The sequence below is a fragment of the Sinohyriopsis cumingii genome, chromosome 2, assembly GCF_028554795.1.
Source record: "Sinohyriopsis cumingii isolate HCF-2022 chromosome 2, ASM2855479v2, whole genome shotgun sequence".
Classification (NCBI taxonomy): domain Eukaryota; kingdom Metazoa; phylum Mollusca; class Bivalvia; order Unionida; family Unionidae; genus Sinohyriopsis; species Sinohyriopsis cumingii.
In genome coordinates, this window is record NC_142962.1 from 29,788,111 (window position 1) to 30,352,590 (window position 564,480).

Consider the following 564,480-nt stretch of genomic DNA (forward strand, 5'->3'; position numbering starts at 1 on the left):
TCTTGACATTGTATAATAAGGATGGCGTGTTTTGTTTTTACTCACACTTTATGAAATTGTGCTCTTTCACCTCTTTCTATCCCTCTGGATCATGTTTTAGTTAGAATTGAAATGGAAGGATGTTTTCCTTCACGCACGCTCTTTAGGCATGCAAGTCGGTAAACAATAGTCAGTCTATTCATCCATCATTTTGTGTCTTGATGTTTCCTAAATCACACACTGATGCCATAAAATAACGGGTTAAATGGGTTTTGTAGTGTTGGGAGTGGGGGTGGGGTGGGGTGTAGGTGTTTGGCAGAGTTGGTCATTGCAGGTGAGGGCTTAGGTGCTTTCAAAAAACTTTTTCTTCTTCACTCTGTGTTGATAGTATATTTGGGGTTTGTATGCGTTCGCGTACGTTTGTGTGGATAGTTTATTTGGGGTTTGTATGCGTTCGCGTACGTTTGTGTGGATAGTTTATTTGGGGTTTGTATTATCTCCCTTTTGTGTTGATAGTATATTTGGGGTTTGTTTTTCCTCTTCCCTGTGTGTGTGTGTGTGTGTGTGTGTGTATGTGTGCGTATGTCTGCGCGCGTACGTTGTGTGTGTGTGGGTGTGTGTGCATTGGTCTCTGTTTGTCCCTATAAAAACTCACTTTATCCCTATCAGATACACTCTACCTACCTACCTGCAGTAGCGTGTATTCAGGTCAGCCACTTGCAACACTGTTGACATTTATCCCCTAGTGTTCAGTACAGTGACGTCACTGACGTTGGAAATTTCGAGAGTATAAATATGGACTTGGGGATTTCCATAGGTTGTAGCTATACATATATACTAGAGTTCATAAACAGGAACGTCACTCAAGCTGACGCTATAAAAAGATAGTGGGATTTTCCAAAGGAATAACCCACAAGTTGTAGTATAAATAGATAGTGGGATTTCATATGAATTTTAGCTGATTATAGCTATAAATAGAAACATGGGTGTTTATCCACGATCGTGACACATGTTGATATTGTAAGTAGTTACTAATTTTATCCATTTTAGTCTAAACCATTGTATCTTAATTTTCGGGGATATGTTTATTTTCCTTTAAATTCTGGGACAATTTCGTCATTTTAGCGTTACTTTTAGTCACATCCATTTTGTCGTCGAACATTTCCTTGATTATAGCTATTTATAGCATCATTACAAATATGCAAATTTTTGAACACCCCAGCAAGATTTCAGGTCTTGGTAATGCTTTATATATAAATCTCACGCTTGTACTAGTGTATGTATGTCTCTGTCTCTGTTGTGTTTGACCCTCTACCATCATTGTCCCTAGACAGTCCCACCATGTTCAATTCCCCTTGACGCTATACAGACTTACCATGTTCAATTTCCATATGTTAAATTCCCTTGAGGCTACATCCCCCAGGGGTTTCCGTAATGTTAAATTTCCATTGTTCGAATGCCTTTGTCCCTAGAATGGATATTTCCTTTCTCCAATGTTAAATTCCCTTGTCCCCAGAGTGGATGTCAATTTTTGCCCATGTTAAATTTCCATTGTCCCTAGAGTGTCCCAGGGTGGTTAATGTTAAATTTCCATTGTCGCTAATCTTACCCAGGGGTGTTTTTAATGCTAATTCCCATTGTCGCTAATCTCACCCCATTCACTACTAATGAAATAAGACAACTAGGAAAATTTTGATATAGTTTTTCTGTCCCAAACATACAGAAAATATGACAATGCACACAATATAGCATTAACACACATAGCAAACACTGGGGCCTAGGAGACCTCTAGCAAAGGTTACAAAAACTTTCTAGGGAAGGGACTTCGAACAAGGTGAATAAAACCTGGCTCGGATGAACAACCCTATAGATATCACTGGGGAGAAAATAAATACCCCATCAAAAAATTTAATTTAAATAATTTTTTTAATTAAAATTCTTCTTTTAAATAGAACAAACAACACATCTGAGAGGGACACACATAAACATAAAAACAGTTATTTTTGTTTTGGGAAAATGGGGGGGGGGGGGCATAATCTGTCTAGTGCCCTAAAAAAAAGTCAAGACTTTATCAGGCTTTGTATGCATTTTTGAGATGCAGTGAATTTTGAATTTGTCTCCCAATTACCAGTCATTCATTATGGTGTGCGTAGTAAATCCAACATTTTTCTTTTATAAAAACGCCACACAATAACAGTGCACATATTTGTATGACTTTGTCAGGCTTTGTATGCCTTTCTTATGAAACATCGAAATGTTTGTTGAGTTTGTCAATTAATGTTTCGATAATCAGTCAAATGAGCAGTTTATAAAATAACAAACATTTCAAATATGTTCTTTCAGACTTCATCAGTACTTTATAATTATTTATAATTATGTTGAAACCAGTCCTTCCGTTTGGTCAGTTTATTCGTCAATATAATTTACAATATATGTTGTCTAATATAACTTTGCACGACTCTGTAAGGCTTTGTATGACTTTGTCAAGTGTTGTATAATTAGGACATTGAAATATTGCATTTTCTTTTGATAATCATTCAAATGAACGACTTATCAAATAATAAGTATTTTACATATGATTTTGTATTACTTTCCATATGATTGTTGTTATTCGAATACAAAATTTACCGCAAAATTTGATTCGGTTATTTAATTGGGCATAATTATGTTGAAAACTATGCCTTCAGTTTGGTTAATGTATTCGTCAATATAATTTCCTATATAAAAACATCTAATATGACTTGTATGACTGTCAGGCTTTTGAGGCTTTTTATGACCTTTTTAAGCTTTGCATGATTAGGATATATTGAAAACTGGCATCTTCTTTTGATAATAAGTTAAATGAACAATTTATAAAGTAATAAACAGTTTACTTACGATTTTGTCAGACTTTTTTATTAATTTGCCATTATTCGATTTCCAACTTTGTTTCCCAATTTTCGGTCATTTAATTCTGCATAAATATATTGAAAACTAGTCTTTCGGCTTGGTTAATTTATTCATCAACATAATCAACAATATAAATACACTTTTTTAATTTGACTTTGCATGGCTTTGTGACGCTTTCTATGGCTTTGTGGGGCTTTGTTTGGCTTTGTCGGGCTTAGCAGTATTTAGTAGAACCCTTATAATTAGCTGTGAAGGAAAATCGCTCTGTAATTCCCTTGATTTTACTTCGATGTTAAGGAAACTTGTGGTGTGTGGATTACTTAATATATCGGATGTAATTTATGTAAGCTGTTTGAATAAATAGGTCATTTAATGGTTGGTACAGTCACATCGACAATTTATTAGCAACAGTAAGTCATAAACCACACGTCGTTTAATTCAAATACGCTTAAATCAACCCATATGTACCATTGAAAGTTTACCTAATGATGTCACATCAGTTAAACACACTAATGTATAATAAGTACACAATACGAGTTCTTTCCATTAATCAGGCAATAATATTGGATAAATATTTATTTCTGCACTCTAATATTAACGTGTTAAAGACAGCAACAAAAAATGCCCGCTTTGCTTACTCTTTACTTTGTATTATAATTTTATGACAGATTTTATCTTGATGAGAACACAGAATGTTCTTGAATGGAAAACTTCATCAAGTCGTATTATTTTCAGAAAATGTTAATTGTGATCTAGGTCAGGTAGAGGGCTTTATAATCTTGTTTACCTGTGAAATTAGTCATTCGTGCTTTAACACCTTTAGTCAGAATCTGTCTTATTGTTGTGTTTAGTATTTGATTTGGGCTGGAATTATTTACTCAAATTAATATGTTTTGGAATTACATACATACATACATATATATATATATATATATATATATATATATATATATATATATATATATATATATATATATATTCCTTCGGGTGGGATATAATTACCTACGTGTAACCTAAGAGACATAAGACAATACGTGAACATGAACTGAATATTGCTTTTGTTTTTTTCTTTTCAGGTAGATGGGGTGATAACAGGTCTTTTCTTCCTCGTAACCAGATGACGGATTACCTAATATATATAGTAATCAACTCTTCGACAAGTTGTTGCTCTTCTTATGGTGTATATTGAAATAATAAAAAAAAATTATTCGTTATTACTAAGACGTATTGACTGAAATTAATACAATTACTGGTACTCTACATGTTACATTCTTCCTGTCAGTGTATGAATTACCCTGTCTCAATAACGAGACGAGAGGACATGCCAAATATATGACACATGTTGAGCAAAGATGATGCCGTTACTGGCTTGAAAATCCTTTGAAAAAAGCAATAATTAAAGGTATTTGCCGCCACGAGGCATATGTCCACTGATGCCGCCGTAAATTAAACAAACTCACCTCTTACAAATGAATTAGCCTTGCCTTCTTTTCGGCAAATATGTCGACTATATCATCGCATGATAAGGATCGCAAGAACGCTGATCAAAAACTGAAGTATTTAAAGAGTTTTTTAAAAGGTGCTAGGCCACATTGACGGAAAGGCGTTTGTCTCTTTATCTAAAGATGTCCTAAGTAATGTCGTAGCTCGTAGTCTGAATGTGGACAGGTGATAAAGATTTTTAAAGAAGATACGTGGTACAAATAAGGATATTAACCACATTACGAACTCAATACGTTTTACGACGAACAGATACTTACCGTCAGGCTGATGTAATGCAATTTATATTGGAATTGTGGGAGAGAGGGGGAGGGAGGAATCGGTATTACACACCGAAGGGTCGAGTAGCACAATTGCGAGCCGATGCCATACCCATATCCCCACCTCTCAACCCACAACAGCCATAATTCAAAGACAATTTTTAAATTATATTTCCAATATTTAAATAAAAAACATAACCTTTAAAAAAAAACAAAAAAAAGAGAAAAAGAAAGAAAGAATTCTTTAATTTAATGTTTTTGTAATTGTATTATTAGTATTTTTTGTACTTATTTTTTTGTTATTTATTTATTATTTTGTTTTTTTTTTTTTTGTTTTTCTGAGAGAAAATTCTAAAGACATAGTAAGGGATACAGGGAAACTATATGGGGAAGTAAAAGGCGATGACATCATGGGGCTAAATAACATGGCGCTACGCGAAGTGGACAGGCTCATGAAAGAGTCTTTGAAAACACCCCATGTAGATCATAAACAGACAAAACAGAGACACAAATACATACTGGATACCACTTAGTTTAAAACCCTACTAACTTCTTCTATATTTTAAAAACCATACAGCTCCCGCACTTTATATTTGACCACTACACAAAAATGTGGTCTCATAAACAATTTTGGATCTTTCAGTAAAGAATAATCAAATAAACTAAATAAAGGAGGCATAACTCGACCCAGGAGAAACACATAGAGAATAAAGAAGTGTGGACCTTGGATCGAGCGTAACCTACCTATCAACATCTTTAAAAACTATTACGAGGAACGACACATATTATCACTCGAATAATACAATAGGAATTTTTTTTTATAAAACAAAATCTAAATAGTATTCCGTTCCATCGTCAAAATTCGAAAACCATAAAACAAATTAAAATATAAAATATAACATACCATAACGGATCTAAATTCAAATTAGGAAGAAATACAACTGGGAAAGATTTATGATATATACTTGCTGTCTCAAACATACAGAAAATACAGCATACACACAATATAGCACCACTACATATAGCAAACACTGAGACCTAGGCGACCTCTAGCAAAGGTCACAAAAATTTCAAGGGAAGGAAATTCGAGCAAGGTGAGGGAAACCATGCTCGGACGAACAACCCTTAGCTAAAACTAAGGAAACATAAATACCCCATCGAAAATTCTAAAAACTAAATTTTTGAGATAAAATTTTGTTTTTAAATAAAACATGCAACACATCTGACGGGGAAACACACAAACATAAAATACTTTATTTTTTGGAAATGGGGGAGCATCTGTCTAGTGCCCCCCCCCCCCCCGCAAACAAAAAGTAGTCTGAATCCAATCGTAAATGGTATTTTTTTAATATATTAGTACCGTCACTGTTCGTATCAAAAGCGACATTTTTTAAAACACAACTAAAAGTACCCCCTCTCAAATTTTGCCGCTCTAGGTAACATGCTGATTCGGATCATGGCTGATTGGGACTACGCTTATTCGGCGAAATGAATTGGCTGATTCGTCCCAGATTACAGGCCGATTAAAAGAAAAAAGAAAAACAATGAAACACTCATTCCTGGCAAATTTCAGAAGTTATTAAAGTTTTCGCAAGCATAGTAAGAGAATAGGAAAAGAAGAGTTTCATTGTTTTAAATTTACATCAAATAGAACGTTTTTCCTGAAATCAGAAAAAAAGATATGAGCTATCGCATTTACATTTATTTTCACCAAAATAACTTTACAATGTTTAAAATAAAGAAAATATAAAATTAACTTTTCATAAATCAGGCGATCATCAACACGATCAAAAAGTAATGCATATTTATTAATTATTGAGTTCTCTAGCAATCGTGCTTTTTTCGCATTATATTTACGAAACAAATTGCATAAAGAGTTATTGATAAAAAAAACATTAGTATTTCGTCTCAAAGAGTTGTCTGAAAAAGTAAAAACGAACAGCCGATTTTTAGTGGGACTGTCCTTCTGCACAAAGACGATTCTTACAGAACTTAGAAGAGCTTTCTGGAACGTATTGCTACAGCACTAGAAAGAAATCTTAAGTCCGTGGGGTGCCTGAAATAATGGAATTTGGAAGTGATGATGAGAAAGGCATAACCAAGGCAATAGAGTCTGTATTACCTTCGGCTACAAGCTATCTTTGCACTAAACATCTGAAGGATAATGTCAGGCACTACCTTCAAATAAAACTTGGGTGGAACAGGGTGAACATAATGACCCAAATATTTGGTACAGGTGGCATCACAGACGTACATACTACAAGAGATTTTGAAAGCCGGTCGGAACATCTGGAAACAATCATGAATGAACAGCATCCGACACTTGCACGATACTTCATAAACAACTTGAAACCAAGTCTACAGAAATATTTTTTTTCGAACCTAGCCGCAGAAAAATACTGAACGCGTGAATTGGACTAATGACAACACAGCGTCCATCAATAACATTCTAAAACTCTGTTGATTGGAAACCAAAACACGCGCAAGACCCAGTACATAAACGTTTCAGCGTGACGCAGCTCCATTTCATGGATTATAGACGTGCTCTTCATGACAGCGGGAATTATCAGTTAACAAACTTAAACGAAGAACACATTTACAATATACAAGACAAAGGTGCAAATCCGAAAAGCATAAGAGAGATTTTCGCAAACTTCCTCAAGGACATTAAACGCACGCAGAAATCAAAGTACATATAATCACAAGATGGAAAATAAACCCCAATTAATAAGGCTAAAGGAACTGCACGAAAACCTGGTCAGCGAAGAAGGCCCGTCAATGAGCGGACCAATAAACGCTAAACACGCACAAGCAAACGAATAATTTAAATGTTTATGTTTTATGCTAATAATTGACAAAAAAAGGAAAGACTGAATAGTTAAATTGTTTATGAGATAAACTATTTATTTTATATACAATAATTTTTCCATTTTGTTTAACTTATTTAATGACTTTTTTGACGCATTAAATTTATTCGCCTCCTCTTGGTGCTGTGGTATTGCTACTTATTGATAAATGTTGATAAATAATCACATTACTGCACCCAAACATTCTTCGTCAAAACAGGAGTTTTTTCCCTTTAAAAATCTTGACCTGACTACTTTTCCTGTAACACAACAAATCGGTAAATATTCGCATTTTTTGCTTGTTTGTTTGTTTTTATTGATGTTGTTGAAATTTAAAGTAGGTATTATGTAAAGTTTTAAGGTGTTCTTGGAGAGTCTTGGGGTGTCCTGGGGTGACTCGGGGTGTTTAGTGAGACCCGCTCCCTTGTGCTCCAAACCTCTGCCTGAATTAGACGAAGTACACTATCTTTAGCAGTTATTAAAACTGGGGAAATGAATTGCTTTTTTTTTTTTGTATACAATTTACCACTTAAGTCCAGGAAGTAAAAATGACCTGTCTTGTTTTTAGAAGTGCACATCTAAAGTATGCCCAAGCTGTATACTCTGTAACCCTAGTTATACATGTAAAACCTCGACACTGATATTTATGTTTTGGGCGTCTAGGATTTATCACAGGTGCTCGCGAACTTGATGTTGAGAAGATACCCCCCCACCCCCATAATACGAAGGAAAAAAAATCATACAGAGTGACAAAAATACCTTAGATTACCCCCATGACCCGTCATGACATAGGATCCTCTCTATCATACTATGTAAGACAGAAGGTACGTAACTTCCAAATACTTAGTTCCACCAATGACCCTCGATTTCCTTCTGCTATTTCGTCATTAAAGGCACACGACCATACTATATGACTTGTTTTACTCCCGAGATATTTTTCTATTCATCAAGCTATATTGACTTTTCTGCGTTGTACCAAACGGAAGTTACGGGCTCCGAAACGTGCGATTTTTGCGAATTTTGCCTGCTGGGACAACTCTAAGCTCATGTGACAACCGGTGAAAGGAGCTACATATACCATATTTGCGACTCTACGATACACCCCTTCTTTAATTAAAAAACAGTGGTAGATGTAAAAGTAAGTTTTTACTTACCATTAACTCGATTTAAATTTAGAAATCCTGTTCATGGAAGAATTGTCTTCTTCACTGCACACATCGTAAACAAGCGACTCTCATTTTTAAAAATGCATACTGTGGGGCACACGAGTCAATGGTGAATGAATTCCTAGTTCCTAAAAGTCCTTTCAATTCCAACAGTTCCAAGAAATTCTAATACGTTCCAATGAAAAATGCCCCTTCTGTGTTGAAGTTTCAAATGTACAAAAATAATTCCAAAGAATTCAAATCGTCGTTGAATAAATTTAGTTAATATCGTACAGTTATTCTAGCGTGTCATGCAAAAAAAATTCTTTTAAAAAATCAAGTCTGGAGATTGAATCCAAAAACACGCAGATTGGGACCTAGCATCGGAAGTTTTTTGCGTCATGTTTAAGCATCGTTTTCACTAAATATTCACAGATTTTTCAGCTCCAATACACGTGAAATTCTGAATGGACACGCCGTTTCTCCATGTGGAGTGCGTTATTCCCCCCCCCCCCACGTGCCGTATCTGGTCATTTCGTACCCAAATGAGTCATTTCGTATCCAAAACAATGGTCGTTTCGTACCAAAGGTGCTGGTCATTTCGTACCTAATGGTATAGTAGTTTCGTACCGAAAGTACAATATAACCATCAATATCATATAAAAATATATTTCGTACGTATTTCAAACTTTTTAAAGCTATTCAATGTTTCATTACAGGTATACCTCACCGGTGGCCTAGTGGTTAGAGCGTCCGCCTCGGAAGCGGGAGATCGTGGGTTCGAACCCCGGCCGAGTCATACCAAAGACTTACAAATAAATGGATAATAATAATAACAATAACAATAATAGGAACATAGTTAAGGGTTAATATTAAATGAATTCTACATGACCTTGCATACTTTAACGGAAAGCATAATTGAAATGTTAAGTTATCAAATGTTAAAATCCACATATATCTAGTAAGTTGAAGCTTTCAAGCTTAGTTCAGTTTTACACGTGTTTGATTATTCTTTGAATTATATATATATATATATATATATATATATATATATATATATATATATATATATATATATATATGTACATACATACACACATACATATACACACCTCACTTGTTTACTGGGGATTTTACTTTATCTTCGGAAATTTTAATTTGTTTACTCATGCACTAATAATTTAATATAATGATCAGAAGGCAAACTTGGGGTTATATACAATGACCTAAAAAGCCAAAAAGAATCAATTTGAAAATTCACTCAATAGTTCTCATGGACGCATACATTGTTACTAACTGTCCATGTTCTTACTCTCCTTTGTCGGTTACAATCGACATGTTCCACTCCTAATTGTTTACCGTCAGGTATTGTACAATTTATGTTTGATTTCTATCTCAGTTTATTTTAATGTTGTTCTTTTTATTTATATCAGTAAATGAAGCCACAATTATAATGCTTCTGTGCAAATAACAATTTGTCCAAATTAAAATGCTGATCATCAAGAAAGACACCTTTGTCAGTTGAATACTATATTTTACTTAATTGTGCTAATTAGTTTTACTTATCTGTGCTAACAAGGTTAATGTAATACTAATATTTAAATAAGTGGTCAGTGTTTATCTTTTGTTGTAAATACATAATTATATAGTTGTAAAACTCCTTCTTTATCAAACTATCTTTTCATGCTTTTGCACAGTGAAAATTTCTCTGAAAGTGCTATAAATTTTATCTCCCTATCCATTTCTTTTTTCTCTGCCCAAGAGTATTTTGAGGAGACATATTGACATTAAAATGTATAGTATTCATTATTATTTTCATATGCTTGCAGGGGCCCCGAGTGGCCGAGTGGTCTAATGCACTCTCCGTTACGAATCAATGCCATCTCACCTCTGTCTGCGTAGGTTCGAGTCTCGGATTCGGCCAATGTGGATATGTGAGAAAGCTTGCCTGTAGCTTTTCGAGGGTCGGTGGTTCTTTCCGGGGATTTCACGGGTTCTTCCTCCACCATTATTACTGGCCGCCATGTATAGCCAATCGTGTGCTGAAAAATGGCGTTAAACCCCACAACAACAACAACAACATACGCTTGCATGCCAAATATGTCTGCCTGCCACTGATCATCGAAGTGACTAAAATAAAACCTTTGTAGGGGAACATTTTCTTGGTTGTTTGTGTAACGTGTAGGTATGCTGCTCAGTTGACCGTTCTTTCAGTTCAATGAATTTTCTTTTGTTTCTGTCCTTTTAATTTGTTTCCAAAATTTTGTAGAAGCAACTGGACTGGACTTTCAGGATCATAGTAAAAAAGTCTTGAAATGTTCTTTGTCCATAATTAAAAACTGTAAAAAATACATCCTGAGAATATCTTATGCTTATAAAGTGTTTTTAGACATTATCAACAAGCATTACACAAAAATGACTGTCATTTCTTTAAAACTAAATTGTTCAATCCCTTCAAACTGAACTAATAAGTTTAGATTTTTGAAATATTTTGTCTTTCCTATGAATGAATATAAAACCAACTTCATTATATACTGAGTCACCATGTTTTATTTAAATGACCTTTGGTTTCCATAGACTATATCTCTGTTTTGCAAAATGATGGTAGATTGACCCTGAAAAGTTTGTGATTTTGAAATTATATTGTAAATTTATTTGCATTATTTCAATATAGATCTGTAATATGTAAACCTGTTAATGTTTCATAGCCAATTAATTCCACTTTTCTCATGAATGTTATTCTTCAAAATAATCAGCTTTAACTACACATTTATAATATTTATCATCATTATACCTTGATTATTTGCTGTTTTTATGTGTCACTTATCATATACTTCTATCACCCCTTGAAAACTGGTAAAATTGCAAACAATTTATTTTTTGTGCCAATATTCATGTGTAAATAATGTCAAATAATAATGATTTTGTGCTAGTGATTTTTTAAAATATTTTTTAGAGTCATCATATAGATATATGAGTGAGTTAAACTGTTCTAGTGCTTAGGTACTTTTTCAGTTTTGACTTTTAATCTGGTATGGCAATGGTGAAAAATGGTGTTAAACCCAAAACTACAATTACAAACAACTTCACAAAAACGAACAGAATTTAATTTATTTCTCACATATTCTCATTTTTTCCCCCAAGAACTTTACAGTATCAGAATCATGTAGTATTTCTCCAGGCTGCTCTGCTTAATGCCACATGACATGTGTATAAAAATAGCATAATATGTTAGGAACTACTTTTTATTGTAAACAAACAAATATGTTCATATAACAGATGCAGTTAGCTTTCAATGTATTAGATTTTTTTATGTGGATGAACTAAACATGCTGTTGGATCCACTTGAAAGTAGATATGATAAAACTGATGATGTGGATGAATTCATTTAGTCACAAAAGGAACTTTTAACCAACCAATGTCTTTAATAAAAGTATAAAAAATGTTACTACATCAGTAAAGGAAAACACGAACCTGTTTTTTCTGAGCTCCTGCACTCCTAATGTCATACAGTTCAGCTCAGAAAAACTTGTTCATATTTTTCCATAGAAATGCTGTAACCTACAAATATTTTGACAAAAAGAACCACTCTGGCATGCATGGCTTTTACATTTTTACATGAGAATTATTCAGCTTCTAAAATGGACACCATTACTAAAACAAATAAAAGCTAAAAATGAAACCTACTCCAAAGACTTTGACCAAATTTTACAGAAAGCATCTTGGCATAATGGGCTTTCAAGTTTATGTAAATATTGCCCATCTGCAAATGACTAGGGCTTCCATTACTAAAATTAAACAAATCTTTAGCTGACTACTCAGACACTGCAAAACAGAATTTTATCAAATTTGACAGACAGCATATTGGCTTTAAAGTCTGTACCAATAATGCTAATCAGCCATTACATTTGGTTGCCATTATGAATCATAGAAAATCTGTTAGCTTACTAATTTTCGGGAGCTGATAAACAGGATTTAACCAAATATGACAGAAAGCATTTTGGCTTTAAAGTTTGTTAAAGTCTGTACCAATAATGCTAATCAGCCATTATATTTGGTTACCATTACGAATCATACAAAATCTGTTAGCTTACTAATTTTCGGAAGCTGATAAACAGGATTTAACCAAATATGACAGAAAGCATTCTGGAATTATAAATGGCTACCAAATTTTTATAAATGATACCGATCTGCCACTAAATATGGCTGCTTTTACTAAGAACAAAAAAAAGCATTTAGATGAATTTAACTTAAACAAAACAGTGAAGAGAATCTGACCAAAGATGACAATCCTGGCATAAAGGCCTTTGAATATTAGATACATAATGCTGATGTACCATTAAATAGAAACATACAAGAAAATACTAAAATATTGTATCCTACTGACAAAGTTTTTTTTCTTGATAATCAGCACTTAAATTTGGCCAAATTAAAGTGCTGATCATCACAAAAGAAACCTTAATCAGTTGGATACTATATGTTACTTAATTGTGCTAATTAGTTTTACTTAATTGTGCCAACAAGGTTAATGTAATAATAATAATATTCAAAAAAAAAAAGAGTCCCTTCAAGGGACTAATGCTCTATTGGCCAAAACAAATTCCTTTGAATTTAAGATAAGAAATTTTTTGCCTTTTCAACTACTGTGAATTTAAACTATCTCTGATATTATCAAGAAATAACATTTTGAAATTAGACAATATGGCAGCCATACTGGATGTAAGAGTGGCACCAATTTCATTGAGGACAAACTGGACACCATTCAAAGATTTTGGTGAAAACCCCAAGCTGACTGGACTATACTTTCAGGGGAATTAGTAACAAGATTGTCTGCACATCTATTCAACATGGCCACTGTTTGTACCAAAAGTACATCATAATTGATTCGACTTCCTGTTCAGAAGGAGAAGTAATAACAATATCATAAAAATGGCTGATATGATGATCTTCATGGATGTCAGATTAGTGCCCATTTCATTTTTTGACCAACTAGATATCATATTAAGTCTTTAACTGAAAACTCTGCTGATATGACTATCCACTCAGGATGAGTAGTGAAAAACAAGATTTTCAAAATGTCCATTGTGGTGGCCATATTGGATGTCTGAGCAGCAACATTTGCATTAAGGAACAACCAGTCTGTGGGGTGAATGTGTGTGTGTAAAGTTTCATTGCAATCCTCCAAGTAGTTTAACAGCGGTAGCAATAACAAACTTCTGCTAGTGGATGGACGGATGTTAACCATTGGACAACCAATGACAGATGCAATCTCAAGCTCTCCTGGCCTATGACCAGGAAAGTGCTTTTTGAAAAATCTGGTTTAAAAGCTTCTCAAGGTATAGGAAAAGCTAAAGACATACAGGACTTAATCAAGATTACCCAACTGCAACCTTTGGGAACATAAGAAAACAATATAGGTGACTTGCTAGTCGTTGCTTTCATTACAATGTATCAAAGAGAAAAGAGATATTTAATGTAAGAGAGAGAGAGAGATAGAAGGAGGAGAGAAAGAATTTGTGAGACTTTAAAGTTATTTTGAATGAAATACTTTTATCTAAACATGATTGAAGAGTTTTCACTGAACAATTATCTTTGCTCTTTAAAACATCATTCAGTGTTTATCAAATGAAAATAAATTGAACTGAACTACTATAAAATGTTTTACAAAATTCTGATTCTGAAATAAATGTTTGCTCCAGAAAAAATAAAATTACTTGTGAAAAATAATTTCCCCTTCTTCAAATTTTTACATGATGTAAGGACAGCTGACCAGATTATATGGACATGCTAGATCACTTTGCCATCTTCAGAAGTAAGAGTTAAAAGCAGACAGTTAGAAATCAACTTTAAGTAAATCACAGATTATGTTAAATGTATCATACTGCACAGATATTAAAATATTTCAAGTATGACATGCATTCAAATATCATAAAAACTGCACACACAATTACCATTGAAATAAAAGTAGAATGACACAAACAGGTGTACACTACCTTTAGTCTACTTGCAGTCACCAAAACTACCATAATATCTTGTACATGTATGTATATTTTATCACAGTGATTAAACATAAACACATAGCATAATAATTGCATTTCATGTTAATTCAATTCATACATTTGCAACACAAATTTAAATTATCTGAAGACCAGCAGATTGAACGTAACTGTATACAAATAAATACATTATAAAAAAAAACAACATAAATTTCAACAAAAGTTGAATAATCTCATCATTATGTGAGATCTGCTAGATCTAGTCCCTGGACTGAAGCCCAGAGGCTACCAGATAATGTGCCTGGCATCGTGGGGCTACCAAAATGCTGCATCCAATGCTACCATTTGTTGAATATGTAGTTTTGTTCATGGATGAAACTAATTTCAATAATGTAATACTTACCTGCTACTGATCAAATGCTGCCAATTTTTAGGAGACCAAGTTCCCAGTCCAAGCTAAATATTCCCTCCTCCAATTAAGTAACTGGAGGGCCAGAAAGAAATGATCATGATTCCAATCTTATTCCTTAGTCATATCCAACATATGGAATATCTTATTTTCATTTGGACGGAGACACCTGGGTGGGAAGGTAAGAGAGAATCTCGGAACAAGCACCTGGCAAGTATTAAACTATTAAAATTACAATTTACCCCCCCAACCTAAATTTTAATTGCAGTAATACATTATCTGCTGATATTGCTTTTATGAATTTATCAATTAGGATGGAGGCTGTTTTTAAAAACAAAAACTAGAAACCCATGTTGGTAAAGAACAGAAAACTAAATCTTAGTAATTATTGAACTGTAAACAACCTTATGTCACCAACAAGCCACAAATTTTGCTCCTCATCCCTGACACAAGGGATAGCAGGAAAACTGTTTTGATGATATGGTTTTTGAATGAAGTTTCACTCAAAGATTCTTAAATGGTTTACCTATTCAGTGACATTTATTTCTTAAACAACTTAATACATATCTAATATTTTTCCATGGTGCTATTCAATATTCACATCATTATTAATGGAGATAAACATGTTTACTTCCATCTGAATGTAGGATATTAGTTTTTCACTTGGAAATTCCTAAACTTGTTTGCAATTTTGAATATTTTTGAGAGATTGACGAAAATCCTGGCTCTATTATTGTATTAACATTTCTATCTCAATATTAGTATCTGAAGCAGAATCATTCTTATTGGTGTGTTCAGTTATTATTTTGGGTAGATCTATTTATTTAAATTATTCACTGGAATTACAAAGTTCTTATTAATACTTCTTGGACTAAATCATTCATTTTGAATTATAGTCAATTCAGTCAAGGATATTTTGGAATATATTACTGTGATACATCAAAAGACCGTTAGCACATCATCACATTCCAGGCCATTGTTACATAAGCACTTTTGAGACTACATGCATATCAACACAATCAATATTAGAATTTATTTGGAACACCACTGTAATTCAATTGGAACTATACACATTTGGACTTGTGATAGCACTTTTAGGATTACTTGGGATTTAAATCACAATACTTTAAGTTCTTTTCAATTTCATTTTGTATTCTGGGGAAAGAAATTATTTGTTTAATTTTATAAACTTGTTTCTTTTCACTCTTTTCTGTTACTTAGCTTAAGATCATAGAGTTGTAACACAAACCCACTTCAGAAAGACGACATCCACTGCACAGGTCCTCTTATCTGGCACTGAGAGAGATAAAGAGAGAGAGCATGTTGTTCAGCTTCATTGCAAACTACTTTCCTCCCTGGCAGTTGAAAACATGACACTCATACCAACTGGTGTGGAGACGATTCTGTGAGGATCACATGGTTTTATCTGGATATGCTGTCCACGAGGATATTCCTTCTGCCTGGAATGTGGTGGACTCAAGAGTGATCCCAAGTATGCTGACCATTAGAGCAGGAGGATCCATGACTTCCATGCAAAGATAAGAAGAATGTGCAGGTCCATGTCGGAGGTACACAAAACACATGTCGTCAAAATGCAAGAATGCTTCATGAGGTCGACACACCACTGTTGTGCTAGAAACAAAAGCTGCATTTTTAACTGGATGATATGAAGGGTCAAGTCTTTCTAAGATCACAGTCCTTAAAGAACTAACCATTCTGGTTCCAGGTGAGCACCCCAAGCTGAATCTGATGCATGGAAAGGAATCAGGTTGGGATGTGAATTGGGACTCCAGTCACAGAAACTAGTTCCAGTCTAGCCACCAATTTAGGTGGTGATGAAACCTGCATCTAAGATGGATCAGGGCTGATAGAGGGTCCCTGTGCAGTCTGCAGTTATGGGAACTAATTCTGCAGCTGTGTTCAGACATTCAAAGTCCCCAGGAAAGTGACATTGTGGCAAGCTGACAATAAAGTCTTGGCCAAAAAACCTGCAGTAAGGTACAAAATCTGAACAATCCTGTCTGGACACACACTCCCATGATTGGTGAGGACATGTATTCTGACATGTAGTCCTAAGAAGGACAAGATCTAACTTCTAGACCCAAATGAGTCACCATCCAGGAAGAGACAAGTCTTTCATAAGAGTAATGCAGTGCATCAACCAGTTGTCAAAAGGATGGGAACCCCAAAGACTTTAAGTGAACTGTTTCTACCCCAATCACTTGATGAAGGTTGGGGGTAGGTGAGGTGGAAGTGAGGATAAACAAGAAAGCCTGAAATTGATATACCTCCTGACCCAAACAAATCTGAAGGTATTTTTGTGGGTCAAGAAGATGGAGATGTGAAGGCAAACATCCTGAATATCTATGGAGAATGACCTTATAGCATTAATGACTGAGGTAGTAGTATCCATTTCAAATGTTCTTCCACAAAAAAGAAATGGCAGAAAGATTGACACTGAATTTAAATTTTTCACTGTTTTTAACATGAAAAACTAGAGGTATGAAAATCCAGACCAATTGGAGGAAGGAATTTTCAAGTTGGATTTGGAACTTTGCACATTCCTGAAAACAAAGTAATGCAATGGGAGCAGATAATGTACTAACTACTATTAAATTAGGCAACTTAGACTTTTTATGCAAATTTTTTTCAAAACTAAAAATATTCCACAAATGAGAATATTAATTTTTGTCTAAAAAATGGGGAAAAGAGCAATCCTTAAAGCTCACAATGTTCATATGTATGTGTCTTCTCAGAGATACATGGTTTAATTTTAAGTTGTTGGGCTAACACTTTCTATTTCGGTAGCCCACTAGGCAAATATCTGATTCTGAAATCTGCTGAACCCTGTTATGCTAAAGATATACAATACAGAGTAATCACAAATAATTAGGAATCACAATCCTTTTTATATTTGTTCAGTAAATGTACAATCATTGTAAATATAGTGATTCTATATGTGTTATATACATCATCTATTTTACAAAATGTAATGGCATACAACTGAAGGTCAAAAGAACAAAATACATGAGGCATTACTTTTCAAGCTGACAAAATGTAAATAACAACAAAAACAAACTCAATTTTAATACAAAGGTCTGCATTAAAAATGTATCCCAAGACAAATAACAAGAGTTCATTTAAATAATAATCTATGAATTTCTAATATATGACAATAAACTGCACAGTCTACATCCACAGGGCCATCATTTACTTGCTTCATGTGCCCAGGAAGAGTTCATGGACATGTATACTCTTACCCCCTTTCCTTGAATGTGTGAAGATGTTATAATTTGAAATTGGCTCTTAAAAGGAATGGTCCAGTCTTAAAAATCTTACATTTTATTTATTTCGTGTATGGACAGAAATCAACAACAGATTATCCAGTTTAGGAAGAGGTTACACTGCTGCCTTATGATAGCAAGGTGTTACATTTTTCTGGGGAATCACTGTTAAGATCACTTGAAAGTGATTAAGTATTTTAAGTGCACTAACAAACAGTTTTAAGAAAAGTAATACAGAGCATTTTGTTCAATAATTAATACTGGTAATTTTAAGAAAAGTTATACAGTTAAACATCTTACAAAATAATAATAAAAAAAATGACAATACAAAACAATGTATATGCCTTGCCTACAGGCATAATAATTCCTAATATTTTCAACCAAAGAAAACTATTTTTGGTTTAGGAGCTACTTTTGTGCATTTTGTTGATTTCCAGTGGTATTTCAACATCATGTGAAAGAAATCAGAGCACAGTGCCTTTCCCCAAGTACATAAATGAGACAGTGCAACAGGACTGGCATGGAAAAACATAGCATCTGTATCCCTTGAATTGAATAGAAACAATCAACAAGCTTCAAAATTGGGCAACTAGAATTATCCTACATTTGCCATTTGATACACCATCCAGAAATCTATTCTTGATATTGAAATGGCTGAAATCCGAATACAGATCAGCCTACCAAAAATCTGAATACAGATCAGCCTACCAAACGTCCATATTAATGTTTGAAGTAAAGAATGAACTCTGTCCACACTGGGGGCACTGAGTGGCCAAGTGGTCTAAAGCACTCACCATTACGGATCGCTGCCATCTCACCTCTGTCTGTGTGCGTTCGAGTCTCGGATTTGGCCAATGTGGGTATGTAAGAAAGCTTGCCAGTAGCTTCTTGTGGGCTGGTGGTTCTTTCCAGGGTTTTACCAGGTTCTTCCTCCACCATTTATACTGTCTGCCATGTATAGCCTATCTTGTGCTGAAAAATGGCATTAAACCCTGCAACAAAAACAAATGTCCAGACTATTTGAATGATATGTTTCATTTTAAATTGGAAAAACAATACCAGAGACCTAAACTGAGATCAATTACAAATGATCAATGCAAAACACCATTTCAAAAACCAAATACTCTTAAAAAATCATTTGCTTACTCTGGTGTTATTCTACAGAATAAACTCCCCAAAGCAATTAGATAAAATACAAATCTAAATTTATTTAAAACAAAAACATATGACTACTATCTCAAAAGGCAGTTTTCATTGTAAATATTGAAATACTGTATATGGTCTCCGATTTATTCTGTAAATGAATTTCATATACACTTTGTTCTGTTATACTTAATGTATTTAAGCATGCTTTCTTATTTTTAATATTTTTGTTATTATTTTCTTTTTTTCCTACTTGTATTTGCAATATCATGTTCATACTGAGGGCCTCATGGGGTGGATATTATATTATACTGAGTTACTCTCATTAAATAAGTATTTATAGATGTTATTAAGTCGTCTGCTCTATCAAATGAGCTACTTCAGTTTAGGAGTTAATTATATGTATATACTGAGCAAATTTTATATATATCACACAACTGGATGAAAAGAATTTCCACGAATCCAACGTAAGTACATTTCTTCTCTCCTTTTGTTTCTCTCATCTGAATATAAAACCTAGCTCTGTGATACTTTAGAAACTATAACACACTAAATCTGATTAAAAATTAAAATATTTCTTTATATGTCTGAGTTAACATGTTCACAAGATACCTTAAGTACAGTACAAGATTTGTTGTCATGAATTTTGGTCTTTGATATAATGAATTTTAAAAAAATCACTGAACTAGTCTCAATGTCAGAAATTTTATCAACATGCTATGTTTGGTTAAAATCAATCATCAATTTGAAAACAACTAAAAAATCCCAAACTTATATAAGTGGTATCATTCACGGTGTTAATGAGAATTCCACAAATTGGGTTTGATCAAAATCGATGCATACTTGTTACATCATCATGCTCACAAGCTAATACAGCTTAAAAAGACCAAGTCTAGATAAAAGATCAACATCGGATATCAACATTTTTCCTCGAATACAACTAAATATAACATCTAGAAGAAATTCACTTGTTTACGGACATGTCACAATGTTCATAAGCTTAATCAAGTACAATACAACAAATGACCTTTAACCTGAACCCCAGGTCAATTAAGTCCAGTTTACAAAATTAAACTACTTCACAAAACAGCAGATATGTCGGCAGTCAGATCTTCACCATTTCATTCAGAACCAATTAAATGTTGCAAGAAATGGTGTAGAGAAAACGAAATGTTAATGCCATCATTCAAACAAGTGGAGTAATGATAACATTTTTAGCTGGCAACCTATGGTACCATGCTAATTGTCAGGCAATTGGAGCAATGATAACATTTTTAGCTGGCAACCTATGGTACCATGCTGAAGGTCAGGCAAGTGGTGTAATGATAACATTTTTAGCTGGCAACCTATGGTACCATGCTAATGGTCAGGCAAGTGGAGTAATGATAACATTTTTAGCTGTCAACCTATGGTACCATGCTAATGGTCAGGCAATTGGAGCAATGATAACATTTTTAGCTGGCAACCTATGGTACCATGCTGAAGGTCAGGAAAGTGGAGTAATGATAACATTTTTAGCTGGCAACCTATGGTACCATGCTAATGGTCAGGCAATTGGAGCAATGATAACATTTTTAGCTGGCAACCTATGGTACCATGCTGAAGGTCAGGAAAGTGGAGCAATGATAACATTTTTAGCTGGCAACCTATGGTACCATGCTAATTGTCAGGCAAGTGGAGTAATGATAACATTTTTAGCTGGCAACCTATGGTACCATGCTAATGGTCAGGCAATTGGAGCAATGATAACATTTTTAGCTGGCAACCTATGGTACCATGCTGAAGGTCAGGCAAGTGGAGTAATGATAACATTTTTAGCTGGCAACCTATGGTACCATGCTGAAGGTCAGGCAAGTGGTGTAATGATAACATTTTTAGCTGGCAACCTATGGTACCATGCTGAAGGTCAGGCAAGTGGTGTAATGATAACATTTTTAGCTGGCAACCTATGGTACTATGCTAATGGTCAGGCAAGTGGTGTAATGATAACATTTTTAGCTGGCAACCTATGGTACCATGCTGAAGGTCAGGCAAGTGGTGTAATGATAACATTTTTAGCTGGCAACCTATGGTACCATGCTGAAGGTCAGGCAAGTGGAGTAATGATAACATTTTTAGCTGGCAACCTATGGTACCTTGCTGAAGGTCAGGCAAGTGGTGTAATGATAACATTTTTAGCTGTCAACCTATGGTACCATGCTGAAGGTCAGGCAAGTGGAGTAATGATAACATTTTTAGCTGTCAACCTATGGTACCATGCTGAAGGTCAGGCAAGTGGTGTAATGATAATATTTTTAGCTGGCAACCTATGGTACCATGCTGAAGGTCAGGCAAGTGGAGTAATGATAACATTTTTAGCTGGCAACCTATGGTACTATGCTAATGGTCAGGCAAGTGGAGTAATGATAACATTTTTAGCTGGCAACCTATGGTACCATGCTGAAGGTCAGGCAAGTGGAGTAATGATAACATTTTTAGCTGGCAACCTATGGTACCTTGCTGAAGGCCAGGCAAGTGGTGTAATGATAATATTTTTAGCTGGCAACCTATGGTACCATGCTAATGGTCAGGCAATTGGAGCAATGATAACATTTTTAGCTGGCAACCTATGGTACCATGCTGAAGGTCAGGCAAGTGGAGTAATGATAACATTTTTAGCTGGCAACCTATGGTACCATGCTGAAGGTCAGGCAAGTGGTGTAATGATAACATTTTTAGCTGGCAACCTATGGTACTATGCTAATGGTCAGGCAAGTGGTGTAATGGTAACATTTTTAGCTGGCAACCTATGGTACCTTGCTGAAGGCCAGGCAAGTGGTGTAATGATAACATTTTTAGCTGGCAAGGTCAGATTAGCACCATCTTGATTCAGAACCAGCTACACACTGCTATAATTGTGTTTTAGTTATAGGATCATACTGTTCAGTGAATGCAGCCATATAAAGAAATAACTAAATTGCAAGAAAACAATAATCTTTGTTTTTTGAATGCTGTTATCACCATCTGCCTAACAGATGCAGCTGTTTTGAGATTTTAAAAACTGTTGCAAAGTGACATTGGCATCATTTTCATTTAGGACCAACTACATATAGTATAAAGGGTTTCAGTTAAAATCAATATGATCAACCATTCAACAGGAGCAGAGACAGCATTATTTTCAACATTCAGTGCAACAATACTTGAACACTTTAGCAAGACAGATAACAAAACAAGGTCTGCACTTAATTAGGCTCGCACAGAAATGCTTTGGATATACCTGTTACAGTACATTGACATATTTTTGAATACAAGAGGATACATTGCATTTATGATAATTATACTTAAACTGAACTAAAAGAACAAAAACAAGATTTTGTCTTGACAAAACTTAATTGGTATTTATTTATTAAAGTGTTGCCTCAAGTAGATGTTGGTAACATTTTCATTGATCAAAATTTCAAAATTTCATTGAATATAATATTTATGGTGTACAAAGAATGTTGTTCTGAAAGAAAATTTAAGAAAATATATAACTTCTTAGAAAATTTCAGAATTTCATGATGTTTATTCAAATTTTCTGGGTTCTGCCCACCATTTTCGATGACATAATGAGCGATATATCAAGGTTTCTGTTACCAATTTTAATTGAGGTTTTCTTCTTATTCAAGTAATGGGGCCACTTTTTTGTGTATTTTCTAGCAAAGAAAATAGAGTCCAAGCCTGACCCTGTGTTACAAGTGAGACCATGTGTTATCATGCCATAGATTGTCATGGGAATGGGAAACTGTTCTACTTTGCTCTTTGTGTCTACACTATTATCATATATCATATGGTTCCAGCATTTTCTACAAAATTATGTGGAATACAACTGTATAGATCCAACTTGTACCTTTGCCATAAGACTGTTGATCCAGATAAAAAGTGGTACCTCCATGAACTGCAACCTGAAATATCAGTTTTAGTTATGCAATCTTCATCACATCTTCGTAACCAATGGTATGTTAAAATTAAATTAGTAAATTCCATACAATGTTCAGCTCCAATACATGTCACATTAATTCATGCACCAAATATTTCCAAACATAGCTCAGGGTTACGAACCTTCATGTCATTGTAAACTTCTGTAAGACGTACACCTTGCTCGAAAGTATACCCATCTTGGATACATGTTTTCTCCTTATTTGACACATTTTCATCATACAACCAATCTGGGTATCCACAAAGTAGCATGGTAACAATATATGGCAAATGATCATGTGAACTTATAATAAATCCTGGTGATCCAGATGCACCTTTGCTGAACGTGCAATCAAAGAGAATCTTACTTGGATTCTCTGCACCCTCATATCCACGGTAGCCTCTTCTACACCCTACTGGATGCTGCTTACTCCATATCTGACATTCCTGAATCTTTAATGAAGTGACATCTTCTCTAGGTTTCGATTTGTCTGACTGTTTCACTTTTCCCTCACTATGTCCAACAAAAGTCATTGGCAAATTTGTTAGACAATGTCCAAATCTTGTAAGTTGGCATGGAAAGTTCCACATGCCACGCTTTAGTTTCAGCACTGCTGTATCAAGTATTTCATTTTCATAGCAGATAATAGGTTCAAAATTGAACCTCTGTGTGCTTCTGTTTCTGTACAGGGCTTGCCCATGCTGTGATGTATCATCAGGCAGACTGTGGTCAAAATCAATATGGACATTGGGGTCTTCCAAGACTTTAAGATTTGGTTCACCTTCTCTTTGACTGACAGGTGGCACAACTGAAATACATGATGTATTGTAAATGATGGATAAAGTAAGTAACATGAACACACTAACAATGATGTTACTGGTTTATATACAGGGCTGGCTGAGACAACATGGCGTCTTGTGCAAAACAGAAATCTGGCACACACCCAAACATTAAAATGATAGCTGATAAGAAATCTCATGAGAAACTGATGTAATTTATGATCAAATAAAAAGATTTTCTTATGAAGAAAAAAAAAAAGTTTTGTTTCATTTTAGCTCCCTTGTCTGATTTTTGTGCCCCTTTCTTTTTTGATTAATAAAAACAGCTCCTTGTGCAAGCACACTGCTCCCACATAGCTTGTGCTGGCCTGATTAGACTTGTTTCAAATGAAATTCATGAAACAAGTAAAACATTTTCCCTCTTTGCAAGCCTTGGTGAGTAAAAATTCAGTTTCAGATATCTGATATGAAATAAGCAAAAATGTAAGATTATATTTATAACATGATAAAAAGTCCTTATTTCATGAAACTGGAGAAATGTAGTGCAATGACTTTGAAAATGCATTTGGAAGTCTTAGACCATTACTGTTTCTTTGCTTGACATCAAGACATCATGTGTGACATGTAGATTCTGAAAGCATTTCTTCTACGTGTACTACTACAGTATACATAAAATGGATTGTCCATATTACACTTGGGTAGTGTCATTTAAGGAGTTTTATATTTCCTGTTAATAGTTATAATGGGCCTTAGACATACACACACACACACACACACACATACACCCTGTATTTTCCAACCTGATTATGTCCAACCCCACTGATAACTATAAAAGCCATTGGAACACTTCAGTTCCAAGGAGAAAACTAAATCAAATGATATTTACTTGACCATTGGAGTAGAATGTCATAACTACTGAAATAATCACTCCATCCCAACAATGTTTTACTGCCATCCAATGTGTGCTTGAACTCAGTTTATCATGACTCAAGGTGGTCTGTTCAGGATCAGTTCTTTTGTTTATAGGATTTCTATATGCTTGTCATGCCATAATATGAGCACATCCTTTAGCATGCTTATTCAATATCCCCACTACGTAAGGAATCATTGACTGGAAACATGATCTTTTCTGGAGGGATTCAGAGGCTGACCTTGACCAAAAGTTGATCTGTGCATATTTCAGCCATTAACACAAATAGTTGGTTCTGTTTAATGTTATTTATAGTCACACCAGTACTGCTGAAAGTGTTCATTTATTTTATCATGCACAAATTATTATTTGAGAATTACAATTGTTCAATTAAATATATAAATCATGATGGCAAAAGTTATTTACAATCGAAATACATCCAATATTACCAATGTGCAACCAAGGCAGTCAACTACCACTAATGTATAGTTGTTATACAATTCTCATTTAAGGTACATCATACTTGCCTTTAATATAAATGCATGTGTGGCTAACAAAATCTTTATTTCCCACCCTTTAATCATCTGGATTAATACAGTTAGTGGATCATTCGAATACAAAATGACGTATCATTCATATGAGGGCTTTATCAATGCATTTCAACTTGAAATAACTTTGCATGCTGGTACAAAAATTGCCACATGCACCACCAGGCTTGATGTTGTGGTTCCGTTAGGGCTTGTATTGATATGCATGCTACAGAAAACATTAAAACAGTAACTATGAACTTGAAGTGAAATCATCATTATTGTGTTTCAGTTGGAAGCAAATCTGCAAATTTCACAGTAATTCTGTCAGCGGTTTATAGGCTTTCCATCAGTATCTCTGACTATGTCGTTACCAGTGCAAATGACAAATTTCCGATCAAAAAACTATATACCTATATTCAGTTACTAATCCCAATTAAAAAAATGCCATATCACAGAATATATTATCACTAGGTAAACCTATTAAATTGCTTCATACCATGCTTAGTGACATGGAGAGTACTGCCACTGGTTTTGTGGGTACATTTGTGTTTGTTGATAACAAAGACACATGAATCCAATCAACACATCGCTGCTTTCAGGTATAGATGAATCAGGTTTTGATATTGCTATAATGTGTTATGACTCCAGTTGTTCAAATATTTAAGAGAAAGAAGCAAAATCATCCAGTTTAGTAAAATCAACAAGAAAATTGAATTCTCTAAGTTACAAAGTGAAATTTAAAGAGACACGTACAGTATTGTGAACAAAATCCCAAATACTCCAAAATGTCCTACCACAGGTTCAAAATTATAGAATGTTCTGAATGAATTTCAAAAGTCTTGAATGATTTTGATGTATCACAATGATATAACCCAGAATGCCTTTCAATGAGTACTCAATAATCCAAAGTAGTGTTTTAGTCCAAAAAGTCAATAAGCGCTTTTGCAATTCCAAGGAATAATTTTAAAAAATTCTTCTAGAATTAAATCTGAACACAACTGATCCCAAAGACTGATATGAAATAGGAATGAATAACTGAGTACTAAATCCAATATTTACTAATTTCACTAAAACACTAATTTCTTGAATTCCCGAACTTCCAACAGAAAATTCCAGTTCTCTTCCAGAACATTCTGAACCTATAAAGAAGGCTAGGCATCAAACTTAAATTCAGGGTGAATGGTGAACTCAGTGGTATAATACTGTCTGATCACAGAAGTGGCCTCATGACCAATTGTGTGTACCAAAAAACAGGGTTCTCTTAAAAAAAAAAACATTCAAGTTCTTGTGATAGGCCTTTCTTATTATACTGAACATTTTTTACATTTAGCTGTAAATTAATTAGCAACTGTTGAAATTTAATTACCTTCTTGGTGTTATTGATTTCTAAGGTAGTTTATTTTCACCTTTCATGATAATATTCAGAGGAAGAGCCACAAAACTGGCAAAGACGACCCCTTCGTTTTATGCTAATTCCACATTTCAGAAAGGATCATACTCCTGGTATTTATGCAGTGTTAATACATGTGATTTACTGTAATCATAGTTACAAGATTTTCTGCACAACACCTTTACATCAATTTTGTCCAAGTGTTACTGAACATTTAATTTTCAAAAACACCTTTTATGTTTAATTAAATATTTGCCTATGGTGTATTGGAAAAGGTCAGGGGCAATCATTTAAGAGTTGAGTTAAATTACTGGGGTACTTGTCAGGAAAAAGTGTTTACATGGCTTTAGAATGATCAGTATGGGCTGAACAACAACCTGTAGGAAAAAATCGGGGGTTTTCTAAGGTCTACTGTTGTTGTAAATCAAAACTATAAAACTCCTCAAAAATGACACCACTGCTTACGCTAGCATGTAGTGTGAATGACCGCAGTTATGCTTATGTTTCATTTTGACTCAGGCTGCACCAGATGTACTTCCACTCAACTCCACCAGCTTGGGTGGAATTCTCAATTTGTGGATAACAGTGCACTTTCCGTATCAGACTATATCAACAAAGGACTCACAGCAATTGATAAATTCATTGATCAATCAAAATAAAGTACCACAAAGCACTGTGTAGCATCAGCGTGACATCACATGTAGCACAAGGATGTTGTGTGTCCTGTATCTTACTGTATGTGTTTGCTACCACTTACTGTTCTGCATGCATGTTTCACACCATACGGCCATTTCATTTCAAAAATAGGATTTAAATTTTGTTAGTTATAGTATTTAAGGCAATAAATATTGAATGGATAAAGTTTTGTCAGACAGCAAAACACTTAAATTTCCAAACATTAGAAATTCCTGCTATATTGTACTTTTTAAAATAAAATGCTTGACAAAAATATTGGACTCTCTTAAAATACCACAAATTAAGTAACTTCCACAAGAAATTCACATTTTCCAACCAAAATGCACTTTAATAATATACATTTTTACAGCTGATCATCAATTCACAAAACAATTTGTTAAGGACCAGGTCATTTATTTTAATTTATATAATATTGAAAACTACCTCTTAAACACTCGTCACTGAAAAACATTAATGACGGAAAGTCACATTGTCAGAGATACAAACATAAAGACAGACAGTATTAAGAGGCATGGAGTGAAAACAATAGTCTTATTGGTTGCTCCAAACATTGATCTAAGCCCAACACAAGCCATTCTGCCAAAGAATTACTTTTTCTGCTATAGCAGAAATTATGAAAGTTTCAAGATATAATTCTTCAAATGAAAGAAAATTTCAAATTTCAACAAATTAAAAACAATATCTTCTAAAATATTTTATCACAAAAGTACAGTTTATTCCCTATATTTCTGTCCAAACAATGGAAGAAAATCCCACACAGTGACCAAAGTTACATAACATTAGGTAATTATCCCAACCAAAGCTAAGTCTCCTTCTGTATTTAATCAAATTAGGATATTCTGTGTGGGGCTGATTGACATTTTAGTACTTGGGAATTGACTTCACATTTTTTAATCGTAAGGTATACCTGAATTAATGATGCCCATCACAACATGAAGTGCTGTCATTATATAGCTTCCACCAACTCTGAAGCCAGTGCCCTGGATACCTGGGGACCGAATAATTCCAATGGATTTTGCCACCTCTACTATCAACCCCAGGTTGTACACTGCTTCTGTCTCATCACGAATGCTGCGAAAATTTCCAGGGCAATCTGGAGGGTTTACATTTGGATGACCTTTCTCTTCATCCACATGTGCTTTGATGCCTACAAAGATGAAACTTTATGAAGAAAGGGTTGTCCTGGAACCCTTTTGAAACTCACATGTAAGCTGCACACAGGCTGTAAATATGCCATATATGTGGCATACAGATGATTTTGTCTTAGCAAAGTACAAAAAGATTACTGATATATGCCAGCACATATAGTGAGCTATCTGTTGTACAATATATTTTGGCATACTTTATTTACATTCAGAAAGATGATTAACAGGCAACCATAGATATGGCACGATCTACATCAGATTCCCTTGTGGATGGTACTCATGAAGTATGTGTACAATTAGCCTTACAAATTTAACACCAAAGGTAATCATGAACATGGCACAGAGTTTCATTTTCTGAATTTTAAAGCTAATTATATGCCCTCATACCCAATGGTATATCAACATAATTTATGTAATTTTTCAGTGATTAAGAATATGGTAATATTTGTAATAGCATTTAAGCATAAAAAGTAGCTATCCACCCAAGGCATGCAACATATTGTTAATTATATAAATAATGAAAACTACTATTAAAGATAACTGAAAAAAAGTCATTGGGTTTTCTTTAATTTTACATCATCTTAAATGGTTCATGTATGGGATGAGATTGCAATTTTTTTAAACAATTGCTTCAGTGACTTTACTATTACTCCGCAGGATTATTTATGAACTCAAGTTGGCACATTAACAACGCTGCATAAAAATAATTCACGATTTTCAGTAATTGCAGGATTACTGTTGTTCATATCAACTGTTTAATTACCTTGATTTCCTGCTGATGAAGAGTTTGATTCAGCCTGAAAAGGAAAAGAAAAAAAATCCATTTTAAAATTAAAATTATCATAAAATTAACGTTACAAGAAAAATATTTAAAAAAACAGGCATCATCCGGCAGATCTATTTTTAATTTGTGTATAAGAAGTGACCAAAAACTATAATTAACTTGCACATTTGAAGACTGCATGAACATTATAAAATCAAAAGCATAGCTTTGTTCATACAGTACTTGCAAATAGTGTGAATTAAGATGTTAAACTCGTTGAAGGTAGTCCACTTTTGTAAATTCAATGCTTACTGAATATAGCGTTTAAAGATATGAACGTTTTGTCAATTATGTCACTTTATGCCAAGGTGTGTCATAGACCTATTACTTCTCGGAGAGACTGGATGTTAAATGACATTGTTGCAACTTTAGTCTCTTACCAAATAAGGAAAAAGAAAGGTCTCAAATCTATAATAATCACAAAACAGCACCCCCCCTTTAGCTTTTTTCCTTTTATTTATTTCAATAAACTCACTTAAAATTGAATCCCCTCTACTCTGAAAACTAACCAAAAGTTTCCATCCTAAGTGCCAATAAAAACCAAACTAACCAACTGATTCACATATTTAATTTGTATTGTGTACTTGCTCTTTGTCTGTGATTGAGGGTTGAAGTTTGGCCTATCTAATACATGTATTTATCATCTTTTAAAGATGTTTACTTCATGGCCATATTCACAAACTTAAAATGTTCTGGAAACAAACTTGTGACCCACATACTGGGCATTTTTGTGTGTCTTAGGATGAGGTAAACAAAATTATTCATTCCTGTTTTGAGTTTAGTCTATGGAATCATTGATCTTTAATTTCAATTATTCATGGGAATTACAAAGTTCTTGTTGACTTTTTGAACTAAAACACTACTTTGAGATTATTGAGGACTCATTGAAAGACATTCTGAATTATATCAATGTGACACATCAAGACTATTGGTACACTGACACATTCAAGACTATTGGTACATCAGTACATTCAAAATTGAAATTCATTCAGAACATTCTAAACTTCTGGACTTGTGATAGAAAATTTACAATTATCTGAGATTTAATTCATAATACAGTAAGTTCCTCTTAAATTTTCACTTTGTAACAAACAAAAATAAATTATTTGTTAATTTTAATAGACTTGTTGGTTCTGCTTTATTCAAAAAAACAACTAATTGAGACCATATAGATGTAACACAAACCCAGTGAAATTTTCACCCTGGTCAGGAAATCAGCTAATGACTTTTCAGAGTGCACAAAACCCAATATACGCAATGGGAAATCATGGCCAGTAAAAAAATGTCAGAAGTCTATATCTGGCTGAGGAGTAATCTTCAAAAATAATTGTTTATGATTTAATGATAGTGGATGCTTAAATCAAGAAATCTATTTTTAGTTGCTGAGAATCTGACAATACCCAAGCTACATTCACCTGACCAATGCTATATCCACGTACCCAATGCTACAGTCACATACCCAATGCTATATCCACATACCCAATGCTACAGTCACATACCCAATGCTCTATTCACATACCCAATGCTATATCCACGTACCCAATGCTACAGTCACATACCCAATGCTATATCCACATACCCAATGCTACAGTCACATACCCAATGCTCTATTCACATATCCAATGCTATATCCACATACCCAATGCTACAGTCACATACCCAATGCTACATCCACGTACCCAATGCTACAGTCACATACCCAATGCTATATCCACATACCCAATGCTACAGTCACATACCCAATGCTATATTCACATACCCAATGCTATATTCACATACCCAATGCTATATTCACATACACAAATACTACATTACATACCCATGCTAATAAGTTCTAGTCATCACATATCTCATTATTCATGATATAAAAATAAATAGCCATTGTTATTAAGACTATATATATGTATTATAAAGAATGTGTACATGTATTGAAAATACAATGATTTGATTAAAAACAAGCCACTTCCTACATTAACTTTCAACAGAAACAAAAAAATAAAATGAAAATGAAGGCAGACATTAATAAGCATTTGCATGTACTTGTATTGAAGAGTACACAATACATCTAGTTATTGGGTAAAATTAGAGAAGCTCAGGAAATGAAAACCAAAACCGTCAAGTGGCAACTGCAAAAGCCTGCAATCAACAGCCAAAAAAATCTACAATTTCAGACTAAATTCTGTACCACCTAATACAATCTGTAATCATTCAATTCAAATAAAGTTTTATACATACCTCGATGTGATGATTAAGCCTTCAGATAAGCATGCAAAAAGAGGGTTCATTTTGAAATAATGGCTGATCAGTGTGATTTGGTGATTTGTAATTTTGATTTTTTTAAACGTAGTTTAACAATTTTTCAGTCATATTGCTACGATGTCTTCAGTGTGTAGCATGATGTCCCACCCAGTCATATTATCCAAACACCAGGCTGACCAGTCCTAACACTAACCTCTTACACTGAATGCCAAGTGAGACAGCTGCTAGTACCATTATTATAAGTCTTTGGTATGACTCAGCCAGGGATTGAACCTGCGACCTCCCACATCCAAGGTGGATGCTCTAACCACAAGGCCACTGGAGCGGTGCTGATTTATTGTTTCAGAATATCTTCATAGTTCTGTCCATTCATCTTATACTGCACAGTTTTGTACTCACTTGCTTACAGTAGCTGACAGAAATATCACATATCCCACTTGTGTTTTTTTACAAACTACAGTGAAAGCACCTTATACCCCCCCCCCATGTGTTTCCTATTGTACTGGTTTTAAAATTAGGGTTGGCAGGTTGTTTTTTTTGTACAATGTGCAAAAAATGTGCTAGGTTCAGCAGTGAGAACAGGTGCAGCTGGCTGAATGGAAACAGGGATATTTTTTTTTAACTTACTAAGTTCCAATATATGATCTTTCCATTCATAAGCGTGCACAATTGTAAAACACTGAATTGTAAACTTTCATTTTTGTTTTGCCTTGGTCCTTCTCAATGAATAGTTTCTGACTTTTACTGTAAAGAAAAGCCTCCTTTAAAAGCAATGTGAGGTGGTCTGTAGCATACAAAGGTGTATTATATGTCAAAAGAAATTTAGTAAGAAACTGTTCTGTTTCATAAAAGTATCAATGTGTGATATTGTTTTATTGCTATCTAATAATCTTCAGTTTTTGTTGGATTGGTCGAGGGAGCTGTTGTTTCCCAATGTGTTTTGATGACCTGATATGTGTACATGTTTTGATGACTTGACACGTGTATACAAATACTATTTTTTAAAACAACATGATCACTGACAGCAATGTTGTAAAAATAAGACATCAACCTCCCAAAACAACATATTCACTGAAAGAAATGTAGTGAAGTGATGACAACCTCTTGAAATAACATGATCACTGACAGGAATGTTATAAAGACAATATGTACCGCTTCTGTGGTTAGAGTGTCTGCCTCAGATGCGGAAGGTCATGGGTTCAATCCCCGGCCAAGTCATACCAAAGACTTACAAAAATGGTACTAACAGCTGCCTTGCCTGGCACTCAGCATTAAGAGGTTAATGTTGGGACTGGTTGGCCTGGTGTCAGGATAATTTGACTAGGTGGGACATCGTGCTATATGTCTGTGACATGATGCCCCAGTGCAAGACATCATTTTAAACTGTCACAATGCAGACATCATAGCAATATGACTGAAAAATTGTTAAAGCTGTGTTAACAATCCAAATCATACACACATAAAGACAATACAGCCTCCTAAATCAAGAAGATCACTGCAGAAATGTTATAACTACAATGAGTAATAATGATGTTTAATACAGTGACTCATGTTACTAACTCCACTTGAAATTGGGTTTAGCATTACACATTACATCATCTAATTTTGGTATAATTTAATATAATTTTTTAAATTAAAACTGAATGAAATCCACCAAGATTTACATCATACTTAATTCACACCTATCCTTTTATATAACAAAGTTTTGAACAAAATTTATGTTTCATGCAAACAGTACTTTCAACATTCATTTTTTAAAATACAGATTTTAATTCTTTATATACAACAGATATGAAATCCATAATCCTTGTTACTATATACTCGTATGTCTAAATCTACTCCTGCTATGCACGAGGTGATGGGTTTGAACCCCATCCAAGTCATCCCAATGACTTACAAAAGTGGTACTTGCAGCTGCCTTGCTTGGTGCTCAGCATTAAGAGCTTAGTGTTAGGAGAGGTCAGCCTGGTGTCAGGATAATGTGATTGGTGGGACATGATGCTATATGTCTGCATCATGATGCCCAAGTGGTAGACATCACTATAAACTGCCACACTGTAGACATTGTAGTGATATGATTGGAAAATTTTTGAAGCTATATTAAAAATCGAAAACACATACACACACACAGTGCTAATCATTGAAGCTACATTAAATATCCCAATCACAGACACACACACATACACTTACAATCACACAGTGCCAGACATCACTATAAACTGCCACATTGCAGACATCGTAGTGATATGATTGGAAAAATTGTTAAAGCTACGTTAAAAATCCAAATATCACACACACACACAGAGTGTTAGACATCACTATAAACTGCTACACTGCAGACACAGTGATATGACTGGAAAGTTGTTAAAGCTACATCAAAAATCCAAATATCACACACACACACACACGGAGTACTAGACGTAACTATAAACTGCTACAGTGCAGACATCATAGTGATATAATTGGAAAATTTTTAAAGCTACATTAAAAATCCAAATATCACACACACACACACAGAGTGTTAGACATCACTATAAACTGCTACACTGCAGACACAGTGATGTGATTGGAAAATTGTTAAAGCTACATTAAAAATCCAAATCACACACACACACACATGATTAATATGATCCATATAGGAATACATGTTATAATGAAATACAAATTCAGTTTTTCAATTTTACCAAGATTTATAGCATAAAGTTAATCTGATTGCAGTAATCAGCATTTCAGCTAAACATACGATCTCAATTAAGTCTGACTTCAATTTTGGTTTACGCCAAGTTTGCTGGGTAAACATTAACTTCTCATCTATGTGCAGTATATCTAGGCTCATTTACAAAGAAAATAAATGTGCCAAATGCACAGATTTTAAACAAATGTCAATTCTGATCTCCATTTGCCCAATAAAAAAACCCATCAGTTAACTATTTTAAAACTATTTGTACTACCACAAGGATAATTGTGATGAGGGGTGAATGGGTCTTGTTGGGCACTGTAAACAAAGCAATATTGACCCCCTAGGGCCAACCAAACCCAGGAATGGGGTTATGACTCATTCAGCCAAAGGAATATCGTTTTATGGTGTATGAAAATATGGGTCATCATTCTTAGCATCACTTGGAAAAGAATTCTTGGAGATACGGGTTGTATATTTAGTGATCATCCACTTTTCGATTTCAATTGTATCTGTCCACAAAGGGAGATATCAGGTCAGGTCCTGTACTTGTTCCTTTGTTTTTAGTAAACATCCTTAGTGCCTGCCATTGTGGAAGCACTGGGTCAGGTCCCGTACCTGATCCTTTCAGATTTGTTCCTGGCAAGCCACTCTGGTCTACATAATAGGGGGTCCCTGTAATATTTTAGTGTTTCTTCACCCTCCCAACATTAATGATCATATACCAAGGTATCCTTGTTCTTATTTATTATTCACAAGTGGTATTATATGAATGGCTTTTCAGAACATATTCCAATGTCTTTTGTTATCTGCCCATCTTGGGATACAACAGGCAAGGTCCTGTACCTGTCCTCTTTTTCGTCTTTTGTTATCTGCCAACCTTGGGAGATAACAGGCCAGGTCTCATACATGTCATATTTTTCATCTTTTGTTATCTGCCCACCTTGGGAGATAACAGGCCAGTTCCTGTACCTGTCCTCTTTTTCTTCTGCACTTTTGTATCAGCTTTTTGGCCTGATAACAGGCCCCATTACATACCAGGCTGTCACCTTCTGTACAAATGCCATTTTGCTAAGGAACAATTGGTTGCACCTATTATAGCTTACCATGTAAGCATGCTATGTACTAAATAAAAGGAATTATAATTTGTATCAGGTAACCATACATACATCAGTTTGTCAATCACAATTTGTTAGTGCATACTCAATTAAATAATACCATGCCTTGTGCATAGTACACATTCAGGGTAGTCCATGTTACATGTTTCTTACTATTATGTTCAATACAGTATTTTTTCTGACTTTACCAGATCATGCCATCCAAGCATAAAGCATCAGCAGGGGTTAAGCAGGCTCTCAAGAGAGTTCAGTCCACCGGTTCATGGATTCGGTCAGTTGTCCACCATAAACAGCAGCATGAATCTGGAGCAACACATGCAGCAGATACAGTCAACCAAGCTACTACTGACCAGATAACACAGCAAGTGGTACAGCAGATTACACCAGTCATCACCACACAAGTGGACAGAAAGTTGGACCATATCATGGAGATGCTGCATGGGACCACTCATCTGCAACAACCTAAAATGTCATTGTGGGAACCAGAGCAAGGGCCATCTGCCTCCTCCAGTGCCTAAACAGAAAGCAATGTTCAACTGTCAATCAGGGGGAAGCATTGCAGTACAGGCTACCTCAGCCTTAACAGGACTCTCATACAGGTATAGGTACTCTGAGTGATTTCTTAACACCTATTACTACTTTGGACACACACAGTCAATCCAACTTTGTAAGCACATCAATTGATATAACTGCCTCTGTAGCTGAAAAAATTAAGCAGCAGATTTGGGCCGGGATATACACAGATTTTCAAACTCTCCTTTCCAAATCCACTGACAATATGTATAGATTACAGTTTGATGTCACATCAAATGCATCTAAATTAAACCTAGTCACCATGGCCAAGAAGTCCCCACTCTCCATCATTCATTAGTTGACAGCATGGAACAGATTTGCTACTATAATATGCATGAAATCCACCATGTTGAGCACTGTGTTATCTCACCACATGGAAATCGTCATGAATTTGGCTGAGTGTAGGGCTCATTGGAGATACTATGAAGAGCAGTTCTGACGCATGATAGAGACGGGAGAGGCAAAGTGGGGTTCAACTAAGCTTGAACTTTACTTGCGATCTGTTCTTGACATCATGGGTGACAAGGCGGCCACCAGCACTGCCACATTACCATCCTCATTTTCAAAACTGAATCCCCAAAAGGGGCCTGCTTTAACCACCACAGAGGGCCACATTGTTCTGCAGGGCTAGCATGTTATTGTTGTTGTAGGGTTTAACGCCAATTTTTCAGCACAAGATAGGCAATACATGGTGGCCAGTATAACTGGTGGAGGAAGAACCCTGGTAAACCCCGGGAAGAACCACCGACCTACGTTAAGGTACTGGCAAGCTTTCTCATGCGCCCACGTTAGCCGAGCCTGAGATGCGAAGACATGCAGACAGAGGTGAGATGGCAGTGATCTGGAACAGTGAGCGCTTTAGACCACTTGGCCACTCGGGACCCTGGGCTAGCATGTAAATACCTGCATAATTGTTTCAATTGCTTGTATGCTAATCCCTTCACCAAATGCAAACTGCCCATTCAACAACATTCAAATTGTTGTCATGGTGGCTACAAACCCACTCAGTCCCATGGACCAACAGCAAACTCTCTACAACACAGCCAGCAAGGGAAAGGGGTCCTGCAAAAATAGTAAGCCTCCTACTCCTGTTAAAGCTGACAGGCTACAACATTGGTTGAAAGGGTACAACATTGGCAAGATACATTTCTTGAAACATGGATTTACATTTTGTATTTAATGTGGGGCATGAGGGTCCTCTGGCACCTATTCAAACTCATAATCTAAAATCAGTCATACAAAATCCAGAGATTGTAAAAGACAAAATTGACAAAGAACTTGATGCTGGCAGGTTTGAGGGGCCTTTAAAGAGCCACCCTTTCTCACTATTTAAAATATCACCCCTTGGCTTGGTTCCAAAGAAAACACCTGGTCCTTTTCACATGATTCACAACTTATCACATCCTCAGGGTCTTCTAAATGATGATGTATCTCCGGAAAAAAGTGTTGCTCAATATCAAACTTTGGAACATGCTATTACAGTCATTAAAAAACTTGGCAGAGGTTGTGTTACGGCAAAAACAGACATAGCTAAGTGCCTTCAGAATTATTCCACTCTGCCAGACTGTTTGGCTTCACTTGGAATGAAATGTATTATTATGACAAGTGCCTTCCTATAGCTCCAGTTGTCAAATCTTTTAATATTTAGCACTGGCCACATGATACATGTTTTAGATGACTTTCTTCTGTTGGAATCACACCTGTAAGGACAAATCAGACCAATTCTTAATTCTTTGTGTAGATATTGGTATTCCCATGTCTTGTGGAAAAAAACATTTCTTCCCAGTACAACACTGACCTTTTTGGGCTATGAACTGGATACAATCAAGATGGAAGTAAGACTTCCCATAGATAAACTCCAGAACTGCTACAGTCTGATAACACGCTGCCTAACAAGAATGCCATAGGAATACAGTTTCTTGTGATGCTAGATTGCCAATTGACAAGTGTATTTTGGAAAAACTTATCCATGCTACAACTCATACTATAACTTCTTGGTACAAACGGCTCTTATTTCGAGCTTTGTTTTCCTTGGCATTCCATGCCTTCCTTAAAATCTGGGAGATCACAGTGCAGTCTCTTAGCTTCCAAAACCCATATCTGTTGCACACTCATCAGTTGGCTCTTGACCACCATTCCATCACTCTAACATTCAACACCTTCAAACACAGCCAGGGCCAGAAGTTCACCTTAACAATAAAAACAATAATGATGCAGTCTGTCCTGTCTCAAATCTCCAGCGATATGTCCAAATGCAAGTTACTGGTCCAGGTCCAATATTTATGTATCTTTCAAACACAACTCAGGCAGAATTCAATGCACAGCTCGAACTTGCTCTGCAGTTCTGCAGATTTGATCCAAAATGCTTCAAGTCATAGCTTTAGAATCAGAGCAGCAACAACTGCTGTGGCGCAGGGCTTGTCTGATAGATTCGTCAGTTAGGACAATGGAAATCGGATGCTTTCAAATGATATATTATATGTTCTGAACGTCATTCCAACCTTTAATTCATTTCTGTACTCAATTAAGTTAGCACGCAAAGGGGGATCGGGGTTCTTAGTTGCACTCTTTTAAATCCACCTCCAAGTGCATTTTCCATTATAATCATAGTCTGGGTAAATATCAGGCTCACCATTCATACCTACATTATAGACATATATTGTATATCATGTTATTTTCATGTTCACAAAAATACTCACACAAATGTTGCTTTCCATTTCAGGTCTAGTGGATACACAGACCTCAACACACTGTTGTCACAGAATTGAGTAAATCCTTTTATTTATCAAATACATGTACTCGGGTTTAGTTTCTTGTGTACAATGATACACGAGGGTGATTTATGTATATTGCACAATATTTCTAAACATGTAAGTTTGGTTCATCGTCAACATGATCTGTGTATAAATGCCTCACCGTAAGACTAAATCTACAAATTACAGAACATCCTGTCATTGAGCAGTCTACTTTAAGGACTTGCACATCTTCAGCTGTAGAGGTATGTGAGTTATTTATTAATTTCTTGTGTATAAGTTATAACTATTGTACTACCACATTTATTTTTGTATATTTTCTATGTAGCTTCAGCTTACACAGTATAATGCAAATATTTTATATTCTTGTTTGTGACTTAGCAAGAGATTTATATTAGCAATATAAAGTTGCATTGTTAAAAAACATTTAGTACTGTAGGATTCTTATCAGGCACGGGTAGGTTTACTTCTGAACCTGTGTATTGTTTTGTAATTTTTGTACCGATAAAGTAATCTGTATAACTTACCATATACAACATCATTTTGTTTTATTGTATATGCACGTGTCATGCATAGTACACAGTGTTAGATGTATTTTCAGTTGAGCGGAGTCGCAGCTGTTGAGCTGATCAGTTGTAGCTGTAGAGCTCATTAGAATCGATGTGGTACCAGCTGTAGAACTAACTGTAGAAGTTGACCACAGCAGCTGTAAAGCTGAACCACTGCTGCCATAGAGCTGACTTAACAGTGTTGCTGGTCGAGTAGCAGGTGATTGGGCATTGTTGACCCATTGGTGGGTGCTAATTGCTTGATTGACCAAGCAACTGAATTTTGGTTGGTGACTACCTGGAATACTGACTGCTTGATTGACCAGTGTGACTGAGATTGAAGGACATAAGGAAAGGGAGGGATGGAACTATGCAATAACAGCAGGTAAGTATTATAAAAGTTTAGCCACATAAAAAAAAATACATTTTAATAGCATGTAATAATTACAAAAGTTTAGCCCCATAAAAAAATACATTTTAATACCAGTAAATACATTATCAGCTACTGCTATTATTGCATTGCTGACTTTGGCAGCCCAGTGTGAAGCTAATGGCCTAAAACACAATTAACATACCACTGTTATAAGTAGGATATTCCACTGCCAACTAGTGAATGACTTGACAGCTTTGTTGGGCTATAACAATTAAACCCAAAGGTGAAAATACCATCACTCTTGGGAGCCAATGATCTAAGGTAACATGACAAAATAGTGGAGTGGGAATGAAAGAAGGCAGCTTTCATGTCATCGTCTAATGAGAAATAATTAGAAAAAGAGAAAAGATGCTGCAATAACTCTGATCAAATGGGCTTTGATTTTGATAAAATACAGTTTTCAAGTGAAAAAATTATAAGCCCTTTTAATACTCAAAACATTCCATCTGTCAAAGCATAGGTAGAAAAAGATGGTTACAACACTTTTTTCAGACAGATAAAACTGTAAAACTCTAACTGGGCAAAGGAGTCTATCTTGATCATCCTCAGCACACAAATGACCAAGACTGGGGATTTCAATAGGAACAGGAGATACTACAGGTAGCTGATTAAAGGGCAAGATTCCTTAAGGACACTCCAATCAAAGGAACAAAAGAATACACAAGATATTCAACCTTGACATTAATGAAAGAATGGTCGCTGAAGCTCACTGTACCTGAGCAGTTCAGAATCATGTTGGTCTAACCATATGGTGGATTCCATAGATACCTTTAGAGTGCTAGCGAGGGCTACCTTGATGATAGATGCTGAACAATATTTTAGTTCAAAGAGTAAAAGAAGAAAATCCAGAACTGCAGTAAAAGGGGGTAGACAGGATCAATGTATTTCCTATTGCACCAATCTGTATACCTTGGAGGATGATCGCTTTTAGCCTGAGCAATATTTCTGACAACCTTGCTCAAAGACTGATCTTGGCAGATGAGCCAGGTGTGAAGGTGGAGGATTTGAGGATTGCTGTGCATAAGGGACACTCTTTGTTACAACAGTAGATCCTTCCTCAGCAGTAATTACCCTGTTTCATCCACTAACAGGTCAAGGAGATCATTGAGGTATTTTCAGCAGGGCCACATTGGAGTTATCTGGATAAGTCATGACATTAAAGCCCTGACATTGTGAAGAACTTGATTATTCTGAAAGGTGGGAAGGTGTTGGCATACAGTTCATACCACCTCAGACTGAAGGTATCCACTGCCTATGCCCTCTGGTCTGAGACTGGAGAGATATAAAATGGATGCCTGTTGTTCAGCTTCAGTGCAAACAAATCTACCATCAGTTTTCCCCACTGTTATTATATCTATATTGTGTCCATTATTGTAGATTGTACTTTGGGCTAATGTTCATTTGTGGATAACATGTTTACATAGCTAACTTTTGTAAGCTGTAAATAATATTTTGATACAAATTTCTGAGTAATATTCTTGAAACAGCTGGATGGAATTTTCCAATTAGAAATGACTTGCATCTATTGAATTCCAGAACATTCTATCGTGTCTGTATAAACAGAGACCAGTTTGTGGAGTCATATTTAGTTGTGTTCAGATATAATTTGAGAGGAATCAATTATTTAAATATTCAGTGGAATTACTAATGTACTCATTTACTACTTGGATTTATACACATTATTAAACTGTACTGAATACTCATTCCAAGAAATTACATTGTGGCACATCAGTGGATTCATGACTATTGGAATTCACTTGGAACATTCTATACTTTTGGACTTATGAAAGGACATTTAGGATTATCTGTGATTTAATTCACAATATTGAAAGTGTTTCTTAAATTTATACTGAGTAATTTAGTAAAATAAATAACTTGTTGATTTTAATGAAATTGGTGCTTTCACTTTCTTTCAGTTACTTATTTTAAGACCTAGAGTCATAACAACAGAAACTGCATCCCTACTACTGACTGGTGTAGCAACCATTCTGTGGGGACTGCTCACCTGTCTGTCCACCAGAACAATCCTCTTGCCTGGGATGTGGCAGACTCTGAGCGATCTCCTCCAAGGGTGTCCAATGGAGGAGGCCATAAAACTTTCAAGAGTGATGCAATGTTGTCTGAGGCATATCTGATCTATGTAGCGGCAATGATGCAGTGTTAGAAAAATGATCCATATTTCAAGATTGCTGCATGGAAGCTTCTTTCATGCTCTGGGTGAGATTCCCCCTATGAATCTTGGACATCAGTGTAACGGAAGGAGAGAGGTTACAAAGTAGGAATTGAAACTCCAGAGAGAAGCTTGTCCTGACATTTCCACCAACTCGTATGGTGATGAAACTTGGATCCTATGGTGATCCGGTAGGACAAGGGGTCCTTGTGAGATTGCCAGTTCACTAAAAGCAAGAACTGTAATGGCCACATATGAAGCAACCTTGGGTGAACTATGTCTGTTGCCATATGCAGAGTCTTCAGGACAGGAAGGTAGCAGCAAGCAGACAATGATGTCTTCTCATCCAGCATTTCTAAGAGTGCAAGTACTTGCTAGATACTGCCAGGAGGAACATGGACACGTAAACAAAATTCTCAGATGTGATAAGATCTGGCTATTCCTGAATGAGAGTTAAGTCAAGTCACCATTTTCCAGCAGAACAACAGATCCCACAGATGGGCTTGTATGAGGATGTTGTGCATCATCCAGTCATCATAGTACTAGAGGATGGGAACCCCCTCAAATGAACTACTATCTATTATTCTGAAGAAGGCTCTGGGAGTGGCATCTAAGTTGACAGGAAGAGCCTGAAAGTGAAAGATCTCCTGTCCCAGACAAAACTGCAGAACTTTTCCTGTGGACTGTGAAGATGGGAATCTGTCGATAAACATCCTGAAGATCTATGGAGACTACACAGTCATTTAACATGATGGCATTCCTAACTTAGGCAGTTGTCTTCAACATGAACCACTCTCCCAGAAGTAATTGTTCAGGTGGGAAATATCAATGATAAGTCAAAATATTCCATCTCTCTTTGAAACTTAAATCTGGGATTAAAATGCAAGACTGCTAATGTTCTTTACTGTGTCCTTCTTAAGAATAGTGTGTACCTCTTCCATTAGAGATACCCCATTTGGGACTGATGGAACTGACATGAGACCAAAAATGGAAGATCAGCACCATACACCATTACTGGTGACCTGTTGTTCATGTTCAGCAACTAGCGACTGGTACTCCATGACCAGTTAGAGAGACTTAGTGAATAACACTTGGGTACATAGAGGATCCAATGAACAGTTACTGACTGTTAGTAGACACATTTGACAGTGATCTGTACCCAGCACCAGTGCCTGGTTACAGATCTTTGCTGTCACCTGACATTCTACCCAGTGTCCAGTGATCTGGTGCCTGGCCAATGACTGATCATGTGATATAGATTTTACTGGAGAGTCATGGTTTGGGGTACTTTACTGAATGCAATCTTGCTTTATTTCATAGTCCTGTAGCACAAGAAGACACCATACTCCCTTTGCAATAGTAAGGCAGGGCTCACTATTTTGGGCTGGCAACTTCCCAATGCTAGGAAGGGGCAATGATCCCTTACTTATAAACCTCTTCTCCCCGAGTTGAAGAGGGTGACTCCCAAACTCTGGACCCTGTCACACTGAACTTCCCACAAGAGGAAGAGGTGGGACACTTCTTTTTGACCCAATAGATCTGATGATTTTCTACCAAGTTTTGTACTGTGATGGGCCACTAACAACAAATAAGGCAACATCCATTCCTATAGATCCAACTCATGCAAGACAGGCAGTGTGAGTGCCCCATACTGCCAACTCCTTGTAGTTAAGGCATTACTGAAAGCTAAAAGAAAATTGCAAACTTACAATCACGATGAACCAGAACATCAAGGGTAGGAGTTACTTACCTTGACACCAATTACTAGTAGAAAGATGAAATACAACGAGGACTGCTTCAACAGGAGTTCACTAAAAACCTTCAAATATGAACATAAATAGATCTGAATACATGAAAATAAAATAAAGATTGGGAGAGAATAACAAACACAACCCAAACAAAAATGCGATTGACGCAGAAATGACAAAAGATGACAAAATTCTTGCAAGTTCAAGAGACATGTGCATAAATGCAAGGATTCCAAGGAAAACAAGGATGATATTCTGTCAGAAATGGACTTTGGTATCAGACATGAATCAAGTTTTTTCTTCAATACTTCCAAATTACTAACTAGAGGAGGGCATAATGTCCCTGTACTCGGAACTAGCACCAGGTAAAAATATAGCAATACAATAATACCAGATAATGTATTACTGCCAGGACTGATCAAATCCCATAGACAAATGTCCTGGTCAGACAAGTAAAATTTTGCAAGGTGCATGACAAGGACAAGTGCTTATTTCAAATTTCAAAACAAGTTGGACAAGTGCTAATTTTCATGCTTTAATCACTTAATGTAACTTACCAGCAGCAGAAAAGTGACCACATTGTCATTAACATTGGCTTGATGAAAATTTTAGGACTAATTCTAGCCTGTCCATAAACTTACCTCATGCAACAGGATGCCCCATATTAATAGCCACAAAAAATCTGTGTACTTTATCAAATATTCTTATTTTCCTGATATTTATATTCACTGAGCATGTTTTCTGATTTTCTTTCTTTTTCACAATATGATGCTGTCAGTAAGTAATGGAGTACTTGTAGAAAAGTGGCCATGGGATGATCATTTGAAAATCCAAGGCACATTTCTCTCTTCTGTTTTGTATTGTTAGAAGGAAAGCTGTTATTCTGATGTACATGTTAACAACAATTTTAAAATTAAAAACATTTGTTGATAATTAACTATAATGTAACATACAGTCATGTGAAAATTGACAGTAGATATTAAAACTCAGGAAAAAGTACAACATAATAGCTGGCAAAATCACAGAAAGCCTGATTTAAGAACTTGATGCAGCATCACCCTTTTGGTGCATTTGTTGTATTCCTGCAAGTAAATAGCTACTTGATGTGTATGCAAAATGACATCCACCAGTTTCTTTTACATTGTTGTTTTATGACACAATATCTGCTGTTTAGTACCCGTAACAAACATCCGTCAAGAAGGACTCATTTGGGCACAGTTATTCTCAAAGGCACTTCATCAGAACAAAATACAAATATACTTACTGGCTGTGCATCACCATTGGTAACAGCCTGATGACCTGGCTGTGCATCACCATTGGTAACAGCCTGATGACCTGGCTGTGCATCACCATTGGTAACAGCCTGATGACCTGGCTTTGAAATTTTCATCACATTACCATCACCAATCTGAAGATTTTCAACATTGATGACAACGTTAGTTTCTGAAAAATATATTTTAAACTGTATTATTAGTTTAGGCCACAAGCAATTTTTGTATTTATATAATATGTGGAATATAAAGCATATACTACAAAATGATTAAAGCAAATGAGCTGTATGAACAGAGATGATAAGGCAGAGCTGGGTGATAAAATCAATTTAACGTTCAAGTGTAATTTATTCTGCATAGTCCTAATGTCTTTTGTTATAACGTCTTTTGTTAAGTGTACCTACTCTCTCCTGTTCATAGTAGGTTTGACATATAAAAATATACATGGAATCTCTTTCAGAATAACTTTTATTCATGTACAACTGCAATTTTAACAGTGAAGATCACTGAACTTGCATTTTATTGCTTTCCACATCACATTCAAAGTTTATCAAGGAATGTCTGAATAAGACAAGGATTTTAAGCTCAAGATAAGTTCATGTCTGGACAAGAATCAGGAAGAAAAACTCAAGATATTACACTGTTTTACAGTCAACTTATAAACTTACAGAAGAACCACTTTAACTTTGCAATCGAACTAATTTCAATAAAAATATTTCATGGAACAGTGCTGTATTGAATTTAGACAATGTAAATTTGAAGAACTGAAAATGGTTCTGAGTTTCATAAAATGCAGAAATGTTATACTAAACAAAAATATAATAAAATGAGAATAAATAACACATTGTTCTTACAATGTTAAAATTGCTGACAATGTCTGTCATTAAATAGCATACCAGAGTTTCAAGTTCTATTCCAGATATTTTACTTAAGATGAAGAGGACACAGTCTGGCTGATCAGGACACTCATCTAGCAATAGAGTCTGGTCTATAACATCCTTCAATTTTGGCTTGAATAATTTCAAAAGTATATCTACAAAGTTTCAACATAGGAAGCAATGCACTTAAAAAGTTGTTTCAATACTAATTTATCAAAGAACTGTCTATCCAATGGTTGAATAATAACCAATAATAACCAATCTTTGTCATGTTAAAAAGGAGTCTGCAAACAGCAGTAATAATCAGGTCTTCTTTCCCTTGGGATCCCTGGAAATGGGGAGCGTCTAAAGTCAATAATTGTGCCATCTTAAAATATTTTTGATATAATTTTACGCTTAAGAATTTTAAAAGACTATACATATGTTATTAATTATTATAATGTCTGTGCCAGTCAAAGGCAGGGCAGGAGGATATTGGTGAGCCACTGAAGTTGCCATTTTTTACAATGTACAAGAACAGATCCATTCAGAATTAAAAGGTTACATACTTTAAATGTACTAAATACTATCTCTACTGCACTGCTGATACATAATCAAACACCTTAGAGCATCTGAAGTAGGCCACTATGATCTGCACTTCATGGGTATAATGTTAATTATGACAAATGCAATGGCTAGACATGGCAAATGCCCCTAGTTTTTTCTTTTTGTATATTGTAACACACACATACACACACATTCTTGTATTTGGTGGATATTGAGGAACCACATACCAAGGACATTTGTTCTGGCTATCTCAGAGCAAAAAGAAACAGTTTCTGGCAGTAAATTAATAGCAAATGGTGATGTAATAAGGAGGGAACTGTATGAAATTTAGGAATGCAAGCAAGGATGCACATGTTTACACAAATATTCTATATAATCCATGCAAACTATGGATACACATAACTATTGACCACAAGATGGAAGCTGTAGACAATGTGACATCATGGACAGCTTCGACTCCCATTATCTTGCAGAATGAAAATTAATAGAAACATTATTAAGCCGTAAATGAACTGTTCAGACTAAGAGGGTTGGTGCACTCAGACGTAATTGTGGTTTGTCTTTTTCACATCAAAAATATCTTTAACAGTTTCCAGAATAAAAAGCTGATCACATTATGATTATCCCTTCTCTAATTAAGGCATCAGTCTTTAATTGTTACTTCATACAACAATGTGGTAGGCTGTTGATTCCATATTGTTCATAGATGTGTTTAGAAGAAAGCACAGTACTGGAATTGTTAATATGCTCATGTATCAAAACATGTATTGTTACATTGTAAGTGTGCATAAATTGATACTATCAAGAACAATTCATATGACATGAACCTATTCCACTAAATCTTAAACCATCATATAATTCATGAAATCTGAAACTTATTTTCCTTGTTGATATTATGACTCAATTTGATTTAATTGTTTTACAATAGTTAATATGTATGAAGACTTTTTTGTTAATTTTGACCTTAGAATTTAACAAACAGTTTTACACTGATTGTCTGTACTGTTCTTTTAACAAAAGCCAACAATAATTTTCAAAAATCATGAAGACTATCAACTATGGTGTATCATGGTTGAAGAAGATATCTTTTTATATATATATATATATATATATATATATATATATATATATATATATATATATATATATATATATATATATATATATATATATAATACAAAGGATACACATAACTGTTGACAAAAAAGATACTGCAGACATAATGGACAACAAAGACATGTTTGCACAGGCAGAAAAAATATCAATACAAACTAAGGAAGCACACAATTATTGAGAAAACAAGGAGAATGAGGACATTCTTAAATCATGGACAATGAAAACATATTTACACAGCTAGTCTAAATGATGAGTACAAACAAGGGACTCGCACTACTGCCAAAATCAGAGACTGTGAATATTAGTACATCATGACCAATAACTACATATTTACACATCTTGTCTGAAGTAATAATACAAATCAAGGATGCACACTACTGACAAAATCATGGAGACCGTGGATATTGGTATGTCATGGACAATGAGGACATATTCACATCTAGTCTAGTTTGAACTATCAATACAAACGAAGACTTATTTACACATCTAGTCTGAACAATACAAACTAAGGACTAAGAACGCATTTTATTGACAAAATCACGGAGAACGTGGACATTGGTACATTATGACCGATGAGGACATGTTTACACATCTAGTCAAGTCTTAACAGTGGGTCGGTGGTTCTTTCCGGGGGTTTTCCCAGGTTCTTCCTCCACCATTAATACTGGCCGCCATGTATAGCCTATCATGTGCTGAAAAATGGCATTAAACCCTACAACAACAACAACAAGTCTTAAACAATCAATACAAATTAAGGATGCACATTGTTGACTAAATCAAGGAGAATGTGAACATTGATATGTCATGGACAACGAAGACATATATACACATCTGGTTTGAACTATTAATACAAAGTAGGGATGCAAACTATTGACAATATTATGGAGACCATGGATATTGGTACCTCATGAACAATGGTAATGCTTTTTCATATGTAGCCTGCAATATGAACGGAAACTAAAGATGCACACTACAAAATTATGGAGACCATGGAGAACGAAGACGCATATAAACATTTAGTCTGAACTATTAATACAAACTAAGGACATACACTACTGACAAAACCATGGAGACCATGGACATTGGTACGTCATGGAGAACTAAGACGTATTTATGCATCTAGTCTAAACTATCAAATTAATACAAAGTCAGGATGCACAGTATTGACAATATCACGGATAACATGGACATTGGTACCTCATCAACAACGAAGATGAATTCACACATCTAGTCTGAACTATGAATAGAAACCAAAGACGCACACATCTATTCTATATTAACAACACAAGTTAACGACACACACATCTATTCTGTACTATCAATACAAGTTAAGGACGCACACATCTATTTTGTACTATCAATAGAAACTAAGGATGCACACATCTATTCTGTACTATCAATACAAGTTAAGGATGCACACATCTATTTTGTACTATCAATAGAAACTAAGGATGCACACATCTATTCTGTACTATCAATACAAGTTAAGGACACACACATCTATTTTGTACTATCAATAGAAACTAAGGATGCACACATCTATTCTATACTATCAATACAAGTTAAGGACACACACATCTATTTTGTACTATCAATAGAAACTAAGGATGCACACATCTATTCTGTACTATCAATACAAGTTAAGGACACACACATCTATTTTGTACTATCAATAGAAACTAAGGATGCACACATCTATTCTGTACTATCAATACAAGTTAAGGACACACACATCTATTTTGTACTATCAATAGAAACTAAGGATGCACACATCTATTCTGTACTATCAATACAAGTTAAGGACACACACATCTATTTTGTACTATCAATAGAAACTAAGGATGCACACATCTATTCTGTACTATCAATACAAGTTAAGGACACACACTAATGACAACATCACGGAGACTGTGAACATTGGTATGTCATAGACAATGAAGACATGAGGACGCACATTATTGACAAAATCAAGGAGATTGTGGACACTGATACATCATCAGCAACGAAGACATATTTACGCATCTAGTCTGATGAGCTTTGTGGTACTCCATATCTAATTGTTCCAGATTCAGACAGAACATTATTTATATAAATATGTTGTGTTCTCTCACTCAAGTATGAAGTAAACCATCTAACTGTGCTTTCATCACATTGGTAGATTTTCAATTTCTTCAAAAGGACTTCATTATCCATCATGTCAAAAGCTTTCCTGAAATCTACAAATACAGATCCTATTAATCAACCCTGGTCAAATGCTTGAAGCCATTTAATCATGAATGTTTCTGTCTAAAGCCTAATTGATAAGGCTGTAACAGCAAGTGTTTGATTAAATATGACATAAATGAGTCATGGGCATGTTTTTCAAGCAATTTTGACAAATTTGGTAGTAATGAGATTGTCCAGTAGTTATCAGCATCATCCTTAGGACCAGATTTGTAAATAGAAGTTACTTTTACAGTTTCCCATATTGACAAAATCATGGAGAGCATGGACATTGGTACGTCATGGACAACAAAGACTCACTTACACATCTAGTGTGAACTATCAATACAAACTAAGGACACACATTAATGACACAATCAGGGAGACCATGGACATTGGCACATTGTGATCAACAGGGACATGTTTACATAATTAGTCTAGTCTTAATATTCAATACAAAGTAGGAACGCATGGTATGGACGAGATCACGGAGACCATGGACATTGGTACCTCATGAACATTGATTAGGCATTTACACATGTAGCCTGAAATATCAATACAAACTAGGGACGCATACTACTGACAAAATCACGGAGGCTTTGTACATTGGTACGTCATGGACAACAATGACTCACACATCTAGTCTGAACTATCAATATGAACTAAGGACACACATTACTGACACAATCATGGAGACCATGGACATTAGCACATTGTGACCGGCAGGGACATGTTATGCATATAGTCTAGTCTTAACAATCAATATAAATTAAGGACGCACACTACTGGCAAAATCACAGAGACCATGGATGTTGGTACATTATGACCAGTGGGGACATGTTTACACATATAGTCTAGACCTAGCAATCAATGTAAATCAAGGATGCACACTACTGACAAAATCAAGGAGATTGTGGACAGGAATACGTCATGGACAACGAAGACTTACTTACACATCTAGTCTTAATAATCAATAAAAACCAAGGACACACACTACTGACAATATCACAGAAACCATGGACATTGGTACCTCATAAACGATGACGTATTTACACATGCAGCCTGAACAATCAATACAAACTAAGGACGCACACTACTGACACAATCACAGAGACTGTGGACATTGGTACATCATGGACAACAACGACTCACTTGCACATCTAGTCTGAACTATCAATACAAACTAAGGACATGCACTATTGATAATATCAGAGAGACCATGGACACTGGATCATTATGACCAACAGGGACGTGTTTACACATATAGTCTAGTCTTAACAATCAATACAAAGTAGGGAATCATGGTATGGACAATATCATGGAGACGGTGGACATTGGTAAAACATGACCGACAAGGACATTTTTTAAAAAAGATTCAGATTTTAGGAAAGGCCACCATATAAGGAGAAAAATTATACTGCCAAATAATATCTATTTTAGATTTTCCAAAACTATTTGTATTTAAATTTTGTGATTTAGTCTTTTACAATCATATTCAATTTTAAATTCCAAAATTCTGCATGAGTTTAAATTTTACCGATCTCTGATCCCATTGCTAAAATGGTGTAAATACATAATGTCATAAAAATTTACCTTTAAATGGAATATGGTGTAAATACATAATGTCATAAAAATTTACCTTTAAATGGAATATTGTGCAGTCAGGAAATTATACAAAGGAAAGATAGTATTGTTCATATTAGATTTAAAAGAAGAAAAAAAAATACAGATATTGCCCCACTTACTTATTTCAATTGACTGAAAAAATTAAAAAATGCTGAAGTCAATTTTCCATAGTTGGTTTACATATTAACTTAAAATTACAAGTGACAGTGGAAACAGACAAGCGAATAAACATTAGCCTGTTTAAGTGATTGTATAAGAACAAAATTTTCTATGATCTGATAATATTCTCTATATTGTATTTTTTTTAAAACCTCATTTCACAAGTTATAATTAAGGATACTAGTTTTAAAAATCCATGTTATGATGGGTTTTAAATTTAAAATTTTTGTACCAGTTATTAGTGACAGTAAATTTTTTCCATTCGCAAAGCAATAAGTGTTCCAGATAATTTGAACAGATAGTTTTCCTTTTGTTTTCCTCTTATATATTTGTGTTTTTCAGGAAGTTGTTCAGTTCCTCATCCAAAACCACTATTTCATGCATTTTATTCGGTTTTATTTCCTTTTTTGCCTTTTATCATGAATACACATTTGGCACTTAGTATTACATTTGCCTACATCACATGTCCGTCAGCCCACGAATCCATATGACTCGTAATTCAGATCATAATTATTTTCCCAACATAGTACCTTCATTGACATGTTAGTACTGAACCTTCTAATGTTTACAAATCCAAACAGATCATAGGCATGGGTCACAGATATCATTCCTGGGCATGACTGAGTGACAAATTACTCAACGTGTATTATCGCCAGACTAGAAAAGGCTCTCCCCACCGCCATTGATATGGGCAACATGACAGGTCAGCAAGACATTGTTGTAATGTGGCAAAGTCATTGTTGTGAGATACTTAACTCAAGTAAAGGTATAAAAAAAAATAAAGAAAAAGGACCCCCCCAAAAAAAAAAACACAAGAAAACAAAAACCCATTTTGTATTCTCATTTCATATGTTCTCATCTTAATATCACTCAGCAGATGTGTTGAATGTGTTTGAGGAGATATTTGTTTGAATTATTCACTGGAACTACATGGTGCTCATTGGACTAAAATATTATTCTGGTACTATTATGAATTTATTCAAAGGAGTTCTGGATAATGATAATGTCATACACTAGGCCTGTTGGCAGACTTGTACATTCAAGGATTTGAAACTCATTTAGACCATTTTATTCTTTTGGACTTGAATAGACTTGATTATGTTGGATTCAGTTCATAATCCTGTCAGTTCCTCCTACATTTTCATTTTATAATGATGATAATTAAATTATTTTTTTAAGTTTTACAAAGCTATTTGGTTTTGTTTCTTTATGTTCCTTAGTTTATGACCATTGAGTCGTAACAACTCAAACGCTCATTAAGAGGGTATAAATAATGTCCAAAGAACACATGAAAGATTTGATCTTGGAAATAACGATCAAGATAGTGTTCTCTGAGGCAGAGAATACCTGATGAGATCAGAAATGAAGGTGCCATCCAATGGTTGAACCCCTAGAGAACTTGAGAGTTTGAAAGGGCTGCCCTATAGCCCTCAACACTGAACATTCTTCTTGAAAAGAAATAGAAAAAAATCTGAGTCTGAGCTCAATGGGGAAAAATGAGGACCAATGTATTTCCTACTGCACCAATGACAGAAGATTCTACACTTGCATTGTAGACCTTGGTAATGGACTGCATCCTAGACTTGTTGATGCAGTTGGCAACCTTGCTTGAAAACTTGTCCTTGTGGACTGATTGCTTGAGAGTGGAGAATGTGTGAGCTATTGTGAAGCAGAGATCCCTGTGATGTGACCTCCTGGTCCTGTTCTGTGGTAATCACCTGGGCTCATCTATCAACACATCAGGTAGGTCACTGGACCACAACCATTGAGGTCACAGAATGGTTACAAGTATGAGCCAAGCAGTCAATATCCTGACTTAATGGAGCACCTGTAAAATCATTCTGAAAGCTGGGCAGGCATACATGAACAGATGATCTCACTTAAGACAATAAATATCCTTTGCCCAAGCCCTATGATCTGGGACTGTAGAAACAGAGAAGGGGGGGGGGACATTGTTCAGTCATTTCATGAACAAGTGCATCAAATGTCTCCCTGACAAATCCAAAAGTGACTCTGCTACTGACTAGTGCTGACTAGACCATTCTGTGAGGAAAACATGGCCCTTTCTGACTGTCCAACAGCATATTCCTCTTACCAGAAATGTGGCAGACTCTGAGACTGATCTTTCTAAGGTGGTCAAATGGAGGAGGTTCCAAACTTCCATGAAAAGACAAGGAGCATGTGTACCTCCTTGCCACCTGAGGTATGCTACTACAAACATGTCTGAGGTGACCATTATGCAATGACTCCTCATGAGTTCAGAAACTCTTGTAATGCTAGAAACACTGCCTGCATTTCCAATTTACTTATATGAAGGGTTTAATTCTTTCCTGGACCAGTGTTCTGAGAGAACTATGCCCTCTGACTCCAGATGAGAGCCCCAATCTGAATCTTACATTTCTGTGTAAATAAAGGAGTAGGCTTAAAGGGTGTGAATTGGGACTCCAGTCAGAAACAGGTCCTGATTTAGCAACCAACTACAGCAGTGCTGAAAACTGGATTGCAGAGGGATCTGTGCAGATGGAGGATCATTGTACAGTCTCCAGTCTGCTTGCAACAGGAACTGCAAAGGATGCAAGCTAAGTCTTCTTAGGGAAACTAAGATTTGCTGATCCTGTCTGGAGGAACACAAACTTTCACTAGGCTAGTTAGGAAGTTCATCCCTATATATACAAAGTCACGAGAAGGGACGAGATTGACCTCCTTAGGTTTCAGATAAGACCAAGATAATCACTATGGACCAGTAGAGGGGCAAGTTCTTCAGCCAATCATTAGAAATATGGAAGGATCTCACGTAGGCTTTGATTACCCCAATCACCCTGGCAAAAGCTTTGGAGGTAGAGGCAAATCCAAATAGAAGAGCTTGAAACTGAAATACAAAACCAGAGCTATTTTCTGTGTGGAGGAAAGAGTGTGATGGGAAGAAACACATCCTAAAGATCAATGAAGACTACCCAGTTGCACGAAGGGCCTTACAGAAGCAGTAGTCTCTATATTAAAGTGTTCTTCAATTAAAAAAAATCTGTTTAATATAGAAAGTTTAATTATGAGCCAAAATTTTCAACTTTTCTTTGACATCAGAAAAATCAGAGGACAGAAAGCTGGTGTCTGGTAAATTTTTTACCCTCTCAACTGTGCCCTTTTGCAGAAGGGTGTGTAACTCTTCTTTAAATATGCTAGTTAGGATGACGGTTTGTAAAAGCAGTGATTGTTCCCAGAATTGAAGCCACTAGCCATTCTTTAAGATGTCAAGCATGCTCAAAGTCTGAAAATAATATATGGGGATGACAGGAAGAGGAAGTCCCTGGCCAAGTCATACCAAAGACTTATTAAAATGGTACTATCAGCTTCCTCGCTTGGTGCTCAGTATCTGAGGTTAGTGTTAGGACTGGTCGGCCTGGTGTCAAGATAATGTGACTGGATGGGACATGATGCTACATGTCTGTGGCATCATGCCCCAGTGCTAGACATCACTGCAAACTGCCACATTACAGACATAATAGCGTTATGACTAAACACATTTTAAAGCTACATTAAAATCCCAGTTACACACACATCCAAATCTACACACAGAAAGAAACCATAAACATTTTCATTACAACAATGTTAAATAGTGTACAAGGACTAAAGTTAATTGAGTAAAGACCAAAGTTAAAGCAAATAGAATTAAAAATTCCACAGTAATGCTCTTTTCTGATAAACCAAATACCGGTAATAAAAAATGTTGGCAATTTTCAAGGAAACAAATCTGGCCATCACTTGAAAAGTTCTAGTGCCAACCTAGATATTTCCATACTAGGAGAAGAGCCTGGAAAGTAATGCTAAGGCGTGAAACCATAACAGTTCAAAAAGTTGGATATTATAGAGCAGTCAAGATGATATTATAAACATTTTGACAAATATTAGTGGCAGATCACATTAAAATACTTCTGGCTTATTCAGTTTTATTTGTTTCACTCATAATCGGGTTAATTTAATATTCATAGAATCATACCAGTTTTTGTGTGAGAAGTGATATAGCGTCAAAGAGAAAAATCTGGTTTCTTTCATCGTCATTATTAATAATGTTTCATTAGCTGGTTATATGGAAGAGCATTTCAATTCAAAGACAGCAAACATTTCACAGCTAGCTCTTTGTTTCAAAGGTGACTCATTCCAAGACTGTGTGACTTCATTAATGTGACCCCTTTCTATTCATTTCAGTTTATTTATGAAATAGGCTGGGCCAGTATGATCTTTAATTGTGTGAAGTATAATCTATGCTTTCATCACTATAACAAATTTCATTGATAAATAATGATTGACAATTATCCTGATATTAGAATTGGGACCACAACTTTTTTCATCTAGCCTTCAAAGTTTTACGGGGGTGGGGGTGGGGGCCTGAACTTCAAATTTTGAATTCCTAGTGAAAACCCTAAAATCAAACCAAAAGGTAAAGTTGTATTTGGTGACAAAAAAGTGTCTGTGTGTGGTGTATAGCATTAATAACTGAATACCATAACTCCCTTTAAAATGTAGACATATTTAGGAATTATCGACTGATTATAAGATTAGGAACAGATTATCATACACAAAGAGTGATTACTATTGCTTCTTCCTATTCCACTCTAAATACTGCATATTTTGTCACACTTTTCAAATGGTAGGAAAACACAATCAGAAGACGCCTAAGATATACATACATGCATATATATATATATATATATATATATATATATATATATATATATATATATATATATATATATATATACACACATACATACATACATATATATATATATATATATATATATATATATATATATATATATATATATATACACATGCAAAGATGAATGCAATACTGTGTGGGCATAGATTTTATATATGATGACAATTATATTCAAACACTAAAAGAAATACATATCACTGAAATTGAATGACAATAAAGTTTATGAATTTTTATTTTTATATCCTAATAATATCAGAAGAGAAGACAAAATAAAACCAGAGCAAGTTACATGATCCATGGACACACAAACATAATACTCGATACAAGTTTTAATTAAAAAGAGAATGAACTGTTTCTGACAAACAGGTTAAAATAAATGCAAAATAGCAATCATTAAAGGATTAATTTCTCTCTTCATTTCTGTAATTCATGACTTCACCTATGCGTAGGATGTAGGCATTTTTCAAAACTCTTCATCTATGAAAGCATGAATAGTCCATACTGTGACAAAAATCCATTATGGTTGTGCAACAAATTATTAGTCAGTTGAAAATTACTGAAAATATTGATGATGTTAGAAAGTTTGGAATTAATTATGACATAATTTGATTTCATCTTAAACTGTACATGTCTAAGTAGTATCTTGGAGTACAGTGTTATAATTTTGAGCTATTTTAACAAATGAAAAAAAGTGGAAGGTTCCTGGAGTTGGTTGTACAAATCTGACTGCCTTATAAATTTGTTTCTTGTGTAAAGTTTAACTCCATCACTTGCACTGATCTTCTTATTAATGAATTAAACAACATAGTTCTGTCTGAATTCTTTTCAAAACAACAGCAAATTAGTAGACAAATTTATGTGCTATAAAAGATTTGACTTTGCGGCATCTTTATCTCTCTATAATAGTTGTATACCCAAAAGATGAAATGTCATTTTTCAGGTATTAATACAGTATGTGTAAAATTACTCAGGTAGGAAAACAGTATGTGCAAGATTACATGCTAGGTAGGAATATAGAATGTGCAAGATTACTTAGGAATATAGTATGTTTAAAATTACTCAGGTAGGAAAATAGATTGTTTAAGATTACTTGGGTCTGAATACAGTATTTCAGCACAAAATAGGCTATACAGGGCAGTCAGTATAACTGGTAGAGGAAGAACCCTGGAAAACCCAGGGAGAACCACCGACCCATGAGAAGCTAATGGCAGGCTTTCCCACGTACCCCGCTAGCTGAGCATTGGACTCGAACCCATGCAGATTGCTTAGGTAGGAATATAGTATGTGTATGATTACTCAGGTATGAAAACAGTATGCAAAAGATTAGTCAGGTATGAATACAGTATGTGCAAGACTACTCAGGCAGGAATATTGTATTTGCAAGGTTACTCGGGTAGGAATATAGTATGTGCAAGATTGCTCTGGTAGGAATACAGTATGTGTAAGATTGCTCAGGTAGGAATACAGTAGGTGTAAAATTAATCAGGTAGGAATACAATATGCATAAGAATAATCAGGTAGGAATACAGTATGTGTAAGATTACTCAGATATGAATATAGTGTGTGTACAATTAATCAGGTAGGAATACAGTATGTGTAAGATTGCTCAGGTATGAATACAGTATGTATAAAATTATTCAAATAGGAATATATTATGTTTAAGATTACTCAGGTATGAATACAGTATGTGTAAAATTAATCAGGTACGAATACAGTACATGTAAGATTACTCAGGTATGAATACAACGTGTGTTAAATTAATCAGGTACGAATACAGTATGTGTAAGGTTAATCAGGTAGGAATACAGTATGTGTAGGATTACTCAGGTATGAATACAGTATGTGTCTAATTAATCAGGGAAGAATACAGTATGTGTAAGATTACTCAGGTAGGAATACAGTATGTATAAAATTAAACAGGTAGGAATAAAGTATGTGTAAGATTACTCAAGTATGAATACAGTATGTGTAAGATTACTAAGATTATTGCCTTATAAAATTCAGCAAACATTTTACCTGGCATCATGTTCTGTACTTCCATCTCATAATGTGCATCTAAAAGATTATGGAAAAGAATATTATAAAGCAAATGATGGAATATAGTGTTTCATATATATATATATATATATATATATATATATATATATATATATATATATATATATATATATATATATCAAGCCTGTAACAACCAAACAGCAGAGCAGCCCTTATTAAGATGTTAAAGCAAATTTAATTCAATCTATGTCAGTCTGTTTATCTGTGTGTTTGTCAATCTATCTGCCATGAAAATTACATGTAATGAAACCTTCCAATACCAAATCAGCAGTAAACTATAATCCTCATCAGTAGTTTTTATATAATTTTCTTGTCCCCAATTTGTCCATTTTTAAAAAATGAAAATGTACTCTGTAAACCTAAACCTTCCTTCCACTGGTCCAAAGTTCCATCATGACACCAAAATAAATGCATTAAAAACAAAACTTGTGTAAAGCAAGTAGTTAAGTAACTGTCCTGATCAGAATATAACACATGAATACATTATATAAATAAAGCACATGAATAAAATCAAGCAAAATTCAAACAAATATACAGAATACATTTATACAGAAGAATAATGCATTATACAAATTATTTAGCCTGTAATTGAAACTAGCATTAATAAATATTTACATGACTTTTTATATAGATACAATGTAAAACTGATCACATCTTTTTTATTGACAAAAATACAGAACCTCAGTTAACTGAAAACCTTTCAAAACAAAATTTGATTTGATCCCAGCAGCGTTTCAGTTGTTAGAGGATTCAATAAAAGAATAAGTTAGAGGTCTGTCCAGAAATAAAATAATATAAAGTAACAGAACAGGTAAAGTAATGTCATTACAATCAGGAACTGATCCTGTGTGTGTGTGTGTGTGTATTTGTATTTGGTGGAAACAGAGGACATTAACAAGATTACACACCAACGTACCGAGGACACACCTCCAACTGAGGACGTCCTCGGTTGGAAAAATGGTAAAATCTTGCTTCTCCCAACTATTCAGCCTATAATGACGTAAAATCATGATTTGTAGGAAGGTCACCTTTTACATGCGTGGTACTTGTTCGCGATTTTGACATGTACCTTTTTTCCAAAGCTGCTGATACACACGCCCAAAACCATGTCCATTGATTGCCTGGTGGAAAACTTGTAGAGAGATCTCTACTATCAAATTACACATTGCAAACACATATTATCTCCCTTTAGATCCAAGTATCAGATACCAACTACTAAGATGATAAACTATAAGATAAGCTGGTGCATATAACAGTCCTTGGCATTTTTATTAATATTTCATGTATGTGAGACAATAGTGTTGGGAAACTCACGATACATTCATACCATACACGTCCAATACAGGCAAATAAATCTATGACATGTACAAAACGAAGTACATCAAAATGCTATTGGAAATACACATGACTTCATTGTCGAGTTGTACCAAAATTGCTAATTATCCAACCCATCTGTAAAGTTAAGACGTCCTGTTTGCGCCGGGATTTTATTTACACATGTAAAGATATTGAAAAGACATCCTTGATATGCAAAATTTATTTTGTGATTATTAAATGAGCCATATCCGCCCCTATTTCATCATTTGCCTATTCAGTAGTGAGAACAGATGTGAATCAAGTGAAAAATTCCATTAAGGTGAGATCGAAGTATCACTAACCAAATTTGGAAGCTACATGCACAGAACTTTAATAAATATATAGAAAGATAAATATATTATACAGAGGTCAAACATTTATCATCAAGATGATCAGTCCCAAAATGAAACATTTAATTACAGCAAGATGTTTTTCATTATCATGCTCTTAAGACCTGCGAATAAATGTGTAGGCAACCATAAACTGTTTAATTCATTCAATGTTCTATTAAACGTATATACTTGCTTCAGTTGGTGATTGGATGACTTTGCTGAACATATCATGACATATATTTGTATTGATAGTTCTGTTGTAAACGAAGTCTTTTTAAAACAACACACAACATGTAAAAACAAGGTGTCAATCTATATTGCTTTCCCAAATTTAAAGAGGTTTTTAACAATAGACAAAACGCTCAGGATGTTCTACAGGACGAACTTGTATTTATAACTTAACAGAACATTTACTTAGAGCTGCATTAGACTGTACTATTCTTACTCATTTAGTCTTTATTCAGTATGTTTAATACAGAAGGCGACGTGGGAAAAAAAATGTTTAAAACTTCCAATCAGCGATACAAAACACCTTTAAGTGGTACCTTAAATTAGCAAATGTATAAACTAAGTGATTTGGAAGGTGAACCAAGAGAGTGTTGTAACATTAAAGTATATTCTTGTTCATTCATGGCTCCAAAACATTAAAACACTATAAACTGTTTGTAAAAAGGTATTAGACAATTATCCCCTTTCACTAAATCTATGCATACATCTACTCTCATAAAACTCTGTTCTTCACTTCTGCAATTACTGAACTTTCTAGCTATTTAGGAGGTTTCAGTTCAGTTAACATAGATAAGTTGTTGTTGTTGTTGTTGTTATCGATGTTTTAGTCTATCATTATTCTTTGTCTTGAGGTTGAAATAAAACACTATACAGATTACAACATAAATAATTTTGCATGCATCATTGATTTATTCAACCAAAGTGACTTGAAAAATAAAAAGTCTCCGTGAAATACACAATATGTGTAATGCAAACAGTCATTCTTATTTTCAACTATACATCTGCACATGCCCAAGAGAGAAGATTCATACGCTTATTATACAACTGCACACATCAAAAAAGCAACTGATGTGACTCCATTAGTAACAGTGTCTGATGATCTAAATGCAAACCTCAAAATGATTTAACCCAAAATGCAAGCACAAATCACTGAACCATGAAATGTCCCAGTAACCTACTGATAGTTTTCACCAATGGCTGTAGTACCCTGATGATGTAATCATATACCAAGTTATCAGACTCCATGGGCAACAAAAAGATTCAAAGAAAATGAGCTAAACACAAATCATAACTAAAATCAATGGAAAAAGTGAAATTATTTTCACTGGAAAGTGAGTACCCCACGTAACACACCTAAATATGACCTGATATGACTCTACAAGCAACGACAACCTAATTTACGAGAATGGGAAAGGTCATATCTCATTAATATAAAGCTGTCAAGTCAAATATGGTTGTATTCCAGCAACTGATTTGGGAAAGTAATGCTGCAGATACCAAAGTCATGAAAAACAGGGGGCATAATCCTGAAAATGATGTCACTGACCACTAAATATTGAAAAAGTAACTCAAGGACATATCAGTAACATGCCACATGCAATATCTGTTTGAAATCAAACAAACCTTGACAATGCTATTTTCCTCAAACCAATGTTAAGAAGACCAGTAACTGGGAAGCATAGTTCCATAAACAAAGTTCTGGAATACTAAAAACTTAATTTATTCAAGGTCCCATGAATATAGGGCTGCATGCCTAACTTGGTTGAAACCAACAAACACTGGTGTAATTATGTTGCAGAAATAAAACCCAGGAGGACAAGCAATCAAGGGGAATAACTACAGTGGATGATTTCAAGCAACTCTGTTAAACAAACTAATTCAAAGCCTCATCAATACCCAGCTGCATACCAAATTTGCTGCAATGCAACAATCAGCAACATACAAAAAATTAAGGGGCTCTTGGCATCCGTCCGTCTACGAGAGACAATGGCATAGCTCCAAAGTACGCTTTTGCTTATCCTTCTTTTTAGCTCTCTTTTCAGCTTGCTTTATTCTTCTCTTTTCCTCTGCGTTTTAAACTCCCTGCCTGACATCTAGACGCCAGCTGGAACGGTTGTTTGCACAGCTCTCCCAGTCATTGAAATTGATGTTTGCTGTCTTCATATCCTTCTTGCAAACATCTTTGTAGCGCAGATGTGGTCGTCCAGTTGGTCGTGCACCTTCTGCTAACTCCCCATATAACAGGTCCTTGGGAATGCGACCTGGGTCCATTCTCTTGACATGGCCGAGCCAGAGAAGGTGCCTCTCGCTGAGTATGGAGAACATGCTGTTCATGCTGGCGCGTTCTAGAACCTCTGTGTTGGGTACTTTGTCCTGCCACTGGATGTGCAGAATGCGCCGCAGACATCTCAGGTGGAAGCTGTTGAGTTTCCTCTCGTGTCCTGCATAGGTGGCCCATGTTTCGCTGCTGTAGAGAAGTGAGCTGAGCACGCATGCTTGGTAGACACGCAGTTTGGTCTTCTCTGTGAGGTTGGGGTTGTTCCAGACCCTCTGGTTAAGTCTGGCCATCACTGCTGCTGCCTTGGCAATCCTGCCGCCCACCTCAGAATCAATGGAGAGTGAGCTGGAGATGTTAGACCCGAGGTATGTGAAGTTCTCGACAACTTCCAAATTGTACCCATCAATGGAGACAGAGGGAGGGGAGTCTGTGTCCTGTGCCATGACATTCGTTTTCTTCAAACTGATGGTCAGTCCAAATTCCTTACATGCATGGGAGAGGCAGCATACCAGCTGCTGGAGTCCACCTTCCGTGTGTGATGTCAAGGCTGCATCGTCGGCAAAGAGCAATTCACGGATGAGTACCTCTGTGACTTTAGTCTTAGCACGGAGACGGGCGATGTTGAACAGCTTGCCGTCAGCTCTGGTATGGATGTACACTCCCTCGCTGCAGTCCTTGAATGCGTACTGGAGAAGCATGGAGAAGAAGATGGCAAAGAGCGTCGGTGCAAGGATACAGCCTTGTTTGACTCCGCTAATGACTGGGAATGCTTCAGATGTTGCGCCATTGAAGCACACTGTGCTGTGCATGTTCTCGTGGAATGACATAATGACAGCAAGCAGACGTGGGGGGCAGCCGATCTTCTGCAGGAGTCTGAAGAGTCCACTCCGACTAACCATATCAAACGCCTTCGTCAGGTCTATGAAGGCAATGTAGAGGGGCATCCGCTGCTCGCAACACTTCTCCTGCAGCTGACGTAGTGAGAAGATCATGTCTACAGTTGACCTGCCTGCTCGAAATCCACACTGGGACTCTGGGTAGACGCGGGAGGCTAGGATCTGCAAGCGCGCCAAGGCAACACGGGCAAAGGCATTTCCGACGATGCTGAGGAGGGAGATGCCCCGATAGTTGTTGCAGTCGCTACGGTCTCCTTTGTTTTTGTACAAAGTGACGATGTTGGCGTCACGCATGTCCTGTGGGATGTATCCCTGTTCCCAGCAAAGGCAGAGGAGTGTATGTAGGGGCTGGAGCAGTGCTGGTTTTCCGCTCTTGAGGACTTCAGGCGGAATGCCGTCGCTTCCAGGAGCCTTCCCACAGGCAAGGCAATCGATGGCTTTTCCGAGCTCTTCCAGGGTGGGCTGTGTGTCTAGCTCCTCTCCATGACAGGCAGGTCTGGAATGGCATCCAGGGCAGTTCCAGTGACATTGTTTTGGGTTGCATATAGCTCGAGATAGTGCTCAACCCATCGCTGCAGTTGTTTCCCCTGGTCTGTGATGACTTCGCCCGTCTTGGACTTGAGGGGGGCGGTCTTGTAGCTGGGGGGGCCTGTCGCCTTTTTGATACCCTCATACATTCCTCTTGTATCCCCGGTGTCAGCAGCTGTCTGTATACTGTTGCAAAGGTTCAGCCAGTAGGTGTTGGCACAGCGGCGGGCGGTCTTCTGGGCATTATTCCTTGCAATCCTTAGGGCTTGTAGTGTTCTGGGGCTAGGTGCAGCCTTGTATGCCAGGAGGGCTTTCCTCTTTGCCTCAGTCACGGGCTCCATCTCCTCCCAGTTTGCCTCATACCAGTCGACATTCTTTCGCTCCCTCTTCCCGTAAGCTGTGATGGCTGAATTGTACACAGAGTCACGGATATGGGACCACTTGGAATCAATGGTGTCATCAGGTGTCACTTTGGTGAGGGCTTCCTTCAGTTTGCTGATGAACTGCTGTGTTTTCTTTGGTTTACTTGCACAGCAGGTGTTGATACGTGGGTGACCCTTCTTCTTGGCGTGGTGCAGCTTCTTGGGTAATATTCGCACCTTGCTGGCCACGAGGGAATGGTCCGTGTCACAATCGGCACTGTGGTAGCTGCAGGTAAGGAGGACACTGGCCAGTTCTGCACGCCTGGTGATGACGAGGTCTAGCTGGTGCCAGTGGCGTGAACGTGGGTGTCTCCACGACACCTGGTGGATCTCCTTGCATTTGAAGAAAGTGTTGGTCACACATAGGCTGTGGGAGCAGCACATCTCCAGCAGTCGCTGACCATTCTCGTTGATCTTGCCCCTTCCGTAAAAGCCGAGACAGGTGGACCAGGCCTCATGGTCAGCTCCCACTCTAGGATTGAAGTCTCCTAGTAAGTAAAGGCTTTCATTGTTGGGGATACTGGATATTGCCTGATCCAGAGCCTCATAAAACTTGTCTTTCTCCTCGTAGGTGGAGTAGAGGGTTGGGGCGTACACACTTAAGATGTTGACCGGGCCTAAGGATGTTGACAGCCGGAGGGCAAGGATTCTCTCAGTACCTGATGACGGAGGTTCAATGAAGGCGATTAGCGTGTTCTTGACAGCAAAGCCTACACCATGCTGCCTAGGTTCATCCAAGGGCTTCCCCTGCCAAAAGAATGTGTAATTGGCTTCCCTGATGGTACCGCTGTCAGCCAGTCGGGTCTCCTGGAGGCAGGCAATGTCGATGTTCAGTCGGGAGAGTTCTCTGTCAATGACGGCAGTCTTCCGTGCATCGTCGATCTGCTGTAGGTCAGTGGTCAATCCAGGACACATGGTCCTGATGTTCCAGGTTGCAAAACGAAGAGTTGGAGTCTTTTTATTTCTTCTTTTAGTCTTTCCTGGTGCAGAGTTTTGTGGCCCACTTGTCGAGATGGTTCTCTAAGCTCCACGCACCCAGTGAAGCAGGCAGGCCATGGCGGGCAGCACCTTACTGACTGGGGGCTGCCCAGCTTGAGGCGGGTGGTAGCTGTCCAGTGAGACCTGATGATCTCTCCCACCGTCAGAAGTAACCCCTGGCGCCAAGCTCTACGCCAATCGAGCTTTGACTTAGAACTGGTAAACTGCTACTTCTTCGTGTTGTGCCGACGCCGTACGACGACGCTGGAGTGTCCTCTCCAGTGGAGCTATGAAGCCTGGGCAGGGTGGTATGGAGAATCAGCTGTTGCCCATGCAGCAGATCCCCCCTCTCCACGCAGCTGGTGTGCCCAAGGGAACGACGAATGCCGATACAGCTTGGCACCAACGGCGTCGCAGGAGTTGCCGGAATAACTCCTCTATATGGTGATGTAGAGGGCTGGATTTGAGTTATTAATAATAAAAAGCTGCATACCAAATTTGCATAAATCCATAAATTTCCAGTAAAGCAAACTAGTGGAAATGACATTCTTTCTTGATGAACAAAAGATGGGTAAATGGATGTAATTATTTTAGGGCTTCATTAAATGGGGCCCTAATTAACTCTCACCAATTTTTAATCAGAAAATCAAGCATTGTAAAATTCTTTGTTTGTAAAACACAAATCTCCATACTTCCCCATTTCGACTTCCATTCCAAAGTTTAAGCATCTTAATTGGGTCACTCAAGGAAAAGACTTCCTTAAAGGGGTAAATCTCATTTGGATATGAGTATTTTTCTTTTCATGATCCACTGTATTTCTTACTGTTCTCCATTCCTTTAATAGTCAGACTGTGTTTGCAAATGTATACATAAATAAAACACTGCCCCATGTACGGATCTGAAGGATACTGAGGGCTGCTGTAACAGACAGAATGAACATACTACCAAACTATGGTGAAATGCATTTGTAATATGATAGTGCGTGTTGCTGTAACAGTCAAATATTTCACATCTGTGTCTTTATATTTAAGCAGTAAGACACCAGGGTGAATATAGATTGATGCAGTTCAACACCATAGGGTGAATACAGATGGATGCAAGTTTTAAGAATTTTGAAAACTTTAGTTACCTGAGCTGGATTGTCTTCTGATTGTTGGTTTTCCTGACCATTTGCATTTTTTAAATTTTTTACATTTGCAACATACTGCAATGAGAAAGAACACATTACATGAAACAAAATCTTGTACAGGCTGTCACTGTTGTTGGTTTAATGCCATTTTTCAGTACACGATAGGCTACACATTGTGGCCAGTATAACCGACACAGGAAGAACCCAGGATAACCCAAGTTAGAACCACTGACCATCATGAACCTACTGGAAAGCTTTCTCAAATACCCACATTAGCAGAGCCTGAGATTTGAACCAATGCAGACATAGGTGATTATAATACATGATAACTCACTATAATAAATAACTCAATGTAGAGGAGTGAACTTGATTCATCTGTCTGAGTCAAGCACGCAGGTCTTGCTACATTTAAAGGTCAGGGTCAGCTAGAGTGGTGAGTAAGTGGTCTCATTTACCAAGCTATTTAAATCTATATCAGGGATCCCAAAATTTTAATGACTGGACATTTTTTCCCAAATTGTATGTGGCAGCCATGTATTCGCAAAAATGAAAATACAAACATTCAAAGGAGTATAACAAGTTGTGACAAAAGACTTTTGCTTTGTGTCAAGTGTAGTGCAGCAAGTCTGAGAAACTGGCCAAATACTTTGGCATTCAAGAGATTCCTTTATTATCTGTTTGACACAATATAGACAATAACTGTGAAGCCACTCTTTATTTAGAGTCAATGTTCAAAATTTCATTATCTGCCCGTTTTTATAACAATTGATGTTAGCTTCAATCTTCATGAAAATTTGTTACATTTGTGTAAATACTGACGGTAATGGTATGGCAGTGTTAGGGACCAGCTTTGCACTGTACACCACTTCCAACTACCTTCTCTCCAGTTGACCTTCCAGACCTGTTTGCAAATTTCTTCCGTGACAAAGTCCAAACCATTAGAGATAAGCTTGACAATACAATTTCAACTGACTCATCATCACCATACAGTTGGGATACAGAATTTCAGCGGCAAATATTAGCAGCATCTGAACCTGTCTCTATGAATTTAATACATACAATCCTGATGAAGAGTGCACCAAAGTCATGTGAACTTGATCCAATTCCAACATCACTGCTGCTTGAGTGCTTAGATCCAGTATTGCCTTCACTAACTGATGTTATTAATACCCCTCTCTTATCCGGGGAATTCCCATCATTTTTCAAAACTGCCATTGTAAAGCCTCTGCTGAAAAAACCAACACTCGACTATAACGATCTAAAGAATTACCACTCAGTTTCTAATCCTCAATTTATATAAAAAATCTTATAAAAGTTGTTCTATCCCAACTGGTCTCTCATCTGAATTCAAACAGTCTTTTTAGCAAATGTACAATCTGCATATCGTCCTTGCCACAGTATGGAAACTACTCTTCTAAAAGTAGTTAATGACATTCTCTCTGCTTTGGATAGCAGAAAGATTACAGTCCTCACCCTCTTTGATTTGTCTGCAGCATTTTACACAACATACCATGATATATTACTTCATTGTCTCCAGCATGTATTTGGCATTCATGATACAGCCTTATTGGTTGAAGTCCTACTTGGTCAACAGGACACAAATTGTGTTCGCAAATGGAATACACTCCAGCCCAGTTGATCTGTTCTTGGACCTGTTCTCTTCATTCTATACACTCAGCCACTCTAAAAAGTCATAGATCATCATCTAGTGTCTCACCAATTGTATGCTGATGACACCCAAATATACATATCTAGCCACCCAACTGAAGCTGATGCTACCATCCAAGGAGTAGAGAGGTGCATTTCTAATGTGAAATCATGGATGACATGTAACAAGCTGCAAATGAATGATGATAAAACTGAGGCCATTCTGATCACAACATAAAGACTTTCTTATTCACATCCTTTACCTCAAACAATAAGTATCAGCAACACCAACATTAAATTCACACAGTCGGTACAAAACCTAGGTGTTACTTCTGGACAGTACTGTTACACTGCACCAACATGTCATGAACATACGCAAGGCTGTATATCTTGAGCTGAGACACATCAGCTCCATTCGCAAATATATTTCAGTTGATGCCACTAAAACACTTGTGTGTTCATTAGTACTTTCAAGACTGGACTGTTGTTATGTCTGGTTTATCTCAATGTCTACTTCAGAAATTTCAAAAAGTTCAAAACACAGCTTCTTGGACCATCCTAAGAGTACCACGATCAGAGCACACCTCCCTGTTGCTCTGTACACCACACTGGCTATCCATTCAATCCAGAATCAAACACAAAATTTGTTCTCTGTGCTATGTTTCACTGATGGACTCCAGTCCAACACACCTATCCAACCTCATCCATGTGTACACACCAGCAAGATACTTATGCTCCTCTTCTGACAATCGTATACACATTATTCCCACTATGAAAATGAAGTCATATGGACAATGTTCTTTTGCATACCAGTGCCCAGCAACATGGAATGAATTGCACACTGAACTTAGACACAAAGACACAGTGATCCCATTCAAGCGTGCTCTTAACAACTCACCTATTTCGACTGCAAGAACAAACTTAAAGACTTAATAATGTTTCCTTACCTTGAATATTTTCAGCATGTTTCTGTTTCTAATTTCATGGTGTTTGTTTTTTTGTAATAATGTCCTCATGTGTTGTCCAATGTTGTAAAGCGCTGAGAGCTTCTAAAGATCAGGCAATATACAAAGTCCTCATTATTATTATTATTGTTACATTCACCATTATTATTATTATTATTATTATGCTGGTCTAACCAGTGTCGATCAAACAAACAAGCTAAACAAACTTTAAATATTCAGTCTGATTTCAAGGCAAAGTATCAAGTTAGAATAGAAAATAATCATAACATAGATGAGATGGTAATATACAAATCTGCACATTACATGACAAGATGAGGCTAGATGAAACATGAATATATGATGTACAAGTCCTAGATAATTTGGGAGCAGAAAAAATGGGGCCCAATGGGGTTGGGGGTGAATCAGAAGTAAGAAATCAGTCATATATTACATAAATTTAGATCATCATGTTTCATAAGCTTTGCATCAGGAGGAATAAGCATGGTAGACACATACAAAATAACATTTATTTTTTTTAATTTTACGGTGTGTGGGAATACCAAGTTCTGGAAAATGTACAAGGATTATAATTTCAGAAAGGAAAGGGATGATTGACAATCAGTGAAGTTCTATGCAAAACAAACAAAGCTTATAAATTCAGAAAGGAAAGGGATGATTAATGATCAGTGAAGTTCTATGCATCCAATGTTCATTTCATTACATACCTGAAGTGACACATTTAGTATTGACGTCTTCCTACTACTTACCAAACAAAACACCAATTAAAAATGCAAGTGCAAGTGCAACTATAACCACTGGAATTACTGCATTCATATGTCCACTAATATCTACTGGTGACTTTTCAGTTGCATTTGTTGGAGAAAGTAGTGTTGTTCTTGTTGTCTTTGTTGATGGTTCCCCTGTAACAGAAACAGAAGAAACTGTAATGAATGATGAGGTCTACTATTTTTATCTTTTGCAGATATGCAAAATATCAAACCTTTTCAATATGCCAACTTCAGGAAAAATGTTATTTCATGATGCTTTGCACATACGTGATTTGTGATTTGAATTTTTTATGTAGCTTTAACAATTTTTCAGTCATATTGCTACGATGTCTGCAATGTGGCAGTTTGTAGTGATGTCTAGCACTGGGCCATCATGCTGCAGACATGTAGCATGATGTCCCACCCAGTCACATTATCCTGACACCGGGCCGACCAGTCCTAACACTAACCTCTTAATGCTGAGCGCCAAGCGAGGCAGCTGTTAGTACCACTTTTGTAAGTCTTTAGTATGACTCGGCCGGGGATCGAACCCACAACCTCCCGCATCCGAGGCGGATGCTCTAACCACTAGGCCACCGGAGCGGTTCTTTGCACATACATGCATGCACATAATTGTGAACAATGTGTGAACAGAATTATTTAATAATGCAAGTCAGAGTGCAATAAGCCTGAGAGAAAAAAAATTTGATGGCATTTTCAACAGAAATTGCCAGAAATGATCAACTGAATTCTCATGGGATACAGTTAGTGACCAAGGGTAGATGCCATTCTATATTTTACTTATTAAGGACCAAATCTGGGGTCAATGGTCAACTGAATGCAAGAGTCCATTCTATCAAGACTTCAAACATTATTGTACAATGTGGGTAATATATCACCTAATTAGTTCAATAATGTCAAGAAATGAACAAAACTAGGAGAGAGACAGACAGACAGAGACAGAGACCTTTATCAGATATCATTTAATAAGGCTTAATTAAAACTGCTTGTTGGCAATAGGCACTGATACAACTAAAAATTATGGGAAATATGAAATTTAAGAATGGTCACTGTTTCTTCATATTTAATAATTTGAATATTGCAATGCAAACTCTGTTAAGTTTACTTTGAAAATAGAGTTGTATCTTAATTATTTAAACTTTCAAGCTTCAAATCCTACTGTTATGGCAAATACTCAGAAGAAAAACAAATATTTAAAATACTGTAGATCATACATTTCCATTTCCAGCAGAAAATATTAAATACTCAAAAAAGATATATGCATGAAAAAATATGTTCTCCTGTGCCATATTTGACAGTGGCGTTATTTGTATTACGACTCTATGGTCTTAACCTAATTAATAGAAAAAATTAATGTTTTATAAATTCAACAAATGATTCATTTCCTTTGAATACAAAGTGAAAATTTTAAAAGAATTTACAGTATTGCAAATTAAATCCCAAATAGTCCAAAAAGTTCTATCACCTGTCCCAATGAATAAAGTTCTAATTAAATTCCAATGGTGTTTGAAATGAGATCCAACACAGAATGTGTTAATGTGCCTTTAATAGCCTGTTATGAGGAGATGTGCCAAGAGTCTTTTAATGAAGGACAACAATATAATCCAAATTGTCCTTGTCTGAATTCACTATAATTCCAAGTGAATGTTTCTGTCCAAGATTAGAGATGAACACTTTGTATTTCCAGTTAATAATAATTTGAATAAATAATTCACCCAAATCAAAACCTGAACACAACAATACAAATGATTTCTGTTTCAGATGTTATCACAGGAGTGAGTAATGTTTCAAATAAACAAGAGTATAAACCCATCGATCTGAAATAGATCATAATTAGCATTTTCTGAAAATACTATGTCTATTTAGTGGAATTTTCCATTCTAGAACATTCTGTTTGTTTACAAGGTAAATATTTTTACTAAAATTGTAATAAAGAATGTGGTAAACATCAGGTACAACTGGATATTTTATGGGGGAATTCCAATGTCCCAAACTATGGCTAAGATAAATATGTTTATAATAATGATAAGCTGAATATATAATCCACAATGATAGGAAAAATATTAGCAATGTGTTATTTGTTTAGCAAAATCAAAACATCATCAGTATCCTAGTCCGGTACAATATGGACTTGATTTTGGACAAGGTGTCAAGTCCAAAATACATTTAGATACAACATATAATCATGGAGAAAAAATAACAACAATGCAAATTAATACATAACATTTGCATAAATCTTCAAAGCAGATATTATCAGAATGCCTTTAATTTCTCCACAGCTGTTTCTAAGAAGTCATCAAAAGTTCTGTCTATTTTTAGTAATGGCAGCTATATTTGATAATGGATTGGTATCGTTTGTATAATCTGACAGACCTTATTGCTGATATGCTTTCTGTAAAATTTGGTAAAAATATTTTTGTGTGTTGAGAATAAGTCAGTTTTAGGTTTCCTTATTTTAGTAATGGCAGCAAACAGGTTTGATGAAGGATCAGTATCACATTACAAAATTCAAAACCATGTATTACAATGGGTCAGATTCTGTTGAGTAGGTTTTGAGAATTTTTATTTTTAGCCATGCTGGCCATATCTAACCATGGAACAGCATCATTTAAAGAAATTTGAAAGACTTTCATTCTGGGATGCTTTTTGTCAAAGTCTGTTGAGGACGTTTTGACACGTGTCAAATTTAGTCAAATACCTGTCGTATGGTTTCTAGCTGAAATGTTTTTCTAATTTCTGCAGTTGCAGCAATATTTCATGGCAGACTAGCATCAGTTAACAAATGTGAAAGATCTACTTGCCATGATATTTTTGGTAAAATTTGGTAAAACTCTATAAGCCAATTTATATTCTGTACAAGTCAGTCAAATGTATATTTAGTAACAGCAGCCATTCTTAATGGCAGACTGGCTTCACTTGAATTTTTTTTAAGGTATTCATGTCAAGATGCTTTCAGTCAAACTTGGTCAAATTCTGTTTTCAAGGTCATTAAAATATCTTTTCCATTTTTAGTAATGGCAGCAATATCTCCAGGTGAACTGGCATCATTTGAACAAATCAGAAACACCTTTATGCTAGAATGCTGTATTTCAAATTTGTTATATTTTTTTAACATTAGTTGATGATCTGTTAAATGGTTTATCTATTTTTAAATATGATGGCTCAATTTCAACATATCTTTATTATCTTCATTACTGGATGCTGTCAACTTCTGTTACATGATTTCTGAGAACTTGTTTAAGGATTTATCTGTTTTTAGTATTTTTGGTAAATGGTATGCCAGCATCATCTGAACATGAAGTACCATAACAGCACATTATATGTCCACGGAATGTTGAAGCGCTCTATGTATATAAAAAATTGATTGAGTATTAATACTATTTCTTCTTTCAGTCACAATAAATTTGACCTTTGACCTTTTATGCCCAAATACGATATAATTGTTCCTAACCCTAAGTGTAAGCCATCCATAAAGTTTGGTCCAGGTATATGATGCAAAACTAACGTGCTGAAGCCATTTTTTGCTTCTAGTCACAGTCACCTTGAGCTCTGAGCTTTGTCCCAACATCAAAAGACCTTATCCTTAACCCAAGTGTGAGCCAATGTATATGCCATCCATAACTTAAGATGGTGGACAAGTTGTGTTCTTGTAAAGACATCAAACTGATAAAAGATGGACATTATAACATAATTTACCCTGCCTTGTGGTGCAAATACATTCACACCAGGATGCTTTCTGTCATATTTGGTCAAATTCTGTTCAGTATATTTTAAATAAAGTTGTAAATAGCAATTGTGAAAGGATGATGGACACATAACTAACAAATGGCCATAACATATGGTCACTTGGCCTTTAAAAAAATGCAAGATAAGATGCATTCACAAGAGTTTGTTTTATGCTGCAATCAGCTGCAGGCCAAAAATGGCAATAACTATAACATAACTGAGACAGCATTCAATATGTACATATTCACATGATCACCATAATATGTACAAAGTTTCATGGTGATCGACTGAAAACTTTGAGTCTAGCTGGGACCACAAAATCCTGTCATGCACCACATGAGTTGGCAAGTCAAAAAGAAAAATTCTAACCAATATTACAGAAGCATTGTGATTTGTCAATATGAACATCTTCATATAACAAATATAAAATGTGCCAAGTTTCACAGTGATCAATCAAAAACTAGGGGTCTAAATGCCTTCATAAAACCAGACAATTAACTCGATAAAAAAATGTAAAACAGTTGTAGGAGGACAGTAATTTGTCAATATGCACATCTTCATGACCATAATGATCAAAAGATTCATTGTAATCCATTGTATTCACAAGATTCTGTCATGCTACATCAGACTAAAGGGCAATAACTCCAATGAAAACCACAGCAGTACAGTAATTTGTCAACAACTGCATCTTCAGATGATCCTAACATTTTGAAACTGAAATCTGAGACCAGCTGCATTCACAATATGCACGCATACACTGCATTTAGATGCTAGTCAAAAAACCAATAACTCTCGTAGACAGTAGGATGCTTTATAACTAAATTTCTTCCAAATGCTGTTGATTGCATATAAATCAATAGTTTCAAGCTTTCTGTATACCTTCATGGCACATCAACATTGTTTGTCAAATATTACAAGACCATTGTCATTCAGGACCAACTATAGTCACCACAAGAAGTTTTTTTTATAGGTAAAACTGTGTTGATGTAACAATTCATACAGAAGTAGAAATAGCAAAATTTTCAAGATAGCTGTTGTGGTAGCCATATTAAATGTCTAATTCATACCATTTTCATTCTTGACCAGCAAGACCTTGGTACAAATGTGTGTCGAATTTCATGGCAAACCATCTATATTCAGGGCCCAAACATTTAAATCCTGACTCACTAGCCTAGGAGCAATATGATCATAGACTTCTTAGGTCTGCATAAGGCAAGCACTGGTCCAACAACTAAATCTGACATGCAAATATTTTCTACTGTTCACAGAACATGAACAAAATTAATGCACACTTAAAATCATAATTAATTAATTTATTAATTTATTTATTTATTTATTTATTTATTTATTATTTATTTATTTACTTATTTATTTATTTATTTATTTATTTATTTATTCAGTTACCGGAAACATCAGGAAATAATATATTTACATTTACCAGTGTAGCAATAACAAGATTTTCAATATGGCCACTGTGACCATTTTTGATGTCCAAGCAGCACAATTTTCATTTAGGACCAGCTAGACCATAGGATATGTAAAGTTTAGGAGAAGTAGCAATGACAAATTTATGGACAGATGGACAAAGGACAACAGACCATCCCATAAACTCACTTTGTCTATTGCCAACTAACAATTACTGTGATAAATATATCATATACAATGTGTCATTAGAAGTAACTCCAAAAATATTGTATAACTGTATGACTCTTATTCAATATCTGGTAGCTTCATGACCAAGAAAAACAAAAAGAATAATAAACAGTAATCAAGACAGGAAAGAGCTAAATATATTGTTTTTATTCTAAGGCCTGGTAGCAAATAGGTCCTAGAGAATCATTTGTTTACGTATATCAATCAGTCTCCATTAATGAAGTAAAGAGAATAGCCAACGCTCTGCAACCTTACACTTTAAGACAGAGTCAGTGTGTGGAAACTTCTATCTCTTTGATACATGTTCTATGGGAGGTCACTGATAAGCTGATAAAGAAAAGTAGAGTGCTTGGGGAAAAATAAAACACTGTCATCAGGAAAGAAGATTTACCTTTATGTATAAACTGGTTCTCCTCAATGTCATTTTCACAACTTAGAGAGGAACATTGGTCCAGGACATCAATAAGAATCAAGCTTCATCAATAGATGAAGACCTTAGCAAGTTCAGATGGAACATATTGTCTGGACTGAAGTCTTTGCAAAGATCAATGTTTAGTGTTTTTCAAACTACATGTATAAAATCAATGTGAAAGTAGTTCAGCAAGGAGTGTAAAACTCAAATGTACAAACTCTGATTATTGATTTTATAGCCAACATGATTTTATTGACATGCAGTAAGCTCTCTTGCCCAAGTTGAAAATTAAAAAACATAAAATTTGCAATTATAATAAAATCTTACCTGTAAATGTCAAGTTGCCAATAACAGATGTCGTGGTTATATTAGCTGTACTTCTGTAAAGAAAAAGAAAGGTATTGCATTTTAACAATACATTTAGTTATGGGAGTAAAACATTTCTTCAATAATACTTTCCTGATTATAATACCTTGTAAATTCAGCTTTCCCAAGTTAACTTTTTAAGCTTTCAGCATAAAAAAGCAAAACATTGTCTGTTCACATAGGTGGGAATCAATCTATAGTGATCTTTTTTTGGATACAAGGATTGGCACAAAATCCCAAACATGCTTCAGTTACTGCTGGAGCAGAATGCTTGCTCTGCCAGTAGGATGTAACTGCTGGGAGAGTGTATCCATATTATAATCAGTTAAGTAATATCAAAGAAACATTTTACTCAAAAATTGGTTTCTGCTTCAAATATATTAGCAGATCAAATACCTTTGGAAAATAGGTAAATGGTGAAGAAAGTTATATCCCCTTAGCCTGGAGAAGGCCTATCTCTGATCTCCCAAGCTATGTGAGGCTGCTTCCAACTAAAGAGAAATATACAGGCTGAAGTAATTACTTGATATATTCAGAGACAGCTGACTGGGACCTCCCCCCCATATCCAGTGGAAGTCAAAAGGCAGCATGACTGAAAAGCTGACAAAGACCTGGAATGGTAGGTAGTCTTTTGTGCTCCTTCGTCTTTCTTGACCTCATTTTGCTGTTAAAATTTCCCGATGAATTCAGACACATAATGATGTGTGACAAAATTATTCAATAGTTTAAATTTGTATGCAATTTTTGCAATGGAATTACATATATTATGGATTAATTGCAAGCCCCAACAGTACGATATCAGACGGCAAGTAAATGGTGTTGATACTCAGTTCATGCTGTATATTAGACATTGAATTCAGATACAATGATCTGGGAAAACAATTATTGAATATTGTAAATCTGTGTGCAATTTTTCAATGGAATTACATGCATTATAGATGAACTGCATGCCACGACAGCATGATAATAAATGGTGTTGATACCCTATTCATCATATACATTAGACATGAATACACGCATATGTGCCAATGAGTTGTTCTCTGAAAAAAGTAAAATACTATAAAACCCTGCATTAATGCGATCCAGTTTTTTGGACCCCAATTATCGCGTTATAGCGGGGTTCCACTGTACTGTGATTCAAGAAAATACTGTTGACACATCAATACTCTATAAGCTATAACAGACACATCATCACCATCAGTTTTTGGACTTATTCTGGGCTTGTACTGTTTTATTCAGGACTTTAAATTACTAGGATTTGTGTCTGATCTAATTCTTGGATTATTTTGGGATTTAATTTGCAATACCATAAGTTCTTTTTTCTCATTTTCACTTTGTATTGTAGGGAAATAAATTATTTGCTAAATTTTACAAAGCTTGTTGTCTTTCACTCTTTTCTGTTACTTTTTTTAAGAGCACAGACTTGTAACAATTTTTCAAATGTATAAATAGCATGACCCCCTATTCACAAGTTCAGTTCATTACTGGTACCACTTCAAGACCCTCACTGGGTCCTTTAGATAACCCAGAGGCAATGGGTCTGATGATGACAGGTCATCAGTGAGTTTAAATTAAGGAATACTCAAGATACCACAAAATTTTGTCAACTGCGGTCATGTGTTCTTTATGTATGAGATGAAATATAAATAAATTTAACAGAAGGGTTTCATAAATATTCTTAATGAGCACGTGTCCTTTATAAGAAGTTATTATTAAGGCAGGTTTCATTCACTTATCAAACATTTTCAATGCTATTTAATACACAGAAGACTGTTGACAATATGTATCAAAAATGCTAACAGTTAACACTGTCATTCAAGAATGAAAAGGTCACAGGAATGTAATGTTCATCAAAATGCATTAAAAACATTAATTTTAATAATTGTACTCATAAGACTGATTTGGTGACATGGCTCAATTAAGTGACATGGCTTAATTGAGTGATATGACTTAATTCAGTGACATGGCTTAATTCAGTGACATGCTTCAGATAGAAATGCAGCTTCTATACTGTATATACCATCACTCATAATACAATTACACATCAATGTTCAATGATGCAAACAGATAAGCATGAGATAAATGAATCTTACAGTGCAGGAAAAATTACATTAAATAAAGTCAGTTAGGGTTAAAACATTCCCCCAAATCAACTTGCCCAGTTGGGTAAGTCCTAAACCTGTTTAACTAATTCATAATGGATAATATAACCACCATCATTATTTTCTGGTTTTTGTCTCTAAGTGGACTTTGTAAAATATAACATGTTTTGATAGTACTGATACAGGAGTTTTCATATGACTTGAACAATTATCTGATCATTATTCTTACAAATACTTCTGATTATTCCCTCTTAAAATTTTCATCATGAATCTTTACACCATACTATGTGAATGTCCACCTACCACATGGCTAAGTGGATGATGTAAATGCTAATTTGAGAAAAACTTTTTTAAGAACTTATTTCCGTGACCTTTAAAAATGACACTGAATACAAATTACAAACTGAACCAGTCTGCTCTACCTCTACTTTAAAAATGAGAGAAGTGCTTGTATGATCTAAATTTAATGGACAAAAGGAAAACTTCTGTTTGAAATAATAAATATTTTGTGGACAAAACAAGCAACATTCTTCAAACAATATCTATAGGCTTTTTGAATAAAATATTTTTCAGGTCAGTGAATCAGTAGACACCTAATCAGTTGGGTGGCTGAACTCAAACACCTGACCTGTACTCAGAGTCTTGCCATTTTAAATACAATCAGTTAATTTTCATCTAAAGCATGAAAGGGTCTACTAATCACCATGATACATTTAATATAAAAGTTTCGTGCTTTATTAATGAACAGTGTCAGAAAATGACCTTAAACACAATGTTAACAAATGACAATTGCAATATCAGTGAAGTACAATAACTCTGTGCTTAACAGAACAGGCTCACTATGATAAACAATAGCCTCATCTATGATAACTTACATGGGAACACACATAATATTACTGTCATCACGTTTCTGATCCTTATCACACTGTGGGGCACAGCTGTAATCTGAAGAAAAAAAATAGTTTTATCAAAAGTGTTTATTCCCAATTCATAATTAATGCACATGCAAAAGGTGCATAACTTAGAGTGTACACTTCAGATTATGTCTCGCTATACAGTGTGATAATAGAGACATAAATACAGACAAACCTGAGTTCAGCAGTCACTTGGTTACAATGTCCATTCTAATTTCCGCTCCCCCCCCAATTTCCTGTATAAATGTCATATAATCAGCAGTCACCTACCTTCTGCAGCCAGCTGCTAGTTGTTTCTTAACCAAGCAATGGTTTCACCCTACCTACTGCAGTCAATACAACAAATGAACAGTGACCATTCCAAGTATGCAAATTAAACTTCTTTTGTTTGATGATCAAGGCATGTATTCTCTGGGACTGATCTTTAATAGGAATGAATCATTCTTTACCAAATGTCTTTATATGCAAATTTAACTTGCGACATAACAGATTATTATGGAATTCCCTCAAAGTGAGTCATTTCAAATGACAAATTCCATCAAATTATCAACAAGTTCACTTCCAAAACCTTTTAAGCTCATACAAAAGTTTACGCCTAGAATGATAATTTTAGTAAATATGACAAATATCAGATAGGCAAAAACTCTACCCTCAATCACAAACAAAATTCACAATATAAATTAAATATACATAACCAATCTGTGATTCATTAGCAAGTCAGTGTGAGTAATGAACCGCTCATTATTATTCATGAGACTTCTAACAATATGTAACCAATGAAATACACAGAACAGAAATAGTACTGCTCCCAGTTTGTCTATCATATTCTTTGCTTTGTGCACAAAGTCTGTAGATGTACTAATTTTAAAACAATTAGGCAGACAATCTTCATAGGGTGGAGTGACCAATAATTGGAACCCAGAAGGGAGCTGAATATCTTTTGAGCAAATCTGATAAAAATTTCTTTAAGCAAAAGGCAATTAATCAGAATACAACAGCAGCCCAATCTAGATTCTGAGGACCTCTGCTCAGCTTCCAATAACAACAAGGAAACTGAGACATTTTTGTTTCACAGAATTATGAAATTTTTTATACTTAATTTTATAACCACTGCAAAATGAATAATTACAAATTTCAATCAGATGCACCATGCAACATCAGTGGATTTATGAAGAGATGACATGGTTTTAGAACGGAATGCATGTACTTGTAAATAACACCTGTTGGAAAAGAGACAATTTTACAGCAGCATTAAAAATAACTATTACTTATTTCAAAATTTCAAACTTAATGACTGCTTTCTTTGTATAATTAATAGGATTTCCAGGACATTTTTTAATATTTCAATGGGACCCATGAAAAAGTGGCCAATAACAAGCTCGCTCCATTACAGAAGACAAGCCAATCTGTATTTGAACATAACCACTAAAATACATGAAGATTTGTTGTTGTTGTTGTTGTTTTGGGTTTAACTTCATTTCTCAGCACATGATAGGCTATGCATGGCAGTCAGTGAAACTGGTTGAGGAAGAACCTGGAAAAACCCTTGTAAGAACCAACAACCCAGAGGAAGCTACTGGCAACTTTTCACATGCCCACCTTGGTCAAGCTCAAGACTCTGACCCACATGGACAGAGGTGAGGTAGCAGTGATCAGGCAAGCGGTTTAAACCACTCAGTCACCCATGGCCCCTTGATGAAGGTAAAGAAACTTGTTTTTTGCAAAATATACTTCAACAACACTGACTGAACAAACCTGCTTTCCTAATCATTCTGTTAACCACTGACAGAAAATCTGAATCACTTTGTGAATCTGTCTGAGCCACTTCACACAGAGAGAAAATCTGGATCACTGTGAATCACTTTTAGCAGACACAAAAATTTATTAATATACTTATATTTATTATCATTATTATTATGTAGACAATGCATGGATTAAACATGTTTACTTGTTATGACTCGAGGTCTTAACAAATGTAATAGAAAAAAAATGAAACCAACAATTTAAATAACGATTTAACAAACAGTTTATCTGCTTAAAATACAAAGTAAAAATTCAAAAGAGACAGTATTGTGAATTAAGTCCCAAACAAATCTAAATGTCTAATCACAATATCCAAGAATACACAACATTGTGAATGTACTCCAATAGTTATGAATGTCCATATGCACCACAACAATCTTGAATGTACTGATATACCACTGATGCAGTCCAAAATGCCCTTGAATAAATTCACAATAATTGGACTTTAGTCCAAAAGTCAATGAGCAATTTCCTATAAATAATTTAAATAATTTCTTTCAAATTATTTCTGCACACAACTGTAAGCTTAACAGATTCTCAGAGACTTATCATAAGAAGACAGGAAGGATTAATATTTTTTTTACCACAACCTTATATATAAACCTAAAATAATAAAATAATAATAATAATAATAATAATAAGGACTTTGTATAGCACCTAATCTTTGGAAGCTCTAAGCGCTTTACAACATTAGACAACACCTATAAGATAAAAATCATATAATGATATGATCACAAAAACAAACACCATGAAATTAGAAAATATAAAAACATGCTGTAAATATTTATGGTAGGGAACATTATTAGGTCTTTCAGTTTGTTCTTGCAGTCGAAATAAGTGAGTTGTAAGAGCACTCTTGAATGGGAACACTGTGTCTTTGTGTCTAAGTTCAGTGGGCAATTCATTTCACATTGCTGGGCACTGGTATGCAAAAGAATATTGTCCATATGACTTCATTTTCATAGTGGGAATAATGAGCATATGATCGTCAGATGAGGAGCATAAGTATCTTGCTGGTGTGTACAGATGGGTGAGGTCGCATAGGTATGTTGGACTGGAGTCCATCAGTGAAACGTAGCACAGAGAACAAATTTTGCGTTTGATTCTGGATCGAATGGATAGCCAGTGTAGGGTACAGAGCAGCGGGGAGGTGTGCTCTGATCATGGTACTCGAAGGATGATCCAAGCAGCTGTGTTTTGAACTTTTTGAAGTTTCTGAAATAGATATTGAGATGAACCAGACAGAATTGAGTTACAATTATCCAGTCTTAAAAGTACTAATGAACATACAAGTGTTATAGTGCCATCAACTGAAATATATCTGCAAATGAAGCTGATGTGTCTCAGCTCAAGATATGCAGCCTTCCATATGTTCATGACATGTTGGTGCAATGTGAGAGTCCTTTCCAGAGTGACACCTAGGTTTCATACTGACTGTGTGAATTTAATGTTGGTGCTACTGATATTTATTGTTTGAGGTACAGTATTTGACTTAAAAAGTCTTTGTGTTGTGATCAGAATGGCTTTAGTTTCATCATCATTCATCTGCAGCTTGTTACATGTCATCCATGTCTTCACATCAGAAATGCACCTCTCTACACCTTGGATGGTAGCAACAACTTCAACTGGGTGGCTAGATTTGTATATTTGGGTGTCATCAGCGTACAATTGGTGAGACACTGGATGATATCTATGACACTTGAGAGTGGATTAGTGTGCAGAATGAAGAGAACAGGTGCATGAACGACCCTTGTGGAACACCACAACATAGATCAACTGGGCTGGAATGTATTCCATTTGCAGACACAATTTGTGTCCTGCTGACCATGTAGGACTTGAATCACAGTAAGGCTGTATCATGAATGCCAAATACATGCTGGAGACGGTGAATTAATATATCATGGTCTATTGTGTCAAATGCTGCAGACAAATCAAGGAGGTTGAGAACTATATTCTTTCTGCTATCCAAAACAGAGAGAATTTCATTAACTACTTTTAGAAGAGTAGTTTCAGTACTGTTGCAAGGGCGCTATGCAGATTGTACATGGCTAAAAAGACTGTTTGAATTCAGATGAGATACAAGCTGAGATAGAACAACCTTTTCTAAGATTTTTTATATGAATGGGAGATTAGAAACTGGGCAGTAGTTCTTTATATCGTTATGGTCAAGTGTTGGTTTCTTCAGCAGAGGCTTTACAATGGCGGTTCTGAAGAATGATGGGAATTCCATGGATGATGTTGTTGTTGTTGTTGTAGGGTTTAACACCATTTTTCAGCACAAGATAGGCTATACATGGCGGCCAGTATTAATGGTGGAGGAAGAACCCAGGAAATCCCTGGAAAGAACCACCAACCCTCGAGAAGCTACTGGCAAGCTTTCTCACATACCCACATTGGCCGAATCCGAGACTCGAACCTACGCAGACAGAGGTGAGATGGCAGTGATCCATAATGGAGAGCGCTTTAGACCACTCGGCCACTCGGGGCCCCTTCCATGGATGAGAGAGAGGTATTAATAACATCAGTTACTGAAGGCAATACTGGATCTAAGCACTCAAGAAGCAGTGATGTTGGAATTGGATCAAGTTCACATGACTTTGGTGCACTCTTCATCAAGACTGTTCATCCTAAATCCATAGAGACTGGTTCAAATGCTGCCAATGGCTGCCCTGAAATTCTGTATCCTAACTGTATGGTGATGACGAGTCAATTGAAATTGTGTTGTCAAGCTTATCTCTAATGGTTTGGACTTTGTCATGGAAGAAATACGCAAATAGGTCCGGAAGGTCGACTATAGAGAAGGTAGTTGGAAGTGTTGTACATTTGTTCCTTGACATTAGCTTGTTAGTAATCTCGAAGAGCTCTTTGCAGCTGGAACTTTCCATGATCTTAGTACTGTAGTGGGCTGATTTTGCTGCATGGACTATGTTTGTGACGTTCTTCTTAGCGGCTTCATAGATGACTAGGATGTGGGTAATAAGTCTGCTTCCAGAACATTCAAATAAGGCTAGACCTTGAACTCAAATATCAGTAAACAACTTTATGCTGAACCAAGGAAATAACTGACAAATAATGACAAAAAAACTTTAATATAAATGTTTACCCTCATAATAATGACAGTTAACAGACATTAAACAAAAGTCAAGTACAATTCACACAAATTTTTAATGTAATCAGGAAAAAACAATGCCCGCATTTATGCATATACCTGTCGAATATGGATGGTCAGATAAGCAGATGTAAAAACATAATGACATGGGTTTACAGTACATAACTCTTGCATGAATAATGGTGGGAAAACAACCAAAACTACTCTAAAACACTTACTTGACAACCTTTCTTGACCACCAGGGCATGGATGAAAGTAGCATGTGGCATGGTCCCATTCAACACACTTGCCTCTACGTTCCCAATTTGTAAGAACATAACCGTTCCTGGCATCACACCGGCAATATGCATCCTGGATGTTATGCAATCCTGTGTCCGTGTCACATTCAATTTTATGTCCTTCTTCCTCACATGTATGCTTCTGAAAACACTCTGGTGCCTCATCAGACCAAGTATCAGCAGGCTGATAAAATCCTGTTTGACACAATTCACAAGATAGAGCTCTTTTTCTTGTGTCATATACAGATATAGTGCCTGTTAAAAAAAAGTACAATATTTAGAAGTCATTTAAAAATGAAACAGAAACAAGATTCCTAAGGAGACCTGAGTTTCCTCATCTGGCTAACATTAGCCTAAAATATCACTTGACCTGGTAATCTACTTTCATTAAAATTTTCAAGACCTTTTTTAATTTCTTTCTTTAAAGGAACCATTTACAGGTCTTGATATATGTTCATTATAAGCAGAACTATTGTATAGCTCTTACAAATCTGCTCTAGATAAACACAGTTCGAAATATGATTTTGGAAGATCTTCATACAATTACAATGGCTTAATCTGCTAACATCCATCCACCATCCAAATATAAAAGCAGCCAGTCAAATAGTCTGGTTTATTAATATACTTTCTGTAACATTTCTGCAAATTGTATTTGCTGGTTACAAGTAAAAATGGCTCTAAGTTGTTTTTTTTAATAAGTTACTGCAATGCTTGATCACCATCATGTTTACAAAAATTACAGAATTTTATACCAAGAAGATGTCCACAAAATTTGGATAAATGTATATTATGGAGGAAATCATTGAGGTTTTGAGGTTTCAGGTTTTCTATTGTTATGTATATTTGATTTAATTTAACTCTTTGATTGTTAGTTTAAATTTTTTTATTCCATTACATGTTATAGCAATGGAATTTTGTTTACTGTAATTTGACATTCTCCATAAATTAGTTTGACCTGACTTTTTTCGTAATCACCTATTATTAGAACTTTGTATCTTAATGCTGACCTAGTTCCTGACCTTGATACAGAATTAGTAAGAGTTGAAGAAAACAACTTCTTTTTTTAATTTTTTTTATTCATTATTAGTGTGATTTATAGGGTGAAATTGAGGATGTAAAGCTTCTATCTTGTTCTAGAAAGTGATCATGTTACCCTCATACGGGAATCTGTTTTGCATCTTAAATTAGTTATAACCTTTTTCTATAGCGAATTTAGTCAGTTGGGCTTTTAAACACTTCCACGTCAAGGTGGTGTTTTTTCTTTTGTGACCAGTTGGAGTTAAATTTTAATTTTTCTTCAAATTATTTGGATTCTAAGAGATTAATTCTTTTTCCTGGAAATATTTAAATGCTCATACAAAATTCTTGGACAAAGACATTTACTGAAATTTTATTCGGAATTCAAACACTGGAATATTATTTTCTGTGCTTCAACAAAGAACTAGATACATCAGTACTATACTGGCTATAGCATACGTCATCACCTTCCATTTTGGATTTTGCCCAGACTCGAACTCAAATTCATTAGAACAATTTATTACTAGGACTTCTAATTTTTAATTCTTGGATTATTTTGGATTTGATTCTTAAAACCATAAGTTCTTTTGTTTTGTTTTACCTTGTTTTTCTAGGGAAATAAATTATTTTTTAAATTTTACAAAGCTTATGAGAGCTTAAACACGTAACTCTATGCTTTGTTATGGCAGCCTATTAGTAGATTGTGGATTGGCACCATGTGTACAAAACAGAATGGTCTTCAGCAGTATGCTTTCATTCATATTTGGTCTTATTCCATCAAGTTATTTTTGAAGAAAATCATTTTGGAGGCTTTCCTATTTTTAGTAACAGTGGCCATATTGGTCAGAAGATCTGCATCATCTGCATGCAACTGAACAAGTCTGGAGCAGTTTCTGGAACAATCTGCCCACTAACATCAAGGCATTAACAAGTCCTGAGCAGTTTTCTGGAACAGTCTGCACACTAACATCGAGACATTAACAAGTCTGGAACAGTTTTCTCGAACAGTCTGCCCATTAACGTCAAGGCATTAACATGTCTTGAGACTTTGAAAATCTACCAATGTGATGAAAGAACAATTAGATGGTTTACTTCATACTTAAGTGAGAGAACACAACATGTTTACATAAATAATGTTCTGTCTGAACCTGGAACAATTAGATATGGAGTATCACGAGGCTCAATTCTAGGTTTCTCATGGGTCGGCGGTTCTTCCCAGGGTTTTCCTGGGTTCTTCCTCCACCATTAATACTGATCGCCATGTATAGTCTATCATGTGCTGAATAATGGCGTTAAACCCCACAACAACAACAACAACAACAACAACAACAATAATTCAAGGTCCATTACTATTTATTTTATTTATTAATGACCTACCACTTTTACTAAGGGACTCAATATCATCTACAGATCTCTATGCAGATGACACAACATTGTCAGACATCCAAAACACAAAGCATGAACTCTAAATTTCTTCACAGAATGCCCTAAACAAACTGGAAAACTGGTGCACATGCAATGGCGTGGTGGTAAATACTGGTAAAACTAAAATATTAATTATCTCAACATGGCAAAAAAGGACAGGCTCATGCTTTGTGTTTTGGATCTTTGGATCACTGGCTCTTTTAACTTTGTGGTAATGTTGATGAAAAAATCATTGAAAACATTTGCAATGTCAGTTTCATCAGTGACTATGGTGTCATTTACCAGAAGTGAGTGAATTTTATTTGTCTGTTTTTTGTGCGTTCCTCCAGTGAGTTCATTGAAGACTTTCCAAATGAAGTTTGTGTTGCTCTTTTTGTTTTCAAGCAATGATTGATAATAAGTTTTTTTTAGCTTTTTTGATCATACTTGTTATTTTATTTCTCCATACTTTATATTGTGCATGGTTTTCCATAGCCTTGAATTTGTCTCGTGTTTTCATAGCATCTAGGATTTCAGTAGTAAGCCAATTCGGTTGAATATCAGTCTTTACTCGATGTACTTTCAGTGGTGCATGCTTAGATACTACATCCATAAATAAGTCAGTCCACACCCTCATGGCTTCATCTATGTCACCCAAATTTTGGATCATACTCCATGGAACTTTATATAGGTCACTGAGAAATTGTTCTTCATTAAAAGTTTTGAACGATCTGTAAGTGATCGTTTTATGTGTATTTTTCTTATTTTTCTTGCATTTAACCTTTCTTGTCAAAAAAGTAGGATAGTGGTCACTAAGACCAATATTCAGTACATTAACACAAGCCACATTGTCTGGTAGGTTAGTATAAATGTGATCAATAAGAGTGCTTGATTTTTCTGTTACCCTTGTAGGCTCATTTACCAGCTGGTCTAGGTCTAATGATTCAATAAATTCCATCCAGTTGTTCCTTATCTGAGTATTGAGAAGGTCCTTATTTATATCCCCGAGTATATATGTTTCTTTCTCCTTTGCTAGAACATTTTCTATTTGTTTCAAAAAGTTATCATTCCAAAATGCTTTGGAGGAAGGTGGTCTATAAATGAAACCAGCTAGGAAAGATTTTGCATTATTTTGAAAAATTTCCTCCCAGATACTCTCAATTTCATGTGACTCCAAGTCAAGTCACCTTTTTACATTTACATCTTCCCTAATGTATACAACAAGACCCCCCCCAGCTGTTTCTCAGTCCCTACGAAATGGTTTATTGTAGCCTTGACAGTGAAATAGATCATCATTGTGGTTAGCATTTAATTTGGTTTCAGTGAGTCCTAAAACATGTATATTATTTTCCATGGAAGACAACATTAACTTAATCTGGTCTATCTTTCCCACTATACCTTGTACATTTAAGTGACCTATGTTAAAACCTTTTGTATTTAGTTTCATATCAATTACATGTATGTCATCATGCAATGGGGTACTCACTGAGATTGTCTCCATACTACTTTTATCATTCTGACATCCTATTTCTATATTTAAATGTTCATATATATTAGCATCTTCAAAGTCACATACAAACCCTAAAAATCCATTTACATTTGCATCTACAATAGTGTCCATTGAATAGTTAGAGTCAAGAGTCCCACTGGGTACATTTAGTTTTATTGTAAATGAAGCGTTGGTATACACTGATGGACAAAGTCTTTGTTTGTGTCCATATTTATGGCACCTAAAACACTCAATCTGTTTGCCATGATGGCATACCTGTGTCATGTGCCCAGTTTCTCCACAGTTGAGACAACACTCTTCATTAAAGTACTTGAAAATAGGGGCATACATGTTAATATTTCTCAGTAACTGAGAGGTTCCTTTTCTGCTTAAATGAATTTTGTCTCTGTGGTAGAGACTAAGGTTGGCATCCTGATTCTGAATGAAGAAAGATTTGTATTGTGGAATGTACTGTAGGTTGAAATCTTCACATAAGTCAATTATCAGATCATTTATTTCTTTGGCCTTGGTGTCTACACGAGGAGGTAGTCCCGATATCATTAATTTACATGTATTTGGGCTGCAATATCTAACAGCATACAATAAACTTTCAAAATCTGTTTTGAGTTGATTTAGTGACCTTCCCTCACAGGGACTCTGGATTCTATTTCAGACACATATCTTGGAGGTAGGGGTGCTGAAATTGGTGTTTCAGTTGTGTGAACTACTTGTGTTGATTCTGACACATTTGTCTGAGCACTGGGAAATGCAGTTGTTGGTGAAGGTAACAGACTTGTTTGAACTGCGGGCCATGGATGTACACGTATTGATGTTGCAGGTGTGTCACATGACTGAGAGGGGGATACTGTTGTCTGCAATGCAGGATTACTTTGGGCATCAGTTTTTATTTGCATGGTCATTTTACATTTTCTTTTGGCTGGTACTGGGATTGTCTGTGTCTGAGCATCTGATACTGTTGATATTTGCGAGTCTGTCTGAATTGCTGTTTCACATGAGGTTACTTGCTCATTAACCTTTCCCTGTGCTGATTTAATAGCATGTAACTGTAGTTTTAATTCTTCAATTTGGGTCTCCAATTTCCTAATTGTTTTTTGATGTACACACATGAAGAAATCATTAATTTTTTTTTTTTTTTTTTTTTTATTAACCCCGTAATAGGTTGACCAATGGGTCGGGGAACCATCCCAGGGTCACCTTACAATCAAACATTTCTGGTTATCAGACAATCTAGGGATAATAAATATAATCTACAGAGAAAGTAAAAAAGAAAAACACACACACACACACACGCATATACACATGCATATGGCACACAATCTAGGTGACATGGCTTTTGTGATATTACAGTATTTTGTTCCTGTTTACCCTCAAGTCAGAGACAAGTTAAATGTTCATTGTTGAGGTCCATTTTTGAAGAAATTGGTCCTCTTTTTTTATTTACCTTAGCAGTGTATTTTTCAATGTTCTTATACATTGCAACTATTTGCTTAAAAGCAAAAACAGAAGGATTTTTCATATTGAATCTGCAAGTATAAATATAATATTTTGCCAAAATAAGCAGAAAATTACCCAAACTGTCCAGTTGTTCACTTTATAAAAATGTTTCTTTTTTGGACAGATCTACAATATTTGGGCAAAAAGGTGCAAAAACTTCAATAAAACGGTACCAAAATTGTGAAGTAATACTGCAGTCATAAAAGAGATGCTCAATACTTTCAGTTTCACTCTTACAGAAAGTACATTTGTTGTCATCAAATATGTTAATTCTTTTAAGAAAATCATTAGTAGCGATTATTCTATGGATTAATTTAAAGTTAAAAGAGATCAACTTGGTATCCTTGGTACAGCATTTTGCCCGGCTATATATATCAGACCACTCCTCACTACTTATATTTTTATTAAATACTTGCATCCAAGTTTCTTGCTTCGCAGTGTGTTGCCTTTTAGCTTCCTGTAAAAGATCTTTGTAAACAAACTTGAATGAATCTTGTTTTCGCAAGTTCGTTATTTTATCCTCCTGCTTATCAAAATTATTATGTACTAGGTGGTTTTTTATGGCATCTTTCCATGCTTTAGGAATTCTGGATATTAAGGAGAAGTATTTCAAGAAATCATCGCTTCCAGTTTTTTGTTTTATTATCTCAAAAGGTATTAAATTACCGTGAATATCTACTAGATCGTTCAGAATTTCAAAACCAGCTTCTGTCCAGGATTTGTATTGATAGATCATTTTAGGGGGAACAAAATTTAAAATACTCATGGATAGATACTCGTTAGGACTTTGCCATCACTGCTGTGGTCATGATTTATGGAGCGTGTAATTGCCTGACACTCTGGAGGGGTGTTAATTTTATTGCCTGAGTCATTTAGGTCAAAGACTTTAGGAACTGTTTCATGTTTGGTACTACATCTAGTTACTGGTGTAGATGTCAGCATATAAATGCCTTTAGCATGGGTATTCTCATCCTGTCTACATTTACAGATAATATGATCTAACCATGTGAGACTGTTCACCCCATGTATATGTAAGACACATGTTGTTTTATACAATGTAGCTGTCACAGTGTTTTTCTCTTGTGTTCTGTAGATAATACCATTTTGTACATTTGAACTGCACGAAGTCATGCAAGGTTCTGAATCCAATATCTGTTTTACAAACTCAAACTTTTGTGGATCTATATTCACAGTGATACTGTATTTATTATGTTTGACCCTCAAGAATTCTGGAGTGTCAGCCATAATGGATAACTCCAAATCATCATCTGCACCATTGTTTTCATTTTTATTCTGAACACGACTTTCCTGCATGGGATTATCTGTGTGGCTCTGATCTTCAGGTATATCAGACATACTAAAGCCAGAGAATGACGCAGAAAAGGCTGAGCTGAGTGTGTTGAGTAAGGAACCTACAAGGCTGGTATTTAAATATGTTTCCATGATTCTGATATTTTCAGCTTGCTCATAGCAGTGATAGCAAAAGTATATCAGATCCTTATTTATGACTAGCACATATCCATAAACTTTTGAATGAAACTTGCATAATGTGTTTGAGTTGGTATCAACTGAAGTTCAGATATGGTAGATGTAGTTCAATTTCAAGTATATCCACTTCAGTAGCCATCTTGGATAGCCAAAAATCCTTTGTTCTAAACCAATAGTGATGAACTATGTCTGACATGGAAGGATAAAAATTTGCAAATAGTCTGTCATGATAGACTACTTGGTGTTCTGGCTGATAATAACCTATCATGGACTGAACATATCAAACATATCAGTAAAAAAGTCAATTCAAGTGTATGGCTTCTCAGTAGGATAAGACATTTTGTCCCTGAAAGGCACAGAAAATTATTTTATAACAGTTACATACAACCCTATTTGGACTACTGTAGTACAGTATGGGGTAATTCAAATGATAAAAACATTGCAAAGCTGGCACATCTTCAAAAAAGAGCATTAGGGCTAATATCAATCCAGAAAGAAAGCAAGAAAAATTAACTGCTGAGTTAAAAATATTACCTATTAAAGACCAAATCTGTTTGAGAAAAGCCAAATTAATGTACAGGATATCCCATAATAGTGCTCCTGAATATTTACAATCACTATTCCAGTATAGGCTACCTGGTAATACTCCCCACCTGCAATCCATGTCTACCAAACAGTATAAAATTCCCAAACCAAATAAGGAGTTATTTAAAAAAAGTTTCCAATACTCTGGAACTCTGCTCTGGAATAGTATGCCCACTCTATTTCCTTCTTCCAAACCTAATATATCCAGTGGCTTCAGAGATGCAGCTAAAATAAATAAATTCCTTTGTATGAGGGCCTCAAGGTAGAATTAGTTCTTAGCTAATTGTGTTACCCACTTTAAATAAGGTCATTATTATTATTATTACTAAAGGTAAATTACAATTAAATGCTAAGGGATGGTCTGATTCATACACAATATGTACATTTACTCATATTGCTAGTATCATTCATGCATGTTGGATTAACTTTCTTGTTTGTAAAAATGGTCTCAAGGGAGAACTGTCTTGTACTACTGAGTAACCTTCTATAAATATGATGTATTATAAGTGACCCGCAATCGTTAACAAAACAAGAAACACCCCTACACCCCATATTTTTCACATATGCAGTTTGGGGAAATCAAGTTTGGAGAACTCCAGACGATGACTGGGGGCCCAAAATCATGTTTATCTTATGACAAGCTGTGAAATGGCAATTTTTCACAACTTCGACACATTTTTTTTAAAAGTTGGATTAGTCTACTTATGACTGAAAAATTGCTAAAGCAACATTAAAAATCCAAATGACACACAGTCTACTTATACTGGAATTAAGGTCCCTATCTGGTGACCCATAGAAAATTCTGTCTGCAAAAATACAAAGAGATGCCAAGCCCTACCAACATAAAAGAAGGAATGTGAGCTTTGATATACAAGAGTCGGTGAGTAAGTTTTTGAAAGCTATTCTATTTTTAGTAATAGCAACCACATTTAATGCCAGACTGTCATCATTTGTATAAACTTGAAAGCCCTTCATATCAGGATGATTTCTTCAGATTTGATCAAATTCTGTCAAATGGTTTTTGTAAAGTTATTTGAAGCATTTCTATTTTTAGTAATGGCAGCCATACTAGATGGCAAACTGGCATCATTTGTACAAAACAATATGAAAGCTGTTCATGGCAGAATGTTATGTCTGATTTGATCAAATTATGTGAAGCAGATTTTGAGACTGGAGTATTATTGCATGATATGTTCATATTGTGACCTTTACCTTAATAATGACCCTGAGCTTTCAACTAGGAACTTGTCTACTGTACGATAAGGTGTGGATTTAACTAAAGTTTCATCAAAATAGCTATAGGGGTTAAAATATAACAGGCCAGATAAGGAAACTTCCCTCTGACTTCATTTATCTCTTCCAGGCCATTATCTCTTGCTGTGACACTGACCTTGGGGGAAAGGAGTGTGATTGTAAACACATGTCAAAGCCTCAAGTCAAGATATATAACAAGTGAAAGTTTCATTACAACATCTCTAATGATTCAAAAGTTATACCCAAACATGGATAGAGGTCAATGATTTTTATTTTTCTGTTCAAATTTTGTTGAGGTTTTTGTGAACAGTCAAAAAAAAATTATTTTTCAGTAATAGCAGTCATATCTGAAATGGATCAACATCATTTAAATGTTCTGAAATAAATTCAGGCAAGGATGCTGTCAAATTTGATAAAATTATGTTGATTGGTTTTTAAGAACCTGTCTGATGGTTTTTCGATCTGTAGTAATGGTGGGCATATTTCATGATGGATCAGCATCCACTGAACAAATCTGAAAGGCCTTGATACCAAAATACATCCTGTTGAAGTTGTATGCAAAATGGGTCAACTGGCTTCCACAAAGTTGTAAACAGCAACTGTGAACAGACAATGCATGATGGACAGACCTCAATAAGACCATATCATATGTTCACATGCCTTATAGGACATGAGTAAAAACAAAAAGGAAACCTTACAATTTTTATTAGTGAACCATACCAATTCAAACTGGATTTTTGGTTGAAAAGTGCTTCCCAGTCTTCTTGTTTTGATAAAGGTTATGCCATCATATTTAGTTGAGATTTAGTCTCTAATTATACAAAAGTACATGTTTTTCTTACATTATGTGCATATAGTCATTATGTGTAGGTCTTTACCTATCTGAATAAAAACTAAAAGCATTAACTTGTACAAATTTACGTGTGCATCTATCAGTCATCTGATATGCATTCTTAACAATAATTATTATAGAAATTGTCCACTTTATAAAGGATGAATTTTTTATGTATGACACTATGTGATTCATGCTAATAATGTATGACACTATGTGATTCATGCTAATAATGTATGACACTATGTGATTCATGTTAATAATGTATGACACTATGTGATTCATGCTAATAATGTATGACACTATGCGATTCATGCTAATAATGTATGACACTATGTGATTCATGCTAATAATGTATAACACTATGTGATTCATGCTAATAATGTATGACACTGTGATTTATGTTAATAATGTATGACACTATGCGATTCATGCTAATAATGTATGACAGTATGTGATTCATGTTAATAATGTATGACACTATGTGATTCATGTTAATAATGTATGACACTATATGATTTATGCTAATAATGTATGACACTATTTGATTCATGCTACCAGCATATAGACAATCTAACAAAGTGCTACACTGAACTGCACAAGGTCACTCATCTTGCATTTAAATGTGTCAGAGGAAAAATGTCCTAGTCCATAAACCTAATGCAAGTAAACATACATGTTATGAAATAAAAAGCACAGGCTCATATACATATAAAAGTAGCCACACCAATTTGGTACTCTTAGTTTGGTCTTCTACCCTATGGGCCAGTTATACTGTTCACATAATAACATGTCCAAATCTGTTTATACATCTGTCTAGGATCTTACTTAAGTAGGCTAGAACTTTTTTTGATACATAAACAGGGTCTTTATATCACTTATCTAAATTTTAAATTAAATGTAGTGGAAAAACATAGATTTTTGCACAATTTTATAAAATATCAAGGAGCTCCTGGTGGCCAAGTGGTCTAAAGCACTTTCCTTTACCGATCACTTCTGTCCACATGGGTTTGAGTCTAGGACTTGGACAGTGAGGTCATGTAAAAAAGCTTGCCAGTAGCTTCCAGTGGGTTGGTAGTTCTTTGAGTTCATCCTCCACCAGTTATACTGCCTGCCACGTATAGCCTATCTTGCACTGTAAAATGGCATTAAACTCAAAACAACAATGACAGCAACAACAACAAATTCAATTCTGAGAAGTGAAACATTCTCAGAAGTATCTGATTCTTCTATCACATAATTCACTAAAAACAATAAAAAGGGAAACTAAATAATCACATAATTCACTAAAAACAATAAAAAGGGAAACTAAATAATCCACATAATTCACTAAAAACAATAAAAAGGGAAACTAAATAATCACATAATTCACTAAAAACAATAAAAAGGGAAACTAAATAATCACATAATTCACTAAAAACAATAAAAAGGGAAACTAAATAATCACATAATTCACTAAAAACAATAAAAAGGGAAACTAAATAATCACATAATTCACTAAAAACAATAAAAAGGGAAACTAAATAATCACATAATTCACTAAAAACAATAAAAAGGGAAACTAAATAATCACATAATTCACTAAAAACAATAAAAAGGGAAACTAAATAATCACATAATTCACTAAAAACAATAAAAAGGGAAACTAAATAATCACATAATTCACTAAAAACAATAAAAAGGGAAACTAAATAATCACATAATACACTAATTACAATAAAAAGGGAAACTAAATTACCTTTCGTTCATTCTATCATATAATTCAATAATTACAATAAAAAGGGAAACAAAACCACATTTCACTCATTCATCATATAATACACTAATCACTGGCACAGTGTATACTAGCAGTACTAATCAAGAAATAAAAATCATTGAAAGACAACATTTTACCTGCTAATGAAAGTTACCGTACTTGCTTACTTATAAATCTCCAATTCCGTAAATATTGTAAATGCCAGTTTTGTAATAAACAACCTACAATAGAACATACTGTGTCTACTGTGATCTAAAATAAGATTGTCTTACTCTAATGGCAAATGATGCAATCTCTGTATGGGGAATTCTGTTTTGTATAACTTTTTGTACATGATTATATCTGTTTTGTGTATCACTTTTGCATTGGATCTATAAATAGATGCTTACAACCATTCATAATAAATATTTACAACAAACCTGTTATGAGTTTCGTATTATTTCCCATTGGATGTGTCAGTCAAGTGGGTTCTTCTATATCATAGGTTATTGCAAAATATCACATACTAAGTAGGAGAAAACTATGTTTTTGCCCCACATGTATGTACAGAAGGAGAAACTAAGCAAATAATTCATTCCTATTTTGGATTCATATTTCGTAATTTGGATTCTTATTTTATATGTTCTTGTGTTAATATCAGTCTGCAGATGTTTTAATTGTTGTGTTTAGACAATCGGAGAGGAAATATTTTTTAGGATTATTCACTGGAATTACAAAATGCTCACTGACTAAAATATTAGTCTGAGACTATTCTCAATTATTCAAAGGTGTTCTGGACAATGCCATTGTGATATGTACATTTGAGGAAATGAAATTCATTCAGAACATTCAATTCTTTTGGACTTGAATAGAAATCTTCTAGGTTTATTTTGGATTTAATTCATAATACTGTAAGTTCCTATTAAATTTTCATTTTATAACTTTGATTATTAAATTATTTGTTAAGTTTTACAAAACTTTTTGCTTTAAGTTTTTCTGTTACTTCATTTATAACCACAGAATCTTAAAAGAGGGCCCAAACAGTGTACAAAATGAAGTCGAGGACAGTACAGAGCAGAAAACTTAAAATTAAGTTTTAAAGCATTAAATAATCACAATCATGATGAGAAAATACAATTAAATACTAAGTTTCTAAGAGGTAATAGAAACACCTGAAACCACATTTCCTCCTCAATACCTGAATTTTAAGCAAAGTTTAAAGCAAAGTCAACCATGCTGACCCTACTTTTCAATCATCAGATGCTTGCAATTAATAAACTCCTTGGACTTTGGACTCTACTCTAACATATGTTGCATTTGTCAAAAGGTACCTGCTCTTGTAAAGATTATTTTGAGAGTTTCATTATTAGCAACAACAAAAAATCTTTGCAATTTCAAACTCTACATTTAGGTATATGGATGACAGCTACTTAAACATATTTTATGGACATGATATCAACAGAATAAATCCTGTGCATTCTAAAGGCAGCTGTGATGTTTTCTAGAAACATCACTCTTCCATTTTCACTCCCCTAGTTCCCTTTTTGTTAAGTAGTTGTTGTTGTTTTGGGTTTAATGCCATTTCTCAGCACAAGATAGACTTTACAAGGCAGCCAGTATAACTGTGGTAAAAGAACCCAAGATCCCCACTGCTAAGAACCACCAATCCAAGAGAACCTACTGGCAAGCTTTTATTAAGAATTTATTACTAATTACATATTCAATACAGGTGTTATTAAAATGTTGTAATTAATATTGGTAATTAATATGGATTACAAGTATATTTTCTTATCATCAATTATATAAAGAGACTGAGTGATACATGATTGCAATGTCATGGTTTCAATATAACATAATATTATTCTGTACCATAATAATGGCAATGAGCGATATGTGAGCAAGGTCAAACAGGTGTTTATGCATGCATCACTGCAAAAACTGTCATCAAGTCAATGACCTTATTCGGCAAGCAAGACATGATTCAGCTCAAGGTAGACGTAATTTTTATAGGAGATAATGGGAAAGTAGATCTTTGATATATTTTCTATTATTTTCTTATTTATTTCCAAAAATTTGTTATTAGTTAAGATCAAACACTGCTATGTAACAAAACTGCCTTTATAAACAACTTAAAGCTTGTGAAATCTATTTAGAAAGGAAATAGCCAATACCATGAGAATAGATGAAAAGAGTATACATTGAAAATGGAAACTAAATTACCTTTAACACATTTTAAGAGAGAAGCACATATATGAATAACTGTGAAAGGCTGGCCTGTTGTGTTGCGAATACAATGGTAACTTTTATCGCCAGAACAATTCGCCTGCATTTTAGCACACTTCCATGAAACACTGTCATGCACTGGACATCCTTGATCGAACTGATGATGACAAATGTTTTCAAAGTCAAGTTGTATTGGCTCCACGCTTAAAATGGATTGAATCCATGCCTGGAATAAGAAAACAACATTAGCATTATTTTGATAGGACTTTGTCAAATTTTCCCGTACAGAAAAATCTCACCAGTTCACATGAGCTGCTCATAAGCTGCACATGAGAACCTTGTTAGAAATGTATCCAAATTGGGTAGATTTTGCAGGCTCATGTGTGCAGTTTGTTAGATCTTGTGAGCCAAGGAAAAACTAACCTGATTCTCACGTGAGCAGATTTTGCTCACGTGAGAATCTAAATTTTCACATGAGAAAGTAGAACTTAGAAAATTTTCTTTCTCCATTACATACAACCATGTTTGAAAATAAGGCAGAGTTCTAATTTCTCACGTGAGTTATCACGTGAGAAACTTGGACTTTGATTCTGATTAAACACTTATTTCAAATTTATTCAAAGTTGGATTTTCTCATGTGAGTTATCACATGAGCAATTTGGACTTAAATATTTTGTGTAAATGTTGAATGTCAAGCATCTCCATTATTGTCAAATAGACATCATTTCTATTTTGCACTTGTTCATGTTGCTTTGTTGTATTTTTTAAATTTTAAAACATTTTCAACTTATTTTCTCACAGTGAGTTTTAATCTTATTTTGACCCAACAGGCTCCTTGTATTTGAACATATTAAGGTTCATTTCACTGTTCATAAAACGAAACAATTCAGAATTAAGGTCTCGTATAACCAGACTACCCATTAAACTTTAACAGCTGTCAAAGAATAGAGTTAATAACTTGCATACTGATTGTGGTTAATGTTTAATAAAGTAATCCGTAAAAAGGTGAAATGTTTCTCTCCCCAAAATACACAGTTTACAAATATAAAAAGGAAATAAAACTTTTGCCCTAAAATGAATCCTATGTTCCATAAACATATGATGCAACTCCTTTATTCACAAACTTCTAAAACCCCACTATAAAATTGTAAAACAAATACATAGCCACATATCTGGAAAAAAAATAAACACTGATGCACAGTCCTTTTGGCCTAATAAACTCTCATTTTCCAGAAAAATTGGAGAATTACATAAACTACGTCGTTTGCTTCCATGCCTAACATTCGCACAAATAGTCAATACAATCTTATACTTACTGAATTGTGTAATTCGGCTTAGGGGTCATCCATTTAGTACGTACGCAAAAATCTGGCAAAGCTTGACACACCCCCCCCCCCATGCATGCATACTTTTTTACGCACCCCCCCCCCCCCACCCCGCGTACATACGCTTGACGCACCCCTCCCCATATTCTATTAAACAGCCTATGTTTAATCCACGCAGAAACCATAAAGGATTAATAATATTAATGTGTTTAATAAAACATTGTCCACCGACGTTGAATGTCTGGCATCAAAGAAATACGCGGGGTAACATTAAACATTTTGTCTAGTGTCCGCCAAAATTCAAACGCCAACTGAACAGTCGAACAGGTTACGTATTAGACAAATTATTATCGAGGTTTCACCCCAACCCCGTTTCCTATGCATATGTACATTACCATTATAAAAAAAAAACATGTACTGTACATAAAATTTAATAAATCCGTAAGAAACTGCCTAATCCAGTCGTGTTTGTTTGTGTAGCTGTTTCGCACTGTTTTACATGTGTATATTCTTGGCAATGGAAAATTTTGCTTATTTGCAGCCTTTTAAATGTTCTGATCGTGTCATTTCAAATTTTATAAAAAAAAATTTCCTACTGAAATAATCACAAAACAAATCACTGACGTTTCCGTTAACTTTTCTGTGACCCAGGTTATAAGAGTACACGGTGGAAGAATCGGCTTGAGTGTCCTATGGGGCATGGCTCGGCACAAGCTACTGTAAAAACATCAAAATTAACTTGGTCTATATTAATTAACTTATTAATGATATGAATTCACGTATAGCTCAGTTTTTATGAAACATCAGATAATAAAATAGCATTTATTTGATATATAAAATATAACATTAAGAAATACCCGCGTACATGTGTACAAAAGAGTGTAAAACCAGGAGGGCTCGCATCGTTGCTTACAATTTAAATGTCAGTCATACAGTAGTATAAAATAATAAAAGTATTATTTTTATACTAAATGTATGACTGACTTTTATATTGTAATCAATGATACAAGCCCCTATGCGTACAACAACGTGTTTACTAATAATTTACCCTTTATAGCGCCTCAGATAAACTCAACAGATGCTGGATGTTGACCTACAGTGTACATGTAGAATAGCACTTTTAAACCGAACAGACAGAAATTTACGCGCGGGCCATGTTCTCTTAGAAAGGGCCACGCTGTTTATGAAGAAAGTTATTTAATATTCTCCTGCAACATGTTTGCTCTTAAAACATTCTGACAGCAAGAGTGTGGACATTATTAAAATATAGAAACCAACACCAACTTAAAGATGTCCACGTCGGTACTGATGTTAATGTCCAGTACGAAACGGAAGACGTCGACGTGCTGTTAGGGAAAATTCAAGGATTATGAAAGACTGGTTCTTTGCCGAGAAAGAGGTAAGTTACTTTTTCTCATTTATTTTTACAATTTTCGCATATAGAATGATCAAAGTGGATAGCCTGAATCATCGACATTATAAGCATAAGCATAAATTCGCATGGTCGTTTAAAATTGAGCCAAGGGTTTGTTTCAGATTTTACTTAAAGATAATAATTCAACCTCCTGTTTCTAAAAATGATATCTACACCACACTATCATCGAATATTTAAGCCTTCCACAATTCAACTGTGCGACCATGTCTGGCTCTTACCCCCACCCCCAATAATAATGCGGGCGCCTCAGTGATGAGCACTTGCGTTACCGATTGAAACAATATGTACAAACATAAATGTTCTTCTTATTATTTTATTGCTGATTGGGTGGATCAAGATAAGCATACACGATTGAGAACCAAATGCAGTAGCTTAATTCGTGATTTTATTCCTAAAAGACATTTGCCCTGTCTGTCAAATATTTTGATTGTTAAATTTAAAAGAGATTTAATTGGATAAGGATTACAGCTTTTCTTAATGCTTATATACACTTATAGACTAGGATTCTTTTGCCAACCAAATCGTTTTCTCATTTCAATGCATTCTTTCTGTTCTGCATAGATTAAAAAAAAGATCAATTATACTAATTTTTATCTTTTTACAGATTAAATTTCATGAAGGTCACAAAATTTAATGAACACAACAAAGTTAGCAATCATTTGAAAGAAGTGCAAAACACTACAGCAACAGGAAGAAGTCAGACAAAACTGCATTGCCATGCTAGAGGAAATTCCAACTCCAGTAAAGGGTATGTATAATACGCTTCAAATCTTTTGACATGATAACATATGCATTTCAGACTCTACAATTGGACCCCCAATACATTTTTTTTTAAAATATAAAAATTGGAAACCAGATTTTGAATTTCTTTATATATTGCAAATGTACATATTTTGGAAAAATGTATCCTAAAAGTTTTGGATAAATCTTCCAGAGGACTGTTCAAGAAATAGAGATGTCAGTTTTTTGGAAATTTCTAATGTGTACCCATCATTCCTAACGATTGGTTACCAGAGTATACAATCAAAAGGAAATTGTATTAAATGTGAAGCTGAACTGCTTTGTTGTAGGTTCACATGTTCCAACCCCAAAAAGAGCTGTAAGCATAATTATTACTAATATAAGTGGCAAAAATCATAATCTGAGCACAATGAGTATAAATGACATGCCATTATTACAGAAAACTGTATGAAAAATGTATATGCAGTTATAATTTTTGTCACAAATCAGCTGAACTCGTGTGGATTAGTAGTATGGATGAGAACAGACACAAAAGAAATTGATAAATTATTTGTGCATAACAGTCATTTCGACTAGTGTACATGTCTACAGTAACTTTTGCGAATTGTCATAAAGTCCATAAATGTTGATTGTTGTATTATCCTCAACCTGCCATGATTCATTCCATAACGACGGTCCAGTGCAACATGTTTTTAAGTTTAACAAAATCTCTTTTCTCTAACATTTTTCAGTTACATAACATCCATCAGTTGCATTGATACATCCCGGTTATTTTTGTTGTTGTTTTTTCTTCTTTTTTTAAAAATGATATCTGGTGCCATTTATTTTCTATTTAAGCTGGACTACTATGTGTGTAGTATCATAATAGAATGAATCTAGGGCAAATGGTTTCACATTCAAGAACCTGTCTGTTTTCTTGGAACTGTTTGATGTAAAATTCATGCAGAAGTTACAAATGCATTAATTTTTATTTGATTTTTTTCAAAACTGTTATTAAGTAGCAAACTTTTTTTATCTTTATATTTCAGTCTGTATAGTTGTCCATTTCATTCACTTTTTGTCCTAACATGGTGGTATAAGAAGTGCATGTTACAGTAGCCAAGTTAAACCAGACATTCATATTGTGCTTAATTTTATTTGACCCAGATAATGTCACCAGGATCTGAAAACAAGAGTGTTTTAAGTCATGAGAAAATTGGCACATGAACCATGGACAGGCATGAAGTTAGGATGGTCAGGCTTGAAATATCAGCGTTGAATCTTAAATAGGTCACTTGAGAAAGGATTGTATTATTATACAGACCACGTATAACAAGTAAATTGTAAGCAACCATATGAGCCTCTGTGAAGACTTTTTTTTTAACGGGTACCCAGTTGTTCCTTTTATTACCCAGATTATTATCTATGGGTGAATACCCGGGTACACATTGGCATCTTTATCCAGAAGTAGTCAAATTTGGAATATGCAACATGGCTTGCAGATATCTCATCAACAGTGCAGTTTATATGTTTGCTACTGAACTATGGTAATTCTATTGGTAGAGCTATTTAACTCATAGTCCAAAGGATGAATTTTCAGACTGGGTTGGCTGCGTAAGTGTGTCCTTGGGAAAACAGTTGGCTTCCATTTTCACAGTGTGATAAAGTGCCATCTAATCCAAACTACAATTATGTATTTTGCCTTTACCTTGTAAAACGAATCTTTAAAAATCAACCTTACATAATGTCTCAAATGCTGTGATCAGAAGAAAAAAAACTTCTACCAACATTTTCATTTCCATTTCAGGTTTCATTTTTCAACAGTTCAAAACTGAGCCTGCTAACTTAAATTCAGTGGTCAACAGGAAGTGCATTGATTCAAAGAGAACAATCTCCAAGTGAAAATATTGTTGCAGACTGGCAAATAATGAAATTCAGAAGCAGGAATGTCAATTACATGTTTTGTTTGCTTCAAATTTTCTGGAACAGTGAAGAATGGTCTTCATGTGAAGCAAATTTCCAGCAGTATCTTTCATTATGACCTTAAAGTGTTTAGAATAAATGTGATGTATTAATATAACAGGTACATTCATTCATACATACATACATACATACATACATACATACATACATATTCTAGTTGTCTTACCTTATTAAAAGATCACTAATTGAACTCGAATTATATGCTTATGATTACTAGATTTGAATATTGATCTTACTCTGTTTAATTCTTGTATTCAATAAAAACTAAATACTATAGTTGTTTTTTGTTGTTTTTGCTCATGTGAGCAAGATGCTGCTCACGTGAGCAAAATCTTGCTCACATGAGCGAGGTGTGGCTCACATGAGCAGATCTTGCTCACGTGAGCGAGGTGTGGCTTATGTGAGTGAGGTGTGGCTCATGTGAGCGAGGTGTGGCTCACATGAGCAAGATATTGCTCTTGTTAACAATTCCTGCACATGTGATTTTCTTATTAGAATCTATTTGCTCATGTGAGTTCTACCTAATTTGCATGTTAAATTGCACATGAGACTAACCTGAGTTAGATCTCACGTGAGAATCTCGTGTGCAGAAGGGTAGGCAGTTTTGGTGTGGGTTATAATGAAAACATGTTTTATTATGTAGCTGTGACAATTTACATGCACCATTACCTCACATGTTTGCTGGGGGTCAGATGGTGTGGTAAATAGCAAGTGATATTATTGTGAGCCAAATGTTTATATAGTAAAAAGGTAATTTTCATACAATTAATGTATTAGTAATCTAACAAGTCAATCTCTACATGGCGTAATGAAGACACATGCCTGATCAATGGTTACAGCTCATGGAACATTTAACTTTTTTCCCACTCACAATTCTCTATTGCTGTTGCTATGAAACTTCCTAACTGAAATGTACTAATGCTGAGAACAGTAAACATACTACTCTGTATTAATGGAAACTGAATTTAGGAGGACGTAACTCAAATATATAGGATATCACAAAGTCAGTTTTTTTATGATATTGCCAGTGTGCAGAATCTGATGATGATAAATGGCAATAGTGTGTTTTATGGCACATCAATACATTATGCCAAGGCAAGAAGAAGACCTTACCTTTTGCAAAGACCTTTACAAGGACATGCCATGGCAGCCAACCCTGTCTGATCTCAACACACATCTAACCCCGACTTGTGCATACATGTGGCTGTAGTGTGTGTTGTGGGGAAGGGATCTTGTTTCTAAAATCATAACCTCCTCAAACTGCATCAATGAGTTTTCAAAAAAGAGAGGGATTAATTCTAAAACGAGAGAAGACTGCAATACCAGATGCTCTATAGAAATAAATTCTGAAGGAGTTACACAAAAGCGCATGGGCATTGAGAAGACAAGCAAAGAGCAAGAGACATTATGTATTGGCCTGGCATGAATGTACATATTGCAGGCACAGTATCTAATTGTCAGGAATATAGAAAGGCAAAAAGTTGTCTACACAACCTACTGCACTGTGGGAATTGATTGGAACAGATTTATTTATGTGGAATATTTACAACCATGTCTTGATAGTAGTCTATTGTTCCATATATTTTGAAGTTGCCAAGCTAGAAAATACAAGAGAATAGCACTGAATCACACAGTCAGTTTATGCAAGACATGGAATACCACAAGAAGTAAGTAAACAGACTATCTGTTGGTTGTCAGTGAGTTTTATCCAACGTTTTAGGCTATTTAATGGTGGCTCCATTTAACTCACTTTGTTTTGTACAACATGAATGAGTTTAAAAAACATCCTATTACCAATTTCATGTCTCAGTTAAACTTGGAAGACATTATGATGCTATCTACAAAACAGAAGAACCATGCAATTTTCTCATGCAAAACAAATCTCACCTAGAACAAATCAGGACACGGGAATAAGGTTGAATACCAATATAATCTATCAGCAGATGCAACAGGTACTTGTATTTGCTAGTGAAGAAGAAAAACTACTGACTCCACCGAGTCCTATTCTAAAATTTGTTTAACTTACACAAGGTGATAAACTTGAGCAGTTTGAAATCTGCCCCATCGCTAATTCTATGCTAATTTCATTTATTCTATCAGCACCTTCATTCACTGGTTTAATATCTCTGCATGAAATAAAGAAATTCCAAATTTGTTTCCCATGTGCAATTTAAGGAGAGATGATGACAGGATTTTATCATAAGGGAGACTTCCCCTTTATTAAAGAAGACAAGAAGGGGAGGAAGAAACAGTCATATGTCAATATTTGTCTAAACTTCATTATCTGTCTCTCTTTCATCCTGCTCCACTTTCATAGGGCGACTAAAATAACATGCATTAAGGATGTATTGTTTTGTATTGATTCTGTTTCTTGTATCGATATGTGTATCATTTCAGCAAAAATATTGATGAATCGATATATCGATGACTCATTTCACTCCTATTGCCATGTGGCAGTATGTAGTTCACTGATTGCATGCTGGGGGAAGCGCTATCAAAATGTCTAATTGTTAGCTGATTGATGGATGTGGATGACAGGATGAAAGAAAACAATATCTAGTATGTCAGATTTATAATATATTTTGAATAAATACAAACTGTAATCTGTGTAAAATATGCAATAATTGACAGTTATATGCATGAGAAAGAGAGATAAAAAGAAATGAGAGATACAGACTGGAAACACAACAGATTGTGTTAAATTTTTGTACATTACAGACAGAATTCTTACCAGACCAGGAAAAAAAATACAAAGTAAAATCCCTCCTCCTTTCATTCTTCAATATCCTAGAAAACACTGTATTTAGTGCATACTTATTCTTCAGACAGATGAACTACTTTTTTTCCAACTACTGCCTTATCTTAGTAATGATTCATTCATCGGCACGATATTCCCTGAAATGGAGAAATATATGTTGGTTTTAGTTCTGAAATTAAACATTTAAAACCACAACACGAAATCATCAGAAATCCAAGTCCTCCATGTATTACAATAAGCAAACATTGTTGTACAACAACGTTTTCAGAAATTTTTAAGGACTTCCAAAAGATATCATGGTTATTTTATTTTATTTTCAAATATGAACTTTTTATAAATGTCGCATTTGGTATCACTGCATAAATAAAAGAAGCAAATGACAACACATACATGCCACTACTACTGTAAATTAGACAGTGTTCCATCTGGTAACTTACCTGGGTGATGTGAATTTGATTCATACAATTTTATCCCATTTTATTTCATAACACAATATTTTTAGCAGACACAAATAGCAAATGTTCTGAATTTAGAAAGCAATATATTATTTTAATTTTTAACATTTTGTATTCTGCTAGATAATTCTGAGTGTCTTAAGAAACAAGGAAGAAGTTTTACAAGAAATTCTAGAATGTTTGATTAATTTTTGCCCAAACTTTAAACACTTTTCAAGGAAATCCCTCACATTTTAGAATTTTCAAAGTTGTCCGATCTTTGATGGTGTTGTTTCTCGCTACTCACAGTTTTTTGTCCATCAACGGAATATGGTTATCCATACAAATAACATTCATTTAATCAGATCATCAGACTATTTCTGATGAACTTTTTTCCATTCTGATTGCAACACAAATTAAGAAGACAAGAAGTCTGCACATTCTGATCCATTTTTTATTCTGATTTTGTCAAATTATTATTTAACTATTTTTCTGTAGATTCCCCATCACTCAAACAAATTGTTCAGGAATTCTCATTGCTTTTGCATTATGTATTATTTTTTATCTTTGTGTTGTGAATAATTTTAACAATACTGAAAGGAGTTTTTGTTTGATTTTACAATTGTCATTTCATAATACCTTCCAATAAGTACTGATTTTCATAAATATATTTAATTTCAAAATTAATTGTGTGCTATTGAATTCTGGAGAAAAAAAATAAAGTCTGCAAATATAACTATAGCTGGAAGACGTATGGTGGCATAGCAACTGCCCAAGCAACCCAGGCTCAGTGGGTGCCCTAAATTCTTGTCAAATAACCTTTTTTATAGAGAGGACACCCAGAATGAAGTTTTATTTAGTGTACAGAATTTTGCAAATATTCACATTTTCATTTCATTCCAATTATTGGACTTAAGAATCCATAAAGAAGAAAAAGTCCTGTATCAAAATTAGAGACTCATCAGCCAAAAAAATAAAGAAGAAAAGCCCTGTCTCAAAAAATGAAAAATCATCAGCCATAAGAATAAAGAAGAATATCCTGTCTCAAAAAATGAAAAATCATCAGCCATAAGAATAAAGAAAAATCCTGCCTCAAAATGAGGAATCATCAGCCATAAGCTTAAATAAAAGTCCTATCTCAAAATGAGGACTCGTCAGCCATAAGCATAAAGGAGTCAAGTATTGCCTCAAAATGAGAACTTGTAAGCCATATGCATTAAAATTATCACATTTTTTTTACAAAAGGTTCAAAAATTCTAATCCAACTTGAATAAGCTTATAAAAATTTGGTAATATCTCAAGTGTTCTAAGGAACAAGCTATCTTATAAAAATTTGGTAATATCTCAAGTGTTCTAAGGAACAAGCTATCTCATTAGTGAACAATACACAGTGGCAAACATAATCAGTAATATTTCAGCTCAGTACAGGAACTGATGAAGAAGACTTTCAAAAACTTTTAACACAGCCAGAAAAGTGATATCCATGTCATAAATTCACACATGAGACAACAAATATAATTCTTACTAACATATCAGGCTTTGAAGTAAACATCTTTAATATCCTTTCTCAACGTGAGATTTGTTTAAGATCTATTTTTTTCATTGCAGAAAATCTTCATGCAGCCACAACATTAAACATTATAATTCATTTGCAATATCTTGAAATTACTCTTGTTTTATGTCTGTAGAAACTTTGAGGATTTCTTTAAATTTGAGGAATTATTAAATTAAATAACATTAATTTAATTAAACCAGATTTTCAAACATGTTGATATTTCCATGAGTTACCTGAGCATCTGATAAAACTTTCCAAGAAAACTATGATAGCTGTTATGACACTATGGTCATATACTAAGAAACAGAAAGTAAAACCAACAAATTTGTAAAACATAACACACAATTTAATTCCCTAAGTTATAATTTAAACGAAAATTTAAGAGGAACTGATAGTATTATGAACTAAATACAAAATACTCCTAAAAGTTCTGCACAAGTCCAATTTCACTCAGGACCAAATAGGTATCCAAAGAAGTCTATTGGTAAAAAACATATGTTCATATAGCCATCCATGTAAAGAAGAGTAGCAATAATGATTTTCAAGACATGACATTCCATTCAGAAGTAGCAATAACAAGATTTTCAGCACTATTTTAATTTACAAACATCTGGACATTATAAGAAGTCTTGTGGTGAAAGCCCCACATCAATATGATATTCTGTTCAAGTAGAGTTGTTATAACAAGATTATTAAGGTGGCTGCCATGGTGGCCATATTGGATGTCAGATTGGCATCATTTTTATTTAGGACCAGCTGGAAATCTTGTAGTGAAAATCCCATGCACTTACAACCATCCATTAAATAGGAGTAGCTATAACAAACATCACATCAGCAAGATTTTTATTCAACACCAAGAAGACATCGTAAGAAGTCTTGCAGTGTAAACCCTATGTTGATATGACTATCCTATCAAGAGGAAAAACTAGAACAAGATTTTTAAGATGAATGCAGTGGCAGCCATTTTGGACCTCAGACTGGCACCATTTTCATTTTAGGACCAACTTCATATCTTTTAGTGAATAATTAATGTTGATATGAACATCCATTAATAACAAGATGGCCATCATGGTGGCTATATTAGGCACCATTCTGATTTAGGACCATTCAGGAGGAGTAGTGACACCAAGATTTTCAGGATGGTTGCCATGTGTGCATATACTGGATGCAACTCTATCTTCAGGACAAACTAAACATCACAAAAACATCTTTTATAGTATTTGCACACCTTCCCATTTTTTAGCAACCCCACCTAGTGATTTTAAGACCCCAAAAATCAAGGATATAAAAAATGCAAAAATATTAGCCATTGCATTCATCAATGTATAATTTTCTAACCTGATTGTCCCCAGAGGATCCTGAACACTGTCAAGTTTTTGGTGTTTCAAATGAAACAGGAGTTTCTTTAGTAACACCATTTGCCATATCTGAATGGGTAAGTCTGTTTTCAGCTCTCTTTTAGATTTGAGGCACCTTTGGATAAGTGCGATATACTGTTGTCTTGTGCTTTAATCATCTGTAATCACTGACCTTGTGCATGCTTTAAATAATAAAATAGTCAATTTCCATGTTTAAATTATTAAGTGCACTCCTCTCCATCATGTGTTACATATGTTCATTAAAAACATGTGCATCTGCATGTTGTCTACTACTGAGTTGCAGTTTAAATTGATGTTCTACTGTCTTTTATCTACTGTTGTATTGTTTAATGTTGCACTGTCATTTTAATCTACCATTGGCAATGTAGCGTCTGCATGTGTGCTATTACAATGTAAATATTTACTATCTGTCAGTGTGCCTATTTGTTGAATCATGAAATACTGATGTTATGTTGGTAAAACAACTCGCATAGAGCTAGAGTTTTATGTATTTTCCTCAGACCACAAACGTTTTATAAAATTTCTTGTCTCTTGCAATAGAAGTGATGCACTTCATTGCCTTTGATAATCTCAATAATTACAGGAATTTTGGGGTGAAATCTCTTTGAACACATATTTGTGCATATTTTGTAAAAATATTAACTAGACAGTGCAAATATTGAACTCTGACAAGTATTTTTTTGACTGACATGGACTGTTCTAAAAGCCAGAAAATGATTGTGAACAGCCTGATTGTTTACATCAAGAGCTTCATTTAAAATGCAAATAAGTTGACAGTAACAGCGACCTGCTCAGGAATGAAATGACTGTTTTCTTCATTTTTTATATGTTTTGTTTTTTAAATCACTGGGAGGAGGCATATACAAACATGAGGGTGGAAACAAATCAGACATAACTTCAGGAGGAAACTCACAAGATGGTAAATAGATCTCATGGGGTTGGGGAGTGTTTTCATTCTTAGCTTTTTTTGTGGGTTTTGTTTTGTCTTTGGGTTTTTTTTGTTGGTTTTTTGGAAGCATTACTGGTAGCAGATAGTACTGTAATGCTCTATTCTAATCTAAATGACTGCTATGGTGGCCGTATTGAATGTCAAATCACCTCCATTTTCATTTAAAACCAAAATGACACCATAAGATGTCTTTAAAAGTTTTAGTGAAAATCCCATATTCATATGACCATTCATTCCTCCAGAGTAACAATAACAAGATATTTAAGATGTTTTAGCAGCAAAATTTTCAGTCAGGTCCAACTAGACCATGGCATGAATGCCTGTGTACAGTTCCATTGTATCCTTCGAGCAGCTTAGGGGTAGCTATAACCATAGGGGTTGACATGTATGATTGACACTGACAAGCAATGACATGAGCCCCTATAGCTATAATAACTTATTCTGCAGTAAAAGTCACACGAGTCATGTAACAGCATTTACTGATTGAAATTTAAAGACTAATTTTAGATTTCAAATTTAATCATAATATACTCATAACAAAGTTTATTCAATCATGATTTTTTAGTCATCTACACATTAATTGTCATAACAAAAGTTCTAGATAAAAATTATTGATTGCTTTAGACTTTTACAATGGCAGTTGGGCATTTCTCTGGGTCAAGGAAGTTGATACTGGAATGAACTATTACTAGTACTGGGGGGGGGGGGATCAAGGAATTATCATGTAAACAAGAAGTCACTTGTAGTTTCATTGATCTCCTGTATGGATGTTCAACTGCGAATGGGATAGAGTAATATACAATGACTATTATTCTAAGCTTTTACATATGACACTACTTCAAAATGATAATTTAGCACAATATAAAATTTAAGTAAAATAAATCTGACTTGACAGCTGTGTTTCCATTGTCTTTCATGTGTATGAAGGAATACATCTGTTTGGAAAAAATAAGTATTATGTATGAACTGAAATAAAAGACAAGACATACCATACTGAAGATACGAAGTTACATAATTGCTTAGAACTTATTGGATTTCTGTGCCTTTTTTTTCTGCCAGTGTTTTCCCAGGTTTTCTTTATAATGACATCAATGTCACATCTCTGTTAATGTTTGTAGTACAATTTTGTCTCAGCCGCAAATGTATTCCTTCTTACATTATAGTGCGTGACAAAACCTGTTGAAATGGGATCACCCCGGTTGCTTAACTGTGACTAAAAATGTAAAAGTACTTTTAACTTGTTGTTAAGCATTTCTGGAGGAATTTATTCAATAATCTTCAGTGGAACTTTGATGGACAATGTGCAAAATAAAGTGAATAAATGCCATTTAATGGCATGTGTAATCAAATTCTCCAAAATGACACCTGTAGCTGCAGAAAGTGACTCAGGGCACATACATGAGCTATGTGTCCTGTACCTGTCATAGATCACCATCCAGTGTCTCACCAATTGTATGCTGATGACACCCAAATATATAAATCTAGCCACCCAACTGAAGTTGATGCTACCATCCAAGGAGTAGAGAGGTGCATTTCTAATGTGAAATCATGGATGACATGTAAATAAGCTGCAGATGAATGATGATAAAACTGAGGCAATTCTGATCACAATACAAAGACTTTCTCATTCACATCCTTTACCTCAAACAAATTAAATATCAGCAACACCAACATTAAATTCACACAGTCAGTACAAAACCTAGGTGTTACTCTAGACATTACTGTCACACTGCACCAACATGTCATGAACACATGCAAGGCTGCATATCTCGAGCTGAGATGCATCAGCTCCATTCACAAATATCTTTCAGCTGATGCCACTAGAACACTTGTGTGTTCATTAGTACTTTCAAGACTGGACTATTGTAACTCAATTCTGTCTGGTTCATCTCAATATTTGCTCCAGAAGCTTCAAAATACAGCTGCTCGGATCATACTTAGAAGGTGCCCCAAGTGGTTGAGTGGTCTAAAGTGCCCACCATTCTGGATCACTGCCATCTCACCTCTGTCTGCATGGATTCGAGTCTCAGGCTCGGATATGTATAGCCTATCTTGTGCTGAAAAATGGCATTAAACCCTAGAACAACAACAACAACATACTTAGAGTACCACGATCAGAGCATACCTCCCCACAGCTCTGTACCTACACTGGCTATCCATTTGATACAGAATCAAACACAAAATTTGTTCTGTGTGCTACGTTTCATTGATGGACTCCAGTCCAACATACCTATCGGACCTCACCCATGTGTACACACCAGCAAGACACTTACGCTCCTCTTCTGACAATCGTATATTCATTATTCCCCACTGTGAAAACGAAGTCATATGGACGTTCTAGTCCCTCATGTAAGACATAGCACATTTTGATTTTGTTTAGGTGCTATAAATATCAGCGTCAGGTCTTACAGTTAGGACTAATGGACGTTCTTTTGCATACCAGGCCACAGCAACGTGGAATGAAATGCCCACTGAACTTAGACACAAAGACACAGTGATCCCATTCAAAAGTGCTCTTAAAACTCACTTATTTTGAATGCAAGAACAAACTCAAGGACATAATAATGTTTCCTACCTTAAATATTTTCAGCATGTTTTTATGTTTTCTAATTTCATGGTGTTTGTTTTTTGTAATCATGTCATTACATGTTTTTTATGTTATAGGTGTTGTCTAATGTTGTAAAGCGCTTAGAGCCTCTAAAGATTAGGCGCTATACAAAGTCCTCATTATTTTTTATTATTATTATTACTATATAGGGCTGTAGGCAAACGGACGGATAAATGTTTACTGTTGCATAAGATTGTCTGTATGTGACCAGTAGAGCGAAAAGACAGCGCATCAACCTTTTGATTATCATAATTTTAAAGCCTCTGATGCCATTCACCACCTGAGATTACTCTTAAAATCAGAAAATTAAGCCAAACATAGAAATATATTAAACTTACCAACTGAGATCAGCCAATGACGATGACGTCATACATGTGGTGTACCCAACTTCGACAGGGGAATTCCCAAGACTGGTGTTTCAGGTGAATATTGGTGACAGGTAAAAATCGGAATCGTCAGCGGGTGGAATGCGGACAAGATTTTGTGTTCTACCCGTTGCCAATTCCGCAATTCCATGTTATAACGAACAATGGAAATAAATTACTTTTAATCAGATCGAATGAACAATGCGCGTCGTCACAAACAATTAGAAAACAATAAATTTTAGTAATAATTCATCAAAATAATCGCTCTGATAACTTGAAACGAAGTATACCAAATTGCGCGGAGGACCAAAGCGTCCTAATTAAACCATCATACAAAATTTTTAGAGTCATTCTACATGATGCCATTATCAACTACAATCAGGTAGTTCTTTCTGAACAAAAAAATTCGCGGATGATCAAATCGTGTTGCAACTCGCTGTTTCATTTGGAATAGCGGAGAACTCGCCCCATGCAGAACTCGCCCTGGGAGAAGTCGCCCCATGGTGGTCGGAGAAGTCGACCCACTTCGCCTGGAGAAGTCGCCCCAAGGAACATATATAGTAATTATGAGACGTCGCCACATGGTTGTTAAGGCTTTGTTTATTGTTGTTCTTCTTCAACGTAATGACTTGTTAAATCTATAAAATTTGCAATTTTTCAACTTTTTCATTTGATCAACTCCGCGTCTGTACTTAACACACACAAAAAAAGTGTTATCTGTTCCTTTTGCTCTGCTCTTCAAATCATTAGATGCATTTTATTTGGAAAAATAGAGTGGGTGTAAGCATGATGTGATATCTGCAGTTTTATATATGAAAGGGTTCCAACCTAATAACCAAAGTCATCCTGAGAAGTCTTTATGGCATGGACCTTTATAACCCGAAATCAACTGAATTGGCGATGACCGTCAATAAGCCAAAGGGTTATACTATCGTCTCTCTAACTGAACAATTTAATCTGATTGTTCATTGAGATTTGCTAACCACTGATGAATGATACTTGAACTCGATAAAAAGCATCATTGACGCTTACTCAGGAAATGCGGTTGCTACTGAGTTCAGCATCATGGCTAATGCACAGAATTCAATCAGTATCTGAAAGCTCACTTGTACTACGCCCATCATTTAGTTTATTATTGTTTCGGTCAGCGTTCGTAATTTTATTATTTCTCAATAAAACAAACTATTTATAGTTGAACGAGAAGTTTAAAAAATATTTCATTACTAAATTGCCGATGCAAAATAAACAAAAGTACGTTATTTTTTTACATATAAAAACACCATGATCTAGCGGGATTTTGTTACCTTAAATGCAAATTTGAACTGCTCGACGTACTTGGGACATAATGAGAAGATCGTCTTTAAAAACATATTTAAATGTCACATTTAAATCCTGGACTAAACTGAATAATATTTCACATGGTCCGAATCAGCTTGGAAGTTTGGAGAATCAGCCAAGAATCTGGGCCGATTCAGTCAGTAATTTGTACGGATTCAGCCTGCTCCGAGTTTGAAAGCAATTACTACATTAATGAATAATGTTAGTATATTATATTTATCAATCACGAAAGTTAATAGTTATGTTTGTAGGGGCCCCGAGTGGCCGAGTGGTCTAAAGCGCTCTCCGTTACGGATCACTGTCATCTCACCTCTGTCTGCGCCGGTTCGAGTCTCAGATTGAGCCAGTGTGGGTGTAGCTTCTAGTGGGTCGGTGGTTCTTTCAAGGGTTTTCCCTGGTTCTTCCTCCACCATTAATACAGGCCGCCATGTATCGCCTATCGTGTGCTGAGAAATGGCGTTAAACTCCACAACCAACCAACCAACCAACCAGTTATATTTGTTTTTAAAAAAATTCTCGTGGTGATCCGTAATGTGTTGTTATAAGAAATTTAACACTTTTATATAAACACACAGACTTTCAATTATAAGTGATCTATATTATATTATCAACATCACTCAAACAAGATGAATGTGGAATGGGAAGGAAGGGTTTATTTAAGAGTTTAACGTTTTGGTTTTATCTGAGTTTATCGTTGTATAAACTGTCAGTTGCCGACTCACACAGCAAATAACGCACCAAGTAGTTCTCCTTACACTTCATACAGGTGGCGCTCTACAGTTTCGTATTTTGCAGGGTTGGAATTTTAAAGAAAAAGAATTTCCCCGGCTTTCCTCACTGGTTATACTGGCTATTTAAAAAAGACCTTGTATATCTTAGGTATAATTCAAAGAACCTTTAATTCCCTTTATTTTGGTATATGATTGATGGGTGTAATATGGGTTATAGAGTATACAGCTTGGCCTTACTCTAGATGTGCATCTTTCAAAAATGTGCTAGTTCCACTTGGTCATTTTCACTTCCTAAACTTCAGAGGTCAATTGTATAAAAAAGAGCCGATAACATCTTTTACATTTTGTATATTTGGAAATTCACTCATTGCACTTTCAGAAGCTGTATTGTCTAGTCTGGCAAAATTCATTTTCCCTATTTTAATAGCTGAATTTATAATATATTATTTAATTGTATGTAAATTTATATTAAAGTGTATACTGTGCAGGAGCAAAGATAAAAGAAGCATATTATTATTTAAAATAGTTTAATTTTTAATAGTGAGACACACACACACACACACACACAAAATTTGTGGTTAAATACCATGCAAAAAAGCACGATTTCTATGCTGAAACAACACACGGGTACATTTATATGCATTACTATTTGAGAGAGAAACTCTGTGTGTGTGTGTGTGTGATTTTGGATTTTTAACGTAACTTTGAAAAAATATATCAGTTATACCGTTACAATGTCAGCAGTCTGGTAGTTTATAGTGATGTCTAGCTCTGGGGCATCATTCCACAGACAAGTGGCATCATGTCCCACCCAGTTACATTATCCTGACACGGGGCTCGGAGTGGCCGAGGGGTCTAAAGCGCCCTCCGTTACGGATCACTGCCATCTCACCACTGTCTGCGTGGGTTCGAGTCTCGGATTCGGCTAATGTGGGTATGTGAAAAAGCTTGCCAGTAGCTTCTCGAGGGTCGGTGGTTCTTTCCGGGCATTTCTCGGGTTCTTCCTCCATCATTAATACTGGCCGCCATGTATAGCCTATCGTGTGCTGAAAAATGGCGTTAAACCCTATAACAACACCAACAACATTATCCTGACACCAGGCTCACCAGTCCTAACACTAACGTCTTAATGATAAGCGCCTAGCGATGCAGCTGCTAGTACCATTTTTGAAAGTCGGACATATCGGCCTGATATATGAAAAGTTTAAAAATATTTCCCCCGGTATATTAAAAAATATCTTTATTATTTTTTTCATTGTAAACAATAAATTATTATTTTAGGTTGAAACAGTTAAATGCGATAGTGTGTAGCTATTGTGTTCTGAATTTGGCGAGAATTTTGCTAATAAGCATCATATAGAAATGTAAAAGCTTAAAATCAACCTTTTGCGTTCTTTTACAATGTTTGCGAGAACAGTAATACATTTTTTAAAATCAGGTACGTGTATTCCATTGCTTTTCTTATAGTATTTCATGTGGTCCAAATCAGCCTGGTCTTTGGGCCGAAACAGCCCATAATTTGAGTCAAATCAGTCGTGGTCCGAATCAGTCATGGTCTAAATCAGTCATGGTCCGAAATCAGCCAGCATTCGTTACCAGCTTAAATGCTCTCCACCTTGTGTTCCGCTACATGAAGGGGAACGCAAAGAACACGTGAGATAGAGAACCAGACTATCGAAAGACGAGGGCCTCCGAATGTTATTTTGGCGATCGGGGAACTTTGAAATGAAACTCAAAGAAATATACAATATTCATTGCATCGTCAGTTTTACTACAAAATATAAATTTAATGTTTTATTGGTTGGGTCTGCTTTTAGGTGAATTTATATATATATATATTAACAATGAGTTACAAGGGTATCGATCTTTAGTGCACCCATTACCGGGGTTAACCAGTTTGCGGGGGTGGGTGGTTGCATTACGAAGAAAAACATAGCTATGTAACTAAAGCGAAATTACTTGTGATGCAGCAGTCGATTAACAAGTCGCATAAAACTTGGCTTATATTCATGGTGGAGCTAGTTTATCTTTTAAGAAAAAGCATGGAGTAAAAGGAATTTAGTACAATACCTAAAGAGCAAGAAATGACATTTTGTATAAATTTTTAAACTTTATGTGAAGTAATTATCCCAGAATAAATTATTATGCACAGTTTGTAGAAATCTTGACTCCTACTTTTTATCATGATGCACAGATGAAGCAATAAATCACACAACTTTAAACAATTTACTTGAAAATTCAGACTGGCATGATCTCCCATCTGACACCTGTCTAAATTGCAAAATTAAAATTAGAAATTAAATATTTGAGAGCATGACTCCGAATTGCTGAATCAAAATGGTAGATCAATCTTGTTTAAAATATGAATGAAAATTTGGTCTCACAGAAAAGGATAAATAATGTCATTGGAATGCTAATGGAGCTAAGTTCGAAGAAACATGCATTAGTTCAATCTGCAAGCAATATGTTCACATTGAACATCAGACATGAAACTCTAAAACTCTGGTGGTTAGCCCTGGACCCTTGGTGCACAATATGTTTGACTAAGAGTTGAATATCCCAAAAAATTTTGTGCAACAATATGACGTATTTCTGAACATACTTTGATATGTACAACAGTATACTAAAATTATATTAGGGACCAACAGTATAATGTTCTGGGTCAGAGACCTAGGACTGTTGATGAAAACTTTGATCTCTCAATAGCTTGAAAAATATCTTGCTCTGATTTATAGCAAAATAACACCACATATCCATTATATTGTTTGAGAAAATGTCCATACTATGTTGTGTGTCAGACTCAGATTTGGTATTCAGAGAACAATCACAGGCCTGACACACAGCCTTACTTGACTCAATTGATGACTGAGAATAGTTTCAGATGAATCACTGTCATCCATAACACAAGCGAGCATGCCATCATAAAATTGCTGTACCATCACGTTGAATTTATTTGGGCAACAGAATTCTGCTATGGTCTTCCAAAGACCTCCATGGCTGACTGTGTCATTGTTTTCCCTGTTGATGAATGTGTTTTAGAGGCTTGAGTTCTTTTCCTGGCATTTCTCCTGGAGTTGAGCTTACACTGCAGCTGTCACTTTGTAAAAGATGTGCTGACATTGGAGAACCTGCTGATAAAATTTGGAAGTGTTGACACTGAAGTCTACAATTTATTAGCTACACTGTTGATATAATAGTAGTGAAACTTTGAGTGGGATACCAACACCCCAATAAAATGTTTATTAGATAGGATCAGTAAATGTAAAACATGCTCAACAAAAGAGAGAATATTTAGTGGACATGAGAAATTATGTGAACAGAAAACACCTGCTCTCCTGAAAATCTTGGATTTGCATTCTTACAAATTAATGTACATTGCACATTGACATACACTTTTAAATAGCTAAAAAGATGATGTTTTTCTTTTTGAAATATTAACAAAACTTGGATTTCCCTGACTGTTTTTCACAATTTCCCATTTGATTACCATATGACATGTGCCAAACTTGTCATTAAAGGATCATAAATATAATTTTGTTTTGTAATATTCAAAATTGTGACAAATACAACTATTTTGGTTTTAAATATTTTTAAAATTACGGTGTTATGTAACATGAATTTTTAATATAAAAAAATTCTTTCCTCGGTATTTCTATAATTACTTACTCAAATACTGGTAAGTGATGAATTACAGTGATATGTAGCACCATAAAATGTACAATCAGAAAAATGGGATTGTATAAATAAAAATAATATCTTGAGAAGAGCCCAAAAGTATAGAAAAAGAAATCAGAGTTGCTGTCGAAGCATTAAATTCATCATGTTGAGAAAGACTTAAGTTGTATTAAAACCTGACACATAAATGAGAACTTGAAAACAGACTGGCATACATGGAGGTGGAACTTAATTTTGGCAGCCGGGAGAATGTTGTCTTTCAACAAGTTGTTAAATGAAAACACATCTTATGGTCAAAATCCATTAGCTGGAATCTACATTCCAAAACCTTTAAACCTGTTGAGGTCAAAATCCATTAGCAGGAACTTGCTGCATATAGTCCAGAATTATGTTGTAAAAGAAATAGCTGCATTGGAAATGAACTTGTAAAAGAAATAGCTGCATTGGAAATAAACTTGTAAAAGAAACAGTTACATTGGACATGACTTTGTAAAAGAAATAGGTACACTGGACATGAACTCATAAAAGAAACAACTACATTGGATGTGAACTAGATTCACTATCATTACTTTACATGATTTCACATGAGAATGGAAGCAGTATAAAAAAGCAGCACAGATATAAACAGAAACAGTTATTACAGAATTAGTTTAAAGCTGGAATCAAACCCAAAACCTCCAGAAACATTTGATTGAATTTTTAAACATTAACATTCTGCAGATGGAAATTGGAACCTCCCTTAAGTAATTGGCCAAATTCTGTCACTTGAACGAAATGTGACTTCAGGTACAATATACCAGGAGCTGACCTAGCTATCTCCATGCTATATATATCTAAGCAATTAAAGAATTCGAGATGATCTTATATATAAACACCCACATTTGTCTTTCTTGTGTCCTGGCTGCCAAACAAAAGATCGTGAGTTTGAAATATGTGGTGGTATCCCAAATATTTGTTTAGTTCTTTTGTATTCATTTGTTTAAACTTTCTTTTAAATTCACTCATCCCAGTTTTTTGTGACTTTTTGGTCCTGTCCTAGGATGGGCAGTTAAGCTAGTTTTACTGTATTAAATGGTCAGCATGTAACAAAATTCCTTATGAAGACATCCTAAATCTCTGTGGTGTTCCAGATGACATTAACAAAATTAAAATACAAATAGAATTTCATTAGCTATCAAAGATTTAAATAAAAAACCAAAATTGAAAAAAATAATAAGATACGTTCTTGACCTCATAGCAAAGAATTGTTCAGATGTGGAAAGTAAGTTTTTATCTGTTAGTGAAACTTTTGAATAAAATCTTAGAACTGGGAACTTTTCCTGATCTTTGGAATAGAGTGAAACCTGCCATAACAGACACCTTTATTTGGGGGTCATCTGGTCTTAATGACCATTCAGATTGCTATAAAAGTTGCCTGTTACACGGCAAGCAGCTTTTTGTATTCAACAGGCAGGTAATCCCAATACAGATCGTTATTTCCTACCACTTAAAGCAGTTCACTTGCCTGAATACATTAGCTGGAAATGAAGCCTTGGGTTTCCCTAGAAAAGTATTGTTTAGATAAAGACCTGTCATAACAAGTTGTTGTGTAAACCTGTCTTTTTTCAATTACTGAGGCAAAAGGATGTAAATCTTTAAAAGCATATGCTATGTTTTCTTTACAGTCAGTCTGGTTTGAATCTTCTGCTTGGTGGTGAAGATGGCATTGTTCGACTATATGAATTTGTGCAGAAGTCAGATTTTACACAGCCAAAGGTAATCCATTTGGATTCAAGATTTCAGTGTTCTTTAATTTTAGAACTTGGTACTGTGAAAGAGTTTGCACTGTCTTATACAGTGATATTTCTGAACATATTGTGCTACATACCACAGTATCCTGCAATTTTATTAGGAACCAAGAATTTAATTTTCTGGGGCATGGGCTGGGAAATTGTTGATTTCTGGCTAACAAATAACTGCCAGAATATCTTGCCATTATTCATAGCAAAATAACACCATATTATATCTATTATATTATTTGAAACAAATTAATTATCTTCACATAAAACAAAATAGCTCAACTTGATAGAAAATTGCAAACCCCCAACCAATGGTCAGTGCCTTATAGCAGGTGAATTTGCTATATGGATGTCAACAGTGGTTTAAGTTATCATCTACAAATGGTAACTAGAGTAGGATGATGAAACTTACACTTTAGCTGACATTGGAAAGCTTGCTAATAGAATATACAGTGTTCACAATGAAAATAGACAGTGTTCACAATGAAAATATACAGTGTTCACAATGAAAATATACAGTGTTCACAATGAAGCTTACATTTTACTCGCTGCATTATTGATATAATCAACAGGATCTTTGAGTGGGATGCTAACATGGCTCAAAATATTTAACACAAAGGGTTCTTAAACATAAACTGATTTTAGAAATAAGAAAATATTTAGTGGCCTAGAGAAATTCTATAAAATTCAATCAGAAACCAATTGCTATCCAAAATTCTTAGCATGATTCTTGGTATTATAATGGAATAAAATACTTATATTCTGAGCATACATTTGTAAATAAATAAAAACTATATCATTTTTTTTCTTCTGCATTTTTTTTGGGCCAGAAGTTGGATTTGGATCAAATACCTCTCACAACATCCCATTTGGCTGTCATGTTGGCATATGTGGTACATGCCTAGTATTTGATTAAAGGTTCATAAATATAATTATGTTTTTAATAAGTGGAATTGATTGGTGACATATACCGTATATACTCGCATATAAGCCTGTTCGCATATAAGCCTGTTCGTGTATAAGCCGACCCCCAAACTGAACAGGTATGAACACTGAAAAGTGCATGACTCGTGTATAAGCCGACTTACAACTCTGAGGCATCTCAAGATGCATGAGGTAAGTTCTAAATGCATTTATTTAGGCAAACTTGTATTTAAAAAAATTACATATATAATTATCTTGAGTTTGGCGTGCATGATTAATAAAACAAAATGGTATAAACTTGTTTGAAAAGTAATTTATTTAATTTTCTGTTTTCTTATAAAGTTATGGAAATAATGCTTAAAAGATTATGCCAGTGCCATGAAAGCTGAGTTGTAGTTTGCTTTGATATAAGCGACCTTACACCATACCAGTCAACTTTCATGCCAGGAGGAAAACACAAACTCCCAATTTTTTGGGTCGCTCCACGCCTACCTCCTGATTTCATCATATCTTCCGATTTTTGTAGAGAACAACTGATTATTACATTATGTCTTTGATTTTTATTTCTTCTAAACAAGAAAAGTCCTACATGGTCTGTTGTATCACCTGTGAATTATTGTTGTGACAAAATAAATATTTTAGTATAAAGCATTTGCTTCTTCACTAAATAGAATATTAAATTTAAACATTATTCACGTAAATTAATGATTATTTTTACCTCTACTATCCCTTTACCTCATAGAAGCGTCTTTGGACGCCTCTACTCCATTCGCATGGAAGCGCCTTTTGACGCCTCTACAAGATTCGCATGGAAGCGCCTTTTGACGCCTGCTGTAGACATAAGCTATTTTGAGCTAGTTTTCGTAGCGCCACCTTCGGGGAAAACCCCCCTATTAGATACTACATTCATTTCTGCAAATGACAAGTACGTCAGATCACGTGGTCGCTATTCATGCACTGGTCGATATCTGCTATTTAAAGTAACTGGGTTGTAATCTCCACTCTCCAAAATGGCAGCCGCAGATTTCATTCAGTACGTAAGAAGTTTTCACGATTAGAATAACAACCACTAAAGATTCAATAAATTAGGTAAAGTCTCTGATATTGATGTAGGCAGCAATTAGTTTTTATAAATTATCAAATTCAGATGACTTAGTGATATAGACGCACACGAAAACCTTGTAAATTTCGAGTATCGGAAATGGCAGCTACGGTTGGTCATGCGGCCTCACTGACATGAAGGTGAACGAGTTCTCTCAAGATTTTGAAGCACATAAAAAAATTCTTCTGTGAAAAATAATTACACAGCTATAACAATCGGACTTTACTCTTAAATTTTTCCACATGTAATATATGTGTACCAAAAATGTAAAATGGTTAAAATTGAAGTTAAACGTAACATACACTACATTGCTTAATAGTTCACAGGCAGGATTTCATTCAGTACTTATGAAGTTTTCACGATTAGAATCACAACCACGAAAGATTCAGTAACTTAGGTAAAGTCTCTGATATTTATGTAAGCAGCAATTAGTTTTTATTGATTATCAAATTCAGATGATGTGGACGCAGACGAAAAACATGTAAGTTTCGAGTATGGGAAATGGCAGCTACGGTCGGTCACGCGGCCTCACTGACATGACGGTGAACGAGTTCTCTCTCGATTTTAAAGCACATAAAATATTCTTCTGCGAAAAATAATTACACAGCTATAACAATCGGACTTTACTCTTAAATTTGCCCACATATAATGTATGTGTACCAAAAAGGTAAAATGGTTAAAATTGATGTTAAACGTAACACCACTACATTGCTTAACAATTCACAGGCATGCCTATGCATATGCGGTCGGCTAGGTAACAGGTGTTCTATTTATAGCGTGCTGCACTTTGTCACTATGCTGTATGAGGTAAAGGGCTATAATAAAAAAAATAAAAAAATAAACCAGAACAAAAAGATACACCACAACAATAAAATCATCCACAATTAATTTCAGTCCCAAGAATGATCACTACGAATGCTGTAACTCCATATGCTATAGCTCCATTCCCATGAAAGAAACTTACACCAGTAACTTTGCATTTTTATACTGTATATACCAATGTTAAACTGGTATATTTACTAGTTGAAATTCCCTTTTATCACAAGCCAGTTTTAGGGTTTTAATGATTAACTGGCCTGTTCTGCTGTTACAAAATGAAAGACAAACATGGTAGACACCAAAACATCAAGCTTTCCATCGTATGGAAAGTTATGTTTGTTCAGCTAAAACACAAAGCTAAAATTGATTGATGTTGATCTTAGTTGATCTCTATGAGAATTTTAGCCTTCATTATTACCACTCTTCGTGAACATGTAAATTATGCTTTGCACAAATAAACATGCGTACCATTTTATAAGTATTACCTCAATTTGTAGGATCGCTTTTATCATTGAAAATGAGTAACTCGTGAGTGCGTGATTCACTGTAAATAAAACGGCTGTTAAGGACTAGCTGAAATGTTATCTGGAAGAATGCAATTTGGTAGAAACAAGGAATCAAGCAAAATGTGCATCATTGTGTGGGAATAAGTAAGGATTTAAGTGACGCTATGCACGCTATGCACTGCGTAAGTACTGTACATTATAGTTAAGTATGGTCTCCCTGGTAAAATCAACCGGCTGTATTTACCTTTATGTAACTTTGTGTTGGAGAAATCAGAAAATATACACATGCAAAATAATAACAAAACCAATCATAGTACTTTATAACAGTTTAATAACTGTTAGGTCACCGAAAGTTACGTTTTTACATGCCTATGTCTTAGGACAGGGAAAAAAATTATTGTTTTGTGCCCCAAGATTTATAGCCTTTACAGTAGTCAACAAAAAGACCTAAAAACTGTCAAGTTTAGACATTGGCCCGCAGATAAGTCAATCCCCTCTTCTTCTAGGCCTTTATTTTTTCCTAAATTATTCGGCTTATACGTGAGTATATACGGTAGAAGTATTTAAATAAAGAACACAAAAATTAATGATTTTTTTGTGATTATGAAAAAACATGCTTTTAATATTATTAAGTTCATAATCAAGTTACTGTGGAATTTAAATCTGTTCCTTACTGACAGAAAATACCAAAATACTAGTACAGCAAAAATTTACAATGCTATGTATGACTGAAAAAAACATGATAAACCAGTATACCAGTAATACCATGCACCCATAATTACAGATGTGTACCTTCTTTGCTTTTGCATTGTGGGAATATTAATTTCTTTGATGAAGACCAAAAACTATCTTGTAAGTCCAATTTTTCTGGTGAAATTTCATTTCTGCCGTGACTGATGCAGAAACTACCCATTCCAGTTATATTTCCACACCTCTGTTTATGAAGTGTGTTGGATTATTCTGTTATTTCCTTTCAATAAGTTTGCATCTGTGGTTTTCAGATTGAATGTGTAATCACCAGAAGAAAAAAAGAAGTTGAAATGAATTGATTACAGCAAACATTTCACATCAGAATTGTTATTGATATTGCTGATGCAATTTCTTTAAGGTATTTACCTCAAAGTTTGTTAAAAGAATATTTGATTAGAACATTTTAGTTTAAGAAACACTTGAAAGTTTGTAAGTTACAAAATACCACGTAGGTTTTTCGTCATTCTAGAATGTACAAAAGCATCCCATACCCATGTACAGGCATTACATCCAATTACATTATTAATATTTTCAACATATGTCTATGTAATGGTAGAAAACAATATCACGAAAATTCCAGGGATGTTTTACTGAACTTTAAGACTTATTCAACAAAGACATTTCTCACGAACTGTCAGGCATTCAAAGATATTTCCTACAAACTGAATCCTATTATAATTAACAGGTAAAGGAGATACAGAAAATGAAACAGTGGCAAGTTGAGCCATGTATGGCATGCACATAATAATAATGGGTAGATATGTGGAATAATATTAATTTAATTATGTAACAGTTTCCATTACTATTGCAAGATTCCATCTTTATGTCTGAAGCATATTCAGGGCCCAAGTTTAACAGGAAGGGTTTTCTACATGGGTCTGTGATGTGAAAGTCAGAATGGGTCTGCAATTTTTTTATGTTCAAGATCTTCTGGAAATTTCAATCTAATAGGAGGATGGAATTTTGAGTTCAGATGAGGGTACTTGTGTTACAGAAAAGGTAAACCAGGCACTAGTGACAGGTAAAAATTATGTAATCAAAAATTAGTTTATCCCCACCCTAAACTACCTTTTTGAAAAGTACCTTTAATGTAAATGGTGCCACATTACTCATATTGCATATAAATTCTTTTTTACTGCAACACTAAATATGTTTAGATACTTTGTTTTTTTCCTTTGCTTGTATCAAGAAAGCCACTTACAAGACTTGCATTTACTTATTCAGTCTAGAAAGGAATGATTTATTTTCAGCTGACTCTGGAAACTAAGGGTGGCCCTATACAGACTCTTACTGTTCATGATGTGACCAAGTTCTACAACAATGACGTTATTGTGGGTGACTCGTGTGGCATGCTAACAGTGTTCTGTAACAGACAAATCTTGTGCCGAAGCAGTCTGTCTGATGACAGCATTAATTGTCTGCAAATTGATAAGGATGATGGTAAATATTGTGTGTCCATGTGTACATTGTAATGATATTGGGTGTTCATATGTGCATTGCACTGATATTTGTACGTGTATACATTGTACTGATATCATTTGTATGTGTCTACATTGTACTGATATCATGTGTTCACATTTACATTGTACTGATATCATGTATATATATGCACATTGTACTGGTATAACATGTAGATGTGTACATTGTACTAATATCATATGTGCATGTTGTTGTGATTGTTGTTATTTTAATACTATATTTAATTGGTGTTGTTTGTTGGCTTTTTCCAATGATTTTATGCTATGTTTATTTGTATTTTGTAATTGACCTTAGTCCAAAATCAATTTACTGTTCTACCTGAACAGTGACATTTATTTTGTAAGCAATATACTGCATAGCTAATATTTCTTTATGATTATAGATTAAATATTCAGATCATTATTAATTATAAACATGTCTACTTCAGTTTGAGTTAAAGATACAGTCTTGATTCTGACCTTAGAAAATTCCAGGAAAGAAATTTTCCGTTGCTGACAGTATTTTCAGAAAATGGTAATTGCAGCCTAGGTCAAGTGGAGGGGTATATAAACTTGTTTACTTAAGGATTATTCATTCTTGCTTTAACATACAAAGTGGAATCGGTCTTATTGTTATGTTCAGTTTTAATTTGGGTTTATTTATTTAATCAGATTATTATCCACTGGAATTACTTTTGTGGACTAAAACATTCATTTGGAATTATAGTGAGTTCAGTCAAGGCCAGTTTGAATTACATTATTGTGATACATTAGACGACTGTTAGGATATTGCCACATTTATCTTTGGACTTGTGAAAAAAGTTTAGGACTTTTTGTGATCTAATTCATTGATAGAACTTTTAGACTGTTTGGGTTCTAATTCTTATACTATTTGTTCTTTTTAGATTTCAGTGTATTCTAGGGAAATAAATTATTTGTTGAGTTTTCCAAAACTTGTTGGTTTTTGTCCTTTTCTGTTACTTTAAGACCATTGAGTTGTAACACTGTGGTCTTAAAATAAGTAACTAAAAAGAATGAAAACCAACAAGTTTGTAAAATTAAAAATATAATTTATTTCATAAAATACAAAGTGAAAATGTAAAAATAACTTCAAGCATGGTGAATGAAATCATAAACAGTAAATGTTCTATGAATTCCAAAAGTATTGAATAATCCGAATGAGTTCCAATTGTATTCTGAATGATGTTCTGAAGTGTACTAATGTATCAACAGCAGAGAAAAATCACTATGATATAATCCCAAAATGTCTTTAAATGAATTCACCATAATTCTATACAAGTTATTAAATATCCAAGTAGTTGTTAAATGATTGATTGATTATATTTTTATGGTGCATCAGCACAATTAGGCTATTTAGCACCATACAAAAGGTTATATATAAGATCATTTAAAAGTGGTAAAAGGTTTCATATCGACTAGTTGTTAAATGAATCTTAGCACTGTAATTCCAATGAATGATTAAATATTGTAGATGAATCCTCTCAATGTAACTGAATTACTTCCATGACTGATAGTACAACTAAGAATGGCTAATTCTATGTAATAATTCTTATATATAGATTATCAATATGCAATACATAAAACTTTGCAATAGATAATCTCAACTGTCAGCAAGGTCACATGGGTTACACTGACTAATCAGAAGTAAGGTCAGTCTGGCCTTTAAAAAAATATGACCTCCATTTACATCTCAAGTTGTTTATATGAATTAGAGTGCAACTGAACATAGGATTGTTATGAATGAATATACACAATACAAGTATGGTCTTTTCTTTAAAGTGCAAACTTCAGAATATTGGTATTTAAAGTATTATTAACTAACTATATTCTTGGAAATGATATACATAATATAGATATACATAAAAATTGTACATTGTACTGGTATTTTTTGTACATGTGTGCATTGGTCTGACAAAAACATCAAAAACAACTTAATTTTTATGCATTTGATATGGACATTATAGTGGTTTAAATAAATGAATAAGCTGTCCCTTGTCATGCAGACATGGTAATGCGCTGGTGGTTAATTGTATTGAGAGGTACCTATGCATCTGTATGACAGTTAGGCTAAGCTAGGGATTTAGTGACTTATAAAAGCCTATAACACAGTGTATTTCACCATAAAGGAACTGAGATAATTACATTGCATTTTTAACCTATTAGTTCAAAGAGTTGGTAACCACAGGTTTTATTTATATATGGTGTGTTTCCTGTAATTGTGACACATTCACAGTACATTGAAATGAGCTAATTGTGAAATTCAAAGCAACTGTTTTTTTTTCTTCTGATAAAATTAATAGTGCTTCTCCAACTTTCTTTCTTTTTCAACTTCAACAAAGAAGATTTTTGCAGTGTAATACAATGAAACTACTCTGTTCTTGTTTACATCAGGATCTGGAGAAGTGCTTTTATGAAAATAAAAAATTTGGTAGATTAAGGTCAAACAACATTCTTTCTTTGTCACAACAAATTACTTCCTGATGAAAGTTGTTTATATAAAAGTGAGTATGGATGACATTATACTGAAAATGTCAGGGATAAAATATCCAGAGCTAAATTCAGACTCATCCTTTCTGATACTAGTACTGATTCAGCATAAATAACCAAGAATGCATTTGTGATAGATTTGCAGACCCTGACCATATAACTCCAAAAATTAGACAATTTGAAATATCGAGTATATTTTACATAGCTTTATAAAGTCGAGAGTGATTTACACTTTTGAGTAAAGTACAGTACTTGCAGTAAGGCAAGGAAAAATTATGTTTTTGGGGCAGCCAGTTCCAGGAACATTTAGTTTTTGGTCTTTTCGTTCCATGAAATAATCAGTGAACAGCATAATATTGGACTGTTATATTTGTGTGTATGGACTCTGTTTCAGTAGGCTGGTGTACTGGATTTATGTTTCAAAATGCTGCTGAGAGCTTTTACTCCTTTTTCCTATTGACTTATCTTCCTCATGGAGGGTACAAAGGAGGTGGGCAGATATTTATGTGAGCAAATTATTCACCATTCCTCTTGTTTGTTTTTAAGATATTTTTCTGCCTTTTTCAGTTAAGACAGTTTTTTGTTACATTGTGAAGTTTTGGGGATACCTAATAATAGAGTTATATGACATGCACCAGTATGTATATTTATACATAGTTGCATCTGCATCAGAGTTTCAGCAGTTTTATAAATTTATGTGACTGTAAGAAATATTATTTGTATATATATAAACCACTCCCTCGATAACTCACGCCCTGATAACTTGCGAACCCGCTTATAACGCGGGGTCAGGCATGGATCCCATTTTTTAAACCAGAAAATACCCCAAAAATTTATCCCTATTTGTTGAACTTGAAGAAAATCGCAATCAAAATTGGTAACGGAAACTTTGATGTATCGCTTGTTTTATCGTCGAAAACAGTAGATATGACCTGGAAATTTTAATCAGCACTATTAAATATCAAATTAAAAAATAGGTCATACAATGTTTTACATTTTCTTTCCAAACGACATTCTTAGTACACTGCAATTAATGATATGTAAGGAAAATTTGATCAATGAAAATGCCACCTACGTCGAGTGGAGGTAGTACTTTAATAAATACAAATTAAATAATTTTTTATCAGTTGAAATTTATGTTCTTTCAGTTCCTTTTAAGTTTAGTCATAAATGCAATGTGTCCTCTTGAAATTGAGCGTAAAATGCGTCATCTACCATAACAGCTATGTCCACAAGCATTTCTTTATGAACCTAATTAAGTACTAACCATGTTTTGATAACTGACTTGTGGAAGTATTTGTTGTATTGTTGCACTGAATTTAAAGCTGGTCTCCTTTGTATTATCACATTAATTATGTCGTTTGAATCAAATAAAGGAGTTGGAATAAAAGAAAGTTAAAAGAAATGAAACTCCAACAAACTTAAAATCTAGCGGCCCCATTCGTATGTCGGGTGAACTCACTTCATTTGATCAATCAAACACTTATAAATATTATTGTGTATGTTACCTAAACTACCTTAAATTAACCGACTCTTTCATAACTGTGATCAAAGATAACAAGGCAGCAAAGCAAAAAGAATACTTCATAAAGTAAAGAGCTTGATTTCACAGATATGGATCATTGTGGGCAAGCGAGTTTCAGAGAATTCTTGAACTGGAACTTAGAGATATCCTCAAGGATGATAAGAAGTTTCATTATTACTTCCAGTGAAATCACAACATCAGTATTGTACTAACTGAACAATACAAAAATTGAGTTTCGACTCAGATGATTGTCACACGAAATAAATGTCGCGTGTTTTTGAAAAAAGGAATCTTGTTTGGTGGTGTATTAATAGTTAGTCTAGCTCCCTGCTCTGTGCACTCCGGATTTGGCAGGATAATATTAAAATCACTATGGGAACCAGACTCGTCAAGAAAACAAAAAGCAGTGACGTAATACACAGATATTTTCGCATACACGTGACAGTTGTTAAAACCAGTTGGAACAATCTTTCAGATGTTGGACGTTTTAAATATAAATGTTATTTAAACAGAATAACAGACAACTTTATTAGAAAAAGCGTGTTATTAAAAATTATTATCGACGTGATTGTAACATGAGGATTCAGTCAATAAACAGCCAAGTTCCCTAACACCGCTTCCCCCCCACAGTTTTCTCAATGTCAGAGCGATTTGTTCCAATTTTTGGAGGTCCCTCAGTATCTCTGTCCTCGCTTATTGTGTGATCTATGTTTGTGGACCCCGTTCTGTGTGAGTTATTGAGGGAGAGTGAGGAAGTTATGTTCAAAAAAATATGTTACGGCAAAAAAATAATTGATAAAGTATTATGAGTAATTACTTGGACAGCATTTAAGTCATTAACATGCTGAGTTGATTTCACTACATTATCATGGTTTACAGTAATTGCCAATAATTTGACCCTTTTAGTTACTATCTTTTTATTGTTGCTACCCAGTGATTTTGAACAGAATGATGCACCAAACACCTTTGGTATGACAATGGGAAAGGCACTTAGCCTTGGTGTGACCATGGGAAATGCACTTAGCTTTAGTGTGATCATGAGAAGTTCACTTAGATTTGGAGTAGCCATGGAAAGGCACTTCGCTTTGGCGTGACCATGGCATAGGCACTTAGCTATCATTTCCTTTTCATGATACAGTCAGTAATGTTTTCAGAATGCTGTTAAAACCAGCTAACCACATCAACCAACCCTTGGCTAGTAAAGATGAATGATTTGATTAGAGATATTTGTGACATTATCAGATAGTGATTATTTTGTATGGCAAACTGTGCAGGGATAAATTCAAGTTTTATAGAATGGAATGTGTATGTACCACATTACAGTTAAATTGGTCCATCAGACTTCTCCATCGTATCGTAGAAGGAAAGGTGCTCACTATAGAAAGCTTTGTTCCATAATAGATGAGTGTATTGTCAGTTTACTTGGATCATTCAAATTAAGAAAGTATTTTCTTCATTAACAGCAGGGAATTCTTGCATTGTGACTGGTGATGATTCTGGTTGTATATCAGCGGTACTTCCCTCACAGGAACTCTGGAGGATCAACCTAAATAATGTGATCATGCTGAAGGTATGATAATGCAGTGTGTTCACTGCCTTGATCATTTCATCGAGTCTATACTAATGCAATGTGTTCACTGCCACAGTCATTTCATCGAGTCTATGCTGATGCAATGTGTTCACTGCCTCAGTCGTTTCACTGAGTGTATGCTAATACAGTCTGTCACTGTCTTTGTCATGAGTGTATGCTAATTCAGTGTGTTCACTGCCTTGGCCATGAGTATATGCTAATACAATGTGTTCACTGCCTCAGTCATTTCACTGAGTTTTATGCCAATACAACGTAATCACTGCCTTGGTCATTTCACTGAGTGATGCTAATACATTGTGTTCACTGCCTCAGTTATTTGACTGAGTGTATGCTAATGCAATGTGTTCAGTCATTTCACTGAGTGTTATGCCAATGCATTGTGTTCACTGCCTTGGTCATTTCACTGAATGTATGCAAATACAATGTGTTCACTGCCTCATTTATTTGACTAAATGTATACCAGTAATGCAAAGATAAGCACTGAAATATGGAACTTAATTAACATGATTATGTACAATCATGCAAAAGGTAATTTCAGATGTCAAGTTCATAACACGTGTTCTGCTATCTGAATATTTACGTTGACTTCAAAAAAATATATCATACAGTCTTGTCATAAATGTTGGGTTTTGTTTTCCCATCACAGTACCAAAAGGAGCCATATTATTTTGTACAAAACGAAACATTTTTGTTTCCATGGCAAATACAAAAGGGAGCATATTATTTTGTGTTCCCATTACATTAATGAAAAGGGTATATTGGTTTGTGTTTCCATCATAAACAGAAAAGGAGGAATATTGTTTTGTGTTCTCATCGCAATGTTCACATTGCAGTTGCAAAAGGGGGCATATTGTATTGTGTTCCCATAGCAGCAACCAAAGGGTTCATATTCTTTTGTATTTATCCATGCATATGTCTGCATGTCCATCATGAATCTGTTGTAGTACAAGAGCTTATAAACTATTGGAATAATAACATTTTATACACTCTATAATGGTTTTTATGATTTTTTAAAACCGAGATGTTTTTTTTAGTTGTTGTTGTTGTTGTTGTGGGGTTTAACGCCATTTTTCAGCACGATAGGCTATACATGGCGGCCAGTATTAATGGTGGAGGAAGAACCCGGAAAACCCCGGAAAGAACCACCGACCCACGAGAAGCTACTGGCAAGCTTTCTCACGTGCCCACATTGTCTGAATCTTAGACTTGAACCGCCGCAGACAGAGGTGAGATGGCAGTGATCCGTAACGAAGAGCGCTTTAGACCACTCGGCTACTCGGGGCCCCGTGTTTTTTTTTAGTAAAAATCTTGTTAGAATGTTGAAGCAAAAAACACTGAGTTAGTTGAGTAGAATTTAATGTTGTATAATATGTAGATAACCAAGTTGCCATGTTATTTCTAGCCCACTTTCCTTGATCTGCCTTGTTTACCATTTGTTTCTCATTCATGGTTTGTGCTTACAATGAATATTGAAATTTTAGCTGATCTAGGTGTAAGGCCAAACAAGGTTAAGAGCTGTGTCCATCATGTGTTGTACATCCATCGACATTTGCAATTTTGACTTTCTTCTAAAAAGATGACTGGTCCAAGACAAATTCAGCCAAATTTGGCAGAACATATCCTCTCATGAACGGCTTTTCAATATGTACAAATGATTCTGATCTGTCATCAGATATGGCAACCTTTATATAAACAAATAGAGACCTTTTCTTCTTAAACACTACTGAACAGAATCTGACCATTTAACAAAATGCACCCTAACACATATGGCTTTCAAGTTTGTATATATAATGCTAATCAGATATGACCACCATTACTAAAAATATTAAAATCTTGAAATGACTTCTCATCAAAAACCATGCAACAGAAATTGACAAAATTTGAAAAGAAAGAATCATAGCATTGAGCGGTTTCAATTTTGTTGTTCAGTTGACTGTAAGGCCTAGTGAGCTCATGGTATGGCAATGTGTCTTGGTTCATGTTTTTGATCAAACTTGAAATATAGATTAAAGCCCTCATTATCTAAACCAGTTTTTGACATGAACAAGATTTGTGCATACTGATGAGGTTATCGTGCATCTGATTTTCAGAACTTGTAACCACTCTGCATTTCTCATTTGATATTTATATCATCAAGCAAGATCTTGGACAATTTCAAAAATGAGCCAGATCAAAGCAATGCTAATGCTGTGATCTTGCATGTAGTTGGTTGATATTGTTAACACTATAGGCTGTATTTCTGGTCAGATTTTGATGAAACTTTGAATATGGGATCCCACTCAAGTTCCATAATTTTAAAAAATATACTTAAATCCTTAAGATATCCTGTGAGTTTTATGATAAGCAAGTTCTGTACATATGAAATTCAGTTTAAATAGAAATGGTTTACAAATCATATGCTTTTTAATCAACTTTGTAAAAATACCGGACCTCACTCTTTGCTATATTATCAGTCAGGGGAAGTAACCTGTGATATTGACTCTTGAGAATCAGTTTGGAGTGCAGAGTTCTTATGAACACCAGTAAAAACAAATTTAAAAAAAAAAAAAGGTTACATACATTTCAGTTGCACGATTTTTTAAATTAGGAAAATAATACACATTTGGGATTAAACTGAATAATTTATAACCCAAGAAAAGTATGAAATAGAAATATTATTGAACAAAATGTACAATACAGGCTAGTATAACTATGTGCATTGTTATAATAAATGATCAGAGTTTTATTTACACAATTATAGATATTTATTGGCATATAATAGTGTGTATTTTTAATTAAATTAGTTTTTGCACCAAAAAGAACATTTGAAATTCTTCAATCTTCGCAAGTAGGTTTGATTTGTTTGGTGAAACAGACTTTGATATTTTCTTGTGCTTCTGTGTTGAAATGACTGTAACATTTATAATTTAAATATTATCACTTGTGTATTATTTTATGTCATTTAATTTATTCAGTGCCATTACTCATAAAAATTGTTTGGAATTTATGCTTTTTATTTTTTAACGTTAATTTAACAAAACTCGCAAATACTTTTATCATAAAACACTATCAGATTTAATTACCAAGAGTAAAAAAACACATGGCCAGAAAGAACAACCTGTGAATTATAATATCAACTTTTGAGACGACAAATAGAAAACATTTCATCAGTGAAATTAACTTTTAAATATGTTTAATGACTTCAGTTATGGGCAGGAGATTATTGATATTAGTTGGACCCTTATCCCGACAAGAATTTTTATCTGAGTGAAATAGATAGAAATTGATATAAAGTTTGGCAAATAATTTTTATTGGTTGTGCTGTTATAGGACTACATAAGCATGCTTTGTGCAATGGCCAGCTGTTCAATTTTGTAAGCCAGGTGAACAATATCAGCTTTATTTGGACCTTTTACAAGTGATGCTGACCTGCCATCAGTAAAAGTAGAACAAAACTCTTAGAATTTGACTGATTTTGACAGAAAGCATCTTTACATTGAGTGCATTAAATTTCAGGGAATGATGCTGGTCTACCCTCCAGCAAAGTGATGCTACTAAAACTTGAAAAACCTTTAAACAACTTCTCAAAAACTGCTTGGAAAGATTGGACTAAATTTGAAGGAAAGCAGCCTGGCTAGAAAGCTTCTAATTTTGTGTAAATGATGATGAGATTTGGACATCATTATGCAGGATAGAAAAATCATGAAGTGTTTTTCGATTTGTACAAATGATGCTAATATTACCTTTTTACCCCATACAATAATCCTTGTAACCCCGTACAATAATCCTTGTAACCCCATTCAGTAATCCTTGTAACCCTATACAGTAAATCTTTAATTCCTATACAGTAATTCTTGTAACCCGATACAGCAATGCTTGACATAGAGATTTTTGTGTTTTATTTATTCTTTGTGTCTCCGTACATAACATATATTCTTATTTGCTCAATAATGCACTAAAGATGGATATACTAGATGAAGGCTGGCTGTATAAAAGCCATGTTTGACCCAGTTTAATGCCATGTACTTGATAGATGGATCAGTGATATTCCCTAGTCTTCAGCTGCATGGTCATCAGGGGATTATTCATCAGATTGGTAAGATTCTAATGCTTGTGTTTCAGTCTTCCTTTAGCGTCGTATTTAAATGAAATATGGCATAGACCTGCTATGAGGAGACGATAAGTTTATACCAGATACCTATGCAGGATGACTTCACACCCATGATAAGACAGGAGAATCTCTCATCTTTTATGTGTACAGGATAATCGTGCACTCTTGTGTGAATGGGATAACTATATAACAGTCTGTACAGAGCAACTACAGGCCAAGGGTCCAATGTGGCTCGCTGGTCTTTTTTTTGTGGCCTGAACTTACACAAAATGTCAGTTCCATAATTGGAGTATCATTACTATAATATATATATATATGTATGTATGGATGGATGGATGGATGGATCGATGGATGGATGGTCCACAAACTTTACATTTTTGGCTCATATGGCACAAAGTGTTGAAGATGTTGGTACACCCTGGTATAGAGGATCAACTCACATGTTTGATGTAACTAGTGACATTTCATTTTGTTGTTGAGTATACAGATAGTCACTATTTTTCTTATCAATACAGTTGAATCGGCAGTCACATTGGATAACTGTGGTTCTTTATTTAAAATCTTGTTCTATCATCTAAGTAACAAAATCATGTATACAAGTTAGCCATAGTTTATTTTGATTTATGTACTAAATAAACATTTGATATGTTTGAAATCCCATGATTATGTATATGCAATATAGAATCATTAGAATTTGCTTTTTATAGTGTAGGCTGGTATTTATCCTTTTTCTTTCATTGCATATAAATTTGTTAGTATGGTAACTGGCTTGTTTGCACTTCTGTACACGCCATTGTTTGATATATCCTTGTGACCTGATTAAATTGTCAGTAATCTGGCAATTGCTCGTCTATCCTTGTGACAATGACCTGATTAGATTTTTAGTAATCTGGCCATTGCTTGGTAGAACCTTGTGACAATGATCCGACTAGATTTTCAGGCCAAGACCGCACTGTTTCAATTATGAATTTGTAGCACAAGTATAGAAAAACACTTGGAAAGACAAACAACATTTTTTGGTAGTGGATGTTTGTAGATGACATGGTTACTTTCACAAAGGTTGATACCAGAAGTAAACACAAAGAGTGGTAGTCCAGGACAAGTTCAGACATTTGTTAACAATTTTTGTCTTTTGCCCAATATCTTGTATGGAGTATGAAGAAAAGAATCCAGATATTAATATGAATTTTTCAGTGAAATTCATGATTTTGATGAGGAAGACAGTTATGAGATATTTCCAGGTCAATTTACATATTTGTATATTATCATGATAATTTGCTTTTTTATCCTATATTTCAGGAGCCATCACAGCAAGTGTCTGTGAAGTGTCTTCTAACAGTGAACCTCATGGATCAGGCAGGTCAAAGGTCAAATTACATCCTGGCAGCAGACAACATACAACATCTTCATATCATAAGACAGGGCCTTGTTGTCATGACAACCAAAACTCCATCAGTCATCACAGCGGTAAAAAGGCACTTTATTACCATAAAATACTGATAAACTTTTGCACCAAAATGTTCTTGTGCTAATGTTTTTGAAAATAAAAAAGGTAAACATCTGTCAATGTATCTCTCAACAATAAATGTAATCCAGGATGGAATATTTTCTTATAATTTTGCATTTAAAACAGAAGTACAATTGAAAATTTGCAACTAAGATTGTGCATAAGAAATGACAGCCAGACTTTTCTATATCCAGATAATTGACCTGTTAACTTTTATTTGGAGGTGGGGAATTTTACCATTTCCAAAGAAAACTAGTCATTTCCTTTGAGCAGTTAACTTTTATGTCTGGGAAACCCTTTACCTTTCCAAAAGAAAAATATTAATTTCCTTTCTTCTAATCTTTATTTGCCAATGACTTAGTTTTGCCATGTATGACTTTGGGCTTGTATCTGTGAAGAGATGAATTTGCTTTTGTTTGGTATTAGGGCTGTCCCATTTAAAAGGGGGGGGAGAGAAGGGGAGATACATCACTTCTGTCTAGCTGTATTACAGCAGACAACAATCAAATTTATGTATGAAGAGGTAAAGAAAAAGAATGAAAAGAATAGATTCAGACTGCACCCCATTCACAAAAACATGCATTCCCTTTCCTGGAAGTACACTTCAATGAAATGGCCATTTGACTTCATAATTGTAATTTTTTAAGCTTTCCCGGTATTAATAATTGTAATAGGTTTCTACATCACATTTGTAACTCCTCCAAATTTATGTTAAGATAAAAGCCATGTAGGAACTGTTACAGTATTTGATTAGTAATGATGTATCTTGTCCCATGAATAGTATGACATAGATAATTTTGATACTTGTAAGTTGTTGATGAGATTTGTTACAGTATTTAAATTGTTAATGAAACTTGTTACAGTATTTAAATTCAGTGAGACGAGAGACCACTCTGGTGGCCTAAGTGTTCAGAATTTCTACCTCGTATGCAGGAGGGGCCCCGAGTGGCCGAGTGGTCTACAGCGCTCATCGTTACGGATCACTGCCATCTCACCTCTGTCTGCGTGAGTTCGAGTCTCAGACTCGGCTAACGTGTGTACGTGAGAAAGCCTGCCAGTAGCTTCTCGTGGGTCAGTGGTTCTTCCTGGGGTTTTCCAGGGTTCTTCCTCCACCAATTATACTGGCTGCCATGTATAGCCTATCTTGTGCTGAAAAATGGCGTTAAACCATACAACAACAACAACAACAACAACATATGCAGGAGGTCACAGGTTTGAACTGCAGTCGAGTGTTATAAAGACTTACAAAAATGGTACTAGCAGCTGTCTCGCTTGGTGCTCAGCTTTAAGGGGTTACTATTAGGACTTGTCGGCCTGGTGTCAGGATAATATGACTTGGTGGGACATGATGCTAGATGTCTGCAGCATGATGCCCCAATGCTAGACATCATAATGATATGACTCAAACAGTTAAAGCCACATTAAAAATCCAAATCACACAAAACATTGAAACTTGTTACAGTATTTAAATTGTTCCTCATTTAAAGAAAGCTATAATTTAATGTAATGTTTAAAATTTTTGTTATTGGCTCTGACAAGATCTTTAATAACTATGGCAATAAAGTGTTTTTGATGCATCTGTCAAAGGTATCATCATTTGCAGCTGTTCATATTGAGTATAAACCCTTGTTTGAAACATCAGCTGCTCCTTTTTAGTGAGAAACATATGTTCATCATGAATATCAACACCTTGTTAGTGCGTAACATCTGCTGTTCATTGTGAATATCAACCCTTGTTAGTGTGAAACATCGGATGTTCATCATAAATATTAACCCTTGAAACATCAGATAAATGTTTGAAATGAACAAGCTCTATGACTAAGATATTTAGGATTATTACTGAAATGGTAATGAAAAGGACAACATGTCTGTTGTATATGAATGCTTCATTGGAAATTTGAAACTAAATTTGAAACTAAATGAAAATCTGCCATGGACTTGTGATTATTTATCACTTTTTTCCCATTTATATGTGGTAGAAATGGATGTTTAAAAAAAAATACATGCTAGGGGACTCAGATTTCTCAAAGGTTGCAAGTGAAAATGGTGTACAGATTCTAAATTAAATCAATGTGTGACTACTTCACAGTAAAAGTACCTTCTCTGGGTCCCATATATGTTCTACTGGAGCAGTCCTAACCAGATTTGTGGTTATATCTTGTAGTTTGTATGCAAGGATGACTTTTCCCATTTCAGTTCATGAGAAAATTTAATGGGCCTTTCATTTATCAGTATTTTCAAAAAGATTTTGAATAGGCAAAAACAGGTCTTAAATGTGTTTTAAAAAACGTTGATGAGTACAATATTCAGAAAAGAAAAATTTGGTAGAAAAGTCATCATAAATTTGAAACTCCATCTGCGGTCACATTTTTATAAAAACTTTTTATATATTACACCTATGAACTGACTGCCTAAATAACTAGGTAAACAGCCTATAACTGGTTGTTTTATGCCAAGCTGGTTGTTTTATGCCAAGTGGGCATTCCATCTGTTTGGCTTAAATTTAGAGGTTCATTTGTATAGTCTTAATAGCAGATTGTAAAACTGATCACTTTTTATTTTTTTATTATTGAAATATCTGCTTGTTTACTTTTATCTTAGATGTGCAGTGGGCATTTTGTAGATTCGGAGAAGATAAGTGATGGCAGCATGAAGATAGAAGGGGGAGGTAACTCTAAAGATCATACCCAGGTAGCATTAGGGTCAGCAACAGGTGCCATCTACATCCTTCACAACTTCATGGTAAATATTTATTCCCTCATCAATAAAAATTTGTCTTTTATTTTCATCCTACTTCAGCATGATATAGAGAAGGTGCATCACGTTACTCTCAAAATGTTCTTATGTCCCACTTTTTGGCTGCCATCATGTGTTTCTGAGCCAGATAAATATTGCCAATTTTGACAGCATGTTGTAACTTTAGTGTGTTTCTGCTTTGGTTGGTGCTTTATGGCACAGTGACACATGTAGGTTATGTAGTGCTGAGACAATTGGAGTAGTATGCTTTGTCCAAGGACACAGCATGGTAGGTGACCCAGGCAGGTCTGATGGTAGGATTCAAACCTGCACCATTTTGTTTTTAGTCTGGCCTGCTGATGACTAAACCATCATATGTTGATGTGTTCTTACACACAAAACAGTTCTATCCAATCCCAGTATTTGTATATTCCATTTGAAGTTTTGGCTTAATGAAATTTTTGGTTTATGCAATATTTTGGTGTATTATACAAATCTTTCTTATAACCAAATTCTCTTACTATAATGTTGAGTTACCTGTTCTAGTGAACTATAAAAAGGCCTTTTTCTCAAGGTCAATCTGATAAAAGCTACCTACACATGTTACATTGACTGTTTGTGAAAAATGACATCTGCTCCACACTGCACACACCTTATTTAAGAATTTAATAATGCTTACAAGCCTCAGTAGTCTTTGTTCTTACATTGATTTCACATCACTGTAGCATTTTGTTGTGATTCAGATGGAATTACATGTACATAATGACTGGTAACTTGTTCTACAACTATTCAAAGTACCACATTGAAGTTGAAGTATATGATCATGTATTAATTTCTGTATTGCTTGAATTGTAATATATTTAATGTTCTCATCAGAAGCATGTTTAGGAGGCATCTATTTGCGACTACAGCTTGTCTGGTATGTTGACACATATTTTGGAACAAAACAATAAATTAATGTTTGAAACTGGCAAGCATTTTTATCTTTCAAAAAAAGCTTTAGTTCTTAGTTTTATTTCTCATCCAAAAGCGTAGTATCTTGTATTTCTTTGTGACTTTATGGTGATCAGTGCATCATTGACTTGGTGTGGTTTTTTCAAGGTGATTGGTACTGGGTAGAGCTTTCATGTGCTAAACATAGATACATAGCTTTGTCTCCAAAAATTTGCAACTCATTACTTTTCTTCAGAAAATAAACTTGGTTCTTTGTTTATTTCTCATCTTAAACCTGAGTATTTAGTACTTCTTTGTTATGATCAGTGTTTAATTTACTCAGTTTGAAGTTTTAAAGGCAAATACCGCTAGATATTGTCCTGGTAAATTCTAGCATGGACACAGAGATATATTTTAGACATGTCATACTTGTTTAAATAAGTGTAAATACTGGACCTGAACTTTCGCACAGAGTCTGGTGTCAGTCTTAAATCTGAATAAATAGTCAATGTATCAACACAAAAGAAACTTGTACCCTGTGAAAGACAAGCTAACCATCATTGCTAATGCAGAAGACACAGTAACAGAGTTGCTGGGAGGGAATTCAATGCCATATGACATACAGGGACTTTTCAAGAGTGACGACAATAAAAAAGGGCTTTTTAGGGATCTAATGAAGTAGACTGAACACTATCAACAAGGCAATTGGTTCGATCCCCGGCCAAGTCATACCAAAGACTTACAAAAATGGTACTAACAGCTGCCTCGCTTGTCGCTCAGCATTAAGAGGTTAGTGTTAGGACTGGTTGGCTTGGTGTCAGGATAATGTGACTGGGTGGGACATCACTAAAAACTGCCACACTGCAGACATCGTAGCGATATGACTGAAATTTTTTTAAAGCTATGTTAAAAATCCAAATCACACACACACACACACACACACATCAACAAGGCAAACCTTAAAATCCGAATGATCTACATTCAGTATTGCTACTTTTTTCATTCTCAATCCAAAACGACTGATTGTTGTCACACTATCAAAACCGAGCAAAATTATCAAGATTTTAAAATATATTGTAGTAATGCATGTTATAATGGCAGAACTTAAGCTTTTTTTCCCTTCATTCAGGGTGTGCATTCTACGTCAGTGCATGTTATACACATCAAAATATGCTATACTTAATACAAAGGCTGGATAAATGATACAGTTTAGAACAAATTAATATTGATCATTTTAATAATAATTGTCAACTATTTCTGTCGTCATTTGCCTGAAAGTTTTACCTTTATTCAACTTTAAACTTTATTTTAAAATACACCTTTGAATGTAATATGCTAAATGGTCAAGCACCAAAATTTGTATTAAAATAAAATCCTCAATATACTTTTGGAAATGTTGGTGTCATTCTACCATATATTGTTGGAAATGTTTGTGTCATTCTTCCATATAGTGGACCACTCCACTGGCCTAAGTGGTAAGAGCATCTGCCTTGAATGTGTGTTCAAACCCTGTCTAAGTCATACCAAAGACTTATAAAAATGGTACTAACAGCTGTCTTGCTAGGCACTCAGCATTAAGAGGTTAGTGTTAGGATGGTCAGCCTGGTGTCAGGATAATGTTACTGAGTGTGACATGATGCAGCATGTCTGGCATGATGCCTGAGTGTTAGACATCACTGTAAACTGTCACACTGCAGAAATCATATTGATATGATTGAAAACTTGTTCAAACTATGTTAAAAATCCCAATCACACCCCCCTCATATAGTGTTGGTACCATTCTTCCATATTGCAGTTGGAAATGTTGGTGTCATTCTGCCATATAGTGTTGGAAATGTTGGTGTCACTGTGCCTGTGATATTAAATTGCCAGGACTGTAATTTTTTAATTTGAGTGTCAAGAATTTGCTAGAAAACTTGAATCTGATATTTTAAGGTTAAATACTGCATATATCTGTTTTACTGACTTTCTTGATGTATTACTGATATTACCAATAATTACAGGACTTTTTACACAGATAAAAAAAAATCCATTTCTATATACACCACTCCCTCGATAACTCGCGCACATCGGGGTCCAGAAACATCGACTGCACTATAAGTGAGGTATGAGTTATCGAGGGACCTATAAAATAAGCGCAAAACCAATAAAGTGATCAACGACATAAAGGAAAAATGGGGGGGGGCTTAGGCAGATCATAGTGTTGAATACTCACTTTATAATCGTGCTGAGATTAACTGTGAATAAATATCTCTTAATAACGGTGTACTTTGTTTATTATTTCCTCATAGAGCAACATTAATTTCAGGATAAATTACAGTATATTGAGTCGATCATCGAAAACATTATTCCACGTGGTTTCCGTTCGCTTAACATGTGTACCACTGCACACATTGTGTACTACGTCACTAATTTTATGTTGAATTGGATACATGTTAGTTTTATTGTTTGATCCAAATTAGACGTTTTTTTATATATATATATATCCAAAAGATCGACTCTTTTCGAGAAACAGTGTGGATCAAACGATAGATAGATTTGATTGCGATAGAAGTAAAATGGAAAACAAAAAACAAGGGTTAATCAGTACTAACATATTTAATGGGTCTACAAATTTAAAACAACGTAAATTAGAACAAGTTAATACTTGCCGTTTGTGCCACACTTGACAAATATCAATTGACTTTTTGAAAAAATCAGTTAATTTTTTTTTGTGTGTTACTCCTTGGTTTCTCTGCCGCCGAGCAAAATCCCTCAGATTTCTCAACTGCATGATCTTTACATAGTCAACATTTTGGGTCTCCAGCCACCTTAGGGCAATATCAAAAGATTTGATTGCTTCCTGTGCAGAGGGGGGAGGTGGTGCAACATTTGCATCTGCATCACTTTCAACACTTGTGGTACTCCAGTTAGAATCATTTTCTGCTGCAAATTTGTTCGTTATAGAATGAATTATTGTTTCATCTGACATGTATTCAGCTGTGGGGCAAACATTGTCAGCACAAATCCACTCCTCCATATCATCAATAGAAACGCCCATCTCAGGACCATGAGTCTGTATGAATTTCTCCCAAACAGCCTCGGCATTAATGACATCAGTTTCACCTTCAAAGTCACTATCATCGTCGCTGTCTCTGTTACTGTTTTCCTTTACGTCAAAGGCAGCTCCAAGACCCTAAATCCAGCACCCCCGGTCTCTTGTAAACGATTTTTTAATGCAACAAACACTTCCCAAGTTGTTGATCAAAACAAAGCCGGCATGTAATTAGGTTCTCACAGAAGTACTCACAGGTTTCGATGTGACGGTCGATTGACTCTTTTCATGTTTTCAATGAACAGAATATGTTGCGATTATAATGTTTACACTGAAACGGAATTAAAGGATTAAACACAGGAAGACGTTTAATTTGTGTTTATTTCATTCTCTGTTGCCACCTGTTAACATTTACCGGAAGTTTTCATTGATCGCTATTTCACCAGACTGTTTATTTACAGTATACTGACAACTATTTATCATAAAAACTTACATAATATATGATATCTTTAAACAGAGGTCTTACTAGGATGTTATAACTGGGTCTTTCTGCCTCTGAATTCAATCACTAAATATCAGTACATTTTTTCACCCGGCCGCCAGTCAAAGCATTTGAACTAGCTGCCTAGCTATTGCATCATGTTCTTTTTTTTATGTATTCTTATAAAATGGCAACATGTATGTACATCAAGGAGTCTTTCAGTCACTGAATTATTAATTGTAAATATCAGCACAGCTAACTGATCAACACATTTTCCCACAAAGCAGGTGGCTGAAACAGGACTGGCAAATCTTTGAATTTTCCCTCACACCTATTATATGCGTACGGAGTACTCCCTCCTCAGTGATTTTCTGCGTCCCAGATCAAACATTGGCGTCCAAATACACGTAATTAAGCGTTTTTGAGATCTCTGAAATTAATTCTTATTTAGAACATGAAAATTTCAAAGTATGGATTCTATTTTTACGGGCATTAATCACCATTTTTTATGATAAAAGGAGCAATGTATCAAGGTTTAATTTACCAATTCTTATCGTAATTTTTTTACGTTCAGCATATTTTAAAGATATTTTAAATACATTTTCTCTTGAAAAAATCGGGAGCCAAGATAGACACCGCGTTATAAGTGGGATCGCGAGTTATCCGGGCGCGAGTTATTGAGGAAGCGGTGTAATATTTAATGTGTGATGATGAAATGAAAACAGATTTTATAGCCTGAAATAAATATGATAAAGTTCCATTGCATGTTTTACCATAAGCAGATGACAGTCTTTAACTGACTTGCTTCTCAGTTGCATGTCTTACCATAAACAGGTCACACAGTCCAAACAGACTTCCTTGACAACACTGTAAGCACATGACACAGCCCAAACTGACTTACTTGTCAATTATATGATTTAACATAAGCAGATGGCTCAGTACAAACTGACTTACTTGCCAATTATAAGTGAAACTTTATTTTTGGTCCCATTTGCTATATCGATGATATGCAGTTATTAAGTTATTAAAATTTCTAGGAAACAAGAGATTATCTTACAGGAGTGGATGAAGAGTTTATTTAAGGTATCATACCATACTTGAATTAACATTTGGTAAATCCAGATCAAAGTGACCTTTATAAAATTTAGATTTCTAGCTTATTGAAAAGTTTATGAGACTAGTAGGCTGATTATAAGGCAGGCACCATTCCCAATACACAAAAAAATAATGACTGTGTATTCCAATTTTAATGATGAATTAAGAATTTAGGTGAAAGAAAGTAATCATTAAAATAAAAGATTTTGACAAGTTTTTAAAACTTTCAGATTTTTGAAGGATGAAAACTGTATAAAAATAAGTTGTAACAAAATTAAAATAGAAAAGCGATCTTTATTTTCTTTTATTTGAAAATTGTTCAGTTTGTTGTATAAAATCTGCTTTTCCCTATTCAGATACTAAATATTTCATTCAGTCCACTTATTTCACATTTCTTGCAACTTTACTAAACAAAAATTGTAACCGTCTTCAGGTAACAGAGGATGAGTATGCAAATGCCAAATATCCCATCAGGCAGTTGGCTAGTTTACCTGTCAGCGATGGTCCACTAGATTTCTTGCTGTGTACAGGGAACTTCAACTCGTTACAAGTCTACCTGGATGGAAAGGTAACTTGACATTTCCACTGTCAGATATCTGTATCTATTCTTTATTCTGTCTGTTATTTGCTTGAATGGCTAAGTTACCTTAGTTCCACTGGTAGATGCCTGTATCTATTCATTATTCTGTCTGTAATTTAGTTTCACATGCAGTTGCAAATATAAATATATAAAAATACTTGTATTATCAAGGAAATACCAGAATAAATGAAGCTTAATGGTTATATTGTCATTTTAGTTATTGCTCTCAAACTTCATGAAATTTAAATTAGTTAAATCAGTGTGATTGGAGCTTACATTTTAAGCATATTATTATACTGATCATTAAGATTCTGCAAAAATGGAATAGTTGCCATTTGTGAGGTAACATTTTGAATCGAAAAGCTACATGTAAGCCTGAAGGTTCATGCATTTTCCAAAGTATTCTTGAAAATTGTATATAGGAAAATACGCTATCATATTTCTAAAAGACTAAATCAACAAATAAGTAATTAAATTGTTTGTCAGCAACATAATGAAACAGGAGATTTATTTAAATGAAAAAAAATGGGCACCTTCCATTACAATAGTCAGAAGCAGTTAAAACAGAATATTATAAATGTATATTTATTATTGTACACCATCAGTGGGCCCAGAGAGCATTTGACTACCTGCCATTATTAATTTTTTAAATCTCCGAGTATTATGAAGAGAAAGAGATACTGAAAATATCTCCCATACAGCTCAGTCAAGTCACTTTTTGCATTTATTTTATAGAGTGTTGGTCAGTACACTACGCCGGACTGGATAAACAGTATGGACACAGCTGACATAGACAATGATGGAAAGCTGGAGATTGTTGTCAGTTGTCTGGACAATTCTGTCCTTGCACTAAAGATACTGGACACTTGACAACATGCAGATAAAGGACACTTAATATATTGTTTACAGTGGTCATATAAAAACTTAATTGTGGACAAATGGCATCCTGAGGATACTGGACATCTGAATATGCTGCTTACAATGGTCACCTAAAAATGTGAATAGAAGACACCTGACATCCTGAAGATGCAAGATACTACAATATGCTGCTTCCTGTGGTCATATAAATCTGTGAATAGAGGACACCTGACATCCTGAAGATGGAAGACACCTAAATATGCTCCTTACTGTGGTCATCTAAACCTGAATAGTTGGCAGCTGATAACCTGCAGATACAAGTCATCTTAATATTATGCAGATAATGACATCTAACAACCTTTGATTTAGGGACACTTGGCCACATGCACAAATTCAACAGACAATAAACACAGGAAGTTTCCATACAAACACGGTCGTGTAGAGGCCAAAACTAATGGATGGCTGCATTTAGTTTAGATTTTTTATGAAACTAAATCGTTAATGCAGTTGAATAGCCTCTGCATCAGTCTGTTAAACAGGGAATAAACTATATACTGTATTATTACAAGTTGGTAATTTTTTGTTTTAGTTACAACCACTATTTATTAAAAAAAATCAAAATCATATTAAAAAGTGTTCCGCATAGAAATTTTTACTTTAGTTCTGGAAAAATTCATTGTTTAAGTGAATTTTGAAAACAATTGGACTACTAATGATTTTGGGAATGTGGAATGTGACTGCAAAGGATTTTACTGTAGTTTAACTTAGTGAATGCATTAACAGGATTTTACATTAGTTTAACTTAATGAATGCAAAAGAGTGATAAAGGAATTAGGAATGGATGTCTCATTTGCAAACCATGTTTTCTTTAACCATTCATGGAGTAACTTTTCCACTGTTAAATTTTCACAACTGAAGACATTTATATTAACCATTTTTGCAGCTTTCCAGTGTTTTAGTGTCAGAAATGTGGGTTTACATTTTTTTTCCATTTTGTGATGGTAATGAAAATAAAGCCATGCAGAAATTCAACTATATTCGGTATTCTATCAGGGCTCAAATTTAAGATTTGTACACTTACAAAATGCAGTTGTAGAAAATGCAGGTTGAGATTTGAAGCTCTTGTATTGTTTTGTAAGTGATGTACAGCAAATTATTAGTAAACGTAAAGTCAGGAAAATGTACTTTGCATGATTTTAAAACAAACATTTGCTTTGGCACCAATTCCTTGACTGTGAGACAAACTGTTTAGCATGTAGCCTAATACAGTGATCATTCACATACCTGTGGTTTCAACTATACACAAGATGTAGCTTCAATTCAAATCTATCGTACAAGTAAAATATATCTTTGGCATACTGGGGCAAATCTATCACAGAAGACTGCACCAACTGAGCTCTAAATTTGTTGAGATAAATACCTCAGGAAGAGTCTGGAGGAATTTGTAGGGTTGTGAAGATTGACCAATACTGGTATGTATAGCCAAAAGTGGCATATAGAGATACTGATAACTGAAACTCAGAAAGTATTACCTTGAAGATTGCTATGATAAAAAGAATTTTCCCTAGCATACAATGTGAAAATTTAAAATGAACTGACACTTTTTAATTAAATTCCAAATATTTCTAATAGTTTGATCATAAGTCCAAATGTATAAAGTTCCAGTGGTATTCCATATAAGTTCCAATATTGAATGTGTTGATGTGCCTGTAGTCTTGAATGTGGTATTGTGCCAGTGGTCTGAATTATGATGATGTGCAGTCTTTTGTTGTATTACAAAAATATAATCCAAAAATATTCTTGTCTGAATTCATTATAATTTCCAAGTTAATGTTCCAGTCCAAGTATATTATTGATGAGCACTTTGTATTTCCAGTGAAAAAGAATTTGAATAAATAATTCTACCCAAATGGAAATCTGAACAGAACAATAAGACTGATTCTGCTTCAGAGATAATAAGATGAGAATGAGTAATTTCTCAAGTAAAAACTTTATATAAAAAGCTGATACAAATATAACCAGGGATAATGGCAAAAAAGTCATATCTAGAACATTCTAAGTTGTCAAACAAGATAAAGTCTAATACTAACATTATAATAAAGAATAAGGCAAACATCAGGTACACCAGGTTTTCCATTAGGGAATACCAATGTCCTAGACTCGGATTAAAGTAAACATGTTTAAGTCCATTGATAATGATCCTAATATTTAATCTATATTCATGGAGAAATATTAGCTATGTAATATGTTGTTTACAAAATCAATGTCCCTAGTCAGATAGACAGTGAACTTGATTTTGGACTTGAGGTCAATTACAAAATACAGTCATACATAACATATAATCATGGAGAGAAAAGCCCATGAAAATACAAATATATATATATATATATATATATAACATTGTACATGCACAGATGTAGTTTTTATTCAGAATGACAGTTTAAATTACAATTCAGTTGATAGTTCCTCCTAAAGTCTGCTTACAGTAATACATTAACAGAAGTAAACTGTAAACAAACAAAAAACAGCCAATATAAACAGAACTGTGGAAATTGATTAAAAACAATGCAGCTAGTGGAAAATGTTGAATTCATTCCACCTCTGTGTGTTAAAAATAGGCTCTGAAAATAGTCATTCTTTAATCTGCCAAAGGATGTGTAAATTTTGTCTTGTTTATACAGTCAGGATATAATATACCAAAGAATGCATCAGGACTTCATGGTGATAAATACATAACATTTATTTTCCTAACAGTTAAATGTTCAAAAAGTCATCCAAAGATTGGTGCAATCTTGAAAGTTGATTTTAGTAATTTGTAGACTAAAGAGTAGTTTTTTAGGACACATTTTGAACACATTTTCAGAATCATTTAATGTCTTGAAAATGTAGCTGTGCAGCATTACACTAACAATACAACATAATCAGAATCATTTAATGTCTTGAAAATGTAGTTGTTTAGCATTACACCAATAATACAACATACTCAGAATCATTTAATGTCTTGAAAATGTAGTTGTGTAGCATTACACCAATAATACAACATAATCAGAATCATTTAATGTCTTGAAAATGTAGTTGCGTAGCATTACACCAATAATACAACATAATCAGAATCATTTAATGTCTTGAAAATGTAGTTGTGTAGCATTACACAAATAATACAACATACTCAGAATTATTTAATGTCTTGAAAATGTAACTGTGTATCATTACACCAATAATACAACATAATCAGAATCATTTAATGTCTTGAAAATGTAGTTGTGTAGCATTACACCAACAATATAACATAATCAGAATTATTTAAAGTCTTGAAAATGTAGTTGTGTAGCATTACACCAATAATACAACATACTCAGAATCATTTAATGTCTTGAAAATGTAACTGTGTATCATTACACCAATAATACAACATAACCAGAGTTATTTAAAGTCTTGAAAATGTAGTTGTGTAGCATTACACCAACAATACAACATAATCAGAATTATTTAAAGTCTTGAAAATGTAGCTGTGTAGCATTACACCAATAATACAACATACTCAGAATCATTTAATGTCTTGAAAATGTAACTGTGTATCATTACACCAACAATACAACATAATCAGAATTATTTAAAGTCTTGAAAATGTAGCTGTGCAGCATTACACTAACAATACAACATAATCAGAATTATTTAAAGTCTTGAAAATGTAGTTGTGTATCATTACACCAATAATACAACATAATCAGAATTATTTAAAGTCTTGAAAATGTAGTTGTGTAGCATTACACCAATAATACAACATAATCAGAATCATTTAAAGTCTTGAAAATGTAACTGTGTATCATTACACCAATAATACAACATAACCAGAGTTATTTAAAGTCTTGAAAATGTAGCTGTGCAGCATTACACTAACAATACAACATAATCAGAATCATTTAAAGTCTTGAAAATGTAACTGTGTATCATTACACCAACAATACAACATAATCAGAATTATTTAAAGTCTTGAAAATGTAGCTGTGCAGCATTACACTAACAATACAACATAATCAGAATCATTTAATGTCTTGAAAATGTAGTTGTGTAGCATTACACCAACAATACAACATAATCAGAGTTAGTTAAAGTCTTGAAAATGTAGTTGTGTAGCATTACACCAACAATACAACATAATCAGAATTATTTAAAGTCTTGAAAATGTAGCTGTATATCATTACACCAACAATACAACATACTCAGAATTATTTAAAGTCTTGAAAATGTAGCTGTGTAGCATTACACCAATAATACAACATAATCAGAGTTATTTAAAGTCTTGAAAATGTAGTTGTGTAGCATTACACCAATAATACAACATAATCAGAATCATTTAAAGTCTTGAAAATGTAGCTGTGTATCATTACACCAACAATACAACATAATCAGAATTATTTAAAGTCTTGAAAATGTAGTTGTGTATCATTACACCAATAATACAACATAATCAGAATCATTTAAAGTCTTGAAAATGTAGCTGTGTATCATTACACCAACAATACAACATAATCAGAATCATTTAATGTCTTGAAAATGTAGTTGTATATCATTACACCAACAATACAACATAATCAGAATTATTTAGTCTTGAAAATGTAACTGTGTATCATTACACCAATAATACAACATAATCAGAGTTATTTAAAGTCTTGAAAATGTAGTTGTGTATCATTACACCATTAATACAACATACTCAGAATTATTTAAAGTCTTGAAAATGTAACTGTGTATCATTACACCAATAATACAACATAATCAGAGTTATTTAAAGTCTTGAAAATGTAGTTGTGTATCATTACACCATTAATACAACATACTCAGAATTATTTAAAGTCTTGAAAATGTAGTTGTGTAGCATTACACCAATAATACAACATAATCAGAGTTATTTAAAGTCTTGAAAATGTAGTTGTGTAGCATTACACCAACAATACAACATACTCAGAATTATTTAAAGTCTTGAAAATGTAGTTGTGTAGCATTACACCAATAATACAACATAATCAGAATCATTTAAAGTCTTGAAAATGTAGTTGTGTAGCATTACACCAACAATACAACATACTCAGAATTATTTAAAGTCTTGAAAATGTAGTTGTGTAGCATTACACCAATAATACAACATAATCAGAATCATTTAAAGTCTTGAAAATGTAGTTGTGTAGCATTACACCAACAATACAACATACTCAGAATTATTTAAAGTCTTGAAAATGTAGTTGTGTAGCATTACACCAATAATACAACATAATCAGAATTATTTAAAGTCTTGAAAATGTAGTTGTGTAGCAATACACCAATAAAAGAACAAAGATCCATTACAATATTTTTATGACCAGTAGTCAACTTCAAGGCAAAATAATTAATATTTGTTAATATAATTACATGTATTATGCAGTTTGGGTTAGTGGACTACATTACCTTGATAAAACATCTAAAGATAAGAAACTCACATTGTAAATCGAAGAATAAGAAACTTGAGATATTACAGAAAGATTTTCACATTCATCATTATTATATACAATATGGAAAATATTGAGTCTCATTATTATATACAGTATATAAAACAATGAGTCATTATTATATACAGTAATTAAAATAATGAGTCTCAGAAGGAAAGAAAGAATGAACTCCAGCATATTTAGCACTAGTGATGTTTCAGTAGTTGTGTATACCACATGAATTAGAGTACTTTGTGTATGCCACATGACTAACTGAATAAGAGTACTTTGTGTATGCCACAAGACTAATGGAATGAGAGTACTTTGTGTATGCCACATGACAAAATGAATTAGAGTACCTTGTGTATGCCACATTACTAATTAAGAGTACCTTGTGTATACCACATGATTAACTGAATTAGAATACTCTGTGTATACCACATTACTAACTGAATAAGAGTACACTGTGTATACCACAAGACCAATTGAATTAGAGTACCTTGTATATGCCACATGAGTAACTGGATTAGAGTAACTTGTGTATGCCACATTACTAATTGAATTAGCATACTTTGTGTATGTCACATGACTAAATGAAATAGAGTACTCTGTGAATACCACATGACTAACTGAATTAGAGTACTTTGTGTATACCACATTACTAACTGAATAAGAGTACTTTGTGCATACCACAAGACCAATTGAATTAGAGTACCTTGTATATGCCACATGAGTAACTGGATTAGAGTAACTTGTGTATGCCACATTACTAACTGAATTAGCATACTTTGTGTATGTCACATGACTAAATGAAATAGAGTACTTTGTGAATACCACATGACTGAATTAGAGTACCTTGTGTATGCCACATGACTGAATTAGATCATGCCACATGACTGACTGAATTAGAGTACTTTGTGTATACCACATGACTCATTGAATTAGAGTATACCACATGACTAAATGAATTATAGTACTTTTATGTGTTTCTAACACTGGCAATTAAAGTGAAACTTGACTTAGTGGATACTTCCATATACAGATCACCTGTCTAAGAAGAACATATAATTTTGTTTCTAAATTTACCTATACATATTCAATCTCTTATGTAAGGACATGGACCAAAAAGAACAAAACTTTGTAGTCCCTTGAGTATCATTTAAAAACAATTTTTGTTCATAGAACTGATTAACACTATTTACTATTAAATTAGTGTCTTCATTTGATGATCACACAGTTTACTATCCAGTTAGTATCTTTATTTGACTTGCACACTCTTTGCTATCAGATTAGTACCTTCATGTGACTCTCAAACACCAGCTTCTATAATTATACAATATCACTTATTACTCACAGTCTGCTATAAAATTAGTACCTTCATTTGGTTCTCATCTGTATTTCTACAAACAAAATGGTTTCATTATATAATTTATAAGTATGCCCAACAGTTTGGAACAAACAAGTAATTATTTTTACAGATTATAATGGACATCTGGTAAATAAAATTCTGTTCAAAAAGGTATAGTTTCTTTTGCAGTGACTAAGAATGCACACAAGCGACAGTGTGTAAAATCATGGTGCCATGTAATGTCAGCATACACCTGATTTGAACAGAAATCTTCTGTGTACGTCACTATATTAAGGATTGCATTTTTCACATTACCTCACATACAACATAATTTAAACCAAATGGTGATGATGATTTAATGTATAAACTTAATTTTCTCAGCTTTTCATCACATTCAGGTTTCAGAAAATGAAGTGCAAACAAACTCCTCTCTTGTCTGTTTTAAATGCTGTATCATTTCATAAAGTTAAAAGCACTAATATCTGTTATTATATAATCTTTAAAAATTTCTCAAACTGTCAGATAATGGATGTGCTGGATGGTTGTGACTTGTTTTCAATACTTTTGTTATTCCGTTTCTTCCACAAAAGCTGTAGATGAGTCCGACCTGCATGAGGCACAAGATTGTGTTACAGTTTACAATATCTGATATTGTTGGTCTACAATCCATCTAATTTATGAACCACAATATCAGTCCATTGTAAAAATCCTGGAAGCAATGTCATCTATTATCCAATCTATTCCTTCTAGAAGATTCTGCCCTGTCACTGCACTGCAACCAGTAATCAACCAATGATGGGTCTGTATATTTTCAAGTTCCATGGCCTGATAAAAAAATGTATACAGTGAATAAACCAAATGCTTTCTCTCGTAAATAAGTAAATGTTACAAGAGGTAAATAGTGGTTTCTGTCTGACTAATTCTGGAATTATAAGACTGAAGATAAAATCTATTACACACTCTCCTTTCCTGAAGTTGTCATTTTTTCTGCAAGAAATCTGGACAAAATGTTTAAATGTAATATTGCAATTGGCTTCATTCATGATGCTATAAGATATTCCTAGAAAATGAAAGGGTGCATGGTACAGGTTCCAAAATTGGCCCATAAATAGCATGTGAGAGCAATATCAGTTCCATGGATATATGAAATGCCAAGTATCACTGAAACAAAAGTGAGAAAGTTCTTGTAAGTGAGCTGTTGGTTAAGGTTGAGAGCAATAACTGCAGATTTATTCCAATTTGGGTCAGGTTACTGGAAACGGAAGTTTTATTATTATGCTGAAATGAAATGGCATTTTAAAAAATGCACCACTCCAGTTATATATTGCTAATTCACTTTTTTCAGAACGTAACATTTCTTGATTTTACGGTTGCTCCATACTCAAAGACGTAACAGGGTTTCTCCTTTCAATATTTTCTTAGATTACACAACATTAGGGGAAAAATAAATCTTGTACTTCCTGAATTCTGCCTTCATGAAAAGATGAAAATTATTCTTTTCTGTCTATATCATATAGACAAAGGGAAGAAACTCTTACCCATTACATGGTGGCCACATGGTCTAAGGTGCTCACCTTTACCAATCGGTGAAATCTCACTTCTGTCTACATGGGTTTGAATATTAGGCTTGGCCAATATGGGTGTGTGAGAAAGCCTGTCTGTAGCTTCCTGCTGGTCAATGGTTCTTTCTGTGGTTTTCCTGGGCTGTTAAGGTTATGTCATCAAATGTTATTGCAGCATTTTTGGATGACAGCCTCCAAAAACACAAGTTCTATTCTGGTGAATAGCAGGAATCATGTCCTTTCTATTTTAGGTTACTTAGGCTTTTTAGTGAGCTTACAAGAGTCAGATCCTGACCTATCCCTGTGCTTTGTCCATCTGGACATGAATTTATCACTAATCTCAACATCTGTCTCACTTATATACACATTTACGGATTAACAATCTCTTGGAGTCAGTTTCCAAAAGGGAATGGGCTACAGCAACAGAATTCATGCAACTTCTCAGCATGCTCAGTGCAGATCTAATTCTGCTTGGCCAAATTTTCATTTGCCCCTTGCAGATTGCCCTGCTGGTCAGGGGCACCCCTTTTCCTGTCATCACAGGGCCAGGATCACTAACAAAATAGTGCTATTCCTGCCTTAGTGGTGTAAAAAGGCCACATGGTAGGGACCCCTCTGTAAAAGCCCCAACCGAAAGTTACAGTTCATTGAGATGCTACTTTGTACAGTTTGACAACCCATCAACATGATCAATGGTAAGTATGGTCCAGAGGAATTATATTTTCACATCAATATTCTAGAGATGATGGTGATAATCATTGCTTTTCATGGAAAGACTGACTATAGGAAAGTAGTCCTTGTCATTTTGGGCAAATCACTGGTGGTGGCCTACCATCTCATATAGTGGTGGAGGACCAGATCACCTCACCATTGCATTCTATTTTAGAAGTTTTTATGCATGCAATCCCAGCTAAATATAACCATACAAATCGGGTGCATTCCTGGCACACTCAATGTCCTGACCATCTCCCAGGAAATCTTTCAAACAGAGTGGTCCATTCATCAGTCAATCTTGGGCATGCCAGATGACAGACCTGTAAGTAATAAGGTGGAACCACAAGCTGTCCACCTTTGTCTGCCAGGATATTTACCTAGAAACTTGAGTCATGGAATCAATATCAATTAGTTCGGAGGGGTTTTGGCCTTCACCATAGTCCTAGTACTAAACATAATTTAGAAATTATCAGCCCATAGATGCAAACTGTTATGGTAGCCTCCTCAAGTAGGACAAGTACGTGATCAATGATGTATTTGATTTAGTGATAGATATGCTTAGGAAGATCCTAGCAAAACCAAATCTACTCAAACAGCCTTGGTTGCAGGATATTCATCCCTGTCCAGACCAGCTCTTCCTTAATGCCTGGGTCATGTTGAGAGAGCTCTTCATAATGCCTGGGTCATGTTGAGACAGCTCTTCCTTAATGCCTGGGTCTTGTTTGGAGAACTCTTCCTTTATGCCTGGCTTTTGTTGGGAGAGCTCTTCCTTAATGCCTGGCTCCTGACTCATGCTGGGATAGCTCGTCCTTAATGCCTGGCTCATGTTGGGAGAGCTCTTCGTTAATGCCTGGCTCTTGCTGGAAGAGCTATTCCTTAATGCCTGGCTCATGTTGGGAGAGCTCTTCCTTAATGCCTGGCTCATGCTGGGATAACTCTTCCTTAATGCCTGGCTCTTGTTGGGAGAGCTCTTCCTTAATGCCTGGCTCATGCTGGGATAGCTCTTCCTTAATGCCTGGCTCATGCTGGGATAGCTCTTCCTTAATGCCTGGCTCATGTTGAGAGAGCTCTTCCTTAATGCCTGGCTCATGCTGGGATAGCTCTTCTTTAATGCCTGGCTCATGCTGGGGTAGCTCTTGCTTAATGCCTGGCTTGTGTTGGGAGAGCTCTTTCTTAATGCCTGGCTCTGGTTGGGAGAGTCTTCCTTAATGCCTGGCTCATGTTGGGAGAGCTCTTCCTTAATGCCTGGCTCATGCTGGGATAGCTCTTCCTTAATGCCTGTCTCATGTTGAGACAGGTCTTCCTTAATGCCTGGCTCTTGCTGGGAGAGGAATATCAGCCTTTAATTGTGGAGAGAATCTCACATGCTCAAAGACCCTAAACGTTGAAGATGTAAGAGGGAAAGTGGCATGGCACATTTTCAGGAACAAGTGCAAAGTTAACAACATAATCCCTCTGATAACCTCACTTCCACAGCTGGCTAATTTCCACAGTTGGCCAATTTCTTTCTTGGGAGAACAAATTAGCCACCTATTCCTGTCAAAGTTTACCAATGGAAGACATTTTCAGGCATCATGGTAGAGCAGATATTAATCATGATAAAGAACTATCAGACCCACTAGCCAAGTTTGAATTGAATAGACCAAAACTGATCACCCTGTTTCCAAAATGAAATCTCACTGGTCCTGAAATGGCTTAATTTGTATGAATTCAAGCCTTTAGCCAGAAACTAAATAACCTACTATCTTACAAACCATGCTTCCTGATAGCTTTAGTCTCAGAATGTACAGTGAGCAAGATACATTCAATGGATCCAAATTATTTACTGGTTCATATAGGATGGTTCTACAGTCCTAATGACACAACAAGGCTTTGTAGTAAGCAATCAGAGATTCATACCATTCCATTCTTCGACATATGTCAAGAGAAATGACCATGCAACAATATTCTGTGCCCTCAAGCATTACTTGAAGTACACAGGAAAAAAGTTAAGCAACTCTCTTTCTTAGTAAAGGCTAAGAAAGACAACATCACCCTCAATCCCTATCATTGTGGGTGAAGTGGGATATACACTCTGTGTACTCTGAAATCTTGAAGGATCAGAGTCAACTCATGAAGATTTCAACTAATGAAATCAGAACAATCTCTGCAAGTCTTGCTTTCAAACGTAACATTGTGATCCAAGACATAATATAAGCTAGTGCCTGGCATGCCCAGCCAACTTTCTAGAGCATTTGTCTATTCTCCTTGGTCGACATGATATGCAGATGGAAAAGTGTTGTCTTTCTGGGAAGGTTCTGGAGCTAACATGCTTATTTTCCTGATGTTAATGTGACTGAGTAAATATTCTTGGATAAACACAGTATATATATATATATATATATATATATATATATATATATATATATATATATATATATATATATATATATCAATGATAAATGTGATAGATCAATAATTCTGATATCTTTATAAGTCAATGATGATATGACTGTTTTGAATGCAGAAACATACAAACAGACACTATTAAATAACCTACCTTAAGTAATGATTATAACAATTAATACTTACTTCTTTGATAGCTTCTGATGTCAGAGCTCCAGGAACATCTTGCTTGTTTGCAAAAACCAAAAGTGTGGCTCCTGCAAGCCTCTGAAAAATAATGATCACACTAAAGTTGATTTCATTAGAATTAGCAGCAATGTCAACATGGATCAATTGTTTCTTTTATTTATATATGTGATATCGTAGTTTACCCATGTAAAATATAAGCCAAGCTGGATAAAGCACCGCTCCGGTGGCCTAGTGGTTAGAGTGTCCGCCTCGGATGCGGGAGGTCGTGGGTTTCGATCCCCAGCTCAGTCATACCAAAGACTTACAAAAATGGCACTAACAGCTGCCTCGCTTGGTGCTCAGAATTTAAGAGGTTAGTGTTAGGACTGGTCAGCCTGGTGTCAAGATAATGTGTCTGGGTGGGACATCATGCGACATGGTTGCAGCATGATGCCCCAGTGCTAGACATCACTTTAAACTGTCACACTGCAGACATTGTAGCAATATGACTGAAAAATTGTTAAAAATCCAAATCACACACACACTGGATGAAACTGCAATATTATTGCATATTTCAAATGTAAAACTTCATCCTATTGGTTGAATATTAGTCACAACTATTGTTGGGTACACTCTCTATTAGCCCAAGTTTATGACAGTGGTTCACATCAGCAGATGACATACATCATATATGCTGCTTTGAAGGGCATGTGAGTAAATGAAGGAATATAGTGACTGGTTCACATCAGATATGGACCAGCCTGTATCAGCAGATGATGTGACATCACACACATTATGTTGCATGATATACAAACTGAATGATGGAACAGATCATTCCATGCAACAAAAGGTATCAGTTACTTCCTGAACAGGGTAATATCCTAATGCATGAACTGCCCTCAGTCTTTTGGTCATATCAACCTGGTGGTACATGTACTGACCTGAGAGCAGTCTGTTCCCAACAATATTGCCCTCTTCATAAATAATTATTCCTTAATTAGGTCACCTTATGACCTGAGACTGACATCATCATTCCTGAAATTTGACCCATAGGATGATGTCTATTACAGTGGCAGGACATTTCATTTTGTTCCCCATTATGATCTAAAGCACATCATTTCACACAAAAAGAAAAAAAGAAAAACGTGTATTCTTGAAGAAATAGAAAATCGGCCCAGGTCAAAATGTGTGGGCATAGACAGGAAAGAGTTGTTCCTGTTGTACTTTCTGATATTTGAGGTAGTGCATTTAATTCATATGATTTATCTGCAAACCATAGAGCTTTTTAGAAATTGTGAGGTCATAACTGCAAATTGATCTGATATCCCCCCTCAAGTGGGACAAGTTGTGGGTCAATGATATACTTTATCTAGTGATGGACATGCCCAGGAAAATCCTGGCAAAACCAAATCTGCTCAAACAGTCTGTTGGCTACTGTCTACCCTGGATTTAGTAACGTTTGTACAGTGAATGTGTGTAAGAAAACACGAAGAAAACTTGATGGCTTTGCTGTTGATAGGTCAATAATATTTAGAATAATAATTAAATGTATTGGCTTTTTATGGAGATATTGTGTTTCAAAAATAAGCAAAAATTGGTGATATTTAAAAAAAATACAACATATCTTGGGAAATTATTAAATCAATTCTGGTTCTAAAACTCTGTAGTACTTCAAGCAATCAGTGAAATTATTAGAAAAATTTGAAAGGCATGACACAGCAGTGCTATATATAAAGTAATTTTATAATCAAGCATATTATGGTGGCCCTACACTGTAGTAGTTTTATTTAAATATCTTAATTACTTCACAAAATGATATCTTTACACTGACAGATGTTACAAATCCCTGCCATGACCTTGACAATGAGATTTTGGTACATTATCTAGCTTTGATATATATTGGTACACAATTTCATTTAAATTTCTTCAGCAATTCAAAAATTATAATCCTGATATGCTTACAAGTCACAGAATGACATCTTATCTTACTGTGACCTTGACCTTGAGGCATGGATTTAGCTATGATATGTAACCCATCATCTAGTCATGGTATATACAGAGAGGAAGTTTAATGAAAATCTCTCCAACTGTTAAAACATTACAGGCAGGACAAGCAAATGATAACAAATGGATGGAAGGACACCATAATTTAATTTGCCTGATTTAAAATGGGCATCTAGAATGGACTTAAACAGTGAAAGGAAAATAAACTCTTAAGTTTCATTTGTAACTTGAATGAACATAGTGAATGAATGGAAATAAATACCAAGCTTTTATTCAAATCCACTGCTCCATTTTAAAGATATGGCCAATAAATATCAATATTCACAACTTATTTGGGGCTACAAGAGTCACTTTGTGATGTGATGAAATTAAGTTAGATCCAGTTGGTCACTGATGCATTGGTCTAACTATTCACTGTTGCAAATAAAGTTTGTTTTAAAACTATGAATAAAACAACCATACAGAGCAATGATTTTATACTACATAGTAAATAATGAACAAGGTGAATTTTTGACTACGGAGACAACATAAGAAAGTAGCTTACAAGGCTGTAAAATTTTGTATAAGCTACCCAAGAAGGATAATACTGTTAATTTAAGACCAGATAGTTAAATTTTGTTTAAGCCACTCCAGAAACTTAAAACTTTTGATTTACTGCATAATACCTAAGACTGATTTATCATGGAAACTAAAAACTTTTATCAAGATACTGTGAGATACTGCTAAGATATGCATTTTTAATATAAAATTAATTATATCCAAATTATCTTACAGCAGAGCTTTTTATTGCTTGCACAGGAGATGAGTTTACAAAAATAGTAGCATGCTGTGTACTGGAAAAATAATCAATCGTAGAAGAAAAAAAAGAGAAGTTATATGTATCCTGTACAAGAGTGCTACAGCTCTGGCAATTATGACCAAAGAGATTTTTAGTGTGGGAAAAAGTAAAATATACAAGTTTGAAGTAACAAGATAGCAGTACCAATACCAGGTTTCTGACTTGTAATATGTTGGGTGTGAGAATTTGGAAAATATATAAATATCTGGGATGGATGTCAGTGAAGCAATGATAAATCTGGGTAACTAGGTCAGCATCATAGAAAATAACAAAATAACAGTGCCAATATCAGGTTTCAAACTAATATAAGTTGGGTGTGAAAGTTGGAAAACATCAGTATCAGATCAAGTTTTGGGGTTTCAGGAAGGTTTTGACAAATCCAGGTAAATAGATCAGCATCATGACATTTATTGTTAACTGGTTCATATGTAATACTGTTTCAGCACCATTTAGTTATGGTATGATCTGGAGGGAAGGGGCTGTCCATTTAGTAATGGTCAGCAAATTATATTCTGTATATGGAGAAAGGGGGTGTGGTGTGGGCTTATGATATATATATATATATATATATATATATATATATATATATATATATATACACACACACACATACATACATATATAGATAGATAGATACAAGAAAATTGAAGAAGAAAAGACAGCAAGAACAAGATACAAAATGGGAAAATTTGTAAAAGGTCTTAAGGTCATAGTCAGAAAAAGAAACAGACAGAGAAAGGATACGTAATAGATATAAAGGAGTGTTAGATATAGATACAGATATTATCCAGTCTGTATAAATGTGATATCCAGTCTGTATATATGTGTTATCCATAGTCTATAAATATGATATCCAGTCTGTATAAATGTGATATCCTTAGTCTATAAATGTAATATCCAGTCTGTATATATGTGATATTCATAGTCTATTGATGTGATATCCAGTCTGTATAAATGTGTAAAAAAACAATCATTCAAAGTGTACACTTGATTAGATAAAAGAGTATGTAAATTCAGTTGCAATTCTATAGTCTGATTCCATAACTGTCCAAACATTTTTCCTAATACTGCAGAGCTCAACAAAAATTGACAGCATCAGTGCATTTATTGTCATGTGTGGCTGTATTTATGTTGTACTGTTGTGGCTTGCATAATACAACACTTGTAAAGTAAATGTTTTAGTGATGATGTCAGGGAAAAAAATGAGGCTCTTTACCTATTTCAGTAACATATTAGTTAAAATAAGGCTCTTTACCTATTTCAGTAATATGTCAGGGACAAAACATGGCTCCTTACCTCTTCCTGTAATAGAGATTGGAGCTCTTGTTTACAGTCTTGAAGTCGCACCCTGTCTAAACTGTCTACAACCCAAATTAATCCATCTGTGCTCTCAAAATAGTTCCTCCAGTATGATCGCAAAGACTTCTGTCCTCCAACATCCCAAATATTTAGTTTAAAACTGAAACAGACAAAAATGGTTAAATGCATCACTGAAATCCATAATGAAAGAACTGTACTTTTAACATAAATACTGACAACTCCTTCTTGAAACAAGATTCCCTTGAACAGACTGTTGCTCAGGTGGTTGAAAAAAATCTTTGGGAATTCTAAATAAAATCGTTTCTTCTGTCTTTTAATTCTTTTTAACTGGTGAGTACTGAAACAATACTGTATAATGGTGGCCAGACCTGCAACCTTTTCATTTACAATGAATTAAATATTACATGATGTGTTTTAGAAAAAATCCTGTGTCAAGGACATGGAGTAGTAATAATAACATGCTTATGATCACCGTTACTGTGCCCCAATTGTGGCCTATGAGCATCAATCATCTTACACTGCTTTTTACGCAGAAAAAATAAATATATTGCTACTCAGTAGTACTTTTAAATTTAAAGAATGTACATAATTATTACAAAACATATAGGAGTTGATAATGAAGTCCACCTAGGGATACCAGTTTAAAACCAGTACAAAATATGAAGACACACATTAAAAGTAATCAATGCAGGTATAATCTGAGATACATTTGATAGCCTAGGTAAGTTCAATTGGGGACTTGCAAAGTGTTTTAGTGAAAACCTAATGTCAATATGAAAACCAATGAGGAACAAGGAGTGAAAACAAAATGTTCAGTTGGTTTGGTCACCATGATAATGATATTAGATGTCAGATCTGCACCATTTTTATTTAGGACTACAAAGCAAAAGATATCAAAATGTCTTGTGGCAAAAACAACCAAACAATATGACCTACTTTCGAGAAGTAGTAGCAATAATTAGATTTTCAAGATGGCAACTGTGGCAGTCATATTGGACATCTACTCAGCACCACTTTCATACATAATCATCTAAATATTATATGAAGTCTTTCTTTTGAAAACCCTATGTCAATATGACCATCCATTCATAAGGAGTAGTAATAACAAGAATTATAGGATAGCCACCAAGGAAGTCAGAACCTGAAATCAGTTTTATTGTTGTGTCCAGTATTTCATTTGGTTGTAATTTATTTATTCAAATTATTTATTCACTGGAAATACAAAGCACTCATCAATAACATTCTTGGACAGAGATATTAAGTAGGAATTATGGTGGATCCCAACAAGGACATCTTGGATTATATTTTTGTGAAGTATTATTGTGATTCATCAAAGAATGTTGTTGCATCACCTCAACACAGGCCACTATAGGCACAACAATAGCTTCAGTGATGGATCTTATTTTGGACTACCACTGGAATTTAATTAAAACTTTATTCATTAGGACTTGTGATAAACCTTTTTGGACAATATGGGATATAATTCAGATTACTTTTAAGTTCTTTTTAAATTTTCACTTTGCATTCCAGGGAAATAAATTATCTGTTGAATTTTACAAAACTTGTTGGTTTTTTCTCTTCTCTGTTACTTTGTTCGAGACTTGAGTCATAATGCTACATGCATTCAACTTTTTTAATACATTTTTTTCAGTACTAAGTAGTTGGATTTGTTTCCCTTCATATGCTGTAAAACTCCACTTTCATGCACGGCCACATTCAGCAAATTTTTTTTTTATCTTGTCCTTTCCTTACAATACTAAATTTTGGTCAAACTCTATTACATATTACATGTACTCTGGGGTTTTTGGAAGTCCTCCCATCATGAGACGGCCATTACACTAATTAGTAGATACCGCTTTATACTTAATTAGATTGCTACATCAGATGCTTACTTTCTGTGTTCAAGAGTCTTTATATTAAAACCCAATGTAGGGGATATGGTATCAATATCTTCTCCATTAAACTTCTTCAAAATGGTGGTCTTCCCAGCATTGTCTAAGCCTCTGGATACTGGCGTCAAGGAAACTAACATTTTGAGTTCAGTCAGTAATCTTGCTTACCGAAAATGAAAAATCTGCATTCATCAGATGTAGTGCACATTCAATGGAAATTTACATGAGAAGATATATACAAGCTGATTAAAATACAAACTACATGTATCTGCAGCTGCAAATGTGTTCCAACAACATGAATGCCACATAGAACAAAAGTGGCTGAAGCATGAACTAATGGTCACAGTGGTATTCTTTGGGAAAGAGGTTATTGTACTCACATTGAAGCAGTCACATAAGAAGTTGCAAAACCCTAAGAACAACAGTGAACAGGAAACTGACCTGAAAAGTGTTCTGGGTTTCATATGGTGTTTATATCTCACTGATCATTAATATCACTGCCATCTGCTAATGATCATTAATACAACAGCCATCTACCATGGGTAATAAACACCACTGCCAACTATTAAGGCATGCCTGCTGTTGTTGTTGTTGTTGTAGGGTTTAACGCCATTTTTCAGCACATGATACACATGGTGGCCAGTATTTATGGTGGAGGAAGAACCTGGGAAAACCCTGGAAAGAACCACCGACCCACGAGAAGCTACTGGCAAGCTTTCTCACATACCCACATTGGCTGAATCTGAGACTCAAACCAGTGCAGACAGAGGTGCGATGGCAGTGATCTGTAACGGAGAGTGCTTTAGACCACTCGGCCACTCGGGGCACCAATGCTAAATGTCTGCAGCATGACGCCCCAATGCTAGACATCATAATGATATGACTCAAATAGTTAAATCGGCATTCACAACACATCCAGATAATAAATTATAAACTTATGATTTATACGGTATCACAGTTTTGGATGAATGCAACCACTATTGTTAATGTGCTATGACTTTTCAAGACTTTGTTAACAAGAGTCCTGACTGGCATTTTCCTAATTGCCAAATGCAAGAACAATTAGCCAAGAAATCTAAGTCAGTTGAATGATTTCCATAGATATTTATTAAAATGCCCTCCAAAATGACAAACAAAGCTTTCTGCTCAAGTACATGTAAGTGAGATGAGCAAGACAGGAACCCTGTCATATCAGCAAATAAACTTTAGACCCATAGTACAAGGCTCAAACTTAAAGGTAGCTCGCTAGCCCAAGGCTAGTACATTTTACTTGTATTTTTCAAATTTTAAATCAAAAGGCTAGATAATCTCAATGACATTGCTTTGTAGGAAGGATTTGTGAAGATTCTGTTGACAGAAAGCAATCTCAATTCATGATGGAGTGTCAGTTTGCTATGCAGGTGGATTATTCTCGGGCATCTCGCAACATATCTAAATGCTTGTTCCCAGTTATATAGGCTTTGCTATAGGATTAAAATGCATTGTTCTGGTCAGCAGCTCAAGTCTAAGGTCAAGTGCTGCTGAATGCACAAGTGTTCTGTTTTAACATGGATTCATACTAAATAAGGTCTACTGGATTTAATGCCAAGGATCAATAGGACAGAGATCACAGTTACTGTATATACACAAAATAAATTTATTAATAAGTAAAAGTGGACTGATAATCTGCCTGCATAGCAAAGATTGACATTCCAGCATGTTTTCATTACCTAATTTTCCTTGCCACATGTTGAGTGAGAACGAAATAAAAAAAAAGTCAGAGAACAAATGGTTACCTAAAAGAATCAGTGTTCAATTAAGTATCCATTGTGTTATGATCTTTAATATGTCTACGAATACCTCAAGATTACCAGATTCTTAGAAATTAGGAAATGTAGTCCCAATGTTTAAGAAAGGATGTAGAACAAATGTTTCAAACTATCGCCCAATATCACTCTGTTGCATGTTGTCTAAGGTGTTGAAAAAATGTTTCTACAAATTTTTGCATATTTATATTATTCATCATAACTTTATTTCACCTAATCAATCAGTGACTCTACAACAAATCAGTTATTAAATATTTATAATACGATTTGTTCAGCTCTAGACCATGGAAAGGGAGTTAGAACTGTTTTCTTTGACATCAGTAAAGTGTTTGATCATGTTTGGCATTACTTTATAAAGTTAAGAGCAGCATTTGTGGTAGTCTACTGTCATGGTCAGAACAATACATGTCATTAAGAAAACAGAGTTGTCCTGAATTCCTAATTTTGGATTAATCCTTCAACCATTATTTTTAATATATATAAATGATATACAATCATGACTAAGACTATTAGTAGATGATAATGCACTATATATAATTGTTGAAAATCCAAATAAAACTGGCCTGATTCTAAATTCAGACAATAAAAAATTACAGGACTGATCCCATCTTTGGCTAGTGACCTTTAAACCAGACAAAACAGAGTCAAAATTCAAATAACCATCATAAATTGCAGATGTCTAGTAAAGATATTCAAAAGGTATCCCAACATAAGTACTTAGGGATTATATTGTCTTGTGATGCTGCATGGCATGCTCATGTCAATCATTTATATGAAAGGGCTTGGAAGAAAAAAAAAGTATTAATTTTTAAAAAAAGATAGATTGGATTGCTTATCCTTGGAAAGAATGTACACATCATTATACTTCCTATGTTTAAATATGCTGATCATATCTGGGATAACTGTAAGCAAGAAAAAGAATTACTAGAAAAATAAATTTGGATGCCATGAAAATAGTAGTACATGCTGCCATGAGTGTCTCTTGAGCATTATTATATTACGAAAAAGGGTGGGATAGCCTGAATCACTGACACTATAAGCATAACTTAATTTAGTTGTTTAAAATGTACCATGGTTTTGCTAAAAATTATTTACAAGATATAATTCAGTTTTTGCTCTTAAAAATTATATATACACTACTCGATCATCCAATACTATTCAACCTCTTTTGTGCCAAATGACACTTTATCTAAAATCATGTATGCCCTCCACAATTCAAATGTGAAACACATTGCAGATTGAAATAATCAGCAACCCATCCATTCAAAATTTTAAAACATGCCTGGTGATCAGGTGGATCAAGTTCAGTTCTCAACAAGCTTCCGGCATTCTACAGAATCTCCATATAATGTTATATATGATACATGAAACTATTTTGTTGAATACTTTTAAAACATATTGTTGGTACGATTCGGACATTCTATGAATATCGCTGAAGACATATCTATCACAGACTGTGTGTATATAGTTTAACTTTGAAGCAAATTTGGTAATCTTCTCGAATTTACGTTTCAACCCTTAACGACGAGAACTGTTCAATTTCTGGAAAACTTGTAACGAGTAAAGAGATAGACACCAATATAACTTAAAGGATACAGCATCAGTAATCTAACTTCCTTTTCTTTTTGCTTCATTTTCTTAAGTATTGTTAGGAGACCCATTTTAGATGATAATATATAGGATTCGCATCAAAACTCGCAGGAAGTTTACAGTTTAACTTTAAGTATCTTAAATGTCATAAGCCGTAACGGACTCATGACTAATATGAACTCGCGGTCACAAGATTCATTCACAGTGTCCAAATGCAATACGGTCGTTACAACTAAAATCAAACTTTCACTATAAATATATAGTTATTAAGTCTATATTTTACATATATCTCAGCAATTTGGAAGAGAAAAGAATTCCCGGTCGAACATTTGAAAATATAGTCTACTGAGAAAAATTAAGGGGGGAGGGGCGCACACCCATTATTATGTACTTTTGAAAGAGTGACTTAAGGTGAAGTTGTTTGCATTTGAAACATGCACAGTGGAGAGAATGTTGACATATATATATGTTACTTTGATGTAATGGGGCTGACATTTCTTTGAATGTTGTACTTATGGAAATTGTACATGATCTAAGCACACTGCTAAATAAAATGACTGCTCCCTTATTCTAAAAAAATCAGCCTGAGTACACTATCTTAAGCACCTATTAAAATAGGGAAAATTAATTTTGCCCAACTAGACAATACCGGCTTCTAAAAATGCAATCGATGAATTACTACATGTATAAAATTTAAAAAAGGTATCGGCTCTTTGTTTAAAAACAATTTACTTTTGACGTCAAGGAAGTAGCAATGACCAAGCGGAGCTAGCAGTTTAAAAAAAAATTCATATCTGGAAATTCATATCTGGAGTAAGGCCAAGCTGTATACTCTATAACCATATTATACCCATCAATCATACACCAACTATGGGGAATTAAAGGTTCTTTGAACACTACCTAAGATATACAAGGTCTTTTTTCAAATAGCCAGTATAACCAGTGAGGAAACCCCGGGCAATTTTTTTTGTCTTTAAAAGTCTAATGCGAAATACAAAACTGAGGAGCGCTACCTAGGCTATTTATATACAAAAACCGGTCTGTTTTTGTCGTAAGTAACTTTACACTGTACTTGTGAAATAAATAAATAAATTTTCATTCCGTTTAGTAGAAATGACATTTGTATTTTTAAATTTGATGTATAAATTTGCCTTGAAGTATATTCACAGCTCAAAATAATGTCGCAAAATATATGTCAACTACCCTTTAAACAGAAAATGGCTGGATCGCTGGTCCGGCAGGACAAAATCTGGAACTTTGAAGTCTCAGATCCTCATAGACATCAGAAAGGTTTTACTGTCTACAAAGTTACTTCAAAGGTAATACTATGCAACGCATAGTTTGTGTTAAGTTATATTCAGATTATTATTTTCGTTGGCATTGTCCAAGTGCTGAGAAACGGAGTGACTTATCCCCCCACCTTGACTGTACGGTAAGCAAGCTTGACAGCAACTATATTACAGAACATTTATTGCCTGGACCGTTAATCCGTTGTTTCTTAATATATGTAATATAATTATTACTTTTTAGTATGTTAATATTTATTTTAATTACATAACATTAATAATAATTATTATTATTATTATTATTATTATTATTATTATTATTATTATTATTAACAATACTGGCAAAGCCTAGGGGTAGCGAACACAGCTTCAGTCATAAAAAGGACATATGTAGACAGTCCTAAAATGTAAGACATAAACCCTGATATGGATCGGGGTGGGTGGGAATGTGCTTAGGCCAACAAGTTATTCTCCACCTATTTCTACGACATTATTGGTGGTACCAGTTTTGTCTTGACAAAAAAGGTGGAGAACAACTTGTTGGTTTTGGGTCAAGCTGACATTCATGAATACTTGATGCCATGTAGCACTGTTTTGAACCCATTAACACAAAATCACACAGATGACAGTTAATATTGACAGATTGCTTTAATTGTACCATACTTACATTGATGCCTTATCATGGAATAAATAAGTTGTTGTGTTTTGTTTTTTTTAAAGTTGTAGGCTACCATTGGAGTTGGTTGAAGAGCAATGGTTGATGGGGAAATTTTGAGAAATGAGTTTATACTGCAAGTGTGAAAAATTAGTATATGTAATTGTGATAAATTCAGTGTGTATAATGCAGTTGTGAGAAATTAGTGTGTATAATGCAGTTGTGAGAAATTAGTGTGTATAATGCAGTTGTGTGAAATTAGTGTGTATAATGCAGTTGTGTGAAATTAGTGTGTATACTGCAGTTGTGAGAAATTAGTGTGTATAATGCAGTTGTGTGAATTTATGAATACTAGAGTTGTGTATCCTAGAATATAACTTATATTCAAGTTGTTTTCTGCCACTTTTGCATTATTTTATGGCATTACTGGCCATTTGAAAAACAACCATATAGTGATAGATTCACTGATGGACAGTCCGCATACATGTACTGTAAATGCAGTTGACACAGGAGTTCAACAATCTGCAGATTCTTTTGGGGTCAGTTTGGAGAATGGTTTGGTAAGTGTTCCAAAACTTTTATGGAATTAAGGTCTTTAAAATGTTATGTAAAAAATGCATATCTGAGAAAAGCAAAAGGAAAATCACGCATATTGGGCTTTACCTTGTTCTCATATATTCACATTTTTCATACTCTGCTGATCAGATTTTAAAAGTTTACAATGCACTGGATTGATAGAAGAAGGTTTTAGCTTGCCTTTGGGAACAAAGAACAGTGTACATAATTCAAGTCATTCATTGTGAGCCACCTAAAGTATTGTTAAGGGTCTGGTTAGAATACTTAAAATGTGTTAGGGAACAGCTTGTAGATCTGCTGTCAGTTTCATACCATGATAAATGCAGAAGAAATAAAATTTAGCTCTTATAATTGCAGTCATTTACAAAAATTGTATTTCATTTGTTTTGCTGCTTTCCTTTTCTGACTTTCATAACCCTGAAAAGTAAGTTTTCTTCCTTGTTTTATTAGCTTCTTTGTTGTTTAAGATGTTCCACAAGCCCTGGCATCAATCCATTGTTCAAAATGTTAAATCCTACCCAATGTGACATTCTTAAATTTGCAAGATGAAATAAAATTGATAGTATAAATCAGTGTTTACATAGCAGAGAAATATATCTTTTTAAAACCATGAAGCCAGTTTTACCAGCTTAGAAGCAAATATAAAATAATTCACACCCACGAGGTGTTAATTATCCTGGATAATCACTGGTTATGACATGCTTTCAAACTTCTTTGTGAAGTGTTATGAGCAGTATTACTGTTGATACAGATTATTGTATCACACATTAAAGGTTAAGTTCCATTCTGAAAGTTAGTTGATATTAGGAGACATTATTACATGTTGTAATGGTGTTTCCCTTTACCCTCATTTGTGCATCAGAGACACCCAAATGTTTAATTTGACCCCTAGTTTTGATATCAAAGTTTTGTTAACTCAGTCTGACCCTCAGTTCTAAAACCAAGGGGATTTTTTGCTCTCAGTTTTGCACTCCTAGTGGGTACACCATGAGATAAAGAAGTGAGTTGACATTGGGAAACATTAGTACCGGATGAGATAAGCATAGATAATTACTAAGTGAAGAGCAGCACCTAATGTCACACTTGAATGGTCGAAAATGAAGAATGGCACAGTGGCATCTAATGAGTAGCACTTGTATGGTAGGTAGGAAATGAAAAGTGGTACCAAACAATGTCACACTTAAATGATAGTCAGTGAGGAATGGCACTTAATGAAGTCTGTTACAAGTCTATCTTCTTAAAGTAAGTAACAGAAAAGAATGAAAAGAAACAAGCTTTGTAAAATTCAACAAATAATTTATTTCCCTAGAATACAAAGTAAAAATGTAATAAAAAGGAACTTACAGTATTACAAATTAAATCCCCAAAATTCTTAGAATACCAGACTCAAGTCCTAATAATTTAAAGTCCTGACTAAAATTTAGTAGAGGTCCAAATTAACTCCAAAAGTTGAAGGCATTGATGTTTGTTGTAGCTTGTAGAGTGTTGATGTGCCAGCATTCTTTTGTTGACTCACAATAATATAATTCCAGGTTTGAATTCACTCTAAATTCCGTTGAATGTCTCTATCCAAGAATTTTATCAGAGCACTTTTGTATTACCAGAGAGAAAAAAAATCACTTGAATTCAATAATTTGTGTATATGTATATGTGTGTGTGTGATTTGGATTTTTAACATAGCTTTAAAAATTTTCAGTCATATCACTACGATGTCTGCAGTGTGGCAGTTTATAGTGATGTCTAGCACTGGGGCATCATGCCACAGACATGTAGCATGATGTCCCACCCAGTCACATTATCCTGACACCAAGCCAACCAGTTCTAACACTAACCTCTTAATGCTGAGCACCTAGCGAGGCAGCTGTTAGTGCCATTTTTATGTTTTTGGTATGACTTGACTGGGGATCGAACACATGACCTCCCGCATCTGAGGTGGACACTCTAACCACTAGGCTACTGGAGCGGTTTCAATAATTTGAAGAATTAGATTCCAGCCCGAAATAATACTGAACACAATGTCCTGTATAATGCAACTTGATTGTGCTAGAACTTAAAGCATGAATGAAAAATCATCTCATTTACAAGATTATATAGTTCTCTACTTGACCTCAGGTCACAATTAGTATTTTCTATATAAAAAAAACTATTACCAAATGGAAAATAACATTCTAGAATGATCCTGATGATTACAAAATAAAAATATTAGTTATTAGAAACCAGACTTTTGACTATGTCAAATACACTAAGGAAATTCCAAAACCTATACCTGGACCCAAATAAACCTATTTTCTTCTATTAATAATAATTCTGATTTTAAGCCCATACACATAGAGACTATTTTAGCTATGTATTAGTTATTTACATAAAAAAGTCAATTCAGGCCAAGTAGAAATGAACTCAGTTTTGGGCAAGGTCAAGTCCAGCGATCAATGTTACATTACAATAGCATGTAATAAAATTAATTTTTTTAATGAAAAAACCTGACTGATAAACAATTCAGATTAAATATACATAATATGTCACATTTGTTTGGTAGGCTATTTGAAATTGTAACTACACTACTATTTATGTTGACTAAAGCAAATGATAAATTATATAAAAATGCTATTACTGGTATTGTATAGAGAACTTAACTAACATATTTACCATATATGTTGGGACACTGTATGTGTTGGGATACCATAAATTATAATTTTTTTTGTGTGCACTGTATGTTCTGGGGAAAATCTCTTTTTTTGAGTCACAAGTTTTGGGACTTCTTTTCAATCCTAATTTTGATATTTAGCTGGTAAAGTGATTAATAAGGGAATCATTTGTCAGATTTGAAAATGAAATCATTCTAAACTTATATCACCAAATATTAGCTAAAACTTAAATGTTATTTAAAATAAATTAATAAAAAATTAAAAAAGCTTGAGTGTTTTTTGCATCTTCCTAATTGCAAGCTTTTCAAGACCAAAAGTTTATAAATCCAGTATGGGAATTCTAGAGGTTTGCAGCATGTACAAAATACTTTAAATACAAATATTTTTACTTTATCATGCCACTGTTCCCATCAAGAAATGCATATAGACTATAGTATGCACTGTTTATCTGCTTTACAGTATTCATTACATGCTACTTATATCTGTGTTTGTGTGGATTTTAGTAATTTAAAATATTAAATTTAATACTGCATGTTGCATTGTGAGTTTTCCATCAATGTTGTTTACCCTTGTATGCTTACTATTAGGTATATTGATTACATTTTCCTAAAAGTCAGAAGAACTAGAAGTTTTATTACATTTTGTGTTTTGCTGTACAATGTTTGATACAAAAAAAAAAATTATGATTTGATTTATATTTGCCTTTTTCGTAATCCAGGTCTAATTCCCAATTAATATTTCCTTAGTTCTCTGCCAGCACCTAGCCATTAGCTTCTAATTGCAGTACTGGATTTGTTTTCGCAACCCTTTGATCAAGCAGGGACTTCATACTTGCCTAGTGCCAAGTAGTCATTTACTTAGTTTATTTCATCATTCTGAATATATGCTATAAGTGTCACTTACATAACCCAACTCATCCATTGTTTCAATTTATTGTGTATGCTGGTTAAAGTGAATCCAAAATATTTTCCCGTTTCGAGAAACTTTCTTGGTCATGCTCTCGACCAGATCCCTTGCTCATTTCTCACTTGGTTATGATCAAGGAACTTTCTCAAAGCTTTTGCTAGGCAATGTGGGTAGTGGTCGGTCACTCCCACTATATTATTACCCTTGGTTGCTGCTTCTAGCTACAAGGTTCATACTCCTTACTGGCCTACTAAAAACCCCACTTTGAACTCTGAAGCTCAAGTTGGTATTTCTAAGTGGATATGGGCTCATATTCCAGTGAAAACACTGGAATCCTTAGAACAAAGGTTAGGTCACTAGTGACTGTAGCCTCACATGCAGACATCTTATGAGCCACCTTGTTCAATCTGCTGTAAAGGAATCTTTGTTGCCAGTGACTTGCCATCGTTGGTTGGAAGCAGTGGCAAAAATCTCTAGGCATTCATTTTCCTTCCCCTGTAGAACTTTTCCACCTCCACATGGATTTGTCAATTCATAGATCTTACATGAGGACAGAAAGAACCTTTAGATGGCTGGAGGCGGGAACTCATCAGAATACTGATACCCTCTGTGACTACTCCGGATTTGAGACCATCAACACCAGTCCCATGCATCCACTTCTGGCTCTTCGAAATTTGACTGCTAATTTCTTTAAAGCTATGCATCCTCAGTCAAAGCAACAATCCCATTTTAGAGCTCTCCCGTAGCTGGTGGGCCCTTGAAGGGCATGCTGCAATGGACCAGAAAGAAGTTCACAGGGCCTTCCCCCTTTCCTAAGGACAAAAGTGGACATCCCAAGGGATAAGCTCCCTTTCCTTCAGACCATATGTTTGCCTTTGGTTCCCATTGCCACCAGACATAACCTCCTTTTGCAGGCTTGGTCAGGCATAATGGTTAATGGTTGTGACTGTTCCATCATAAGAGATTATTACTGTCTTTGGGTCCAGAATCTTCCTTTAGTAAGGTCTCCCATTTGCTTCCACCAGTTAAATATTGTGCAGTGAAAGTTAGTGGACCGTTCTCTTCTTCAGAAGGTTGCAGTAGAGGGTGTTCAAAGACTAACCTCTCTTCTTCTTCTATTTTTGGATTTTCCTGGTTTCAAAGATATGTCTTTAGCCCTTTAGGGTCCAGTAAATAAGGGGCTGCTGCATGATGTTCTTCTTCAACAACATGTTGCAATATTTTCTTTATTTACCGGACTAGCATATTGTTGCCTCAATATTGCATGATATGTTTCACAATATGAGTGCACTTTGTAGATTACAACCATTGTGTTATTGTGGGATTTCTCTGTCCATAAAAACAGCTGAATGTGCAAGCATGTTGAAAAAATCACAGCTTTTTTTCTTTCCTTGCAGGTGTTTCCAGTCAGTGCCCCTGAGAGTCTAACAGAGGTAACTAAAAAACTTAACATAAAGTATGCAAATAAGAAGATGTAATTCCTTAGAAAAGGCATTTATTTTTCATTATTTGTATGGGTATCAGAAGATTCATAAAATGTATTTTCTTACTGTAACAGTAAAATTGGAAATTGCTTTAATACTCCTTCATTGCATCTTTGTCTAGTAGTACCCCCATATATTTTATCATGTCTGGGACCAGAAGTACCCTGTATATTTCATCATGTCTGGTTTCAGTAGTAACCTGTATGTTTCGTCATGTCTGGGACCAGGAGTAACCTGTATATTACATCATGTCTGGGACTAGTAGTACCATGTATATTTCATCATGTCATCGACCAGTAGTACCGTGTATGTTTTGTCATGTTTGGGACCAGGAGTAACCTCTAAAGTTCATCATGTCTGGGACCAGTAGTAACTTCTATATTTCATCATGTCTGGGACCAGTAGTACCGTGTATATTTCATCATGTCCGGGACCAGTAGTAACCTGTATTATTATGTTTTGTCATGTCTGGGACCAGGAGTACCCTGTATATTGCATCATGTCTGGGACCAGTAGTGTCCCCATATTTCATTATATCTATTGTCAGAAGGTGGCTCCATAATAGAAGTTAACAATTTGTGATGTTAAGTGTTGAAAATGTTAAAATTTTGTGCTGAGTGAAGTTTCTACTAGGATTTGTACTGTTTGTTCTAATGTTTCTTACAAAATTCAAAACATTAAGATATGTTGGCACTAAATTAGTTAAAATCTTGAAAGTAAGAATCACTTTTCTAACAATAATGCAATCTTTAATTGGCATCTATCAAAGAGTATTAAAAAGAGAGGTGTTTAACATTTCAGATTGCCCAGACTACTCTGTTGTGTTATAAATCTCTGATCAGTGCATGTAAAAAGAATTAGATGTATAAAGTTCTTCCTACTTACTATAGCAGTCAACAAAATGTGGAAAAACTGCTGTATTGTTCACTTTTGGAATCATATGATTCAACATGGACCCCTAACCCTTTCTAAAATTCCCTCTACTGCAAAAATCTTAGCAGTATGATGTGTCTCTTGTCAAACATTGTACAAGATATCAAAGAATTTAAGAATTTTCTTTATCAAAGGTCAATACTTGATGTTTCAGATGATAAATAATACAGCTATAGGGAACCTTTTCCAAAGTTTACAAGGGAACTAAAAGCATTTTACCTTAAAGTATGAACCTTGACCGACACCTTTCTTTTTTTGTTTCCAAGATTTTAGCTATCAATTATCCATATAGTGACTTGTAGCTATCATTAATCCATATAGTGACTTGTAACTGTTATTTATCCATATAGTGACTTGTAGCTATTGATTACCCCTATAGTAACTTGTAGCTATCATTTATCCATATAGTGACCTGTAGCTATCATTTACCCATGTAGTGTCTTGTAGCTATCATTTATTCATATAGTGACTTGTAGATATTAATTATTCATATAGTGACTTGTAGCTATCAATTATCCATATAGCGACTTGTAGCTATCATTAATCCATATAGTGACATGTAGTTATCATTTATTCATATAGTGACTTATAGCTATCATTAATCCATATAGTGACATGTAGTTATCATTTATTCATATAGTGACTTATAGCTGTCATTAATCCATATAGTGACTTGTAGCTATAATTTATCCATGTAGTGTCTTGTAGTTATCATGTATTCATATAGTGACTTGTAGTTATCATTAATCCATATAGTGACTTGTAGCTATCATTTATCCATGTAGTGTCTTGTAGCTATCATTTATCCATATAGTGACTTGTAGATATTAATTATTCATGTTGTGCCTTGTAGCTATCATTTATCCATGTAGTGTCTTGTAGCTATCATTTATCCATATAGTGACTGGTAGATATTAATTATTCATGTAGTGCCTTGTAGCTATCATTTATTCATATAGCGACTTGTAGCTATCATTAATCTATATAGTGACCTGTAGCTATCATTTACCAATATAGTGACTAATAGATATCATTTATTCATATAGTGACTTGTAACTATCATTAGTCCATATAGTGACTTGTAGATATTAATTATCCATGCAGTGATCTGTAGTATCAGTTACAGTTATTCATATAGTGATTTGTAGCTATAACTTACCCATGTAGTAATTTGAAGCGATCATTTGTCCTTGTAGTGATATGTAACTATCATTTACCCACATGTAGTGATATTGAAAGAATTTGTCTTTATGGTAGCAACTCAGATCATTGTTTCATCATTTTATTTCAGTATGTTGTATGGAAGAGGTACAATGATTTCAAGCACCTGTACAAATCAATGACAGGAATCCATAAAGCTCTGCATAGGAGAGAACCTTTTCCACCTTTTGCAAAACCAAAACTATTTGGTAAGTACTAGCTTTATGTTACCAGTATGCTTGTATTGTTCATATAGTGGACTGTGGAAGAAAGAGTTAATTTTAAATGTGTTCTTCTTACCAGAATGCCTGCATTGTTCATGCAGTGGACTGTGGTAGAAAGCATTGTATTTAAGTGTATACATATTGAAAAGTGCTTAGGGCAATGCCAACGATGACAGTTTCTTTTATTGATATTTCTTTCAAACCTTGGCACAGCTTATTTATCTGTTAATTCTTCTTATCATAGACCAGATCAGTTTATGTAATGTACTGTTGTCCATTGTGATTCCATCTGTCGGCTCAAGTTTCTTTTCTCCACTCTGCCTAAACTCCCTGGAGCACTGCCATAAAACTTTACACAAACACTGATCCCAAAGTCTGGTTGGTCCTAAATGGTGGTGCTTGGACATCTGGTGTAGCCACTTCAGTGGTTATCTTGAAAATCTTATTGTACTGAGACTGAAATATTCATTAGGATAAATATATGCATGATGATGAACACTAAAATTGATTGATTACGTTAATTTCAAACTTTCATGACCATGAAAACTTGTGTAAGATTGTAATGACAGTACCTAATGTACATTAATACATGCACTTTTATGTGTCCTTTATTTTCCCAAAGTACATATTTATACCCATTTATGTTTTTGCCCATGTCAACTAACTGCTAAAGAAACAATCAGCAAGTTAGCCACATTTTCAAAGCCCATTTCAGTCTGGTCTCTCCAAAGTGCTACTTTGTCATGTATGATGATAAGCCATTTAGTGTGATTTGGCTTATGGGTTGATACTTTCGAGTCAATTGAGACCTGTTTTGAATGTATGCCTCCACTGTCCATATCTTTGCAGTTTATCCTTAGTTTATTTTTGTAACAATCCCTTGAGCACCAGCCATCACAGTATGGACATTAATAACACTGCCATGCATCCAAGGTTTATGGATCCAATTTTGGAACACAAGTTCAAGGTCATCCAGCAACAAGGTGATTTTGGCAGGATTATTTCAAACAAGAGGTTTACAGTCACTAGTATTGTTTAAGCACCTAATCCCTAATTGTTGAGAGCTTTATGCTTTGATATTGGTATTTATGAACACATGAAAACCTAATTACTTAAGATTACTCTAGTGGTATTATGTGTCAGCTCAAACATATATGGAAAAAGTAGTCATTATCTTTAAGATCTCTGCATTTATACTGATGTTAGCAGTCCATAACTTAATCAATTTACATACATGCCAACCATTATGCTTTTGGCATAATTATTATACTTTTTTTGCCTAATTATGCCTTATGCTCACCTGCTTATGAAATACATTTGGTACATTAAAAAAATAAAATAAAACAAAGCAATAAAAAGTTGTTTGTCATTTTTATTATCATCTCTTTAATTCCACTCATCATATAAATTTGAGAATATTCTTAAAAAGATGACTGCTGCACAAGAATAGCATATTAGTACTTCCTAGACATACATGTGCTTTCCATATCTTCTATTTATAGCAATTGTATATGATACATTTCAAATAAAAACAGATGAGTTTCTTAAGTTTAAAACTTAACCTCACAGAGGGGCCCCGAGTGGCCAAGTGGTCTAAAGCTCTCTCTGTTATGGATCATTGCCATCTCACCTCTGTCTGCGTGGGTTCGAGTCTCAGATTTGGCCAATGTGGGTATGTGAGAAAGCTTACCAGTAGCTTCTCTAGGGTCAGTGGTTCTTTCTGGGGATTTCCTGGGTTCTTCCTCCACCATTAATACTGGCTGCGATGTATAGCCTATCGTGTGCTGAAAAAATGGCGTTAAACCCCACAACAACAGCATTGATTACCTCACAGATTCATTTTAATGATTAGACAGTTTTCAGGGGTCAAGCTAGACTTGAATTTTAGGGAGAAGTGACTTCTCCTTTTGGACAGAACAGGGAGAAGTGAGAGCTCAACAGGGAGATGTGGATGCGAAGCAAAACATTATATATATATATATATAGAATACAAATCATATGGCGAATAGCAATCCTTTCAATTGCATAGGATGTAGCAAGGGATCACGTGTGTCAGGGATTGATTAAGATAAATGAAATCAACTGACAACGAACAGTGCAAAACTAGTATCTAACTAGCCTGAGTGCTTTCGACTCTTTAATTAGTCTTTTTTCAAAGGCAGATACAAAACATAGACAAGACAAAGAAATAAAACAGAAAAACGTTGATGTTCGCGAAACTTTACATGGCTGTTTCTACAGGAAGTAAACCTTTTAACTTTATTATGTTTCAACTAGTTTGTTTCATCTTGTTGCTGATACTGGAAAATATTTGTATTGAATACATTTTTTTGTTTTATTTGTTTGTCTTGTCTATGTTTTGTATTTTTTCTTTAAACCTCATATGTGTCTTACCTATGAGATGAAACAGAAATCTATTGGTTTTGGTGCTATTTGGTAGAAGGTATGTGAAATTAGGGCAAAAAGTTTGATTTTCCTTTCTACTTTTTCATCAAGTTTCCTTTGCTTTACTTACATAAAATTTCAGTTGTAGACAACAGCTGGGCTGGTGTATCTTCCTACTGATTCTGAATTCAATAGATAAAAGGCCAAGGTCACTGTTTCTGCATTCAGTTTGTTTGAACTTGAGAGAAAGGTGATATGTATCACAATTTAGAAAGCAAACAAAATTTACTTGGGATAGAAATTGCTTTTACTTATCACTGCTAACATAAAAACCTCTCTGTAAATTCAGCAATTGCTAAAACTATAAACTGCCAAAATTTAAACAAACTTCTTTGTTCTTCAACCAAAATTGCTAAATTTGACATCCCTACATATAACAGGCTGTGTGGCATCTAGTTCTTTCCACTATTTTGCCGATTGCCATTTTAAGATCAAAGTATTGAAAAAAGAGTTTTACAAAGAATGAAAGAAAATTATCTCTCCAATTTTTTGTTTTGAATCTTATCTTTATAGAGCAGATATAAATTTATAATAATGCTCAAAGAAATTTTTGTTAGACACAGGCCTCCGGACTGGTGACTTAAATAAACTCACAAACCCAGACTGAAATTCCACAAGCCGTGACTACAATTCTGACGTGCCCAAAATTTCCCTTTTTTAATTTTGTCACACAACTTTGCAGTAGCTACAATTTGAATATAAATTCAATAGGGTTCAAAGGGGTTTGAAGGTAATGCAAGTGTCATTGGTGTTCATCGCTATGCTGGCATGCTTCACAAAGTAAAACTCCGCTACTCACAAACTTGTCAAAAATATAATTCATGTGGATTAAAAATTCTCATTCAAGTCAATGTGTAATAACTTTTGTTATTGTACATGCATATAGCTTCTCTTTGAATTACCTATAATGGGTTGTTCAACTTTCTGATGCTATATATATATATATATATATATATATATATATATATATATATATATATATATATATATATATATTCCCTAATAAACACCCCTGGGGGCTTTACACTTTCTAGATGGTGGGTGTTTATTAGGGCACAATAATGAAATCTAAAATTGTTTTTTGATGTACTCTTATAATGACCGCATGTACATCTGAGGGTCTTCCTGCAATAATTCAATCATTGTAAAGTTACAATGGTAAATCAGTGAACACATTCCTACTCAGCAGCTTGTATTGAAGTAGGACTGGTAAGTCTTTGAACTTGCCGTCCTGCTATTGTGTCATGTTTAACACTACATGTGTGCCTGTTACTTAAGTAATTTATACATTGATATATACATTGTAACAGTGTCACTTTAGTAATTTATATATTGATATATACATTGTAACAGTGTCACTTCAGTAATTTATATATTGATATATACATTGTAACAGTGTCACTTCAGTAATTTATACATTGATATATACATTGTAACAGTGTCACTTTAGTAATTTATACATTGATATATACATTGTAACTGTGTCACTTTAGTAATTTATACATTGATATATACATTGTAACAGTGTCACTTTAGTAATTTATATATTGATATATACATTGTAACAGTGTCACTTTAGTAATTTATATATTGATATATACATTGTAACAGTGTCACTTTAGTAATTTATACATTGATATATACATTGTAACAGTGGGATCAGCTGAGACAGTATTTTGTTGTAGTCATATAGCAGACGAGTATTTAAGAGTGCAGGTCTTACACTGAATCTGTTAAATGTACTATTCTTAGAAAGGAGGAGGTGGCATTAATTTGGGAATTATGGTGTGTGTGTGTGTGTATCTATATATACTAAACTCTTTGTCTTGCAGGTCGTTTTGATGAAGCTGTGATAGAAGAGAGAAAGACAAGTGCCCTGGAATTGTTAAATTTTGTTGGTCAACAGCCACATCTATACAAATCCCAGATATTTCAGACCTTTCTTCAGGTACAGATTCAGTATATGTTTATTTCATGGCTATAAAAAAGAAAGACAAAACTATTTGCTCCAAGATGTCTTGTTCAGCCAGATGTTCTTTTAGCTGAGGCATTTGGCCTTGGACAATAGAACACATGCTGATCCACATCAACTACAAGGAAAGTAGTTTTGGCTGATCTCTACATAATACCTCAATAAATGTATTATTACCTACTTTAGCTAAGTCCTACAGAAAACAAGAATTGTTTGTTTGAATTTACATTGATTTCATTGAAGCATTTACAAACAGGCTAACCCATTTCATCCCAATTTCTAAATACCAGTCATTTGTTATAACACCAGGCAGAAGTTCATAGGAATTCATAGGAGACATTTCCGCACATGTGACTGTTGTTCTTGGTTACACTTAAAAGAAATTAGATTGAAATATCCCTGGAATAAGAAGTAAATGTTTCACTACAACAAAAAACTAATATCAGGTAATATTATTCTTTGATATTGTGAATATCATATTTATTCCATGTATAATGCAAACTCAACTCTAGAGGGTGTGTACCAGTTGTCACTTGGAGTTACAACATAGTATTCTTAACATTCTCATTTTAAACTGGGAGAGCAAAATGCTACAGGGAGTATTTATCTCTACGACTTTTGCCAACTTTGGTATGCAGCTTGCTACTGATAAGACCTCCCTTGAATTGTATTGTCAACATTCTGTGTCATTATTTAGCAGTGTTAAGTCCCAAAATATCAGACCTACGCATTGTTTTGGCATGATAATTCCTGTACATGATGGATTTATTGTTAACATTCTTTGTCATTATTTAGCAGTGTTAAGTCCCAAAATATCAGACCTACCCATTTTTTTGGGCATGATAATTCCCTTACATGATGGATTTATTGTTAACATTCTTTGTCATTATTTAGCAGTGTTAGGTCCCAAAATATCAGACCTACCCATTTTTGGGGCATCATAATTCCCTTACATGATGGATTTATTGTTAACATTCTTTGTCATTATTTAGCAGTGTTAAGTCCCAAAATATCAGACCTTCCCATTTTTTTTTGGCATGATAATTCCCTTACATGATGGATTTATTGTTAACATTCTTTGTCATTATTTAGCAGTTTACGTCCCAAAATGTCAGACCTACTCATTTTTTTGGCATGATAATTCCCTTACATGATAGATTTATTGTCAACATTTTGTGTCATTATTTAGCAGTTTTAAGTCCCAAAATATCAGACATACCCATTGTTTTGGCGTGATAATTCCCTTACATGATGGATTTATTGTCAGCATTTTGTGTTATTATTTAGGAGTGTTAAGTCCCCAAATATCAGACCATTTTGTCACAATAACTCCTTTACTTGTTGGACTTGAAACAAATATAGGCAGCATGTAATTGTTGAGATTTTTGCTGAATTTCATTTTTATTGTTGCTGAGTTAGTGCTCCAGCACCTAGTTATTTATGTTATTTTTTTGCCCCTGATTATCATACTCACCCACTTCTATTTTTACACAGTTGCTGTCATAATTTTATTCAATCCTAACATTATTTAGTGTGCAACTATCACCTTGATACAGCAGTAGTACAACTGTACTCAGCATATGACGATTACATCATTTTTGGAGACCTCAACAAGGACCCCACTAAAGATTTGAATTAGCATCACATCTCATACACTACTCCTGCAGATAGACAGGAAAAAATTCCTACACATCCTCATTTATTCCTTCTCAGATGAGTATCCCCAGTTGTGTGATGTACTCTCCTTTACCAATCACTGCCATCTCACCTCTGTCCTCATGGGTTCGAGTCTTGGCTTTGGCCAGTGTGGATATTGGAGAAAGCTTGCCATTAACTTCCCATGGATTAGTCGTTCTTACTGGGATTTTATTCAGGTTTTTCCTCCACCAGTTACATTGACTGCCATGTATAGCATAATTATCATGTGCTGAAAAGGGCGTTGAAACCAACACACAACAACAACAATCCTTCCATGATGTCAGGTCTACAGCATTTCCACTTCCCTTCACACATCACATTGTCTGGACAGTTTTTCTGATGCACCATTTACTCTATTACCATGTATACACAAATAATATGCCTATTATTTAAATCAATAAATAGAATGTACATGAAAAATAACTCATTTTTTCGACATTGATTAATACTTCTTAGTTATAATTTTACAAGCAGTATTTTCCTTTTCAAATGTATCTTATCTCATTTACTATATTCCATTTGTCACCAAGCTCTGTTCCTGTACAAAACTAGACTCATTTACTATATCCCATTTGTCACCTAGTTCTGATCCTGTACAAAACTTAGACTCATTTACTATATCCCATTTGCCACCTAGCTCATTTCTATACATAAATATACTCTACTGCGTGTACTTCCAACAACAGTGGATGTGAAACATAAATTCTTGGAATTTTACTTATTCTTTTATATTTATTGCATGTAATCAGACTAGATTAACTGCAAACCCTCCAACCAAAATGTTCAGGTGTTGGTACTAAGAAATTTGCAAATTTGCATTTTGTTTCATTTACCTAGTTGAAGGGCTGTTGACTATTTATATGATTCTATTTTGGAATATCTACAAAATTGGGATGTAAAGTTTAATATCACTTTTATTTGGAAATTTTTTGTTTTGTATTTTCTAAGTATGGTTCTTTGCTATAGTGAACCTAGCTATTACAGACTTAGTGGTATAGTGAACCTAGCTGTTTCAAATTTAATAGTACAGTGAACCCAGCTGTTACAAACTTACTGGTACAGGGAACTTGGCTATTATAAACATATTCTTATAGTAAACCTACATATTACAAGATCACTGGGATAGTGAACTTAGCTATTAGACACCTATTGGCATAGTGAGCCTAGCTATTACAAACTTACTATTGAACTTAGCTATTAGACACCTATTGGCATAGTTAGCCTAGCTATTACAAACTTACTATTATAGAGAACCTGGCTATTACAAACTTAATGGTACAGTAAACCTAGCTGTTATAAACTTACTGGTACAGTGATCCTAGCTGTTACAAACTTACTGGTATGGTGATCCTAGCTATTACAAACTTACTGGTACAGTGATCCTAGCTGTTACAAACTTACTGGTACACTGAACCTGGCTATTATAAACATACTGTTTTAGTGGACCTACTTATTACAAGATCATTGGGTTAGTGAACTTAGCCATTAGAAACTTATTGGCATAATGAGCCTAGCTGTTACAAACTTAATGGTACAGTGAGCCTAGCTATTACAAACTTACTGTTATATTGAACCTAGCTATTTCAAACTTACTGTTATAGTGAACCTAGCTATTACAAACTTACTGTTATAGTGAACCTAGCTATTACAAACTTACTGTTATATTGAACCTAGCTATTTCAAACTTACTGTTATAGTGAACCTAGCTATTACAAACTTACTGTTATAGTGAACCTAGCTATTACAAACGTACTGTTATATTGAATCTAGCTATTACAAACTTACTGGTATAGTGAACCTAGCCATTTCAGACTTACTGGTATAGTGAACCTAGCTATTTCAAACTTACTGGTATTAGTGAACCTAGCTATTACAAAGTTACTGGTACAGTAAACATCTTACTTTGGACCGTCCATTACACATGCATATAAAGAATATTCTTTTCAATATTAGATTTTTCATACGTATTATTGATTTTCATGTAAACAAATGAACTGTTATAAAAAGAAAGCATGTTAATTGTGAGGTGTATACAGTGTACTAATTATGGATATGGGCTGTTCAATTTAAAATAAACAGGTTTTTCAGGGAAGGAATTTAAAAAAATATATATGTTAGGTTACTCTGGTTAATCACAGAGTTGATTGAAAATTATACAAAATTCTAAACTACACCTGTGGGTGACTACTCACATTGAAAATGTCTTCCCTGGTGACCCAAGCATGTGTTACTGGAACAGCCATGATGTAGCTTGAATAGATATCAGGTCTAATAATTGTGTAATAAGCTGTTTTAATTTTAATAGTAACCAAATCTTTTCTTTTGTTATTGTCTCTTGTCAAACATTGATGATGTGGATGCTGCCTTTATCTAGACTTTTCCATCATACTTACCAAAATCCATGTCTTCTGATAATTCCAGGTGATCGATGTTTTACAGTAAATGAAACAAAGCAATGTATATTTAGGTCCTATATATATAGACCACCTGTCCACTGCAACTACTTGCAGCCATTTTGACCTGCACAAGTTTGATAGCATTTGTACATTTTAGGGTGGGACTGTCAAGGAGGGTCTGTCAGGAGAGCTGTTGAAGCCATCACAACTTGGCATTCTTGGCACAGAGAATCAATTAATTCCAGTCCTAGTTGAACAATTCAGCATCCTAAAGCCTGTATGGCCACCTGATTCCCCAAAGCCAGAAATAAAGACTGCCTCAATTATTCCATCCTCAAATGAAACAGAGTCTGCTCAACAAAACAGGTATGTAAAGTTAAAAAATTTATTTAGAGAGTTGTCATTATTAATGACAATAAAGATGTAACAAGGATTATTTTACCGGTGGAATGAAAATGAAATGCAGATGAGTTGTTGTTGTTGTTGTTGTGATTTGGATTTTTAACATGATGTCCCACCCAGTCACATTATCCTGACAGCAGGCTGACCAGTCCTAACACTAACCTCTTTATGCTGAACGCCATTAGAGGAAGCTGTTAGTACCATTTTTATAAGTCTTTGGTATGACTTGGCTGGGGATGGAACCCACGATCTCCCGCATCCGAGGCAGACGCTCGAACCACTAGGCCACTGGAGTGGTAAATGCAGATGAAATGCAGAATTGAAACATGAATTGCTAAATGAATGCAGATGAAATGATGAATGAAGAATGCAAATGCAGAAATAAGAGCAATAAATGATAAATGAAACAAAGTGAAATGCATGTGCATTTCATGTATGGATTTAAAAATCTGCAGACCTTTATTTTGGGCTGTCACAAAAGTTTATGGTTAATAGCACTTTTGCATTATAATCTGGGATCAGTTTTTTTACACTGACAGGTTTGTTTTAACATAATTACAGCTAGTTCTTTATGTACAATTTTTATTTGAATTGTTACAACCTCAAAGGAGCTTAAACTAAGTAAAAAAACAGAGATGTAACCAATAAGTTCTTTGTAATTTTAAATACCAATTTTTCTCAAAAATACAAAGTGAAAGACTTAAAAACAATATACAGTATGGTGAATGAGTTCCAAAAAGCCTAACATTTCTATCAATTCCAATAGTTCCAAGTAATCTGAATATGTTCCAAAGGTATTCCAAATGACGACTCTTATTGTGCTGATGTAGCAACAATACAGAAGAATAACTGTTATAAATCCAGATGTCCTTTAGATGAACTCATTGTAATTCCAGTCCAGCTGTTAATCCAATGTCCTTGAATGTTTCACAAGAAATCCATACATATATTATATCCAAATAGTCTTTGAATGAATGTTACAGCACTGCAGTGGACCCCTTTTGCAGTACGCATTTTGGACAAGTTGCTGTTCATGATAAAAATCAAAATAAGACTATCACTGCTAGGTGAATGTTCTTTATATTGAATTGGAAGTCATGACATTATATATATGAACTTATTTTGTTGATAAGCATTCAGAATAATAATAATAAACCTATTGCCCAATGTTATATTTAACATTTTTGTATTCATCTTATTTTCATTAAATCAATTTAAGCAAGTTCTTTTTAAGTCTTTGGAGAGCCTTAACAGATTTTGAAATGTTGGATGTCAACATCACACTTACACCTATTTTTTAAGTGCACTGTAGATCCTCTAGGCAAACATGTGTGTGTGTGTCTGTGTCTGTTTTATTCTCATGTTCATCCATTGAATTGTTTGTAAATCTCCCAGCAGTGAGAACCTAATTTTGGAATTGCGAGATTTTTCTAAATAACCAGAGACTGTTGTTTTCAGGTATTGTGAAACTGGTCCGTTTCAGTGAATGATTATATAAAATAAATGAATCAATCCCCTCATATAACAACTACAAGACCAATAATGCTGTTAAGAATAATTAATCCTTTTATATACTAAGTTTATGTGCAGTAGAGAAAATACAATGCTGGGGTTTTAAATGAACCATACTGTAATTTCAAAAACTGATTGCATTCAACAAGGGTCATTTGGTTTATTTTAGCTAATCAGGAACTAGGTCAATCTGACTTTTTACCAGTACCAATATCCTTGTTGGATCATGTGATGTTTATTTGAACTGTTCCAGTACATTGACCTTGGAATTTTATGAATGAAATCATACTATGCACTATTCATGACTTGTCTTTACAGTACAGCCCATTCACAGGATAATAGCATTAAAAAATTTCATTAACTGTTGACCTTTACAAAATCTTTATTATGAAATAATATACATATTATAGATATACATAGAACACAGTAAAGGAAAAAACATAATTTGCTGGTATATACTGAACTATTTATTTAGGTTTCTTGCAGATATCTTTTATTTGTAATAAATTCAGTCTGTCTTTTGAATTGTATGCATTTTATGTTTTATTCAGGGACTTTTAATAAGAAAAGATACAAAAGCAATAGATTTACCTATTTAATCATGTCAAAAATGAAACTTGCCACTGTGTTAGATGCATTCTAAATGAATGGAAGTGATAAATACTGAATTAGAATGCATTTCTGAAATGGTATGTGAGAAGCAATGGGATGATAGCTGAAAAGCAAACATGAATGGAGTGCAAATGAAATTCAGTTGAAGTGAAAATTAAACACAATTGAAATGAAATGCAGATGGGGTCAAATTACCCATCGCAGGGTCTATTTCAACCATATTTGACAAAATATGTAAAATTCATGGGAAAATTTGGTAATGCTAAAGCTCATCATAATAAGCAATGTGAAAAACTAGGTATGTATCATGTGTATATTCCAGATTGAAGAGTTAGCTACCTTTGGCTATGTTGTGAGCTCTTCACTTTTGGAAGCGCATTCTATCTCCAAAAATGGTTAAGATAAATGAAAGATACATATAATTAATTTCTGACATTGACTTTACCCTCAAAGTTATTGGCTATGAAACCAGCATACATGTTTAGTAGGTAGTACATTGTAGGAAAATTACAATGTTCTAGATTTGGCAGCCATAAATCAAGCCTGTTGGCAGCCATAAACCAAGCCTGGCAGAAATATGACTCCTGAGATTGAGTTCCCACTCTGTAACTATCAAAAAGTTCTTTGTCAACAGTAAACTCACTTGTTATTCCATGACACAATGTGCTTTCAGAACAATAAACTCATTTGTTATTCCATGACACAACATGCTTTCAGAGCAATAAACTCATTTGTTATTCCTTGGCACAAAGTGCCTTCTGAACAGTAAACACTTTTGTTATTCCTTGACACAAAGAGCTTTCTCAACAGTAAGTTTTTTTTATTATTCCTTGAAACAAAGTGCTTTCTCTACAGTAAACTGATTTGTTATTCCTTGACACAAAGTGCTTTCTCAGCAGCAAACTCATTTTGTTATTTCATGATACAAAGTGCTTTCTCATCAGTAAATTCATTTGTTATACTCTGACACAAAGTGCTTTCTGAACAGTAAACTCATTTGTTATACCTTGACACAGAGTGCTTTCTGAACAGTAAACTCGCTTGTTATACCTTGACACAGAGTGTTTTCTCAACAGCATAAACTCATTTGTTATTCCTTGACACATAGTGCTTTCTCAACAGTAAACTCATTTGTTATTCCCTGACATATAATTGCAGATTCAAATTGAACCGACAGGTTTTGTGATTTTCAAGCAAGATTTCTGTCTATCCTAAAAATAGAATAACATTATTTTAAATTTGTAAAATGATAGAACAGATTTGGTTGGTATTTGCTTTCCATTCCATTAATTGTTAGTTTTATTTTGTCTTAAATAAACATGACTTTGGGGTAATTTGATTTGCATGTTGGCAACAACTGGCTGATAGCAAACTTTAATTGAGGGCTTAATTTAAAGAACAGGTTTCTTAGTCAGGAATTTTTAATGAATGAATTTTCTGACCATGGTCATTAATGGTCATTGAATGTCATTGAGAAATGAACACCTCAATTAAATGCCTTAAAAGTCATTGGTATTTCACCTAGGTCATTGAAAGTCATTGAATATTAGCGATTTTACTTAAAAATAAATTATGATGGAAAATCATACTTTCAAGTAATTTATTTTACATTGTGTGACGGTTGGAAGTATGGTTTAATTTTCCATCATATCCTAGCAATTCCACCATTATCATAATCCACAGGATGTAATCGGGTATCATGCATTGCACCCCTTTCACATTAGCTCATTAATGTATGAACTCTCTCTTTCACTTCTCATAATTTAATTGGCACACTGGGTCCTGGACAAAGCATTTTGTCATAGTCTGAACCATTTATCAAGGAATGTTAACGTATGCTTACAATATGTGCTACCCAGAAAACCCAAAATAGCTGAATCCCAGTGCTGTTCATTGTTAGATGATGATTTTGATTGGCTGATGATAGCGATGATGGCAATTTATTTTTAAATATCTTAGGGTTTGTGAGTGAAAATAAAACTTAAATAGGTATAAAATAAGACCCTGGTAAATTTAAAAAAGTAATACTTCTTAAAAATCAATATTTTAAAATACCTTGAGCATAGCTACATCTAGCCATATAAGGGTTCAGATTATTTTCAATAAATAAAAATTGAAAATGAAGTTAGGAAGTAAAGATATTTATTTTTATCAAAATACATCAGTCTGAACAAGCAGACTATGTCATTGAAGGACTTAAAAATCTTAAGACAGCATTATAAAACAAATGAGAAATCTGGCATAGTAGTTAGTAAACCACTGATTCAAGAAAAAATCATATTTTGGAGCAAAAGTATCCAAAAAACCAATACTTTTGAGCTGTGGAAAATTGTACATCCATAAAGGACATTTTCCAAGCTTGTTCCAACCGGCTGAGCTAGCTATGTATATGCCCCTTAAGCAGAAGCATCTCAGCCCAGAACAATAAATATACACAGATAAGGAACAGATTAAGCTCAGAAAAAAATCAGATTACTGCTTATACAGCTAGAGGCAACATCTTTTAAATATTTTGATTTCAATAAGATCCTTAAAGAGTGGAGATGGAAGAAAGATAGATGGATATTGAAGTGTTAGGTAAATATTTAACTATGTCCATTTACTGCTCCCCCTCCATTTTGTTCTACTCCCTCCATATTTTGGTGAAAAGTGGGAACCCCTCCCCCCCCATTTGATAAAACATCCTGGCAGCATCTCTGAAGTGAAAGTACTGGAGTTGCAACTGGAGGACAAAGTATATAAGCTAAAGTGCAGTGGTTAACATCTGGGTCCAGTTACAAAGACTTTTTTTTATAACTATCATTTCCCTTTCACATTTCATCATGCTTGGTTTTTTTTTCTATATTGTTTTTATATTTGTTTCTTATATGTAAGTTTGTAACTGAAAGTAGAACACTTGATACAGTGTGTAGTCATTGAAAACTGAAAACTGGCCATAGAAAAGTCATTGAATTCAAGTTCTCCTGATCTGTATGAACCCTGTACATAATCCTGTGATTGAAAAGAAGATAGTATTTCATCTCTGACATGAACTTTAAGAAAAAGTATCATTTTGAGTAGAATTCTTAAAGTTCACAATTCTTTCATGTTCCATCCATTTTTAGTATTTGCCTCAGAACAATAATAATGTTCAAGCATTTCACCCTTTTTTTAACCTTCCTGGTGTAGGATCTAAAACAAAGTTCTCCACTTTAGATGACATGGTGAAGGCTTGTTGGTTTCAGTAAAGATTTCTCAAATATGTGAAATTAAAATACCAGGGGCTAAGAAAGTTCCATGAATTCAAATTTCAAAAGTAATTGTGATTTCCCTGAAATATTTAAATAAGTTCATATCCTGGATTAGTTCCCAATTTGATTAGAGTCTATGTTTTTAAACTTAGAAAAAGCAAAAACCAATAATTCACAAATATTTATTTCCCTAGAATACAAAGTGAAAATGTAAAAATCACTTAGAGTATAGTGATTGCTATCTCAAATAGTCCAAAAAGTTATATCACAGGTAGCAAAAGTATTGAGTATTTGAAATGAGTTCCAGTGAAATTCCAAATGATGTCCAGTCTTTTGTACTTCTTTGCCAATAGACTTGAATAAAGTTGAGATTTTAAGTCTTCATGTATCAGAATGATATAATCCAAAGCACCTTTAAATTAATTCACAGTAATTTAAAAATACTTAGTCCTAAAGTTTATAAGAACATTGTAATTCAAATGAAGTGTTGAAATAAATGCTCTCAAATACTAATTGAACTCAGCATCATGACTCTACTTAAGATGTTTAAGATAATAATTCTGTTATTCAATGCCTTTTATAAAATGCTAAGGCATAGTTTTAGAACCAGGATGAGGGTCAAATATTCATATGAGGTTAATTCTAACTTGTCAACAAGGTCAGATCCTTTAGCAGCCAGCCAATCAGAAATCAGGTGACCTGTCTATCCTAAGGGGGAAACCAATGACCTAAACAATAATCCCAGCAAATTCATCAACAAGATTTCTCCTGCTCTGTCCAAGATCAAACAGCTGCAATATCAAGTTTAGGAACAAAATGTCCTCATCCCAAAGTACAAACCCACAATGGCCAAAATTAGCTATTTAACATGTTGTGTACTATTTGACCTATACAATATGCAATCATGAATAAAAAATGAAACATACTTGGTCTTGCCTTAGCATTATTCACCCTTTGTTGTGTGATAATGCACCTACTTTTGAATGAGCTGAAGAAATGTTGGCTTTGAAGTTTGAATAATCCTGTAATTGGAACAAAGGAACATTCACACAGGGGTCATGATTCATATTAATAACCAGTATCAAATTAGGGTCATAAACTGCTGTGCTAATTCAGGTAAATCCTTGCCTCAGGGTGTTGTTGAAGCAAATATTTTAATCATTTTAAAATTATTAATGATGACAGCATTAATTGTTTGATGGTCACCTTAGATATGAAATCCATTTAGAAATGTTTAACGTGAATGCATACATTTATTTTTTCTAAATCTGTTTCAAAATGATCAAATGATATTCCTGCCATGAGGTTGCTTTCATTGCAGAAGGGATGAAACAAATGGCATATCCATTTGTACTACATCTAATTCAGGTTATCTATATGCATTGAAACTTGAATACGATAATAGCCAGAATTATTTTTTGGTTTAGTCATAAACTTTACATTAATGGAAACAAAAGTTTTTTATCAAGTCTAGTTAACAAACACAAATAATAATTTCTTACCACATCAGTAACTGTAACAGTTTAAACTACTGCCACTACTACTGTCACCACCCTCACTACCAAGCTATTATTATTATTATTATTATTATATACATTATTATAGACATTAGTATCATGATCAACCTTTATCAAGTCTCCTTGATGGCCTCTTTTTTCTCACAGTGCTGCATAGGAGGGAGAAGTAACCTCTCTTCCTCTATGTGTGTGTGTCTCTCTCTCTCTCTCTTTCAAATTGTTTTAGCTGTTTTTGTACCTTTGCTCCATACACCCCATCACATATCCCCTCAGGAAGTTAAAAATCCATGATATTTACACATCTGCTCTTATATAGACCTGGAATTACCAGTTTGCTTAAAATCTGACAGAATCCTTTCATTTCAATATTAGTCAGTAATACAAATGTCAGATTTGCTTCATTCATATGTACACATGCCACTTGAGAGTACTGTAAAGAGGTCACTATTGAATCGGGACACTGACTTTGCAAATAGAAGCTAAGTTGGAATAGAACAGGGTTGAGAAATTTGCTATTAAGACAAACATGCTACTCTTTCTGTGCTTCGTCTTTGCTAGCCAAGTTTCGGATGTGTTAACCATGTCTACACCTTGGCAGATCATTCAGATATTTTGGTGCTTCAGGTATGTGAATTTCATTTAGTGTGGTGGTAAGCCATTGCATACAATCAAAATCAAGTTCAAATTTAAACACTGTTACTGCATGATCAGTACAACAGGAGCTCACAAATGGAATGGACTGATAAATAAGCAATTTTCCACTGTCAGTCCATGTTTGTACAAATACATCCCTTTCCTCAAATACACCTGTAATGGCTTCTCCCTGGTATATAGTCATACTTTTGATGTTAAACTTACAAAGTAACCTTTTGAAGTCAATTGCCTCCACCATTTTTAACCAACATACAATGTACCACTGTTACATGTTAATGGTTAGTTGGCATTACATACTAAGGGAGATAACTCATGAAATTCAATAGATGTCACTGAGAAAAAGCTCTGAAATAACTGTATGATCTGCCAAGGTATAGATAGGGTTAACTTTTCTGAATCTTGGCTAGCAAAGATGAGTGTGTTATAAATTAGCACAAAGCCATATTTATGATCATACATTTTAATTTAAATTGAGCTGATCTCACTTGTTCTCATGTTTTTTGTGTTTTTTTTTTAAATTTTAATTTCTTAGCTGTTTGTTGGGAATAGCCTGATATATACTGATTTTTATATGTACCATAATTGTAAATATAAAATTATAAGGTAATCAGTTTTAATAGTGTCACATGGTTGCTAACTTTATCGGTGTCAGTTAAATAATTGCTCAAACAGTTACGTTTAAGATTTTTCCTGTATAAACATTTGCATGATTTCTCTGTTGGGTGCTGAATCTAGCTGCCCCATATGAGTTGTAAGCAGACTTGATCCAAAACAAAAAACAAAATTGCTGTGCCAAAATATTACAGAAGCACTATAATGAGCAAGTCTTACTGTTTTCTTAAACTTCTTGACTTGTGGAAAATATCCATGCATTTATATCAGGTGTTCTTTTGTTGTAGACAATTTTTGCAATGTTTTCCAATGAAGTATTGTTTTTTTTCCCAGAAAAGTAAAGACAAGACACAAGTATCACTTTTCCAAGGACTTGTTGCATACTTTATTTAGTATTTGTGTATTATTTGCTGAACTCTATCATATAAAATGGGTTTCATCATATTTTATATGTTTAGCTCATAAGTGTTCTATCATTATTAATCCTAGTGAGAAATTTAACTGAGACATGTCTCTTTATTAAACCTAGTGAGAAATTTAACCTTGACAAATTATTTATATTATTCATGTTTTGAAATTTACCTCAGGCATGTTCTTTCTTTATTAATCCTAGTGAGAAATTTACCTCAGGCATGTTCTTTCTTTATTAATTCTAGGGAGAAATTTGACTCAGGCATGTTCTTTCTTTATTAATCCTAGTGAGAAATTGAACTCAGATATCTTCTCTGATTATTAATCCTAGTGAAAATGGTGAGCTACAGCTAGAGGGGATGTGGAATTTACCTCAGGTGCCAGATAACATTAGCCTCAACTCGTATGATGATGATACTGACACCACAGACTTGGAGTCTGGTCTAAGTACCTCGCTGCCTGATGCTGATCTGTCATTTTTTGATCCCCTCTCCAAGGAGCACTTGGACATTGGCACCACACAGATAAAGCACAGCAAAAGCTGGCTCTTTGAAGCTATGAACACTTGTGCAGGTAAACAAACTAAGATATCATGCAGTGTTACATTTGCCATACCTTTCTCTTTGAATTTTACAATTTTGGTATAAAGATAGAAAGCAACTTTTTAAGTAAATTCTTTCTCCAAGAATACTTACCTGATCACATTAATGTTAGGAAATAAACATAATACCTCCTGAATCCTGCCCTACTAAAAAGACAAAAAATTTGTCTTTTCTGTCTATATCATATAGACTAAGGGCAATAACTCTTTCCCGTTATTTCCCCTTTCCACCACCAATTCTCACTAGTTTTTAAGCTGAGGGATATCTGAACACAGTTGCATGCATGGCAGGGTGATTGCAAGGGTTTTAAAGTAATTTGATTGGGTAAGTATTATCACATAAACATTATTTTAAAAATTTGCTTTCACCTTTAAATATGTTCTATAAGTGCATGATGCCACTCTGGTGTCCAAGGTGGTTAGAGCCTCCTCCTTGGATGTGGGAGGTCACAGGTTCAAACCCCATCCAAGTCTTACCAAAGTCTTATACTAAAATGGTACTAGCAGCTGCCTCGTTTGGTGCTCAGCATTAAGAGGTTAATGTTAGGACTGGTCAGCCTGATGTCAGGATAATGTGACTGGTGCCCCAGTACTAGCTATCACAATAAACTGCCACACTGCAGACATCATAGTAATATGACTAAAATTGTTAAAGCTATATTAAAAATCCATCCCACCCCACCCCCGATCATATTAACGTTAGGAGGAGAATTGGTAATTCTAGGAGGGAATGCTGAGCATTCAACCTCTACCTCAGGTATCATTCTAGGGAATTATGGCTCAGTTCCCCATGTGAATGATAACCCTAACTGATAAGCACCACAACCTAAGGTCACATGATTTTGACCTCCATCTGGTTAAGAAGATGAGTTCTGAAATCTTCTTACCTTCAAAATTTTACTGGCAAATCCAGCAAAGCTAATAGGTTGGGCTGACTCTTTAACTGGGTCTAGTGGTCATCTGAGCTGCCATCACAGGACCCACCAGATCCAGAGTTTGTCTTGATGAAGCTACATCTCTGAGATAAAAACTTGGAAAGGTCGATTCTGCTTACCAGCCAACTGCTTCTACGATGTCTCAGATTGATGCGTGTTCAAATGCGAGGCTTGCAGACATGACTCTAATCTTATGACCTGAAATCTTCATGAGGTGATTTTGAGACGTATGAGTACACAGAGCATGTAACCCACCTTAGCCACAAACATAGAAATTGATATCCTGCATTGCTGCTTTCACTGGAAGAAAGAGTCATTTGCATATGCCATGACTTGCCATTGTGCATTTTAAGTAGTGCTTGAGACTCAGACTGAAGACAGGGTCTTGCATGGCTGCTGCTCTTGACCTCTCTTTGGAGGAGAATGAGTATATGACAACTCTATGATTGCCAATTGATGGTAACCTATTTTTGGCTACAAAGCCTGTTTGGGTCAAGGGGACCAATGAGCCATCTGATCTGAACTGAAGATTGGGTCAGCTTAAAGGGCATGTAATTTGCTAATTGCTAAGGCTATCAGGAAGCATGTTCTGTATGATAGTTGCTTCAGTTAAGTGCAACTTAAAGGCATGAACTTATTTGAGTTGGGCCATGTAAAATTCCAGGAGAGATTCCATTTAGGAAACATTGTCATTTGGTAGATGCAAATGAAAATTAGTTAACAAATCTGATTGAGTGGGAGCCTTTGATAGTAATTGATGCCAGCTTTTTATCCTCGAAGAGCCAGAGGAAAAAGTCACCCATGTTGGGGATTTGAGGCACTCAGAGGGATGATGTTATTGATTTGGCACTTTTCCCAGAATAGGCGTCATTTTCCTGTCAGAATGCAGGTTCTTCTTGCTCACAAGTTTTTTTTTTTCACAATAAAAAGTTTCAATTGTTTGTTCCATAAGGCTGTCTAGACAGGAACCATGTGTGAAAAAGAAGACAGTCCAAGAAGGGATGGAACACTTGTGACTGTGGCTGCTTGAGAAGATTTGGCTATGCTGGAATCTTACCAGGTATATCTGTCACTAGACTGAGTAGATCTAAGACTCAGGACTTGTCCCGTCTGAGAGGGGCTATCAGTCATTTTGCAGTTCTGACCCAGTGAAAGGAATTTTTGGATTTCTGGATGTATAGGGACATGAAAATATGCATTGGTCAGATCCAGATGGCATACTCATCCTTTCTGATGTAGAGATGGATTTATCTTGCCATATGCATCTTGAATTTTGGTGGTTGAATGTATGGTTGAGGCAATTCAAGTTGATGGTCAGTCTCAACTTCCCGTTCACATTCTGGATGAGAAAAAGCCTTAATTAAAACCCTGGAGATTGTGGTTTTTGCTTGGAAGTGGAGAAATTAGGTTTCTTGCCTTCATGGTAATTCTACCTCCTAGTCTGATTAGACAGCTGTCTTCTAATATTGGGTTGGGATCTATCCTGAGTACTTGACTGTAAAGATCCCTTGCCCTATTTTGCCTATCATCCCTATTCTGAGGCTGTGATGGATTGTTCCAAAAGGCTAGAGTAGGTTGGGCATCATGTTGCAGGGACAGTTTTTGAGTTGCGTGTATATGAACTTCTTCAATCCTCACTCCTAAAAATAAAGTTGACCCTAACTTGGTTGTCCTTAAAGCCAGACTATGATGTGGCATTAGAGACATGGAACACAGGCATGTCTCACATCTGTTGATATACAAATTGGTGAAAGTAGTCAGTGCATTGACCATTGAGTAATGCACTACTCTGTTGATGAACCGAGCAATTCCAGCTGTTGCCCCTCCAGGCATGGTCATTGCCTGATTTTACTGCCAGTCAAAAAATGGCCATTGATGCCAAGTCAGGCATAGAGGAAGTAGCAACCACATTCCTAACTAGCTTGGAAGATTCCATTAATACATTTTAGTCTACTTTATTTAACAGTGTTAGGGCCATGTGTGCTGCTGGTACGTGAGAAAGCTTGCCAGTAGCTTCTTGAGGGTCAGTGGTTCTTTCCACGGAGTTCCCGGGTTCTTCCTCCACCATTAATTCTGGCCGCAATGTAAAGCCTATTGTGTGCTGAAAAATGGCATTAAACCCTACAACAACAACAACAACATCACTTTGGTTGCAGCCAAGATTTAAATTGATAGAAGGAGCAACTGTTTAACACCCAGAAGAAGCCGATGCTGTTTATTTTGAGTTACTTTGGGATGATTTAATCTGGAAAAAACTTGTTGATGAAACAAATTATTACGCTGAAAGATTTCTAGGATTAATTTGTGAAAAGTTTTCATGAGAAACTGTACGTTGAAGTACATGTGAAGTAAACAAATTGTTCCATGTGTCATGTTCAATTTTAGTAAAATTATTATAACTTTTGAACTAAAAGTGCTAGAAACTTCAAATTTGGACCAAAATGCTAGAAATTGAATTATCTTTATTTTATTTTTAATAATATGCTACTATCACAGCCGTTACTAACAGGGTAATGGAAAAAATTACACTGGGGCACTAAGTTGTGAATCACATTAACAGGTGTTCAGCTATAGCGTGGACACCATTTTGGTACAGTGAGTCTTAAAAGTCTGCAATTGACAAATTCATACTGAATTCTGGAAAATATAAACAAATATATACCACGTGTAGTAATAATCAAATTGCATAATAACTCCAAATTTGACAGTGGCTTCTGATAGTTTCCTTAGAAATAAACTTGGAATGTTCAGAAAGTAATTCTGTACATGTGTAAACTGGTTTGTCCAAAGCTTGCAAACCAGGTTGTTACAAGGGGAGGTAATTTACAAGAGTTATTGCCCTTGTCTATATAAACGAGACAGAAATGGCTATTTTTTTGTCTTTTTAGTAGGGTTGGATTCAGGAGGTAGAAGGCTTATGTCTTAATGATTATGTAATCAGGCATTGAAATGAAAAGCTGTTCTAATAAAAATAAGTTATAGAAATTATTAGTACCTTTGTCATCTTCTATGTACAATATGTTGTGTTAATGTGCAGGGAATTAACATTTCTCTTATGCTTACTACATTAAAATGTAGCAAATGAAAACTTCACTATAGTTCATTAAAATCATATTTGGTGAAGCTGATTTTCACAGATATACTTGTCTGTAACTTAATAGGTGTTTAGTCAGAGACCTAGGGTATCAGTATTTTGCTACCAAATATCTTCCATTGAGTTTTAGCTCACATGGCCGTAAACCTCATAAGTCAGTGGTATGATCCTGCATCTGTCTGACATTATGCATCATGTGTCCATCAATAGTTACTTTTGTAAACTTCTAAAGAAAAACGTGGGGCTAATTTTGGCATTAAGCATCCTGGCATAGAGGCCTTTCAAATGATTTGCCATGAGATGTCAGTAACATTATTAAACAGAATTTAATCAAATTAGAAAGAAAATAAAGCTGCCATCCAGATAGGAAGACCTTTCAGATTGTTACCAAAGATTATGATCTGACTTCAGCTATGGCCATCATTACAGAATATTGAAAACTTTTAAACAAACCTCTCCAAAAGTACTGAACAAAATTCAGTAAAGTTTAACAGAAAGCTTCTAGGCAGGAAGACATCAAATTTGAGCAACTGATGCCAGTTAACCTTCAGATATGCATCCAATTACAAACAATAGAAAAACCTTTAAATACAATTTTCTCTGAAACTACTTAATGGAATTTGCCCAAACTTGACAGAAAGCATCCTGGTATTGAGACCTTTCTAGTTTTTACAAATGATCCCAATTCAGTGAAACTTGAATTTAATTTGACACAACCTGACAAAGCACCATTGCATGATGACTTTTCAATTTTATTAAAATGATGCTAGTACACAATTGAAAATGACAACCATTTCAAAAAGTAGAACACACTTTAAATGATACTTCCTTACAACTGCTCAATAAAGTTTGACCAAACTAGAAAATCCTTTAAACAACACAAGATCTCTAAAATGCTGAATAGGATTTGACAAAACATGATAGAAATATTCTTGGCATATAGACCTTTCATACATTGCTGCTCTAGTTGAAAACAGAAAAACCTTGAAACAAATTCTTCTTCACAAACTGTATAGAATTAGACCAAACTGACCTTATGGACATAGATCTGATGATGAAAATAAGGCCAGAGACGAGGCCTTATGGACCTAGGTCAGATGATGAAAATAAGGCCAGAGAGTAGGCCTTATGGACATAGATCTGATGATGAAACAGAAGGCCAGAAACTAGGCCTTATGGACCTAGGTCAGATGATGAAAATAAGGCCAGAGACTAGGCCTTATGGACATAGATCTGATGATGAAACATAAGGCCATTCACTAGGCCTTATCGACCTAGGTCAGATGATGAAACAGAAAGCCAGAGACTAGGCCTTATGGACCTAGGTCAGATGGTGAAACAGAAAGCCAGAGACGGCCTTATGGACCTAGGTCCGATGATGAAACAGAAGCCAGAGACTAGGCCTTATGGACCTAGGTCAGATGATGAAACAGAAAGCCAGAGACTAGGCCTTATGGACCTAGGTCAGATGATGAAACAGAAAGCCAGAGACTAGGCCTTATGGACCTAGGTCAGATGGTGAAACAGAAAGCCAGAGACTAGGCCTTATGGACCTAGGTCAGATGATGAAACAGAAAGCCAGAGACTAGGCCTTATGGACCTAGGTCAGATGGTGAAACATAAAGCCAGAGACTAGGCCTTATGGACCTAGGTCAGATGGTGAAACAGAAAGCCAGAGACTAGGCCTTATGGACCTAGGTCAGATGGTGAAACAGAAAGCCAGAGACTAGGCCTTATGGACCTAGGTCAGATGGTGAAACAGAAAGCCAGAGACTAGGCCTTATGGACCTAGGTCAGATGATGAAACAGAAAGCCAGAGACTAGGCCTTATGGACCTAGGTCAGATGGTGAAACATAAAGCCAGAGACTAGGCCTTATGGACCTAGGTCAGATGGTGAAACAGAAAGCCAGAGACTAGGCCTTATGGACCTAGGTCAGATGGTGAAACAGAAAGCCAGAGACTAGGCCTTATGGACCTAGGTCAGATGGTGAAACAGAAAGCCAGAGACTAGGCCTTATGGACCTAGGTCAGATGGTGAAACAGAAAGCCAGAGACTAGGCCTTATGGACCTAGGTCAGATGATGAAACAGAAAGCCAGAGACTAGGCCTTATGGACCTAGGTCAGATGGTGAAACAGAAAGCCAGAGACTAGGCCTTATGGACCTAGGTCAGATGATGAAACAGAAAGCCAGAGACTAGGCCTTATGGACCTAGGTCAGATGGTGAAACAGAAAGCCAGAAACTAGGCCTCGTTAACTTTCAACTTTAAATGAGTCTTGCAGTTATTTCTGTTTTGAGTTGATTTTAATGAATAATAAATGTTGAATTAGCAACTGAACTGACTTGTGTTTGATTTTCGCAGGACAGTACAAGTTTTATTATGGGTCTCCTGTGGGTTAGCAAACAAATCTTAATTTCAAGCCCTGCAATTTTGAAAATGATATTAAACCAGCACCAAACATGGCAACAGTAAAAAATAAATAGAAAACTCTTCTAGAGCACTTCTCCGAAACCAAATGATAAATTGTGACCAATTTTGACAGAAAGTATCCTGGAATGAAGACCATTAGGTTTTTTTTACAAATAATACTGGTGTTCCATCGGTTATTATGACTATAACTATAAAATAGGAAAATCTTCATAATATTTCTTTTCCCAAACTGCTGAGAATTTTTGAAAAGTTGTTAGAAAGCATCATGGAAGACCTTTCAGAATATTACAAAAGATGAATAAAATATGGCTTCTGTTACTAAAAGTCAAAAAACATTTTAAAACTTGTCTAAAAACCTGCATAATAACATTTGGTCAAATTAGACAAAAAGCACCTGATCTGAGGAGTGCTAATTTTATACAACTAGTGCTGATCCATCAACATATATGGCCACAATCTTTAACAAAAGACAAACCATTCAACAAATTCTTTTCAAAAAGTGTAAAACAAAATTTGATGATACCTGACAGAAAGCATGTTGGCATGAAAACCTTTCAGATTTATAAAAAATTTGTAGATCCAGCATCAAAATATGGCTTCCACTGCTAAAAATAGGCAAACATTTAAATGTCTTCTAAAGAAAACCACTCAGCTGAATTTTGTTTTAGGCAGATTGAGTGATTGATTGATTTAGTTTTAACGGCGCATCAGCACTGTTAGGCTATTTTGTGCCAAACAAAATGTTTTATGTATAATCTTTTGAAAATTATAAAAAGTCTCATATCGACCAGCAATATAATAAACGAATAGTTGAAATTAAAACGATATAAGATGGTATCGGTGAAAAATAAAGCTTCCCGATCAACGGGGGATATAAATGGTGTATGTTAATGAAGAATAATGAATAGGTATTAAAAAAGGGACAGCATATATATTGCATAAAACTGCACAAGGTGATGGCATAAAATTTAGAGTTTAGAGTAAATATTCACTGCTTTCAGGAACTCTATAATACGGTTGATGTTTAAAGTATCAAAAAGTTCCTTCATATTATGCACATTGTAATACTGATCTGTTTCGGCAGAGAGAACGTTCAATTTGGTACAAATGATGCATTTCATCATCAAATGCAGTCACTAAGAACAGAGAAACATTTAAAATACTTTTTCTGAAAAACTCCAAGCAGTTTGACCAAACTTTACTGAAAGCATCCTTCCTGGCATAAAAGGCTTTCAGATTTATACAATACCAACCCACCATCAAATATGGCTGGCATTACTAAAAACAGAAACAATTTAAAATGACTTCTTCTGAAAAAGTGTTTAACAGATATGGGCACAGATGCTCAAAATGGCAGATCCTTTCTTTAAATGAATTCTTTTTTTATTTAAAAAAAAACACAATGTGGCCAGTATGACAAAAAGTATTCTGACATTAAGGGCATTTAATTTTTTGCTTAAATTATGCCAGTCTCTGCCATCAAATATGGCTGCTATTACTAAAAATAGTTAACATTTCAAAACTGATTGCAACAGTGTATAAATTTACAGACATGATAAGATATGATTCCATTCCACTATCAAATAATGCTCTGTTACTAAAACTAGAAAACATGTACACACTTTGGTCTAAAAATATACATCAACAGAATTTGTGCAACTTTGACACAAAGCATCCTGACGTAGGTGCCTTTAAATATTGGACAAATGATACTATAATGCCATTAAAATAAACAAGTATTAAACAGTTATTTTGAACTCATTATGTATGCAGTTAGCAGCATTGGATGAAGTTTCAACAGAAAGAATCTCCTGATCTTGTTGTTTTGGCCAACTGCTTTTGCATTTGGATGTCAGGCAGATATTATCCAGATGTTAGATTTCAAGCCCTCTTGGGCCTCTTGTTAAATGCTACATGAATATCTTTTTATATTTTTACATGTTCAGAAATGGATGCTGACACAGTGAAATTAAATGACCAGGTTCAGGTGACTGACAATGAAGACAAAGGTCTACAGGTATGTATATAACTGTAATAGAAATTATCCATTTCATATTATTTTATCAGAGGAAGGGAACATAGTCCACTTTGAGATAGAAATTGGGAATTTATTTTTGTATTACTTTGTTATGTTCTAACATCGGGTTAGTAATTCTATCTATTGTAGTTCCAAAATCTTCATTCACATTTGTTCATCAGTTGTGGAAATGTAATCCTGTAATATCATTTATTTTAGTGGGGCTCAATTTTCCTTATGTTTTTTAAAAAAGAGACATTTTCACAGATTCTTAAATTTTGTGGTTTTGCCTGTCTTAGTTTGCATTTTTGTAGGTATTTAATTTCATGGATCAGTCTTTACAAATATCCCAAATTAAGAATACAAGAGAATAAACTAGGCTGAAACAAATGGCAAATTCTTTAATTTGTAAAACAAAATGCAACCACTTGTATGAGCACCAATCAAAGACCTTATAATTTCAAAACTTAACCATGTTTTTGTCCAAGTCAGTAACATCAATGGAAGTTAATGCAACCAACAACACTGAAACAATACTACCATCTTTACGAGCACAAATCAAACACCTATCAAGATAATCACTTACACCATGTTTTAGTTTGAGTGCTAGACAAAGGAAGCCAATGCCACCAAAGTGCAAAGATCCTAACTAAACTAAAAGACAATGGAATCACTCCTTTGTTTGTGCCAGCCATATGTACCAACCATCTTCAACCACTAGACTTGACAGTAAATGTTTTAAAAGAAGAATCACACTTTCACAACTGGTATGCTAAACTCATTATAGAGGCCATCACCCAAAGGAAGCTTTTACTGGTAATGATCAGTGCACTGTATTAGTGAACCTTGCAGCTTCATTAATGTTGTTGTTGTTGTTGTTGTTGGGTTTAGAGCCATTTTTCAGCACATGATAGGCTCATTAATGAAGCCAATTCATGCTGAATGGATAATTGCAGTGTGGGTATTATTTAACTGACAAATGTTTGTGTGTACCATGAGAGTTGATTGATATGATGTTGATACAGTAGCTGTCATAAAATCACACAAGTGTGAGCTTTAATACTCTGGCCAAAAGTCAATGCAGTGTGAGCTTTAATACTCTGTCCAAAAGTCAATGCAGGGTGAGTTTTAATGTTCTGCTGCAATTAGTGTAAGAGGGGAAGAGTTTAATTGCTGAATCTAGTGGGATTCAGAAAATAACTTCTTGTTCCCAGGAGACTATGGGACCTTTCACTCATTGACCCCAGAAAGATATGAGATATGTCCCTTGAGAAGTAGATAGATGTAATTGCCCATGAAGGGTGGCATTATTCTCTCAGAACAAGGGGGACAAGGTGGGCAGAGGCTCAGTAGTAGTACCAGAGAACATATCACACTTCCCTCTAATGGGAAAGTAGTGGTCTTACTCTAATTAGACTGATGATAACTCATCTATCAGTTCATCATTGCCCAGGTAGTCACTAGGCACAAGTCACACATCACCAGTCACTGGATGTACATCATTGGCCTTGGAAGAGGGATTGGGTCAATACCATTGATGTCTCTATGCCACCAATCCATCCTGGTGGGGATAGGGAGTTGTGTTGTATTTGTCTGACTTTGCAATGTTCCCTTTCAACACTGTTATATGTTGGGAAGTAAATATTCCTTCCCACTCATGATGCCATGGATGCCCATGCTCTGGCTTCAAACCGGATTGGATTTTTTGCAGGATGCAAGCCTGATTCATTTGCTGAAGTGGAACTAAACAACGAAGAGGGCGGTCATCTCATAGATGACCTGGGGAGGATGAGAGCCATTCTTGTCCTGAAATTTCAGCTAAGACTGGTTGTCCTGTCACTGCCCACGAGGAGTAGAGAGACAAGGATACTCCTGTTTTCAGGCCTCCCTCCTCAGAAGAGGGATTTCAACAGAGAGACCTTGGGATGGGAAGTTCTGCCATCTCCAGTGAAAGAGTAGGGGACACGAATGTCCTCTGTGCTGGTGAACTCTAATGAGTATGAAGAACTGATTGTATTGGTCCCTCATCCTTCCTTTGCATCCCCAGCCTGTTTGACTCAACCATTGGAGAAGGAACAAATATGTATGTTCAATAAGATGGTAAGCAAGGTTTACCACATCTTTCCTCAGACTTGTATCCAAAGATTTTGGTATTGAATAACAAAAATCCACTTTAATTTGGAGAGACTGTCTGGAGCATCACACCCAAAATTTTTTTGTTTCCACATTCTGTTATGGTGTGGGAGATTTCCCAAATGTTTTCTGGGGACCAAAAGTTTGACATGCAACAAAAAAGGTGGTCTGTCCATGTTTTTACACTGTGACATTTAGTCTCGGCATCAAGCTATAGAGCTCACTCTCTACTATGCCGCTTAACCCCATGTCCTCAGTGCTAGTGTATCTCAGGATTTTGGCAGGGACTTGCGAAAACCTGCCATTCAAAACCTTGGAGACGATGGAGTTTAGAGCTCGAACCATCGGACCTATATCTTTGATGGCTGATGTTTTTTTAGCAGCACTACAGTACCTACTGGAGGCAGTACTGTTGTGAAAATATTGATCTACACCATATTTGTGGCTATGGTGCTGTTAGCACAGTTGATCCACCTCTGTAGGGATGATCAGGATCCTTTAAACATCTTGCTAGATCAGTTAGAACTTTCTGAGGGCTGCTACTCTGGACACATTGACACTTTTTGTAGGTTTCACTCCTACAGTGACATCACAGGATTTGACAGACTAACAACACAGGTCCCTTGCAGCCAGTCCGAGTACATCAAGGCAGGCCTTGAAGCATGCTCATCTAGGCTTCCCCTTGAATCCTTCTCAGAAGATTTTCAATAGTTTGCAGACCCAATATTCACAGAAGCAATCCCAATTAAAACAGCCATCTTGTTCTTCCATCACTTTGACAAGTGAGCTGAAAAGGCCAATGAAGATATTTGTTGGGCCCCTCCCACTTTACAAAGAAAACAGGGTGGTCTGGGGACTCACATACTCTCCATCTGTGCATTCATTCTCCTGATGTACCCATGTGTAAATGTCTAGCCCTATTTTTCAAGGTCTTTTGGGGCATCATGGGATCACCCTTAAATGAATGAACTTCATTTTTGGGAAGATACTCCTCTTCTTAAGACCCCCATAACACTTTTACCACTAAAGACTGGTTCATTTAAGGGATGAGAATTTTCTGCTGAAAGACACAGTAGAGAGGGTGGAAAAAGATGATCCTTTGGCTGTCTACTCCCAGATTTTATTGATGACCAAGAAAGGCATACAGTTTTAGGTTATAATAAATCTTTCCACCTTAAACACTTTCCTGTTGGAGGAGCCATTCAAAAAGAGACTACTGCCTCAGTCAGGGATGCCAATAAGACCCAGAGGCTTGGTTGTCTCAGTCAGCCTTCATTATGCATACCAGCAAATCCATGTTTTTCTTTTCTTCAGGAAATATCCTCAGTTTTTCCAGGAGCAAGAAGTCTTTCATTTTTTAGCTTTTCCATTTAGCTTAGCCTTTGCCCTCAAAACGTTTACAAGGGTGATGGGAGTAAATGAAGCTCACCTGAGGTCTCCCATCCTGCAGTACTTCGATGACTAGTTGATTTGAAATGTCCTTAGGGAATCCCTGCTGCAAGATCTGTCCCCCTGTTGGGTCATAATGACCCAGCTGGGACTTATTCCAGACCTAGATAAATCGGATACAATCCCTTCTCAGGATTTCATTTATGTGCATATGATCTTCCTTACCAACCATGGGTGAGTTTGTGTTCCACTGGATAGGATAGACAGAACCCTGTTAATTTTTTTGGCACTCCCATCCATACCCTTATTGTCAGTTTGCCTGTACCTTCGCACGCTTGGGGGGCCCCGAGTGGCCGAGTGGTCTAAAGCGCTCTTCGTTACGGATCACTGCCATCTCACCTCTGTCTGCGGCGGTTCGAGTCTAAGATTCAGCCAATGTGGGCATGTGAGAAAGCCTGCCAGTAGCTTCTCGTGGGTCGGTGGTTCTTTCCGGGGTTTTCCGGGTTCTTCCTCCACCATTAATACTGGCCGCCATGTATAGCCTATCGTGCTGAAAAATGGCGTTAAACCCCACAACAACAACAACAATCGCACGCTTGGGGACCTTGAACTTAATTTATTTGGGAAGACTAACTTGTGTCCTCTTCAGTTTCTTCTCCTTTCAAACTGGATACCACACAGGCATCCTGTCAGCTTGGATTGCCCTGGAGTATGTTTTTATCACCTGAACTATTAGTTCAGTCATGGCCAAATCAGAATCTGCTTCATCCTGTGGAGCATGATCATTGGTTTATCAATAAGATGTTAAAAGTGCCCCAAGCATTTTCTACCAAGTCTCTGCTATCCATGGTAGTTTGGCCCATCCTTTAGTTTGTGCTTTGCTACCAGGTAAGAAGGAAAAGAGCTATGAACAAATACTACATGTACCTTCAGCAAAGTTTGTGGATAACACACACATTCAGTGATAAAGAAACCAGTTAATTTTGGGATGAATAGGTCCAATGTCAAGGTCATTGACTGATAGAAAGATAAATGTTTTGGGCATAATAACATGAATTCTAGACCACATATCTTGACCAAAGTTTGTGGATGGTTTACACTTAAGTTATAGAAGAGGTCTATTGATTTGGGCTTGGGGGGGGTGTCAAAAGATCAAAGGTCACTGTCAAAGGGAAACAAGTTTTCAGACTAATTTTTGTCTTAAAGTAAGTACCTCAGAAAGACTCTGTGGATGGCTTTTACGTTGTGTAATTAAGAAACTAAAAGATTCTGACATCTAACAGTAGGAGAACAGTCATGGAGAGTGTGTATGTGTGGTTGGATGGGTGTGAGATTTGGATTTTTAAAGTAGCTTTAAAAAAATTAAGTCATATTGCTACGATGTCTGCATTCAGTTTATAGTGATATCTAGTATTGGGGCACCATGCCGCAGATATGTAACATGATGTTCCACCCAATCACATTATCCTGAAACCAAGCCAACTAGTCCAAACACTAACCTCTTAACTTAATGTCAAGAGCCTAGTGAGTCAGCTGTTAGTACCATTTTAAAAAGTCTTTGGTATGACTCAGTTGGGGTTCAAACCGACAACCTTGTGCATCTGAGGCTGGCACTCTAACCACAAGTCCACCGGAGCGGTCCAGTAAAGTCATGGGCTGCACATTAAGTTTAGTTCAGAGTGACCAAAGGGTGAGGTCACTGAGACCCATCGGTAAGTAATCTCCTGAATTAACGATATCCTACTAGTGTGTTCATAGTTGACTGTTAAACAGAGGCAAGTGTATAATGTGCTGTTACTCATTGTACTCATTTTCAGGCATGAGTGATTTTAGTATTTTCAGATATTCTTTTGACATTACTAGACCATACAGTACTGTACAGTGTGTAATTTAATGCTTTCTCAATCTCTTGGACCCTATTTCACCTGAAAACTAATACAGTAGTCCCCCTCTTGAACGGCCCCCTGACCAGCGGCTACCCGCTCCTTACAGCCAGAATCCATTGGCACTGACGAGTTTGTGTTCAAAAGTATCCCTCGTGAAAGGCCACCTGACTAACGCGACCAGCGGCCAGCATATTAGTGCAATAATATAAAATTTACCCCTCACAAGCAGCTGCATTTTCTTTTAATATGTATCCAGAACCAGTATTTTATTCATAACGTGTGTTAAGTAATCCGATTTCTGTTTCCCGATGTCAGGTTTTCGTTACTGAAAGAAGTGTTGAGTAAAGTACACGTACCACTAAGGTTAATATTATATCATTTACGCCTCACGAGAAGCCAAATTTATTCCATACAAAAGGGTAATTACATGTGATCCAATTAGCCTTACTGTTGTGTTATCATAAGATGTCCGGTTTAGTCACTCTGATAAATGTTAAGATTACAATTATTGAACAGTAGTAACAGCTGAGAAGTGGCAGTATCGATGTACAATACCCAAATCAGCAGGAAAATGGTTTGATAGCCTTTATGGCTTCCCTTAGTAAGATGTTGAGCTTGTTCACTTTGATAATTAGTGGCTATTACTACTGGCAATAATTGTCAAAATTATGAATCCTAATGGCCACGTGGTCAAATCTGCGTGATGTTAATGGTACATATCGAAGCCGCTTTGGCTTCTCTCACTTAGTGTAAAGAAATGTATAAAAACAATAGGGTACCAGACTGCGACTAACAAATCCCGTGACAAGATCACTTCCTTTAAAAACACACAGCAGTTTATTTAGATGAATACAAAATTGTTTTATCAGTATTGTAGTTGGCAACATGAATAACTTACTGCAAAAAGATCAACATGTCATCAAGGAAAAGAAAAATTCTCAGTTTAGAAGAGAAAGTGAAAGTAATTCAACTGGTGGGGGTGGGGGGGTGTCAAGGATTCTTGCAGAAAACTAAGGTTGGGAAGACTTGGATAAACAGTATCATGAAAGATAATGAAACAATTCTGCAGAAGTGGGAAGGTGAAATGGATGGAGAAAGGAAGATTGTTTGAGCCAGGAGACGTTTGTATTCTGATTTGAATGACAAGAAAAAACAACAGTTTTGTCAGTTGAATTGTGATATGACGACTTTACCGCAAGTAACGGATCGTTGCACAGATTTCAGTTGCGACACAATATTAAATGTTCTGTCATTAGTGGAGAATCAGCTGATGTTAATAATGAAGTTGTCGAAGATTGGAACAAAAGACTAAACGATGTGTGCAGGGGATATGACAGCAAGGATATTTTTAATATTGACGAGACTGGTTTGTTTTTTAGACTGTTACCAATAAAGTGACAGATAATGTGATCTGTAACATAATTATAAAGACAGTTTTAAAACTATATCAATGGTTATTCATAGCATTCTTTTGAAAATGATGACACAATTTGTTTTACATTTATTTCACAACATGCATGTGATTTTTTAATGAAAATATTAAATGTTTTAGAATTAAATGTACTTGTGACTTTCTTCATATGTATTTACTATTCCCATTTGTCATCCCCCTCTAGAAAGGCCACCCTCATTATAAGGCCACTTCCCTGCTGTTGCATTAGGGGTGGCCTTATAAGAGGTGGACTACTGTATGTGAATTCAACTCTTCAGATGAATCTTGGATTGAGTAACTCAACCATACTGAAAGTAGATCATTATGACCTAATTTTTATGTTTGAGTTTGCTTTTTATATCTTCCTCCATACCTGTCTATATATTGTGTGTTACACAGAATCTGTTCCTTTTGGCAAGGTGATTCATATTTACAACTTTGTTACAAATTTCAGATAAGGGGGGGTGATGCCAGTGATACAGATGGTACTGTAACAGGAGAAATATCATCATCAGATGACACAGTTGGTTCCAGGACAGGTTCTGTATACTACAGTTCACAAGTAGATCTCAGTGAGTTTGACCCCTTGCCCAGAAGTGGGTCAAAAGTCATTTATGGAAAGGGAGACCTTGACATTTCACAGGTTTTGTCTGGAAGCTCTACGAGCCTGGAGTCCACATCTAGCACAAGTTCTAACACTAGCCAGCAAGTAAAGAGAAAGAATACTTTATCTCCATACAGACAGCGTTCTGCCACGAAAGAGAGCATTTCCACAATGGATTTAGGGGGCAAGGAAGACTATATTTACAAGGCAGCCAATCAGATCAGCTTTGCCCAGGAGTGTGAAGCTAATGGAAATTATGAATTAGCATTTGCTAGCTACAAAAGTGGAGTTGGGATTTTGTTACAGGGTGTTCAAGGTAGGTTAGAATCTTCCACTCTTTTTGTTGTTTTAGTTTTGTTTTATCTCACCTGGCCATAAGGCCATGTGTGCCTCTTGTATGGTCCTGTGTCAGACATGTGTCTTCCATCAACTTTCCATCAACCTTCCATCAACATTTGCTTACTACCACTCCAGATGCTGTATTTCTGAATAGATTTTGTTTAACTTGTAATATACGGGGATTATATCTTCAAGGTCTCAGTTAAGTTGATTATGACTGAGCTCAACACATTAATAAGGTAACGTTGCATATGAATGGCTAAACATGTTACCACTCAAAAAGGTGATACTCCTAATAGATCAAACTCTGTACATAGGCTCATGTCAGAAAGAGAGTTTGATGAAGAGCAACATTCATGCAAATATTGAGTGTGAGTTGACTTTGAATCTGATTTAATGAAGTTGTTACAACTGTGGAGGCTGTGTTTCTGAAAGTTTTAGACCAGACTTGGTGAAGGCTTACCTAATAAAAATCTTTGATGAGTTTGGTCATAATCAGCATCTACACATTTTAATGGGGTGAGCTTGGATCTGATTGGCTGAGTTTTGTGCTATTCAGTAAGATATTTTTCTGTTCAGATTTTGATGCCTATAAGCTTATGTTCTTAAGGATTTGGATGATTTTAATTATGAATGTGTTCTAAACACATTATTGGATTGATTGAAGAGCTTCTTACCACTCTCTAGGCAATATTTCTGATTAGTCTTGGCATATGACCCTATATCATGAAGCCATTGAAATAATTAGATTATGAGCTTTGTATGCTAACTAGGTATTCTGGTATCTGATTGGCTGAGCTTGTTACCATGATCAGATGATAAACTTGGTATATATTTTAATAGTATTAATACATTACCTGCTATTATTACATTGCTTACCTTTTCTTGGATTCCAAGTCACCAGTTCAAGGTAAATATTCCATCCTCCAATTAGTAATTGGAGACCAAGAATTTAAAAGAACATGATTCCAGACTGATTCCTTAGTAATACATAGCTGCCAACCCTCACGAATTTGGTCTGAATTTCATGACTTTTTTAGCGATTCATGGATTCACGCCACAAGCCAAAAATTCACGAATTCTCCAATCCTCAATTATTTTAAATCTTTATTAAATTAAACGATTTCCCGTTAAGTGCTAGTCATGATATTCGCAGTTGCCAAAATGGTCCGGTACTGCTGGTCGCGATATTAGTAGATCTACAACCGATTAGTACAGTTGGCCCGGTAGCAAGCATTTTATCCTATTTTAACCTATATGTATAAGAGTGGTTTTACAAACGCTTTTGAGAGAACCTGGGGCCTAACCGGAATTATGCTCCGCGCATACGTCACCAACACTGATATGAGTTACCTTACAGCATTGCATGTAAGATGTTGAAAATGTCTTCACCACCAAGGAAAAAGAAATGTACTGCTCAAAAAGTGAAGTTTAATTTGGAATATATCAAAAATTGGCCATGCATTCTGCCATTAAACATTGATATTCATCATGCATTTTTGCACTCAGTGTTTAATATATTTTATATGTGGAAAGATCAAGAGTGGTACTTGGCAGAATGTTGCCTCCTCTACTGATGGAAGAGGAAAGGTCCCATTCCCTTCTCCCCAAGAAAACCCACTCCTTTCCATGTTTAGTGAAGTGAATGCCCTCTATGGAGCAGAAACAAGTAGTAATCTCCATGGCTTGGAGATCACCAAAGAGTCAAGGATCCCAGATGCTTGGTCTAATGCCATCATTATCAGTGAAGGATAAAACTTTGGCCTCTCACAAGGAAATTGGTCCGTCCCCTCTTCCATGGCATTATGGATGTTTGTGTCTTGGTTTTCAAGGTATGGTGGGCATGATAGGACAGGGATATGCTCAGTCACCTATGTCCTTGTTGGCCATAAATGGATGCAGGCTACCACTCTCCAGGGCTATCAGGAGAGTGTCATTGGTCCCATTCACCTGCTAGAACAGGTTATTGGTTTGGACTCGCAGTAAAGGCCCTGGAGCTGAAGACTCTAACTTTAGTGATGATCACCTCCCATACTGATCACTTGAGCTGTCTCATTCATTCTCTTGGATGTGGAATTATTACAACAAGACATGCACTTTCCATGTTTTTCTGCTGCCTGAGATATGTCTAAGGTCTCACAAGATCCTTTTTGAGTTCTGCACTGCATAAGGTGGTGATGTGCCTCACTGGTCTTATCCCCTATGTGACATCAGTAAAATTGAGGGACTTGCTGTTGAAAGGACATCAACACTGGTCACAGGCCTTGACTCTACCCATGGGAACCAGCCAGGAAGCATCAACACCATGACCTATGATAGGGACCTCTTCACAAGACATTCCAGTAGGGTCAGTACTATTTCAAATCGCCCTCCCACATATCTCTTGGTAGATGAAGTGGTCAAAGGGGCCAAGGAACAAAGTCTTGGAATACTCCCCCTTTCCTGAGGAAGCAGACATTTTTGTGGAATTGCAGCATCTTCCTCTTCCCAGCACCACACTAGATGCATCACTAACCAGAGGTTTCCCTAGGCATACTGAACAATGTATGGGTCTATTCCACTTTAAAAACTGTGTTATTAGTTTTACTCCTCAAGCACATACCCACATTTTTCTTTACCCTAACCCAAACTGGTTCATTTAAGAGAAAAGGTACACATCCTTCCGCCAAAGTGAGCAGTTGAAAGGGTAGGAAACAACCAAACTGCAGGTTTAGATTCACAGATCTTTTTGGTATTGAAGAAAGGTGGAATGTTTTGGCTCATCATTGGTCATTAAATTTCTGTGAGAAAATGCTTCAAGACAGAGACTACCATCTTAGTCATAGCCACGAAGTGTTTTAATTGCTTCAGCCATTCAGCTTCACCTCCACTCCAGAGTCTTTACCAGGGTGATTGGTCACTTGAGCTTCATAGAGATTCCATATCTTCAGTATTCTGAAAACTGGTTGACATACAGTGTCTTCAGAGACACTCTTCTGAAGGATCTATGCCTCCATTGGTCAATAATGGCTTGTCTGGGTCTCATTCCATCCAAAAGAAGTTAGATCTCATCCCTTCCTATGTCTTTGTGTACATGGTGACAAATTTCCAGACCAAGTAAGGGTGGGTTCATGTTTCACCAGATAAGACTACTCAGATTATGTTCCTTGTAGTGGGTGTTATGGCCATGACTCCATAATCTTTCTTTCTGCTGCTGCAGATCCAGTACTTATAAGGAGACTTCACTAGTGTCATCTCCAGTTCCTGCTTCAAGCAAACTGAAAACCACACAAGACCTGCTGTTGGCTTGGATCTGATTTTCGTCACCAGTTGAGTTGGTGGCTAGATGGGATCAATGACTAAACAGAGCCCTGATTCACAGCTCCGAAATACTACTCCATTCTTTAATTTAAATTCAGGATAGGTTGCTCACCTGGAGCCAGCCGGGTTAGTTCTTCAGGGACTTTGGTCTCTGGAAGAAGTGATGGTTCATCTAAACAGTCTAGAAATGCAGGCAGAATACCTAGCCTCACAAGGGTGCAGGGGTATCTCAACCTCACAAGGCTTTGCTGTGTTATGGCCATCTCAAACAAGAAGTAAGTACTAGCATAACTTAGGCATCAGAGAGGTACACATGCTCGTTCTGTTTGCATGGAACTGTTTGCCTGGAAATGTGGAAACTCCTCCAATGTGCAAGTCCACCATATTCTGTGCAAAAGGAATATCCTGGCAGACAACCTGTCCACATTGGGCATTACAGTCCTCATGGTATGGTGTCTGGACCAGTTGATACCAGAAATGCTTTTTTCATCTGTAGGGAAAACTATTTGTGGATTAGTTTGCTATGAGACTGAACAAGCTCAGTTTTTATATCTCTCCCTTGCCCAGATCATAAGCCTAGGGCATTGGGTGATTTCAGCCTGAAATGAGATTGTCCGTACACATTTGCATCAATACCTTTCAAAATAATTCTGTAGGTTCTCCATTGAGTCAGGATCTCCACATTATGGCTTATCATGATAGTCCCATCCACCCACCCCATCCCCTTTGCCTCCAGTGGTCATGTTGCAGCAACCATGTTGACCTGTTGGGTGACAAGTTCAGGAGATTTCAACAGTAAAGGGACATGCTGTCACAGTACAGGAGGTCTCCCCTACACAACAACCTGCAAATTCTGTTGATATGCCAAGACCAGTTTTCATACAGGTTGCAAATTGCATGGCCCAGACTAGGAGGCAATTCACTTCCACAGCATACCATGCAAAGTGGAGAACGTTTTCTAATTCGGTGTAGCAGAAGTTAACATCGATCCTAGTTGTCTCCCCTTAAATGTAGTTGCAAACTTTCTTTTCTTTCTTTTTAAGGAAAGAGAATGTTCTGTTTCAACTATGAAGGGATATAGGGAAGCCATTTCCAATGCTCAAACTTTTCAGTGGTTCTGCCATTATGTCAGATCCTCTCTTTCTGATTCGGTCAGGTATTTTAAGCTTCAGAGACTAGTATCTCCTTCATTAATGCCCTGTATGGAACCTTTTGTGTTTTTTTATGCATTGTCTAAATCATCATATCAACCTTAAAGAACCTTACACTTTAGGCAGTCTTCCTTTTATCCGTTATGTCATACAGAAGGAGAGAGAGCTTCATAGTTTGTCAGTAGAAAAGGGTTCATTATGATTCACTGGTGGTAACTCTGACTCAATATTTCTTCTTTGCCAACCTGGATTTCTAGTTAACAATCAGCTACCTTCGGTCTTAGTCATATTTGTGCTGGGAATGATCAAGATAGGCTCTTTACCTAGTTAGGTCTTCAAGATTTTATTTGGCTTCCTCATAACAGAGAAGGAATGGTCAGAATCATCTCTTTCTTGTCACAATAGTTCCTTTGATAATTTGCCAGCCACCATTTCCAGGTTGATTGTTCTCACTATTAAGAGAGATTTTCATTTCCTCCCCACGATGGACTTTTTTCATGACATTTAAAGCCCACGAGGTTAGGGCTTATGCTGAATCTTGGGCCTGTATGTAGTTTCACACTAACTATTCATCCTTTTACTTTCAATATTTTGTGCATCAGAACAATGGTATTGACTTGTAGTTCCAATAGTGACTGCACAACATGTGGCCAAGCCACTGCCAGCTCACAGTAGTGAATGCCCTTACTGTGTGGGTCAGTTCTTTCGTTTTTTATGCTAGTTCTTTGATTGGGGCCATCAGCCTTCCCCTAACTGGTAAATTCAGCAATGTAACAGTGGCAAGTAATGTGCTACAGTTAAAATCTACTTTTTGTAACTAACTGTAATTATGTAATACTAACCTGATACTATTGCAAAGATTCCTTACTCCCACCATGCTCTAATGCACTGTAGTCTCAGTCTAACTCCAGTGTTGCATTGTGAGCACCATCTCATGGATTTCCTGCAATTTTAAGCCTTATGTCCACAAAATCTTCACCTTTTTTACCCCTCAGGGCATGCTTCTTTGTCAGAAAAAAAATTTTTGAAAATGATGTGTACAACTTTTCCTTTAATGGATGTTGATCCATGTTAGTGTTGGTGCTAGCAGCGGCCAGAGTGACTAAAGGCTGATGAAAAATGTAAGATGACAGTGAACATTTATTACAAACAATAGCATATCTGATCAAAAAAGAACATTCAAGGTTTGTGGTAGTCAGCTCAGTTGCTGTGTATTAATTGACCACCACTTTTGAAATAGATTTTTGAGATTAAATTCACACCCATTGAAGATTTAGTTTATTCAGATTCTGAATTAATGATAAAGGAGACTACATATTGTAATTCATCATTTATTATTTTATTTATTTGAAAAGAAAAGTACTTAAAAAGACTTGGGTATTTATTATAATAAATGCCAGTAGAAAATGAGTGAACACCAAAGTTCAATGAGAGCGAGTTCTGGAACAGAAAATACCATGATTAATTCAGTTTGGCCAGATATTCAAATATGCTAATGTTTTCATGAGTTACTTGATCACAAGGACAAACATTTACTGCATTAATGTAATTGTCCAAGAAGAAAAATATAAAGTTAAAGGGGCAGAATGTTTGCAGAAACTAAAATTCATCTTTTTAGCACTACTGGTGCCTTATGGGCTACAATTTTCCTTTGTCACTTTCAAATGTTGTGTATCCCCTAAAATCTTGATGGTCAGTGTCACAGTGACACCTGGAATGTGAGGGACACAGTGTAACCTGGAATGCAAGGGACACAGTGTCCCCTGCCCTTTGGATTCTAAGTACAAAACTAAAGTTAAAAGAGAGGAAGGTATTTCTGGGATTCCAGTAACTAATTTGAGAAGGGAATATTCAGCTCGGACTGGGAACTTGGCATTAGTAGCATTTAAACATTACATAATTAAAATTAGGTTTACCATCCAGCCCCCACCTTCAATATTACATGTTTATATTACATCTGATGGGTTGAGCTTGTTAACATGTAAAGGCTGTACTTCGGATCAGACTGGTGACATTACATCTGATGGGTTGAGCTTGTTAACAGGTAAAGGCTGTACTTTGGATCAGATTTCAATCAGACAGATGACATTACATCTGATGGGTCGAGCTTGTTAAGTGTCATCTGTACAGATTAATCAGGAATTCTTATGTTATATAGGTGTGTGGTTTAGTGCCCACTTTAGTGCATTGTTATTGTAACATGTATCACCTTTTAACAGCATAGCATAAATATTCAGAAATTTTTGTTTGGATATGTGTATGTCAAATAAAAGGATTGACCTTTCAGAATTGAAAGTTGAAAATATTCAGATTTGGATCAGGCACAAGGATCATATTTTCTCTCCCTGTTAATTACTTTTTAGAACTGAACATTAAAAACTGAATATTGTTCTTAACAGTTTCTGTTAATTACTCAGTCTGATTTGTTTGACCTTGAAATATATCATATCCTTGTATAATTTTTTTCATCTTTAATTATATTGTATCCTTTCTTTCATGTTGATTTTTGTCTTGTCAGCATTAATAGTTGCTTGTTTCATACAACTTTAAAAATCCTTGAGTTCAAGAGGATGATTTGAAAATTTGAATTTAATGTAGCTGGTTTATTTTTCAGAATAATTTGAATTTGTTGGGAAATTACTTGAATTTTGCCAAAGACTTTTTGAATTTATCTGGGATCTGTTTAAAAAAATGTATCACTTTTTCATCCAAAATGTTTGTTATTTATGTACCCCCATATGAATATCAGAAGACACATGATAGCAGTTGGAGCTGTATTCCTTCGCTATAGTCCTTCAGTTATCTTTTCTGTATATTTATGCAATGATAAACTATCTAAAATATGGAAGAAATTTGATTTTCATTTTTAAATGGTGCTAATTTGAAAACTTTTAGAACTCCTTGAAAGTCTTTGTAAAAACTCTCCATGTAGTACAAACCAGGGCTGTAAAGACTAGGAGTTAGTAGACAGATATACCTCTTTGCAGTGGTGACATAGCCAACAGCGTTGTCAAGCAGTGGTGACATAGCCAACAGTGCTGTCCATGTTGAAATTTTGTACTGAAGTTGTTTGAAGTACTGTTCAAGAATTGCACATCATTTCACTGTATGCTTGTGCAACAATGTTTTTAACTCAGTTTTTTCTAATACAAAACACAGGTGACAAGAACAAGGCTAGGCGAGATGCTGTCCGGAGGAAAACAGCCCAATATCTGATGAAGGCTGAGGACTTATACAACAAATACCTTTCCAAGGAAAACCAAGATGAGAAAAGATGGGCAGTATGCATCCTTCACTTTCAATCCTAATTACACTTATATATTCCTACCCCCTTCTGTCGTATTTATTGAAGCTCTGTGTTCAAATATGCATGATATCACTACATCCATGCAGTGTTAGTGATGATGACTGCTCAGATGGCATCAGTTGGAGAGCATCTGCCTTGGATGATTGAGGACGCAGGTTCAAACCCCGGCCAAGTCATGCCAAAGACTTATTTAAAAGATGGTACTAGTAGTTGCCTCGCTAAGCACTCAGCATTGAGAAGTTAATGTTAGGACCGGTTGGCCTGGTGTGAGGATAATGTGACTGGGTGGAACCTGATCCCATGTCTGTGACATGATGCCCCAGTGTTTTAATTCACTGCAAACTGGCACTATGCAGATATCATATCGATATGATTGATTTTTTTTTAAAGCTACATTAAAAATTCAAATTCTCTCTCTCTCTCTCTCTCTCTCTCTCTCTCTCTCTCTCTCTCTCTCTCTCTCACACACACACACACACACATTAATATTAACATTTAGCTCTTATGACCACGTTGTTTACAATGTGACATAACTCTTGTATTATTATATGCTCATTTTATTCTCTGTTAACTTTACATTATCAGAATCGTTCATTATTTTACGATATTGCACAGCTTCATATTGCACCCACGTGCAGGACACGTGTGCCCAATAGTTTATTAGGAACTACTTTGTAAATAAATCATGTACATTCGCATAGTAGGTACAATACATTTAGGCTGATTAAATTTGTTTCTGAATGAACTAAAGCAGATGTTTGGTGGACTGCAACATACCAACTGCTTTGCTACATTCCACGTTAATTTTTTGATACATTGTTTCAGATTTTGTGATAGACACCAGATTTCATAAAATTCCTTGGTACCTACAAATAACATGCAAGTTATAAAGGCATAAACTGTCTGCTTTAGCTGGTAATAAGAATGGCAAAAAAATATACTTACAGTTTTACATCCAGAATTTCCTCAAAATGTACTTTCTTAGTTCTGCAAATCCAAATTACATGAGCCATGTCATGAGTTCTCAAGCTTGATTACACATTTCGAAATTGTACTGTAATTTCAACTATATTCCAAGTGCAATTACATCTTCTTTACTACACTCAAAATGAAATAAACATTAAATTCAATAGCGTCTTTTTGTTAATTGCAATTGAAACATTTCATATATTTCCCACATTATGATTTCAAATAGTCAATGACAGAACTAACACACTTGCAGATGTAAACACGCTTCTCCCATGCTGCTTCAGCCCGATGTATTTCATGTACAATTTGCACAGATGAATCCAGTTCAAAATCATGAACTTTCATAGAATCAAAACAAAATACCCAAATTTTGTCATTCCAGATCAAATGGAAAAGTTGTTGCAGTGCACATTCATTCAGAATATGACTTCAAATTTCAATTTTAACTCAACACGCCATTTTCTTTTGAAAGTTATGCTGAGCGCGCAACTAAGTTCAAATTTTTCTGGGCCGAGTTATGTGCGCATTAATAATGTTGTTGTTGTGTAGTGATGAATCTGCTCTTGTGTATTTAGTTTGGAATACGGCATCCATTCATTTACGTTGTTTCTTGTAGTGTACTTTGTTTATATAATTAAGCCTTAGGTAGAATAAGAAAATGAGCATATAATAAATAGGTTACTGCATTTGTATGGGAAAATATGAACTCGTTTTGTCGGATGGATATACTGCACTCCCAAGGTTGTGCGGTATTCCATCCAAAAAACTCATTCATATTTTCCCATACAATTGCAGTAACCTATTACTCCTGGTTCTAGAAAGACACTTGCCACAGTGTTGCATGCAACATTCACACAGTTTCAAATTTTCCTTGGAATGGCATAAAACGTAATCATAGTTCCAAGAATTATATAAATTTTGCAACTGTGTTGTATATGCTTGCTTACAAGTCAACTGCAAACAACATGGATCATGATCTGCAATATCATAATGTGATATCAGGGTCTATAGTGTTTGTTTTGCTGATTACTCCCAACAGACTACACAGATGCAGATCTGCCGGTACATTATGTGATGGCCGATCTGAGTCTGCGCAGTTTGCAGTTGGACTCGTCTTATAAGTGAGTTTACATGGAAGACTATGCTGGCTCTGTCTGGTAAAATTAATAAACCAGTCATTGATGTAATTGTTGGATGCTAAGTTCTGATTGGCTGTCTTATATTACCATGTAACCCAGACCTGCTATGTGACAGAATGGAGAAACAGCTCAAATGTAATAGCCTTTTGATTTTCGAGAGAGTTGATTCCAGTGAAGGGGATGAAAGTGCTAAGTGTGTACAGGAAGATAATTGGGAAAGTGATTAATTGCTTTTGTAGAAATATCAAGTTTGCTGCTTTCCTGACAGTTGACAGGATAAACTGATTCACTTTCCCATTTCATAGGTTATATTAAGACAATGTATTTCATTTGTGCGGTTATAAATGCCAGAAAGCTCACGAAATAGTCAATTTTGATTGACCTGATTTGAGCTGTGTTTCTTTCAAACTGTATTTGCTTTGGTGACTAGGAAGACCCTTAGGATCGCTAAGAACATAGCAGAAAGTGATGATTTTTACGTACACCAACCTGTCAATTAAAACTTTAAATGAAGCAGAAAATATATTACACCTGAAAATTGAAACTGTTCCTGTAAATAATGTGCATATGATATGGACTCTGTTGCAAGTATTCATGGTTGTGTGCATGTGATGTGGATTTCTGTTGAAAGTATTCATGCTTGTGTTCATGTGATGTGGATTTCCAATGAAATTGTTCATGTTTGTATGCATGTGATGTGGACTTCTATTGGAAGTATTCATGCTTATATGCATGTGATATGGACTTCTATTGAAAGTGTTCATGTTTGTATACATGTGCTGTGGACTAAAGTATTCATGTATGTGTGCATGTGATGTGGACTTCTATTCATAGTATTCATGCTTGTATTCATGTGATATGAACTTCTGTTGAAATTATTCATTCTTGTATGCATGTGCTGTGGACTTCTGTTGAAAGTATTGATGTGTGTGTGCATGTGCTGTGGACTTCTGTTGAAAGTATTCCTGTTTGTGTGCATGTGATGTTCACTTCCATTGAAAGTATTCCTGTTTGTGTGCATGTGATAAGGACTTCTATTGCAAGAATTCCTGCATGTGTGCATATTCTCTTGCAAATATTAATGTTTTCATGCATATGATTAGGACTTCTGTTGCAAGAATTCCTGTGATGTGGACTATCATTGAAAGTATTAATGTTTGTTTGCATGTGATGTGGACTATCATTGAAAGTATTAATGTTTGTGTGCATGTGATGTGGACTATCATTGAAAGTATTGTTTGTGTGCATGTGATGTGGACTGTCATTGAAAGTATTAATGTTTGTGTGCATGTGATGTGGACTATCATTGAAAGTATTAATGTTTGTGTGCATGTGATGTGGACTATCATTGAAAGTATTAATGTTTGTGTGCATGTGATGTGGACTATCATTGAAAGTATTAATGTTTGTGTGCATGTGATGTGGACTATCATTGAAAGTATTAATGTTTGTGTGCATGTGATGTGGACTATCATTGAAAGTATTAATGTTTGTGTGCATGTGATGTGGACTATCATTGAAAGTATTAATGTTTGTGTGCATGTGATGTGGACTATCATTGAAAGTATTAATGTTTGTGTGCATGTGATGTGGACTATCATTGAAAGTATTAATGTTTGTGTGCATGTGATGTGGACTATCATTGAAAGTATTAATGTTTGTGTGCATGTGATTTGGACTATCATTGAAAGTATTAATGTTTGTGTGCATGTGATGTGGACTATCATTGAAAGTATTAATGTTTGTGTGCATGTGATGTGGACTATCATTGAAAGTATTATTGTTTGTGTGCATGTGATGTGGACTATCATTGAAAGTATTAATGTTTGTGCTTCAAGTATAATGTTGATCCTAACATCCAGATGTGCTTGAAAGATTCTTTTTTCTTTATTTCAGAATTTTGGAACAGAGGACAATTTGATGCAATTAAGTCGATATTAGCTTCAAATATTTTTTTCTTTGTTATTGCAGAATTTTTTGGATGGGGGCAATTAGGTTGATATTATGAATATAAAAGAAACAAAAGTCACATTAAGATTTTCAGTTACTGTACTTGAACATTATTGCTTTTGGTTTCTGTCCTGCTACATTAAGGTTTTCAGTTACTGTTCTTCATTATTATTTATATTAAGGTTTTCATTTTCTCTTCTTCAACATTAAGGTTATTAATTAGTGTTCTTCAACATAAAGGTTTTCAGTTGCTGTTCTTTCGCATTAATGTTTTTGGTTACTGTTCTTTATTGTGAGGGCTTTTTGTTGCTGCTCTTTAACATTACAGTTTTTGGTTACTGTTCTTTAATATTAGGGCTTTTAGTTGCTGTTCTTTTGCATAGCTTAGAAGTAGTTAGAATGATAAACATAGTACACCTGCAGTGTTTTTGCATTACATATACTGTATACTTGTGTTCAAGTCGAGTCCAACTTCAAACAACATTATGCACTGGCAGATCAAGGTCTGTGTTGTTTGCTCTAATAATTACTCCTAATAAACTGGAAAGACCCAGATCTGTCTGTGCATTTTGCAGTGGCACATCTGGGTCTGTGAAGTTTGCAGTTTGACTTGACTTACAATCAAATTTATTTGGTAAGTGACAGTCTAATGATTTATTCTGCTGGTATATAATCTTTAGTCAGTTTTTTTCGTAATTACCACTGAGCCCCACTACCTCACTTTGTTGGCCACACCTTTTTCTGGCGGTCAAAGGAAACATGATCAAATTTATTAAAATCTTGATGCAATATTGCTTTCACATATGAAAAAAATGCATGGTCATTTTATGACTGATTGTTGCAGTATACATGTGATGAGCTACAGATAGGTTTTAATTCTAGGACATCGGCTGCTTCATTACTTCTGAAGTATCACTTAACATGGCATTTCATACCTGTTTGAATTTTTTTTTCTTCCCAGAGTTGATGTGGCTGTAAATTTGTTGGCTCAAATTCTGAAACTTATTGGAAAAGAATTACTCAGTGAATCCTAATGTTGCACTGAGTTGTTACATATATTGCCAACTTAATGACGTGTATAAAATCATATATTTCTACATTATTGACTTGTATAATAACAACATATTGCTACATTAATGACTTACATAATAACAACATATATTGCTACATTAATGACTTGTGAATAACAGAATATATTGCTACATTATTGACTGATTAATAACAAAATATATTGCTACATTAATGACTTGTGAATAACAGAATATATTGCTACATTATTGACTAATTAATAACAAAATATATTGCTACATTAATGACTTTATAATAACAACATATATAGCTAACTTAATGACTTGTATAATAGCAACATATATTGCTACATTAATGACTTATATAATAACAACATATATTGCTACATTAATGACTTGTGAATAACAGAATATATTGCTACATTAATGACTTATATAATAACAACATATATTGCTACATTAATGGTTTTTATAATAACAAAATATATTGCTACATTAATGACTTATATAATAACAACATATATTGCTACATTAATGGCTTATATAATAAGAAAATATATTGCTACATTAATGACTTATATAATAACAAAATATATTGCTGCATTAATGACATATAATAACAATATATATTGCTACATTAATGACTTATACAATAAAAACATATATTGCTGCATTAATGACTTGTATTATAACAATATATATTGCTACATTAATGACTTGTATTATAAAAACAAATCCATTAACTCTGTCTGGTGCATTGCATAAAGAAGTAGACATTATGTCCAATTTGACTTTATTCATCCATCTATTGTCAGTCTGTCCTTTCTGCTGATCTGTAACTCTAGTTTCAGTATGCCAGTTGATACTAAATTTGCATTGCATTTTTGGCTGAAAGTTGCACACTTGAAATAGGTCCAAATCATCTCTTGTTGAGTATTTATTTAGCATTGCTTACAAATCATATGGCCTAGTGAATAGAGTGTCCATGTGGGATGTGGAAGGTTGTGGGTTCGATCCCCGGCCAAGTCATACCAAAGAATTCTAAAAATGGTACTTACAGCTGCCTCGCTTGGCGCTCAGCATTAAGAGGTTAATGTTAGGACTGGTCAGCCTGGTGTCAGGATAATGTGACTGAGTGGGACATCATGCTACATGTCTGTGGCATGATGTCCCTGTACTAGACACCGCTATAAACTGCTGCACTGCAGACATCATAGCGATAAAACTGAAAAATTGTTAAAGTTACGTTAAAAATCCAAATCACACACACACACAATGTTGAGGTCCTAATTCTATTTTTTCACCTCAGCCATTTATTATTGCAATGCTGGTGCATCTTTAAAAAAATTGATAATGTGACCATTTTTAATTTGTCACTTTATTGCACAGAATGGGGAGGGGTTTCTTGTGAATTTTGTAGTCCTCTTTTACTTGCAGCCATTCTTTAAGACCTTCAGTAGAAGTTAATGCCAAAATGATGTCTTTATTAAACTGTATATCCACCATATGCAGTTGTCTCCCTTAAATTGTTACCATGTGTAAAATTCAATCTTACATTAATATAAAACTCCAGTATGCTCCATTCTTACAGGTTGACAGTGCATCATCTCTACTCATAGAGGCAGATCCATCTCTTGCCTTCCTTCAAGGTTCCCAGTCAGAACTGAAAAACTTCAAAGTACTTGGAACCATAGACAAAACTCTCCTTGTTCTGGATAAAAGCACAGAAGAAACATATGTAATGAAGGTACTGTTGTAATTTTTTGGCTTCATATACAAGAGAAAACATTTTTTTAAATGTACAGTATACTGAAATTTTTATTTCGTTTTTTCATGTGTATTACACATTTTCTGTGCTCTTTTTGACTCTGCATGCAAGAAATAGCCTTTCAGCCTTGAATTCATACAACTTGCAAGACTACAGGGATCTTTTTGTATTAAAAATCAGTTGGTGCTTTTGATGGGACTGGCTTTTGTGATGGGTCAGGCCATTATGATGGGTCAGGTGCTTTTGATGGGCCAGGCACTTTTGATAGGCAAGGAACCTAATGGGCAGGTCCATTTTATGGGTCAGGTGCTTTTGATGGGTCAGGCACTTTTAATGGGTCATGGGTCAGGCCATTTTGTTTCTTTAAACAGTGCACATTTTTAAAAAAAAATCAAAACTTTCAGGCCATTAAGAAAATTTGGTAGGCTAATCAACCCTTAATGTTGCATTTTGAACAAATAAGTACTGTATTTTATTTGGCAGTGTAGAAGCACACACAGAAATGAATACACTTTAAATGTATCTGTTATATGTTTCTAACAGTTTGATTATGAACCATCCCAGGAATATTCAGAGGAAATAGACTGTTTAAAACTTTCTTGTAACTTAGAGCTTGTCAGTCTGTAAAATTGTTTTATATCAAGACTGTCAGATTTTCAGCTCTGATTGTTTGATTATAAATACAGTTTGTATTCAATGATCAGTGCTTGCTGATAAGTCTTTCATCCAGTGATCAGTGCTTGCTGATGAATCCATTCATCCAGTGATCAGTTCTTGCTGATAAGTCCATTTATCCAATGATCAGTGCTTGCTGATAGGTCCATTCACCCAATGATCAGTGCTTGCTGATAAGTCCATTTTTCCAATGGTCAGTGCTTGCTGATAATTCCATTCATCCAATGATCAGTGCTTGCTAAGTCCATTCATCCAATGAACAGTGCTTGCTGAAAAGCCCACCTATCCAGTGATCAGTGCTTGCTGATAAGTCCATTCATCCAATGATCAGTGCTTGCTGATAAGTCCATTCATCCAGTAATCAGTGCTTGCTGATAAGTCCATTTATCCAATGATCAGTGCTTTGCTGTTAATTCCATTCATCCAGTGATCAGTGCTTACTGATAAGTCCATTCATCCTATGATCAGTGCTTGCTGATAAGTCCATTCATGCCGTGATCAGCGATTGCTGATAAGTCCATTCATCCAGAGATCAGTGCTTGCTGATAAGCCCATTTATCCAATAATCAGTGCTTGCTGATAATTCCATTCATCCAGTGATTGGTGCTTGCTGATAAATCCATTCATCCAGAGATCGGTACATGCTGATAATTCCATTCATCCTATGATCATTGCTTGCTGATAAGTACATTCATCCAGTGACCAGTGCATGTTGATAAGTCCATTCATCCAGTGATCAGTTCTTGCTGATAAGTCCATTTATCCAATGATCAGAACTTGCTGATAATTCCATTCATCCAATGATCAGTGCTTGCTGATAATTCCATTCATCCAGTGATCAGTGCTTGCTGATAAGTCCTTTCATCCAGTGATTGGTGCTTGCTGATAAGTCCATTCATCCAGTGATCAGTGCTTGCTGATAAGTCCATTCATCCAGTGACCAGTGCTTGCTGATAAGTCCATTCATCCAGTGATCATTGCTTGCTGACAAGTCCATTCATCCAGAGATCATTGCTTGCTGATAAGTCCATTCATCCAGTGACCAGTGCTTGCTGATAAGTCCATTCATCTAGTGATCATTGCTTGCTGATAAGTCCTTTCGTCCATTGACCAGTGCTTGCTGATACGTCCATTCATCCAGTGACCAGTGCTTGCTGATAAGTCCATTCATCCAGTGATTAGTGCTTGCTCATAAGCCTATTTTTTAACAACTTTAGAAAAATTTCTCCAAAATGAGCTCAAGATCTTTTCATCTGATTATAAAGCCCATCTGCCATTGGAGTAATTTATGGCTATTTGTTGGACAAATACTGTATTTTTATTTTAATGGAGTGTACCTATGACTCTTAAAGTCTGAATTGTTTAACGAAATAGTTTAATGAATTCCATATTTATTTATTTGAGTATTCCATTTCCTTGATTTAGTAATGTAAATGATTTCTTGCAAATCTGTCAAATTCTGTATATTGACCATATGATACAGTGCTCAGATGGGTTACCTATATTTCTTTTGGTTAGAAGGGAGCGTGCGTTTACAACTTGGAGTGCAACAGAAAGTATGCATTTTTATTTTAGATGCATGCATTAAATAAAATATTAAAACAAAAGAAAAGAAAAACAGCTATTTATTGTTTTAATTTCTAGCAAAATTTCGTAATATTATTTTCAGTGTCACAGATTTTCATTGTTCCACATTTGCTATAAAAAGAGACACAGTAAAACATTGTAAATGTTATCAGCCAATCAAATGTTGCTTAACAAAAAATAGTCATCTCATTATTGAAAATGGTGGAGTGACTTTCTTTAGCAAGATATCAACAGAGATGAGAAATGCTGAGGCCTATGTTATCAGGAGAGCATTATGCGACTGAACTATAACATTACCTGTTATACAGTTTGAAAAGTCAGGATGATTATAGTTAGAAGGCATATATTGTACACAACAGGATATGGTGTCTAATGATGTTAGAAGAAAGGTGTGTATTGTACACAACAGGATATGGTGTCTGATGCGTTTAGTAGAAAGGTGTGTATTGTACACAACACGATATGGTGTCTGAAGAGTTTAGTAGAAAGATGTATATTGTACACAAACGGATATGGTGTCTGATGAGTTGAGTAGAAAGGTGTATATTGTACACAACAGGATATGGTGTCTGAAGAGTTTAGTAGAAAGATGTATATTGTACACAAAAGGATATGGTGTCTGATGAGTTTAGTAGAAAGGTATGTGTTGTACACAACAGATATGGTGTCTTATGAGTTTAGTATAAATGTGTATATTGTACACAGTAGGATATGGTGTCTGGTGAGTTAAGTAGAAAGGTGTATATTGTACACAAAAGGATATGGTGTCTGACAACTTTAGTAGAAAGGTGTATATTGTACACAACAGGATATTTTGTTTGATGAGTTTAGTAGAACAGGTTATGTATCTGATTAGAAGCCTATTGAGACTTAAATTTTAGGTTGTATATTCACATGTCATCTGATTAGAAGCCTATTGAGACTTAAATTTTAGGTTGTATATTCTAAGGTCATCTGATTAGAAGCCTATTGAGACTTAAATTTTAGGTTGTATATTCACGTCGTCTGATTAGAAGCCTATTGAGACTTAAGTTTTAGGTTGTATATTCTAATGTCATCTGATTAAAAGTCTCTTGAGACAAAGTTTTGTATGTATACTATGATGGAGTTTCAAAAGAAAAGAAAGTTTTCTCAGCTATTTGTAGATTGTTCACATATTTACTTTTGCAGATTAACCTTGCTCATCTTTTTTATAGAATCTTGGTAGATTCAAAAACAGTTCTTAGTTTTAAATTTATATTTTCCTTTGACTTTCAAGCACACAAAAACTAATACTGAACCGGTTTTTTGATAACAGATACTGCTCTGGTGGCCTAGTGGTTAGAGCGTCGGTCTCAGAATTGGGAGGTCATGGGTTTGAACCCCAGCCGAGTCATACCAAAGACTTCTAAAATTGGTACTAACAGCTGCCTCTCTAGGTGCTCAGCATTAAGAGGTTAGTGTTAGGACTGGTCAGTCTGGTGTAGGATAATGCGACTGGGTGGGACATCATGCTACATGTCCACAGCATGATGCCCCAATGCTAGACATCACTATAAACTGCCACACTGCAGACATCGTAGCGATATATGACTGAAATTCTTTTAAAGCTATGTTAAAAATCCTAATCACACACACACACATTCTTTGATAGCAGGTCATTATAATAACCTTTGAACTGTCTCAACCTTTTTACATTGTCCTGTTCTTCTAATTTCAGGTTGTGTATAAATCAAGTGTCCAGTGTAAGAAAACCCCAAATATCTTGCCAACTTCTTGCCCATATATGGTGCAGCTTCATAAATTTTATAGGACAGAAAATGCCATTTATCTACTTTTACAATATGCAAGTGGAGGTAAATTGTGGAATTACATTGGTGCCTACCTCACTTATGCTCAGTCACATAACAAGGACAGTCAGCTTGGAGAAAACGTTATGGGAAGAGATCGAGGCCGCAATATTTACACTGGCTGCAAATTACATTCAAATGAAAAGGATAAAGTCAGCAGTCAGTTACATAAATCTATGAAACCTGAACAGGACAAGACATTATTGGTGATGAAAGATGCTTTGAGAAATTCAGATATTTCAGATAAAACTGACAGAAAATCGGTTGTGAAATTTTCAAAAGATAGTAATGACTTGGATATTACTTTTCACTGTGTTAACCAGAATGAAGAAACAAACAATTCATGCAATGGCAGTGTTGAAGGTAGCAATGTAAACAATAGATTGGATTACTGTAGGAATTTCAGTTTGTCATCAGGGGAGGGTCAAGATGCAGATAACGAAATGTCAGACTTGGAGACGCCAACTGTAGACAATGAATCAAACATTTCTCCAAATTCTCAATTTCAAGATGTGTTAAGTACACACAAAACATCTTTAAAATATTTCAGTATCAATAGCTTTGACAGTGCTGATGATTCTTCAAGACTCAACAGCACTGTGTCTGACCATGTTGATATTATTGCTGGAATCATTGAGAATGATGGGGAAAATGCATCAGATGTAAACACTGTTTTCTGTGATAGGAATATTCAGAGTGAAAATAGGAGTTACTCAATAAATAATACCAATGGGATTTCAGCCTCCAGTGGCGTGACAGAGGCTGACAGTAATGATATTATAGAAAGTGCCAAACAGTTGCTCAGGTCAGTTGAAAGAACACTCTCACAAGATAAATCAAAGGGAATATCAAATGGCAATAATATAAATTCAGAAGAAAAAACAAACAATGCCAGTGATCACAACTTTGAATCAAAACTTACCACAAGTGATAGTGTGGAAGAACTAAATGTATATGATATGTATAGGACAGCAGATTCTTCAAGTAGTCAGTCTGACTCACTACAGGAGGAAGACTTTACAAATGATCACAAAGCAGAAGTTACAAAGAGTGGCTCAGATATAAACAGTCATGCAGGAGATATTGTTTCAAATCAAAATGTAATACAAGAGGAGTTAATGTCGGATAATTTCAACAATTCAGCTGCATGTGATTATAGTGAACAAATATCTGATTCACAAACATGCAACACAGGGCCAGAGCCCCACTCTTCACAGGAGAGGTCAAGATCATCTTCAACCATGTCAGACAGACAGGTCTCCACATCACGAAAACTATCACTGAACATAATTAATTCCAAGGAGTTTAGCCGATCATTTTCAACAGAGGAAGATGTGAAATCACCATCGAGGTTAAGAGCTAAGAGTATATCACAATTCTTTGAACAGATGGATCTCTCCGAGTCTCACCCAGAGCAAGTTAAAATTCCAGAGACTTTCATCAAACGTTGGGCAGCGGAAATTGTTGTTGCTTTGTGTCATCTTCATTCACAGGGTATAATTTGCAGGTATGCAGCCATATTGATCCTCTTTTGATATACATGTATTTTCTAGTCATCATTTGCAGGTATGTACATACCTTAATTCTATTTTGATGTAGATATGTTTTCTAGTCATCTCTGTATTTTGCCTTATAAATGGAAGCATTTTCATGTATATACACATATATCAGCCTGTATTGACCTATTCTAATGAGCAATTTAATGCGGAAGAGAGCTGCATTGAAGTTTTACCATTGTTTTGCTTTCATTATCATATTTATACAATTTATTGTCAGTGGACTTGAAAACTTTAGTGTGTTTGACCCATCAATTCAGTGGACTTGACTTTAGTGTGTTTGACCCATCAATTCAGTGGACTTGACTTTAGTGTTTGACCAATCAATTCAGTGGACTTGAAGACTTTAGTGTGTTTGACCCATCAATTCAGTGGACTTGAGGACTTTTGTTTGTTTGACCCATTATTTCAGGGGACTTGAAGACTTTAGTATGTTTGACCCATCAATTCTGGGGACTTGAAGACTTTAGTATGTTTGACCCATCAATTCAGTGGACTTGACTTTAGTGTGTTTGACCCATCAATTCAGGGGACTTGAAGACTTTAATGTGTTTGACCCATCAACTCAGTGGACTTGACTTTTGTTTGTTTGACCCATCACTTCACGGGACTTGAAGACTTTAGTGTGTTTGACCCATCAATTCAGTGGACTTGACTTTAGTGTGTTTGACCCAACAATTCAGTGGACTTTAGTGTTTGACCCATCAATGCAGTGGACTTCAAGATTTTATTGTGATCGACAATTCAGGTCAGTGGACTTGACTTTAGTTGTACCCTTCAGTTTAGTCAGTTCATGATATACTAAATTACATCCCAAGTGTGAACTTAAAGACTTTAGCGTGATTGACCTTTCAACTCAGTGGAATTCGAGATTTTTGTAGCATTGACATTTCAGTTTAGTGGAATTCAAGACTTTAGTGTGATTAACCTTTCAACTCAGTGGAATTCGAGATTTTTGTAGGATTGACATTTCAGTTTAGTGGAATTAAAGACTGTAGTGTGATTGACCTTTCAACTCAGTGGAATTCAAAACTTAAGTCTAATCATTATACATATCTATGTTTTTTGTAACTCCTGGTACATGAATTTATTTAATTGTTATATTTTTTATTCATGGCTGTAAATTATACAGAATATCTTTAGTTAGTTTTGTCTAAGTGACCTGCATCTGTTCAGAGTATGGTATTGTATAGGATCTATAAATAAATACATGTGTTGACGATTATTAATAATAACACTTAAAGACACCTATGGCTTAATTCCTTGTTGGCTGATGGGGTTTCAATATTTCTAGAAGGATTCAGTAACTTCCCATTGGTTGGGTTTGATCACATGAATGGGCTAGTTTGACGCAAAAATTAGTAGTATGTTTCATCAAGTGGGGTCTATTATGAAATATAGTCACAATAGATGGTGTATATAAAGAGAGAACTGAGCAATCAGTTTCATTCTGTATTTTGGAATCATTCACATTTCTTGTGTTCCTGTAGTAAGTCTGCAGATGTGTTTTATCTTGTACTTAGATATTATTCAAGAGAAAAAACCATTTGTTTGAACTGTTAAATGGAAATAGAAAGAACTCATTATTTGGACTATGATATTATTCTGGAACTGTTATAAATTATTTGAAGGAATTCTGGACAATGCCATCTTGACAATGCCACGGGTCATGGAGGACTAGTACATTTCCAGTTTTTAAATTTATAAGGAACTTTTAATTCATTTAGGACTTTCATAGACCTTTATAAGGATTAGTTTGGATTCACTTCTTAATGCAGTAAGTTCCTCTAACATTTTCATCTAAGACTTTAATATCTAAATTTTTTGTAAGTTTTATAAAACTTGTTGGTTTTGTATTTTTCTGTTACTTAGTTTATGACCATTGATTCATAACATAATTGACACTTCATTTTAATGGAAATTCAAGACTTTAGTTAGATTGACCCTTCAGTTTAGTGGAATTCAAGACTGTAACATGAGGCACTTCAATTCAGTGGAATTCAAGACTGTAACATAAGGCACTTCAATTCAGTGGAATTCAAGACTGTAACATGAGGCACTTCAATTCAGTGGAATTCAAGACTGTAACATGAGGTACTTCAATTCATTGGAATTCAAGACTGTAACATAAGGCACTTCAATTCAGTGGAATTCAAGACTGTAACATGAGGCACTTCAATTCATTGGAATTCAGGACTGTAACATAAGGTACTTCAATTCAGTGGAATTCAAGACTGTAACATGAGGCACTTCAATTCAGTGGAATTCAAGACTGTAACATAAGGCACTTCAATTCAGTGGAATTCAAGATTTTAGTGTGATTGACATTTCAATTCACTGAAATTCAAGACTTTATTGTAATTGACCCTTCCATTCAGTTAGCGATATACTAAATTACCTTTTAATTGTGGACTTCAAAGCATTTGTTTGATTGACCTTTTAATTCAGTGGAATTCAAGACTTTAGTGTGATTGACCTTTCAACTCAGTGGAATGCAGAGTTTGGTGGGATTAACCTTTCTGTTCAGTGAATTAATGATACATCAAAGTATCTCTCAAGTGCAGAATCAAATGATTTGATTAGTTTGAATTGTAAACTTTAGGATTGCCAAACCCTTGACCATTTGACTTCGTTTTGAGCATTAACATAAGCAAAGTAAATACATAACTGCATGAAACAGTTGTAATCAATGCATGATATCTCTATGTTAATCAGTGCATGATATCTCAATGGTAATCAATGCATGATGTCTCTATGGTAATCAGTGCATGAAATTTCTGTTACTTTGAATCTCCAGAGAGTTTGCAAATTTAAATCAGTGATTTTTAAGATTGTCTGCTTTTATCTATCATTGCTTTCTGCAAAGTTGCGATGATGTAGTCGTTACATTGATATAACGTCAGGTTTTTTCTAGATCTGTTGTATTGGTATGAATTTTAGGAGAGATTTGTTATGAGTTTTGTCTTTTATTAGTAATACTGATCATAGACCAGAAGAACTTGTGGGATGGCCTGTTGGCCATCATCCATCCATCATCTATCCTTTGTCTGTGTGTTGCCCATTAGACTGTTACAACAAGTTTAATTTTGTTACTTCTCCTAAACCACTTAGAGAATTGCCATGAAATCTGACACATGCACATACACACACATACACATACACATCTCAAGGTCTGATTGGTCCTGAATGAAACTTGTGCCACTCAGGCATCAGTATTGCCACCACAGTGGTCATCTTGAAAAGCCTAAAGCTGCTCTTCCAGCATAGATGGTCATCTTGAAAAGCCTAAAGCTGCTCTTCCAGCATAGATGGTCATCTTGAAAAGCCTAAAGCAACTCTTCCTGTCTGAATGGATGACCATATTGACTTTGGATTTTATGAAAAGGCTTATTTTGATGTCTGTTGTGACCTACATGCAAACAGTACCAATCAGACATCCATTATGGTCTTCATGGCAGCCATCTTGAAAACATTGCTATGACTGATCCCCTTCAGCAGATAGTTAAATCAGACAAGGGTCTCACTGGAAGACTCCTTATGATGTCTAGTTGATCTTACGTAGAAATGGTACCAATCTGACATTCAATATGACCATCTTGAAAATCTTATTATGTATCATCCTGGATCAATGGTTATATTGATGTAAGGTTTTCACCAATGATATTTTATCATATTGGTCGTAAATCAAAATGGCGCCAATAGCACAGCCAATATGACTACTATGATGGCCATTTTTGAAAATTTTGTCTCGGCTACCGCTGAATGTATGGTCATAGGGTTTTCACCAAAAGACTTCTTATGATGTCTGTTTGGTCCTAAACGAAGATGGTGCTGATCTCACATCCATTATGGTCACTACACAGCAATCTTAAAATTCTTGTTATTGCATAAGAATTCACAGATTGTTTCAACACTCAGCAGTTAAACAGAGAAAATGGTTTTGTCTTGGATTCCTGGAAACTCTTTTTCAGCCAAGAATAGCATATCACTATTTTAAAATAATAATAGAGAACAAATTCCAATACAGTTTGTATCAGTCACAATAACAGTCCTTGGAAAGACAAAACCTCTGTGAAAAGTATACTAGACCATTGGAAATCTTTAGCAATTAATGACCTTCCATAAATCGTCAGTGTGGACTTATTGTTATGGAAAACTGATGTGATTTCAATAATTGTGTCATACTGAATGACTTATTATTTAATAAGAGGAGGCCATGTTCTTTGTGTGTTTGATAAGAGGAGGCCTGATTCTTTGTGCAGTTGATAAGAGGAAGCCTGGTTCTTTGTTCGTTTGATAAGAGGAGGCCTGGTTCTTTGTGCATTTGATAAGAGGAGCCCTGGTTCTTTATGCATTTGATAAGAGGAGGCCTGGTTCTTTGTTTGTTTAATGAGAGGAGGCCTGGTTCTTTGTGCATTTGATAAGAGGAGGCCTGGTTCTTTGTACATTTGATAAGGGAGGCCTGGTTCTTTGTGTGTTTGATAAGAGGAGGCCTGATTCTTTGTGCAAATCGTAAAACATTTTAAATACTCATTCAGCCATTAATTTTGGAGCAATTAGTAACAGAATACTTTTTTCCATATTTTTCTTTGTAATGATTGAGGGTAGATATTTAGTTAAAAGATATGTGTAGACTATTTTTTAAGTTAGTTTGGATTAATTGGACTCATTTAACCCCAACAATTGACAAGCAGTCATCTATAAAGTAATAGTGTGATGCTTAGAATGGTCTTTTTTGGGAATGGATTACAATGAAATAAACAATGAAAACTAACCAATGATGGACAATGAACCACTAATAGTGGCACACCTTAAATGAAATCTAGGCATCATATCACATGAATTCTATGGATCAGGTACACTTGACGACAAGACCCAATGCATGTTTTTTGCTATAACTTTTATTTTCTTAATGGTTAAATTTTGATGACAAAATTAAATAGTTTTTTAATATTTATTGCTGAACTAGATCATCATGTACAAATACAGAATTGATCATCTTCTTAATGCTTAGTTATTTCATTTTCCATGTAATAAAGTTAGCACAATTTCATTACAATTCTTTGATGGGATGCCAGTCCATTAGAGATTAATACCATTCATTTATGGGATGCCAGTCTATTAGAGATTAACACCATTTGTTGATGAGCTGCCATTAAATAGTGAATCCACAAATACAGACTTGTTTGCAGATGATGCAACCTTGTATACATCTAGTTCTGATAATGAAGTTATCCAAATGAGATTAAACTCAGACCTTATTCAAGTTCAAACTGGGCCCGGGGCCCCGAGTGTCAGAGTGGTCTGAAGCGCTCTCCATTACGGATCACTGCCATCTCATCTCTGTCTGCATGGGTTCGAGTCTAGGATTCGACCAATTTGGGTATGTGAGAAAGCTTGCCAGTAGCTTCTGTTAGGTCAGTGGTTCTTTCTGGGTTCTTCCTTCACCATTAATACTGACCGCCATGCATAGCCTATTGTGTGCTGAAAAATGGTGTTAAACCCCACAGCAACAACAACAACAAACTGGGCACAACAAAATAGGATTGTAATTAATGAAGGTAAAACAAAATGTATGATTTTGGGGACATGACATAATCTACACAAGTCAGGGAACCCAGAACTATCTCTTGCAACAAATAATCATCCATTAGAAAATGTCAAACATGAAAAGCTTGTAGGTGTGTCCGTAGGTAATAATTTATTATGGGATGACCATATTGATAAAACACTGTCATCCAAAATTGCTCTTCTCAGCAGAATCAAGAGATATTTACCTATGGAAACTCAAAATCTATACTACAAGTCATATATTCTTCCAACAATGGATTATTGTTTAAATGTATGGGGAAACTGTGCTAAATCTGAGCTTGACAGGATTTATAAACTTCAGAAATGAGCAGAATGCATAATTATAGATGCATCTGTTGATCATCCCTCAAAAGCATTGTTTACAGAACTCAAATGGTTCACAATATATGACAAGATAGATTTTTATAAGGCAGTTCTTTTATATAAATGTCTACATGGAACTGCACCACAGTATCTTCATGACTTATTCAGGCCTTTTTCAACACAATATCAGTTGAGATTAATATCACATGGAAACCTTCAACCAAAACCAAGAACATAGCAATTTAAAAAGAGCTTCCAATACTCTGGTACAGTTCTGTGGAACAAGCTTCCACTACATGTAAAATCTGCTGAAAATATTACAGTATTTAAGGAGAAATATCATGAGCATGTATGTGTTTCTAATAGATAATGGAATTTAGTATTTAAGAGTGCTCTTAAACCTCACTTATTTCGACTGCAAGAACAAACTTAAAGACCTAATAATGTTTCCTACCTTAAATATTTTCAGCATGTTTTTTATGTTTTCTAATTTCATGGTGTTTATTTTTTGTAATCATATTATATGTTTTTTTATGTTTATGTGTTATCTAATGCTGTAAAGTGCTTAGAGCTTCTAAAGATTAGGTGCTATACAAAGTCCTCATTATTATCATTATTATTATTATTATTATTATTATTATTATGTACATCAACGGCATTTATGAATAATGTGAAAAATTAGGGTCTAAATTAGATCCCTGTGGAACTCCTTTGTTGATGGATATCAGCTCTGATTTAATGCTACAAATAATTATTTGTTGGATTTTGCTAGAGAGGCTTGATTTGAATCAGACAAGAATGATAAGACACATTTTACTTCCAAGGTTTTCTTGCAAGCATATTATGGTCAGCTAAGTCTAAAGGCCTTCTTAAAATCAAGGTATATCATTCCAACCATTTGTCCACTGTCCATAAGAAGCAAACATTCATCAGTGAGTTTTGACAGGAGGGGTTCTGTCTAAATCCAGATTGGGATGGGTGAATTAAACAGTACTTCAACAGTTAACCATAGAGTCTGTAATCATCAGGGTTTGATATTTAACACATTTAATAAACTGGTTTTATCTAAGCTGTCTTCAGTTGTATTGAAAAATTCCTGCAGTAATTATTTGATTGTTTTTGTTGGTAAGAGATGGTCCAGTCCAGCTGATTTCCTTGAATTTTACTTGTTTTAGTTGATTTCCTAGGATTTGACTTGTTTTAGCTGATTTCCTAGAATTTGACCTTCCAGTTCACGTAATCTTCACATGTCATAAATCGAATAATGAATTGTACATTTCCAGGACTTTTTGACTGAAAAAAATCTTGTAATTTGTTATTATTTTACATTACTATTTGCAGTATTAGAATTCGAGTTTGTTACATTAATAAATTGCTCATTAAATCTGTTAACAATCTCATGCATATCATCATTTATGGTCTCACTAATTATTAGTTGATTTGGGATCTGACTTTGTATTTGGAGTAATATTCATCAGAATTTTGAGCATTATGCATTTTGAAAAGATTATTAAAATTCATTTTTACAGACTGAATCACTCAGCCAATATGGGTACATGAGAAAGCTTGCCAGTAGCTTCTCATTGATCATTGGTACTTTCCAGGGTTTTCCCTGGTTCTTCCACCACCATTTAGACTGGCTGCCTAACTTTTGCTGAAAAATGGCATTAAACCCTATATCAACAACAACAGACTGAAGAATAGCAGTATTTCTGTTATGCCAGAGTTTGAAATCCCCATCACAGTGACCTTTAAATCATGATCCAGAGCAAGGGGCAACAAATTCCATTTGTGGCCTAGCCTAGTTAGAATAATGGAGGCATAATGGTCTCTAAACAGGAAACATTTCACTAACCAGGCAAGTATTACTTGACTGGGCTAGTTAGGCTAGAGAACTGTTGTTGCCCTGCTGAGTCTGCATTACTCACTACTAGGCCACACTTTCCTTTGAAGGCGTTATCTGATTCTTATATATACACTTTGATGCTGTCATTCCAGGGACCTAACTCTTGTAAACACATTTGATGTTGTCATTTCAGGGACCTAACTCTCATATACACTTGTGGTTCTGTCATTCTAGGGACCTAAAGCCAGACAATATTCTACTTGGAGAACAGGGGCATGTTGTCCTGACTTACTTTTGCACAATAAACCAGGCAGACAAACATCTGGACTTTGAAGCTGTGGCACGTCTCTACGTAGCTCCAGGTAGGCTCAAATCATTGGACTATACATTTAGTTTGTTACTTGTTTCAAAACCATGACAGTGATAAAGTCCAGGAAGACTTACTTGGTCTTTAGACTGATGATATTGAAGCATGTTAAAACTAGTATACAGTAGTAACATTTATTTCTGTGTGTCTCAGTTTTCATGGTTTTGTATTTTAAATACAATGATCAAAAAGATGACATTTTTTTGAGTGCTTCCATTTGTGTTTTTATTTTTGGTAAACGTTTTCTTGATTTAGATATATTTAATTCCCAGGATTAACCTCATCAAATACCCTAATTGAAGAATACAAAGAATTAAACTCTGCCATCAGTAAACAGCAATCACTGCAAGGGATTAAACAATACTTCAGCCTGTATGAGCATAATTCAGACAATGTAAAGATCAAATACCTACAAACAACTTCAGAAGGAGCCAATGCAAAAAACAACACCAAGTTGTATTATTCACTTGCCTTACCCTTTGTTTGTACACACCTAGATTTTAAAACATAAAGCATTAAGGATATAGAAAATGCAGTAAACTTAGACATTTTGTTCATCAATTTATAATTTCTTTGAGGTGGTCCTTAAGACTGTCAACTTCTTGTTGTTTCAAACCAAACAGGAGTTATTTTAATAACACCACCATATTTGCATGGGCAAGTCTGTTTTTTTCTTCAGACAACCGATGTTATTTAGTTTGCCATCTTTGATAAGCTCTGAATAATTCTGTAAGTTTTCATAATTTTTTGGGGAGTTACATCTCTTTGAACATGTATATAAAAGTGTTACACATTTTTATTTGTTCAAATTTTTTAAATATTAAAACTAGACATTACAATGACACCATTTTGACTGAAATGGACTGTTCTAGAAATCATTTTGACTGAAATGGACTGTTCTAGACACCATTTTGACTAAAATGGACTGTTCTACAAACCATTTTGGCTGAAATGGACTGTTCTCGACACCATATGTACTTTAATAACCAATTGGCCTAGTGTTATTGGCTGCGTCGGCTTCCTTTGATGTTGAGCACTCAAACTAAACATGGCAAAAGTGATTAATTTTGACAGGTGTTTTCTTGTGCTCATAGAGATTAAAGTATTGTTTTAGTATTGTTGGCTGTATCTGGTTCGACTGATGTTATTCATTGGTCAAAAACATGGTGTAAATATTGAACTTGCCAGGTCTTTCATTTGTGCTCATACAGGTGGTAGTATTGTTTTAAACGTTAAAGTGACTGCCGTTTGCATCAGCATTGTTTTATTCTTTTGTATTCTTTATTTTGGGTATTTGTAGAGGCTAAACCATGAAATTAAATATCTACTAATATGCACATTTTGACAGCCAAAACCATGAATTTAAGTGCTTACGAAAATGTTTTTTTCCCCCAAAACCACAAAAATTGAGTCCATTGAAAATAAATGATACTTCAGTAATTAAGTTTTGTGCAGTTGTTATGTCCTTGATGCTTTATTTTTTTAAAATCAGTATAGACTTATCTTTCTGGAGGTAACAGTTGGCTAATACAAAAGGTCTATTTTCAAAATGTCAGTGGTCATATGTGTCAGACATTGTCAATATACAAGGTCCACATAACTGTTCATACGTTATTATGGTAAACTCCATATAATTTAATGATTTTTAAATTATTGACAAGTAGAGAATAAAATGCAAAGCGGTCTCAGTTGCGCAAATTCTGTGTTAATTTCTTTTGAACTGTAAATCTGTCTCTACCTATTTATTGGCATATATATATATATATATATATATATATATATATATATATATATATATATATATATATATATATCCATGTGTGTTTCATATTTTCATTGTCTCTTCATATTCTTCATGTTAGAGGTGAGGACAATAGGAGAATACACAGAACTGTGTGACTGGTGGAGTCTGGGAGCATTGATGTATGAGCTACTTGTTGGAAAGGTAAAGTCTTGAAATATGCAATCAGTAAGGACAGATGGGACAGGGCAAACATTTTTGTCAGTGTGTATAATTTTTAGAAAGCTGCTCTCCCATATCCATCCATCCATCCGTGTCTGTCCATCTGTCTGTCTGTCATTATAATTGGGAGTATTCCAGTTCTATTGATATGATTTAGTAACCTAGTAACCCTTGTTAAACTTGAATCTGGCATATCCAGGACCATATCTCCTTGAACCAATTCCATCCATTGAGAATCGAAATGGGTTTCATCCATCAGTCAGTCCATCCATCCATCCATCACAGTCCTGTGTCTGGGGCATAACTATAAAAACATTCAAGATATCTTATACTAGTCTGAAACTTTATATTATTATACTAGTATGAAACTGGATATATATTAAACAAGTATGAAACTTTATATTTATTATACTAGTATGAAACTGGATATATATTACACTAGTGGTCCAAATGTACCCTTTTCTAGAATAATTTAGAATTCTTCAGTTTCAATTTTTTAATGCTCTTATCCATTGTTTGTCCATCCATCCATCAGTATCCACACTTTCAATACGTGTGCAAAACTGGAAAGGTGTTTAAGATAAATCTTTGAAATTTTGGTACACCAGTTATACTTGTGGTTTAGTCTTTTGCTATTCAGTATGCTTTCTTCCATTTTTTCTTGCATCCTAAATTTTGCAGTTTCATTTCTTAAGTGAATTCATAATTCCTAGTCACTTCCCTGTAATCTTTGTAAAAATATGAACTTACTTTAAAAGAAATTTTTCTCAAACCCTGCCATCTCCTAGCAGACATTTTGGCAGGATGTGTGTTGCAGACACATGGACACATTTCTACTTTATATCACAGACCAGTCATGCAGTATGTCATATTACAAAAAATTCTGTAAAGATAAATTAAAGAAATTGGCTGAATTAAAAATGTCGTTTTGAATTATTAGGACTTTGAATGCCTTTTTTAGAAAAAACAAGTCAAATTGCTTGGAGTTTCTACAGTATTTCTATGTCTCCAACATCTGCAATGTCAATTTATATAAAATAATTTTAAGATGGAACAGTTTTCCAAGGCAAGAGTAACTGCTATCACCAGTTCATTTTTGGTAACTTGTACACATGTTGTGCTTCATTCTTCACACTGCAAGGTACATTATTCTTCACACTGCAAGGTACATTATGTACACGTATTGTGCTTCATTCTTCACACTGCAAGGTACATTATGTACACATATTGTGCTTCATTCTTCACACTGCAAGGTACATTATGTACACATATGCTTCATTCTTCTCACTGCAAGGTACATTATTCTTCACACTGCAAGGTACATTATGTACACGTATTGTGCTTCATTCTTCACGCTGCAAGGTACATTATGTACACATGTTGTGCTTCATTTTTCACACTGCAAGGTACATTGTGTACACATTGTGCTTCATTCTTCACACTGCAAGGTACATTATGTACACATGTTGTGCTTCATTTTTCACACTGCAAGGTACATTAAAGGAAAATTGGGCCTCAGCTTATTTTTTTTTTCACTGGGCATTGCATTAGAAATAATATGATTCTTTTGTTTAAATTCATTAAAAATTATTCCTATGAATTTCAATGCCACAAATTGTTGAATTGCCTGTTTACAGTACATCACAACATTGTTATATTAATGGGAGACTATTAGCAAAAAGGTATAAATTTAGAATCATTTATACTTCTTAAGGAGTGATCTTTGCTTAAATAAAATCCTATTCACCCAGGGATTTTGGTACCTTGACCTCTAACATGCTTCCCATGCCCCACCAACTCAACTTTTCCCTCCAAATCTGATGGCATCACTGCATATTTTAGTATTGCTTCATGTGGCACTCAGTTATTAATGTAATGTTTCTTTATTTTAGACCCTGATTTCCTGCCACCCAGGAGGGATTAATTCTCACACCCATCTTCTCTTACCTGACCACATCTCAGTGGAGGCTGAGGGACTTTTGAGAGAGGTATATATTCTGTCTCATTCAGTGGCTCTTGTTTTCTTTATATATTGACTTCCTTCATTTTCTTCTGCTGTTTTAAAATTTTGGAAATGAAGCAGAAAATAAGAACGGCTTATACAGATGAGATGAAAAATACCCACTGTTCTTGGTCAATCTATTTGAATTGAAAATATTCAGTTCACTGGCAAAACTTTAGAATGTTTCATCCTCACTCACAATATGAAAATAATATTGTGTCCATTGATATGATAGAGAACTCTTTCTTCAGTGTTATTTCTGTCTCCTCTTGCAGGTTGAATACTGTCACATGTGTGAGACAAAATTCATATTTTACAAGCTTAAAAATGATGAAGCATAAGATCAGAATTTTAATTAGGTTGTGAAACCTGCAGTTATACTTGTCTTGTATGGTCTTCTTGTGTAAATGATTGCATTACAGGGTTAATTGCTTATCTTGCAGTTACTTTGTTATAATCCACGAGAGAGGTTAGGATCTGGTTTGATTGGTGCAGAGGAAGTGAAGGCACACCCATTCTTCCAAGGCATTGACTGGAATGCATTGGAGATTACACACCCTGTGTAAGAACAGCTACCCTGAGATAACATGTTCTTTATAATAACAGCAGCTTAGTCTGTTACACAGCAGTATAGTAGGAGATACATTGGAGGTAACACTGCCATCATTTATAAGAAATGCCATGGAGTATAAAGGATTTGTTGGGCATTTACTGCCCCATGGTTTACTTGTTATATGCATGATGTAATCATGAGTTTAGTCATACAGAATTTGTATTGTAATAATGGCAATTATGAAGACTGCATGCCCATTGTAATAATACAGTGTAATAACAGCTATCCTGGAGATACAGCATCATGTGTAATAACATGTCTTGGAGGTTACTTGCCACTTATAATAATAACCAGACAGTGAGATAATACATTTTGTAATGAAGGTTATCCATAATATAATAGATTTTGTAAAGATACAGTTACATTATGGAATAGATGTGCTGTATGTAAAAAATGGGATTAGATACTCTCTTAAGAAACAGTTTATTGATGTACAGTTTATGTTGAACAGCTATCCTGAATTCAGCACCCTGTGTAATAACAGTTTTCCTGAATTCAGCACCCTGTGTAATAACAGCTGTACTCAATTCAGCATGCTGTGTAATAACAGCTATCCTGAATTCAGCACCCTGTGTAATAACAGCAATTCTGTGAGATTACATACTTGGTGATATACCATTTATTCTCATTTATAAGCTGAGTCCAACTGCAGACAAAATAGACTCTGATCTGTCATCACATAATGTACCAGCAGAACAGGGTTAGTGTTGTCTGTTCTAATGATTACCCCTAATAAATTGAATAGACCCAGATCTGCTAGTGCATTATGTGATGGCATATCTGGGTCTATGCATTTTGCAGTTGGACTGGACCTAAACGTGATTATATATGGTATGTCAACTATACAGATATAACACATTCTGTAATAAAAGATGTCATTATATTACTAGCCCTTTGCAAAAAGTATTATTTTGTATAGTCGCTATTAAGTAAGATTCCAACTGCAAAGACCCAGATCTGCCCTCATAATATGTGGGCATATTTGGGTCTATGCAGCATGTTTGGAGTAATCAATAACGGAAACAATGACTCTAATATGCCAGTACATCATGCAATGACAGATCAGGGTCCATGTTCTTTGCAATTGGACTCGACATGCAGGCACATATCTATAACCCTATACAAAACACCTTTCCTGGAAATTAACATGTATACATGTGCTTACACATCTAAGGTAGTACCAGCAGTCATAATTGGGGATAATTGATTGACTTGGTTCTCATTAGATATTAAATATATATGACTGGTATTTTCTTTTTTCTTCCCTTTGTTTTATAATGCATTTTGATTCATAGCAGATGCATTTGTAAGTTCCTTCGCTAGAGCAACTAATGCTAAGACATCTCACAACATTTATCCAATTAGTATTTATTATTTTCTTTGTTAATTATTGCCTCAGGTTATAACATATCTGATTTGCTCAGAACTTGTTTTCGTCCATTTTTACTTCTAGATACCATGTCTGTGTTCTTAATGCCAGATATGCACAAAAAATCATTAGACCTCTTAATTTATTACAGTAGAAGATATAGAAGTAATTTTATTCTGTCTGTTTAAAGTCAAAAGATAAGAGTATGATTGCAATATATGGCAATTATCTTGCCTTTTCAAAGATGACTATTTTAAATTATATAGTTTTTCCAAAGATTACTCTTAAATTATATTGCCTTTTAAAAGATTACTGTTTTAAATGATATTATCTTTTCAAAAATTAGTCTTAAACAATTATTTATTTCCTAATGTGATGTTTAGACTTTCCTGATCATCACTTAAGATATGAAGAAATCATTTTTTGTATTAAAAAAATGCTTTTGTAGTTCTGTGCTTCTAAATTTGACACTTTCTGTAAAAAAAATGCTTTTTTAGTTCTGTGCTAACTGATTTGTTCTCTTCCTCTTTTGAAATTCAGATTTTCTAAGAATTTCTAAAAATTAATTCAGTTACACATCAGGTATGATTATAGTACTTTCTTTTAATTCACTTACACATCAGGTATGATTATAGTACTTTTTAATTCAGTTAAACATCAGGCATGGTTATAGTATTTTTTAATTCAGTTACAGATGTCGGTTCCATTTAGGCTACCCCTGGTATTGTGTGGTATTTGTTTCCACCTTTCAGTTGTACAAATGCTGTGTTTGATTGCCAGAATTGTTATAGTTTGGATTTTGAGCCATCTTGTTACAGTTGCGGTTTTGTGAACTGTGGACAAGCTTCATTTCTAAGACACATGGAAACTCATCTGTCTGAACATGAAAACCAAATTCAAGCATAGTCTAAATTATTATTAGAGGGGGGTGTTAGTGGAAAGTACAATGTCATTTGTATATGTACTGCTATATTCATAATATATTTTTGCCAGAATCAACCGTACTGTGTTAAATATTAAAAAACCCAGTACATTTATTAGGTCACAAAATGGTCAGAAATAATGTGTATGTATAAAATCTAAAGCTCTCAGTGGCCTTATATATCACCAAGTGGGAATATTTACATGACATATCACGGTCAGGTAGTTTATTTAAATCACTTCATGTATCATTCTTAAATTATTGATGGCCCTTCTTATAAAATCCTTGCATGAGAAGGTGTACTCTCAGTTTCGGGGTTAATGTATCCAGCACCAAACGGTTGCACACACAATTTAAAGGCCAATGTATCCAGCACCTAGAAGTCATACCCTCAAATTAAAGACCAGTGATCCAGCACCGATAGGTTGTATTCTCAAATTAAAGACTAATATATCCTGCACCAAGAGGTTGTACCCTCAAGGCCAGTGTATCCTGCACCAAGTGGTTGTACCCTCAAATTAAAGAACAATATATCCTGCAACAATAGGTTGTACCCTCAGACTATAGGCAAGTGTACCAAGCACCAAGAGATTTTACCTTTTGATAAAAAGGCCAGTATATCCAGCACCAAGGTTGTACCCTCAAACTAAAGACCATTGTATCCAGCACCAAGAGGTTGTATCCTCAATTTAAATGACAATATATCCAACACCAATAAGTTGTACACTCAAATTAAATGCCAATATATCCAGAAAGGCAAGACATTTTGTTCCTGTGATTTCATTGCAGCATGATTAATCTCACAAGAAAGGGACTGCTGTAATAAATGCCTATAGACATTACACATTCTGTGTGTGTGTGTGTGTGTGTGTGTGTACTCAGATAATTGTCGTTTCTTACCACTTTATTGTGATTTCCTGGTATACAATGTTTGTCAGATGTTTTTTTATATTAAAACAATTGTTGTGGAATACACTTTTTTTATGATTATAAATTAGCTGGTTTTTTATTTGTATCAATTTGATGGAATTTGTTGTCATTGTACAAGCATATCTGATACATAAGTTAAATAATAAATTGATGTGTGACATTAATGTATGTACCCTTACAAGACTTGGAGCCTATGTCCATCCATCCATCTATCCTTTCTAGGTTAAGTTTTCCATTTACATCAGTTTAACATTCCCAGTGAGTACAACGCCAGACTGTCAAAAGTAACTCACTGTGCTTTACAATGCAAATTTCTGCATAAATGTACCCCAGTAAATGCAACACCATACTATCAAAAGTATGTAACTGTGCCTTACAAATCAAACTGCAATTGCTTTGAGTAAGTAATAAATTTATGAATTGCCAGTACATCCTTAGCTTTTGGTTAAAATAGCTTTGTGCATGCTTTAGCATTTTTGAACATACTTGCTTCATGCAGATATTAGCTCCCTGAGACCTACTTTAGTGTTCTTGAACATACTTGCTTCATGCAGATATTAGGTCCCTGTGACCTACAGTGTATTCTTTAGTGTTCTTGAACATACTTGCTTCATGCAGATATTAGGTCCCTGTGGTCTTTTGCTTGTGGTTTATCAACATAGCTTTTTGTTAAGGATGGTTTCAGTTGCACTGTTGACAATAGTTACACTCCATTTTGCATTGACTTGTGAAAACAAAACGGTCCTGGAAAAAGTAGGTCACACAGGGCTTACATTTCATACTTGACTGACTAGCTAATTGTTGCATTCAGGTCATTGACTAAATCTACATTAATTTGTTAGTTTTATTTGTATTCCTGTTTTAAGTCAGTATTTTTAATGTCAATGGTGTGAAACCAGATGTAAAATTCAGGCTGATTTCCATAGGACTCACCAAACTACTTCACTGTGAATGAAGTAGTTTTCCTGGGGCCACAGCCATATTATACATATCAGCTATTTTCACAACATCCAAATAACAGTTCCCAGTGATACCAACAAGACCATATCTGACTTTGAAGATAAAATAATTTGTTATCCAAGCCACAATTCAAAATTTGTAATGTTTAGCTCATAGGAGTACTCAGGATCATGCATTTTTACTGTAAATTGTTGAATATTTGTACCTTAAATATAATTAATTAATCTGATAGATTTCTCAATAATTTCAGTTAGAAGATAAGTTTGCATTATGAATAAGACAAAAAAAAAATTATTTCATACCTAATCAGATGTAAAAAGTCCTTGTTGTTATTTACTCAGAGATATTTGCATTAATTCAGAAAAATATTATGTGGTACCTTTGAAGAATATTGTTATAACATTCTGTGTAGAAAGCTTGTGCAATAATAAATATTTCTTTTCAATAAAATTTTAATCATATCGATATTATTTTGTTCTGTCTGTCTTCTCTCTCTCTCTCTCTCTCTCTCTCTCTCTCTCTCTCATATCATATCATAGAGTGTTAAATGTTGTATTATTCCAGAAAAAAGGGTGTACAATATACTGATGGCCCATGCCCTTACTTTACATGTGAATTTATTAATTTATTATATACACAAATCTTTTGCAGTATGTTTGTGTGGGTATATGTGGGTGGGGTAGGCTGTACATGCATGCATGTGTGTGCATATCAAATTGTAGAGCACTGGATATTTGAGCTGGACAAATAGGAAATGATGGTATAATGATAAGTATCAATGTTCTTGATTACAGCTATAGAGAAAAGGTCTCTCCCATAACTTCCCACACTTAAAAGCTAACATGAATCATTTTTGCAAGGAAGATAAAACAGCTAATTCTTGATGGTACAAACCATTTCAAGACAACATACAACAGCCATCTTTTGAAGGTACAAGCCTTTTCAAGACAAGGTACAAAAGCCAACTCTTAATGGTACAAGCCATTTCAGGACAAGATACAACAGACAACTCTTGATGGTACAAGCCATTTCAAGACGAGGTACAATAGCCAACTCTTGATGGTACAAGCCATTTCAAGACAAGGTACAATAGCTAACTCTTGATGGTACAAGCCATTTCAAGATGAGATACAATAGCTAACTCTTGATGGTACAAGCCATTTCAAGACAAGGTACAATAGCTAACTCTTGATGGTACAAGCCATTTCAAGATGAGATACAATAGCTAACTCTTGATGGTACAAGCCATTTCAAGACAAGGTACAATAGCTAACTATTGATGGTACAAGCCATTTCAAGATGAGATACAACAGACAGCTCTTGATGGTACAAGCCATTTCAAGATGAGATACAACAGACAGCTCTTGATGGTACAAGCCATTTCAAGACAAGATACAACAGCCAACTCTTGATAGTATAAGCCACTTTAAGATATGCCTATATGATTTCCTTATTGTCACACCTATGAGAAATGGGCGAGATATGACACATACCAATTTTCTGATCACATTGTTGTCATTAGTGTAGGCATTATTTAGCTCATTTCTCTGACATCATTTCCTGTACAGTCTTGAAACTTGATGACTTTATTCATTGTGCAAGAACTGCTAATCACAGTGAGAAGTATGTCAAGTGACCTACATTTCATGCTCTAGTGACTTTGTTAAGCTTTTGCATTTAGCTCACCTTCCCATATGCTATTATATGTAAATTCATGAAACTTTACCTGTATGTTCATCTTTGATGGCACTATTCACCATGGCAAATAGAAGATAAGAATTACCTACTTTACATGTAGTTGTTGTTGTTGTAGAGTTTAACGCCATTTTTCAACACACGATAGACTATGCATGGTGGCCAGTATTAATGGTGGAGGAAGAACCCGGTAAAACACCAGGAAGACCCACTGACCCACGAGAAGCTACTGGCAAGCTTTCTCACATACCCACAATGGCCGAATCCTAGACTCGAACCCATGCAGACAGAGGTGAAATGGCAGTGATCCGTAATGGAGAGTGCTTTAGACCACTCGGCCACTTGGGGCCCCACTTTACATGTAGATTCTTCTTTTGATGGTAATATTCACCCTGGGCATAAAGTAGGTCACAATTACCTACATTTATGGAATGGCATTTTGTCAGTTGTGCATCAACCACCAACACGTTTATGAACACTTTAGAGGCTTAGATATCATGCACCTGGTGCAATACATGCGGGGGTTCAACTGCCAGCTATTAATTTCAAGGTTTGATTTACTGTGGCAATGGTTCTTTTAAGATTGTCCACTTTCACCATCTAAGTGACTGTTTTACAGCAATAGATTTACCTTTTGGAGCACTTATAACGTAGTCAGAGGATGTGTACAATCATTTTTTTAAAGTTAAATGAAGATTCATATCTAAAACTATATATAATATTTTCAATTTTTCTTGAACAATGGAGTGCAGGGATATGTATTAATAATATGCGATTTAAACCATGCATACATCACTTTTTATTACTTAAACAACCAGATGAAAATTCCAATTCCAAAGGAATTATTATAATGGGTAGTAGATGTGCTCTTGTTGATGCCAGGATTGGATAACTAGAAGCTTGTGCATTATTGACATCACATAGGTAGTTTCACAAGACCGCCACCCGTGGGGTTTCGGTTGTTCTTGATGGAACTCATTCCTGATCTCTGTGTGTTCCAATCTTCATCTGTGTAACTCCAAGACCATGCTCCTGCATAACCATGGTTATACGCATAATCAAACTGTTGGGGCATGTTCATCCCACCACCATTTTTCTGGTTGAATTCAGCGATCACTATTGGCTTATTGAGGTCATATGCAGAGGCATCGTTCTGTAGAGTAGAAGACGTATGATGCTGTACCGCAAATATGATAGACACATAGGCAAATACAGTTTATGCCATAGAAAGTTAGTTTAAGATTAAAATCTAAGAAATGAAAATCAACTGTTTATTCCAAGACAGCTTGTATTTATAGGTTTTTAATCTCTATAAGAGGTTTACGTCTTCAAGGTTCTTGCTATGTTAAAAAGACTGTATTATTAGGAACTAGTAGTAGCAATGGCAACTGTCATATATCAACTTGATTCATATATATATATATATATATATATATATATATATATATATATATATATATATATATATATATGTTGTTTTTTTTTAAAACTGGAAATGCTTATAAAACTAAAATATTAATATTTAACATGGGTGCTAATAAAGGGTAATTTAACAAATAATTATATAGAGGTTAAGAGAATACATGTCTTGGTATAATAATTAGATCTATCTGTGATTCAGATACTTGTTTGTTGTGAATGAGTAAAAGAGTGAGCGATCGATCACAGTCCACGAAGCGCACGAACTAATAAAAACCCATGGCACTTCTCTCTTTTCCAGACAAACAACACTTTACTCACCCTACTTTTGCGTAGGCCTAAAGTGACAGTCATAATTCGAGAGAATTGTAACATTTGTAGATTTCAAGTCTTCATGTCATATTTATAAGTTGTTCAGCTGATATAGTGAAATACCAGCGTGCGGTTTGTGTTTCATGCGTGTGTGTGTGATTTGGACTTTTAACGTAGTTTTAAAAAAAATTCAGTCATATCGTTACGATGTCTGCAGTGTGGTAGTTTATAGTGATGCGTAGCAATAGGGCATCATGCCACCCGCATGTAGCGTGATATCCCGTTCAGGCATATTATCCTAACAAAAGTCCGACCAGCCTTAACACTAACCTCATAATGCTGAGCGCCAAGTGAGGCAGCTGTTAGTACCATTTTTATAAGTCTTTGGTATGATTCAGCTGGGGTTCAAACCTGTGACCTCTTGTATCATGATTTAATGGACCATACATCCATATTAACAGATACATTATCTGACTAATTAAGCGTCTATGGTTATATGGCACCCTTAATTATTAATTATGTATATGAAAGTTTGTAAAAACGCAAAGATTTAAAGGGGAGAAGTAAATATGTCATGACAATCAAATAATCAGGAAACTTGCTAGCAACTCTCAGGGAGAATTTCTTGTAGTATAATAAATTCGTTATTTTCAAATGTTCTAATAAATAAAGTGCAGGTATTGTAAAGGATGGGTAAATGAAAGGCAAGACAAGAGTGAGGGAGAGAGAGCAGTTGTCATTGTCATATCCTTTTGTGGGGCGAAAGACAGTAAATTACCATATTTTATCTCATCACAAATTTGTAAAACATTTAAGACAATAAATTACCATATCTTACCTATTCACTAATGTATAAAACATTTAAGAAAGGTCTGTACAATTGTCTTGAAAATATCAAGAATACTTTCTTGAATAAATGTGAAATCTTACCACAAATGGTGCATCTGGACCATATCTTCCATTCCAGTCATACGTATGGACGGAATAAAACGTAAGAATTCCCTGAAATATGAAATTTAGAGGAAAAATTTGATGAAACTATGATTTTTTATATATAATTGCACGCAACCCCCACTCCGAATATTAAATGTTCGATCCCTAAGTGAATAGATTGACAAAAACCAGGAGCCACAAAGGTCATCTCGACATCATGTGTATCACAGGAAAACACAAACTGTACAGAGGAGAAAATGGAGAACATGCTGTTCATGTTGGCGCATTCTAGGACATCTGTGTTGGGTACTTTTTCCTGCCACTGGATGTGCAGAATGCGCCGCAGGCATCTCAGGTGGAAGCTGTTGAATTTCCTCTCGTGTCTCGCATAGGTGGTCCATATTTCGCTGCTGTAGAGGAGTGAGCTGAGCACGCAGGCCTGGTAGACACGCAGTTTGGTCTTCTCGGTGAGGTTGGGGTTGTTCCAGAACCTCTGGTTAAGTCTGCCCATCACTGCTGCTGCCTTGCAATCCTGCCATTCACCTCAGAATCAATGGAGAGTGAGCTGGAGATGTTGGACCCGAGGTATGTGATGTTCTCAACATCTTCCAAGTTGGACCCATCGATGGTGACGGATGGAGGGGAGTCTGCGTCCTGCGCCATGACGTTCGTTGTCTTCAAACTGATGGTCAGTCCAAATTTCTTACAGGCGTGGGAGAGGAGGCATACCAGCTGCTGAGGTCCATCTTCCGTGTGTGATGTCAAGGCTGCGTCGTCGGCGAAGACCAATTCACAGATTAGTACCTCTGTGACTTTAGTCTTAGCACGGAAATGGGCGATGTTGAACAGCTTGTCGTCAGCCCTGATGTGGATGTACACTCCCTCGCCGCAGTCCTTGAAGGTGTACTGGAGAAGCATGGAATAAAATATGGCGAAGAGCGTATGCGCAAGGACACAGCCTTGTCTGACTCCTCTGATGACTGGGAAGGCCTCCGATGTTGCGCCATTGAATCACACTGTGCTGTGCATGTTCTCAAGGAACGACGTGACGACAGCAAGCAATCGTGGGGGCCGCCGATCTTCTGCAGGAGTCTGAAGAGTCCAATCCGACTGACCAGGTCAAACACCTTCGTCAGGTCTATGTAGGCAATGTAGAAAGGCATCTGCTGCTCGCGCCACTTCTCCTGCAGCTGGCGTAGTGAGAAGACATGTCTACAGTTGACCTGCCGGCTTGAAATCCACACTGGGACTCTGGGTAGACGTGGGAGGCTAGGATCTGCAAGCGCACAAAGGCAGCACGGGCGAAATCCTTTCCGACGATGCTGAGGACAAGTCAGACAATATTAGTCTCCTCATGGATAAGAGAGTTTTGCCTACAGCCCTGTGGCGCCATCAGTTCAATAGTCGTAAGTTATTAATAGGGTGGAGTTGCGTGCTCTGATCTGCAGGAATGTCGCTGCAGGGTTGGCTCCGGGGGAGAGCCCACATTACTATCGGATATTATGAATCAAATATTTATATTTCTAGAAAATGTGTTCGTCACAAAAAGTTAAACGATCATAATATGTTAGGAGAATAAATAAGAGAAGGAAGGAGTTATGTCCTGCGCAACAAAGTAGACCCAGACCCCAGTCTTCTAACGTATGAAGCAGCTATATTATGAAGAACATACTGAATCTGCCCCGCTCACTTCCACTGGTATGAGGTTGTAGATCGTTTTCTACTGTGAGCCAAAAGCCCAGTTACTGAAATGCAACCTTATATAGCATAAGACTTAACCATTGATTTATGTGACACCGGGTCATGTTGGCCGCCACTGAGGCAGAAGGACCATCTGCTGAGATCTCATGAACAAGCGACTTAAAGATGAAGGGATCTGTTGTCGCACTGAGTAAATCCAACAGGAGAAGACATTCTGGGACTAAAGTTCGATCTCCTGTGCGAATGGTTGACACGGATGAATATTAAAAATACGTTCCAGAGAGAGAGAGAGAGAGAGAGATCAGAACTGCATGACTGAATGAACAAAACTAATTTTGACAAAATATGTTTCTTCAATGCTTACCCGATAATATAATACTTTACGACTACAACAACTACCTCGCAAATACAGTCAACACAACAACCCATACTTGTTCTTGCCACAAATATTGTTTAAAGTCGTTTAGTGCAAAATTAAGGTATATGCCACAGGGGTACTATCGTTGCTTACAATTTAACTATCAGTCATACATATAGCTTAAAAAATATTATTGTATATATGTCTGACAGTTAAATTGCAAGCAATGAGACGAGCCCATAGGCTATATTTCATTTACTACTGGTGTGGTATGTACACTCTATCAGATTTAATTGTAGCAGATCCTAGGTTGGGTGGATGTGTCCATATTTAAATCAAGTAGGTATTATCGAATAAATATTTTACTCCAGAAATTGGTTTCTTCATGAGATACATTAACCGTTCATAATAAATTAAGAGAATAGGGCAAGCGCTTCTGGGAGCGACACCTCCTTACCCCGCAGAAGTTTCACTCAATCATTCCTCACGTACACGACGCAGCTTCAAACGTCTTGAGAGATACAGACTATATTTAGCAAATATATACTCCTCGACACGGCTTGTAGAAATACTGCCTCCCCGCGAATTCAGCGGAGGTAGAGCTACCGTCTCACTGAGAAGCTACTGGACAACCCAGGTAGGATTCTGCTATATATAGGTCAAATTAAGCACTTTCGGAATGTTTTCTATATACTTAATCCAACGGCATGGATAATGCCAGTTAGGGGAGAGTTACGCTCGAATGATATACTAATGCTGAAGACTGTGAGCATATATGCGATGCAATGCACTGGTACTCAGTTAGTTCCTCATAGGCAAAGAGGATAACCCATTGCATACAGAATGACAGAGCCTTTCCAGAAACATCGTCGTGTTGACCTCCTTGGGTCCAAGGAAGATGGAGATGACATGGCAAATGACCAATTCCTCGTGAACGGAATCTGTTCTTGGTAGTTAAAACAGGGGGTATAATGAATGAACTCGAGCCGTAATGGCTGTACTTTCGATGATTTGGATCGATGGATAATTCTTGTATCACACTAAGACTGTAGATAGACTGACCAGAAAGAATGTTTGTACTCTGCGTTAGTCAGACATTCATTCAAAATATTTCTTCACTTACGCCAGATTCCATGAGACATTTCGTTTCCCACGAAAGGCCATAGGATTCAATCGAGACAATAAAACTTTGCAAGAAGGCAGGAGAGGACATATTTCTGCTCCATATCCTCCCTTCAATCTTGTTAGAATATAATTATGATTGTGGAACGGCGGCCCTTGGAATGGATAGGAGATACCTTCCTCTTATCGGTAAACCCAAAAGAGGAAGTCGGCTAACTGTGGTACCGAGGCGTTTGAAAGACTGTGTTTTCAGCCGCACAACTGGCAGATAAACTCTGAAGTTCCTTGCATATGTCTTATTTCAAATGGTTGGCCTTCTTCCCGAATCAAACTTGACTCTGACATGTTTTAAGAACAGTTTTCTTCTGGCAGCTCGCTTGATATAAGCCAGTAATGCAGGTATAGTATCGTGGGTACAGATGGCAGTCCTGTATTAAAGATTGTTTGAGCAGGCAGGTAGAAGGCAGGATTTCCCTGCGAATCTCAGATGCTAAGTTTGACTGATCACGGATCCCTGGTGAGGAACAATTTGAATTATCTACAAAATCAAACGTAACGCACCTAAAGCATAAACATTCTAAATTTTTTTTAAAGCTTGTATCATACTTTGCTATTCAGGTCGTGTCCTCGAAATTTCTTTTGTATCTTTTTTCTTTCTATTTCCTTTCTTTTTTATAACAATTTTTGTTCAATTTACTCTTTAGATGACGTGATTTATGCTTCCTTCAACGCTGTCTCTTTGGAACATCTCACATCTCTTGAGGAGTTGTGCCTTGATTGACATTCCAGATGTTTATCCGTTTAAATCTCAATAGCTTTTTAAAAATAAAAAAACAACAACAAAACATGTTATATTCCACAGTCGGAGCAGAGTTTAATGCTGCACCGAAAATTGTTTTTATAAATTGTTTTATTTGTTTCGCAGTCAATTTTATGCAGTATGTGCGTGCTGTTTAATAGCAATGAAAATTTAGTCTTGGCTTAATCAAAACATTGCTGTGCTTTTCTTTATTTGCATCGATTTTCTTTGCTTCTAACATTGGATTTTTACATTTTCCGTGTCATCAGCTTTAGAAAAAGAAACAACTTTACTTCTTTTTATATCAAATAACAATATACACAAAACCGCTCTGAGTTTGTTTTAAATTAGTGTTAACGTTTTTCAAGTTGCCCACCAATATCAGTTCTGTTTGTCTTTCGTTAAGTGATTTTCTCTGGTGAATTTTCAATCTTAGATTTATTTACCTCTGTGTGTACTCTATCATTCCTTTTATTTACAAAGAAATTTGGATTGCATCACACTTGTAATGTGATTAGTTGCAAGATACTTTAAGATAAGTAATCAAAAAGATATTTAAATGTATGTTCTGAAATTTAAAAAATGGATTTTAAGATATATTCCAAATAAGAAACATCAAAAGACATGGATGGATTTTGCAGAACTAGCATCTATTCTGAACCATTTCAAAATGAATACTGCAGACAAGAATACACCAGTGGACGAATGATCACAGAGATAACAATGTCACAAAAGTGTGTGTACTAAAATACCTTTGCATAATATATGAATAACAATGAACATAGGTTCCGTTGCCGGGTACAACGTTACCCGTCAGTGTACAGTTTCAGGTGAGCTATTTTACACTGCTGCGCGCGCAAACTTCCGGCGGTGAGAAGCCCAATTACCTCGTACTCTCTGTCCGTGGATTTGGCCACAATCAAGGTACTTCAAGCTCAAATTCTCTTGGTATTGTAACCATGCAAATAAGCATTGACATGAATCTGTCCATTTTACCGAAGCACTCTTTTTTTTGTAGAGGTATGTGAAACGCAAAACTATTCTTGCTTACTGTCCATTCTATGTGACAGAATTATTTTATTCATTGAATGTTTCGGCATTTATTCTAAATTTTCTAGTAGTCATATTATATCACATAACGCGATGTTTTTGGATTTAATATAGTCTGTTTCATGGTAGATTTTTATTGTTGAACAGACTATTTAATTTCATTTGTATCTTACTAAATGATGAGCAATCTTTGATATTTTATAATCCAGTGTGATTATTTTGCCGGATGTAGATTAATATACTAATCCGGTTATTAGAAGAATTATCTCTTATAGCATAGTCGTTCTTATGAAATAATTTAATGCGCAGTGAAGCCAATTCATGTGCACGCATTTGTAATCTATATTATAATGTTGGTACGTAACCGTATTAACCTGCTGAACGGTTGTATTTTTAACTGTTCACGGAGAATTGTTGAACTCGGGTTTTTGTGTGTGTGTGTTTGTAATCCGATCACTGCTGTCATTGTTGATTCTAAGCACAATATTGGTTTACTCGATGTGAGAGGGCCAATGGTTCAGGACCAGCGGGTTTGAAGGCTATCCAAGGATTCTTCTGTAAGCTGGTGAAGAGCAGACAGAGCGAAATCGTCACTAATCGTTTGAAGGCAGATGTGGAATCGGAAATATTTTGTGATTTCTAGTCACTATCACGAGATAAATGCCATCGTATGTTCCATTTTGAATCTTATTCATCGTCACTATATATGTAAAAATCAAACAGATTCAGTGTCACTAAATGTGTGAAAATCAAGCAAATTCAACGTCTTTCTATGTGTGAAAATCAATCACACATCCATCATACTTGTTGATGAACCATGGACTGTTCAAATGTGTTCATACATTCCATACATTGGTTATCCCTTGTGACAGATCCATAGAGCGGTCACATTTATTGATACCTTTCATGCATTGATTATATCCGTTGACATACTAAACCGGCTGGGATTCATTCGTTGAAATTTCACCCTTTGATCGTTTCCAGTTAGGAACGATGCCAATTCTTATATCTAATCATGTACATTCATCATTGATTTGCATCATAAATAAACATCTCATCGAGTACTTGTGTTAAGTGTTTTGCCCACATTAAATTCCCCCTGTTACAGTAGCAATGCATGTATGAAACAAATCTAAAAATAATGGAAATGGTAGACGAATTAAAAATACAAGAAATAATATTTTTATGCAGAAAATAAACACTAGATCAATTGCACCTTTAAAATAAATAATGTGTTTTATCTATGGAGCTCTACCGACTTCTACCAAAGGTTGCTAATTTCGACAAAACCTGGAAGTGTTAATAAGAATGACCTTTATGTTGAACACTTTATTCTATGTATCTCTCTTGGCATTTCATTCATGTATCTCTTATGGCATTTCATTCTATGTATCTCTTTTGGCATTTTATTCTATGTATCTCTCTTGGCATTTCATCCTACGTATCTCTCTTGGCATTTCATTCTATGTATCTCTCTTCGCATTTCATTCTATTGCCTCTCTTGGCATTTCATTATATGTATCTCTCTCGACATTTAATTTTATGCATATCTCTTGGCATTTCATCCCCTGTGTCTCTCTTGGCATTTTATTCTATGTATCTTTCTTGGCATTTCATTCTATTTATCTCTCTTGGCATTTCATTCTTTTTGCCTCTCTTGGCATTTCGTTCTATGCATCTCTCTTGACATTTCATTATATGCATCTCTCTTGGCATTTCATTCTTGTTGCCTCTCTTGGCATTTCATTCTATGTATCTCTCTTGGCATTTCATTCTTGTTGCCTCTCTTGACATTTCATTATATGCATCTCTCTTGGCATTTCATTCTCTGTATCTCTTGGCATTTCATTCTATGTATCTCTCTTGGCATTTCTGATCGGGATCAACATATGAAATATGTCAACTGATCATATACAAAGTATATGAAAACGTAAGAGAAAAAAATGATAAAATGAGCGAATATATTTTATAAAATGACTTAAAATATTCGAAATTACATTATTTATGAAATTGTACGAGTACACATTGGTACAGTCTTTGAGTCCATTGTATACTTTTTTTGCCCCCAAAGATTATTTTCCATATAAGGCTTGATCCTACGGTGACAACTATGGTAATGATTGTTCTTACAGGCATAAATGTACCGATAACAAAGCATCCAAATACACCTTTCATTAACCGTGTATTATAAATTACAATACCAGACGATAGTTTTGAAATTTACCAGGCCGGCTATTGTCAAAGATTCCATATATCTGTCCTCTTTATTTAATTCAACCAACAAGTTATTTGCTTTATTTTACAGGTTAATTCTGAGTGAGTTCCATTTGCAATATATATTCAAATCCTATTTGTGATTTTATATTGCCATAGAGATGGAGTTATTATTCTGGCTTCGATAAATCCTAATTCATTCTTTCTTAAGTAAATAATGAAAAAAATGGCTACGTGTGGTGATAACTTTGATAAGTCAATATAAATTCCTTTGTAGGAATATGATTGTGTAATTGTTGTACAAAATCAAATAAAATCATATTGTAAAATCTTCCTGGCGGTTTTTCAGGGTAAGTTTATGTCATTCTAAAGAAAATGTTCAAAGTGAAGGCGGTTGTACCAAGTAAAGGTGGCGGTGATTCACTCCATGTTCTTGACTTGTACAAGGATGGAATTAAGGAATGGTTAGGAATGAGTGCAATGCAATTCTAATCGTAATAACTTTAAAATCAAAAAGAAAATGCTCTATTATGAAAAATGGCACATGTAGAGGAAAGCAAAATGAAAACAATATTAAGTATCATGGCGGGTCATACGACAATGTTTAAATTATGTATCAGGATTCTATGCTATCACTCTCTCAAACATCTATCAGGACTCAATCCTGTCACTGTCTAAAACAGATATTAGGACCCTATCTTATCACTGTCTAAAACATCTATCAGGACTCCATGTTATCACTGTCTTAAACATCTATCAGGGTTCAATACTGTCACTGTCTAAAATATTTATCAGGACTCCATGTTACAACTGCCTAAAACATCTATCATGACTCAGTTCTGTCAATGTCTAAAATATATATCAGGACACAGGACATCATGCTATCATTGTTTAAAACATCTATCAGGATTCATAGTTATCACTGTCTAAAATATCTATCAGGACTCCATGTTATTATTGTCTAAAATATCTATCAGGACTCCATGTTATTATTGTCTAAAATATCTATATCTATCAGAACTCCATGTTATCACTGTCTTAAACATCTATCAGGACTCCGTGTAGTCACTGTCTAAAACATCTATCAGGGCTCAATATTATCACTGTCCAAAATATGTATCAAGACTCCATGTTATCACTGTCTTAACAATCTATCAGGACTCCATGTTATCACGGTCTTAAACATATATCAGGACTCCATGTTATTATTGTTTAAAACATCTATCAGGACTCCATATTATCACTGCCTAAATTATCTATCAGGACTCCATGTTATCACTGCCTAAATTATCTATCAGGACTACATGTTATCACTGTCTCAAATATGTCAGGACTACATGCTGTCACTGTCTTAAACATGTATCAGGACTCCACGTTATCACTGTCTTAAACATCTATGAGGACTCCATGATATCACTGTCTAAAATATATATCAGGACTCCATGATATCACTGTCTAAAATATCTATCAAGACTCCATGTTATCACAGTCTTTAACATCAATCAGGGTTAAATACTGTCACTGCATAGAATATCTATCAGGACTCCGTGTTATCACTGTCTTAAACATCTATCAGGAATCAGTGCTGTCACTGTCTACAGTATCCAACAGGACTCCATGCTATCAATGTCTAACACATCTATCAGGACTCCATGTTATCACTGTATTAAATACCTGTCAGGACTCCATGCTGTCACTCTCTTAAAGATCTCTCAGGACTCTATACTGTCACTGTCTTAAACATCTATCAGGACTCTATGTTACCACTGTCTAAAACATCTGTTAGAACTCAATATCAGGCCTCCATGTTCCCACTGTCTAAAACTCAATGATGTCACTGTCTAACACATATATCAGGACTCCATGTTATCCCTGTCTAAAACATCTGTCAGGACTCAATGTTATCACTAAAATATTCATCAGAACTCCATGTTATCACTGTCAAAAACATCTTTCAGAACTCCATGTTATCACTGTGTTAAACACCTATCAGGACTCTAAGTTATCACTGTCTAAAATATATTTCAGGACTCCATGCTGTCACTGTCTTAAATATCTATCAGCATTCCATGCTGTCACTATCTATCAGGACTCCATGTTATCACTGTATTAAATACCTGTCAGGACTCCATGCTGTCACTCTCTTAAAGATCTCTCAGGACTCTATACTGTCACTGTCTTAAACATCTATCAGGACTCTATGTTACCACTGTCTAAAACATCTGTCAGAACTCAATATCAGGCCTCCATGTTACCACTGTCTAAAACTCAATGATGTCACTGTCTAACACATATATCAGGACTCCATGTTATCCCTGTCTAAAACATCTGTCAGGACTCAATGTTATCACTAAAATATTCATCAGAACTCCATGTTATCACTGTTAAAAACATCTTTCAGAACTCCATGTTATCACTGTGTTAAACACCTATCAGGACTCTAAGTTATCACTGTCTAAAATATATTTCAGGACTCCATGCTGTCACTGTCTTAAATATCTATCAGCATTCCATGCTGTCACTGTCTTAAACATGTATCAGGCCTCCATGTTATCACTGTCTTAAATATCTATGAAGACTCCATGATATCACTGTCTAAAATATATATCAGGACTCTATGTTATCACTGCCTTAAAAATCTATCAGGACTCCATGTTATCACAGCCTTACACATCAATCAGGGTTAAATACTGTCACTTTATAGAATATCTATCAGGACTCCATGTTATCCCTGTCTTGAACATCTATCAGGACTCATTGCTGTCACTGTCTACAATATCTATTAGGACTCCATGTTATCACTGTCTAAAACATCTATCAGGACTCCATGTTGTCACTGTCTAAAACATCTATCAGGGCTCAATATTAGCACTGTCTAAAATATGTATCAAGACTCCATGTTATCACTGCCTAAATTATCTATCAGGACTCCGTGTTATTACTGTCTAAAATATGTCAGAACTCCATGCTGTCACTGTCTTAAATATGTATCAAAACTCCATGTTCTCACCGTCTTAAACATCTATCTGGACTCCATGCTATAAATGTCTTAAACATATATCAGGACTCCATGTTATCACTGTCTTAAACGTCTATAAGGACTCAATGATATTACTGTCTAAAACATTTATGATTCTATACTGTCTCTGTCTTAAACATTTATCAGGATTCCATGTTGTCACTGTCTTAAACATCTATCAGGACTCCATGTTATCACTGTCTAAAGTATATACCAGGACTCCATGTTACCACTGTCTAAAACATCTGTCAGAACTCAATGATGTCACTGTCTAACACATATATCAGGACTCCATGCTATCCCTGTCTAAAACATGTGTCAAGACTCAATTTTGTCACTAAAATATTCATCAGGACTCCATGTTACCACTGCCTAAAACATCTATCAGGACTCGGGTCTGTCACTGTCTAAAATATATATTAGTACTCAGGACATCATGCTATCATTGTTCAAAACATCAGGACTCTATGTTATCACTCTCTTAAAGATCTATCAGGACTCTATAATGTCACTGTCTTAAACATCTATCAGCATTCCATGCTGTTCCTGTCTTAAACATATATCAGGACACTATGTTGTCACTGTCTGAAACATCTATCAGGACTCCATGATATCACTGTCTTAATCATCATTCAGGACTCCAAGTTAACATCTGTTCGAACTCAATGATGTCACTGTCTAACACATCTATCAGGAATCCATGTTACTACTGTCTAAAACATCTATCAGAACTCCATTTTATCACTGTCTTAACCATCTATCAGAACTCCATGTTATCACTGTCTAAAATATATTTCAGGACTCCATGTTGTCTCTGTCTAATATGTTTATATGGACTCTATGTTGTCACTGTCCTAAACATCTAACAGAACTTCATGCTGTCACTGCCTTAAACAGCTATCAGCATTCCATGCTGTCACTGCCTTAAACATGTATCAGGACTCCATGTTATCCCTGTCTTAGACATCTATGAGGACTCCATGATATCACTGTCTAAAATATCTTTCAGGACTCCATTTTATCACTGCCTTAAACATCTATCAGAACTCCATGTTATCACAGTCTTTAACATCAATCAGGGCTAAATACTGTCCCTGTAGAGAATATCTATCAGGACTCCATGTTATCACTGTCTTAAACATCTATTAGGACTCAATGCTGTCACTGTCTACAATATCTATCAGGACTCCATGTTATCACTGTCTTAAACATATATCAAGGCTCAATACTGTCACAATCTAGGATATCTTATACAATCATATTAGCACGTTCTTTTTAATTTTCTTTTAGTTTAGTGCTGATGTCCCCGGTTTAGAAAACTGCATTCCTTTACGAGATAGTGATAATGGTATATTAAAGCACCTCCAGCATTGCTCGTACAGCATTAAAAAAAAAATGTTATTTTATCTCTTTATACGAAATATAAAATCTTGAAATATAGGCTGTACATCTACGTTTTTGTACATTACTAGAGAGACTATACATTCCTCTCCACTTTGCAATGGCAGGTACCCTGTGCTGAGCAGCAAAACAGAACTGATCATGCGGTCATTGTCAGCGGCGGATCCCGATTTGCTTTTCCTCTCAGGCTATTTTCACCGACTTTTTCTCCTTTTCAGTGAAATGTGTTATATTAGAGATGGTTGGGGTAGGGGTGGGGGGAACACACAGCTAAATCCGAAATAACCCTAAATCAGATAATGCTGTACTAGTTTGGTTACATGTCGACTAACTAGTAGCAGAAATAACAATTGAGAATAGAAAGAGTACCAGTAATTCAATTAATAATTTCTTGTTTAATGAAAACAGAAGTTAAAGTAAAACCTATATTTTGATTTCAATAGCGCCGCCCCCAAAGCAAATAGTATATAAAAATATCTCTACTTAGCAAAAGAGTCCTTTTGAAAATCGATAAACAACAAGATGAAATTCACTGAGAACTGTGGTAAAAAATAGTGAAAAAAGTAAACAGCGATGATGTGTCGTACGAAAATACAAAGGCTTATAAGTATGTAAATCAATGTACCATTTGTTTTCCACCAGCTTTGATAAGACATTGGTCCTTGTATATGTTCCTGTGTCCAAAATTGTCAGTTACAGAGACAGGAGACCAGGATCCGGCGGTCACTTGGGCCTGTGGATCTGTCCTTCGTATAGCATCTACCTGCCAGTTGATAAATCTGAAAAACAATAGGGTGTTAAAATACATAAACGTACCAAATGAACATTAAAAGACTCTATTTTAAATTCCATTTGTTACTGATACCTTCTAATTTTAGGTCAAGACTTTTCCATATCGAAGTTCAGTCTCAACTTTCCTGAAATCAGTACAAACTGCTCATTAACTGGATACGATACATGCCTGACCATATATTAATGATACGACAACTGCCTAACCATCTATTAATGTTAATTGGAAGCTAACTGGTTTTTCGTCTCCGCGAATCACGAGACCAACAAATACTATTTTGATTTGCCAGAACTTGATTAATACTGTACAGATAGATAACAAACCACAGCCTACTTGATTCAACACAAATAATATTAAAATATGTTATTTACCCTCTTTATCCCAGCAGGCTGGGCCACAGCCACGGCCTTTAAAAGGAAAGGGTGTTTCTATTGGCAATTACAGTTTATGAATAACAGATTGTAATATATTTGGAGTATGCGCATATGGTTATAGCGCTCGGTTTTAAGGAATTCTTAGATTTTTGAGATTACTTGTTTGATTATTGGAACTCGGTCCAGTAGAAATATTCCATAGCCCGAAATAATCAGCCAATTACTAGGAGAAAACGTCACAGAGTGAAGTGTTAGTGAGATTCCATGATGCCATAGTATACTTTTGGTGAATTCAGGTCAGAGCCGCATGAGTGTCCCTGTCATCCCTATTAAAATCTAGTGGTGTACATTGGTTGTGTGACTGCATGTGCAGTATTTGTGGTTGAAAACTGGTAAATTACACAATGGAATAACAATAAGGACTTTTCCGTCGTCGGCAGATACAATTTATGTGGCCAAGTGGGCAAATGTGATGCAGTTTTACAGGGGAAATGTGGCTCAAAACCATGATTTGACTGGCCTAAGGTGAAGTAGTAAAAATAGTTCCCTGTGTTAGGGGATATTTGTATAGTTTTACGGCGTGAACTGCTGACGGTACGGAAAGATGATGAAGAGAAACCATGCTGATGTGCGGTTGATAGACAATTGGAAAATTGTGAGATCTGTGGTCTTGCATGGATTAGAGTAAAATTTATTAATAGAATGGACACGTTGGACTCTTTAATTTACATTAGAAGTTGTATAGAAGTCTTTGGAAATTTGGAGAAAACTTATGACCTTTAGTGAAATCGCGCTAGGGTTTGACACTGCTCGGTCAAGCAAATAATCCTGGTTAGTAACAATATCAATGTCATTTAACTTATGTATATCTATATTGTGTATTAAACTTTTAGTCAACGAATGTAGATTGCATTGATGTATAAATATCTTGTTAATTTGAGTTTGTGGTCTATATAATGAACCTGTTTGGGGTAACTTCCCATGGGATGATTAAGTTAGGTGGTTTGTGTTGCGACATGAATCAAGTTGGAGGTATCGTAATTGAGTCGTAGGGATTTATTTAAGGAAGAAGTGAACAATTATTCATTCCAATTTGTATTACTGTTTTTATTTTCAGTCTGCAGAAGTATTTAATGTTGTGTTTAGATTTAATTTCAAATGAATCATTTGTTTGGATTTTTCGCCAGACAAAATTTTGTTATGACGTAATATAAGAAAGTAGGTTTTCTATATGGCTGTCAATGAAGCCACCCCATTGCTAGGGAACCCATCTGGATCATAAAGAATCTCCTAGTAAAATTTCCTGAAAACTTGATCCAAACTAGCCTGGCCGCTCGCTTGATGAAGTGAAAAACAAAAGAAAAAATAAAACGTTTTCCACATCGTTGCTAAGCAAACCATATCCGGACACAGATTTTATAGAGTATTTTGTAAGACACATTACTGCCAAGTCTGATTAAACAAGCTGAAGATAGTATTTAGCTGATGGTTATTAAGGAAGCCACTTAATTGCCGTCAGAACCAATATGGCCACAATTTTCACAGAGCATGCCTTAATAAATATTCTTATGAAGTTTCTTTAATAGATTAAGCCATTCTTGAGAAAGTGAAAATTGGTTTTCCATATTGTTCCAATAGAAAACATACCGTTGTTAAGGGAGTCACTCAGAGCATAATTTTGGGAGAGCATGCCCAGATAATGATTCTTACTGAGACCTATCCGTTTTGGATCAGCCGGTTTAAAGAAGTCAAAAGTAGGCGTTCCATAATTCCAAAAAGTCGAAAGCTAAGGCGTAACATAGTGCTAAAGAAGTCGACAGTAGGTGTTCCATATTGTTGCCATGAAGGTCACGCTGTGTACAGAGGATTTCATAAAGAAGATAACACACACACACACACACACACACACACACACACACACCTGTAAAGTTTTAGATAAAATCGAAAATAGCACAAGTGGACTGATGGATGGAATGCGCAGAACAGTTGCAAAAACTTACATGAGATTTCGATGGGTTAGCTAAAATACTGTCTCAGACAACCTTCCTGAGAACTTAAACGTTTGACACGAACAATATTATACGATTTACAGACAAAGCTTTATAAAATAGGCTTTTCGTATTTGTTGTGGCGAGATCTTCTCCAATGGATGTTTGGCACTTCTGACATACCCTTTATTGTTTTCATTCGATGTAGTAGACCGGCTCACCTCCTCTATGCAATGTGATCAGCTGCCGGATAAATTTTACTACATTTTTTATTAATGGAATGTAATTAATGTAGGCCATTTCGATAATCGCCCATGTATGTTTTGTACCAAAACTCCTGATGCATAATTGTCGAAAATTAATTCCATTAAAGCGGTGTGGGAAGAGTATCATTATACACACACGCTTAATGCGCAGGATTTCTGTCATCTCCACATATTCTTATAAAAGCTTGGAGACAAGGATAAAACAGCATCAGATAAACAAGGCTAAAATAAGTCATGTATCTGGATTTTTTTTCCCATTCCTCTACAATGATAAAGCTTACTAAAGGATTACGGAATGATACAAGATATATGACGTCTAACTCTAATACAAATGTCAAACATTATTAACGCCACAGCAAACACTATCGCCACCAGGGAAGTGATATAGTAACTGTGATACTATTGTTGTTAACCATTCTGAGGAACTACATATACGTTTTTTCCTTTTGATGTGAAGGCTAACGTACAACTTACGTTTGCATACCTTGGATGTGCTTTCTGCTGGTTTTGGGGAATAAAAGAACAATAAAAACCTGAGATATTCTTGGATCGTGTACATTCTTCCTGCCCAACCTGCTCCACTATTTTGCAGGAAGCGGCTGTCGAAGCAAGGGTCATTGTTCATTTCCCCAGAGATCATCTCTCCTTCCGGCTCGTTAATTATGTCCCAACCCCCGAGGCCAGGTTCGTCCTTCAGGGCCATCACCATGGGGATGAGGGCGTTGTCAATGTATGACTGAAGCTTGGCTGTACTCTTAACCAAACCTTAAAGGGGTCACCATAAAAATATGCAAATGACTACAAAAACCCAATGAGCGATTAAGGTGTCAAACTTATCAAGCGACCAGTTTGCATGTATAACACCACTATTTTCGTCGAATCAGCTTTTTATTACATTGCTAGTATATTGTCTTTTTCATATAAGAAGTATTTACTCCCTAATGCTCAGTCAGGGCCTGTCTGTTTATACATAGTTACATATTTTAATTGTATCAAATCAGCATCTACGCAAACAAGATAAAATAACATGTATTTAAATAAGCCTCTACGCATTAATAGATGATGATTAGCCGACAGGCTTTATTGCAGAAAGCAATGCTTGTTAATAATTAACATTTGTTTAAAAATTAAGGCAATCGTTTCAAAAGTTTGTTATTTAGTGAATGCTCTCTTTCACCAAAAATTATATGCTCCTGATTTTAATTTTCGATGTTAGATGAACTAGTGCAATGAACTTGTCATTGTTACATTAGATCTCCTTAAAATGAAACTTAAACATATACCATCAAGGTGGTGGTGGAAATTCTGTTTCACAGCTGCATTCCAAAGCGTTGGGAAGACCAAGATTCCGTGCTGACCGGCAAACCGAATGTACTGCTGCATATCACTTATAAAGGTCCCGTCCCTGTCTAGTCCCGTGACGAAACCATTGCCGTCAAACTGTGGGGACGTTTCGCCTTCTATGTGTATCCATACTCCTTGGAATGAAAATAACACTTGGCTTCAGTGATGCAAGACGTTAAAATTGAGATTTTATTCATGGAAACCACATACTTTTAATAGTAAGACCGCAAAAGCGAAACTGCATGGGCATACAGCTGCATCTAAAATATCAACAGGTAACTGATCTAAGTTAGTTTTCTTTCAAACGGATCTAGTCTTACAAATATCTTTTATTTAACTTATTGTGTGTGCAAAACTGCGTGCATTAATGCACTGTGGATGAAACTATTAAATAATAAGTTAGGTCGTAAAAATATCAAAGAAGAGTAGGACAACATAATTGCAAACTGTAGTCAACAACTCTCTCTCTCTCTCTCTCTCTCTCTTGTAAATCTTCAAAACGTGTCGACAATATAAGCTTAATTCAGGTGTTAGTAAGCTTGAATTTAGATATTTAATTTTGGCACCGACAAAGTATATGAGCTATTGCATATATATATATATATATATATATATATATATATATATATATATATATATATATATATATATATATATACGAACCTTGCCTTCAATAGTTTTCTTATAATTTATTCTTGCTTTTTGTGGAGTTTCTATTTCAATCGACAAAATAGTATTGACATTAAGCAAACAATGCCGACACTTATTTTCTAAAATAATCCGTTCAAGGAAAACAAATATATTAATTCACCTAACGGACACATTGAAGTATGTGTTTCACACACTTACGAATGGAATTCCCTCCGCTCTCGTGCATTTCTCGAATGACCTTTTCATACACCTCACGTCGGTACTGATATTGACCGTTGCCAAAGTCGTATGCATAAGCGACCCATGCTTGGTTGATTCCCGAAAGAAACACTCGTTGCCCGTTCATGGCGAAATGTTTCCTGTCACTGTCAATTGACAGCTTGTGGAGATTTCCTGTAACCATATATACGAGTCGTATAAAATCCTGTAACCATGGATACTAGTCATATAAAATTCTGTAACCATGGATGCTAATTGTATAAAATCCTGTAACCATGGATACTAGTCGTATAAAATGCTGCAATAATGGGTGCGAGTCGTATAAAAAGCAGAGAACGTTTAAAGTAAAAATACTTACTCTGTAGCTCAGACTTGTATTGGTGTTACAATGTAATTTTTAAGAATTTTTTTTAGAATGTATGATTTTTGGAGTTGTGAATTGAAATCATATAATTATAATAAAAGTATGATTTTTTTTAAAATTGTAATTTAAATTCACGTAAGAAAGGAAATGATTGTTAGAATTGTTGTATTAACTGATTTTACAACAAAGCCATCAGTTATACAGCTAAATAAATAATAAATAAATAAATAAATAAATATATATATATATATATATATATATATATATATATATATATATATATATATATATATATATTAAAACAAGTAGATGCTATTATTCACTGTATATTGTGGCTCTACGCCAGCTCCATTATAAGACGACAGAAGCATCTAATAAAACTATATTCAGTACTAGCTATGATTTACGAATTCCCAGACATTGGTGTAAACAAAAGCTAGAGTGGTTCTGACCAAGCCAGGTATCACTGTAGCATGAGGGTCATGCGTGATCCAAGGGTAAAGTGAAGCTGGAAATTGTAAGGCATGCCTATTATGGTAAAGTCGACGTCCCGAAGAATAGAATCACTATATATATCCCACACCCCCACGGCTTCGTCAATAATTGCTGCCGTACACTTAGACCTCGACTTCCTGTTTTCCAGGTAAGAGTTATGTAATTAGTTGTTGTTATAGATTTTTCTGTGTAACACGTTTAGAGATTATTTCATTTGCCTCTGGAAAGCTTGTAACATGTTATTATTGTTATTAGTAGTAGCAGTAGTAATCTACAATATGAATTTTTAAATATAGTGTTTCTTGGATTGTTTAAATTTATTTAGAATTTGTTTTAATCTAGAATATTAAGATTTGTTTTTGTAGAAATGGTTTGTTAGAACTTCATGCTACAAATAACTTATTTAGAAATAAAATACCTTCGAAATTACAGAAAATAATATCCTAGTTTAGAATTAAGATTTAAAAAAATGCGTTGATTGAGAATAACCTTGGTATTAATTTGTGTTATTTGACTCTTGAGCATTTTTGCACCATTGGCAATTTATATTTGGCTTTTAATTCTGAAATACGGAAATTATAAAATTGTGCGAAGTTGGTTAGCTCTAATTAAATGAAACATTTTTTTATTTTATAATTTAAATGAATTGTGTGTAATTTGTCCTCTATAGCTAGTGTAGTTTGTTTAATTTTAATAAAAGAATTGCTACCGTACACTTAGACCTCGACTTCCTGTTTTCCAGTTCAATCTCAGTACATCTTCGCACATATTAGCGATGTAACACCTATATCGATAGGGTGACACCGACGCTTAAGGAAGTCAGAATAACACCTTTCTCCTTCTCTTTCGATCTATGACCACAGCAATATGGAATCAGAATCATTAACATTCCCATCATCAGTCTTCATGAAAATTGGTGAATTAACATAATAATTTAACACTTCCAATTTTCATTTGTTTCATGATATTGGCATTAAATCTGCATATTGTGTCGTAACTCTTGTCTTTGCTCTTTTCTCATCGTCTGAAAACTCATTCAGGAAAAATTAATGAATTGAAACTTAGCTGTAATCGCAAGCAAATTTATTGGACAAAAATACATTTCTTATCATTGTTTCTAGAGTTTATTATTACCATTATCGTTTATTAATGTTCATTTCACATTTTGAAAAGTGGGTACATTCTTGTATTGTTCCAGTTGTCTTACTGAAGGAAATCTTTTGTTCACTCTGTAGCCCTGTACAGACTTATTATCGTAGTCCTGTACAAAGTTTATTATCGTAGCCCTGTACAGACTTATTATCGTAGTCCTGTACAAAGTTTATTATCGTAGCCCTGTACAGACTTATTATCGTAGCCCTGTACAGACTTATTATCGTAGTCCTGTACAAAGTTTATTATCGTAGTCCTGTACAAAGTTTATTATCGTAGCCCTGTACAGACTTATTATCGTAGCCCTGTACAGACTTATTATCGTAGCCCTGTACAGACTTATTATCGTAGTCCTGTACAAAGTTTATTATCGTAGCCCTGTACCGAGACTTCTTATCGCAACCATGTACAGAGAGCTATTTTCGTAGCCCTGTGCAGATGTATTATCGTAGAGATTTATTGTCATAGCCTTGTACAGAGATTTATTATCGTAACCCTGCACACACATTTATGGAAGAATGCAGTCATCAGTACTCATATGCCACTTAAAACGTTCTATTGTATACATTTTCTTATTGTAATTTGGGAACATCAAATATGGCTGCCCTTCGTTATTTGCTTCATTTAACATACTTTTTTCCACTAGAGGTAAGTGCTAAGGAAAAATTGTTGTTGTTTTTTTTTTTTTTTTTTGGCTAGAACGTCCCGACCATGTTCTGGAGATATATCGCCTGGTAAGTTTTGCCGTATGTAAAGGTAATATAATTCTGTTACAACCACCAAGTCAAGTTTGAAAATGTCATGACAATGCACGAAACTACATATATTTTGCATGTTATCAAATATCAAAAGGAACGATTGCACACATCGTGTAAATGTACACACGAGCTAATTTCTTATCCAAAAAACGATATATTGTCTTTACAGCTTAGATTTTATCTTTCCGATCTGTATTTGAAATATAATTAAAGAAATCCACTATAAATGTATAATTATCACAGGATAATTCATAGCCACGTACCCTGAGGGTTAGTTACTCCTGGTACTTGCAACTGGTTGGTAGCTTGTGTGGGCATTGTCCTCGCGGTGGACAGAGTTGTCACTACGTCCCCGGTGACATTGCAGACGGCGAATGCTTTGGTGTCATTAGCTGTACAACTGTGATTGGTCCAAACACCAACATACGAGTGACTCAGCATCTTCACACATTGTCCCATAGTGTACGTGGCTTCCGCGTTGCCTGAAAGATTCATTGGTCAGAACTCAAAATAAGTTGCTGCTAGTAAGGGAGAGAGAGAGAGAGAGAGAGAGAAAGACTATTTTAAAACTTAGCAAGAAGAAAATAGACACCTCCAAATTGAATACATGAATCAATACAAGAAACAAAAATACACGGTCATGAAAATTTCAAATTAATTCAGTTGATATGAGTTAAAATTTTACAGGCGATTAAACAAAATTATTTAGACATAATCAAAATGTAAACTATTAGGTGTTCCATCTTTTGCTCTCTACAAAAGATTTTTCAACTTCACAAAACCTGAACGTGTTATGGAAAGATCTCGATAAAGATAATGCTGTTACAAAGTACCTCATTTAACTGCTTCTATTGGTATTGGTGAAACACTAGTTAGACGAAAGCTAGTGATAACAGGTTCCAAAATGATAAAAATAAGAGAAATAACAAATAAATCAAAGTTTTAAAAACTGATCTGTATCATTTGATGGGATTTAATTCGCATTTAATCGTCGTTATGACATCTTCTTGTGCTTTCCTGAAGCATTTAGGTATGAGGTAACCATATATGTCTGTAATAGTAAAAGTTGTTATAGTCAATGGGAAAAAAAAAAAATTCATCGATTACAGGTCATTGAGTACACTTACTTTTTGTTATTTTGAGCGGATTTGTTTATCCTCCCTTGACTCTTTAAACGTATGTTTAAATGTAATCACGCTGTTATTGTTTAACATTATGGGTTTTTGTTCTGTCTTGACTCTTTCGACTTGCGGTGATTAAATGTAATCACGCTAGCATTGTTTCACGTTATGGGTTTTTGTCCTCCCTTGACTCTTGTTATGTATATTCAGTTTGCTTTGTTTGTTTGTTTTATTTTATTTTATTTCATTACGTGTCCAAAACTGAGATCATTTCTGCTTGACCCAAATTTGCTTATTTATTTTATTCATGGTAAACAAACCGCTCCGGTGGCCTAGTGGTTAGAGCGTCCGACCCGGATGCGGGAGGTCGTGGGCTCACTTTAAACTGCCACAGTGCAGACATCGTAGCAATATGACTGGAAAATTGTTAAAGCAACGTTAAAAATCTAAATTATACACACACACACACTCATGGTAAACAATCGATACATAGCTGAATTATTCTCTATATGTATGGGTTTAAAATCAGTATTATTATAAATAGAAGTAAATATGTTTATTTGGGTCAAGGTTTTGGAATATCCTAAGTGAATTTTACAGGTTATTATTTTTATTTTGTAAACATGAGGATCATTCTAGATGGTTATTTTCCATTAGGTAATTTTTTTTTATATAGAAAATGTTATTTGTGACCTGAGGTCAAGTAAAAAATAAATTATATAAGGACTATCTCAACAGAATTTAACTTCTACATTTCTTAAAATTTAAAGACAGCTATAACATAAGTGACTACGTACTGGTGTACCAAATATATAATATGCTGCAGAGAAATTAAATAAATGGAAAGAATGTTGTCCGATTGTTAAGGTGTATAAGTTGTTTGCTAATTCTAAAGCATACAAATATAAACTTCCTTTTTTATAGGAAAGGTAGTTTCTTTGTGTTGATTTGTGTGCATCTATAAAATCATCCAACACAAAGAACTGTCATAAATTAAACATCTGACAAATAATATGAAAAAATATATCGATCAATCATTCTCATCTCATGTTGCCGCACATTTTAACAAGAGTTCCCATACTTTGCAAGATTTCTCCTTTCAACCTATTGTTATAGCTGATTCTGAGATGGAACGTCTGCTAAAGAAAACCTATTGGATTCACCGTCTTAATACGGTACATCCAAAAGGTCTAAATTCAAAAACACTATACGACATTCATTAATCTTTTTGTAATTATGTCCCCTGTTTACAATTAGTTAAGAATATTTTTATATTATTCTAATTAACAGAATAACTTAACTAGTGAAAGTATAAACTAATATCATAAAAATAAGTTTACTAATTCTTTAAAAAATGAAAGTACAATTTTAAATAAATTCTCAGTACAATATGATTAATTATTTATAAAATACTTGATTATACGTATAATGCACAACATAATTGTTTATTATATAAATTGAGTTCTGATGAAATATTGAACATTCGTCAAGAATATATCAAGATATATTACTATTCTTTAATTTTTTTATTTTTCATTTTTATTTTTATTCTTTAAATATGCATTATGCATAATAAAAATATTAATAAAACTGCTAATCTCTATTTATTCATAAAATTGTATATGTATATCTCTATACATATATATATAGCCACTGGTATAAACATTCGTGCGTAATCAGACACACCGCATGATGACTAATGACCAAGCAGTTACCTAATGCATAATCACTTAGGATTCCATTGACAGAAATCAAGGCAAATATATATTAATACTGAGATAATACTGACATACACTAACAAGACTGGAAAACTCTGTCTCTTTATCTTTCATTAAATATAAATGCAGAGAGATAAAAATATACACCAACAAGACCGGAAAATGATGTCCCTTTCTCATAGTGAACGCTTTTATCACAGTGAACGCTTTTATCATAGTTAACGCTTTTGTCATAGTGAACGCTTTTATCGCTGTGAACGATTTTATCATAGTGAACGCTTTATCATAGTGAACGCTTTATCATAGTGAACGCTTTTATCATAGTGAACGCTTTATCATAGTGAGCGCTTTATCATAGTGAACGCTTTTATTATAGTGAACGATTTTATCATAGTGAACGCTTTATCATAGTGAACGCTTTATCATAATGAACGCTTTTATCATAATGAACGCTTTATCATAGTGAACGCTTTTATCATAATGAACGCTTTAAGATGATCCTCTATATTTACCAAAAATATTAAATCACATGCTCATAAAACTAAGTTTCAGATGGTCTGTTCAGTGGCTTTTGTTCATAGGTTTGATATATATATATATATATATATATATATATATATATATATATATATATATATATATATATATATATATATATATATATATACCATAAGCAACATAATAAAGCAACATTTGAACTATAAGATGTTGAATTATATGAAAATTATCTGATTTTTGATCACATATTTTGCCAAACAGACATACATAAAACCAATGCTGTATAATTAAGCTAATTACAAAGACCCCACCAAAGTTATTAACGAATATTTGAATCAATGTATTTCCAAAATTAATGAACACAATAGTTTAGAAAAGCAGAACAATGCAATATCATTATGAAACGCACCTTCATACCAGTTAAAGAAGTTAACTGGCGATGAGTCAAGCCATTTGAAAACGTGCTCGTCCGTTAGAATGAGACCGATCCAACAGTCGTGAGCAACTGCAGCCAGAGAAGACAGAAAGAACATAATGTAGTAACTGAAAGCTTACTGAAATATGAATATCGTATACATTTTAATCAGATAGCTAACTTTTCTGCAAAAAATAACAATAGACAGAAAGAGATTAGAGCACCTTCTTCACTCCCTGTAGAAATGTTAACAAAGTTTGAAAGAAATCCATTTGGACGACTGAAGCAGTGGTATCTTGATAAAGGTTTTTGAATTAATGTATTATTAGATAAAATTATTGAAGGAATGAACTTGATCCAAAAATCTCAAATAGATACAGATAAAAAGTCTTTCAAAGTCAACTAGTAATAATACATGTATATTTATCTCGTAGTTAAGATCATGTTGTAACATATATCAAATTTAGGTGTTATTTCCAATTGATCTTTTTTCAGCATTCTGTTTTATGTATTATATTTGCAACGGAAACATAATTAAGTTGCATGCGACATTTACAAAGGATAATGTATGTCAATTTTCAAATGCTGTTTTAGTATATCACCTTTATGTAGGCATTTAACTGTTCCATGTCCGTGTATTTTATAAATATTTCAATTATCATATTATTGCCCTTTCTAAGCAGCTTCCTAAATCTATAAATAGAAGTCAAACATTTACTGGTTGAAACGGGGACAGACTACACCTTTTTTGTATTATTAAAACATGCATGAATTTCTTCATATGTAATTATGCATTCTAATTGATAGGATTAAAGATTGTATATTTCGTGTGCATTAATATCTTTTATAATTATGTTTATATGTATTTGTTTTCTTCAATACAACATTATGGTAATCCTTAACTTCATTCAATTGCAGTTCTATTAAAATAGCATCCTCTCCCATTATTATATATTTTTTTTCATCGATTAAACATACGTAACTCTGATTATTGAAAATGGCAGTTTTAGAGATGACACATCATTCATCCTCGATGGTACCTTCTGGTCATTAAATGCGGTTTTGCTACTCTTTCTGGCCATAAAATACACATTCTCAAGACAAAATGTGTTTGGATTGCTCGTAGAGAATTCGTGCTGAAACATGCCATGATATATTAAAATTACAATGGGCACACTAGTTCACAATAATAGGCATCCAATTTCTGTTAATTAAAAATACTTACAAATATACTATGAGAATTAATGGTAGAAAGTCAAGAGCAAAATATATTGTTTAAAAGAGTTTTACACATTTAGGAGGAAAAGCTGTCGTAGAAACCTTGGTGTTTCCAGTTATAAATCAGTGTGTGTGTGCATGTGTGTGTGTGTGTCCATACCAAATCCGATAGTTCAGATGATACACAAACTCAATAAATTATTTTGTAATTCATTTAGAACTCAAGAGGTGTAGAATTAAAATGAAAACAGTACAATATATGCTTTTGAGTGGACTAAAACTGAGATTTGTTGATAAATTAAGGCATTGCAAATTGTATGAATTCGACGTCTCTTTCAGACAAATGCAAATTTGGTCAAAAGTTTTGGGAACAAAAGCATGCAAAACAAATTTAGTAGCAGGGTTTGGCCAAGCATATACTGAACATTAGATAATGACGACCCAATATTCCTTTCGGTAAATTTATTAAAAGCACTGAAGACAAAATTCCTGCGAAAGCACTGAAGCCAGCACTACAAGTGAGGAAGAGACTAACTTGTCCACAAGTAAAATGAGTGTTAAAGGCTATTACTAGACTATTTAATAAATAATTATTAACTCCTCTTTCATTTGTTCCAGGATAAAAGTAGCTACGATAAACTTACTATAAAGTCTGTGACATTTATTTAAATTTTTTTCATTATTATACCTAAATTTATTTCTTTTCAACATACACTATTTAGCAAAACTTGTTCATTAGAACTATAGAGCGGATCTAGAAATATCAACAAAGTATCTTGATGAGGGTGTATAAAAAAATAGGCGAAATAGCAAAACTGAACACACGGCGGCAAAACGTCCGAAAGGTCGTACATTTTAAGCGTATTATGGCCATACTTTCAGCCATTTAATTGTTTGAAAAAATCTGAATTTAGAAAACGTTCCAATTGTTTCATGCCTTTTAATCTCTGGGGAAGGGGGTTGTGGTGTCGCCGGCTACACCCCCAATCAGACCCCTGAACTCATATTGATTGATCTGGGGTTTTGTTCTTAATATTTGTTATCTGACTTAAAGCGAATTGATTCCTTTCTTTATATAAGTGTTAGTTGTGCACCTTTTTCTATGATTATCTTGTTTTCAGTCTTCAAAATTGTAACTAGATTATGTAGCTTGTCACTAAGCAATGTCCATTTTTGTCTATAGTTACAAATACGTGTATCTGCGACAGTGTTAATTTTCGTCTATATTTAGAAATACGTGTATCTGCGACAGTGTTAATTTTCGTCTATAGTTAGAAATACGTGTATCTGCGACAGTGTTTATTTTTGTCTATTGTTAGAAATACGGGTATCTGCGATAGTGTCCATTTTTGTCTATAGTTAGAAATACGTGTATCTGCGACCGTGTTCATTTTTGTCTATAGTTAGAAATACGTGTATCTGCGAAAGTGTTCATTTTTGTCTATAGTTAGAGATACGGGTATCTGCGACAGTGTTCATTTTTGTCTCTAGTTTGAAATACGTGTATATGCGACAGTGTTCATTTTTGTTTATAGTTACAAATACGTGTATCTGCGACAGTGGTCATTTTCGTCTATAGTTAGAAATACGGGTATCTGCGACAGTATTCATTTATGTCTATAGTTAGAAATACGGGTATCTGCGATAGTGTTCATTTTTGTCTCTTGTTTGAAATACGTGTATCTGCGACAGTGTTCATTTTTGTCTATAGTTACAAATACGTGTATCTGCGACAGTGTTCATATTTGTCTGTAGTTAGACATATGTGCATCTGCTACAGTGTTCATTTTTGTCTATAGTTATAAATACATGTATCAGCGACAGCGTTCATTTTTGTCAATAGATATACGTGTATCTGCGACAGTGTTCATTTTTGTCTTTACTTACAAATACGGGTGTCTGCGACAGTGTTCATTTTTGTCTATAGTTAGACATGTGTAGCTGCTACAGTGTTCACTTTTGTCTTTAGTTACAAATAAGGGTATCTGCGACAGTGTTCATTGTTCTCTATAGATATACGTGTGTCTGCGACAGTGTTCAGTTCTTGTCTATAGTTAGATATAAGTATATCTGTGACTGTTTATTTTTGGGTATAGTTAGAAACACGTGTATCTAAGACAGTTTAATTTTTGTCTACAGTTACACGAACTTAAACAACGTTCTAATATAATATCTGTTAACATATTAAGATTTTGTATTTACATAAGTTTAAAGTATGAAAGTGGGGATGCTTTGTGATGACAATTTTTTAATTTAAAGAAACATGAAATTATATAACGGAGCTAAAAATAGTCGCTTTTAACCTTCTTTTTCGCTTCTCCAGCTTCTCTCCCTCTATTTCTTTTTTTTTTTAATAAGACTTGCATAAGTAAAGAGAAACGTGTTTCAATCAAACTTTGTATATTTGGAAGCTTACTTCTCTGACATAGGGAGTTCACTTCATTGTTCTCGTATCTGTTGTGGATAGACGCTAGATGGCCGCCATGAGTCTCGCAATAAACTTCGGCTTGATAAAATGTCATCAGCGCTTGAATCAACTCCAGATGTGCCCCTGAAATTTTCAGATCGATTGAAAAAAGATACCGTCACTTCAAAAATTTTACGACGTACGATTAATGGAACGAAAAAATAAATGTAAAGAAACAAATTATAATTTGATTCAATACAAAAATTTAAATGACTCAATACAAGTGGCGTTTATTTTATCTCGAACTTTAGTCGTCCCACATAAAATCTGCGTCCATCTTATTGATGTCTGATTGCAAAGCTGTTTGAAATGTAACAGCTGAATTCAGTAGTATGATTCATAATGCTAATGTCAGGTTGTATGAAATAAATATGCAATAAAACAGTACGCTGTCATTTTCACAATAAGGAGAAAAAATAATAATGCCTGTATAAATCTTTCTTGTATACAAGAACGGGGCGCTGTTGAGATTCATGTGAATTTACATGAAAGGGCCGGTATGGGGGCCTATGGGAATTTTAACATTACGCATGCCACTATGGGATCTATACAAAAATAACTTTACTGATATTACTAACATATTACTCATATGGGATTTCTAAGGAAATTTTAACATGAGGGATGGCATAGTAAGGGTCCAGGGAAATTGAGGGTCAGTATGTAAATACATCATTACTGATAGGTCTCTACGGCGTTTTGTGGGAATGTGATGTTTCGTCTTTAACATAACTTGATCCTTTGGAAATTTAACATTTAGGCTTAGGTTTAATTATAGACAAGAACGGGACAAAAGTAAAAACTCAGAGATAAGATTCTGTGTCGAGAGTGTAATTTTGTAACTTGGAAAGTACCGTGGAAATACCGATTCTATTTTTATAGACTGATCCTGATAAGAAGGTTGATCCTATGTTACGAGTCTATGCTCTTAAAATAAGTAACAGAAAAGAGTGAAGACAACAAGCTTTGTAAAATGTCACAAATAATTTATTTCCCTAGAATATAAAGTGAAAAATGAGAAAAAATGAACGTAATTTTTACGAATTTAATCCAAAATTAATCCAAAAATTAAAATACACAAGTCCTTTCACTGAAAAGTTCTAAGTGAATCTTAGTTCAAATCCTGATGAAATTCAAGATGGAAGGGTGTGTGTCTTTGATTAGGATTTTTAACGTAGCTTCAACAATATTTCAGTCATATCGCTACGATGTCTGCAGTGTGGCAGTTTATAGTGATGTCTAGCACTGGGCCATCATGCCGCAGATATGTAGCATGATATCCCCACCCAGTCACATTATCGTGACACCAGGCCGACCAGTCCTAACACTAACCTCTTAATGCCGAGCGCCAAGCGAGGCACCTGTTAGTACCAATTTTTTATGTCTTTGGTATGACTCGACCGGGTTTCTAACCCACGACCTCCCGCTTTTGAGGCGGACGCTCTAACCACTAGGCCACCGGAGCGGTCAAGATGGAAGGCGATGACGTCTGCAATAGTCAGCGTTGAACTGATTTGTCAACAGTTTCTTGTTGAATCACAGAAAATATTATTCCAGGTTTGAATTCAGTATAAATTCCAGTCAATCTCTTTGTCCAAGAATTATATCCGAGCATTTTTATATTTCCAGGAAAAATAATCACTTGAATTCAATAATTCGAAGAAAATAAAATTCAGCCCAAACTCGTCACAACATAACACAACTTACAGTGCTAGATGTTAAAGCACGACTGACAATATTCTGACAGTCACAAGATAATATAGTTCTCTTTTTGACCTCAGATCACAAATTAGTATTTTCTAAAAACAACTATTACCTAATGGAAAATAACTTTAGAGCACGATGTACTGAGCCTTGTTAATTTAAAACATAATAGTCTATGTAATTCCTTTTGGAATCTCCAAAACACTGACACAAATCAATATGTTTACATAAATTAAAAAAATAAAAAAGTCAATCAGGTCAAATAGAACTGAACTTAGTTTTGGATAAGGTCAAGTCAAGTAAACAATGTTACTCTACAATAGGATGTAATGGAATAAAAAAATTAAAACTGACAAACAAACAAATTAAATTAAATATATATATAACACCAATTATAGGAGACATTTGTATTACCTTTATTGAACAACAAGGTTACACGTTATAAACTGTTCATAATGTTTATGTACCACGATTCACAATCATTATTAAGAGAGAGAGAGACAGAGAGACAGACAGACAGAGAGTGAAACAGAGAGACAGAGACAGACAGAGAAATTATTAAAAGAATATCCCACGTAATTATTTTAGGATAGGATAGTGTGTTTGTGTCTTTATGGAAAAGTACCATATCTTTATCTAACAAATCAAAGTAAAACGCTAAAACAGGGACGATATTTGTTGTTCATTTTCTAGGTAACACTGGACAACAAATTTTTACAAAAGTCATGTTACTGAAATAAAATTAGTCAATTCTTATCAATTTTTATGTGCTGAACACGAATATGACAGTCAAATTGCAAAATTGGCTCTAGTTTTTTTGTAATCTGCAAGAAATTAATGTTTACATAACGAAATGCATTCCAATAGTAAAAGGTCAACTGTAATAGCCTACCTATAAAAAATCAAGTCATTGACTACATCTTAGATTTCTTCGCCTGTCTCTTGTACAGCTGTTCGGGAGCATCTCTGAGGAGTGTCCAGCAGTAGTCAGCCAGCATTGTAGTGGACCATTTTCCCTGGTATCTTTGTTCCATTGTTGCGATATCTTGATGAAAACGTTCGCCGTGTTCATCACTAACAATACCACAGTTGCTAGGAAAGAAATCCAAATGGGAATGAAGGAAGTGAATCTTTAGAGACATATTGCAGCCAAGTTTCTTATACTTCATCAACATGTCTTCTACTAGTTCCTTATAGTTTTCTGCCCTAACATTTCCGAGGAAGTTTGTAGAAACTAGGCGAAAAGCATTCCATGCTTGTTTCGCGTCACCTTCCAGCAAGTTGTTGAACCGGTCATCTTTGAAAAGCTCTCGAATCTGAGGACCCACAAAAACTCCCTCTTTAATCTTTGCTTCGCTGAGTCGAGGGAATTTTTCATGCAGGTATCGGAATGCTGGCAAAGTCCGGTCAATGGCTTTCACGAAGTTCTTCATCAAACCTAGTTTGATGTGAAGGGGTGGTAGCAAGATTTTCTGAGCCTCAACCAGAGCTGGGTGTTGGATATTCTTCTCTCCAATGGCTACATTCTGCCTGTGAGTCCATTCCTTCCTCATGTAGTGCATTTCCCTTGCTCGGCTATCCCACTCGCATAAGAAACACATGTATTTTGTATATCCTTGCTGCAGTCCCATTAAAAGGGCAACTACCTTCAAATCACCACAGAGGTGCCAGCTGTACTTGTTATACTCAATGGAATTCAGTAGCTGCCTTAAGTTATCGTATGTCTCTTTCATGTGGACAGCATACGCTACTGGAATAGATGGAAGAATGTTTCCATTGTGCAAAAGCACAGCCTTGAGACTCAGTTTCGAAGAGTCCACAAATAGTCTCCATTCTTGTGGGTCATGAGTGATTTTTAAAGCATTCATGAGGCCCTCAATATCGGAACAGAATATCAGATTACTTTCCTTTCTGAAGAAAGGCTCCAATTGCTGGTGGCGCTTTCGATATGCAGTAATTGTGACATCTTCTTCTAGAAGATTCCATTGTTGGAGTCTTGATCCTAGCAATTCTGCCTTGTTCTTTGATAAGTCCAAATCACGAATCAGGTCATTTAGTTCTTCCTGTGTTATTCTGTGTGGGGTTGATGACGCACCACAGTGAAAATCTGGATCACTGCATGCTGATGGACCAGGAGAAGAACAGGTCGACTCACCTTTGTCTTCGTCAGATGAATCAAGAGAATATTCTGCTGGAGGTTCTGGAATAGGAAGTCCCTCACCATGTGGAACTGGTCTCAATGCAGACGGAATGTTTGGGTAGACTATTCTCGACTTCTTTCGCTTCGTTATTCCGCCGGAAAGAGGAGGAACCAAGCAGAAGTAACAGTCATTTAGGTGGTTGCTTGGCTCTCTCCACACCATTGGGACTGCAAACGGCATTGATGACCTTTTGCAATTCAACCACTGTGAAAGCTGTGTTGTACATGTAGCACAGCATATATGCGGAGCCCAAGGCTTGTCTTGGTCACCAACCTTGCATCCGAAGTAAAGATGATATGCCTTCTTCACTTGAGAATTGATACTTTTCTTCTGGTTGGCAAATGTCACTTCCCCACAAATATAGCAAAAATTGTCCGCGGTATTAACACACTTTCGAGGCATTACTGTTCTTTATTGTACGTAAATGGATAAAATAATAAGTTTTATGTAACAGTAGCTTGAACTGTCTCGCACAACGTCTAAAATATTTTAAATGCTGAACCTATCTGATTGGGCTTTATATAGTACACTGCTTACGTCAGCTTCAGCAGCCGCCTGGCATTAGTATAATAGGCCTACACATGTATAGTACACTGCTGACGTCAACTTACTTCAACAGCCGCATGGCATTAGTATTGCATTGCATCAGAAAATGATGCAATCAACTGTGGATGATGTGAGCATGATGGTATTATGCAATGTTACATCATTATTCCGGATGTTGCTGCAGTCCTACTGGAGAAATTTACACAGTGAAACATAGAAAATGAGGTATATGAATATCTTCAAAACGAGAGCCAATACAAATTTTTCACGGTTATATTCGTGTTCGGCACACCAAAATACTACAGATTAGGGCCTTTTCAAGTCAGTAATGATTTCACTGTTGACCAGTGTAACCTGCTGCGAATAAACCTTATTTTCGTTACAAGTATAGTCGCTGGAGGTTCAAAGTATCCTAATATTAAACAATACAAAAATTTACCTTTGTGATAATATTTTTACTCTCTCTAATATTATTATTATTATTATTATTATTATTATTATTAATAGTGAATCGTGCCATAAACATGTGGGTAAATTGTAACTTTAAAAAAACAAAACAAAGGTGATACAATGTTGCATTAGAATTCCCTCAATAAGTCCAACTTTCTCGTCGGTCGATAAATAAAATCGAATTTCCACAGTACTTTCCAAGTTCCAAAAATGAACTTTAATCATAGAATCCTACCTCGAAATTCTTACAGTTGCCCGTTTTTGTCTGTAATTAGGTTGCTATGTTAAATTTCTATAATGCTTCACAACGTCCCAGGCGTAATTATAGGTTACTAATTTGTATGGGAAAATATGAGCGAGTTTTGTAGGATTAATACTGCACGACCTTTGCGAGTAGGGTATTCATCCGAGAAAACAAGTTAATATTTTCCCATACAAATGCAGTAACAGTTTTATTACATGCTCATGTTCTTATTCTACCTAAGGTTTAATAATAAAAATACACTACAAGAAACAAAGTAATTGAAATATGCTGTATTCAGAATAAATACACAACCGTAAACTTATCAATACACAATAACAATATTAATGCGCACATAGCACTGCACAGCGACCTTTGAACTCGACAGTAGACTAAAAAAGCATTGTTGTTTTGGTCAACGTAAAATTGAAAATTTGAATCATATTGTGAATGATTGCGCATGGAGTTTGTTCTTCTGTTGATCCAGCTTGATTCTGCTTTTCTGATTTTGATGGACTGGACTATTGGGTCAATTCAGTACAGTAAGGAGAATGAATTTCAGCTGGAAATGTAGTCAAAATTCATACAGTTTCGGTGTGTATCAGGTTTTGCAGGATATATCACTCGGATTTGCAGAACTAACTAAAAAAAAAGTATATTTTGAGGAAATTCAAAATGCATAAATGTAAGTATATTTATTAACATTCTTCTTACTAGCTAAAGAAGACATGTTTATGCCCTATCACTTGCATCTCGCTGTTGGAGAGACTCCAACTATAACCTGTATCATACAGTGTGTGTCCTCTGTCTCTAGCCTAACATTGTATCAAAATAGTTACACGAGGAAAATTGCAAAGCGAATGTTGTGTGAGAGTCCTTTTAGCCAGCGGAAATAATACTTTTTCGTCGTCTTGGCTTATTGGTTCTGAGACCCTTTGTTTCCTTTCCAAACCTTCAGTTGCACTTTTTCTCGAATATGTTATCTGACAGACTTGTAAAATGGAACATCTCTGATAGATATGCGATAGTCCTTAGCCTCAATATGCTTTTCTATGCCATGATTTTTATAGACCACAGAGAGCACTGGTTATAGTCTTAACCACTCTATCTGCGAAAAGATACGAATGTTCCCTTAAATACCTGTTTCAATGATCAGAAAGGTATTTTCAGTTACTGCGCCTCTCACATTGCTAATGTCAGTTTCATTCGTTTGCTTGTTTCAAAGTTTCCTTTCTGATTCACTGAACTCGTCCACGTAGTGACATACGTAATGCTAATGTTTTCATGGGCCCCATCCGTTATCTTTAATGTATAAATTCAGCCAAGAAAATGTGAAGGAAAAAACATTTTAACCGTTCTGCCAAAAGGTGTAATAATTTTATAAATTGTTTTGTTTAACCTAAACCAGAATATTTCGTTTTTATCATTGGATATTTGACGTAATTTTTTTTTCTTGTCGAATGACGCTTACCATCTGTAGCTGATACAGTGATTCCTATAACCATCAATGCGTGAAGTAAATCCTAAAAAAGACAAGGCATCGTATTATCAATGTAGCCAATGGTATATCAAGATACTCTAGTGTTCCTTTGTGTACATTTTGTTTGAGAAAATGGAATCCAAAATACTAATGTCTGAATATGGCTGTGATGGTTTTTCGTGTGTCTACATTATTCAATTAAACAGGGAATATTATTTTTCATCGATTTGAAAGTTATTGTTTTGTAAACATATATAGCGTCTTTAAAGAATCCACTTTGCAAAGCGTGATGCCGTACAAGCCCAGTCCACATATTTAGGAAGAATTTACACGTTAGATGTTGCTATAAAGAAAAACCTATTGTGCGTGATTCCTATTTAAAAAATAAAAGAAGAGGATTAGAACGGATCATACTCAACAACTGAGTTTCGACAAATTCCAGTCTGCAGCTGACAATTGTATTTTAGTAGTTTTGTTTTCGTTTGATAAACATGTTAGAACATGTTAACTTCAAAGCAAGAAGAGGAAACTCCTTTAGAATCAGAGGCGAATGCATATTTTAAAATTAAAGAATATTTTCGATCTAGATTCGGCCTGGATATTATAAAACTTTGAAGAAGTTGAGACTCATATTGATGCAGTGTAAATTTGCGTATCATAGCATTCTTTAGGGAACGTCAAACTTTCAGAATTCGAACACCAATCACTCGAATACTCGGAATAAATTGAACGACTTGTTCAGTCCAAGGTAAGTTATATCATACAATCGCAAAACTTCTAAACCGTCCGTTTGAACAAATATGCTAGACACACATCATTCACAATAATCAACTTAAATTAATTTTTTTTATTGACCTCTAGCTCTTAGCTAAAGAATAATATCAGACTTTGGATTTTACATTTTACAATTGTAGTTTGAGTTTCATTTTGTTCCGGAAGAATTAAAAATGAGATCTTCTTTATTTTATATTCTGTCGATCTCTGATCTCTAGAGTTTGCAGTGGCAAGTAGAGATCTTTGTTTCGTGGTAATTCACCTCGATGTTCCACCAGTTTTGTATACCGCTTTCGCAGCCCTTTTATCCAGACGAATCAGCGTTCGATGTAAAGGTTCTGAACACGAACATGCCCTTTTTCGAGAAGAACCAGCGTTGGATGTTATTGAATAATTCTTTACACGTACTCCAATATATTTTAGAAACAGGCTGAACATGTTTATCTTTCCAAACTATTAACTTTGAATAACGATATTATAATGAAAAGTGAAATTGTATATCCACAAGACGCTCCTATTCGGAAACATATTTATTACTTTACTCAGCGGCAGTTTAAAGCTGTGTTAGCCCGATGCGAAATAAGGACGATGGGCCCCCAAAATCTAATCTCTATATCACTAAAGAATTTCTTTGAAATATTCCTTGAAATCTACAGGTTCGTTTTTAAAAGTCAGATTTAGTTTTAAATAATCTACTTTAATTATGATCTGTTTTAAACAAACTCCAGACTGTTCAGCCACACCAAATCGCACCTCACTAGAATCCCTACTGCTTACTTGATGTATATTTGCATATCTTTCTCTCATTTACCTTTCCGTCCGATCCACAAAAAAATCTTTGTTTTGTTCATGCCATGTTTTTAAAACATCAAATGCCAGTAGGCTGTATACTCATTCATATTATTTGTTCATTGTGCTGTAATTTTCGGTGATGGCGTAAACTAAGTATTTGTTACTTAAGTTATAATAGTCTTTCATATATGTCACACACTCGCTCTTTCAGGATTTACACATGCAACAAAATGACTTCAACAATAAATATTATTAAAAAGAATGATTCAGACAGACAGACAGACAGATAGAGAGATCGATGGACTTCAGTTAAGTATTTCTCAATTTTAGTACGCATCTATAACAGCACAGCTCCATGTCAAAATAATCATGTCTTCTTTGTGCTTTACGGCTCGAATAAATATCCATGTTGATAGGGACGTTTAATATATGTATATTTAGTGACAAAAATAGCATCTTGTACTTATAGACCCAAGAACCGGCGGTCATTGTGCCAGTCTGATTAAAATCTCAATGTAGGCATCTCGTGCCAGGTTTTGGAAAGAATTAGCGACGTGATGTTTTTAATATGAAGTACTAAGAACACCCTACAAATATGGAAACAAAGAAAATATCTCAGTTCTTTACCATTGCCACAAACGCAGGTCTCCGAGTATTCCCACTCTTGAAAATCTAGCTCATCACAAGTAATTGATTGTCTCTAAGATTAGAAACCTTATCAGAGATCGTGCTAAATGTCTGAACTTCCCGGTTCCATTAGTAGTTAAGATGGTGGGAGATTTGGGGCACTATTAAATTTTTTTGCCCCACTATAGTTAAGATGGTAGGATGGGGCAATATTGCATTTTTTTGCCCCACTATAGTTAAAATGGTAGGAAATGGGGCACTATTAATTTTTTTTTGCCTCACTATAGTTAAAATGGAGGGAGATGGGGCACTATTGCAATTATTCGCCCCACTATAGTTAAGATGGTGGGAGATGGGGCACTATTACATATTTTTGTTGTACCTTTTTTATTGAAAATTACATGTCATCAACTCTGCTTTTCAAAACGTTTCTTCTACTGTACCTTGAAAAACTTTATTTTAAAACTAAAATGCCGGTGCTCAGAAATGTACACCTTCCTAACTATATATAATGACGCACTGTCGTGAATTAAGTGATAAAGACATACGTGATCTTCTGAACATTTTCTTGTAATGGAAAATACACTCATTTAACATTTACATTTTTTATCCGCTATTCAATAGCCGGTTGATTTGTTCGATGTACTCTGTCTCGTATCCAATCAACTCTTTTAGTAGCTGGCTGTTCTGGCTTTGTAATTGGGTTAAATAATTCGTTTGTCTTTTGAACAATGTTTTGTCAATCGTTTCAATCTGTTGTCTGCTTAACTTTAATTTTCTATTACAGCTTAAACTTCATTCACAAGGTTTCAAAAATGTTTCACATAAAACCTGGGACTAAAAACTCAGTGGTATATTAAACTGAGACCAAAGGGATAGCGAGCGGACTGCACCCTCGGGACATAAATCCTATGTATACTTACCAGTATTAGAGGCTGTATTTGGCTGTATCATTGTTCAAATAAAATAAATATATTGTTTCTACAGCCCTCATTCTAAATTAACATCCTAAATTTTAATTCAGTTGATACTACAAGAAAAAACATCTACATTTTGATATATTTTCTTTCCAATTTATGAATGATGGAAACAGGGATATCTGGAGTAAAGCGATATCATATTTCTATATCCATGACAAATGTGATCCCAGATTTAAAAATCAAATAGTGATAACTGTATACTTCATTTTCATAGATAATATAGCAGCAATGTATGTTTCCATGTTTGCGAAATCTACGACTGTAAGTTATATTATTGTAAAACACAGACAGAAGTAGCAACATGGTTTACCAAAAGTCCTAGCATTGAGCAAAAGAAATTTCGTAACATTTAAAATATTAAACTTTTACCTCTCATTTTCAAAATAGGTTAATATTTTTTTAAAAAGTAAATTGAACTATTGCATTCTTGTATATTTTGCAAATAAAATGTTGCATCGTTATCTTCTCTGAAAATGACGAAATAGTAAAGCAGTATACTTGACTAAATATGTACCAGTATGCTTGACTAAATATGTACCAGTATGCTTGATTAAATATGTGCCAGTATGCTTGACTAAATATGTACCAGTATGCTTGATTAAATATGTGCCAGTATGCTTGACTAAATATGTACCAGTATGCTTGATTAAATATGTGCCAGTATGCTTGACTAAATATGTACCAGTATGCTTGATTAAATAAGCACCAGTATGCTTGAATAAATATGTACCAGTATGATTGACTAAATAAGCACCAGTATGCTTGAATAAATATGTACCAATTTGCTTGACTAAATATGTAACAGCAACATACCTTTCTTGCCATTGAAAACACTAAAATCCCAGCGATTCAGATGATCTTGAGGTCTGATTTCAACGTATTATATTTGTTAGGCTATATAAGGAGTTGCCTATCCATGGGAATGTCAGTCCCGGAGAGAACATTACATCTGTGTTTATAAAATGAAGCTTGATAATCCGTCAAGCTGTGTACAAGATGTAAATTTAATGTATTCAGCAAACTGACTTCTAACTTCTCTCAAAATTTGCAGTAAATCAGAAACAAGTAAACATTTCACGATTTCATAGTTACTTATACATACAATACGTTTAGTGTATATATATATATATATATATATATATATATATATATATATATATATATATATATATATATATATATATATATATATATATATATATATATATATATTTAATTTAATTATTTGTCTGTTAGTTTTCAATTTTTTATTCCATTACATGCTACTGCAATGTAACATTGTTTACTGGACTTGACGTTGTCCGAAATTAAGTTCATTTCTGTTTGATCTGATTGACTTTTTCTAATTCATTTATGTAAACATATTGATTTTTGAAAAAAAAAGATGATAAAGTTAACGATGTGGACGATTTCAGTGAATCAGAAAGGAAATTTTCAAACAAGCAAACGAACGAAGATGACATTTGCAATATCGACAAAAAACGTGGGAGGTGCAGTAATTGAAAATACCGTTCTGATCATTGAAACAGTTATTTAAGGGATCATTCGTTTCTTTTCACAAATAGAGTGGTCCAAACTATGACCAGTGCTCTCTAGGGTCTATAAAAATCATTGCATAGAAAAGCATATTGAGGCCAAGGGCTATCGCATATCTATCAGAGATGTTCCATTTTACAAGTCTGTCAAATAACATATTCGAGAAAAATTGCACCTGAAGGTTTGGGAAGGAAACAAAGGGCCTCAGAACCAATAAGCCAAGAGGATGAAAAGAAGATGAAATAGTATTATTTACGCTGGCTAAAAGGATTGTCACACATTATTTGCTTTTCAATTTTCCTCGTGTAACTATTTTGATACAATGTTAGGCTAGAGACAGAAGACACACACTGTATGATACATTTCATTGTTGGAGTCCCTTCAAGTGATATCGCATAAACATGTCCTCTTTAGCTAGTAATAAGAATTGTAATATATATATCTTACATTTATGCATTTTGAATTTCCTCAAAATATACTTTTTTTAGTTTGTTCTGCAAATCCGAGTGATATGTCCTGCGAAATCTGATACACACCGAAACTGTACTGAAATTTCAAGTACATTTCCAGATGAAATCCATTCTCCTTACTGCTTTGAATTGACCCAATAATCCAGTCCATCATAATCAGAAAAGCAGAATCGAGCTGGATCAACAGAGAAACAAACTCCATGGGCAATCAGTCTCAATATGATTCAAAATGTAAATTTTAAGTAGACCAAAATGACAATAATTTTTGAGACTACTGTCGAGTTCAAAGGTCGCTGGGCAGTGCTATGTGCGCGTTAATATTGTTATTGTTTATTGATAAGTCTACGGTTGTGTATTTATTTTGAATACAGCATATTTCAATTACTTTGCTTCTTGTAGTGTATTTTTTATAATTGAACCTTAGGTAGAATAAGAAATGAGCATGTAATAAAACGGTTACTGCATTTGTATGGGCAAATATGAACTCGTTTTCTCGGGTGATTACTCTACTCCCAAAGGTCGTGTAGTCTTAATCATTCAAAACTCGTTCAATCTTTCCCATACAAATGCAGTAATCAATAACTACGCCCGGGACGTTGTGAGGCAGCATAGAAATTTAACGTAACTGCCTAATTACAGACAAAGAAAACGGGAACCAGTAAGAATTTCGAGGTAAGATTCTATGATTATAGTTCATTTTTGGAACTTGGAAAGTACTGTGGAAATTCGATTTTATTTATCGACCGATGAGAAAGTTGGCCTTATTGAGGGAATTCTAATGCAACATTGTATTACCTTTGTTTAAAAAAAAGTTACAATTTACCCACATGTTTATGGCACGATTCACTATTATTATTATTATGAGAGAGAGAGAGAGAAAAAAAACCATTATCAGAAAGGTAAATTGTTGTATTCTTTAATACTAGGATACTTTGGAGGTCCAGCGACTGTACTTATAACGAAAATAAGTTTTATTCCCAACAGGTTAAACAGAGAATGAGCAGCAAATATCATCCCTGTTTTAGCGTTTTTCTTTTAAATTTTAGATAAAGATAGGATATTTTTCCTTAAAGACACAAACACACTATATTATTCTAAAATAATTGTGTGGGATATTCTTTTAATAATTTCTCTGTCTGTCTCTGTCTCTGTGTATCTCTGTATATGTATCTATCTCAATAATGATTATGAGTCGTGGTACATAAAGATTATGAACAGTTTATAACGTGTAACCTTGTTGCTCAATAAAGGTAATACAAATGTCTCCTATAATAGGTATTATGTATATTTAATTTAATTTGTTTCTTTGTTAGTTTAAATTTGTTTTATTCCATTACATGCTATTGTAATGTAACATTCTTTACTGGACTTGACCTTGTCCAAAATTGAGTTCAGTTCTGTTTGATCTGATTGACTTTATAATTATTTTTATTTATGTAAACACGTTGATTTGGGTCAGGGTTTTGGAGAAACCAAAGTGAATTTTATAGGGTATTATGTTTTAAATAAACAAGTCTCATTAAATCATTCTAGAAAGTTATTTTCCATTAGGTAATGGTTGTTTTTAGAAAATGCTAATTTGTGACCTGAGGTTGAACAGAGAACTATATTATCTTGTGACTTTCAGAATTTTGTCAGTCGTGCTTTACCACCTAACATTTTAAGTTGTGTTATGTTGTGACCAGTTTGGGCTGAATTTTTATTTCTTTCAAATTACTGAATTCAAGTGATTATTTTCTCTGGGAATACAAAAGTGCTCCGACAAAATTCTTGGATAAAGACATTCACTGGAATTTATATTGAATTTAAACCTGGAATAATATTTCTGTGATTCAACAAGAAACAGCTGACACATCAGGACTTCACAAACTGTAACAGACACGTCATCACATTCATTGTTAAATCTCACTGGGACTTGAACTCAGTTTCATTTAGGATTTATTTATTAAATAATACTCGTGTTTTAATTCTTGGATTAATTTTGGATTCAATTCGTAAAAACAGTAAGTTCTTCTTTTTCATTTTTCACTTTTGTATTCAGGGAAAAAATTATTTGTTAAATTTGACAAAGCCTGTTGTCTTCACACTATTCTGTTACTTATTTTAAGAGCATATACTCGTAACTATATATATATATATATATATATATATATATATATATATATATATATATATATATATATATATATATATATATATATGTAACAGAAACATATATATATATAGTTACGAGTCTATGCTTTTAAAATAGGCATATGTACATACGTACATACATACATACATACATACATACATACAAACATACACACGTACGTACATACATACATACATACATACATTTCGTAATAATAACAATTGATACATTTAGTCTTTTGAAAAAAATCATGTTCGATGATTTAAATGCTAACTGAACCGCCACCTTCTGCTTCATTAGTTGTGCCAATTTGTCTTTTAGTCATTTCCTATTTTGTTGTTTGGTTTCACTTTCTTTGGGTTGATTCTCCATATATTTATGTTTTAGGTACCTGAAAGTGGATGGTATACCAAACTCTATTCTGATTTTGAAATATGCATTACTAGAATGTCAAGAGCACGTTCAAAATTAATGAGTTTATTATTTTAGTCTTCGATGTGTGATGTTATCTCATGCCAACACAAGTCATTGGGAACATATATATTATATTTATATCTTGCGACATGTTGGTAACAGAAATATTTATATTTTGCGACATGTTGGTAGCATAAATATTATATATTGAGACATGTTTTATTAATTGGTTTGACATTTAATTGACTGCTAAAATACAACACTTGAAGAGCCTAGGGCGATTTGTATATGATGTAAAACAAAATTCATAAGCTGAAAAGGATACCGTGTTCATCATTATGATGTTCATGTATCAAAGTAAGTTCATTTACTTATAGCTTTCCACTTAATTAAATAGACAGTATCTGTTCACATCAACTCTAATATTCATTTTGATCACACATTCTTCGACTCACGTGTCCAAAAATGAATATGGTTTAAACTTCTAATCGACATGCTGTCTTGTTCATCTTTGAAAATGCCTGGTATTTGTTTTGTTTACCTCTGATATATTGAGCACTGTGTCCTTGGAATAATCCCTTGTTCGTAAAATGTGATAGATTGAACACTTTGTCCTTAAAATAATCCCTGGTTCTTAAATTTCGATAGACTGGGCACGTTGTTCTTGAAATAATCCATAGTTCGTAAAATGTGATATTTTCCTTTACAATGCTGTAAAAGTTGTCAGTTTCAACATAAATGCATAGATAATATGCATCAGTCATTAGGAGTTCTATTCTACTGATGTACGAAATATTTAACTTGCTTTGTAGAATTTGAACGTAAGCCATTTTTATAGTTCTTACACAATAAATACACCATAAAAATATCCTATTTTGATATCATTTTGATTTTCGTTCTAACCACAACTAAATCTTCATCACTAATTGTTTATAATCGTCATTTTAAAAGTAAAATTTTTAGAAGACCATAAGAAAAACGTTTAATCATTTAAGAATGCTAATTTTGTCCTTGGTGAAATTTTGTAGGGTATTGCCTACTATATTTTCCTCGTTAGACTTTATCCTATAACAACATACATAATCTTGCAATGATAACTCGTGTAGCAAGTTTGGCCAAAGGCACAGATGCATAAAACACCAAAGCAACCAGTGCACGTTTTATTTGTCAAGTATTTTGTCAATATTACAACTTGCACTTACACAGTCTTCAAAACTGTCATTCTTATTTCATCATTAACCTTGTGTTAGCCCTTTGAAATCTATATGTTTTTGAAGCTAGCAAAAAGGACTCGTTGTAGGTAGAGTCAAACGTAATGTAAATGACAAGAGAAAAGAAAATAATCCGATAAAGTTTTTAATTCCATTTGATGTCATGTACTCGTCATTTATTTTATTGTATAAGGTGTTCAAGTTATCGATTTTGGAACACAATTGCTTTACATTCATATCAAGAATAAATGAAATCTTACAATGATTTGGAAATATTAGCAGTTCTGTCATTTACAAACATTTCAAAGGTCTTCTTATTTTTTGTCTCGTTTATTTTGTTTGCAATTCCTTTTCAGTCAGTACGTTACCGGTTATCTGTTTATCTGTGCCATTTGCAATAGCTATGTTCAATTTCTCTTTGTACTGAAATGATGTCACTTTTTTCTTGTATAAATCCCAGTTAATTTTCTAGATGCAAACTGTGTGTTGTGAAGATTTTGAAATGAAATACATTGAACATAAAGTTGATGATGTTTATAATCTTAATATTGTATAAGCTTAATATTGATTATTTATGTCTGAAAATTGTAATAAAGACAAATAAAAGACAATAAAGAGACCAAAAAGACCATAAGATCAAGAAGACCAAAACACCATAAAGACCATAAGACCAAAAAGAACAGAAAGATCATCACGACCATCAGACCAATAGACCATAAAGACTAAAAGACCATCAAAACCAAAAAGACCAAAACGATCATCAAGACCACCAGGACCATCAAGACCATAAAGACTAAAAAGACCATCAAGACCATAAAGACAGAAAAGACCGAAAAGACCATCAAGACCATAAAGACCGAAAAGACCATCAAGACCATAAAGACAGAAAAGACCGAAAAGACCATCAAGACCATAAAGACTAAAAAGACCATCAAGACCATAAAGACTAAAAAGACCATCAAGACCATAAAGACCGAAAAGACCGAAAAGACCATCAAGACCATAAAGACTAAAAAGACCATCAAGACCATAAAGACTAAAAAGACCATCAAGACCATAAAGACCGAAAAGACCATCAAGACCATAAAGACAGAAAAGACCGAAAAGACCATCGAGACCATAAAGACAGAAAAGACCATAAAGATTGAAAAGACCGAAAAGACCATCAAGACCATAAAGACAGAAAAGACTGAAAAGACCATCAAGACCATGAAGACTAAAAAGACCATCAAGACCATAAAGACTAAAGAGACCATCAAGACCATAAAGACCGAAAAGACCGAAAAGACCATCAAGACCATAAAGACTAAAAAGACCATCAAGACCATAAAGACCGAAAAGACCATCAAGACCATAAAGACAGAAAAGACCGAAAAGACCATCAAGACCATAAAGACCGAAAAGACCATCAAGACCATAAAGACCGAAAAGACCATCAAGACCATAAAGACAGAAAAGACCGAAAAGACCATCAAGACCATAAAGACTAAAAAGACCATCAAGACCATAAAGACCGAAAAGACCATCAAGACCATAAAGACAGAAAAGACCGAAAAGACCATCAAGACCATAAAGACTAAAAAGACCATCAAGACCATAAAGACCGAAAAGACCATCAAGACCATAAAGACAGAAAAGACCGAAAAGACCATCAAGACCATAAAGAAGAAAAAGACCATCAAGACCATAAAGATCTAAAAGACCATAAAATCAAAAGACCATTAAGACCAAAAAGACCATTAAGACCATTTAGACCATTTAGACCATAAAGACCAAAAGACAAAAAAGACGATAAGACCAAAAGACCAAAAGACATACCAAAAGACCCTAAAGACCTTCAAGACCATAGACCAAAAAGACCAAAAAGAATATTATCAACACCATATTATGCTGCAGAAATTATGCAAAAATAAAGTTTATGATGGAAGTTATAAATTTATGGAATAATCATTACTATTTATGTTGCTGTAAATTCATTTTTGTTTCGTTTATACTTAATGTTGTCAAGACATGAGAATGTGGTCTAGTAACTGCGATTCTGCTTGATTATGTTTTTGTGGGGAATGGTTTGGGGGAGGAATGTTCTTATCGTTTCTTTAAAACAAGATCTGTACCTTGGAATAACCACATTAAGCGGTATGAGGACATTAACAGTCATTTAAACCTGATCGTTTAAGAACGTTCTCGTAAAGGGGCATCAGGATGTTTAAACCGTCTCCAAACAGCTCGGCTGTTGGCTATTTATAAGGGCTTTGTATATGGGTGCAACGATATTGGATTTAACCTGTTTCGTTAGGTTTTCGTGTAATGGTGCAAGGGTGATCAAACCGTTTTATTCAGCTTCATAGATCTCACGTATAACGACTCTATGGTCTTAAACTATGTAACAGAATGAAAATAAAACCAACAAGTTCAACAAATAATAGGAAATGTCCTTTCACAAGTACAAAAGTATAGAATGTAATGAATTAATTATAAAAGTCTTGAATATACTAATCTACCAATTGTCATAAAGTATCACACTGATATAATCCTGAATATCTTTGAATGAGTACTCACTGATATCAAAGTAGTATCTAAGTCCAAAAACGTAATGAGCACTTTGTAATTCCTTTGAATAATATAAATAATAATTCCTCTTAAATTACATCTAAACACAACAGTAAATGATTACACAGAATGAACTTCAAACAAAAATGAAGAATTTGTTTCTTGAAAAAAAAGGTAATGAAAACTTCCAAACTATTTTAAGTTCGCTTCCAGATCATACCAAATTCGTAATAAAGGTTTGCCCTGAACTCAGTGTTTAATAAATGTCTTCCAAAACTTAACAAAACTCCGGTTGGCTAAAACTCTATCCTCAATTACGGGGACTTCCTGGGTTCTTCCTCCACCATTAATACTGGCCGCCATGTATAGCCTATCATATGCTGAAAAATGGCGTTAAACCCTACAACAACAACAACACTTCAAATTTACGTCTGTCGTTGATTAAGTATTCCAAATAGATTTCTACATTAAGTTCCATTTCCTTACATTACAATTAGTTTCTCGATTTTCACGGCTTTATTATCCCTGATATTAAAATGGGGACAATTTTTCGCATAAAGATCAAATCGTAATTTTAATTTCTAAACATGGAAAACTAAAGAATATTTGACGTATCACAATATAATCATTACCTTCCATTCTTTATGAGGGAGACAGTAATTTTCTTGTACATAATAAAAAAGAGCAAGACATCTAATTCATCTTTTTTATGGAATATCAAATATTTTGTTAATATAAAACCTTCCCCCCAACTGATTTAGCAAGAATGATTAAAAAAGACTCGGGAAAACATAAACCATAAACACTCGTGGTATTTTTCTTGACGTCTTATAATACATCATTTCATCCACGCTCTTTTTGTCAGGAAAAGAAACGTTTCAGCTTTCCTTTTGTTGATCATACTTCATGCAAAATTTACCGTAGGACTGAATATTGCGCACTAATTGTTTATTCGATTTAGTCTAAAATAATATATCAATATGCACATCTGCTGTGTAATGCAAACATATTTTGCCCTGGCTATGAAACCTGTTTTGCTCTAAAAACCGAATGGTACGAAATAACACTCAAATTAATTCATCAATTTGGGGGAAAATGCTAATGTAGAAAGCCTGTGCATTCTTTTATTTCAACCCCAGAAGTTAGTGTAATAAGCACACAGATAATTAGATAAATGAGCATATACGATTTAGAACATATTAGCCAAACATAACAAGCCCAAACAGCCGAAACCGAATGGCTTGCTGACAAAAAACAACAACAATAATCTCTTTTTGCAGTACATATGGCGTCATTAATCTGCGCTTCACTTACATATCTACAAGAATATTTCTCGCACAAGCGCATTAGCTTTTTGAACAGTCAGTACATCCACCAGTCATGTTTGTTATTTTCTGTTTATTGTTTGCTCTCCATACTGTTGGCGTACACTTGCAAACGACAACAGAGTCAGAATCTAACGACTGTCCGAGGTTTGACTATGAGTATAAGTTATTAGAAAGGCTCCTCAGGATCGAATTTGCCCAAAGAGAAGTGGAGGCCACTTTAGCAGAACTTCGGGAAAAACTCCAAACAATTCAAGCTGATGTCCCGATGAAACTTGAAGAAATTCGGCGGTTAATGGACAACAAATCAAAGGGTGAGTATCCGAATGCTTTATGTTCTTGTAGAAAAGAGGCATGATCAATCACGATTGTTTCAAAAAAACATATCAGTCCTGAGATGCTATGCCTTTCTCCTGACCATGCAGATATAAAAAAAACTATTCTACCTCGGATTAAGATTTTTAAAGACCAAAAGATCAGTAGCTCATAAACTCGACCAAAATTTATTCTGCAAAATATATGGCTGAATTCTTCATATCACGGTAAGGTCTGATTGTAATATCATGCCAAAGAATGATAACTTTTAGGCATGTGTTAAATCTTTACAGCCATGAAAAATCAAACATTCCATTTTATTTCATTTTTCTCTGTTTATCTGTGTTTCGTTGATGAATTATATACGTAATAAGTTTATAACAAATTATAAACAAAACAGTTAGTTGTTAACGATTCACCCCTAGTCTAGAAAGCTCATTTACAAGTTTTAGATTATGCCTTATCTCGCTGAAAAGCTTGGTTAATCGTATATCTAATTGATAGGCTTGGTTAATCATATATCTAATTGATAATCCTGGTTAATCATAGCTTAATACAACACTTATAATTTCAAATGCTGATTCTTCAGAATGTGTTATGATTATTTCGTTTTACGTTTACGTTGAGATCTACGAAACAGTCGAAATGGGACTGCAATGTTTCAGAAGACCCCCCCCCCAGATATCTGTGGACTTTTGGAATTAAATTGGACGTTGCTTTTAACTGTAGATTGGTTTCATCTCTCTCTCTCTCTCTCTCTCTCTCTCTCACACACACACACACACACCGCCACTCCCACCCTCAAATCATAAAAGCAATGAAAAGCAATGCCATGCGGAATATAAGGTGCCTTCCATATTTAGAAAGTGATCCCAATAGAATCCTGCCACGAAAGCCACCTTCATGCCTTGGGTATTTAGAAAGTGATCCCAATATAATCCTGCCACGAAAGCCACCTTCATGCCTTGCATATTTAGAAAGTGATCCCAATAAAATCGTACCACGAAAGCCATCTTCATGCCTTGCATATTTAGAAAGTGATCCCAATATAATCCTGCCACGAAAGCCACCTTCGTGCCTCTATTAAGAGTATCAAACCTATCACCACTTCTCTTCCCACATTAGCCTTACACCCACTGAGAAGGACCAAATAACATTACACACTGAGTAGGACTGAATAACATTAGATACTGAGTAGATTGAATTACATAATACGATGAGTAGGAACGAATAGCAACAGATACTGAGTAGGACTCAATAGCATTATATTTTGAGTAGGACCGAATAACAATTGATACTGAGTAGGACTGAATAACATACAATACCGAGTAGGACCGAATAACATTAGATACAGAGTAGGACTGAATACTATTATATATTGAGTGTGACTGAATAATATTAGATACTGAGTGGACCGAATTACATAATATGATAAGTAGGGCCGAATAATAAGTGATACTGAGTTGGACTGAATAACATTATATACTGAGTTGGACTGAATAAAATGAAATACTGAGTAGGACGGAATAACATCAGAGACTAAGTCCAAATAACATCAGATACTGAGTAGGACTGAATTTCATGATATGATGAGTAGGGACTGAATAACATCAAATACTGAGTAGGACCGAATAATATTTTATACTGAGTAGGCATAAAAAAACATTAGATACTGTGAAGGTGCGAATAACAACAGATGCTGAATAGTACCGAATAACTTTAGATACTGAGTAGGGCCGAATAACATTTGATACTGAGTAGGATCGAGTAACAATATATATTGAGTAGGAATAAATAACACTAGAATCTGAGTATGACCGAATAACATTAGAATCTAAGACCGAGTAACATTATATACTGAGTATGACTGAATAAAATATAATACTGAGTAGGACCGAATAACATCAGATACTGAATATGACCAAATACCATTTGATTCTGAGTAGGACCGAATAATATTATATACTGAGTGGGACTGAATAACAAGATATACTGAGTTGACTGGATTACATAAGACATTGAGTAGGACTAAATAACATAAGATAGGACTATATGTTATTTAAAAAACTATTAAAATATGTTATTTACAGATACCACGTGTCACAAGTAATATTTCTTGTGAAACGTCAGCGGGATTATCAATGTTTCATTCCAGATTTTTTTAAAAATCACCCTCATGGGTGTGGATACCTACACGTAAACTTAACATTGCACTGGATTACACGTAAACTTAACCTTGCACTGGATTACACGTAAACTTAACCTTGCACTGGATAGTTGTGATTGATGTCAACCACAAGATCATCACCGGATTTCACACAAACATTGGATCCTAGAAGAACAACCTTCGATGTAAATTTTGCAAGAATACATACATTTTATTTTCGTGATTGTTTTCCACATATATTACAATCCACAATACCATCAGGAATAATCATAACACGGGATCTGTGTAGGATATGACCAGTCCTGGCATGGTCAATTTATATTTTCGTTGTCTGTACACATGGCATTGAATAAACATTGTCCTTGCCTGAGGTTCATTTTAATATCAAACACAAATTGTTACAGTTTTGTTATTGATGTAAAAGCGTGGTCCCAAATGTAGTGACATCGCTGTTTGGTACTAGGTGTGAACTTACAAACAGTCTTAAATTTGTACGATGTTAACAGGCTGTGTCAAAATGTCTTTCAGTTTGGATCCATATTTGGGTCCCGGATTCCTTCTTCAGTAACATTTGATCCGTACTTTGTAAGGTACTCTGATATTACTTACGGTGTCTTGATCAGATTGATGTAATTGATTGGTAGTCCGATCTTTGATTGTTTTGATTACACAAATGTAACTGATTGGTACTCCAAACTCTGTGATCGTTTTGAGTACACTGATGTAACCGATCGGTAGACGAAACTCTTTGGTCGTTTGATCGCACTGATGAACTGACTGGTAGTCCAAGCTCTGTGCTTGTTTTGAACACACTGAAGTAACCGTTTTTAATCCAACCAATGTGATCGTTATGATCGTACTGATGTAACTGATTGTTACAAAATACTCTTTTATAGATTTGATGAACTGATTAGTAGTCCAAACTATGTCATCATTTTTATTTCACTGATGTAGTTAATTGGTAGTCCAAACTCTGTGATAGTTTTGATAATATTGATGTAGCTGATAGGAAGTCCGTTCCCAAACTTATTTTTCCTTTTTTTCACAATTTGACATAATTATTTAGCAAACGTTTTATATTGACCTTAGTAAAAAGAATCTAAAGAAAGTTACAATGCAGACATATGTTACTTTCCATGCGTAGATCGCATAAAATGAAACTTCTGGTGTGATCCAGACTGTGCAATAATCAGCCTTTATATATATATATTCTGAATTTAACGTTTGATTCAAAGGCCGCTTGATCATGCGTAAATGAGCAGCAATCAACATGAGAACAAATCCATTATCAAACATACCACAGGCTTCCATTTTTTCTCACAATTACTTCATGATCATACCGATACAATTTGTTGAGAAAATTATAAAAGCCAAGCATACCTAAAATATGATAGAATGGAAGGTTTTCAATTTCTGTCACGTCTTCAGACTTAAGAGTAAGGCTTCGTGAGGTTGACAGCTTTTCCTTTCATATTACATCTTTATATTTTTCCAATCCATCAGTTTGACACCATAACAACAGTGTCGTCTGTTTCACACAATTATACAAGGACTGTAGCAAAAGTGTCGAATGTTTCACACAATTCTACAAGGTCTGTGTTTCTCTGGCCAACAAGTATTGTATCTCTTTTTATACACAATTGTTATTCGTACAGGATGACTTTAAAAATTGGATGAAAAAAGAGGGTGTATTCCGGGTAATTGATATATGGTGTTATCCACAGGGTTTGGATCTACTTATGTGAGATGGGGAAGAACCGTATGTCCGGGAAATGCCACAGAACTCGTTTACAAAGGTAAGCGTATCCAGGTTGCACGATAAGCTTTGTTTATATATATATATATATATATATATATATATATATATATATATATATATATATATATATATATATATATATATATATATATATATATAACTCATGTGTCATGGATTTCAGGTTGAAACTAATATTAATCCTAGCTGGATGATAACAGGTAAGACATTGAACACAATGGGTTAGCCTGTAAGTTTTGTATGGTATCCATAGCACTGTTGCCTATGTATGAACATTAAAGTTTATGACCTAAACAATCTTATATATGTGTGTGTGTGTGTGTGTGTGCTTGCCTATATACCTACTTATGCTTGTCCATCATACTCTTTATGGACAGAAACATTTGCAACATTGTACTTTGTTTCTTTACTCATGCGTTTTGGATTTTTGGACTGAATCTAACATCAATGCTCGAATATGTTGATCAAAAGTACGAAAGTGAAGAAATAATAATAATAATAATAATAGTGTGATTAATTTAGTCAAGGGCTATTCCACTTTTGGATCCTCTTAAGAATAAAGAATAATAATGTACACTATACAGAAGACAAATTTAATTACAATTTATTTCAAAAGCTTTTGAGATTTTAAATACTAAATTATTTCATACTCTGATAGCAACACATACATACTCGTAATATCTCTTCTTAAAGACTTTGTTATTTTCTGCATATTTTAAATTCAATGGAAACTGTTCTTTAACCGCTCTGTTTTCGATTTGTTGAATGATTGATTCCATGTGATGTTGATCTCAACTTGTAAAGTGTTGAAAAGGCCTGACTAAATGCTAAAGATACTCTACAACAGCTCTGTCTAGACATATATATAGATGAACTGCCATGTGAAAATGAAGATACTCTACAACAGCTCTGTCTAGACATTATATACATGAACTGCCATGTGAAAATAAAGATAATATACTACAGCTCTATGTAGACATTTATATACAAGAACTGCCATGTGAAAATCAAGATACTCTACAACAGTTCTGTCTAGACATTTATATACATGAACTGCCATGTGAAAATGAAGATAATATACTACAGCTCTATGTAGACATTTATATACATGAACTGCCATGTGAAAATGAAGATAATATACTACAGCTCTGTCTAGACACTTATATACATGAATTGCCATGTGAAAATCAAGATACTCTGCAACAGCTCTGTCTAGACATTTATATACATGAATTGCCATGTGAAAATCAAGATACTCTACAACAGCTCTGTCTAGACATTTATATACATGAACTGCCATGTGAAAATGAAGATAATATACTGCAGCTCTGTCTAGACACTTATGTACATGAATTGCCATATGAAAATCAAGATACTCTACTACAGCTCTGTCTAGACACTTATATACATGAATTGCCATGTGAAAATCAAGATACTCTACAACAGCTCTGTCTAGACATTTATATACATGAACTGCCATGTGAAAATCAAGATGTGAAAATGAAGATAATATACTAAAGCTCTGTCTAGACATTTATATATATGAACTGCCATATGAAAATGAAGATAATATACTACAGCTCTATGTAGACATTTATATACGAGAACTGACATGTGAAAATCAAGATAATATACTACAGCTCTATGTAGACATTTATATACGAGAACTGCCATGTGAAAATCAAGATAATATACTACAGCTCTATGTAGACATTTATATACAAGAACTGCCATGTGAAAATCAAGAACATATACTACAGCTCTATGTAGACATTTATATATAATAACTGCCATGTGAAAAGCAAGATAATATACTACAGCTCTATATAGACATTTATATACGAGAACTGCCATGTGAAAATCAAGAAAATATACTACAGCTCTATGTAGACATTTATATACAAGAACTGCCATGTGAAAATCAAGAAAATATACTACAGCTCTATGTAGACATTTATATACAAGAACTGCCATGTGAAAATCAAGATAACATATTACAACTCTATGTAGACATTTATATACAAGAACTGCCATGTGAAATCAAGATAATATGCTACAGCTCTATGTAGACATTTATATACGAGAACTGCCATGTGAAAATCAAGAAAATATGCTACAGCTCTATGTAGACATTTATATACAACAACTGCCATGTGAAAATCAAGAAAATATACTACAACTCTATGTAGACATTTATATACGAGAACTGACATGTGAAAATCAAGATAATATACTACAGCTCTATGTAGACATTTATATATAATAACTGCCATGTGAAAAGCAAGATAATATACTACAGCTCTATGTAGACATTTATATACAAGAACTGCCATGTGAAAATCAAGAAAATATACTACAGCTCTATGTAGACATTTATATACGAGAACTGCCATGTGAAAATGAAGATAATATACTACAACTCTATGTAGACATTTATATACAAGAACTGCCATGTGAAAATGAAGATAATATACTACAGCTCTATGTAGACATTTATATACAAGAACTGCCATGTGAAATCAAGATAATATACTACAGCTCTATGTAGACATTTATATACAAGAACTGCCATGTGAAAATCAAGATAATATACTACAGCTCTATGTAGACATTTATATACGAGAACTGCCATGTGAAAATCAAGATAACATACTACAACTCTATGTAGACATTTATATACAAGAACTGCCATGTGAAATCAAGATAATATACTACAGCTCTATGTAGACATTTATATACAAGAACTGCCATGTGAAAATCAAGATAACATACTACAACTCTATGTAGACATTTATATACAAGAACTGCCATGTGAAATCAAGATAATATACTACAGCTCTATGTAGACATTTATATACAAGAACTGCCATGTGAAAATCAAGATAATATACTACAGCTCTATGTAGACATTTATATACGAGAACTGCCATGTGAAAATCAAGATAACATACTACAACTCTATGTAGACATTTATATACAAGAACTGCCATGTGAAATCAAGAAAATATACTACAACTCTACGTAGACATTTATATACGAGAACTGCCATGTGAAAATCAAGATAATATACTACAGTTCTATGTAGACATTTATATACGAGAACTGCCATGTGAAAATCAAGATAATATACTACAGCTCTATGTAGACATTTATATATGAGAACTGCCATGTGAAAATCAAGATAACATACTACAACTCTATGTAGACATTTATATACAAGAACTGCCATGTGAAACCAAGAAAATATACTACAGCTCTATGTAGACATTTATATACGAGAAGTGCCATGTGAAAATCAAGATAATATACTACAGATCTATGTAGACATTTATATACGAGAACTGCCATGTGAAAATCAAGATAATATACTACAACTCTATGTAGACATTTATATACAAGAACTGCCATGTGAAATCAAGATAATATACTACAGCACTATGTAGACATTTATATACGAGAACTGCCATGTGAAATCAAGATAATATACTACAACTCTATGTAGACATTTATATACAAGAACTGCCATGTGAAATCAAGATAATATACTACAGCTCTATGTAGACATTTATATACAAGAACTGCCATGTGAAAATCAAGATAATATACTACAGCTCTATGTAGACATTTATATACGAGAACTGCCATGTGAAAATCAAGATAACATACTACAACTCTATGTAGACATTTATATACAAGAACTGCCATGTGAAATCAAGAAAATATACTACAGCTCTATGTAGACATTTATATACGAGAACTGCCATGTGAAAATCAAGATAATATACTACAGCTCTATGTAGACATTTATATACGAGAACTGCCATGTGAAAATCAAGATAATATACTACAACTCTATGTAGACATTTATATACAAGAACTGCCATGTGAAATCAAGATAATATACTACAGCTTTATGTAGACATTTATATACAAGATCTGCCATGTGAAAATCAAGATAATATACTACATATCTATGTAGACATTTATATACAAGACCTGCCATGTGAAATCAAGATAACATACTACAGCTCTATGTAGACATTTATATACAAGAACTGCCATGTGAAAATCAAGATAACATGCTACAACTCTATGTAGACATTTATATACAATAACTGCCATGTGAAATCAAGATAATATACTACAGCTCTATGTAGACATTTATATACAAGAACTGCCATGTGAAAATCAAGATAATATACTACAGCTCTATGTAGACATTTATATACGAGAACTGCCATGTGAAAATCAAGATAATATACTACAACCCTATGTAGACATTTATATACAAGAACTGCCATGTGAAATCAAGATAATATACTACAGCTTTATGTAGACATTTATATACAAGATCTGCCATATGAAAATCAAGATAATATACTACAGCTCTATGTAGACATTTATATACAAGATCTGCCATGTGAAAATCAAGATAATATACTACAGCTCTATGTAGACATTTATATACAAGAACTGCCATGTGAAAATCAAGATAATATACTACAGCTTTATGTAGACATTTATATACAAGAACTGCCATGTGAAAATCAAGATAACATACTACAGCTCTATGTAGACATTTATATACAATAACTGCCATGTGAAAATCAAGATAATATACTACAGCTTTATGTAGACATTTATATACAAGAACTGCCATGTGAAAATCAAGATAATATACTACAGCTCTATGTAGACATTTATATACGAGAACTGCCATGTGAAAATCAAGATAGCATACTACAACTCTATGTAGACATTTATATACAAGAACTGCCATGTGAAATCAAGATAATATACTACAGCTCTATGTAGACATTTATATACGAGAACTGCCATGTGAAAATCAAGATAATATACTACAACTCTATGTAGACATTTATATACAAGAACTGCCATGTGAAATCAAGATAATATACTACAGCTCTATGTAGACATTTATATACGAGAACTGCCATGTGAAAATCAAGATAATATACTACAACTCTATGTAGACATTTATATACAAGAACTGCCATGTGAAATCAAGATAATATACTACAGCTTTATGTAGACATTTATATACAAGAACTGCCATGTGAAAATCAAGATAATATACTACAACTCTATGTAGACATTTATATACGAGAACTGCCATGTGAAAATCAAGATAACATACTACAACTCTATGTAGACATTTATATACAAGAACTGCCATGTGAAATCAAGAAAATATACTACAGCTCTATGTAGACATTTATATACGAGAACTGCCATGTGAAAATCAAGATAATATACTACAGCTCTATGTAGACATTTATATACGATAACTGCCATGTGAAAATCAAGATAATATACTACAACTCTATGTAGAGATTTATATACAAGAACTGCCATGTGAAATCAAGATAATATACTACAGCTTTATGTAGACATTTATATACAAGAACTGCCATGTGAAATCAAGAAAATATACTACAACTCTATGTAGACATTTATATACAAGAACTGCCATGTGAAATCAAGATAATATACTACAGCTCTATGTAGACATTTATATACAATAACTGCCATGTGAAATCAAGATAATATACTACAACTCTATGTAGACATTTATATACGAGAACTGCCATTTGAAAATCAAGATAATATACTACAGCTTTATGTAGACATTTATATACAAGAACTGCCATGTGAAATCAAGATAATATACTACAGCTCTATGTAGACATTTATATACAAGAACTGCCATGTGAAAATCAAGATAATATACTACAACTCTATGTAGACATTTATATACAAGAACTGCCATGTGAAAATGAAGATAATATACTACAGCTCTATGTAGACATTTATATACGAGAACTGCCATGTGAAAATCAAGATAATATACTACAACTCTATGTAGACATTTATATACAAGAACTGCCATGTGAAAATGAAGATAATATACTACAGCTCTATGTAGACATTTATATACGAGAACTGACATGTGAAAATCAAGATAATATACTACAGCTCTATGTAGACATTTATATACGAGAACTGCCATGTGAAAATCAAGATAATATACTACAGCTCTATGTAGACATTTATATACAAGAACTGCCATGTGAAAATCAAGAACATATACTACAGCTCTATGTAGACATTTATATATAATAACTGCCATGTGAAAAGCAAGATAATATACTACAGCTCTATATAGACATTTATATACGAGAACTGCCATGTGAAAATCAAGAAAATATACTACAGCTCTATGTAGACATTTATATACAAGAACTGCCATGTGAAAATCAAGAAAATATACTACAGCTCTATGTAGACATTTATATACAAGAACTGCCATGTGAAAATCAAGATAACATATTACAACTCTATGTAGACATTTATATACAAGAACTGCCATGTGAAATCAAGATAATATGCTACAGCTCTATGTAGACATTTATATACGAGAACTGCCATGTGAAAATCAAGAAAATATGCTACAGCTCTATGTAGACATTTATATACAACAACTGCCATGTGAAAATCAAGAAAATATACTACAACTCTATGTAGACATTTATATACGAGAACTGACATGTGAAAATCAAGATAATATACTACAGCTCTATGTAGACATTTATATATAATAACTGCCATGTGAAAAGCAAGATAATATACTACAGCTCTATGTAGACATTTATATACAAGAACTGCCATGTGAAAATCAAGAAAATATACTACAGCTCTATGTAGACATTTATATACGAGAACTGCCATGTGAAAATGAAGATAATATACTACAACTCTATGTAGACATTTATATACAAGAACTGCCATGTGAAAATGAAGATAATATACTACAGCTCTATGTAGACATTTATATACAAGAACTGCCATGTGAAATCAAGATAATATACTACAGCTCTATGTAGACATTTATATACAAGAACTGCCATGTGAAAATCAAGATAATATACTACAGCTCTATGTAGACATTTATATACGAGAACTGCCATGTGAAAATCAAGATAACATACTACAACTCTATGTAGACATTTATATACAAGAACTGCCATGTGAAATCAAGATAATATACTACAGCTCTATGTAGACATTTATATACAAGAACTGCCATGTGAAAATCAAGATAACATACTACAACTCTATGTAGACATTTATATACAAGAACTGCCATGTGAAATCAAGATAATATACTACAGCTCTATGTAGACATTTATATACAAGAACTGCCATGTGAAAATCAAGATAATATACTACAGCTCTATGTAGACATTTATATACGAGAACTGCCATGTGAAAATCAAGATAACATACTACAACTCTATGTAGACATTTATATACAAGAACTGCCATGTGAAATCAAGAAAATATACTACAACTCTACGTAGACATTTATATACGAGAACTGCCATGTGAAAATCAAGATAATATACTACAGTTCTATGTAGACATTTATATACGAGAACTGCCATGTGAAAATCAAGATAATATACTACAGCTCTATGTAGACATTTATATATGAGAACTGCCATGTGAAAATCAAGATAACATACTACAACTCTATGTAGACATTTATATACAAGAACTGCCATGTGAAACCAAGAAAATATACTACAGCTCTATGTAGACATTTATATACGAGAAGTGCCATGTGAAAATCAAGATAATATACTACAGATCTATGTAGACATTTATATACGAGAACTGCCATGTGAAAATCAAGATAATATACTACAACTCTATGTAGACATTTATATACAAGAACTGCCATGTGAAATCAAGATAATATACTACAGCACTATGTAGACATTTATATACGAGAACTGCCATGTGAAATCAAGATAATATACTACAACTCTATGTAGACATTTATATACAAGAACTGCCATGTGAAATCAAGATAATATACTACAGCTCTATGTAGACATTTATATACAAGAACTGCCATGTGAAAATCAAGATAATATACTACAGCTCTATGTAGACATTTATATACGAGAACTGCCATGTGAAAATCAAGATAACATACTACAACTCTATGTAGACATTTATATACAAGAACTGCCATGTGAAATCAAGAAAATATACTACAGCTCTATGTAGACATTTATATACGAGAACTGCCATGTGAAAATCAAGATAATATACTACAGCTCTATGTAGACATTTATATACGAGAACTGCCATGTGAAAATCAAGATAATATACTACAACTCTATGTAGACATTTATATACAAGAACTGCCATGTGAAATCAAGATAATATACTACAGCTTTATGTAGACATTTATATACAAGATCTGCCATGTGAAAATCAAGATAATATACTACATATCTATGTAGACATTTATATACAAGACCTGCCATGTGAAATCAAGATAACATACTACAGCTCTATGTAGACATTTATATACAAGAACTGCCATGTGAAAATCAAGATAACATGCTACAACTCTATGTAGACATTTATATACAATAACTGCCATGTGAAATCAAGATAATATACTACAGCTCTATGTAGACATTTATATACAAGAACTGCCATGTGAAAATCAAGATAATATACTACAGCTCTATGTAGACATTTATATACGAGAACTGCCATGTGAAAATCAAGATAATATACTACAACCCTATGTAGACATTTATATACAAGAACTGCCATGTGAAATCAAGATAATATACTACAGCTTTATGTAGACATTTATATACAAGATCTGCCATATGAAAATCAAGATAATATACTACAGCTCTATGTAGACATTTATATACAAGATCTGCCATGTGAAAATCAAGATAATATACTACAGCTCTATGTAGACATTTATATACAAGAACTGCCATGTGAAAATCAAGATAATATACTACAGCTTTATGTAGACATTTATATACAAGAACTGCCATGTGAAAATCAAGATAACATACTACAGCTCTATGTAGACATTTATATACAATAACTGCCATGTGAAAATCAAGATAATATACTACAGCTTTATGTAGACATTTATATACAAGAACTGCCATGTGAAAATCAAGATAATATACTACAGCTCTATGTAGACATTTATATACGAGAACTGCCATGTGAAAATCAAGATAGCATACTACAACTCTATGTAGACATTTATATACAAGAACTGCCATGTGAAATCAAGATAATATACTACAGCTCTATGTAGACATTTATATACGAGAACTGCCATGTGAAAATCAAGATAATATACTACAACTCTATGTAGACATTTATATACAAGAACTGCCATGTGAAATCAAGATAATATACTACAGCTCTATGTAGACATTTATATACGAGAACTGCCATGTGAAAATCAAGATAATATACTACAACTCTATGTAGACATTTATATACAAGAACTGCCATGTGAAATCAAGATAATATACTACAGCTTTATGTAGACATTTATATACAAGAACTGCCATGTGAAAATCAAGATAATATACTACAACTCTATGTAGACATTTATATACGAGAACTGCCATGTGAAAATCAAGATAACATACTACAACTCTATGTAGACATTTATATACAAGAACTGCCATGTGAAATCAAGAAAATATACTACAGCTCTATGTAGACATTTATATACGAGAACTGCCATGTGAAAATCAAGATAATATACTACAGCTCTATGTAGACATTTATATACGATAACTGCCATGTGAAAATCAAGATAATATACTACAACTCTATGTAGAGATTTATATACAAGAACTGCCATGTGAAATCAAGATAATATACTACAGCTTTATGTAGACATTTATATACAAGAACTGCCATGTGAAATCAAGAAAATATACTACAACTCTATGTAGACATTTATATACAAGAACTGCCATGTGAAATCAAGATAATATACTACAGCTCTATGTAGACATTTATATACAATAACTGCCATGTGAAATCAAGATAATATACTACAACTCTATGTAGACATTTATATACGAGAACTGCCATTTGAAAATCAAGATAATATACTACAGCTTTATGTAGACATTTATATACAAGAACTGCCATGTGAAATCAAGATAATATACTACAGCTCTATGTAGACATTTATATACAAGAACTGCCATGTGAAAATCAAGATAATATACTACAACTCTATGTAGACATTTATATACAAGAACTGCCATGTGAAAATGAAGATAATATACTACAGCTCTATGTAGACATTTATATACGAGAACTGCCATGTGAAAATCAAGATAATATACTACAACTCTATGTAGACATTTATATACAAGAACTGCCATGTGAAAATGAAGATAATATACTACAGCTCTATGTAGACATTTATATACGAGAACTGCCATGTGAAAATGAAGATAATATACTACAACTCTATGTAGACATTTATATACAAGAACTGCCATGTGAAATCAAGAAAATATACTACAGCTCTATGTAGACATTTATATACAATAACTGCCATGTGAAATCAAGATAATATACTACAACTCTATGTAGACATTTATATACGAGAACTGCCATGTGAAAATCAAGATAATATACTACAACTCTATGTAGACATTTATATACAAGAACTGCCATGTGAAATCAAGATAATATGCTACAGCTCTATGTAGACATTTATATACAAGAACTGCCATGTGAAAATCAAGATAATATACTACAACTCTATGTAGACATTTATATACAAGAACTGCCATGTGAAAATGAAGATAATATACTACAGCTTTATGTAGACATTTATATACAAGAACTGCCATGTGAAATCAAGAAAATATACTACAACTCTATGTAGACATTTATATACAAGAACTGCCATGTGAAATCAAGATAATATACTACAGCTCTATGTAGACATTTATATACAATAACTGCCATGTGAAATCAAGATAATATACTACAACTCTATGTAGACATTTATATACGAGAACTGCCATGTGAAAATCAAGATAATATACTACAACTCTATGTAGACATTTATATACAAGAACTGCCATGTGAAATCAAGATAATATGCTACAGCTCTATGTAGACATTTATATACAAGAACTGCCATGTGAAAATCAAGATAATATACTACAACTCTATGTAGACATTTATATACAAGAACTGCCATGTGAAAATGAAGATAATATACTACAGCTCTATGTAGACATTTATATACAAGAACTGCCATGTGAAAATGAAGATAATATACTTCAGTTCTATGTAGACATTTATATACAATAACTGACATGTGAAATCAAGATAATATACTACAACTCTATGTAGACATGTATATACGAGAACTGCCATGTGAAAATCAAGATAATATACTACAACTCTATGTAGACTTTTATATACAAGAACTGCCATGTGAAAATGAAGATAATATACTACAGCTCTATGTAGACATTTATATACAAGAACTGCCATGTGAAAATCAAGATAATATGCTTCAGTTCTATGTAGACATTTATATACAATAACTGCCATGTGAAATCAAGATAATATACTACAACTCTATGTAGACATGTATATACGAGAACTGCCATGTGAAAATCAAGATAATATACTACAACTCTATGTAGACATTTATATACAAGAACTGCCATGTGAAATCAAGATAATATACTACAGCTCTATGTAGACATTTATATACAAGAACTGCCATGTGAAAATGAAGATAATATACTTCAGTTCTATGTAGACATTTATATACAATAACTGACATGTGAAATCAAGATAATATACTACAACTCTATGTAGACATGTATATACGAGAACTGCCATGTGAAAATCAAGATAATATACTACAACTCTATGTAGACTTTTATATACAAGAACTGCCATGTGAAAATGAAGATAATATACTACAGCTCTATGTAGACATTTATATACAAGAACTGCCATGTGAAAATCAAGATAATATGCTTCAGTTCTATGTAGACATTTATATACAATAACTGCCATGTGAAATCAAGATAATATACTACAACTCTATGTAGACATGTATATACGAGAACTGCCATGTGAAAATCAAGATAATATACTACAACTCTATGTAGACATTTATATACAAGAACTGCCATGTGAAAATGAAGATAATATACTACAGCTCTATGTAGACATTTATATACAAGAACTGCCATGTGAAAATCAAGATAATATACTTCAGTTCTATGTAGACATTTATATACAATAACTGCCATGTGAAAATCAAGATAATATACTTCAGTTCTATGTAGACATTTATATACAATAACTGCCATGTGAAAATCAAGATAATATACTTCAGCTCTATGTAGACATTTATATACAATAACTGCCATGTGAAAATCAAGATAATATACTTCAGTTCTATGTAGACATTTATATACAATAACTGCCATGTGAAAATCAAGATAATATACTTCAGCTCTATGTAGACATTTATATACATGAACTGCCATGTGAAAAGCAAGATAATATACTGCAGCTCTGTCCTTATGCGAAAATGTAGACCACCTGAGGTACGAGCTGGTGACGGGTGGTCAATGACCTATCATATAGTTGTTCCTCAGTCGCATAGATAGTATATTCTCAGTCTAGTCCATGACACACTTTTGGCTGGACATTTAGGAGTCAGTAAAACGTATCATAAGATCTTACATCATTGTTATTGGCTGAAAATTAAAAGAGATGTTTGTAAATATTGTAGATCTTGTCACACTTGTTTAAAGGTAGGAAAACCCACTCAGAAGATATGTAAGGTTCAAATACTAGCTACACCTGCATTTGACTAACCATTTAGTAGAATAATGGTAGACTGTATCTGTCCCTTATCTAAGACCGAGTCAGGCAATCTATACTTGGTGACCGTAATGTGTGCATCAACAAAATCTCCAGAGATGATTCCGTGAAGAATATTCAATCTAAAACCATAGTAAAAGCTTTGATAAAGTTTCTTTTTTTAAAAATATAATTTGACCTTCCCAAATCTGTCCAATTTTATCATGGGTAAACTTTATGTCTGGAATTTTCCAGTAATTTGTGCATTATTTAGGCATCATACAATTTAAATCACCTGCCTATCACCCTGAAAGTCAAGGGACTTTAGAAAGATTTAGTAAAACTTTGAGAAATATGATTCGGTTATATCGATTTGATACCGGAAAATATTGGAACGGAGATATTCATTTACCCCTATTAAATAATCAGTAAAAACATTTTATTTTTATTTTGAACTAGATTTTGGACATACTGTTTGAGAACCTTCGAAATTATTAAAAGAGAAACTAACCCTAACCCTAACCCCAACACAAGAGAAACTTCTTTGAACTGAAGTTTCAGAAATTCATCTTCTTGTCTAACTTTCTGATTTCAAATATAAGTTGTCAAAGGTTTACTCAGTCAAAAATATAACTATGATATGAAGAAAAAAATACAGAGGAAAGGAGCTTTCAGCCTGCTGATAGAGTTCTGGCTCTTTTGCCCATTGCAACAAAATCCTCTTCGGTATAAGTAATATGATCCTTATAAAGTTGAAAAGAAAGTAAGCGACTTAAATTATATCATTAACACTTCTTGGAGGCGACAACAAAAGCAAAAGAAACTTGGCCATATAAATATGTTAAAAGAACATGTTGATATCGATACACATGTTAATCATGCAATCAGTTTAATTGTACACTGTGAAGTTTTAAGTCATGGAATAAAATCGGACTGAATAACCAATGTATTTGCGATTTTTGGGTATGACTGGATATTGTCTGAAATTTTGCTGTAATGTTCTATAATTGCAGAACCCCTGACCAAATTGTTGAGCAAGAAAACCAAGTTTCATTAGTGTGGAAACTGTCAGGAGGCTTTTGATAGTTTCAAGGCCTTACTTAAGAGTGCACCAGTTTTTGTCCAGCTCCAGATTTCAATCGATCATTTAAAATGTCTGCAAACGCAAATGATGTTGAGGTTGACAGAGTAGTAGTTCAAGAAGACAAAATGGTGTAGATCATCCAATGTGCTATTTTTCTAAAACAAATTAAATGAGCACCAGAACGATTATATTCCACAATCCAAAAGGAAAGTTCGGCTTTGATATTGGCTTTGTAACACGTTTCTTCCATTATTGTACTGAGTGATCAGAACCCTTTACTCTCCTCGGCAAGATGAAGAAACCCCCCCCCCCCCGATATTTTAAAGGTGGAGTTGTTTTATGTTGCAGTAATACAATATTAACATCAGGCACATCAAGAGAAAAATAATCTAATTGCAGATTATTACGAAGGCTTTAAATAGCAATAGAAAAGAGCACAACAAGTTTTGTAAACTTCAACAAATAATTTATTTTCCTAGAACACAAATTGAAAATGTAAAATTAACTTACGGTATTGATAATAATCCCAGAATTACTAACACAAGCCCTAAAGAACACAATTCTGAATAGACGCCAGGGTATTCAAAATAATTTCCAGCGTTGAAGGTCTTGATCTGCCTGTAGTGGCCGGTAGTGTCTAATGCACTAATGAACCAATGATCTAAATTGTAATGAGGTGCCAACAGTCTTTTGTTGAATCACAGTTACATAATTCAAAGTTTCCTTATTTCAGTTCACAATAATTCGTAGGCAATGTCTCTTCACAAGAAGATTATAGAGCACTTTGTATTTCCAGAGAAGAATATGGTTCTTCCTGAAGATCTTACAGTATGAATGTATAATTTCTAAATAAAAAAGATTACATTTTTTAAAACCTGAGACAAAAGAAGGGCCAGGGTGTAGGACAAAAGTTCATTTCCAGATCAATCCAAGCTACAGTTAAACAAGGTGCACCTGACAAGTAACATTTTTTTATATAAACAACAAAATACATAACAAAATTATTCTCTATAATTGTGGATTAACTATTTAGATCATTATTAATCGTAAACATATTTATAGTCTTGATATCGACCTTAGAAACTTATAGAATGAAAGTTTCCATAACGTTGACAGAGTATTTTCAGAAAAGTAGAGGGGTTTATAATTTCGTTTAACTAGGAATTACTCATTTTTGCATTAACATCTGAAACAAAAACGGTGTTATTGTTGTATCCAGTTTTTAATTTGGCTGGAATCATTGATTCATCATATTTTTCTCTGGAATTACAAAGTACTTAACAATATTCTTGGACTAAAACATTAATTTGGAATTATAGGTAATTCAGACAAGGATATTTTTATGATATCATTGTGATACATAAAAAGAATTTAGCACATCGCCACACTCCAGGCAATTGGCACATTATCACATTTAATATTGGAATTTATGTGGAATGAGGTCTACTGACAATCACATTATGATGTATCAATGGTGTTTGTCAATATTATGTCATTGATATTCAAAATATGACAGTTTAATGGTGTTTGTCAATATGAGATCCACTGACGATCGCAATTTGACAGATCAATGGTGTTTGTCAATATGAGATCCACTGACGATCGTAATTTGACAGATCAATGGTGTTTGTCAATATGAGATCCACTGACGATCGCAATTTGACAGATCAACGATGTTTATCAATACGAGGTCCAGTGAAAATCGCAGTATGGTAGATCAATCCTTTTTCTCAATATGAGTACCACTAATTACAGGAAGATAGATTAATAATGTTTGTAAATATGAGGTCCACTGACAACCGCAATATGACAAGTTAATTGTGTTTGTCCATATCAGGTCACATATCTTTTATTTCGTACTGAGTATAAATTAGCTTAAATTATTTGTATACAGATGATATATTCCATGTACATATTGATGATCAAATTCATTACAGAGTATCGATTCCATTCAGATGAGGTCAATGTGTGACCCTGTGATACAGACTCGCTAATTGATAATTATTTAAACTCACGTGCAAGCATTCTAATTCAAAATCTTCAAGTTGGTGCATATTTGAAATCAGTACAAATACAAGTAATTTGTTCTTTTTACCAGGATTTGCTGGAGGCTCATTCTACACGCACGTTGGAAGTGCTGCTGACTTTCTATGCCTGACTGAGGATCCTGTCTGGGGCAAATATGCAAGAGGATCGGCTAACTCGGCTTATATCTACGGTGCAGAGTACGAACTCATGGCAGAGTCAAATCCGTTCTCGACAGTGTCTGTAGAAGACGATATGCCATGCTGCGTGTGTAAAACTTCACGCACTCCCACCGTTATGATTCCTGGTAGAACAGAGTGTTACCCGGGATGGACGATGGAATATAACGGATATTTGATGTCAGGTCATCATACTCAAGCTGGGTCGACAAACTACGTGTGTGTGGATACAAACCCGGAAGCGCGAAGCGGGGGTTCCGCCAATCTCGATGGCCATCTTTTGTACCTGATTCAGGCAAAATGTGGATCCTTGCCTTGTCCTCCATATGAAGAAGGGCGACACTTGACGTGCGTTGTTTGTTCCAGATAAATCTAGGATGCTTTTAATCGAATTATTTACTCTTTATAAATTTACACCCCACTCCCACCCCGAGCAATTATCTTTTCAAGAACGAAGTAATGCATTCTAATAATGACTTTAATTTTCTATTGATGTACATGGAAATATGTAGAATGCTGGTAGTGCGTTTCTGCCTTATTCAGTAATATTCGCGTAATAAGGTTTCCTCTCCCTTTTTTTTAAACAAAAAATCTTAACTTTTTTGCTTGTTTTCAAAGAACACTTCAGAAATATAGAGTGATGAAATAAATAACACACCTTTCGCTGTGGACATGATATGATTCTGTGGCACAATACTTTTTGTTTAACAATGAATAAGTGACCACCCCAGTAAGCATTAAACTGTACCAGGAAGATAAGAATCCAAGACAGGAAATCTAGCTATATAAGAATTCCGCACGACATATGCTATATGTACGTCAATATTACAATGAGCTAGTGTTAAACTCTTAAACTAAGTAACAGAAAACAGTGAAAACCAACAAGTTTTGTAACATTCAACAAACAATTCATTTTCCTAGAATACAATGTGAAAATGTAGAAAGAATGTATAGTTTTGTGATCCTAAATAAATCCTCTCAAACTAAACCTGAACATAAAAATAAGACTGATTCCAATTTGGATGTTAAGATAGGAATGAGTAATTCTGAAGTGAACAAAATTAATATATAAAGCTAATACGAAATAACATAAACAGGGTGAGGGTCTCTTTCCCATCAAATTCGTAAAGAACATGCTTCTAGAATATTGTTAATTTCTATAAAAAATAAATATATTGAACTCAGCAGCTTTGAACATGTTTCCCTCTAATTAATAGCGATCTAGAAAGTAGCTATGTAATATGTTTCAAAATAACAAAACATTAGTCAGGTAAGCCATAAAAATTTTACTGACCAAGGTTAATCACTCAATATAGAATATATATATAAATAACATGTAATCATGGAAAAAAAACACACACAATGTAAATAAATATACATAACACCTTCAATAGCATACTTTGGAAAAATAGCCGTGAATATATTTATTTGGATAATTATGCAACCTAGATGCATTCGTAACTAATATTCTTTCATGGTTGTAACTGAAATAAATAATTCAATTATTTGGCGCATTTTTGAAAAATGCAATGCGGAAAGAAACCTGTTTGCTTATTTCACAAGGAAGGAAACATCAGTTCTCGACCACACTTCTTTTTTACAAAAACGCATACTTGATATACTTATTTTTCACATTGTTGAATAACTTTGAATTTATGAAAACCTTTTTGGGATGGAGGCAAAGCATTATCTTCGCTTTACGTTATGGTTAATATATATATATAATGTTTAAAACTTCACCTATTTATGCGTACAGTATTTTAAAAAACTGTATGAGCGTTTTCAACGTCACAAGAAAGATAAAATCATTAATTAGCCTTAATGAATCATACACATTTGTCTAAGAAGCTCAAAAGATGTTGCATGATATTCCGAATGCGGAGCATCCTGATGAATCAATCGAGTTAGGGATTGTGTTCACACAGTAACGATGTAAGTCTCTGAATCATATATAAATAAAACAAGAAAAGTCGTTGTTCGATATTGTGCAAGAAAATTTAAAGTTGCTTACCTTGACTTAGCTACTCAACCAAGACACTGAAATGACTGGCGAAGAAAACGACTATAACGAAATGAACAGTAAAGAAAGTAACGACAGCGAAGATTTCCAAGAAAAAATTAGAGATATATTTTCAGCATTGTAATATTGAAATTTTGAAGACAATACACAGCCCGTGTGTGACGTTCGAATAAGAGTTTGTATAATACTTTATACTGACCAGTGTGCAGTGATTTGGCCAAGATTACAAGGCAACCATTTCAAGCTCATACAAACCAAGCTGAGACGCTGTGAAGATTCTTTCGAATATGTGTCTGAGAATAATCTCAAATTTGTAGTTAATAAGTGAATCAGTGCTGTGTCCGGATTCAAGGTTGATATTGTTCTCGCTGTGGAATTTACCATACCTCGACATTTGGCAATTTAACCAAAGACGGCTCTGCTTCATCTGTGACATCACAGACACGGTTTTCTGGTGGTGCCTGTGAAATAATTAACCTTAAAGACACAGACACCACAACTGGCACAAGTTACACAAAGATACTCGAGAAGTTTGAAAAATGCTCTGCAATATGCGATTAATATTAGACAGTCTGTCTGAATCGACGATTCCAAATCAGCAATGGGAAGCTGCTGACGTGAGTGGCGAATCCACCAAAAATAAAAATGTTTAAGTGAAAAGAATGTCCCAGTTCGAAGATGGACCTGATATCGGGTTTGACATGGACGCATTTGTAATGGTTGATCGCAGCACCCTAGATTGTCAGCAGTATTCATACCTGGATAAATATCTCAAGCCATTAAAAACAGAATTGGGACATATCTGTGATTTTTATTCTGTTCGAGTCCTTGAAAATCGAAGGAAAACATGTACTAGCACAATGATAATTACCTCCGGGATTCTAATGTTGGATTTTGTCGCAAGGTATCTTATTGACGGGATGCAAATCGAAGCAGTTCTCGACAATGTTGATATTGCCACGATCATTCTGCAAGATCTGCCGAAGTATTTAGGATGTTGCACAAGGATTAATCCAGTAATGCAGATTATAAACCGTACACGCGTAGACCATCAATAAAGAGCACCACTGCTAATAATGTTGCAGATGTAGAAAACGCACTCATTGGCACCGATCAGAATTTCAACATTGAATTTTCAGTCTGGACTACAACTTATCAGAGACTCATTAATGTTTGCGTATGTGATTCCCCTCATTCACATATTAGTTATGCAGAGATGTTTGCAAGGTTATCTTCAGAGCAACATCCACAGTCATTAACGATCTAATTTGGCGTTACGCTGGCTCCGCTACTAGTAAAGTTTTACTGCCGAGAGTGACATTGTGGATACCTGCAAAGGAAGGACAAAATCTAGCGATGTAACAATTAATGGTTGACATGTTTTTACTGACGTGGATGGTTTTGATAATATTAAATCTCACATCTTAATACCGTGCGAGTCCGAACCGTATTTATTTATCCTATCCGGTTATTTTGGCGGGTGGGTTTGATAGCATTGATAAACAATCAGCTTAGAAGACGGGTAATAATGAGTAACAAACTCGACACCGGTGGATTTCATATATACGATATCGATATCATTGGTATCTAGAGACGGAATTCAGTTTGAAGCTTTCCAAATCTAATGATTTTCAGAAATTACAAACGAGACGATGGATAAGGTGGTGGAAATGTTGATGGTGGATGCCAACATAGATTACAATTTTGTTCCACTTGTTCATGCCTATCTGTGTGAATACAGTGTCACCAGTCCCTTATATATACTCATGTATAATCTTGATTAGAGATAAATAGAAATCGACCGTTGGGACCATACTGGTCAAGTAATACTAAATGAAAGCTAGCTTGGAATCTTTGCATTACATACTACACTACTTGGTGTGAAAACATCCAGGGATTGTTTTTCCAATACAGCATAATTCACTGACAACATATTGACTGATACATTCCTCCTGACTTATGTTGAACAAACATTAACTCGGCTAACAACAGAAAAAGCTCAACCGTTATTCAACAAAGACCGCGTAACAATTCTTGGGGGGCAAAAAAACAAAACACGGGCATAATCCATGTTGTTTTATGTGAACGTGCTACCCTACCCGCTGAATGTACAATCGCTGGAGATAAAAATATTCCCCAGGTAGATATTTTTTATGCATGGCGGTGTTAGTATAATAATTTCATTACGATTACGTGATTTTGTGGGAATGCTTGCGGACGCCGAGAGCAGTCGCAATGCAATTAGTAAATGTACTGTACATTCTAGTGACCCAAAAGAGGTACTTGATTTACAGGCAGTAAAATCGAGTTAATAGTTGCCCGTGTATATTAAACTGCCTGCCAACTTACAGCAATGCATTAATCTGAGTCGTTTCGGCGAAACTCGCTTGAGGACCCATGTGGTTTACAATCGCGCATGCGCGGGTACAAAAATCATCGATGGGCAAAAGTCATGCAAGTATTAGGAGTTTCAAGATCTGGTCGGGCGATCTCAAACAGCAATAATGACCCTACTCAGTGACTAACGTGAGGTTTGGATACAAAAATTATCAATTGATTGATGTAGATAAGTTGCGAGATACAGTTTAATTCTTATAAAATTTGCATCCTGATTAATTTAACGAGCGTAATATCTCAGTAATGTCTCTGCTTTTCCTTCTAATGTAATCTATGGACAGTTCGCTCTGGATCCAACCGACCTTCCTTTCTGTATAGTCTATGGCCAGTTATCCCTGGATCCGTTTACAGTCATTTTATGCAATATATGGCCATTTACCTCTGAATCCAACATAACGTATATACTCACGTATAAGTAAATCCAACTGCAAACTGCACAGACCCAGATCTGCCGTCGCAGTTTGTTAAAAGTAACAAGTAGAACAAACAAGATAGACCCTGATTATGCTACGGAAAATCAGGGTATATTGTTATGACTCGATGGTCTGAAACTAAACAACAAAAAAGAACGAAAACCAGCAAGTTTTGTAAAATTTAACCCCCAAAACAAAGCAACATAACACACTGACTAGAGAGATGTCTGCAAGTCTTGTTATAGACTGTACATTTTTGAAACACTCTTAGTTACCATGAGACGTGTTCAAGTCATATATATATATTATATATATATATATATATATATATATATATATATATATATATATATATATATATATATATATATATATATATATATAGAGAGAGAGAGAGAGAGAGAGAGAGAGAGAGAGAGAGAGAGAATTATTAATATACACCAGGCAGAACGGAAAGTGATATCCCTAGATTCTATAGGAGGCTGCTTGATATTAGTAGACAAAATTAATATTTAATACAAATAATAATATCAAGCATGTTATATAATTATTAGTTCGTACTCTACAGAGATTCGAACGGGGCCTTGGGTAAACGGCACCCATCGCCTTGCCCGCACACACCAGCCGATATTCCATCACGACTAAGCACACATCACCAAAAAATGATGGAACCGAGTTGTGTTATATGCACTCGTGTGTAGCAGACACACTCGCATGACGATATAATACTTGATTCTCATCTATCTACATTCATTCCGGATTCCTATGAAATAAATAAAGGTATATAGGACTATTAATAGAATATTTTATAAATATACACCAGTTTGCTGAAACGCGTGCTTGGCGTGCCAATTAGTTTTCATACGGACAGTATAATAACATTTACTGGGCTTGATTTCAGCTAAAAATATCTTGTAGATCAAGATGATAATGATGTTTCTGATGCTACTACTACTACTACTATTAATAATAATAATAATACTAATAATAATAATAATAATAACGAAATCAATGTATATTATTACTATTATTATTATTATTATTATTGTTATTATTATTTAAGAAAGCATCAGATCATAGCTAAAATTTGTGTCAATCATGTTACGAACTTTAAAATGGATATGGTTTTGTTGTCAGAATGAAAAAAGTAAGAATAATTTAAAAGACAAAAAAGACTCATTAACTCAGAGTGGTGTATTGTACGTGGTTATCACTTCATCTTCGTAGAGTGGTGTACTGTACATATATAGTTATTCCTTCACCATCAATACAGAGTGATGTACTGTACATATACACTTATCACATCACCATCAACACAGAGTGATGTACTGTACATATACACTTATCACTTCACCATCAACACAGAGTGATGTACTGTACATATACACTTATCACATCACCATCAACACAGAGTGATGTACTGTACATATACACTTATCACTTCACCATCAACACAGAGTGATGTACTGTACATACACACTTATCACATCACCATCATCACAGAGTGATGTACTGTACATATACACTTATCACTTCACCATCAACACAGAGTGATGTACTGTACATATATAGTTATCACTTCACCATCAACACAGAGTGATGTACTGTACATATACACTTATCACTTCACCATCAACACAGAGTGATGTACTGTACATATATAGTTATCACTTCACCATCAACACAGAGTGATGTACTGTACATATACACTTATCACTTCACCATCAACACAGAGTGATGTACTGTACATATACACTATCACTTCACCATCAACACAGAGTGATGTACTGTACATATACACTTATCACTTCACCATCAACACAGAGTGATGTACTGTACATATATAGTTATCACTTCACCATCAACACAGAGTGATGTACTGTACATATACACTTATCACTTCACCATCAACACAGAGTGGTGCACTGTACATATTTAGTTATTCCTTCACCATCAACACAGAGTGGTGTACTGTACATATACACTTATCACTTCACCATCAACACAGAGTGATGTACTGTACATATATAGTTATCACTTCACCATCAACACAGAGTGATGTGCTGTACATATACACTTATCACTTCACCATCAACACAGAGTGATGTACTGTACATATACACTTATCACTTCACCATCAACACAGAGTGATGTACTGTACATATACACTTATCACTTCACCATCAACACAGAGTGATGTACTGTACATATATAGTTATCACTTCACCATCAACACAGAGTGATGTACTGTACATATACACTTATCACTTCACCATCAACACAGAGTGGTGCACTGTACATATTTAGTTATTCCTTCACCATCAACACAGAGTGGTGTACTGTACATATACACTTATCACTTCACCATCAACACAGAGTGATGTACTGTACATATATAGTTATCACTTCACCATCATCACAGAGTGGTGCACTGTACATATTTAGTTATTCCTTCACCATAAACACAGAGTGGTGTACTGTACATATTTAGTTATTCCTTCACCATAAACACAGAGTGGTGTACTGTACATATTTAGTTTTTCCTTCACCATAAACACAGAGTGGTGTACTGTACATATTTAGTTATTCCTTCACCATAAACACAGAGTGGTGTACTGTACATATTTAGTTACTACTTCATCATAAACACAGAGTGGTGCACTGTACATATTTAGTTACTACTTCACCATAAACATAGAGTGGTGTACTGTACATATTTAGTTACTACTGCACCATAAACACAGAGTGGTGCACTGTACATATTTAGTTATTCCTTCACCATAAACACAGAGTGGTGTACTGTACTTATCACATCACCATCAACACAGAGTGATGTACTGTACATATATAGTTATCACTTCACCATCAACACAGTGATGTACTGTACATATACACTTATCACTTCACCATCAACACAGAGTGGTGCACTGTACATATTTAGTTATTCCTTCACCATAAACACAGAGTGGTGTACTGTACATATACACTTATCACATCACCATCATCACAGAGTGATGTACTGTACATATATAGTTATCACTTCACCATCAACATAGAGTGGGGCACTGTACATATTTAGTTATTCCTTCACCATAAACACAGAGTGGTGTACTGTACATATTTAGTTATTCCTTCATCATAAACACAGAGTGGTGTACTGTACATATTTAGTTACTACTTCACCATAAACACAGAGTGGTGCACTGTACATATTTAGTTACTACTTCACCATAAACACAGAGTGGTGTACTGTACATATTTAGTTACTACTTCGCCATCAACACAGAGTGGTACTGTACATATTTAGTTACTACTTCACCATCAACACAGAGTGGTGCACTGTACATATTTAGTTACTACTTCACCATCAACACAGAGTGGTGTACTGTACATATATACAATAAATGTCTGAATTCTCATAGTTAATGTCCGGTTAATACAACCAAAGTTTGAATAATCATGACTAATATCAGGTTTATACAATTAAAGTTTGAATTCTCATAGACCTGAAACGTATGCAGAATACTCAACCAATCTTTAAGTATTGTGACAAATAACGTGAATGAAGATAAATGTGAAAGCAGACATTTAAAAAATAATCACTGATGGCACTTTATACTAACAGTCATTAATACCTTATAGTTTGAACCCATTTTACGAATTTTCTTAGAGTTCGTATTTCTGGCATATGGTTGATATTTATGTCATCACGTGACCGTTTGGACTAGTTTCCAATTTGGTCTGCATACTTCCTCATCATGAGATTGAACTCGGATAAGGTATGACCTGTATACAGTAATGCTTTCTTTTGGTTTGGGGAATATATGACTGAATCTCAAGTCCTTGCCAAATCAGATATGTCAATAAAAATGAGCTGACTGTGAAAGCTTATATCACGCTTGCTTGTATAACACGCAATCTTAGAATCTGAACCACTGGCTGTTGTTATGCCTGCAGTATTGACGTGGAAAGCCGTCTGTTCCTGACAAAACAGGCCGATTTTATTTATTTATTGTGTCCATATGTAGCAGCAGAAGGGGTGAACATACCTTTTGCTAGAACGTCATTTTTGAGAGAAAAAATGCTTTTCACGAAAACGAAAAAAATAAGGTCAATAACGCCAAACAGAAGCCTCTAACTTACTGAGAATTTTTCTAAATGAGTTAGTTTTTTTTGTTACTTTTTCTTTGTCGTTCGTGTTTTTCTCAATTTGCATGTGTGTTTTGTTTACCCGCCGAGGTCGCACCTCCTCTGCTGCTATAAATGTATGAGTAATTAAATCAATCTCGCATCCAAATATTTTATCAAGACCTATACGATATCGTGATAAAGGATCATGTAAATTTATTGTTATAAATCCGTGTGGAGCAGATTGTGCTTTTGAAAAGAAGTTTTTGAACCTAATCATGTCCATATCCCCACTACAACAAGTCTGATGAATATTTAGGAGGGTATGTGTATCAACTCCATTAAACACAAATAAAATATTACAGTTATCTCTGATCACTTTAGGTATTGGTGTATATAAATTACGTCTGTGTTTTTATATCTACCTCGAGAAAATATTCTTGCTGGATTTGATTATTTTTCCAGGATTACATCATCGTATACTACTAAATTATTAATAAATCCATCGAGGTCATCTGCAGATGGGGCTTCATCAATATCGGTGATAAAATTAATAATATAATTACCTTCTTCGTCCAACAAACTGGAATTTTCATTAAAATCTTTAAGTACATTATAACATCTCTGATCGTCTACGGATGGTGCCACTAAATATAACTTATCCCACTTGAGCCATCTCATGATCAATTACTCGATACGGATGGACCTATTATTATCATTCTGATGGAGTGCGGTAATGCTGAAATATGTTTGGTTCTTGTTTTCGTGTCGCTGAGAAATCAATGACATTTATGTTATACAAATATAACAACTAATATGGATTTATAATGTGTTCGATGTAGAGCATCCACACCCACAAGTGGATTAACAACAATAATAACAAAAAATAAAAAGCTTGCACTTACAGGTAAATGTGTGAAATGTGGTACAAATAAATATAAATTTATCCCCGGACACAAAGTGTCTGGTGGTGATATCGCTACTTCATTAGGAAAATTACCAGGAACTCCATGGGCTAAATACCTAGGAGAAAAACATCTTCCTGGATATAATTATTGTGGTTCTGGAACCCGACTTGATATCCGACCTGGCGAGCGAGATCAACCAAGACCTGGAGAGTATCCAATAAATGTTATTGATCAAGCATATCACGCTCATGATGTAGCTTATAAACGTAAAGATTTACAAAAACGACATATTGCAGATGTGAAGTTGATTCACTCATTAAATTCCATTAAAAAAATCTTTCAGAGAATCGTTAGATAATTGTTTGGTAACATCTGCGATGAAAGGTAAACTAGTACTAGGAGCCAGTAATTAATCAGCCGATTATTAAAATAATGGAATCGATTTATTATAGCCCAAGAGGATATTGGAGGGGTAGAGCAGCGATTAGTAAACTCGCTGATACAGAAAGTGTTACACGTTCTGTTGCTGCAAAATGATTAGCACGACAGGAAATATGGCAAATTATCTACCACTACCTAACAAATATTAGCATGCACATTTTGATGTCAGCACTCTTAATGAAGTTCCTCAAGCAGATATTTTATTTTTACCACATGATACTATTAAAACTGGTTGACGTCAATCACGTACATACCAATACGTGTTGACTGTTGTTGATGTTGCAAGTAGATATAAGGAAGCAGAACCAATATCAACTAAAACAGCAACTGAAGTTTCTTCTGCTTTTGAACGAATTTATCAACGAGAACCCTTACGATGGCCACAACGTACAGGTTGATCCTAGCAAAGAATTTCTTGGTGCAGTATCATCTCTGATGGAAAACATAATGTCAAAATTAGACGAGGACATACAGCAATTCATCGTGATCAGGCAATTGTTGAACAATTTAATCGAACACTTGCTGAACGGTTGTTTGGATATCAATATGCGAAGGAAATAATTCAGAAAGATATGAGACCTCCTGAATGGGTTGCAAGATTACCAAGCGTGATAGCTGCTTTAAATAATGAAATTACTAGAACAACTGCCATGAAACCTATTTATGCAATTACAAAAAAGTCAAAGATACCAATAAAACGAAATGACTTTTGAAAACAACCATTATTAGGTAATGTGACTGTAAGATATTTATATGAACCCGGTGAACTTGAAGGCGGTAAAAAAGAGCGACTGTTCATATTTGGTATATTACGACATAAAATGTATAGCGTGGTAAGATCCACAGGTAGACCTGCAATCTACAGATTATATTCAACTGCTCCTCAACGTGGATTTATACGTGAACAATTACAATTAATTCCTGAAGACACACAATTACCACCGCGTTCACTTTTGTAATTAGCACCTCGACGTCGATTACATTCAAAACAGGTCAGCATCAAATTATCGCGTGTATGACCCAGACTACTATTAATTCTGCTACGGTAAATTGTCTTGGATTATTTTTTTACTATTGCCACAACATAACTGTATTACAGTTCGCACAATGATTATTCTGTCGTTGTTTCAATGTCATGATAAATTCAGCATCAAGATCAATGTTGCACTTTTTTTTCTCACACTGTTTATAACTTTAAAAAATGTATACTATATCATCGCCATTGCCAGCAATGGTTTCCTGAATTTGATCATTATTTTCTGTAAAGTCTATAACAATTCTCCGCAGCTGAGATGTTCTTCTGACTCAAGACACTGCGAGTTAAACTAAATTTGACCATTCGATACGATCATTGACGATCCAAACATTTGTATCAGACATGGTTAATCACTGTGATGAATGAATCGTCATTGCGTATCCTAGCGTTCATGGAGTTCTGTCCATAGTTAACCGCTCACAACAACACTGACAGGAACTAAAACAATAACATTTAATACAAGATTCTGTTTTTCTGACGATCCTGATATATCAACGTCGATATTCTATCGTCGCTTACCTACTGGTCGATAACACAATGGTAGTGGTAGATTTGAAAATTTTTCTTTATGTAACATTAATAATTTTTGTTGAAGTGTATCACGAACTAGCTTTCTACTTGCAACTATCAAATCATTTGGTCTCCATAAATTCCAAAAATTGTTAATAGGAGTTTCTGAAATTATTTCACGCATTATTTCACATTGAATTTTATTCGGTTGTAGTCTGATTAATTTGTTAAACTCTCTTAATTCTGGATCAAGTGCTCTATTATCATCAGTTATTTCTTTATAATAATCTACAAGTTTTTTTCGCCATTTATGTGGAGACAATCCAACAAAGGGTGGTGGCTGACCATGATCGGCACACATGATTATAGCAGTATTGTTTGTCAATAACCAATCAAGAAATATTCTTAACGTTTCTAATGAAACGGTGCATATTTCATCTCCAAATAATAATCCTTGGAATATATTTTTCTTCCATTCGTTCAGGAGTCCATTTATCTCCCTTCCATCGAAATAATTTATGATTTAACATTTCTTTCTCTCATTTCTCTTGCGAGTCATGTGTGTAGGTGTTAATACAACTGTTTCTGAAAAAACTGTTCAAGAATAATTCGATCACAAGTTGTTTTATCAGAACGTCTGGACCCATTAAGATAAACTGTTTTATGTCTAGCTACAGGATCATATACCGATGGCGCAGATGACAATTTTGATATCTGATGTTTTTGGTAATAAATATCCTTAATTTCAATGTCGGCGGATTCAGAATAATTAAGTATATATTTTCTTGTTTTCTTCTCCATGCATAAGTGCCGATATGTAGTTGTTCTAGCAATCTTGTGTTTTTTATTGATATAAAATGAATCCGTAGCGACTCTGACAGAAAACTCAGAAACTCTATTTATAAACGCAAACATTGAAGATCTTAAATGAGTAAACTGCGGTGACTCACCATCAATATAACTCACAACTGTACCTAATTTAGTTCCGTCTGATAAATTAATATTACTTAGACTTATAAACGTATTTCTATTCGTTGTATCAGCAATAGTAAAATCTAGCTCCGCATCATCTATAATCAGTCTTGTATAATGTCGTTGATGATGATATGATCCTACTTGGGTGAATTAACCGATTCCTTTTCAGCCAAGATCTTTTGAGATTTTGTTCTCAAAATCAGTTATATCAGGATTTTCATCATCAGAATATTTCTTTTGTTGTGGTAACCAAACTTCTTTCTGCGGACGATATGATATAATTGCTTCACTTACTGTTAACAATAATAATATTTTTACATCGAGCATATATCGTAATAATACTGTTGGTGCCCACATTTGTTCTATAAAATGTTTGCCAAACCAGACATAACAAATAGGATGAAGATTTTCAGCAAACTTAAATGACTCGATACAAGCGAATACAGTCAAATCAAAATCCGGTAATGGTCCATTTATCGATACTCTGTTCATCTCGTGTGTTGGATGTCCAAATCTCTAAAAATACGTAGAACACTCTCCCATTCCAAGAAAACTTCCGGGATAACATGCATCCATATCAACCGAAATAACATCCCTATAATCGTATTTAGTATTCCATAATCCACCATGTCCGTATTCGTCACAACTGCGTTGTATTTCTTAAAGAAAATCTAATCTTGTTGGTTTCCACGAATTCTCTCTAGCAAAATGAACAGCAACTGAAGGAACGGCAAAACAATTAGTCAGTAATTGTTCAGCACCGTCATGAGTATATTTCAACGGAGGATTTTTCATTTCTTCACGGAGAGATTCTGTGCGATAAATATCGCCATTAGGCAGTACAAACTGATCATAATTTCCATTATCTGAACTCTGAAACAGCCACACGGATACAGGATCGTTCTTACTTATTTCATTAATAAAATCAAATATATCTCCTTGATAAAATTTAACAATTTGATTTCGTGGAAATATTGTTACTGCATTAGTCCACGCATGTGCATTATGATCAATAATTTAAATCGAAGTTCCTTTCGATTTCTATTCTAATTCGCATAAAACCTCTCCGGTTATTATTTTTACTTTTATTGGGAATTTTCATTTCTTTCCTAGTTCAGCGACTTCTTTGACAGACGCTCTGGAATCATTAACTATTTCTCCCCACTCGTTTATTATTTTACGTGTTTTATCCGTTAAACCATTTGCACTTATCGCATTTGCAAAATGCTCCGTTACTCGTTCGGCTACACAGTTTATTTTTGAAAATTTCATCGGTTTTAGATTATTAAAGCTGGGTTTATCGTTTATTGGATATAAAATACATAAATAACCAATGTTACAGGATACGCTTTTTCATAATACGGTTTGTCAATACCAGTCAACATTCCTGGTTTGTAATGTTTACTTAATACGGCGATTTTTTTTTTCATTATGAAGGACAGTGTCACATATGTCACTAATAATCCAAGTAGTGTTGTTTATTTCTGCTAATACAATAAACTTTACTCTGAAAAAGTATATTTGATCATCGAGATAATTAATAATCGTTGCCACTCATTTTTCTTCATTGTAGCATTGATAACACTCTCGACACAATCGGTGTTGCGTATGCTTTTGAACGTTGACCACACATGAGATGCACCATTTTTACTAATTTCTTTCCTGGCGTCATGAATAGTATTAATGAAAGTTTTACTCGTCGAATCAACCAGAACTCGCATCGGTAAGTCAGGGGATATTCTGTCAAGATTATATTTATCTTTAGGAGGCTTAATTTTAATTGTGGATAGTATATCATCCATATCATAATTAAAACAAATATATGTTTAAATTGAAATATGATATATATGTATGTATGTATATATATATAATTCAAACAAAGAATATATCTAAATGGCTTATGATAGGCTCTACATCTCCTTGTGACAGAACTTATGTAAACGAATTCTGCGGATATCATTTACAAAGTGTACGGAGAGAGAGCTTGGTACCTAAACCGTGTTTGAAATGTGGTCTTGGGGTTAGAGTAAAAAGACAGTTGTGTGTGCAATGTGGTGGTAAAAAATACAGAGAACTGAAAAGATATTATGATAGAAAAATAATACTGATAATAATGACAAAGTTATAAGAAATGCTGAAGCTTATCCAGCTAGATTTTCAAAATAATGATTTAGACAAATGATAATATTATATAAAAGGAGCAGAAAGAATTTATGAAACATCCTATCATTAAGAATTTCGAGGCATCTAGTGATGATATAGTCAGGCACTGTCGACTAAAAAAACCCAAACGGTTCTGTTAATAATTTTGGTTATCTTCAATTTTCTTTTGGGGGAAGAAACATTATTTCTGTCATAGTTCCGTCTACGAATGTTTTAATGGATTGATTGAAGACGGTCTTGTGATCAATCATACTGATTCAAATTCCCCCCCCCCCCCAAAAAAAAAAAAAAAATAATTTAAGCATTTTACAGATGGTTACACTGAATACAGAGTTACTGGAAAATATAAAAATATCATAGAGCCGTTAAGTCCATAAATAGAGAGACTGGTGAAGAAAATAAATTTTGATCGATAAATGAAGCTGGCAAATATTTGGATATTCACCCGCGTTCGATACAACATGTCAAAGATAATATTACCAGATCGGCGTTGTCTAAGAAATATAAACAATGATATATATTATATGCTGAAGGGAGATAACTCTGCCAAGCTACAAGTCTCTCCCGCAGAGTAATTCAGTAGTTACCTTGCTTGTTACTGCGTAATATTATATTACTATTTATTTAGTTTTTGTGTGTCATTATACTCATTGTTAGAATAATTATTGATAGAACAAGTATTTATTCATTCTGAGACTTCTATTCATTGGTGGCGAAAGTACCAGAATTACATATTTGTCTATATCTATCTATCTATCTATCTATCTATCTATCTATCTATCTATCTATCTATCTATATATATATATATATATATATATATATATATATATATATATATATATATATATATATATATATATATATATATATATATATATACTAGTGCACTTTGCCAGTCATGAAACATGTAAGTTGTTTTTTATGCTGGGTAAAATATCATGATAGAACGGTTATTTGTCCATTTTGAGACTTCTATTGCTGAATGGAGATAATTTTGTCAAGCTAATGCTCTCTCCGGTAGAATAATTCAGTAGTTACCTTGCATGTTGCAACGTATTGATTTCAAGAAGGGAGATAACTCTGTAACATATCTTTCTCCGGTAGAGGTTAATTTGTTTTATCATTAACCATCTGTGTAATAAGTAATATCTGTGGTGTAACTTTATAATAGTTCATATTAGTAGAATTTCATTACAGGTTCTTATCAATAAATTTTGACATATTTTGACAGCAAAAGCAAAGCTAAAAACAAAACGAAAACAACCTGAACATGTTTAGTCATAAAAACAAGGATTTATTTTAAGATATTTTAAATGTAATTGGGTCCATATGATCAAGACATCTCAAGCCTAAACCTTTTGAAGTTGTAACAAAATGTTGAAAAGGAAACTAAAATAATGTAATCCATAATCACTCTGATCAACAGGTTATATGGTCTTAATATCTGCTGTACATAATTAATTTTGACCTTCAATCGGTCAATTCCATGCAAATCGCTGTTTCTAGGGGTTGCAGTGTCAACAATAGATAATAAGCTACACTAAGAATAGCCAAGAAAACATTATGAGGCACTTATAAACTTTTGTTGATAGATCTGTGTTAATGTCCGATAAACAGCTGGTTACAACTATGGATAGGACTTTGGCATTCTACTGAGGCGACATATGTTTCAGTAGACTGGTCTAAAACTGAGCAAGGACAGAACTGGGGTTGAAACTATGTGACAGAATGTTTAGTGTTGTAGTAGTAGATGGAAGTAAAGTAATAATTTATTAAATCAGACAGTTTTGATTGTTAATGGGAATACTAAAAATCCATTGCATTATAATGACAAGAAATATAACTTTACTTTGAAAGAACACTGGGAATTAATGAAAAGATGGATCTTGTATACAAAAAATGAAAGAAATATAATCGGACCTCGTCTCATGGAAAAATGGAGAAAATACTATGGATGATATAGAAAAGTTCTACACTACACTGGGGCAGGGATATTATGTGACATGTTTAAATTCTAATATGAAATAGGTAAAAGTTAGCTGCAAGCTACGGTTGGTGGGTATCATAGGTGTGTGTTCTGACTGATGCGATATCATGATATTATATATTATGACTTGTTTACATTTTTTGCCTGCGCAAAGTACTGTTTCTGTAGTGGGAAAAAAATCTTTGTTTAGATACTGTTATTGAATTGAAAAAATGTGCACGAATTTTAAAGATTTTTAGTGGTGATTAAGTTCCATGACCAAGAAGATTATACAGTGAAAGTTACAACTCTTACCATTCTTTGTTTGTTGCCATAATGAAGCATCTGCAAAATACTAGAAGGTAATGGAAACTATAGGTATTTATGTTATGGGTATGGTTTTTACATGCCTTGTGTTACATTATATAGAAGAGCTTGAGACATGAATGGCTTTTAGCTGTACTCCAGCCCTTCTCAAGCTTTGTTTGCTTTTAAGGAAGCTCTTCTAGTTAGACTATTGTATGACTTTTAGATACAGCCTGTATGATTTGACTGGTGAGATGAGAAGTCAATTCTTCTGAACTTGTCGGTACTGATCTGCACCGAAGCAGGAAGCTCATGTGACACTCGACTGACCCTTTTGGATCAAGAGAAACTCCCTAACCCCCTCTGTTCTTGGAATAACACAAGTCTGCTGTCAGGTACATTGCGATACAACATACGTAAATCAGATGGGTTATTTGTACTGATTTCCATATTCTTCGGAGAGGTCACATAATACATCTGTCCTTCCATCCATTACACCAACAAAATATTGTCTATAATGCTTTTGAATGGATGGTCATATCAACATGAAGTTTACACCAAAGTCTTCGAATGGTGTCTAGTTTTTCGTAAATGAAAATGGTGCCAATTGTAGATTGAATATGACACACTGGCTAATTTGAAATGTATACCACTCAAGAAAACATCAGAGATGGTTTAAACACTCAGCAGTTATAAAGAAGAAATTGTCTTATTCACACCTGCCAGCCTCACACTGGGGTTTATTGAGACTAAAGAAGTGTGTGTTGATATTCTAAGGGCATATGTGGGACAGAAACTGGAGATCAAACTAGTATATTGACAAAGTTTGATGACTAGATTAGCTTCTAGATTTTTCTTGATATTTATGTGTTTTAAGGCTATTGAAAAAAAAAACAAGTGCATATCTTGCCATAATATTATTCCTTTCATATTATTATGAACCTGTTTGTTTAAAACATGAATCAGATTCTGATGGAAAAGTCACAATAATACATAATATAATTCATTGTATTGTCAAATAAATAAAAAAGGAAGAGTTTGTACAGTAAAACATGTTATGAACAACCTCTGCTATGAGCGACCACCTTTCGTTTACAACCACAATCACAATGCACAGATCGATTTTATTATATAAACGCTCTGTCATGAGCGACCACCTCCTGAATGCGACCAGTTACCATGATGTCTTGGCAAAATAAGCATTTGACACTGCTATGAATGATCGCATTGCAAACATGATGATAACCTGCACAATCTTTTTATTAATCAATGACTGCTTATACCGTTGTAAAACAAACAAAATAAACAAAAAACAAAAATAAAACTAAAAAAATCAAAACAGGCTGGCTGCTGATATCTAAACAATTTTTGGCATGCCTATAATGTCTTACGTTTTTGGTTGTGAACCAGACTGATGTACATATAGAGAATTTCAGCACTTAGCCTCGTTCCAGCCTTATGTAGATAACACCTATATGTAAAAGTAAGGCTGGGGACAAGCCTATCCAGCCCTATGAATGACTGTAAGAACAGAGACAGACACCACTGATCTTTATGCAATCATTTGTGACAATGACTGCTTAAATAGTAAAGACTGTTCTGATTAAAAAAACAAAACAAACATACAATTTGGAAAAAACATTTTTGTAAAAATGTATGTCCTTCTCTCAGCATATTCAGACTTTTATTAATTGTCTTCTCCTATAACTTTGCAGACGTTAACATTTCTCTCTAACACTCATAAAAAGTTCTGATGTGTTCAGTAGAATTACAAAATATTAGAGACATTTTTGTTTGACATAAATGTGAATATTAGTAAAGGCATTATTCTGTTTTAGGGGTTTCAGCATCATAATTGCTGCGACCATTTTACTCATTGCACACTTACATAGTAATATATATATAGTTTGATTCATTTATTTAAAAATTTGTAATTTCTTGCAACAGACTTCAATGACACACATTTTTTATTTTCTACACTGATTTAACCACTTATATCAAGGGCAGTTAACTCCCACACCAGAGTCAGGCTGGTTGTCTCAATGTGTCCTTGGGAAGGAAGGTTAGCGTCCGCATAAAATTCAAGTCACCTGCCTCCATGTGTCCTTGAGAAGGGAAGTTTATTCCCATATGCAACTTTTAATAATTTCATACTTTTCTTTTCCCCATTAACATAGATAGAATGCATTCAACCGCCTTCACAAATATTCGAAATATCACCATGTTGTAACGTATTTTCTTTACAATGTGTGCTGGCTCTAACATCACAGTTGATTTCCTGCCAATAATTATTCCAGTTCTTTGTCTTTAACAATTTGTTCAGTTTTATGATATAAGTTCTATTATCTCATAAAGGATCTTTTTTATTATTACAGAAACAATTATAATTGCAAGTTACAATAGAGATAACAGTAGCAGGTTATCGAACAAGGGGCATAACCCCTGTTGTGGAATAGCAACTTATGGCTGCTTTGTTTGGGTACGCCGACTTACATTATGGAAATCTCGAACTTTTGAGAATGAACAGAATGCATAGTTATAGGTTACTGCATTTGTATGGGAAAATGTTAACGCGTTTTTCGGATGGAAATACTGCACGATCTTGGGAGTTCAGTACATCCATCCGACAAAACGAGTTCATATTTTCCCATACAAATGCAGCAACCTTTTTATTATATGCTCATTTTTATTTAACTGCCTAAGGCTTAATAATAAAATACATTACAAGGAACAGTGTATTTGACTTATGCTTTATTCCAAAATAAATTCACAACCATAGATTCTTTAATACACAATAACATTATTCATGTGCACATAGCTCCAACCATTGACCTTTTAACTTCATAGCGTACTGTGCGCTCAGTCACTCATTTGAAAAATAAATCCCATTTGCTCTATCTAATATTGAAATTTAAAGTCATATTATGAATGACTGCACCATTGAACAAAGTTCCCAGCTGGTCAGGAATGGAGGGATTTAGTTGTTCTGTCACTCCAGCTAAATTCTGAGTCTCTCCTTCTGGGTGTTTTCCGCACGATGTACATGTGACATGAGGGACTGGCATTGATAACAAGCTGTATAATTGTTTCTGTTCTGCCATGGATAATTTGGAATCGTAAGCTGGAAAAATATGAAAGTTTTTAAATCTAAATTCTCAAAAAGTTGCTGGATTCAACATTATTTTTTTAGAGAACAACAAATTCTTTTCGTTTTGGAGTGCAGTACAGTCTACTTTGTAATGTGATTTCGGTTTCAAAAATGTAGGTTGGATTATAGGCCTACATATTACAGTACATTTCCGCGATGTGGATCAGTAATTGGAAACCACGTAATTCTTATTACCAGAAAGAGCCCACAAAGTACATTTTGAGGAGATTAAAGATGCATTAAGGCAAGTAGATTTATTTTCATTATTATTACCAGTTATAACTTATTTTTATGCCCAGTCACTTGCATGATCTTTGTTGGAGGGACCACAGCTTTCCACAGGTTGTCACAGTAGTCTTTTTCCTGAATGGTTGGTAATTCTCCCCTGGATTTCTGCCCTTTCTGCGGCTCATTTCATCAGAGTTCCCAGTTGATTAACCCCCATTGGTCTCTGATAATACCCGCAATTTTTTATATTTTGTCCAGTCAATTATATTATGTATTTTTTAAATGCACACGTTCATAAAAATCTGTTTTCTTATAGTTTGCAAGGTTGGTTAATGCATTTCATTGTGAAAATTGTTTGGTATTTGCAGAGTACACAATTTACTCCAGATTTTTCCCATAGTTTTTGTTTATTTTGATATAATTTTATTTTCATTTATTCTTTTTATTGTCGGAAACAATTTTTTCAAATATTGTTTTCTTTATTTATATTTTTATTTTAAATAAAGACATTAATTGAATCTTTAGAAATATAATTATCTTATCTGGGAAGTTTCTGTCAGTTTCTGCATTGGATTGGTTTCAAGTAAAAGAGGCTGTTGGCATCCATCATTTCCAAGTGCCTTCGTTTCAAATATTGCAGGTAAAGATGAACAGGGTTTTGCTCCGGTGTTGTTCCAATAGAAAAAATGCGAGGTATTGTTGATCTGTAGTCATCCTTCCCAGTACCGTCAAAGGTTTTGCTATCCCTCTCAGCATATGGAAGATATTTTGTACCGGTTTAATCTGTAAAAACTGATACATCTCCAAACTTAAATTTCTGTGCTTGTCGTGGCCTCTACATCCAAACATTTTTCACCAAAAAAGTAGAACAACGAAAACTGCAAAGCAGCTGCTGTGTGAGAGTCCATTTCACTGGCTGAAAATAAAGCTTCTTGGTTATTGTGGCTTATCGGTTCTGGTGCTCTTGCTTTTCTTCCAAAACCAGCCTTCAGTTTTAAAATTTAGTGCTTCGATTGATTTCTGAAAAAGGTCTCTAAGAGAGACAGGATACCCTTTAGCCTTAAGATGTCCTTCTGTGCTGTTTCTTATAGAATCTAAAGAGCATGGCTCATACTCAGGACAATTGGCTTTCTGAATCGTTATAAACGTATCGGCTAAATATGTGTTTAAATGACCCGGAATGATATTTTCAACGCAACATGTCTCACGTTTGTTATCATACAGCCATTGCTGCACATTTCTGATATCACGTTCAGTCGCCTACTTTGTTGAAAGTTTTTTTTGTGATTTTATGAATTCATCCACATTGTCAACTTTGGCATCTCTACTTTCAGATGGCTCAAACAGTTGGTGTACTTCATCCACAGACAAATAAAATAAATCAAAAGTGCTGGCGTCTGCGTCCATTGTTTGTTTACAATGGAAAGTAGTTCCTTTATGCACGTGAATGCAATATGTGTATTTGCATGAAGTTCAGTATCATACAATTTGCATGATTCTGACAATGTAAAGTTAACGGAGAAAAAAATGAGCATATAATAATATGATGGGGAAAAGACTCTTACAAAATTATTGAAGCCAATTTTCGAGAACTCTCCTGATCCTTTTTCAGGGCCTTGCAAAATAACATTAGTATCTGCAGCATCAGTTACCATTAAGAATGACATCTGAAAACAACTATATGTTTGGATTAATTGATTGCATTCCCATTGATTTAACAATTATTACAAAAGATTAATTTATATAATGACTCACATTGAATCTTTAGAAATGTTCAGATAATCAAAATAGTGACAGTCAATCAAATATGAGGCATTATTTTCATGTTTTCTCTTATTCTCATCATTTGCATTCATTTCCTGATATTTTGTTTTACTTTCTCTGAGAATATACAAGCTGAATTGATAAAAGATAAACCATTGTTTCCAGGATATCATTTTAGTAATTCATTTTGTTTCTACCATGTTGATAATGTATTGAATTTCTTTCTCCAGGAAATTACAATAACTTAATCAATTCAGTGTAATTTACAGGTTTATATTAAATTATCAACATGTTAATGCAATTGTGTTTAATTTCATGCCTTTGAGAATAGTGATATTACATGATTTGTTTACAGATACTGCCTGTAGACATCCAAATTTCTGGTATGCTTGTTAGAATTCAGAATTTCTTATGAAATGTTGTATCTGAATCCAACCATTATTGACACACTAATGGTTGGATCTAAATCACACCACCATTGGTATTGATGGTTGTATCTGAAACCCCCAATTATTGGCACTGATGGCTGTATCTAAATCCCACCATTATTGGGATTGATGGTTCTATCTAAATCACACCATTACTGGTATTGATGGTTGTATCTGAAACCCCCCATTATTGGCACTGATGGCTGTATCTAAATCCCGCCATTATTGGCATTGATGATTGTATCTAAATCCCGGCATTATTGGTACTGAGGGTTGTATCTAAATCCCACCATTATTGGTACTGAGGGTTGTATCTGAATTCCATCATTTATTAGTATTGATGGTTTAATCCCAAATAAGTCTCTTTACAAGTTTTTGTCAAATTTGCTCATGCAATCTTTCATATAAATCAACTGAAACTTAGGATTTAATTTTTTTAAAGTGCATAAAATATTAGATAGTGAAACATAAAGTTTACTGAAATCATTAAAAGAAGGACAATTTTTTGAATATTTAGAGGATTCAGTGCAGGACATTAAAATGACGACTTAATGAGTTTTTGGAATAGCTGTCAAGTTAAATAATAAGCAGTATTTATGCATATTAATGAGGTGATCTTGCAACTGATTGGCTGGGCTTGTTGCCGCACTGAAAGTCTTGATTTAGATCTAGTTTGGTCAAACATTGAAATATGGACTTGCCTGATCAAGAGTTCGGACAAGTTCAGTAATGAGCATGATCCATGCATATTAATGAGATGGTCTTGCACCCCATTGGTTGCGGTTATTATTGTTCCAAAAGCCATATTTTTGGTCTGATATTGATAAAACATGGAGTATTGTTTAAGTTTTTACATGATGGCTATAATGAGCTAGGTCTACAACTATTAATGAGTTTATCTTGCTTCTGATTTGCAGAGCTTGTCACAAGCTATATTTTGATCCATCTTTGATCAGACATGGAATATAAACTTAAATGATCCAGATCTCACAAGAGTTTGATAATAAGCAAAAATCAATCCTTATATTAATGAGGTAATATTGTATCTGACTAACCAGCTTGTTACCAAGATGTATATTATATTTATGATCTGACATTGATATCTGACTGACTGGCTTGTTACCAAGGTGTATATTGTATTTGTCATCTGGCTTTGATATCTGACTGACTAGCTTGTTACCAAGGTGTGTATTATATTTATGATCTGACTTTGATACTGACTAGCTTGTTACCAAGCTTTATATTATATTTATGATCTGACTTTGATATCTGACTGACTAGCTTGTTACATAGGTGTATATTATATTTATGATCTGACTTTGATATCTGACTGACTAGCTTGTTACCAAGGTGTATCTTATATTTATTATCTAGCTTTGATGTCTGATTGACTAGCTTGTTACTAAGCTATATATTATATTTATGATCTGACTTTTATATCTGATTGACTAGCTTGTTACCAAGGTGTATATTATATTTATGATCTTTGATATCATACTGACTAGCTTGTTACCAAGCTGTATATTATATTTTAGATCTGACATTGATATGTGATTGACTAGCTTGTTACCAAGGTGTATATTATATTTAGGATCTTCAGTCACTGACTGACTAGTTTGTTACCAAGCTGTATCTTATATTTATGATCTGGCTTTATCTGACCAACTAGCTTGTTACCAAGCTGTGTATTATTTTCATGATCTGACTTTGATATCTGACTGACTAGCTTGTTACCAAGCTGTATATTATATTTATGGTCTGACTTGGATTAAACTTTGTAAATGGACTTAAATAATCAAGTTCTCAAATGAGTACTATGGTGTCAGAGATCCACTTATATTAAGGTGATTTGGCATCTCATTGTTTGAGTTTTTCAACACTTTAGGACTCTATACCTAATTAGATTTTTTCAGATTTGGCAAATAGGCTTGCATCATCAAGATATCCAATGTGTTTTATAGTGTGAGCAGATCTATGCATATTGATGAAGACATCTTGCATTTGTCTGACTGAATATGTTATCCTATGATACCATTTCTAATCCGATTTTGTTCAAACTTGAAAAGTTGTCAAGATCTCAAACATTTTCATTAATGAGTAAGTGTGGTAGTGTGTGACTCCACCAGATGAGCACCGCTGAGTGTTTAGGCCTGAGTAGGAGCAAGTTTAGAGTCGGAGTAGTAAGATCAAAGATATGTAAACCTGGCCAAGTGTTCAGGCCAGTGAAGAGGAGATTATAGAATGTGAGCAGGAATAGTAAAGATATGTGAACTTCACAGTGTTCTCTCTTGTTCAAGCAAACGGGATGCCCACTACTTTTCTACCTCTTCATTTATATCATTGAGTGAGATTGAAATGTGTTGGTGTAATGACGAATCAGAAATACACTTACTTGAACAATTAACTAATGGGAATGATTCTTGCAAAATAGATGAGACATGATAATTAGGTGATTTTTCACCTATTAGGATGAGGTTATACCATTTCTGATCTAATTTTGATCAAACTTGAAAGATGATCTTATGTGGTCAGGGGGTCAAACAGATTCATTAATGAGCAAGATCAATTCAAGTTAATGAGGTGATATTTGATCAGATCTGAAATGTGGATTTATGCTGTCAAGAAGTCAAACAGGCCTGTTAAAAGCAAGAACAATGGATAGTAATAAGGTGATCTTTCTTCTGTTGGCTGAGGTTGTTACCATTCTGGAGACCATATTTCTAATTTTATTATGATCAAACTTAAAATGTGGCTTTTGTCATGAAGATCTCAACAAAGCTCAATAAAGAGTGAGATTCATGCATTTTAATGAGGTGATCTTGCATTGGATTGGTTGAGTTTAGTACAGTTCTGTAGGTCATATTTCTAGTGTTTGAATTTGATACATCAAAGGAATATTGACTTCAATGATCATGATTATACATGAGTTCAGTAATGATTAATATTCAGTCCTTTTAATAAGGTAATCTTGCATTTCGTTGACTGAGCTTCCTACACTCTAGAGAAAATATTCCTGATCCGATTTTGAATAAATAAAATTGGTAAATTTACTTAAAATGATCAGGGTGAGTGCAGTTAAGAGCAAGATCCATGCATTTTATTGAGGTGATCTTGCATGTGATTGGCTGATCTTAGCCACGCTTTAGTAACTGTTTCTATTTGGTTTGATCAAACTTGGTACAAAGTCTTAAATCATCAAGACATCCAATTAGTTCTATTATGAATGATATCTGTGCATATTAATGAGGTGATCCAGAGTCTGATTTGTTGAGCTTCTTAACACTCAAGAGACACTATATCTGTCCTAATTTTAATGTTGGTTTTTACAACCTTGAAAAATTCTTGAATTTTTAGTTTTGACTTAAAAAACCCTTAAAATTTGATACAGTGGCATTTAACTTTGAAAGTTCTTTGTTGTAAAACTTCTTACATTTTTCAAATCTGAGGAAATACAAAACATTAAAATTGAATAAAATGTTTCACTTTTTAATTTGTTTTCATTATATTTTTCATAAATAAAAATAATGTAAACACAAATAGAATGTGATAACTTGGGTATATACCAGTCCTGTTACTTTATTGGCATGTTAATTAGTCCTGTTTTTACTTATAATTTTGTACCTATTTATGCAGTGATAAAGAAGGTAATGCATTGAGAAATTTCAGTTTGGTAAGAAAAACACTCCTTGAAAACTTTTTGGAAGTCCTTGCAAACTCTTTGAAAATTCCACAGAAGTAGCTGTCTGGGCTGTACAAACAATATTAGTTAAATTTTGTCAATATGCAGTTATCATGATATTGGATGAGTTTCATTATGAGAGAGACCTGTGCATATTTGTAAAGTGAAGTTGCATCTGATTGGCAAAATTTCTTTATAAGTTTAGACACTCTATTTTTCATACATTTTGGATCAAACTTCTTAAACAGGCTTATATCATCAAGATCTCCGTTGAGAATTATTACAAGTGTGATCCAGGCATGTTAGTGACATCATCTTTTGCTTCATTGACAGGACTTGTCAACACTTTTACAACTATATTTCTGATCAGATGTTTTAAGAAATATGTTATATTTATGTCATTAAGATTTTGGGTAAGTTTGATTAGGAGCAAAGTCAGTACATATTTATGAGATAATCTTATATCTTATTAGCTGAGTTAGTTACCCCTCCGGAGACCAGATTTAAATTAGATTTTGCTCTTTCTTTGGTCAAGATGTTTATATTATCATTGTCTTAGGTCTATAATAAGTAAGATAAATGATGAAGATCTAACCTTTAATTGGCTAAGCTTGTTAACTCTTTTGAGTCTTTATTTCTCATCCAGTTTCACTAAAACTTGTAAAATAGGTTTATGTCATCAATGCCTTGGATGGGTTCACACTTAAGCAAGAGTCTGTGAATATTATTTCTGCCTTTATCTTTGGAAAAAGATTTTATCATACTTTAGTAAAATAAGTAAAATCAACAAGGTAAAGAAACTGTGTTATATAGGGTAGAGTTATAATAGTACACAAGACTGTTTAGCGAAATCATCATGTCAGTTGTTATTTAAAACAAGTGAGTGATACCAGGCCCACTTTGGCCTTTTGTTATTCATATTATGGTTTGGCTTATTGTTCTTAAGTAATAATTGGATAGCCCAATTTTATAGTCAAATGACAAACATGACAGATTCTGGAATATTTTAATATTTTATATTTATTTAAGCTTTCTACCAGAAAGAAGTGGCATGCTGGATTCATGCTGTGTATCTATCCATTGGTTGAGGCCATGTACACTTCTGGCACTAACTTTTATACACCTGCTGAGCCCATACACACATCTAGTATTTATTTCATACACCTTTTGAGACCTTGCACACATCTAGCATTCATTTTAATACATCTGTAAAGGGCATGCGCACCTCCAGTGCCTATTTTAATACACCTGTTGAGACCATGCACACTTCCAGTACTTATATTAATACACCTGCTGAGACCATGTATACTTCCAGTACTTATTTTAATACACCTGTTGAGACCATGCACACTTCCAGTACTTATTTTAATACACCTGTTGAGACCATGCACACTTCCAGTACTTATATTAATACACCTGTTGAGACCATGTATACTTCCAGTACTTATATTAATACACCTGTTGAGACCATGCACACTTCCAGTACTTATTTTAATACACCTGTTGAGACCATGTATACTTCCAGTACTTATTTTAATACACCTGTTGAGACCATGCACACTTCCAGTACTTATATTAATACACCTGCTGAGACCATGCACACTTCCAGTACTTATTTTAATACACCTGTTGAGACCATGCACACTTCCAGTACTTATTTTAATACACCTGTTGAGACCATGTATACTTCCAGTACTTATTTTAATACACCTGTTGAGACCATGCACACTTCCAGTACTTATATTAATACTCCAGTTGAGACCATGCACACTTCTATCCTTGTTTTAATGATACTGACCCATGCCTACCAGGTGCTTAAAGTTTCTCATGTCTTCTTGTCCAGAAAACTCTACTAATTTTGACAACAATAGGCAATAATGAACATTTTCAGCTAGCTTTTACTTGGGATGACCTCTCTCCAAAATGTGTGGCTTCCATAGCAACCAGATGTAAAAATTATTTCCATTTATTTCCTCCAAAACAGCTGGACCAGTTTAGATCAAATTTGGTGGGATTCGTCTTTCAATCATGCTCTGCCAGAAATATTTCTTGGATTGCCTCTTCTTTAATAGTGTGACTTGGATTTACATCCTGTAACAGTGTGACTTTTACAGTGACCAGGCAAAAACATTTTTGTTTTTATCTATAGAACCAGTTATGATCCATTAACATTAGATTTTTCCACAAAAATCTTTAACAATATCTGGCTACAGTTAGATATATTCTTGCATCAGGGCCATTATACATAGTACAAGCAAGAAAGAGTTAAGACCAAATGGTACAAGCAAGACAAAGTTACCACCAAATAGTACAAATAAGACAAAGTTCACACCAAATGGAACAAACAAGAAAGAGTTGACACCAAATGGTACAAACAAGACAAAGTTACCACCAAATAGTACAAACAAGACAGTTCACACCAAATGGAACAAACAAGACAAAGTCAACACCAAACGGTACAAGCAAGAAAGAATTAACACTAAATGGTACAAACAAGACAAAGTTAACACCAAACAGTATAAACAAGAGTTGACACCAAATATTACAAGCAAGGCAAAGTTAACACCAAATAGTACAAACAAGATAGTTGACACCCAGTGGTACAAACAATGCAGAGTTGACACCAAATTCACACATTATAATGAGAATAGACCACATGCAGACCTCATGTTTGTACAGTTTATTTGTCTATATGTTTTAAACAACTGTCTATTCACAATGGATCTTTATGTGTTAACCAAAACTTTCAAAACAAATAAACACATATTTGCACTTTATATGAGACAGATTAAGGGAGACAACAATAAACTATACAATATAACTTGTAAGAGAGACAACTCACACAAATACATTTTTGGAGTTTGCTCTATTTTTTTAAACATTATTTGTTAAATAAATTAAATGCTATTTGTATTTATCAAGAATTAATAACTGTAATAAATAATCTGATTGAAATTATGGCCAAATTGCCTGTAATTATTGTTCTATCCCAAGATTAGTATCATGATGAAATATTATTCATTTAATTCTAAATGAATTTTGAAATTTTAAATAAAGAAAGAGTGAGCAAATAAAATGTCCTTAACTGTTCTAGTTTGTCAGTAATGATTCATTCTGAAGGTGTTTTCACCTTTGAAAAAAGGTGGTATTCAGTAAATTAAAGTTTTACTAATGCACATTTTAATATTTCCACTTGCACGGAGCTTAAGAATTTGTAAATGAATTTTCAAATTCACAGTGCTCTCTAAACAGAATTTGAAACTCTTTAAATTTTATTTCTCAGGTCAAAAATCTGCATTAATAGCTCTTAGTTTTATAACTGAATCAGTTAGGCTATGTTTTGTTAATGTTGTAAGTTGATACACTTGAATTATATAAGCTGATAAATTTATCCTCTAAATTCTGTTTAATATTAAAATTTATATTGATTAATTTATATCTTTATGCTCTTTTAAAAATATTTATCGAATAATTTTTCTTTTGTGTTTGTATAGAAAACCTCTAAGCAATGCAGAATACCACAATTCTTTTTTTTTGTTTAAATAATGCTATGATCAAATTTAGTGAAAAAATTGTGAACATTTTGTTTATGATTATTTATCGTCATTGTTTAAGAAATTGGACAGTGCCTAGCCCTGATGATTTTCAGGTTGATGCATTGGTGGTGATTTTTTGGAGGCTCTTCGCATCTTCTGGCCCTCCAAATAAGGATTGTACTGCTGGTCAAAACTTTCTCCAATTTCCTAGAAAGAAAGCAAATAGTACTGGAATATTAATCAAGCAATCAATTTGAAATGGTTTGAATCTATGCAGTGCTTAAAATAACTATTGCTAGGACACAGAATTAATGATAAGCGCAGACAGGAATTGTTGTGTCCCTTCATCAGATCAAGGCAACATGCAGTAAGAGCAGATACATAGTTATGACTCATTTGCTAATTCATTTTCATCAATGCAACAAACTGCACGGGGATATGACTGAAGAATATTTTTTGACCAAATAAACCCTTTTGTACAGAGGTATATCAGTATATGACATATTCTATGCGGGGTACATAGTTCAGTACTCCCTCATTACAACACTGTCCATGAGAGTCGTAGACTATATTGCCTTATAGTGAAACTGGATTGTAATGAATTACATAATCTTACTAGCACTCAATGAAATGGTATCCATGACAACACTACCCTCATGACAGGAACAGTTTGTACTGGATGGTTTTAAGGTGAGGAAGTGCTGTATAACACTTGCTCATGCATTCACACATACACCTACATATTAGTGTATTGATGCCACCGTCCTTTTCTATTCCTGGCTTCATAGCCACATATCGACCATGGAGGTTAAATTCTATCAGGATATTCATGCCTATGTCCTTTTCTCATCTTGACTTCATAACCACATAATGACCCTAGTGGGTGAATTCAGATTGGAAATATATTTTGTTATTTATGTACATGTATTTTCAGATCTATATGCCAAGAGGCATCATTTTGGAAGAGTATATGCCCTTTTCCTAGACTCAGATCTATGTACCAAGAGGCATCCTTTTGAAAGAGTAAGTGCCTTATTCCTAGACTTAGATCTATATGCCAAGAGGCATCCTTTTGAAAGAGTATGTGCCCTTTTCCTAGACTCAGATCTATGTACCAAGAGGCATCCTTTTGAAAGATTAGTGCCTTATTCCTAGACTTAGATATATATGCCAAGAGGCATCCTTTTGAAAGAGTATGTGCCCTTTTCCTAGACTCAGATCTATATGCCAAGAGGCATCCTTTTGAAAGAGTAAGTGCCTTATTCCTAGACTTAGATCTATATGCCAATAGGCATCCTTTTGAAAGAGTAAGTGCCTTATTCCTAGACTTAGATATATATGCCAAGAGGCATCCTTTTGAAAGAGTATATGCCCTTTTCCTAGACTCAGATCTATGTACCAAGAGGCATCCTTTTGAAAGATTAGTGCCTTATTCCTAGACTTAGATCTATATGCCAAGAGGCATCCTTTTGAAAGAGTATGTGCCTTATTCCTAGACTCAGATCTATATGCCAAGAGGCATCCTTTTGAAAGAGTATGTGCCCTTTTCCTAGACTCAGATCTATGTGCCAAGAGGCATCCTTTTGAAAGAGTATGTGTCCTTTTCCTGGACTCATTTCTATATACCAAGAGGCATCATTTTGAAAGAGTATGTGCCCTATTTCTAGGCTCAGATATATGTACCAAGCAGCATCCTTTTGAAAGAGTATGTGTCCTATTCCTAGACTCAGATATATGTACCAATAAGTGTCCTTTTGGCTTAAGCCATGTTGAATAATTATGTGATTTTCTTGGTTGTTCAGACTACCGGAACTTGTTTCTGTCAGTATAAATGTAAACTAATGACAATGTCCACTTATCTTCTACTGACTCACTGTTGACAGAAGTAAAATGGCTTTTGTCAATATTTTCACTTTTTTACTGACATAAAAGAGTGCCTGACAACAGTTGACAGTCAAATAGTAGCCAATTGTTAAAATGAAATTTAACTTCTTTAAGCTAGATTAATGCAAGTGTCAGACATAATGATGATTAAAGATAATACAGTGCATGTACCTTTGAAGACCAAAAATTAGCAATCTGAAAGCCTCTTAAAAGTGAATTATGTTTCCTGTCCCATATTTTCCTTTTTACATATAAACATAAACTCAGTAAACCAAAACCCTCCTACTTTTAAAAAGTGACCAAACAACTGAGTCCAAAATGTCAATTTGACTCAAGTGAACACTGTAGAACATAAATTTAATCAGGACTTGTGGCGAGTCAGTGGTTTTTTAAACGCTATAAGCCAGGTAGAGCAATATAATGCCTGCAACAGAAACAAGTACCGATGCAATGAAATCCTAAGTATTCGAGATATCTATTTTAAAGATTAGCTGGAGGATATAATATCACATTTCATTCTTAGTTGAAAATTGAGAATCTCAGCACACCAAATACCGCTAGAAACTGAAATTTTAATTTGGTCCAGAGGGATTTTGGTCAGGACATTTTAAGGCACCTTGTAAATGACATAGAAATAGGGTATTGAAAGTGTCACAAAATAAAATGCTGGATATATACACCAATGTAACTACTGATCTCTGATAAACCAGATTGGTAGAAATGATGCTTACTTTTCAAAATCATTTTAAAAGAAATTAAGTGAAATTGTGATGACAGTTGATACTGTTAACAACTTACCCTTTTACGGATAATGTGAGGAGACTTTTTCGCTACTAGAGACAGTCTCTTTTGACCATCATCAAAGTAGGGGTTATCCTTCTGCAATAAGAAATATACTAGTGCACTATATTGTAATCAAAGCTAAATGACTTATGGAAAACAAATGTGTCATGTAAGTCATGACCACAATTGCACATATTATCACCATGGCAACAACTAACCATGCAGTGGTCTTTGTGAATGCATTGTGTGTACTGCTACAGCTTCTATAAATCAATATTCAATAGTTAACAACCATTTTGGTTGTCGCTAGCAGAATAAACTTCTAAGCTATATAAATGGATCATGTAGGGTTTGTAGTGCAGAAATATTTACGAGAACACAGAAGAAGAAACCAAAGAATCCAAACTAGCTACTGATGGCCTAAGGATGCAGTAAAAAAATTTAATTCAATTTTGAGGAAAAGCACAAGGGACACACTGACATGACTAAATTACAAAATAACAAAACTTTCCCACTTTAAATATTTAGAAGCAAAATGTTGGCAAAGATCAAAAAGCATGTATATTCTAATAGTAGCTAGTGAGGGATCCATTTGATACAATACATGTATGCCCTTCTATTTTATAACAACAGTATGTATATGATTATTAAAATGTTCCCTTACTCATGGCATAAATATCTTAGTTATAGTTCGAAATTTTCACCAATATCACACAGCCTTCGTCATCGGCTACTGTTGATCATATGACTGATAAAAGTGAAGAACAAAACAGAAGATATGAACAAATGTGTGGCTTATTATATTTAATGTAGTGATTGTTTGAATGACTATATTGGTTAAACAGATAATGTTAGAAGCAGTGATTATGAAACACATCAGTAGAGATTCATCAGTCAAAAATGAAAATTGTAGCAAATGGGGACATTCCATCATTCCCAATCAGACCAATGTCATCACATTTAGGGACAACACAGTGTGGAGAAGGAGGCGAAGGAAGCAATTGAAATTTGTACAATTTTAATATTTTTAAAGCAGCTATGCATGTCAAATCCTTAAATTTAACAAAAGAATTTTCTACAATGCAGTTTTTACTTGTGAGACTCCTACATAATATTGGAAACTATAATACGCATATAATCTACACAGCTGGCAGCAAATAACTATAACAATTTATACTCAGAATGTTTTTAAAAATACCATGTCACGTGTGTCTTGATTAACATTTATTAGATTTTTAACAATTTAGAATGGAATTTTACATTGTATTTGATTATGAAGGGTTTCGTGCAAGACTGGTTTATTGATGCATGTATAACTTTGGTAAACGTATTATAATTCATTATTGCTTAACAACCAAACTAACTATGGATACAAACAGACCCCGATCTACAGCACGTACCATATCTAGGCTGTCAAGATCCATGAACTCTGACTTGGGATTGATGTTATTACCCCCTGCAGGGCAGTTCAGCATGTGCTCAGCATCACACGGACAGTCCTGTTGCTCCAGTAGCCGGCGGTTATTTTCTGGGGTATTTTCAAACTCCTTTAAACAGTTGTCATCACCTGTTATGTAATGTAAATTATGGCTTATACTAGTAATTTATTTATGTTAGTATTTGAAAGTAAACTGACCTTTCATCGGAATGGGAGAAATTCCAGACATAAAGTTTCAAAGCAATTGGATTTCAACAAATATTATATATCCGACTACAAAAGATTGTTTGCTACGCTAAACTTTCTTTTGTTTAATGCACTTGTATTTATATTTGAACACCTTCGATTATATATCATGTGAAACTCGTCACTATGGTTGTAACATGGGTTGCTTCATTTCATAGAGATGTCATCGCTAGTTTTGTATCAAACTTGTTGTTGTTGTTGTAGGTTTTAACGTCATTTTTCAGCACACGATAGGCTATACATGGCGGCCAGTATTAATAGTGCAGGAAGAAAACCGGAAAACCCGAGAAAGAACCACCGACCCACGAGAAGCTACTGGCAAGCTTTCTCACATACCCACATTGGCTGAATTCGAGACTCGAACCCACGCAGACAGAGGTGAGATGGCAGTGATCCGTAACGGACACGCTTTAGACCAATCGGCTATATCAAACTATTTACTCTTTGAAAGGTCTGAATCGCGCTAAGACGTCATTATGAAAACAGCTTTCTCTGTTAAAGATAATAATGATGGAATGTTAGATAGCATTTGTTTGAATACCTGTTTTTACTTTCCATCCGATTTAATTGCTGGATTCACTCCAGATTAAATCGGTGCAAATGCGTCATTTGTGCTGGTCACTTGATAGTTGACTGCTTTGATAAAAATAATTTTTTGGCCACTGTCATGTTCAGTTTTTAATTTTTCAAAACTTCCTAATGAAAGGATAAATATTTCTGCCTTTACTGAATTTTAAGAAGCTTGTGATTATGTAGATTTGATACGTCTATGGCCAAAAGTAGTACAATACTGAATGACTAGGAAAATGTTAATGATAATAAGATTTATTTAAAACTCAGTGCAGTCAGGTGTAAAGAACTTAAACTCACATTCAGACTATTTCGAGTGTTTACTTGGGCTTCTTCAAGGCGAAAGCTTCTCTCCTTTACTATTTTATAATTATATTAAAGATCTGGAAATTGCATTACAAACATACACATACGGGTATCATTTTAGAAGTAATTTCATTCTAATTTTAATTATTTGCTGATCATACGGCGATATTTTTCAAAGGGATCAGATGGACAACGAACATCGTCAGATAAACTGAATATACTGTATAATATGGAATCGATTTGTAAATATAAACATAGGTTATAATCTTTAGCAAAATAGTTGGGAAAGATAATATTTATTTATAAAAGGAGAAATGTCTCTAGACATTGTGGATAATTTTAATTGTTTAGGATTTGTTTTTACAATTATCGGATAGTTTCGATGTGCTACAAATACTGTTGCTAGCAAAGGTCAAATCAATCAACGTAATTTTAAATAATCTTAATGACCTATAATGTCCAGTGTGTATAATACGTGCTATATTTTTTATTCCTTTCTCTCTCTAATTTTGTCTTATTGCTTCAAAATATTGGTACTTTTGAATGTTTAAACTAAGGAACTGGTACATAGAAAATATTGCAACTGGTTATGAACCAACTTTCTAACCATGAGTATGTTTGTATGGGTAGAGCAGGGACGATATCCACTTTATGTAATTAGATATGTGCGTACCATTAAGTACTAGTTTAAACTGATCAATACAGAAATCTTAAAGAATATAAAAATAAAAAAGGAGATATAACGTGTTAAAGATATTACCTATCTCGGACCTTGGAGAAGTTTGGCATTACAATAATTCAGTCCAGATATATCGTTCTTTGTATCGCATTTTATCCAACGACTTAAAATACGTTATTTCATTTTGATTTAACTTCTGCATTTCCTTAAAAAATTAATCTATGTATAAATACATTTTAAAAAATATCTTTTAAACCGTTTATCTTCGACTTACTGCTAATGCTGGTCACACAAAATCTCTAAGTAAATTAAGTGTTTCACCAAGTATCATGGTGGTAAGTGTATAGAAAATGACAGATAAGAAAATAAATTTTAGAAATAATGATGTAAATAATTGAAACCATTTTGTCTTAATCTACCATCTATACCTCTCTCTTCGAAAATTGTATATTGATCCTTATTATTGGCAGAAACCAATTATGTATAAAGTATCCCAATTATTTAAGAAAGGACGATTAAACAATTTCTAAAACAACCGAGGTAAATATGTGTTAAATATGTGTATAATGTATTCCAAATACACCTCTCTCTCTCTCTCTCTCTCTCTCTCTCTCTCTCTCAGGGTTTGTGTGTGTACTGACCTTCTATCCTAACCATTCATTCATGTATGCATCAACGTATCAGGCATCGCGCTGACTATATGCTTATTGCATACGTCAAATCAATAAAGTTGAGAGAGAGAGAGAGAGAGAGAGAGAGAGAGAGATTATTTGCTTACCTGTGTACCCGTACGGACATGGGTTTGGTGGGGTACAATAGGCTGGAAGAACTTTATCTGATTTAACCTCCTCCCGTTCCGCCTGACTATTTTGTCCATTTCCTCCTGTAATGGAGACAACAGTGGCTTTGTAGCATTGAGCTTAACATGACGGTGAATTTTTAAAAGAAGCAAACAATTATTATCAATTATTTTTTCATCATCAGCACAGTGTTACTTATGATTAAAGTGTTAAAGAAAATGAGGTTGGTTATATTATATCATATACCGTAACCTATTCGTTAAGGTTGTTCATTCTAGATGATTTAAAGAAAAGAAAATTCTCTGTTTAGTTCTTCGAATCAATCCGCCTCAGGACAGACTGGAATATTATTGTAAAGTTTTGAACACCAAAAATCCATGTATTACAGGCAGTGCCGGACAATGGCCTTCCAGAACCCCAAACACTGAAAATATCATGGTGCCCCCCCCCCCCCTTACAACATGTGAAGCTAAAACAAGACCAACAAAAACAAACCAAAAAAAACCCCCCAATATTAAAAGTTATAAGGGTGGAAAATACCAGTATTGCCACCATTTCAAATCAAAATACCCGTAAATGCAAATCGAAATGGTCAGATATACTTCATTTAATTTTATCAACAATTAATTGGAATGTTTTTCTGCTGGGTTGGTGCCGTAAGCACGCGCTTAGTGTGCTTAATGGGTAATCCGGCGCTGGTTACAACATGAACACTAAAAAAATCCAAAAGCGAGCAGTCAGATTTGTTTACATCCAATCACAAATATACTTCTTGAAATATGAAGTCAATATAGAAAATATTGTCTTGGAAACGTAAAAACTAATGTAGATAAGGCAACGTATTACATCTAACACTTCTATTTAACAAAGATTCTTATTTATAAAATAAACTCAGCCAAAGTCCTCTTATATTGTTATCAAAAATAAAACTGAATTTGTAAAAACTGGCAAGAATATATCTACCTGAGACCTTATAATGGAACTGATAGTTACACATTAACTTTATCCCTCAGAGAACCATCAATGATTTAAATTTTTCTTACTAAATTTTTAATTACTATTAATCACAACCGCTAGATCTTAGAAAAATTAACTTTATTCCTTTTGCAAATTAACAGGATGTCATTGTGATGTAGTACCGAAAGATTGAGATAAGTGGTTTGATCCATGATTTTGAGAAAATCATTATGTTATCTTATTGATTGCCTCTCTGAACTCACCTGATTGTGACCAGTTAAATTTCATCAGTCCTTTAAAATGTGTAACTTGATACATTTTGAGAATTGTTTTAGAGTTATTTTATGGTAATACGTTTTACACGATATTTGCAAGTGTATACATTTACCATGTCATCTTTAGCGCTCCATTTAGCCTTTTTTATTTCGACATCTTTAAAACCTACCTGAAATAAACTGGTACCCAGAAATGGGGAGTTGTTTCATATACTCTTGATCTCTTATGGCCGCCTCGCTGTAAAGACGTGGATCCCTCAATGTGGGATCCCCATAAGACGCGGACCAGTCGTCATTATGGTTTCTATTCTCCAGAGTTTCGTCATAGAAATCCTGTCCTTTAACGGCTGAATCCTGCATCTGCTGAATTTGATAGAGCTGGTACAAGTCGGAGAGGACTTTCGCGTAGGAGGCGCCACTGATTCTAAAGGTTGTCAAAGCCACCAGAAGCCCGATGGACATGACTGATTTTATCATGATGTTCTCTGAAAATTACAATTCAGTGGGAGTAAAATCAAATAGTATACATGGACAATTAATGACAACTTTAATTATTGTTCGTGCATTTTGATTCGGTTACACAAGTTTGAACGATTTATTAAGAGCGACGAGACAGTACTGAGAAAAACCTTTTCTCTTACTCCGCGTTTCTTGTTTTTTAGAATTGCCCTAGGATACGAGATCTTCAAGGGTGTTGCATACCAGTCTGTACGGACCCGTGTAATCAGCAGCACATTGTTACGTTGAGTTTCCCTTTTGTGTACACGTTTTTCGTAGTTTGGAACTCAGTCGTTTAATGAACACAACCTTCTAGCTTTGCGTTTTAAAGGACGAAGTATTTTCATGTAGAATACGGTGTTGTACAGGAAATAAACTGACGCTAGTTAAAGTCTTGAGGAGAAATAACATAAATGAACAACCATAACATCTCGAGATCCATTAATGAAAATCCAGGTTTATCTGAGATATAGCATTTTTCTTTGTTTGACCAAGTCTCAAACTGTTACGGCCAAGTTCATATATCTCATACGTACATCAGCTACAAAACAAAACAAGTCTGAGTCGGTCCTGTAGAGAGGGCATATGTGGTTGGATTACCAAAGGTGGTCTTTATATTTGTATACGCATATTGTGTAAATGCTATTATTCTGAAGACAACTGAAAAGAAGGAAAGTATGGATGATAGATTACCTCCACCACTCCTTCTTTTGCAGCCGGACAGGATATGTATCCACCATTAAGGACTGTGTGTGTGTGTGTGTGTGTGTGTGTGTGTGTGTGTGAGAGAGAGAGATTTGGATTTTTAACTTAGCTTTAACAATTTTTCTGTCGTATCTCTACGAGGTTTGCAGTGTTGCAGTTTATAGTGATGTCTAGCACTGGGGCATCATGCAGCAGACATGTAGCATGATATCCCACCCAGTCATATTATCCTGACACCAGACCGACCCGTCCTAACACTAACCTCTTAATGCTGAGTGCCAAGAGAGGCAGCTGTTAGTACCACTGTTTTGTTATTTTTTGGTATGACTCGGCTGGGGTTTTCGACCCACGAACTTCCGCATCCGAGGCGGACGCTCTAACCACTAAGTCACCGGAGCGGTCACTGAGGACTGAGTAGTCACCCCTAATCCATAATCATGACAGTCACACCGGTTCGTGAACACGTACGTATACCTCCTGTCCGTGTGTAATCTTTGCTACCAGGGCAGACAAATCTAAATTAAATTTTATAGAGTTGATATGTATGAATGTATTTCTCTTCCAGGATTTAAATTTTCATTTAATCCGATAATACGTAATAGTTTCATTCAACCTCCTTATTTTTTTACTTTTTTTGGAACGAATTTCGTATCACTTGTACTCGTCTATTCTTAGATAGAGTATCAAAGAGCTGAAACTGATCATAGTTCCATATTTCTTTTCTTCTAATCTTGAGTACAGTCCAAGATTATTTCCTCAAAGAAAAACTGTTCTATTCGATCACGAACTGATGGCGAGGTCCAGTGTCAGATGGTTGGAGTCCGTTTTGTCGTTTTAGGTATGTGTGAATATTACACCATTTCATACCGATTTCCTGCATCTTTAACCTAATGTGCACAATCAAATGAAGGTAAAGCGAATGTGAATGAGTTTACCTCGTCATGAAGTTTTGCACGTGACCATAAATTAGCGGAAGGACGTAGAAATCCTTTATAAATCTTTTAAACTTTTCAACTTAACACTTCGCCTCATTATCATTTGACATAGGTCATTCAAACCCTGTACCTAAATATGTGGACGATGTATCAGTACTATTGCTGGCAAAGCTGTGAATATCACACGATTTACAGGCACACCGGCTGCTTGTCGGACTTTCGGGTCTAATGTCCGTCTCCTATCCAACCGTCATTATATACTATATACAAATTCAAACAGTCATAACTGTCACATTTTTCAGCTATTTTCTAAAAATAATATTGCAGCTTGCAATTAAACATTAATTAATTCAAATGGGTAAGTGCAAAATAAACTACTTTAATGTTCTATTATGAGATATGCCATTGGGTGTACCAGGATCATCTATGTTCCTGGTCTATAGTCTGCAAGTATTTTTCAGCCACTGAGATTTAATTTATTGACTGCCTAGAAAGCAAGTGTCGCCACCAAAAGCTGTTCATTTTTACGAGATGAACCCGTAGCTGGTGTAAAAAGCAATTAAATATAGGCCCTAAAATCAGCACTATTGGGTCCATCTTCGCTAGCCAAAGGTCTGATATGATAACTCTATCTACACCTTAGCGGATCGAATTGGTGCTTTGTCCTAGCGACATCTATTGGATTTCATGAGTTGCCTCCCTTAGTATATAATGCCAACTAACCACTAGCGAGGTGCAATGTACATCGGCCGAAAATGATGGGGGCAACTGACCTAAGAAGGATAATTTGGAAATTTAACATCGAAAGTATGAATGTGTACCAGAGGGAAGCCATTACAGGTGTATTCGAGTGAAAGGTATTTGTGCAAACACGGATCGGCACTGGAAAATTGCTTATTTATCAGTCCATTCAAGTTTTGTGCTCCCTTTGTCTCGATCATGTGGGAACAAGTTTAAATTTTAAAAATTTAATTTTGATTAGATGCGGTGACTTGACGCCACATCCAATGAAATTCACAGACACGAAGCACAGAAATATCTGCTCGATACGCCAAGGTGTAGATTAGCAAAGACGTATTGAGTCATATAGTCAATATTCCAATAGGATTTTGCTTTTGGTCGCAATGCCTTTATGAAACGTTGCAATGGCATCCACAATAACACATATTAGCAGTGATAGATAAACAACAGAAGTAAATAATATTACTCACTTCCATATTATTTTATATTGCATGCTTGTTTGAATATACCACATATCCACTAAATGTCTGGATTTTAATATTGATCACGTCTTTATTTACTCGTTTAAATATCTTTTTGCTGCTGACTTGAAAGATCTTACGCAAAGACAAATGCATAATTTACTGTTTTGCTCTTCCTTCAATAAATCGTCATTTCTTGTTATTAAATGGTACTGTGTGAAGATTGTTTCATGCAAACATGCTTTTATTTAATTTCCTCCAATACTGTAGTAATTATGCATCTGCGCTAAAGTGTATAACGGTTGCCGACGTAGCGACCGGAGCCGATTTCACAATTATTTCTTACTCTCCCCCACCCCCACCCCAAAAAACGAAAAAAGGAAAGAAAATCTACTTCTTGCCTTTTGTGATTTTGTTTTAGTGTTTATGATATTAATGATATTTAATATATTAATGATATTTAATAGACTTATCAGTTTGTTTATTATTATTGTGTTGTTTTTTTTGATGATAGTGTTGTTGGTAATTTCACTTAAATAAATCGACTATTGAAATATGCTGCTGATCACATTCAGTTAATCATTTGGTAATTAAATTTTTATTTACCCATCAAATGATCCAAAGCTTTAATTTACCCATCAAATGATCCAAAGCTTTAATTTACCCATCAAGTGATCCAAAGCTTTAATTTACACATCAAAATGATCCAAAGCTTTAATTTACCCATCAAATGATGGTGGGTGGGTTTTTTATGTTTGGTGTTTAAAGTTGTTGGGCACAGCAACATATGCGGACAATGAGTGCCAAGACAATTAGAGTTAAGTGCCTTACCCAAAGACACACGACTGTAGCCAACCCGGACTGATCCTATGGTAGCATTTGAAGCTGCACATTTTCTTTCGTGAGTCTGGCACGCAGAGCCACCATGACTCTTTCAGAAGGGTTCATTCGTCCTATTCAATATTCCTTAGCCCGCAAATGGCAAGGGCATTCTACTCTTGCAATTCTAACGAGATTAAATGAAATTCATTCGATAAAAATCGTTTTTCTTAAAATTTCTTAATTTCTAAAATATAGCCTTAAAAACCTTTCTTGCTGTTGATTGTATTTTATAATATAGCGGTAACTGAAGTCAACCTTTTAAATGTCAAATGAAAAAATTCTGTTTAATTAAGATGTCTTTGTCTTAAAACCGAGACAGAAATATATTATGTACTGGACGATGCAACTTTGGGAGCAATGCGCAAAGTTTTATAATTGGTATTCATTTTTATTATTAAATATTTTATTTTAACGGAAGTTTAAGAAGATTGCAGACAACTTTGACTAATGTTAGTTTCTTATGAATACCACTGCTCAATGACATATCTATTACAATTAGAATGTATCTACACATCGAGACTGAATGGCCTTAATCTGCACAGTTTTGTTTGACAATGCAGTGACGACATGGGGAATACTGCAAAGACCAATGGAAGATTTTAAGTAAAAAGATTAGCTAAACGAGTTTTGGTGTTGGCTATTTGCAGATTCAAGGCAAACGCAACGGAAAATGAGACCATTCCGTTTGCACGCATAATGTTCCTGTTGTCAGTGACGAAAATCATTCCTCTTAATTGATCAGAAACTATAAGAATGGCTGTGCTACAGATCAGAGAATCAGATGTCTTTGATCCGTCTTAGCGACCCGAATAATTCGGCAAAGATATGTGTCTTAATCAAACAGACTTAGCCTGAAAATTAAAATAGCACCAAACAAATCTAAACAAATAAAATACAAATAAGGCAACTAGGAAACAGGATAGGAAGGGGGTGAGAAGAAAGAATGAATATATATATATATATATATATATATATATATATATATATATATATATATATATATATATATATATATATTATTTAAAAAAATTATTATTCCTCCCTTTGAATCTAACCACTCCTTTTGCACTTTTTCTTAACAATACTTGACAAACCTAGCATGCACGTAACACCACTAATACCTCTGAGAATACTCTAGCTGAAGGTGACAGTAATATCTATACCACGAGAAATTTTAGGCCACCAGAATTAGAGCATAAAAGGTGGTCCAACACCCAAGACCTATAGGGCCCGCTACATAAAGTAGCAAAACTATAAACAACTTTAGGAAAGAAGGACCCCCAAATTAGCAGCTACAAGGTGGTCTAAACACCAACGACCATCAAGCCCAGCAGAACAAGGCTGCAAATAAAACAACGATAATTTAGACAAGTAAGACCCTAAAACAGAATCCTTCATATATGGTGGTTTCAAAAGACCAAGACCATCAGGACCAGCCACACAAGGGGTCAAATTTTACTAAAAACTGTCACCTAAGATAATTCTCTTAAGCTAAATTCTAAACTCAAAACACCAAAGAGTTTTTTTTTCAACATTGTGTAGGACGACAATTTAGACCCAATACCCTGAAGTCTAGAAGCATCGACCTGTGATCTTGGAGCCACATTTCCACCTAATCATCCCTTGCCACCGCCAGACACCAAAATAAATAGCGTGCAATGCACGCCCTTAATACTACTGAAAATTCAGTACCAACAAATGAGTGTTTGACGGGTCCATTCCCATGCATACATACCTAAATAGTAACGACTGAATAGGTCGAGTGTGTGTTGGGTCTATTCCCACTCGCCTTCAAGCCCTCCATTCAGACAGTTAGGGACTAATCTTAAGCCCACTGCATGACGGCTTCAGACAGTGTTCTGTGAGCACATAAAAGCCTGGGGGAAGTGGCTCGAATTCCTTTCCCTAGGAGTAATCAAACAGCCTACCCTGTAGGCATAAAACTGGTACATGCACGACTGTGCGAAAACCACATAAATCTAAATTGAGTAACAAGATCAGAGAATCATTCCATTCCATTTCATTCATTCAGCAAGTGGACGTCGACCAGGCAACATCGTGGAGCACTCTATCCTGTCGTCCACGTGGCGGCTATGTGATTTACCGTGAAGATAGGGGACAATGATGAACCACCAGCCATACATGGACTAATGATATGCCCAGGACAGCCAGAAACAGTGCAGGAACACCCTAGGAGATGTCAAAAGAAATAACCAGAGCGCCGACCGCCATAAGATGGAGGAAGAGATAGGAGCGATAAAGCGTGTTGCACATGGGCCACGACGACCCATTAAAATAGCAAATAGGGAGCGTGGCAAATAGCCGCTCGCGGAAACCTGTCGACTTACCTCGTCGGGTCTACACAGACAACAGAGCTGTGGTGACTTCATGTGGTGGACGGCGTTATTAGCGCAACATTAACGCTGCGTCTGAAAAATTATCATGACTGGGAAAAGATTTAAGACTTTGTTTCAATAGACCACTTTGTGATACCCACAAACGAAGGACATACCTACCGATTACCAGTGTAGACCATATCCGGACAAGGTACGACATTCCTGAACTTAGATGTATTGCTGAGTTATTTTCAAGTTGCCTGGTCGAATAATCTTGGTTCTCATTTTGACTAGAGAACCTATTTGATAATATCTATTTTAACAACAAACCTAATTTGATTTGTTTTGTTACCAAATTCAAAATGTTATTCTCTTATTTTTACTTATGCGTGATACAAACTGCTTTTAAGTCATTTCGAATTTTACTGATTGGTATTAAATTAGTATATCGAATGTACACTTTGTACACTAAATTCCAACTTTAGAATGAATTATTTTTAAATATTTTTAAACTTGCTGGATCTGATCTAACTGCACAGGTGGTTAACACATTATTGGTATTTTTGCTGTCCATTAGAAAAACTGGACTAGATTTGAAATCAGTGCGGACTGGTGTTTTGGGGAGTACACAACACCCATGGCTGGCTTTCCGAGTTCCTTGCTTCCTAACCTCTCTCGGACATCGTACCTTGACGGAATGTGGAACCATTTCCACCCGTCAAAAAACCAGGTGTCCTAACGTGACGTCATCGCTGCCGACCAATCGTACGGACGTTACATACTGCTTGGGTTGACACCTGGTGCGTTCAATCGCAACTGAATTTCAATCCCTTTTTTTTTATGAGTGCGTGTTGGGTTTATTCCCACTCATGACGGCCCTACATTCAGGTCGTTAGGGACTAATTAGTCCCACGATCTGATGGTCAAATTAATCAGTGTTCCTTGAACACATAAATGCCTGGGGGATGAGGCTCTAATTCCTTCCCCCAGGAGTAATTAAACACCCAGCTTTGCTGGAATAAAGCGTCGTACATGCCCAGTCGGGCGAAAACGACGAAAATTCAACAAACCAACCGATACAGAGAATCTGTTATGAAATAAAATACCATCTGTGTTTCGTCTGGAAAAATTTTATTCATGTCATTTTTGTTGCCATTTATTGCATGCCTGCAATTAACATGTTTGTGTTTGGTTCTTATTTCAAAAGGTTTAAATGAATTCATTTTGAATCTTATTCTAAAATTAAGATTATCACACATTTCACTTGTTAATTAGCACAGTGATAATTTATTAGTATTAACCATGACTTGCTTTTATTCACCGTAAAATAAATCATATTAGTTCCTATTATACTTCTATCATCAGTGTCCAAGCCGACACTAACACGTCACCACCACCATCATTATCATCAGCAACATCAACATCATCATTATGTTTAGGTTAAATAAATATATAGGCTATTAACAGAAGTAGAAAAAATATGTTTGTCTTTAAACTCTATACCTCGGGTGAGATAATTGGTGGACACGAACACTATTTAAAACATTTGGATACTGTTACTGCGGTTAAAATGAGTCAATAAACTTTATCAGCACAGTCTAAAATCTTCAAAAAAAGTTGTGATGTCTTTTATATACGGATACTTTAGTGTCCATTTTAGTGGAAGTATCATCTGATAGATTAAAGACTTGATTGGATTAGAAGATGTAGTCATTTTCGATTGAAGATCACGTCTCAATGTTGATATTTTGTTCTAATAAGGAATTATTGTTAGATACCAAAATCTGATTATTTGCAGATTATTGATTGATTCAGTACCCTACAGTTTTTGCAGATTATTGATTGATTCCAAACCCTACTGTTACCAGGGATAATTTTCCGCACTGAAATTAATTAATTAGCGCAATCGTAATTGACACATTGACCTAATCGCACACAGGGACGTCATTTAAACTTTTTTCGGGGCGGGGGGATTTGATGGGGGGGGGGGGCATATTTTGACGGGCTTATTAATTTTCGTATATAGGCAACATCAATTTGGCATTTTACAGCACATGCACGTGGGCGGAGGTAGCAAATGCCCCCTGCCCCCCCCCCCCCCATTACGTCCTTGATCGCACATAGTATATAATTTAGTTTTCCAAGGAACATTTCTCAGCAAACATCGTTAAAGTACAAATTTATAAAGTCCTCTTGCTTGATAAAGTCTGCTGAGGCTTACCGTAATCGCATTGTCCGTCTATCTGTCCGCCCTTCAAAAATATGATTTCTTCGAGATGACTTTTATGGAAACCGTTAAATTTAAACCTAATTTGATATGCGAACAAGTGTTGATATGACCTCCAAAGAGTTTAGTATCCGGTTTTCTTTTTCATTATTTTGGGGATTATGGTCTGCTTAATTATACAACCGCCCATCTTTCATTTCTACAGCTTAAGGTTACCAATGACTGTTTCATTTTAAACAAATTTTGCATGCCTCTCTATATTGGTGAAGCTTTGAATGAGTTCGATTTCCAGTTCTTGAGAACATCATTTACTGGAATTATATTCCTAATTACTCGTCGTTTGGTTTCTGCCATAAAACCGTACCAATCACTGTTGGATGTTAATTAGATCCGGCAAGCGGCATTTTAACGAGTTCGATTTTTTTTTTTACCGTGCTACAGGAGTAATCAACTTGATTTATTATATCATTACTTCGATTTCTGCAGCAAAACTTCACTAACGGTTCTTGAACTCAGTGGCGTCACTCGGGTTGGTGTCACCCAGTGCGGTAGCTCATGGTGTCACCCCCATGGTCCTCCTTCCGTAACAAACCATACAGAATCCTTAGTAATGTCATTTTGGTGTCACCCCCTCTGATGGTGTCACCCGGTGCAGTCCGCACCCCCCGCATCCCCCTAGCGACGCCACTGCTGTGCCTGCTAGTCATGTATTTAACAATGATCGGTTATCCGCTTATGAAATCCGACTAGACCGAGCAGTGTGTGCTCTGTAAAATTTGCAATTTTTCATTTTGGTGTCACCCCTCTGAGATGGTGTCACCCGGTGCGGTCCGCACCCCCCGCACCCCCCCTAGGGACGCCACTGCTTGAACTTCAACCAAATTTATCTTAAACCTTACTGCTGTTAAGACCTTCGTGTAACACTGGACAACAAATTTTTACAAAAGTCATGTTACTGAAATAAAATTAGTCAATTCTTATCAATTTTTATGTGCTGAACACGAATATGACAGTCAAATTGCAAAATTGGCTCTAGTTTTTTTGTAATCTGCAAGAAATTAATGTTTACATAACGAAATGCATTCCAATAGTAAAAGGTCAACTGTAATAGCCTACCTATAAAAAATCAAGTCATTGACTACATCTTAGATTTCTTCGCCTGTCTCTTGTACAGCTGTTCGGGAGCATCTCTGAGGAGTGTCCAGCAGTAGTCAGCCAGCATTGTAGTGGACCATTTTCCCTGGTATCTTTGTTCCATTGTTGCGATATCTTGATGAAAACGTTCGCCATGTTCATCAATAACAATACCACAGTTGCTAGGAAAGAAATCCAAATGGGAATGAAGGAAGTGAATCTTTAGAGACATATTGCAGCCAAGTTTCTTATACTTCATCAACATGTCTTCTACTAGTTCCTTATAGTTTTCTGCCCTAACATTTCCGAGGAAGTTTGTAGAAACTAGGCGAAAAGCATTCCATGCTTGTTTCGCGTCACCTTCCAGCAAGTTGTTGAACCGGTCATCTTTGAAAAGCTCTCGAATCTGAGGACCCACAAAAACTCCCTCTTTAATCTTTGCTTCGCTGAGTCGAGGGAATTTTTCATGCAGGTATCGGAATGCTGGCAAAGTCCGGTCAATGGCTTTCACGAAGTTCTTCATCAAACCTAGTTTGATGTGAAGGGGTGGTAGCAAGATTTTCTGAGCCTCAACCAGAGCTGGGTGTTGGATATTCTTCTCTCCAATGGCTACATTCTGCCTGTGAGTCCATTCCTTCCTCATGTAGTGCATTTCCCTTGCTCGGCTATCCCACTCGCATAAGAAACACATGTATTTTGTATATCCTTGCTGCAGTCCCATTAAAAGGGCAACTACCTTCAAATCACCACAGAGGTGCCAGCTGTACTTGTTATACTCAATGGAATTCAGTAGCTGCCTTAAGTTATCGTATGTCTCTTTCATGTGGACAGCATACGCTACTGGAATAGATGGAAGAATGTTTCCATTGTGCAAAAGTACAGCCTTGAGACTCAGTTTCGAAGAGTCCACAAATAGTCTCCATTCTTGTGGGTCATGAGTGATTTTTAAAGCATTCATGAGGCCCTCAATATCGGAACAGAATATCAGATTACTTTCCTTTCTGAAGAAAGGCTCCAATTGCTGGTGGCGCTTTCGATATGCAGTAATTGTGACATCTTCTTCTAGAAGATTCCATTGTTGGAGTCTTGATCCTAGCAATTCTGCCTTGTTCTTTGATAAGTCCAAATCACGAATCAGGTCATTTAGTTCTTCCTGTGTTATTCTGTGTGGGGTTGATGATGCACCACAGTGAAAATCTGGATCACTGCATGCTGATGGACCAGGAGAAGAACAGGTCGACTCACCTTTGTCTTCGTCAGATGAATCAAGAGAATATTCTGCTGGAGGTTCTGGAATAGGAAGTCCCTCACCATGTGGAACTGGTCTCAATGCAGACGGAATGTTTGGGTAGACTATTCTCGACTTCTTTCGCTTCGTTATTCCGCCGGAAAGAGGAGGAACCAAGCAGAAGTAACAGTCATTTAGGTGGTTGCTTGGCTCTCTCCACACCATTGGGACTGCAAACGGCATTGATGACCTTTTGCAATTCAACCACTGTGAAAGCTGTGTTGTACATGTAGCACAGCATATATGCGGAGCCCAAGGCTTGTCTTGGTCACCAACCTTGCATCCGAAGTAAAGATGATATGCCTTCTTCACTTGAGAATTGATACTTTTCTTCTGGTTGGCAAATGTCACTTCCCCACAAATATAGCAAAAATTGTCCGCGGTATTAACACACTTTCGAGGCATTACTGTTCTTTATTGTACGTAAATGGATAAAATAATAAGTTTTATGTAACAGTAGCTTGAACTGTCTCGCACAACGTCTAAAATATTTTAAATGCTGAACCTATCTGACTGGGCTTTATATAGTACACTGCTTACGTCAGCTTCAGCAGCCGCCTGGCATTAGTATAATAGGCCTACACATGTATAGTACACTGCTGACGTCAACTTACTTCAGCAGCCGCATGGCATTAGTATTGCATTGCATCAGAAAATGATACAATCAACTGTGGATGATGTGAGCATGATGGTATTATGCAATGTTACATCATTATTCCGGATGTTGCTGCAGTCCTACTGGAGAAATTTACACAGTGAAACATAGAAAATGAGGTATATGAATATCTTCAAAACGAGAGCCAATACAAATTTTTCACGGTTATATTCGTGTTCGGCACACCAAAATGCTACAGATTAGGGCCTTTTCAAGTCAGTAATGATTTCACTGTTGACCAGTGTAATTTACGTTTTAGCATTCCACAACATAATTTACAGGAGTTAAGACTTGTGATATTAGATAATAAGTTGCCATGACGAAGGTTTCCGCTTTACCAAAGACTGTTTTGTTTTTAGTCAAATTTAGCATGCGACTTTATACAGATGATTCATAAATAAGTTTAATTTCCATTATTCTGTGTTATCATTTGAATGAGTTATTGCCCTGATTCCCCGTCCTACTAACTTTGGTTTCCGCATCATAAATTTAATAAGAAATGTTGCAGTGAATTTGGCACGATTGTTTATAATGATGAGACTTTATCACCATTTAAATGAGCTATGACCGCAGAATGCTCATTCTGTTATATTTGGCTGCCCAATAGATCCACTCACACTATTCGGTGAAATTGTAGTAAGTGTGTCCCTTTGCGATTCCCGTATCGATAATAGCTCCAGTATATGTTATCACGAAAGAAAAGTCATTGATCTTGAAATGTTATTTGATTAGAGTAATAGGATACAGTGTACGCTGGAAGATATGGCCACGTATTTCTGTGGAATGAGACTGAAGAAAAACTATTCTGATTCAATCAAAATTTCGATCGATCAAGAGAGAGAGAGAGAGAGAGAGAGAGAGAGAGAGAGATTTTCCCCGGTAGTAAACCGAAACCCTTCAACTCTGAATAAATCGTACAACTGAAACTCACTTCAAACATGGAAATATATCTTAGCTGCTAAATTCCTGACACACACTGGGTCAGGTTAATCACGCTTAGAAAGTATTGTAGAAAGCTTATCTGTGAGAAAGAAACGGAAAATATCCGTAGGGCACGCGAAGTTAATTACAATAATTAGCGCGCGTGTGGAAACAGATTAGGAATCGGTTTAGTTTTGTGGGGTTTAGCGTAGTTTTCAGCACATGAAAGGCTATACATGGCGGCCGGTATATTTGGTGGCTTATCCGGAATATCCGGAAAGAACCACCGACCTACGGGAAGCTACTGGCAAGCTTCTCCACATACCCATATTGGTCGAGCCGAGACTCGAACTCGCGTAGGCAGCGGTGAAATGTGTGAGTGATCTGTAAAGGCCACCAAGTACCCCTACATATTAGGTCTAAAAATAGGTTAATTTGAGGTCTCAACACCATAGAAAAGAACCAGATCTTAGGTATGCCATTTAAGAAAGAATGTTTTTCTTCCTGTTACATAATTGTGACTGATGGTATTCACTTGTTTACATATTCAATATATTCCTAAATGTTGTTCGCTTCTTTTTTAACTGAATCTGAACCATACATTTGACCTAGCTTTTGATGATTTGCCTCAAGAGACCGGCAAAACAGTATTCTTAAAGCCAGAGTTACTCAGTAGATTTAAAATTGGAGAAAACTAATCCTATATGTGTATGTAAATAACACAACACGTCATTTGTCACCACCACTTGTCATGAGGTCAGACAGACAGGAGAAGCCTTTACGTAAGTATTGACAATTTGTTAAGAGATAAATCGTCCATTGATCTCGTACACTTGTTGACACTGTATAATGAGTTTGATACGTTACTAGTCGACTTTAATATCCTGGCTGTAAAATACACACACACACACACGAAACTTCTTCAACTTCGAGTTCATATGCATTTCGAATACTGTCATATGAAAAACAGGTGGTAAATATACATACATACATACATACATACATACCTACCTACATACATACATACTGACAGACAGACCTACAGAAGGTTATCCACGTATCAGACACTGGTCGTTATCAAGCTACTTTGTCTAAGCGATTGCTTATATACCTTTAATATGAGTTGTAACATTGTCTAATAGTATTATAAGATGACACAACGATGAAATCCAGTGATATATTTTGAGTGCAATATTGTATTATTACACTATACGGCAACGTCCTGGCATAATAAACTCATTTTGAGTGCAATATTGTATTATTACACTATACGGCAACTTCCTGGCATAATAAACTCATTCTGAGTGCAATATTGTATTATTACACTATACGGCAACTTCCTGGCATAATATTCATAGGTTACTGCATTTGTATGGGAAAATATGAACGAGTTTTGGGATGGAATACTGCACGAACTTGTGAGTGCAGTATATCCTTCCGACAAAACGAGTTCATCTTTTCCCATACAATGCAGTAACCTTTTTATTATATGCTCATTTTTTTAAATTCTACCTAAGGTTTAATTATATAAACAAAATACACTAAAAAAAGAAAAAAAAAAAAACAATGTAAATCAATGAATGCCGTATTCCAAACTAAATACACAAGCGCAGATTTGTCATTACACAATGACATCATTATTAATGCGCACATAACGCCGCCCTGGTAAATTTGAACTTAGTCGCGCGCTCGACATAACTTTCCAAAGAAAATGGCGTGTCTAGTTAAAATTGAAATTTGCAGTCATATTGTGAATGAATGCGCATTGCAACAAATTTTCCATTTGATCTGGAATGAATATATTTTGGTATTTTGTTTCGATTCGATTAAAGTTTGTGATTTTGGACTGGATTCATCTGTTCAAATTATACATGAAATACATCGGATTGAAGTGGCGCGGGAGAAGCGTGTTTACGTCTGCAAACGTGTTTCTGTTTCTGTCATTGAATGTTTGAAATCATAACGTGGGGAAAATATGAAGTCTTTCAATTGCAATTATCAAAAAGACGCTATGGAATTTAATGCTTATTTCATTTTGAGTGCAGTAAGGAGGATGCAATTGCACTTGTCATCGAAATTACAGCACAATTTCGAAATGTGTAATCCAGATTGAAAACCTATGACATGACTCGTAATTCGGATTAGCAGAATTAAGAAAAAACATTTTGAGGAAATTCAGGATGTAAAGTTAACGGGGAAAAAATGAGCATATAATAAACTCATTTTGAGTGCAATATTGTATTATTACACAATACGGTAACTTCCTGGCATAATATGCTCATTTTGAGTGCAATATTGTATTATTACACTATACGGTAACTTCCTGGCATAATATGCTCATTTTGAGTGCAATATTGTATTATTACACTATACGGTAACTTCCTGGCATAATATACTCATTTTGAGTGCAATATTGTATTATTACACTATACGGTAACTTCCTGGCATAATATACTTATTTTGAGTGCAATATTGTATTATTACACTATACGGCTATTTCCTGGCATAATATACTCATTTTGAGTGCAGTATTGTATTATTACACTATACGGTAACTTTCTGGCATAATATACTCATTTTGAGTGCAATATTGTATTATTACACTATACGGTAACTTCCTGTCATAATATACTCATCTTCGAGTGATAAAAAATAGAAAACCAATTGTTAAGCCGTTAACATCTTTGTAAGCAGCACTAGTCATTCATTGTATGAAGATGAATCAATACAGTCAAATCTGTTAGAAATAATTATAGGACGAATGGTGTCATACATGTAAATTCTAAAATATGGCTAATGTAATGGTTAACATCGTTAAATATCTCTATTTCGACGTTTTAGAATGGAATATAACCGGCCATGTTTATATTGCAGGCTAGCAAATAAGAACATCGACAAAATTCTTACTTTACCCTTTCAGTATTTATCACGCCACTTTGTATTTTGAAGAATACAAACATATATCAGATACGACTTCATCTAATTGCAACCGTACTCATTTTTCAAAAAATCTAATACTGTGTTAGGATCTAATTTATTCTCTACATCGAATCGACTTATATCAATAGATACCAACATCACATTTCATTTTTGTACATCTCTATTCTTAGCACTATTCTCAGAATCTTAACACCTCAAAAGCAAACATTTATGTGTTTTTTATATATATATGTATAAATGTCGGAAAAAGCGTTTTTAGTACAAACCTGTCTATACAATTTCCAACAATTTTCTTTCCTCGTCTACTGTCCTTAAAATGGCTGCTCTACAAGTCTGCTTTCGTCACCGAGAACACATTACGTATTCATCTTCATGTACACAGCGCTGGCCGATATTGATTTTCTCATTCTGGTATACTACAGACCACAACTTTGTTATTGTTATTAATGTGACACAAAATTGCAATAATCCGTCCAAAACTAAAAGCAATTAACCCAAAGGGTGGCGTTTATTTTATGTAAAAGACTGCAAGTAGAGTGGATTTTGCTTGAAATTGATTATTCGTATGATTTCAGCCCATCTCTCATTAGTCAGTCATTATTGTGCTGCTGAAGAGCAAGAAATCAATAAGATACGATCGTTGCCATCGTCGGTATCATTGATCGATATTGACTTGGGTTCTGACGTTACAGGATGCATGGTATCAACCAGGTGTCTATAGCTGCTCGTTGCACAATTCGTGATGTCAATCAGACGTTTCAACTCCTGCAACTGTAAACTTTCACGATTTATTATAAACGTTCGGCAGCTTACCTCAATCAGAAAAGAATTCCTCGTGATAGGTAGTTCCTCAAACATAAGTTATTAACGTAAGACGTTTTCAGGATTCATTAAAGACGCACATGGTATCAGTTCAAGGAACTTAAAAAACCAATATTGATTATAATTCTTGCTGCTGTCGCTATTATTATTATTATTATTATTGTAATAGTATTAGTGGTAGTAGTAGTAATAACGTGGCTATCGCAAGAGTCCTCGTAGCGGTTTTTCTTTCGTTTGTTTCTTGCTGTTGTCGTTTTGTTATTACTATTACGGTTTTCGTCACGGTTGTTGGGTTAAAAAGGAAGGCAAACCTATCTTTCTTTCGAAATTTATATGCAACTCGAAAATATTTACCGTTTTGGATGTAGATGATGATTGCATTTTCTGTACAGTGATTATTTTTTTCAAATAATGATTACTTGTTTCATAACTAATTGTGAAATTAAACCAAATTCATTCTTTCTCTCTTCCTGTCTTAAAACACTCTTCTAACGTGTAGTTTCGGATTCTTGACTCGTAAAGTCACCTATAATTCTTGATGTATTTTTTTGTATTTTTAACAGTAAATTATGACAAAATGTCCTTGAAAAGCCTAGAAAACTTTCTACCTCGGAACCCTTTTACAATAAACTAGTAGTATAGAACATATATATATATATATAATGTCAACCAGTATCAAAGAGAGTAGTGAAGGCGAAATAAAGTTAGCTGATTGGAATGAACATATACTCACCTGCAAACACGCACTCATGTATGCACACTAGTACAACATGCATAAAAAAGTACCATTAAGTTTTTCGAAAATGGCATTTTCATTTGTTACATATCTTCTATTTATGGATAAACAGTTGAAATAAGTTGCAGATTGTTTGCGAGAAACTTGATTTCTTCGACGGTTTCTTATATTTACTAAAAATGTGATGGCAGATTTATTAGTGATATCTGCAAAATTGACTTACAGTTTATAAAGAAAAGTTGAGAATGACCTCGAGCTTCTGTTATGTTGAAAGGAAATTTTAAAAAGCTTGATATATCTTTTCCTTTATTTCAATGATGTGAAGTCACATCTGATGTTTACTGCCATCATTTATAACATGCGTAGGAAGTAAAACTGTATTTTTCGATAATATTCTCTGTCACTTCTGAAATTGATAATGTACAGGAGATAATACTGATAATACAACAACAGTCCATAAAAGTCATGATCAGGTTCTGTTCATTAGATGTTATTATGTTATAGTGTGTATACGTCATCTGGAAATTAAATGTTATTATAAAGTCGCAAAACTCCAAATTAATGACATCATTTCCGCCTTGCACTAGATTTCCCTGGAACTGCCTTTTTAACTTTTGGAAGTCTCCCAGCGGGACTCGGGGATTTCCCTGTTCTTCCCTTCTGTTTCGTGGTCTTCAGGAGGTGCTCAGATCGGATTTGGAAGTTAGGAAATATCTCGGAATAGTTATCCAAAAGTGGGATATAGTTGATCTGAGGTGGGCTAGGTGTTGAGGCGGAGTCAGTTGAGAGGTTGTCCATCATAATCTCTTTCTGCACCAAAACGTAGGTGGTGTGACTCTCTAGATGTTTGTTGGCATTGTCACTCTTGTGGGTGTCAAGCTCTTTGATCAGTCCTGTTTTATACAGAAAAAAAACAATGTTACAGTTAATTAATAAAATGCATTGACGGTAAGACTGATGAAGAGATGGAAAAATGAGATATGAATGACATAAGTTTGATAAATACATACATATGCATCCATGCATTAGATATACATTTGTACTTAGTGCAGGGTAACGAAATCTGCGTGGTATTTCTTCCCAAACGGTGATTTTTGTCGAAGTTAGGTTTTTTTTTTTGTGAAATCAGCAACTTTGCGGATATTGCTAACATGTAATTTATTTAAATTTTATTCAAATTTCTCTGTGTTTTCTAAGTAAATGTTTTTGTTATATCCTAACAAAAAATGCATTGAATTCAGGCTTGTGATAGAATACATTTAGATCATGTTAGGTAGCCGATAAAGGTAAATGTGAATACAAATTAAAACTTTTTAAAAAAATCACTAATAGGTCATACATGTCACAAAACTAAGGTCATACACGTCACAAAACTGAATTCTTGTGCAACGAAATGTAAGAATATATTATTATTATTATTATTATTATTACTATTATTATTATTTGAGGATTTGTGTGAATTTAAAAAATAATAGTTCCTCAGGCCTCCATATTATTACTATCAGAGTATATACAGGAACGATGAGCTCTACGGGAAAGAGTTTTCTTTGCTTAAGATAAATAATTTTAAATAAATATACTGCAAGCAACTCTGTTTAAAGATTGCCCATTTGAAGGAGAATTCGTTATGATTCGGAATAAAGGGGACGACCAGGAGAAAAAACTACCAATAAAACGCATACAAGTACTCTCCAACCCTGAACATCAAAGATGAAATTAGGGTATTTTCCTTTGTGGAAAGGAGGAAAATAAGATATTGATCGTGAAAAGTGGCGATGTGGGTCGGGGTTGGGGTGAAACTTAAGAAAAGAAAACCCAGGATCAGTTCGATAGTCTATTAGTTCCCTATTTCTGTCACATAAATCTATTCCGACTGTTCTCACCCCTTGATCTAAATAAATTAGGAAAAGATTTCTGAATCACTTAAATTTCTGTTTACCTTTCCTGAAAAATTGATTGAAGTTTTTGGGAAGGGTGGGGTGTATGTATGATATCCGTACCATTTATACCCATGAGAGATTTTGGTTTTTGGAGAGCTTGAATCCCTTTGCCAGTTGACCGGGCTCGTATTGCAGCCATATTGCAGCCTTGACTGGGGCATAATATATGTAATAAAACTATATAAAAAAAACGTAATAAGATTCCACCTCACTTATTGATCTTTAAAACGTAATCAAGCACCACATTTCTGTCGTTCAAGTGTATAAAAAGCCTTCTATCTTGGCTATTATTTGTAATCGGGGACACATATTGGTTATATAGGCAGTTCAAGTGCCTAACAATGACTTCTTTATCAAACATTTGCTTTTAGCGAGCAGACGACACAAGAAGAGTATTAAGCAGGACTTAATACTTGACGACACACGATTGACTGTTACTAAAACTGCACTAGTCTGGTCCAAACTTGCTCCATAACCGTTAAAAAGAACTTTACCTTGGCTGGATAGTGGTACAAAGTCAATTGAATTTGTTAGTAAGTGTAAAAAAGAAAAGTTAACGATGATGTGAGACGATACACAACACTGAATATAACCAATATGGTATGATTTGTAATGACGATATGATGTATTAAATGATACGATAATGATGATATGATATACTAAATAATACAATAAACTAAATAATATGATACACTAACTACTACAATATACTAAATACTACGATATACAAAATAATACGATATCTTTTATACGACATGTATGATATATAATAGTATGTAATATGAATCAATTTGCTATGATTCGCTCGTATGGTACGATATGATATGACTATATTCTATTAACTATTAAAAGTAACTGAACGCACATATTGTAAATGCCAGATGCCTCAAGGAATGCAAGATGCCTCAAGGAATGCCAGATGTCTCAAGGTCTGCATTCATTTTCATTGTAAATGACCGTCTTTTCATGAAATAGTCTGCCATTTTGTTTGCAAAGTACAAAGAATTCCACGCAACCCTCCCCTTGCATTTAGGACATGGAGCACTTCCCAAAAAGGAATAATTTATTACAGTCTCTCTCTCTCTCTCTCTCTCTCTCTCTCTCTCTCTTTTGCAATGGAACCTGAAGATACATTCTTTTTTATTATTATCGCGCTTTCGAATAAGTGCGGGAATATTGTTATATAGTGTCTCCACTCGGTTGTACGTATGTTGGTAGATGTGTAATGTCTATAAACTCCTCCTTCCATGTTCAAACTACATAGTTGAAACTTCGCTCAGTTATAGTAATGTAGGAGTAAATTATGCCAAACATAAAGAAACGTATATGCTATGCAAATGAAATAACCATATATAAAGACTGCAGTTGCAGAGCCTGAAATGATGAATAAATGTCCTGTAACATTATCGGCACAAGCGAAAAATACATGCATGTTCTACATTAACCAAGAGAGTGGTCTTCCCCTTTCTGGATTTGATCCAAGGTTCGTATGTTTCAAGCTGTTAGATCTCCACCTAATTAACTATGCATGAATTAGAAGGGAAGGAAAAGGTGATTTCATAGGTGTGGCAAAAAATAAACTATTGAAATCATATGAAGAAATACAGTCTATTCAAATAACACTGGATCCAGCATACGATTGCGTGTGTCAGATTGAGTAAGACAAAGGCTAAAACCTAACGACATACAGTGCAAAAGTAGTTGTTAAAATGCCTCTGCGCTGTCCGTTCTTAGTCTTTGTCAAAGACAATAACAAAATATTCATACGCGTTACTTCATGCAAAAACCTGTCAAAGAGTAAATCAAACCGCAATTTCGATACAGAGTTGAATTGATACATCGACAATAAATTTTCACGAGTAACAATTTCAGGACAATAAAGCTTGCTCAGTGTAAGACTTAAGTGGTAAACCTAAGAGAAATTGCCACCTTGTGGTACAGTTTGTCCACTATATACGCATAATCGCACTTGTCAGTAGAGGGGAAACGAAATTAAAATTTCTTCTCTGACTGAATAGTTGTTATACTATACTGAATGATCTAATCATTATTTAAATGTGCGTGTGTGTGTGTGTGTGTGTGTGTGTGTGTGTGAGAGAGAGAGAGAGAGAGAGAGAGAGAGAGAGAGAGAGAGAGAAAGAGAGAGAAATCTAGAATTCAGTGCAAATAGAGGGTAGCTAATTGGATACATGATCAATTTTGTTCGAATGGCGAACACCTTTCTGGACGATCCTATAACACAGCAGTCACTTACCTTCCAGTGACAATTCTCAAAAGGCAATTAGACCTTTCTCGGGTGTCAAGGCGGATATGAGGAGGTTTGAAGGAGATGCGGATGGGCTGAGCTAGTTTTCTTTATAATTGTTTACTCCCTGGAAACCCATAAAATGAAGTCATATTCCGGAGACCCCCCCCCCACCTCCGAGTTCCGTCTCACTAACCGTTTTTCTATTTGTTTACAATCCTCTTAGCCAATATTTCTGAACCTGCACGTGGATATTCTTCAACTTTATTATTTTATCTTCGACTTGTAGCTATATTGTCATTACTAAATACAGTTTACCGACATATTTTTGTATTCAAATATTAACAGATTTCTTTACATTGACATACGCACTAGAACCTGCTTTAGTGTATTCCATGTAAAATACACCGAAAAAACCGTTTACTTACTCATTAACAGTGCTTTTTTGTAAGTAATTTGTCGCGCGATGCATTTAGTCGTGTATGATGGTATAGAATATGAAATATTTTCAATGACAATATTTACATAAATTGAAGGATAACAATCTGAGTTATACTTGACAGGTACTATGAACCTGAAGAAAGTGCAAACTGACAATACGATATTTTTGTAAAATTAATTTCAAAGGAGCTTTCTGTTCTTCTAGATTGTACTTTCCCTTTGTAAATGAGTCGCTCCAAGTGCAAACTATTAAAAGAAAGAAATATTGTTTGGCAAAATGAGTAAAACTAAAGCCCAAAGAAAAGCCGCTGAAATTAAATTTTAATCAATGCCTAGTTTTTCGATGCATTTTGTACTTGGACCTATTTAGATGACATAATATTGCTACCTTATGTCAGCAAATCGTGCCATCTATTATACAAAGGACAGTAAAATTAAAAAACAGAATCGATTAAAAAGTACCAAGGAACCGCATTTTATCGGTGCATATCTTGAAAGCAGATAGGTATGAGCTATGGCAGTTGACATGGCTTATCTAGTTTTTCAAGTTAAAACTCTGCCTTAACACGAGGCTAAAGTTTACCCCCAAATATAAGTCTGTTCCAAGTGTTTCCGTGCACGTTTAAACTTTTGAAGTATACGAAAATCTGTATTCTTCACTCTAAATTTTAAATTAAGCTCCTCTCTCCTCTGCCTCCCTCCCTCCCTCTCTCTCTCTCTCTCTCTCACACACACACACACACACACACACACCGTACGAAATGTTTTGCTAAGTTCGGAGTAAACCTACCTGGTCAGCGTGACAAGAAACAATTAGCTATTAATTATGTAATTCTATTTCTAATAGAAAGTGTATCATTCAAATGTCATGTTCAATTTCATTTTTTTTAGATAATTCATAATAAAAAAATATTTTACAAAGGGGCTCGCGTTTTTCTATTCTATATCTTTGCTCAGATCTCTGTTATTACATATATTAAGTTAAAATTTTATTTTATTCTTTGCTCAGTCCAGGCAATAACACTTCGATCATCTCCTAGATAACGATAACCAAATCACCATACCAGGTGGGGGATCATATCACCCCAACACCCTCATACTACCCCCTTTTATTCTACTGGAATCAAGAATGCAAATAGCCCCAAGGTAAAAGTTATTAATTGGGCCACCTTTATAATAAAGTCCTAACGGATATAATGCCACAAACGGACCTGGATCTTAAGTGGATTGACTAGAATGACCCCAAAAAGTGCACCATATTTAGAGTATCGTCTTTAAAAGTACAAGTGAAATTTGACAGTGGTTTCAAATTGACCAATTACAAATGATGGCACACGGATATAATTATGAATTTCAGTCAGATCGTATATATTCATGGATTTAAAAATTAGTAGTGTGGGTTCTGCTCTCTCGTGGAGCTGAAAACCATGGAATTCTTTTTTCATTTACACTTATTCTGTAACGCCTGATTAGGCAATGACGGGTTGTCTAGTTCACATTATATGATTAAAATATATGTTAAAGTGTTCTAGAATGTAATCGACGATATTTTCAGAACATGGCATGTAGAAAATACACATAAGGCAAATTTTCACGAGTACGTTCTCACTGTAGACCATTTCAAGGTTGATAAAACCAGCTCTAAAGTCATAAACTCATCAAACACATTTTTTTTAAATCCCATAATTCATGACGATTTATAGCTAGTCTGCAATCAAATTGGAAAAAAACAAAACTAGTCCACTCATTCGCGGATAATAACGGCCACGTCATGCGAATGTAAAATAACACTCGGTGAACCCAGTCAAAAGTATGCTTGTAATGATAAATATTTTCCACTAACTAAACCATTTTAATTCAATAATATGGACTAACAAAATTGAAAACGCAAGTTCCATTGTTCAGGTTCACTTAATTATGAGACGCGTCTCTATCAATTAAGCAAAGTATGAAAATGAACCCAATCCAACTAAAATCGAATTCTTCTTATCAGTAAGCTGATCTGACAGGCAACGATACGGGACCATGTTCTGTTGACCTTTTGATTCTCCAGTCAAATTACAGCTTACAGAGCGCTTAAAGTGACAAATATGATTCAAAACATACATTTTTGTTATACTGATAATTCTCAGAAAGACAAAATACAACACTTTATCTGACAGGCTACTAAGGACAGAGAGGACAAGGCATACCAAAGGTCAACGGAATATGATCTTTTATCGGCGTCTCTCGGATCACATTCGTGTCAGAGATCCGAGAATGAACCTTTTCTTTACATGCACATGAAATATTACTATGTGAGAGTTTCAACAACAGGAAATCGATCTTTCGAGTTTTTGACTGTTTTCTAGTACATGGTTACATGCTAGCTTTTCAATATGTTGATAAAGGATTTCTGTAAGGAGATGAAAAGCTATTGTTATTAAAGGTTAATATCTCTACCAATGATTCAATGCCTCTATATGCCCATACCATTTACCCTATTTTATATATGTGTGGATCGATCTTAGCATAATCTATCTTTATTTTTGTATTTCATTGTAATGATTCGATTTTTCACTAATGTCAGATGTTAAGTTAAAAACCACAATTACGCTTACAATTCCATCCCATGCAAACTAATATTTTATTTGACACATTAATTCGACCTTTGCTTCCATAAATGATAAAGCAAAAAACTGAGAAGGATTTGAACACAAGAATCTTTTTAGTCAAAGGACTCCAGGCTTCTAATGGCACACTGCTTCGCGACAATTAATATCTCCCTTCACTAGATGTGCCTATATAGCAGTACCGGTATGCAAACTTAATGATCCCATAAATACTGTGCAACAAGTTCTCAACAATGTTCTCTCTCTTTCTTTACTTTGGAGCTTCTGCATAGCCTGGACCATATAATGCATATTTTACAGGCAAACTTGCGTGCCTTTTGTTGCGAGCATGAACTGATCACAGAAAAAAAATTGTATTACACGCTGCAGATCTATTTTCTCTATTGATGTAGATGCAAATCAAAACTTTAATAAATACAATTAAAGATAAATAACATCGAAAACCAGTGCATCGTTTCTAACAGATATTCATGCTTCTTTGCTGTGCGAAAAGATTTTCTCTAGGTGTCAGATACTTGACGTAATAAGTAATGTTACAACTGGTCAATATTTGAGGTATTTAAATGTCAAGTAAAACTTCCAGTCTTGCAGAACGATGTCGTTTGTATGTAAAACAATCTATAAAAATGACCTATGTAATCATGTAGAATTATATGGATGTACACTATTTTCTGTAGGTTTTCTATCCCGAGAAAACTACCACAGAAAAAACATTCTGATTTTGATTTTTTTAAAAAAGTAACTTAAAATTTTGTTTCAGTCATATCACCACAATGTCTGCAGGGAGGTAGTTTATACTGATGTCTAGCACTGGGCATCAAGCCGCAGACATGTAGCATGATATAAGGGCGTGCTAACTCTTGAATTATAACCGTCAACTACTTTAATACTGTTCTCGTTTTGTTGTTAGACCGAAACTTCTAAGCCATATAAGTATGTAAATTTAAATAGAAAAGGTACTGTCGTCGTTTGGACACGTCGAGTAAATACCAATTTAAATTGATAGTATACCTGAAGGAAAGCTATAAATGAGAGAGTACTAAAATTTACATGACAGTGGCATGTATTGTCCTCGAAAGTGTCATATACTAAGAGATTTTCAACGGTCAAAAAACGTTATGAGTTCGTATTCAAAATAGATAAATTATAAAAGCACTTTGGAGAGTCATATGACACGTAAAATTACCTTGAAATAAATCAAATCTTGAAACGGTTGAACATGAATGGAAACAAAAGTTTACTTCTTCGTCACCAACTCAACTTTGAAAAGATGCCGGTATCGGGTGGTATTCCTTTCTAAAGTGAATTACACGAAACCAACTGAAAAGATGTCGGTATCGCGTGGTATTGCTTTCTAAAGTGGATTACACGAAACCAACTGAAAAGATGCCGGTATCGCGTGGTATTGCTTTCTAAAGTGGATTACACGAAACCAACTGAAAAGATGCCGGTATCGCGCGGTATTGCTTTCTAAAGTGGATTACACGAATCCAACCGACTTATTCAATGCTTAAAATACAATTAGCATTAACTGATTCTTTCTTGATTGATACAGAACCATGGTTTTAATAATACACATGTACCATTAAAGTAGCTCTTTGCCGCATCGTTAATGGTTCGGTTTGGGGTTTTGTGCTTTACGCAACAATAACACATAGAGGTTATTTAGCGCCAAGGAATTTAGAAGAAAATTACTTGCCCAAGGACACAGCACAATAGCTGATCCAGGCTGTTCTGTTGGTAGGATTCGAACCGACACCCTTGTGATCATGAGTCCGGTACGCTAACCACTGAGTCACCACAGCTCCCGCATATCGTTAAATGATGTATTAATATTGTGAGTCATAGCCACCTCGTTTCCGTGTACAAATATGTTACACAGGACATTGATGAGAAAAAAAACCTAAATGTTCTCAAGTAATTCAATTTATGTATAAAATAATATACTGATTTATTGCAGTAAACATAAACAATAGAATTCTTTCTCCGAAATTAGTCCCTAGTTCTATGAAATTATTTTCTGTGTGTCCAATATGTATGAACGAAATTAAAGGAAAAAAGTGGAAACCCTGATCTAAATAAAATAACTTGTGATATTAATGCTTTAAAACGCTTAGTTAAATTCCACCCTTTTTAAGGAAGAAAGCTTCCATTTCTGTCCACGTGTGTTGTATTGTAATAGGACAAAGGGGTTTCTCCACCGAGCGAATTCAACTCATTCCATAGTTTAGCATAATATTTGTGTTCAATAAATATATTTTTCACACAATTTCATCTTAGCTTTTAGGAAAATTGGTGAACCCTTCCACAGTACATACAAAGCTGTTGTTTATGGTGAAACATGCGAATTCGTCAGAAAAAGGACATAACAAGAAATAGAACACAGTAAGTAATATTTTACATAATAAATGTATTTACTTCACTATGTAAACATAAAATGCGCTGACTCCGACAAGGTCGACATTTAAATTAGGACTAACGTGTAGAGTTTACTTAATGCGCCTACAGTGTTAATTTATAAGTAACAGATTGTGTCAGTGCTTGAAATAACAACTAATACACACTTACGTTATTAGTTATCAAGTGTAAGTAAATACATTCTATACTTTCGCATTTCTAATTTTAAAATTATTGTACATGGAAGACATAATATTTTACCACTGTTGCTACCATTCAAGTAGTATTTTACATGATAAATGTATTTACTTTTACCTATGCAAACATAAAGTGCGCTGACTCCGACAAGGTTGACATCTAAATAAGGACCAACGTGTAGAGTTTACTTAATGCGCCTACAGTGTTAATTTATCAGTGACCGATTGCGTCAATGCTTGAAATAACATTTAATACACACTTTGCTTATTAATTATCAAATGTAAGTAAAGAGAAACCCACTTTTGAATTTCATTTTTGAAAATTAGCGTGAGGTGTTTACTTGGCATCATTGGGCATCCACTGAACATTCCCTCTCAGAAAATGTACATTAGAACAAAGCTTGGTAGGTATCGAAACCTTGTTTAGAGGAAATAGAAAATTATACTGAAGTTTCTTTAGAGCTCAATTGATACACAAAGTAAATGTTAATAGCCTAAATCTATATTCCCAAAGTTAATTTTAATGCCTTAAATCTTTTGGTAATTTCGACATACGCGCTACAACAGGATTGACGCCCGATTCCGGTAGTGGAAATTATTTGGTTTATTCAGGTCTTATCCTTTATCTTGCCTTACAAGTGTTTAATTTCGTCATCTTAAAATTTCTCAAAATGAATCTTGGAAAATCTTGGGAATACATTTCAACATGTTATTGGTAACAAATGTTTAGTTTTAAAACAAAAATAGCAGGCTAGAAGGAGTTTCTTCACCATTTAGATAATGGTCTAAAAGGATAAAAACTGAGTCAATCGCTTATTCGAATGAGCCAGATTGCCAGTTTCAGTGGTTGAATGCCAGGGATGACAACATGTCGAAATTATCAATACTTTTGAGTTGACAGTTCTCAGGACAGTCAATTCACTTTGGCAGCTTCATTGTAGGTTCATTTTCATCAATGAACCTTGACTTAAATCTGCCGAGTAGTGACATGGAGTAATTATGGGGGCGGGGACGATTATAGTCTAAAATGGAAATTAACATGGCGTTAGGTACAGTATGGATTAATACGGGAATTTAACGTTACGCATGTCGCTCTGAAATCCATGGGAATTTAACATTACGTTTGGGACGGTATAGATAATATTATGCGGAGACCACTTTAGGATCTAATGAGAATTTACTTTGCCATTTTGGTTACTATGGAGTCCAGTGGGAATTTACAATGGGTCACGTTTGGATGACAACGGGGTCTAATGGAAATTTCATATACGTAGCAGAGATTATTGTGGGAATTGTAACTTTACAAATGTCGCTATACCCATTATTGGGAATTTTAACAAGATGTTGGGACTGATAAATACATGTAATGACAAACACATATTCTTTTTAAAAAAAATGGCATTGGACATTTTTTTGGGGGGATTAAAATAAAGGAATGCAATCAGTTTCATTGGTTTGCATTAAAGTTATTTATAATACTATTGTCAGAGAGAGAGAGAGAGAGAGAGAGAGAGAGAGAGAGAGAGAGAGAGAGAATAAAAGAAGATAAGCACAAAGTCCACGCGTGTCGCTTTTGTTTTCAATATAAACACTTTCATTTGCCCCGCTCAACCAATTCAACAACTCGTTCACTTACAACTAATGAATGAAGACCGATGAATAGTTTTCATAAGTTATATCTTATGGATTCACATTATTGAGTTGTTTTTTTTTTTCTAAATTCGTTTGTTCTAATGTTACAAACATCCAAGTTCATAATTTAAAAGTGGTAAATATACCTAAATATTACTTTCTTTAAATGAATATCATATGTGCAGAGAGCCAGATATCACAAATGCTTTTAAAAGTTTTGCATGTGTTCAATGACAATCCGTATTTCTAAAAGCAAAGTAAATTTTGGTTGGACAAACACATAATGTTTCTCTCCTACTTATCAAGCTGTAACAGCAAAGAACGTTAGACACAGCAATATCCGAATTTCGCTTAATAAATTTGCTGCACTGTACGAAACTTACCGTATATGATAAAGGGGCCCCGAGTGGCTGTGTGGTCTAAAGCGCTCACCGTTACGGATCACCGCCATCTCACCCCTGTCTGCGTGGGTTCAAGTCAAGGGTTCGGCCAATGTGGGAATGTAAGAAAGCTTGCCATTAGCTTCTCCTGGCTCGGTGGTTCTTTCTGAGGTTTTAAAGGGTTCTTCCTCCACCATTAATATTGGCTGCCATGTATAGGCTATCTTGTGCTGAAAAATGGCGTTAAACAACAACAACAAAAACAACCGTATTGATAAATATTGTATACAGCCATAGGCACAAATCATTGTTGGATTTGATGTACTCAGTGACCCCACAACAAAATACCATTATGATAAATGTTACTAAAACTCTATGTACAGATCTTTGTTGACTGTGTTTCAATATACCCAAGGACCTTGCTACACCATGCCGTGTGGAGCAGTCTTTTTAGTACAGTATAAAGAAGCTGTTCATAACCTCGTTGCAATGCACTCACCGGCTTCTCTACATCAATGATCCAACAAACACACGTGCACAATATTACAAACAAATACTCTTTCTTAAAAAAGCTAACAAGCTGCATTAAACATCGCGTCTCTACATATATACTGATAGGACAAGTGACTAAAACTTTATACCCAGATCAAGTTTCATCAGAAAACAATCACACAACTCTATATAGAAACCAGAAGGGAAACTTCTGCTACTTCAACATTGTATCGGGTCGTACGGCACAAGAAGAACGGCGTTAACACAAGTATATCCTAGCGATTTCGATGATCAGACGATTGATCCCAATGCACCATGACCCGTTCCACTGACGAATACACTGAAAGAGTTATTGGAATGACATCGTCACATACTTCAAAACATGGTAGACAAAAAAATTCAAATGATCGATAAGGGACATTATTCTTTGCTGGACATTTCCTCGATAGGATTTCGAAAATATTCAACTATCAGTTCAAAACGCACTCTTCAAAACCAAAGCACGAGTGTTTGTCGACTACCAAGCGTATTCTTATCGTTTAAAACTGAGTGTTCCGACAGTAAAATGCGGATTATCAAACTTTCTCAAAGTTGTGTTTACTATTCTGTGCGGAAACACGGAACATCATTTTTACTCAAAAGACAATGACATCAGTCTTAAGTGTTTTGCATATCTTATCAAACTGAATGATTATCTCGGTACGATTGTCGATTGTGATATAATACAGTGTGGTAGGAAACGCATTCGCTCAGTTGCCGAGAGTGCTTCAATTTAAATATCATTGCAACTTCCAACAATGATGACAACGAAGGAGGAAATACATATCATGTACGCTGAGAATATCTTTATCAGCATTCCTCGTCGGTAGATTATATTTTACAGTGTGATTATTAATATAAAATGTGAGCTTATATAAGATGTTGTATTCGCCCACGACTCAAGATATTCCACCTACATAGGAGTAGCTCGACGAAGAATATATAGTTTGGGGATTATGTTCAAATGTTGTGCCGGTCTTGGAATCTTCCATTCATTAAGGTTGAATGCTTTGAAGTAATATGCTTCATCACAAGAAAACATTTTATCCAAAACATAAACGTCGACTCAGTCCCAACCAAACAATCTTTAATAAATGCTGGGGGAAAATGTACTGGTCTAGACAGGAAATCATGTATAATCTATAAAATCACATGTGGGTTGAATCAGTTGCCTCGACATTTTCTCTGAGCAGGGACAAGGAAAAAGGACAAGTATAAAAACAGTAAAGCAACACAGACACGGCAAGACGAATAAACAAGGAGCAGTCAGTGGTTTACATTTATTTAATTACTAAATCAAATTAAAGCAAAGATGATGCCCCCCCCCCAAAAAAAAAAGAAAAAAAAAAAAAGAAAAGAAAAACAAGCAACAAACAACTGGGGATGGTTAATATATGGCCAGCGGGCCTGATCCAATCTCTGACCTAGTTTTATCCATTAAGTTACTTCATAGAGTGTGGCTTTAAAATCACTTATTTGGCCCAAGCACTGGAGGAAGGTATCCATGTCTGCCCAAGATTCATGTGAATGTTCCAAGACGGAACTCTTGATATGTGCGGTGCCACCTGCGATGATGCTGGATGAAATAATCTGTATGAGGAGAATACCACCCAGCGTCATCAGTTACGACGACAGTTGTCACTGAGTTCAAAACCGTAGGCTGACTGACCTGTATAGCAGTTACCAATACCTGAAAATACCTGAAAGTGAAAGTCATCAAAACACCGATGCGGACAGAACATCATGTTGCATTTGCATTAGAATCCATAGCGACTCAAATGGCATGGTAACTTATCAGTAAACTATATAGTGGCCCAAACGTAATTTTAAATTCCCACTGAATTAAATACTGTTCCAAATGTAATGTTACATTCACACTGGACCACGTACTGACAAATGTAATTTTAGATTTACTTACCGTCCCAAACGTAATGCTAAAATCCGATTGCATTTGATATCGTACCCTATAACTATTATCGCGGAGAGCGCTATCAGTTTTGCTTGATGGGTCACCCTATAACTATTATTGCGGAGGGCGCTAATTGTTTTGCTTGATGGGTCAGCCTATAACTATTATTGCGGAGGGCGCTAACTGTTTTGCTTGATGGGTCACCCTATAACTATTATTGCGGAGGGCGCTAACTGTTTTGCTTGATGGGTCACCCTATAACTATTGTCGCGGAGGGCGCTAACTGTTTTGCTTGATGGGTCACCCTATAACTATTATCGCGGAGGGTGCTAACTGCTTTGCTTGATGGGTCACCCTATAACTATTATCGCGGAGGGCGCTAACTGTTTTGCTTGATGGGTCACCCTATAACTATTGTCGCGGAGGGCGCTAATTGTTTTGCTTGATGGGTCACCCTATAACTAGTATCGCGGAGGGCGCTAACTGTTTTGCTTGATGGGTCACCCTATAACTATTGTCGCGGAAGGCGCTAACTGTTTTGCTTGATGGGTCACCCTATAACTATTGTCGCGGAGGGCGCTATCAGTTTTGCTTGATGGGTCACCCTATAACTATTATCGCGGAGGGCGCTAACTGTTTTGCTTGAGCGGATGAGCACGAATTATAGGAACAAATGTCTAATAATTAATATTGAAAGTTTACCATTGAATAAACGTATTTATTCCTACTTTCAGCTGAAACGATCATAAAGGTCCTTATGTGAAGGCTAGGTGACATGGAAAAATATGTTGTGATAAGCTAAACGCAAATACTTAACCTAAAACATGCAGCGTTAATCACTGTGACCTTCTTTTGTTTTAAGGGTGTAATGCTAACAGAGATATATCCAATTATCAAGTTTCACGATTCTAACATAACCAATATAATGATCCCTTGTCGCAACATGGTCGTGAGGTTTTACTTTCTAGCTTCTGTATTATGTTTTCAATCGTGCGTGTTTTACAGATACTTTGAAAACTCTTAGGTTAGCATTAACCTTCTCCATATTCAAGCTTTCTCTACGACATATATTAAATTTTTAATGGCACTAGCTTGTGTCGATTAATCTCCAAGTTTAACAGTGACAGTGGTGATCAATTTTGACCTTCCATTCAAAAATGTAAAAAATTGTTTTAAAGGATTATCTCATGTCATCGTTTATAAATCTTTGATAATTGTTCATTAATAAATATAAACTGACTTCAAATTTCAATGATATTTTCTTACGAAGATAGGATGACTTTTAAAAATAAACTTTGACAAGTTAAAGACGTCTGTCTTAATTATTTTTACCACTGTAAACCAATAAACAAGTGTCAGTCTTCCAACTTCGTTAGGTGCACTTTTTTATACTTAAATCACAGATAGTCAAAAATTCTATACATGTGATTTGTACACCCCTTTTGCAGCCATGCGACTTCTTTAAGCGGAAGGTATGCTGTCAAAGACACTATGAAATTGATTCAGTAACGATATATCAGATATGAATTGATCGAAATCTTGTTAAATTATTGTGGTTGCACCTACGTAAAATTACCGTCTCTAATTCAATCAGTATTATTGACTGATTGTTCGTTTGCTTTCTCGCCTTTTCTTTTGTTTTACATTTGCTTGTTTCTGTGTTATTTCTTTCTTTTATCCTGCTAATTACAATATTCAGAGAAATCAATACCAGTTGTAAAACTCGATGTCACGAACACTACAGTTTTAAAATTTATTCTGAAATGCCAGCACAATGTACATTTTTCTTCAACACAACAACGATAAATTTACATTCTATCTAAAATTAAACAAAAAATGAAATTCTATGAGTACGCGACTTGAATTATATTTGGTAAACATGATTGTGATTTTAATTTCGTAAATCTCTAATAAGATTTTTATTCTTCTGAAAGATTTTCCTTATTTTATTTTGTTTATCCAACTGTTACGACATATTTTGTGTCGGAACTGTTGAATGCGAACAACTTTTTAACTTAATAGAGAAACCGTGTTGGAAGTTCATTCATTGTACCTTGATTGTGACTCTTCTTTGCTAACACATATACATATGTGTGCAAAATATGTCACAAAATGCTGCTAATAGCCCTCTAGAATCATTTTAAACAAAAAAGGAACTTCTATCAATAAAAAAGTTATATCGGTGAAGGAAAGCACAAAGTATGCAACCTTCAAAGAATGTAATACCTGTTTCACCGAATACGTTTTAGGATAATATATTTAGGAAGTAAATACATATTTGTTTATGTACGTTTCTTTGTGAAAAACTTGAGGAAATCACATTAACAAGTTTGAAATGAAACTGAACCTTGCAGGGAGTGGAATAGGCCTATAAGAAAACCAGCGCGTTACAACTAATATAATTTATGCGGTATCATATCTCATTACTTGCATATATTAGACTAGACAATTTATTTACTGGATCCGTTACTAGGGAGCATACACATTACGCGTTTGGTGCATAAAATGGTTCTTAGTGTAGGTGCCAGGCTTGTTGGAAGCACTTTTTGCAATCTTGCAAATGCTGAAAATTATTCAGTGAGAAGAATATAGCGATTACATGAAACAGAAAATTAACATTTAATACTCTCTCTTGAACCCAATATGCAATTCCTCTAGTAACAATGTGATTTCATGTGTATACGTATGTGTACGTGGAGGCACGCCGAGGATGACACATTCAAACGTTATATATTAAACTCTGCCTGCAATTAATGCATCGAATCCATTAAAAAAAATGAATGCGTGTTCTCGAATGACACCTATTAACATTTCATTATTGATCTTGGGTTTTCATGGCATCAGATATCAACCTACGCATGTAACTGTTGATCTCAGGTTATCGTCAGATCAACTAGCAATCTATTCATGTTATATCAAGAAGACAGTATATTCTTGTTTGGGCATGCAGAGTGAGTTCCAGTTGATATTGAATAATACGTTCTGTATATACAGAAACCGTGGAAACAAGATAAATAAAATCTGCACGAAAAGTATTCGTATTCTTATTATATCTCTTATTCATTAACCGATTAACACCTTTCATTGACAAGATGACGCTTATAGATAAGTTATCAATGGACTCAGAAAGCCGTATTCTCCCCAGGTGAATAAACCTTGGTTGTACCTCCGGCCATCTTGCAATGTGACTATTTTTCCTACACTTTCTTAGCCGCGTGACATCTTAATCGATATTGCCACTATACCTTCACAAATATTGAACAAGTGATTAGTGATTACCACAAACGTTTACTATTTTCATCCATAGAAACACGTTTGTTTTCAACATCTACAACATCATCGACCGTAAAGTGGAAAGATCGATCATTTAAGTATACAACATTTTTTTTCTCTCCACAGTGCTAGCATCGGACTCATTTACAATAAAACTTTCATAACTTTGACCCTTGTAATAATAATAATAATAATAATAAAGAATCATCACTCTGTATTTCCTCAGATACATTTCCGTCTATATCATCATAAATTTCATACCCTTCTAATGGCCAAAATACACGAAACCTTTCGGAACATCCCTGTTTATATCACATATGTTTTTATCCAATCCACACCATGGACATACATACATACATACATACATACATACATACATACTCTCCTGAATGTATTACGTCCACGCCGTCAGCCAATGACTGGCACAATATAGCCAGTTTTGTGCTGACATGCATGCCGTTAGAATATATGAACTTATTTCGGTCAGTGAATTCCAAAAATATATTAACAGTCACCCACTTCATGTTTTGCATTATGTAAACAAGTTTTCTAGAATGGTTTATCATTAATAAACCATTCAAATTTATTTTGGATTATTGAATCCCCGAAAGTTCTAAAACTAAAACAAAACAAATGATGTGATATTGTTATATTTTTTCTCACTTAAATCCCAAATATTTTGGATATTTTTTGTTTCGCACCAACCAGTCTGTACCGCTCCTGTGGCCTAGTGGTTAGAGCGTCCGCCTTGGATGTGGGAGGTCGTGGGTTCGATCCCCGACCGACTCATACCAAAGACTTACAGAAATGGTACTAACAGCTGCCTCGCTTGGCGCTCAACATTAAGAGGTTAGTGTTAGAGCTGGTCGGCTTGGTGTCAGGATAAAGTGAATGGGTGGGACATCATGCTACATGTGTTTGCGGCATGATGCCCCAATGTTAGACATCACTATAAACTGTCACAATGCAGACATCGTATCAAAATGACTGAAACAAATTTAAGCTACGTTAAAAATCTAAATCACACTCACACATCATACTTTCCTTTATAATATCATGCTTTTGTGCTGACTCATCCTGTCCGCCATGTCTGATCTGTCCATAGTATCGCCGGTTGTTAGTAGTGCCGTATGTACTCTACTCGCGTACAAGTCTCACCTAACTGCAAACACTACATACCCTGATCTGCCGTCGCTTAATGCGTCAACAGATCGGGGTCTATGTTAGTTTGTTCTACTGAATAAATATAATAAACTGTAAAGACCAACATCGAACGCAGAATTACGCGCAAATGAATCTGGGTCTATGTAGTTCGCAGATGGATCAAAAAATACGCGATTATTTCGGGATGTGAAGATTCTATTGGTCTTAACTGCTATACAACGTTTACACGATATCTGATTCATTTTCCTATATCAAATGAATAATTACAAACATTATAACAGCTTCGGTTGCCTAACTGGTTAGAGCGTCCGACTCGGACGGGGGAGTTCGCGGGTTCGAACCCCGGCCGAGCTATATCAAAGATTATTAAAAATGGTACTTGCAGCTGCCTCATTTGGTACTCATTATTAAGAGGTTAGTTTTAAGACTGGTCGGTCAGGATATACGACTAGGTGGGGCATGAATGATACCTGTCAGCGGCCTGATGCCCCTGTAATAGACATATTTATAAACTACCACACTGCAGACATCGTAGCGATATGACTGAAAATTCATAAAGCTACGTTAAAATCCAATTCACCCACCCACCCACGTGTGTGCGTGTGTTTGAATTGGATTTTAACGTAGATTATATATATATATATATATATATATATATATATATATATATATATATATATATATATATATATAGTGTAAAGACCGTCCTGCGATAGCGGGCGACTCTAAATATGTTCCTGAACATAACTATAGTTAGAATCAGATTTTTGCGTTCACTGACACTGTCGCTGATGTATGACGGTAGTGTTTATTTTGCCTCAGTGTATCAAAGCTCATCGCCACCACATCAGAGACAGTTTAAAGGGATCCCATTCTGATCATTTCTGAAGAACACAATTCATGTACAAATATATTTTCGTTTCATTCTTGGTTGCATTGCGTCCATGTATTAAAACAACTTCCTAACAACATTAAATGTTAAATTTTTAATTGAAAGTTTCCAAATACTAACAGCTGGCAGCATTAACAAAGTTGCTTTATCATAGTAACGAGAAATAATATAATAGAACGCCATATTTAAGTTTCGTAAAACATTCTGAGCATTTAGATGAGTACCCATTACAATTTGAGAGCTACAGATTGGAAACAAAATGTTTGAAAAGAGATAATCCTGCCAAACAACCCACGTGACTGCAATTACTTTCAATATATTTCGTGGTATATTGCTTGAATTTTCCGACAAAATGACTTTTTTTTTTTTACACGCAAGTATACTTTCAAAAGGCAAAAGTAACACTACAGCACTTAAACTGTCCCAAGATGGCACATACATGAATGGACAGAAGGTTGTCTGATAATTAATAATATACGTATTGAAATCGCCCATAATAGGGACTTTTAAACGTACGCATGACGTGCAATCTGTATTGTTTATGATGACGCAAGTGAGTTTAAACAACACGCAAAACACAAGGTGAGAAAGCCAAGATGTTACCTTTGTGCGTTTAATCCCAGCATTATGTTATGAATTGCACCAGTCGGGTTTATGTTTCTAACTTATACAAAGAATTATAAAGACTGCAGTCTGCGGACTACTACAACGTACAGAGCTTATTTCACGCACGAATAGTTGATTTGTCAGCAGTGGAATGTGTGAATGCAATAAATCCAGTGAAATGCACGCCACGTAGATTGCTTATCAAGTATAAGTAAATAAACACCCGTCATAAAATACGTATATTCTGAATATATGTTACGTTCGCCTTTCAAGCGATGAGTCGAGAGTAAAAATCAAATAGCGGCTTTAGAATTAGCTGTTGTAATAAAGCTTGCAACTGTCAGCTTTTGCTGTGAATTAGTATAAAGTCCTATTTATCAGCATTTATTTAAATTTATGCAAGGATTATTTAACATTTATTTCTTATGCCTTTTTGAAAATGACTTAACTGGAGAGAAGGAATCCCTGTTTACTCACGAAATCGTATGGTCTACTGTCAGACATGGACGAGTCAAACAATTACCACATGACCTTGGCAGAGGCTACATGATACTTTTTACAGGCGTCATGTGGCTATTTCATATCTTTTGCAATGAACATGTTACGTACAGGATGATGTCAATACAAGTAGATGAGCTTCAGCTAAAACCTTTACCAAGTAGTTTATTACGGCTTAGCAGAAAATCCCAATGTCCGAATTTGGACATTTTAGTCGGTCAAATAAGTCCTGTCTCCTCAGACAAGACAGGCATGCAGTACAATGATAAATTCCGGAAAACTGCCATGCACGTATCCAAAATTTAACCAAATTAAACTGTCCGTATCATTTTGATTGCGGACACACAGTTTTCCTGGTAGCTTTTGCTATCATGTCCACATTTTGGTGAATAGGTAAAAAGTTTCTGTCCTTTATATTCCGTTAGATGCATTAGCACTAAAGGTATGTTTGTACTGAGTCTGAATACAAACAAGAAAATAACATCAATATTCATTTGAATTTTATTTTAAATCCTCCAAATATCTGACCATTCCACTGTAATTTCATTTTAAATCCTCCAAATATCTGACCATTCCACTGTAATTTCATTTTAAATCCTCCAAATATCTGACCATTCCACTGTAATTTCATTTTAAATCCTCCAAATATCTGACCATTCCACTGTAATTTCATTTTAAATCCTCCAAATATCTGATCATTCCACTGTAATTTCATTTTAAATCTTCCAAATATCTGACCATTCCACTGTAATTTCATTTTAAATCCTCCAAATATCTGACCATTCCACTGTAATTTCATTTAATTAGAGTTAGATGATTTAGTTCACAGTGTTTTCAATGCGGCTTGGCCTGGAGTATGGATGTCAATAAAAACCAAGGCAGACAAAGAAAAGAACAAGGATTTGATACGTTAAGCAGCATCGATAAATACTTGATGCCTATTTTAATACGTAAAAAGAATATGTTGTTGTTGTTAAAGTTGTTGTTGTTGAAGTTGTTGTTATTGTTGAAGTTGTTGGTTTAATGCCATTTTCAGCAGACGACAGGCTATTCCTAGTGGCCAGTATAATTGGTGGAGGAAGAACCCGGAAAACCCGGTAAGCAGTACCGACCCACAGGTAGCTTACTTGCAAGCTTTCTCATATACCATTCAATGAATATTCGAACAGGAAAATTGGTTTTCATTTAGCTCTCGTTATCGGCAGGGTACTTTTGTGATAAACGCTTTAATGAATGCATGTACCCTGCTTCTTCGAGTTTTGTTCTTTATAGATGAAGCAGGAACCTATATTTCGGAGGTCTCAATGAGATCAAGGGTGCTTAAAAGAAGATTACTTATAGTATGCAAGAGAAACACATACCATGTGACACAATCCGAATAAAGAACAAAATGACTATTTTATACCAATAAAACTACATCCTACACCAACACTATTGTAACAAATCATTAATATCATCAATATTACAACGGCCCCCCGATAAATTGGAACAAAATGCGCATTTTCCACATTACGTACTGAAACAAAAAAAAACTCGACGTAATACGGTGTCAATCAATGTACATGTGACAACAAGCTGTTCCTGCTACCGGGTTTTATCTTTTTTTTCTTTAAACATAGTACATGAAGATGATTAATGAATACTTCGTTATATAATCATTTATACTATTAATGTGACAAAGGTTCAACTTCAAAAACAAATTGCACTTCCGGCCATGCGCCGAGAGACATCATCTATGACAACCATTGTCAACCAATCCGGTTAAAATAAGAACTCCAAAGTCCTACGTTTAGATCTGGCAGACACCGATAAAAATAAATGTTTTGGTGACCTTTACAATTTCCAGTCTACTTATTTTTCATATCCTATCGGATAATGCATTGCAAATTCGTGCAAAGGAGAGTTACCGTTAGTAATTATATGTTCCAAATGACGTGCGTCATTTACAGCAATTCGAGATCTGATTTCAATCAGATTGGGATGTCATCCAATGTTCATGTGATAACAAGCAATCGTCGGTTTCAGGACTTATATAATTTATGATCGTAAATAGACATCTCAATCTGTCTAGTAACACAAGGACTTACTTAAAGCTTAAAGTACTAGACCAACAATAGTTTAATACGACTGTTAAAACTACTTCAATCAAATAAAATCTTTAATAATTAAATATCTCCATGTGTTTTAATTTTGTTGAGTTAGTATCGAACTCGCGAATCTTAGATTACGAGTTGGGTTCTTTATCAACTGAGCTACGGCGGCTCCCTTTGTATAGCGGGAATATGATGATGTGATATGTAAAGACAACCAAACAAAATGTCAGTTTAGAATAATATTGTTCTCGCTGAAGCGTCAAGATGTCCGATTTATACCCCCCCCAAAAAAAAAATACATGACTAACTGCATGTAAGGATATTGGCTTTTGTTGCTAAGCTATAACTACATACCTCCTTTTTAGTATGATCTAATAAAAAAAAGCAGAAATATTTACAAACCATGTTTCAGGGAGACGACTGTAAATGCAGTTAGTTTAGCACGCTTCTTAAACAGACCCAGAGTGCTACCAGACTTAAAAAGTAAGCGTTTAACGTCAGTGAAACTGACGGTAACGTTACTCTTCGTATTATGTGTGTGCGCAAGATCTTTTAATAGGTAAAACTGAGTGATTTCTTCTTCAATTAGAGAGAGAATATCACTGCAAGAGAGGATGATCATATTTTGTTAAGAAACTAATAGGAAGCAAGATTATAAATTACATCGCATGATCATAAAATAATATCCTAACACTGCAGTGTTTTCTTGTATTTTATTCTTCACAAGCCTTACAATTACAACTCCAGCCGCTTTATCTGGTGCGCAAAAGACGTCAGGAATTTAGTCCTTGCATTTCTGACAGAGTTAAGACTGAATTCAGGCAACCATGTTTTACCAGAGTCTGTGAACTCTTTACACCCCTGCCAAGTGTATACGCCACAAAATGTCATCTTGTACTCTCTTGTAATTTTTGAGCTTGTTTTCATTCATACTGATTAAATATATGTATAAGATGCGTATGATTTAAACATGAAAGATGGTTAAACTGAAGAACGATAAGGACTACACGGTTAACTTGTAGACCATTAACGCGAAGGCATTCACTATAATTAACATTACTACCGACCATGTTGTTTTTGTCCGCAATCTCTCTTTTCCGTCACAGAAAAAAATCATCTATGCTCGTGGGTTTGTTTTTCATTGTCACGGAATTTCGCCCATATCTGGCTCTACTGGCCCAGAGAGAGGGAGAGAGAGACAGAGAGACAGACAGACAGACAGACAGAAAATAGGGATGGGGTTGGGATACTTACCACAAGGTCAGTTTTTATTGTACATCCCTGTTTCTCTCGTGATCGATCGATTAGTCTCTGCTGTCTAACTAAAACAGTTGGAATGAGAGGGGAGGGGCAGCGGCTTTCGAACATTTTAATTTTTTAAAATAATCTCTTTTTAGAAGCTTATTACAAGCTAAAAAATACGGGTATATGTGACTTCTAACCAAAAAATTTACGGCACAAATGCAACAGGCTAATGCAACTTTGTATCATTGGTACTGTGAACAATGTAGATACATTCCATGGAAAGTGTACACATACCGGTAGGACGACCCAGGTTATTGTAGGTTTCTTGGTGTAAGTTCAATTTCAAGGGTATTAACAGCTACGGTTATTTTCCTCTCTCACTCCACATATTTCCACGTATTTTGTCCCATACACTTGTGAGATGAAATGAAAGAAGAGATTTTGATGAAATTGTGTACCATGTTTAATTCATTCAGAAATTGGGGATTAATATTTTTCTCAATAATTTTATGCCGTTAATGATAAATCCGTTGAGATTCATCACTTATGGAGAGAGTATATAAACAACAGCCTACTGTTGAAACAAAGTTTGTATACGCATAAGAATGCGCCACGGGCAGATCTAATTTTGATATATACACCCCAACAGTTGTTTTATACAACAATTTAAAAGCCATGTTATTTATAGTACAGCACAGTAAACTTACAGTGTGACCAATTTAATATTTCTGATATGATACCATGTTAGGTCTACTGTATTTTTCCAAATTAAATACATAAAAGTAAATCTGGAATTTCTTCATCCAGTAATCATCCGATCACACTAATATCCAACAATTAGAATGAATAGTGGTGAAACCGATCAACTTTATGTGGAAACATTGTAAACATTCTCACTGAAATCGACGCACTTCCCGTCTAACCTAACAGGAGTCCAACTAGGCAACATCCCACAGGTATTTATATCGGCGATCCAGTGTTGAAAAATGATGTCTGTATCAATGGTTCTATTGATTCTGAAGTACAGTTGCTCACTGAATTATAATATTTAAGAAATCTACTTTTAAATGTTAATGTTTATAGAACTCCTCATTATTAATTCAACTAGCGACTGTGACTATTTTATTTTACCAACAACAAATGAAAAGTACAGCGTCTGACGAACGAACAAAATTATTAAACACAATAATTCTGACCTCTTCTATTGATTCGCAGCGCCTTTTCGGTCTAAACTCCACGTACAACAAAAATTGCGTTCACTATATTCTCAACTCTCTTTCCCAGGATCAAAGGCGAAATTGTAAATTTGTGGGAGAAAACAGGAAAACTTGCTGCCTTTAGAGACGTTTCGTTTTACTCTTTTTTTGAAACGACACAAACACACCAAAGTCTGCTTTGAGTGCTTAGATCCAGTATTGCCTTCACTAACTGATGTTATTAATACCTCTCTCTCATTCGGGGAATTCCCATCATTTTTCAAAACTGCCATTGTAAAGCCTTTGCTGAAGAAACCAACACTAGACCTTAACGATTTAAAGAACTACCGCCCAGTTTCTAATCCCCCATTCATATAAAAAATCTTAGAAAAGGTTGTTCTATCCCAGCTTGTATCTCATCTAAATTCAAACAGTCTTTTTAGCAATGTACAATCTGCATATCGCCCTTGCCACAGTACTTAAACTACTCTTCTAAAAGTAGTTAATGACATTCTCTCTGCGTTGGATAGCGGAAAGATTACAGTCCTCACCCTCCTTGATTTGTCTGCAGCATTTGACACAACAGACCATGATATATTACTTCACCGTCTCCAGCATGTATTTGGCATTCATGATACAGCCTTACTGTGGTTCAAGCCCGACTTCGTCAACAGGACGCAAATTGTATCTGCAAATGGAATACACTGCAGCCCAGTTGATCTATATTGTGGTGTTCCACAAGGGTCTGTTCTTGGACATGTTCTCTTCATTCTGTACACTCAGTCGCTCTCAAGTGTCATAGATCGTCATCCAGTGTCTCACCAATTGTACGCTGATGACACCCAAATATACAAATCTAGCCATCCAAATGAAGTTGATGCTACCATCCAAGGTGTAGAGAGGCGCATTTCTGATGTGAAATCATGGATGACATGTAACAAGCTGCAGATGAATGATGATAAAACTGAGGCCATTCTGATCACAACACAAATATTTTCTCATTCACATCCTTTACCTCAAACAATAAATATCAGCAACACCAACATTAAATTCACACAATCAGTTCGAAACCTAGGTGTTACTCTAGACAGTACTCTCACATTGCACCAACATGTCATGAACATATGCAAGGCTGCATATCTTGAGCTGAAACGCATCGGCTCAATTCGCAAATATCTTTCAGCTGATGCCACTAAAACATTTGTGTGTTCATTAGTACTTTCAAGATTAGACTATTGTAACTCAATCTGTCTGGTTCATCTCAATATCTGCTCCAAAAACTTCAAAAAGTTCAAAACGCAGCTGCTCGGATCATACTTAGAGTACCACGATCAGAGCACACCTCCCCGCTGCTCTGTACCCTACACTGGATATCCATTCGATCCAGGATCAACCACAAAATTTGTTCTCTGTGCTACGTTTCACTGTCAGACTCTAGTCCAACATACCTATCCGACCTCACCAATGTGTACACACCAGCAAGATACTTACGCTCCTCTTCTGTCAATCGTATACTCGTTATTCCCACTATGAAAACAAAGTCATATGGACAGCGTTCTTTTGCATACCGGGGCCCTGCAACGTGGAATGAATTGCCCACTGAACTTAGACACAAAGACACGGTGATCACATTCAAGAGGGCTCTCAAAACTCACTTATTTCGACAGCACGAACAAACTTAAAGACCTAATAATGTTTCCTACCTTAAATATTCTCAGCATGTTTTTTGTTTTTGTTTATTTTAAATGTTTTCTCATTTCACGATGTTTGTTTTTGTAATTATATTATTATGTGTTTTTTATCTTAAAGGTGTTGTCTAATGTTGTAAAGCGCTTAGAGCTTCTAAAGATTAGGCGCTATACAAAGTCCTCATTATTATTATTATTATAACTATATATATATATATATATATATATATATATATATATATATATATATATATATATACACACACACACATTAATCGCAGCATTTCTAACGGAACAAAGTTATCAATCATTCGGTATTAATGATTTGACCGCAGCTTTGACATGGTGACAAATCCTGAGATTTTAAAGGATTAAGCAAGTTGACAGTTTTAAATGTGTGTATCACCAGCGTTTTAGGGTAGGCCTTTTCGTGACAATGGTTGTCTATCAGTACTTGATATTCCTTTCAACCGACATCCATAAATGAAAATACTGGTCTCTGACAAACGTACATTAAGTTAATCATGGTGAAGTACCTTATCTATACCTTAAATACAATTTTACTGTTCCAGCAACTTTATTAGATCATGTACAATATGACGACAAACTTATGCACCTTTTTGTATTCTTGATTTATTTTACAGAAATTTAAATCATCTCATGTCATAAATATCCCAAGACACATGGTTACCTCCTATAACCCATACTCACCACGCAAGATAATGCTGGAATTGCTCTGACTGACTATTTGGATTAATGTGATGTTCGTTCTGTACACGTATCAAAGTTATTTAATTACTCTTGGGGGAAGGAATTTGTGCCTCATCGCTCGGGCATTTGTGTGCTCACAGAGCACTATTTGATTTAGCCTCAGGTTGTGGGACTAAATGTCCCTAACGACCTGAATGAAGGGCTTTCATGAGTGGCGATGGACCCAACACACACTCAGGTTACAGTTAGATGAAATTGCTCTAACAAACAAAAACTAACAAATTAAATAAATACATGAAATAAATGAACGATGAGTCAGTTAATTAATTATTTATTTATTGAAAAATGCTGACGAAAATAAACTTGCGAGTGAATTAAAAAAATAACAGATGAACTTTTATAAATGCGATGGAGTCGATACTTTACATTTTCTGAAAATATAATTCTGCCTGAAATTATGTAGCTTCATTCACGTAAATTTCACTATCATTAAAGATTTAAAACCTGGAATTTCACATTAAAGGTTTGCAATATTTTAACTTTTAATTCCTGCACGAAGCCCCTATTTCCGCGTTCTTCGTATCTCTGCTTCGTATTTGTTTTTGTTTTCGACTAGCAAAAAGATTGCAAGGCCAATATCTTCTAAGACGGGAACCAGCTACACACAGCTGACGAATTTGCTGCAACATACGATGACTTTGAATATATTCAAATTATCCCTCAAATTGGTTCACCTACCTCTAATAACATTAAACTACATATAGTCTGCATATGTTCACAATTTGAGTCGTGTAGAAATGAATTACATGAGTCGCAATTTTTTTCTTACTAAAGAGCAACGTTTGCAAGGTTACTTGTTCGTGGGCAAGTAAATCGTGGCCGGTAAGTTTAAAAGGCAATAGTTCCTATTACAGGTGTGAGTGTCCACTCAGTTATCATTTCATACTTATCAGCGAGTGTCGTACTCTTGCATTCTTTATTTTACATAGTGTTGAAAACTGTCGACTAGGACTAAAACCAGTTGCTGCTTCTTTGGTTAGAAAACCAATGGCGGCAGAAGTTAAGGGTTTAACATCTATATTTTAGTGGTTACATTACAAAGAATTTTGTTGGCCGCAGAACAAGAGCTTTTTCAGAGGAATGTGTCTAAACATTAAGTGGACCGGACTCCTTCAAACAATGTTAAGAAAGTATGATGGCACACAGGGCCGGAGAGAGCGGTCACAAGCCCTGGGATAAGAAACACCTGGGCCTCTCCTCGTTCTTGATCAAACAAAAACATTCTGTTATACGATTAAAAAGTGTTGTTCGGCCCAGGCCCCCTTATGTGCCCGGACCCTGGAGATATATCCCTTGTTGCCCCCCCCCCCCCCCCCCCGGTCGGCTCTGATGGCACAACAACGTATGTCGATGGATTCTTTTCTTATAAAACTAGGGCCAAATGGCACAAATTTTGATGCCAAGTCAATGAAACGTGTCGAAACTAAACTTGATTTTGATGGTTCTCACAAGAAAAGACCCTGGTAACACATCAGAAAAGACCAAAAAGCACATAACATGCCAATTAAAACTTGCTCATGAAAAGGCCATATCAGAGAAAAAGGAAGCTGTGGGTGATTTGGACAAAGCGATCAATAAATACAGTGTGCCAGAGTTACGATAAGCTATTTAACACACCATATGCCATTGCATAACAGGGAAAACGTTTATCAGACGTTTAATTTCTTGTGAGGTGCAAAAGAAATAGAGAAAATGAGTTGAACCTGGAACTGATCACATCAGTAGAACTGCATATGTATATTTCATCAGCAGTTATCAGCAGTTCGACTGAAAATGTCAATGATAAAATTCTAGAGATAAATTCATGTACATCATGAAAAAAGTCCATCAAATAAAAAGAAAGAATGCATTCTTGTAAGTTCTTTCTCATTTACTTGAATCCGAAGACATAGTTTTTGCACGTGAAGACCCAAGCAGAATTGCTCTACACAATCTCACCTTGCACAGATAAGTGTGAAAGACTATTTTTATCTTTCTTCTTGAATGAACCAAATTAAAGCTCCTCCTCACAGTGGACTCGTTCAGACAAACCAAATCAGTCTGATAAAAAGTGTTGCCGTTGGACCTGGCTTACATGGGTTACAGCCAAAAGAAACTGCAAGCATTGGATGAACAATCGGTGGCATCGCGAGGACTGAGGCGGGGGAGCTGGGCAATGTTCTTCGGTGGTGTCATACTTTGTTACAGAGAACAGTTTTAATGCCAGTCGTCAGCCACCTGTCCCATTAAATATAGGTTTTGTAAAGATATGACCACTTTACACTAAGGTGAAGGCGACATACTGTGAAAAATGCATCTGTGAAAAAAGACATCCCGACGGCGCCCTCTTTGGCTGGAGTCCACGGGCAGTTAGGCAGTTCCCCACCACCACCCTCGCGCTGTCACTGCATGCAAAAAGGCATCTAACTAATAGAATCAAGGCGCTGGGTTCTCAGCCTGAACCACATCCTCATGCAAGTCAGTCTCGGTCTGAGCCAGTTCATGTAAACGTTCTTCGGAACGTTTTGATAAAATCGAGGACAGTAAGGCCATAGCAAATGAGAAGTAGGTCAAACTTGATCGCTGTTCTGTTCCGTAACCCAATGTTCGGCACCTATACACAAATGTGTTTGTGACTGTTTAATATTTTCAGCGTCAATTTTGTTTTGCCACTGTCAACACACTTACTTATCATAATAAAACAACAAATTACTTAAAGGTTTGTATGATGTTGATAATTTTCTCACTTCTAAATCTTTCACGGCACGCAAAAACCAAGTCGAAATATCATCCAGTATATACTCACATGTCAAACGTCTCTCTTGCCTGCATTTAAGTTGTACGTTTAAATAAAATCAATATTGTCCTCCGCTACTATTTTTTAACCAATAAAGAGTACGCACTATTTTGTTGCTCGTTTTTTAAAAAAAAAATTATTGTATGGACAAATTTTAAATTTTATTTGTTCGTAGACTACAGGATTTTATCAAGATCCTGCAATCCAGCAATTAATTCACATTATATTCAAACAACAATGCGCACACATGTAACGTACACGTATTTTCCTGTAGGAATGATACTTATGAATGATATACATATCTGTAACCTAGCAGCCGGTCAACAATTTACTACCCAATGTCAATATATCTAAATATTTAATCATAAAAGAAGCAAATTAACTACTTAGAACAAAAAGCAAAGGTCATCTCAAAATCGATTCAATCATTCTCCAGTAATTAACCTTCAGTATTGTCATTTCATGTTTACACGCTTGAGTCAATGTAATACACATAGCAATTCTGAGATGAGATTTATTTTCAATTGCATTTTGTTAAGATGATATGATTTGCAAATTTCCAAGCATTTATCTTTTCTATGGTCCAATCCATCTATTTAGGTCTTTCAATAGAAGTACCGCTATATACAATGGCTTTTGTACTTATCTGAATTTATTTTACCACGTGTTCAGGTCTTTTATATAAATCTACTACACGGAATCTTAACCTTCGACGCCAAAAAGGCAAGACATATATTAATCAAAGATAAAATAAAGTGCCTTAAAAGTTAGAAAAGAAAAAGAACAAAATAAAAAAGAGGCACACTGTTGATGCACACAAACCAATTATTTGTGCATTTCCACTTGCTGGAATTGTACATATAAAAATAACACTTAATAGCAAAACATTACAAAGTTCTGACCTGCTTATGAGCCACGTAACAAAACAGCTCGTATCTCGAATGTCTGTCCATCACTATTTTACTGTTATTATTAGTATGGTTCGTCATTTAAAGCAATTCACTAATGGAATATTAACTAGGTAACTTGATTCACTAATGGAATATTAACCAGGTATATTACGCTTTTTACATCATATCAAGTGAATGCCGTTTAAAAGTCACTTATTACTTTTCTTTATGAAACCCTGTCGGCTGGATGTTGTCTTCCATGGTGTCTTGTCCACCATTGATTTATTTTTACGCGTGAACAGACATTTACAATTAACTTGTTAGATTAAGAAGTAAATAACTTATAGAAAATCACTTCACAGCGTACTGAAAAAAGTAAATTACTTACAAACATAACCGTTGTTAACATGGCTGCATTATGTTCATTATGAACGAGGCTTTTCGGGGTCACTTACGTTACCACGCCAAAATGTGCGTATTTGTTTCCATTTTTGTGACACTGCATTCATAATGGTTCTGGAATTTTATAATGAACAATTTCTCCTGTCTTCACATGCAAACGTATTGAGTTAAACTTCACTTAAACCGCTCCTTAAAATTGTCGCCATCAATTTATACCTAGGCACGATCGTGGGTCAACGTTCCTAAGTAATGCAGCAATGTCCTGATATTTTATATCCAAATGTAGCACAAAATAATTCACTTTAAATTATTTAGGTCATTTAAAAAATAATACATATGTAGGGTCACTGATTTGAAAAATTAAATCCTGACTGCAAAGCCTATTTCTGTTTTAAATATATCATTTGATCGCGTGGAACGTTTAAAGCTGGTATTATTTAGATTGCCTATGTATAATTAAGTATAATTATTTTTTGTGTATTGTTGAATATTTCTTTTTTAAATCCGCTACCATAAAGACTTCTCTTGCACTTTTTGTCTAAGAACAAACCTATGTCTGCCTGCCTGCCTGCCTGCATGCATGCATGTATGTATGTATTGTAACGGCCGAGCTAGGTCCTGATAATACTATCTTGGAGTATCGCACCAGGGATGAGTATGCTTCTTATCAGCTGACTAAGGAGGGGGAGAATCGAGTAAACTCGAACTCTTGATTTCTTTTCAACCATAACACAAGATGATTCATTTATTAAGAAACAGCGAATAAAGTCAGTTCATGACCATGACAGTCTTGTTGTTTTTGTCCTAAGCCAAAATATTATCATTGTTTGAAGGTACTGTATGTTATACGATAATTTCATGCAAGGTCAGGATACACATTAGCACTATGCTATTAGTTCATTATATTATTTCTTCTGATGAGTGAAGATTATATTAGAGTTACCATATGTGGATTTAGTTGCAATAAAGGTTACTACAGAACAGAAACTATGACTTGATTGTAATTGTGAAATGTAAAAATCTGCAAGGAAAACACTTGCTTGACTTTACACCTCAACTATAGCGTAATACTTATTTGAAGTGAATTGGTATAAATGGAAGTAAATTGGCTGTCAAGTCGGTGAGGAAAACACTCACAGTGACTTAGACAACTAATAAATTATAAAGTAGACACATAACGTATGTTTTATAGATTGCTAGAATAATCAAGTATTGTTGAATTGAATTTAGAATGTCAAGTCTGTGAGGAAAACACTCACAATGACGAAGACAACTAGTAAATTATAAAATAGACAAATAACTTATGTTTTATAGATTGCTAGAATAATCAAGTATTGTTGAATTGAATTTAGAATGTCAAGTCGGTGAGGAAAACACTCACACTGACTTGGACATTTTGTTTCCTTAAGAACTTTGTTGGACCTATAATTTAAGAAAAAGGAATTATATATTTGTAGTGTAGCAAAACTTTTCTGTATGTCTTTAGCTTCATAAAACTAATTAAATAAAGAAAATAAATAAAGAAATGAATAAAAGTACTGGTCTGTGAGGACAACACTCACTTGACCATATAACTGAATTTCAAATGACAAATTATAAAACAATATCTAGGTTGCTTGTAAAATAAATTAGAAATGACTAGAATGTGTATAAGTTGGAAGAGAGAAAGGAATTCAAAATAATAAAAAAATAACTTAAATAAAAATTGATTTGCACTTAAATATTTACTGTCCAAAATATTGCCTAAAGTTACATAATTCTCTAATAAACTAAACAAAACAAAATATAAAAAAAATTTAAAAAAAATAAAACTCACAATAACTGTGATGTACCTAGTTTGATGGCTGCTAGCTGACTGAACCCCTCTCAAGCAGCTCACAAAGCCTTATATACTCCTGACAAAACCCACAGTACCCACAAAACCCACAACGCCCACAAAACCCACAATACCCACAAAGCCCACAAAACCCACAGCCCTTGTTGGAATGTTCAAACCATCATGCGCTAGTATTGCATGTGTATATTTAGTTAATTTTCACAGTGATTATTTATGGAAATTACCAGTTGGATATTTTACACATTGCTACATTGCGAATGAATTGCCATAAGTAAAAATAGAAAAAGAACAAAAAATCAGTTTTGTATTTCGCGGGACATACCGTGTTAGTCTGTCGCTATAGCAATGGTTCGGAAACCGTGTTATGCACTCTTACAATATTACCGAGGTAGACCGCATGAAAGGGTAGTCAACAGTTATATGTACCAAAGAAACAAAGAAGAGGAAAAACAAACTTAAACGCGATGACGTATACAAATGAAACCACAGGGACTATAAACACATTGAGTATGTAGTGTACAGTCTTAAGCTGTTAACTAGAAATAGCCATTAATCGAATTATCAAGGATGCCAGCCGCCGGCATGATACTCCCTATTTTCGCTATCACAAAAACACGTAGACTATACCAGCTAACTATTAATCGACAAGTAAACAAAACACAGGATCCTAGAAAATAGTAATGTCAACTCATTTGAGCAATTCACTGCTAATGCACAGATTTATAATTAAAAAAAAAAATCTATACCGAATTGGACGGCTTGAAGGAATAGTGTTTACCGTATATACGCATGCATACCTCACTCCCTAAATGCAGGTTATTACAGTATGTATGTATGTATGTATGTATGTATGTATGTATGTATGTATGTATCACTTAGACATATTGTATGTACAATGTTGGAGTGTTCCAGCAAAGATGGTACATAAGGGCACTGTGCACTGTCCCCAAATTTGCCCCTTGCTACTACTTCGACCCTTTGATTTGCGACCCCTTCCGTATTTCATTTGTTAGATTGCCGTTCCATCTTATTCTCTAGTACCGCGCCCCTTCCGGAAAAAAAAAACTGTTTATGGACTGTGTTGCTCACAATGAGTCTTCCGGACCCGACTTAGAGTCTGAGCCAGTATTTTATGCTAAAAATGTGTTACCTTCCTAACGTTGACGAAATAAACGATTACAGTCGATAATGGCTTGATTTACTGAGACTAGATAAAATGAATGTGCTAAGGTTAAATTATTCAATAATGAGTGATGTGTTTTGGGGGGGTTAATTAGTCCTACATGTAAGACATAGCACATTTTGATTTTGTTGAGGTGCTATGTCTTACTGTCCAAATAACGGCCTTGTATAGTGTGTTCCGATGTCGTTGACATCGGAATGAGTAATCAAAGTTTCAGGAACATCTCACACATTTGGCAGCCTATATCGACATTTTTCCACTAATTTATGTGTAATTAATATACTTACTGTGCTGTCTTTATCCTGGTGGAATGAAAATATGACACTAGCAAATGGATGCATTTTCACGTTCCGTTGACATACATTTGAATTTGTTGCAATGCGACGGTAGTCGAGGTATGCCGAAGTAAGTTTAAGTAGGTTGATATTTAGGATATGTTTCTTGAACGAAACGAAACGTTGCTTACAGTTGAAATAGACATAAAATATTTTTTATTCGTTTCGTTAAAAAATAATTTTTCGACTTTATCCGATTTCGGCATTCTCGGCTTTCATTGCTTTCCAGCCCAATGAAAAGTAGGCCAAAGAAACTTGAAAAAGGGTCCATTTCTTTTGTGAGAATTTGAATTTATTAGAGAAAAGGCATCATAGTAAGTAAAGTCTGACTAAAACAATATAACTTTACTTTGTAGAAAAGCGTCATTATTTTAGTTGTCAGTTGTGTGAATTATTCCTGAAAATTTTACTTTTGTAACGATGTTAGTTGACATCAAAAACACACTACACAGCGCCATTAGTTAGGCTGTAAGACCCTGACGCACACAACATAAATATCAGCGTCGGTCTTACAGGTAGGACTAGGGGGTTAATATGTTTCAATTAGGTTGTTCCTTGCAAATTGCAATATAGTGGGTAGTCCGAGATTCCTCTGACCCTTGCCACCCCATTTTTGATATTTGGACGTTTATGTTTGGGTGTAGGGTCAGACTTAATTCCCTATCGAAAAGTTGGAATTCGCCGACACCATCTGGTGTCGGCATGGGGTTGCCGCTTACTAGCCGGCCTAGCAAACTTAACGAACTTTACAGAGATATGCCTGCATGAAATCTATAGGAATATGATTTATATTCTCAGATATTGCGAGTAGAGCATTTGTTATATCTTTAATCCGCTGACAGACTAGCCTGAACAATAGCGTTGATGAAATTTGATCTCGAACTCGCCAGTTGCATTCCGAGTCACATGACTACACAAATCTCGCGACCTACATGTCAATGACATCAGAGTTCAAATAGTCACGTGATATAAAAAATAAATCATTTCTAATGTTGCTGCAGGAAAGAAAATCGAATATATAAATGAGTCACATACTATTTACATAAAAATGAAAGAACAAAAACTTCAAAAATATTTATTCTGAAAACAACGACCAGAAATCTGTAAACGTTGCAGCAACTTGGAGAAAAAAACATTGAACAAGCGGAGAGCACAGGTCAATGCGGTAGTCACGTGATACCACCAAACTGCATTGCCGACACGTGCTTGAAACTTGGTGAATCTGGTCTTCTCCACCTTGCTGCGATACCGACAGGTTTCTAGTCGTTGTTCTCAGAATAAATATTTTGGAAATTTTGGAAATTAAGTGTACATTATATTTATGTACAAGTATTACGTAACTTTTAATTGATATTTTCGAATTCTATGTACAATAACTTTCCAAATGATATATTGATCATATCACGTGATTACTGGACCTTTGATGTTGTTGACATGTAGGTTGCAAGAGTTTTGTAGTCATGTGACTCGGAATGCAAATGGCGAGTTCCAGGTCAAATCTCATCAACGCTGTAGTTACATCTCGTCTGTCAGCGGATTAAAGATATAACGAATGCTATATTCGCTATTTTTTTAAGAAAATAAATCATATTCCTATCATCGATTTCATGCAGGTATATCTCAATGAACGGTCGTTTTAGTTTGCTAGTCCGGCTAGTAAGTGGCTACCCTATGCCGACACCAAATGGTGTCGGCGAATTCCAACTTTTCGATAGGGAATTGACCCTGACCCTACACCCCAACATAAAATGTCTAAATATTAAAAAAAAGGGTGGCAAGGGTTAGAGGAAACTCGGACTATGTAGTGGGGGACAAGATCACGAAAACAAATCTTTTTAAACGGTTCGATTTAAGTTGGACCAGCCTTTTTGAAAGTCGCAGCGTATTAACACTACTCATATCAGAGCCCTTTTAGATTTTTAGGAATTATTCAATGTCTAGTTGACATGGAAAGTGTTGCTTATTTAACATTATGCATGAAAATTACGAAATAGTTATGTCTTCAGCGGCAGTAAACGTAAATATGCTTCAAGAATATTTTTAAAGTTACATTTTATGTAGTTAATGAAAAACAGTTGTCTGATATATTTTTAAATTGGAAAATGTTTATAGCTGGATGTGTCTTGGAGCATGTATATGGATGCGAAATTGTGTCTTTTTAACAATAATATCCGGCGCTATATGCACTTTTGAGACCAGACGCACTGCCCTTTTCCGACTGTAACTAGAACACTGCATTTTATACGCCTTAAACAGACACTAAAGTGTACTGAGGTGGGAGCGGAGGTTCTTTCTCCTCTCTGTCTCTCAGCAGCAGGTCCGATTTACTTATGTCCTGCTTCCAATACAAGGATATCTTTGGCGATGGAGAGGACGGGGACCCACAAATGTTCATAGCGATCCAAAAGGGCAGCGAGAGAAATAATTGGGAATGTAGATACTGTAGATACTATTATAGCGAAAGACAGACAGACAGATATGTATGTATGTATGTATGTATGTATGCATGTATGTATGTATGTATGCAGGCAGACAGCCAGCCAGACTGGTAGGTAGGTAGGTAGGCAGGCAATCAGGTAGGTTCGTAGGTAATTGAATCAAAATTGTAGTGTGACAACCAACACACAGTAAACGCTGACTTCGCAGTCGGACAGTCAGCCTCAAAACCGTTTCAGACTTGTAGTCAAGGCAATATATACCATGCAAGTGAGTTGGTTACAAATGAGTTGGGTGAGGAGCTCGTAGAGAGAAGGGGGGGGGGGGGCAGAAAAAAAAGTAAGGTACTGAGCCTGAAAATTAAAAGTTACGGTTCAAGATGTCATTCATCATTAGTCAGTGAGTTGCGTAGCGACATCTCCAACTCGAAGACCACAATTTTCCAAACATTTTTAAATTGTTTGTATTTTGACCAGCCTTAGTAAAAAATGAATAAAATAACGTACACGGTCTCTTATAACACACTCACACACACACACACACACACACACACACACACACACACACACACTATAATATAGTAAATATAGTATAATATATTACCTGTTTCATCTGAGAGATCTATTGTTACGTTGGAATTCCCATATCCGGCTCTACGTTTAATGCTGCCGAGTAGGTTGATAACAGCACAGCTTGGGTTGCATATAAGAGATTCATTGTTTCCGTACTTCACAATAATAAACATTGTTAACTCCTATTAGTACTAATATAAATTCCTCATCTATATTGATGCACTTTAGTCTGTTTTATATGAATGAATCTTGTTTGTCCACGTGTTGTCACCATTTACACCACATACGTATACATGAGTAGCTTGTTACCCCATCAGTTTCGACTGCCGTTTAGATCGGAGCTAATACACGAGCGCGGTTACCATATGTGTCATGGATCGGAGGCGCTGAATACCGTTATAGTATTGTGGTGTTTTGAATAAGTCTCCCAGTCCTACTTATCTAATACGAAAGATATTCAATATGACAATATACTGTCAAACAGACTTCTATTTGTGGGTAGCCCGCTTTAGTCCGTTTTATATGGAGAGCCGTTGGGACCATAGACAATATTTTTTGACACCTTGTATACTGTGCTTGATACGTTCTGTTTTAGTTACACTAGAAACGGTAAGAAGGTTCCGCACCAATAAAGTTGGAAACCGTACGAAGACTAAACGGTAGGATACAGAATGAAACGGTAAGCTAGCTATCGCTGACATCTACGTCACGCTCAGGCCTAAGGGGTGGGGCAGGGGGACATTTGGCAGAGGTCTCAACCTATAAGGGCCCTTGTAATGTTTTTTTTTTTTTTTTTTTTAAATAAACAGATTGAAATTAATAAAAATACTTCGTTTTGAACTAAGTTATCGTTAAAATCTTTATATAGTAATTTATATGGGCTTGTTTTGAATTCCAAATAATTTCAGTATAACCAGGGCCAAGGGGCTTCAAACTCTCTAACTGTCTTGACCTCTCTCATCCTTTAAAACGGCCTCAGTATTCAGGAAATCGGCGTTAACTATTATCCTCTGTCTGTTGTGAAATTACCCAATCCCATACTTTTGCTCTCTCTATTATTCACAATACTTTCTTGAAGCAAACAACCGATCCCTGAAGTTCAGGGGCAATTTCCAAAACTAGTTTGTTATGCAAATTACGTAGTTACCAGTCTACGATATTTGTTGGGGAAATTTAGATCGGGTAATACTCTGACCGGCAACACAGCGATTTAAACTGTTGTTATTTGGAGGTGTTCACTGTTGACCGCTGTATTGTTTATTTCAAGTCAATCTGCAGTTTAGTTATTGAATTAGAAACCGTTTCAAGAACTTTAGACGGCGGAACACATGGGACGAGGGGACGATTGATGGACGGTATGAAATGAGAACGGTATGACAAATTAAATGCAAACAAGCTACAAGCAGTATATACACATAAATCGATACAATAGTCCCTAGGATATTTAAAACAGGAATCATTAAAGTTCAATGCAATCAAATTTCATTCTTACACGTAATTTGTCAAAGCGTATAGACTTATAAAGAATATAAATCATATTGCGAATAATTTTTCTTTTAGGTGCATTGGACCCAGCAAGGGATCGCGTGTTTCAAGGACTGATTAAAATGAATGCACATGAATGACAGCGAATAGCGTAACACTAGAATAAGCTCTTTCGACTAGCTTTGACTAGCTTAAGCGCTTTCGACACTCACCAAGTCTTTTAGATAAGGCAATTACGAAACAGAGACAACAACAAAAAAGAAGACAATAATACACACATAGAAGGTGTCGAATTGAAAGAGCCAACTTCACTTGACGGTACAGTATGTCTAATGGCAGTAATGTCTGAAAACTGTGTATGTCGCGTCTAATTGGTTTGAACCCCGATGATCAAATGTCAACCTTGCTTGACAAAAAAAAATAAAATGAAAAGCAATGGTGCGATCTGTTGTCTTAATATGAAATAGTATAACTTAAGATTATATACTGGATAATTCAGTTGTATGTGATAGTAATAACCACAACAGCAATACTAATATCGACACGAACTACAAAAACAGTAGTAATTATAAGCAAGTGGATGAGTAATGAACTAAATGAAAAAGCATATAATTGAAAAATATGGGTTGTTTTTTTTTTAAAGGTGTTTGAGATACAGGCTTCAAACGTTACAGCCGATGAAGTAAATAACATTCTCGGTTCTGCTGGTTCTGTTTGGACCATGTTTGTTGAAATGTTCGCTCATCGTTGTGCTCGAGAATTTTTGGCGTCTGTTACATATTGACAGGTTTTGCACCGGATATGCCATTATGATCTCAGCCTGTTATTGACATACACATATTTGATCGATGACAAAGAAAATGGACATATGCAGAACATTTTTCTTCTCCTTGCCATACTTTAAGTGATATTATACTAACTGCAATTATCAACAACCGCAACCGGAGTTCATAAACTGGGAAATAAAAAGGGATCTTACCGGATACACCACATAAGAACACTGAAACCAAGCGGCTTAAAGTAGAAAAAAATCCAAACTGGCACCCATGCGCGAATAAAATAAGCATCCGTTTAGATCTCATACTATTCAATTGAATAATTTGCTATTACTTTCACTGCAGAAACAAATAATTATCGGCGATGTCATTAATATACGGTTAAATTATGTATTTTATGAAGAAAATAGATGGAGCCTTTGCTTCTCTTTTTATAGGTTAATAAAGCCCAGGTTGTCATTTTATCATCTGAATTCAAACCAAGAAGGTGCGAAACAACTTTTTATTTTATTTTTTATTTTTTACAATTATCCTCGTAAATTCCAGAAACACGTGAACCCTTGCTAGAACGAGTGCATTAGAAAGGACTTGTATTCACCACAGTACTGAAGACCCCCCCCCCCCAATTACATTTCATTGGTGGTCCATGTATTATGTCTCATAATCGTACAAGCCCAATTTAATTCTATACAAGTTTTATATATTTGAATTTGAGCTGAAACATTAATTACAATCTGATTTTTTAAAATATTATTTGGACATATCAAATGATCAGTGTAATAATTCACTGGAGTTTCACCTAGTAGAAATACAACTGAAGATTATAATAAAAGATAGCTGGAACTGAACTGTTTTGGTACCGTTTAGCAAAATCTGGTAAGAAGGATTAGTGTACATTAGAATGATCCCATGGCAAACAAAATATTTTGCCAGTCTGCAGAGAAAGCCTGAATGATGAGGCTTCGTTTCTGTTTAGTTTGGTGCTTTATGGCATCCCCCCCCAAAAAAAACAAAACAAACAACTAACAAACAACAAAACAAGTACGCTATTTAGTGCCGAGGCAATTGGAGTAAAGTGTCTTACCCAAGGACATAACACGGTACTGATCCAGGCTGGTCCAATGGTAGGAATCTAACCCGCTTTGTACATTTGTGCGTCCTGTACGCCAACTACTGAGCCACCGCAACTCCTCGTTTTGGGAAATTTTACCGTTGTAGGGTGTTGTTTTAAAATTACACGTTTATTTTTATGTGTCAAATATCTTATGAGACAAAATTATTTCGGACTATGCAGAATCGATGGAATTGTGAACATCATTGGCCGAATTGGAAAGAGTCAAGATACAGACACTCGTATTCGGTGATGGCTGCTTTTAGCAAAAAGAGTAGTATAAATAAATCTAAATGATGGTTTTAAGGAGGGACAGTGGGACAAAATGGGGAAGGTATTGTCATTCCATCCCAGTTTCCTGTATGACACAATTAGCACGTAGAATGAATGGGTATATGACAAAGATATCTCGATAACAATCTACATCAGATGTTGTTACAACAACGATAAAAATAACAATTTGTCTTTTCTGTTTTTGGCCAGTAAATATGATATTGATGCTTCACAAAAATGTCTTAATCTAGGGATAACTAGACTGATTTGCTTCGTAATGGTTTGAGACGTGCCAGAATATAATATAGAGATTTCAAAAAGGTCACAATTTTGACTCTCTTTGCCTGTCATAGACTATAATGGTTGTTGCGTAGGGACTGTTAAGTGCGACCTTCAAACACCGTCGAGGTTTCCTCTAACCCGAGATATGATGTCTATCTCTGAGTGGATAAAATAACCCACCTGCTGGCCGATCATGAATAGCATCGTCACTTGGGAAATTAAAACAAATATGCGTCAGTGAGTGAGCAAATCAAACTGCTATATTCTCGTATGACAAATCGAGCTAGCTTTGTGTAAATAGTCTTGGGCATTTGACATGTATTCAATCTGACATTTCAGCACGATTTATATCACATGCTCTGCGACGGAATGCTGAATATCATAGACAAGCCGCTATAATGAATGGCGATATTGTTGACAAGTAGAAGAATGCTGTTGCGAAGAAAAAAAGGAACAGGCGCTGCACGAGAGAGAGAGAGAGAGAGAGAGAATATCCTCGCTTTTTAGATGTATCGATTGAAATATAAAATAATCAAATAGGCAAACTATTTGTAAAGATTGATAAGCAAGTACAACTGTCAAAAGTTGAATACATAGATCAGGAACAACAGCAAAAGAGAATTGGAGAGTTAAACTGTTAGGTAAGTTATAAAGTTGCTTACATCAATGATATTTATGAAATAATTTGGACTATTGACAATGTTAATAAAATTTTTAAAAATATGCGTTCTGTGAACCAGGTTCCACGAATTTTAATTAGTTTAGGAAAGAATGCTTTAAGATGACAAAGGATTTATGAATTTGACGTCTTGGTAAAATCTAACATGTTTGTCTTGAAAATCAAAAGTACATGAAACTATTTTATTAATGAATCTGTTAGCCAGGTCAATAGATAAATATCTCTTTGTTAAATGTACTTATTGATAATGGTATTTGTTTTTAAAGCTTTTGATAAACAAAATACAAAATAATCGTCTTGCTTTCTACTGAAGAGACGGTAGCGTTGCGTAAGTATAAGAACAGCACATGTACATTTCAGTTATCGTCTAACCAAAAGGAGAAGTTGAAGACGAAACATGCCAATAACCTACAGAAAAATAACACGCCAATGGCCTACAGAAAAATAAAATGTCAAAAATCTTCACAAAAATAATATGCAATAACCTACAGAAAAATACTATGACAAAAACTTATAGATAAACAATATGCCAACAACCTACAGAAAAATAATATGCCAATAACTTACAGGAAATTAATTTGCCAAAAGCCTGCAGAAAAATAGCAGACCAAGAACCAACAGAAAAATAACATGCCAATAATCTACAGAAAAAATGCCTATAACTTACAGAAAAATAACATTCCAATAACCTAGAGAAAAAAATGCCAAAACCTACAGAAAAATATCATACGAATGATCTACAGAAAAATAATATACCAATAACTTACTGAAAAATAAACTAACAGAAAACAACACGCTAATAGCATGCAGAGAATTAAAATGCCAATAACCTACAGAAAAATAACATGCTTATAATCTAGAGATAAAAAATGACAATAAACTGCAGAAAAAACTCGCCAATAATTAACATACAGAAAAATAACATGCCAATAACCTACAAAAAATTATATGCATATAACCTACAGGAAAATAATATGCAATAACTTACATAAAAATAATATGTAAATAACTTACAGGAAAATAAAATGCCATAGCTAACAGAAAAATAGCATGCCAATAACCTACAGAAAAATAATATCCCAATGACCTACAAAAATAAGATGCCAATAACCTACATAAAAATAATATGCCAAAAACTCAAAAGAAAATAGCATGCCACTAGCCTGCAGAAAAAAAGGACGCCAATAATCACAGAAAAATAACATGTCATAACCAACAGAAAAATAACATGCCAATAACCTACAAAAAATAATATGCCAATAACCTACATAAGAATAATATGCTAGTAACCTAAAAAAATATGCCAATAACTTACATAAGAATAACATGCAATAGCCTACAGAAAAATAGCATGCAAATTACATACAGGAAAATAACATGCCAATAGCTTACAGAAAAATAACATGCCAATAACCTTCAGAAAAATAACAGCAATACCGGAGTAAATATGTTTTGTTGTTTTCTTCTATTTATTTAGAGCAAAGACGAAACATTCTATAAAAGTGGACGATATAAATTCAACCTGGGCCTATGGTTAAACACGAACTGCATAACTAAAATTTTATTCAGTTCATTAGAATAGTCACGGATATGAAATTATTATAGCAGAGTAAATTATGTAAACAAAAAGATAGCGGCAGAAAAAAACTATCTATGCTATTTCGTGAGAGAACTCGGCTATTTTCCCATCCTCATACAAAGCACATGACAAATGCTATATAAAAAAAAAAAATATCTCAGAAACAGAAGTGCTAATGAATGAAGTTGCGATATACATCATAGAACAGTTGTTCTGCAATAGACAACTAGTGCGGACGTAGTTACCTGACAACGTATGGGATAAACAACTAGTGGCAAGGTAGCGATAGACAGACTAGTGAATATAGCTATAGAAACTAATAAGGGCGTAATATGATATTCAACAATACTGCGCATAAGATTTTAGAATAAAGACAAACACTTTTCCATACAAATATAGCTCCTATGCTAAGCTGCCGTAAACTTAAAAATTCTGCGACAATCTGTTCCACGAGGACGTCTTTTCATTATGCAAGACATCAGCTGTCTGTGCATAAGGTCAATATATTGAATTCTGCAGATGTATTCAGGAAATATAATTGATGTTTTTAAATAAACAACAGCAACAACAATGCCAACAGACACATACAAACAAAAACTGTGTAAGCGATGAATGTATACTCTGAATAAGGAAATGACCTTTTCAATCCACCCATACCGGATTTTTTATTTGTTATATTAAATACTTGTATACAAAAAAAAATTATGTGTAAAAGAATCGCTTGAAAAACGATTTAGTGTTTTACGTACGTATCTAATTTTGTTGAAAAAGAAAAAAAATATTGTTTCCAAGTTGAAATTACGATACACCTTGCAGTTTTAGCTAAGGGGAAACTACTCTGTTGTATTATGACTTTAAATTGCGAGAGTATATTACCTTAATTACTGAATTGATTACAAAGTGAATAAATGTTTTCTCGCTATCCATTATATTCCGATATAATAGTAGCCGTATCTTGTTAATGTAACAAAGTCATGTTGTATGCACCTGTCCCATTCAAGCTCACTATACAGTAGTAACTTGAGTTTATTATAACCTGATAAAGTCATTATTGCTATCAGACGGATCTAGTAATGTTGTTTTCAAGATTTAACGCCATTTTCAGCATATTATAGGCTATACATGGCGGCCAGTATATCTGGTGGTGGAAAAATCTGAGTTAAATCCAAGAAGAACCACCGACGCACAGAAAGCTACTAGTAAGCTTTCTTTCATACCCACAGAGAGATTCGAAACCAATACAGAATTTAACATTGAACCAGATATTTTAGAACATGGTAGGAACAGCTTAATAGATTGGTTCCGATTAAACTAAAGCTTAATATAAACATTATAATGATGAAGGAAATGTTTCAAAAAAGTTATTTTTTTATGGCTTTATCTGTACTAAAAAGTTCTCACGTTATTTTCAACCAGTTCATATTTAGAACAAGGAATAGCATATTTTGAATAGAAGAGAGATCTAAAATGTAGCTTTACATTCAAATGTCACGAGCAAGAATATTTAGTTAATACCTATGAATTCCGACGTGTTGCATAGATTCAAAGGATAGGACAACAACCCTGATGCACGATTTTGGTCATAACTTTAGACAATTAGAATTGATCTCTTACCAACATTTGTTTTTTATCGGGTGGTGGTGGCAGTGCAGATCAATGGAAAAAATAAAGTGAAATGCAATGTGTGTATCACGATGAGGAAAAATATTAACTCGTTCTCAAGCAGTTTGCAGAGAACATCATGTCCTTATTTCATCTGCAATATGATTGGACCGCTGAATTTCAACTGCAACAATGAAAGGTTTTCACCATGGACAATCTCTACATATACAGCATTGGATCTGGCAGAATAAAAAGCATTCCAGTTGTTGGATATTTCTCTGAAGGTGGCATTATTGGATGCACAAACTGTGCTAGATGTAGAAGAGCTGCTGAGAACTGAGGAGGTTTGCTGGTGCTGATTTTCATACATTTACAGTACATTTTTCTTTTGTTTCGTGTTGGACTGTTTAAGATTTGTATTCTGTCTTTTCTATAGTTAATGAAGTTAATAAAGGCCAGGTATACTGTTAATAAAAGATAGCTGAAATAATACAATTTCATTGTTTTCCTTCTTACAACTTCATTGTGTTCCTGTTTGAGAGTGAAAAAGAAAGTATGTTTTCGCAGTTTCCAAAATATTACTTTTTCATGTAGGGTCTCACCTTTATAAATGATCCCTTCATAGCTGTAGAAAAACGAAGACTTATTACTTCATAAATGGTCCCTCATAGCTATAGACGAAAAATACAGTACAATTACTTTACAAATGATCCCTTAATCGCTATAGACAACAAGCAGTGTTATAGGAAATTAAAAACTTGGTGGAAACAGACTTATTTTAAAAGAAAAAGAATAGGATTACTTGCTTCTGGTTTCCGACTACTACGTTTATTTGCTAATAATTGTACTCATCTCACTGTACTTCTACAAATATCACATTGATATTCACATCATTTGCCAAACATTTCATTCAATATAGTATCATTTGAGCAAATTTTCTTTTGTTTGACCGTTTTAATAGTATGCATTATGCATTTTTAACAAACCATTTTTAGTAGTATGTAATCTGCATATACAATGGATCATTTTCAGTAGTTTGTATTCTGCATTTTTGACATTCTCCTGTCATATTTTCTTTTCTTTTTGTCAAAACTTGCATACCATAAGTTTTATTATTTTGAGAGGAGTGGTAGTAATAGACATAGTGTGATACTTTACTTCAAAAACATCAGTTTATAATTAAGACTTGTATTACCTATTATCTATTAGCGATACTAGTTATAGTTTCTCACATAACAACATTTCTACCAAATCTCAATGATTAACCAATTTCTACAAAGAAAATATAAAGCTGTATGTTTGTAATATTGACAAAAAATGGTCGGAGGTATTGTTGTGAAAATAAAAAATAAAAAAGTTTTATTGCGTAACAGGGTCTAACACTTTTTTACGCTAATCTGAGTGGTCATAACAGATTGAAGAAGTGAGAGGCGGTCACGTCATCCAAGAAAGGTTAATTAATTCGGCTATGGCTAATTGTCATGACTTTTGAAACTTTTTATAAGCAAAGATAAAAAGACATGCCCGAAATATCAGTGTTGAAGAACTTAATTATGCAAAGCAGTTAATAGATCAGTCTCACTTGACATATGCACCAAATTTACAGACCCAGAAACTAAAAATACAATTTGAAATATTAGACATATAATTAGAACCTAATCTTTTTCACAATTTTGGAGGTTCTTACCTACCTTAATTACTGATAGACAACTGTGTGTGTGTGTGTGATTTGGATTTTTAACGTAGCTTTAACAATTTTTCAGTCATATCGCTACGATATCTGCAGTGTGGCAGTTTATAGTCATGTCTAGCACTGGGGCATCATGCCGCAGACCTGCAGCATGATGCCACACCCAGTCACATTATCATGACACAAGGCCGACCAGTCCTAACACTAACCTCTTAATGCTGAGCGCCAAGTGAGGCAGCTGTTAATACCATTTTTGCAAGTCTTTGGTATGACTCGGTCAGGGATCGAACCCACGACCTCCCGCAGAAAGACAACTGAAGAACTAATTAGGACGAAGCTGCCAGTAAACACTGAAGAGTAGATGTCCAGTACTATGCTAGATCTTACTTTAAAGTTGGTTATAAGGATATAATTAGGACAATGGTTGGGTTTACTATTACATTTGTAGACAGCTTATACGTTACTAAGTATAATGTTTGAATTTCTTATACCACAACAGCAGATATACTTTTACTGGGTGTCATCAATTATTTTACTTCTGTGTGACTACCTTGATCATCAATGAATAATTGGTTTAAAGATCTGAGTAACATCCCAAGTTTTACAGACAATGATGTTTACATTCAGTTTTGACTATGGCATTGGTCTGAATAGTCGTTAGTGGAAGGGGCTATAGTATTGCTATGTGTGATTAGGCATCATTCACAGAAGGGGCTATAGCAATGTTTTGTGTGAATAGTCATTGTCCATGGATGGGGCTATAATAATGTTTTGTGTGAACTGTCATTGTCCATAGAAGGGGCTATAGTAATGCTCTGTATGAATAGTCATTGTCCACAGCAGGGTTATAGTAATGCTTTGTGTGAACAGTCAGTGTCCACAGAAGGGGCTATAGTAATGTTTTTTGTGAAATTTCTAAAACTTATCTTAAGACTGGGTAATGTGGAATTGAGGTGATTTGGGGGTAATGTGGAATTGAGGTGATTTGGGGGTAATTTTTAATCTTTGTTTCCTCTTTTGCAGACAAGTGAACAACAGAATACCTACCCTAGGAAAGATATAAAATAATATATAGATAAAAATGATTATACATTATGAAACATAATAAAACATACAATCTCCATATAAACATTCTTAATGAAAAATGTATTTGTATACACGGGGATAATAAAGTGAATACACGTTGTCATGTATTAGGCACAATATATATACTGTTTATTTCGTTATGATATCTACTTAACCAAAATGCATGATGCAGTAAGATCCTTAAATGAAAAAAAAAATCTTACAAAGAAACTTCATTATCATTTGTTTTATTTCCTTCATCGGGGGCCCCTGAGTGGCCGAGCGGTCTAAAGCGCTCTCTGTTATGTATCACTGCCATCTCACCGCTGCCTGCGGCAGTTTGAGTCTCGGATTCAGCCAATGTGGTTATGTGAGAAAGCTTGCCAGTAGCTTCATGTGGGTTGGTGGTTCTTTTCGGGGTTTTCCCCCTTATTCTTCCTCCATCATTAATACTGGCCGCCATGTATAGCCTATCGAGTGCTGAAATATGGCATTAAACCCCAAAACAACAACAATTTCCTTCGTCCATCAGATGTGTTGTGTATTTATTAAATGACATATACAAACGCAAACATACATGAATGTGAAAAACAGAAATAATCAGGTTTTGGAAAATACATATTAATAAGTGTTATTTGAAGGAGCTTGACTTACTTATTAAAGCAATTATATTTTCCTTGCTCTCCTTGACGATTCTTGAAATTTTTGAATTTACATTTGTGCAAGGGGTACAGCTACAAACTGAAATCTGCTTTTACCATATTTAACATAACATTTATATATCCACTCTTTCTCAATATGTTGTTCCAGTGCTTTTAAGAAATTTTCTTGTCAACATATAGAACAATTTTCCTTTTTGCAAACTGACACATATCTTTCCGTTTGTGCACATCTCTTGGTATTTACAAATTACTAACCACTTTTAAAAGTATAATTCTTATAAACTTGCCCATACATAATTACTGGAAATACGGCAGTAAGGAGTCACATACTGTGAACGATCCACTCAATGAACATGTAAGAAAATAATAGTTTAATTGTGTGAACAAAAAATCCCAAACCAAAAACTAAAATAAACAACCCCCCCAAAAAAACTTAAGAGTAAATCATAGAATTCATAATACTATATCTTTGCTATGTAAGATGTTTTCAAGCATGGCTGATGTTATGCACATCACAATATCTTTCTGATGTATTAACAATAATTCTTTTTGATATATTAACAATAATATCTTTATTATATAAGTTGACTGTTATAAAAGAAAGGAACTGTTTAAAAGATTATTACATTTCTATGAAAACTAGCTACAAATGACACTAATGATGGAGACCCTCTTGGTCATAACGGTATCATGTACATTCATCTAGGTGAAAAAACATTGTTCTCAGCATATCAAAAACTGATGGTCGGTTTCCAAAGAAACAAATTATGTTTTAAAGAGTTATTAACATTCCTCCACATCATGAATAAATCTTTAAATCCATGAAAATAATATTCAAAATCTTGAAAGTAGATATAGCAACAAACAAAACAACTGTATAATATTTATTCTAAAGACATCATGTTTACATTTGATACACACTGTGTGCCCCCTAAGCGGTCACGTGCAGAGTCACTGTCTGTGGAGATTCGCCAAGTGTCACATGCTGATCCTTGAGCACACGCCCATGGTATGTGACCTTGACATGGTACTCTCCCTTGAATCCATGGATATCGAAACTCCCTCCCTGGGTTAAGTTCCGCTTTGTGTATGTGTGCCACTCCTGTTCAATCAAATGCAGATATCTTTGTCCGGCGGCGTTAATCTGAAACAGTATGAGAAAATATGTCTGAAAAGGGGTCACCCAAATCTAATTTTGAAACTAAATTACGTGAAGTCATTTCGCAATTATATCACAATGATGTTTGCAGTCTTTTCTCAACTTTTGTCTTCGTTCTCTTTAGATTATTTTTGTTCTTGCAGGCTGTAAAGAGAAACTGAGATTTTTCAGAACTTTATGTTTTATGCATTAGCTTAAATCAAATATCACCTGAATTGTTATAGCAAGGGAAGTAACATTTCTACATAAACAACGTGACCAGTGCATACAGAGTACAATGCAAATTGTTTCTCATCAATGGCATGATTTGGGTCGAATAACTTGAAATATTTAATACATGCCATAATTGTGTTAGATACATTTACAGTGGATACGATTAAGGGAGATCGATAGTGGAGAAAGATGCACTTTCTTGAACTGCAAAAACTAAACCAAAGAGTTTATTTTAATAGCGTTTAAGTATTAATATGTGAGCATGACCAATAAATATATTTTGACTACGAATGAATATGAATAAATAATAGCATAATCTAAGAACAAATATAAGATGTCGGTGGTCGCAGTGGCTGCGTGAGGGTTCGAGACGCATGGGGGCAATGAACTTTTGTGGATCCCTACATATGCGATACGCCGTGGGTGGGATCCTTTGTGGCTTCCCCTTTGTAGCTATAGAGAATAGTTTTTATGCTGGTTACCACCATTATGATGGTGATATACTATGAAAATTTCACATGGACAAAATAAAAAGAATAATCGTAAATTACTCAACGCCCCTCTAGTGTTGCCACTGGGTGGCTGGTCAAAAGGTGAGAAATACGATAGTAATTCATCACAACAAATCTAGATAAGAACAGTCTATAACAGAGAGAGAGAGAGAGCGAGAGTGAGAGGGGGGAGACAGAGAGACCGTTTATATGGGACTATAAGTTTATATGCCCCCCCCCACTGAATTGTAAATGATCCAGACTAGGAATGAATTGCGAACTGAAAAAGGCAATCAGCTGTAATATGATCCAAAAGTTCTTGTTGCATGGTTTTCTCGTTTCACCTTCTAACAAAATGAAAAATGGCCCACACGATGAGTTTCATATTCTCTTCATACCCTAAACTCGTCTCCAGTAACAAGGGAAGCATCTGTCCCTCTCCAGTGCCGATTGCTCCAGAAACCCCATATTAAGATACCCTGGACATTTGGATGTCCAAAAAATGCTCTCATGGCTTTCTCGTAGCAATCTGCCCGATGGTTCTCGTCAGGCATTATGATGTCCATCTCAGTTATGAAAACGGGAAGTCCCGTCTCTGATAGTTTATCAAGTCTTCGCTGCAAGACAAATAAAGAATGTGAGTGATAGAGAAGAGCAGTCTCTCACTGTTACTGTATTCCTAGGGCCAAAACGTAAGCATACATGCTGGCCTGTCCACAGCTGTTGACTTTAGTCCAAGTTATTTTTGTTTACTTTTCTTCAAAAACCATAGAGAAGATGAGCAGTTTCATTTTAGTAAGAATTTGTCATTTCTCACCTATGTGTAGGAGAAATCTAGCTGTTTTGCTAACCTTACTTGTCATATTTCAGTCAAGGTGTCCACACGTTCAGAACTACTTTAAAAAAAAGAAACCCTTGTTGTCCTCTGCTCCTCTGCTGCACTTAAAACCAAACAACAAAAACAAATAAGATTGGCCTGGAATATGCAAATGAATTAAAAAGTTTGAGGCATTTGCAACTCCTCTGTCAATACTTAGTAACTTAAGGTCAATCCATCTTTGTGAACACACCATACAAAAACATTTTGAGAAAGACAAAGACACACACTTACGATTTCAAGCTTTTGGTATTATGCTAGTTTGTTCCACACAGCATGGTCAATTTTATCCTATGTGCAGGCCTAGCACAGTACATTTTCAGGTCAGCATCATTAAATGTAGCTGAAGCTACCAAACTAGTTTTAAATACCTCGTGTGAAACAAATTATATCCTGTTAGCTACATTTAATGACGCTGACCTAAAAACTGTCAATGCTGTGTAGAATGAACTATGACAGAAAACACTGATCCATGCACATAGACTATAGACCTATACACTTCAAAGCCTCCCAACTCTCTTAACAACTATGGAAAACTTAGTAACAGCCAGAAATGTGTAATTTCAAATGTGCTTTATTCTAATTTTCTTAAGCATCTCCATTGTGCCCTAGTTGAATCAAAAATATACCTACAATATTAAATGACAAATAATGCACTTACCAGTCAGAAGGAATCATTTATTCATCAACACATTAATGCATAAGCTAATTTCACCAGAGCACTTGCTATATTTCCAAGAAAGAAAAATAAATCTTCAAAGAATCCATGAACTTGAAAGTTTAGCACATGGTTATCCGCTAGGGTCCGTATTTGGAGGGTGTTTTATACACAGGGGTAATTTTAAATCAATATTTAAATACAACACAAGTGTCACAGTTTCACCTCCTCCAAGGAGAGCTATATTCGATAGCGACACAGATCACTAATTACCCATGAATAATCTAATGCAACATGTTACTCTTCATTACAGCAAGGTACTAAGTATAACTACAGTAGAGTTGAGTACCCAGTATCGTTTCATTATTTACAGTGTAACTTTTCAAAATTGGAAATCATGAAAATGAAACAGTGTTTTGTAATAAATATCATTCTTTCTTGTCAATTTCATATAACATCCATATATTAAATGTGATAATACCATATTTCCTATGTGACGTCTTATGTTGTTAATTTTCTTTGCTCACGTGTATAAACTGTGTACTTCGGATGCAATGGTCACACCACAGCCCTCATTAACATATTTGTATTGACAAGCCGCTTGTAAACATTTGCACGTGAACTTTATTACATTAGTGAAGAGTTCTTTTTACTTTAAAGGAAAAAATTGGTTTAGAAAAATAATCCACATTGAGGTTTGGACTTAGACAAGTAAATGCCAGTTGTGGGGTTACATATGTCTCCCCATGAGGCTTGCCAAGTGGGGAGACAAATAATGCAACCCCACAACTGGCGTTTTCTTGTCTCGGTCCAAACCCCAACAAAGATTCTATATGTCTTCTCTAAATAGTTGATATGGCAAGCATTTATCTATCTAAGTTTAAAGGAAACACATGACAAGATCTATGATATCTGGCTGGCAGATATCACTACCGGTATATAGTATTTCTCATCATTAGCAGAATTTTTTTAACATAACAACCACTTCAGATATAACAAGGTTTATGGCTAAGTTTCACTTCCAGACTTGATTTGATCAACATGGAAACAAAATGCGGATCATCGATATTCTTTATTGATTACCAGTCAAAAACACCATTGGTATTCAGTTACCTAATATTACGCATTTTTTGCATGCGGTAATTGACTAAGTTTTTCTGTACAAATGTAAACATAAGCAAAACTATTTTTTTTCAGCAACGGAAGTTTACATTCTATTACAGTGGTATGTTTTTTAGAAGTTGGTGTTATGTCGTCATAAACAAACTTTGTATCTGGCACTTCTCCAGCATTAAAAGTTATTGTCCAAAAACTTGTACACATATGTATTTGGATAAAGCTTAGAATTGTCGTGAGGTTTGTCTTTCTCTTTCTGCCTTTCCAATGTCTCTTTTTCTTTTGTTGCTGTTGTCGTGTGTGATACATAGCGATGGAATGGTTTGTAATTCAGCGGATTATGAAATGCTATCTGTTATATTGGGTAATCTCTGGAGACTGCTGTCTAATCAATTACTGGTAATATATTTCATCTTTTCCCTTCTCTGTGCCCAAATAGAAAAATTATGCATATCTAAACAAGAAAAGAATCCAGATAATACCTTGATAAGTGTGGGGTCTGGGCAGCTTCCGCGACTGAAATGCCCTTGTACACCAATTCCTCCAAGACCCACATTAGCGTTCTTAATCTTGAGTACATGGTCACGGTATGCCTGGAAATTAGTCATTAAAACTCAAAATAAACAAATTCTTCATTACCTAGGTACAAATAACCATATGTGTAGCTTATTTATAATTTAAAAGAAAGTTTTAACAGTGTTTTTTTTAAAAAAAACGGTGATTCTAAATGTTTAGGTTTGCATTCTTTTGGTTAACTTGATACAATTTAAAGGTATTAGAGTTATTCATTTTACATTACAAACAGTAGATCAAGAAGAATATGTTTAGTACTGATTTATATGGTAATATCAGTGTATGCAAGAAGCATGCGCATGAATAAACTGCACAAAGTGAACATTAGTTATACTGCAGAAAATCTGACCACCTCAATAGCATAGTATGGTGATATAAAGTCAATATGGAAAAACCTATGTTAAATTAGTTTTTCTCACAGGATTAACATCAAAGGTGTTCTCAAGTGTGTGAATCCGTTTTTTTTTCTCTCACAGGATTAACATGCGAGGAGTTTTCTTAATGGTTAAGATGGGAAATCCTCTGTTACATCAGTATTTTCTCATAGGATTAACATGTGAGATGGGATGGGGGAAGGGATCATTGGACAAGATTGAAAATTGACAGTAAATGTGGCAAGTTAATGTTTGGTACTAGTTAACATGGGGTGATGGTCGCTCCAAATGGGAAGATAAAATGTATTGATACAAGTTGCACAGTAGAAAAGCGAGGATCTTGAGGTGGCTGTGGGTGGGGTGAGATAAAAGCAGCTGCGAGCAGCCCCCTCTGCCAATTCCTTCTAAAATATGAATGCACACAAAAACAACTGGAACATTTTCTAGAGGAAGTTTTCCTTACAGTAAGATGTAAGATAGCCAAAATTATGCACTTGCAAGACTTAAAACATAAAAGCTTTAGAATGGTTTTCCACCCTATTGCCTTCATGGAGGGTTCTACCTCACAGATTCCTCGCATATTTCTTTATACCTCCCAAATGACACAAAACGATGTTCCTGTTAGATATACTGAAGCAAAACATTGGTGTCATAATACAATAAAAAATAAATCCCAGTGATTGTGTTCATGTAGGATGCGACAATCTTGATTTAACAAGGGAACACTAAAAGGCAAACACAGCACCCATGCTACTACAGTAGAATTGTTTGCATGTGGAGGTGGGGTGGGGTGCATACAATTTAGTCCACATGCAAGATCTAAAAGGTCACATCAGAATAGTTGTCCCAGAAATGACATCTTTAAATCAGTCAAGCGCATGTATATATCATGTGGTATATTGTTTTCAACAAAATGTTATGAAGAAGAAATATTAAAAAATGCAGCCATATAGTTCCATCCTTGAGTGGCTTTAAGGCAAAGTCTACTCGGCTACCAATGTAAACACAGGGTCTTGCCTCTTGAAAAACGTGTCACCACAGCCTATATCATTGCTTATACACTCATGTAAAGTTTTGATCTTGATTTCTCTACCAAGGCTAATAAAATTAAGTGCCACATTGGTAATGAATTTATGACACATTTATCTGCTTAGGTGTGTTTCAATATGCCTTCATCTATATAGCCGTTAGTAGCTAAAAGCATGACGATGCCAGTCTGTGTGATTGACTCGTAGAATTTGATGCCTACGAGGTAAACACATGGCAAAGTTTCTTTGCAAAAACTGCAAGTTTGGTGTGACATATCACAAACGTAACACTAAAAGGTATATTCAGGCTGGAGTGAATAATCTTCCGCTTTGTGGATGTCTGAAGATGGATCTTTTGGAGAGTTAGAGAAGGATTTATTTTGACGTTGTGCCACAGAATGTGCAAAGACTGTATCAAATAAAAAATAAAGATTCTCTGCAAGTTGCCATTAAAATTTTTGCGATGATATATCATTTTCAAAATGAATTTAAGCTGCTGTCCCATTTCAGAAATGTGGCAGGTCATAAAATTAAACTGGGATGGGTCTTTTCTGGTAGTTCTCATTCTCCTGATGTTCAACAGGGCCAAGATAGTATGCAACTAGAAGGTTTGTTTGAGTGTTACATCTTCACTGGTATCAGGTTTATGGATATAGCAAGGTATTTAAGATCAAGATAGCTTCCAATAACCACATATGGGATAACTGCATTACAAGTTTCCAGATGTATTTGATGACATTACAAAAGGAAACCTTGCAATAAGTTGATCAAACAGTTCATTTAGCCTGGTTTTGATTGATATGGAACTAAAAATGTAAATCAACACAGGCTGAAAGATTGATTGATTGATTCTATTTTTAATGGCGCATCAGCACTGTAAGGCTATATAGCGCCAAACAAAATGTCTGTCAGGCTGAAAGAGGAAAGTTGGAATCAATGGATTTTATCTAGAAAACAAGAATCCCCAGATATGTATCTGGTTCTTCACAAGCCTATGAACAACAATCACAACTGCTCTGAGAAAGATGTGTGGGGTAGAATAAATTGTTTCTTTGAGCTGCTTTCTGTAAAGGCTTTCCAAATATCTCACTGTATTCTCTGTGCATTTTCTAGACTTTAAGGAACCAAGGGCAAAAATCACCAGCAGTCTTTCGTGTATTGGCAGAAAAACGAAAAACTGTTGCAAACATTAGTGCATACACCTGATTTACAAAGTAGAATTTTGCACTTGGGTCAGCAGTAAGAAAGGAAACCAATGAGTTATGTCATTTTTGCATATTGGTACACTATGCAGTTTCTGACAATGCTGGATGACCACTTAATAGTGTACATTATTAAAATTTTGATAAACCTCAAAACTCCCACTCCAAAAAAGGAACGAGACCCTTAACATCAATTATTTTGATACATCACATACAAGCAGTTAATTTTCAATTCTAAGTTTAGAAGAGGTACCCAGGGATCGTCCTGGGCTTCGCCAATGTCGCAAATTGCGATTTTTTTTCCTTATTGGCGACAAAAATATCCCATCTGGTGATTTTTTTGGCGACATACTTTTTAGTTATTTAATTTGTACATACAATCACGGATTTGGACTGGATAAATTAAAAGGCAGAACGAAAGGAAGCCACAAACTTGACTAAGCAATGCATTGGTATCAATCTGTTACACAAACAATCCTTTGTTCTTATTGACAACCCCATCTTTACAGTGCATTATTACATCATAATCTGCTTATGCTGACATCTGGGCTGAGTACTGTATGCTGCGATACAGTCAATCATGCTACCGCACTATACCTACAACTGACCGACTTCTGAAGACGCGAATAGAACAGATACAATTAATTGAATGGCTAATCCTTCTGTTTTTTATACATATACGAATACAATAGTTTTGCTGAACCTTCACAGAAAACTGATAAGCTTTGAAGTACCGACAACTGTGTATAACTACAAAGCAAATGGAAACAATCTAAATCACAATTACATCTGTCGCCAGTGCAGCATTTTACTCATTGATCTTTTCCTTTTGCCATCAGTCCTGTGTTACGGCTGCAGAGACTTAAACTCCGCAACAAGAAATAGCAAAAAAAGAGAACAGTTTTGCATAATTAATAATAATTATTTATTTCTCAAAATACAGGAGTGAAAGAATCCCTAAGTTGGGTGTGAATTTATGCTTATATATACGGTCCAATATTGCCAGGTGTTGACTCGTGTAAGTTTCATTCGTGGGAATGGAGATCCTATTTTTCTTGTCCAGAAAATTTATACAGCATTCAGTGATCATTCTTGGGATTTAGGAAGCAATTCGCTACAAGCTTTGTGAAGCTAGCCATAAGGGTGTAGGGGGGGCTGCTGAGAGACTACTGGTGTCACCTGTCAGCACTGTACACTGTGAACGTGGATTCAGTAAGATGAACTTCATAAAAACTGACATCAGAAATAAGCTCTGCATCTCATCTCTCGAGAATTTAATGAGAATCAACATGTACAGATGTGAAAAATTAGACTTTGAAACTGCATTCAACAAGTGGGCAGCCCTAAAATCGCGACGGATCTTCATGTAAGACTTTGTAACATTTTGTTAATGCTTCTTGTAATTAAAGTATTAACTAATCCATCTTTTGTAATTTTCATTGCCTGTTACATTAATAGACTAAATTAACACTTGGAAAAATGTACACTACTTTTTTTGGCGACACTTTTTGAAAATTGGCGACAAAATATTGAGGTTGGCGATTTTTTTGGCGACAGCTTTTTAAAAGCCAGGACCATCCCTGGGTACCTATGCCTAAACAGTGCCTTCCAACCCAATAAATCATATATGATTGATAGTGGATTATGTGTTCTGCAAACAGACTTGCATGCACTGAAGGATACAAACGCATGGCCTCCATTTTATGCCTAAACCCACACAGAAAGTTATTCATTTTGTAGATTTAACATGCATTCAAATGCATTGTGAAGCTGAAACAATGTGCTCCATTAAGACACCAAGTTCCATGTTTGCATTGGACTGCAGTCTTTCTATTCTACTGACTTTCTTTCAGAATACAGACACTTTTGTTTTAAACTGTTGTGTCTTAATCACGATCTAGTTTCCTGTATGCCATAAATGGGTGTGCTAGGTGACATTGACATCCAGGTCCGTGTTCTTGCTTCAGTACATTTAACACTGCGCATAAATACAAGTTGTGATTCACTGTTGCTCAGTTTAAACTTATTATTATGCATGCATGGGATTGATGTGCTGGTTTATAATTGAAATTCTTAAGGCAATTTTATCCTTGTTATCTTTGTTGCTTCACGTGATTAAACACCATGTGTTCCTCATATAGTTGGGGATTATCGATATACTCGGTGTAGGGCAGCATTACGCTTACCTTATGGAGCATACTATAAGATCTACTGAATGGTCGGAAACCGGATTCACCTTTATGTAGATTTCACGTTAACGTTTGGTATCTCCATAGTTAATCAAGTTTAATGTTAATAAGTGGACCTAGTTGAGCGGAAACGGCAAAATTTGTCATTGGTTTGTTTTGTGAGAAGGCAAAATATCTCTGTTAAACATGGACGAGAGAGACACAGGTGCTCGACGCGAGCATGATGTTAAGAAAAAAATAATAATCTAAAGGAAAAAAATCATACAGAATGACAAAAATAACTTAGATTACCCCCATGACCCGTTCTGACATAGGACCCTCTCTATCATAATATATGATAGAGAGGGTCCTATGTCAGAACGGGTCATCGGGGTAATCTAAGGTATTTTTGCCACTCTGTATGATTTTTTTCCTTTAGATTATTATTTTTTTCTTAACATCAAGCTCGCGTCGAGCACCTGTGGAGAGAGACTGAACATATATCGACCGAGTTTTTCAATACTTGGACACATGCACCTACATGCACTTGTGCGGGTAACGTTGCGTATATGCCTCAATGCAGTGATGTAAACAGGACGGGCATTCAGAATTGAAATATCTAAATACTACTAACCACAGTCTTTTTCCCCGATGTCACTACGTCATAGTCATTGGCGAAGAGAGGAATAGTGCTGTCAGCAAGATGCACCTGCCGGTAAATGTCAAGGATGTAATCAAATTCTCCGGTGTGCTGCTGAAAAAACCACCCATGGAGGTTCTCGTTGTTTACATCCCATGCCTCCACGCTGAAATGCAAACAAATCAATCTAAGGAGGCCAATTCAAAGCAGATCTGAGATATCAGCTGAAAGGTTAGAAGAGCTAAAATATTAATAATTCATTGATAATGTGTCAACATTTAGACATTCGATGATTTGGAAAGGTTCTTACATAGTTTATATGGGTTTTGAAAATACAGTATCATATACTGATAACAGTGCAGTCCAGAGTTGAAGCAGCAGAGAGACTGAGCCCACCAACTATTTTGTCAAACAGAACCTTCTATCGAAAACACTCCTGATAAAAGTATTGTCTTCACAAAATAAACCCTTCTAGTCAGAAAGCACTGATAACACTGGACAACAAATTTTTACAAAAGTCATGTTACTGAAATAAAATTAGTCAATTCTTATCAATTTTTATGTGCTGAACACGAATATGACAGTCAAATTGCAAAATTGGCTCTAGTTTTTTTGTAATCTGCAAGAAATTAATGTTTACATAACGAAATGCATTCCAATAGTAAAAGGTCAACTGTAATAGCCTACCTATAAAAAATCAAGTCATTGACTACATCTTAGATTTCTTCGCCTGTCTCTTGTACAGCTGTTCGGGAGCATCTCTGAGGAGTGTCCAGCAGTAGTCAGCCAGCATTGTAGTGGACCATTTTCCCTGGTATCTTTGTTCCATTGTTGCGATATCTTGATGAAAACGTTCGCCGTGTTCATCACTAACAATACCACAGCTGCTAGGAAAGAAATCCAAATGGGAATGAAGGAAGTGAATCTTTAGAGACATATTGCAGCCAAGTTTCTTATACTTCATCAACATGTCTTCTACTAGTTCCTTATAGTTTTCTGCCCTAACATTTCCGAGGAAGTTTGTAGAAACTAGGCGAAAAGCATTCCATGCTTGTTTCGCGTCACCTTCCAGCAAGTTGTTGAACCGGTCATCTTTGAAAAGCTCTCGAATCTGAGGACCCACAAAAACTCCCTCTTTAATCTTTGCTTCGCTGAGTCGAGGGAATTTTTCATGCAGGTATCGGAATGCTGGCAAAGTCCGGTCAATGGCTTTCACGAAGTTCTTCATCAAACCTAGTTTGATGTGAAGGGGTGGTAGCAAGATTTTCTGAGCCTCAACCAGAGCTGGGTGTTGGATATTCTTCTCTCCAATGGCTACATTCTGCCTGTGAGTCCATTCCTTCCTCATGTAGTGCATTTCCCTTGCTCGGCTATCCCACTCGCATAAGAAACACATGTATTTTGTATATCCTTGCTGCAGTCCCATTAAAAGGGCAACTACCTTCAAATCACCACAGAGGTGCCAGCTGTACTTGTTATACTCAATGGAATTCAGTAGCTGCCTTAAGTTATCGTATGTCTCTTTCATGTGGACAGCATACGCTACTGGAATAGATGGAAGAATGTTTCCATTGTGCAAAAGCACAGCCTTGAGACTCAGTTTCGAAGAGTCCACAAATAGTCTCCATTCTTGTGGGTCATGAGTGATTTTTAAAGCATTCATGAGGCCCTCAATATCGGAACAGAATATCAGATTACTTTCCTTTCTGAAGAAAGGCTCCAATTGCTGGTGGCGCTTTCGATATGCAGTAATTGTGACATCTTCTTCTAGAAGATTCCATTGTTGGAGTCTTGATCCTAGCAATTCTGCCTTGTTCTTTGATAAGTCCAAATCACGAATCAGGTCATTTAGTTCTTCCTGTGTTATTCTGTGTGGGGTTGATGATGCACCACAGTGAAAATCTGGATCACTGCATGCTGATGGACCAGGAGAAGAACAGGTCGACTCACCTTTGTCTTCGTCAAATGAATCAAGAGAATATTCTGCTGGAGGTTCTGGAATAGGAAGTCCCTCACCATGTGGAACTGGTCTCAATGCAGACGGAATGTTTGGGTAGACTATTCTCGACTTCTTTCGCTTCGTTATTCCGCCGGAAAGAGGAGGAACCAAGCAGAAGTAACAGTCATTTAGGTGGTTGCTTGGCTCTCTCCACACCATTGGGACTGCAAACGGCATTGATGACCTTTTGCAATTCAACCACTGTGAAAGCTGTGTTGTACATGTAGCACAGCATATATGCGGAGCCCAAGGCTTGTCTTGGTCACCAACCTTGCATCCGAAGTAAAGATGATATGCCTTCTTCACTTGAGAATTGATACTTTTCTTCTGGTTGGCAAATGTCACTTCCCCACAAATATAGCAAAAATTGTCCGCGGTATTAACACACTTTCGAGGCATTACTGTTCTTTAATTTACGTAAATGGATAAAATAATAAGTTTTATGTAACAGTAGCTTGAACTGTCTCGCACAACGTCTAAAATATTTTAAATGCTGAACCTATCTGATTGGGCTTTATATAGTACACTGCTTACGTCAGCTTCAGCAGCCGCCTGGCATTAGTATAATAGGCCTACACATGTATAGTACACTGCTGACGTCAACTTACTTCAGCAGCCGCATGGCATTAGTATTGCATTGCATCAGAAAATGATGCAATCAACTGTGGATGATGTGAGCATGATGGTATTATGCAATGTTACATCATTATTCCGGATGTTGCTGCAGTCCTACTGGAGAAATTTACACAGTGAAACATAGAAAATGAGGTATATGAATATCTTCAAAACGAGAGCCAATACAAATTTTTCACGGTTATATTCGTGTTCGGCACACCAAAATACTACAGATTAGGGCCTTTTCAAGTCAGTAATGATTTCACTGTTGACCAGTGTAAATAGGCTTTCTTCGCTGACCAGAAGGGTTATCTCATGAAAAATATCTACCTATATAACTACTTCTCGATACAAGGGTCTACTTGACGAAACATTCAGTGTTGTTTCAGTCTCTCTGCTGCTTGAAATGCAAGCATTTCTAATACAAAGTATTCTAAAAATCCTAGGATTTCTGTGAATTAAAAAATTATAAAATCAATAATAATGGCAAATATCGGAGAAGCATATAGTGTTAGATTAGCGCGAGAGCGATTAGAAGCAATTAAAAAATTTCTTCCTGTCCGCGATAGTTTTAGAGAAAAACTTCAACAACGACAGCAAGCACAAGTTGAATTTGCTACGGGTACAGAACAGTTATTTAAACCCGTTACAACAGCTACTGAAAAGGCTGCGGCGGTCACTGAAAGAGCTTTATTGGGAGATATTACGGAAGAGGAAAGAAAAAAGGTATTCTTCCAACGCTAAAACAAACCGCTGAGCAAACTGAAAAAATTGCAAGGAGAACTAAACAAACAAAAAAGATTTTACAAAAACTTCCAACTGATATAGCTGCAGCTCATCCTCCTGTTGGTGAAGAAATACTTAAAGGGGTCAGTGAAATTCGTACTGAAGTAGCTGGAGTAAAAGAAAAACTTATATCTAAACCAATAAAAGAAAATGTTACAATGATTAAAAAATTTAAAGAAGGGTTTGTCGAAGATATTAGAAATACTAAAAGTGAGGAACTACCTGAAAAAACATTAATTAGTATATTTAATAAATCCAGTATCTTAAAACCTGGCTTTGAAAAAATAAACGATGATAGTCTTATCAAATGGATATATCGTATATATAAAAATAAAAAGCAAGCCAGAGATGATGATTTAGAATTCAGAGTTTTTTTTTTAAAGAAGTAGGGAGACTTTATAATGAGAAAGTGAAACAAGCAGAACAGCAACTATCCACTCAGTCACCTCCGCCATCAGTAGAAAGACAGCTACCGCCTTCACTTCAACGTATTCCATCCCTGCAGCCTTTACATCAGCTTGATACACCTCTACCGTCTTCATATCAACTTACTACACCTCGGCCACCATTAGAAAAACGACGGCGGGAGTTAGTTAAGGAATCTGAAGAAGGGGGACCTCCCGGTGCTGCTAGTAGTGGTTTTGGTAGTCACATTACTTGTCCTGATAGTGTTCTCAATGATGTATCGCGGTTAGAAGTTCTCATCGGAAGTAGACGAGCTGGTAATAACTCACCGGAAATAATTAATGAAGCAGCTGGTATTTGTCAGCGATTATTTCAGGGTGGTATCATGGATGTTCACGCGTATCGAGAACTTATCGATGAAATCATTGACTGAAATCATCGAGTTAGATAAAAAAATAAATAATAATGATCATACATAATGGTCACCGTGGACCCGTCGTGGTCAGGGTAATAAATTCACGACTACCTGTTTATAGAGCAATTTACGGAGACGGACTAGGTGATGTTATTCAAGGTTTATTCAGAAGACTAGCACCCAAGGCAGCGCCGATTGCAAAACAACTATCAATGAAAGCTATTGATGTTATTAAAGATAAAGCTCCTGGTGCTATCGGTAATATTGCCAGCAAGGCATTTACTTCAATCAAGGAAAGATTAGCTCGATTACGCAGACCAGTCAAATTACCAGCCACCGCAGAGATGCCTGCAGATGTCAGTAAAGTAATAAATCAAGCTGCAAATAAAAAATCTAGCAGAGATACTGGATCAACCAATAAATACAAGTATGATATCAGGAAGTGGTTTTCGTTTTAGATGACTATGATTTACTATAAAATGTTTAAACGCGTGTCTGATCCAGCTTTCGATATGGATGCACCAGTACTCAAGGATGAGTCTGTGCGCGATTATCAGTACTATTCTTATGAAGCACGAGAACCAAATCAGCGGGGTAGAATTGAATTACAAGTGCAGGATACAAGTAGATATTTCTTGCCCTCGGAAGCATTTATTGAAGTTACAGGTGAAATCGTAACAAATGTTATCGCTAATACACCATATGCAGCTGATGTCCAAGTTGGCTTTGTAAATAATGGCATCATGGCACTATTTTCCAGCGCCAGATATCTCATAGACGGCAAAGAAATTGAGACAATTCAAGATAATGTTGATGTTGCTACGACAATTATTGGGCTGGCAAGATATTCAGATGATTACACTAGATCAGCTGGCCCAACTATGATGTTCGCCAAAGACAATTTTAACTTTCCTGATGGAAGACCTAGCATCGTAAGGCGACCACAAAACAATGCCAAAAATGCCAATGCCGATGTGGAAAATTTATCCTTTCCCAACACTGAATACAACTTAGGATTTGGAACACGAAAATTAATGTTGAAAGGTGATAATAGAGAATTTTCATGTGCGATTCCACTGTCTCACTTCTTTGGATTTTGTAGAAATGTTAGAAAAGCCATTTTTGGAGCCAAACACACAGTTGTACTTGTGAGAAAAGGTGATGACAATGATGCTATCTGGCGAGCAGCTGGCGTTGCTGACGGTAAAGTAAATATAAAAAGACTTGCTCTGTGGATGCCGGTGATGACTCCGTCACTCGCTGAAGAACAGCGGTTAATTTCTTTCATGGATCAAGGTGGTAAATCAATACTGTCGTGGCTAACAACAACCACTGACGTTAATCAAAATTATGTTGATGGGCTATTCACGTGGCATATATCATCACAGCAAGGTGTTACGGCACCAAGACATGTCTTTGTTGCGTTTAAACTTAATTTACGATTAAACAATCAAGAACGTTCTCATATGATATTTGATCAACTTGGTATCACTGCAGTATCCTTGCGAATAAACGGACATCAAGAACCATCCGAGGATATAATATTGAATTTTGGCACTAATAATGTGGCACGTGTATATCACCGTTTGATGACATTTATGGGACGTGATCAAAATATTGATACTGGTTTGCAAATATCACAGTTGGATTTTACGAGTATGTATCTGATTTATTACTTTTCGCTGGAGCATCTTGATTTAGCTAAACAATCTGTTGTTGATTTACACCTCAGAGCTAACGTAAACTCAGGTAACCCTTACAGAGCAATCGCGGTCACACTCTCTGATAAAACAATGCTACTTGAAGGTGCTGGTGGATGAATGAGAGTCGTTGATGCCCCAGTGGAAAATATGTAACATTGCTAGCAGCAATATGTAAACAATTAGATCAATCTCGTATTAAATAAAATGTCATACAGTCATGTTAATGTCACTCTGACTCCTGGTCAGGTGAAGAAATTACAATCGAAGAACGCGAGCACATGTGGGACAAAAATAACACTAAAATACGATCAGCTAATGGGCGGTCCAAACAAACTGTCATTAACTAAAACCCAACTAAAACATTTCAATAAAGCAAAGCAAGCAACGACTGGAACTCAACTTGATTTCTCTCCTGCAGCTGTCAAAGATATGGTTAAAACCGGCGGTATATTTCCTCTTCTCGCCGCGATACCAGCACTGATAGCTGCTGCTGCTCCCGCAGTCGCAAAGGCAGCCGCGTTAGGGGCTGTTGGAACAGCTGCTGGAATGGCTCTAAAGAAAGCAACAGGAAATGGATACAAAAAATGGGACGCGGTCTAAGACTTCCAGGAACTCCTCCATCATGGTACCCAAAACGGTTTTAAAAACACAAAGTGTTTTGAAAAACGCTAGCATAAAAACACAAAGTGTTTTAAAAACCGCTGGTTTTCTACCGATGTTGAAGCTTCCAGCTTCTAATTTTGATTTGTTTGATGTTGTTAAACAATTAAATATAAAGAACTTCAGAGGCGTCTTTATGCGAGATCAATTACCAACACGACCGAATAATCCAGAAACCGGAATTATTAATCTTGATAACAGTGATGGTCCAGGAACTCACTGGGTTGCTTACGCGATCGATCCACGTGGAATTATCTATTTTGATTCGTACGGGCTAGCACCGCCAATTGAGTTTCTTCGATATACAAAAAACATCCCCCTGACAAAGACAGGGACAAAGTCAGGTAAGGTTTGGTATTCAACGTTACCAACACAAACACTGACCGATCCTCCGATATGTGGCCGTGAAGTATTAAATGTTCTTGATGCGATCTCGAAATCAAAGATTTCTCCTCACAAAGTCGTGCATGAATACACGTTGAAATCACAGATGTGATTTCCAAATTTAAACAACCACATAACTAATAATGGTTGATATTTACGGAAGATCAAGCAGAACAAAGGAAGAAAAAAAAGATATCGATTTATCGAAGTATGCGACCAAAGATGAAATTGATAATCTTTTAAATCTGACCGGGATAGACCCAGATGAGGTTGTTATTTTTCAGGACCGGCACGGAAAACTAAAAACCAGCAACATTAAGTGGAATGAAATAATTCGTAGGGTTATTGGAGCTACCACGGACAACATCGTTGTATTCACTGACAGCGGCAGAATCAGAGATTCGCTGATATCAATTGCGATGCTGCGAGATGATGCACAAAAATCCGCAGGGGGACGTGTAGCGAAGACCGGTGATACAATGACAGGTGAACTCAATCTCGGCAACAACAAAATAACCGCGTTAGCGATTCCAACATCCCCGGAAGATGCCGCAAACAAACAATATGTAGACACGAGTGTCCACACAAGCACTAGCGCCATTGACAGTAAACTAACCACGTTTCGGGCAGAGTATGATGTTCACGTAAACTCGTTCACAAGACTTCGAAGAAACTTCGCAAAAACTGATGAGGCCGTGGATAAGTTCTTTGGGACTCCTCCAGTCATCGACATGAAACTTTCTGAAATCATACCAAATCTTACTAATAATGCCAACGATATCAACAAGATTAATACCCGGTTAGGTGTAGTACGAACAGATAGAAGTTTTTCAGATCAAATCGCGTTGATACAAAATAGCATTGACACGATCAAACAAACACAGCAAGATATCGTATCGGGAATTCCTGAGATCGTTAGCAAAACCAGTTTGATTAAAGTCCCCACTGGAGTTACCCCCGGGCATATCACCAACATCGTATACACGGTATCATCGGGATTCGCAACATGGTCCCGACAAAATAATACTATCAAATATACAGCAACAGCCACTGGCGTGTATAGACTGTCTGTGTTCAGTGCCGCTAAGTTTGAGCTCTTCACAACATATCCCTGGAGACATTCCACCGATAAGTATTCCGGAGTTGTGACTATCATATTAAACAAGGAAACCGAAGAAACATTTATAATGGAAGCCGCAGACAAGAAATTAACCGCAACATCTTACTGGTGGTGTTTGGAATTTGTAGCTGAAACGCCTCAATTGGTTACCGCTTAAAATAATAAAATGGCATCAACGACAACACTAATGACAGAGTCATTAAATGCGCAGCAATATAGATATGATCAAGTACGCGAATGGCAGTCAGAGTTAAAAAAACACTATTGACAAATGCGCAACAAAGATAAAAAAATACAAACGGCGTGTAACTGTATTAGACACAATAGTGTATTCGGTATCCGCGGTAGTTGCATCTACTGGGGTGCTATTATCAGCGCTGACACCAGTGACAACTGCAATTACAACTGCAGTTGTGATTACAATTACAGTTTCAACATCAACGACAATTGCAGGAGTTGCTAATATAATTGCGAAAAAAATATCCTCGTGTGCGCTAACAAAATTACACGAATATGAAAAGTTAAACAGCGCGGCCACAAGCACCTACTCGAAATTGTCGTCGTTGATATCATCCAGCCTTGACGATACAGTTATATCCGATTCCGAATTCACGTTGATGTCCAGCGCATACAACGATTACGAAAACACAAAGAACTTTGATTTGAAAACGATGAAGATAAATAATGACGGAATTACTTCAGCAGATAGCCGCAAATACAGCTCCGGTAAAAACATCAATGATAACAATATCTTCGACGCAACCAGAGTTTAATATTAATTTTCCAACTGCAATTCCAGCAAAAGAAATCGCACTGGCACAATTACGAGTATATCACAGTTGGCTCAACATCAGGTCGACATCATTTCACGAACAGTTGCCAGATAATTCATTTGTATTTTCGTATCAGAATAACCCCGACGGTACTCCAGATTGGGACGTCATTCATTTACAAACAGGGTCTTATCAGATAGAAGAAATCAACAAAGAAATACAGCGTCAAATGAAGCGTATCACCGGAAAAGAAGCAAAAATATCAATAAGTGCTCACGAGCCAACGTTGTCAACGATCATCGAAGTCGCTTCACCGGGTTACGCCGTAGACATTTATAACAGTTCAATCAGAACAGTATTAGGATGGCCTGAAAATCCACCACCGACACCACCGATACCACCAGAACCAAAAAAGTCTGATTATGTCACTGACGCGCAGTCATATCACGAAATTACCCCGACATAAAAAGACCGTCTGGATATTATGAAAAATTCAAAGTTGAATAGTGGTTTGAGCTCCCTCAGTGCGGACGAATTTTATTGGTTTTTTGGTTATAAAGGAAAAGTCCCAGACTCTGCTTCTTGGGGTGCTGGTGTTGGTTATGAGAAACCCCAAGAAGATGTTTTCATTCTTCACCTAAAAGATATTAATAAATATTTTAAAGAAATTAATCAATTACATAAAACTCAACTAAAACAACTACGGCGACTCTTCCAAGAACATCTTTTCGATATAACAAGTTCACGCAGCGAAATCATTTCACGAATCGAAATGTTAAATCAGCTTGCCGCAGACATGGAATATATTAACCAGCGAGTAATTAAAGTAATAATTGATCACACTGATACCGACACAGATCGTATTAAGAAAAGATTTCTAGCTGCATATTCACTGACGGAAGCCACGTTGCCGGATTATAAATTTCCAGGATACGTTTCCCCGGTCATCTTGAAAAAATTTGTTACTGATATCGTCGATGATTACTTCGATGACATACTTGACCAGTACAAAAAAATACTACCACCGCCAACTATCCTCAGACATGACAATTCCACAGCCAGTGATGGCAGACATATTTCTCCGGGAATCGTAAATATCACTGAAGTGGTCGCGGTCAATCTTGTGTGTGACGCAATTGATGGCAATTACAACATAGACACAACAGTATCAAATCAAGGGTTCATACTACACTCATTTACTCCTAAAGAACCACCTGGGTTTTTTGATTGTACAAGAGCCAATTAATCCAGTATTTCTGCAGTGTTTAAATCCAACGCTGACAAGGATGAATTTTAAAGTCACTGACCAACAAGGTAGACTTTTGGACCTGAGAAATGAAACTATTAGTATTAATTTGCTGATAAAATCGTGAAACGATTTTCAATTAATAATATCATATTATAATAATGTCCAAAAAATCTTCGATTTTCAAGTCAAAGACTTCCAATAAAAAATATGATGATAATGAAAACGTCTCTGACATTTGCACCGACAGTGATTTCTCTGACAGTGATTTTATTGTTAGTGACAGTGATCTCTCTGACAGTGATTTTATTGTTAGTGACAGTGATGAAAATGTCTGACATTTCCACTGACAGTGACGACACCGACAGTGATGTCGGCAACAATAACAGTGCCATCACCATTAAAATAAATTATATTAAATGATAAAAAAATATAGCATGTATCAGCACGTGAAATGTTTCATACACGACAAACAAGTACTTGAAGAATATATCAAAAAAGTATTCAGCGTAACGTCGTTGATAGGTGAAGTTAAATTAGTTATTGATAAATACGGTAATGATGATTTTTTACTGACAGAATCACAGTTGAAACAACTACAAGAGAATCATATCACAATGATCATGTGTTTTCCAGACCAAACCATGAATTATGCTCACTCGTGTATTTCACGGGATCATCTTAATAAGATATTGCAGTGAAAATCCTTTAGGATTTTCGCTAGCGTTAGAAATGTCAAAGACATTTCCAGAAATACTTTATTCTGGGGTATTTACTAGTAAATCGGACGGTAAAAAAAGTAATACTTTTTTTTACTTTCGATTTCACTTCCAAGTATTTGACTTCGTCAATGACGAAATCAAGGTGAGGTATTTACTTCCTCGTCACTGACTTCTGAAAATCCTAAAGGATTTTTAATGCAAGCATTTTCATCCTTGACGCTGTCAAGGGACATACAATGCTTTAATTTTCTAACCCGATTATTTATTATCTTTTTAGTTTCATACTCGGCTGCCAGTGCCAGCCTGATCTTTTCAATTGCACGAGACAATGGAACAAATTCATTTATTTGTGCTTCTTCTACGCTGGCCAGTGATTTATACAAATTATTTTGGATCATCTTTATGAATCGATATTGAGCAGGAAGAATATAACGCCCTGCGCATTTAGATTCATATAATGATTCAAAATCAGACAGAATTGTTTCAGGATTTAGTGATAAATTAAATCCTTGTTTTTCTAATTTTTTAATAGCATCAATCACATTATTGATATTTTCGTGATTCATATTTATATATATTTGTATATATTTAAAATAAAAAACATCACATCTCCTTGAGCTTCAAGCTTATCATATGATAGGCTACCAAACTCAGGAGCGGAAACACGACCTCCAATGAGCTCCTAACCTGTCAAATAACAGTCTAGAAAGCCCAGAGGGTGTGTTTGCGAACGACGAGACATTCCCCATTTGATATGCTAGCAAGGTTCATATAGGGACAACACATAACATCTAACTTATCCTAGTACTTAATTCGAACTTATCCTAGGGACGGTACAAACATATAACTTAATTCTAACTTATCTTAAGACGGCACAAACACATAGTATTTACAATATTTACAGTAGAAATAAGTGAAGTCAAAATAGTGAATCCGCTGATGTTGCAATTAAGGGTGATTATTGTAAATCAGAAATGTCAGAAAGAACGCACCATCTGTGTATGATCCAATCACTAGACACAAAACCGTTTATTTAAACGGGCCGGGTGGGTCTGGTAAGACAACTCGAGCGATTGAATTATTTGGAAAATCGGATATGATTGTGCTAACACCTACACACAGGCTCGCCAGGGAGATGAAACAGCGAGGAGTCAATTCTTGTACTTATCACAGCTTTTTCAAATACAGCGGAGGTGTGTGGACGTCAGATCGAATGGGAACAAAATATATTCCCGAGAAAATAATTTGGGATGAGATATGTACGGTGCCTTTGGAAACATTAAAAACATTTCTTGATTGGCTGCTAACGAAAAATACTGCAGTGATTATGTGCGGCGATCACGGTCAACCACCTCCGTTTGTCGGCGCATCTCCTCATGATTGGTTAAAAGATTTTGTTGATTATTATGAAGAAGTGTCTGATGATCATAGAGCACTTGATGCAACGTTGAAAGAATTTAAAACATTAATCGGATTACAACCGAATAAAATTCAATGTGAAATTATGCGCGAGATGATTCCTGAAACTTCAATGAGCGACTTTTGGAGCGCATGGAAACCAAACTATTTGATAGTGGCAAGTAGAAAGATAGTCAGAGACACACTTCAACAACAGTTATTTCAGTTACAACAAGGAAAGTTTCCAATGCTGCCAGTGCCGTTATGTTATAGACCAGCTGATACGCGGTTACAGAATATAGATGTTGATATACCAGGGCGCCTGGCTGCGTCAGGGACAGAGAAACAGAATTTAGTATTGAATGATATTGTGTTAGTTGATATTAATGCTGTCAAAGATGCACTAAAAATGAATAAATCCCCGTGGACGCTAGGATACGCAATGGCAATTCATTCCTCTCAAGGACTAACTATCAGTGATACAACTGTCTGGATCGTTGATGATCGAATCGAATGGTCAAACGTAGTCTACTTGGCTGTGTCCAGAGTCAGAAGAATATCTCAACTGCGAAGAATTGTCTTGGAAGATTCAATAGCTGATAAAATTAATAATGAAAACAACATCGACATAATAAGAAAAAAACTCGCCGGTTACAAACAGAGTGACAAAAAATAATAATCGCGATTTCGACCTTGATGTTGAATTTATTATTGAGTTAAAACAACAGCAGAATAATCACTGCGCGAGCTGTAATTGTATAATGCTATGGCAGTATTCGAATAAAAATTCAAGACAATTTACCGTAGACAGAAAAGATAACAATCGCGGTCATACACGTGATAATATCATGTTGACCTGTCTTGAGTGCAATCGACGTAGAGGCGCTAGTTAAGTGATCGCGGTGGTAATTGCGTATCCTCAGGAATCACCTGTAATTGCTCACGTGTGAATCCACGTTGAGGAGCAGTTGAATCCAACCTGTAGATTGCTGGTCTACCAGTGGATCTTGTCACGGTGGTTATCTTGTGTGTGGTAACACTCCAGATAGGATCAGTCGCTCTTCGTTTACCACCTTCAAGTTCACCTGGTTCATATAAATATCTAACTGTAACATTACCCAGTATTGGTTGTGCTGAAGAATCACGTCGTACGGGTATATGTATTTTTGTGATCGCGATGGCAGGTTTCATGTTGGTTGTTCGTGGAATCTCATTATTTAGTGCAGCTATCACGCTTGGTAATCTTGCAACCCATTCACGAGATCTCGTATCTTGAATAAATTCCTTCGCGTATTGATATCCAAATAACCGCTTAGCAAGTGTTCGATTAAATCGCTCAACAATTGCCTGATCGCGATGAATTTCAGTATGTCCTCGTCTGATGGTGACGTTATGTTGTTTCATCAGTGATGATACTGCACCCTGAAATTCTTTGCCAGGATCAACTTGTAATAGATTTGGCCAACGTAGACCACGTTGTGGTCCACCACCTCGCTAGTAAATTCGTTTAAATGCAGAGGCAACCTCAGATGCTGATTTAGTCGTTAACGGTTCCGCATCTTTGTATTTACTTGCAACATCAACTACAGTTAACGCGTACTTGTATGTACGTCTTCGAATGGTATCATGTGGCAGAAATAATATATCAGCCTGATGAACCTCATTTGGCACACTAACATCAAAATGTGCAAAGTGAATTTGTTTAGGGCGCGGTAGATAAATTTGCCATATTGCCTGTCGGGATAACCAATTTTTAGCAGTAACTTTTGTAACTTTTGCTGCTTCAGCGAGTTTACTAATTGCTGCGCTACCTCTCCAATATCCTCTTGGGGAATAAGAAATCGACTCCATTATATACCAGTACCTAGCGCTAATTTACCTTTCATCGCAGATTTTATTAGCCAACTAGCTAACTTTTCTTTGAAAGATTTATCAGTGATGGCATTTAACGCATGAATTAATTTCACGTCAGCGAGATGGCGCTGTTGTAAATCCTTGCTTCGGTAAGCTACATCATGCGCATGACACGCCTTATCAATAGCGTTTATCGGATACTCACCTGGATTGGGCTGATCCTGAACATCAAGTCTGATATCAAGTCGGGTTCCAGGACCACAGTAATTATATCCTGGAAGATGTTTTTCTCCTGGGTATTTAGCCACGGTGTTCCTGGTAACTTGGCTAACTTGGCTGAGATATCACCTCCTTTTTAAAAAAATAAATTTAAACTTTTTTGTGCCATATCGTTCACACTTGCCTGTAAGCGCTTGTCGATTATTTTTTGTTGTAATTGTTGTCATATCCGCAGTTGGGGTACGTGCTCGGCATTTCACACAATATAAATCCATATTATTTTTATGATATATCTAATGAAGATTACTGACTTTTCTGCGTCAAAGCGACGAGAGCCAATCAAATATAACTCAGTGCTACCAAATTCAATTCGAATGATTATTATAGGCCCATCTGGGTCGGGTAAGACGCAGTTGTTACTTAATTTAATAATGAAGTGGATGAAGTGGGATAAGTTGTATTTGGTAGCACCATCTGTGGTCGATCAGCGATGCTACAGTGTGTTAAAAGATTTTAATGAGAATGCAGCGGCGATAAATGACGGTGATGATGTTATTGAATTTATTACTGACATCGATGAGTCGCCGGGTATCGATGATATTGACGGGAGCATCAATAATTTAGTCGTGTACGACGATGTGATGCTGGACAAACAAACAAACTCTGCCAGGATATTCTCACGTGGACGACACAAAAACGTTGATGTGATTTATGTAACTCAACGATATACACAAATTCCGAAAGTGATCAGAGATAACTGTAACATTCTTGCGCTGTTCAACGGCGTTGACGCACACACGTTACGAAATATTCATCAGACTTGGTGCAGCGGCGATATGGATATAAATAAATTTAGAAATTTCTTTAGTCGTGCTCAGGCAAGACCACACGGATTTGTAACAATAAATTTACATGACCCTCGAACACGGTATCGAGTTGGGTTAGATACAATTTTTAACTAGAAATGCAAGGATTTTTCCAGAAATGCTTGCATTTCAAGCAGCAGAGAGACTGAAACAACACCGAATGTTTCGTCAAGTAGACCCTTGTATCGAGAAGTAGTTATATAGGTAGATATTTTTCATGAGATAACCCTTCTGGTCAGCGGAGAAAGCCTATTTATCAGTGTTTTCTGACTAGAAGGGTTTATTTTGTGAAGACAATACTTTTATCAGGAGTGTTTTCGATAGAAGGTTCTGTTTGACGAAATAGTTGGTGGGCTCAGTCTCTCTGCTGCTGTTGACATTAATTGAACGTATCAGGCTTCAAGTGCTGTGAGAATTGTATCGATAGATTACAATTTATCATCTTTCAGTAGTTCACTTTATTTTCTCTCATTGCCTACTTAAAAACCTTACCATAAATTCAATGTAATCTAATTCAATTTCACTGCACTGCAATCAACGTAAAAACCTATCAATCTAATTTATAGCAATCACTTATATTTGTCTTATTACGACCACCTCTTCTTCATATTAACGTTAACATAACAATGAACAGAATGGATCGCTTACAGGCCCTTCACTTTGGGAACCACTCCATTGATCCTCTCAGTCACCGCCTGCTTTAACGCATCTCCCTGCATCTGTTGCAGCCAGTGAGGGACAGCATGATCCACTGACCAAACAACGCAGTGAGCCCTCACCTTCAGTCTGTGGAGAATGAGACAGATAAACGTACACTGTATTTTAGTTATTATCTATCTGTCTATGGACCAAATCATGATATTAAAATCCTTTTAAAAATATACTTCGTCAGATGTTACTGGTGGTGGAGGTACTGGCTAAATGCAAACCCCCATGATGGGAAACAATACCTCTCAACTGCATATTCTATTAATTGTTACGGGTTAAAATAATGACCAGATCTCGTGTTGAAATAAGTATCTAATCCATATCACGTGACCATACGGCCATTCTAAATACTTATTAAATGTCTAAAAAAACGATTATATCTTATCCAAACATAGCCACTTATGAGTTCTTCATATGTAGTCACTTTAAATAATACGAACTGAGTTATTCTGAGTCATTTTGGATCAGCTATTTTGTCACCCACAGGCCATTATTCCCTTAAACATAATCATCTAGAGAATTACTTACCCATGTGTTCTTAATTCATGAATTGCTTGAAGAGGTTTGTCGTAGTTGATGTGGTGCTGCAATAGAGTTATTACATACACTTAAAGGTGTCAGAAAATAAAATCATGTTAGTAATACGCTAAACAGAGTTCACATTCTTCAGTTGCCCAGCAAACTTAATCTATGTGTAAATAGAAACCGAGAGGTGTAAACTTTATTCCTCTTCCAGATGTAACGAAGGGCCCATATATAGCCTATCATGTGCTGAAAAAATGCGTTAAACCCCACAACAACAACAACAACAACAACCAGATGTAACGGTTGAAAGTTTGATTAAACCTGTAGTTATATCAACCTGAAATAATCAAGTGTCAGTAGGTGTGACTATCAAATGCGCATCAAACTTGAGTTTGCGCGTAGTATCACACGTGGTGGTCCGCAGATGAGTATAACTGACCTTTACTCCGAATCAGTCAGCTGTAGATTCGATATCAGAATTGCAGAAAAGCTTACTGTTTTAGCAGATTGTGACCTTACTGATATAATTGATAGAACCTGCAAACGTTAATGCTCGGTGATAATAAATAGGCAGATGGTTAAAAAAAACCAAGCCAGATTTACGAGAATATTTTGCTAGAATCAGAAGAAGTCATAAGATCTTTCGAAGTGTAAAGTTAAGTATTCATTTAGCAGGTCAGGTGGCTGCACATGCGCTGGTGGCGGCGGCAGTACAAGTTTTTATTATAATAAATTTTCTCCCAAAAAATGCCAGAATTTTAACGTCAAATCCCAAAATGTAGAAAACGGTATTTTCTTTTTCTTAGTCATATACATATATTTCTCCCCTATGTGTCGAATAAAAATTCTTTATTAAGAGTGATAGTAGTGCAAATGATTGTTTTCATATACGTTTCATTCACAGAACTGATATTCATTTACAAATCAGCTTTTCCAAATATGAGATTCGGTTTATGAGTTAAGACGAAGTTCCTATCAGAAAGGTTATAAACATTAAACAATCTCCTTTTTCTTAGTTACATTTGGGATTTTATCCATTTATTTGAAAGTTGAAAGGTATATAACAAAATATCATTATTATATTAATTCGATCTTGACTGCTATCAGGTATTGTTGCCAGCATCGGCAAAACCGATCAAGAGATCAAGAGTCAACATCTCATGATGATCCGGATTTTCTTATGTTGTTGACATGTTGGCTTGACATCAATAAAAGTCATATATATATATATATATATATATATATATATATATATATATATATATATATATATATATATATATATATATATATATCTGTGTGTGTGTGTGTGTGTGTATGCATATGCATGTATGTATGTACTGTGTTTAGGTCTACAGTTCCTTGCAGAAACAAGAAATATCGCTCCGGTTTTGGAAATCCGAATAAATTAAAAAATCAAACTATTTTCTGGAAAATGTATGAGTTCCTAATAAATAGAACTACATTATTTTGACATATAATGAAATAAAAAAACAGAAAGATTTTGAAACTTACAAACAATTAAATCAAATACAAACATTAAATCAAATAAGCAAAACAATATATATATATATATATATATATATATATATATATATATATATATATATATATATATATATAGCAAGTTAGCTTTGTATCTGGAGCAGGCGTCACATATATATACTTACAATAGGTCTGCATTCGATACTTTCTTAGTTCGTAGACAGTTGTCCCATGTATTGTGGGATTTGTGGAGATGTATACTTATCTATCTCTTTGACTCTTTGATTGATATAGTTGCGCAGTAAACAGTAGATTGAGATTTGCATTCTTACCTGGTTCCTTCATTATGATTTTATCATTCACTCAACTTTCAATAAAATCGCACATTCACTTTTATGGACAGGTCTGCACATACTGCGTGTGTAGGATATTTGTATTCGAGGATTTAAACAAGCTCGTTTGAATTTCAGATATATAAATTACTTTTGCAGAATCAATTACCACGTTATATCAAACCTGTCTGCTGATATCTTCAGATATTTCTTATTCGGAGTCAACAAAGGTATTAATCACGAAGTGGGGAAATAATCATTGTGAACGTTAGAGTTAGAATAGTCCACGTAAATCGGGATACTTGTCATATTTTTATCATATCTCTGGGTCCTTAATCATGTACGGACAATCATTAGTTCTTTCGTTAACCTTATCTCCGATCAAAACTTTATACAATTTATACTTAATATGGTAGGGCAATGTCAGCCGTTACAGTGCATTTTGTCATATTGCAGGAGATCCAGACTCGCTGAAACAGACGTCTGCTGTTATCCTGATGAGATGCCTACAATGAAGTATCGTTCATACAAATTACAAATGTCATTGCTGGGGATAATTGAACGGAAATGTAAAATTAGTCAGTCAAGTTTGTTGACGAAGATTAACATTATATATGTTTAACATAGCCCCTTCCCCCACAACATCCAGAGATTCGTAATGGAGCAGATACAAAGCAAATTAGAGCGTTCAAAATGAGCAAAGTACGAGGTTATTTCCTACTGGAGTCTGAATAACAAAAGTTTATAGAAAATAATCAAGGGCGAAACAAATTTCTTTGACCAGATATCAGGCTAAAGATAAAGTGTAGAATCCATGCCAAACTACCCCGTTACCCCATCCAATACAATATTAGTCCCAAACTACGCATATTCTATTACCCTGGTTGGTTCCATCTGTTGCCACTTGAGCGCGTTCTCTAGGACTGCCCAGTTAAAATGTTTGTAGATAAAATCTCTATATCGGGTGTCCCCTGTCAGCAACTCGGTAGCTGCCACAGCAGTGCCGAACGGGAAAGCGTGTTTCGTCTGTACAACCTGATAGGGGAAAAGCAAAGTTTGAAAATAATGAAGCAAATTGTCACATGGCTTTCACCGAGAATATTTGAGTCAACACTGCGATACTGTAGCGTAGCAGCCGGTCAAACAACCTGTAGTTCCTGTAGGGGCCGAAAATTCACGTAAAAATTGTATTATTGGCAGGGAGCCATATAATTAGGTTTTGCAGGAGTGGGGTGGGGGTGAAACAGAATTTCTTGCTTCGAAAATAACAATCAATGCACTCTTTAGTACCATATTTAATAGTTTTCAACCAGGTTGATACAATGTTAAATGAGTTGAAGTGAAGATATTATAACATATTGGCCTTCTATAGCCTCAACTATCGTAATCAATAATTTGACTTTGTAACACAAATTCGTTTTCACTTCTAAATATATCCATCAGTTAATTGTGATTTTGGATTCTATTTACTGTGTTGCTCTCTTTGAATGTTTTTTACATTAGGTATCACGGTACCAATTGTTTTTCCATAGACCTTAATGCTAATGTTTGGAGAAATAAATATATTTTCTATCCTACTTTAGCGTGCATGTCACACACTTTTCTAGAGAGCAGTGTTAGATTGTTAATTTGACAAGGACAAAACCAGGTACTCCATTGCATTTAAGAGAGATAACTCTGCTGGAACTAGACAGGGGTAAGAGTTATCTAGTCACAACAACACAGTTTCAGACATGTGTACCACATTTTAAAAAAATCATAAAAAATACAAAATATCATGTAGATAGGAATTAACATAACTCACATATTGCCAGGAGGCACAACTTTTTTTTAAAGCCTAACAGAAAGTACAACTCTTACATAATGCACCAATCACAGCTAATTTTGTTGTTTATTTCGAAATACAATGTTCCCTATACCTTAAGCCACGCCCACCTGGACTTGCACAATTGGTGCCGTTATACCATTAGCTAAAAGATTAAAATGAAATTTTCTGTTTCACCTAACTTTCTTTCCGTCAAAATTGTTTAGGTGAATGTGCATAGTTCAGCTGGAGAAAACCAGTTTCTAAGAAACAGATCAGTTTAGTAATAATACGTGTGCTATTTTATGCGTACTAGCCTTGCATAAGTTTGTTATATAAGTATTACATATGTTTCGAGCGTTTTAGCAAACAAATAAAATTCATTGGGAAAATAATTGTTATTGCACTTTCCCTTAAAATATATTATCTGAGATACTAAATGTTCTAACTTACATATCATTGCCATCAACATGTTCAGCAAGATGTCATTTAGTATATCCGGAACGGTTTGTAATATGTTTGGCCACTGAGTCGTGTCATTTAAAAGTAAAAAGTAATTGCAAAGATTAATAGTGCGTTCATTCGTAATAATGAACACAAAACAATGTGAAATAATTTTTCATTACTTCTATCATTGTTAAGACAGAAGGCAGTTGCAATGTTTACACGCAAGCTAATTATTTTCTAAAATTATGGTATGTGCTTGTAGTGTAAGCCTTAATCTAATTAGCTTTGAAATATCACCTGACAGTAAAAGTAATCAGATATTTCACGCTGGACTAGAACTGATATACACCAACAGCTGGTTTATGTTATACATTCACTAGGGTTTAAGTTCTATGGGAAATATACTCTAAGGGCAGTCTTTACTCCCCTCCCTAGCTGTAATGATGTCTTGTATTTAATAAATAGTATAAAACGCCTTCTGCAGTTATTCTTCAATAACAAATAACATTACAGTGCTCTATCGTTCATAATGATATAGATCTTTCTTCACTCAAGGAAGTTCTGGATATACTTCGAACATAATAGGTACGTCACTGAATGCATAGTTTGTAGAGAGTCATTGTATTGGGCCTATTTACCATACCACCTATTCGCAATCTTTACTTCTGACTCTACTCAAGCATGCGACTACTAAAATAATCTGTGAATATCATTGGTCCAGTGTGTGACTTGTTTAATATGAAACATCAGTTTACGATCTGTACGCTTGACTCTAATCTAGGTATAAGACTACTTTAAATAAAATCTTTGACACACTTTGGCACTTTAGTGACAACGTACATTGAAAACTATTAATTTTGTTGGGGGGAGTAGGGGGGCAGGATAAGAGTACGAGGAAGGTGTTTTCTTTCCATTATGTGCAGACCTAACATTAGTCTCATTCAGGCCATTTTTGTAGGCGTAAGAGACATTAACCATACATTTTCTATTTATATTTTTGTTATGAGCTCTTAAACTTTTTTCAGACTATATATACCTTATATCTGGGATGTTGGTTACATAAGCAGGAGAAGTAATTATGTTATATATTGTGATTGCATGGTAGAATAATTAGCTGTCTATCAAGATTTCATATATCGTACGCCCAGGAATACAAAACGTTCTTCCTAGTCATAGAAAGTTGATACAAACTGTTCATGCCATGCCATGCATGCAAACAGCTCAAATACGACGCAGTTAAATAGGGAATATTGTTGTTCCAAAATTTCTATAGGTATCTATATATGTCTAATGGAGATTGGTGATAATATTGGTCACATATGCTGGCATTTTGCTTAGAAAAAAAGTAAAAAAAATGTATAATTGCAAAGTACATACCTCAATTTGAACCTGTGAGGGGTCGATATTAGCATCTGCGGATATCCTGTTACAAATTTATGAATAGCTTGAAAAGATGCACATATATTAAAAACATAATTGACATCTTGGAAGGTATACGTCATTGTTTTGGAGGTTTTAAAGGAGATCAGTTGTTAAGCATTGGAATATTTAACTTTTGTTAAAATTGATATTTTTAAATAACTAAAGTTTACAAAGGTCCAGAATGACTTAAAAGTTTATAGGCAATTATTTTAATGCGATATCAGGTGTAATGGTCGTTTCATAAAATTATAAAAATTATAGCAAGTCACTAATTATACAAAAAGAATAATAGTTGTATTAGTGTTTAAAAGTAATCAAATGTGCAAATAGTTAAGATTAAAGAATCGGCAAATGAAATACACAAAGATAAGCTTAGGTGGATTAATTATGTATTGTAATAACTAAGATAAGAAAATTTTTCTGCAACGGTAGGCCTGCGCGCTGATTTAAAGATGCTTATAAGTCGTTTATGGTTGTCTAAGGTCCCTTACATTTGAACTCAGAGTATTTCTTCTGGGTCAATATTCTTGAATATAGTCCCAATCTATTTTGAGACGATTTTTCCGCTCTTCTTTGTGTTTTGTGATTTCTCTGACTGAGATTTACACATTTTCGGTCTTTTAGAAATTATTTATTTGTTGTTAAGTCGTTGTGTTTCATGCCAGCCTCTTGAAAAATGTCGCATATTATCCGCCAAGAACTTAACTGTGAGTCTTGGAAATACCTATTGTTAACTAATTATTTATTTGGATTTGGATGCACTGGAAACTTTAGTAATGGAAATCAACTGTAGAAAATATAAACTTGAAAACTCGTGCACACTACATATAAACGTAAACACTGCTCTGACATTTTGAGCAGCAGAGGGGGCGAATCCGACATTTTGTCCAATCGTTATTTTGCTTAATTATTACTTCTGCACTCAACGATCTAGTGTCGTCAGCGCCTGGTAAAAAAAAAAACGACGACGTCGTTGGGGGATCGTCCAAACGTCATTTGGTTTAATTAACACCTTCTGCGCGTCGATCCCCAGCGTCGTCAGCGTCCGGTAAGCACGTCGACGACCGCGTCGATGTCATTGCCCCCTCTGCTGCTAAGTGGTTATTTACAATGAAAATTATTTACAACTAACCGAATATTTGGTCAAGTCCGATACGATATCGTGTCCGAGGATCATGTAAATTTATCGTTACAAATCCATGTGGGGTCGACTGAGCATGACTAAAAAAGTTTCGAAAAACATTAAAGTCCATGTCACCGCCGCACCATGTCTGCCAAATATTTCGTAGCGTGTGTGTATCAACGCCGTTGAACACAGCAAGAATATTACAGTTGTCTCTAATTACTTTTGGAATCTGAGTGTATCGTTGAGTGACATATATCACGTCAGTGTTTTTATGCCTGCCTCTGGAAAATATCCTAGCTGGGTTTTTTTGATTGTCTAACATAACATCATCGTACACGACTAGATTGTTAACGTCGCCATCAATATCATCAATACCCGGTGCATCATTGATATCCGTAATAAACTCAATAACATTTTTTTTAGCGATCGCTGATGCATTCTCGTTGAAATCTTTCAACACCTCGTAGCATCGTTGATCATCTACGCTAGGAGCAACCAAATACAACTTATCCCACTTCATCCATCTCATTATTAAATTGAGTAACAATTGCGTCTTGCCGGATCCAGATGGTCCGATGATAATCATCCGGATCGAGTTTGGTAACGCTGCAACATGCTTAACTGGTTCTCTTGTTTTAGTCGCCGAAAAATCAATTATATTCATATCTCTATACATAAATTATGGATCTATATTGTGTGAAGTGCAGAGTGCGTACTGGCACAAATGATATGACAACCGCTACAACAAGAAATAACAGATCGGCCCTTACTGGCAAGTGTGTACAATGCGGTACAAAGAAATTTAGATTTATTTCTATTAGACCCGGAGATGTTTTAAAAAAAAGCGAGGAGGTGACATCGCAGCCAAATTGGCAAAACTCCCCGGAACACCGTGGGCAAAGTATCCAGGAGAAAAACACCTCCCAGGATATAACTACTGTGGCCCCGGAACACGATTAGATATTAGACTCGATGATCAAAATCAGCCCAAACCCGGTGAGTATCCAATAAACGCTATCGATAAGGCGTGTCATGCTCATGATGTTGCTTACAAAAGTAGCGATCTGCAACAGCGTCATATCGCGGATGTAAAATTAATTCACGCATTAAATGCTATTCCTGATCAATCCGTCAAAGAAAAATTAGCCTCATGGTTGGTAAAATCGGCTATGAAAGGTAAATTAATGATTGGAAGCGGAGCTTCTGGCGCTGGTAATTGAAAACGATAGCGTTTATAATAACAACATGGATTCCATCTATTATTCTCCGAGAGGATACTGGAAGGGGAAGGCCGCAATTGGTAAGCTTGCAAGCGCTGCAAAGGTAACAAAGACCACTGCGGCTAATTGGTTATCCAAACAGGCTATATGGCAAATCTATCTACCACCGCCTAAACAAATCAACTTCTCGCGCTTTGATGTCAGCGTACCTAATGAAGTTCATCAGGCTGATATACTATTTCTGCCGCATGACAACGGTTACAAATACGCGCTAACCGTAGTTGATGTTGCGAGTCGATACAAACAAGCGGAGCCGTTAAAAACAAAGTCGGCAACTGAAGTAGCCGCTGCGTTTGAAAGAATTTATCGAAGAGGCCCTCTGCGCTGGCCAAATCTATTACAAGTTGATCCCGGTAGTGAATTTCGCGGCGCTGTTTTATCAACGCTGAAACATCATAGCGTCGCGATACGACGAGGTCATACTGCGCTACATCGTGATCAGGCAATTGTTGAACGATTCAATCGGACTCTTGCTGAACGGTTATTTGGATATCAATACGCGAAGGAATTCATCCAAGAAAAACGATCTCGTGAATGGGTTAAAAGGTTGCCAGGTGTAATTGCAGCGTTAAATAACGAGATTACCCGAGCAATCAACATGAAGCCCAGCGACGCGATTAAATACGAGTATATACCCGGAAAATCAAAAATAAATAGCGTTTCCAAGCCGATTCTCGGCGATGTCACTGTTAGATATCTGTATGAACCAGGAGAGCTTGAAGGCGGTAAAAAAAGGGCTACTGATCCTATTTGGAGTGTTACCACACATAACATATCAACGATAACACGATCAACTGGTAGATCACCGATCTATAGACTGGATTCAACTGCTCCTCAGCGCGGATTTACACGCGAGCAACTACAAGTGATACCTAACGATACTCAATTGCCACCACGTGGTCTTAACTAGCGCCGTTGCGTCTATTGCACTCAAGACAGGTCAACCTCACATTGTTTTTGACATGACCGAGACTGTTATCGATCCTATCCACGGTAAATTGGCGAGTGTCTTTATCCGAATAACGCCAACTCATTATACAATTGCAACTCGCGCAGTGATTATTCTGTTGTTGTCGTAGCGAGATTATTAATTCGGCATCAATATCAAAACGCCGCTGTTTTTTTTTATCCTGTTGGCGGTAACCCGAGAGTTTTCTATCAATGACGCTTGCATCGATGGTGACTTTGTCGCCGGCTTCGTCAGTGACTCCGTCACCGGCTCCGTCAATAACAATTCTTCGAAGCTGATTTATCCTTCGTACTCTGGACACTGCAAGATAGACTAGATTCGACCATTCGATGCGATTATCAACTATCCAAACAATTGTGTCCGTGATGGTTAGTCCCTGCGAGGAATGTATTGTTGTTGCGTATCCTAGCGTCCACGGGGATTTATCAGCACGTAGCGCGTCCTCGACGACACCGATATCAACGAGCACGATATCATTTAGCACGAGAATTTGTTTTTCTGTCCGGCCTGGAATTTCAACTTCAATGTTCTGCCGCCGTGTGTCCGCGGGTCTATAACATAATGGCACTGGACGCGTTGGAAACTTTTCCTTATGCAACGTAAACAACTTCCGCTGAAGTGTGTCTCTGACTATCTTTCTACTCGCTACAATCAAATCGTTTGGTCTCCATGTTTCCCAGAATTCATTCAACGGCGTTTCCGGAATTACCTCGCGGATTATTTCACACTGAACTCTATCCGGCTGTAATCTGATTAGTTTTTTAACCTCGCGCAGTTGTTCATCAAGTGCTCGGTAATCAGTATCGGTTTCTTCATAATAGTCCACAAAACCCCTTAACCAATCATGTGGACCCTCGCCGACAAATGGTGGTGGTTGGCCATGATCTCCACACATGATTACCGCTGTATTCGCGCGCAGCAACCACTCAAGAAACATTTGTAAAGTATCTAACGAAACAGTACATATCTCATCCCAGATGATAATGTCGGGAATAAATTTTTCACCCATTCGATCAGGAGTCCACTCACCGCCGCTGTATCGAAAAAAGCTGTGATAAGTAACGGCGTCAACATTTCGTTGTTTTATCTCTCGCGCTAGTCTATGGGTCGGTGTAAGCACGATTATACTTGCCCGCGTTCGAAATAATTCAATTGCCCGAGTCGTCTTTCCTGACCCGCCACAGCCGCTTAAATAAACCGTCTTGTGTCTACAAATTGGATCAGAACACGATGGTGCATTAGACCATTCTGACAATTTATCACCGCGTAAGTAGTTGTTCTCAACGGTGACATCTGCTGACGGGGAATAATCGCGTCGTATTTCATTTTTAATTCTCCATGTACCCCAACTCTCGTCCGGACTAGTAAACTCGGCTACGTTTTCCTTATACGCTACGTCAACATAAAACGAATCAACGGCTACTCTAACCGCGGTATCGGGGAATCTATTTATCATCGAGAATAAATTGATAGCGGCATAACCCAGCATAGACGCCCTCAAATGTGTATACGCCGGGCTGTCTCCGTCGCTGTAGGTAACAACTGTACCCAACCTTGTTCCATTGGACAAGAAAGCTGTTTTGCAGTTCACGTATCTATTTTTTGCCACTGCGTCCTTGATTACGAAATCATATTCTGCGTCATCTATAATCAGCCGTGAGCAATATCGTTTGTAGTCGTGGTTTTTTCCACCTTGTGTAAACTTACCAATTATTCTTCTACCGAGATCTTTTGCCTCTCTGTTTCGTTGGTTAAATATCCTCCTGGACCATTCGATGATATATTCCTCGTCGGCATCAATGTTTTTTCTGGACTCGTCAATTATGCTATCTAGACGCTCCGGTTCTGGTAACCAGACTTCAGTCTGCGCCCGGTATGATATAATCGCGTCACTGACAATCAACGAAACTAGCATGCTACAATCAATCATATACCGTAGCAGCGCTATTGGCAACCACTTCTTTTCAGCCATGTGTCTACCGATCCAAATATAGCAACAGCGATGAAGTCCTGCCGCGAACTCAAATGATACTATGCGAGCGAATCCGGTTAAATCAAAATCAGGCAGTGGTCCATTAATAGCAACACGAGTCATTTCATGTCTGGGGTGTCCAAATCGTTTGAAATACTCAGCGGCGGATCCATACCCGAGAAAACTCGCTGGATAACAGGCAACCATATCAACCGAAATCATAGCGTCGCGGTTGTATTCAGTGTTCCATAGTCCACCGTGATAGTATTCCAAACAACTGGATTGTACATCCGGTAGAAATTCCTTGCGCGTTGGTCTCCACGCATTTTTCCTTGCTGCAACATGAGCTACAACCGATGGAATCGTAAAACAATTTGTTAGCAGTTGTTCATCATGCTCTTCAAATTCCATGGCGGTTTTTTTCATCCTGTTGTGAAATGCTTCAGTGCGATATAATTCACCGTTTGGTCTTACAAACTGATCAAAGGTATCCGCATCGTTTTCAGCGCTGCGAAGTAACCACATTGATACAGGGTCGTTTTTACACAAGTAGGCAATAGCATCAAATAGTTTCCTCTCCGCGAGAAAACCGTCCTCTCCTAAAAATTCCCCCGGGATATACTTTACTGTTCTATCCCGTGGAAATATTGTGATCGCGGGCGTCCATGCGTGTTCGTTATGATCAATAATTTTGATTGGGGCCCCATTTGATTTGTACTTTGATTCGTATAATACTTCACCGGTTATCGTTGTAACGGTTATTGGAAATCTCAACGACGTTTCTAATCTCGCTATGTCGCTGATGGTCGCTCCACGCTCTTTTACGGTTAGTTCCCACTGGTTGATTTTGCTACGTCGTAAATCAGTCAATTTGTTTCCTCGACATGCATTTGTAAAATGTTCTATTATTCGTTCTGCTACACAATTTATCCCCGTTGACTGTTTCATCGGTTTCAGTTTTCCGATATCAGGTTTCTTATTTAACGGGTATATTCCATAAACAACTGCTGTTTCAGGATACGCTCGTTCATAGTATGGTTTGTCAATTCCGGTTAACAACCCCGGCTTGGAGTCGCGGCTGACAGTGACTGTTTTCTTGTCGCTGAGAACTGGTTCAAATTTATCACGCATGATCCAATCGCCTGATTCCACCCGGACAATGAATTTTACTCTGAAGAAATACCTTTTACCGTCAAGTTGTGATATTATCATTGCTGCGCGGTTGTCGTTCATGGTAGCATCAACAACGCCATCAATTCGAAATGTTGACCAACTATGAGATGCACCATCACGTTTGAATTCATTGATACAATCGCGTATTTTATTTAACAGGGTTCTATCGTTTATTAACGCTTTTGGTGTGTCCTTGAGGACTCTATCGAGATTGAACTTAATATTTTTCCGGGGCTTAATTGCTGCTAATCTCTCGAACTCATCCATATAATTAAAACAAGTATTTAAATGAAAGAATATAGTATAATGAATCACTGCAAATGGTTGATGATTGGGTCGACAACCCCGTGCAATAAATCATGTAGAGGTGAATTCTGCGGATATCATTTACAAAGCGTTCGTAATGGTTCTCTTGGCCCCCTACCGTGCTTGGTTTGCCACGTCGGTGTAAGAGGAAAATCCCAGTTGTGTATTAATTGTGGCGGAAAGCGATACAGGGAACTAAAACGCTATTATGACAAACGAATTAAAAACGCCGTCATTGACCCCACCGCTGACTCCGTCATCAAAACCCCCCAAGACTACGTTGAAAGATTCATAATTAAACCAAATAATAAATTAGACAAGTAGTATTATTATACAAATGGACCAAGAGTTCAGACCTCACCCTGTGTTTGTTAATTACGAGGCATCTCGCGACGGTATTGTTAGAAACCGCAGACTGAAGAAGCCGGTTGGTACCGTAAATAATCACGGATACTTGCGATTTAATGCTGGGAAAAAAATCTGTCTTATTCACAGGATGGTGTATGAAGCGTTTAACGGACTGATCAACGACGGTCTCGTTATTGATCACATTGATGGATGTCCTCAAAATAACAGACTGTGTAATCTAAGAGCTGTTACACCGAGTCAAAATTCCAAATTTGGAAAAACAGGAGGGATGAGAAAGGCAAAACCCGTAAAGTCATTTGATACAATAACGCACGAGGAAAAAATATTTCGCTCTATGAATGCGGCTGGTAAATACTTCGATATTTGTAGTAAATCAGTTCTAGATGTTGCGGAGAATATAACTAAAACAGCGATCTCAAAAAAGACGGGTCACAGAATTCGATTTTCATATATAACATCAAAGGGAGATAACTCGTTTTGTGATAGCGTCGCATGACAAGAGTTATGTCCCTTGAAGTCCAATTAATGTTGCGATTAATTAATCATTTTACGATGAAAACTAATGAAATACACGCTATTATCTAACAGCTGTATTCTTTTTTTTAATGTTTTATTTGAGTATTTGGTTTCATTTAAATGCCGTGAAACACCATTAATAAGTATTTAAGGATTCAAACGATTCAAGGGAATTCAAATTAACACACACCTTGTGACTGACGCCGCTGTATTAGTCACTTTATATATAAGATGACTCGTTATAAGCCTGGGGCTTTCGAAAGCCAATTCAACTAATCAAAACTAACCCACGCTCTTGACCCGGGCGTGTGGTTGTCTTTTGTTCACAATCATGCAACCGGGTTAATTTAATTGGGTTGCTTTTGATTGGTTGAATTGGCCGTAGAGTTCCGCCCCGCCGTTTTATGTTTGTGTTGTCTTGTGCCGTCCCATCATCCATCAATCATTTCATTGTAAATATATTCATCCTTAATTAAGTACATGTAGTGATGTCCCCCAAGCATATCTTCTGGGCGGTCTACGATGACGTTTGTCACCCTAGGCCTCCCTCCCGGAGATGTATGCTTTGGGGTTCCAAGATGTGAATGTCCTTAATTAAGTATATGTATATGCCTGTAATCTGCCACAACACTCGAGTGGAGATCTACGGCATTGTACTGTCCATGTATGCCTGCAATCTGCCACAACACTCGAGTGGAGATCTACGGCATTGTACTGTCCATACAAAAAACGGGGTCAAAAATGACCCCAATAATTTTATTAAAATTTTTGATATTAGAAATAAGATGTTTTATAAGAATAATGAATATCGAAGACATCAATAATATATTAACTGAGATTTCAAAATTAAAAAATCAAGGAATTGAATTATCTGATGGTCTCGACAGTGAAAAAATATTATCCGATTATGAGATTATTAACGAACAGTCGAAACGGGGGCGTTTTACCCTGGCCCGCGAGTACTTTTTTATAAAACGATTACAACATACGATTAATGAGAACCTGTACCACAATGACGCAAATGCATTCATTGGACTATTCACTGCCGTTGAAATAATACGAAAAAAACTCGGACGTGTTTATGAACGACGCCGGGAGATTTCTAGTAAGATCAAAAACATTAGAAGGATTATAGACGAAAACTCCGTGGAGCCCCCGATGATACACTCGGCGGAAAATTAGAAAATTGCGGATCAATTTACAATAATGGTAGGTGAATCACTTACTACTCGGCTAGCCAGAGAGCGGCTAGCAGCGCTTAAAAAGTTCATACCGTTACGAGACAGAGTGAGAGAGAAACTTCAAACGCGACAACAAATGCAAACCGATTTTACTGTTGGAAGCGAACAACTCTTTGCCCCGGTAACTAAAGCGACTAAGGATGTTACAGCGGCAACTGTACCCGTTCTTGGTGCGCTTGAAAAGATAGCGGCAGAGACAAAACAAACAAAAAGGTCTTTAGAAACACTCCCTGCAAAAATAGCGGCTGCTACAACACGGAGGCCACCACCACTCGCTATAACCGAACCACAAGAACCTTATGTTACAATGGCCGACGAGGAAGAATTAGGTGCTACTGCGAAAGAACCAGAAGAAGAAATACCCGAAGAAACACCCGAAGAAACATCGAAAGAAAAAAAGAAAGAGGGAAATATACCCCGTAATGTTCTTAAAAAGTCCGCAATAGATCAAATTAGAGACATCGACGACGATGAAGAATTAGTTAATTTTGTTGCTACAACATCAACTAAGAGCATTCGAGATGAGTATATCAATGAAGGTTACAAGAAAAAAATAACCTCGACGGAGAACTGGGCAAGAATAGTGTATTTAGCGAGTAAACATAGAGAAGCATTACCACATCGTGGTGATCCCGATTACGATAAATTCCTCGAGAAAGTTAAGAGTAGAACACCAAAAAAAGGAAAAGGATACCCTGTTGGTAAAGAATCCTACGGCGTTACCTGCCCTAATAGTGTTCTCAGTGATATATCACGGCTAGAGGTACTAATTGGAGGAAAACGAGCCGGAAATAACTCTATGGAAATAATCAATGAGGCCGCTGATATTTGCAAGCGGTTATTTGCAGGCGGTATTATGGACATTAATGCATATCGAACGCTCATAGACGAACTCGTGGATGATTAATTGGAAAACTGGTGTTTTTAATAAGGATGATCATACACTACAACCATGATAAACCAGTACTCGTCTACGTGGTAAACTCGCGATTGCCTGTTTACCGCGCGTACTATGGAGATGGTCTCGGTAGCACCATTGCGGGGTTATTTACAAGAATGGCTCCAAAAGTAGCGCCGTTAGCCAAACAATTAGGAATGAAGGCTATTGATGTTATTCGTGATAAGGGTATTAGTGCCATTGGAGATGTTGCCGGAAAGGCGCTTTCAGCCGCGCGGGACAAACTAATGTCATTGGTGAAATTCAGGAGAAAAAAACAGAAACCACCGGTAATGCCATCAACGACAGTGATGCCTGCAAATGTCAGTAAAGTAATAAATAACGCCGTGGAAGAAAAATTAGAGTCGTTGGCGACGACTTCGCCATCCGCCGATGCGGCAACCAACGCGCTCATGAACGCGATAGCGGGGAGTGGTTTAAATTCAAAGAATTTACGACGAAAAAATCGCAATTGAAAACATCAACATGATAAATAATAGAATGTTTGCGCGTACCGCTGATCCCGCGTTTGATATGGACGCCCCAGTACGCAGGGATGATTCTGTCCGTGATTATCAATATTATTCTTATTATGCAGCGCAACCTGACCTACGATCGCGAATTGAACTTCAAGTCCAAGATACCAGTAAATATTTTTTGCCGTGTGAAGCGTTTATCGAAATCGAGGGAGAACTCGTGACAAATGCCGCCGATAATGCACCATACGCAGATGACCATCGTGTTCGAGTTGGCTTCGTCAACAACGGTATCATGGCGTTATTTGAGAGCGCCAGATATCTTATTGACGGGCGAGAAATTGAATCAATAGAACGCGAGGTTGATGTTGCAACGACGATAATTGGGTTGGCGAGATACTCGGATGATTATACAAGATCGGCGGGCCCATCTATGATGTTCGCAAAGGACTCCACCGATAACGCTGATCATATTCAGTACATCAACGTGCTGACACCACGAAATACCGCAACTGACCAGGATGAAGCAGCTAACCCAGACCGCAGAGCAAAACCAGGTGACAATTTCACTGTTATAAAAAGCACCAACAATGATTTCAATCTAGGATTCGCAACACGAGTAGGAATGTTGCAAGGACCACGCCGAAAGTTTTCATGCGCGATTCCACTCCATCACATATTCGGATTCTGCAGAAATGTCAGAAAAGTTGTCTATGGGGCTAAGCATACAATCGCGCTGACGCGAAGGGGCGATGATAACAATGCAATATGGCATGCTGCTGGCGTCACTGCCGGTAAAGTCATTTTAACTAAAATGGCATTGTGGATGCCGGTGCTGACTCCATCAGTTACCACGGAAGCACGACTGTTAGCATTTATGGAACAGGGAGGGAAATCGTTGTTGAGTTGGCTAGCGGTAACAACTGATGCTAAAGAGGATAACGTCGCCGATACGTTTACATGGCACCTAGCATCAAAACAGGGTGTTTCAGCCCCGCGTCATATATTCATAGCGCTACAGAATAGGGAACGATTGGGTAATCAAGAACGCAGCCATATGATATTTGATCGATTAGGAGTCATGGAAGTTTCGCTGAGAATAAACGGACAACAGGAACCATCCGAGGATATACAGCTTAATTACGGTGACAACCATGTCGCACGTGTGTATCATCGATTGCTGTCATATATGGGTCGTGATCAAAACGTCGACACCGGTTTGCAAATATCACAACTTGATTTTAAAAACCTGTATCCGATTTATTATTTTTCGCTGGAACATCTTGATTTAACGAGACAATCCGTCGTTGATATACACTTCCGAGCTCGTATAGCCCCGGCTGGTGTTAATTATAGAGCGGTTGCTGTCATTCTCAGCGATAAATCAATGCTGTTGGAAGGCGTTGGTGGACGAATGAGAATCGTTGATGCGCCAGTGGAAAACATGTAATTGAAAGCACAAAACGCGTTTACAATAAAATGTCGTATAGTGTCGTCAATGTAGAGTTGACTGATGGTCAAGTCAAGAAATTACGATCAAAGTCGGCTAAACAATGCGGGACCACAATAACGCTGAAGCCGTCGCAGATGGCGGGTGGTAATCATAAGATATCGTTGACGGCGCGTCAAATAAAACATTTCAATGATGCGATGAAGAATAAAAAGGGTGTTCAAATAGATTTTTCAGCCGCAGCAATTAAAAACATGGAAAAGACCGGTGGGATATTTCCGCTGTTAGCCGCGATTCCAGCGTTGATTGCCGCGGCCGCACCAGCAGTGGCTAAGGCGGCGGCGTTAGGAGCCGTTGGTACCGCGGCGGGAATGGCATTGAAGAAGGCAACCGGGAAAGGCTACAAAAAAAAACGACCCGTGGCCGGAAAGGGTCTAAGACTACCGGGAACCCCGTATTCATGGTACTCGGGAAAGGGTCTAAGACTACCGGGAACCGTTTATTGACTCGGGAGTCAATGACTCCTGAGTCTATGACTCCAATGTCTAATTTTGATTTAATAGATGCCGCAAACGCGCTAGCGATAAAAAACTTCAGAGGTGTTTTTATGAGGGATCAATTACCGGCGGCACCAAGAAATATTGAAACCGGCATAATTAACCTCGATGGGTCCTCCGGAGCGGGAACTCATTGGGTTGCATACGCAATTGATCCGCGTGCGATCGTCTATTTTGATTCATACGGGTTAGCCCCGCCGAAAGAGTTCATGCGGTATGTCCGGGCGTGTTCAGCCCGGGCGTGTTCAGCCCGGGTTTTTTATTCCACGCTGCCAACACAGCGATTAAGCGACCCACCGATATGTGGCCGCGAGGTATTGAACGTACTTGCGGAGATTTCATCATCGCGAAAACCACCTCATGTGGTTGTAAACGAATACACTAGTGGGGTCGTAGAAGCTCAACGGATTTTAGAGAATAACATTTACAATAATAATGATTGATATCTGGGGACGACCGGTTTCGGCGCTGAAAAAGCCCACGGAAACGCCCGCCACCGATGACATAAAAAAACTAATTGAGGATGAAATCGCTGATACGTTGAATTTAACAAGTGTTGACCCGGGCGAAATAGTTGTGTTTCAAGACCGCCAGGGTAAATTGAAATCCAGTAATGTGTCGCTGAATGACGTTTTAATACGACAGCGTGATGCCGCCGAGAACGCTATCGCGCTGTATACCAGCGACGGACGACTCAAACCGGGTGAAGATATATCGATGATAGATGGAAGAATAAGTATACTTGGCAACAGTTATATAACCATGTCGAATTCGTTAAAGGGTTTACGTGGTGAATTTAACTTTCATGGAGAACAGTTCAGGTCGATGCTAACGCGTTTCACCAATGTGCAACACATTGTCGATAGTTTTTTTCGGGGACCCCCGACGGCAACCGAACCAAATCTTGCAACAATAACAAATGCTATTTCGGAACTTATGGCGCTGTCGGCCAATTTACCACCGTTACGAAAAAATGTTAACAGGATCGATGACAACTTTGATAAATTCTTTGGTAAAAAAAATACCAAGCCGGATGAGATTACAATAACTATAAATGATATCACTGCGTATGGACAGGAAATAAAAACAATCAAAACTGATATTGAAGCGAACAAAAAAAGTGTAGACGTGCATGAACGGGAAATAGAAATAATCGGCGCTAATGTTGCAACGATCATAAATAATGTAGACTCGCATGGACGGAAAATAGAAACAATCAAAACTGATGTTGCAACGATCATAAATAATATAAACGCGCATACACAGGAAATAGGAATAATCAAAACTGATATTGAAGCGAACAAAAAAAATGTAGACGCGCATACACAGGAAATAGGAACAATCAAAACTGATGTCGAAGCGAACAAAAAAAATGTAGACGCGTATTGGCGGGAAATAGGATTAATTAAAACTGATGTTGCAGCGAATAAAAAAGGTATAGACGTGCATACATATGAAATAGAAACAATCAAACTTGATGTTGCAGCGAACAAAAAAAGCATGACCGAGAATACACGGGAAATAGAAACAATCAAAACTAATGTTGTAACGATCATAAATAATGTAGACGCGCATAGACAGAGAATAGAAACAATTAACACTAATGCTATAGCGAGCAAAAAAAGTATAGACGTGCATGAAGGGGAAATAGAAGTACTCAAAATTAATGTTATAGCGAACAAAAAAAGTATAGACACGCATATACAGGAAATAAATACACTCATTACTAGGGTTGCAGCGAACAAAAAAGATGTGGACACGCATATACAGGAAATAGGAACGATTAAAACTGATGTTGAAGCGATTAAAGACGGACTACCGAGAGCAGAGCAATTCAAAAAAATAAAAATCCCTCATGAGAACATCATCAACACAGTATACACAATTCGGCATGGATCATTCGATTGGACTCCTACACAGAATACAGTAAATATCACCGCAACTGTTAAGGGCATTTATCGATTGACACTGGTTTCAATGATGCAGTTTAATATATTATCGTCGAGTTCATCCGGGTTTAACAATACAATATCAACAATTATAGACAAGAACGCAACTGAACAGTTTACAATTTATGCCGTTGATAGAAATCTAGCCCGGGCAAACATTACATGGTATGTGGAATTTGCAGCGAATCTAAGTAATTAAAAACACTAGCTCTTTTAAAATAAAAATGACCACCAAGGAAGTTGAATCAGAGGTATCACCGACGTCACATCAATATCGATTCGATACCGCAAAAGAATTTTCCGCGAACTTGAAAACGCTTTCCGAACAATACCGTGTAAAAATAAAAAAATACCGTCGTAAAATAACCGCCATCGACGCGGTCGTGTACTCGGTGTCGGGTATAGTAGCTGGCGCCGGTGTTATTTTATCCACGGTGACCACGATAACCCCGATCGCTGTTCCAATCGCTGTCTCCGCAATGACAACAGTTGCTGGAGTTGCCAACGCAATCACTAGGAAGATATCATCGTGTTTTCAGAAAAAACTCAACGAGTATACAGTAAAACATCAAATAGTATCCGACGCATACTCGAAATTATCCGGGTTGATCTCGTTATCGATTGATAATTTGTTCGTATCCGATGTTGAATTCTCCACGATGGTCCAGTTATATAGCTCCGCGATGTCAAAAATCGAGGATTTTCAACTGGAAGCCGAAACCACCTGGTTGTTAAAATTAGACACTAAAAACAACGAATAATAATAATGTCGCTGAACCCCGAAGGGTTTCAATTACTTCAGCGGATCGCGGAGAACACCACTCCGGTACAAACAAATATGATATCAATAACGTCAACGAAACCCGAATTCAGTGTGAACTTCCCGTCGCCGGTTCCAGTGAAGGAAATAGCGCTGGCAAAATTGCGAGTATATCACAGTTGGCCTAATATTCGAGCGGACGCATTTAACGGACAACAACCTAATAACTCGCTGGTTTTTGCACGGAAAAATAAACCCGATGGGACCCCAGACTGGGAGGAGGTTACAATACCAACTGGGTCATACCAAATAGAGCAAATCAATAAGGAATTTCAACGCAGAATAAAATCGATCACAGGAAAGGAATCAAAAATCGCTATTACGGTTCATGAACCGACGTTATCATCGACGATTGAAATAAGCACACCGGGGTATATGGTTGATATTTATAACAGTTCAATAAGAACCATACTAGGATGGCCTAAGAATCCACCCGCGGATTTGCACACAAATATGCAATCGTATCATGAGATTAATCCCAGTTATCTGAATGATTTGTCTATTATAAGAAACACGTTATTACCCAGCGAGTTTATATTTCAAGACAGGAATACCATGCAATGGTTTTTTCCGTATAAGAAAACTCCTGAATTGTCAGCCAAGGTCACAGTTCGTTTAGATGATATCACTGGTGCGTTTGCCGAGATTAATCATTATTACCAATTACAACTAGAACAACTACGAGAGACAAAAGCACAAAAACACGTTGAGGTGTTAAATCAACTTATATCAGACATGGAATATATCAATGAACGAATCGTTAAAGTAATATCCGATAGCAGCGATGATAATAAACAAAAATTCCTAACCGGGTATAATATCACAGAAGCCGATTTACCCGATTTCAAGTTTCCAGGATACAACGCGCCAGAACTAAGAAAGTCTCTTAATGATTTTCTCGATCCATCAACTTATATCCTCAGACACGATAACGGAGATGGTGGTAGGCATATTGCTCCATACAACGTAAATATCGCATCGGTGATAGCAATCAATCTAGTGTGTGATGTTATCGAAGGGAGTTACCAGGTAGATACCAATCAATCAAATCAAGCTCAACAGGGGTATATCCTTTATTCATTTTCACCAACAGCCCCTCCGGGATTTTTAATCGTTGAGAATCCGATTAATCCGGTCTATATGCGATGCCATGATCGGTTTTTAACGAGAATTAATTTTAAACTCACCGATCAGTCAAATAACCTAATTGATCTACAGGAGGAGGAGTTAGTGATCACTCTGTTTGTAAGATCATTGTAAATAACCACTTAGCAGCAGAGGGGGCAATGACATCGACGCGGTCGTCGACGTGCTTACCGGACGCTGACGACGCTGGGGATCGACGCGCAGAAGGTGTTAATTAAACCAAATGACGTTTGGACGATCCCCCAACGACGTCGTCGTTTTTTTTTTTACCAGGCGCTGACGACACTAGATCGTTGAGTGCAGAAGTAATAATTAAGCAAAATAACGATTGGACAAAATGTCGGATTCGCCCCCTCTGCTGCTTTTTGTGACATTTATTCAAATTGTTCTCACTTAAAAGTCAGAATGGAAACTATATGCTGAACAGAAAAGGACATCATTCCAGTTGAGATTGTGATTACAGGTTACTGTATTATTTATTATGGGTCAAAACTGTGACATGTATGTGCTTATGATGGCACGATGTATTAATAAAACATATGTTTATATATTTTACAGCAATTATTTATAAACATAGATACATGGTACAGTACGTACTGATAGTTTATACACATAGCTGCAAAGTATTTGCTGATAATTTATAACATAATTGCATGGTACTTAATGACTTTATAAACATAGTTGCATGGTAGTTAATGAGACCTTACACGCATAGCTACATGGCACTTATTGTTATGCATATTTAATTAAATGGCTTTATGTTAGTTTTGGTTTCTTTTTTAAATTTCATTACGCGCTATTTTAATGTAACATTGTATGTTGGACTTGACCTTGTCCGAAATTGAGTTCATTTCAGCTTGACATGACTGACTTTTTAAAAACATTTTTATTTCATTTTATGTCAACAACTAATAGATAGCTAAATTATTCTCTTTATATATGAGCTTAATATCAGGAGTATTATTCAAGTAAACAAGAAGGAGTAAATATGTTTATTTGGGTCGGGTTTTTAGAATTTCATAAGTGAATATTTACTGGTTATTGTACTGTTAGTAAACGAGACTAATTAGTTCATTCTAGAAGGTTATTTTCCATTAGGTATTTTTTATACAGAAAATGGTAATTCTGACCTCAGGTCAAGTACAGAACAATATATATTTTAAGTGTGAGAATTTACCGTTCGTGCTTTAACATCTAGCACTTTCAAGATATATCATGTTGTGACCAGTTTGGGCTGAATTTTATGTTCTTCAAATTACTGAATTTAAGTGATTATTTTCTCTGGAAATACAAAAGTACTCTGATAAAATTCTTGGATATAATATTTACTGGAATTTATACTGAATTCAAACCTGGAATTATTTTTTGAGATTCAGCAAAAGACTGTTGCACCATCAACACTTCAATAGCTACCACGTACACGTCATGGGCTTCAGTTTTGGGACTTCTTCGGGACATTTATTGAATTTTATTCAGGACTTTAAATTACTAGGACTTGTGTCTGTAATTCTTGGATTATTATGGGGCTTAATTCGCAATACCGTAAGTTGTTTTTTCTCATTTTCATTTTGTATCCTACGGAAACAAATTGTTTAATTTTATAAAGCTTGTTGTCTTTCATTCTTTTCTGTTACTTATTTAAAGAGCATAGACTCGTAACACTTAATGAGAGTTTATAAACATAGTCATATGATACTTATTTAATGCATGATACTTTAGACTTTCAAGTATAGTCTACTCAACCTGTCTACTAAGCCATTCTAAAATGTCTGAAAAATGATAACATATATATCCAAGGAATGAAATCTACTTTTCCGTTGTCGTCGTAAACATTGATATAAAACACCAGGCAAAGGAAGTAGCATTGAACATATTACATTTTATTCTTTATTTTCCTTGAGACATTGCTTGAATGAGTGGAAATTACGTTGATACCGCATACTAATAAACCAGTCAGCTTAACAATTGCTACTGTATCCCGCGTGCAGGGCCGGCGCTACCATATAAGCAAACTAGGCAGCCGCCTGGGGCGCTGATTTCAGGGGGCGCATTTCTCCAAATCAACAACAGTTTTGAAAAAATAAATAAATAAATTTCAGTTTTATTGAGGGTCGTTTTTTATCCTGGTTTATTTCATACAGCGACAAACAATCGGGTAGATTCAGTCTGACCGAAACACCAGGCTGACCGGAACAGGCAAAATGAGTGAGTGAAAAGCGCGCGTATACGAAACTTTCAGGACGTAATTACGTTCGCGTGTTTTTATAGGCCACGAGTTTTTCCGTGGAATCACGCGTATACGAAACCTTCAGTTTGCCGCGGAAATCAAATTGAGGGGGGTAACTCCTTATTTTATTGTTTATAAATTTTGAAATTGATATTTTCCGAGGGGTGGGGGGCGCCAGAATCTAACCTTGCCTAGGGCGCCAAATAGTCTGGCGCCGGCCCTGCCCGAGATAACATTAACGGTTTGCTGTTTATGTTTTGCCATGTGTAAAACGCAAAGAAAATATAATTAGTAACATAATTATGCTTCCCAATGTAAAGTTAAACACATATAACAAGGAAAAATGTGTTTGCACATTGTTGAATTTGAACCTTTTTCGTTTGTATGCTAGGCGTCCATATTTACGGCTAGACCACAAAATTATCTCTATGTAATTTAAAAATTTATTGTTTATAAAATTATCAATGTCTAGTGACAGGCAGGGAAACATTATCGTATTTGACTCTAGTCAGTTGTTTATATTAATCCCTCAGAAATCCAGCAATTCACGGTCCAGCATAAACTATTTTTTAGGGTTTAAATTTGCACGGTAGAAGAGTTTGACAATGTACCTTTTTTTCAAAATACTAATATTACATAGGTAATGTCTGTGATAAACGAGCACAGCTTTAAATGAATGTACAGACTGAAACATACTGCGTTTACTAATTGGGAGTTTCTCAGATTTGATGTTGAGCAATATGTGAAGACAACAATAATATAGCGTGGTGTCATGGAAATGTTTTGTATCATGTCACGTGCACGTTATTTGCTTATGCTACGTGTTTTAGACTACGTAGAATATTAATCTCTTCGATGAATATTGAACATATATTTTAAAGCAATGAATTTTTATAAGGAAAATTATTAGTATATTTTTTCTGTGGTTTGTTTGTTCCGATATTTGTAATCGCTGCTGACATACTCCAACATCACTGCTCCAACATCACTGCTGCTTGAGTGTTTAGATCCAGTATTGCCTTCACTAACTGATGTTATTAATACCTTTCTCTCATCCGGGGATTTCCCATCATTTTTCAAAACTGCCATTGTAAAGCCTCTGCTGAAGAAACCAACACTCGACCATAACGATTTAAAGAACTACCGCCCAGTTTCTAATCCCCCATTCATATAAAAAATCTTAGAAAAGGTTGTTCTATCCCAGCTTGTATCTCATCTAAATTCAAACAGTCTTTTTAGCAATGTACAATCTGCATATCGCCCTTGCCACAGTAATGAAACTACTCTTCTAAAAGTAGTTAATGACATTCTCTCTGCTCTGGATAGCGGAAAGATTACAGTCCTCACCCTCCTTGATTTGTCTGCAGCATTTGACACAATAGACCATGATATATTACCTCACCGTTCAAGTCCTACTTGGTCAACAGGACACAAATTGTATCTGCAAATGCAATACACTCCAGCCTAGTTGATCTATGTTGTGGTGTTCCACAGGGGTCTATTCTTGGACCTGTTCTTTTCATTCTGTACACTCAGTCGCTCTCAAGCGTCATATATCATCATCCAGTGTCTCACCAATTGTACGCTGATGACACCCAAATATACAAATCTAGCCACCCAAATGAAGTTGATGCTACCATCCAAAGTGTAGAGAGGTGCATTTCTGATGTGAAATCATGGATGTCATGTAACAAGCTGCAGATGAATGATGATAAAACTGAGGCCATTCTGATCACAACACAAAGACTTTCTCATTCACATCCTTTACCTCAAACAATAAATATCAGCAACACCAACATTAAATTCACACAATCAGTACGAAACCTAGGTGTTACTCTGGACAGTGCTCTCACATTACACCAACATGTCATGAACATATGCAAGGCTGCATATCTTGAGCTGAGACGCATCAGCTCAATTCGCAAATATCTTTCAGTTGATGCCACTAAAACACTTGTATGTTCATTAGTACTTTCAAGACTGGACTATTGTAACTCAGTTCTGTCTGGTTCATCTCAATATCTGCTCCAGAAACTTCAAAAAGTTCAAAACACAGCTGCTCGGATCATACTTAGAGTACCACGATCAGAGCACACCTCCCCGCTGCTCTGTACCCTATACTGGCTATCCATTCGATCTAGAATCAAACACAAAATTTGTTGTCTGTGCTACGTTTCACTGTCGGACTCTAGTCCAACATACCTATCTGACCTCACCAATGTGTACACACCAGCAAGATAGGTACGCTCCTCTTCTGACAATCGTATGCTCATTATTTCCACTATGAAAACAAAGTCATATGGACAGCGTTCTTTTGCATACCAGGGCCCAGCAACGTGGAATGAATTGCCCACTGAACTTAGACACAAAGACTCAGTGATCACATTCAAGAGGGCTCTGAAAACTCACTTATTTCGACTGCAAGAACAAACTTAAAGACCTAATAATGTTTCCTACCTGAAATATTCTCAGCTAGTTTTTTATTTTTTAATGTTTTTCTAATTTCATGGTGTTTGTTTTTGTAATAATATTAGTATATGTTTTTTTTATCTTATAGGTGTTGTCTAATGTTGTAAAGCGCTTAGAGCTTTTAAAGATTAGGCGCTATACAAAGTCCTCATTATTATTATTATTATTATTATTATACTCTGCGTAGTAAATAACTAAAGCAACTGTAAACCAAAAAACCGCAGGCTTGTCAGAACTCACTTCGCATGCTGAGTCTTGAGACCCCGCTCTCGCGTAGCTTATATCGAGAGTATCGCAGAAATATTTTTAAGTTAAAGATAAAAGAAAATTAGTTCCATATCCTATAATGTTTATGTCTGTATTACAGTTACAGTCATTGACAGTTAAATTTATAAGTAATTTTATAAAGCAGTTTGAAATAACTTGTTAAACCTTAGAACACATTTATAAAAAGCATTAACATCCGAAAATGACCAGTATGTGTAGATGTATAGCAAATAAAATACCGTAACATGTATAATGATGCATAAAAGTTTGAAGCTAGCTAACTTGTAATGACCGTGAAGTGGAAATGAAATCCACATATTTTTTCATTTTTAGTCTTTCACAAAAACATATAGGGGAATTGCTGTTTCGCAGTGTATCGCTAAAAAGGCCACTTAAGGAGAAAATAATGCTCTTCTTCTGGTATTAAACAATAATTACAACCCATATTTTCACTAGGGCCTTACCTGGTTTGGGTTATCTACCAATCTCCTTTTCTAACCTATGTCAAGGCATCCATAATTTTGAAAAGAATATTCTCAATCTGTTTTGTGTATATCTAAAGTTTCTAAATATTCCTGAAATCAAATCAAACAAAAGTCCCGTATACTGCTGCTATTGAAGAATTCGATCAATTTGAATTCCAGTTTTGAATAAAATTATCCGTCAGTCTTTGTTCAAAACCATGTGACATAGTATGTAGATCCCCTACCACATGTGCAATCGAAACCTCGCACAAACCGAAACGCCTTAAGCTTAACGCAGTGTTGTACAATATTTAGACCTTGTTATCATAATTAGAGCGTTATACCTTTCCTTATCGGTATTTGATCCAATATTTTGTCCTTAATGGGTTGATATAAAAAGATCGTACGAAAAACCGTGATTACCACACTTAATCAGGATGTTGAAATATTTTGTAGCAAGTTTGGCACTAAGGAAATCAACGTTAATCCCATACCTGAGATGCATTGTCTGCTTCCGTTGACTGTTTATAACCTTGTCGGATTCCGACTTCCAGTTGGTGTTCTCGGGGATTTCCGTCAGGGAGGCAGAATCCATTAGAAAATCTATACCAGGATCTAATCCCTCCGCGTAAATTCGGCTGGTTTTAATGGCTTAACAAGTATATTTGATATGTGAATATTTGGTACATTCAGAACATAAATAAAATTCTGACTCTCCTACTACGAACAACAATATCACCTTACAGTTTGATAAAACTATAAAGTAGAGAATGAGAATATATTTTTAATGAAACAACTTACAATCCATGATCCCCCATATTAGCCTAACCTAGTGCATTTGAGCCTGTCATTTCGACATGTTTATGAAAGAGCGTCACTGATTTTTGACGGTAATTAGCATATACTGGCGAGAATCGTACTGGCAGAGGTATATATGTACCTTTGAAAGATGAATCTAAAATAATAAAAATGCACACCGTATCGTGTCGGCAATAGGAGGAAGTATCCACGGTACTGACTAGAAGATATACTGCTTCACCGTTGACTGGAATGATAGCTTTTCAAAAAAAATCTCTAAATATCTTGATGTAATATAAAACTTACCTATCCTTGTAACTGCAAAGGGTAAAAACGCTTTAGCGTTACAAACCTTTGTCTGGGGTGAAGAGGTCTCCTGATAATTCAATCCAGTTGCCTTTCCAAACAGTTGGCTGCTCAGCAATTGGGACATAGTTCTTCGATCCATCTAGCATTACGAAAGATTTGGGAGTAGTTTATGTCGGATAATTTCTATGTAGTACATAGGCAAATTTTAGCATGTAAAGCGATGAAGCATCAAACGCAAATAATTTATTCTTGAATGCAGGGAAATTGTAGAGAAGGAATATATTTAAAATTGTGCCGTAGATAATGATTTAAACTAAATTGTGCCCGAAATATTAATTCAATCTTCTCTCAATATATCCCACAAAGAACTTCTTTGATAATAGGAATTAATGCATTTTTTAAAAACTTTATCGTTGATTGGAACTGACATACAAAAGTTATTAAAATGACTAATGTCACAAACGTAAGAATGAAATTATTTTAAAAGATGATTTTTATCGCATTATCTCTTTTCGACTTTTAAGATTCCATGATGCATTTAAATAAAACATTCTTAGAGATGGAGAGGAAATAGTTTAATAATCATTTGCTGCTGCTGCTGATGATGATGATCATCATCATACTGACGATTCCAAAAACTGTTATTGTGCTTGAAGAGTTTGAAGAGAAAATATTTACGATTACATTTATGAAATAATACACATGATCAAACCGAATTTGTGAAGAATGATTCGTATCTGTAAGTAATGGTACATTCTTCAGGAAAAGGCAATTCATAAAGAGACATTTGCATTTTAACGAGCCGTTATAAATTACTGCTTACCTACAAAGTCGTACTCCACTGTAAGTTTAACGCTGGCAAACAGTTTTCCATGAGCGTTCTGCAAAAGCTTTACGAAAGCAACAGCTTCGTACCTGGTGTTCGTTTTAAGTTTTACCCACTGGGAAGGACCCATAATGGTCTGGTTTCTAAAACAAAACGTATGTATTTGTCACTGTCCACCGTGTCATTCCAAGCAGCCAGTCTTTTATTGATTAGATTGATTAGATATATCCTTTTGGCATGGATACATTATTTGATTGGTCACGTAAATGTCGAACACGTGCTTGTTAAAGAATCCATATTGCCTCTTTATCTCCTTGAAAATAGTGCAGACTCTAAAATACTGTTAGAAAGGTAAATTTAACACTTCCTTATGTCAATCCCGTTCAGTCGGATTTTCTCATAACATCGTGTGATCTACAAAGATAAGTTTTCGAAGTTGTGCGACAAGATGACGTAACATGATTTTTTAGTAAGTAAGTTGCAGCACATTATATACATTCTCAACTCCACGTATTTATTACAGAACAGCAGATACATCATTAAATTCTTTTATTAGTGTTATTATGCATCTCTTGATAAGATCTATATTTTATTTGCATTACCAAACTAAAAATCTTAGTGTTGTCACCGTAAGTTTAAAGGTCACAGTTGGTTGCTTATACATCATTTGTGTTTTAAGCACATAGACGTTCTTTGTTATCACCGAATATACGGAATACGTAACATGTAAATTAATTTAGTGATATTCGATGATCCAGTCGCATTATTTATTTAGTGCGTTGATCTGATAGGTGTACTATCACTCTTTTTCAAAGTTAATCACCGTGTATAACGAAAAGCGTTGTATAAAGTGTCTGGCTTTTTCTCTTTCTCTTAATGGTGAATGGTTGCGTGTTTTTAAAGTATGTTGATATAGAAAGTTTTATGGGAAATACGTTAGCTTTAAATAGAATGATAACAACTTGGACAGTCTATTAACTAGCAATGCGATTATAAAGTTCAATATATCAAAGATTTTGTTTTCAAAAAATGAAAAAGCTACTAGTCTTGACCAGAAATGTAACATACATATATCTGGATTTAAGGCGAATGTAAAGGTGCTGCCTGCATATTAGCTCCAGGTGCAATCAGATGGAATTGAACATGATTGATAGGCAGCACACGTCCTTAATATAAATGACATGCTTGAGCACCCGTGGTTCAACATCCACCAAAAATACTCTTTCTCGGGTAATACAGTATATTAATATTCGTCTCGTATATATCAAGGAAACATGTGCTCGTTTAGTTTATTTATCTCCGTCTGCGCCAGCGGCGACCACGCGGGCTACGACATTTTCATTAGCCATAGGTCGGAACTGGTGTAGCTTAAATTTTCATCGAATCAAAGCCTTCAATCGAACAATCTGGGCTAATTCTGCGAAACAAAAATAAGCCTTTGCTCTATGTAGGCGTAATAATTTGCAGAAAATTTATACATCTTGTTCGGCGGAAATTTCTTGGGACCACCACCTCTATTCTTACAAATGGAGAACTCGTATGATTGACCAAGACGTTTCTAACGAAAACACTGCTTTGGATGCATTTGCAACTTCCGAATCAATCATTGTTGTGTAAACAGCCGAGGTGTCCGCATTGCAGCTAATAGCAGCTGTCGACATGCATTAGATGTATGATCCGTAGGGTTGACCGAGAAATTGCGTTGTTTAGTACTTAAACGTTGCCACAGTACACCTTGCAAGAGTGTGATTCAAACAAAGCGGATCACTTTATATGCTTTATTTAAAGATCCATTTTTATTGTTTTATCTATGTCACAATTCAATAGAATACGTAAATAGTCCATTATAATACGATTGATGAACACAAATCCACTTATTTTTCAAAAGTTATATTTACTATTTACTTATAAATCGAATATACTGTAATTACGTTCTAGAGCGCTAGAAGGTTAATAGGTCATTATTCTTAAAACGCGATAATATATTGCAGTATTTCTGATACACGACATATTCTTACGAATATCAACTGAGAAATTGTGCTTATTTATGAGACGTCATAAAAGATAGTTTCATCTATTACGGACTGATTACATGCAATAAGTTACTACTAGTTGCTGAAACAAATCTCTGGATCGATTGGACTGACATTACAAGTATGTTTATATTTTTGCCACAAGTGTGTTTTTGCCACTGAATAAAAAGTACCCTCCAATAAAAGAGAAAAAGAAGTTCAAATGCAGAATATTGTTCTTAATAAAATAAGGGTGTTATTACTAAAATTATTTTATAATTTATTTGTAGATTTTTAAATGAAGGTTTTGTTAATGTGATTACAAAAAGAAGCCACCTGCCTTTATATAGTGTTGAGTGTTGTAATTCATATTTTCATTTTAATATACTTATTCAAAGAAATACAGAATTAGAAACTACGAAGTAGTCAAGAGTATATATTAACAGAGCTGTTTAATTTTTCCATCAATATAATACCTGAGAAATTACTTGCATTAAAAGCTGCTTTATAAATATGGCAATGCAAAAGCAATCATATTCATTGTCACGGCAGATTTAAGAACTGTTAACGTGCATCAGAGATGCACAGTAACTTGCTGGGCTGTTTGCGCAAAACCATTTAAAATAACAACAGCCAACGCCACTGGGTCTGGGAATCAAATTCGACACTCATGTGTCCAGCATGGTACTTCCTGCCCTACATTGTCTCCGAAGAATTTGATAAAACTGGATACTTGCAAAGCATATCGATGTTATATTGGTTTCAAAATTTTCGTTCCTTTTGCGGGGCTTACTGGCAATACGGTACATTTTAAACATTGACTGCAAATCAGATGCCCCTAGCAATGTGATTGGTTCTCTTACAGTATTATGAAAGATGTTTAGTTTTCCTTTTCTGTGATGATTGAATTTACAAAAATAAATATATAGCTTGAACTACTATACTTTTTAAATTATTCGTATTCCTTAATCCAGAAATAGGGTCATCAAACACGGGCGATATTATTTATATCATTAAAGGGGACACAAGTTGTTAAAAACTTTCAATGTGTTAATTACAATAAATCGTGAATATCATGTTCTTGTTCTGTGTGTTTTAATGTTACAACGGAAATTATTATGTTATTTGATACGTCAAGTTTCAAGTTTATCGATTTTATTGTTAGGTCCAGGATGTGCAATGATAGTGGACATGACGTTTTGTACATATTAACCTTGTCAAAAGCATCCATTTAAAGTATTACACCACTTTCCGCTACCTTTCTGCTCTTCAAGTCATCTTCGCAATAATTGGGGTATAAAAACAAGTGTGAATCGAACCCGCACACATTTCTGTATTTAAAATGTTCACGAAATCAATAACAGAAAAACTTGTTTCAGCAACCGATTCAATGTAGGCATGGTGTAAGGTACCATAACTAGTTACGACATTTTATGACACATTTACAACGAAGCAAAGTCTAAAAGACAAAATGACACAGACAAATGTAGAGAAGGCCATTATCAAATTTTAGTGTTTCTGGGTTCTCTTTCCTTCATATCAAGTATTGTAATGATGGTGGGGGTGGGATAGGGGATGGGGTTGGTGGTGAAGTGTTGGTTAAACTTTGTTGTATTCGGCTGACATTGCAGACGTGTTGTTGCTTACCTGCCTGACGATTTAATAGCATGTTGTCCACTGTGTTTATCTGAGGTAAGCTCGCAGTGGTGGTTGAAGCAATCCCAGTTGCTCAGGCTCTCAAAATCTGGGTTCTGTAGCAAATTGGGCCCAGCAGCTGCAGCTACTACCAGTGCAACAATGATGACGTTAAGCTGAATCATCCTACTGCCTGGTTTGGCACACTTAAACCGTAGTTTCTGACCTGAGAGTGTCAAGTGAGTTCATAGGTTTGCGCTTATCTAATGGTACATGTCTTCCTTACAGTAGGCCATTCATATTCCAAAGATAGATCGCGGCCTATGCGTTAAATTTGCTCAGATTCTAATCCAATACAATATTTAACCCTAGACATGCCTTCAAAGGTATCTTCATTCTTTTAATAAGAAACTCAGCTGAAAGATAGATGGGGGTGAGAAATATGAATATGACATTATAATACTGAATACAACTATATAGATGTCAAATATATCCTTAGTACATATCTTTAGTTTTTCTATGACCTTCTGTTTCTTTTGGTGTAGTTTACGAGTGCACTTGATGAACCAGATTGCTTAGATATTGATATTTGATTCTGCATGTAACCTCCTTTTAAGTTTTGAGCCTCATTTTTTCCTCTTTATAGGCAAAGAGTATTTGATGTGAACACAACAACAACAATAATAATACTAATAACAAGATTAACGTGGTTCCGTGATCAAAAAAAGCAAAGTGATTTACGTGTGGGACTACATTACTAATCTGTTCATTGTCAATTAACAAGCGCCGTAATGGTCTACTTGTGTTCTTCATAAGTAGATTATCACATATGTGAAATTAAACTTTTAGTAAAAGTTTAAGGTTTGAGGACTCGAGACAGGCCATTATTATAATAAGGGTGGACAGCGGCTGTAACAAAAAAATGGCTCCTTGACACGTTTCTAAGTTAATCTGCATTATTTTGGCCATTACGAATATCAGCTACGTGTGTCGTCTTAATATATCGATTATTTGATTGATGTTTAACGGAATAGCAACACATATTACCTTGGCAATTATAGTAAAATGTCTTTGCCAGAGACACAATGGCGACCTCCCCAGCCTGGTAAAGACAGCAGTCCAGCCCGCTCAGACCATTTTGGTAAGATGAAAACCAAAGAGGGTAAGTTTTCGTATTATCCTAAGTTTTGGACTGGCAGTGGTTGCCACTGCTTCGCTCAGCTTGCTGCAGAATTCCGATTTCGAGAGCCTTATCAACTAGGATGACTAATGTGTGCCTCCGATTGAAAGAACTCGACTGTATTGCATCATGTCTTCAATAAGACAAACGGCCATAACATTGCTTATGGAAACCCAGTGGAACCATGGATCAGTCAAGGATTCACGAGAATACTTGCGACCCGAAACAACGATTTAAAAATACACAATGTACCACCACAAGAAAAGTAAGAAACATTTCATATACCATTTGCTTTGTGGATTTGATAAGAATGATCTATGATCTTCCAAATTTGCAGAGGTAACTAATACTAATTTCTAAATAAGCATTCAGCTGTTGTTTTATGGACAACAAGTGACACAGATTTTTACCATACTTTCTATGTTATAACCATTACATTGGAATAATATGCTTTCAACTAAGAACAGCGCAAGACAATCCACACCAAGATTTCGGAATATGCCTTGACACCAAGTTATGTAAAAATATATATTTATCAAAATATATAAATACTCCAACTAAAACTTCAGAGCCAGCATGCTTGACAAATAGCGACATATTCTATTGTTTACAAAGTCATTATTTTTCTTTCCGTTATACAATTTGCCATTCATATAGTAATTATGTTCAGCAATAGAATACCACCTAGTTGTGTTTTAAAAAATATACACCCTCCCTCTAAAATAAATTTCCCTTAAAGGTGCCACTGAAATGTTTGAGATGACAGCAGGACACGCTGTCCTAATGCAGAACTGAGGCAGGTCAAACGTTTCAACTCTTGGCCTTCCCGGTTGGGTCTATTCTGACTGTTCGCGTTATCTTGCAGCTCAAGATAGCCGATAATGTAGGTAACTTTGCCCTTTGTTTGAGTGTTACATCTGCAGTGCTACCACCGGGCTATTCTAGTGATAAAACTAACTACTCAAGATGGCTAATAATAACTACCGGTAGATGCAAGAAAACATCAAGACACGTGTCTCGATGTATTTGATGAGCTTACATAACGAAACCATAAGCACATTCAAAAGCTCATTCAGCCATTTTTAAATAGATATTGCATTATATCCGTCAATTAAGCCTGACTCTAAGACGAAAGGTGGAGTTGAATGAGTGTCTTCAGAAAAATCAGAACCACAAGATAGATGTTTCATCACAAGGCCCTGTGAGAAAGGCGACCACAACTGCTCTGAGAATACTATGTAGAGTAGAAGAAATTGTTTCTTTGAACTATCACAAATAAAATGATTAGTGTGAATTTTCTAAAGACGAGGAAAACAATCATGCACATGGTGGAAGTAGGCATAATCACATATCCTTTTCAACCATAGTGACCATGATGGAGCAAACTTGTTACCCGTGATACATATTGCATCAGTGCTAGTAATGCCTAACCACATATTATGAAGACGTTTAAGGTCTTACAAGATAGAAAAAATGTATGCCTGGAAGATGTATTCATCATTGATTGAAATCCAAACACGTAATCTATCGGTAGATATTTCGGACCTGAAAATCTTTTTCTTACATATCCCGAACAAAAGAACGCAAAGCGCATGAATGACAAACACGGTGCTTTCTTCCTACAGTGACTTCTCTGATGGACTTGAAGTCATTGCAAAAAGTAGAAATGTCAATATCAAATTAATTATTAATATGAATTATCTTTCAGAGCCCTAATGTCTAGCTCATTCGGACGGAAATGTTAGAAAGACACAAGTAAGTTCATTATGTGGGATAGAGATATTGTCAGTTTTGTCCTCAACTCAGGAGTACATGTCACATCATCGCCGTTGATGGTGTGACGAGAGTCCAATAAGGCATTGTGTCTGAATTTGAAGTGAAAATAATGAACTAATTTCATCCAGTTGCATCACATTTTTTCAAAAACAGTTAAACAAGGATTGATTTAGTATTTGACAGATACGAATCTTGTTCTATAAATGAGTCTAGCAGTGTAGAAAGGAACTTCGACTGCCTTTGAAGTCAGAATCCAAAGCACAGATATGCTTTTGCAACATCAGTGAAATACATATAAAATATACATTTAATTCCTACAAAATAACACCTAGGGCATTTTCTTTGCAAACGAAATAGTAAGAATACGCAAATGCCATTTGCAGCCAGGTCAGCAGTTTATTCCTGGTCGGGTGATTTCAGTGTGACGAAAGATGTATCCTTTCCACTCAAGGAGGCAGTAAGAACAATGCGTCCGTCGAATCAGACCAAGATAAGTATAACACAATGATGCTGCTTTACGCTAAATATGCTAAATATGCATACAAAACTTCCATACGCATCAACGAGGCAGACACGGATCTTTCCATATTATGCGTGCAATTTGTTACGAATTTGCGATATGATGAGCTATGGTTATCTACCATTCGTACATTTCTGTGAGTTACCACTAAGTGTTTTGCATTTGCATCGAATAATAATAAAGAAAGATCAGTTATTTGAGCATTACATAACGGCATACTCTACAGTTTCCAAGAATGCCGAGAATGCTGAATGGACACTTGAAATAGCACGCTATTTAATATTTCGAAACAAATGAAACAAAAAATAAATAATAGCTCCCTAACATCAAATATCTTAAGACATGAAATACAAGAGGTTAATTTTCAATTATTAGTTTGGAAGAAGCGTTTGTGCCTAAGAAAACCTTTAAGGCCCAAAATGTCACAGATGACGTGGATTGGATGGTGCACTTACACGTGTGTTGCTGAGGTAAGATTCTGCTTCTTTAAGACCAGTCGAACTCGTTGTATGTAGTTGTGATAGGTCCAGTATGGAACGATGTCATTTTCTACGTTTGTGTTGAAATGCACTGTGAAAGAAAAACATTTTATTATATTGATTTTTCTCTCTCAAAATGCCAAAAAACACTACTGTTTCACTCTAAAACCGATGTTGTTTAGCCTACCAGATAAATGGGTGTGCTATGTGACGAAGATATACGGGCCCCTGATCATGCTCTAGTACATTTAGCAAGGAGGATAAAGACAAGATGTAGTTGCCTGATGCACAACATAATTTTATCATGAGGCGTGCGTATCAGTGTTGTGCTAGACTAATATAGTGTACCAATTCGTCCACAATGGCCACATAGTTATGATTATTAGACTTATGCAATAAACTGAGAACGAACAGTGCAAAACTCGAATCTAATTAGCATGGGCGCTTTCGACTCTTAATGAGTCTTTTTCTATTGGCAAATGCAAAACATAGACAAGACAAACAAACAAAACACAAAACCGTTGTATTTGCACTATTCCTGGTCAGTTTATAGTAATTATCTTAATCAATATCTGACACACGTGAACTTTTTCTGGATCCAGTGCACTTGAAATGACTATTATTCGCCGTAAGATTTGTATTATATATATATATATATATATATATATATATATATATATATATATATATATATATATATATATAAAGAACACAAATCATACGGCGAATAAAAATTTCGTATGAAACTTTTAACTGAAATAGGCTCTGACAGATTTAGATTTTTTAAAAAATGTATGCCATTTTAAAAAAATGGCTACTCAAGGTGATTCAAACAGACTACTAATTTTAATATCTGTCTATGTTGTCCATTTATTTTCCGTGGCAGGTCTCACCATAGAACATATGATACAATTGAAAACAGCACCACATAAATCTCTTGACAAAGAAACATCTCTGGTGCAACGCTTAGCGTGCTTGAGTCGTCCACAGTGTGTTGCATGCTTGATTCCTCCACATATTTTGAATGAGTACTCTGTATTTCCAGAGAAAAAGCACTTGAATTAATTGATCAGCAAATGATGCCATATTTAAGAGATTGTTTTTCCCCTGATATTTATTGACAAGTCGAATATGACACACAGATGAGATACATTAAATATTGTCACATTAATGCAACCACGTTTTGCAAAGACAAGCAATGTTGGCAATTCTAAACAGCTATTTTGTGTTACATTTACAAGATAGATAAAAACAGAGGAAAGAACGAAACATAGGAAAGAGAAGGATACATGATTTATATGCAGGGTTCTTAAGAATGTACTGACAAATATCTATAACCTTATGTCCTATCAAAACTCCATACATTTTGTATTTAATATGCCAGAATCAATTTCAACCTTACTTTTGTCATATATTAGAAGAATCAGCTACACTAAAGCAGACATTCTGTTTTGAGGATGAGGAAATGCCTAAAACGAACTTATGTCGGTACAAAATTCATTGCTGGTCCTAATTGAATGGATAGTGAGAATCAGTCAATTAAGTTTATTATGAAGTCGAATACTATTTTTGTTCAATATGGACCACAAAGGACGATAACTGAACACACACACATACATACATACATACATACATACATACATACATATATATATATATATATATATATATATATATATATATATATATATATATATATATATATATATATATATATATATATATAAGAGAAAGAGAGAAAGAGTGAGAGAGAGTAACTACAAAGCAGTTGTGTTTCATCGTTTTGAGATAATTAGTCAAACTCTTCTTCAGTTACAGAAAAAATAAATAATTAAAATAATTCCCAGGAAACAAGCATTTACTTCCACTTGCTACAAAACCGAAGAGGATCAACGTGTATACTTTCTGTTGGGTCACAATAACAACAGTTTCGAAATGATAATTAATGGCAATGAAACTCGTTTTTTCCACGCATTGAGAGAAACGAATTGCTCAGATCCAATATAAGGCTAAAGCCAAATGGCGGAAACCAATCGAAACAAGCTCCGCTATCTAATCTTGTACGATATTAGTCATAACTACTTATATTCTATTAGCCTGGTTGGTTCCATTAGTGGCCACTTGAGCGCGTTCCCCAGCACCTCCCAGTTAAAATGTTTGTAGATACAACCTCTATATCGGGAGTCTCCCGCCAACATGACAGTTCCAACCGCCGTGCCGAACAGGAGAGCGCACTTCATTTAAATGACTTGAAAGGGGAAAAAGACTATTTCGAAAAAATGATGTACATAGTCACCTTGCTTTCACCAAGAATATTTTATTCTGCACTGCGGTATTTCAGGCGTAGCAGCTGGCCAAGCACCCTCCGCAACTACGGTGTGTGTGTTGTGGTGGCAGTCATTTGTAGGGGCGCAACATTCTCATCAAATAACTTTCTGTATTGCAAGAGGGATGAATAATTAAATTAAGTCACTGCTGACGTATATCAATTGACAATGCCAATTCCACTTACAAAAAGTAAAAACCTATGCATTGTATAGTAATATGCATACTAGTTTTTGCAAACTAGGTTGTTGAAAGATTGAATGAGTTGGAGGGAAGGTATTATATCATATTGATATTCTCTACTCTCAACTATCGCAATCAATAATTTGACATTATGCCACAATTTCATGTATACCAACACTAAATCACCCAATCAATTATTTGTGAATTTGGATTCATAAGGTTCTATTTACAGTGTTAATCTCTTTGAATGTCTTATACATTAACAATAAAGACTGCCATGAATGGTTCAGTCTTACTGGTCTCTTTGGTTTCGTCAAAAAATATTATCTTTGATTCCATCATTTTAGAAAACAAATGAAGTTCGTCGGTAAAATAATTACTGTTGCACGAAATTTCTCTTAAACTGTATTATCTCATATATAAAATTATTTACCATTGCCATCAACGTATTCCTGTCAATAAATACACCATGCAGTAAGTTGATATAGACTGTTCATATCAGACCTGCAATCTTCTCAAATACGACGCAATTAAATATGGAATCTTGTTTTTCCGAAATCTCTACAAGTGTTTATATTTGTCTAATGCAGTATTTTGCAGTATTGGTCACATTTGTCGATCTTTTCCTTGTGAAACAAGAAGAATGAATAATTTCAAAGTACATACTTCAATTTGGACCTGTGAGGGGTCGATACTAGCATCAGCGGATATCCTACTTGTTATGCATATTTGATTTAATGTATATTTTATTCACCTTAATTGTTTGTTTGTTAGTTTTAAACGTTTTTATTCAATTATATGCAATTGTAATGTAATTTTATTTACTGGATTTGACATTTTCTAGAAATTCATTTTTCAGAAATTTAGTTAAGTTTGTAAACACTAATAATATAAACTTTGCATCTAATGCTGACATAATTCATGACCTTGATTCAGAAATCAGTGAGTTGAAGTTAACAACATTTTAAAAAAATTTAAAATTCTTTCCAAGAGCAAACATCTTTGGTTTTAGTCGAGGCCATACTAGGAGTACGTAATCTTATGCATGTAAAAATCTTGTATATTGTTCTAGAAGCATGATCATGTGACCCTCTTACGGGAATCTGTTTTGAGTCTTAAATTAGTGTATAACCTTTTTCTATAGAGAATTTAGTCAGTTGGGATATAAACCTTTGCCACTTAAAGGTGTTTTATTGTGACCATTTTGAGTCGATTATATTTTATATAATTAAGAATTCTTTTCCCTGGAAATATTTAAGTACTCATACATAATTCTTGGACAAAGGCATTTATTGAAATTTTATTCAGAATTCGAAACTGGAATATTATTTTATGTGGTTCAACAAGGAACTTTTGACACATCAGGACAACAAAAACTATTGCATATGTCATCGTCCTCCATCTTGGATTTTTTAATATCTGGACTCCAACTGAGATTCATTTAGGACTTTTTCTTTCTAGGACTTCTATTTTCTTTTTCGTGGATTAGTTTTGGATTTGATTCGTAAAACCTTAAGTTCTTTTTCTCTTGCTTAGCTTGATTTCGTTTTGTTGTTAAATTTTACAAAGCTTGTTGTCTTCACTCTTGTTACTTTTTTTAAGAGGCTAAAAAATAACATGTTACAATGTGATGAATAATTTGATACGATCATCGTAAATTATAAAATGGTTTTGAAATCTTGGAAAGTTTATATCACTGTTTTGGAGGTTCTAAAGATTGCTAAGTTCTGGAATATTTAATTTTTTGTTAAGATTAATTGGCTGATATTTTCTGCTAGACTCAACTGAATATCTATACTCATATCACGGTCAGTAAATTGAAAAACATTGGAAAAAGTGGCATGTCAGAAAGTATGCATAAGATAAAGATGAATGAATATTTAAAATTCATTAAATTTTCACAGATTTAAGATCATAGATTCCTTTTATCAGATAAATAATGATCCATGTTGGTGGGTTAGTTGAGTTTTATAATCATGGACATTAATAGCTTTGTTCAGTAATGGCGTTCATGGTTTTCAGAGGTGTGTTGTACCTGGACTCAATTTATTACTTCTGGATCAGTAGACATGAATGTAGTCCCTACCTATCTCATGAGTTTATATTCGTCTCGTTTTGGTTGTGGATTGATCTTTGGCTTAGATTTAGAAATGTTTCCTATTACTTTAACGGAAAGTGTTTATTTGTTAGATATGACGATTATACCATGATTCTTTGTGAACATTTTGGCTGCAGTTCAAAATGAATAATAAGTTATTACCGTTGTACCGGAAGTGAAGTCTATGACCCATGTCATGTTGCTTTGTTTCCATTTCAGCCTCTCGAAAAAGTCCGAATAACCCATGTTAATAACTTAATTGCACGTTGGTCTAGGAAAATAACTTTAATTAACAAATGAGTCATTTTGATTTTTGATACAATGGAAAATTTTGTAATGAAAAGCAGATATAGAAATTACAGACCTGAAAACGCATGCACTTCTTGCATAGTACAAATGTGAACACTCTTTATTCTTACATTTTGTGACATTTATGTAAGTTTTCCTAACTTAAAAGTCAGAATGGGACCTTTACGTATAACAGATAAAGGTATCATTCTAGATGAGATTGTGCTTGCAAGTCTTTGCATTATGGGTCAAAGCTGTGATGTTTTTGGTCGTATGATGGTGTGATGTATTAATAACACATACATGTTTATATATTTTACAGAAATTATTTATAAACGTTTTTCCACGGTACCTAATGACAGTTTATAAACATTGATGCATGGTACTTAGAATTTATAAACATAGTTACATGATACTTCATGAGAGCATGATGACGAAGACGTTATAGCACAGTCTACTCAATCTAGTATCTAAGACATATTAAACTGTCTGAAAATAAGAATGAAACAAATATATGTCCATTGGATACAATATACTTTTCCATTTCTCTGTTTACTTGGATATATAAAACGAGGAAAAGGAAATATTGCCCTTATTAACTTGGATATATAAACGACGAAAAGGAAGTAAGTGTCACATTGAATGTATTACGTTTTGTTCTTTATTTTACGGGATATTACTTGAACGATTGTACCATAAGTTGATATCATGAACTAATACTCTATGCTGCTTAATAATTGTTACCGGACACTGATAACAATACACAAAAATTGTATAACTGTTCTAGATAAATACATGCTGCATCTATCACATGATAAACCGTTCATCCTTGTTTATAACTATGTGATTCGAATTCAATTTATCGCAGCATTTAGTTGAGCATGTAGAATCAAAATGTATGTACAGCTGATCTGTCAGGCACATACAACACTGTATGTACTTTAAATTTCAACAATAGTTTATCCATATTGAATTAGCTTACATATGGCAATATATTTTACTTAAGTACTTTGCCACTGTTCCTTCATGTATACTTTTGTGTAGTAATTGTTCTGTAAACGATGTTACAGATAGTCCCTGTTCTAACCTTATGACAGCCAGTGTTGTATTCATTATGAGCAATTAAGAATATAAATGGTTAAGACACTCTAGCAAGCATCTTCTACGAACCTCGTACAATTAAAAGATGAAAAAGCCTTTTCCGTGCTTGCACATCGAATGTCGCTTTGGCAGAATCACTATATCTAGCGTGTTTCGACTTTACACAAAAGATACCAATCTATGAGGAAGGAACTGCTATAATTTTTCAAGTATTTACCTATTTACGATAACGCAGAAGAATTGGATTAGCGTAGATGATCACCATTACGTCAAAAGACATCGCTTAGAAGTTTGTAATAAAGATCAGCATCACTCTTCAATGAGGCGGAAATTCTTTGAATTTGCATTTTACTGTTACTTTGATGACTATTGACTTTGCAAAGCTTGTATATATATGCGATAGAACATGACAAATGGTTCCATAGCTATGAGTAATTTGAGTGTGGTGTTATCTATCCTAACTGTATTAGTTTCTGACTCAATAAAACTAGAAAAAAGCCATTCTCACTTTTGTTTCTGAATGAGTATTTTTCTGTAGAGTTTAATTGCATTGACTGCTTCACTGCACCTGGACCAGAAACGAAATGTTGCACAGACTCAAGCCATTTTTTATCTTAAATAACCATCATTGACCAAGTTTGCTGTCTAAATGTTGGCAGTTTTAAAACTACCATTTTAATGAAAATTTCATTTATAAAGTTTAAACATTTAAAAAATAAATCTTTTATTATATATTATATTTCTATTCCTATCAAATACACGTGCTTCTTCATTTCAAATAGATGTTCAGATACAGAAATAAGTTTTGCTGCTTTGTAAAATATCTTTATTATAGAGGGTATGGCAAATTAAATGTTGGGCCTTAAGAGCATGCGCTACAAATATTGCATCTTGCTGAGAAAACATACCACAAAATATGTATAATTGTCAGACTCTTTATTCGCCATGAAAATCAATCACGTTTGCTGACTGTATTTGTAATATACGAGTTTGACAACAAACTGGCCCCAAAATGATTAACCGATAGGATTACGCCCGCATTTGTTGCTTCCGGGTCAGTATTAACAAATGTATTCGATGCATATTTTTGAGGGTTTTTTTCCACTCTTATTTATGGTGTTGTTACTTTGATTATATTTAAGCATTATTTAGTTTTGATTTAAAAATATTGTTTACTCTTTATAATGTGAAAGATACGACCTGACTATGTGCCTTTATTTTATCTCCAGTGTAAAGTAAGTAATCAGGCATTGATTATGTCCAAAAATCAAATATGTGACCAGTCTCCCGTTGTTTGGATTACAGTTCAACCTTTAGAGTAAATGACGGATAATAATCTATGGCAAGAACTTCACAGTGGGAGCTACGTGAGTATTCTTTTGATTTACATATGATTTATTTGGATTTAGACTCACTGGAAATTTCGGAGCTGAAAGCCAAATATGGAACATATGTAAGAGCAAAACTGAGTCTACTTGCTATTGACTCTATACTTATTTCACAAGAATGTTATTGCGCGTTTTAAAATTGTACATTTTCATAGCTTAAAAACGGACATGGATCTCAACAATGCCAGTGTACTCTACTGTATACTTATTTGCTGTAATGATCAAGTTATATTTAACTACTAGGTAAGGTTGTTGTTTACAAAAGCGAACATTAATAATGTATGACCAAATTTGTATAATAATACAAAAGAGATAACACCTAAGAATGAGAAGCTTTCTATAAATGTTTTTACCGATTGATGTTGCTTGACATCATGGAGATATGATGCATTTGTGTCTCGTGCAAGTTATCTGCTTGTGTGATGTTTACGAGTTGAAAGAAAGATTCTTTGATTTTGTGACGTAATTAAAATACAGATCTTTTTCACTGTGAATATGAATCATGACGGAGAATATAATATATGATAAACGTTACGAACATATATGTTTTCTTCGGTATGTTCTGTAACCAGGCATGCGCAAGACACCTGAATACAATGGTGTAGACTATAAGAACGATGCCACTATTTTTTAAGTTTTGGGAATACATATGTAGGATGTTTCATAAGACGATCACTTTGATTTGATGTTGGCTTCACCCCAGAAATGAGAATTCGAATATGCAACTATATTTCAACATCATGACGTTACACAAGTTACACAGTGAATGTATTTGAATACTTTCATTGCACAAGAAATTATTTAGATTAGATTCGGAAGCAATTAAAATGTATTTAAAGTAACTTAAAGACATTGAAATACACTTTCAAACCAACTTCTTCCAATCACTATACCAAGTGATCTTTCAAACGGAGACGCTTGTTTATGTATATGAGGTGACATTTGATTGGTCACGTGTTAGCTGTGCACAACAGACAAGGACCCTCATCGCAGAATTCGACCTACATATCTGTATATTTACTGATCGCACACGATCAAGGTTCTCTAATATATTTCTAATTAATTAATCGAGATGAGCAAAATATCCAAGTCCTTTGGTGGAAGAAAGACAAACTTCTGTTAATGCAAGATATTCATTTTCGCAGCATTTTTTAAATCTTATCTCAAAGACAATATGCCAACCATATGAAAGGATATACGTATGTATGCCATAGTTATTAAATGTAAATGTAAGGTTATTTACCAATATAAGTATACCGGATTTGTTATTGGACAAATAAATTAAAAATCTAAATACTATTGGATGTTGTAAATGTAATATATATATATATATATATATATATATATATATATATATATATATATATATATATATATATATATATATATATAAATAAAACCCCAAACCCCGCAAAGTAGTCTAAAATTGGCTATGACAATATCAGCTAGAAACAATATTTCATTCACATTCTAATCATGCTTCAAGTCACAGGGATAAGAAGCAATATTTATAAAAATTCTAGAAGTGAATATACCACGATGGATATTGCAAATGCACACAAATAACCAAACAGAAATGTAAAATTAAATATCACAGTTGTTTTAAAGGTGACTTGCTCCACTAGAATTTGAACTGACATGTTAAATTTTTATAACACAATTTTTTGCGAAACCTTTCGCAAATAGGAATGAACAAACATATTTCATGATATTTTTTGGTACATACACGTATTATTTGAGGATTAGCCACGCAGGTTTAATAAAAGTTTATTGTCACTATCTGAATTCTACAGTCCCTTGAGCAGCTCATATCACAAATACAATACGAACTATGGTGGTGAACAAGTGATAAATTTACAGTTAATATTACGAGAGAAATAGTAAAGTACTATCGAGCAAATGAAAAACCAGAGCTTATCATTGATTCCGTACACACTCACACACACCCAAAACATATGATTACAAAACATTCGAGTTAAGTTTGTCACACAATGGAAGAACACGACTAACAGTGTATCTTTCTTTTATCAAATTAATATCACATAGGCAAAGTTGACTCTAGTAGATGCAATCACCGCTTTAAATGTGTGTACAGACAGAAACATTTTGCGTGTACTGATTAGAAGTTTCTCAGATTTGAAGCTGTGCAATACACGAGGACAACAATAATACTGAGTGACGTCATGGAAATGTTTTCCATAAGTAAGTGCTTTAGTACTGCATGGAACATTGATTTCTTCGATGAATATTGAAAATATATTTTAAAGTCACGAATCTGCATCAGGATGATTTTTTTTATCTGCCTTCTTTCATTTTTTTGTTCCGAATGTTGTATTCTGTCCTGATGTACACTACCGGAAACGAAGAGTTTTCAATTGGGCTACAGTGCTTTACCATCAGAGTTCACTTCGTAGAGTGGGTCGTCAGCCCTAGCTCTCGGTTAACTTATAACCAAGAGCATCGCAGAAATTTGTTTTTAAATTAAAGATAAAAGGAGACTTTTGTTGAAAATCCAATAATACCTTTGTTTTTATTACAGTTACAATCATTCTTAGTTCAATTTAAAATATTTTTCTGAAGTAGTTGCATTCTTCAACCTTTAAACACAGCTAAAAACGATTCAAATAAAACTGCCAATATGTATACATGCATATCATATAAAAGGCCACAACATGTTTAACAATACCTGAAAATATGAACCTACATAACTTGTGATGACCGTATAGAGAACGAAAAACCCATCTACAGCTTAACCAAATATGTTATCTATTTTGGTTTCAAATAAAACGATCCGAAAAATCTAAAAACAAATAGGATACTGTGCTACTATAGACATAAAAAAACGTTTATTGCTACACTTAATCAGTATATTGAAATATTTGGTAGCAGGCTTGATACTAAGCACGTCAACATTATATATCATACCTGAGATGCATCGTCTGCTTTTTTGACTGTTTATGACGTTGTCGGATTCCGACTTCCAGCTGGAGTTCTTGAACAATTCCGTCAGGGAGGCAGAATCTATCAGAAAATCTATAATAGGATCCAACCCATCCACGAAAATTCCGCTGGTTTTAATGGCTTAACAAGTATATTGAACATTTTAGTTACACAAACACATTGATGAAATACATGTCACATTCTGAACAGTAATAAAAGTCGAGCCTCTACTACTACGAATATCGATATCGCATTACAGTTTTAATAAACATATAAAGTAGCAAATGAATATTTATTTGTAATGAAACCTTATACGATCTTTACAGTTTTGAGAGATCTCGTATTCTTAAATGCATCAGTGCGTCAAACAAACAGAGGCCATTATTTATAACACGAATAGTGGACACAATATGTTTAAAATTCCAGTGTTAATTGAAACATATTGTAAATATTGTTGTTCTCGTCCTGTGTGTTTTAAGGTCACAACAGTAGTTAGTATGTTAATTATTTAGTCCAAGTGGACTGATGAGTTTGTAAGGTTCAGGATGTGCAATGATAGTCGGCATGACGTTTTGTACATAACCTGGTCAAAATTATCTTATGGAACCATGACACTACTCTCCTCTACCTCATTTACTGTCGTGTTGATCTTTGCCATAGTTGGGTATACAATGATTTCTCGATCAATAGTTTGCCTTGGTTGCATAAAATTAATTTTACCGAAAGAGGGATCTTTACACGAGAAAGTATGTAATATGTATTCATTTATATAGTTATGGATTGAAAGGGTAATTTTTAAACACATTTATAGTTTAACATTGCCTAGTTTAAAGATAGTAGGTTTGAACTTTGGGATGAGGTAATTTCGTATTAGTAAAATTGTCCTTTCGGCTTTATGACAAATGACATCTATAGAAGGAATCTCGTGGACGAATACTCGGATTTGATTTCAGGTCATGGCTTTCCCTTTAGAAAAACCTGGTGATTTAATTTCTGATTGGTTATCCGCTATAGGACCAGACTTTGTTGTCATGTTGCAATGGTCGCAAGATAATCATTGGACTATCATTCTGAAAGTGCTGTTGTAGTTGTTGTTGCTGTAGGGTTTAAAGCCATTTTTCATCACATAATAGGCTATACATGGCGGCCATTATAAATGGTGGAGGAAGAACCCGGGAAAACCTCGGAAAGAACCACCGAATCACGAGGAGCTACTGGCAAGCTTTCTCACATACCCACATTGGCCTAAGCCTAGACTCGAACACACTCAGACAGAGATGAGATGGCAATGATCCGTAACAGTGAGCGCTTTAGATCAATCGGCCACTCCTTAGCGTTAGCCACTAGCGTCTTAGTATTTCTAATATGAAAGACGTTTACATGCGAATTAGATATTCCGATCTTAGACATCAGTCTTAGAAGAATCAGCTTCAGGTGTGTTCAGTTGAGAGGATTTCACTCATTTATTTCAGTTATTCATTGGATTTACAAGGTGCTCATACTCGTCAGTACTAAGTAACTATCCAGAAACTATTGTCAATTCATTTAAATACGTTTTTCGATGATATGATTGCGATACATCAAGACTGTTAATACATCAAACAATTTCAGACTAATCGTAAATCAGGACTATAGATTTGACTTTATATTAGGAATTGGAATACTCATACTTTTGGACTTGTGATATAACTTTTAGGAATATTTATAACTTCATTCACCGTGATGTACTTTTATTTGCTGAATTTAACAAAATGTATTGGTTTACACTCTTTTTTATAAACTTAATTTGAAGCAATAGAGTAGTAATGCTGTAAATCCAATAATGCATTTCGATGTCATTGGTTGATTTATTTAGTGATTTCACCTGTAATTTATGAACCGTTTTAATTGGACTCATAATTGTTTAGATATAACGAAACCGCTTAAGCTTGGGTCTTTAAATTTTGCAATGGTAGTTTCTATGGTAAATTATTGAGAGATTTTACTATCAGCATTATATATTACCATGTCTGATTTCAACATTTTGAGCCTATTCCATGGGTTGTGTTACGCTGGTGTTTTAGAGTACTGGAACACTTCAAGATTATATCGTGCCAGAGTAAATTTCTTCATCAAAGACACATCACATTACTCGTTCCAAGTTTGAATCGAACCTGCACCCTTTCATGAATTTAAAACGTTTCAGCAACCGATTCATAACTAGTTACAACATTTCACAAGAAAGAGTTACAACAAAGCAAAATCGGAACAATAAAATGATGCATTGACATATGTAGAGGTGCGAATAAAGTGTACCCTTTATTCAATTTCAGACTTTACTTTTACACGCTTTTTCGTTCTCGCTCTGCCGGTTCACTTTGCTTCGCGACAAATTTTGTAATGATTTAGTCCTATTTACATGTTTTGTTTTGTTGATAAATTCCAATACCGACTAGCATACTTTTCACTAAATCTTGGTTACAATGGTTGTACTTGGTTTCCATTAGCAAATGTGTAGTTGCTTACCTGCCAGAAGATTTAATAGCGTGTTGTCCACTGTGTTTATCTGAGGAAAGCTCGCAGTTTTGGCTGAAGCACGAACCGATTTTAAGAGCCTTAGCAGCCAGGATATATACGGACAGTAGTGTGTGCCGTCCTTGGAAGGTATGGTGATGTGTATTCCATCAAGTCTTCAATAAGATAAGCAGCCTGACCATTACGTAGTCAGGGCTTCAAGAGAATTATTGCGAGTTTTTGTTACGATTTAAAAGCACGATTTAACACGCAAGAACAGAGAGACAAAGTCCATCATAATTTGCCCAAAAAAGCCACATAACAATAAAATTAATTTATGGGGAAAGCTTAAGGATGGTCGCTTTTGCGAAATCAACGCTTAATTCGCTGTTCGAAATGACGTGATGATTACAGTTAGACAATCACCGAAAATTTGCCTTTTGTTACCAAAGTGCTCGTATCAGAACGAATTTTTTGAGAGATTAAATGTAAAATAACGTGTTTGCAATTTTTGATAGTATATATATATATATATATATATATATATATATATATATATATATATATATATATATAAAGAAAAGAAATAAGCTTATAAATATTAATCGAAATTTGGCCCTGGTATAACGAGCTCTCCTTTACTGATTACTACCATTTCGCCTCTGTTTGTGTGGGTTAGAGTCTCTGGCTGGGCCAATGTATGCATGTGGGAAAGCTTGCATGTAGCTTCCAATGGATCGGTCGTTCTTCCTGGACGCCCTGTATAACCTATCGTGAGCTGACAATGGCGTCAAGCCCAAACAATACCAACAATAATTCCAATACCAGTTCCTTGAAGTAACTACTTAAAACAACAAAAAATATACGAGACATTGAGAGATGAGCATTGATTTACGACCTGACATAAATCGGCGGCACAGGTTTTCTGTTGTGGAAAACCGACGTAATATCAACAACTGTGCAAAAGTGAAAAAGTAACCCACCATTAATAACATATACTTTGTATATCGATACGAGCACTCTGATATCTTCAATTTTTACACATTCAGCTATTCCTTTATGGACAACTAAGCGACACCGATGTTTTTCATACTGTCTATTTAATCAAAGTTATAGGAGAATATTCTTTCAGCGAAGAATAGCGCAAGTCAATGCCCACGAACCTATACGATTTTAAGATGTTTGGACCCGAAACTATGTAACAATATCCGTTTCTGAAAATATTAAATATTCCAACCAACACTTCAGAGCCATCATGCTTGACAACTAATATATACTAATGTTCACAAAATCAGGGATTTATTTTTCTCGTCTTGTTAATTTTTGTTGCTATTTTTATTCTGTGGCTTCACAAACGACATTATCGCTGTGTAGTTTCTGTTCTTATTTATTTCATGACTTGCAAAACTCTCCATGTGTCACCTAAGCTTGACATGACCAGAATTATGCATCGACAGGGCAAGTTAGGCTCTCAAGCCTTGGTTTAAAAGGATTGTTAGACTTGAATGTCAGGCTAGTCTTGAGGCTATAGGATTGTATTTGTGTGCATATAATTGAAAGTAACTGATTCCAGTATTTCAGAGGATACCATATGCAATATTTAGATTCAGTTTTCATCTCTTGTTGTCGGATATTATTCCACATAATTTTGGAGGTTTTTTTTATATTTTGTTTTAGCTTTGAGATAATAATAATAATAATAATAATAATAATAATAATAATAATAGAAATGATACAGCATCAATATAATGAAGAACCAGCAGCAGGAGTAGATGCTAAATTTCTAGACGTTAGCACTTCTTTCATGCTTAACAAGATTTATCATTTGAATATACAATGCCAATTAACCAACATACATCATTACTAACAAGAGTCTAAAAGAAGACATAAAAATCAAATCTACAAGTTTAATATATTTGAGTATTGAAAATTCATTACTGAAATTAGCACCTGACATTAGTACCGAATTAGCAATACATGTTTCATACATATGCAAATCCAGAAAATGTAGCGGTTCATATTGTTTTCTCTACAGAGAAGCTGCATTAAGGATGTGTCTGTACTGATACACCTAGGTTTCATCATGAGAATTCAGAACATTAAAAGTATTTAATTTTGAATATCATGGTGTTTGCATAGGTTTGCTATAGAAGACGAGTTAGTGCCGTGACTTCTATGGAGAACAACATTTCTACAATGGACCGACATATGCATGTACAATTAACTTTGCTATAAATACTACAGTAGTGTTCTGTTTGTAGATAACCAGCAAAATGAGTATGTATTGTATTCCTTCGATTGACTTTCACTGGGATATTAAACACATTTTCATAGTTGGCATATGTTGCCATGAAACGCGTACACTGTGTAGAGTGTGTAGATTTGACTATACTAGTGTGAGGGTCTTGCACATGGCTATGAAATAAAATACATACATTTGATACAATTTCCATTTATAAACTAATTATGGTCAGCAATGTGATATTTCATAGTTGTGTTTTGAAACATTATGGTTCCGATGTGATAACTTAAGCATCTACAACCATGCCTACTGGTAATAACCTCTCAATTATATTTTGTTCCACCAGTATCAATCAGCGCATATTTCTGGAACTTCATAATTTGCATTTTAATTTTTAAATCTAGTGTTTCGAAGAAAGTTTAATTAATTTCTGGCAATTAAAGTCCCGTTTCTGAAGTAATACATACTCATATAGATGGTCATATGGACCTTTTATTGATGTATTGCACAACATGACAAAGCTGATAATATCTTACACTCTTAAACTGATGATAGATCAAATGATAGAAAATGATAGCACAGCAAACAAGGCAAATCTTAATTAGACATATTTATTTTAATATTTTTACCTGATTTTCTGAAATAAAGCTCAACTACTTAAATGTTGCCTGAAATGCACCATTTCAAATATTGTTATGTTTGAACACGAAATATTAAAATTCTCTAATGTAATCTTTGAAAAGTAGATCTATGCGCAGTGTTAACGTTGTATTCTGCTCCTATTCCTGTGTCTGTCGGTTAAATCAGAGTTGGATATTGAAATCACGGTACTAATGATTGGGAAGAATCGGAACCAGTCTGGAAATGAGTGAAGATAAAAAGAGTATATATGGTTTTGGCTAGCCAGCCATGATTGATAATAAAAGTAAAATATTTTGGTGAAAAGGATCTTTCGAGAGTTTATCCTAGTTGTAACTGAAAAGAATATAGAGGCATATTTTGTTGATGGACATTCAGCTTATTTACAGATCTGAGTTTTGACAACTCATTACTGAAAGCAGCATCTGTCTCTTTCGTGCTTAATTAAAAATATATTTTTCAAACACGTGTAGACGCAGAAAATATTGCGGCTCAAATGATTTTCTTTATAGAGAAGGTGTCATCAAGGATATCTCTATACTGATACATATCGGTTTGATCATGAGCATTCAGCTAGTCAAAATTGTTGAATTTTTAATGCTACGGTGTTTACAATGCAAGCTGTGTTAGTACCTAGAGTCCTTTAACTCTATAATGAAATAAGTACTGAAGCAGCTTTCAATTGCTTTATACTTTTGATTAAGAATGTCTCCAGGCATTTCAACCGGTTTTAGTGATTTGCAGCAAGATTTTGTCAGTAGAATATAATACTAAATCTTGAAGCGATACTAAGAAAAATAAGTACTTAGATACAGTTTTCTTAATATCTGGTACAAACCTTTTATTTCACTTAACAATTTTGTACAACCACATCATGGTAAGATGTTCATCAAAATCATCACTATTTAAAGCAACGATAAATATTCTGTCCTAGCATCAGTAACAGTAGTAGACGCTCTAGTTGGCTGTTGAAAATAAGGTTTCTCTGTTCATCTTTTTACTTATGTCAAGACAAATCTTTAAATTAATCCCATAAAGTTCTGGTTTATTTTATGATTTTGTTTATGCTAAAATGATTTATAGTCGTACCTGAATCATGCACGGATAGTTTGTTGCCTAAAAAGAAGGATCAAATTATATTTTGACAACCGTATCGTTAATTATTTAAATAACTCCAGGATAAAAACAACATAGCTTGAATAGTGTTTCATAACTTAAATTGTAATCTCTAATGTTCCGGATTGTTAGCATCGTAATAAAAATTAATATCAACCTCTGGTATGTTATCTGTTTTCATTATATCAGTAATAACATTCATTGTTTTGGTTTGTATGGATCTCATTGCATATTTTAAAAAAAGATTAATTTAGATTTACGACTAATGTGTACGAATCGTCTTTCAGCATTCTTCTTACTTCAGGTTCTATTGTAATTGCCACAGCACATGCCATTTATGGATTCTTGCTCAAGTGCATGAGTGACACGTAATGAAAATGCTTCAGTTGGATTCATTCCACTCAAAATATAATTCCACTTGTTTGTATTTTTTATTATAACACCGATGTAACACTGTTGTTTTGAATATTTTGTACATCTAAAAGAAAATAAATGTACATTTGATATGCATGTTATCGTTTTACTTGATCTACAGTTGAATAAGCTGCCGAACATTACCTACGTTTTTACCGCTGTCGTGCTATCTATTATCGTGTTTATATCTCAGATCAAGTCATACGCAGTCGTAGTCTGAAAAATGTTGCTAACACTCACTTTGTTATGTTCTGTGTGCTTGTGTTGTTCGTTAAGGAAATACTACATTGCTGCTGCAAACTGATAACCTAATTTATAATCTTGAGAACAAACCATGTTCGGTAATCGTTCAACTGTAATTTTGATCGGCTTAGAGCTGAATTACACAAAGCTTCTGGAACAGTTCCTGTCCAGTTTCTCTGTCTTGTTTTTAAGCAGTATCACAACTTTTTGTTTACTCATTCATGTTGAATCAACGATCACATAAGTTGAAGTCGTAATAACTGCCACATAAATATATTTCTTTCGTTCGAAATAAGTAGTTCCATTATTATACGCATCGTTCAGGCATTTGGACACTGATTCTTAACTAAGTCTATCAAATGGAAAGGATATATTTTCACTTCCATAATAAGGGTTGCCACCTTCTTTAACTTTCCATAAATTTGCTCATGTCGTGGAACTCTATCAACCCGAGAAAAAGTACATGGGTAAAGTGGAAAAAGATCTTTTAATATTTGAATCTCAAGTGGTATTTACTATTTCTAGTGGCATATCACAAATCTAATATCTCTACAGCTGTGTCTTTGCATTAACAGCTCCGTTCTTAAGTTGTCTAAATTTTGCATTCATGTTACCTTCTATATACTTGTTTGTTCCAAATTTTACTGGAAATCATAGAATTTACACGTCATAAAAAGACATCAGTCATTTAGTTTAAAAATGTCAACCCTAGTGTTATACATAGTCATATATGTAACCATCGTTACATCCAAATTATTAATCACATTAATAGTTAATGATACTTTTGTTTATTGACAAAGATTATTTGTATAATCAAATTATAATTTACCAGGAAATCAATAATTAAATTTTGTATCAAACGATATAAGAGGTAAATTGTATTCCGTAAGGGACGGTCGTTGCCTTGATATTGCGGTTTGCAGTGTTTGCTTTGGCTTAATACGATTGTGAATCTATATAAAACAGTGGGGTGTTGGAAAATTATTTTTAACATCTTGAATACTACTACTACTACTAATACTACTACTACTACTACTACTACTACTAATAATAATAATATTTTTCCTTTGATAACAGCTGTACATGAACCATACGTTATCGTTTCAGTATCTCGTAAACAGATGAAACTATTCTCCTTTTTACAAATTCATACACATCCTTTCCATTTTACTTATCTCCGTGTATTAAAATAACAAAATACTAACCATTCTCAAAAGTATAATTATTACAAATATAAACATACAGAATATGTTGAAATATGGCAATAAGAGTTAACTATTGTGAAGGACCAAGTAAGAAATTTACCTTAACATATATTACCAAATGTATCGAAAGAAACTTCAAATAGTATGCGTATAGACTAAAAGAGAAAATACATTAAAAAATATAGTATAGGTCAAAGTACACCTCATTTTGAAAAGCGAGCCACGATGACTATCCTAATATAAATGACTCTAAGTATTAATCTTTAGTTATCTTTTTAAAGAAATATATTTTCCAGCATAGATGCATTGCTAATCACACCATCTTTCCTGTATATTGACAATAATTTCTTATAAGGTATATAGTGTCAATTATTATATTAGATGAGAATTCCTTTTAAAATGATTACATTTTTACGAACTCATTGCTACGCAAGACAGAGACGATTATACCCTCTTGACAACACTGGAATCGTGTACATCCAATCGAGTGATAAAACATCGGTCTTAATATCTCATAAACAACATGTCATTTTCCAATGAAACAATGTGTATTTTGGCCATTGATGAACGTCCGTCCATAATATGACCGATCGCCAAATCCGTAAAATACTGAAATAAATTTATTGAAAGTACATTTCGTAACAAACAAAATAATGGAATGATATCTGTTCTAAAGACAACATTTTTAAATTTGATACACATTGTAAAGAAAGAAGCAGACTGTAATTTGTGTGTCCTGCACCTTAAGCGGTCACATTCAGGTTCACTGTTTGTGGAGATGTGCCAAGTGTCACTTGCTGTTCCTTGAGCACACGCCCGTGGTATTTAACCTTGACGTGATAGTCTCCCTTGAATCCATGGACATCGAAATTCCCGCCCTGAGATAAAGTCCGATTTGTGTAAGTGTACCACTCTTGTTCAATCAAATGCAGATACCTCTGCCCGGCAGCGTTTATCTGGAAAAATTTGATATAATATTTTTTACAAGGGACCGCACAAAGCTCCGCTCGAAGTACGGGAAAAGAATATTTCTCAATCGTATCACAATGAAGTTCGCAACCCTTTCTCTTTTCTTTGATCTGAATTTTTCAGGTGTGATAAGAGAATCTGAGATTTTCTAGAACTGTATGATTTACACGGCAGCTTAAATCAAACATCACCTGCATTGATACAGCAATGGAATTCACCTGTCTATGTAAACGACTTGTCAAGTGCATACAGAGTACAAAGCACCTTCCTTCCTCGTCATAAGTACAATTTGGGTCAAACAACTTAAAGGAATATTTAATATAGCCATAACTGCATTGAATATAGTTGAGAGAGAGAGAGAGAGAGAGAGAGAGAGAGAGACAGAGAGAGACAAAGAATGTACATGACACTGTGAAATTATGCGCAGCACTCATCACCACCCCCGCCCGAATGACTAAATTTAAAATAGGTCTTCCATGTAAATAATTAAGACTTAGACTGAATGAAAATTAATAAAGGGCAATAGATGTAAATTGCACTTAAATTTCTTGATATTTACAAGCAGGTTTTCCTAGATGGTTTTCTCGTTTCACTTTCTAACACCAAGGAAACATGACCTAAATTATGCTTGTCATATTGTCTTCATACTCTAAACTCATTTCCAGTGACAAGGGAAGCATTTGCCCCTCTCCAGTGTCGATTGCTCCAGAAACCCCATATTAAGATGCCCTGGACATTTGGATGTCCGAAAAATGCTCTCATGGCTTTTTCGTAGCAATCTGCCCGATGGTTCTCGTCAGGCTGTATGATGTCCATCTCAGTTATGAAAATGGGAAGCCCCGCCTCTGAGAGTTTATCAAGTCTTCGCTGCAAGTACAGGTAGAGAATGTGAGTGACGGTGAGATAAGTGTTGAAAACTCTTGTCTGTTCTCTATTCCTAGAGAGAAACATTACATGATCAGTCTAGAACCAAAATGATGATCATCGGTACTCTTTACGGATTTCCGATAAAAAAGTTGTAGGATGAAGAGCAGGGGAATGTTCGTTTATTCAAAATTACGTATGTTTTGGGTATGGTTATGGACTTTATATTTAAGTGATCCTAAGAATTTGATTGAAGTTTTCATCATAAAACGTGTACTAAAACACATTTAGACAAATTGTTAATTGTCTGGATTTGGACCCTTCCCATCACCCCTGCGTAATATCATTTGTTGGTGTTGGTTATGTTGTTGGTATGTATGTTATATTCATAAGATAAGGATCGTTTGTATTTATACAGAGTATGAAATGGTATCTGTTATCTCAGGTAAGACTTGCATGCTGGAGGAGGAGAGAATGAATTGTGTCGAATCATTTAATTAATTTCATGTTTTCGCTTCTCTGTGCCGTTACATTTATGGTCTGGAACTTAAGTAACAGAACAAGGTAAACCCAACAAGCATTCACGTTTCCAAAATATCAATTTATTTAAATAAAATATAAAATCAAACAAAGTGAAAGGATAATAAAACATACAGTGTTTGAATTCCTAAAATATAATCCTAATAATAAGCTTTCAATTTATCACTAATTGAAGCTGTTCTAATGTATTCCGAACGAAGCATGAATAGTGCTTACGTGTTACCATAATAATACTGAAGCCAACATAATTATTAATCCATATGTTATTACTTCAGTGTTATCTCGTGAACGAAGAATATCATTGAAGTCTTCGATACTTTCACATACTCCGATTGAAATAATTAAATAGACATGTCCTTGAATATAATCTCTTAATCCTCAAAGTACTGTACATGTCAATCACATATTCCTCTCCGATTCTTATATACGCTGTGCATAGCTGAAATAATCAACAAGGCGCGTGTTTCTTCATTATATAATATCAATTTGCGTTTTTTTTAAAAAAAAAACAAATCTGATTCAATTGAATTTCTCGGAAAAATACATCTCATCATTTCAACAAAGCTTAGAAAGTTGTAAACAAAACAGCCATATTCGGACCTTCAAATTTAATTGAACCAATCAAATGCTAAGGCGTACTAGTGTACGTAACCAACATTCATTACTCACGTGTCCTTCTTGACCAGCTGTTTGTTGATTTTACTTTAAATTTATGTTCTCATTAATCAAACTCTTATGACGAAGTATACATGTGCTTTTAATTTAGTACCAAGCATTAAATGAAAGGATTTAAAATATTACTGTCCTGGTTTTTAAAGGACTTAAATAAGAATTATATTATAAATTCTAAAGATGATACATAATTTAGTAATAGTGCCAACAATATATTTTATTAGACCATAAATTAATCATGATACTTGCCTTGAGTAGAGTGGGGTCTGGACAGCTTCCGAAATAGAAATGCCCTTGTACACCAATTCCTCCAAGACCCACATTAGCGTTCTTAATCTTGAGTACATGGTCACGGTATGCCTGGAATAAGTCACTAAAATTAATTGCAAGGAATCATACTTGCACCTGATTAGTAAAAAAATAGATGTAACCTTTTTATTATAAGTACTTTATAAACATTTTCTTCGTATTGGTCAACATTTTTATAGTAAACTCGATAAATTTGTTTACATTGACTTGGAAGAAAACAGCATATAAACAATGCACGCATGTTACATGTGATAAATACTTTTTGCAGCATTATATTTAATAACTAATAAGTATAAAATGTTATTTTATATGATAATAATAGTTCAAAGAATTAGTTTCACTGTAGAATATTTGTTCTAGTGAACAGTATAGTGGAGTCAGTATGGGAAATCTGATGTTAAAGTAGTTTCTTTTTCATAGCATTTACGTAATAGTGGCTTTCTTGGGTCACGACCTGGAATCCAAAGTTAGATAGTGCCTATACGTTTAAGATATATAACCTCTTAATGCTAAGCGCCAAGCCAGGAAGCTGTTAGTACCATTTTTTATAAGTCTTTGGTATGACTCGGCCAGGGATCAAACCCACGACCTCCCGCATTCGAGGCGGATGCTCTAACCACTAGGCCACCGGAGCGGTTCCCTAGAATACAATGTCAAAAATAAGAAAAAAGGACTTAACGTTTTGCGAATTAAACCTAAATTGTAATCAAAGAATTAAAACACAAGTCCTATCATTGAAACGTTCCAAGTTAATTTCAGTTAAAATCCCTTTGAACTTCAGGGGCCCCGAGTGGCCGAGTGGTCTAAAACGCTCTCCATTACGGATCACTGCCATTTCACCTCTGTCTGCGTGGGTTCGAGTATCGGATTCGGCTAATGTGGGTATGTGAGAAAGCTTGCCAGTAGCTTCTCGTGGGTCGGTGGTTCTTTCTGGGGTTTTCTCGGGTTCTTCCTCCACCATTAATACTGGCGGCCATGTATAGCCTATCGTGTGCTAAAAAATGGTGTTAAACCCTATAACAACAACAACAACAACTACTACTACTACTACATCCTATGAAATTCAATATCGAAGGCAATGACGTCGGAAATAGTCAGCGTTATAATCATGTGTCAACAGTCTCTTGTTGAATGACAGAAAAAATTATTCCAGTTTTGAATTCCGTATAAATTCTAGCAAATGTATTTGTCCAACAATTATCAGAGCACTTTTATATTTCCATGGAAAACAATCACTTGATTACAGTATTTTGAAGAAAACTAAAATTCAACTTTTATATCAGAACATCTGTTATATACCTAATTAAGACGCAAACAAATTCCCGGATGGTGATCAAAAGTTCGTCCTTCTTGAAAAAAGAACTTTGTTTACAATTGACACATGCTTAATGACACGTACTCCAGGTATGACATTGACTCAACTTACTGATTCTTACAATGAGAAAGATAATAGCATGTAATTGAATAAAAAAATGTACATCTAACAAACAAACAAGTAATTACACACACACACACACACACACACACACACATATATATATATATATATATATATATATATATATATATATATATATATATATATATATATATATATATAAAGCCTCCTGACATTGTTCCGTCCAGTGAAGATTGGTTTTCTTGCTCAATCAATTTGTCATCGGTTCAGAAATTATGGAAAAATTGGAACATAAATCCCGATAGTATCCAGCCATACCCCAAAATCGCATCAGTTGCTTTTTACTAATAGGACAGGGAATTAATAGATAGCCTTGACCTTAGCATCTATAGGTTTAACTTGTCATGTCCCATAATATGTCTTAAAAACGTTACACAAGCACGGAGAAACTCACTTTTGGTTACATTATTTGTCAAAGTTGCATCAGTGAGTATGTCAAAGAATTTCCGAAATTATCGCTAAATGTTCTTTCCAGGTGTCGTTGTAGATGATGAAATCATCGATGTAAGCATCACAATTATCTACACTAGATGTAATCATGTTCATTAAACGTTGCAAAGTGCTTGGTGTACCTTTCATCTCAAACAACATCACTTTAAATTGCAATAAATATGGAGTATGCGCATTTGGTTATAGCGCCCCGTTTTAAGGAATTCTTAGATTACTTGTGTGATTATTGAAATTCGGCTCAATGTAAATATTCCATGCCCGAAATAATTAGCCAATTATTAGGAGCAAACGTCATAGAGTGAAGTGTTAGTAAGTTTCCATGATGCCATGGTTCACTAGTAGTGAATTCAGGCCAAAACCGAATGAATGTCCCTGTTGTAAGATAGTCCATATTAAAATCCAGTGGTGTACATTGGTGGTGTGACTGCCGTGGCAGTATTTACGGTTGAAAACCGATAAATTACGCAAGGGAATAAATAATAAGGGACTTGGCAGATACCGTTTATGTCGCCATGGGGGCAAATGTGGTGCAGTTATATTGGCGAAATGTGCCTGGAAATCATACATTGACTGGCCTAAGGTGGCGGAGTTAAAATAGTTCCCAGTGTTAGGGGATACTCGTATATTTTCTAAGGCGCGAACGGTTGGCGGTACGGAAACATGGTGAAGATAAACCATGCAGATGTGCGGTTGATAGATATTTGGCAGGTTGTTTTATCTGTGGTCTTGCATTAATTAGAGTAAAATTTAGGTATAGAATGGACACGTCGGGGTTTCTAATTTATAACTGAAGTTGTATGGACGTCTTTGGAAAGTTTGGGGTAAACTTATGACTTCTAGCGAGAATCGCGCCAAGGTTTGGCAACCGCTCGGTCAAGTAAGGATCCTTGGCGTGTAACAATATTAATAAAAAGTCCATCTGGAGTCACTTTGCATTTCCAATTTCATCAATACAATCATCGATTTTTGCTAAAGGAAATGAATCTGTTTTAGTCACACTGTTCACTTTTCTATCAACAGTGCACATGCGGAAAGTTTTATCTGGTTTCGGAACAAGTATACATGGTGAACTCCAGTCACATTTACTCGGTTCTATCAAACCATTCTTCAGCAAACACTGAATTTCTTTTCCAAGTATTCCTGTTTGAGAGGGTTCATTCTGTATGAGCATTGTCTCACAGGTGTGGAATTCATAATTTTAACGTCATTGTAAATTTTGTTTGTTCTTGTAGGAACATCTGGGAAAAAGTGCTCATGTTCAAGTAATAACTGTTTAAGCCCATTCCTTTCTTGTTGTTGCAAATGTGAAAGTTTCTGGTCCAGATCATTCATAATTTCTGAATTTAGAAGATTTGTTACTCCAAAATCAATAGAGTCCGATTACATTCATTCGCTTATTTCCTCTCTGAGTGGGACAGGTACAACTAAATTAATTGCATGATTAACCTGGCTATCTCTCTCGACATACTCCTTTAAGATATTCATGTGGCAAAGTTGGTTTAGTTTTCGCCTTCCAGGAGTATTTATGATATAAGTTAGATCATTTACTTTTTTTTTCAACTGTGTAGGGAACATGATTATTGGATTAAGAGGATTTTGTGGTATGGGCAAGAGAGCCAGAACTCAATCACCAGGTGGAAAATTCGTTTCCTTTGTATTTTTATCATACTTCATGTTCATTTTTGATGAGTAGAGTGCAGATTAGTTCTTGCAAGCTCACAAGCCTTTGACAACTTATACTTAAATTTGGTAACATAATCAAGAAGATTGATTTCAGTATCTTCATCAGAAAGAAGTTTCTCTTTTAACAACTTTAGTGGTCCGCGCACAGTATGTCCAAAACCTAGTTCAAAAAGACTGAATCCTAATGATTCTTGAAGTGATTCCTTAACAGCAAAGAAAAATAAACGAATGTCTTCATCCCAATCTTTACCTGTGTCGAAACAATATGACCGAATCATATTTTCAAAGTTTGAGGAAATCTTTCTAATGCCCCTTCGCTCAGAGGGCGATAGGTGCAATATTTAAACTGTTGGATGCCTATTTTGTACATAACTTGCCGGAAAATTCCAGACATAAAATTTGACTCTTGATCAGATTGGACAGATTTGAGAAGGCCAAATTGATAACAAAACTTTATCAAAGCTTTATTTATTGTTTTAGTTTTAATATTCCTCAAAGTAATTTCCTCTGGGAATCTTGCTGACGCACACATTTTGGTCAACAAGTACTGGTTACCTGACTTGATCTACCATTATTCTCGTAAATGGTTCGTCAACTGCAGGGATAGGTTGCAGATGAGCTTTAGGTATCTTCTGATTGGGGTTTCCTACCATTTGACAGGTGTGACAAGATCTGCAGTATTTACAAACATCAGTTTTAATTTTTCCAAAAGAAGTGAGTCAAGATCTTGTGATAAGTCTTATTAATCCATAATGACCTGTCAAGGTAGCTGCATGGGCCAGACTCCATTTTCTCATAAGAATCTCAATTTTAATGAAATAACAAACAGGTACTTCTGTGGCTTTAGTTTCACTAATGACCTTTGAAAAAAACATGAAATCTCAGGATCTTTTTTCTGTTTGATAAGTGATTCTCGTTTGTCCCCCTGATTAGAATAAAGATAATGAGTCGTTAAAAGAGGATCACTTTGACATTACCTTTGAGTGATCCAAACAAGGAGTGAAAATGAATCATCAGAAGCCTGACCAATACATGTGTTAGCTAAAGGAATACTTTCCTGAACAACATCGTTATCAAGATCTTTCTTTGCCATAGCTCTAGTAAATGCACAAGCTGGGTATAACTCAGGGAATTCTCTTCAATAGGATCGAATTTCTGATCCAAACAAGGCTTGTCAATTACAAGTGGATTAACCACAACCTTGTCTCCAGCCATGTCGTTGCCTAGTAATAAATGAATGTCCTCAACGGGTAAAACAGACGCTGTTCCGACTGTCACATGTCCTGAGACTAAGTCTGATGACAAATTTACACAATGGAGAGGGACATTAACAAAGTCGCACTCTACTCCCTGAATAAGAACATTTTCATTAAAAGAAGACTTCTCAGAAAAAGGCAAAGTACCTGATAATAAAAGACCACGAGAAGCTCCTGTGTCCCTTAAAATTTTAATAGGGGTAGAATTATCTGAATCACCTATGAGTGATATAGAACTCTTCGACATTAATGGTTCATCATTCTCCATAAGAAAATGTGACTTGGGTCTGTTAGACCCAACACAAGCATTGCTTTTAATTCATGACGGTGACCTTGACCTCTTAGAAATAAGAGCATTTTCAATAGGTCTGTATTGATTCTGATGCTTATTTTTCGATTTTTAACAATCAGAAATAACGTGTCCTTTCTTCTAACAATATGTACATGTACCAAGAGATAAGGATTTCTGATTATTCTTATCATAAACTTGTTTTCTAAACTTTGTGCCAGATTGAAATTTAGAAGGGCTTGTACTAGATTAAAATTACTTCTACGAGAAGACTTCTGAGTGGAAGACTTGAGTGCAATCAAACTTTATGAGCTAAGGAATACTCGCCAGCAGCACGTGCAGCATTTTCCATGGTTTCGACCTTATGGTCATCAAGATAAATCTTAATGTCAGTATGGACACAGTTCTTGGACTCTTCAGGTCATACGAGTTATCTTAGATTTTCATATTCTTGACCAACTTTCTTGGATAAGCAACTCCTATCACATAACTGCTCTTTTTCTCTTGCAAATTCGAAATAAGTTTGTCTAGCTTATTTTTTGTGGTTACTGAATTTTCGCCGATAAGCCTCAGGGGCTAACTCATAGCCCTTTAAGATGCATTCATTAACCAGATGATATTAAGCACTATGCTGTACTGACAGGGAAACATATATGTCTCAGACTTTGCCAAAAGGTGCACTCTGTAATAATAGAGTACAATGCTTCCTTGGCCATTTCAAATTTTCAGCAATTTATTCAAAATGAGGAAAATATTTGTCTACTTCTTTTTCTTGAAAAGGGGGCGATAACCTCAAATTCTTAGTAACATCAAGACTTGAATTTGTATGGAAAGTGGGAACTTTTTTCACATGCCAGGTCTAATTCTCTTATTCTAAATATGTATTTCGTTTCTTCCTTATCTCTTTGCATTTGTACTTGCATCTGTCTCTTTCACATCTTTTCCGATTGTAACTGAATTTGTTACTCTCTCTCCTTTTCTCCAATAACATTTGTTTTTGTTCTTTTTGTAACTGCGTTTGTTGTAACTGCATTTGTTTCTCTCTCATTTTTCTCCAATTATAACTGCATTTGTCTCTCTCTCCTCCTTATCTAATTGCATTTGCCTTTGTTTCTCATCTTTTTCCAATTGCTTTTGTTTTTCCTTTATTTCTTTCTGAAATTCAACCTTTCTCAACTCTAATTCCATCTTGTATTTTAATTTTAATTCTTCTACTTTTATGTTAGAGTATGATATAGACTTACCGATCAAAACCGAAGCATTTTCATCCAAAACATTCTTTAGCACCAAATACTGGACCAACTTAGTTTTTATTTCTTTCTTCGTTAAGGAAGCGTTTTTGCCTCAGAAACATAATGTTTTCAGAATACATGTTCCATCGCCTCAGTTGGTGGTATGACAATAGTTCTAACGGTCAAATGGTGTAATGTGTTTTAATTGGGAGAGAACGTAAAGAACCATTTTCAGCTCGTTGCATCACATTTGGATAAAAGTGATTGAACATGGATTAGTTTAGTATCTGATAGATACGAAATGTTGCTCCATCAAAGAGCAGTGTCTAAAAGGAAATTCCATTGCCTATGAAGTCAGAATACAAAGCAAAAATAACTTTGTACAACAGCAGTGAAATACATTTGAAGTGTGCCTTTACTCCCTATAACAAATACAATCTGGCGTATTTTATGTGTAACACCGTGGTCTAAATACCTAAATAATTTTTGTAGCCAGGTTAGCAGTCTATTTCTTGCCGGGAGATTTCAGTAAGGCTAAAGTGTATCTTTGCATCCTGAAACAGTAAGCGTAACCTATCAGTCGAATAAGAACTAAGAGAGGCTGATACAGAGATGCTGCTACATGCTGAAATTGCGTTCAAAACTTCCGGATACCAGAAGCACCCACTCAGCAGATACAGATCTCACCATATTTGGTCTGTATTTCTGTGTGTACTTTGCTTTATGACATTGCGGTGTGATGCTTTTTCGTTTCCATCAGTACAGAACAATGAATAGTCTTTCATGTATAAAAGGACAAAATGCATTACAAACATTTATGCGTGCACCTTATTTAAAACTATGCGTTTTGCACTTGGATCAGAATATTATATCTACTAAGGAAACAGCAGTTATGCGAACGTTAAATAATAACACTACATAGTTTCTTAGAATGCTGAATGACGTATACGTTATTTAATATTTGAAGAAGAGAAGGAAAAAAAAGAATAAAAAGAATCATATTCTTTCCCGCACATCAAATAGTTTAAAACAACACACAAGCATTTAATTTTCAATTATTAGTTCAGAAGATACATTGGTGACTTCCAGGCCCAATAGATGATATAAGTGGATGGAGTACTTGCATATTTGTTGATGACGCAAGATTCTGCCTCTAAAGGACTGACGAAACTCGTTGTATGTAGATGTGATAAGTCCATCAAGACATGACGTCGTTTTCTACATTTTCATTGAACTGCAGTGCGAAAGAAAGTCTTTGTATTCTGTTGATATTTTCCCTCAAAATACAAACACTTCTGTTTGACATTATTGTGTCTTAAATCGGATCTAATTTCCGCTATACAATAAATATGTGCGCTATGTGACGAGGCATCCTTGCCTTTGCTTCTTTTGTAGTAGATTTAAAACTGAGGATAAAGACAAGATGTGATGTTGCACAATGTGACATATCATAAAGCGTGCATGGAACTGTTGTGCTGGACTAGCTATTATAAAACTGACATACAACGACCACAAGTTTACTATTATTAGACTGGACTAAACCCGCTATTTCTCTTTTCTTCTTCTTCTTCTGTAACCAGTTGTGAAATATATATATATATATATATATATATATATATATATATATATATATATATATATATATATATATATATATATATATATATATATATATATATATATATATATAGGTGACCCAGTGCATCGTAATCGAGTTGTTCAGTAGATACAAAACATGGTCGGCTGTAGGTACATGTACGTGTGTCAGGGTGTAAACTGGGCAGCCATTCAGAATCGTTACATCTAAATAGTACTTACCGCAGTCCTTTTTCCCGATGCCCCTACGTCATAGTCATTGGCGAAGAGAGGAATGGTATTGTCAGCAAGATGAACCTGCCGGTAAATGTCAAGGACGTAATCAAAGTCCCCGGTGTGCTGCTGCAGAAACCATGCATGTAGGTTTTCGTTGTTAACATCCCAGCCCTCCACACTTTAATGAAGACAAATCTATATATCTTTGAAACAGACCGATTTAAGCAGATTTGAGATATCAATGTAAATATTTTAAATCCCTTAATATTAGTTCTATATATTAGAAATTACATGGTTTGGAAAGAGTCTTGCATATTTTAGCAAGCTTGCATATTGGAAAATGCATGCGGCCTTTACATATATCGATAGCACTGCATTTCAAGGTCGATATGAATGAACTGACTGTTTTATGTAAAGTGAGAATTGTATCGACAGATTACAATTTGTCATCTTTCATCCATTCACTTTAAATATTTATGTCATTGCCTATTTCAAAACCTGACCATGATATTAATGCAATCTTATCCAATTTTTACTGCACTCGAATCAACGTAAAACACATTTACATCTCTTTTACGTAATCAATTTTCAGTGTCTAACTACCATCCTCTCTTCTTCAAATAAAGATTGACAGAAAAATCAAACAGAATGGATTGCTTACAGCCCTTTCGTTTTGGGTACCACTCCATTGATCCTCTCTGTCACTGTCTGCTTTAAGGCATCTCCCTGTAGCTGTTTCACCCAGAAAGGGATAGCTCGATCCACTGACGAAACAACACAGTGAGCCCTGACCTTCAGTCTGCGGAGAATGAGGCAGATAAACGTTCATCGTATTTTTGTTATTATATTTTTGCCTGTGAACCGAGCAATGGTATGATAATTATTATCATTCGTTGTTTCCTTTTCTGCACTTCGTGTACTAACTTTTGCACACTTATTAGAAGTGGTACAACATATGTTTGACTGTTGGTGGATGATACGTTATCCAAACATAGCCACATACTTTGAATATTACTCATTGTGTCATTTTAGATTCTTTTGGATCAGCTATTTTCTCAACATTAGGCGATTATTCTCTTAACCGTGATCATCTAGACAATTACTTACCCATGGTTTTTTAATTCATGAATGGCTTGAAGAGGTTTGTCATAGTTGATGTGGTGCTGCAAATGAAGTTATGTTTTAGATAAAAGTATCAAGAAATAAAATTATTGTAATAATACGTTAAACGGCGCTAAAATTCGTTACTTGTCCGGCAGATTTATTTTTTATTTTATATGACAAGAGAACTATATAGTGGCAACATGTATTCGTCTTCCAGGTATAAATAAGCTAGTACGGCGATTGATTAAATCAAATCTGTAGTCATTTTGTTCTGAAAAAATCTAGTTTGAGTAGGTAGGTGCGCTATCAAATGCGCTCCTAAGATGCGCTGGAAACTTTAGCCTGGGCGTAATCTCCAAGGTTCACATATGTGTGTAATTGACTATTTCTCTCCCTTACATCGTCATTAGTGTGAATACACAGTGGATTCGGTATTATAATTTAGAATGAGCTTGTTCTTTTAGTAGAGTGTGACTTTTGTAGTATAACTCATTGAACTTTAAACGTTAATGCTCAATGATGATATATATAGGCAGATGGTCAGCAAATTAATCTCTATTTAAGAGAATATTGTACTAGAATTAGGAATGGAACTCAGTTGGTTGCACATGCGCTGTTTGAGGCGGTGATATTAGTTGTTTTGCTTACTAGCTTAGCAGTTGGCTGAAGCAATATAGCTATTTACGTACAGTGAGTGGGTGTTTACTTGATAATTTCTTGACAGTTGTTGCATGCATTGTGGGATTTTTGAAGACTGTCAGGCCATTGAATGTATATAGAATTTCATAAAAACAGCAGATTGCGAATTGCTTTCTTCCCAATTTCCTTCATCTCATCACCCATTCAACTTTCCATAAAATTAGGCCACAATTGCTTCTATGGCTATGTATGCACACAACTGCTATTGCCAGTTATTTCTACGCGAGGATTTGCACAAATTTTAGATCTTTACATTAATTTTTCAAAATCAAGCAAGTTATATCAAATCTGCCTTCTGGTATCTTAAGAATTTCTTATTATATAATTAGGAAATAAAATATATATCATGAGTACTCGAATTATTACTATACTCTTGAATCGGAGTCAACGAATGTATTGATTTACGAAGTGCTACAATATTCGTCGATAATCGGGATATTTGATTTTTTTTTTCCTTCTCTCCCTTGGTCCTTAATGATGTACTGAATAACATCCGTCCCTTCCATAACAATGACCGCTCCGGTGGCCTAATGGTTAGAGCGTACGCCCCGGATGCGGGAGGTCGTGTGTTCGAATCCCGGCCGAGTCATACCAAAGACTTCTAAAAATGGTACTAACAGCTGCCTCGATTGGCGCTCAGCAGTTTAGTGATAGGACTGGTCGGCCTGGTGACAGGATAATGTGCCTGGGTGGGACGTCATGCTACATGTCTGCGACATGATGTCCCAGTGTTAGACATCACTTTAAACTGTCTCAATGCAGACATCGTAGCGATATGACTGGCAAATTATTAAAGCTACGTTAAAAAATCTAAATCACACACACATACATAACACATTCTCCGACCGACACTTTATGCAATTCGAATTTAATAGCCAAGACAAAATTTCAGTCTTAACAGAGTATTTTGTCGTAATTGAGAAGAGTAATTTGTTACCACTGTGAAATGTTTCAAAAAGATCTAAAATAATTATTGGGTCTATTAGTGCGGAAAGGGAGAATATGTCAATCAAATTTAATGATGAAAATGGTTAGAATCTCTGTTAAACATGGACTACATAGGGCGAAAATAATATGTCAGTTTTAAAGCAGTTTCCAATGTAATTTATCAAATTCTTCGTTAGTTAAAGGACACGCATAAAACAATTCTGTGAAAACAAAACTAGCAACTAAAAATAATCAAAGGGAGCCGCGGTGGCTCAGTGGTTGGCGTGCCGAATTCGTGACCGAAAGGATGCGAGATCAAATTCTGCCTAGATCAGCTACCTTAGTGTGTCCTTGGGAAAGGCACTTTACACTAATTGCCTCTGCACCAAATAACCTTCTTTTGTTGCTGTTATGTAAAGAACCAACCAACCAACCAAACAAAGAAACAAAAACCAAAATGATGAAATTGTGCAAAGTACATGTATATTTCCTGTTGGGTCAGAATAACAAAAGTTTCTAAAAGTTAAGTTATGGCGATGCGACTCGCATGTGATCCATGTGAACAGAATTCTTTTTATGGGGACCAAATTTCAGGAGAAAGACAACTGGCGGAAACCATGCCACACTATCTATGTTATATCATCGTGTACACAATTAGCCCAAACTATGCATATTCTATTACCCTGGTTGGTTCCATAAGGGGCCACTTGAGCGCATTCTCCAGGACCGCCCAGTTAAAATGTTTGTAGATAAAATCTCTATACCGGACGTCTCCCGTCAACAACTCGTCAGCTGCCACGGCCGTGCCAAATGGATATGCATGCTTGACCTGGATGACCTGAGGGGAAAATATTTCAAAATGATCTTTCAAAATGTCACTTAGCTTTCAGCCAGAATATTGGATTCTATGCAGTACTTTGTCTTATCTGCCGCCTAAGCATTAGGGGGCTCAATATTTCCATCACAGTTTCTCTTTTATTGTGGGAGGTGCCCCCAGAATTAAGTTTGATGGGGAGGTTGAGAACTTCCTTTCACGCAACTGCCGCATTTTATTAACTAACAGCGCTAGTTCCACTATAATTATTTTTGTGTACAAGTGTATGCATGCATGGTAATATGAAGAATATTGTTTCAACCAAGATGATACAATTTAAGGAAGTTAAGGGAAGGCATTATATTATATTGACCTTCTTTAACCTCAACTATCGTAATGTAAACACAAAAGACAAAAAGTTTAGCACGAAAATTGTTTCTTTTTAGTTGTTTATGTATGTTCTCTATCGTAGATAATGATAGGGATCTTTCTTCAAGCGCATAAGAGCTGGTGATAGATCAAACATAACATGTAGTGCTTGAACTCATTAGTCAAGGAGACTCAGACAATTAGTCTTTTGGACCCATTTATTACAATATCAGACGACAATCTGTACTTTGGACGTTACTAGATGTATGAGACTACCCAACCAATTTGCGAATAGGATTGGTCAAATGAGTGATCTATTTATTATAACATCAGGTTACGATCTGTACATTTGACATTAACCATTTTATAAGACTACATGTTCAATTTTGACACATCTTGACACTTTATTAAGAGTGTAAATTTTGTGGTTGGGGATAGATTTGTAGGTACCTTTTGTCCAATTATTTTCTGCGGAATTAACGCTAGTTCCAAATAGACGTAATTAAACAGGGATATTGTTTTTCCGAAATCTCTGAAAGTCTTTATGTTTCTACTATAGAAAAGTGAGAATAGTATCCTTTTGTTGGAACAAAAAAATGTATAATTTCAAAGTACATACCTCAATTTGGACCTGTGCGGGATCGATATTAGCATCTGCAGAGATCCTGTTACAAATTGATGAATAGCGTGTTACTGTACCGGGGTATGCCAAGAACAAAACTGTAAGTTTGTCTAGGAAAGTGCTTTTAATTATGAATCGATTGATTTGAATTTGGATAGAGAGGAAAGTTTAGTAATGAAAAGTAAATGTAGAGAATAAAAATCTGAGAACTCCCCAAATTCTTGCAAAGCACATGAAAATGCAAACACGTTTTACTATGACGATTTGTGACATTATTTAAAATTTCTTTCACTTACAAATTAGAATGGAACATTCATAGAAAACAGAAAAAGACATCATTCTAGTTGATATTGTTCTTGCAGGTCATTTGCAGTGTTTATTATGTGTCCAAGATGTACACGTTCCTTGCCTATGATGATGTGGTGTGCTAATAACACATATATTCGTATATTTTACAGTAATTATTTATAAACATAGTCACGTGGTACTAAACGACAGGATGATGATGAAGACCCGATAGCAAATTCTGAAGAGATTTTATTAACATTTACATTGTACTTAATTGGAGTTTATAAAGAGAATTACAGGATTCTTAATGAGATTATTTACATTGAAAAGCTTGTATATTTTCTATAAAACATGGTAATGATCCCATCGATATGAATAATTTGAGCGTGATATTATCTATCCTAACAATCTGTTTGAGTGCCTGACTTAATAAACCTAAACAAAAACAATTGTCGTTGTTTCTTTAGTGAGCATACGTATGTAGAGTTGAATTGGTTTTATTGCATTGCCCGCTTCACTGCACGCTAAATAAAACTATATGTTGCACAGACTCACGCCATCGTTTGCCTAAAATGTTACTAACTGACCAACTTTTCTGTCTAAATGAAGTCAGTTTCATGTTTACAATTTTAGTGAAAATTTAATATATACATTTTAAACATTTGAGAAAACAAAACTTTAATTATAACTAGGTTTCTTTTTCGATCTTTTATACATGTGTTCCTTTCAAACAGTTGTTCATATATAGAAATTATTTTTATTGCTTTGTAAAATTTCTATTATAATTGAAGGTATCTAAAGTTTGGTTTTTAGGGGGTAGGGGCTTAAAAGCATACGGCGCACATACTACATAATTTATATAGTTGTCACGCGCCTTGTTCGCCATGCCATTGAACGCTAGCATACACAGTTGCGTTATATCAGGAATGTCATAATATAACGATCAAGTCATATCGAGCTGCTAAGTAAGGATTTATTTTATATAAGCGAACATCCTTAAATAATTTGTGCCCGAATTTATATATTAATATAATACATGTAAAATGCAGGGAAAAGTGATACTTACTGGAAATGTGTATACCAAATGATGTCGCTAGACTTCATGGAGATGTGATGCATTTGTGTGTAATACCAGTTATTGTCCCTGTGTGATTTGCAAGAAATATTTATTGATTTTCTGACAGAAGTAAAAATATGAAATTTTTGTGAATTTTCATAGTGAATAAGTCCTATGACCGAAAATATAATGTTCGATATACGTCTCGGACACTTACTCATTTTCTTCCGTCTATTCCGTAACTGGGCATGCGCAAAACACATGAAGACAATGGCATCGAGTAACAGAAAGGTGCCACTATTTTCAAATTGCTATCGGTAGAGCCATATGCTGCTGCATACAATGACTACTTTGGTTTGATGTGGGGTTTCGAACCAGAAATTATACATCCATATTTGAACGTCATGCAGTTACAAAGTGAATTGATTAGAATATTTCATTGCACATGACATTATCGAGATTACATTCGCAAGCAGTTCAAAACGTATTTTATGTAACATAAAGATGCCGAAATACACTTTCAAGCCAAAGTTTGCCAATCCCAACACAAAATTACTTTTAAGGCTGTACTTTTATGTAGTTTATTTTTTCTCATTTTTAATTGCGCAAAGCGACATCTTCACGTAGGAAATATTTTATAAATATTAAATTGCTCAGGGCGACACATATGCCTAGGTTCTTTGGTAAAAAACGAAACATATATTTGAATACAATATGTATCACCTTTAGAAACAAGAAATGTAAATATACCTTTTCAATTCAACATGTCGACCATATAAAAACATACATGAATTATAGTTACCTACATTTGTATATTTATGAGCTATAATGTGCAACCTTGCGAATGCAGTATATGTTTCACTGTCGGACTCTAGTCCAACATACCTATCCGATCTCACCCATGTGTACACACCAGCAAGATACTTACGCTCTTCTTCTGACAATCGTATACTCATTATTCCCACTATGAAAACAAAGTCATATGGACAGCGTTCTTTTGCATACCAAGGCCCAGCAACGTGGAATGAATTGCCCATTGAACTTAGACACAAAGACACAGTGATCACATTCAAGAGGGCTCTCAAAACTCACTTATTTCGACTGCAAGAACAAACTTAAAGACCTAATAATGTTTCCTACCTGAAATATTCTCAGCATGTTTTTTATTTTTTAATGTTTTTTCTAATTTCATGGTGTTTGTTTTTGTAATAATATTAGTATATGTTTTTTTATTTTATAGGTGTTGTCTAATGTTGTGAAGCGCTTAGAGCTTCTAAAGATTAGGCGCTATACAAAGTCCTCATTATTATTATTATTATTATTATTAATCCGAAAAAAAGAGTTCGTATTTTCGCATACAAATGCAGTAACCTTTTTAATATTTTATTATATACTTTTTTTGTTTATCTACCGAAGGCTTAATACTAAAAATAATACACTATATGAAACAAAGCAATTTAATTGATGCTGTATTCCGAAATAAATACACAACCAATGCATTGTGACAATATTAATGGTTGACAAAATCAGTTTAAGTCAGATTTTTGACCAAAATCTCTTGAACGAACGATTCTATGCTAATCCATCCGACAAGAACAAAAATAAATCAGCGAATACTAATCGCGTGATTGCATGCCTCCAAGATAATTAATCATTTTAATCATAATGAAATTACACAAAGCTATACGATGGACATTTGTTTAGGAAATGAAATATGTATTTATTGAAGTAGGTGTCTTAATGTATCCAGCGCGATAACGTAAGCATTCTGCCATTTATTTTCTGTTGTGTTTTGGGCAAATTATCACAGAATATTTAAATGGCAATAAAACTTTAATTCCCAATTCAAAGTAGAACATCGCTTAAAAATTGAAAAAGGTATCCATACATTGTTTAACTTGAACCTCGGTCATTCGTATGCAAAGCGACCATATTTATCACATCAACGAAAAAGCGTTTTTGTATAGTTTCAAATTTTCTTGGGCATAATGTCATCCATATCTATTGACGGGCAGTGAATGTGTTTTATCATATTTCACGAATGAGTTACAAAGGATTACTTCTCTCAGAAAAGTAGTTCACGGCCTGGCAGAAAATAAAAGTATCTACGGTAGCGTAGTGTTTAGCATAATACTAATTCATTTCGTCATTACTTACTTTCCGTATCATTTCTAAATCTGCTATATCAAATCATCCACCTTACATTCTAATTGCACTACCGCTTCCCCTTTCCAAGAAGACTTGTACATATCTTATGGTACATACATGCGTTAGTGGTCTACATGCCTTTGAGAAGCACATAGAACTATTACAATGCGACATCTGGTGGTGAACAAGCGATGCATTTACATTCAATATTACAAGAAATACTTCAAAAGTACTATCAAGTAAATGAAATATCATATTTACCATCGATACCACACACACACACACACACACACACACGCACACACACATGACTACAAAGCATTTGAGTTTGTCGCATAATGGAAGAGTAGGACTAACAATTTACCATTCTTTTATCATACTAATATCACAAAGGCAAAGACATGGGGAAACGAGCATATGTGTACAGGCTGAACTATGTTGCGTGTGCTAAATGGAAGCGTATAGGATCTGAGGATGAGCAGTACGTGAGGACAACAATAATATTGCGTGAGGTCATGAAAATATTCTGCATTGTGCACGTAATTTACCTGTACAAATAAGTATTTTAGCATTGTGCGGAATATTATTTGTTTTTAGATGAATATTGAACATTTATTTTAAAGTCATGACTTTGTATTAAGAAACTTTTTCTTTAACTGCTTTCTTTGATTTGTTTGTTCGGAAGTTTTATTTGCTCGCGTAATTTACGGAGTAAATAATTATAGAAGTCGGAAACATAAAACATGAAACCAAGTTTCAATTGGACCATTGTGCTTAGCCATTAGAGCTCTCTTTCCTAACTGGGTCTTTCATTTCCCGCTCTCGTATAATTTACACCCGAGATTATCGCATACATTTTATTTAAGGTAAAGATAAAAACAGTTCCGAATCAAATAATACCCGTGTTTTTTTTGCAGCTACAGTCATTGTTTCTTGAATTTTTTAAGTAAGTTTTATACCGTTTTTTGAAGAAAAAAACCTGTTAAAATTTAAGCATATAAAAAATGCATTCACATCAGAAAATAACCATTCTTTAAAATATCACAACATGCATAAAATTACATGGAGCTACCTAACTTGTGCTGACCGTGAAGAGGAAAATAAATCCACATATTTTTAACATGTTCAGTCTTTATAAAGAAAATAGATCAGGAATTACTTTTATTACGTTTCTCATATAAAAGCCACATAAGGAAAAATGATTATCTTCTTCTCGTATTAAACAATGGTTACATCTAATATTTTCTTCAGGACCTTATCTGGTTTGGCTTCTTTACCATCTTTGGCTTCTTTACCAACTTTGGCTTCTTTACCATCTTTGGCTTCTTTACCATCTTTGGCTTCTTTACCATCTTTGGCTTCTTTACCATCTTTGGCTTCTTTACCATCTTTGGCTTCTTTACCATCTTTGGCTTCTTTACCAACTTTGGCTTCTTTACCATCTTTGGCTTCTTTACCATCTTTGGCTTCTTTACCATCTTTGGCTTCTTTACCATCTTTGGCTTCTTTACCAACTTTGGCTTCTTTACCATCTTTGGCTTCTTTACCATCTTTGGCTTCTTTACCAACTTTGGCTTCTTTACCATCTTTGGCTTCTTTACCATCTTTGGCTTCTTTACCATCTTTGGCTTCTTTACCATCTTTGGCTTCTTTACCAACTTTGGCTTCTTTACCATCTTTGGCTTCTTTACCATCTTTGGCTTCTTTACCATCTTTGGCTTCTTTACCATCTTTGGCTTCTTTACCATCTTTGGCTTCTTTACCAAAATTGTTTAGTGTATATTGACAGTTTCTAAATATTTATGAAAATCAAAAACCAAAGCTTCCATATGATTACTGTTGAGGAGTTGGATTAATTTGCATTCCAGGTTTGAATAAAATTATCCGTCAACCTTTGTTTAAAATTCTATTACAGAGTATTTAGATCTCCTTCGTCCTGTGCAATGTAAACCTCTTAGAAACCTAAAGATTTTAAATTTAAAACAATTTTTACAATCGTCAGACTTTTTTTAAAATCAAAATAAAAATATTATACCTTTTCTATTTGGTATTTTAGTCAAATATTTTCTCCTTTTTGTTTTATATAATAATGGTCTACCAAAACCGCAGAACGGATAATGTACTTTGCAAATATGTACATTAGAAGAACATCGATTGCCACACTTAATCAGGATGGTGAAATATGTTTTAAGCAGTTCTGGCACATAGGAAGTTAACATTACATCTATTACCGGATATGCATCATCTGCTTCCGTTGACTGTTTATGACCTTGTCGGATTCAGATTTCCAGTTAATATTCTCGGGGATTTCCGTCAGGGAGGCAGAATCCATTAGGAAATCTATACCAGGATCCAACCCCTCCGCGAAAATTCGGCTGGTTTTAATGGCTTAACAAGTATATAGAATACGTGAGTTACACAAACACATTGATGAAATACATGTCACATTCCGACCAGTAATAAAAGTCGAGCCTCTCCTACTACAAATAAGTATATCACATTACAGATTTGACAAAAGAATACACTAGCAAATGAGAATATATTTGCAAATAAACATTTTAGGATTAGTAATCGCCCATATAGGCCTAACTTTGTACATTTTAACATGACAGTCGGTATGTATGTAGTAGTGCGTCACTGATTTTCGACGGTAATTAAAAATATTCTAGTGCAAATTATTCTGTCAGATTATGAACTTTGAAATCATAAAAATGCTCACTGATCTATATTTCCACCCATTCATTAATTCATCTGATTCCTCTGCGAAATTAAGTCATTTGATTCTCCTTCGAAATCTCTTCGATTGCAAAATGCTTGCGTTAAAGCAGTGATGACGTCACACAAGCTAAGGATGTTACGCCTTCAAAGTTGCATGTAGCGAGATAAATCACAGTTAAAACTCCGTTAAGTTTCAAAGCATCATACCGACATTAGGATACAGTTTCCACGGTAACAGTTTTCAAGTTACGAATCGTAGACTGGAACTATAGATCTTACATTAAAATAATCTGTCTTGATGTAATATTAAACTTATCTGTCCTTGTATTTGTAAAGTGTAGAAATGGTTTAGCGTTACTAACCTTTATCTGGGGTGAATATATCTCCTGACAATTCAATCCAGTTGCCTTTCCAAACTGTGGGCTGCTCGGCAATTGGAACATAGTTCTTCGATCCATCTAGCATTAGAAAACATTTTGGGTTACTTTATACCATTGAATTTCTATCAATTACAAAGGCACATGTCATCATGTAAAGAGATGAAGAATCGTGCTAAATACTTTTTATTTGGAAGGAGGGAATTTGAGGAGAATGAACGCATTTAAAAGTATACAGTACAAATAATGATTCAGCCTAAATTATGACTGAAATAGGAATATAAGTTTGTTGAGAATATTATATTAACACAGACTAATTCAATCTTATGTCAATAAATCTCACAAAAATTTTTCTGCATACTAACTGTTGCATTTTGAAGGCTGTATTGTTGATTGGAATTGAAATGAGAGCTTTAACTTATTTAGAAGATAATTTATTGCTGTATGGTTTTATGTATATTTAATTGATATTGTTTGTTGAATTTTTTCCCATGATTATATGTTATTTATATCTATATTTTATAATTTTTTTAATAAATACAGATATACATTTGTATTAATATTTTTTTTATGTATAATGTATTATTTGTAATATATTATACCTTGATATAATATTGTACAATCAGAAGTTAAATTATTTAATAAAATTTATGATCTGCATAATACTTACAATAATATATAAAAAAGTGTTCTATAAATAATTAATCATAATGTTTTGAACATTTATTTCATAGTGCCTCTTCTCTTTAAATGAATTAGTAAACTTATTTTTATGATATTAGTTTATACTTTCACTGTTTAAATTATTCTGTAAATTAGAATAAAATAAAAATATTCATAAATAATTGTAAAAAGGGGCGTAATTCAAATACCAAGCCGTAACATAACTTAAAGAACATAGCACATCATATATATATATATATATATATATATATATATATATATATATATATATATATATATATATATATATATATATATTTTTTTTTTTAAATGAATGTCGTATAAAGTTTTGGAATTTAGAACTCTTGAAGACGGTGAATGCAATAAGTTTCTTTCAATAAACGTTCCATCTCAGAATCAGCTATATCAAAAGTTTGAAATGAAAAATCTTGCAAAGTATAGGAACTGTCGTTAAATTGTGCGGTAACATGACATGAAAAACATTGACAAATATAATTTTTGTCATGTCTGATCTATTGTGGTTCATGCGTTTAGATATTTGTTGACGGTTTTTTTCTCCAATATATTTGATGCAACACTTTGTGTGTATTTTGTACATGTGCTTAGTCCAAATTCAAGTTTATGGTCTAACGGACTAGTGACATTTAATTTCTTAGCATCATAATACATAGCTCATATTCCTTTATAATCATACATTAAATATTCAGATGAATATTATTGGAGGCAAACATGTTTATTTGAGTCTGAGTCTAGGACATTAGTTTTTTTTATACATGGAAATTCCTAAACTTGTTTACAACTGAATGTTTTAGACAGGAAAATGACCTACATTCTGTTTCTATTATTGTGTCTTAACCTTTAAATGTCAATGTTGTTTACTTGAAAAAATATTAATTCCTACCTTAGCATCTGAAGTGGAATTGGTCTCATTGTTGTGTACGGTTTTTAATTTGTTTGGATTTATTTAAATTGTTCACTGCAATTACAAATTGCTCATTAATATTACTGCTCCAATGGCTTAAGTGGTTAGAGCGTCCAGCTCGGATGCGGGAGGTGGCGGGTTCCATCCCCGGTTGAGTCATACCAAAGACATAACAATGGTACTAGCAGCTGCCTCACTAGGTGCTCAGCATTGAGATGTTAGTGTCAGGACTTCTCGGCCTGGTGTCAGCATAATGCGACTGGGTGGGACATGATGCTTGATGCCCTAGTGCTAAATATCAGTAAAAACTGCCATACTGCAGGCATTTTAAATATAAGACTGAAAATAATTAAAGCTGCGTTAAAAATTTAAATTTCACACTCTCATTAATACCTCTTGAACAAAATTGTTAATGTTTAATTATAGTTCATTTAGTTAAGGACATAATGTATATTTGTTAAAACGGGGGGAATGATTGTCCCTCCGTATTTGGTTTTCGTTATCTAGGGGTTGACCGCCCTCGATGTTATTGCCCGGTTCGAGTAATTGTAAATATAAGTGGTGAAACTTATAGGTGAAATAGATAGAGATCTGAGCAGGTATATAGAACAAACCAACACGAGCCCCCGTACATGTAAACAAACAATTTAATCAATTACATACAAACACTGTGAAAACTCATTACATCAGGAATGTACTCTGTTTTAGAAATTTAAACTTCCACCGAAATACAAAGAAAACGCAAATAGATCTAAAGAAAATGGTCGATCTGTTTACTGATAGATTTAGTTCATCATAGGATCGAGTGGACAATCGAAGTCAACGTCTTGTACGATTTCATAACCTGCTCGGTCTCAGTCTGTTTTGCTTCCTCTGTAGCTGTTCAGACTCTTAGATCTCAGGATGATACTTTCTACCATCGTCTCAGGATACTCTCAGGATACGTCTCAGAAATTAATACGTCGCAGGATTGCGTCACAGGATAATCCGTCTCATACGTCTCAGGAGCTATTTTCTCCCTTTTAAATAAATATAAATAGAGACAACCTAAATTTCCCGTTATTTATGAAACAGTTAATTCTTCATTATTCTCCCTCGTTATCAGATTCTACTATCAGTGCTAAACAGACGCTAAGGTTATCAATCGACTCCACATGTCCTATAATGACCCTATTTAGTCAAATGGCTAATTCGTTACGCCTTGACCTTACACATTAACACATACGCGAGGCCTGGGGTTCTGAGCCAGCCTCAATTTACACCGCGAATAAATAGGATACATCACATCAATCAATTACTAGATCATTTCAGTCAATACACACTTATTCTTAATCATACGTGAAATCTTCTAAATTCGGCGAATTCACACGGATTCTCGTAATCATATTAACGAATGTAATGTATTAAATTCTTAGAACATAATTCTTATGCAAACAAGACAACAAATTCAAACAATTCGTCAAACTTATCTAAAGATTAATGTACGACATTCCTATGCATAAACTCAACACAGTTATACTTCATAAAGCAAATTATTACACGAATGTAGAAAAAAGATTCATGCTGATACAAGTAAATAACTTCAGCAAAGCATTATATATGGCATCAACAAATTACATGGAATTGTCACACTACCTTTGCTTTCAACGTTCCTCCCTCTGATCGGTAAATTAGTTCGTCGGTTCCTTTCGACAATAGCCCCCTTTTTGGACAACAGTTGTTTTACGGAAAGTTCTTGCAAATTCCCGGAGTCCTAGTTTTTGGGTCTCCTCTTGCAGGAAAAGCTTAGACTGATTAAAATTCGATGCGGGCGATATTAAAACCTATGAAATTTTGTGTTGGAACACGCCCTCTCATTTAACGCAACCAATCAGAATCAAATATCTCTGCCGCCTTTTTTCCAGAGGCGCCAAAGTCAGGGTCAGCTTGACCTGGTACTTTGAGTAACAGAGTTTCTGCGATCTCTCAATTGTGACAACTTTACCATGAAAATGAAGTTTTCCTTGTCCTTAATAATCCGCCTGGCTGCTGTATAAACAAATGTTTAATTAGGAACGAAATTCTCCCTCTAAAGGACATTACCGTACACGGTAGTATGGCGATATGATACACGCTTGTCTCCATAAATCTAATTAATGGTTCTCTGGTCTCAACTAATGTATTCTTGTTAGATCGACATAAAATTTGCCACTTCACAATATTATTGTGATAAATCAAGAGACTGTTAAAACAATGCCACATTCTTGGCCATTGGTACATTTGAGATAACATGCATATCTGCACATTCAATGTTGTCGGTTATTTGAAACACCATTGTAATTCATTCTTTACATTTGGACTTGTGATAGGACTTTACGATTATTTTGGATTTAATTCACAGTACTGTAAGATCTGTTTAAACTTTCACTTCATAATTAAGAGAAATAAATAATTTTTTGAATTTTACAAAAATGTATTCGTTTTCGCTCTTTTTTTATACTTAGTTTAAGAACAATAATTGTGACAATATCTCTTCGAATTTATGATTTCATAAGGAAAATTGAAACTAATTGCAAATGGAGACAAAATAATTTAATAACATTTTCAAATGATCATGATGGCTGTTCGTGATTTAACTTCAAGAGCAAATATTTACGATTGCATTTATGAAAGAATAAATGGGATCAAACTGAATGTGTGAAGCATACTTCGTACATGTTAGTAGTCGTATATTCTTCAGGAAAAGACCATTCTTAATGGGTCATTGGCGTTTTAATGAGGTCATTATAACCACTGCTTACCTACAAAGTCGTACTCCACTGTAAGTTTAACGCTGGCAAACAATTTTCCATGAGCGTTCTGCAAAAGCTTTACGAAAGCAACAGCTTCGTACCTGGTGTTCGTTTTAAGTTTCACCCACTGGGAAGGACCCATAATGGTCTGGTTCCTAAAACAAAACGTATGTATTGTCACTATCCATTGTTTCTCTACATGAAGCCAGTCTTTTATTGGTAATGTATATCCTTTTGGCGTGGATACATTATCTGCCAGTCACGTACATCTCGATCACGTGCTAGAAAGAATCTATATTGTCTCCTTCCTTTAAAATCAGAAACATCGTTAAATTCTTTTCTTGATATTAGTCTTTATCTATGTTATATTTTCATTACCAAAATAAAATTATTACCGTTGTCGCTATAAGATAAAATGTCATATTTGGTCGCACATAAATCATTTGCTTTCTGAGCGTTTGACATTCGTTAAGCATCGAATATACTGAATAATTAACCTGTAAATATAGGAGGCGTGTCTGGGGATATGGTGTGTCATTGGTGTTATTCTGTAACCCAGTCACATTATTTATGTCGTGCGGTGTTTGATAATTTGCAAGTTCCGGTCAATTGTTGTTTCGGTAACAGGCGACATGATCCAAATGACAGCTAATAACAGCTATAAGCATGCATTAGAGGCATGATCTCTAGGATTGACCGAGAACTTGCGTTGGTTAAGCAAAGCAAACTCTAAAAGAGTGTAATTCAAACAAAGGTCATAATCCGATATAATATATTTAATTATAGGTCCTTTTTATCGTATTATTTATGTCACAATACAAAATACAGTAATACGTAAACATTCCATAATAATAATATTTAGGAAAAATTCCACTTTTGTTTGAAAAGTAATATTTTAATAGAAATCGGATATATTGGAACTATCTACTCGAGCGCAAGAATATTCTTAGGTAATAAGGCTTACAACGAACGAATATCTTGTTCTATTTCTGATACGCGACATGTTATCTATTTTCAATGAATTCAACGTGTGATATTTTTACAAGTTGAATTCTTTTTTGTTTCAGAGAAAGGTCACTCGTATCTATGCCACTGTGGTTGATATAGATGTTGCCATCAGTAATGTTTCCACGTTGAACCATTCACAGAAGATTGCAGTGGAGCTTCACAAGACGATGTGCGAATGAAAGATGGCTTGGTCTCTACGTGATGACCGGTTGGTACTTTAGATTGGAAATAATTTTAGAAACAATGTTGGGTTTTTATTGATGACTGCATTCTGTAGATGTAGAATAACTATTCGAATAATACACCTGTCTTAATCCCTTGGTATTGAAAATTTGCTTCGACAATATTATCAATTGGGAAATGCTGCATATTTATGTTACGTAATAACATATTGTTTCATCTATTACTGACTGCGATCACACGTAATAAGAATGTAATAGTAGCTGAGACTAATTTCTAAATTGATTGTTTGGACGTTATAAGTAGAGGTATGTGTACGTTGTTGCACCGCTCCCGCAAAAAGAAGCTCAAATTCAGACAAGATGTAAAGATTTTGATGACGTGAATGTTTTCACACGGTTAAGGATATTTTCTGTCTACAGAGAACAAAATAGACTTTAATCTCATGATTCAAATATTATCTTAGAGCAAAGGAATTCAATAAGAAATTGTAAATTTAGTGTTAATAGTAACCTAACAATTAACTGTTATTCATGGGTTACATACAAATTCGTTTTAACGAAAGAGAAATCATTATAAGAGGAAGTATTGCAGTATTGACGTAAAGTTACTGATACAATTTACACATTCTTGTATTTGAAAACTTAAAAAAAATTAAGGACAAGAAACTTGTTTCAGCAATCGATTCAGTGTTGGTGTGGTGCATGGTGTCATAGCTAGTAATACATTTTCTGCAGTGTGGCAGTTTATAGTGATGTATAGCACTGGGGCATCATGCCGCAGACATGTAGCATGATGTCCCACCCAGTCATATTATCCTGACACCAGATCGACCAGTCCTAACAATACCCTCCTAATGCTGAGCGCCAAGTGAGGCAGCTGTTAATACCATCTTTATAAGCCTTTGGTAGGACTCAGCCAGCGATCGAACCCACGGCCTCCCGCATCCGAGGCGGACACTCTAACCACTAGGCCACCGGAGTGGTTGGGTTGGGTCGGTGTTTGAAAGTACAGGGACACACTGAGATTCTATCGTGCGAGTGCAGAGTTCCTTCACCGAGGACACATCACATTACCCGATCTGGGCTGATCCAAGCGTAAATCAAACCCGAACACATTCTTGTATTTGAAAACATCACGAAATTAAGGACAAGAAAATTGTTTCAGCAATCGATTCAATGTTGGCGTGGTGCATGGTGTCATAGCTAGTAATACATTTTATGACAGAAAGTGATGGCAAAGCAAAGTAGGAACAGGATAATGACGCATATACAAATGTTGAGGGCGAATAAAGCCTTGACGTTAGTCAATTTCGTATTTGTTCTTACACCTTTCACTTTTAAGACCCGCAAAAATATCGATTTATAATTTCGTGACATGACTTTCTTACCTTACGAAAGCGTTCTGTTTCTGGTTTCTCTTTGTTTATAAACATTTGTAATGATTTGACGTGCCCTTGTGTTTTGTTTTCCTTTTTCAGCATACCTTTGCACTAAATCTTGTTTAAAAATGGTTGTACTCGGCTTCCATTAACATATGTATTGTCGATTACCTGCCAGAAGATTTAATGGCATGTTGTCCACTGTGTTTATCTGAGGTCAGCTCGCAGTGATGGCTGAAGCAATCCCAGTTGCTCAAGCTCTCGAAATCCGGGTTCTGCAGTAGGTTGGCCCCAGCAGCTGCAGATACAGCCAGTGAAACAATGACGACGAAACGAGTAATCATTCGACTGCCTGCTACGGCAACTTTGAACTATAGTTTTTGACCGGCGAGGGAATCAAGTGAGTTCATAGGCTTGCGCTTATCTAATGGTACATGTCTTCCATATCGAAGGTCAATGATATTCCAAAGATAGATCGCTTCCAGTGTGTCAAGGTGCTCAAATTCTAATCCAGTTCAATATTTAATCCTAAACATATTTTCAAAGATAACCTCAATCTTTCAAAAAGAGGCACAGTTCTATATATATCTAGAGTTGTGCCAGTTTTTGCACACACACACACACACACACATATAATATTTTTATATAGATATTAAACATATGCGTAATTATTATATGTAAAATTGAGATAGAAAAGTAAATGTCAAAATTGTAAGTTTTAGATAGTATTAATGAATAGTAGCTTCAAACTTGCCTTTATGAAGAGTTTAGCGAAAATAATTAGGTGTCTAGAACATTATTCCCCGCGTTTTTCAGTATAAAAAAAATGATTAATGAAACACTTGTAATTTTGCTAAAAGAAACTGATATAAAATGACTTACCTTATCTCATTTTCTTTCATTTGTTTCTGTAATAACGTTTATTATTTGAAATTTGATATCATATATCGCAAATCTTTATATTACAAAAATCTGACTCCACTGCATTTATTCATCAGCTGCGAGTCAGTCTCCTCTCTCCCAATTAAAGTATTTACCCAGTAAAACCTTACAAATGCTTATGTTGACAAAATGAGGGCTTACTTTTTCCTTTTCTATTTATTGGGCTTTTTGTTACTCTTTTCATTGTTTAGGTTGTCAAAACGAAATCTTGCGTTTATACTTATTTCATAGTAACAATGATTTATAAAACTCTCTTTTTGTGTCACCAAAACCTTGGCTTGGCCACAATTAAGCCTGGCGAGTTAGGCCTTCAGGCCTAGATTTAAAGATTGTTAGGTTTTAATGTATGGATAGATTTGATGCTACTAGATAAGTTTTGAAAATATATAAGTGAATTGACTGATTCAAATAACTCAGGGCTACCACAATCAATTCCATCTCTTGTTTCAGATTATGCTACATATTTGGGCAAGTTCTTATATTTAAACTTTGACAAATTAAAGGTAATAATAATAATAATAATAATAATAATAATAATAAATAAATAAATGAGATAGCATTAGGATAAAGAAGAAATAGAACACAAAAAGCAGCAGGAGAAGATGTTAAAGTTCTAAATATGAATACTTTTTCCATTCTTAACAAGATTTATCATTTCAGTGTATAATGACCACTGACCAAAGTATCCAGTTACTAACAAAAGTCTAAAGGAAGGTGTGAAAACAAAATCTTCACGTTTTGCACAGGGACATGAATATGTTGCGGGGTGGGTAGTTTGTGCGTAACTCCTGTTGACCCAAATTACTTCTTAGGCATATAAAACTGGATGCGGAGGGAAAGAAGATTCATTTATATCACTGAACTACATGATACTGGCATCATTGAATCGATTCATTGTGTAGACGCTTTGGTTGGTTCTTAAAAGGAATATTCTGTAAAACATATAACATTGCTACTTAGGAGGAAGTTGAAAGCTGAAAACACATACTGTGGACAGAAAATGTTTCACGGTGGAAGATAAGATAGAATTTGATATTTGCATACTGTAAGTCCAAGGAAATATAAAGTAATTCAGTTAGTTACTAGTTATGTGCACTTGCTTGATTTCATTATCAGTGAATATCGTTTCGGTGCGGAAAGGGATCTTTGTATATACATGATTATGACCAGGTTTTTATGCATTTACTACTTAGAGTGGTAACTTGTTCCAACTTTCAATCGCTCTATGATAAAATGGTCTTCCTGAATTTGGTCTTTGATAATGCTTTCGAGTTTTATTTTCCATTGAAAATATGTTGCCTAAAAGAAAGGATTAGTTTATGTTTTCATTACCGTATCTGATATTGTTTTCCAAAAGTATTCAGTGACTTTAATAAAGCCATGATAAAACCAACATTCGTTTATTTATTTCATTGCTCTGAATTCTATGTAGTTTCATACACTAATTAACTGTCCGCCAATGTTACGAATGTGTTGTATAATATTAGCAATGTTATTGAAATTGATATCGACCTATGATATGGTATATTTGTCATTACATTAGTATTTGTTTCGGCAGGTATCTTATTACATATTTAAAATGCATTAATTTAGTTGGACTTTTGATGTGTAGTCCTACTAAGCGTCTTTCAACATTCTTTTTATTTCAATGTCTACCACCACACGGTAATTACCAATTTATGGATTATTGTTCAATTGCACCATTCACATTATATCAGTCACAATGAAAATGTTTTCTTTTGATTCATACAACTCAGTATATAATTCACTTATGTTTCCACCTTTTTGGGTATTTTATTTATAAGACTACAGATTTAAAATGGTTGTTTTGAATACTTTGTCTGCGCATTTAAAGCAAATAAATGTACATTTGATATGTATCTGCGTTATTCTTTGGCTTTATCTACAGGTGAAATAAATATTGAACAATAACTATGTTTTTACCGTTATCATGAAATCTACTCTGGGGGCGGGGGGGGGGGGCCGAGTGGCAAAGTGGGTTAAAGCGCTCACCGTTACGGATCAATGTCATCTCACCGTTGTCTGCGTGAGTTGGAGTCTCAGGCTCGGTCAATGCGGGTATGTGACAAAGCTTGCCCGTAGCTTCTCGAGGGCCGGTGGTTCTTTCCCGGTTTTCACGGGTTCTTCCTCCACCATTAATACTGGCAGCCATGTATAGTCTATATTGTGCTGAAAGTGGCGTTAAACCCTATAATAATAATAACAACAACAATATACTCTTGTATATACATTGAATCAATCCGTACGCAATGTTAGTCTGAACAAAATTTTTAACAGTCACGTTATTAATTCATGTGTGCTTGTGTTGTTCGTTAAGGAAATATTACATTGCTGCTGTAAACTGATTTCCTAATGTTTTGTCTTGAGAACAAAGCATCTTGGGTAATCTTTCAACAGTAATGTTGATCTGTTCAAGTTGAATTAAACAACACCTCTGGATTGGTGCTCCTTGTAGACTCATTCGTGGTAAATGAACTCATATTAGTTGCAATCGTAATAACTGCAACACAAATTCATTTTATTTCTTTCGATGCAATCACAAAAGAAAGTAATTTCATTTTTATACTCAACAATCAGGCATCGAGGAATCGACTCAAAATTGAATATATCAAATTGGAATCAAATATTGTCAAAGTTATAATGAGGTTAACCACCTTCGGTAGCTTCCCAAACATTTGCTCATTTCATGGAAAATCTAAATCCCTAGAAAGAGCGCATGGGTAAAGTGGAAAACGACCATTGAACACTTGAAAGTTAAGTGGTATTTAAAATTTCTCGCCGCATAGTACAAATCGAATAGCTTCTTTACCTGTGTTTTATGCGCCAGAAGATTCACTCCTTAGTTTTAGGAGTTTTGCATTCGTGACTTTTACTGGTAACCATACACGTCCTAGAAATGTGGTATTCATTGAGTTTTAACGTATTATCCATAACATTACAAATGACTATATCTTAACCAGCATTCTACCCTAATTATCAAACATTTGAGTTATTATTGATAATTTTGTATACGTACAAAGATTGTTTGTTTAATAAATTTATACATAATCGTGAAATTAATGATAATAATATATATATATATATATATATATATATATATATATATATATATATATATATATATATATATATATATATATATATATATATATATATATATAAAGAACGTGCAAAGAACCTACAGCGCACAATGCACTTTGTTTCTTAGTCATAAGCACGATTCAGGCCAAATAACTTAAACAAATTATTTAATACAGACCATAACTGCATTAGATACATTTGACTGTGGATACATTCAAAAGCGATCGCCGATAGGGAAATTATATCTTTACTGAGCTTTTAAAACTAAATTGAAGAGATTGATTATATAGCATTAGTGTATTTATATTCGATGAGAGAGAGAGAGAGAGAGAGAGAGAGAATTGATATGGCACTATAAATGGATAATTACAAGCTCCTCCCACCCCCCACCCATTTAAAAAATTGAATTGATACAGTATCTGACATATAAATAATTAAGACTGAATAGCGAATACATAAAGGCACTCATCTGTAATATACACAAATATTCCTTTGTATAAAGTAGCTTGTTTTAGTATATGGTTTTCTCGTTTCACCTTCTAACACCGAGGAAACATGGCCTCAAAAATGATGTGTTTCATCTTCCATTCCTACCTTAAACTCGTCTCCAGTAACAAGGGAAGCATCTGCCCCTCACCAGTGTTTGTGGCTCCAGATACCCCATATCAAGATGCCTTGGACATTTGGATGTCCGAAAAATGCTCTCATGGCTTTCTCGTAGCAATCTGCCCGATCGTTCTCCTCAGGCAATGTGATGTCTAGCTCAGTTATGAAAATGGGAAGCTCCGCCTCTGAGAGCTTATCAAGTCTTCGCGGCCAGAAAATTAGGAAATGTGAATGATGGGGGAGAGGTGTTGAAAACACGCGCCTTGTATTGTACTCCTAGAACTTAAAAGTAAGCGTACATGCTGCCATATCCATAGTTGTTGAATTTAGATAAGTTAGTTTTTTTTTACGTTTCCTCAAAGACCACAAGAAACATGGTTAATTTCGTTTAAGTAACAATTTGTAATATCTTCTCTAAATAGCTACGCAATTATAAATGTATGGGTAAAATATGACACGTTCTACGAGATGTGTTAACATAACATTTCCAATTTTGTCTCTAAAAAGATCCACAAATATTATTCCTATGAACATTTTTTAATATCTGATTTCCAATCTGGCCCCAAGACTGCCACATCATGTTAAGTCAATGTATATCTTTTAACACTTTTAACATTGGTTTGCACATTTTGATCCTATAGAGTCCCACAAAGTGTTATGAAGAAACGAAATGATGAAAAATATACATTTTACATAGGATTTCCCAACTTGATCTATTGTAATATTCGTGTCTTTTCCAAGCCATTCCACGTTTACTTACATAATTCGTTACGTTTTGTTACAACCATGACGTACCTTAACATGTTTATATAATTATATTCATCCATCACGTTCCGCTTCCAACAGAATGCAAACTATAAGACAGACATTTAAAATGCACGCCTTAACACACATTGATAGCTGCAGAAGGCAAATAACTCCATGTCTTTACATTTCGTTTATTTTGATGCCTTAGGATGAATGCGTTCCCTTGAGCGAATACGTTTCGGATTCTTCTGTAAGTAACAATATCCTGAAAAAAACTTTGTGTACGTTATTTCTTTTCTTTGTTTTTTTCTTTTTCTTTTCTCGCTTACAAATGATTGAACTCAAGAAGCAAAGCTGGTAGAGATTGTCGCTATTAGAAGTCTGTAGTTGAAAAGGCAACATAAATCTGTAAGAAAATGGACATCAAGTCCCTTGTACTTTAATAGCTATCACAGTGGATAAATGACATTAATTCCATCGTGTATGCAAAGTGGAGAATACAAAGTAAACTTTATTGCACTTGGTAATATTTTGCAGAGTAGGCACCTGAATAGCATTGTTTGGTTAATAAGCTAAGATTCCTACTCAAAACTAATTAATGGTTAAATTGGATATTCTCCATTGTTAATCAAATTAATTGTTCACAAGTGGGCAAATCCTAATGAAAATCCATGATGGAAGGCGATGACTTCTATAATAACCTACGAAGTGCAGATGTGTCAGCAGTCTCTTGTTAAATCACAGAAAATATTTCAGTTTTGAATTCCGTATAAATTCAAGTAAACGTCTTTGTCCAAGAATTATCGGAGCACTTATGTATTTCCAGGGAAAACAATCACTTGAATTCAATAATTTGAAGAAGAAAACATTTCAACCCTGGTCACAATATAATACAACTTAAAATGTAAGAGTTTAAAGCACGACTGATATAATTCTTATCAAAACACAAGTTATACGTCTAAGACGCAAAACGAATTCCAGGATGAGGCCAAAGGTTCATCTTTCTGAAAAAATAGAAGTTTGTTTACCAATTGACACGTGCTTTATATCATGTAGTCCATATGTGACCTTCACTCAGCTTACTGACTTTTACTCTGTGAAAGATAAATAAATTGTTTACCAAAACTGTCGCAGATTTTGAAGTTTTGAAGTTCAGCAACTAGTTACAATGTTTCAGTTCTGGACAAAGTCAAATCCAGTAAACAATGTTACTTTAAAATAGCATGTAACGAAATAACAAAATTAAATCTAACAAAAAATAACAAACAATTAAAGTAAATATACATACAACCTCCCTCATAAAAGAAAAAGAAAGAAAGCTTTCTTTTACAATGGGTCAATTATATATGTGGTTTATAAAAAAATAACATCAAAAGAAATCTTATGAATGATACAAAGTATGCATAAAATAATATATTTATATACACGCGAACGTGCGTCTGATATTTGGTTGTTTTTTCCCTTGATGTGCATGATATCAATATTATATTTCTGTAACAACGAACTTAACCTTAACAATCTCAGATTTTTGTTCTTCATCTTACCGGTGAAAGTAAGGGGCTTGTGATTACTAAACACAATTATCGGAGAGGAAGATGAACTAATGTAAACTTCAAGGTGTTATAATGCCAATATCAAAGCTAGACATTCTTTCTCGATTGTAGAATAAATAATAAAAGACTCTGAGAAGTTCCTGTGTCCCTTAACATGTTATTAGGGAAGGGATTGGCTGTATCAAGCATGAGTTGATATAGAACCCTTCGACATGAATGTTTCATAATTCGCGATAATAAAATCCGACTGGGGTTTATTAGAACAAACAAATGTATTGCAATCAATAGATGACCATGACCTTGACCTCTTAGAAATAAGAGCATTTAGAATAGGTCTGTCTTAATTCTGTTGCTTATTTTTCAATTTGTAGCAATCAGACATAACGTGTCTTTCCTTCTTACAATAGGTAGACGTAGAAAGAGATTAGGATTTCTGATCATTCTTATCAGAAATTCGACTTCTAAACTTTGTGCCATATTGAAATTTAGAGGGGCTTGTATTCGGCTGAAATACTTTTCTACCAGAAGGCTTCAGAGCGGAAGAGTTGCTTACAAAATAAACTTTATGAGTTAAGGAATACCTATCAGCAGAACGAGCAGCATTTTCTATATTTTCGACCTTATGTTCATCAAGATAAGTCTTAATGTCACTATGGACACATTTCTTGAACTCTTCATTTAATACGTGTTGTCTTAGATTTTCATAATCTTGATCAGCTTTCTTGGCTAAGCACCACCTATCAAATAATTGCACTTTTTTTCTTGCGAATTTGACGTGAGTTTCTCCAGCTTCTGTCTTTATAGTTCCTGAAGTTTTGTCGATAAGCCTCAGGGACTAACTCATAACCCTTTTTAGATGCATTCTTAGCCAGATCTTAGCCATCTCTCTGCTGTACTGACATGGATGCATAAAATGTCTCGGGTTTTCCCAAAAGGTGCGCTCTGTAATAATAGAGTCCAATGCTCCCTCGGACATTTCAACTCAATGATTCTTACTCTGAGAAAGATAAAAAGAATTTAAAAAAGTTGTTTGCCAAAACTGTCACTGACTTTGAAGGTCATCAACTAGTAACAATGTTTCAATTCTGGACAATGTCAAATCCAAATATATATATATATATATATATATATATATATATATATATATATATATATATATATATATATATATATATATATATATATATATATATATATATATATATATATAGGTAGATAGATAGAGAGAGAGAGATACCCACGTTATTGAACTCGAGTTGTGCAGTATATACAAAACTTCGTCAGATTTTCGTACATGCATATGTGCCATGGTGGAAACATGGGTGTTCATTGAGAATTGGCACATGTGGATGCTACTGACTTCCTTCATCGTTCCCGATGTCACTACGTCATAGTCATTGGCGAAGAAAGGAATATTATGGTCAGCAAGACGAACCTGACGGTAAATGTCAAAGGTGTGTTGCTGAAAAAACCACCCATGTAGGTTTTCATTGATGACATCCCAGTTCTCCACACTGAAATGCATATAAACCTCTCTAGGAAACACCCGATGCAATGCATATTTGGGATTTGAACATAAAAAGTTATAAACCCTTTATATTACTAATTCGATGATAGTGCGTCAACATTTAGACATTAATTGGTTTGCAAAAATTCATATATATTTTATTAGGTTTGTAGATTGAAAATGCGTTGTCATATACCGATACCAGATCATTCCAAGGTTGATAATGAATTAACGAATTATGCTTCTTGTATATACATATTGTGAGAATTGCGTCCACAGTTTACATTGTTTCGTCTTTCACTCCTTCACTTTAGATATTTTTGACATTGTCTTACTTAAAAATCTCACCATAAGCTCAATATAATCTAATTCATCTTTGTTTCCTTCAGATCAACGTACAAGATATGCTTCTATTTTACAGTAATTGTTTGCATGTGTTTAATTTCGACCTCATCTTCTTCGTTCTTGATGGAGAAATGAAAGAGAATGGATCACTTATAGCCATTTCTGTTTGAGTACCACTCAATTAATCCTTTCCGTCACTGCTTGCTTGCTTCAAGACATATCCCCGCAGCACCAAGTGAGGGTTGGCACGATCCACTGACGCAACGACACAGTGAGCTCTCACCTTCAGACCGGGGAAAACGAGGCAGATAAATTCACGTTGTATTTTTGTTATTATCTATCTGTCTATGAACCTGATTTTCAGGCACTACAGGGTATTAAAAGCGATACAAATTATGTTTGGCCATATGGTACATTTGGTGGTGGTGTAGGAGTGTATGAGAGCTGAGAAATCCCATAACGGCTAAAATTATCAGCCAACTTCATGTTCTACAAGGGTTAGATCTCTTGCTGTAATAAGAATCTATTCCATACCCCCTGACAATACAGTCATTTTTATTACATATTAGTAGTTTCATGTTCAAAATGTTTATGAAAAGTTTAATTATACATTTTTTACCTTTAATAAATTGAAACTTTAATCGAAAGTTATTGTTACTATTAAATGGTTATAATCTAAGTAATAGAAAGGAGCAAGACCAACAAGTTTTGTAAAGCTTAACAAAATATGTAACTATCAAAGTTATTAGTAATTGTCAAGACATAAGCAAGCATCTATTTACATATCTTATATAATTTTATACCTTTGATAATTCTAAAACAGACCCTAGTCACTTATGCAAAATCTGACTATAGATAATTGGACATTACTACAATTTACAGGCATGAATACAATTTACAAAACTTAGATAACATCATGTACCAGGAATTAAGAAGTATAAATTTCCTTTTTTTTTATAATTTTATACCCCTTTCTTAATTTCAGAAAGATTTTCATATATACATTGGCGTATATTAGAACTCATTATTACCGTATTGTAAAATTTGTATAATTAATGATGGTATGGAAAGTTTTGGTTTTGGGGTCTAAAATGCATGTGGTGCAAATATTGCATTTTGCTGAGATCGAACAGTTCATAATATTTGTATAGTTTTCAGACTATTTGTTCGCCATGAAAATCGACGACATTTGGTGAGTAAAGTTGAAATATGTGTTCTATGCAAATATACGAGTTTAACTACAAACTGGCAGCAAAATATTGGCCTCAAAGAATTAAGCTCATAATTGTTACTTCCGGGAAAATATTGACAAATGTATTCCCTATCTTTTTCTGGAGTTTTTTTTTTCCTCTCTTATTTATGGTGGTTATACACGGCTGACATTTAAGTAATCCTGCTTTAAATGTAACAGAAATTGTATACAATATAAGGAAAACAGTGTTATTATTTGCGTGTATTGTCTTTAGTGCACAGTGAGTTAAACAAGTACCTAATCTCTCGCTGCTTTGATTACAGTTTAGCCTCTCAATAAAATGACGGATAATCCATGGAAAGTTCTTCACTGTGTTATCTCTGTGACGATTCTTTATATTAACATATGATTTATTGACACACTAGACATTTAAATGTAAGCAATATGTATATAAAATAACTGCGTGTTGCGTCGTCTTGGCGTTGGCTGTACATTTATTTCATATGAATATTATCGTGATTTTAAAAATTGGTTAAATATTTTCCTTTCATTTGTTGTTGTTGAGTTTAATTATAGTGGCGTGCGCACAATTGTGCATGTGCCACTTTTTTCTGACTGCACCGCAGCCTGCTAGTTGTTCCTGGGGAAGGGGATGGTGCCACCTCCCCCAGGCTTTTATGGATTCAAGGAACCCTGATAATTTGGCCTCAATCTGTGGGTCCTTAAAGGTCCCTTACATTTGAATGGTTGGCTGTCATTAGTGGGAAGGAGAGTTCTGGAGCGGTCCTGCTTGCTTCACATAGCTGGTTTCTTGTTGCATTTGCCTGGTGTTTCTTGCGATTTTTTTTCGATTTTTTTTCTTTCTTTTTTTCTTCAAAATATTCTAAAAGGAGGTGGCAAATGTTCTATGCTGTTTATAGAGGTTCTTAGTAGAAATCATGTATGAAGAGAGATTTTCAAGGTTATTATGGTATTACTAGTCGAAGTGTTTAGGGTGTGTTTCCTACGTTATGTTATTTATAAGTTTTTAGATATTACCTCTTTAAGTTATTTATTAGTTAATGTTTTTAGAGATTGAATGTTATTTATATTTTGTTTAGCAAGAGACCGGAGTCCTAGCCGATTACACGGTTCGTTAAGGACATCTAGGACCAGAATCCTAGCTGATTACTCGATTCGTTAAGGACATCTAGGACATCCGATTTTGCGGTTTCCTTAGTTTATATAGACGCTTCGTAAGTGAATTATTTATTAATACTTTTATAAAATTGAATGATATGTTATGGGTTTTTATGTGGTGGTTTCTAAATTTATTTAGCTAGTTACTGGGTCTTTTGGTTTTGTGAGGATAGTAATTATATTTTGTTCCTAAGTCCTTTCATAGTTTAATAATGGACATAGGTCTCAAACACGCCATTGTACGCTGTCTAGTTACGTCATATCAGGGACGTCATAATGTAATGATCAAGTCATGTCGAGCTGCAAGATAAATGTTCATTTGGTAAAAGCGAGTATGCTTCAATAATTTGCAGCCGAATTTTTAGGTTACTATGAAATAGGTGAAACCCAGGAAAGAGTGTAGCTTGGTAGAAATGTGTGTACTGATTGATGCCTTTATGATTTTCTTGGTTTGCAAGAAATATTCATTTATTTTCTGACGGATTTAAAAATATGAGTTCGAGGTTTGGAGATTTTCACAGTAAGAAAATATAATATATAATAAACATGAGGAACACTTTTTAGTTTTCATCGTTTTATTCCGTAATTACTGATGCGCAAAGCACCTGAAGAAATTACATAGACTAGCAGGAGAATGTTGCCATTTACAAATTGCTAACAGTAGAGCTGTATGCTGTCTCATACGACGACCGCATTGGTTTGATGTGGGTTCTTCGCGAGAAATAAGAGTTCACGAATGCAACCATATTTCAACGTAATGCAGTTACGCAGTGAATGGACTTAGATACCTTCATTGCCAAAGAAATCATCGAGATTATATTCGTAAGCAATTAAAAATCTAAGTAACATAAAGACACTGAAATGTACTTTCAAGCCATCTTTTCCAATATCTACATCAAGTGACCTTTAAAACGGAGACGCTTGTTTATATTCATGAAGTGACATTGATTGCTCACGATTTATCTCTGTATAGCAGACAAAGACCCTCCTCGCAGAATTACACATATCCACTTTTTCACCAAGAAGACATGCACATATCACATGATACATACACGTATTATCTAAACAGGTTGTGTGATTTGTGTGATTTGGTTTTTAATGTAGCTTTAACAAATTTTCTGTCATATCGCTACGATGTCTGCAGTGTGGCAGTTTATAGTGATGTCTAGCACTGGGGCATCAAGTCTCAGACATGTAGCATGATGTCCCACCCAGTCACATTATCCTGACACTAGGCCGACCACTCCTAACACTAACCTCATAATGCTGAGCGCCAATCGAGGCAGCTGTTAGCACCATTTTTGTAAGTCTTTTGTATGACTTAGTCGGGGTCGAACCCACGACCTTCCGCATCCGAGGCGGACGCTCTAATCACTAGGCCACCGGAGCGGTCCTCTAAACAGGCTGTTGCGCGGGCAATGAAATTAAAATAAAACAACGATTTACGATTATTGAGGATTCATTCAAAGACATGCTGGATTATGGTACATCAAGACTATGGTGTATCATCGAATTCAAGAAGAATATAATTTTTTCTGAATAAGCTATACTTGTTTTACATGTTATAGAACATTTAAGATTCGATGAAATTAATTCAAAATACAGTTGAGTATCTTTTAAATATTTTAATTTGTATTAATGTGAAATCTTTTTACTTAAGGATTTTAAATAATAGTTTGTTTTTGCTTTTTTTCTATTACATAATTTAAGATCTTAAGGTCGTAACAAAATTAGGCGCCCCTCCGGGATCTGAATTTGTCTCAAACATTTCAGAGATATACATAATTGACTTTAAAATATAAATTGACGTTGTTTCGTTTTTTATCTTCCCTGGAAAAGATTTTATTGTAATACATTTCATAAATCTTTAGTCAGACCAACAATGTCTTCAGATATCGAGAACTGTGGTCCAAATCCCACCATGAAAGGGTAAAAGTCTATGAAAAAGGATGCGTTGTTTAGGCATACACGACAGTTTCATATTTCGGAAGTAAAAGCATCTTTACAAAACAAAAATATAAAATATTTCGGTTCAGTCATTTTGGATGATAACGACATGGATTTGATAAGTAAGTCTGTCTCTGGCTTGGAAGGAAATAAAAGGGATTAAAATTTAAAAAATATAAAATAGGTTGAATTAGAATTAACAAAGCTTATGCTACAGACATAAATAATGCAATTACGAATTCTTAAGTGGAAAAGGAGGGGCAAAAAAGGAATCACAAAGAGAAGGAGAGAGAGAGAGTTAAAATCAGAGAGCAAGTGGAGAGAAATAAGCTTGAAGGGAGGGGAAAGGAAGATGTGTCGAGAGACAGTGGCGAGGGAAAACATATGCAAAGAGAGAAAGAAGAGTGGTAAGTACAGAGAAGAAGAAGAAGAAGAACGGAAACGCAAAATAGATTAAAAGCATTAGAACTGGAAGGCTCTCAACACATGTCCAGATCTTTAGGCTACCAAAAATATTAGATTAATACCCCGTTTTCATGGAAAAGGTAGACAAATACTACCCTCGCGTTGAAAAGATTGCTACAATTTGCAATAGCCAAGAGAGCATTAGATTTTCTATCAGAATGTTTAGGTATTGACGAAGTTCACGAAGTATGAACTTCACTGTCGGTACAATAAAGTGCTGATTATGATACTGTTAAGGAACTTATCTTGAACGGTTTTGAGTTGGTACCTGAGGCATATCGACTATTGTTTATAAATTTCAGAACAGAAACAGGACAAATCCGTTTCAAATTTGCAAGGGAAAAACAACAACTGTTCGATAGGTGGTGCTCAGACAAAGGGTTGGTCAATATTACAGTAACCAGACACAACTCATATTAATTAAAATGCTCAAGAATTTCATCCATATTGATGTTAAGACCTGTCTTGATCAGCAATAGGCAGAACTTTTGACAAATGCTGTTGAAGCAGGTGATGATTATTCCTCGCCTCAATCGTTTTATTTGTCAATAATTGTTTCTCTCACCAGTTCGTTGGTAAAAACACATACCAGTCTCGTACGAGTACTTCCTAGTCTGAATCTTGTACAAGTTTTAGAAATTGAGAACGTGATAAGGCTGATTAGAAATCCTTATCTCTTGCTTCGTGCACTTTTCGTAAAAGAAAAGGTAGTTACAAAACTATGGAAAAAAGATCTCTAGAGAATGTCGCTGACCAGAAAATTATTCCTTTATCTGACCCATATATTGGTCAATCTTTTACTCCTTGTCTTAATGAAGCAAGAAGTATTACCCAAAGTGACCATATTTGTACTCTTCAGTCTCTTTTTTCTAATTTTGGTGTCAAAAGACAATTATTCTTTTTCAAACAAGAACGAAATCCTGGGATTTCCTATTTTGTTTTAGAGACTATTAGCGGGTCTCAAGCCAAACAGTACGAGTTTGATATTCTGGAAAAAATGGTGTCCTTATGAAAAAATGGAGATCACCTGATTTAGCCGTTGGTGACGAGGGGTCAGTGGGCTATCAATTGATAGTTTAGCGGTCATATCAAAGGGAATTCTTAGTCAAGCCCATGAGACCCATTTGGCTGGTCATTTAAGTTGATGATTCTAAATACTGCAGCGCTTGTGGCACTTGTCAAATGGCAGGACAACACAATCAGAAGATATATAAGGCTCATCGGCAACCTATTCCTGTATTTGACGAACCATTTAGCAGAATAATGGTAGACTGAGCTGGTTCCACACATAAGAGCAAGTCAGGCAAACAATGCTTATTGAAGATAATGACAAGATTTCCAGAGACAATTCCTTTGAGAAATATTAAAACCCAAGCCATAGTAAAAGCTTTGATAATTTTTTCATAAACACATTTGGGCCTTCCTAAATATGTCCACTCTAATCGAGGGCCATATTGAATGCCTAGAATTTTCTAAATGTTTTGTATGAATTAGGTGACATTAGGCACATCAAAGGTAAAAGTAATCTGACTGCAAATGAACTTTCACGTGTATAGAAGTACAATTGCTTTATTTTGTGTATATTTTGACATTCATAAGACTTCTATGTAATTTTAATAAGTATAGTGTAATATGTATATTTGATTAATAAATAAAAGAAAACTTTATTGTGTAATACTTTCTTTTTCTTTATGAGGGGAGGCAATATGCATATTAAATTTGTATTGTGAGTTTGATTTTTTCCGTATTTGAGAATAGTGGTTTTGGCTTACCTGATTATGCTTATGTTTTTGTCACCTTTGCAATGTAATAATAAGTTGTGTACTGATATCTGAGTTCCAGTGTCTAGCCCTATTTACAAAATTAGAATTGTCAGGAAGAAAACTTGTTACCTTCATTAGGGCAATTTAGTTGTCTTAGGTTCATATATTGTGTAGTGGTAATTGCATTTTCATTCCTAATTTACATACAGTCTTTGAAATCCTTTTCATTTGTGTTCATATATAATTTGAGAAGAGATTTTAACTTAAATTGTTCATTGGAATTACAAAATACACAGTGAATTCGGACTAAGACATTACTTTGCGAATAATAATGAGGATTCATTCAAATACATTTGCATTATATAATTGTCGTACATCAAGACTATTAGTACATCAGAACATTCAATATACTTGGTACATCAACACATTGCCGTCTATTGGAATTCATTCAGAACATTCCATTCATTTGGATCGTGATAGGAGAGTCAAGATTATTAGGAATTCAATTTTCGCAACACTGTGTCGTCAGAGCAGCGAATGGATCAATTACAACACTGCATTTGGTGGTGAAAAAGTCTTACCATTTCAGTAAATATTACAAGAAAAATTGAACGGTGCTCTCAAGTATATGAGATATCATAGGTACACATTTAATATTGATACCGCACACTGGCATGCCCAAACATAAAACGAACATACAACAAATACAAATATTTACTTAGTAGATAACCCGAAACAGTTAAAGCACTTGAGAGAATATATGATTTAATCGTCGTTAAATACGAGAACATGAGAATCGTTTTTCATTAAGTGACATTGACGTGATGTACTTAGGAACAACAATTCCACAGATATTATTGGAAGTTATGTTTCCAACCTACGCAATATGATCTAAGTTATATTTACAATCCATGCAAAGGTATCTGTAATTTCGAAAAGATCATTCTAAACGTGTTTTGTGTGTATTTTAAGTTTCAAAATATTCATGAAAATCAAAGCTACCAAAGGCTCTATATAATGTTGCTCATGAGGAATTAGAACAATTTGAATCCCTGAACTTTTCTTTAAAACTGCATTACAGAGTATATAGACCTCATATGACCAGTGCAATCAAAACATCGTACAAAAATGAACCTTTTAAATGTAATGAAGTTTGTACAATCTTTGGACCTTATTATCAAAGTAAAATGGTATACCTTTTCTTATAGTTATTATTTCATAAAATGCTTTTTTCCTTTGGTTTTTTTATGAATAGTTACATCCAAAACCTAAAACAAGATAGGGTTCTTAGTAATTATAGATATAAAACGAACATTGGTTAGCATATTTAATCAGGATGTTGAAATATCGCAGTTCTGACACAAACGAAGCTAACATTACATCTTATACCTGAGATGCATCTTCTGCTTCCGTTGACTTTATAACTTGGTCGAATTTCGACTTCCAGTTCGTGTTCTCGGCGATTCCGGTCAGGGAGGCAGAATCCATTAGGAAATCTATACATGGATCTAACCCCTCCGCGAGAATTCGGCTGGTTTAATGGCTTAACAAGTATATCGAATATGTATGTTATACAAACACATGGATGAAATATAATTGTCACATTCAGAACAGTAATACAATGTAAGCTACGAATAAAGATATCACCTTATAGAATTGCTATAAGTATAAAGTAGCGACGTATTCGTAATTTAACATTATACGATCGGTCCCCCACCCCACCCCAATAACCCTAACCTTGTGCATTTAGGTATGTCAATCGGTATGCATGTGCCAGTGTATCACAGATTTTAAACAGTGATTAAAATATACTGGTATACATTTTAACGACAGGTGTATATTTGTGCCTTTCAAAGATTAAATCTGAAGTCATAAAAATGCATACCTGTCGGTTCCGTCTATGCATTTGATTATTCTACGAAATCATTTCGTTCGCAAAATGCTTGTGCTAAAGCTGTCATGATGTCACGACTTAACTACTGTATGTCCTCAATTGTAGCGAGACAAATCGTGATTTAAATTATTTTTAGTTTCAAAACATCATGTCGACAAACGATAAAGTATCCATAGTAATGACTCGAATAGAGATTGTTGCAAAATCGTTAACTGGAATGGTAGATTTTAGAAGAAAAACTTTCGTTGTCCTTGCACTCAGTAAAGGGTAGAAATGGTACAGCGTTACTAACCTTGGTCCGGAGTGACGAGGTCTCCTGATAATCCAATCCACTTGCCTTTCCAAACGGTGGGTTGCTGAGCAATTGTCACATAATTTTTTGATCCATTTGTATTACAAAATAATTTCGATTATTTTATGTCGGTGAATTCGTATCAAGTACAAGGCACATTTAAGCATGTGAAGCATCCTACGTAGATAATTTATAATTAGAATCAAGGGATTTGTGGAGAAAAATACATTAAAATTATACGATATAAGTTATTATTTAGACTAAATTATGACTGAAAATCAATATAAACTGTATTGTTGATTGGATCTGACAGGTAAAATCTAATAAAAAAATGAACTTCACAAACTTAAGAATGAAAATAGTTCAAAAGATCATTTTTATTGATATATCTCTCTTAGACGCTTACGATTGCATGTTAAATGAAACATAATTGCAGATGGAGAGGAAATAATTTAATAATCATTTGATAATGATGATGATCATGATAACGCTTCCAAAATAATGTAATTTAAATCGAAGAGCGTGTATTTAGGACTGCAGTTACGAAAGAATAAACGTGATCAAACCGAATTGTTGAAGAATAATTATTAAATGGAAGTAATCGTATATTCTTCAGGAAAAAAATTTCTTAAAGAGACATTTGCGTTTTAATGAAGTCAGAATAGATCACAGCTTACCGGCAAAGCCGTACGTCACTGTAAGTTTAATGCTGGCAAACAGCTTTACGAAAGCAACAGCTTCATATCTGGTGTTGTTTTTAAGTGTCATCCACAGGAAAGGACCCATAATGGTCTGTTTTCTAAAACAAAAGCTATATTTGTACTGTCCACTGAGACTCTTCAAGCAGTCAGTAATTTTTGGGTTATATATATATATATATATATATATATATATATATATATATATATATATATATATATATATATATATATATATATATATATATATATATATATATCATTTTGATGTCTATACATGATATGAATGGTGACGTACATGTCGAACGCGTGCTAGATAAAGAATCAATATTGTCTCTTTATTTCGTTGAATATATTACAATCAACACAGTATTGTAAAAATCCAAACTTAACACTTGCTCTTATCAATCCCATTCAGCCGAGTGCTCGAGTAACATGGAGTACGACAGAATGATGTACAATTTAGAATCATTGCCAAAATAAAATTCTAACCGTTCCCACTATAAGATAAAATGTAACATTGATCACATATAACATGATGAGAAATTGGTGATATTCTGTAATCCAGTCGATTTATTTATATAGTGCATTGATCGGGAAAAGTGTAATATTTCCAGTTTGCAAGGAATATAAGTATGTCTCATAAAAGGCGTCGTAAAAAGTGCCGTACCTATTTTGTGTTTCTTAAAGGGACTGGCTGCGCATTTTTAAAACAAATAATGCTATAGACAGTCTGATAAGAGATTAGATAGCTTTAAATAGAGACTTTCCATTAATTATACTATTGTAAATTGCGTCATGTCATAGATTTGTTTTAAAAATATGAAAAAGCTGCTCATTTGGACGAAAACAGTAATATTAGCTCCAGGTGCAGTCGGAAGGGAATGAATAGGTTCGATAGGCAGCACATAATCTTAAGGATGAGGACATGCTTGTACACCTGTTGCTCAATATCAGTCGAAAAATGCTTTTTTAGCGCAATAAAATCTATTCACATTCGCCTGATATCAATTGTTGTACGGATACAATTGTGGTGTAGGTCAGAACTAGGGTAACGTACATTTTTCATAGGAACAAAGCTCTCATGAGGACAATCTCGATTAATTATGAGAACCAAAGACAAACATTGGATGTATGTTTGCGTAATAATTTGTTGAAACCAAATATTCATTTTATTTTGCAAGTGTTTCTTCAGACTACTTCTGTTTACTTCTACAGTAGGATTACCCGTAGGATGACCGAGAAGGTGCGAATGAAAACATTATTTTTGCATTTGTAACTTTCCTGTGAATTTTTGTATCGTAAATAGCCGATGTGGCCAGAATGACAGCTAATAGCAGCTATCAGCACACATTCGAGGTATGATTTTTAGTAATGAACGAGAAGTCGCGTTGGTCAAGCACTAGAACTTTGCTACATTACACATTAGAAATGTGCAATTCAAACGAAGCGGAGAACTTGATATGATATATGTAATGATATGTACTTTTTCATATTATCTATGGCACAATACAGTATTACACGTTAACAGTTCATTATAATAAAAATCCACTTTTGTACAGGTAATATTTTCATAGAAATCGAATATACTGGAACTATCTTCTAGAGCGCAAGAAAGTTAATATATAATAAGGCTTGAAACGTAGGAATATATTGTACCATTTCTGATACACGGTATATTCTCATGATCATGTTTATAATGGAGTAAACGTATGCTATTTTTATATTTCGAATCCATATTTGTTTCATCGCTTGAATCTATGCCACTGGTTTGTATGGCTGTTGCCATCAATAAGTTCTACACGCTGAAGCATTCACAGAAGATTGCAGTATAACTATACAAGACAATCTGAGAATAAAAAACGGTCTGGTTTCTACGTGATGACCGGTGGGTACTTTAGACAATAAATCTGTTGTATTTTATTGATAATTGTATTCTGTAACTGTGGAATATATTATTTTTATAATACAACGTGTCATTTCCTTGGTAATGTATACTTCTCTCGACGAATATCAGCAATTGGTGCTTATTGATGTGACGTCATTATTGATAGCTTCAGCTATTACAGACTGCGATTACATGCAACAAGAACTACTAGCAGTTGAAAGAAATGTCTAAATCGATTATGCGAAAGTTAAAAGTAGCGACATGCATACGGTTTTGTTAATGAATTAAACAAGGCGACATTCTCAAAAGAAGAGGCTCAAGACAAGAAGTGAAGTGCTGATGACTAATATGTTCTTAAAGAGGTTAAATATTTTTTCAGAGGACAATTTAGACTTTAATCACATGATTCAAACGCTTTCTTTTCGAGTAAACGAATTATATAAGATTTTAAATTTATTGTAAATATTAACCAAACAATTATTTTGTTATTCAACTGAAACAAATATGATCGAATTGCAAGCTGATGTGTAAATTTGTCAAGTGCATATATGAATAAGAAAGCAATGATACATAATGTCATGCCCGATTTAACAAAGAATTATTAGGGTGCTTGTAAAACAACATTTACGCTTTGTTGGGTTAAACCCGCTTTAATCTGTTTTGCCTGGTAGTTTTCATTGGTTTCTGTTGGACAACATGTGTAACGGTCAGAAGACACAGGAGAGTAGCTTTAAAATTCTATCGTGCTAGAATAAAGTGCCTTCACTAAAGCCAAATCACAGATGCCGATCCGGGCTCATCCATTCTTGTATTTGAAAACTTCACGAAATCGAGGAGAGGATACTACTTTCAGCAATCGATTAGATGTGGGCATTTTGCACGGTGTCATAATAATTTGGACATTTTATGACATAAAGGTACAACAATGTAAAACGGGAACGACAAAATGACGCATAGACAAATGTAAAGGGTGCGAATAAAATCTTGACTTTGTTCAATTTCTTATTTTAATTTTGTACGCTTTGGCGTTGTCTCTTTGCCATATTAGCGATTTATTAATTCGTCGTATGATTCCAGTTCTAAATGGTTGTGTGTTTGGATTCTTTGTAATGATTTGTATTGCCATTATGTCTTTTTGTGTGTAAATTCCGATACCGATTCGCAAACTTTTCCACTAAATTTTGGTTTAAAATGATTGTACTCTGCTTCCATTGGCAAGTGTGTGGTTGATTTCCTGCCCGACGGTTTAATGGCATGTTGTTCACTATGTTTATCTGAGGTCAGCTCGCAGTGGTGGCTGAAGCAATCCCAGTGGCTCAGGCTCTCGAAATCTGGGTAAGCAGCAAATTGGGCCCTGCAGCTTCAGCTAAAGCAAAAGTAACAATGTTAACGATACGCACACTCATCCTACTGCCCGATAAGGCACAACAAAAATGCTTTCTTGACCGGCGAGTGAGGCAAGTGAGTTCATAGGCTTGCGCTTATCTCAAGCTATATGTCTTCCATATAGTAGGTCAATGATATTCCAAAGATAGATCGTTTCCAACGTGTTATAGGTACTTAAATTCTAATTCAGTTCTATGTTTAACCCTAGACATATTTTCAACGATCACCACAAACATTTTATGTGTAAGTATTATATGTAAAATTGAAATAGAAAAGTATATGACACAATTGTAAATTTTAGTTAGTATTGTAACTTCAACTTGCCTTTATTAAGAGTTTAGTTTTAACAAATCATGTATCACAAAAATGAAACACTTGTAATTGTTTTAGAAAACCCAATTTAAAATGACTTACCTTATCTCATTTTCTTTTATATCTGCTTCTGCAATAACGTTCGACATTTGCAATTCGGTCTCATATACCATAAATCTTTATATTACAAAAATCTGACTCCATTGTATTTATCCATCAAATGTAAGTCGGTCTCCTCTCTTCCTTTTATAATATTTACCCAACAAAATCTTACAAATGCGTGCATGCTTTGGACTCCTTTGGATTTCTGCATCAGGTTTATTTTGGGAGGCGCCATGAATAAAAATGAAGATTCATTCATTTGCTAGTGTAGATGTATCAAAGATTTATATGCAAGTGCTGAGCAACCTCCGTTTTGGAAAGGCTATTGAATCGAAATGTCCGCAGATTTCCTCCTTCCAAAGAGATGTAGGAACACTGAAATCTATCCCAATTTGTATAAGATCTATCTCTCTCTGTCGCTGTAACATTCCGTATGGTTATGCAACAAACAACGTAAAAGGTAAATAAGAGAAAAGACTGAGCAGTTTATTTGAGATAAACTTATAATGCCAATACAAAAAGTCGGTATCCCTTTCCGGTATGCAGGATTGAATTATATCCTATGAAGATGACTGTCACGTTTGCTCAGCCAAAGTTAGTAAGTCTTGCATAAACTAAGGTATTATTGCCGCAGGCTAGAGTTAGTCTCATACGCAAGGTTACCGTGATCAGAGAGCAAACCCGACATCTCGAATTGGCATAGGCGTTAGATCGCGTGACTTCCCACCTATGTGTTACAGTTTAGTCTTAAGATCAGAAGACCCCGCGATCGAACGGGGCGTGTTCTAAATCCGTCTTCACGTGGATAGACAGCGAGAAGGACATTGTCTGCTAAGTGTGATTGGATCTGGTCAAAGCGACACCCAATCGGAATTCAGATAGAGGGTGTCATAACAATATCGATCCGAATTATAACTTTTAACTAGCAAGCAAAATTTTAGTTTCACCGAGGAAGATTGCTGAGCAATATAAGGTTACTCCGAGGAAGCCACTCGTAATTTGGCGGTAAAACTTAGAGTGTAACTGTAACTATGTATAGTATGCATACTTAATTAATAGGATCGTTTAGTATGTAGAATTACCTTTGTAGTGTTTAATTTACATGCGTATTTGATAAATGAGCTTGAGTGTTAGGTAGATTGTTAGCTTGTCAAAGCGAAAAGCATATATATATATATATATATATATATATATATATATATATATATATATATATATATATATATATATATATAATTTAAACGAACTGTCATGCCTTACTCGGAAAAACAACTATTCAACGTTAGCGGATAATGAACGTTGACAAGGTCATACCTTAATCAAACATTTACACATAACGTTCCCGAACATGTAAGATAGGACTAATTTTGATCATGGAGGATGTAGTGTCAGGACACATTGAAAGCATGGTAACCAAAAGAAGAAAGAAATAAAATCTGAACAATTTGTGAGGTTTTATAAGCAATGTTTATTTCGGTTCTGATGTCCGCGGTATAGCAGCCAGTTTTGACAATAGATAACACAGTCGTTACTGACCTAATGACAAAATTTGCTGACAAGAAAATGAACCCGCAAATATATGTAGAATGGTCACTTGAACTAGTGTGTAAAATCTAAGGTTGCCTAGATACCAGATAGCACATCATTCTTACTTGAAAGCAAATGAATATGTTCAGACAATAGTTACACATAGTTACTTACAGGATTAGTATATGACGTGACATAAGGAAGTATGAATATAACTCATTCAATCCGAATTTACGATGGGCTTGGTCTTTTGCATTCATTCGTTGTGTTTCAAAAAATTTAATTGTTAGGATATAACATTATACTCAGTTTCATTTCAAAACTGTACAAAATAACGTTGTTTATGTCACTATTAGGTTTCAAGTATAATATAAACTAGCCAAACAGAAATAAAAACAAAAAAAGTATCGACCATTCGTGTGCTAATTAACATCTTGCATGTTCTGACTGTGCGCTTCTGCCTATAGCGGAGGAAAACACGACGACAAGAACGTGACGTAATAGGAATCTTTAGCATAAGGACACGTGCAAATGCTTCATCAATGCATGTGAAATAGTTTGAGTTGCGGGGAATATAAATCTCTTCGATGAATGACGAAAATATACTCTAAATTGTGAATTTATATTAGGCAAATTTCGTAAAGAAAGAAAGAAGAAATACTTTCTGCCTATACTTATGGCAACTGATCAGTTTCTCTTTTCTAGAGATCTGGTTAACACAGAAAAGGGCTGGGTTTTTTCCAACTCCAGTTTTATTTGTATATTTGTCTATATCTATAAAGTTATACGTCTAGCCCCGCAGGCGATGTTTTTGTTCTTTGTATGAACGGTACGGGTTCCCGCCCCGTCAGGCGATGTTTGTGTTTGTGTTATGTTTGTATATTTGTTTATTTGTCTATGTCTATAAAGTTATATGACCCTCCCCGCCAGGCGTTATATAAAGTTATATGTACCGCCCAACCAAGGGTTATAGTTTTTCCCCTCCGTCCCTGTTTGGCCTGATTGAGGTCAGCCACTTGTAACATTTTTGCCAATGTCTATGACGTCACCCTGTTCCATTCCTATGGTCCCTATACAAGCCCAACCTATGTTCAATCAATATAAATCTTGTCCGCCAAGTGCGGCAACCCTGTCTGTAATGCTAATTCCCAATGTCCCTATAAATCTTGTCCCCCAAGCGCTGAGACCCTGTCTGTAATACTAAATCCCATTGTCCGCAAAGTGCCATCCTTCACTACTTACACAACAATATGTTGTTTTGGCGGTCATAGTATCTCTGAACAGCCAGCCGTGCTGGTGTATCGGTAAGCGTACCTTTTGCATTCTTACCAGTGGCAATTAGAATAACCAAGAACTCCAATTCATAATAAATCACACTTCTTTTCTTTCTGTTCACCTCTTGCGAAATAAAGTTCTTATCTAATCAGTTAATCTGCAAACGTTAGCGCTTCACGGGTATGCCTACAGCTATATAATATTTTGTCTGTTTTGGAAAGCTAATAGAAAGGGCATCAAGTCAGCGGTTGTATGCTAGAAAGTATTGGCAAGGTTTTCCTTTGATTAATCAGCTTTACCATCTATTCATTACTTCCACATGGAAATCAAAAATTGTGTTGGTCATTTTAATTATCCCGTAAGAGATTATGAAATGTATATCACGTCTTTTCCGACTAAAATGCAATACAACTGACCTCGGGTCCGGTCTAAAAAAGCATACACCCACCCCAAAGCAAAACGAAACAAAACAATAATAGAAAACAAAACATATCTCACTAACACACTTGTCAGAAGCAGAACTGCTATCTATCATTAAAAGCATATACTTTATTCTACCCCCAAATCACATCCTACCTGTTACAGAATCTGTTCCCATTTACTTGGAAATAAAACAGAGAAAACGATTTTCACTGCAATACCTGTTGCGAGGCGGAACGCAAACGTTCAATATCAAATCTCATCGCAGCTACCAGAAAATCTTTCTTGTTACGCACAAGGTGTCTGATACCGTGCGAACTAAACACCTGTGAGAGCTATATTTGAAGTCCATTGTTTTCCACTATTTCCAAGGATTTCCAGATATTAGTTCTTGTGAAAAGAAGGTTTGTAAGTGCACAAAGACTCCACATAATTTTCTCTAATCACCTAATTACTTATTGCACACTTGCATGGTATTTTTAGTTTTTCGTTTGTATGATTCTCCTGTTAACTAAGCCGTTCCAAGCCGAATACTAATACTTCACGCTATGCAATACAAAACACGACCGAAACACTACATACAAATTTTTATCCTTATTTCAAATTACTAATCGCGTATACCTAAAACAATCCTGATAATTCGCAATTTAAAAAAAATAATGGCGCCTATAATTATTTCGAAACAAATCGATCCTGTCACCAAGACTCGTGAATACTGTAGATTATGACTTCGGTTCATAGAAATTGGCTAAATACTTCCGAAAGCTGACTCTCTATACTCAACACATATTCACTGAAGTCTAACAAAGTTATAAACGGAGACGTAAATACATATAACATATACCCTAGGTTAATAACAATATTATTATTTCTCTGCATAACGTTATAGAACTTCAAATATTTTTCGTCACAATAAATGCTCCAGGATAAATACGTTTTCTTAAATTATTGTATTTGGAAAATATAACAATAAAATAAAACTCATCTTTTATATATGCACAAAACAGTACACTCTATTAACACACGAAATGGTTTTAAATCTACCTATATTCACCGATGTCGGTAAATTTTCGATTCTGAACATATAATGCAAGCAAATACTGATATGATATTGACAACTGAAGTCATTTCGGATTTAGTGCAAAATCGTAATCTATCCTCGGAATTTAAATATCCAAATATCCATTTACTACTTCTACATTGACATTTAAATATAATGAAGAAAGGTTATAATCACCCACCCCTTGATTTACCGAAAAGTCTTCCATTCCTTGTGAAAACAATAAACTTTTGACTTTATTTTACCGAACATTTAATGTTCGCCCCAAGTGAGCTGTAGAACTTTATTTTGGAAAGTTATGGTCAGTCATCAGTATCGCTCTGAATCAGCACTTACGCTATCCACTCTTTTTGTTTTACTACATCATAATTTACGGTGGATAAAATATTTGGTTTGTGTATTGCAGTATCATTAACATACATACAAACTCATGTACAGAGTTTGTGTCATTTGCTTTCTAAAAACCCCAAAAT

The 564,480-nt window shown here is 35.1% G+C and overlaps 10 protein-coding genes and 1 long non-coding RNA gene across 13 annotated transcripts; 4 read left to right on the forward strand and 7 right to left on the reverse strand.

Moving 5' to 3' along the window:
• Positions 1-21,796: 21,796 nt before the first annotated feature.
• LOC149804545 (uncharacterized) lies at positions 21,797-113,266 on the reverse strand. Its single transcript, XM_089933073.1, has 12 exons — positions 113,210-113,266; positions 105,920-106,083; positions 97,723-97,951; positions 84,124-84,438; positions 78,955-79,024; positions 75,939-75,991; positions 69,800-69,952; positions 58,472-58,510; positions 45,205-45,383; positions 29,602-29,635; positions 28,601-28,840; positions 21,797-24,196 (listed from the first exon to the last, which is right to left on the reverse strand). The coding sequence occupies exons 2-12, from the start codon at positions 105,962-105,964 to the stop codon at positions 23,490-23,492; spliced, it is 2,064 nt and encodes a 687-aa protein (XP_089789199.1). The 5' UTR covers positions 105,965-106,083; positions 113,210-113,266; the 3' UTR covers positions 21,797-23,489.
• Positions 99,975-103,486, forward strand: LOC149804546 (uncharacterized). The gene is made up of 3 exons (XR_016413954.1): positions 99,975-100,449; positions 101,090-101,233; positions 103,013-103,486. It is a non-coding gene; the product is annotated as an uncharacterized LOC149804546 (long non-coding RNA).
• Positions 113,267-116,979: 3,713 nt separating the features above from the next.
• Positions 116,980-148,286, forward strand: LOC149804547 (uncharacterized). The gene is made up of 8 exons (XM_089941387.1): positions 116,980-117,122; positions 120,645-120,735; positions 126,110-126,299; positions 131,813-131,919; positions 137,330-137,497; positions 140,139-140,279; positions 146,250-146,384; positions 147,132-148,286. Exons 1-8 carry the CDS (start codon positions 117,001-117,003, stop codon positions 147,264-147,266), a joined length of 1,089 nt encoding a protein of 362 aa, XP_089797513.1. The 5' UTR covers positions 116,980-117,000; the 3' UTR covers positions 147,267-148,286.
• Positions 148,287-149,225: 939 nt separating this feature from the next.
• Positions 149,226-168,500, reverse strand: LOC149804548 (ADP-ribosylation factor-like protein 2). Its single transcript, XM_089941396.1, has 5 exons — positions 168,352-168,500; positions 164,951-165,061; positions 163,035-163,197; positions 158,915-158,995; positions 149,226-154,892 (listed from the first exon to the last, which is right to left on the reverse strand). Exons 1-5 carry the CDS (start codon positions 168,414-168,416, stop codon positions 154,758-154,760), a joined length of 555 nt encoding a protein of 184 aa, XP_089797522.1. The 5' UTR covers positions 168,417-168,500; the 3' UTR covers positions 149,226-154,757.
• Positions 168,501-169,562: 1,062 nt separating this feature from the next.
• LOC149804549 (inactive ribosomal protein S6 kinase delta-1-like) lies at positions 169,563-250,170 on the forward strand. The gene is made up of 15 exons (XM_089941406.1): positions 169,563-169,664; positions 175,811-175,846; positions 178,122-178,239; positions 182,532-182,647; positions 186,923-187,131; positions 196,047-196,288; positions 204,724-204,794; positions 212,089-212,554; positions 220,188-220,309; positions 227,013-227,168; positions 231,151-232,787; positions 240,812-240,939; positions 242,807-242,889; positions 244,800-244,895; positions 245,353-250,170. Exons 1-15 carry the CDS (start codon positions 169,563-169,565, stop codon positions 245,473-245,475), a joined length of 3,705 nt encoding a protein of 1,234 aa, XP_089797532.1. The 3' UTR covers positions 245,476-250,170.
• A 2,014-nt stretch (positions 250,171-252,184) lies between these two features.
• On the reverse strand, positions 252,185-290,442 carry LOC149804550 (mannan endo-1,4-beta-mannosidase-like). Of its 2 annotated transcripts, XM_089932790.1 has the most exons (11): positions 290,377-290,442; positions 288,175-288,226; positions 281,514-281,648; positions 277,874-277,969; positions 274,391-274,609; positions 271,338-271,532; positions 270,428-270,622; positions 269,678-269,909; positions 266,352-266,505; positions 254,060-254,131; positions 252,185-252,551 (listed from the first exon to the last, which is right to left on the reverse strand). In XM_089932790.1, the coding sequence occupies exons 1-11, from the start codon at positions 290,377-290,379 to the stop codon at positions 252,315-252,317; spliced, it is 1,590 nt and encodes a 529-aa protein (XP_089788916.1). In that variant the 5' UTR covers positions 290,380-290,442; the 3' UTR covers positions 252,185-252,314. The 2 variants fall into 2 exon arrangements, with proteins under 2 accessions (XP_089788916.1, XP_089788923.1); XM_089932797.1 differs by lacking the exon at positions 277,874-277,969.
• Positions 290,443-300,979: 10,537 nt separating this feature from the next.
• Positions 300,980-321,974, forward strand: LOC149804551 (uncharacterized). The gene is made up of 3 exons (XM_089941413.1): positions 300,980-301,310; positions 305,203-305,274; positions 321,173-321,974. The coding sequence occupies exons 1-3, from the start codon at positions 301,052-301,054 to the stop codon at positions 321,646-321,648; spliced, it is 807 nt and encodes a 268-aa protein (XP_089797539.1). The 5' UTR covers positions 300,980-301,051; the 3' UTR covers positions 321,649-321,974.
• Positions 321,975-350,454: 28,480 nt separating this feature from the next.
• On the reverse strand, positions 350,455-376,682 carry LOC149804552 (uncharacterized). Its single transcript, XM_089941420.1, has 6 exons — positions 375,253-376,682; positions 359,434-359,748; positions 358,010-358,114; positions 355,393-355,559; positions 354,008-354,088; positions 350,455-351,532 (listed from the first exon to the last, which is right to left on the reverse strand). The coding sequence occupies exons 2-6, from the start codon at positions 359,738-359,740 to the stop codon at positions 351,419-351,421; spliced, it is 774 nt and encodes a 257-aa protein (XP_089797546.1). The 5' UTR covers positions 359,741-359,748; positions 375,253-376,682; the 3' UTR covers positions 350,455-351,418.
• Positions 376,683-376,837: 155 nt separating this feature from the next.
• LOC149804553 (uncharacterized protein CXorf65 homolog) lies at positions 376,838-415,207 on the reverse strand. The gene is made up of 2 exons (XM_089941431.1): positions 414,717-415,207; positions 376,838-377,437 (listed from the first exon to the last, which is right to left on the reverse strand). The coding sequence occupies exons 1-2, from the start codon at positions 414,856-414,858 to the stop codon at positions 377,112-377,114; spliced, it is 468 nt and encodes a 155-aa protein (XP_089797557.1). The 5' UTR covers positions 414,859-415,207; the 3' UTR covers positions 376,838-377,111.
• An 11,551-nt stretch (positions 415,208-426,758) lies between these two features.
• LOC149804554 (uncharacterized) lies at positions 426,759-485,826 on the reverse strand. 2 transcript variants are annotated; one of them, XM_089941443.1, is made up of 12 exons: positions 485,584-485,821; positions 481,922-482,067; positions 481,142-481,237; positions 480,486-480,642; positions 458,232-458,277; positions 455,483-455,638; positions 452,790-452,845; positions 452,202-452,339; positions 436,383-436,554; positions 430,886-430,996; positions 428,151-428,369; positions 426,759-427,033 (listed from the first exon to the last, which is right to left on the reverse strand). In XM_089941443.1, exons 1-12 carry the CDS (start codon positions 485,754-485,756, stop codon positions 426,821-426,823), a joined length of 1,683 nt encoding a protein of 560 aa, XP_089797569.1. In that variant the 5' UTR covers positions 485,757-485,821; the 3' UTR covers positions 426,759-426,820. The 2 variants fall into 2 exon arrangements, with proteins under 2 accessions (XP_089797569.1, XP_089797577.1); XM_089941451.1 differs by lacking the exon at positions 428,151-428,369 and having other exon boundaries at positions 485,584-485,826.
• Positions 485,827-508,438: 22,612 nt separating this feature from the next.
• LOC149804555 (uncharacterized) lies at positions 508,439-538,204 on the reverse strand. The gene is made up of 12 exons (XM_089933080.1): positions 537,977-538,204; positions 535,246-535,391; positions 530,845-530,940; positions 529,996-530,152; positions 524,269-524,314; positions 523,149-523,304; positions 520,844-520,899; positions 520,398-520,535; positions 519,743-519,914; positions 511,496-511,606; positions 509,819-510,037; positions 508,439-509,157 (listed from the first exon to the last, which is right to left on the reverse strand). Exons 1-12 carry the CDS (start codon positions 538,147-538,149, stop codon positions 508,945-508,947), a joined length of 1,683 nt encoding a protein of 560 aa, XP_089789206.1. The 5' UTR covers positions 538,150-538,204; the 3' UTR covers positions 508,439-508,944.
• Between the last annotated feature and the right edge of the window lie 26,276 nt (positions 538,205-564,480).

Bases quoted from the DNA above. Each gene is read 5' to 3' on its own strand.
- LOC149804548 (XM_089941396.1), bottom strand. From the start codon at position 168,416: ATGGGTCTCCTAACAATACTTAAGAAAATGAAGCAAAAAGAAAAGGAA. The intron at 165,062-168,351 runs GTATCCTTTAAG...GCCAGTATCCAG, and splicing joins GAAGTTAGATTACTGATGCT to AGGCTTAGACAATGCTGGGA. The intron at 163,198-164,950 runs GTAAGCATCTGA...TGTCTGTTTCAG, and splicing joins AAGACTCTTGAACACAGAAA to TTTTAAACTAAATATTTGGG.
- LOC149804555 (XM_089933080.1), bottom strand. From the start codon at position 538,149: ATGATTACTCGTTTCGTCGTCATTGTTTCACTGGCTGTATCTGCAGCT. The intron at 530,153-530,844 runs GTTAGTAACGCT...ATACTTGTTAAG, and splicing joins TATATTCACCCCAGATAAAG to CCATTAAAACCAGCCGAATT. The intron at 523,305-524,268 runs GTATGTACTTTG...TTTTCCCCTCAG, and splicing joins CCGCACAGGTCCAAATTGAG to GTCATCCAGGTCAAGCATGC.
- LOC149804553 (XM_089941431.1), bottom strand. From the start codon at position 414,858: ATGTTTATTATTGTGAAGTACGGAAACAATGAATCTCTTATATGCAAC. The intron at 377,438-414,716 runs GTAATATATTAT...TGTATAAAACAG, and splicing joins AGATCTCTCAGATGAAACAG to GACTGATCAAAGAGCTTGAC.
- LOC149804545 (XM_089933073.1), bottom strand. From the start codon at position 105,964: ATGAAAGGAGGAGGGATTTTACTTTGTATTTTTTTTCCTGGTCTG. The intron at 84,439-97,722 runs GTAATTTAGTTT...TTTTTTTAACAG, and splicing joins TCTCTTAAAATGTGTTAAAG to GCACTATATCTGTATATGAC. The intron at 75,992-78,954 runs GTAAGTTATCAT...TTTTCTTTACAG, and splicing joins AATATTATGTGTGTTCCCAT to AAGTACAGCTAATATAACCA.
- LOC149804547 (XM_089941387.1), top strand. From the start codon at position 117,001: ATGTTATTTTGGCGATCGGGGAACTTTGAAATGAAACTCAAAGAAATA. The intron at 120,736-126,109 runs GTAATCCATTTG...ATTTATTTTCAG, and splicing joins CAGATTTTACACAGCCAAAG to CTGACTCTGGAAACTAAGGG. The intron at 146,385-147,131 runs GTAACTTGACAT...TTTATTTTATAG, and splicing joins AAGTCTACCTGGATGGAAAG to AGTGTTGGTCAGTACACTAC.
- LOC149804549 (XM_089941406.1), top strand. From the start codon at position 169,563: ATGGCTGGATCGCTGGTCCGGCAGGACAAAATCTGGAACTTTGAAGTC. The intron at 187,132-196,046 runs GTATGTAAAGTT...TATTAATCCTAG, and splicing joins GAGTCTGCTCAACAAAACAG to TGAAAATGGTGAGCTACAGC. The intron at 242,890-244,799 runs GTAAAGTCTTGA...TCTTTATTTTAG, and splicing joins ATGAGCTACTTGTTGGAAAG to ACCCTGATTTCCTGCCACCC.
- LOC149804550 (XM_089932790.1), bottom strand. The intron at 277,970-281,513 runs GTAAGCTTCCAA...CTCTGGCTGCAG, and splicing joins GAACTCCCTATGTCAGAGAA to TTGCTCACGACTGTTGGATC. The intron at 274,610-277,873 runs GTGCGTTTCATA...TGAATCTTTCAG, and splicing joins CTTCTTTAACTGGTATGAAG to GCAACGCGGAAGCCACGTAC.
- LOC149804554 (XM_089941443.1), bottom strand. From the start codon at position 485,756: ATGATTCAGCTTAACGTCATCATTGTTGCACTGGTAGTAGCTGCAGCT. The intron at 436,555-452,201 runs GTAAGCGATCCA...TTTGCATTTCAG, and splicing joins GTTCCCAAAGTGAAGGGCCT to CGTGGAGGCATGGGATGTAA. The intron at 427,034-428,150 runs GTATGAAGAGAA...ATACTGTTTCAG, and splicing joins TTACTGGAGACGAGTTTAGG to ATTAACGCCGCCGGACAAAG.
- LOC149804552 (XM_089941420.1), bottom strand. From the start codon at position 359,740: ATGATAAAATCAGTCATGTCCATCGGGCTTCTGGTGGCTTTGACAACC. The intron at 358,115-359,433 runs GTAGGTTTTAAA...TCTCCATTACAG, and splicing joins TGGGTACCAGTTTATTTCAG to GAGGAAATGGACAAAATAGT. The intron at 354,089-355,392 runs GTACGTGCTGTA...TTCTTATTGCAG, and splicing joins ATCTTGACAGCCTAGATATG to AAGGATAACCCCTACTTTGA.
- LOC149804551 (XM_089941413.1), top strand. From the start codon at position 301,052: ATGTTTGTTATTTTCTGTTTATTGTTTGCTCTCCATACTGTTGGCGTA. The intron at 301,311-305,202 runs GTGAGTATCCGA...TGTTATCCACAG, and splicing joins AATGGACAACAAATCAAAGG to GGTTTGGATCTACTTATGTG. The intron at 305,275-321,172 runs GTAAGCGTATCC...TCTTTTTACCAG, and splicing joins CACAGAACTCGTTTACAAAG to GATTTGCTGGAGGCTCATTC.